The 570,937-nt window shown below is 47.1% G+C and overlaps 9 protein-coding genes and 2 long non-coding RNA genes across 31 annotated transcripts in view; 6 read left to right on the top strand and 5 right to left on the bottom strand.

Annotated features, from left to right (window-relative positions):
• TSC1 (TSC complex subunit 1) overlaps window positions 1–34,582 on the top strand; it is a 48,512-nt gene extending 13,930 nt beyond the window's left edge. For 3 of the 5 annotated variants that reach the window (XM_059925927.1, XM_059925929.1, XM_059925928.1), the window contains exons 3-22: window positions 3,500–3,603; window positions 4,703–4,855; window positions 6,794–6,938; window positions 8,487–8,641; window positions 9,026–9,099; window positions 15,128–15,303; window positions 15,922–16,037; window positions 16,415–16,526; window positions 16,840–16,958; window positions 18,707–18,776; window positions 19,188–19,292; window positions 19,580–20,138; window positions 21,220–21,263; window positions 21,885–22,051; window positions 22,853–23,035; window positions 23,933–24,043; window positions 25,187–25,309; window positions 28,309–28,496; window positions 28,578–28,739; window positions 29,148–34,582. In XM_059925927.1, coding sequence (XP_059781910.1) covers window positions 3,500–3,603; window positions 4,703–4,855; window positions 6,794–6,938; window positions 8,487–8,641; window positions 9,026–9,099; window positions 15,128–15,303; window positions 15,922–16,037; window positions 16,415–16,526; window positions 16,840–16,958; window positions 18,707–18,776; window positions 19,188–19,292; window positions 19,580–20,138; window positions 21,220–21,263; window positions 21,885–22,051; window positions 22,853–23,035; window positions 23,933–24,043; window positions 25,187–25,309; window positions 28,309–28,496; window positions 28,578–28,739; window positions 29,148–29,649 — 3,368 coding nt within the window. In that variant the 3' untranslated portion in view covers window positions 29,650–34,582. Of the gene's footprint in view, window positions 1–1,858; window positions 2,045–3,499; window positions 3,604–4,702; window positions 4,856–6,793; window positions 6,939–8,486; window positions 8,642–9,025; window positions 9,100–15,127; window positions 15,304–15,921; window positions 16,038–16,414; window positions 16,527–16,839; window positions 16,959–18,706; window positions 18,777–19,187; window positions 19,293–19,579; window positions 20,139–21,219; window positions 21,264–21,884; window positions 22,052–22,852; window positions 23,036–23,932; window positions 24,044–25,186; window positions 25,310–28,308; window positions 28,497–28,577; window positions 28,740–29,147 lie in introns of all 5 variants that reach the window. The other 2 variants (XM_059925925.1, XM_059925926.1) reach the window with 1 other exon arrangement.
• A 990-nt stretch (window positions 34,583–35,572) lies between these two features.
• On the bottom strand, window positions 35,573–45,450 carry SPACA9 (sperm acrosome associated 9). Of its 7 annotated transcripts, XM_059925923.1 has the most exons (6): window positions 45,097–45,450; window positions 43,395–43,587; window positions 39,720–39,897; window positions 37,383–37,585; window positions 36,477–36,624; window positions 35,573–35,640 (listed from the first exon to the last, which is right to left on the bottom strand). In XM_059925923.1, exons 3-6 carry the CDS (start codon window positions 39,864–39,866, stop codon window positions 35,629–35,631), a joined length of 510 nt encoding a protein of 169 aa, XP_059781906.1. In that variant the 5' UTR covers window positions 39,867–39,897; window positions 43,395–43,587; window positions 45,097–45,450; the 3' UTR covers window positions 35,573–35,628. The 7 variants fall into 7 exon arrangements, with proteins under 7 accessions (XP_059781906.1, XP_059781900.1, XP_059781902.1 ...); XM_059925917.1 differs by having other exon boundaries at window positions 35,573–36,624; XM_059925919.1 differs by having other exon boundaries at window positions 35,573–36,624; window positions 45,307–45,450.
• Window positions 45,451–45,538: 88 nt separating this feature from the next.
• Window positions 45,539–178,094, top strand: AK8 (adenylate kinase 8). 3 transcript variants are annotated; one of them, XM_059925912.1, is made up of 13 exons: window positions 45,539–45,679; window positions 48,316–48,400; window positions 55,309–55,358; window positions 57,581–57,694; window positions 68,249–68,317; window positions 92,913–92,994; window positions 93,523–93,594; window positions 94,089–94,289; window positions 97,697–97,828; window positions 105,309–105,398; window positions 125,809–125,950; window positions 176,497–176,577; window positions 177,758–178,094. In XM_059925912.1, exons 1-13 carry the CDS (start codon window positions 45,539–45,541, stop codon window positions 177,993–177,995), a joined length of 1,497 nt encoding a protein of 498 aa, XP_059781895.1. In that variant the 3' UTR covers window positions 177,996–178,094. The 3 variants fall into 3 exon arrangements, with proteins under 3 accessions (XP_059781895.1, XP_059781896.1, XP_059781897.1); XM_059925913.1 differs by lacking the exon at window positions 68,249–68,317 and having other exon boundaries at window positions 45,546–45,679; XM_059925914.1 differs by lacking the exons at window positions 55,309–55,358; window positions 57,581–57,694; window positions 68,249–68,317; window positions 92,913–92,994; window positions 93,523–93,594 and having other exon boundaries at window positions 45,546–45,679.
• Window positions 178,095–203,334: 25,240 nt separating this feature from the next.
• Window positions 203,335–222,212, bottom strand: GTF3C4 (general transcription factor IIIC subunit 4). 2 transcript variants are annotated; one of them, XM_059925909.1, is made up of 5 exons: window positions 221,060–222,212; window positions 212,007–213,833; window positions 208,637–208,767; window positions 205,399–205,487; window positions 203,335–203,874 (listed from the first exon to the last, which is right to left on the bottom strand). In XM_059925909.1, exons 1-5 carry the CDS (start codon window positions 221,399–221,401, stop codon window positions 203,810–203,812), a joined length of 2,454 nt encoding a protein of 817 aa, XP_059781892.1. In that variant the 5' UTR covers window positions 221,402–222,212; the 3' UTR covers window positions 203,335–203,809. The 2 variants fall into 2 exon arrangements, with proteins under 2 accessions (XP_059781892.1, XP_059781893.1); XM_059925910.1 differs by lacking the exons at window positions 203,335–203,874; window positions 205,399–205,487 and adding an exon at window positions 208,857–208,900 and having other exon boundaries at window positions 208,720–208,767.
• DDX31 (DEAD-box helicase 31) lies at window positions 221,596–295,613 on the top strand. Its single transcript, XM_059925911.1, is given in 21 exon segments — window positions 221,596–222,215; window positions 226,958–227,220; window positions 227,327–227,402; window positions 228,413–228,456; window positions 229,770–229,840; window positions 230,790–230,854; window positions 237,713–237,757; window positions 239,095–239,136; window positions 239,940–240,004; window positions 241,558–241,677; window positions 241,794–241,900; window positions 243,423–243,658; window positions 244,405–244,581; window positions 248,264–248,323; window positions 258,127–258,177; window positions 259,710–259,849; window positions 264,841–264,922; window positions 271,936–272,047; window positions 277,536–277,704; window positions 294,072–294,235; window positions 294,238–295,613. Coding segments are annotated over 21 exon segments (2,331 nt in total). The 5' UTR covers window positions 221,596–222,119; the 3' UTR covers window positions 294,384–295,613.
• A 2,865-nt stretch (window positions 295,614–298,478) lies between these two features.
• LOC132368008 (uncharacterized) lies at window positions 298,479–304,048 on the top strand. Of its 2 annotated transcripts, none has more exons than XR_009503910.1 (2): window positions 298,479–298,844; window positions 303,240–304,048. It is a non-coding gene; the product is annotated as an uncharacterized LOC132368008 (long non-coding RNA). The 2 variants fall into 2 exon arrangements; XR_009503909.1 differs by lacking the exon at window positions 298,479–298,844 and adding an exon at window positions 302,231–302,366.
• BARHL1 (BarH like homeobox 1) lies at window positions 298,839–306,037 on the bottom strand. Its single transcript, XM_059926612.1, has 3 exons — window positions 305,578–306,037; window positions 301,472–301,694; window positions 298,839–299,867 (listed from the first exon to the last, which is right to left on the bottom strand). Exons 1-3 carry the CDS (start codon window positions 306,035–306,037, stop codon window positions 299,573–299,575), a joined length of 978 nt encoding a protein of 325 aa, XP_059782595.1. The 3' UTR covers window positions 298,839–299,572.
• A 1,246-nt stretch (window positions 306,038–307,283) lies between these two features.
• On the bottom strand, window positions 307,284–307,984 carry LOC132368006 (uncharacterized). The gene is made up of 2 exons (XR_009503908.1): window positions 307,621–307,984; window positions 307,284–307,437 (listed from the first exon to the last, which is right to left on the bottom strand). It is a non-coding gene; the product is annotated as an uncharacterized LOC132368006 (long non-coding RNA).
• A 7,553-nt stretch (window positions 307,985–315,537) lies between these two features.
• CFAP77 (cilia and flagella associated protein 77) lies at window positions 315,538–447,290 on the bottom strand. The gene is made up of 6 exons (XM_059925916.1): window positions 447,099–447,290; window positions 372,106–372,205; window positions 371,322–371,550; window positions 343,525–343,630; window positions 339,239–339,340; window positions 315,538–315,949 (listed from the first exon to the last, which is right to left on the bottom strand). Exons 1-6 carry the CDS (start codon window positions 447,288–447,290, stop codon window positions 315,827–315,829), a joined length of 852 nt encoding a protein of 283 aa, XP_059781899.1. The 3' UTR covers window positions 315,538–315,826.
• Window positions 447,291–449,953: 2,663 nt separating this feature from the next.
• On the top strand, window positions 449,954–476,669 carry TTF1 (transcription termination factor 1). 4 transcript variants are annotated; one of them, XM_059925903.1, is made up of 11 exons: window positions 449,954–449,996; window positions 453,518–454,542; window positions 455,867–456,093; window positions 457,434–457,619; window positions 458,575–458,653; window positions 461,958–462,088; window positions 465,117–465,351; window positions 467,862–467,951; window positions 469,914–469,979; window positions 474,237–474,322; window positions 475,439–476,669. In XM_059925903.1, the coding sequence occupies exons 2-11, from the start codon at window positions 453,536–453,538 to the stop codon at window positions 475,558–475,560; spliced, it is 2,229 nt and encodes a 742-aa protein (XP_059781886.1). In that variant the 5' UTR covers window positions 449,954–449,996; window positions 453,518–453,535; the 3' UTR covers window positions 475,561–476,669. The 4 variants fall into 4 exon arrangements, 3 of the variants coding, with proteins under 3 accessions (XP_059781886.1, XP_059781885.1, XP_059781887.1); XM_059925902.1 differs by having other exon boundaries at window positions 475,224–475,486; XM_059925904.1 differs by lacking the exons at window positions 474,237–474,322; window positions 475,439–476,669 and adding an exon at window positions 471,570–472,281.
• Window positions 476,670–484,242: 7,573 nt separating this feature from the next.
• SETX (senataxin) lies at window positions 484,243–568,397 on the top strand. 4 transcript variants are annotated; one of them, XM_059925907.1, is made up of 26 exons: window positions 484,243–484,364; window positions 485,224–485,340; window positions 498,060–498,243; window positions 499,286–499,496; window positions 501,448–501,557; window positions 505,445–505,664; window positions 506,434–506,553; window positions 509,552–509,723; window positions 509,860–509,947; window positions 510,443–514,624; window positions 523,823–523,922; window positions 536,725–536,898; window positions 539,001–539,233; window positions 540,295–540,462; window positions 541,141–541,291; window positions 546,107–546,208; window positions 546,406–546,521; window positions 547,688–547,759; window positions 549,459–549,608; window positions 550,917–551,024; window positions 553,781–553,965; window positions 554,586–554,678; window positions 556,366–556,530; window positions 559,913–560,011; window positions 560,929–561,016; window positions 565,008–568,397. In XM_059925907.1, the coding sequence occupies exons 3-26, from the start codon at window positions 498,067–498,069 to the stop codon at window positions 565,752–565,754; spliced, it is 8,031 nt and encodes a 2,676-aa protein (XP_059781890.1). In that variant the 5' UTR covers window positions 484,243–484,364; window positions 485,224–485,340; window positions 498,060–498,066; the 3' UTR covers window positions 565,755–568,397. The 4 variants fall into 4 exon arrangements, with proteins under 4 accessions (XP_059781890.1, XP_059781888.1, XP_059781891.1 ...); XM_059925905.1 differs by having other exon boundaries at window positions 553,778–553,965; XM_059925908.1 differs by lacking the exon at window positions 506,434–506,553 and having other exon boundaries at window positions 553,778–553,965.
• The last annotated feature ends 2,540 nt before the right edge of the window (window positions 568,398–570,937 follow it).

The raw sequence follows: 570,937 nt of genomic DNA, 5'->3' as shown, positions 1-570,937 counted from the left end.
CCAGGTACTGTGCTAACTGTGTGATACACGCTATCTCATTTAATCCTCTTGGTGAACAATAAACCCTGACAGGTTGGTATTATCTTCACTTGTAAATTTAATTTAATCCAACTCACAATAAGGTGAAATTTTATTGTTTTCAGCTTTGAACTTTTACAATAAAATCTTACCGCTTATGGTCTCACGTTTCTGAGTCCTTTGAAATTGACTTCCTTTATGATTTACCTGTAAGATTTATATTTATGTAAATATAAATTTGTATTATATTCCTACATCATACTTTCTACATCAGGATTTGCTATCAAAAATGCATTTATATATTTTAATTGATTTTTCTGGCTAATGAATTTTTGATTCACCAAGAGCAAAATCAGTGAATATCAGCAGGTTGTAATTAAACAAGAGCATAGATGATAGTAAGTTAATACTCACCAGTTTCAGGGGTCATTGCTACTTTAAAATTGGCATCCTTGTAGGAGCTTAACTCTTTAGCGGAGTTTTTCCTTAGCGTGGTGTTTCTCAAATGCGGCTTATTTATCACCCATATAAGAATTATTCTGCTGTGCTTATTAAAATGCATATTCCTAAGCCCACAATTCAGTTCTGGAATGGGCCCAGGAAGTTAGATCCGAGGTAGTTTTGATACACACTGAAACCTGAGAACTGCTACTTTAGCTTACCCAAAGACAAGCAAATAGAAAATAAGAATATATTTTAATGTGACTGCAAGTGACGTATACAGTTGTTGGCCTGGGAGCTGAGGCATCTAAGTTCTGCTTTACTATGTGACCTTGGCAAAATTATTTATCCTTTTTGAGTATCCATATTCTCATTTGTAAAATAAGGATTATACCTGCTTACCTCACAGTTGCTGTGAGGATCAAAGCCACAAGTTAGTTTAATGTCACATTTACGGGCTCAGTGCTTTGAGAGAAGCAGATTTCGGCTCAAATTTCAGTTCTCCCTGGTTTTGCCTCCTGCTAGCTTTTTGACCGTAAGCAAATGGGGTTGATCTTTGTTCCTCTCCCTGTAAAATGGGGACAAAAGAACCAATCATACTGTAGTTATATAAGGAGTGTATTTGATGATGTTTGTGAAAGGTGTCCGGTGCCTGTCTAATAAATGGTAGCTGTCTTTACTTGGTTTTGAAAATATAGCTTTAGGGACCATAGTGGGGAGAAATGAATAACTGTAAATGTGTATAGTGACACTGGAGAATGAGCTGCTTTTTCTCTATAAAGATAAGGTGACTGCTCCACTGCCATAAAGGACTGAGTTTTTGAAGGTGCAGGGTTCCCCCGTTCATGCCTACTTCCCTGTAACTAGCAGCATTTGAGTGTGTGGTAGATGTCTGGGATGAGGAGCATACACTAAAAATAGAGGAACCATCCCTGGTTCAAATGAGGTTTACGCACTTGTGACCTAACTGGCCATACTAACTTCTAGACTCTGATGGGCTTGTCAAGGAGAAGATAGCATGCTTTCAGTTCTTTCTCTGAAAATAATTCATCTACTCTTTAGATCACTGATTTGAAACATAAACATAGTATTAGCCAAAACCCAAGGTAGAATCAGAGTAGGAATAAAACTTAGATTTAGTCCCATTATTAAGTTGCTGTGATGATTCCAACTGGTATTGTTTTTTTTTTTTTAAGGTTTCTCTCTGTTGCATTCCCTAGAACTCCTCTTCGTAAACTTGTCAAGGACAGAATTATTTACACGCCCTAGCTTCTTTTATCAGCAAAGTTCTGGACAGACTTTTCACTGCTTCGAATATATGCTCAGTTTGTCTGGCAGGTAGTTTTTTGTGGGGAAAAATGGGGCCATTTTGTTACACCATTCCTGTTCTTTTTTTCAGTCTGGTAGTGGCACCAATGAAGAGCCTTCAAAGTCTTTAACACACATCCTGGACCCAGCACAGCGCATTCGTGTAAGATAATGGCCCAACAAGCAAATATTGGGGAGCTCCTCTCCATGTTGGATTCCCCCATGCTGAGTGTGCGTGATGATGTAACAGCTGTCTTTAAAGAGAACCTCAGTTCTGGTAAGCAGAATCGTACCCTGGTTAGCTTATCTGCTAATCAGACGAGATTGACCTAGAGGTGACTAGAATCCTGCTGATAAATTTTGGTTTTCATCTTCTAAAGAGAGTCTTTAAAACCACCAAGGAAAAGCATACATCGGTGGATTCATTCTACATGTGTTTCAAGCTTTTAGTTATGGAAATACTCAAATATACACACAAACATAGAAGTAAGAGTCACATAATGAACCCCACATACCCAGCCTTTCCTGTTTCATCTTACCTCCCTGACTTCCCCCCACCCAGGTATTTTAAAGCAAATCCCAGGTATATCATTTCATCTGTAAATCACATGTGATTTTTAATATGAAACATGCTTAACCTCTCTTTTTATCAGAGAAATATAAATTTAAACAGTACCCTTTCCTGCTTGCCGGGTTGGCAGAAATGAAATATTGGTCATAGAAATGGGCACTGTTAGCAGGCCAGTACGTGGGCGCTCTGCCCTTTTGGAGCATCTGTCATCGACTTGAAAGCATGTGCCATTTGGCTTACCGACTTACAAGAATCTGTATTTCATTATAGCCTTGAACGAAATGTAGTGGAAACTTGGGAAAACCTACGTACCCTTCAGCAGGTGAATGGTTAAATTAATTATGTAGGGCCATGCAGTGGAGAACAAGGAGCTCAGGAAAGAGAATGAAGTAGGTCATAGATGCTGTCGTGGAAAGGTGTCTACAACACCTCGCTGAGAGGAAAAAACACACATACACAGACCATGGGTATATGGACATGGGGCCTAGGCGTGTGTGATTGTACAAGTGTGAAAAGTTTTGAAAGGACATGAACCAAACCCAAGGGTGTTTGTCTCTGGAGAGTGGGTTGGGAGGCAGGTGGTGAGGAAGATGTTCACTTGTATTTTATGTACTTTCATATAACTTGAATTGTTATAACAATAGACATGAATTATTTTTGTAATTAAAAAAGCAATAAAAAAAGAAGTTAGGGGACTTCCCTGGTGGTCCAGTGGTTAAGAATCCACCTTCCAATGCAGGGGACGCGGGTTCGATCCCTGGTTGGGGAACTAAGATCCCACATGCCTCGGGGCAGCTAAGCCCGTGCTCCGCAGCTACTGAGCCTGCGTGCCACAACTAGAGAGCCCGTGCGCCACAATGAAAGGTCCCACATGCCGCAACTAAGACCCGATGCAGCCAAATACATAAATAAATTAATTAATATTAAAAAAAAAAAGAAGATAGTATTTCATGTGCTCTTACGGCTATTTAGGCAAATAAACTTGGTATTATCCTATTGTTAAACCTAAATTCATTTAAGGAAGCAGAAATACAACACTTCATAGAACTTTGGGTAGCATGCAAAGAAACGTTTTCTGGATTTTGTGACAGGCAACTATTTGAGGTAAGTTGAGAATGTTAAAGGAAATCACTATTATAAACTGCCCTTTTCTTTCTTTAGACCGTGGTCCAATGCTTGTGAACACCTTGGTGGATTATTACCTGGAAACCAATTCTCAGCCTGTATTGCACATCCTGACTACCTTGCAAGAGCCACATGATAAGGTAACTGCTGGAACTAATGGTAGAGACTTGATACGTTTTCTGTGAGTGGTGTGACAGTGTCTGTGCAGCCCCGGTGCACAGCCTGTCCAGAGCTCACTCCTTCGACTTATACGTGCCATTGATGATACTGCCCCCAGACTATAACTACATAGAAAAACAATTGTCAGGACCTATGTTTCCTGAAAAGTTTTCAAAATACAACATATTCAAGAGGCTTTTAAGGCTCTTGCTGCTCCTGTAATCCTAAACTATAATTGTATAGTGACAGTTTGATCCATAAGGTACCCATCTTTAAACCCATGCTCTGAGTAGGATTTTCAGACTTTTGATCAATATGGCAGAATCTGTAAGTGTGGCAGCTAATGGGGCTAATTGACTAGTGCTGTTTCACAGCACCAGGCACTTGGAAGACTCCTTCATGTTTTTGCTTTTATTTTTGTTGATGGTAAATAGCTAACAAAGCATTGCAATTGCAGATTTTGGTACGTCTTGTGTTTGTATGTGCTAGTGATTTACTTTACTGGGATTTGAAGGCTTTGCAATTGCCTGCCTTGCCTTTTACAGTACATCTTGGGGTTTTTTTGTTTTTTTTTTACTCTGGGCTGAATTTTAACTTCTACTACTACCTGATTTATATCTGGGGCCAAATCCATGTAGGCTGGGCTATGGGAGCAATAAGTAACTGCTTCTAGCAGGATCCTGTGAAGCTTCAACAACCTACCACAGGCTTATTATAACATTGGTTATTATAAGAAGTGGCCTATATGTATTTCAAAAAGAGGGCCTATGAAGGAGTCCTCCTCCCCGCTTACAGACCTGTATTGTGGGATCCTCTTTCAGGAGTTGCAAACTGGCTTCCCTCTCTCAGACCAAATGCAACAGTGGGTTGTTTGCTAGCATGGTTTTAAAAAATCTTGAATGTGATCTCTACCTGCATGAGCCTTTCTTTACCTCAAAGGGAAGACTTGAGAGACTGGGCTATATCGCTGCTGTCTCTCCTTGTGTGAACTTCATACATTCATATATGTGTGTCCCTTGGTTCCCTTGATTTTTCCCAGCTTTACTGAGATATATTTCTCTTGTTCTTGTGCATTTTCAGCACCTCTTGGACAAAATGAATGACTACATGGGCAAAGCCGCCTCTCGGTTATCCACCCTCTCGTTACTGGGCCACGTTGTGAGGCTGCAGCCGTCTTGGAAGCATAAGCTCTCTCAAGCACCTCTTTTGCCTTCTTTACTAAAATGTCTCAAGGTACAATGTTTGTAAGGATTTGAACGAAATAGCTTTGTGAAAATAATTTCTGAAATTCTGAGTACCTTAAAACAAGCAAGCTGGATTTTAACTTTGAGAGTTTGAAAACTTCTGGTCATTTGTTTTTTCTCAAATGTAACGTAGTCCAAAATTGGTACTTAGTAAGCTCTCAGTGCATCACTGTGACTATTGCAATATGTTTAGTCCAAGCAAATGTGGTTACATTTCGGTCAGATTGGTTGACATTATGCTGTTCCAGCCCTCTTTGATTTCATCATTGTCTAGCCTTTCCTCAGTTGAAAACATACTGGTTTGTCTTGGGGGAACCCCCATTTCTAAGTTCTCTTTTGGCTAATAGAAAAATGGCTGAAAGGCTCTTTCAGCTATTTAGGAACATGTTCTGGTTGCAGCTGAGTTGCATTCTACTTTTTTGCACTAACCTTAGTGCGTTTTTCTACAGAGGGAGTCAAAACCTGAGTAGAACTTTGTGCTTTTGGTTTTGACCATGGCTTGCTGAAATACTCAGCGTTATTTGCTTAGTCTGTTTTAGTTCCTGGACTTGTTTCCTATCTATAAAATAAGGAAATGTGGTTAATATGAACTACCTGTACCTCACAGAGATATGACATGAAAATATCCAGTAGTGTTTGTTCCAGAATGTCAGTGCCTTTGGAGTCATCTGACACAGCACCATGCAAATTGATTTTTGTCTCTGCCAACAAGGCTAACTGTTTTAATCTCCCTAGAGGTGGACCTCAGGGAGTCACATTGGTAGGGTATCATAAAAATGTGCATTTAATGTTCAGGAAAAGCAGGAACAGTTTTAACAATTTTTTTAAGTGAATGGATAGACGAGAATATAATCTGATTTTGAGGCACACTGTTTAGTTCAGATTGCAAAATACTTATCTTTTCCAAAAAGATAAGCCTTGAAAATTACTTACGGACTGTTATTCAAACCTTCAGTAAGAATGTTTTGTTAACCAAAATTAGGGTTAGTCCTTTTTACCCGAACTCATTATAGATTCTTGATTCTCCTACCAGGATTGTATGTTCTTCCTACTAGATATCCGCCATAACAAATGGCTTGGTGCTTGATGTAAAAACTAAATATATTTAAAACTTTATTTCCAGACTCGTAGATTCCTTTTTTAGTAGGAATAATGAACGTCTTAGCCTGCATGGTAGTCTTTTGATTAATATCGTGTTTCTTCAACCTGAATTCCAGTTACTTGGCAAACATTCATAACTTAATTGTGGATCGTGTGAGCTGCTGTAGCTAGTCTGAGTTGATTCATTATTCATTGGTTATTAAGTGTCTTCAATTAGTCTAAATTTATATGACTTGATATTTCAACTGTAGACATGGTCAGAGGTCACCATATCTTCTTTTATTTGCTGGTCTCTAAATATTGCTGTGAAGGTGAGCCATTAAGTAGACTTGTTAGTGCTATACCAATTTCTTATTAAATTATACTTCTGTTGTAATCCTTTGAAAATAGTGAATGACTTGTCAATGTATAAGGTTCTTTTTAATTGACTTTAAAAAAGTAAGTATTTTATGATTTGGTTGAATGAACAAGAATAGCAACATTCTTTCGTTCTGTTAAAAAGCAGCTTCTTGTACTTCCCTCCAAGGGCTATAAATAGCACATCCTAAGTCTCTGGGCTTGGGTGTCCCCAAGCCCCGTTTAAGCCCCTACCCTGGATGAGTTTGGTGCGTCAGCGTGGTCCCTGCAGACTCAGCATGGTCGCGCTGGTCCCCAGTGGCTTTTGGTTGCATGTGTTTCAGTGTTGTGCCCCCACCCTTAGGGGTAGGAGGATAAGTCTGTGCTGGGCGTCTAACCTGTGATGCCTTGGTGTTAGACCCTCCAAGTGGGCGGATTCTAATGCTGCACCTGACAGGTGTTTCTTCTTTCTTGACCTTCCTGCCTGCAGATGGACACCGATGTCATTGTCCTCACAACAGGGGTCTTAGTGCTGATAACCATGCTACCAATGATTCCGCAGTCGGGGAAACAGCACCTTCATGATTTCTTTGATATTTTTGGCCGTCTTTCGTCATGGTGCCTGAAGAAACCAGGTAAAGATCTCCTTCTATACCTGTCATGCCCCACCAAGTGAGTGCTTTTTTTCATAATTGATTAACAGGTCATGTGCTGGAAGGGAAGGTCATGTAGAATTCTAAAGCTGAAATGGCTGGTTGTCACCAGCCAGATGAGGAAATACCTCAGGTACGTCCACCAGAGGCACAAATAAGAAGCATGACTGTTGGGACTTCACTGGTGGTCCAGTGGTTAAGACGCCATGCTTCCAGTGCAAGGGATGCAGGTTCGATCCCTGGTCAGGGAACAAAGATCCCACATGCCGTGTGGCACGGCCAACAAATTAAATAAAAAAAAAGAAGCAGCACGACTGTTGAGATACCTTCCTTATTTTGTTGGCTTAAAAGGATTAGTTGTCAGAGAAACTGAGTGGTAGGTACAACTTCCTGATTTTCAATAAACTGATAAACAACTTCAATCTGTGTCATAGCAGTATAGGACTAAGCTTGTGGGACATCTTTGTCTTCCTCTGCCGGTCTATAGTGACAGAACACAAGCTTCTGGTTCAGAGAACTTGTCCATTGTAAATGTGGAAGGAGGAGAGAGAATGCAGCACGTCCTAATTAGTGTTCTAGTTTCCAATGCAGTGGGGTTTTGTTTCCATATCGACAGGTAGTACGGCTCTATCAAAATGATTCAGAAGCTATATAAACACGCGAAATTTGGAATCTTTTGGTCACCCCAGTATAAGATATTCGTGTTGAAAGAATGAAATGTGTAAGCCCTGGGAAATGGAATATGCTGGCTTTCCTGTGCAGGATTAAGTGACAAGCCTGAGGCGCATATGATGCTGACTTGTCTCGTAGGCTTTTCCTGGGGAGAAAGAAATGGCCTGTCCATTAATTTCGAGGAGCTTTATGTATACTGTGGACTTGGGGTTTTCCATAGGGTCTAGGTAAGGCTAGATGAATTAAATTTTCTATTTCTCCCACTCTTAGCTTTTTAAGCTAATTTCTGGATGGTAGTTTTTCACTCTGTAGTTACAAATCTGCATCGCTAAGACTACAAACTGATTTTAAAACGTTCTCGCGCATTCGTTCCACAAACATATGAACGCCTCTTACGCATCAAGCCCAGTGCGAGGCACTAATGAGGGTACAGAGGTGAGTGAGTCAGTGCTGTTCTCAAGAGACGCGTACTGAGTAGGGCCGTGGAGAAGCATGATTACAGATTTCAGAGAGTACCGTTGTAAAGGTGGTTCAGTATTATGAGAATGTCTGGGGTCCTGTTTTAGGGGTGACTGGAGAGGAGGGCAGAGATTAGATCAGTGTGAGCCTTAATGGGTCACTCTGAGTAGATGGGAGTTTATCCAGAGGCCATGGGGAGCCACTGATGGATTTCAAACAGGGGTGTCCGGTGTGTTCAGATTTGGATTTTAGAAAACCGCTCTTACTTACCATCTTTGGAGCGAGGTGGGAGCACACGTACGCGGAGAGTCATGCTGGCAGCCCTGTGCTCGTGTCTGTTTCACACACATCAGTCTTGTGTCCAGCTTGGTGACTCCTTTCAATGGTTTTCTTTTTTAGGCCACGTAACGGAAATCTATCTCGTCCACCTCCACGCCAGCGTTTACGCTCTCTTCCATCGCCTGTATGGGATGTACCCTTGCAACTTTGTCTCCTTCCTACGTTCTCACTACAGTATGAAGGAGAACCTGGAGACTTTTGAAGAGGTGGTCAAGGTAAGTAGCAAAAACTCATTTATTAGCTACTTAGCATACTGTGTAAATAGGCTGCATTTATAACTTTTGTATTAAATGATAGGGAAATTTTGAAAAGAAATTCAGCCTTCTCCCTGTGCTGCCCACTGCCCCCAGCCCTGGTAACCACTGATCTATTTTTTGCCTTTATAGGACTTGCCTGTCCTGAACATTTCATTTATATGGAATCATATAATATGTGGTCTTTTGTTAACGGCTTCTTTCACTTAACATAATGTTTCGGGATTCATCCACGTGTGGCATGTATCAGTAGTTCATTCCTTTTTATTGTCAAATAATATTTCATTGTGTAGAAATACCACAGAAGTTAAGCCTTTTATAACTTGTCAACCCAAACTCTTCTAGCCAATGATGGAGCATGTGCGAATTCACCCAGAATTAGTGACTGGATCCAAGGACCATGAACTGGACCCTCGAAGGTATAGAAACTGAACTAGTGACAGAATTTTATAGGCTCACTTAAGAAATTGAAAATGTGACCTCGGAGATGTCCCTTTTGAGGTGTTGTTGGGGGAGCATGTTCTTCTATTTATGGAATCATTCCATTTTAAAGGACTCGTACAGTAAAAAAACTTTGTATGCGTGAGTCTAGAGCATATTCCTCACAGGCAGGATGGAGGAGGTGCAGTGCAGGCACCCGCGCCGCAGAACCCCGGAAAGGCTCGCAGCTCAGTGTGATTGTGCAGGGCGGGCGCTGAGGGGTGTGGCTGGAACCAAGCGCGCTGTGGAGAGTCTGGACGTCGAGTGGCCGGGCCCCCCGGGTCCCTTTCTCTGTCCTGCTCAGCCAAGCGACTGCCATCCTCCACGGGGCTTGGCAGAAGTGCCCAGGTTCCTTCTCTGGGGAAGTGGAACCTGCAAGGCTCCTGATTTGAGGACGCCAAGCATGATGGAGGGTGGAGCTGAGTCATGACTGGAAAGGAGGGACCAGGGTGAAATCCTACACACTGAGCTGTGAGAGGCTCAGCCCCTCCCCTCCGCTTCTCTCTGGCTGGCTGCCAGCCTCATGCTCCCCAGGCTGGGGAGTGAAGCCTTCTGGGGGAGAAGGGGTCCACGGGTATTGACATTGGAGGATCTCCCACTGGGAAAGGTGGCTCACTGCCTGATCCCCCTTCAGCCAATTTCACTTCTCTACGAGCCCTCCTTCTGCCACACGAACCTCAGGTTAAAGCAACTTGCTGTGAGATATATGTAGAGAAACATAGCAAATGTGTAAGAAAAGTTTAGTAGTAACGCATGGATACTTGTGTAGCTGCCACTTGGCTGAAAAAAATGGGACATTAACCTCCGCAGTTGCAGCCATCTTTCTCCCTGTTCCATGTCTCACCTCAGAGGCACCTACTATTCTTGCTTTTATTTTAATCATTCTCTTTCTTTTCTTTATAGTGTGACCACATGTTTGTTTCATTTTGAAAAGCTAATTAGGAAGCAAAGTCTGGCCTTGGAAAAGGCCGTCTTGTCATCATGAGGTGAAGGTTCCCAGGAGGCGAGAGGAGGAACTGAGTGTCTGAGTCTTGGTTGGGCGTCCCCTTCCTTGAGAGTTTACAGGAGTCCCTTCCAGGGAAGTCGGCGGGCAAGGTCATGAACAAGTCCTGGGAAACATAAGCCTTCCCCTAGTCAGGGCATCTGGCGAGGCCAGATAGTGAGGGCCAGGGGCTGGATGTGCTGCCGAAATATGGCAGAGGGAGGGGACTGCTCTGTTTGTGCTCCTGAACTCACTGCGGCTGCTTCCAGGAATAGGTCAGAGCAGAATCATTCTGTGGGATGAAATGAATGTCCTCAGCTGATCCTGGCAGAGAAGGGAGAGTAGGAACTTCATTAGTGCATAACGAGACAAGCTCAGTACCAACAAGTTATCGTCACCTAGACACTCCCTCAGTTAGAAAGAGGGTATGGTGGCAGCAGAAACCTTAGAGATGGCCTGCAGCACGCTTGTCTCTTGGCATGTCTGTTCTGATCTGACCGGGTTGTCTTCTGTGCCTCGTACACAGCTATCATCTTGTTCTCCTGGGGCTTCTCTGTGCCTCTCTCCTGTGCAGGTTCTCCCATTTCCTGTATCTCATGCCTTCTTTTTTGGGTCACTCTTATTTTCATGGAATATATATCTTCTAGTAGCTTTTAGAGAAAGGATGTCATTTTCTGTGTAGGTATAGATTTCTAGATTGGGAGTCATTCTCATTCAGCAATTTGAAGGCATTATTCTATTCCTGCCTTGCCTCCAATGCTGCTATTGAAATCAAAAGAAATTTTGATTTCTGATCATCTGTGTTTACTGTCTTCTGTTTGTTCTTATAATATTCTGAAATTTCCTAGTGATGTCCCTTGATATGAATGTGTTCTCATTGTCCAATCTGGAAGCTCCTATCTTTAAATTCTAGGAAATTTTCTTTAATTATTTGTGCTTGATTTCTTTTCCTTGACTGTCTCTGTCTTTCTTACTGGAACTCTTAGTATTCTGCTTGGGACTTCCTGGAGCGGTTCTCTGCTTTTCTTTGCTCTCCTCTTCTCTTTAGGAAATCTTCCTAAAGGTTTCCTTGTCTTTAGCTCTTAATCTTTCTATTATAGTTCATTTCTGCCACGTTTTCAATACCTAAGAGCTCTTTTTAGTCCTCTGAATGCTCCTTTTTTACAGTAGTCTGTTTTTATTTCATGGATGCAGTCTCTCATGTCTTTGATAAGATTGATAGGTGTTTTGTAAGGTTTTCTTTTCCCTACATAATCTGTTTCCTTTAAACTGCTCTTTTGTTGTTCTTTTTAAAAATTTGAGGCTTTCTGCAAAGATTGGTTTATATCTGGGTGAGGAGACTAAAAAGCTCTGCTCACAGGGATGGGGCTTGTTGACTTTGAGCTTCCTTGTAGGTCGATCTGAGCATCTGTTGGAGACGCTGATGTCAGTATTGGTTTCCATTTGAGCTGGTCGGACTTTTTCAGGAAAGGGTCTTCTGATGTCTAGTCTGGCAAGGATTTGGCTACTCCTAGAGGGAAGAGGCTGCTTGGTGGGGAGAGGTTAGTGGTCTTGGCATTCAGAATGTACATGCTCACTTAATCCTCTTGTTTGAATAGTACTCGTGCCCTCAACCATTTCTGGAGTACCTCAATCCCGATACTCTCTGTTTAACCTCCTCAGAGAATAATCTGGATTTCTGGTGAGAAAAGTGGGAGTGTAGAGTCAGGGACAGAGTCTCAGGGCTCTAACTGCTCCTCAGTAGATTTTACCCTGTCTTGCTGATTTTAGCTGCCCTCACCTACCTGTCACTCATCTCCAGAAGTACAGGTGTACAGAAGTACTCGACGTATACAAATTCTTCAGCTTTTTAAGGGTTCCTCAGTATAAATCAGGTTGACTTTTAGCTTTGAAACACTGGCAGCTTAGGATTCTGCTTTCCTGGATTCACTGAGTCAGTCACCACTTGCCTATCTGCTTTCTAGTTTCAAAAACGTGGTGCTGTTCTCTTTTTTCTCATTCTTCTCTTTCTTGTGGGTTTATATTTAAAAGGAAACAAAGGAATCTTTACTCTAGGCTTGGTGGGGTTTGGGGAGAGTCTACAATTGGATGTGTATGTCCAATCTACTGTGTTAACTCGGAAGCCTCCTGGATCAACTTACGGAGCCTCCTTCACCTTGGATAGATGGGTCATCTGGCCTTTGAAGGAAGTTCTAACACCAAGGATAAGAGACCAATGTAAAGAGAAGAAAAAGGAGCTAGAAACAATGATAATACAGAGAGCAGAAGAAAACATCTACAGTAGCTACAGAGAGGAAGCATTTGTGCATATATAAAGGTCAGGATGCCACAGAAGGGCACAGTCAGAGACTAAAGAAAGCACTGTTGAAAATGAAAAATGATAGCCAAAATAAACATTACGGGCTTCCCTGGTGGCGCAGTGGTTGAGAGTCTGCCTGTCAATGCAGGGGACACGGGTTCGCGCCCTGGTCTGGGAGGATCCCACATGCCGCGGAGCAACTGGGCCTGTGAGCCACAATTACTGAGCCTGCGCGTTCGGAGCCTGTGCTCAGCAACAAGAGAGGCCGCGATAGTGAGAGGCCCGCGCACCGCGATGAAGAATGGCCCCCACTTGCCGCAACTGGAGAAAGCCCTCGCACAGAAACGAAGACCCAACACAGCCATAAATAAATAAATAAATAAATAAAATATTTAAAAAAAAAAAATAAATAAATAAACATTACAGTAAAAGAATTGAAAGATACAGTTGAGAATATCTCAGAAAGCAGAATCAAAGGCTAGAGATGAGTAAAATGAAAGAAGAAATTTAAAATAATCAGTCCAGGAAGCCTAGTAAAGAAGAGTCTTTAAGGGGGAGGAGAAAACTTTGGTGGGGGAAGAAATTGTGAAAGAAATAACAGAAGAAAATTTCCAATACAAGTACAAATGATACAAGAAAATACGATAATACAAGAATTGAAGGAAGTGAGTTTCCAGATTGAAGGTGCTTATCTAGTTCCCAGCACAGTCAATGAAAAAGAATGCTACTAAGCCTCAATACTGTGAAATTTCAGAACACCAGGGATAAATCTTAAAGAGAGAAAAAACCAAAGCTATAAAGATCAGAAATCAGAATGAGGTTAGCTTCTGAAACACCTTCAAAATTGAGAGAAAAAAGGTTATCAGCTTAGAATTCTATACCCAACCAAACTGCCTATCAAGTATGAGACATTTTTAGATATGCAAGGACTCAAATTTACCTCGCATATACCCTTCCTCAGTGAACCACTGGAGCATGTCTTCCACGAAAACGAGAGTAAAATCGAGGAAGACACAGAGTTCACAAAATGGGGGACCTGACTTAGGGTCTTGGTCAGGGGAAGTCTTGGTATAACACAGCAATGTTGAGAACAACCAGTGGGAGAGGGAGGGCTCCAGCAGGGAGCTCTTTAGGAGAGGGTGAAAAATCCTGGTAGACTATTTGCATTTCATTATGAACAAATTATATTAGGCATTATTTCAGAACTGCTGGAGCCACATTAGGAAGGATTAGTAATAGACACACAGAAGACTGAGGAAAAGGAACAACAACATTCAAACTCCAGGAGAAACTAGATTGAGCAGCAAAGGAAATACTGTAGTATATGAGTAGTGCTTATCTAGTCATTATAATGAATTGTTCAAAATCAATTTTGAAACAACCAAACAATGATATACTATTTTGCGAGCACTGGGGAGAAGGGAAAAGGATATACGGAAGTGACCTAAATCCTCACCTACCATAAGGACCTTAATAGTTGATGTCTTGGGACATCCCTGGTGGTGCAGTGGTTAAGAATCCACCTCCCAACACAGGGGACACGGGTTCGAGCCCTGGTCCGGAAAGATGGCACATGCTGAGGAGCAACTAAGCCCGTACGCCACAACTACTGAGCCTGTGCTCTAGAGCCCGTGAGCCACAGCTACTGAGCCCGCATGCCACAACTACTGAAGCCTGCACGCCTAGAGCCCATGCTCTGCAGCAAGAGAAGCCACCGCAATGAGCAGCCCTTGCACCGCAACGAAGAGTAACCCCAGCTCGCCGCAACTAGAGAAAGCCTGCGCACAACAAGGAAGACCCAACACAGCCAAAAAATTAATTAATTAATTAATTTTAAAAAATAGTTGATGTCTAAAAATTCAGACATCAGGAAATTTGAAGCATAGAAATATGGAGGTAGGGTAGCAACTCAGCTGGAAGCAGCTAAAATTGGAAGCTGCCCAGAAAGTTCCTTCATGCCCTTTGAGAGGTGTTCAGTCTCCTCTCTCACTCCTGGCAACCACTGATCTGCTGAAAGCATGCTTTTTCATGGTGGTGTAATAAGTTTTCTTCTGCAGAATCTACCTCTTTGGTTGGACCTTTCTTCTTTCTATTACAAGCTGTGATGAGTGTTGTCCATCTTGATGTATGTCTATTTCCATAAGCTAAATTCTTAGAAGTGGAACACTGGATCACATAACAGGACTCCTTAGACAATTCTTCAAATATCCTCAGGGGCTTTCTCTCAGTTTGAGACTTGCTGTGCTGTATTTCTGGTCTAGGGATGGATTAGAATCCTGAGGCTTTGATAGGAGACCTTAAGTCAGCCTCAGCTACCTGGCAGTTTCCAGGTCTCCCTCTTGTTTGATTACCTTTGTGCCAAAGGAGAGTTTCCCCTGGTGACTGCTCTGCATAGTTTGTGTTCTGTTCTGAGGCTATGCCTGGTCTTTTGTTGATGGAATTTTTGTTTCGGATTAGTTTCTGATAACTTGATATAACCATTTAAAATAGGGAGGATATAGGTTTGTAGAATGAATGGCTAATTCTTTATATCATAGTGCTGATTAGTGCTTGGGCTGGCGTGGTCCTGCCTGTTCTTTGCTAGTCAGAGTTCAGTGGCTGGCATTGAGGTAGCACTCTTCAGTATTTGATGGCTTGAATAAATGGATTATAACTTGCACTTCTTGACTTTCATTGCCTTTTACAGGTGGAAGAGATTAGAAACACATGATGTGGTCATAGAATGTGCCAAAATCTCTCTGGACCCTACCGAAGCCTCCTATGAAGATGGCTATTCTGTGTCTCACCAAATCTCAGCCCGTTTTCCTCATCGTTCAGCCGATGTGACCGCCAGCTCTTATGTTGACACACAGAATAGCTATGGTAAAAAGTGACTTTGGTACTTATCTGCTTTACAACTTTGTCTCTAGAAAGCATTGTTTATTTTTGTTGACTTTTTTTCCCTTTCCTAGAATAAGACTTAGTTCAGCTCCTAGGAACTGTTTCCCAAATATTTAAAATTTGAATTTGCCTCCATTTTCCCCTAAGTTTAATTTACAGTCCCATGTCCTTGATCTCCTTCTTGATAGTATGTCAACAGACTTGGGATGTGTCAACATTTAACAAAGAAAATGGATTAAAGGATTTGGCTTCTAGGCTCCAGCTCATAAAGGAATCTTAGATTTTTTCAGACACTTTTAGTGAGGCCCTCTGGGCTGTCACGTTGACACAGTTTTGAATGAATCTGTACAATTCAGAATTGGATTCATGTAAAAGTCTAGGCTTATCTATAGGTAGCACCCAGCGAAGTTGTCATACAGGTTGTGCTTTTTCAAGTTATCCTAAAGCTTAACTAGACATCAAACCTTACTAAACTTTATTTCCAAAGGGTATTTAAAGAGGCTTTTAAATTATCAAATGGTCTCGAGGACCATAATTCTTTATCAGAATAATCTGAAGCCACACACTGACCCCCCCTGTGTTCTTTCCCTTCCATTGTAGGGAGTGCTACTTCTACCCCTCACTCCACTTCTCGGCTGATGTTGTTAAACACGCCAGGGCAGCTACCTCAGACTCCGAGTTCCCTGTCGACACGGCTGTTAACTGAGCCGCCACAAGTATGGTGTCAAATAGTGTGCCTGCTTTCTTCTCTGCTTGCTGGTGAAGCTGACCATTTGGGTCAGGATTTAGCCTATGGTTGGGAAAATCTCTCACTGCTCATTTCAGGAGTTAGTTTTTAAGGATGCATGACATTTGCAAGAAAAGTTACTGTTGCCACTTGAGTTTCTCTTGGAGTCTAGACTTACAAAATGCAATGTGTCTCTTGATAAGGCTTTAATAAGATGCCTTTTTCCAGTTGAAAGGCTAAATTTAAGATCATTGGTCATGGACTTAAACCTCGGGAGGTTACCCTCGGGGGTATTCGTTAAACCTCGGGGGGTATACCCTCGGGGGTATTCGTTCCTCATCGCTGACCTGCCTTATTAACTTCCAGACTACTCTTTGGAGCCCATCTGTGGTTTGTGGGATGACCACTCCTCCAACTTCTCCTGGAAATGTCCCACCTGATTTGTCACACCCTTACAGTAAAGTCTTTGGTACAGCGGGTATGTATGTCTTAGGTTAGATTTGACTGGTTGGTTCGGGCCAGCCTTTTATGATAAGGAACTATCTCTTAGGTCGAATAGTGAGTTTGAGAGCCATTTGTAGTAGTAAACCTATTTTTGACAATACAAACCCCTGGAGCTTTCAGAACACATAAAGTGAACCTAAAAAAAAAAGAAAGACTGATCTAGATCCCCAGAAAGTTAACTCTGGCAGCTTTCTTTGCAGTAATAGTTAAGCTGAAAAAAATTTGGCAGTTTTCCTAATTGTTTTACTTCCTCAAAGTGTGTATATTCTGCTCTTGTCTCTGAGCAGGTAGAAAAGGAACTCCTCTGGGAACCCCTGCAACCTCTCCTCCTCCAGCCCCACCCTGCCATTCGGATGACTACGTGCACATTTCACTCCCGCAGGCCATGGCCACAGCCCCCAAGAAGGTTTGCCTGGGCTCCTCTGCTGCCCTCCCCACCCGCCCACCCAAGCACAGTGACTTGCTTCCAGCCTCACTTTGTGAAGCCTGTTATGCCAGATAGAAGTTTGACCTAGAATGTAATGGGTTTGAATCAGATCAATTCAAAATAGACTAACCAGCAGCTCTCAGAGTGTGATCTGCTGACTGCAGGGGTCTCAAAACACTTTAAGGGCATCTGCCAGGTCAGAACTACTTTCATAGTAATATTAAGTGGTTATTCGCCCTTTTTACCGCATTGGCACTTACACTTATGGCACAGAAACAATGGTGGGTAAAAGGGCTGGCCCCTTAGTATAAATCATACTCTCCTAGTAGGCATTGCATTCTTCTTCCTCGACGTGTTCTTTCAGTTTAACAGAAGAAAAGAAACAACAACAACAACAACAAAACAAACCTTGAGTGTTCCATAGAAAGAACGCGTATGTTTAATATTGTTTGTGATGAAGTAGGAAATAGACATAAAGCGCCTCGAGTGCATACCAGTGTGTGGTGGTCACCACAAGCACCTGTGCCATTATTTGAGTTAAGAGCTGAACTAGTTGCTTTTTTTTTCATGGAGCAGCAGTTTTATTTGAAAGAACAACTGGTGACAAACTATGGTTACTCATACTTGAGTGTCTGGCAGGCAGTTAGCTTCTTAGATGACAAACTGGGTCTGTCACTTCAAGATAAACAACTGACGGTATTTGTTGCCAGTGATAAAAAGGTGAAATTAGAATATTAAAAAACTGATATCTGGCACCAAGAGCTTAATAGTTTCTCCAAGTCTTTTATGATGAGATTGAAAAGTCTTGGGAAGCTTGGTTAATAATTTGAGTTTTTGATATTGTATAATGAAATGTTGCCACACTTAGAAGATCTGCATAACTTGGTGACCCATTCTACATGCCCAGTGTATATGTTATAGAATCACACGTAGGTAAAAGACGCATTTGGGGGACAAGGCAGACCAGGGGATCTTGACCCAGTGTGAAGAGTGAATTGCCATGGTTTCAGATTCTGCATTGTAACTAACCTGGAAGAAACACCCCTTGTCGAGTTCTAGTGGAGCATCAAAGATGCTCATCCACCGTTATCTAAGAAGTCTGTTTATTTTTTATAACTACTTATCTGTGGGCTCTAGAGTTTCCTTCATACACTTGAGCCAGAATAACCTAGCAGCAGAGCAGAGGCAGACATAAGAACCCAGCTTTCTTCCCCTAAGCCAGATATGAAAGGGATTGCAAAAATGTGAAACAGCTTGACGCTTCTCACTAAACTTATTTTTATTTATCATAAAACTATGTTATTTATGTTTACATGTATTGGGTCGGTTTTTTTCGGCCGCGCCGCACATCTTGTGGGATCTTAGTTCCCTGACCAGGGATTGAACCCGCGCCCTCAGCAGTGAAAGCCGGAGTCCTAACCACTGGACCTCCAGGGAATTCCTGGGTTTGTTATTTTTAAGTGAATTAATAATTTTAAAATTCTGTTTTAGTTTGTAACATGGTAACTATCAATAGGTATAACCACATAAACAAAGTCCTTGAGATTCTCAATAATTATTAAGAATAGGAAGGCATCCTGAGACCAAACAGTTTGAGAACCATGGGGCTAAACTTTAAACTCCTTTATAATATGCTAAAATTTTAGGTGTTTAGGATATTTCTCTAATGTTAGAGAACATGTACACAATTTTCTGCCTTGTGATATAAATGGTACCTGTCTTTTCAGGAAGAGAGAACAGATTCTGCAAGGCCCTGTCTACATAGACAACACCATCTTCCGAATGACAGAGGATTAGGTAAAATCTCTGGGTAACAGTAGACCTTGCTTGATTCTTGATGGGTTATATGTGGAAACAGGGAAATTCTGGAACACCACAAATCACTGAAGCCCAGAGATAACGAAACATATAATTAATTCTAAAAGCCAGCCTAATAACAACATCCCCCAAAGCTTTTAAGTACCTGTGTTTTGAGCTGGTCAAACTGTGGCTTTATCTGTTCTCTGAGATGTTAAGAACAGAGAGTTATATCTTCTGTGGGATGATTTTTTGGTACCTTTAGTTAGATTATTGTAATATTTTGGCTTTCTGTGGGAGCTTCCTCTCTTCAGCAGAAGGAATCATAGTAGACCCATTCTGTTACAGTGGAAGCAGTTTTCACAGTGACGGGGATGACCAGTGTGTGTCTTTGTCTTTGTTTCTCTTCAGAAGAGCTACCTGGGAGCAAAGGGTCTGTCACTCTCAGTGATCTTCCAGGGTTTCTAGGTGACCTGGCTTCTGAAGAAGATAGTATAGAAAAAGATAAAGAAGAAGGTAACATGTGCGGGATTCTGGGCTTGTGTGGGATTGCTGCGAGTTGATAAAGCCCTTGTTCTGCCCTAGTACCAGGATTTAGCGTCAACACACACAGGCTTGCTTGGTCTTTCTTCTCTTGGGGGAGGAGCTGGGAGTTGTATTCTGAGTCCTGTGCCCGGTAAAGGGAGGCCACTGTGTACCTGTCCCTCTGGGGGGCCCAGGGCGGCGTGCGGCCCCACACTGCCTGGCCTTCCCCAGGTTGGCCTGTTGACTGTGCTGTCTCTTCTCTCCCTCCCTGCTCGCAGCGGCAATATCTAAAGAACTCTCTGAGATCACAACAGCCGACGCCGAGCCCCTAGCTCCTCGCGGAGGCTTTGACTCTCCCTTCTACCGGGACAGTCTCCCGGGCTGCCCGCGGAAGACCCACTCAGCCGTCTCCAGTGCCCAGGGCACCGGTGCGAACCCTGAGCCTCTGAACTCCACCCTGGACAGGCTGGGGCCTGACACCCCAAAGCAAGCCTTTACCCCCATAGAGCTGCCCTGCGGAGGCGCCGAGGAGAGCCCTGCCGGGGACAGAGAGCGCCAGGCCTCTCTGGAGAGCAGCATCCTCGCTCCCAGCCCTTTTAAGATTCCACCTCAGAGGGGAGTGGGGTTTGGCAGTGGGCAGCCTCCCCCATACGATCATCTTTTTGAGGTGGCACTGCCAAAGACTGCCCGTCATTTTGTCAGCAAGAAGACGGAGGGACTGCTAAAGAAAGCAAAAGGGAACACAGAGGAGGACTGCACGCCCTCTGCCTCCCCCATGGAAGTGCTGGACAGACTGATACAGCAAGGGGCGGACGCGCACAGCAAGGAGCTCAACAGGTAAGGCGCGGCAGCGCTGTTCTCTTTTTCTTTAAACGTTCCGTTTGATTATAAACTACAAGAAGCCGGTGGTTGGAAACAGGAATTATTCTTGTGCTCGCCAGAGGCAGCTGGTTCTCTGTTTTGTCAGGCGTCCTCCTAGCCTGTTGCCTTTCATGTACATGAATGTGTGTATCCTCCGCACAGGCGCGTTAAACTCAGGTAATTCCTTAGGTAACAGGCCATTTAAAAATGAGTCGTTTATATTTGGGCTGTTCCGTGCCACTGTGCTGTGAGGAAGCTCAAATGCTTTCATCTTTGCTCTCTGGAAATTTGAGGATGAGGTTATGGTGTTCAAATAATACAGAAAGAGCAGTCACAAAGTCTCCTTCTCCAGCTGCAGATTTGTTGTTGTTCTGTTTTGGTAACATAGTCCATTAGATGGAAGATAAAAGCCGTCAGCATCTCAATGCAAGTTCATGGTGGCCTGCCCCTGCTCACATGGCTTAGGAACCTGTCAGAGAGCGCTGTTTTCACCCCTTCTTTATTACACTTTTAGAGGTGATCTGGAGAAAGAGTAAGGGAATCACTGGTCCACAGTGATGCCATTTCTAAACAGGCTCTTAGGGAATGCTAGTTTTAATTTTTCTTCTGTAGAATAACCTAAGGTGGAATTTGACAGATAACTGTAATGTTTAAGATCTCTTTTTGAGTGAAGTTTAGTGTAATAGACTCAGGTAAATTACCTGCTTTTTCCTTAACCTTGGGTGACAGTAGCTTCTCAACAGAGAGGGTTGAAAACAGCTCTCAGTGTGTTTGATCACTCAGTTGCCTTGGAGAGCTGACCAAAATTCAGAGGCTACAGTATGAGCTCCAAGTTAGGGCCTTTCCACTCTGGAAACTTGGTCGTGCTTAATGGGGGCCCCTTCCATCTACTATAAGGCCCCTCCTCTTACCCCAGGTGGGCTTTGTGTTTGAAACTTTCTCATGCCTGTGCACTTGTGACCACAAGGAAGTGATCTAATGTTACTGCAATTAAAAGTCCAGTTAAGTTTTTCTAGGTAAGATCTGTAACTTTGTCACTCAAAAACTTTTTTCCTAGGTTGTCTTTACCCAGCAAGTCTGTCGACTGGACCCACTTCGGAGGTAAAGTTGTTACTTTAGCTCCAAATCCAGCCCATAGAGATCCTGCTTGCTTGTTGCCTTTTCTCTCCTTGAAGGAGGTGCCCTGTAGGAAACATCTCCCCTTCCCTACTGCTCCAGCCAGGTTATCTGCTTGGGTACAGAGTCTCTCACATGTTGCAAAGTCAGCATTTCCTATTTTTGTAAAGTGGCAAGTACCACGTGCTTGAGAGCAGAAGTGCAAAGAGGCAGGCCTCATGCCAGCCTTCCCTAGAAAAGATCCAAGTGAAGTGAGTGGTGCTGGGACAGTTCTTGAGCAAGAACCTACCAAGAAGCAAGAAAAGGAGTCATAGATAGATAGCTAGCTAGCTAGCTAGCTAGCAGATTTGTGGGGAAAAACACTTGGAGCTCTCAAAGAGCCATCCTACATTGTACCCCTGTGCGTTCCTTTAAAAGGAAGATGGGTAGTAGGTACTGCCCCTCCCCCTTCCCCAGTGAGTGACTGTGGCTGGAAACCAGGTGGTCATTTGCAAAGTGAGTGACTTTGTTTCTTCGAGAATCGAGAGAATCGAGAATCGTGGCCGGGGCTTGACTGAACGCTATGTAAAAGGCATCTCTGCCGCCCTCCCTCTGCTTTACAATCAGGCTCCGCTCCCTCAGATGAGACCCGCTCCCTCCGTAACCAGTTGCTCTTACTGCACAACCAGTTACTCTATGAGCGTTTTAAGAGGCAGCAGCACGCGCTTCGGAACAGGCGGCTCCTGCGCAAGGTGATCAGGGCAGCTGCTCTGGAGGAGCACAACGCTGCCATGGTGAGCACCTCGGGGCCCGGGCGGGGCTCGAGGCCAGAGCTCTCCGTCCTGGCGCCGCCCGCTGGCGCGGCCTGGGGCAGGTCACTCCGTCTCTGCGGTTAATACGCGAACGGCCACATCCCGAAATTCCCTTGCAGCTCTTCGAACCCACGGGGACAAGTGTTTTTTTTGTGTCTGTTGGTCTGTAATTGGCTATGATGGTAACAGAGGGAAAAGATGATTTTGTTTCTCCAAAGGTAAAACCAGCTCTCCTGGAGCAGTTTTATGGCAGAAACTTGGAGGGCAGTTAAGCCAGTCAGACCTGGAGAGTGACCTTGGCTCTAACACTCATTACCTTAGGAAAGTCATTTAGCCTCTGGAGGCCTCTGTTACCCGTTGTGTAAAATGAGAAGAATAATCGCAGCATCTGCTTTCTAACTGTGGTGGTTAAAAAAACCGTGTCAGTAAGCATTTGCCCATTGCTGGTACAAGGTAAGCTTTCAGTCAGTGTTCGTCACTTTAGTGACCTTGGCCAGTACCAGCACTTACTTCAGTGCTGGGGCTTAGGACTTTTGAAAGTATCAGGAGCAAGTTGATCGCTGAGAAAAGTCCTTTAAGCAACTTTTGATCCATTTGCTAGCTAATGTGGAATTTGGAAACCCTTGACCAAAAGCCAAGTTAGACAGCAGTGAGCTGTCAGATTCTGGGCCTGTGGTTAGCTCGTGCCTGTTCAGATGAAGCGTCTGCAGCACACATTGTACTTGAGGGTCACTGCCCATGCTGGAAGGCAGCTAAAATGATGGCCTCTTTGGTCTCTGCTAGAAAGACCAGTTGAAGTTACAAGAGAAAGACATCCAGATATGGAAGGTTAGTCTGCAGAAAGAACAAGCCAGATACAGTCAGCTTCAGGAGCAGCGAGACACGGTGGTCACCCAGCTCCACAGCCAGATCAGACAGCTTCAGCACGACCGGGAGGAGTTCTACAACCAGAGCCAGGAGTTACAGGTACGAACTGCAGCGCCCAGCAGAGGCCGCCAGGAAAGGGCGGGAAAGCACCTGATTCATCTCTGAAATCGTGGCAGGTAGATTTCACATCTACATTTTATTTAGGGCAGAGAGTCCCCAGCTTTCTGGGTTCACAGTTCTGTTAGCATTTCAATAATTTTTTCCTGGTACTCCACAGCCAAAAGAAACATCTAACTGTTCTGCCCAGTAAGTAGATCCAGACAACTTAGGATTTAGGTCCTAACGACTTAGTAGCTGTTAGAAAATAATACACATACTTTATTTTTCAATTTTCAATCTCATTTTTGAGTGACCATGGTCACTTACAAATGCAGTATGTGTACCTGTTGGGCACTGCCGAGTCTCAGGCCTTGGAATCAGATGAGACACTGACGCCCTCAATTCCTGTTTCACATTGGTTTTCTCATGGTGATGTTTGTCACAGCAACCACCTACAAGCCCAGCTTTGCAAAGATAATACGTGTTCCACAGGCACGTAGAACACCTGATACTGAAACGCTGAGCTCCCTCTAGCTAGTAGTTCACATCATGACCAGTAGATGTCGCTGTGTTTCCCTCGAAATTTAAAACTAGCCCCACAGCGCCTCTGTGAGCCTGCTGTGTAGCCCTAGGGCTCTTTGGTGCACAGCTGGGGAACTGCAGATTTAAGGTTTTTTTTTGGTTTTTGTTTTTCCTTTTGATAATCAGTCAGAAACTCAGAAATTAACTATAACTTACTTTTTAAAACTAAGAAGTTAGTTTTAAGCCTGATGGCCCAAGAATAGTAGAGCAACAGAGGCATGAGGCTTTCCTGGTTCTCTGTGGGCCGATGGCCAGGTGCACCCGTGGCCTGGCCTGCTGGCACTCTGTAACTTCCTGGCACGTCTCCTTGGGCAGACCAAGCTGGAGGACTGCAGGAACATGATCGCGGAGCTGCGCATAGAACTGAAGAAGGCCAACAGCAAGGTGTGCCACACCGAGCTGCTGCTCAGCCAGGTGTCTCAGAAGGTAAGAGACGGGCAAGCTGGGCTGAGCTCACACCACTGCTGATGTTCTTCCTCCAGACAGGACACGTGCATTACTTGTGTGTCTGTGTCAGGCGTTCCCAGCAGGGAGTGACGCTGCTCCCCTCCCCCCAGGGGACACTGGGCAATGTCTGCAGACATTTTTGGTTGACGTTTTTTGTTTTGTTTTTTATTTATTTTTGGCGGCGTTAGGTCTTCATTGCTGCACGCGGGCCCCCTTTAGCTGCAGCAAGCTGGGGCCACTCTTCACTGCAGTGCGTGGGCTTCTCATTGCGGTGGCTTCTCTTGTGGAAGAGCACGGGCCCTAGGCACACGGGCTTCAGTAGTTGTGGGACGCGGGCTCAGTAGTTGTGGCTCGCGGGCTCAGTAGTTGTGGCTCGCGGGCCCTAGAGCGCAGGCTCAGTAGCTGCGGCGCATGGGCTTAGTTGCTCCACGGCATGTGGAATCTTCCTGGACCGGGGCTCAAACCCATGTCCCCTTCATTGGCCGGCGGATTCTTAACCACTGCGCCACCAGGGAAGTCCTGGTTGACATTTTTGATGCTACTGACACCGAGTGGGCAGGGGCCGAGGTGCTCCTCAACATCAGACAGTGCGTGGGTGGCCCTGCAGCAGGGGACTGCCTAGCCTGAGCCCTGGTCTGTGTGTATCCCGGGAACTTGTTCTCAGTACTTCGTTTACATAAATGTGAAGAGTTCGTTCAGGCTTCTGAGCTATGATCTTTTCCTCTTTGGAAGTCATTGCACTCGTATGTAAATCACTTACTCAAGAACCTGTGGGTTTATCCCAGGGCTTTATCCCCCTGGACCTAACATCCCTGCTGTGGTGGTTGTGTACATACCCATCTCCTCGAGGTGCCCTGTGGGTGGCCAGTTTTGATGTGGAGCATTTGTGCCTCTTCCCCTTTGCATAGGGACAATTTTGAAGTACGTTTCTGTCCATTTTTGTTGCCCTTGTATGCCTTCCTCCCCACCAGCCGTTGTGCTGTGGCCTTTGAAGCCACGGGGGTTGTTTACACTGACTCAGCCCTGAAATAGTGTGCTCCTAGCTGGTTCCCTGTTTAATGTCCATTTGCTAGCTTTGTGTCGTCAGGTCTTTCACTTCGCTTGTTTCTGTGTTTTTGCTAGCTCTCAAATAGTGAGTCGGTCCAACAGCAGATGGAGTTCTTGAACAGGCAGCTGTTGGTTCTTGGGGAAGTCAACGAGCTGTATTTGGAACAACTGCAGAACAAGCATTCAGACACCACAAAGGTATGTGGGCTTGGGGAGCCAGACCCTACCTGGGATGCTGTTAGGACCCAGGCAATATGCCTATGGCACAGCACAGAGAATGGCTTATGAATTGTTTCCTGAAAGATGGCGTGGCAGACCTAGTGTCATTTCCACCTCTCCCTGGTCTGGCAACACAGGCACTTTTCAGCTATCACACAAGCTTGTTTCCCTTAGTTGGGTTGCTTTGAAATTAAATCAGTTATATGTGAAAGCACATAATGGTAATTGGTACAGACTAGATGATAAAAATGTTTTTCTTCTTTTTTTTTTTTTTCTTTTTTTTTTGACCACACCGCGCGGCATGCGGGATCTTAGTTCTCTGTCCAGGAATCAGACCTGTGCCCCCTTCATTGGAAGCGTGGAGTCTTAACCACTGGACCACCAGGGAAGTCCCAAAAGTGTTTTCCTTCTCTTACCCATACCCCCTTCTTTAAAGAGAGAGAGACAGGCTGACAGATAAAGAAAAAGGATGGGGAGCCAATTCTGTTTAGCATATAACTCTGAGGGCTGTAGGTTTATACTGCTATAAATATTTTTTTTCTTCGTAATGTTGAATTTAATTTCAGCAGATGGTGGTTCAGTCTTGGCAACAAGGCCAGCGTCGGGATGATCTTACATTAATTAGTGCCTTACCAGTGGTGTCGAGGCAGAAGTTTTATGTCACTTTATAAATAGCCTCGGGTAATGTTGGTGAATGAGTTGGGAATGGAATTTTAAGAATAAATGCTTAGATGCCTCCTGTCACTAACTTCTTCATCACACACAGGCTTTCTTTTTAGGATTTTTTGGGCTTGTGCTTTGTAAAGCTTTTTTTTTCTTTTTCCTTGGCCAAATGTAGGGAGTAGTCTTAGAATCAGAGAGGTGGAATTTTCATAATAGTTATTCTTATTTCTCAGCTTCTCTCAACTCTCAGATTCAGACTCCCTTTAGAAGGATGTTAAATGTGGAACTTTCTCTAGAAACCAGCTCTCACTTATTTTGGAAGTATAATGGCCTCAGAGAAAGAAAGAAGGGAAAAGAGACCTGAGGGACTGGAGAACCTCTGAAAAAGCTTACTTAAACACAGTCCTAACTCTCCCAAGAGAAATGTGGATGGGCGCCACGGTGCCGTCTTTTGGTTGGAACACTTACGCCCTTGGGGCCTCAAGCAAGCCACCTGACCTCTTTGGGCCTGGCTTCACAGTTCATAAAATGCGCATGGTGATACTGACTTGCAAACCTTCAGCCATAAGCAGCAACAAAAAAAAGACTACACTGGCTTAACCATAAAGAGTTTCATTATTTCTCTTGACAAGAAGTCCCGAGGCAGGTGAGTTCCAGGTTGGTCAAGTCAGCAGCTGAGGGACAGCAGCAAGGAGCCTGGTTCTTTCCACTCTTCTGCACCACCCGACCTATCCTCTCAACCTTGTCTTTGGGCTGTCTGTGCTCCTGGTTGCAAAGTGTGTGCCACAGTTAACACTGTCACAGGTAGATGTCATGATGTCCCCTGGAGGAGGAGAGCATCGCCTCCTGCAGGTCTCTCTCATCAAGGAAACCTTTCCCAGGAACTGTCCACCAGACCTCCCACCCTTGTTATTGGCCACGATTATGTCATGTGTCCATCCCTAGCCAGCCATGGCTTTGAACCTGTTTTTGGACCTGGAGCTGGGCTTCCTCTTGTTCAGTCCAGTAGGGGACGAGAAATGGGTATCTGAGCCTCAGGTGGGGAATGGCTGGTAGGTACTGGGTGTAGCCCCTCTTACATGGCTGTGAGAGTTAGTGATAGCGCATAGATGTTCCTAGTTCAATACTTTGCTTGATTCTCCGTAAATACTTACTGTCGTTTCCGACAAAAGTTCAGTTTGTTCACCTAACCTATGCCGAAGTCTGGAGCCATTAGGCATAGCCGGAACAGCCACATTATCTGGTCCCAGTCCTGAGCTTAACTCGATCCCATTCTGACCGAGGAAGCATTGGACTTGCTGGTCATCTTCGAGGTGGGGTGCCTTCAGGGAAGCTCATCTCCTTGCTCCTTATGGTTTATTATCTTTTTTAAAAAGACAACGTATGGTAATTTTAAGTTTATGTATATTTTACCACCATAAAAAAGCCACACAACACAAACGTAGCATATACTTGTTAGAAAAGCATCCTTTCCACCTCTCTTCTGAGCATAGTGCACACTTGCTGTTTCCATCGGTCGGCAGGCAGCTTGTCTTCCTGGCATGATTGACAAACCTTGTCAGGGTACCTGGTCTGCAGATGTTCATTCCTGTTGCGTCTCAGGCTTTATCTTAGTTGGTATTAGGGGAGGGAGAAGAGTAGAAAAGAAAACAAACGACCCACACCGCCACCGCGCTGAACCACACCTCCACCGCGCTGAACCACACCTCCACCGCGCTGAACCACACCGCCACCGCGCCGGCCCACACCGCCACCGCGCCGGCCCACACCGCCACCGCGCTGAACCACACCTCCACCGCGCTGAACCACGCTGCCACCGTGCCGGCCCACACCGCCACCGCGCTGAAATCATAACTGAATATTGGCGTGTTTTCAGAATGTGTGTGTTAACATGGTTGATCACACTATTCACGTGCCTTTATAATCTGCTTTTTTATCTTTTACTGATACACATAATTTTTTAAAACTTATTAAATAGAAAGTGTACTTTAATTTACTTATTTTCTTGACGTTAGACTTCATAGTTTCTAGTTTTTTGCTCTTCTGAATATGCTGTGCTGATTATTTTTGTGCCCAAATGTCTATTCATGTTTCAAATGATTTCCTAAGGGATAGATTTCAGGGAAGGATTAGTAGGTACTTACTGCCAGCCTACTTTCCAGAAAGTTGTACTAGTTTCTATTTCCACTAGCAATATACTAATAAAGTACCTTCTCAATGTTTGTTACATTGCTTTTGCAAAGTGGGTATGGCATTTTCATTTTCTAAAAGTACTAACTCCAATTCCTTTTTTTGTTTGTTTGTTTTGTTTTAAGGAAGTAGAAATGATGAAAACTGCATATCGGAAAGAACTAGAAAAAAACAGAAGCCATGTTCTCCAGCAGAATCAGAGGCTGGATACTGCTCAAAAACGGATTTTGGAACTGGAATCTCATCTAGCCAAGAAAGACCACCTTCTTTTGGAACAGAAAAAATATTTAGAGGATGTCAAACTCCAGGCAAGGTAACTTGGAGGGGGAAGGGTTTTTGTTGTGATGTATTTAAGTAGAACTTCCCACATTCTGGGGTGGTCTGTATCTTTCAGAGGACAGCTGCAGGCCGCAGAGAGCAGGTATGAAGCTCAGAAGAGGATCACCCAAGTGTTTGAATTGGAGATCTTAGATTTATACGGCAGGTTGGAGAAGGATGGCCTCCTGAAAAAACTTGAAGAAGAAAAAACAGAAGCAGCCGAAGCAGCGGAAGAAAGGTAGGAGCAAAGAGTCGGCAGCCGTGGCCTTGTCGTGAGGCTGCCGCTGACAGAGCGGGGAGGCATCGTGTGATGTTAGCAGCGGTCCCAGCCGGACAGGCGAGCCTGCAGCTCTCAGCTGCGTCCCTCAGAGCACCCAGCCATCCTTCTGAGTTCCTTGTCCTGGGGCCCGAGTCACTTGATAATGGTCCTGGGAAGCGTTCCTATTTAAGATCGCCGTCTGATATCCCTGGTTGTGGCTTAGGTTTCTCTTCATGAGCTCTCAACACGGGAGTCCTCTCTTCTAGAACGCAGAGCGGGCCGGCAGAGCTCAGCGTCGGTGCGAGCGCGCGTCCGCGTAATTCCATGCTTCCCAAACACGGGCACTGCAACCACCAGCTCCCTTTCTCATCCTCGGATTTCTTACAGGCTCGACTGTTGTCGTGACGGCTGCTCGGATTCTGTGACAGGGCACAACAATGAAGAGGCATCTGGCCCTAACGGGGAGACCAAGCCTCCCAGGCCCGGAGGCAGCAGCAGCAGCAGCAGCAGCGGCGGCAGTGAGCTTTCTACCCCGGAGAAACCCCCAAACCCGAGGGTGGGCCCGCTCAGCAGTCGCTGGGAGACTGCCGTGGGAGAGCCCACCGCGGGCATCCCTGTGACTGTCGGCTCACTTCCTAGTTCAAAAAGCTTCCTGGGCATGAAGGCTCGAGAGCTATTTCGTAATAAGAGTGAGAGCCAGTGCGATGAGGACAGCCTGACCAGCAGTAGCCTTTCTGAGACCCTAAAGACAGAGCTGGGCAAAGACTCGGGTGTGGAAGCCAAGCCCCCCCTGAACCTAGACGGCCCGCAGCCGCCTCCCCCGAAGCCAGACAGCGTGGGGCAGCTCCGTATCATGGACTACAATGAGGCACAGCACGAGCACAGCTAGGGACGGTGCCAGGCAGTGTTACCGCGCAGCGCCGGCCTGGAGCGGGACGTGTGAGCGCCCGTTTCGGAGCTCTCCCGTTTCCAGGGTTTGAGGGGCTAGCTCCCACAGCGGAAATGGGGTGGGGGTCCTTTGACAGTTGACTGAATGCAGAACGGTTTTTGGATCTGGCACTGAAATGCCTCTTCAGTTTCCCTTCGGCCACCCTCTCTTTCATTTACCTGGCAGCGTGTACTAACCCGAGGGCCAGGGTGCGTTCCTCACTAGCTTTATTTTCTTCCTTTTCCCCCCAAATGGTTGTGTCCTGTGCAATATGAGGCCAAATCTAATCCTGGAGTCTCACACACCACCCGCTCCTTTCCTGAAGCTCAGTTAGCTGGGCGGGCTCTCCATGAGCCCAGGTCCTTGTTGGCATCACAGGTAAGTCTGGTTTTGTCCCTTTCCAGGAGGATGTGACATGCAAAGCTGATCATCTTCACATGAGAGCTTTCACATGAGATGTTGTCACTGCTTTTGGTTCTAACATCCATCATCTAAAGCCGCAGATCTAGAAAAACAATGGTTTATTCTCTCTTAAGTTCTTTTGGCGGTTCTGATAAGCTTCCTAGAAAGTTCCATGTGAACAAAGGTCTGTTGTTGGAAAAGTCTGGAGCTGGCACTGTGGAGACCATGCTCCCCTTTGGGAATGCTCTGTCCCCCTGCCCCACTACCTCTTGCTTATGTGGCGTTTGCTCGAAAGCTGGTACTGTTCTGATTACAGGCTGGGGTGTGGGTGGTCAGGCGTGCTCTCTGCAGGAGGGAGGATGGTGGCTGGAGCAGCTCCCTGGAAAGGAAAGTGCTGGGGATGAGGACCTGCGCCTGCAGGCGGGGCGGTGCTAGCTGTTTGCCTCTCTTCCCTGTCCCGTGTGCCTCCTGTTTACGTCAGCTTCTCTGGAATGCTGCAGCAGAAAGGCTCTGAAGGTCCAAAGAGTTTCTTCAACGTTTTATGACCATCGTGTCTCAGGCTGTGAGAGTTGCCTCGCTATAGTAGATTCTAGGCCACCAAAAAGGTAACAGCTTTTTCACACCAATGCTGACTTTCAGGGGCCGACCCTGCAGGGGGCTTGATGCTGCTCCCCTTGCACGTGTTGGTCATGGCAGAGCATTAAAGGAGAGTCCTGGAGAGGGTTGACAGAGCTGACTGCCTGGGCCCAGTGGGCTGCCTGCACGTGCTTGGGAGAGGTGACACAAGTCAGAACATGGGTCGTGGCAGAGAATCTGAACTCAGCAGGTGCTCCTGAAATGAATGCTAGAAGCCTAAGAATTGTTGCCTAGTGATCCAGCCGAGGCTGAGGTGGGGGCGGGGGAGACTGGTAGGAAAGAGCCAGTGAACTTGGCTTTTTTCTTTCTCATCTTTCAGTTAAAAGTGTAGAAGCGTTCATCCATGAAGAGGGAAATGGCAAACTGAAATGGTACGAAACTTTAGTGCATATGGAAGCTTCCAGCACATGAGGGTAAAAGTCTCTTTTTTAAAGTGTGGCAATAAATATTCTAGCCTCCCAAATAACCAAAGGGAGCTAGAGAATGAGACTCCACGTCACCATGGCTGTACTGGCAGACCACCTCCCTGGGACAGGATTTCTGGGTGTGACTGATGGATCCCAGCTTGAGGGAGGGTGTGTGCCCGACTGCTCCAGCCCAGCGCGGGGCCAGCAATTGCCGCTGGATGCCTGATGTGGAGTATTAATGACACCACGGATGTTTAATTCAGCTTTTTCCAAAGGAAAGCTTAAAATCCACTATGTTCTGGTTTCCTATTACAGTTTTATTTAGAAAAGGAAAACATGAACAAATCCAGGAAAAAAAAAAGTTACCAGGTAACTATTAAAACTGCTTCTAAATGCTTATCCCCTCCCCAAGCCCAGGAGATCTGTGCCACAGATCAAAGATACCAGGCACTTAAATCAAAGCCTTTACCCTAACTGCAAAAGCAAGGAGGCCAATGTAAAGAAAGAAAAAAAAATTTTTAATGGACAGATTGTAAAAATACAGGGAAGAAGGAGGCAGCGTGGTAGAGTGGACTGGGGCCTGGGCTGGAGGGCCTTGGCATGCTCCTCCAGCCGGGGCATCCGTTTGCTCAGCTTTATAACCATGGCTGACCCCAGCAGCTGCACTCAGCTTCCTTTGGGCTCTAGGAGGCCATGGATTTTATTCAGCCAAGGCTGGGGGATGGAGGCCTGGAGTCATGCTGAAGTTACCCAGCCTGAAAATTTAGGCTTTTATATTGCAAAGGACTTGAGTCGATAATAAAGTTTGGTTTGGTTTTGAAAATCATAGACTTGCCAAGAGTCAGCGGGTCACTCGATTATGCTGCAGTGAGTATTTTTAAGGATGGAAAGGTGATAGTGGTAGAGGAACTCCCGAGAGAGAATTCAGGCCTGGCAACAGGCAGGGCAAAGGCAGTAGAACCGTCACATTCAAGGCAGAGCCTGTATTCCCAGACGTTAGGGTTAAGCTCCACCGGAGTCACTTGGAGCAGGCTTGCCTGCTTCAGAGCTGTTTGGCCAGTGTCCGTAACCTGTTCCGCTCGCCACCTGACACTAACCAGGGTCAGCGTAGACCCTGAGAGAAGATGGGAGTCTGCTTCTTGGGAGTCTTGGGAGCGTGAAACCTTGTTTTAAAAGGGAGCACTACAGTATCATTGCGGGGGGGCGGGAGGGGAGATGATAGCATGGTCTCCGTAGAGAAAATGAGTTCCTGAATCTACTACAGGTAAATAAGTACATGGATCTCTATCAGACAGAACTTTCATGGATTTTAAAAAAGCTTTTGACAAGGTTCTGTCACAAGCCTATGAAATTTGTTACTGTGGAATTGGAAGACATATCTGGTCATGAATAAGAAAACTAACTGAAATCCAAAGGTAGGAGATGAAGACCATTTCTTGGGTCAGAGGTTTCCTTGGAGATGAGTGCCGGGACCAACCCCATAAGGTGGGTGGGTAGATGTGACCTCCCTAGGTTTGTCAGCAGAGTTTTTCAGGAGGGAAAACTACCCAACCTTTGGGAATAAGCTGCTGAAGGTTCTTATTAGGCTCTGTGAGTGGAGAGAGAAATGATAGATAAGCTGCTTTGTGAGCCAGAATATATGTCATGTGTTTAGGTGGAAATAGTCCAAACTCTTCTTAAAAGGTAAACTGTTACAATCCAGGGAAATGTCCTGGAAGCCACTGACAGTTGGAAAGATTAGCCCACCGTGCCACCATGGCCACAGAGGCCAGCTCCCCACTGGGCAAAACCAGGACAGTGGGAAACAAAACTCCAGACCTGGGCTGTCCCCATTTGCAACAGCACATGTAGTTTCCAGTGTTTTTGTTGAGAAAGGTAAAACTCTAGTAGTTTTGTAAAAAGGATAAATAAGACGATCATGATGATGAGAGAGGGTCCGTGGAGACCACAGAGGTTCAGACTCACAGTTAAGAGTAAAAAATTGGGTGTTTCTGTGTAGAGAATATAACAAAAGTGCTATGACCAGTCAATGTGAATTTTCACCAAATACTAGAACATACCACTTGAAGCCAGAAAGAAATAACTGAAGAACAAGTGAAAGACAGTACTACATGGAGATGCGGTTTTTCTAACCAAAAACAGTAAGAGGTGTTAGAAAGTGTGGACAGGTCTAAGGAGGGTTTGGGCAGAGTGAAGACTCAGTCCAGAGCCGCTGTCGAGGTGGAGTGCCACCCACCTTGTGCGGATGCTCTGAGAGGCCGCCGTCTCCTCAGAGTGGCTCCGGGAGCAGCCCGAGCCCACCCAGAAGTGTGTGTCTCGCGTGGGGAAGAAAGCTGTCTTTCGTGGAATGACCCAAATCGGCATGTCTCACTCTGGGCATTTTCACTGTTCGAGGTACGTGCGTTAAAATTGACCAGCCGTGAGTATGGGAAGATGTTTGCGTATCTGTTTACATTCAGAGTTCTCTGACATGTGCCCCGGCCCTCCCCCAGACTGTGACAGAGGAATTGATTGCACTTGATTAAGCTTTTCTTTATAGATGAAAGAACACATTGAGGTTGGGGCCTGGCCCCCGGGCTGCTGCTGTGACCCTTGTCCCCACGTGGTTCATTTCCCCGTCCGTGACTCTGATGTGCCCGGGGGAGCGGTGTTTCCGTCTTCTCCACTCCGTCCTGCAGTCTGTATGTGCTGCCCTGAGAGAAGATGGCTGTAGCTACAAGGGGAACCTGCCTGCGATAGTCGAACACCTGGGCCCACGACGGCTTCTGGCCTTGAAACGAGTTAACGAAGGCAGAGGAGCTTTCTCTCCCCCTTCCCGTCCCGGTGCCACAAAATTGTCCATCCTTGGGGATAAGTAAACTAGTTGAACCATTGGAGTAGACGTTTTAGAGGAGACCCTCCCCCCCAGGCCAACCCCTCCTCCCTTGCCCCACCCTGATACAGTGTTTGGACGGGAGGGTGCGGCGCTGCTCTTGGCAGCAGACACTTGGGCTTATTGAAGAGGCAGCCAGGCATTTTGCACTAGGAAGAATCAGTGATCACTTTTCAGAAGACGTCTATGGACCATAAATATATTATGGAGGAACAGATTTTGCTAAGACATAATCTAGTTTTGTAACTCAATCATGGATCAACCATATGTGGCTAACTTGCAGTTTAAAGGGGTCCCATCACTGAAAAAGAGATTTTTTTTGGCTGACTGCTTTTAGCTAAATTTAAGAAAGTCATCTCTTGTCAAAAGGTTTACACCTTCCCGTCTCGATCTTAAAAGCATGTCAAACAATCCACATCAGATGCCATAAATGCGAACTGCAAGAGGAAATGGTACAATCTTAGTGAATGGGAATTGGAATCAAAAGGGTTTGCTGTCCTTCTTAGAATGTTCTAAAATGTCAAGGCAGTTGCTTGTGTTTAACTGTGAACAAATAAAAATTTATTGTTTTGCACTACTTTGCTGTATTGACATGAAGTGACTCATGTTGGCCTCTGAGGGGCTTATAGGCAAAGTAGGAACTTGTCCAAAGATGGAAAGCCTCAGGGTCTGGATTGGTTGGTTACCTTGGGTGGCTGGAGGGGGTGCTGACAAGTGGAATCTGGCTTTAGTCCCTGTAAGATCCTTTTGTTCTGGCAAAGAGCCACAAATCCTACCTTTATCTGCCTCAAATTCACGCTCTTCCCACAAAGTGTCATGGTGGTGTTGGGGGAGGTGACTGGAGCCATCTCGAGCAGAAAGCTCTCAAAACCAGGCGGCGGCCCGGGCCTGCACAGCCATCCAGCCTTGCTTTTGGTGTGTGCTTGCCTTCCTAGGGGTTGGCCGGCACATCGGGTTTAATGCAGCCCTTTTGGAGGAGCCCAGGTGGCACCGAAGTTGCCAAACGCTTACAGACCCTGAGCCTTGCCGACTGTGTCTTACGAGTGTGCTGAGGAGGGAGTGCAGCTCGCGTCCACCCCCTTCCCTGTGCCGTCAGGTGTTTGGAGGAAGGCAGGAAACTACCTTTAAACGACTGCAAGGTCCGCCCTGGCCTTACTGGGAAAGGAGCGGTGGTGAAGAGCCACGTCTGCAGCGTGGTTTTCCACTGCTCGCTTCCGCCCAGCTGCCCTGGAAACTGGTCGGCTCTGCCCAGTTAACGGTGGAAGCAGCTCCTTTGGGACAGGACGTCGAGGTGGCAGTTGTAAGTTTTGTCTGGAAAATTCAGATGTTCTTGTCTGAGTGGGTCTCTAACTATACAAGGAGTTACTGGGCTGGCCTTCTGTGCGCCTTTGGCAGGAACCTCTTCACAGCGGACCCCGTTTGGAGCGGGGTGTGTTCCCCTCCACAGTGGTAGCGCTTTGCTAGTGGTTTTGCTTGTGAGGCTACTGCCCAGCGTCCTCTGGGGTCTTAGGGTGAATGTCGTTTTCTTTAAGGGATAAATCCCAGGAAACCAGGCCAGGCAAAGAGATGGCAGAACACTTTTTATTCTTGAACATCGCCCCCGAGGAAGCAAGAATACAGAAGCTAAGTCGCCCCCTGTGAAGGCAAAAACCAACAGTCAGACAGTACTTCTGGCAAGCTCGGAAGCCAGTGACGCATTTTACAACATCTGGGCCTCAATTATGTTGTGGAAACCAGGTAACTGTCCGTGGACGGGAGCCACAAAGTCAATTCTTCCGGCTTCTCTCAGTCTCCCTCCCAAGTAAAGGAGAGGCAAGGCGGGTTCGTTCCCCCTTGGGCTTTGGTCCAGAGACCTGATCACACTGAGCAGTGCAGCGAGCTGCCCTCGGCACCCCGGGAGGCGGGAGCAGCCCTGTCTTGCAGAGAGTGGCGTCTCGCCTATGGCTGCCGCCGCGGGGGGAAGGGAGCTGAGCGGCCGCCTCCAGCTGAGCGGCTCAGCTGGGAAAGCTGGGCCTGGGCAGCACAGTCGGTGCCCTAGCCCTTTCCCAGCCTCCCCGGGACACCCTCTACCAGCAACACTAAGTGACAGTCCTCTTCATCAGCACGGAGCCTGACGCTCGGAGGCGAGGAAAAGTTAGAAGTTAAAGCACGAGAGGGAGAGAGGTTCTCAGACATACATGGGGCGGTCCCCTTGGGGGTTAATAAGGGGCAAAGACTGTGGGCACCGGTGAAAATGGATCAACTAGTGGAAACCAAGCTTAGTAGCAAAGTGCCCCACGGGACGGGACGGGACAGGATGGGATTGGGATCAAGCAGGTCACCGGCTGAGTTAGTTTCCCACCAGGTGGTCTCCAGGGTGGTTTTGAACATTCTTTGTTTTTCCCCCTAGGTTTGAGGCTGTCTTGTGTCGGTTGCCCACACTTGTCTTTTCTTAACCGAGGCTGGGTGCCTATGGCCTGGGGCTCACTCACGTGCTGCAGCGCTTGGCGGGGCAGCTTCTCCGAGTGGGCGACCCATTCTTTCATCAAGTCTAGGACAGTGGGGATGAGGCTGACCACGCCTCCATAGTGGTTCCTGGCCTCGTGGCAGCTGAGGTGGTTCACCATGTCGTGAGGGTACCTGCAGGGCGGCAAGAGGGGCCGGCTGAGCCCTGCTCCGGGGACTCCCGTGCCGCGGCCCGGACCTCGGGCAGGGGTTTCTAATGCTGCCCCCACGGCAGAACCCCCTTGGGAGGTTTTAGAGCTGTGCGCCCACCAGGCCAGGCTCTCGGTGCCAGACATGGTGGTTGAGCGGGTTTAGGGCCCAAGAGCCCCCAGGAGATCCCGGTGTGAAAGGCGTGGGTCACGAGCTGTGGAAGCCTGCTCTAATCACTCCCAAGTACACCGTTTAGCCCCTCTGACTCTTCTTACCCTAATATCTCAACAGCTTCCTCCAGAATTTGGTACTCTGTGCTGCGGATTCCCCAGGGCTCAGAATTAGGGAACCACGCTGGTGGTGCTGACGCCCATGGGACCGGGCTCCAGACATCCCACTTCTTCCCGGGCTTCTGGGAACAACTGGTCTGTGACCCCCTTCTCCTGGCCTGGTGCAGGCTCCAGCAAAAGGATTTGTGTCCTACTAGATCTGGGCCTCAGTATCCCTCATTTTCAATAAGATGATTTGTTGGGTCAGAGTCAGTCCACTAAATCAAGGGGCCTAGGACTTCCCAGCCGGGGACGTCTGGACAGTCGCCTGTGATTCACCAGCTTAGACTCACCTGCCCTCTCCGCAAAAGCCCGCCCTTCCTCCAGGACCCCTCCTCTCCCGTCCCCGACCCCTCCTCCCTCCTCCCACACGCAGGCGCTGAGGCCTCGGGAACCGGATCAGAAGGGTCTTACTTTGCTCGCAGGCTGCTTAAGTCGTTGCTTTGGCTAACGAGGGTCTTGCACTTCTCGAGGAGGTCGTTGGTGATGGGGGTGCCCGAGTGCAGGGCCTCGAAGTGCTGGCACAGCTTGCCGAGCTCTGTGCAGATGTCCAGGAACATGAGCAGGACACGCCGGTCTGTGGAGTTGCCGCAGTGGTGCTCCATGTAGCTCTGCACCTGCACGGGCCGCGCGGAGTGAGCCGGGAGGACCCGGGAGCACTTGCCTTGGCCCTCCCAGAGTCATGAGGGACATGCCAGTAACATGTAAGCATTCGGGTCTATAGACAGCGAACATCTTGAAGTGTCCCGGGCACCATGCAGAAAGCTTTGCAGGCCTGAGCTCACTCAGTCCTCACCTAAATGCCATACACTGGGTACCTTTTTAAGTCCTCATTTTACAGATGGATACCGAGGCCCAGAGAGGTGAAATGCCCTGCTTATTCACCCCAGCTCGAGGGCTCTGAGCCCCATACGTCTCACCAGTCCCAGGCACCTAAGCCAACACCTGAAGCAAAGAGGGCTAGTCCCTGACTCTATATGCCATAGTCCCACCTAGAGGACCCACTTTGAGAACTGCTGGTTTGGGCCACCCAGATTGAGGAGCAAACTAGAATCCTTTGTAGTTTTGTTGTCCTATGCTTCCAAGGCTAGAGAAAGGAGGGACAAGTCAGTAAGTAGAGCTGGGAAAACAATGATCTATATGAGGAAAAAAATGTAGTCTCCACATCAGGCCACAGACAAAAATTAACTCTAAGAGAATGGAGAGCTTAAATACTAAAAACGAAACCTCCCATGTGAACGTGTTTTAGTGGGAGGGAAACCTTTCTTAAGCCATAAAAGGTGCTAAGAATAGTGATAAAATTGATCTAATTTCAACTCCTTTCCTTGGGGGGCAGTGGGGATCCTCCCCGGCCCAGGACTCTCTCCACACCCGGGACCCCCAGTCACTCTGGATCTGAGATTGGGCAAGGGCTGGGGAGGAGTTGGCTCCAGTCCAGGCAGGATTAACTGACCCATTTCACATGGTCCTACTCTCCACGGTCTGGTGGAAGGGGGCATTGCCTACCTCCTCCAGTACCCAGAAAGTTCTAAGACAACCAGGGTTTTCCTGCTGCCACTGGTTGACTTTTTGTCGCTAGGGATGTCTCCCTAAATGATCTCAAGTAGTTCCTTCCCAAGTACAATAGCTTTGTAGGGGGGTAGAGGTTTTTGACACCCACGGTATATGCCCAAACACCACACACACCTGCCCCGGGGTCCGGGGCGGGGCAGGGGGTAAGGAGGAACCTGCACTGTGGCGTAACTACAACAGAGCAGCGTCACTGGGCTACCAGGTGTGCGTGCAGGTAACCTTTGGATACCTCAGTCCAGGAAGGGCAGGGTGAAGGTTGAGAGTCAACACACATGGGGCCATTATCTACCAAAAGCCTTCTTGAACCTAAGGCAAGAAGGAGTGGGTCGGGGTCACTCAGCCCTGTTGTAGATTCTGAGCAGAGGTGGGGGGCGTCTCGGGGGCTCCTTCCTGATACTGAAAACCTGTTCTGTGCCCTTGGAAGTCTGAACCTTTGGGGGATGGGCTGAAAAGGATGCAGCCAGTTTACTTTCAAATAGTTCAGAGGAAAGAGGGTACATACAAACAAGGGTGCACCCTAAAAATTACAGACTGATGTATGTAGGTGAAAGTTATACGGGTGTTCGTTTTCTGTAGGTTTTTAAAATTTCAAGTTAAAAAACTGGGAGAAATTTTTACAAAAATTAAAAAAAAATGTTTGAAGGATGCTGCCAGGCAAGGGTCGCACACGTCTGCAAATGCGACCAGCAAGGTGCGCGGCAGGTCGCAGTTTCTAAACCGCAGTGGAACCCAGTGGCTGGGACCGTGTGCACCTGTTCACCATACATCCCTGCCCTGAGCCCAGGCCGACAGCACCAGCTGCCGACAGAGTGGGTTCTGCTGATGATTTCATTAAACCCGCGCGCGTAACAGCCCTAGGAGGTGTGTGCTGCTCTTCGTACATTTCCCAGACGAAATGTATGAAGAGAGGTGAATCACTGGCCCACAGTCCCAGAGGTGGCATGTGGCAGAGCCGGGACCTAAACCCTGGCCGGCTGAGTCTTGAGCCCACACTTTTCAACCGCTTTGCCGTTCACTCACATATTTGGTGAGGGAATGAGTGAACGGCTTATTCCACCAGTTAGGATCTGAGTCCTGATGCTGGCACACATGCACTGGCCCTCTCTGGGCCTTGGTGGTTTTCAGCGTTCAAGTGAGGGGATGAGGGCCGGCCCCGCCCGCGAGCCCGCGAGCCTCCACCTGCCCGATGCTGGAGACGGGCCGGATCTTGTCGTGGGCATTCTCCCTGCAGTGCTCCAGGGCAGCGATGAAGGTGAACTGCTGCTGCTGGAAGAGCCGGTACTTCTGCTCCACACTTCGAAGGGATTCTTTCACCTCATTCATCATCCTGTCTGCTCATTCACAGGCGAGAAGAAGTCTGTGCGAGGAAGAGGAGAGTCTTGAGCTCCCAGGGCCAGACTCGCGGATCCAGTTCGGGGGTTGTGGGATGCCCACGGCCCCTCTCAGCGGCGCATGGGGCTGAGCAGCTCCCCGCAACCCTGGGGAGCAGGGACGATTTTCATCCCCATTTTGCAGAGAAGGAAACGAGGCCCTAGGAGGCTGTGCACTTGCTCAAGAACCCGGCAGGCTGTCCGCGACGGAGCCAAGCCCGACCCAAGCCTATTTACCCTCCAGGGACACGTTCTTTGCTGTGAAACAAGACTTCCTTCCCTCAGCTGTAGACATGAGTTTCTCCGGGCCTCAGTTTCTCCAGATTGTGGGTGTCTCTCTCTCTCACACACATACACACACACACACACACACACACACACGGCCTCCAGCACCTCCCTGTGGTGTCAGCAAAGGCCAGGATGGAGAAATGTGTCACAGCATGTAAAATCTGTGATTTTATCAGTTGGGACCAAATTGTTTTAAAACATCTGCCACTCTGCAGCTGGTGGAAAAGTCTAAGGATTCCTTCCAGGCTAAGCAGGGGAAGGGTCGGCACTGAGACCCTTCTAGTCGAGTCTGAGGACATGCCGTTTCCCTACTCTGTGCTTGGGGCAGGAGCCCTGAGTTGAGGTCCTCCCATCCCCAGGGCGGGGTTGGCCGCTGGTGCCCCCTCCCTGCCTCCTGGGGAGTTTGCAGGGATGACCCTGATTGGAAGAGTTGACGCTGCGGGGAGTACTGTCTTTTGGTGCCTCACAAACTGTCCCAGTGTCATCCAGGAGGTCCACGACGTGTCCACAATCTCCTCTGAGCAGAAAGAGGCAGTGAGTTCTGCCCTCCATGACATCACAGTTTTGCTGAGCACATGCAAAATGCTCCAGGTCACGGATTTATGGAATGTTAGGGCTGGAAGCTCAGCAGATCAACTCCCCTTAACTTCCGGGGGAAACTGAGGCCCAGGGGGTCACAGCAAGCTTGTGCCAGAGACGCACTAGGTCCTGGGTTTCCTGATGTCTAACCAGCATCCTTGAAGGTGTCACAGCCGGCTGTCCCTGCACCACAAGGCCCTGGCACACATGGAGCCCAGGCTTGGACGTGCCCCGCCTCAGTCAGAGGAGGCTGCACTGAGGTAGGGCCCCAGTGGGATGCTGCAAGTGGAAGGGGCCAGAACACTGGGGTGGGCGGGGGGGCGGAGAACACATCCAGGCTTCCTGCCAGGTCGCAGGTGGAGAGGAGGCTTGCTTTCTGCTGGGTCTCCCTCAGCATCCTCACACAGCAGGACCGGAATGAGGGAGTCTTTGTGGTAAGAGGAGACGGCATCAGGGGGATGAAAGGAGAACAGACCACCAGGTGGCCTCCACGACACCACGGGAGGGGTGAATCAGAGAACTTCAGAGGGCTGGGGACCTGGAGCTGGGAGCTGCAGTCCTGGGCTGGGAGCTAAACGCAGCCCCGCTGCCATAAAGGAGCCGCGCCAGGGAATTCCCTGGCGGTCTGAGCTTTCACCGCTGAGGGCGCGGGTTCAATCCCTGGTCGGGGAGCTAAGGTCCCGCAAGGTGTGAGGTACAGCCGAAAAAAAAAAAGGAGCCATGCCAGGAGAGGGCCCGACAATCGTGCCCCACCAGCCCAGGTGGGTCTACTGCAAACTGAATGGAGCAGCTTCAGCGGCAGCGTCCTGAGGCCACCCCTGGGTGCCGTAGCCTGTGTTTGCCAACTGAGCAGCGCAGCTCCACTGGGGACAGGCCTGGTCCAGCGCCATGCAGGGCAGTGGCCTCCTTCTACTCAGCCTCCTCCCCATTCAGCACAAGCTGGGAGGGGAGCCGGGCTGTGGGGACGCAGTGGGACCCGCTGTTTGTGGAACACGTGCCACAGCCAGCCAAGGCCCCCCCGCCGCCCCATCCTGGAGGCAGAAATGAGTTGACCCGGGGTGCAGCGGTTTTCTGTCATCTCCCATGGAGGCAGGCTTACCAGGACCTGGCCTAGGGTGAGGAGAGCGAGGCCCACACCTCGCTGCAAAAGGTAAGGGGGTGCCAGAAACGCAGCAATCAAGATAGGTAAAAGCAGGCGTGATGTACACCCTGAAAGAAGCCAAGGCTGCTGAGGGCTCGACCTCCTGGGGGAGGGAAGGTTTGAAAAGAAGGCCAGGGGCTTCCCTGGTGGAACAGTGGTTGAGAATCCGCCTGCCAATGCAGGGGACACGGGTTCGAGCCCTGGTCCGGGAAGATCCCACATGCCGCAGAGCAACTGAGCCCGTGCGCCACAACTACTGAGCCTGCGCTCTAGAGCCCGTGAGCCACAACTACTGAAGCCCACGCGCCTAGAGCCCGTGCTCCGCAACAAGAGAAGCCACTGCAATGAGAAGCCCACACACCGCAATGAAGAGTAGCCCCCGCTCGCTGCAACTAGAGAAAGCCCATGTGCAGCAACGAAGACCCAACGCAGACAAAAATAAATAAATACATAAATAAATTTATAGAAAAGAAAAGAAGGCCGGCTTTGGAGAGGAGGAGGGCAGGTGGGCGGAGGGGTGAGACCCCGGGCAGAGGGTGGGAAGAGGGAATGTCGTGAGCAGGTGCAGGGGCGGTGGGCAGGGAGAGGCTGAGGGCCCACTGTCAGGCAGAGCTGTGAGAGCAACCACGGAAGCTTCTAGCCAAGGAGGGGCAGAGCACTCCAGGCGTTCATTCATTCGTTCATTCATTTATGCTGCAGTGCCTACCAGGTGCCAGACACCTGCAGGGTGCTGGGCTGGGTACACAGCATTGAACAAAATAGACAAGACTCCCTACCCTGGAGGGACTTTAAGAATGGGAGGCAGACAATGAGGATAAGTGAAGTGAACGGTAGTTCAGAGAAGGAGAAAAGCAAGCAGGGAAGCCAGATGGGAATGGCCAGAAGGGCTACACAGTCTGCAAGAGGGGCATTTGCAGGAGGTGGGTGGGTGCAGGGCAGGGCGAACTGGAGCCGAGATTCAGCCTTCAACGAGATCCCAGATGGCTCGGCCCAATCCTCCTAATAACAGCCGGTTCGATGAGGCTCTAGGTAAACCCTGGACAGGCATCACCTCAGATCCTTGCTACAGCCCTTTCAGCGGGGTACCACGATCACCCCCACATGACAGATGACAGAGCTGAGGTCAGGCAGCTAGGATGGGAGCAAACCGGCTTCCCCACTCAGTTCTGCCCGACTTTATTAAGCCTGGGATCTTAACTTGGATACCTCCCTTCCTTCCCCCACCCCTCAGTGATGGTCCATTGAGAGAAACACGCCAGATACCAGATTGACTGTGGCTGGGGGGGCGGGGTGGGTGGGGAGTGGATACCAAGGGCCTGCACTACCTAGACCCTTGGGCCTCGCTTCCGCTCGAGTGAGGCTGTTCCCTGTTCCCCATGCCAAAGCAATGAGGACTAGCATTCAGGGGGCTGCCCTGTGTGCCCAGCTCCCTGCCACCCTCCTGGGACTGCCAAGTTCTCTAGGGATACAGCCTACCTTGACTGGTGGCCCCAAGAGCCCCTGAGAGCAAAACCGACTTGGTTCTTGATCCTATCGACTTGTGACATGCACACCAGGAGTACCGTGAGAGGAGCTGTAATAAGCTATCCAAAGTGATCGTCCCTTGAACAAGAGTCACTGCAGCCAGATTAGTCTGGATGAAAGGCGCAGGGTGCAGGCACTTCTTGATCTGCGGGAGGAGGAAGGAAAAAAATGATTACCCGATAGGTTTTAGGCTTTAATTGATTTGTATTTTTTCAGGCTGCTAAAGATTAAATCGTGGTATGAAAAGTGCCTAGGGCTTAAAATAAATGAGGAGGAAGGCAAGTCATTTCAGAAATGTCCAGGAAGCAAACTGAGCCTCTCCAGTGCAAATTGCAGGCTTGGTGGTTATGTTCTTTGTTCAGGGTGAGGCAGCTTCCTTTTCTTCCCCAGCTGTCTTTGCAGTTGAATTTGACAAGCCTACCAAAGTGTGTACGTGCTTTGAGAAGGCAGTTCTGAGGGGGAGCGAGCCTCTTCCCCTTGGAGGGCACGTCTCTGGGCTGGCAGCTGCTGGAAAAGGCTTTGGCTAGGAGTCAGGACGCCTAGTTCCAGCCTGGCTCTACCTTTAACAAGTGACCTTGGCCTAGAGTTTCCCCCTTTCCAGGCCTCAGTTTATCCATCTGTAAAATGAGGGAGTTTGGATTAGAGGCTTTTCAAGGGCTCTTCTGATTCCAATGCTCCATGATCAACAGCTGATGAGGAAAGAGGTCCAGAAAAGGGAAATGGCTCAGCTAACAAATTTTTACCGTTCTGAGCCTCCAATTTCTCACCCGTAAAATGGGAATGAAGGTACCTATTTCTCAGGGTTGGTGCAAAGATTAAATGAGATATATTACTAATAGTAGCCCCTCTGCATTGTGCACTTACTACACACCAGTTAGTGTCTAATACTTCTGACATATTAGCTCATGGAAGCCTTCCATAATCCCCACTTAATAGGGGAGGAAAGTAAGGCACAGAGCAGGCTTGCACAGCTAGTAAGAGCGGAGCCAGGATCTGAACTCTGGGCAATCTGTATTGACTATGCCATACTCCCTCTCCATAATGTTCACATTACGGTAGCTCCTCCTAATAATAGCAACGGACAAGAGCTAGAGCTCCCAGTTCAGTGCCGCGTCAGATACCAGGCTACCCACCGGGGATTAACACGATTCGCAGACCTCCTTCCCCCCTCCGCGTCCCACCCCAACTCTCTCTCTCTGGGCAGCGGCAGCAGCAGCAGCGGCGGCCCCCTCCATTCTCCACCCCCCTCACCCTCCAGTTTCCAAATCCAGGGCTTGGGTGGGCCCTCGTGGGCCCTCCCCTCCCCTCCCCGGGCCTGCTTTAACCTTGCTTGTCCTAGAGCGGCCTTCACTCACAGAGTGCCCTGAAGCTGGAGCGTCTCCGTGGGTGTCTGGGGCTCCGGAGGGGCGGGGAGGCCCTTCCCAGGGCTTGGGAGACGGGGTGGGTGGGGTGGGGAGATCTGAGGTGAGAAGGGGCGGGGCCGCGGGCCTGATTGTTACCGCCGGTGCCATAGCAATCGGGTTACAGGGCAGCCCCGCCCCACCCCGGGAGCAAGTGGCGGGGTCTCGGGGGCTCAGAAGGTGCAAGCTGGGCTGAGGGTTTCCGACGGGACCCTCAACCCTCCGCCCCTCCTTTTTCAAGCACCCTGCCTCACATCTACTCAGCGTCTTCATTTTAAAGATGAGGAAACTGAGGCCCAGAGAGCAGAGCCGGGGTGGCTCAAGGAGCTCCTAACGTCTGGGCCAGGGCGCGATGACGGAACCAGAAGCAGGATCCGCCTCCCGCCCTCTCGGGGGCCGACGTGTCCTCGGGGTGTAGTGGGGTCTCTCAGCACAGGGGGACCCTATCAGGGGACACCTCTGACCCCATAAGGCCACAGCTGGAGGAGACTTGAGGTGCCCCGCTGGGGGCGCGCAGAGGGGCGCGGACGAGGCCAGGGCAGGGAAGCACTTGCCCCAGGCGGCTGAGCTCGCCGGCGGAGGAGCGGGGACCCAGGCCAGGCGCCAGCCTCGCCGGTGGGCGGGCGCGACGCGTGCTGATGACGCAACGGCGCGGCACCCCTGGCGACGGCGGTCACCAGTGAGCGGCGCGCGCTGATGACGCGCGGCCCTAGCGACGGCGGTCAGCAGGGAGCGGACGCGTTGCACGGCGATATGGACGCGACCACCGCCCCGCACCGCATCCCCCCGGAAATGCCCCAGTATGGGGAGGCGAACCACGTCTTCGAGTTGATGCAGGTGACCCGGGCAGCCCTGCCCTGTCGCGACACCAGGCGGTGGCCGGGGAACCTCTTGCTGCGGTCCGGCTGCGCGCCGGCGACGCCGCATCAGGGAGGGGTCACGTTTGTTACCCACGAGGACGCCCAAATTGGGTTGTTCGACTCCTGTGCCATCGTATCCCAAGGGACCGCTCGACCAAAAGATGCTACCTGACCCTCCCTGGAGGGAGGAAAGGGGGCAGGCCATGCTGGCCATGATTTGGTCCTGGCCCCGCCCCAGTCAAGTCCATGATCTGGAAGAGGTCCCTTCCTTTTCTCAGTTCCCCCATCTGTGAGACGCCAGGTTGCAAGAGGTGGTTTCTAAGGGGCTCATCTGGTGCTGACAATTCCCAGGCCGTCTGCAGTGTTGGTTTCTGAGCTGGAGAGTGTCTGCGTTGAAGGTGGCCCTCTCCGTCGTCTGAGAGGGCCACCTCCTGGGACAGCAGCCCTGTGGTTTGGACAGCAGCATTTCTTACCTGGCCCTTCCTCCTCAGGGCCAAGAGTTCAGGGCATCTCCCAAGCCCTCATCCTGAGTTCCTGACCTGACCGACCTACTCCCTGTGTGACCTTAGGCAAAGCCGTGCCCCTGCATGTGCTCCAGGTTTCCCTTCTGCATCTCGTGGAAGTAAAGGCTTTCAGGAGCTGGACCGGAGGAACTTTCAGCCACTCCGAGGTTCTGAGGGCCAAAGGGAAGCTGGAGCGTTTGTCTGCTCCTCCGGGTACACCCAGTCCCCAGAGGCACCTCCTTAGTGATGCCAGTGGCCGTTTGAGCCTCTGACAGCGCTGAGAGAAGAACTCAGACTAAGAAACCTGAGTCTCCATCCCTCCAGCAAACATAGGCTTCCTTTGGAAAGTGTTAACTGATAGAGGACACACGAGAGATTTCTAAAACTGAGTGGCCAATCTAAGTGAAGAAGATGGCTAGCTGAGTCCTAAGTCACCGGGTGGTGGGCAGGATGGGGCAACTCCTGGGAGCACTGTGCCCCGCTCTAGAGAATCTGGTGTATCTCATAGCAGTTGTTGGAAGGAGCAGCCTGAGGAAGCTTTTGGTCCAGTATTTCCAGTCCTTAGTCATTTGTGTGCTCCCTCCTTGGTTTTTACCATTTCCATTTTCTGGCTTTTTTCTTTTTTTTTTTTTGCTGTGCAGCGAGGCTGTGGGATCTTAGTTCCCTGACCAGGAATTGAACCTGGGCCCCAGCATTGAAAGCACTGAGTCCTAACCACTGGACTGCCAGGGAATTCCCAATGTTTTTATTTTAAAATAAGTTTAGACCCACAGGAAGTTACAAAAATAGTACAGAGTTCTGATGTACCCTTGATCCAGCTTCCCCTAGTAGTAACATCTAAGGTAGCTGTAGTACATTGTCAAAATCAGGAAATTGACATAGGTACTATTAACTAGACTACAGACCTTATTTGGATTTCATCCATTTTTACCAGCACTCATTTTTTGGGTATGAGTCTATGAAATATTACCACAGGTATAGATTCATATAACCAACACCATATTTCCATTTTAACTTAATCATTTCTTTAAATCAACCCACTTTAAAAAAAATTAACTTATTTCACCTCATCCTAAGCAATATCCTTGAAATCGTAGGTTTGACATACTGATTTTTCTAATACACATTAGATATGCAACTGTGTAAAAGTGAAATTTAAAATATTCATCTGAGAATCATCTAAAATCAGCTCACACCATCTCACTAGTGATATGTGACTAGGGATCTCGTCCAACTGTTCCTTTTAATGGGCAGGGAACCTGAGGCCCAGAGAAGGGAAGGGTCTTGATGGTGAGAAGCGGAGTGGGGCTAGGACTTCTCATGGTTCATGCTGTTTTTACTGCCCTGCTCTCCCTCCGCCCCCAAAGGGCTACAGCCCCTCCCTGCTTGTCCCTAGGGCATAAGGCTGCTCCTTAGTGCACCAGCCCCGCTGCTGTCAGCCACCTGGTTCATTTCTGAGTCTTTTGTTCTGGAACCGTGGAAGCTGCTTTCCCTTAGGATTAAATAGCCAGACAATCCCAGGACTCTTAGATATCTGTTCCACTCTGGGGGGACACAGGTAGCAGCGATGGCCACGTCCCCCAGCAGACATCCACGTGGGGCACCTACTGGGATCGTGCCAGGCACTGGGACAAGGGGGAGGCGATAAAGGGGATGCACGGGGGCTGCAGGAATATATGACAGGATTGACCTAGTGAGTATCATCGGGAAGGTATGTTTCCATTGAGGCCTGAGGAAAAGTGTTCCAAGCTGAAGGAACAGCATTTGCTAGGGCTCTGAGGGGTGAACGGGTGCAGCGCGGGAGAGAAACCGAGAGAAGGCTGGTCTGGGAGTCACCAAGGAAGTGAGGGGCGAGGGCCCCGAGACTGCCTGCTCTGAGTCCGGGGTGCCATCCCTCCAGCTCCGCCTCCGTCCGGGTGCCTCCCCAGCAAAGCCCACACGGCTTGCTCACAGGGACCCAGACAGATGCCAGCTAGGGTGGGGGGCAGGGGAGAGATCAGGCCCCGTAACTGGTATCCACTGCGATACCAGGGTGCTGGGCCACCTGAGCCTGGGGCCTTGGGTGCTCATGCAGGTGTTAACCACCTGGGTGTCTGCCCTGTGCCCACAGAACATGCTGGAGCAGCTCCTGATCCACCAGCCCAAGGACCCCATCCCATTCATGATTGATCATTTGCAACGAGACAATGATTACGGTGAGCACTGGAGTGGGCCTCCTCCCCCCTCCCCAGCTGTCTCCCTCCCCTCCTCCTCCTGGGAACCTCTGGGAACCACTCTGTCCTCCCTGTGTCTAAAGGGAGGTCAGAACAGGGTGGGGAAAGGTTTTGCCAACTTGGGGAGATGGTGAATTGAAAAATGCCTTAATTTCTTTTGGAGCACAACTCATACAAATTCTCCTGCCAAGTGATTAAAATGAAAACCTCAGAATGGCCCGCGGAATTAATTATTAATGCCTTGGCACGCCCCAGCTGATGTCGCCTGTTGGGTTTAAGCTCTGTGATCACTCCACTTGTCAGGTGTAAATGTGGTTTCTGGTCTACCCAGACAGGCAACACTCGGGTTTTCCTGATGGTCTCGTTGTCGGCGCCCGTTAATGAGTTCCAGAGCTCCCTAAACCTCGCCCAGGCAAGCGCAGGCCTACCAGACCCAAGGCCGGCGCCCGGGACAGGGAGGGGGGAGAGGAGGCGCTCCGTCCCACGGTCGATTTGCCAAGTGGAGGATCGTTGCCGTCCTGTGTGAGCTGTCAGGAAGGCCAGTGTCTCGGAGCTTTGATGTTTCTTTCATTGGAGCATTAGCCGCTTTGAAGGAGCTACCAGCGCACCAGTGAAATGAGGGCTTGGTGCAGCCGAGAGGGATGGAGGCCTGAGATGCCCCGTGGTGGGGTTCAGAGGCCTCAGATGAGAGAGGATGCTAAGTAGTTTAAAAAAGAAATGGTGAGAGAGGAGACTCCAAGCCTGCAGGTTGCCAGGGACACCTGGCCTCTTCCGCGTGGCCTGGGCAGGGTCAGGGCATCGGAGGGAGGGGCCGTTTCAGAGACCTAAGCAGGGTGGTTCAGTGTGGTGCGGAGAGCCCCAGGAGTGCCGTTTTCTGAGCCTCCAGGGAGGCATATTCGAGAACGGACGCTGAATGTGAGGGCGCGTGCCCCAGGTGGAGACGGAGGTGGGGGATCCAGTCTGCCCCGCGGAGAGTCTTCTAAGGGGCCTCCGTTCCCTGGTGCTCTGGTCAGGGCGGGAGGGAGGCTCACCTGCTCTGGGGGGTGAGAAGCCCCCTTGCTTCCTGGTGGTCCTGCTCCAGACCCCAGTTTGCTGCCTGGGCCTCACCAAGTGGCCTCCGTTGGCTGAAGGAAGACGTTTCTGCAGCCCCCTGCACCCCCCCGGCTGTTCGCGGGGCCCGGTGTTGCTAAGTTCTGTTACTTGAAGGCTGCTGGGAGCACTTCTGCCCGTGTTCCCCTCTCGTACTGCCCCCGCCCAATCAATACAGCAAAGTAAAGTCAAAAGAAGTAAAAGTTGAAAGCCAGATAAAGGTAAAGTAACAGTGAAGTAAACTCAAAGTGAAGAGCGAAGCAAAAGCAGGGAAGTGTAGGGAAGTGCAGCTCAGGGAGGTGTCCCTTCCGCCATCCCCCCCACCAGGGAGCCTCCAGCACATCTGTGCTCACATCTCCTAGTTAAGTGCGACGAAATGGCGAGAGGTCATTGCTCTCTCTCGGCCTCAGTTTCCTCCTCTGTAAAATGGGCATGTCTGGTAACAGAGATGGAGGCGGCAAAGCTCCGGCCTCATCCATGGCGACTGGTCAGTGACACCGTGGGAAGGAATGACAAGGCCCTGATGCTCCCGCCGGCCTTCAGGTGGTGCCATGCAAGTGTCCACTTGTGAAAAGCTTAATGAGGTTTTACTAAATGGAAACCATACTTGATAATAATATAACCATTTGAACACTAAGGTGGGTTGTGGTGGCACTTGCTACTTATGGTTTGAAAAATTCTGTTTAGGGGCGTGTGTGCCACGCTGTGTGTTCTACCACAGACCTCAAGGCTTCGCTAGTCTCCCTGCTAGAAATCCAAGAGCCTGAAATCTGAGGCACAGTCCCTCTTTATGCTTTAATCTTCCTCCTCTGTGTGCAGAAATGATTTTCAGTGTCAAACTATCCACTTGACCAGAATTTTTAAGTTCAAATGTCGTCTGATGCGGTGCAGTCGGCGTCGGCGGGACAGTCCTCTCGGGCGCTGGCCTTACAGCCACCTGTAAGAGCCTGCTTCTCTCCCCTTTCCCACCTCCTTCCACCCTCCTCAGCACCCCTTTCCACTCGTTCCCGGGCCTCCTTTCCAAGGCTGCCCTCACGGAGCCCTTCCTCCTTTCTCCACCTTTCTCCACCTTTCTCCACGTTACACCTGCTCTGTTGCTCTCCAGTAGGGGTGGAGAATTCAGACCCTCCCCGTTCAGCTGGAGCTGGGGGCCGGCCTCCTGGCTGTCCTCCCCCATGGCTGGAGTGCAGGCTTTTGGTCCAGATGCTCTCTCAGGGAGTCGAGTCATTGGATCCCAGTAACCACTGTTTTGAGGGGTTGATTTGTTCCCAGAGCCCTCCATCCCCACTCCCAGGCCTTGGGCCGGCAGCTCTGAGGGATGCTGGCACATCTTTGCCCTTTGGCTCAAGTCCCAACCACTTAAATGAAGAGAGGGGCATCTCTGGGTTTCCCTCCCATGCCCAGGCCTCCACCTACAAGTGAAGAAAAACGTGGGAGAAGGAGGTGGGGAGGAGGAGGAGGAAGGGAGAAGACCATGCTTCCAGGATTTCTCTAGGAGAGGGGGAAGGTGAAAAGAGTTTCACCCAACCCTCGTGGTTCTAGAAGAGGACAGGAGGCCTGGAGAGGTCCCCTGATGTCCAGCGAGCACTTCTGCAGCCCCGGGCTAGCGGGTCAGTCGGTCCTGCCTTCTCCCGGCCATGCAGTGGCCCGTGTTAACTGCAGCCGGGCGCTCAACCCTCCGCCTCCTGGATGTGGGTGTTGGGAGGGTAGGGGTTCGCTGTGACGCATGGTGGCATGGCCAATGGCTAGTGTAGAGGGACAGAAGGCTCTGGACTCTTGGCAGTGAGCGTGCATGTGAGGGAACGAGGGGAGCCGCCGGCACAGGGGCTGGCAGCCCCTTCGCTGCGAGAAAACCAGATTTAGTACAAAGTGAGCATTTACAGTAGCCCTGGGCAATATTAAAGCAGGCGATGGTGTATATAATGGTATGTTTCGTTTTTTATCAAACGTTTGTCCAAGAAAGCTGTGTATTAGAGCTCCAATACCTAAGGGTTTTCTTGTGAATTTTAAATCATGCTCCTAGTTAAACCTCAAAAGGCTCTGTGGATGGAAAGGTTTTTTGATTTCCTTTGAAGTGGGTTGAAGAAGTCGATTACTCTTGGCAGTCAAGCAGCCTTTTATGACACTGTTTATAAATAATTACTCATGAGCAGGGCTGGAGTTTCAAGGTGTTAGATTTTAAGAAACTGAAATTAATCACATAAATGTGTGCGAGAAATTAGGGGGGGAGAAAGGCCGTGGATGTTCCCCTTTTAAAGTATTTCCATAGATGTGTACAATTTGGGTGCCGCTTACAGAGCCAGGAAGGGGAGGGCTTCCCCAGCAGCCGTGGCGCCTCACAACTTTGTCGAAATGAACGTGCAACCTGGGAGTCGGCTCGTTCCCAAGATGCTCTCGTCAAGGTGCAGGCAGCCCCTTCTCGTCGGTCCCTCAGGCCCCGAGCCTTGTTGCGTCTGGCCCAAGTTCTAGGGAGCTTCAGCGGAGGCCTGGGCTTAGAGCCCTGGAGAGGCAGCAGGGCGTCGGCACCTGAGCCAGACCCCCCTCCTCCCCACGCCGCCCCACCGCCCTTTCCTCCTCTGGCTTCCGCAAGCAGGCGTTCTCCCCACGGTCCGGTCCAAGCGAGCTCTTTGCTTCAGCGCGCCGGGCCCCTCCGCCCTCGACCTCCCTCCCTGCTGCCCTGATGCGGCCCCTCCCCGCGAGCCTTCCGTGGCATCCCAGCTCCAGTCTCCCCCGACCAAGTGTTCCCAGAGCCACCTCGTTTCCAGACTCGTCCCATGAGCAGTGTTTTCCGCCTGCTGTGGCTTCTCTCCTCAGGTTGCAGGGCCCCCGGAAGGCCTTGCCCCAGGTTACAAGGCCGGAGCAGAGAACGGGCTGTGAAGCCCCGCCCTGGCTCCCACCCCCGCAGCCGAAAACGCCTTGCCTGCCCTGGGCCTGTGCCCTGAGCGTCTCCGCTCAGTGGAGCCCCGACTCTGGACGTGGTCTGGCAGGTGCTCTCCCTGGCGGCCCTGCAGAGCCCGGTCCCGGTGGCCGTGGCCGCGCCTGAGCGGCATTCTGGGCACAGGCTGCAGCGTCACGTGCCCAGTGCAGCTCCGCCCACACCCCTTGGGGGCCTCACGTGGGGCATGGTTCCTGGTAGGTGGCCCCGGGCCTGCCTCCCGCCCGGGCAGGATTCTCTGAGCCACGCTGGCCTTTGAATAAACCCCCCTCTACCCGACTCAGCCACGCCTGGTTCCTGCAGCTTGTAACCAAGAATGCCAACGGGCAGAAGATGCCTTTGTAAGGAGGTAGTGATGGTGGTGACGAAGGTAACCAAACACTCAGTGGCCACAGGGAGGGGGCCAGCCGAGGAGGAGGCCACCAAAGGCCCTGCTACGTGTGTGGCTCCTCGCAGTTCTGGCTGCAGGAAAGGAGGATGAGACTCGGTCCCTGCCCCCTGGGGACCCGCTCAGCTGCTCAGCAGGGGACAGAGCTCACCAAGGCTGCAGCAGCCCCTTAGTCAGGAGTGGGCTGAGAATCTCAGAAGAGGAAGCCAGTGGGGCTGGGGGGGGGGCTGGGGTGAGGAGGACATTCCTGATGGGGAGGTGACAGGTGACAAGGTAGGAACATGGGAAGAACATCGTCAGGAAGAACATCTTCAGGAAGAACGAGCAAGTCCAAGATCAAGGGAGAGGATTGCTCCGGGCTCCTGGGCGACCTTCTGGATCCCCAGCTAGGCGAGGCTGTGAGGATGCCCAGGACACAGCCCAGCCTCCTGTTGAGGTCAGGCCCCTCAACAAGGGTCCAAAGGGACTTAAAGGAGCACGGAGCCCCTTGGCCAGAAGGACACTGGCAGCTGAGTCCACCCTACGGAGGAGGCCCGGAGGCTGCCTTGCCGAGCGTGACTTGGAGAGAAAGGGTACGTGCAGGCGTTTGCTGAGCTGGAACCTGGCAGCGCCTCCTGGCAGCAGGCCAGGTGCCGCCCTGACCGGGGCCTTCCTGTCCCACATCCCTGATTCACATCACCAGCCCCAGGAAAGGCTTTGGGCTTCCAAGAAGCAAGTTGCTTACATTTCACGACAGTGGGGCCAGTGGGCCAGATTTAGAAACATGAGCAGCAACAGTGTTTGCTCTAAGGCCATCAGCTGGAGGCACACAGACATCAAGCAGCAGCAGAAAGCTGTGACGCGTGTCTGACATCATTCCTGGGCTTGAGGAGAGGCAGTTCCCTCGCGGAGACGGGGCAGAGGCCGGCCCTCCCTCTCAGGTCTGGTCGAACGCGATTACCTCGCTGACCCGGTGCGGGCCTCAGGCCACCTTGCTTTTCTTGGCAGCATTCAGCCCAGGGCGAGCTTGGATGAGGCGCTCGATGAGTATTTGTGGAGTGAATCGGTGAATTATCCTGAACTTGCCCTCTGCGTTTCCCCTGAAAATGAGAAGGTGCTGTGAATTGGGGCACAAGTCTATTTAAACCCAAGCAGCCTGGCTGGGTGTAGGTCTGCTGATGATCATGAACTCGGGGGCCAGACCCTCTAGTTCCTTCTCTTGTGTCCACTCCCAAACTAGGAGGTCCTCCACCTGGACGAGGCTCCCTCTCGGAGGCCTGGCAGGAACGGGCTCCGTGAGTTGCTGTGCACACCTGTTCATCCTTCCCCGTGGGCTGGGGCCAGGCTGACAGGCCTAGGCAGAGGCCTGGTTCCCCAACCTGGGTGCTGCGCCCCTCGCTTCCCACAGCTGGGGGAGGGGTGACATAATCAAGGTGGCACTCAGGGAGGAACCAGCGTGGGTTCACCTGTCCAGACACCACATTCCGTTTCCTTCATTTTGACCCAAGCACACGCCTTCCAGCACTTTTTTTTTTTTTTAAACATCTTTATTGAAGTATAATTGCCTTACAATGGTGTGTTAGCTTCTGCTTTATAACAAAGTGAATCAGTTATACATATACAATATGTTCCCATATCTCTTCCCTCTTGCATCTCCCTCCCTCCCACACTCCCCATCCCACCCCTCTAGGTGGTCACAAAGCACCGAGCTGATCTCTCTGTGCTATGCGGCTGCTTCCCACTAGCTATCTATTTTACATTTGGTAGTGTATATATGTCCATGACACTCTCTCACCCTGTCACATCTCAGCACTTTTCTTAAGATGCTGTTTTTTTTTTTTTCTTTTCCAATGACCAGTACCTACTCGCTAGTCTGGTAGTGTCTTCGGGAGCTCTGCAGGGTCGGGAACCTTCCAGAGCCAGGAGTATCACACCGAAGCCAGCGGTTTCCATCTTCGTAGAAATGCCCGTATTTGAAAACAAAGCCTTTTCTATCTGGGGTTTTATAAATCTGGCCCATACACTCCAGGCTTTTCCCCATTATTTCCCTCTGTAAAATGATGGGGAATACAATTTGCTAAATAAAAAGGCATAGATATTAAAACAACAACAACAACAACCCACCTTTGAAGGTCAATTTACATAAAATACAGCTTTATTTGAGAGCGTGTCCCTGAGACAAAGTCCCTGTTTAAAATGCTTTATGGTGTTTGAAATCCCAATTGTTCTTGATATTTATTAGTTTGGCAAACAAGTTACCGTGTCCACATCCCCTTGGAGACAGAAAAATAAACCATCTCAGTGATCACTTACCTCTCTAAACACAGAGCGTATGTTCTGTGGTGGGAGCATCTCGGAGCCACTGGGTTACAAACGGCCGCGTCACTCCCAGAAAATGAAATCTGGGGAGGAAAGAAATAAATACACCCAGAGCTCCGCAGACGCGGGAGGTTGCTTTGTCATATTGAATGGTGACACTCAAATCTCTTTATTCCACAGTGCCGAAGATTGTGATATTAGGTCCACCCGCCTCGGGGAAAACAACTATAGTAAGTGTATCATATTAAGTGTTGTAATACGGTAGTATCTCATTTGTCCTGCAGAGACGGAATGAGACTGCACCTCTGCGAATTTTCAACATAACTGAGCTTTTTTTCATGTTTTCTCTCTCCTGCTTCTTAACTTATTTTCTCATGACAAGAGGCAGTATGTGTTTGTAGTAGAAAACCTAGAAAATACAAAAAACAAAAGTAGAGTTCCCCAACCATCCAGAGATAAGCATTCTTTGAATGTGTGGGATATTCCTTCCAGGGTTTTCTCATGGCTACATGGCCACCATCATGGCAAACCCTTCGTTCCATCCTTAGGATACATTTCTAGAAGGGGAAGTGCTGGGTCAAATGGCACACACACTGCAAAGACTTTTGGTGTGGAATCTTCAGATTCACTCGTAAAATTTTAATTATGAAATGTTTTAACCAGTCAGAAAAGCAGAGAAACTACACCAGAGATACTCATGTATCCCACTCCCGGATTTTACAGGAACTTATCATCTTGTCATATTTGCTTTGACGACTTTCTCTCCATTTCAAAGATAGTAGAACTTTAAAGATACGGCAAATACCTCACCCCACTTCCCTCACTCCTTTTTGTCTCTCCCTCCTTGGAGGCAACCCCTGTCCTGAAGCTGAAGCTTCATTCCATGTATGGTTTTAATCTTTCAGCTCCTTTTTTAAGTGCCAAAAGCGTCTTCAAATTATTACCATCTGAGATGGAGCTCTGTTTTTTCAAAAGCCTGGTTAGTGAGCATCAGGTAACATAAGTTAATGATAAACAACAAGGTCCTACTGTAGAGCACAGGGAACTATATTCAATATCTCGTAACAACCTATAATGGAAAAGAATCTGAAAAAGAATATATATCTATCTGAGTCACTCTGCTATACGCCAGAACCTAACACCACATTGTAAATCAACTATATACTTTGCTTAAAAAAATAAACATTAGCGAACTCTTCCTCGATCACGTATCATCGCTGTCAGCTCTCCTCCTGGGCCCAGATGATGCGGCAGGTGGTTTCCCCCGACTCGCTGGCGCCTGGCTTTATTCTGAAAAGGAATTAAGATGTCTGGTCCTTACATAAAACCACGTGCATCGGCCCTGCTTTTGGAGTTAGGATAGCCAGCTCTTCTATTTATCTGTCACCTATCTGTCTGTCCATCCGTTCATCCATCCATCCGTCTATCTCTCTGTAGTTTTTCTGCTTCGTTCCTCAGGGTCAGGCTGTCAGCTTTCACTCCTCTCCGCAGTTCACCCTCCCGATCGCCATTTCACTGTTAGAAACCAGGGGCTTCTGGACCTGGGGACCTGGCAGTCGCTGGCACTAACTGGTGTTTCAGCTACAAGCCTTTGGGCAAATTCACTGTTCCCACCCCTGTCTGCTGTGTAGGGACACACAAATCTCATTTTACAATAAGGTGATACATGGTGAAAGCCTAACGGGCTATTTCCTGGTCTTGTCGCTGACATTTCCCAGCACGAGGAGCAGAAAGATGAAGGTTCATACCTGCCCTGGGGGACCTCTAGGGCCTTCTTTTTCTTTTTGACCATGCCGTGTGGCTTGCGGGATCTTAGTCCCCTGATCAGGGATTGAACCCAGGCCCCGGCAGCGAAAGCGCCAAGTCCTAACCACTGGACCACCAGGGAATTCCCCCTCCGGGGCCTTTTGAATCATCCCGCTGCTGAAATGGTCATCAGTCTAATCTTGGTGTTAAGAACATTTTGTTGCACGATTATACCTTAAAACGTGTTCTTCCCTGGTAGAGTATATATAGTGGCCATTGATGAACTAAACATTCACTTGGCGAGAATATGCCATCCCCCATTCTTTAAGAAAAAATGAACATTGAGTATGGGTCGTGACCCCTATTAGGGCCTGTTCCCGTGTTTCCTGTTCTAAACCTTTCTTGAGTTAAGAACTCATGGTCCACAGAGCTTGAAGAGGCAGGCCCAGGGCGGTAAAGCATGGGTTTCCCAGGTCCCTTTAGAGTCAGTGGCTGGTTGAAGAAGAAATGGCAGGCAAGCAGAATTCCACGGCTGGGAGGGACTTTATGGGTTTGTCTCCCTTGGTGGCCTCCTTCCAGCCAGAAATAATTATGCTTCCCTGTGACAGCCTTTTCTAGTAGCATATGGAAGGACCCGGGCATTGTAATGGCGTCCTCTTAATTATCCCTTTCACAAAAATTTTCTTTTCCTCTTTCCTTTCTTCAGGCAATGTGGCTTGGCAAACACCTGAATAGCAATCTCCTCAGCGTGGAGAGCTTGATAGCACAAGAATATTCCTCTCTGGCTGCAGATGCCAGGAGGCATTATCAGAAGTTCCAGGTAGGATGGGTCCTGGGGAACAGGACGGGGTGAGAGCTCCCAAGGCTCCCCCATCACCTACCCCACTCTTGCCATTTCCTGATGGATGAAGTGAGAGAAAATACTGGGGTAAAATGAAATACAGGCAGGATGTGACAGAAGGAAGGAGAGGATTCTTCAGTAGGGCCCACGGATCCCGGTGGGTACGGAGGTGAGGGGTTTGTGGTGGAAGAGGACCAGTAACCGTGAGGGTGCGGTACCGAGGGAGTGGCCCAGCCCTGCTCTTCTTAGGGTCGCCAGGTCACGTGGGTGGGGGCAGGGCGGGGGTCCCCATCCCACAGGTGGTGCGCCTGCCGGCCTGCACCAGGACCTGCAGGCCTGAGCTGGCGGGGGGTTTAAAGGGCAGTGGTCCAGCTCTCCCCAGAGTGGAAAGACCCTGAGTGCTGCAGCTCGGGGGCACTTCCTTCCGCCCCTCGGGGTGGGCACCCTGTGGCATCCCAGGAGGATCAGGGGTCTGTTTCTAAAATCCCACCAACACTATATTGGAAAGACTTTTTTTTTTTTTTTAATTTATTTTTATTTTTGGCTGCGTTGGGTCTTTGTTGCTGCACGCGGGCTTTCTCTAGTTGCGGCGAGCAGGGGCTACTCTTCATTGCGGTGCATGGGCTTCTCATTGCAGTGGCTTCTCTTGTTGCGGGGCACGGGCTCTAGGCGCGCGGGCTTCAGTAGTTGTGGCTCGTGGACTCTAGAGCGCAGGCTCACTAGTTGTGGCTCACAAGCTTAGTTGCTCTGCAGCATGTGGGATCTTCCCAGACCAGGGCTCGAACCCGTGTCCCCTGCATTGGCAGGCGGATTCTTAACCACTGTGCCACCAGGGAAGCCCCGAAAGACATTTTTAAAAGGGAAATATAGGGCTTGATCATGTTGGTTCTCTTAAATGCAAATAGAAATGTCCAAATATCTTTTCAAAATCCCCTTTGGAGCGTAAGCAGATGCCTCAGTCCACTCAGGCTGCTGTCTCAGAGACCGGGTGGCTGGGAAACAGAACGTATCTCACAGTTCTGGAGGCTGGGAAGTCCAAGGTCATGGCGCCCGCAGACTCAGTGTTGGCTGACGGCCGTCTTCTCACGGTAGCCTCACGTGGCGACAGGACAGGGAGCTCTCTGGAGCCTCTTTCTTAAGGGCACCCGAAGGTCCCACCTCCCAGTACCATCACCTTGAGGATTTCAACACATGAACTTGCGGGGACGCAGGCCTTCAGCCCAGAGCAGCACGGGTGCTCCTTCAGGCGTTCTTCCGGGACACGGAGACGGCTCAGAAGAGTAGGGGTCCTGGTGTCTGCTGAGCGCTAAGCGTGCGCAGGCCTCCCCTCCTCCCCTCACGATTTTCCTGCGAGGTGTGCTGATACCTGGTGAGGTTGAGTAAGTGCCCAGGGCCAGGGCAGGTTTCAGGCCCCACCCGGGGCTGCCCAGGGCTCGGGCCGCCAGTCGGGGTGAGAACCCTGGGTCTCCTGCCTGTCTCTGCAGAGGCCGCAGCTGAGAGCTGGTCGCCGCCCGTCTTGTCTTCATCTTCGTTCATCGGGCCGGGTCTTGACCATGCGGCCGTGTGGTCACTGTTCCTCCAAGAACTCGGAAGGAAGCTTCCGGGCCTCGTGGGCTGCCCATGAATGATGGCTGGTGGGGCAAGTAGCAGAGACGGCCAGCCCATGGCTGCAAGTAGCGGAGATCGCCCGGGCTGCCCAGGGCAGAAGAGGGGATCGGAAGGGGACGCAGTGACTCCTGGGCCCCGGATGGAGGAAGCGCCCGCCTCCCTGGCTCTGTGGCCGGGAACTGGGCAGCACCCTGGCCTCCCCTGCCCTGTGTAGCTGCTTGTCTCTGTCTCCATTCTCCCCGTGGTTCTCCCTTCCCTTCGTCTTCTGCCTTCCACGGCCACTCGTGCCCACCACCCTCGTCCAGGTTCCCGTGTCTTCGGTTCACACCACCCACAGAGGCAGCTCCAAGGCCAAATTTCCAGGAAAGGGATTTGTGTGGGCCAGCTGGTCAGGTGGCCCCAGGGCCGGGCCAGCTCTGGGGAGGGGTGTGTACAGCAGGCACATCGAGGCCATGGAGCACGGCCTCAGCCAGGAGGGCCCAGAGGGTGCGGGCAGTTCCTGGAGATGAAGGTGTCACTTAGGCAAACTCCCAGCCTCAAGTTTGCCGATAGTAACAGTTTGAGGGACGTGAAGGAAAGCCTCCTTCAGCAAGGTCAGCGCCCACCCCCCGCCCCGCTACCCAAACGGTGAACCGGTTCTAACACCGCTTAATCCAGAGCGCTTCCGGACCCCACGTCGCCTGGCCGGGGCTCTCAGGGCAAGCAGGTGATGCCCCTGCACTGCCCTGCCATCTTGCAGGGGTCAGAGTGTGTGGGCAGAGTTTGGGGGATCCCAGCTTTTGGGGTGGGAATACAGTTTTAGAAAGAAAGTGGCTATCATTTCCTGCAGAAGATGAGCTTTTCAGGGTGGGGGAGGCAGGCTCATTTCTAGGATAAAGATGCTTTTATTAGGGTTAGAAAATTCAACGGCGAGGAGGGCGTTTAAGGAAATTCCTCCTGGGTTTCATTACTCTAATTATCAGCGTATTTCAGACCACATCGAAGTGCTTTCAAGGGTGTCTTGTTGGGGTTCTTTGGTTCGGAAGCGCGGGTGGAGGCAAGATGAAAGACCGAGGCGTCAGGACTGATCAAGGAGGGAAGGGCTCTGAGGAGCCGGGGCGGGTGCGTGGCCTTGCCGCAGACGCCGCCCGCCCGGCGAGGCCACTCATTAAGTGCTGTCTTTAAAGCATCTGCTGATCTGGAGCCTTTATAGCTCTTTCTGCAGGCAGCAATAATACCTTCAAATACGTAATTTTCTCCTGCTAATCTTGGCTCTGCCCTCCTGTACAGAATTCTCTTATGTAGCGGGTGTTAACCAAGACGCTTCCATCTTCGGAATTTCCAAATGGTTTCTGAAACACTTCCTCATCACCTCCTGTATGCCAAGCACCGTCCTGCGTGCCGTGCCGTGGGAGACCCAGAGATGAGTTCCTTCTCCTCGCCCCTGGGGACTTCTAGCCAGTGGGGGAGACCGAGGGTACCCAACCGAGGGCGCAGGGCCAGAAAGCCCTCATGCAGTCGGTGGCTCGCTTGACTAATTCATTTACTGAGTGTCCTCTGGGCACCTGCTAAGCCCTAGACGTGGCTCTGGGCGGGGAAGAGCGTACAGGTGGCAAGATTTAGGGGCTCTGTGGAGCGATCACCAGAGTCATGCCGGGCGATGATGTGGAAGAACTCAGAATCTGGCAGAGGGTCCCAAAACCCTCATGGGCAGGCGTAGCCTGAGGAGGCTGGGGGCTCAGGGCAACCAAGGGTGGGAAACGGCTTTGCTGTTGGCTTGCTTCTAGCTTTATTGTAAGATATTGTAAAGAATTCTGCTCAGGAGCAATGAGAACAGTATAAGAACCACCACGGACTCATCGCCTGGCTTCAACTAGTATCAGCTCACGGCAATCTAGTCGCAGGCAGATGCCCCTTATCCCCTGCTCCCAGGTTATTTGAAAGCAAAACCCACGCAGCACTTCATTTCATCCCTGGGTGTCCTGATCTACATCTGCTGAGAGGCTGAATGTACAGTGACCAGAGACCAGACTTAAAAAGAGACCTCTGCGCCACAGCCTCAGCAAGCTGCCCAGGAAACCAGCCCACTGTCTTCAGGAACCAGCCCAGGAGGCCGGGCTGAGAGTCAGACTCAGGGGGAAGTCAGCCTGCGCCTCTAGTTCAGTCCAGGAAGCCCAACAATAACCCCGGTGACAGTCGGTCCCAAATGGCCAGGACTTGATTCATATTGAACTGCCAGCTTCCCTCGTCTTTGTCCCCACTTCCAGCCAGATATGCTCCCCTAACCAAGCACATAGGATGCCCTGCTTCCAGCTGGCCGCCCGCAGCCTCCATCAGGGCGCACCCATAAAGCTGTCGCGTTGCTCTACCTGCCTTTGCAGGCACGTCACTGCGTCCCCCTTCCGATCCCCTCTTCTGCCCTGGGCAGCCCGGGCGATCTCTGCTACTTGCAGCCACGGGCTGGCCGTCTCTGATACTTGTCCCACCAGCCATCATTCACGGGCAGCCCACGAGGCCCGGAAGCTTCCTTCTGAGTTCTTGGAGGAACAGTGACCACACGGCCACATGGTCAAGACCTGGCCCGATGAACGAAATGAAGACAAGACGGGCGGCAACCAGCTCCGCTCAGCACCTGCTAAGCCCTAGACGTGGCTCTGGGTGGGGAAGAGCGTACAGGTTCCATGGGGAAAGGACATTTCTTTGCAGCAGGAGCTGGATGGAGCTGATTGCTCTAGAGTGTGTTAGAATTTTACTGAAAAAAAAAAAAAAAAAGGAAAGAAAAGAAAAGCTTTATTATTGAAATCCCTGCAGGAAGCATATGTATTTGCAAATTTAAAACTGCAGAGTCCGGAGGTGCTCAACCTGAGCAGCACATTAGAGTCACCTGGGCCCCACCAGACTCTTTTAGTCTGAATCCCTGGGAGTGGGGGACCAGGCATCTGCATTTAAACATGCTCCCTAGGGAGTTCTCGTCTGGTCATCTGGGAGCCCAGCCCAGACACCATTCCCCTTTTCTCACGGCAGTTATTACTTTTATAGCACAGTTATTGCTAAATCAAGGTTTCTTTGGAACGCAACTGTTGCGTTAGAGCAGAACTGCCTGTGTTTGTTGAATGAATAAATGAGCCCCACTCTAAAGGCTGCTCAGACCAGAAGGAGCCAAAGCTGGATTCTTCCCAACTTCAGTCCCATGTAAAAATCAAGAACCTGATGTAACATGATGTACCCAAGCGGCCAGTTGTCAGTCACCATTCTTTAACGTCCAAATGACAGCACTCGTGCCCTTATCCTGCCTCTGTCTACACAGGGAGGTGTGGTCCCCTGCAAGCGTTTCTGAGGATTTCCGGCATTGCCCGGTAGTCCTGGCTTCCAAGTCCTCTGGCTTGTCTCCTTCCCCTCCGGCCATTCCATCTCCCACCTGGCTGCTCTCTGTCCTGGGGGCTGTGTTCAGACAGAGCCAGCAGGAGCCCGCACACTCTGTCCTTCCCTGTCCGACACCCAAGGCAGTGGTGCGGAATGGTCCCTTTTGGAAGGTTTGGGGCGGGGGAGGATGGGGACAGCCCAGGGTGGGGACAGAGAAACCCAAAGACCAGTCTCCGTAGCTCCTTTAAAGTTCGCTGGCCTTTCCCACCGCCGGGTCTCCCTTCCCGGCCACCTCCCTCTGCGGGCCCGTCGGTGCCCCGTGGTGGGGTCTCCGCTCTCCCTTCAAAGCCTCATCTCCTGTCCTCTCCCTCCTCTCACCTCCTGTTCCCGTTCCAGACTCTGCCTGGGCCCTGCCTCTCAGAACCAGGAGAGTCCCTGCCACGTAAACCTGCTCTGACAGCCCCGAGAAGCAGCAGAAACTTTGAAAGGAGAGTTGTCTTTAAAGGATTCTCAGATCAGTTCTTAAGTGAGCGCAAGTCCAAGTACGGGCCTTCCCTCCCCCACCAGCAGCCCCTCTAGGGAGGCCCCTCCCCTCCTGGCAGACCAGGAGTCTCAACTCTTCCCCTTCCCGCTTTGCTCCAGATGGAAGTTCATACAGTTGATCAAGATGCCCACAACTCCTGAGCAAGTGTTACCCAAAGGTGACACAGCGACGTCAGGGGCCCTGAGGCTGGGGCCTGGTGATGGGACCATGTGGGCTGCTGCCATCCTGTGGAGGAAGCCCAGGCAGGAGAAGCTCAGTGAGGTGCCCGGGGGCCAGAGCCAGGGCTTCAGCCTCCAGGGGCTGCGTCTTCGGGGCAGGGGCGGCACCTCCGAGGTTCGCAGGCCAGCGGTTCTGTCCTGGGCTCAGGCACTGGGAGCTGGGAGGAGCAGAAAGGTCCAAACTGGGGCCAATGCAGCTGATGCTGCCCTTTACGGCAAGGAGGCAGGCTGGCAGTCGCGTTGCCACCGAGTGGGATGCCGAGGGGCCGGGGCCTGCACCTGGGCTGGGCCTTCTAGGTGACCAGCAGGGGCTGCACTGGGCTCCATCCGTTTGTTTGTCCCTGATTCTCCCCCAAAAGCCAGGCTCTGGGGGCTGGGGTGGGAGAGCACAGCAGAGCTCGGGAAGGAGGGAACCTGATTCCTGCGAAGACAGTTTGGCAGGGCTCCGAGCAGCGGCCCCTGGGAAGCCCCCGCTGCTGACGTGACACATCAAAGCTGGCACCGAGACAGCACAGAGGCAGTCAGCGGCGGGGGGTGGGGGTGGGGGGCACTCACGAGGGGCCGCGCTCAAAGTCGCTGGCCTGTCCCCCGCCGCCGCGCGGGCCATGGGGGGCGCCGCGCTCCACCCGGACCCGTCGCCTTTCAACCCGTGTTCTTTGATTGGCTTGCACCCCCCTCGTCCCCCGCGTCCCACAACCTGTTTGAATGCTGCTTCCCGAATGGGTGATGGCAGGGAAGGGAGAGGAATCTCGGGATGGAAACTGGCTGCGCCTGGGGTCGGCGGGGGACACCAGGGGACAGGAAAGGATAGAAGCCATGTGGAGGGAGGTGGCCGGGAAGGGAGACCCGGCGGTGGGAAAGGCCAATCCCTGTTCCCCTTGGCAGCCCCGGGGGTGGGGCGGCTCCTGGGATCGTTGGGCCATATGGGCACCAGCAGGACACTCTCCCTCTCCAGCAACTTCTTCCACGTGGGGTCGGGTCTTGGGTGCTGGAGTTCGCTTAAGTCAGTGGTGCTCCAGGTGTGGTCCCCGACCAGCATCCTCAGCATCACCCGAAAACCTACGCGAAATGCAGATTCCCAGCCTAACCCGGACCTGCCGACTCGGAAACCCTGGGGCGAGGCCAGTGATGTGTGAGTCAACAAGCTCTTCTGGGGTGCACGTTCAAGTTGAGAACTCCTGGCTTAAGCAGGAAATGGGCAGAGGGCAGATGTAAGGACACAGAGGTGTCTTAGGAGATCCTGAGACCAGGGCCCAGGTGCCGGCCAGCCTCCCTCTCGTCTCCGGGCTACTCACTCATTCATTCTCTCTCTCCCGCTCACTCTTGCTCTTGACTTTTGCTGTCCACTTCTAGAAGCCATAGCGGCCCCATAACTTTCAAGGGGAGACATTGCAAGTTCCTGTCGGAGGCACCCCCTCCCTTATCCTCTTGCTGTCTGCTCTTCCTCGTCCAATTCCACATCCTGGAAAAGCCATTCTGGGGCTGAGAGGCCTGGTTTCTCTCTCTCCTTTTGTGCTGGTTTTATTCCCTTATACTCCCCCCGTGCCTGCAAAGTGGCTGCTGCAGCTCCAGCTGTTACATGCTCTCAGCTTCAGATCCAGCAGAAAGCAAGGTTCCTGCCCCTGATGATTGCACTCATGTCCTGGGCCTGACTCTCACTCGCTGGGACTGGGCCTTGGGCAGCCTCTGAAACAATCACAGTGGCCAGGAGTGGGATATGCTGATCAGCTTGGACCAATCAGGGCCCTCCTCTGGATCCGATGGTGGGCTTGACCCCACAGAAACTGTAAAGGCTGAAGGGCAAGACAGTGTGGCCTCAAAGGAACTTTGGGGGACTGTATATTACTGGAGGCGGGGTGTATGGATGCTGGGCAGAAAATAAAAGCAAACACTTAAGTACTGTTACTCATTTCTACTGGTGTAGTGTGTGAGGCCTGAAGAGGGCAAGACCCAAGGTCACCCAGCTGGTTGGAGCTGCAGCAGCCATTATGTAGGCAAGAGGTGGGAGTTTGAACCATGAATGGAGCCAGCCTTGGGCAGGGGTTGGGGGGATGAGCCCTAATGCTGAAGGTGAGTCTCTGCTCTACATAAAAACGCCTGTTCCGGGAATCCCCCACCCGCCAGCAATGGGCCTTAGCATTTGGAATTTATTTTGACTTCCCACATCTTTTATCAGAGATGTGAGTGGGAGTTGGGAGAGATTTGGGCCCCTGGTTGTACACTACAGGGGGAGGTGACACAGACCAGGCATCAGTGGCCCAGTGGGTAGAGCTGCTTCCTCATCCAGATCCTCGCTGAGGAAGGAGGTGCAGGGTTTATTAAGGGGACCTGAGGGTAACAATTGCCATAGCACCGAGCCCTTGCTGGGGGCCACGCATGTCCCAGGCGTCACGTGTATTACCTCATTTAATCCTCATGGCAACTCTTTGAAGCACTTGGTCTTCATCTCGTTTACAGACGCGGAAAGTGAGGCTCAGAGCACTGAAGGCACTGTCCCGGGTCACTCAGCGGGTGACCAAGGTCCAAATCATGAGTGCCTGCGTCCCCAGCCAATCCAGTGGTCCCCCAGGGTTCTCCCTGGGAACATTCTTTCCCCACTCGGGCCATCCTTCTCCTGAAGCCAGAGAGAACCTCCTGGATCACGGCTCACAGGCCTTCCACCTCCTCCCCCTCTAGCCCCTGGCCCTCCCCTGTGAGCCGGTTCCCGGGACACCCTTCACTGCCACCTCCACATGCCCAAGCCCAGCCTGCTCTTGTCGGGGAACCCATTCAAACGGCTCAAAGAGAAGACAGGTCAGGGTGCAGCCTGTAGAATCCAGGAGAACTCGAGCCCCCGTGGGGATTGGCCTCCTACCTCCCAGCCCTTCTCTGCACATCTGGTACCCCACTCCCTCTCTGGGAATCGCTCTGTGTGCGAACTGACCGAAGCCGGTTCACTGCGCGCAGGTAAACACGGAGGGGGCCGAGTGCTGTCTATTCCCCTGACTCTCGCTCCCAGGACGTAACGAGAGTGAGGCATGGATGGGTTCTGCAACATGCATGGATGCTTATTAAAACGCCATTTCTAAGTCAGCAGCCCCGAGCGTTCCCACAGCCTCTCCCAGAGGCTCCGTGGTGTCCCAGCTGTCTGTCCCTTTAGGTGCTCCTTCATCACTCCAGACAGACACGGCAGCATTCCCGAGGCAGGATCTGGTCACTCTGGACACTGGCTCTAAAATGAGAGGTCCAGACTTTTCTCCAGCATCACTGACGTGTTGCCAGGCCCACCGCTTGCCCTAAGGATACTTCGGGAAATTAGGGAAAGGTGCTCGTCCCCCTACGTGTTACCCCTTCAGGGTCCCCAGCTTGGCAAAAGGAGTGTAAGGTAGATTTCCCCTGCCCCTCGCCGCGCAGCTGGGTGCCTCTGGGCTCCCCTGCTGGGCCGTGGCCCTGAGGGCCCTCACCCGCACCTGGCAGAAGCCCTGCCCCCTCCTGGAGGCTGGTCAGCCCGGACATAGCTTGGGAAGTGTGGCCCAGGGCTGGCCCAGGAGTCTCCCTTGGCCGAGTGTTGGGGCGTTTGGGGAGAAGCACCCGCTTTTAGTGACCGGGGGTCAAGGGCACACCTGGGAGCGGGTTTTCCAGGGGGCATGGGCTCTGGGGCGTTTGAGGCTTTGTTAGAAAGAGCAGAGCCAGTTGTGAAAAATGGGATGTCACTTCCGGTCCGAGAGAGACAGCTGAGAAGAGGGGAAGCAGAAGGAAGGCCACTCTGGGTATCACTCCCGCGTACCCGCCGACCGTTGCTTGTCTGTCCTTCCTGAGCCTGGCCTGCCCGGGTTCAGGTCCTGCCTCTGCTCCTCCCTGGCTGTGTAGCCCAGGGAGGTGACCTAACCTCTCTGGCGCCCAGCTTCCCCATCCGTATGAAGGGGATGAAAGTAGTACAGACAGCACAGAGCTGTAAACATTGACTGCTGTGGCCTGGCACAGTGCCTGGCACCCAGCACACGCTCAGCAGAAGCCACCAGCGTTTTCAGTACTTACTGAGCGAATTAGGGAACATGGAGTTTCGTTAAGTCATCAGTCAGCAGGGGCTGCCTCCACCCCTGACGCTGTTCTGGTGCAGGGGCAGAGGTGTGCTGGTCAATAGTTCACAACCAGCTCTCTGAGGGAAAACGCCCTCCTTGGTAGCATTTGCCCATTTCCGTGGTACAAATGCCACAGAATACCAGGGCCCACTTCAGGCTACCACCGTGAGGTCACGGAACGTGGGTTTGGGAAGAGATGGGCACCACCGACTCCCTCTCGTACACCATTGCCTGGGGGACAAAGCGAGTAAGACTCAGTCCCTTTCCTCCAGGAACTGTGAAACTTTCTGGGGAGACGGACATGTGAGTAGGCCCCTGGAAGGACGTCTGGTTAGTGCAGTAACAGAGTTTGCCATCGAGGATTATGGCAGCCGCCAACCCAGCCCGGGAAGGGTCAGGGAGGGCTGCCTGCAGGCAGTGGCACTTGGGGCTGAGGCTCAGCGGGAGCCCGGAGTCACCCAGGTGGCGGTGGGGCAGAGCATCGGGGCGGGGGCACAGGAGAAGCCAGAGCATGGAGGTGGGCGCGTGTGCATGTTGCGGGGGTGGTCATCAAAGAGGAGCCCAGGCTGGACGAGGGCAGGGCCGCGAGCTGGGCCTGGGCTTCATGGAGGCCACAGGGCCCTGGTCCGGGACCTGGAGAAGCTTCGTGTCCTCAGGGCCGGGTCCTCGGTTCTTAGCGAGCCCGCTGGCCTGCCAGTCTGTGTCCCTTTGAGCCCCACACGGAAGGTCAGGCTCTCATCCTGTGTCATCTCCCCTGTAGACGTTGCCCAACACGCTGCTCGTCAGACTGATTCAGGAACGCCTGAGGGAAGAGGACTGCGTCAGGCGGGTGAGAAGCCCTGCGTGGAGCCAGCGGGGGCTCCGGGGGGAGGGGGCCTCCTTTACCAGATGAAGGAGGCTGAGGGCCGCGTGTTTATGACCCAGAGCAGAGGTGACCTGCAGAGAAGGGTAAGAACTGAAACTCGGGGAAGGTCAGGCTGTGCACGTGGATTTCACCTTGGATGGAGGAAAAACAGCAAGGTGGCATCTGGGGAGCCCATCGGGGTTCCTGTAGGAAAGAGCTGGCCCACCCCACGCGGTCACAGGAGAGCCTTTAATGGAAGGACAGCTGCAGAAGTGGGGAGGGAGGCGCCCCGGACCTGGAGGGGCAGAGGGAGGACTGGGGGGGCCCCGAGCTCTCCTTCCATCCTCTGACCTCTCGTCAGCACTCTCTTCCGCCAGACCCCGTGAAGCCAGAGGGCAGGGGTCCAGGTGAGGCCGTCCGTGGAGGTCAGCCTCCTGGGGCGTGGATGGGGGTCGTGATACTGTGATTTATAAGAAGAAATGTGTATCTGGTCTTCGTCCAATTTATCAGTTGTTTGGGATTTTTTTAGTATTCCATGTTAATTTTTCGCTTGTGTGTTTTACTGTATCTCTTTGTAGGTTTTTTGGTTTTTTTTTTTTTTTTTAGTGGATGACCTAGCGATTACAATATACAAACTTAGATTTCCACAGTCTACTTAGAATCGGTATTTTACCATTTCAGGCAGAATGTGCAATATTGGTCTCTTTCCTCTCTTCTCTTTATGTTGTAGCTGTCTTATGTTTTCATCTATATGCATCAAAAATCTCATCGGGCAAATGTTATAATTTTCGGTCTCAATCATCAAACATATTTTAAAAACTCAAGAGGAGAATAGTTTGTTATATTTATCCAGGTATTTACTATTTCTCTTGTTCCCCCCTGCATTCCTGATGTTCCAAGTGTCCCTTTCTGTCTGAAAAACTTTTTAGCAATTCTTCTAGGGTAGGTATGCCGGCAATGAATTCTCCTGCTTTTCCTTCATCTGAGAATGTCTTTATTTTGCCTTCATTCCTGAAGGATATTTTCTTCTGGATACAGAATTCTAGGCTGACAATTTTTTCTTTCAGCACTTTGCAAAATGTTTCACTTTTAACACTGTGGTTTCTGGTGAAAATCCATAGTCATTTAAACTCATAAATAATATGTCCTTTCTCTCTTGCTCCTTTCAAGATTGTTTTCTTTGTTTGTAATTTTCAGAAGTTTATGATATGTCTGGGCATGAATTTTTTGGGATTTATTCTTTGTGGGGTTCCTTGAATTTATACGTTTATGTTTTTCTCCAAACTTGGGAAGTTTTCAGCCATTGTTTCTTCAAATAAATTCCCACACCATTCTCTTTCTTCTCCCCTCCGAGACTCCACTGGCATGAAGGTCAGACCTTTTGGTGTTCTCTCATGGGTTGCTGAAGCTCTACTGTTTTGTTTTGGGGTTTTTTTTCTATCTTTTTTTCTCTCTGTTGATAAGATTGATAATTTGTATTGAACTAGCTTCAGGCTCATTAAATCTTTTCTCTCTCATCTCCAGGCTACTCTTGAGTCCGTCCAGTGAGTTTTTAATTTTGATTATTGTATTTTTCAGTTCTAAAAATTCCATTTGGTTCTTCTTTCTGTCTTCTGTTTCTTTGCCGAGGATTTCTATGTGTGCATTCGTTTACTGGGAGCTTTGTCATTGTCGTTGTTTTAGTACTAGCTGCTTCACTTGTCTTGTCTGACAATTCCAACCCTTGAGTCATGTTGGTAGTGGTGTCTAATGTCCCATCCCATGTGAGCTGAATTTTCCTGGTTCTCCCTGCGCTAAGTAATTTTGTACCCTGAACATTCAAAATATTGCCCTGAGACTCTGGGTCTTGTTTGAATCCTATGGCGAATGTTGATATTTTCGTCTTAGCAGACAATTGATTCAGTTGGCCTCGGGTCGCAAGTTCTAACCACCTTCTCTGGGCTGTGGTTTCCACCTCAGTTCTGTTCGCAAGCCTTTGCAGTGCTGTGTGGTTCTCTACAGCTCTGTGCTGTGTGGGTGCCACTCAGGGGGGCCTGGGCAGCGGCTGTGCTGTAGGTCATTTCTCAGGAAGGCTGGAAGGCTGTTCGGGGTCAGCCCCATGCGTGCACAGCTCGGGGGGGAGCCGGGAGTCCATAAACGACTTCATTTGGTTGCTTTCCTGCGCTCCCCTCCTTGCCGTCTTCTTGGTGACCTCTAGTTCCCTGGTGTCCCTCTATTTGGTCTTTTGGCCAGAAAGCTGGGCCTTTATCTACCTGGCTCTCTCACAGGCTGCCTGTGACAATGCTTGTGACCAGGGCCAAGTGGCGGGAGGACAGTGAGAGGAAAAATTCATGGGGCTTTGCTGCATTTTCTAGGGACTGGAGAGGAAGGGTCCCCTGCGCTGTAAGAGTTTCAGGCCCCTGCAGGCCCCCTTTGTCATGCAGGATGGCCTCAAGGCAGGGGTGCAGAAAAACAGAAAAGAAAAAAAAAACACAGGGAGATTTCCCCTGCTCTCTCTGCGTGTTGGGAGTCCCCTTTCTTACTGCTCAAGCCAGAAATAGGGGCTCCTGGCCCTGTCTCTGTCTCTCCCTATTGCCCATCTCAGGTTTCAGGCTGCCTGGAGAGACCAGCTCAGGGATACTGGTTTGGTGGGATCTTGAATTTTGATCTTCTTCTCCAATTCACCTACTACTGTATACTTTCTGAGTCCTCTAATAGCCGCCCTTTGCATTCTGTCCGTGCATTGCAGCTGCTTTCAGTGGGGGTGACAGGTTACAGTGGGCTTACTCTGTCCTGCCCAGAACCAGAACTCGTGTGCGCACACACACAGACACGTACACACACTCTCTTGCTTAGAAATTGATTGGGAGGCCCACATCTGGAAAGATGCCCGGGCACCTTCCCAGGGCACTGGTGAAGGAGGGGCAGTTCTCACAGGCTTGCTCTGCGTGGTCCTCAGCCATGTGGGTCTAAATCGCGAGAGAGCCTCAAGTAAGCTGCAGTCTGAGTTTCAAAGTCTGGTCTGAACAGCCTGTTTTCCTCTGACTTCAAATTGTTCCCAGCGAGCTGATTGTCTCCTACCGCCCAGGCCTAGGCAAGTGCCCAGAGCTCAGAGGCCAGGCTACAGCAGGGGGTAGACACATTGTTTTCTGTCCAGGCTAGATAGTAAATATTTTAGGCTTTGCAGACCCTACGGTCTCTGCTGTAATTTCTCAATTCTGGTGTAATGTGAAAGCAGCCATACGTGATATATAAATGAAAGGGCATGGCTTGTTCCAGTAAAACTTTATTTATAAAAACTGGCAGCAGGCTGTAGTTTGCTAACCCTTGTCCTAAATGATACTTTCACATGATGATAAAAACACTTCTACCCTTTCTCTTCAGTTCTAAATAAAAAACAGACTTCCACCTTCCAGCAATGTTAGGAGAAAGGCCACTGAACCACAGACGTCCGTTGTAACCAAGTTCCCTCCTTGTGACCTGGCTCCCAAGCCCCCCGGCCCGATTCCACCCGCTCCAATCAAGTGCCCACTGTAGGCACTGCATTGTGCATCCTGCTGGGACCCTGCCCCCTGCCCCCGCTCATCCTCCTCAATCCCCCATGGGCAGGGTGGTACCCTGGGCCCCAGGCTCACCACCTTCAGCTGGAGACAGAGGCTCATGTGCCCAGAGCAAAGCCGACTGGGAAGGCTTGTGATGGGGCCACAAACACAGTGTGAAGGGAAACCAGGCCCAGGGGAGTCGAGTTGTCCCCGAAGCCTCTCGAGGTGGGGGCGGGGCAGTCGGCGGAGGGGCCGTCTTGGGCAGAGGGGCCAGCAGGCAGACAAGGCAGGGCTGGGAATATAGCTCCCCCGACCCTTACCGCCGCCTTAGTTCAACCAGCCTCAGACCAACTCTTCCTAAAACTGACCCACCCATCGGTCACCCTCTTATCTGGGAAATGGTGAGAGAATCGTTTGTCAGGAGGGGAGGGGAGGGCAGAGCCCCCTAAGTGACTGGAAACGGGGCGGGACTTTCTCGTACAAAACGCTCTATGCCTTAATCCGTAATTGGTTATGAGTTGCCGAGTCTAATTCAACTCTGGCCTTGCGGATGCCCAGGCAGGAAGCGTTTGGGTCTGCCTTTCGTCTCCTTGCCCTTCAGAGCTGAGCTGTCTCTCCTCTTCACCAGCACTGCTTGTCACATGGCGGGCGTCACTCCTTTGGTATGAGTGCATCCAAGTCACCCAGACCGGAACCCCTCAGCGGGATGGGGGCTGTTTTTTTTAAAATAATTAATTAATTAATTAATTTTTGGCTGCCCTGGGTCTTTGTTGCTGCACGCGGGCTTTCTTCAGTTGGGTTGAGCGGGGGCTACTCTTCGTTGCGGTGTGCGGGCTTCTCACTGCGGTGGCTTCTCTTGTTGTGGAGCACGGGCTCTAGGCACATGGGTTTCAGTAGTTGTGGCACGCGGGCTCAGTAGTTGTGGCTCGCAGGCTCTTGAGCGCAGGCTCAGTAGTCATGACGCACGGGCTTAGTTGCTATGTAGCATGTGGGATCTTCCCGGACCAGGGCTCGAACCCACGTCCCCTGCATTGGCAGATTCTTAACCACTGTGCCACCAGGGAAGCCCTGTATTTTTTTAAATTTAAGTATAGTAGATGTACAATATTATATGTTACAGGTGTACAGTATAGTGATTCACAATTTTTTAAAGTTATACTCCATGTATAGTTATTATAAAATATTTGTGATATTCCCCATGTTGTACAATATATCCTTGTAGCTTATTTTATACATAATTGTTTGTACCTCTTAATCTCCTACCCCTATCTTGCCCCTCCCTGCTTCCCTGTCCCCACTGGTTACGACTAGTTTGTTCTCTAAATCTATGGATCTGTTTCTTCTTTTTTATATTCACTAGTTTGTTGTATTTTTTAGATTCCACATATAAGTGATATCATACAGTATTTGTCTTTCTCTGTCTGACTTATTTCACTTAGCATAATGACCTCCAAGTCCATCCATGTCATTGCAAATGGCAAAATTTCATTCTCTTCTATGGCTGAGTAGTATTCCACTGTATATACACCACATCTTTATCCATTCGTCTGTTGATGGACACTCAGGTTGTTTCCCTATCTTGGCAACTGTAAAGAACGCTGCTATGAACATTAGGGTGCATGCATCTTTTTGAATTAGTGTTTTTGTTTTTTCAGGTATACCCAGGAGTGGAATTGCTGGGTTACATGGTACTTCTATTTTTAGTTTTCTGAGACGCCTCCATACTGTTTTCCACAGTGGCGGCACCAATTTACATTCGTGGGGGCTGTATTTAAAAGCACAGCTGGGGGCTTCCCTGGTGGCGCAGTGGTTAAGAATCCGTCTGCCAATGCAGGGGACACGGGTTCGATCCCTGGTCATGGAAGATCCCACATGCCGCGGAGCAGCTAAGCCCGTGCGCCACAACTACTGAGCCTGCGCTCTAGAGCCCGCGAGCCACAACTAAAAAAAATAAATAAATAAAAGCACAGCTGGACACAGCCTTGCCCATCAGCAAATTCAGTGTGCCAAGAGCTCCTGGTAGCAGGATATCACGTGACTGGCTGTGGCCGTGAACAGTGGGCGGGGTGCACGTCCGTCTTCCGTTCCTGCCCCAGGGATGCACTTGCCCTGAGGAACGCGGGCAGCTCGGGAGCCATGGTCACACCCCCGCCAAACAGAAGTCCCGGTGGAGACGGCTCCATGATCTGGCTCAGGCTCAGCAAAGGCAGCAGGGCCTCCCACGCCTAGTCCAGATTTCCTTTCAAGACGCTTAAACCTCCAACCACCCTGTGATCCAGGAGCTTGAGCGGGAACTGCCGGGTCCCAGCTGTTCTGCTCGCAGGGCCTCCCTCACCCTCAAGAGTGTTCGCTTTCACTGGCTGTCTTGGTGCAGCAGAGGCCCGGGGCCCAAGCCCCACGGTGGTGATGCAAGAGGCCCTGTGGTTCGGGCAGGCGGGAGCACAGACCCAGCTTCTCTGCTCAGACCTCCCACCAGGCCCTGAGAAAAGCTGGGGGCCCTGGACCAGGCACCACGCTCAGTGCTTCACCCATCCTCACACAACCCTGTGAGGTCCCTGTTATTATTATTATTATTATCGACCCCACTTTGTAGATGCAGGACCTGAGAGCGCCCAAAGCCACAGCGCGGAGTGGCAGTGCTGGCCAGCGTGGACCCGGGCCTGTGGAGCACAGGGTGGGCGCTCTGACTGCTGGCCCCAGGCTGTGGGCTGAGGGCTCCGAGGCCGAGCACAGGCCGAGTGTGCCGTGCCCGGCCCAGGTTTGACGGCGCCTCCTTCACCGTCAAATCCAAAGGCATCGCCAGGCTTTGCCGACCCACCTGCCGGAGTTTCCGTTTGTTCATCTGTTTATTCTCTTGTGCAACAAATGCCAAGGCAGTGAGCAAAAGAGTTAAACGCCTGCTATCAAGGAGCACAGATTCTAGCTGTGGGGAGACAGACGATAAACCAAAGAAACAAGTGGGGTGTGCAGTCAGGATGTTAGCTAGAGATGGGCGCCCGGGAGGGTATGCTTCCAGAAAGAGGGCCTGGCAGGGGACTTCCCTGGTGGCACAGTGGATAGGACTCCCCGCTCCCAATGCAGGGGGCCTGGGTTCGATCCCTGGTCAGGGAACTAGATCCCACGTGCATGACAAAACTGAGGGTTTGCATGCTGCCACTAAGGAGCCCACGTACCACAACTAAGAAGCTGGTGAGCCACAACTAAGGAGCCCGCCTGCCGCAACTAAGACCTGGCACAACCTATATAAATAAATAAATAAATACTTAAAAAAAAAAAAGCAGGCCTGGCAGGTACTCCCAGCGGAGAGGTGTGTGTAGGAGGAGGGAGGGATGCCTCTGTGGGACCCTCCCCAACCCACACCTTTGAGCTGTGTGGAGGGCCAAGGGCCTGTTGGAGGTGGGCAGGGAGGAAAGAAAGGAAGGGAGGAACCACTGTCGTATTACTTATTGGTGACCCTGAACCGACTGGCATGGAAGCCAGGCGTCTGGACCACTGAGTGACCCTAGAGACGCCGTCCTTCCCAATCTTGAAATATTCGGAACAATCTCGTTTTGTGAAAGTTATTTTTATAATTGACTTGCATCCCAAGTCAAATGCTTCCGGAGTGTAAGCATTCAGCCTAGAATTCAGAGGTGTGGAATCGTGAGGTTGGGTGCATCCCACCGGTGAGATAAACCCCCTGGGACTCATGCTGCGAAGATCCAGCCACTGGATCCAGACACAGGAGCCAGCTGGTCTGGGCTGATTTGTTCATATGATTGTCTATGTTTTTAAATTTTTAATCTCTGAAAGTCAGTGAGTCATGGTTTCTGGGGAAAATATGATGACTTTCTCTGTGATTTCAACTGGGCATCCCAGATTTGCCCTCAGTAATCTAGAATAGTCTCTCAAACACACATTTAACTTCTATAAGCCTTTCTTGAGCTTATCTGAAAGCCCAGGCTGCACAGCTCACCTGCAGCACAGACAAAGTGTGAGCCCAGGCATCCCAGGTCCTTGCCGACAGCTACCAGCATCCTCAAAATGGTCATAACATTTAGGAGCATTATTAATTAATTATATCATAAGGGATATTACTATTAGTCATATTGTACTATATGACTGTATTGTGCATTATACTTAACACTGTTGGTTGAATTAATACTATTTGTGTTAATATTTATCATATTAGTTATCATTATCATTCCTATTTTGATGATGGTGGCAGATGTTGTCTGGACTCCAAACAAAGGCTTGGGAGCCCCGGTCTGGCACTTCGTCCCCTGCACCTCATCGAGAGTACACCATGCAGAGAGGCCGTAATTATTATACTGTTGATGGTGACCACTGATTGGGGGTTTAGGGCTGAGTGCCACGTCAGCGATCTCATTTAATTTGTACAACAACGCAGTGGAGCCTGGCGGCTGTCATCGCCCCTGTTTTAGGGATGTAGCATCTTAAGACTCGCGGAGTCTTGCACAAAGCCCCACAGTCAGTCCCAGAACCAAGATACAAACATGGAGTCCTGCTTTTGGCCACTCTGTTCTTGCCTAACCATCACACGCTGTGTGTCTCCAGTGAGCACTTCACTTCCCGGGGTCTCTGTTTCTCTATCCGTAAAACACTGGACTCGGGCTTGAGCACTGGAGCTCCTTCTGGCCTGACATTCTGACTCTGATCGTGTCCAAGCCATTGTTGCCTGCAGAGTAAAGAAATATCTTCTTTAATTTGTTTTAAAATTTCTCTGAGCTTCCAGGGACATCCAGTACCTTTTTCATCTCTTCCCGGTGGAGACAGGATTTCAAGAGTAAGAGATGAGGCTCCTAATTATGTGCTCTGGTTGTTCAGAAACAAAACAAACCCTCATCCAAAATAAACAGGCTTTCTTGCTTTTAGGGAGAAAAATGACACATATGCATATTCATTTATATGGTAATTATTATTATTTAGCTTCGCAGGGACTAGAATTGGTAATTTAGAGCACAAAAAGGAGGCAGGGAATAGTGTTCAGGGAAAAAGAATGCAATCATAACCCATCAGGATTCTGTAGTTAATGTTGCCTTTTTTCCTTTTCTTTCTTTTTTTTTTTTTGGTCTAATGCAATCTCTTTGAAGAACGTCTTTGAAGTGACCATCAAATACATTAGAGAAAGAGAAATGAGCACTTTGTATTGGAATTATCGAAAGCAGGTGGGCGCTACGTTCAGGGACCAACTGGCTTTTCTTTAGGGGCAGCCGAGTTCTTGGAGTCCGGGAGTGCCCAGTTCTTGAGACTACATCTGTAGGGCAAAGGGAAGCTAAGAAGTAAGGCAGGGAGTCCAGGCAATGTGAGGGGAAAGGCTCAGTACTAAAGAGAATCTAAATCTCACCTTCACCATAGTCACCGTTTGCTCTCCATTTTTTTTGGATTACCAAGAATCCCTTTCCCTTCTTTGACACCTAATCCATCTCCCTGCAGCTACCGTGGTCTCTTTCTTCCTAATCCTGTCTTCATATTGCTGCCAGAGAGATTGCGTGAAAAAAATGAACAAATTTATTTCTTGACTTGCAGAACATTCATATGGTTCAAAATTCAAAAGGTCCCCAGGTGCCCCTCAAACTCTTGTCCCCCAGCCACTTGGTTCCCTTCCCTGGAACCAAGCTGACCTGGAGTCAGCTGCTGTTAACACTCCCTTGAAAGGACATCCTTCTGAAGAGTATTTGTTACATAGAGAAGCATCTGTCTTTTGAAAACAAATGTCGTGTGTCCCTCCACCGCTGAGCACCTTCCCTGCTTCCCATCCATCTTGGGGTGCATACTCGAAGCCCTGAGTGAGGGGCCTGGGCCTGGGCGCAGCCCAGCTTCCTCCCTCTGCCTCTCTCATCCGTGCCCTCTGCCTCTCAGACCTCCTCCAGCTTCAGCTGCACTTGCCCCGTGCAGGGCCTGTGCAGACCCTGGAGGACAGAGCCTGAGGGGACTCCCAATGGTGTCCCTCCTCCTGGTGTCCACACCTTGGAAAATCCTCTCCCCTTGCATGGGGGCAGGACCAACAGAATGGGGCAAAGGTGACGAGGATCCGCTCTCGTGATTACACTGCGTTATCTAGGACTTCATCTTAGCAGACCAGAGAGAGAGATGCTCCTTGCTGGCTGCCGTGTTGGAGAAGCCTGTGTGGTCTGCCTGGAGGACCCCACAGCCCCCAGCCTCCAGCCAGCAGGGAGCGGGAGCCCGCGGTCACAGAGCACGTGGGAGGGCAGTCTCCAACAACCCGAGCGAGCGTGAAAGCAATCCTTCCTCAGCTGAGCCTCCAGATGAGAGCACAGCCCCGCTGACACCTTGATTGCTGCCCTGTGAGACCCCAGCAGAGAACCCAGCTCAGCAGTGCTCGGACTCCCGACCCATGGAAACCATGAGATCAACGTGTGGCTTTAAAGCCACTACGGTTGTGATCATTTGTTATGAAGCAATAGAAAACTAATACACACATGCTCTTCTCACTGAGATACCCCACCCCTCCTGTCCCATAGCCCTTAGTCTCAGGTTTAAGTCACTTCTTCAGGGACGCCCCCTGACCTCGCCCAGCCCCAGGGAGGATGGGTTTCCTGTTACACGAGTTCATAGCATCCTGCTGTCCTCTGTGAGTTCTGGGAGGGCAGGGGCCCCGTCTGTCCCATTCACTGCAGAATCCCCCAGCATCTCACGTGGTACCTGGCACAGACTCCAAGCTCAGGAAATATTTACGAAGTGAATGAGTGAATGAATGCCGTTCAGATAATTCCCCAGTCTGCACCACCATGGCCATGAAATCCTTTCCCAACTTGCTATTGGCCCAAGGAGGGGTAGGTGTTTAAAATCCATCACGACTGCTCTATGGAAGCTGAACATCCTAATGACGGTTTCGACCATAGGAACAGATTTGTCCTGAGGCTTCTCTGGGGAGAATTTTTGGGGGTGTTGCCCTGGCTTTTTCTGAATTGTGGAGATCCACTTAGTGACTTTCCCCATCACATCTGAAGATTATTTTCCATTATCAGTGTTTTCAATGTTCTCATTTGGCCTTGGTCTCCTATAGCTTGATCAAGTTCAACCACTGCACCCAGGGGTGGCCATTTACACCAGATGCGGGGTTCCAGTGTTTGAGAACCTGTCTTCCAACTGGATCTTGTTGCCCTATGTCAAGACTACCTGTGCCCTTCTCCTTCATTCCTTTAACTGACTGTAACAAGAATCAACCACCAGGACACTTGATTTTAAAATATTAAATAACAGCATTTCATAGAAGTCACTGTGCCTTGTGGATGAATTCCAATTTGTCTCATCAACATTTTTTTAAACATTGTCTTGAGAACTATTCCTACCTGAAACCTTTTATGAAAGGTGAAACTGAGGTCCAAATGGAGGAAGGGACTTAGCCTAGGTCAGGGGACCAGCGGGCCAGGACAGGTGTGAACTGCCACCACCCCTGGCTGCCAGGCCCGGCTTCAGCCCGGGACCCCGTGATCCTGTGCCATCCCTTTGACAAAGGTATCTCTGCATCACCAGGACCAGGCCGATTGGAATGTCACAGGCAGGGACTGTCAGGCTAAGAGAGACAGAAGAAATGTTTCTGTGTATGGTCGGCCACCTCGCCCGGCTGTGGGGAGGAAGCAGCTGTGCCCAATTACGATGGCTTGTCAGGCGCTGGGAGTTTCATCCCCCGTGAAAAGTCAGAGGCCTCCACGGATGGCTCGTGTCTGCCTCTGCTGGCCTGTGCCATCCCTCGCACATCTGGGCTGGTGGGCGGCAGCAGGACCTGGTGGGAGAGCTGGGCGGGCCTCGGTGTGGCTGGATGTGGGTGCCCGGGGATTGCAGGCAGGCCTCGGGGGCTCTGGGGTGCGCAGCGCGTCGTACAAGCACCGTGCCTGGCCCTGAGGCCTACTAGACAGGGTTTACCCCGCTTTCCCATGCAAAGTGAGCCAAGTAAGAGCAAAGCAGGATCACTAACGGGTGGGGGAAGCCTGCTGCCCCCATGGGCCTCCCTGTGTGTTAGGCAGGGGTCCTGTACCCTCCGGGGTTGGCTCCTGACCCACCAGCAAGCCCACAGCATGCTTTTGGAATCATTGCTCCAGTGCGTTCTGGAACATCCCGTACCTGCATGGATGAGAGTTAGCAGTCTTTTTTTTTTTTTTTTAATATTTATTTTATTTATCCGTTTGGCTGTGCCGGTCTTAGTTGCAGCATGTGGGATCTTTAGTTGCAGCCTGCGGGCTCTTAATTGCGGCATGTGGGATCTTAGTTCCCTGATCAGGGATCGAACCCAGGCCCCCTGCTTTGGGAGCGCGGAGTCTTAACCACTGCGCCACCAGGGAAGTCCCAGCAGTCTTTTAATTGTAGTGCCTGGAGGGAAAAACAATGAAATTTCAAAACTAGCTGGAGCCTCCCCGGCCCTGGCTTCTGTCCATTGGCCTTGGCTTTTCTTTCCTTCTGTGAGCGTCCCCTTGGGCTGGAGTTCACTGCTCCGGAGGTTAGGGCTGGTTCTTGCCAGGTGTAAGGCAAGAAGCCCCTGCAGGTTGAGCCGGGCCGTCGGCAGCGACCTTCAGTGTGGCCTAGGCAGGGATGGGCACGCTCGGCGCCCACGTGGGAGTCGGCGCCCTCCTCGGCCGTGCTCTGTGTCGCAGCGCCTCTCCTTTCTGTTTGCCAAGCCAGCGTGCTCGGAGTGCCACCCACCCGAGCGGATAACACAGATTCACCTGCTGCGCCCGTGTCCCCCGGGGCGGCCCGGCAGAGGCCTGCGGGGGGACGCCGCCCCAGCCTGTGCTCAGGGTGCTGAGTTCTAACCGTCTCCTCATCCCCAGCCGCTGGTCAGGAAGTCTTCCCAACGCCTCCACAAAAAGCAAAGGCGTGAAAAACGGAACGTTTCCCCGGAGACCTGTGGTTACTTAAATGGGATGCAAGCAGGCCCCTCCTTCAGCGAGTTCAGAAAATATCAACCCACCCCATGACTCGTCAGGCCTGAGACTGTGGTGAAGATCAGAAGAATAAAAATCGTGTGATACCGTTTACATGTGGAATCTAATAAAAAGTGATACAGAGGAACTTATTTACAAAGCAGAAACCGACTCACAGACTTCGAAATCAAACTTATGGTTACCGAAGGGGAAACGTGGGGTGAGGGAGGGATAAATTAGGAGATTGGGATTAACATATACACACTACTGTATATAAAATACATAACTCATAAGGATCTAGTGTACAGCACAGGGAACTCCACTCAATGTTCTGTAATAACCTATATGGGAAAAGAATCTGAAAAAGAATGGATATATGTATATGTGTAACTGATTCACCTTGCTTACACCTGAAACTAACACAACATTGTAAGTCAACTATACTCCAATAAAAATTTAAAAAACAAAACACCGAAGGCCAGCACTAAGCCCAGCACAGGTGCTGGGGAGCATTACGGGTCCATTGAGGTAAAGGTACCAATAGTTGTTAACCAACCTTGACCGGCACATGGTGCAAGTCACTGCCACGCTCGGAGGCACTTTCTGGTGAGATCCGCACAGCTGTCCTGCGAGGTTTTCAACAACCAAGACTTAACAGGCACCTACTGTGTGACAGGGACCATTCTAGGTTGTGTGAGGGACAAAACAGAACGAAGGAAACAGAGTGCCCGCTTTCACGGGCCCGTGGCTAGTGGTGCAGGTAGGCATTTAGCCCTGTGATTCTCCCACTTTACAGAAAAGGAGGCTGCAGTGCCGGAGCCCCGCTGCTGACCCAAAGGAAGGATACGTGTGTTGCCTGAAAAAAGAACTGCTCTTCCAGAAATCCAGCAAGTTCCAGTGTCTGGCACCACGTCATCTCCCTCCTTGAGCTGCAGAACGACATCACCAAAGGCAAAACTTTGACCACGTCCCCAGCTTGCTAAGTCAGGGAGAAGGTCTCCGAGGCACCCTGGAAGGGGGTTGTTCCCCCACCACCTCCCGTGATCAGTGCAGGCTAGAGGTGTTTCCTTTACAGAAAATGCAAAGTGAGACTTTGCGTTCACAGGTTAACTTCTTTTTTATCTCATTTCATATCGTGGAGATGCTCCATTACTTCATGATAAAGGAGGTGTCGCTGGAGCACACTTCTGACTGTGGAACCGAAAGTCTAACATTTACTTGGCAGGTTTCTAGACTCTTGTTTACTTTTTCCTGTCTGGTCACAGATTGACGCGTCCCCGCCTGTAACGGGAGTGAGTATTTTATAGTGGAAACACTAACGGAACGCAGGAGCCTGATTCTGGTCTACAGAACCCCCTGCTGTTTGTTTTACTTCTCCTGGCGGCGTCACTGGGCTGGCATGAATTACGCAGCTCTCATCCTCTGATGGTGGGAACACGGGATTTTCTTGCCGTTGTTCTGACACTCGCGGGTTTGTAGATGTCAATCGCATCCTCTGAGGAGTGCGGGTTTATTGATCCACAGCTCTGCTGAGGCCCGGGGCTGTGTGTTCCTCTAACACAAATGCAGTCAGGATGGCTGGGCATCTGGAGGGGAGGTCTGAACTCCACTCGGAGAACTGAACGGCATGCGTCACGGCGAGGCAGGGCTCTGCGGGCCGGGCTGGAGGCCGTGAGTACCCCCTTGTGGGTCCCTCGTTTGTGGGTGTTTCTGGACCCTGCGGTGTGGTCTCGGGCTTGTTCATGGCATGTGTGGCCCACTTATCTGCTGGCTAAGCAGCAGGCACCCCGGGTGCTCTGTGGGCAGCAGATGCCTGGGATGCCCTTAGGATCCTTCTCACTGCCGTCGGGGAGGGAAAAGAGATGGCTGGAATGCAGGACAGAGCCCGATGTTCGAGCCACTGTAAATGGGCTTCGGAGCAGCAGAGAGCGCTGGAGAGGCCCAGTGATGTTGGAGACCGCATTGGACTCAGAACCACCAACCACGTCACCCTTGGCAGGTTGAGGTCGGATCCAGGGGCCGGATCAGAGACCTGCCTCCCGAGAGCTGGAAACGCCCACCAGGAGGACGGAACAGAGGGGCATCCTCAATCCCCCATTCCCAGGCTCTTGGTGTGGCTTAGTTTTGCAGCTAGCTGTCAACCGTGAAAACATGGCGCGTGCCAGAGACCGGAGACGGTCGCAGCTGCCGTTCTCCAGCACCTGCAATTGGCCAGACCTCGAGCTGCATGCTCACCACTGCACCTAACCTTGAACACCAGGAAGTGTGGGCCCGTCAGCATTAGCCCTACTTTGCAGATAAGGAGATTGTTAAACAGTTGGTATGTGGGGGTCTGGGGGGGTCCCCTTGTAGCTTAATACCGTCAGTCAGTGGGATTTGAAAGAACTGTGGAAACTAAAGTGGATGATTTTTAGCTATAATCTGTAACATATTAACTACCCCCAATTTTAATTACAAACCTACTACCTATAATATTAATTATAAATGAGAGTATTGGTTAGAATACCAGAGCAAGCGTATATATATATTTTGGCGTGCCTTTTATTTGTTGAGACTGCGTGGAATTCACTAGTCTTTAGACTGATGTGTTCTCATTCTCTGAACACGTAATCGATCCTCTCACGTTGCGCTTTCCACAGCTGGTCAGGTTGGGTTTTTCCTGGAGCAGCGCTGTGGTGTCTAGCCTCTGGCAGCAGGAGACCACAGGCCCGAGTTGAGATGAGCTTAGGAAGATGTGGAAAGCGGTCCCGGCCTCCGGGTGGGCTGAGAGTGAATGTCCCCAGGGAACTGAGCCCGCAGGAGAAGGCTGTTTTGACTGGGAGAGAGGGAATGAAAATGGGATGTGTTTCTGAAAGAAATGACCCAGACACGCCAGGGATAGCCGGAGAGAGGGAAAGTGACCAGTGGTGGCCAGCACCCACCGAGGGAGGGGATGGAGGGACAGCTGTTCCTGGGGAAGGTGAGGCCCAGAGCGTCCCCCAGACTACTGCCCACCTTTTGGGGCCTGAAACGGCAGCCTTGTAAAGTCAGCCACTTGGAGATTCAGCCTCTTTCGGTCCTGCGGAAATGCAAATGCCCTTGCACCGCAGACGGTTCTTAGGAGAGAGAAAGGCACCGGCGTCTGTGAGGCGCCTGCTTTGGGTCAGGAGCTTTGTCATCACACTTGTTATCAATAATCTTATGCAGTCATTGCAGGGATTTTCTCTTAGGTGGGTCTGACTGCCCCCATTTTACAGACTAAGACTCAAGGCTTAGGTGATTGACGATCACAAGGCTCCAGAGTTGTGACCCAGCCACAACTCTGCCGATGGCCAGTGCTTTCCCTGCACCAGGGCCCGATGGACAGGTGTGGCGGTCCCAGGATAAGGGGGAGAGAGCACCAGCTTGAGGAGGAGGCGTGAATCAACAGGCTGCTGCTTGGCTTTGAGCCGTGCCAGGCTCAGTGGATTTGGAATGGAGAGAGAGGAATGCGGTCTGAGAAACCATCGGGTCAGTGAACTCGGGCCATTGCAACCTCTGAGAGTGAGGCCAGGAGCTCTGGGATGACGTGTGTACCCAACTCAGACCCAGCACTTGACCTTCAGTGTGTACTTCGGAATTCCCTGGGAGAAGAGTCATTACAGGTGTTGATCAGACCCAGGTAGCTTGTCAGCGGCCCCCAAGGTCTGCCCCCACTGCCTACGGGGGTTTCCCCTTCTTTTCATGATTTCGGGAGCTGGCAGAATTTCACAGGAGAATCAGGCTGCATGATTGCAAGTAAATTATCATGTTTTAATGTGCAAAGACCCTTAGAGGCAGGGCAGTCCCTCGTCCTGGTTGATGCCTATTTTCCCTGCATAATTATGAATAGCTGTTCACTCTTAAAATGTCTTTGTTAGACCATAAATGTCTTTGCTAGAAGTTGCCTGGTCCAATCCTCTCGTTTTACAGATGAAGTTCAGTGCCTTGCACAAGTCAAATGGCCAATTAGGAAAGAGTCCTAAGTAACAGAGTTGGGTCAGCCAGACTTTGGGGGGGTAGTTAGTTACATGAACCAGTGACTGATCACCCCTAGGTGCTATCTATTGGACAGGCCCCCAAACCCAGGGCTTCTGAACTTTTCAATATGAAAGAACAGTGTACCACACACAGTGGTGGATAAATACGCCAATGAATTGATGAATGGATGGGTGAATGAATGAATGAATGCACCCCAGGTCTTCCTGTGGAAATGCCCACCCCACTGTAAAAGCATGATTGTTGTTTCCCATGTGCTGGACCCAGGCTGGCAGCCCAGGTGGCTCCTGACAGTGGTTTCAGAGGAGCAAACTCCCTGGGCAGGCTCCTGGGCAGGCACCGGATAACGTATGAGCACGCTGGAGCGGGTGTGCGCCAGCCCACGACTCGCTAGGCTCCCTCACTTTTACCGAAATGTGTTTTTCCCACGTCCTCGTTGATTAGAAAGCTTTCCTCAGTTCACATCTGGGATGCCAGTTACTGCTCTTTCCAAGAGATTGCCTTTTTTTTTTTTTTTTTTTTAATCTTTTGGCCGTACCGCGCAGCATGTGGGATCTTAGTTCCCTGTCCAGGGATCGAACCCGTGCCCCCTGCATCGGCAGTGCGAGGTCTTAACCACTGGACCACCAGGGAAGTCCTGAGATTGCCTTTTGAAATGAATTCTTTATATTCAGTTCTACAGTCTTTTTTGTGTTTAAGATTTTTTTTGTTGTTGTTGTGGACCATTTTTAAAGTCTTTATTGAATTTGTTGCAATATTGCTTCTGCTTTACGTTTTGGTTTTTTGGCCCTGAGGCATGTGGGATCTTAGCTCCCTGACCAGGGATTGAACCTGCACCCCCTGCATTGGAAGGTGAAGTCTTAACCACTGGACCGCCAGGGAAGTCCCTTAAGTTCTGCAGTCTTACGTGGGGTTCCTTCCTGGCAGGAGGTAGAGGAAAAGAACAGAGTTCACCTTGCTCAAAAGTATAATAATGATAAAACCAGTTAACATGGACTGGGTCATTTCCCCATCGCCAGGCACTGTGCTCGTTTTGTTGTCGGTTATGTGTCTGTTTGTTTATGGTCCTCATTTAATCGTCCCAGCAGCTGTGGGGTAGATTGCTGTTAGTGTCCCCGTTTTGCAGAGACGGAGAACAAGGCCCCAAGGGACTGAGTCCCTGGTTGAAAGTCCCATGGCTGGCAGTGGCACAGGCTGATTCCCAAGGCCCTGATCTTCACCAGCGTGATAAACTGACACCCTAACAGACTAATCTTGTTTCTGGAGAGATGGGTCTACACCACAGACATGCTCTAAAGTGTTTGGAAGGAATGGACCCATTAACTGGACGTTGCTGGATTATCCATTTCTTGTGCTTTCAACCAGAGGCCACTGTGTCTGAACCTGGGAACTAGACGTGATGCCGTGAAACACGTTATCTCTGCGGTTGGTCATCTCGGCATCGCCCAGCCTCGGAGCTGGGGTGGGACTGGTCCGCTGGGGATGGAACAGTGTGTTTTTCTGACTGTATCTTCCTCTGCAGAGCTGCCCCACAGACATTTTATATGAATTTGACTTTAAAACATTTTTTAGCTATTTGGGAACGAATAAAAAGCCTCTTAAACATTCACATTCGTGCTTTACCAAATTTTAACACCCTGGAGATCAGTGGCTTCTAACCTGCCGACCTAGGAGTACGGATTTTCCCACATTCACCTTTGTATAGAAAAACGTCAGGCCTGTGTCCACTGATTTGCTAGCAAGGGTGAAACTTGGCACTGTCAGTTGTTTAGAAACATCTCTCCTGCCCATCTCAGCCTGTCTGGGCACGTGCGTTTTTTGGGCTGTGCGCAGGGAACGGCCAGGCAAAGCCTCGGCAGGGTGGCAGAGCCGGTGTGCAGGCGAGTTACGGAGTATCTCATCCTGCTGCAGCGTGTGCTTGAACGTGGTCAGGAATGCCAGCAGGTGTTGCCTATCGTTTGAGATGAAACTTCAAAGTAAAACTTCCCGCTAGTCACCTTTCAGATGAGTTGCATGTGGAAGGCGTCCTAAGATGCCACGGCAGGCTAAGACTGTTTCTGTATGAACCAAAGGAACCAGTACTGGGGCAATTTGATGTCAACATTTTTTTGTATTCATCCAAATTGTTCTCACCGATTGTCTTGAAACACATCAATTTCCCAAACTTGATCTTTTTTTTTTATAAATTTATTTATTTTTTATTTATTTATTTTTGGCTGTGTTGGGTCTTCGTTTCTGTGCGAGGGCTTTCTCTAGCTGTGGCGAGCGGGGGGCCACTCTTCATCGCAGTGCGCGGGCCTCTCAATGTCGCAGCCTCTCTTATTGCGGAACACAGGCTCCAGACGCGCAGGCTCAGTAGTTGTGGCTCACGGGCCCAGTTGCTCCGCGGCATGTGGGATCTTCCGAGACCAGGGCTCGAACCCATGTCCCCTGCATTGGCAGGCAGATTCTCAACCACTGCGCCACCAGGGAAGCCCCCAAACTTGATCTTTTAATATGCATTTCTTTTCTGGCTGATAAAAATCTCCCGTTTTTTCCCTCTTTTATATGTTGGGAAACCGTATAACGTTTCATCAGAAAAAAGCGAGGGAGGTGGCGGCCCATGATGCATCTTGTGATGTGTCTCCTGGTTCACACTCTGAGCTGAGTGAGTCTGATCGAATCCAAACCTTCAGCCTCAGTCTGCCTCCTTGGGACGGTGAGGAATCAGCATTCGGCTCCGGGGAACGCCTGGGATGGAGGCTCCAGAGGCTGCAGTTGGAGCCGGGAGCTGGATCAGGGGGTCCTAGGGAGACCTGCCCAGGGGAGCACCCCGCTCTGGCCTTTGGAGGAGAGGGGAGGAGACAAGGGGCACCGCATCAAACAGGCAGGGGGCCCGGAGGGCAAGGGTCCTGCAGTGTGCAGTCGCTAACCGCGCTTTAACAACAGTCAGGAGGGCAGAAGAGGCCATTGTCACACAGAGCGGGCCGCCCACTCGGCCTCCAGCAGCACTCTGCTGGGCCTCGCCGCGTTCCCTAGGCTGGCTGGCTGCTCTTCTTTCCCTTTTTTTCATCTGTGACATCTGCTCGGTGCTTGTCCCTCCTGTGATACCGTACCCCTCGCAGCTGTGCAGACCTCCAGCTCTGCGCCGGTGCAGGGAGTGCCCTGAGCATACGGCCTTTTTGATGTGTGATACAACAGAGCCGAGCCACAGGGGTACGGCGCGCGCGAAGGCAGCAGAATATCAATTAACCTGCCCTGAACAAAGCTGCAGCTCCAGAGTGGAATCGACATTTCACTGAAGTGTCAGGAAGATGGATAATGTATTCTAATTAGGGACTGACTGCTATCTCCGCATGCAGCCAGCCGTTCCTGGAAGTCAGAACCACGACCCTCGCGATGCACCTCACCAGCGTCCCATCCCGGCAGTGCTCGGATGCTACTGACTGATCGGTGACTCCTTGCTTTGCCAGCATTTGCAGCCATTAGCTTGCTCTCGACCAGAAGTGCTGTTTCCCCTTGGAAGTGTGGTCCATTTTGCCACTGGGCAGTTGCGTATAACCTCTATTCAGTCAAGAGCTCTGGGAAGGAAGATCTCTTGCAGGCGCTAAGCCTGGGGCTCCCATCTTGAGGATGCTCCAGGACCCACACTCCCTGACGCAGAGGCCGTGGTCACTGTGCCCTTCCTTCCCAAGCGGACTGATGCGGGGATGCAGGGTCTCCACAGCTGCGCCAGTGGGGTGTGGGTGCTGCCCTAAGAGGTCCTCCAGGGACCTCGTTTCTTTGCACCTGGATGATGGCACCGTCTCCCTGAGTCTGAAGGAGTAACCCGGAGGGCAGGGGGCCTGGGATTCGCTTCGAGCGCCCCCCACCCACCTTCTCCTTCCTTAAATTTCACATCCAAACCAGAATGATGCACCAGTGAGGCCAGCTAATTAGGGAGATGTTCCTCATTTTGCTGCACTTTTCCTGTGTAATTGGAAGGCCCGCTTTCTCCAGTCGGCGAGAGCTGTTCCCCTGAATAGTTCTAAAAGCTTTGGACCACATACTGATATCAGCTGCAAATTTATGGGCAAGATTATAATGATTGCTCAGTAATGCAATATTAAAAGCGGAGGTCTTTCTCAGTGCTGAGTGAAGGCGGGGTTCCAACCTTCTTTCAGCTTCAAAAAGGGATTCGAAACAGAATTACCAGCCCTCGTCCTAGAAGAAGCAGTCGGGGGGCTCCGACGCCCTCCCCTCCAAATAAGGACGAAATAAAGGGGTCTGAATGTAGCCAAAGTTCAGAACATTTGGGTTCGGCTTCCAGAGCTGTAAGTGGGGGAGCTCTCAGACCCTGTGCTTCCTGGTTCCTGGAGGGGTACGCACGTCTGTAGGTGTTTGCTCTTTTTAAGAGCTGCAGCCAGCGCTTGGCTGCCTATAACAAGGACTTGAGGGAGCAAAAGGCTGTTAAAATTTTTTTTTTTGCACTTTTGCTTCATTAGTTCTAGAATCCAGGGGCTCCGTGGCTGCGCGTTCTCCTGCATAATTTAAGAAATTAATGAAAGCTTGCCTGATTTTTCCAATACTCTTTACTCTGTAAATTTGTTTAGCTTTTTTTTTTAACTGTCAGTTGAGGCTGTTGGAACCTAAATATTTTAATATTGAAGAAATGTGCTCCCCCCTTTTTTTTAAAAAGAAAGACATTCCTTGCCCTCAACCACGCGGTGTTCTGTACATCAGGTGTTATATGAGTTATGGGTGACCTTGGGTCTGAGTTCACCCTATCAGTCCATCCTCTGACCTTACGGCAGGCCAGTTCTTATAATGACTGAGAGCGGGCGGGGGGGGGGGGTCCCTTCTGGGAGCCAGCATCAGAAACCTGGACTTCCACTTGGGGCTGTCTGACCCCGCCTCACCGCAGAATGGAGACCTGAGGGGACACGTAGTTTTTCGAGGCAGGAGCCCGCTGTGTCCCCCCTTGCCTAGCAAAGTAATAAAGCTATCCTTTTCTACTGCAGCCAAAAAAAAAAAAAAAAGAATGGAGACCTGCTGAGACAATTTGCGTCTTTATTTCACTCTTCCAAAGCTCACCTTATCTATTTTATCTGACCATCAAGTTGAAGGCATTAGTGTATATGTGTATAACTCTAGGCTCATAGGATTTGAAAGGACTTTAGAAATTGTTGAATGTGAATATTGCTGAGGTACATTAAAAAGAAAACAGCGTAAGCAAATGGGAAGATCATGGTTTTTGGTTTTTTGTGGTTTTCTTTGGCCGCACAGCTTGTGGGATCTTAGTTCCGAGACCAGGGATCAAACCCGGGGCCCCGGCAGGGAGAGTGCCAAGTCCTAACCACTGGACTGCCAGGAGAGTCCCAGGAAGATAATGTTTTGACTTGATATTATAAAAATGTCCATTCTCCATAAATTAATCTATACATTTAATGTCATTCCCAACCTTGTAGAATTTATATTTTTGGAACTTGACAAAATAGTCTTCTGCCTACTTGGAGGAACAAATTTTTGAAAAAAAGAAAAAGAAGGAGGAGCATCTCCTATTAGATAGAACAATAAATTACAAAACAGCGATAATTCAGATGGTGTGAGGGTGGCACACGAGTCTACAGGCAGAACGATTCCAGAGCCAACATCATATCAGCGTGTAGCTGTGACTCAAAAAAAGTTGACATTCAGAGGGGAGAGGACAGGCTATTTCATAGATGACCGTGGGATAGTTGGAGATCCACAAAGAAACAGATTAGATCAAGGCTCACATCATTTTCAACATAAAATGTGGCTCTTTTAAATATTTCAGTGTAAAGAGTAAACTGTTAAGAGAACTCAGTTTAAACGCAAGCGAACACTTACCAGCTTTTGCAGTGGCAAGGGCCTTTTTATACATCCACACAACACCAGAATCCAAAGAGGAAAGCACTGATTGATTTGGCCAAAAACTTGTGTGTCAGAAACAACACCATACACAAAAGACAAACTGTGGAAAATGTTGGCAATATCATTTTTCTCAGAGTCTGTGGTAGCAGTTGCCAAAACGCATTAATATTCTTAACATGTAAAGAGCTCCTGTAAACAAATAAGAGGACAAAATCCCAAGGGCAGAGTGAGTAGACAGAATGAATGGACATTTTGGAAAAGAAAAAATTCAAATAGCCAATACACATAATGGAAAAAATATTGAACCTCATTAGTGATCAAAGAGATGTAAATTAAAGCAGCTATGGTGTACTCTATTTTGCTGGACAGATTTTCCCCCAGGATAAAGCCTGACATTGACAAAGATGCAGGGAAGCAGGTGATCTGCCATTGGATTCAGAAACTGGTGGGCAATTTTGTAGCATGAGGTGGCAAAATGTGTCAAAAGTTATAAAAGAAGGTATCAACTTTTAGAACTTTATCATCAGGATATTCTGTGTACCTCAAGATGTACATATAACACTTTTTAAATGATAGTTTTTGTTTGTTTGTTTTTCGGCCGCACGCTGCGCAGCATGTAGAATCTTAGTTCCCCCACCAGGGATCGATCCCGTGCCCCCTGCAGTGGAAGCGCGGAGTCTTAACCCCTGGACCACCAGGGAAGTCCCTAAATAATAGTTTTTTTAAAATAATGGAATGAAACTAAATGAGCAGCAGTATGTGATTCATTAGCATTTGGCAGGTCAGTTCGTGCAATGCCTGGCAGCTACGAAAACTCCCAGGAGAGGAGCATTCCGTGACATGGGAAAATATGCATGAAATGTTCTCACTATACGAAAAGAACAGACTACAAAATAGTATGTGCAGTGTGATTTTCTCCACCCGCCCCGCCAGCCAGGAGAAAAGATCTCTGTATGTGAAGCCTGGAAGGAGATACACCTAAGTGTTAACAGTGGCTAGTTTGGGTTGGTGGTGTCACCAGTGACTAGCATTATTATTTCAGCTCTTTAGCGTTCCCACAGAGTGTACAACAACCACATGTGACTCTCACAATTGGACTTAAAGGGTTAATGAAAATAAATCTTCTAAACCAGCTCCCCAGCTGATCCAAGAAGATGCCTGAGGGATTTCAGCCCTATAACGAGTTCACTTAGGAACAGAAACTTGAACTCGGGCCTCTTAATGCTCTGTTCGGGACTTGTTCTTAAGAAAAGTGGGCTTTTGTTTTGCCCTTGGTGGTTCCTTTTCTCTCATATCTGAGAAACTCCCTTTAGGAAGTAATCCGACATGTGGAAAGAGCTGTAGCACAGAGATGTTCTTACGGCGTTGTTGGTAACGGTGCGAACGCTCAGCAAGTGAAGCGTTTAGTCGTGGGGCACGGCTCACTCGGTGGAATGTTATATGGCCAGCGAGGAGGTGGGCCGACAGGAAAAATACGGTGGTGGTTATAACACGGGATGGAAAAAATCGGGACAGAAAATATGTATGGTGTGATTATCATTATAAACGTAAGATTCAGAAGGGGATGTGATATTATGAGAGGAGTTGTTAAGTGAGGTGAGGCGGCTATCAGAAACGTTTATTTTCTCTTACCTTAAAAGTTCCAGTCTTCCTACTAGAGTATGGACTTGAGGATATGGGGAGGAGGAAGGGTAAGCTGTGACAAAGTGAGAGAGTGGCATGGACATATATACACTACCAAACGTAAAATAGATAGCTAGTGGGAAGCAGCCGCATAGCACAGGGAGATCAGCTCGGTGGTTTGTGACCACTTAGAGGGGTGGGATAGGGAGGGTGGGAGGGAGGGAGACGCAAGAGGGAAGAGATATGGGAACATATGTATATGTATAACTGATTCACTTTGTTATAAAGCAGAAACTAACACACCACTGTAAAGCAATTATACTCCAATAAAGATGTTAAAAAAAAATGATGCCTTAATCGGATCCCCATAGTTATGGACATTCAACTACCATAGTTATGGACATTCAACTACTTGTAACTTGTAACTCTGCAAAACTTCCTTTTTTTTCCACTTTGCCATCCTTTCCAAAATGTTATCATGAAACATCTAGTTCTAATTATTGTTTAGTAGAGAAATGCAATAATTTTTGTAGAATTCCTATAGTTCAAAACACAAGTGACTCTCTAATAAAAGCAAATTGAATTAAAAAAAAAAAAAAAGTTCCAGTCTTTCTATAAAGGTATGATGTTCCTGTTATAGTAATTCCAAACGAATCTGAAAAAGTAAACATAGGTGCGCACCTTTCCACATTCTCTGCCTAGGGCTGGATTCTGGATGGCATCCCTGAAACTCGGGAGCAGGCCCTGTTGATCCAGACCCTCGGGGTCTCCCCCAGACATGTCAGTGAGTAGCCCCACCCGCGCCCGGAGAGCCCTCCCCCCAGACCTGCAGCCCCCGCGAGTGAGCGCTCCACTCTGTGTCAACGGCTCCCCGGTGCCCAGGCACCATCCGGGAAGGGGGTTTGATGGGCCTGTGACCCAGCAGGAAAAAGGAGGACAGCACAGTCGAATTTTCCGCGGAGCTAAATGCATTCGGGGCTTGTTCCGAGAAACGTGGGGTTTTGCTCTGACCCTGGTGATTCCTTGTTTCAGGAATCTCACATCTGAGAAACTCTCTTTAGGAAATAATCCCCAAATGTGGCAAAAGCGTCCTGCACAAAGATGTCACGGAGTTATTGAGGACACTGAAGCCTGTCCTCGGGTGAAGTGTTCAAGCATGGGCTCCCTCTGTCCCGAGATTACGTGTCTGTGTTCTGACCTCTCTTTTAAGGCCTTGCTGGGGATGGGAGATGGCGGTGCTTCTAATGTCTTCACACAGCGGCAGATCTGCTGCCCACTGTGCCTGGTTTTGCTTCTTTCCTTCTCTGCCCAGTTGTGCTGAGCGCTCCAGACACGGTCCTGATTGAGAGAAATTTGGGGAAGAGAATCGACCCTCAGACAGGAGGTACGGCTGTCTCCACCTCCACCCAACCACCCCGCGGGGTCTCACAGGGAATCCTAATAACAACCCCACCCACCCCTCACTGAGCACTTACTCTCAGGCCCGGGCAGCAGACAGACCCGGGTTTGTGGCCCCTGCCCCTTTCTAGCTGTGTGACATGGGACAAGTTGCCCGGTGTCTCTGAGACTCAGTTTTCTCACCTGGACTTGAGGCTGAAAACGCCGAGCCCTGCCTTGTGACCTGATCACCGTGAGGATGAAATGAGAGCCTGAGGGTGGGAGCCTGGCACAGAACACACGCTCGGAAGGTCACGGCCACCCTTCCCCTCGTGCTGAGCGTCATCACCGCTTTGTGGTTGTCAGTAGCAACGGGGGAGCAGCCCCGGAGCCAAAGCCGAGTGCGGTGCCGCTGGGGTGGGCGGACGAGCGCCCCTGGGACCCGCAGGCCCCGCCCCCAGCTTGGGCGGGCAACTCTAAACGTGTCCCTCTCTCTTGCAGAGATCTATCACACCACCTTCGACTGGCCCCCCGAGTCCGAAATCCAGAACCGACTGATAGTGCCAGCGGGCGTCTCGGAAGGGGAGACGGCGCGGAGGCTGCTGGAGTATCACAGGGACATCGTCAGGATCCTCCCCTCGTACCCCAAAATCCTGAAAGTCATCCCTGCCGACCAGCCGTGCGTGGACGTCTTCTGCCAGGGTAAACCCGGGTGGACCCTCGACCCTTCTCTTCCTGGTGATGCCAGTGTCCCGGGTGTGCCTGGGAACCCGGGAGTCAAGTCACGGAAGGCCCAAGGTCCCTGCCCAGAAACGAGTCTGGGGTCCCTGGGAGCGTCGTCCTCTGAGACCCTGGGCTAATATTCTACACCCCGCGTGGTCAGCGGACTTGACAGTGATGGGGTGGGGCGAGGAGAGGTGAGGGCCGGGGTGGGAGGGACCTGCAGCAAGAAGTCTTGCCCTGAGGATGAAGGAGGAGGAAGAGAAAATTCATAAATATTCAAACAAACAAACGTACAAACCAAACCCACCAGCGCCACAAAACCCAAAAAACCACAGCACAACTCAGGTGTCCTGAGCCCATTGAGGGCAGGGCTAGGCAGTCGCATGCCGGACACGGCCCTGCCGCTGGGAACAATAACAAATGTTCACAGCAGCTTCCCAGAACTGGGCTGAAAGAGGCCTGTTTGGGGGTCAGGGGTGTGACCATTGAGTCCTGAGACTTTGGAGCCAGGTGACCTCAGCCCCACCACACGTCAGCTGTGCAGTCTGCGGCAACTCTCTTAACCCCTCTGAGCCTCAGTTTTGTCATCCCCAAAATGGGAACAAAAATCCTTCCTTCCTCACGGACTTAGCTGAGGGCTCCATGAGATCCTGCAACGCAGGTATCCGCCGCCCTGAGCCCAGTAGCTGGTGCAGAGAACGGCTCAGTAACCATCGGACGCTGCTATCATCAGGATTCAACGTCCGGTCCTGAAAGACGAGGAAAGTTAGAAGAGTTCTCCCCCAAAGCAGCTGCATTTATCATTTTTAATTTTTTTTTAATTTATTTTTTTCTTTTATTTATTTCATTTTATTTTTATTTTTATTTTTATTTTTGGCCACGCTGTGCGGCTTCTGGGGTCTTAGTTCCCCGACCAGGGATCGAACCCGGGCCCTTGGCAGTGAAAGCGCGGAGTCCTAACCACTGGACCGCCAGGGAGCGCCCTCATTTTTTAAAAGTCTTGCTGAGCTTAGTTGTCTTCACATGCAGTTATCCCCTTCTGTGAGATGCCAGTGCCTGACACAATAAAAATACCTCCGCAGGGATTTTAAGACACTTGACGGTTTACGATGCCCTTTTTTGGTATATTCTCTCAAATCTCTTCAAGAGAAGGTTAGTTTTGGTGGGGAGGTGGTTCTGAGCTCCCCGGACCGGCCCTCCCACCGACCCCCACCTGCTGGTGGCCTTGTTGTCTGAGCGGCTTTGCTTTACCGAGAGCCGGAGCTTCGGGGTCGGTATACGAGGGGCCATGTCTGGAGAGTGATGCTACTTTGAAAAATGCCAGGCTTATGGATGCCTTATAAATTTCGAGTGATTTCGCATCTCGGAAGAGTCTTTAGTAGCGAACACTGCACTCCGAAGATAAACAAGCACAACATTTATCTTATGCCATGATTCTGAATTTACACATTAATTACTTCCAAACTACTTAATTAAATTTAAAAGTTCATATGATCGTTCATTAAGAATTCATGCCTGAAATTGTAAATAAAAATGTGAGTGTCTGAATATTAATTATTATTAATTAATAATGCAGAGAGAGAGATTGAAAATTGGAATGCAGAATTCTCTCTGTGTTGTTTTTTTAATATCTCTGCAGTGCATTCAGCAACCACATATTTTTAAAAAGAATAATTAGATGTTGAGACCGTCTGGGGGATCATTACTTCTAATTAACTTGGTTATTTACTGTAAATTAAGCATCATTTGTAAGCAGGCTGCTTTGCCTGTAGTATTTGTGCTCTTCAGATGGGCTGGATCCTGGAAGGCCTGAGGATAAAGACAGCCTTGCTGTCTTTATCTTTATCTCTTCCTCCGGGTTCATCTCGCTGATGGACAGTGTTACCCATGGCAGTGGGCTTGGGAGAGTTGCCCCAGCCCTGCCAACTCTCTGTAGAATCGGGACAAGAGAAGCACATCCCTCGTGGGACCGTGCACGGATCAGATAAGATAAGGCTGGTAGAGTTTACCTTAGCAGCAAATGCATCCCTGCCGTGATGATGCTGGTTATCATGTTGACCCTGAAGACAGGTAACTTACCTGTGCCTTTAGTTCTAAAACAGAGGGGAATCACAGTATCTCTCATGACCCTTCCAATCAAAAAATCCTACAAAGATTTGAGAGTTCAAAATTTGCCCAGTGAACATATCCCAGTGGTTCTCAGTTTTGCCCTCTCCCCACACCGGGACATGTGGCAATGTCTGGAGACATTTGTGGCTGTCACAGCTAGGGAGTGTGACAGCACCTGGTGGGTAGAGGCCGGGGAGGTGCCCCGACATCAAGCACAAGGTTGGAAGACCCTGCACACCTGTCGCGGGTTTCAGGGTGGTCCCCGGGGACACCTTCCTGTCTTCGGATGGATTCCATCCCGGGCGAGGGGCCAACATGCTGACTTCAGGCGCCCCGGCACCTGCGCAGGATGGTCCAGGGTCCCTGGCAGGAGGCGGGGCCGGGGAGGGAGACCCCCTTTGGATGCAAGGGGGACTGAGGAGGAGGTACCCCCGGCCTCGGCCTCAGCAGGCGGGCCGCTCCCCTGGCCCAGGTGCCAAGTGGCTGCCCTTCAACGGCCTCCTCAGCCCGCTCGTGCCCCCTCCTCTACCCTCCGCTCCCGAGGGAGGTGACCTGGTGTGACGTTCAGTAGCTTTGGGCATCCAGTGCCCCCCACGGTGCATGCGCCTCAGCCCTGTCTCCCTACTTCTTTGTTCCTCAGATGCCAGGGGCACCCCGGGCCAGGGCTACATCTGCCCACTCCCGGGACCCATTTGATCACTGCCTCTTTGGAGACTTGCAATAAAGTTGGTGTCACTGGAGCGCGGCTGCAAATTACTCTCCACCAATTCCGAAGGCCTTTAGATGTCCCCGAGTACGAGGCCCCCGCGTGGCCTGTCGTGTTTATCAAAGCCTGTGTCTGACTCTAGGAGGTCGGCCTGGTCCCGGGGCTTCAGGGTGAGGCTTAGCCCGGATTCAGTTTGGAAACACCCTAACCCAGTATTCAGTGTGTGTTCTGTGTCCCGGGACCAGCCCCCAACCACACAGCCAGCCCTCCTTGGACCAGGAGGGCAGCGCGGCCCCTGTGCTGTGTCGGAGGGATCCAGGGCAGGGCTCTGCTCGGAGGGTGGCTTCTGTGCCTCTCCTTGTCCCCTCCCGCCTTGGTGCCCAGGCCTGAAGGGTAATTCCTTCCCCGCAGCTTCACCCTGTGGTTACCCGGCAGATTCACAGAGGGTTTCCACGGAGCTGTAAAAGAGAGAAATAATTACTGCCGTTAAAAGAGCCCAGGCAGAGGTGTCGTAAGCTGGTTCCCTTTCTTTAGGACCCTGGTTTATTATCCTCACATCCTCTCGTTCCAGCTCTGACCTACGTCCAAACCATGCATCGATCTAACGCCCCGTTCACCCCGAGGGTGCTGCTTTGCGGGCCCATGGGCAGCGGGAAAAGTCTGCAGGCCGCCCTCCTGGCCCAGAAATATGGCCTCGTCAACGGTGAGTGCCCCGGCGGCCGCCCGGCTTCTAGAGCCTCCCCTGCTTCCTGCCCTCCCAGACCTTCCCGTGTTACGGGAGCGGCGAGGAGATCGGCATCACTTCTCTTTCTTGCTCTCTGCTGCGAACAATTTTCATTTAATCCATCTTTGCAGGGATAAGGTTTTTGCCTCCCAAAGAATATGGCCATAAAAACATTAACCAATAAAAACACGCCCGCAGCCCAAAGAGCTGGAACGTTTTCTGGTCATCATGTTTTATGTCCTTTGGCGCAGTGGTTTTTCTGTGCTCTGCCCCAGAGGCACCTCCATCCTGCCCCTGCAGTCTCCCCAGAAGCCGGAGTTCTTGCATAATGTGGACCTGCTGTTTATTTTCTCCGGTCTTGTTTGGTTCCCCCAACCCAGGTCAGTGTGTTTACAGGCAAACAGTTTCTGAACCGGAGGAAGACTTCTAGCTCAGCACGGTTTCAATAAATATTTTACCAGGAAGAGAGAAAATATTGAAATCAGTCCTCCAGGTCTTTCCTGGGGTGGTCCCGGATGGTCTTGGATGCCAGCCTGGTTTCAGGAGGATAAAGGGCTGGAAGGGAGGCTGTAGCAGACACACAGCACTGGAGAGGGTTAAAGGCACTGACCCCCTCCCACTTCAGTGCTCCAGAAGCCTCAATAACCTCTACTTTATTTAAGCAGGAGACATGAGACCTGCACCCCGAAATATAGAAATATGCATGTATATGCCCGCAAATGATACACATACACCATACAGATATACATGTATACTGACACGCACAAATATATACATACCACCCCAGAAAGATCAAGTTTTGAATAAAAATGCTTTTCAATTAGGTCTTCTCCAGCTTAAAATTCCAAAGCCACTGAGATTCCCAGCCAGGAATCAATGACAAAAATCATACCCATAGATTGAAGGTGGAGAACTGAGCAATTATTCTGACTAGTATGGAAAAAAACACTAATAGTTGTATTAGTATTTTAGTAAAAATACTAAATAGTAGTATTCTGATTTAATTAGTATGGAAAAATCACCTGGATACTTTATGATAAAAAGGCTTTTGCTTGTATCAACAGGTTTTTTTTTAATGGAATTATTCAAATAATTCCTTCTCCTTCCGAGTTTACCTCTTAAGAGTATTACAAGAGTAAAATTCCAGCTGTGGTTAGGGATGACTTTGTAAAGAATGAGCCACAGTCTACTTGTGGCCACGCCCACGTTTATTTAAGTGCCTGCACTTATCGTTATGTGAAGACATATGAAGAGTTACAGTGAGAAGAGCCTTAATGGCAGAGGGAGGGTCTGAAAAACACAACAGTGATACCTTAATATAGTTCACAGCTTAATTTAAATAACTGTCGCTGTGCCGAAGTTTGTTTATGCAGACACTCCCATTCAAGAAAAGTATTTTAAAATTTAAATTGTTTTCAGCACACCAATCATAAAGAAATGAAATTACCTGCCTAGAGTTTTCCAAAAATGAAAATAGAAAAGCTCACCATGGTTTTTGCTTTTGTAGCAGAAGAGCCATTTTGGGCCTCTTTTCAATAACTGAGCATTTGGAGACTAGCTCAGAAAGTTGACATTTCTCAAAGGTGTTCTTGAGAAATACAAGACATCGTGAGATTTCCGTAAACCTGTTTAGGGGACCTGTGGTCTGCAGAGGCAAGCATTGAGCTGTCCGTTGGGGTCTCTCTGCAGAGGCCTGTCTGCACCCAAAGCTCCAGGAGCTGCCCGCCCAGCCCCCCAACAGCCCAGCCCCCCTGGCCATCCCCTGCCTTGGGTCTTATCTCCACATTTATGAACCTCTCGGTCGTGGGAAAACGTCTCCAAACAAATAACCAGCATTCACTCCGACAAGGTTTATTGAAAGGCTCCTGTCTATAATGGGCGAGTATATAAACAGGAACAAACTTTTGAAAGATAAAGGCCACTACTGATTACCAGGCTAACTGCAAATCCTTTGGTCCAGTGATTTCACGCCCAGGACTTCATTCTGCTGAAACACTCCCCACAGTATTCAACAAGAGATGTGAAGGACGCATAATGAAAAATAAAGGCAACCCCAAACTCTGTTTGCAAGGGGGTTAGTTAAAGTAAGCTCTGGGCAGCTATTAAAAAGAAACCTGTAAAGTGACTCGATGTCCGTGAAATACTGTTACGTTGGGGCTGGGTGGAAAGCAAGTCACTCAACAGTGTTCAGGGAATGGTCTCTTTTTTTTTTTTTTAATTTATTTTTGGCTGTGTCGGGTCTTCGTTGCTGCACGCGGGCTTTCTCTAGTTGCGGCGAGCGGGGCTACTCTTCATTGCAGTGAGCAGGCTTCTCCTTGAGGTGGCTTCTCTTGTTGCGGGACGGGCTTCAGTAGTTGTGGCTCGCGGGCTCAGTACCTGTGGCTCGCGGACTCTAGAGCGCAGGCTCAGTAGTTGTGGCACACGGGCTTAGTTGCTCCGTGGCCCGTGGAATCTTCCCGGACCAGGGATCGAACCCGTGTCCCCTGCATTGGCAGGCAGATTCTAATCCACTGCGCCACCAGGGAAGCCCGAATGGTCTCATTTTTGTTCAAAAAAGTGTGTTAGTCTATGTTCAAGAAAACATCTGAGGGCTTCCCTGGTGACGCAGTCGTTAAGAATCCGCCTGCCAATGCAGGGGACATGGGTTCGAGCCCTGGTCCGGGAAGATCCCACATGCCACGGAGCAACTAAGCCCGTGTGCCACAACTACTGAGCCTGCACTCTAGAACCTGGGAGCCACGACTCCTGAAGCCCCCGTGCCTAGAGCCCGTGCTCCACAGCAAGATAAGCCACCACAATGAGAAGCCCGTGCGCCGCAACGGAGAGTAGCCCCCACTCACCACAACTAGAGAAAGCCTGCGTGCAGCAACGAAGACCCAACGCAGCCAAAAATAAAATAAATAAATAAATAAATTTATTAAAAAAAAAAAAAAGAAAAGAAAACATCTGAAGGAACATCCATATACCAAACTGGTTATCTTTGTAGAATCACGTATTACACAATTCTGACTTTTTTTTTTTTCCCTGCACCGAGCATGAATTTTCTAACCAGAAACAACCATGAAGCATTTTATTAAAATACTATTAATTTTACTCACTGAGTGCTTGCTATATGCAGTGCATGTTATTTGGTACACAGATAGGGAACATGTAGAAAGAATAAGAGAGGCCCTTCAGGATGGAGGTCGGCCCTGCTGGGGGAAGGAATGAGGTGAGGCGGGGCTCCTCCCAACGCAGTCCCAGGTCATGTGTGTCTAAAGCCTTGGTACTTGGAACCTCTAGGAAGAGAAGACTGTTAGCAGTTCTGTCTTCACAGGATCTTGCAGAATGAGGTGGCTATAGACAGGAGCTGTAAAACGTTCTTTCCTAATATAAACATTAATGTTACACACTTTTCTCCAAACACTTCTTTAGCTGCATCTCACAAAATTTTAATGTGTTGTGTTTTATCATTCAATTCAAAATATTTTCTAATCTCCTTTGTGGTTTCTTTTCTGACTCATGTATTATTTAGAAGTGTGTTGCTTACTTCCCAAATATTTGGGAATTTTCCAGATTTGTTTTTCTTTGTTTCTTTAATTCTATGTTGGTCAAAGAACATACCCTATATGATTTCAATCCTTTGAAATGTATTGATACTTTTTATGGACCAGCCTATGCTCCCTATTGGTGAATTCCATGTGCACTTGAAAAGAATATGTATTCTGGTTTTGTTGAATATTGTGCTCTAAGAATGTCAATGAGGATAAGATGTTTGATAGTGTTGTTCATTTCTTCTACGTCCTTAATGATTTCTCTCTACTTGTTATTTCCGTAACTGAGAGAGGTGCGTTAAAATCTCCAACTCTTAACTGTGGATTTCTCTATCTCTCTGCCAGTCTTTGCTTCGTGTAATTTGAAGCTATGTTAAATGGGTATACACTAAGGATCGTTATCTCTTCTTGATGAAATCATACTTTTATCATTAGGAAATGCTCCTCTACCTCTCCAGTAAATTCTCAAAGTCTACTTTGTCTGATAAGTATATACTCTATTTTTTTTTAACTATGTGTCTTATATTCTAAATATGTGTCTTGAATACAACATATAATTGCTTTTAAAAAAAATTCAGCCTGACATTTTCTGCCTTTTAATTGTTTAGTCCATTTCCATTTAAAGTAATTTTTTATATGGTTGGTTTCAAGTCTACCATTCTGGCTTTTTTGTCTTCTATTTGTGTTATCTGTTCTTTGTTCCTCCTTTCCTGCCAACTTTTGGATTGATCAACTATTTTTTTAGTAATCCATTTTATTTCCTCTGTTGCCTTTTTTGGCTATATCTCTTTGCTTTATTTTCTTTGTGGTTGCTCTAGGGGTTAACTATTATCCATTACTTATCACAGTCTATCTTGAATTAATATTATACCTCTTCATGTATAACACAAGAACCTGACAGCAGTGTATTTCCCTTCACCTTGCTCTAGTTCTTTGTGTAATTGTAGTCATACATTTCATTTCTACATATGTTATAAACCCTACAGTATATTGTAATTATTTTTGCTTTAAACAGTCATTTTTTTAAGTCAAGAAGTGGGGGGAAAGAGCTTTTATATATACTCAATATCAACACTTTTCACTCCTTTGTTTAGATCCAAGATCCATCTGATATCATTTTCTTTCAACCTAAGGAACTTCCTTTAACATTTCTTGTAGTGCAAGTCTGCTGGTGAAATTCAGCTTTCATCTGTCTGAAAATGTCTTTATTTCACCTTCGTTACTGAAGGATGTTTTTGCTGCTTATAGAAATCTATGTTGACAGGGTCCCCCCCACCTTAACACTTTCAACATGTCATTTGGTTGTTGCGTTGATTCATTCCGTTGCATTGCTTCTGATGAGAACTCAGAGATTATTTTTATCTTTGTTCTCCTATATATAAAGCATCTTACTCCCACCCATAGCTGCTTCTAATATTTTCTGTTTAGTTTTCAGAAATTTAACGATGATGTACCAAAGTGTGGTTTACTTTGTGTTTATTTTGCTTGGGTATCAGAGTCTTGGATCTGTGGGTTGATATTTTTATCAAATTTTGAAATTCTCCTCCCATTATTTTCTCAGATATTCTCTCTCTCCCCCTCCCTCCCCCCCCCACCACCCCCTTTCTGGAACTCCAGTTACATGTATGTTAAACTGTTTGCTATTATCCTCCAACTCCCTGAGGTTTTATTCCTTTTCTTTTTTTCCGGTCCCCTCCCCACCTTCTCTTTGCTTCAGTCTGGATACTTTCTAGTGCCTGTTTTCATGTCTTCAGATTCACTGATGGCAGCCCATCCAGTGATGTTTTCCATTTAAGATATTGTATTTTCCAGTTCTGGAAATTCCATCTGGTTCTTTTTTATAGTTTCCATTTCTCTGCTGAGATTCCCCATCTTTTCATTCATTTTATTTATCTTTTAAAGTTTAAACATTTTCATAATAGACATTTTATAGTTCTTATGTGCAAATTCTGATATCTGTGTGATCTCTTGATCTGATTCTATGGCCTGTTTCCTCTCCTTGTAGGGGGTCACATTTTCCTGGTGTTTTTTTTGTTTGTTTGTTTGTTTGCCTCTCAAGTAGTTTTTTATTATATGCTGGACATTATGGTTCTCACATTCTTGAGAGTCTGGATTGTGTGATCCTGCTTTGAGAATATCGCATGAAAAAGAATTGAGTTCTAACAGGCAGTTAAATAACTGGAGGACCAACTTCACCCCACTGAGGCTTATTTTTAGTCTTTGTTACTATGGGATTAGGGTGGGATTCCCCTAGGGCTCGTGTATCCCTACACCCGAAGCGTGGCCTTCCTGGAGTCTCAGCTGCGTGTCTGGGGTGTTGAGCGAGATCTCTCACTCTGGCTGTCAGATGCCACTCAGTTCCCAGCTTCCCCGTAGCTTTTGTCTCCCAGGCCCTGTGGAGTCTCCCCTGCACATGTGCAGTTTTGCATTGACTAGTGACTCAAGTAAAGCCTCATGCAGATTCCCGAACCCCTCCTGCCCCACTCCCCCCTCCATTATTCTGTCCCACATGGTCCAGCTGCCTCAGGGCCCCAAACTCCAATCCTTGTTTCCTGCTGCTGTGTTTGGGTTCCACTTCTCCCGAGCCATGGTTTGGAAAGTGCCCATAGGTCGAAATCCAGGGCGAGTGAGGGTCTCACTTTGTGTGTATCCCTTCTCTCAAGGATCACAGCCCGTGCCTGTCTTGTCCAGTGCCTGAAAAGAGTTGCCTCTTATATTTTGTTAAGTTTTACGGCTTTTTATGACAGAAGGTGAATATGACACCTGCGCCTCCCTCCTGTCCTGAGCTGGAAGCTAAGCCTAGGTTTGATGTCACACGGACCTGGGTGTGAATCCGGCTCTGCCACTTACCGGCTCCGTGACCTAGAGCGGTATATACAGCCTCTTCAGTTCTCAGTCTCCTTATCTAGAAAGCAACAGTTCGCTGTGAGGACTGGATAATACAAAGCACGCCTAGCGTGGCGCTTGGCGTAGCTGAAGGTCTCAGTAGCCGACAGCCTTTATGAGTCCTTACATTTCCCTTAGTGAGCGAAGCTGCCAGCCACCTTGGATACGATCACTGCCATCACACAGTGAATTAACATGTCATTACGGAGGAATACGTCTTTGGTGGTGGTCATCGTCTTAAACGTTCACTCTATGCAGTTAATTTTAGGACTGGTTTTGGCTTCTTTAAGGCAGGAAGTAAAGTCCTTAGCTTTAAAGTTAAGAAAAGTAAGACTGTGCAGTTACCAACTCGTGAAAACATGGCTGGACCCTTCTGGCTTTGGCTGTTAAGGTTTTCATAGCCAAGGAGAGGGCAGCTGTGTTAATTCCTTCCACACTAGTTAACTGACACGCCCTGTGTGTTGGCCCCGGCTGGGGTCTAGAGACACAGTGGTGCTTGTGACAGGAAGGCACCTGTGTGTCCCTTTGTGGTAGAAACTGATGATGTCTGTGGACCCGTCATCCCAGGGGGCTGTGGAAACAAGAAGCGTCCCCACCCTCCCCTGCGTGATAACAGTGTGGACGTGGACGTCACGCAGGTCCACGCGGTTCTCCGCCAGAACATTCGCTCTCAACACCCTCCGGGGCTGGGGCCAGCAATCCTGGGTGTCGCCGAGGCCCTGCGGGGCCTTCTCTGGTGGTGACATTCCTTGTTATGTCTTCTCCACACCGTCCATTTTTAATATGTTCTTTGCCAAATGCATTCTTTTTCATTCCACATCCTCCTCCTCGGCTTCTTTTTTATTCCTTTTTGATACTTACTTTCAGTTGGACACACACCCACACTCAGAAAAACCCTTTTATATTTTTTTCAGTGACCTTTTCTTTTCCCCCGCAGCAGGCAGCACTAGGGGGGGGGTGTCTTTTTTTTTTTTTTTTTTTTCTCATTCTTCCTTCTATTTAAAATTTAACGGGCGTCTTTCTGTTCCTCTCTCCTCTAGTCTGCTGTGGGCAACTACTCAAAGAGGCCATGGCAGACAAGTCCAAGTACGGCGAGATGATCCGGCCCTTTCTCGAAAAGGAGATGGCAGGTAGGCCACACTTGCCGTGACTGCCACGACCTTCCGGGCTCTGAAGAGAGATTCCTCTGTGTGAGGCTCGCTGGGCACGCGGGGGCCCAAACTGGGGAAAACAACCAGGGAATGGAAATTGGGCTTTCCGGCAGGCAAAGTCTCTGGTTTTGTTCCCTGGTTGGTCCCCTTGGCTTCCAAGTGAGGGGGAGGGGTCTGTGGACATGATGCGCTTCACTGGTGGTGTGGAATGTTCCTGTTTCTCAAGAATGCTTGCTTTCCATAACTGATAACGCTTAAAACTGGGAGCTGGGGGGACTTCCCTGGTGGCGCAGTGGTTAAGAATCCGCCTGCTGATGCAGGGGACACGGGTTCAAGCCCTGGTCTGGGAAGATCCCACATGCCGCGGAGCAACTAAGCCCGTGCGCCACAACTACTGAGCCTGCGCTCTAGAGCCCGTGAGCCACAACTACTGAGCCCGCGTGCCACAACTACTGAAGCCCGCGTGCCTAGAGCCCATGCTCCGCAACAAGAGAAGCCACCGCAATGAGAAGCCCACGCACCGCAACGAAGAGTAGTACCCGCTCGCCGCAACCAGAGAAAGCCCGCGTGCAGCAACGAAGACCCAACGCAGCCAAAAATAAATAAATAAAATAAATTTATAAAACAAAACAAAAAAAAACTTGGGAGCTGGGAGAGACCATAGTGCTGCCCACCTCCTTCATTAATTGGTGTACAAAAAAATACCATCAGCCAAGATTCCAATTTAATTAGCAGTCAGAAGCTAGAAGGTTCAGACAGCTTTGCAGATAGGGAGGACTGACCAGCCATTGGTCCTCAGGGTAGGCTGGACCAGATCATCTTTCCAGAGCCCTCTGTGACCTACGCTCTGAAAGCATCCCCCAGATCTGACCCCCAGGAAGGGCACCACTGAGATCACTCTCCAGTCTCCTAAGTCCACAAAGGAGCCACAGAGAAGGGACCGAGGTACTGAGGACCTCAGAGCCGGTTCACGTCTGGGCTCGTCCCCGGGGCAGTGCGTTTCCCACACCCACCTCTTCCACTCTTAACGTAAAGGGCTGTAGCTCCTCTGTGCAATCAGTACAGGCTCGTTATCAAGTCTGATATGGACAGGTACTTGCCGTGAAGAAAACCGACCCAGAGAGAAGGGGCCATTGTGATGGGCAGCGTGTGTGTTGTGAGGATGCCCTCCCCTTCTCCCACCGTTTTCTGGATGGATAAGCTGACGAGGAGGCGCGGGACAGGCCGCTTGCTCCTGACCTCAGCCCAAAGAGCCCCCCAGGAAGGACGTCCCGGCCTGGCCCTCCCAAGGCCCTCCTTAAGGTGTTCTAGTCTCCAGGGTGCAGTTCAGGTGAGGCGGCACGGGATCCCTCAGACACAGTGATCTGCGTGGTGAGACACGATGAACTCGGTGGGCAAGTCTGTTCATTCCTGAGTCACCAGGGTGGTGACTAGGATGGCGTGTGCACAGGAGCCCTGGGCGCCAGCGGAAACCAGTGCCAGCTTTGGTGCTTCCCTGTCCGGTTCAGATCCCGCTGCCCCCCACCCCGGCCACGTGGTCCAGGCCCCTCAGTGGCGAGATGGAGACAGAAACCCCGGGTTGCAGGGTTGCCGTGAGGACGGGCTGGGGTGTGCGCGCCAAGGGATGGGAGCAGCAAGCAGGGATGGGGGCTTGGCGCCCCCTCAAGCACACTTGCCCTCCAGCGAGGCCAGCTTCCCCTTTATTGGGGCAGGGGGGTGGGGGGGTGATTAGCACCCCAAAGAACATTTGTTGCATAAATGAGTGAATAGGATAACAAGTTAATAGACTTATGTCATTGTAAACGTTGCTGCGTAGTATTCCATTGTGCAGACTGGAGGGTAATCTGTTTAATTCTCCACGAGAAAGCGTTTTGTGGTTCAGAAAGAGAGACCATGACCAAGCAGATGAGGCACTGTTGACAGTGGGGAAATCTCGAGCAAGGGGATGCAGAAATTCCTTGACTGTTCTTGCAACTTTCCTGTACTTTTGAATTTTTTTCAACATAAAAAGTTACGGAAAGTAAATATTCAGGCGGTTTCCAAATTTGCACTCCTTCAATAATACTATGATGCAACCTCTTGTACCGGCACAGGTTTGCAGACACCCCTAATTATCTTAGGATAAATTGATGCCTGGGACCCATGAGCAGGTATGACTCGTGACGCTGAAGTGAAGTGTCCCCCTCCCCGCCGTGTATGGAATGCTCGAGTCCTCCACGGCTTTGCCATCTCTGGGTATTGCCAAGTTATTTGTTTTCTATCGCGGCTGAAACAAACTTAGTGGTTTAAAACAACACAGATTTATTATCTTACAGTCCTGGAGGTCAGAAGTCCTAAAATCACGTGTTGGCAGGGCTGCATTCCTTCCTGAGGAATCCCTTGGGGAGAATCTGTTTCCTTGCCTTTTCCAGCTTCTAGAGGCCCCTTTCTCCATCTTCAAAGTCAGTAGTACAGCATCTTCCAGTCTCTCTCTCTCTCTGACCCCTAAAAATAAACAAGGAGCCTTTTCACTGGTGGGCAAGAGGCAGAGTTGTTTTGGGTTTTTTTTTTTTTTTTCTTTCTTTCTTTCTTTTTGGTGTATACCTAGGAGACAGTGCAAAATTCCCAATTTCCTATAAAGTGAGCAAGACCCCAGTAGCTTCGATCTTCAACGCTTTGTGCTAAATTTTTTCCTCTGCGACCCTCTCTTTGCTTAGACAATGTAGCTCTATACTTTTGCACTTCCTACAGAACTAAAGACCCAACAACCACCAATATCATATCTTCCTAACAGAAGCAATAAATTCTGTCATTTCACGAATCCTGATCTCACAGGGATAACAAAGAATGCATTTACATTCATCACCACTAACAGGGGCTCATTAGTGGGCTGTGGAGACGCTGCCGAGAGAACCAAAGCGCTCGGCTGGCAGGACGAGCTCGGGAACCACCCGGGTCTGGCCGCCCGCATCACCACCAGCGGAAACAGGACCAAAATTTAAATGATTCTCCAACTGAAGTCGGGTTTGAAAACGAGGTCAGACTGAACCCGGAAGCTCTGCGTGGCCACCTCGCATGACGGCGGTTGGCAGCTTCTGGAAGCCAGCACTGCTGGCGTCTGGCACCGGGGTCTCAGGTGCAGGTGCAGATCTGGGGGTGGAAATCAACCACATCACACCTGAGTTCTGAACCCAGTAGGAGACAGACCCAGGGTCTGCTGGGAGCATCGGATGGAGAACGTGGCAGGGATCTGAGGGCACTGTTGGGCTTCCTGACATGACCCCCGCCCCCCAAGTCCAGGCCTTGGGACAAGCCAGTTGGGATGCAGAGGTGACACCTTACAATAAACGGCCGCACCCCGAAGGTGAGGACGGGGAGACCAGCCCAGGCCCTCCCCAGGAAGAGCCCTGAGTAGGGGCTTAAATGGGAAGGGAATCCCTCCACACCAGGGGTGAGGGCCCGCCAGCTGGAGGGACAAGGCCCATCGGATGCGTGATTCTCCTTTCCGGGCAAGAGTGAGGCGGGGTGGAGGCAATACATCCTCCCAGCACTGCCCTGGACCAGGAGGTTCCTCCCGAGTCCTCGTGAGCAGCGAGGCATGGCCCTGAACGCTTTCAGCCCGTTGACAGAATTCCTGGGAGAAGGAGACACGGCTGCCCCTCTGCCTCGTGGGACCATCGAGGCGACGCAGATTTCCCTTCTCACAACCCTGGGCGTGTTTCGGACGTCTCTGCTGGGGGTCAGCAGCATTCCTGGGAAGCCCCTGCCAGTGCTCTGCGCGTGAAATCCAGAAGGTTCCAGAAATCCTACACGGTTCAGGGAGCTCAGCTAAAGGGGCAGAGAGTCCCGTAAGGACATAGAGGCCTCATCCCCGGGGGCGGAGCCCCAGCACCTCGGAGCTGGCGGGTGTCACTGCCGGAACATCCTGCCCTGCGGCCAACCTAGTGTAGAAACCGCCCCCCTCATCACCTCCCCCCCGCCGTGAAGGCAGGCAGTGCCTTTCCGGGGGCTGGACCGCCTCCACTGGGGACTCTGCCCCGTGCTCCTGGCCGCTGGCTGACTCGGCCTCACCCGCTGCCCGTCTGTCTCTCTGCGGGATCCCTGCCCTCTCCCCACGTGCCTCGGAGCCGCAGGCCCCAGCGACGGGCAGTGTGGTTACCACAGTGCACCCCGGCCACCCTCACAGCCCCAGCTGCCACCAGCAGCTCGGAGAAGAGATCCAGATGCCACCTTCCCCCCAGGGAGCCACTTCGTCTTATTTCCCCGCTGCGGGGCCTCGTGATGTGATGTCCCAGCCGTGACCTCTGCAGGCTCAGTTACGTTCTCTTTTGTCCTCACAGGTGCTGCCAACACCTCCTCCTTTCAAATCAGCAGCAAAATTAATAACTGTTGCTTTCCCATCTTTCCACATGTACTGGGCAAAGGACCCCAGGGCCCCGTCTTAGCTCGTCCGAAATCTCTTGATCCTGGGCTTTTGGCGGCCACTCTGGATGCTGTGGGGAGATGCTTATTCCGTGCTCCGGATTTTGAGATGCATAGGTCTGACCTCCCAAACTCGTTCCGACTTGAGCTGCGCTGAGCAAATCTATTCCCTGGGCTCCACGCGGCGCTCCCAGCGCAGCCCCTCGCTGGCAGCCACGGAGCGGGGCCCGCACACGACACACGGGGCCCGCACACGACACACGGGGCCCGCACACGACACACGGGGCCAGGCCGCACGTCATGCAGGCTTGACGGCCGGGGAGCTCCCGTCGCTTTTACGTGGCTGCAGAACACGTAAAAACTCTTCCGGGCTTTTGGAAAAAGAACTTCTCAGCTGCTCGTATGCCATTTAAAGTCCCACGGTCGGTGCTGGTGAGCGCTATGGCCAGTGTGCACTAGGGCCATGCGTGCAGTTGTTCTTGTTTTCTCCCCCAAATCAGGCAAAGGAGCAGCTAGAGCTCAATTCTCTGCTTCAATCGCCGGTGAGTCACAGTGGCCACCACCTCCAAATGATGTGCCCTGAGCCTTCTCTGGGCTTCATTCCTACCAAAGGGCCTTCTGGAAGGTGAGCTTCCTTAACCCTCAGGATGCGGAGCTTCCCGAGGAAGGCAGCCCCCTGTCTTTGCCCATTGGATTGTCTCATTTCCCAAGTTTCACTTAGTACAAAACCAGCCCTTCTCATGGACCTCAACTCACCCCATCAGAAAGAAGCCTGCATTGCTTTACTTTTAGTCCTTCTCCTGGGAATTTCGGCCATAACTTACGGTCCCATGGCTGTTGGCAGTAGGTATAACCTCATTCCAGATTGCTGGGTCTCATTAGTGGTACACCACCGTCTCTTTGGTTCAGAAGGGTTGCCTCCTACCCGGGCTCTGGCCATTGTTTTCATTCTCGAATGTTGCTTGCACTTTCTCTGGAGCCCGGTGACCCAGGGGAGATATTAAAACAGCCAAAGGCATATTTTGTCTTCGTTGGTTTAAGTCTTTGCTCTAAGTGTGTGAGATGCTTGTCTAGATCCGTCCCCACTGCGCTCCAAACGTGCTGGGATTGTCAGGTTGGGGGACCGCCGGCGAGGGCGTGTCCCCGGGGTGGGGTTTTCAGGTTAGACCCTAGCTTTTCCCACCTCCCGTCTCTCCAGGAGCGGAAGGGGGAACTGTGCACCCCAGGACCTGCCAACCTGGCTCACTGGCCAAGTTACAGGGAGCTCCTAAGTCACTTCACCTCTGTAACCAGCCCCTGCCAGGACTCCAACAGCAAGAGTGATTCAATTAAAAAAGGCCCAAGTTCCTTGGTGCACACGCCACACATATACTGACTTTCAGCTGAGAAAACAGCTATTTAATTGGCGTAATAACTTTCCCCTGAAAGCGCAAGTCCTGGTGTGTAGAAAAGGTAACGCGGAAGACAGATCATTACCAAGTGTTACCTGTGCCCCCTCCCGTATACCCCGTGTCTCTGAAATATTTCTATCTGGAGAAGGTCCCTCATGGCCTAATAGAACCTGAGAAGAGGTGGGAGATTTGAGGGAGATTCCAGACTCTAATTTGCACCCTTTCTGGTAATGAGACCTCACCACAGCCAACGCAGCCATCGGAGCACAAACAAGCCAAACCAGCCCCAAATTGGCATGATTATGAGCGTTTTCGAGAGCCTTCCACGAGTCCATATCCCAGGAGGCATGGATCAGAGCTCAGCCGAAGTGCTGCCTTTTTTTTTTTTAGGGGAAATTAATATTCTCATCACTAAATGCACACCAAAGATTCGACAATACACCAGCTTTTCTCCTTTGTTAAAACCTTGCAAAGAGTTGCTGAGTTGAAAGACAAAGTAAATCTTCCCATCCGAGGAGGTAAGCGGAATGCTATTTCTTGTTTTTTAACGGTGCGGCCTCGGTGAGCTGCAAGCTGTCTTACTGCAGAGGGGAGACCCCGAGGGACCCCGGCCCGTTTCCAGCAAGTCTTTGCATGTGGTGTGTTTGTACCAGCTGAAGACAGCGCATGACTCTCTAAATAATTTACCAGTTGATTAATAGACTCACAGGGGTATAATTAGAAGAGGGAGAGACAGTGGGTACAGTAACCGGTACAGTGCTTGGGGGAACAGGAGCCTTTATTTTTTTAAAGAAACTTTCTAGGGTGCTGGGCGTTTGAAGATAACTTGGGAAGAGCTCAGTGCCTCTTCTCTTTTGAAGTGGAAATAGGACAGTTTGAATCCATCGAGTTTAATTTTTCACAAGCTTTAGGGGCCCCGCAGTGCAACTCCCTTTTTATTATTGAAAAAACTCTACATTTTTCTTTCATTTTTCTGCACACACGCGCGCACACGCACGTGCACTCCAAGCAGTGAGTAATAAACACATTAATTTACTCTTTTACCCGGCGTGTATTTTACACGCTGCACCTCCCCCGGATGTGTCCCCACACGTCCCCTTGGTGCCCCCATCCAGAACCCCACTGTTGGGCTGCCTATCGGTTGACGAATGGACACCCCTGTAATTTATGCATTTTGAAGGCACCCTCACCTCGCGGTCTGACAATGCTTTTGAAGTAGCTCCTTTTTTCCAGTCAAACTTTTGACTTTTCCGCTGGGACTACTGCAAAGGTTTCCTTCTGGAAACTAGGTAGGAGTCTTCCTGCTGAGACGGCCCAGCAGAAGCAGTGGGTCTCAAAGTCGGGGTGCGTTGTGAGGGCCAGAGGCCTGTAATGAGGACAGCGGTAGAAGGCTTTATCAACAGGTTTGCGCCACTAGAGGGTCCAGCTCTTAGTTTGTAAAAACTAGACTTTGACTGCAAAAGCATCATTATTAAAATGATGCTTTGCTGGGGCATCAGCCAAAGGTCTGTGGCCAAAAGGTCGCAAAGCTGTTTGTTCAATGGCCAGAGCAGCGGGGAAACTGAGGCAACAAGGGGCTCTCAGTTCGCTCGTGCATCTGGTCAATGAAACGTCTCTCTCCCCCCAAGAGACAGGGGCCTGTCTACTGTTGCCGTGTCACCAAAGAGGGGCAGCTCAGCTGTTCTTGTTGGGCTGAATGTTCGTCGGGGGCTTGCTGTGTGTCAGGCGTGCAGATCACAAAACAGAAGGGGAGCCCAGAGGTGCAGGGCGTCCTTCTCACTCCGACCAGAGCTTCTGGAAGCATTTCCCCTCCACGGGCAGCCCTGGTGGTTTCCAACCCACTCAGCTGTGAAATCGTCTTCGACAGGCCAGGCCCCGAGGCCCAGCCTTCTCCTCCAGCTAGGAGGTCTCCCTGCGCAGCCGTCTGGCCAGCCCCTCACGACCCCCTCCAGGCAGGTGCAGCTCGAAGCCCCTTCCCCTCTCAGAACGCCCCGGAGGGGGAGCTGACGCCAGCTTTCTCCTCGGGCTGTGAGGGAGGCCTGAGGGGTGGAGGGGAGGCTGCCCTCGGTGACCTTCTGCGGCCCCTACACCTCGGACGGTCACCACGTCCCTGGAGACCTGCCGGGGTTTGTCAGCTAGAAGGCAGCGCTGCAGCTTCCCCATGGGGAACGTGGCACAGCTCTGATCGCCGGGGAGGGGAGTGCGGGGCCCATGCCCTCCAGCTTTGCCCTGAGCGAGAAGGGGGCTTGGGGTAGAGCAAAGGGTTGGGGGGGGGGTGCGATGGGGCAGAGAGACGCAGGAGGCGAGAGGTGAGGGAGAGTACAGAGCGTAAAGGGAAGTGCCCGTGCCCTTCCCTCTCGCCCATCCTCCCTGGGGCCTGCTCTGGGACCCCGGGGAGGGGGCGGGGAGAGACACCTCCCTCTTCCTCACCTCTCACCTCAGACCTCCATCTACCCCATCTGTGACCTTGGCTGCTAGAACTCTGATCTCACCACCCTCTCTCCACTCGGTCACGGTTGGGTTACCGGGCGGTAAGAAGGACCTCGTCCGGGACCCCTCCCAGCACCTCCCGCTGCATGCTTCTGCGTATGGTCTGTCTGCTCCCCCGTCCCCACGGCCAGCGTGGCTCATACTAGGAGCTCAGCTATGTTCGCGGGTGAACGAACGATTTCACAGCTGAGCGCCCAGCACGTGCCCTGGGACAATGTGGGGCGGCAGGAGCAGGCAGGCACGCCCCGTGGCGTCGGGGGCCCAGAAGCTCCCCTCTGCTGCCTGCATTTCTGTGTAGGTGAGACCCCGTTTGTCTCAAAGGAACAAAGGGAAAACAGGCGATAGAAGGCAGCAGGCAGCCTGACGGGTTTCTAGACAGGTGGCCAGCGACGGTCACTCCTCGACAGTCAAGGGAGCGGCTGCAGGTTTGGGCTGTGCAATCACCACTTGATTCCAGTTCAGTTTCTGCCACTGCCCAGCTGCGTGACCTTGGGCAAGTCACCCGACCGCTCAGAACTACGGTTTCCTCATCTACAAGGGTGAGCTTTTCACAGTATCAAAGTCATGGCTTGTTAGGTATCTAAATGAAAATGTGTCTGTAAAATGTTTAGCACTGTGCATGGCACACGATAGGCCACTTATTGGATACTTACTACTATTATTATTAATAGTTACAATATTGTCATTGTCGTAATTGTAGGAGAAGTCATGGTAGTAGTAGCAAGATTGTTCAGTAAACAGATGTTTCACATGTGGATTTTTTTGGTATCGTATTCTCTTCCTGTGACTAACGTCAGCTTCGGGTGCCTGGTCCCTATGGTCACCAGGAGCTGGCAGGAGCCCAGTCTGCTCCACGTCCGGGGCTCAGTTATCTATTGCAGCCACCCTGCAACGTGACAGCATAAAAGGACATCTGTTTCATTATGCTCCTGATTTCGTGCACTAGGATTTCAGGCAGGGTGTGGCAGGGACGGCTCCACCCCACACTGCCTTGGGCCTTACTTGGCATGGCTAGAACAGCTAGAGGCAACTGGGCTGGCTCCTCTGGGGCCCTACATGGGGTTCTCGGTTCTGGTGTCAACCTGGTTCCTTGGTTCTTCTCCCTGTTGCATCTGCTGGGGCAGGATTCTTCATCCCCATGCCTGGGGGCTGGAGTGAGATGCTTGGACCATCTGGGGCTGGTCAGACTTCTCTCTGTGCAGCCTCTCCACATGGCTAGCTTGGGCTTCCTCCCAGCATGGGGGCCTCGGGTTGGTCAGCCCCCCTTATGTGGTCCTAGCTTCCCCCAGAACAAGCATCCCAAGGAGGCCCAGGGCGGCAGTGGAGGATGGGGTAAGCTATGTCTTCTGCTGAGCCAGCCTCAGAAGTCCCAGAATGAACTTCCATCAAGCTAGTCAATAAGACTAGCCCAGATTCAAGGTGGTGGGGGGGGGGAGGGGGGGAGGGGGGCTAGAGTCCCCTCTCAGCGGTAGGAGTGGCCACCTCTAATCTGCCACCCTAGGGAAGGCTTGCATTGAACGTTCTGGTTTGATTCAGGATTGGCTGCATCCTGTGACTGGGTGAGGCTGAACCCAGATGGCCTCATGGGTCCTCAGAACTGGGGGTGGCCTGACGTCAGACGTGCCACGTAGGGGCTTGCAGGGAGCTCAGAGAACTGAGAGTCCACTTCTCTTTTAAAGAGGAAGAAACCCCAGCTGGGAGGTAAAGTCACTCACCCAAGGGCACGCTGCAAACGAAATACAGAATGGAGGGCAGAATTCATGCTGTTTCTTCCCCTGAAAGGCAGGCAGAGAGCAGAGGTGGAGCAGGTGACCCCAGAGCCTGATGGCCTGGGTTTAATTCTGGGCTCCACGACCTATTAGTGTGTGGCCATGGGCAAGTTACTTCCTCTCTCTGTGCCTCAGTTTCCTAATCCATAAAATGGGGTTGTTATGAAGATTACATGAATCAATACTTGTATTAGAGAAAATACATGCTCAGAACAGAGCTGAGCTCATAGTAAGCACTATGGCACACATGCTTGTTAAGTAAATATGCCATCGCGTCTTTTTGACCCCAGAATATGGGGCTCATGGTTGTTCCCTGGTTTCCCAGTAGTTGCTGATTTTCTCCTCACAGATCATGTGGGCAACAGCTTTCTCGCTGCCCTTGAGATGTGGGCGGAAGTAACTGGTTCTGAGCCCCGACTTCATTAAAATGGAAGGAAAATTGTGCTCCTTAAACTCTTTGATCCGCAGTGTACCGTTAATGTTAATACTCTGCACTTTACAACAATCTGGTCCGCATCTGGACTGCTGGCCTCTTCTCATTTTCCACTGAAAGATGTAAAACTGCGCTTTAAGATTAACTAATTACCAAATCGTTATACACAGTGTGTCTAAGTGAGCATTTTTATTAAAAGTCTTATTAATTTGCTAAGTGAAGCCCCATTTATTTACAGAAGAATGGGTTTTTTTAAAATTTTATCTTATTTTTTATACAGCAGGTTCTTATTAGTTCTCTATTTTATACATATTAGTGTATACATGTCAATCCCAATCTCCCAGTTCATCCCCCCACCCCAGAAGAATGTTTTTAAATGGTCTTTTTTTTCTCATCTAAAACCTCATTAGCAAGAGAAGCCCAAGGGCCCACTGCTTGAGAGCCGCCTCTCAGCTGTGACTGGGTCAGCCGTGTTGGCACCTCAATCTTATCTTTGCTTTTGGCGCCAGTAGGCGTGGCAGAGAGGGGAGTGATAGAAAGCGGGTAGCACTCACGAGGGGTGGGCAGCACAGACCAGCCTCCTGGCTGGTGAGAGTCCCAGGCCTAATGTACTCTTCTGGACTTGAAAAAAAAAGCCAATATTAAAAAATTGTCGGCAACTATAAGGAGAAAACTTCCTGTTGAAACCCAGGAAGTTTCAACTTGTTGGGGGAAATAAAACTTTTATTTTATTTATTTATTTAAAAAATATATATCTGTTTGTTTATTTATTTGGCCGCACCGGGTCTTAGTTGCAGCATTTGGCATCTAGTTCCCTGACCAGGGATCAAACCTAGGCCCCCTGCATTGGGAGTGTGGAGTCTTAACCACTGGACCACCAGGGAAGTCCCAAAAACTTTAAAATTATTTTTAAAAAATTGTTATTTCCTGGCACCATTGTCTGCCAAGCAGATTTAAATGTTGTTGTTAAGTAATAGAGATATTAGGATACAGACTTCTGGAACCTAAAGAGGTCTTAAAAGACATCCGTTCCATCTTGTGCCTGGGAAACACTGGCTGGCCAAGGCAGGCACTTGGCCGGGGGAAGTGACATGAGTTTATGAAGGAGGCAAGCGCTCCCAGGGGCTTGGTCCCCCCGAAGAATTGTGGAGTACACCCAATTCGAACAAGCTGGTTTCTCCTTGTCATCTGCTGTACGGGTTTTAGAAATGTTCTGTTTATCATTTTAAGTGCTCACTTGGGGCGCAGGATCCATGGTTGACCAGCAGGTGGCAGTAAATAACAAACAAAGAGCGTCGCTAATGGAAAGCCTGGCCCGAGGTCCTGGCACTGTGGCGCTGCAGGTCCTTCTAAGACACTCCTGATTTCTGGTTACAGCAGAGAGGAGGGCTTGCAGGCCTCAGCTGCCAGGAATCAGTGTCATCCGAAGGGTAACGGTCTCCCAGAAATGGTGGAGTTTAGCTTTCACTGAATTACAGTGACAGTAAGTCGGGGCCCGGAAGAGCCCAGCCCATATCCTGGGTCAAGCCCCCAGCAGTGTGGGGAAGAGACAGATGTGTGGGGGGAATGGGAGCCCCATTTCTTTGGAGCATCGGTATGCATGAGATGGAAATGAAAAACAGAAACGAAAGCAACCCCTCTTTTCTCCTCCACAGCTGGGTTCCTTTCCAAGACTCTCCCACTGGGTCTGATCAGGAGGGGGCGGGGTCCGGGAGCTGCGCTGGGATGTTGCGAAGCGGGAGGAGAAGAAAATGCTGAGTCTCCCACGACCCCCGACAGATGCCAAGTGTCCCCTTTACTTGATTTCAAATGGGGCCTTGAAGAGGGAAAGACGTTGCAGGGGCAGTTACAGGCTGCGTGTGTCTGTGTACGTGTGTGCATGTGTGTATGTGTGTGTGCATGCATGTGTGTGCGTGCGTGTGTGTGTCCACGTGTGTGTGTGTAGGGGAGGGGGTAAGCGCGTGCGCTGTATTGTGTGTAGAAGGGTGTGGGGCGTAGAGCGTGTGTGTTGCGCATGGGGGGGTAGCGTGTGTAGGGTGCAGGTAGGCGTGTAGCAGGTGTGTAACGTGCGTGTCCTGCAGGGGTGTGTAGGGGTGTTATAGGTGAGTGCCTGGGTGTGTGTAGTGTGTCGGTGGGTTTCTGAGTGTGTGTGTCGGGAGTGTGTAGGGTGTGTGGTGAGGTCCTCAGCTTTTTCTGATCTGCCTAGGGGTGGTGGGAGGGTTACATGGCTTGTCCTGGGTGCGTCAATCAACCTTGGGTCTTTTTACCTTGAAGCCCCGGCTGAGGGAGCTCTTTCCTTTTCTCCACTTTCCATCCTAGCCGTTCAGGGCCAGCGCCAGCAACCTCGGTGCCCCTCGGGCCCCTCCCCCAGCAGTTGAGTCCCGGGTCAGGGACGCTCACGGGGATGCAGAGGTTTGGACCACAGGTGGCAGGAAGGGGTCGGGGCAAGGGCTCCGAGAGAGTCCCTTCTGCCCTCAGCTCTGGCTTCCACTGGACAGATCATGAGCTGGCCTAGGTATTCTCTCGGGGCCCTCACTAACGAATGCCACTGGCATTCTGAGCTGGACTTGACTGAGGATGTCAGACCTGCAGCCTGGGAAGAAGAGTCCTGTCCAGTCACCTCATGGTGGCCTGACTCACGGGGGTACTTTCTTCTGTCTGAGCCGTAGGATTGATATGCAGGAGGGGGCTTGACCTGGGGCCCAGGCCTTTGAACAGGAATGCCTCCCCTTCAAGACCAAGGGTGGGCCAGGTGTCCTGGGTGGGGTTGGTGGGGGACCTGGGAGCCTCTCGCCCGTGACCGAGGCTCCCCGCCCACCCCTCGAGCACAGCCGGCCGGCAGGGAATACGTGGATTGAGATTTTAATAACCTCGAGGTCAATGTGAGGACTGCCATCTTTTATGGAAGATTTTCAGAAAAAAAAAAACCACCCGAAACCATGTGGTGTGGCGTTTATGAAATAATGGGATATTCATATCTTGCACTTTGCTAAATTTAGGGTTGACAGGACATTCCGGAGAGGTAGCCCTTGGCAGTAGCTTATACGCAGGGTAAGATGTTAACTGTCAAGCCCAGAAATCAAGCCTGAGGCACCTGACTCAGTGGAGAAAGACTTGAGAGCGCACTGAAAATCTCTCTCCAAGAGGAGGATGAAGGCCGATGGACAGCGTTATCAAGGAGACTTTCAACTTCCAGCAGAACACAGCGGCCGAGATCTGCTCTGAAAAGGCTGCATTTTTGCTCAACCGGCTGGTCAGACCATGTGGGGTTGGAAAAGTGAGTCGATGGCCTACAGGGGGAAAACAGGCGGCAGCCAAACAAAGGCACAGAGCAGAAAACCTGATACAGGAGATGCAGGGGTAGGGCCAGGAAATGCACTGAAGGCAGGGTCTTCCCGCCTCACCCTTCACCCGTGGGCCTGCACGCCGTGTCTGTGTCCGGGAGGGCCCCGGAGGCAGTATCCAGAGGGGTCTGTCATTTGTTTTTGCCGCCAGCAGTGTCTCCCAGCCTCCAATGGGGGAGCACAGCCCGTCCCTGCGAGGGGACCCCTGGTGTTGCCCAGGGCCGTCCGTGCTGGAGGGGGAGGGGACCAGCGAGCCTCCGTGGCCCCGCAGCCTCTGTCTCCCTGGCCCCAGGAGCCCCAGTTGCCAATGTTCAACCTTGATTGAGACACAGAGGGGGTAATGGCCCGGTGTGCGGGTCTGAGCAGCTTCCCCGGGATTGCCCAGCAAGGCAGATCCGTGCAGATGCCAGGCTCCTGGGCAGCGCTTCCAGGGTCCAGAGCGGAGTGACAGACGGGCTAGGGCTCCATCCAGCCCTCAGGTCCCCCCAAAGTGGAGCCACTTCTGGTGCAAGGACAGCCCTCCAGGGAGATTTCATCCTTTGTCCTTTCGCAGCGGTCTCTCGCAGTGGTCATTTCAACCTCCTTTAGGCCTTTAAGTCGTTTCCTTTAAACAAAAAACCCACTTTGTTAATGGAGGCCTTTAAATGTATGTAGAAAGCAGAGAGAATAGGATAAGGAACCTGAAGGGACCCATAACCAGTATAAGGGACCCACGTGAGCTCGTGGTCACCCTCGGTGTGTCTGGAATCCTCCAGGAAGACCCCCCCCCCGCCATCAGGAGTATTTTGAAACAAATCCCAGACGTCAACACGTCTTCTCTTGACTGCTTATTTAATCCATGGGTGGGCTGTGGCGTGGGTGAAGGGAGCCCTGAGAGAAGGGCTGTTTCCCATTGCCACAGGACTTGACTCAGAGCTCGGGAGAACAGTCCAGGTTTGGGGGAATTGGTACTATGCATTCATTCATTCATTCAACGTGTGTTGATTACGTACCTGCCACGTGCAGGACACAATACCAAATGCCCGGGTGTAGCAACGAGCCTGACTTGACAGGGGTCCCTGCTTTCTCCAGTGGGGGGTGAGGGTGGGAATGTAGGCATTAAACAAATACTGCACCAATAATGATTGATTCACAATTGTGGTACGGTCCTCTGAGGAGAAGTGCTAATTTGAGAGCCTGAAGAGAGGGGCTTGTTTTGGTTTTGGCTCGAAGCTGGAGTCCATGTGAGTATCCATCTTCTTCCCCAGTCCTCCGGAAATGTGACCTTGCCCTCCTCCGAATCGCTCAGCACTGCCACGCCTCCCATGTCCTTAGGCCTTTCCAGCCAGGATGTGTTGACTTGTGTTATTGTCTCTCTCAACTCCAGGACCCTGAGCCCCCGAGGGACCGTCTGTCACTTGTGGGGCATCAGTGGGGCCCTCCTCTCTCCCCCGTGCGTGTGTAGTGTGTGTATATGTGCGTGTGTGTATATGTATGTCAATATACATTTAAATTAGACCGTATTATACAAACTGTTTACTTGCTTTTTTCCCATTTGATATTCTGTCCGAGGCCTCTTTCTGAGTCAACATAAATATAAATGATTTTTTAAAGTTTACCTAATATCACATTGCATAGATGTGCATTCTTTATTTAAGCTGTTGTCTACTGACGGACATTTAAAATCGTTTCCGATTGTCACTAATATAAACAGCACTGAAATGGACATCTTTATGTGCACATCTTTGGTCGTATGTGCTGTTGTATCTTAGGTGTAAATTCTTAGGAACGTGATTGCTGGGCCAAAAGGCATGTACATTTTAACTTTTGATGTCAGTTGGGAATTTCCCTCTAGAAATCTTTGCCAACTTAATAGGGGGGAAAAAAAACACCCCAAACCAAAAAGTCTCTTTGTGTTTCTATCTGGTCAGATTTCTTGACCTTAAGTCAGATTTCTTCCAGGCTGAGAAACTGGCTTGGGCAGGTCACTTAAGGCACAATCTTTTTGGGACTTGGTTTCTCAACTTTGAAATGAGGGGGGTGGTCAAAGGGATGACCTACCAGGTCTTTCCCTGTCTGAATCGCCAAGGCTCCGAGCTGCACGAGCAGCCCGCTGTTGCCCCTAGAAGCTCAGTGGCTCAGACGTCCCTCCTGGAGTGCAGCTTGGTTTCCAAACAGCACTGACTATTGAAGAAAACAAATTATTGGCCCAATGCCATTCTCACCACCAAACAACTGAGGCCTTAATGGGCCTGGGGTATCACTGGTCAGCAAACTAATTACCCAGTGGACCTCCTCTCCCAAGGGCAAGCCCGTTTCTCCTAAAGCCAGATTCAAGCTCAGATGCTGGACTTCATGTTTGTAATTTAAGGGTCCCATTTTCTTGCCAGTGGCTTCATCGTAGCCATCTGATGGGAATCTGGGTAAACTTTTAGGAGGAATTAAAACTATATGCACACAGGGACTTCCCTGGTGGCACAGTGGTTAAGAATCTGTCTGCTAATGCAGGGGACATGGGTTTGAGCCCTCGTCCGGGAAGATCCCACATGCCGCAGAGCACCTAAGCCGGTGCACCACAACTACTGAGCCTGTGCACCACAACTACTGAAGCCCACGCACCTAGAGCCCGTGCTCTGCAACAAGAGAAGCCACCGCAATGAGAAGCCCACGCACCACAACTAAAGAAAGCCCACGTGCAGCAATGAAGACCCATCCCTTCAAAAGAGCTCTGATCTGGCAGCTCCCATGAGTTGTCTCCAGGCCCCATAACAGCCAGCGAGGCAGGTGTCCCAGAGGAGGACTCTGAGATTCAGGGAGGTCCCACGGCCGGACCACTGGGCTCTCCGCTCACACTTGCTTGAAGAAAGGAACCCAGGGGAGCTAAGAGCTGAGTTTTTCTGGGTTTTATTCTAAGGAACTCTCATAAAAGCAGCAGTATTTACAAATCTTCCTGCAGCCCCCCACTTAGAGCTCAGCCCACCCACCTTCCCCGTCTGCTGATGGAGAGACTGGGGCTGAGAGAGGGGTGCAGAGAGCGCTTTCTGCCACAGCCGGCCTCTCTCTAATGGGGTGTCGCTGGAAGCTTGCGGCGTCCCTCAGCTACTCAGGTGCCCAGGGACTTGAGGGCACTGTGCTTGTGGGGTCAGCAAAAGATGGTTTCTTTCCTTTTATTTATTATTATTATTTTTTTGTTTTTGGCTGCGCCGCGCGGCTTGCGAGATCTCAGTTCCCCAACCAGATATTGAACCCGGGCCACCGCAGTGAAAGCGCCAAGTCCTAACCACTGGACCACCAGGGAATTACTTTTTTTTTTTTTTTTTTTTGGTTTCCTTTTAGAAATTTAGAAAGCTGGAGCTGTTCACAGCTGGTTTGCACTCAGGGGTCCTCAGCCCAAGCTCTTTGCAGACTTTACAGAAGGTAAAATGTTCTTCACTAGCCACACCCATGGGACCTGGGGACCCCAGCCGGGGTCTCCACTGGCTGATCCCACAAAATAAGCAGTCCTTGTGCAAACGTGGCAGAGCGCATGTTCCAGGACGTACCAGCTCAGGATCCTGAGATCAACCCCCATGCGTTCATTCAATAAATATGCACCAAGGGCCAGCGCATGGTCATTCCCAAGATGGCCCGGGGGTGGCCAGATCCCCTTCCTTCCTGAAGACCTGGCAGGGCCTCCCCACCCCCACTTCCCAGAGATCACTCTGCTCCAGCCACACTGGCCCTTTCTCCATCCCTTCCACGTGCCAAGGTCATTCCAGCCTCAGGGCCTTTGCCAGTGCCACCCCGGACATCCTCCCCAGATCTTCACGGGCTGGACTCACCGTCCAGACCTCGGCCGCTTGTGACCGCAGAGACCATCCTGGACCCAGTCAAACCAGCAGCATCCCATCATTCGGTTTGCTTTCTGCACAGTATTTATGACCCTCTGAGATGGGTATTTATCTGTGCATTGTCTGTCTCGCTGGCTAGAACGTAAAATCCAGGAGGGCAGGGCCCTTGGCTTCTTGTTTGCCGTGTGTGGCAGCGTCAAACCCTTGTCCCTGGACACAGCACAGACGCTGCATAACGCTCCATTGGATGGATCCCTGGGATAGGCTTGTTTTTGTACTAGTTACTATTTCACTGAGAATATCTGTACATGTTTAGGGGTAGACCTGGATTGGGAAGCTCTATGGCAGATTCTTAACCCACATTGTCTTTAATCTGTATTTCTCTTGACAGAAAACATGAGGTTTCTGGATCAGAGAAAAGACCCATTATTTATTCACACAGTAGCCTGAGGGCTGGCTCCCCGCGCCCTGACTCGTCGCAGGGGCCGCTGGTGGGAGCCGGTGTGCCCTGCGTGCGTGGGGAGGGGAGCACGGGGCGGAGGAGCCGAAGCTGTGACAGCTGCCCCTCTGTCCCTCCACACCCCACCCCCCCGCCGCTGCCCTGAATATAAACAGCCCCTGGGGAGTGGGGGCAGGGAGATCAGTAGGTTTACTCCCCCCGGAATGTGAACAGAGGACTGAGGACAGAGGTCCCTAAGTCTCTCCATCTTTAACTGCCCAGGCTTGTTTGAAGTCAACCATCCTTTATCCCAGGAGCCAACTCAGCACACCGTGACCTTGACCTTGGGGAAAACATGAGCGTATTCATGAAACATTGTTTCCTGACATACATCTCCTGAACTGAAAAGTACCAGCCCCCATCTCTGAGTGCCATCTCCCACATGCCTGGAGCTATGCGTCGTGTTGATGCTGTGGTGAGAGGTCCCGGCATCCTCTTTCGGCGGTTGAGGAAACTGAGACTGGGAGAGCCTGCCTGACCCAGTGGAGGTCGGTTGGCACCTAAGGGCAGGGCTGAGACCAGCCCCCGCATTCGTGTGTGCCTCCAGCCCAGCTCCTCCCCCCTCCTCTCTTCTTCTGAGCTCCCCAAAGCCTGGTCGAGTTGGTTTTAACATCTTTGTTTAGTTGCAGTGAAGCTTTGAAAAGGGAGGGCTCCTGTCTATTTATTCCATACCTCCTATCTGCCAGGCACTGTGTTAATCATGGAAAAGCGAGGTGGGCATGGTCCTTTGTCCTCGTGAGAGGCAGCATTACACAAAGAATTAGCCAGAGAGTTAATAACAGGGGTGGCAAGTGAAGGTGAAGAAGCACAGGCGCTAACCCAGCGACGGGCCGTCCAGGGAGCGGACACTCCTCTGGGGCCTGGCCCCGGGCAAGGCATGGGGGAAGGACGCTCTGGATGGAGGGACCGGCACCTTCAAGGGGAGGCGAAGAGCTGGGGGAGAGTCACAGGGAGGGGAGGCAGGACTTGGGCCCTGCAGGGCCCTGTTGACCATGGGAAAGTGTACTGCTCTTATCCCCAGAGCTTTGGGGAGCCATGGCGGGTTTAAGCAGGGAAGGGATGGGATTAGCTGTATCAACTTCTCACTGATCTGTCTTAGCCAAATCTTCTCATTAGAGCAAATTTCCTGCTCTTTCCTAGGGACTGGGGAAGAAAGGCTGGAAGATGTGAGAAAGAACAAAATCAGGGAAATGCAAATGACTTAGATGAGGTTTATGGTTCTTTGGCAACAGGGCAGTAACCCGGCATGTCACAGCCGTGAAGGAAAGCAGTAATTTTTCTGAATCTCTCACCGCCACGTTCACCTGGCTGGGGGCCTTTGGGGAAGTTTCAGTCATGTGCGTCAGGGCCACTTGGCTGACTCACGGAGGGAACCGGGCATCTCCAGAAAAGCCGCTGAGCTGCCCTGTCACTGCAGCTCCAGGAAACCTGCTCGCTGGGGGGGCCCACATTCATAGCAAACAATGGTAATATTTACCAAGTATCTCTGGAAAAATGAGTGCAAAGTGCAGGAAATGCAGTGCAAATTGCTAGAGCGCAGTACATTAGCAACATAGGCCTTTTAATGAATCTGAGAAGAGAGATATAAATTTCAGGAAAATGTCAATTGCAGTAATGTAAACAAGAGGCTTCTCAACATCTCCTTCTCCCTGAGACTCGATTTCAGTCTCTGGTTATAACTAAAGCTGTGATTCTTGAGAGAGATTTGATTCTGAACATCAAGGAGGGGAGAACTGGGGGAAGGGGAAAAGAAGGGGGTTGCTTGTGTATCGTGAATTAGCAGAGAGCCTCGGGGGCACCACTGCCATCCCATTGGAGGAAAACTAAACCTTCCACTGGGGATTGGTATGCTTCCGTGAAAAGTCTTTTTGCTGCAAAAACTGGATCCCTGCGGTTGCAGGGGGATCGGGGAGGGATGCCCACATATCACTGGAGGGCTGGGAGCTACCCTGGCTGCCGATGGGCGTATATCCTGTCAAAGTCAGGGAAAGCTCAGCTCAAGGTCAAGGTCACCCAATGCTTTTCCCTTCTTGAGTGGCCATGTTCCTCCCCTTGCCAGGACCTTGGAGGGTCCTGGGAAACGGGCGCCCACAGCCCTGTCCACCTAAAACGGCCTCTTCACCTGTTCAAATCAGGGTCAAATAAAGTTAGGAAGACCGTGAGCCAAGGCCACGGAGGCTCCCTCACCTTCCTGTTGGCTCAGGCGAGGTGGCCAGGGCGGCCGAGTGACCAGCTGTCTTCTTTTCTCTGCAGTCCCCGACAACATCATCATGAAGGTGCTGAGGCAGCGCCTGGACCAGCAGGACTGCATTGAGAGAGGGTGGGTGCTGCACGGCTTCCCGCGAGACAGGGACCAGGCACGCTTGATGGACGGCATGGGCTACAAGCCCAACAGGTGAGCAGCCCGCTTCCAGCGGGGCCTCGGCCCTGGCCACGCCGCCTCCCTGGAAAAGGTCCCCACCACCAGGCGCTGTCTGTCCAGATCCGGCTGACTGCTGGCAGTTTGCCGGAGCCTTACCACGTTCCGGAAGGGGGGGGAGTGTCTCTTAGTCATTCCCATTGCCACCCACTCGTCCCATTCACCCTGGGAACTAGGAGTCAGGCTTGGGTTCAGATCCTGGCTCGGCCGCTCACCTTGCTGGACCTGAGCGTCTCCTCTGTGAATTGTAATACGCAGCAACCAGTCTTGCCTTCCTCATGGGATTGTGGTGCAAAGCGATCCATGTTTCCTTCTACTGTTTTCACAACTTCCTTTTTTACATTTGGTTCTTTGATGCGTCTGATATTTATTTTGATGTGGGTATGCAGTACAAATCTCTTTTTTTTCCCCCTCAAATGTTGAATATTGTTGAATACTCTGTCCTTCTTCCACTAACGTGAACTTGAGGGCACCCCGCCACAGTAGATATTGTGGAAATAAACAAAGACCTCCTAAATGAAAAAAGCAAAGGCTGTTTAGTCAGAGCTTGCTATATATAGCAAGGGAGTTGGCCCAATCTCAAAGGCAGGCAGAGGGGAGGGAGAGCCTTCTAGTGGGAAAGGTGAGGCTTCAGGGCTTCCCTGAGGGAGGCTGTGGGCCTGGGGAAGCTGGGGGCGGCCAGCTGGAAGCAGGGTGTCCTATGTGCTTGGTTAGGGGAACATATTCAGCTTTCTCTAATTTGGTTCTAAACTGGAAATGGTGGCAAAATTAGGGAAGCTGTTAGTTACTGATCAAGTCCTGGCTCTTTGGGGCTGGTTGCTGCAGAGATGGTGATTGGGTCCTGGGCTGGTGGCTGCAGGGGATAGGTATTTATATATGGTCTGAACACTGTCTGCTCGTAAATACAGTCTCTCTGTACGCTTGGTTGTACTGCTAAACTTTCTATTGTTTCCCACAAGTCTATTTCTGCAGTAGTACCACACTGTTTAACTACTTTAGTTTTATCATGTATTTCAAGTCAGTGCAGGACAAAGCCCTTTCATTACTCTTCTTTATTGTCTATTTTATATGTTTGTTTGTTATTCCAAATGAGCACTATGATAATTTAATCGTGAACTGCCATTGACTTTTAAAAAATATTTTATTTATTTATTTTAGCTGCGCCGGGTCTTAGTTGCAGCATGTGGGATCTTTGTTTCGGCATGCAAACTTTTAGTTGCGGCATGCACGTGGGATCTAGCTCCCTGAGCAGGGATCGAACCCAGGCCCCCTGCATTGGGAGCAAGAAGTCTTACCCACTGGACCACCAGGGGAGTCCCTGCCATTGACATTTTAACTAGAATTGCATTAGGTTTATCACTTGGTCTGTTGCAGTCTATGGCCCTGTCCTCTCTTTGCCCCTTCGTGAAACGACCGACACTTTATTGGGCCCATGCTTTTCATTTTAAGTGCATTTCTAGGTATTATATTACCTGTTGTTCTTCTTGTTGGTGTTGTGATAAGAGGATATTTTCACCCATTTTATTTTCTAACTGGATTTCTCAGGAGTATAAGAAAGATATTGATTTTTCTTATTTGCTTTATACTCCAGCTTCTTACTAGAACTTTCTTACTGTTTCTGATAGTTTTTCAGTTGATTCCCTTGGGCTTTTCAGGGTGATGATCATGTCATCTACAAATATTTATCCTTTTGCCTCTTCCTTTCCAATATTTATATTTTTCATTTTACTCTTTGGTCTAATTACATTGGGCAGTACTTCCAGAACTGAGTCATGATGGACAGGTGTTTTTTTTTTCCTGACCTGAAGGACTGTCCTGCATTCTACCACTAAGGCACTACTGTCATTTGAGGTATATACAGTTTTTATAAAGTTAAAGAAGTATAGCTCTTAGGATTTAAAATATCTGGAGTTGATGCTGAATATTATTCAAAGGCCTTTTTAGCATCTTCTAAGACAAATGGTTTTTTTTCTCTTTTTGATGTATGAATATAATGAATTATGTTAGCAGGTTTTCTAATAATAAGTCAACCTTTCACTTCTAGAATGACTGTCACTTGGTCTTGGTGTGTTATTCTTTCAATATATTGCTTGTGGCAGGTGCAATTTTGATTCCCCATCAAAACTGAGCAGTCCCCCTCCCTGCCATGTCATGCCAGTGAATGTTATATTACATGGCAAAAGGAACTTTGCAGGTGTAATTAAGGTAACTGATCAGTTGGCTTTAAAGTAGGGAGGTCATCCTGAGCGACCTTGATCTTAGTGCAGTTAGGCCTGTACCAGACTTCTGACCTACAGAAATGTAGTATAATAAGTTTGAACTTTTTAAATCAACTAAATTTGTAGTAATTTGTTATAGTAGCAATGGGAAACTAATATACTGTTGGATGATATTGGCTACATTTTTATTTAGATTTTTTGCTTTAATGTGCATATGTAATATGGGTCTGAATTTTTCCTTTTTTTTTTTGTCCTTTGTCAGGCTTATAGTATCAAGGATGTGATCATTTCACAGGTTTTCATTCTTCCCCTGTATCTGGAATAGTTTTTAAAACTTCAACACTAACTGTTCCTTGGAGCTGGCCCTTTGGGGGAGAGGTAGCTTATTAATGATTTGATTTTGTGTTTCCTGCAGTTTTTGCTTTATATGTTTTGGTGCCATGTTATTTAGTTCATAAAGGTTTTTGTCAGCTGTGTGTTCATTGTGCAGTGTCATCTTGATGAAAGCGACTGTCTGTGACAGGACCGTTACTTGTCTCCTCCAACATGAATTTTCCCTTTCCTCCTCAGTAACAAAACATCAGTTTTCAGTAGAGCACGTTGGTGCTGAAATGAAAGACCCCATTTTCCAGCCTCCTTTACAGCTCTGTAGAACCACAGACCTAAGTTCTGGCCAATGAGATATAAGCACAAAATTGTGAGTGTAATTTCCAGAAAACCTGTTTTCGGAGAGCTAACTCAGCTGGAAGGAGGTCTTTTTTGTCCTTTTTGTCTGTTTTGCCTTTCTCTTCTCATTTTGTTTTTCCTAATGTTAATAATCACCTTGTTTCTTCACTTGCCTAGTTTTCTTTGAATCTATTTGCTACTTATTTCTACAGCTTATAATAGCCCCTCAGAACAATATTCCACAAAGTCCATCATATTACGTAAACTGTGAGTTCCAGGTTTTTCTTATTTACTCCCGTTCCTTTCTTGTTTGGACTGCTTTTTCTGTAGGTTCACTGCAGGGCTGTTCCAGGACTTTTCTGCACTGTGATTGAGGGATTCCCTTGGCCTGTCTTCTGAGTTGGGGTCCCTGTTTCCTGAATCACACATCTTCCTCTTTCTCACATACTCCCTTGTTTTAGTGTAGCATACCTTCCAGTTGCTTCTCAAGTTAAAAAGATTGTTTGACAACGGTAGGCTGTCACACCCTCATCACATGTGCTCCAGACTGAAGAAGTTCACACTGAAATTTCATTTATTTCTTTGGTCTGGGTCTCATTTACTCCATCGGACCAAAAATTAATGTGAAAACCCATGTCCTTCAGTTCTGGGAAATTCTCTTGAATTATTTTGTTGATTTTTCTCTATTTTTTTTTTTTTTTTTCTGTTCTCCCTGGAACCCGCTATTTGAGTGTTAGATCTCCTGGACTGGCCTTGTAAATTAAAAGAAAAAAATCTTTTCTCTCTTGTATCCTATGGCTTTTGTTTTTTTTGTGTTTGTGTATGTGTGTGGTTTGCCTTTGTTTTGTTTTGCTCTACTTTCTAGGAGGTTTCCTCAACTTTCTCTTTCAACCCTTTTATTGAATTTCTAACTTCTGCTGCAGTTTTTACTTTTATAACATTCAAGAGGTCTTTTTTTGTCATCTGAATATTACTCTTATAGTTTCTTGATCTTATTTCATGGATTTTTTTTTTAATCTCTTGAAGATGTTAATGGCAAGCTTGTTTTTGCAGGAGGGTAATGAAGAGAGGTTTTTTTCCCCTCCTGCATAGTCTGTTCCTACTGAGTTTTTGTTTGTCTTGGTCTCATTCTTTCTCAGTAGAAAGATGTTGCATTACCCTTGGTTGTTTGCTCACATGTAAGAATGGGAAACTAAAAAACTATTTGGGAGCTCTGAGGGCATAGATGGAGCTCATAGAATTTGTCTTCAGTGTAGGATGAACTATTTGGGCCTTTTGTGCAGAATCCTCCCACCAACTCAACATCTTTAAGTCTTTTCCTCTGGAAATGTCAGATTCCTCAGAGAGGGCTCACCCAATCTCCTGCTGGAGGGTGAAGGTCTGGGGTCCGAGGGAGAAGCAGGACAGTGGGAATTGGGAGGAGGCGAGCAGAGGTCTCACGTACTGCATGCCATATGCATATATGTTTTTAAACCTAATTCCTCTAATTTTGGTACAGACTCAGACTCTCAACTGTGCCCAGCATTCTTCAAGTCCAAGGAGCCTGTATTATATCCTCTCTAGAGAGTAAACCTCCCATTTCTACCGAAGTGGAGGAGGAGCATTCCCTCGGCTGGGTGGAGTGAGGAGAGGATCTGGGGCTTAATCTCTTCTTAAGCAAGTTTAACCAATCGTCCTTATTTTAGCCATCCAGTTTCCGAGTGGACTCTTACCAGCGCTGCTCGCTGCTCAAAAGCCAATAAAGAGGCAAGTTTGGTGGAAAGGAAAGTTTGCTTTATTTCCAATGCTGGCAACCCAGGGGGGAGGGGGGGACTTCTGTCCAAAGGCTGACTCCCTCCTACTGACAGTCAGGGGACAAGAGCTTTTATAGACGGAGGGAGGGCGCTACATGCAGAAACAGCGCAGTCAGCTCTGACAGTCGTCTTGAAACTGGTCCTGTGGTGGTCTTGATCAGCGTCATCTTGATTGTTTTAGGTACAGTTAGTCTTCAGTTGCAGGATTGGTTTGTTCCCATTTCCTTGAGACCAGTTCTCAGAATTGCGGCAGCTTATGTCCCGGCTACAGCCTGGTCATCATGTAGTTCACTTCTTCCACCTGGTGGGGTTTCAGTATCTACAAGACGGCTCACAGGATACGGCTCAGAATATTATCCATAGCCCTTGAGAAGGAACTAAACGTCCTTAACTATGCTTAATGACTAAACTATGATTATTTGTTTGACTGTTTTCTTTGCCTCTGCATTTTCTCACTTCTCTGATTAAACGTATTCGTTGGCTAAAGTTTTTCCACAGACAAAAGGCAGGCGGAGGACATGGGAGGGAAGGACCACAGGGCCCTGCTCCGTTTCAGTACCTCTGCCTGAGCCTTTTGAGGATTTGCCGCTGAGGGCTGGGTTTGTTCTCAGCTTTTCCTACTGCTGACTCGGGATTTGGCTTGCTGACGTCTTGCTGCTTGTTGTCACAGGTCCAGCTGCCTTCCAGCCTCAAAAACACTTGTTTAGTTGCCTTCCCTTCCGCTGTTCTCCCTGTCGTTGCTGGTTAGGTGTTCAGAATCCCTTTCCTGTCAATCTTCTGTCGGGTTTGGGGAGGAAACAGAATGTGGTGCATGTTTCAATGTTCCATTTTTACCCGGAACTCAACCCTTGATTGCTTTGTTGCATTTGCATGTCTCTTACCTTCATTTACTTTGCTTCCTTTATTTTAAGTTGTCACGTAGGGCAGAATGAAATTGGGTTTAACATTTTTTATTCAACCTGCTTGTCTTTTCCTTTCAACAGTTGAATTTATCCCACTTATTTTTTACTTTCATCGCTTTATTTTATGCTTCATCATGGTTTCCTTTGTTTTCCATCTTTTTTTAATGGTCTGTGTTTTCTTTTTTTTTATTTTATTTTATAAATTTATTTATTTATTTTTATTTTTGGCCGCATTGGGTCTTCGTTGCTGAGCGCAGGCTTTCTCTAGTTGTGGTGAGCGGGGGCTACTCTTCATTGTGGTGCGCGGGCTTCTCATTGCGGTGGCTTTTCTTGCTGCAGAGCACGGGCTCCAGGCGCGTGGGCTTCAGTAGTTGTGGCTCGCGGGCTCAGTAGTTGTGGTGCATGGGCTTAGTCGCTCCGTGGCATGTGGGATCTTCCCGGACCAGGGCTCGAATCCATGTCCCCTGCATTGGCAGGCGGATTCTTAACCGCTGCGCCACCAGGGAAGCCCCTTCTTTTTGTTTTATTATTGCTATTGTTGGCTTCTCTCCTCTCCCCCCAAGTTGGTTTCGAAGATAATCTGTTTCTAGTTCTACTACTCTCGTCAAGATGGTTTAATTAAACTTGTATTTCTCAATTTGTCAGTTCTGAAATGAAACAGAGTAATTTGACTCTGTCAATGAAAGATGAAAGAAAAAATGCTCCCATATGTACCACCTCCTCATTCCCCTCCTCCATCCACTCTCCATTTCTGGCAGGCTGGGGCTGTGGGTGGGGAGGGACAGACACATTCTGAAATTTTTTGGCCTCAGTCTATTATACACAGATTATTATTTTTAAGATCACTAAGCTTTTCTTTCTAGAAATATAACAATTACATTCTGTTTTTAGCTGTATTACTGTACTTGTGAAGTTTTCATTCTCTCTTCAACTGGATTCAGATTTCAACACCAGCTGTTTACATGATTCAACCTCTCCATTTATCAGTTTTGATTCATTGTTCATTTGAATGGATTATGTCTTTGAGTCATTTTCAGCAAGGGTACAGACATGCTAAACTTCCTAAATTCTTGCACATTTGAGAATGTCTTTCTGTTAGCTTTATCTGTAAACAGCATCCAGCAAAGTAAAAAATTCTCCCATCACATTTCTTACCCCTCAGCATCCTGTACCATTTCTATACTGTGCTCTGACACCTGTGGGGTTGCAGTAATGTCTGAGGCCAGTGAGATTTTTTTCCATCATAGGTAATGTTCTTCTTATATCTGGATGCTCTCTCTCTCAGTTCATTTACATTCACTAGGCCATGCCTCAGTCTTGGTTCTCTTTATTACCTTTCTCTGGAATATTATGAATCCTTTCCATTTCCATGATTTCAGGAGAATTTTCTTCTAGTACATATATTAATATTTTTCTGGTTCATTCACTTGGTGTGCTTATTCAGGAAGACCAATTACGTGCATGATGGATATTTATTATCTGTTTCCATAATTACAATTTCTTTCTAGTAGCTTTTATCTTTTCCTTTTCTTTTCTGTATTATTTTTCACATCTGTCCTTCATGATAACTTTATTTTTTATCATATTTATTTCTTGTTGCTTCTAATTTATTTTTCATATCTATAATGCTTTTACATTTCCCTTAGTTTTTTCCCTTAACGTTGTCAGTTTTCTTTCATCTCCTTTTAAATTTTATCTCATCCTCTTTTCTTTGATTTCTTGTATTACAGAGTCTGTTCTCTCTAAATTATTTTGAGCACGTTGATAAGGTTTTATCTAAAATGTTCTGCTGTTTCCTAGAGTACTTCTTCTTCCAAAGGGTATTCATTGTCTATGTCTCTCTCTCTCTCTCCCTCTCTCTCTCTCTCTCTCTTTTTTAACTTTTAGGACCCTTATTTGGCAATGTCCATACCTGAGTCCCAAGGTGGGTGTATTTTGCAAATCACTTGTCTTTGAATAGCTCTGTGGTTTGTCTAAGAATAGCATGAGTTGGTTTTAGAAAATAGACAGAAAATTAGTTTTCTCTGACTGTTGTAATAAATTACCACAAACTTAGTGGCTTAAACAGTACACATTTATTGTCTTACAATTCTGTAAGGTTAACATCAGTATGTCAGACAGGCTGCATTCCTTCCTGCAGGCTCTAGGAAGAGTACATTTCCTCCCCTTTTCAGCTTCTAGAGATTGCCCCCAGTCCTTGGATCATTGCCCTCTTCCTCTGTGTTCAAAGACAGCAATGTTGCAACACTTGATCTTCTTCTGTGGCCACATCTCCCTCTGACCAGAGCTGGGAACCGTTCTCAGATTTTAAGGACTCGTGTGATTGGATTGGGTCCACCCAGATAATCTAACCTATCAATGTCCTTAATGTAATCTCATATGCAGATCCCCTTTTCCATGTAAAGTAACATATTCACAGATCCTGGGGGTTAGGAGGTGGACCTCTTGGTGGGGGGCATTATTCTGTCCCTCACGGTTAGATTCTCCTCAATTCTGTCTTAATTATATCCTTGGAGTTGGGTCCGGAGAGCTTCCTCCTAGAAGACTGAAAGGTCTGTTTAGTTCTAGGGCAGCAGGGACCCAGCAGGCAGCCTGAGCATCCTGTCTTTCCACCTGTGTTGACCGGGAATTGCCAGGGGACCACAGTGCTATGAGGCGAAGTTTCCACCCTCCGTTTTCTGGGGATGGAACAGACTTTGGTGTCAATAATTAGCTTCTGAGTAAACTCATCTACCTGAAGATGAAAGGCATCAGGGAAAATGCAAAAACAGTCACTTAAAAGAAGGCTGGGAGCGGGTCATTGAAAAGACATAGGGAGAGAATCTAGTGCTCATTTTTCTGAAACCCGAGGGGAGGAACGCCTCTTTTATTTACCGACCCTGTGCACCATGCCAGGACTGCACGACCAACAGGGGGAGGGCACAGTGTTTATTAAAAGCATCGCAGGGAAGATTATTCAAGAACCTCTTTGATTTAGGGCAGGCTTGCAAGGAAATACTTCTCCATTCACCATGAAGTAAAAAGCAGTTTCTAAAGACTTAGTAAATAATGCCAATTTAATTTATTTGACCCTAAGGCAGAGGACAAGCAGAGAAATAAAAAAGGTATTTGTTTACAACGTAGATTTAATCATATGCCACTGTTTAATCATCCTTCTGTATTTCTCTCCCAATCACTGAGGGTGTATTTTCCCTCCTCTTTCTCATCTCTGACTAATCCATTTCCTCCACCTTAGCTTGCAATTTAGCATTTTTTGTGATTAATTCAGAAAGTAATTTTAGCCATGAACCTTCAAGTCCAGATATAGGCTAAGGAAGAGAGAAACATTCTAAAATGAACCCACCTAGCACTGGGATGAATATCAGGGCTGTAATTCTGGTTCGGTTGTGATGCCAATTATAAAGCACTCTAGCTGTGGTGTTGCTGTTTTTGACACCAGGAGGAAATCTTGACAGAATTATAGCCTAGAAATCAATCTGGGAATACGATACAGAAATCTATAATTCAGATATGAAAACAGTCTACAAAGGCTCTTTTTGTTTTTAGGAGGCTTCAATGAAATTAAATTAAAATAAATTTACATATCTATCAATTTTACTATAAAAATATATTCATACTAGTAAATAGAGTTATTGGGGAAGGGTAAGCTACTCTGTGTATTGGACACAGAAATAGACCCCTCTGGCTTATCAGGGAACAAAGTTATTGTCTCCTTGTCAAATATGAGTCTCTTCTTAGAGATAATAAATGGATAGTGTTCAAATGCCATGTTTTGTTTCACTCCTACCTCATAAACCCATGGCACATAATACTAAATTATATTCCTCTGAGCAGTATCAACCTCCTGGTTCCAAGATCCCACAATGAGGGAAACAAACAAAGTAATTGATGTGTCACAAAGAAGGAGAAAAAGTTATTTGAGAACAAATAAAATGGGCTATAAAGTTTGTTAAAACGTAATAATAATAGTAAAAAAAAAAAAATAGAAGAAGAAGAAGAAAGAAACAAAGAAAGAAGTATCCAAGGCTCCATCCAGAAATCTGCCCTCTGCCTGGCTGTAAAATAATTCATTTCATGCTGCAAGTTTGTAGCACGGTATTTCCTTTTAAAATTAATGTTTACTATGGAGAGGGAGTATAGGATTCTGATTGATGTTGGGAAGTTTGCAGTGTATCAGACAGACTGGTGGGTTTTTTTTGTTTTTTTTTTTTTCCTTTGCATCCTCCCTCACCTTGATGCTGTGAGGAGGGGGCGGGGCGGGCCATGACTTGAACCTCTTCCCCCGACCCGGGCTGTACCGCTGTAGGCCCAGCGGGCAAGGTCCGGGTCACGTCCAACTGCAAGGTCCCAGGTCAGAGCTGCTGCTGCGTCTCTCAGAAATCCCTGGAAAGAGGGTAAAAGGGGGGAACCCTCGCTGAGTCAGTGGCAATGGAATTCAGCAGAATGGTAGCAGAGATTTTATTATTGCTGTTTTCTTTAGTATTTCTCTCTTTCTGTACTCCATTGGACTAAATTTGGGGACTATGAAGAAATCACCCAAGGAAGGTATTTTCGATTAGCTTGTTGTGTCCCAGGTTGTTTTGTGCAAACTGGCAACTGCTCTATAGGTTCCTTTTCGAGTGTGGTGGGTTTTAATTTTTTATTTATTATTATTTCTTAAACTAGACAGTTGTGTGTCCCACATAACTGTGGGAGCCCAGAGGGGTTCGGTTGTCCCTGGGAAAGCAGTGACAGGTCTCCTCTCATTGCACTTGGATCCCAGTTGGTGCTGGGTGTCTTGTTGGCTTTTGCTAAAAGCATAGCCCTTTCGCCCAGGGAACCGGAGAGCAGAGCGGCCGAGGGGACCCAGGCTCGCTGACATGAACTCCCAGCCTGGAGGAGCTGGGACTCCCACACCCAAGTGGAGCCTGCCCGGCGCAAGCCTGGCCCCTCAGACACGTGGGTCTGAAAGCTTTCAGATTTCCTGGGGCCAGACCCTAGAAACAAGCCTCCGCTTAGTGGTCGGAGGCGGCCCAGAATGTTCTGACCAGGCTGCTGCTGCTGGATCCCTTGCTCTCCTCCTCTCCCCTCTGCATCTTCGCATCCAGTTTCTGACTCTGCTCTGCAGTGGTCCTGCCTTGTTTGTCCCTGAGGACACTTCTCCCCTTCCCGGTCCTGCCCCCTCATCTTGGACCCTCATCATCACCCTGACAACAAGAATGATGATAGTGATATCTGGTATCTACCGAGTGCCAATTGTGTGCCTGCTTTGCATCTCCTTTAATCCATTCAATAGCCCCATAAAGTAGGTTGGTTCAGTTAAAGGCATGTGGGCTCAGAGGAGCCGTGTCCCTTGCCCCAGGCCACGTGGAGGAGGCCAGCCGGGACCCCAGCTCTTTGCTCTGAACGGCTCCATCGTGCCCTGAGCATCTATCCTGCTCCCTGGCTTGCTGGCTTGAAAAAACTACAGTTAACCTCAGTTTTCCTGTCTGTCAAATGGAGCAATAACCTCTACCCTTTTAACCTGACAGCACCAGTGCTCTGGAGAGTGAGTGGAATATGTGTGCGTGTGATTTATAATTGGCAAGTGCCGTGGTTGCGGGGGGCTCTATGAGCTGGCTCCGAATATCCCTCCCACAGCTCTTTCTGGGAGGACAGACTCTCTTTCAAAGTGTAGGATATAGTTTTCTCTCCTGTTCTCACATAATGAATTACACACTCTGTGCCCTAAATAGGTGAGCTATTGATTTGCCTACACTTTAAGAAGCATGGAAACATTTATTATAATCGTTACCCATGTGCTTTTGAATTCCTATTACATAAAAAGAGGCGAAAATGGCAAACACTGTTATACTCTGAAGGACGACTGTCAGAGAGTAATTGCTGTATCTGCTCACGGTGGGCTGGTACAAATAACTCATTTCTACTCAAAATATTTTCCCTCTAGTCACAATCTGCTTGCTTTTCTCACCTACAGAAGACATTTTAAAGACTCCCGTTGGTTGGAATTGGGGAAGGTAGCTCCTTGTTCACCAGGCGGTGTGTGGGATGAGAGAGTGGCCCTGAAATAGACAAAGACAAAAATCACCTTTTTGTCTGGAAGGGCCCTGTGGATCCAGGCAAACTGGAAAATTGTGATCAGAGCATTTAACAATGTTGATAAATTATTCTGCTGAATGCTGGTTTGATTTCGTGGGTTCAGCTATGTTAAATTTGAACAATGGAAAATCATGGTATGTTATGAAAGTAAAAACTGAACTGGCATATAGTTAATATGCCAGAGCTCTCTAATTTAATGTAAAAGCTTATTATTTTTTAGTTGCATATGACACTGTGTTTTGGAGGACAGCACAGCGAAACCCTCGGAGAATGGCTTCACCATTTCTGATGTGTTCCAAAGTGAAAAGGATGCTATAATCTCTTAAGAGAACAGCAGTTGGACCAAAGAAAAATTAAAATGCGCAACGAGAGGATTTCTCGCCTCTCCTCTCTCTCTTTCTCTCTCTCTCTTTTTTATTATCACTTGGTCCTTCCAGGAAGCTCTCATATTTCTGCAGCTGATCCTTATGTGGATTAGGGATAATAAACAGCCCATTAATGGAGGCCTGAACTAGGAAATGGAGCTGGAATCAGCAGCAAAATTCAGTGGCTGACTGAGGTTAATAACTCCATTACTCCAGCCCCGTGCCGAGCCGCCCAACGAGCGGGATGTTAGCCTTATCTTACTCCACATTAATTGAGCTAATAGAACCCGGCTGACCCTGCCTTGCTGCCACCATCCGAGAGTTTACCAGACATGGGCTGGAATACATATCATGGACTGTGTGCTCCACGGTGCCTTTTGTTTTTGGAAGAAAGATCTTTCCTAAACATCGGTGAGCCGGAAGTCCCCTCCTAAGAGCAGAGTCGCTGCGCACCTATCCACAGCAGGGTCCCCAACCACTCGGATTCTGTCGCACGAGCGATGGCGTCCATTGGCCCTTCTAGGCAGATGTCCACTTGGGTTCGAGGGCTTTGGGGGAAGTAGCCATTGTCTCAACAAAGTGTCTGGGTTCAAGGGTAAAAAAGAAAGTGTGCATGTGATGGAGGTGGGAGTGGGGGCAGCTCCAGGCCTTGTCTCTTCTGGTTCTTTCTTTCTTTCAACATTCAGCAGCTGTCTCTTTTTCATGCGTCTTTCCCCTTCCTGATAGCTCGACACACGTTTCTGACAATCTTGCTTTGCGGCTCGCTGGTAAGCGGTCCGGGGGCTCTGCGTAACCTTTCTAAGCCTCGGTTTCCTTATCAAATGGGGTGATAACCCAGCCCTTCTTACCTCACCTTTGCTGGATTCATGTACCGTATTTGCTGGGAAAATGCGTATGGGTGGGGCTTAGGAATTAGAAAATGCTCCGTACAACCAAGATGATGTTGTCAACAGATAAATATCGAAACCTGAATTTCCTGCAGCCAGTTGTTATCCTTTCTGCGCTCCAGTTTACTCAACTGAGGACCAGGGACCGTGGCATTGAGGACGTCAGGTCGGGGGTAGGAGGCGGTGATGCGGAAGCACTCTGCACAGAGCCTGGCGTATGTACGAGGGCCTCCGGGTGTGGGAGCCGCATTTATTCCTAATACATTGGGAGCTCGGGGCCTGTGCATGGAGACCAGAGCTTCTGCAAAGCAAGGGCAGACCAGTTCCTCACCAAGGAACTGTGGCCCGGGCTGGCCCCTCGGCTGCTCGGGGCACACTGCTCCCCTCTGGGTGGAGGAAGGTACTTCCTTGTTCACCTGCGATTTGCGGGGCAGAAGATGATCCTGCAGATACACAAAGACAAAACTGCACTTTTGTCAGAGAAGCCAAAGAGCCAGACAAACAGGGAAATCTGAATGCTGGAACAGTCTCGCAGGTCGTGTGGCGGCCGTGAAAAAGCGTGGATCACCTGTCCCCTGTTGTTTTGTAAGATTTAAAGTTTCCTTTTTTTTTCTTTTTTTTGGCTATGCCACATGGCTTGCGGGATCTTAGTTCCCCGACCAGGGATTGAACTCGGGCCCCGGCAGTGAAAACGCCGAGTCCTAACCACTGGACCGCCAGGGAATTCCCTAAAGATTCTTTTGATGGCAGGACACAACCAAATGACACTCAGAGAGATGAAAGGCAGAACTCTGTTACTGACAGCTCCAAACGAGAGGCGGCTGCCACACGGGGCTGGTGCGGGGGCTTCACCCTGGGGCCAGGGTGACCGCAGCTGAGCCGTGGAAGGCATCTTCTGTCTGGCAGGAGGGCAGTTAGCTAGGTTTTGCAGCCTCTTGCTGGATTGGCTAATTTAAATAATTTCGGGGGCTCCGGGGCCTGGGGGCTGTCCCCGGCTGGAGTGTAGGAGTCCCGGAAGGGGAGTGCTTGGAGTGGGGCTTGGCAAACTGCGCAAGAAGGGGACTTGAGGGTTGTGAGCCATGACTTGAAAACTGGGTCGAGACAGCACTTGTGAAATGCCATATCACACCTGTCCTGCTTGGGATGGACTTTGCCCGCCTGTCCTCATTCTGTATTCTTCACCTTTCCGCGGTCGAGGCATACTTTTGGAGACAGCCTTGAAGAGATTAAAACTCAACCCGAAGGTCTTCCGTCCCGGCAACACTTGCATCTCTCCAGCGTCTCTGAAATCTCTGCCATCACCTGCTCCGGCGTCCCGTTCGGGTAAACTGCCTTGTCCTCGCTTTCGCATCCTCTCCCCGCAAGACGTAGGCCATCTTCCCAGGCCACCAGCTCAGTTTCCACCACACTTGTTACACAGCGACTTAGCACATTGCGACAGCACGCGCCGACTGTCCTGGCTCTGAGAGTGAGTGTTGTGCTTCCTTGTAGCAAAAATAAATACTAGCTGGTGATGGGAATTTGGCAGCCTCCTGGGAGGTCGGAGGGGATGCAGGCGGTGGTTCTCAGAGCCGGTGGCTGGGTCACCGGGCCTGGAGTTAGGAAAGGAGGTGCACCCTGGGCCTCCAGCTCAAGACTGTGGCCAGTGGTGGAGTCGGGGCCCCCGGGGCTGGAGCATTTTAATCCTTCGGTAAATAAGGACTGAAGTAGAAAAAGGGAAGTTCTCCCATTATTTTCCCGCCTAGGGACTGTTGACATTTTACCACTTATTTCCAGTGTTTGTGTAAGAAAAAGTCTGGTGAGGATGATCCTGAGCAAATGTGGAAGGTCGGCACCGCTTTTTTTCGAGGGTTAAAACTTAGTTTATGACAGTCTGTTACTAAGGTTTGTCGTCTGTCTTGAAGAGCATGATAGCAATTACTTTTGAAGCAGCGACATCAAAAATGTACCTGACCTTTGAACTCTTTGCCTGCAGCCTCCAGGATCTTGCAGAGTATAAAATATAAAAGTACAGTGAATTCTCAGAAAGAGAGAGCGAGCCCAGACGACCACAGGCTTAGCTCTGCTGTTCCCAACGGGCAGCGGGGACCAGAAGGCACACTGCGTCGTGTGCTGGTGGCAGGAGACTTCAGGGCAGCTGGCAATCCGGGAGCCTAAGAGACGGCCTGTGCTGGGTGATGGAGGGCCTGGGAGTTTAGTCTTTAGGAAGAGACAGGGCACACGTGTAACAAGGGATCTGCGTGGTATTTTCTTGGTTAGTAACGTTGTTAGTTAAAGACTGACACTAACCGTCTTGCCGTAGTATATTGAAACTCAGTGTATTTATTTATTTATTTATTTATTTATTTTGGCTGTGTTGGGTCTTCCTTGCTACGTGCGGGGGCCTCTCCCGCTGCGGAGCACAGGCTCTAGGCGCGTGGGCTTCCGTAGTTGTGGCGCACGGACTTTGTTGCTCCGCGGCACGTGGGATCTTCCCGGACCAGGGCTGGAACCCGTGACCCCTGCATTGGCAGGGGGATTCTTAACCACTGCGCCACCAAGGAAGCCCCTAACTCAGTGTGTATATTAACCGTTAAAATTTTTTTTTCCTAAGAACTTTCTGAGAGCACCCGGTTCTGCCTGGCTGGCTCTCTTGCTGTCTAGGAAGGGGTCCAGGGTGAGTTTGCCACACTCTACTTGAGCACTCTTTCTCCCCAAGTGACACTGCGTAAACGTGTCATTTGGGGAGGAAGTGACAACTTTTCTCAGTTTCCTAGTTTAGTGTCTGATAACCTTCACAGTCAGAAAATTTCTCTCATGCCCAGCTCTCCCTTTTCCCCCCATCAAGGTTGACTATTCTTCATTGGCAAAGCACATCTCAATTTCTGTTTCCCCCGTGGATTCCAAGCTCTTATTAGGGGTGCAACGGGTTTTATTCAACCAGTAACAGTTGGGCCTAAGCCGGTGGTGACTGAGACATCAGGGGAGATAAACACGCCTTCCCTGCTATCAGACATCCAAAGCAATCTCCAGGCCTCAGTGGAGAGTGACAGGTGACCTTTAGCAGAATGGAGCCCAGGGTAGTTGGCATTTGAGTCCAGCTCTGATGAAGACGCCCCCATTTTTGGCAGGTGCAACGCTAGACCGTTGACTTAAATTCATTTCCCAGAGAAAGGCAAGAGGACGGAGGCCGAGATGACCTGGAGAAATCATATTTGTTTTCTTTACCCATAGGAGACTTTGGGAGGCATCAGAGTGTACTTCAATTTTCCATCTTCCTTGGAGGCATAAATAAAGTGCTGAACTGTTGAACCCCGCTTGTGCTTTAAAAGCTTGGGCCTCTGCCAGATTCATGTGGCAGATGTCTAAAAGCTTGAAGCTCTCCTCCCTAAATATCACAGAAATTATTTAATAATAATAAAAAAAAAACTTTTAAGAAGGTCTCCCACAAATTGAAGTTCAGCCTTACTTTTTCTGAGATTATAGAACCCTGGGCCTTGCCTCCTTGTTGGCTTTGAGGTGTCTGCAGATTCCAGACCCCACCCAACACCCGCCCCCGCCCCCAGGGGCAAGTGAGCCGCAACCCCCATGTGGCTCTTGGGGCCCTTCCTTTCTCTCTGGGCCTCTGTCTCATGAAGCCTAGGTTCTAGATCCTAGGAAAGGACTCCATGCATTGGGAAGAAACCCACCAGGCCTGGAACTCCCACTCACAGAGTAGGAGGTGGGGTGGGGATCAGGAGAGGAGGGCTTCCCTCTTTCCCACCCATCCCTCTCCTTCCTGCCCCTGCACCTGAGCACATCTGCCTACTTCCAGCTTGCTAAACACCTAGTGTTTGCTCCTAATGTGTCTTCCTTCAGAGCACCTTGGGTTTTTGTCCAAACCCTATCTTTCCTACAAGGCTTAGCTCAAACTCCACCACCTCCAGGAAGCCTTCCCTGACGCTTCTCCTTGCTCTGCACCTTCACAGCACTTTACATGTTGTCCTGCGGATGGGAAGCAGCTTAACAGGACAGTGTTTAAGCAAGAGGCCCCAGAAACCTGGCTTTGCCTCAAATACGCTGTGTGAGGCTGGGCAGGTTTTTTTTCTATCATCTCTGAACTTCAGTTTCCTCCTGTGCAAGATGGGGATGACTTTGTTCAGATAAGCACCAAATATTTACAGAGCATCTGTTACGTGCAGGTACTGCTCGACTTCTGGGAACACAAAAGGAAACAAAACCGAAAATACTTGCTGTCACATGGCTTACATTCCTGCTGGCGTGAGAAAGGCTATATACAACCAACAGATGCATACTATGCTGGGTCCCATGGAGAGCAGTAAAACAGAGTAAAGGGGAGAAGGGAAGGTGGGCAGGAAGGTGGGGAGGGACAGGTGGGGTGGCACATTGCTTGGAAGGTGGTCAGGGATGGCCTTTCCGATAAGAGCACATTTGAGCAGAGGTTTAAACAAATCCTGGGATGATCTGTGGTAGAGCAGTTCGGACCAGGGGAACAGCAAGTGCAAAGGCCCTGGGGTGAGAATGTGCTTGGCACGTTCAGGGGGTATCATGGAGGCTGTTGTCAATGCAGCAGCGACGGGGCGGGAGGTGGTGAGTCAGAGGTAGACGGGCCTCCTGGAGGACTCGGGCTTTTCCTCTGAGTCAGGTGGGAGCCGCTGGGGGTGGGGACTGATGGGCAGTTGAGTGATGATACTTATGTTTGGAAAGGATTACTCAGGGTCCTGGGTGGAGAATGGACTGTAGGCAGGAGGACAAGGGCAGAAGCAAGGAGGCCAGGCAGGGGGCAGTTGGCATCATCTAGGTGAGAGATCCTGGTGGCCTGGCCCAGGGTAGTAGCCATGCAAGTGGCAAGGTGTACTTGGGCTCTGACTACATTTTGAAGGGAGAACAGACACGATCGCTATGGACAACTCCAGTTTTTGCTGGAGCACAAGGGAAGAATGGGCTGGCCATCTACTGACCAGGGGGATGTGGAAGGAGCAGGTGTGGAGGACGGGACCACCAGTTCCATTTTGGACACGGTAAGAGTGAGATACCTATTAGGAATCTGAATGGGTTTCCCAGGGCTGCTATACCGCAGACTTTGTGGCTTAAAAAATGGAAATTCATTTCCTCACAGTTCTGGAGGCTGGAAGTCCAAGATCAAGATGCTGGCAAGATTGGTTTCTTCTGAGGCCTCTCTCCTTGGCTTGCAGACGGCCACCCTCTTCCTGCCTCTTCGTGTGGTCTGTTCTCTGTGTACAAGTGTCTCTTTGTGTGTCCAAATTTCCCCCTCTTCTAGGACACCATTCAGATTGGGTTAGGGCCCACCCTGACAGCTTCATTTAACTAAATCACCTCTTTATTTTTATTTATTTATTTATATTTATTTTTGGCTGCCTTGGGTCTTCGCTGCTGCGCACGGGCTTTCTCTAGTTGTGGCGAGCGGGGCCTACTCTTCATTGCGGTGCGCAGGTTTCTCACTGCGGTGTCTTCTCTTGTTGCGGAGCACAGGCTCTAGGCACGTGGGCTTCAGTAGTTGTGGCATGTGGGCTCAGTAGTTGTGGCACGCGGGCTCAGTAGTTGTGGCTCGCGGGCTCTAGAGCGCAGGCTCAGTAGTTGTGGCGCACGGGCTTAGTTGCTCCACGGCATGTGGGATCTTCCCGGACCAGGGCTGGAACCCGTGTCCCCTGCATTGGCAGGTGGATTCTTAACCACTGTGCCACCAGGGAAGCCCGCGCTCTCTTGTTTTGCTTTTAAGTGCCGTGTGTATTCTTTTTCTCCACCCGGCACACCTGCTGTCCTTCCCCATGTCCCCCTTCCCTTCCCCCGCCTGACCCCCGGCGGATTAGGATGCTGGGTTGGGACGGCCTGGAATGTGGCCGCCCTTGTACCTGCTGGAGGTTCCACCCGCGTTTGCTTTAACCAGAGGCCCCTCTTCGTGTGGAGCTCTGGGAGCGTCCCCCGTTCTCCTCTCAACAATAATTAGCCTTGTAAGACTAATGGACGAAATCGTGTCTAATTACCCTGTTGAAGGCCCAATTACGCGATTAACATTCGAGGGCTATAAGCTAATGATGAGAAGAGCCTCTCATTTGCATAGCATTAAGTTAATTGAGCTGCAAGCCGAGGGGTGGATGGGGTGGTGATGGCAGGACTCTCTTTCTGGACGGATACTAATGACCAGAGAGGATGATTCACCTGACAGCTTTATTAATTAACAACGATCGGATTACCTAGCAGGAGTGGCATGTGGCAGTGGGCAGAAAGCCTCGGCTTTGTGAGAAATGAGAGATGGGAGCCCCGTCTGCTGATTTTTCTTCCCAGCACTTGGCTCTGTTAGAGGCAAGCTCACCATCACCTTGAAGAACCATTTTAGAAAAATTTCCCTTTAAAATCGTGCTCAAACACTTCTGTTATGCACTTCCTTGCACGTTGACTTCACTCATTCCGTCATTCATTCATTCTACTCACATTTACTGAGTGCCCCTGACCTGCGAGGCTGGAGTCCCTGCCCTTGGGACTGTCCTGGTAGAGGGTTCCCTTGGGCTAAAGACACCCAGCTTCCCCCAGAGGTTTGGGATTCAGCCCTGAGTCAACCTTGCATTTGACGAATGTCAGCATAGAATTTCAGACTTTGAAGAATCCTTAAGGATCGTCAGTTCAAATCTCTTACCCCCTAAAAATGGGGGCTCAGGGAGGCTGGAGCTCAAGGTCACTTGGCAAGGAGTGGTGGCAGTGGGATGGGGTCTGGTGCTCCTGGCTCTGCCCTACACCCCCTGCCCACCGAACGGTCCTGCCTTTTCAGCACCTCCGTCAGCCCCTCTGCACTGTGTTTTGAGTATTTAGTTTTGTCTCCTGGGAAACTTGCTGAAGCCCCTCCCTCTCCACTCACAGCCTTGTCTGCTTCTCCTCCATGAGGGCAGAGACTGTATTGTGCTCACCTTTGATAATTAGATGATTGAACCAAGTAGGGAACTGTTCAAGTGGCATGGCTGGTACTAAAACCCAAACTGCTTTCCAATGAATTTCTTTAAAAAATAAAATAAAATAAAATCATGTGTATGTCCTTTTGTAACTTGCTTTTGTACTTTGTAAAATATTTTGTACATCTTTCCCTATCCTTACGTAAAGTTATAACTCGTTAACTGTTTGCATAGTATTACACTGCAAACTATTGCATAGTAATAGTTTTTGAACAGGATTACATAGTCCAGATGTATTATAATGTCTTTAAATGCCCTCTGTTGGCAGGCATTTAAGTTATTTACAGTTGTTATTTTTTTTCTATTACAAACAATGCAGCGACAATGGTGTATACACACACTCATCTTTATGCATTTGTTGTGGTCAGTGGAAAGACAAGTTGTAAAAGAACATATACAGCATGATACCAAAAACAAGTAAAACTAAGCAATGTGATACACCACAACCAAGTTGGATTCATCCCAGGGTCACAAGGATGATTCAACATAGGCAAATCAATCAATGTGATACACCACATCAACAAAAGAAAAGACAAAAACCACATGATCATCTCAATCGATGCAGAAAAAGCATTTGATAAAATTCAACATCCATTCATGATAAAAACTCTTACCAAAGTGGGGAAAAGCTATTTATGACAAACCCACCACTAATATAATACTCAACGTGAAAGGCTTCCTGCTAAAATCTGGAACAAGACAAGGATGCCCACTCTCACCACTTCTGTTCAACAGAGTATTGGAAGTCTTAGCCATAGCAATCAGACAAGAAAAAGAAATAAAAACATATCCAAATTGGAAGGAAAAGGTAAAATTGTCATTATATGCAAATGACATGATACTATATATAAGTAATGTGTTGTTTAAGTGTTCATACACATTTTTCAAAATTCATGATGGTGGTTCTCCTGGAATGTGTGTGGAGACAGAGGGATGGGATTGGTTAGGAGCATCCAGAGTGTGTCAATATTGGAGGGATGCATTTCTTACGTGACTGTATCCACCAGAATAGAAATTATTCTAGTAAAGGATTCTTTGTCTTATACACCAATTTATCTCAAGCTCCTAAAATAATAATACCTGGCACATAGTAGGTGCTCCATAAAGAGTTGTGGCCTGAATGATTATATGTTACATAACTTATTTTTATGTATCAAAATATGTCATAATAAGAAATGGGGAAAATATCATTTTCTTCTCATCCTTCCCCATAAGCAACAACTCTTTGTAGTTTCTAGGGTATTCTTCCAGAATATTTCTCTGCATCAATAAGGAGATTATAAATATATGCATTTATTTTATATAGATGGAGACATACTGCACACACTGCTTACTCTCTCTTTTCTCTTGGCAGCGTATCTGGACATATTTCCGTGTAGCACGTTAGCTCTGCCTCATCCTTTTAAATAGCCACATAGTATTCCAGCCTTAGACTAGGCAGTAAGTAATTTGACCACGTCCCTACTGAAGAGCATTTAGACTGTGTTCCTTCTTTCATTTTGCAAACACTGCTACAGTTGATGTCCTGTAGTATGGTTCTGTATATTCATGGGACTATCTCTACAGATTAAAATCCTAAGAAGTGGAGTTGCTGGATTGTAATTTTTATTTTCAGTGGGTGCTACCAAAGTGCCCGAGAGCTCCTAACTCTACTGGTGGAGATAAAGCACTGTGTGACCAAAGGAGGTGTGTGTGTGGAAACCGCTAGACATCCAAGGAACAAAGGCTTCGTGGAGGTTTGGGGATGCCATGCTGCAGGACTCCAGAGGACACCTAGGCAGCAAAGTGGGTCCCTGGAACCACCCAGGTTTGTGACACAGTTCGGCTGAATCACCACGCAAATGCTCAAGCTATGGAAATGTTTGATCGCAGGAAACTTAAGTTTTAGGGAGCATATTTTGTTCTTAGGCTCGATGATGGATTTAAAAGATGCCTAAATGTTTTCTTTCAAGAATGGTTGTATTGCCCACGGCAGTTCCTCTTTGATTTACTTAGAGTATTTAAGTAATGACAATTATTCCAATTTTTAATGCTTTGAGCCTCTAGCCACAGCTAAAACATGACAGGCTTATGAACGTAAAGGCCAATCGTGAAGGAAAGTGGTTCTCGTGAGAGCCGTGTTGCCTCTCCAGGAAACCTCAGTGCCTCTGCCAGATGCAGAGCGTGGGCGCCGACTCGCCATTGGGGTGGGACCCAGGCTTCCAGCCTTCAGGAAGACAAGGCCCTGGAAACTCTGCTCTTCGTTCAGGCTGCCTGTCTTGGTGCCGGTGGCAGAAACATGCCAGGCTCATCCGTCCTTTGTGAGAGCAGTTGTGCACCTCGGAAGAGCGTGGACGTAGAGCTCCTCCTGGAAGCAGGCCCACTTGGCTCCCCTGGGGACGGACCTCTGGCTGGCATTGCCATGACGTCTTCTAGATGCTGTAGGTTTAGCGTTAAAGACATGAGCTTTGGAATCAAAGACCCGAGGGGTTTTTTTTTGTTTTTTTTTAATTGAAGTATAGTTGATTTACAAAGTTGTGTTAATTTCTGCTGTACAGCATAGTGACTCAGTTACACACACACATATATATATATATATATATATATATATATATATATATATATATTCTTTTTTATATTCCTTTCCATTATGGTTTATCCCAGGATATTGGATATAGTTCCCTGTGTTATACAGTACGACCTTGTTGTTTATCCATTCTACATGTACTAGTCTGCATCTATTAACCCCAAACTCTCAGTCCATCCCTCCCCTGTGCCCCCGTCCTTGGCAACCACAAGTCTGTTCTCTATGTCTGTGACTCTATTTCATAAATAGGTCCATTTGGGCCATATTTTAGATTCCACATACGTTATATCATAGTGGTATTTGTCTTTCTCTTTATGACTTACTTCACTTAGTATGATAATCTCTAGTTCTATCCATGTTGCTGCAAATGGCATGATTTCATTCTTTCTTATGGCTGAGTAGTATTCCATTGTATATGTATACCACATCTTCTTTATCCATTCATCTGTCGATGGACATTTAGACTGTTTTCATGTCTTGGCTATTGTGAATAGTGCTGCTGTAAACATTGGGTTGCATGTATCTTTTCAAATTAGAGTTTTGTCCAGATATATGCCCAGGAGTAGGATTGCTGGATCATACGGTAATTCTATTTTTAGTTTTCTGAGGAACCTCCATACTGTTTCCCATAGTGGCTGCACCAATTTACATTCCCACCAACAGTGTAGGAGGGTTCCCTTTTCTCCACACCCTCTCCAGAATTTGTTATTTGTAGACTTTTTAATGATGGCCATTCTGACCGGTGTGAGGTGGTACCTCATTGTAGTTTTGATTTGCATTTCTCTAATAATTAGTGACGTTGAGCATCTTTTCATGTGTCTATTGGCCATCTGTATGTCTTCTTTGGAGAAATGTCTATTTAGGTCCTCTGACCATTTTTCAATTGGGTTGTTTGTTTTTTTGTCATTGAGTTGTATGAGCTGTTTGTATATTTTGGAAATTAAGCCCTGTCGTTCTCATAGTTTGCAAATATTTTCTCCCATTTCGTAGGCTGAAAGACTTGAGTTTGAATTGGTGTTAGTCGACAGACGTTTAGTGAGCACGTACTGTATGCTGGGATGGTGAACAGATCAGACGGACCAGCTTACCCTCTAGGTGGGAGCGGAATTTTCAAAGTGGAATTAATAGCCTGTATGGTGTAAAGTCACTGTTAGGTTCAACAAGGTGGTTTCTACTAAATGTGAATAATAAACCGTAGCAGTTAGCACTTTTGTGCCAGCTTGGTGAACTGTGGTTCCTTCCATGTTTCAAAAAGAGGATTGGATTAACCAACAGGCCCCCAGGCAGGTAGGTGCTGCTCATCAGAGGAAGGTACGGCCTTTCTTTCTGTCTCATCTGTCTTTTTCATTTGCTGTGAGATGCCGGCCCTCCTGTCCCAGCGATGAGCGGGTTGGGGGCGGCCTGGTTGGTGGAACGAGGGTGGGAGAGTGTCCTCCGGAGATTTGCCTTTTGCTCTCAAATCCTTCACGTGCCAGTGAGCCATGGAAACTTCTCTGCCGCTGCTGGTGGTGGGCACCAAGTCCCCCAACCGCTTCTGGATTGAAACATCAGTCACTTCGGCTGCCCCCGGACAGATGCGTTCAGTTGTCATCTGCCGGGCGCCCATGACGACCGCTGCAGCGTAATAGAGACAAATGTAGCGCCAAACTGGAATTTGGTGGATTCGAAATTATGTCTTTAATTCACAGTTGGTATAGAGTGCTCATAAAATCTTGATCCTGATAGAGAGGCTAATAAACATTTGAGAACATAAATATTTGGGGAGGAAATGGCTTTGTGAAACATTTAGTTGTGGAGTACTTAGAAGAACAGAGAAAATCAGCCGGCAGAACTCTCTAGACAGCAATCTGGTGAGTTGTATACGTAGGGTTGGTAACGATCTTGAGTGCGCCGTTTTATGGGTGTGCAGACATTAATTTGACGAGCACAGCCACGAGGGCGGCACTGCCTCACGCCAAGCCTCGAGCTGTATGCCCTTCAGCTACCTGAATCGAGGGGCAGAGGTACAGCTGGCTGGGGGTACCAGCCGGTACACAGCGCTGCATTAGCCAGAAGGCCAGCCAGGCGTGCACCTGTGCAGGGGAAGACCTGCCTTGAAGCCCTGAACTGCTGTGGTCCCTGAGGCTGGGTAGAGCAGCCATGTGGCAGTCAGGTCCACACTGCCCAGGTTCAAATCCTGCTTTGCCATTTACTGACCATGGACCTCTGGCAGGTCACTCCCCTCCTCTATAAAGTGGGCGTGATCTAATGGCACCTGCCCCCAGGGGCTGGTGAGAAATCAATTAGGTGATGCATGTCCATTGCATAGGAAAGCACATTTTCAGCTCCCAAGAGTGAGATAATTGGGAATTCCCTGGCGGTCGGTCCAGTGGTTAGGGCTCCAAGCTCTCACTGCCAAGGGCCCAGGATGGATCTCTTGTCGGGGAACTAAGATCCCACAAGCCGTGAGGCGCGGCAGGAAAAAAAAAAAAGAGTGAGATAATCCAGTGAACTCTGACTTGACTGGAAAGATGCCAGCAGGGGTGCCAGCGATGCTGGCGAGAGGGTGGTTCAAGATTGATTTGTGTTTTGGAGCGTGGCCCCCGGGGTGCTGAGCCCCACCCACCCCTGCCCTCCCCTTGCCAGGGCACCCTTGCCCTGTGGGGCGAGACGTGGGTCTGTGGTTGGTGGGCAGGTGGGTCAGAAGGAATCTGTTACCAAGAACAGTGAAAGTTTAAAAATACGCGAATGATTTACTTAATGTTCTTACAGGTTTCAGGCCCCGCCCCCCCACGCCCCACCCTGCTTCCCCTCCGCGCCCAGCATCCCTGTGCCTGAGCGAGCGTCGTCCTTACTCTGGAAGCTGTAGAAGGCAAGAGGGTTTGAACCGAAGCTTTTTCTCTGTAGAACCTGGGGCTCCTTTTGGGAGGGGAATTCTCTCTACCTATAAAGAGTGAGCTGCTGCTTTGGGATTTCCTATGAGAGGAAAACAAAGGGAAACAGAATTGAAATGGACAAGAGTCTGGACAAAAAGAACTCCTGTTGTGTCTGTAAAGGTGATGATAAGAGAAAAAAACCGAAGCAGGCTGAGGGATAAATCTCTTCCCTTGGAAATCTTTGAGAATTAGCGATGGTCACTGGTCCGAGGCAATTCTGCTTGTGGAACTGGAGGGCTTCTGGGGTTCTCTTTGATTCTGGGGTGCTGTACTGCACCGCTACTGGGGCTGCGCTTCTGGAGCTCGTGGGCATGGATCTCAGCAAATAGGAAGGTCATTTATTCATTCTGCAAACTTGGATTAGCCCTATGATGAGTGTTACGTGCACACAATGCAGGCTCTGGGGATGCAAAATGGGTGAGACGCGGTCCCCTCCCCCTGGAAGTCTGCCTTTCAGAAGGGGATTCGAGGGTGCTCGACCCATAGCAGTCTCTCCTGGGGGGGGGTTTCCTGGGGTGTAGGGTAGGGCACCCGACCCTGGGAAGATACCCTCAACAGGAAAACAATTGAGGGGGTGCCAAGGACGCGTGACCTTCCAGGTCCCCGACACACGGATAATACGAAACCCTGTTAAGTATTTCAGACGAGCAAGTTATAATCCAAATATCCCAGCCCGACAGTGAGTGCTCCCTGCTGTCGGCTGGAAGAAGGGAAGATGCTGATAAAAATATCAGCAAAGCATGGCTAATCGGGTCAGCGGTAATGTTTTGGCCGCAAGGCCTTTTTCTGTAAGTGGTTGGGGAAAAGTGGAATCAGAAGGGAAAAAGTCAGCTGGCTTTGCGAGGCAGGCACGGCCGGGCAGGAAGAGTCAGGGCAGCTGCCTTTGGCTGAGGTGTCCCTTCGTGGAACGGCCGGCCGCAGGACGAGCCAGCAGCCACAGAGAGCGCGGTGGCGGGAGTGATGGGAGCCCAAAACACCACCTGGCCGGATGGAGACGAGCTATTAAAAGGCAGAGGGGTCCTGACACTCCCCACGTCCACTCAGGTAGGCCTGGGAGCTTGGCACTGTTCCCTCACTTGCGTGCTTAGCCATCTTCTAGGAAAACGTCATCATCCAGAGTCATCGGTGACGCAATGACAGTGTTACAGGCTGGGGTCACCTTGGGCTCCCCCCGCCCCCTGCCCAACAGTAAGCTGCTTTGCTCCATCATCACCCCGTTGGTATCTGCAGTCCTGCTCAAAGATAATGAAACGCAAATAGCCATTTCTGTCCTGACCCAAGATGCACCTGTGTGCCTGCCTGTGGCCGAGGCACTTCCGAAACATCAGAGAGCAATCTGCTGGGCGTCTCCCGTCCCCTGACCTCGCACGTCCGCGTCTCCCATCCCCTGACCTCGCACGTCCGCGTCTCCTGGGAGCCGTTGCGCAGTGATTCTGGGCATCGGCATCCTTGTCTCTTCCTTCCCCGGACTTTGTGCTGCGCTGAGTGGATTCTCAGGGTCGGCCTGCAGCTGGTCCTTGAGGGAGAGGCCCCGTGGAGTGACAGCGAAGGGCCGGCCCCTTCTGAGCTGCACTAACTGAGGCCAGTTTTTTCTCCTCCAGGGCCCTTTTCTGCATCGAAGAATGGAGGTGATAGTAGTACTTAATTCAGAGCTGGCAGGACACCTTTGTGCTTGCCACCTGCCGACCCACTGTCACCGTAGTGCCACCCCAGGAGGCTGCAGGGATGGGCCGTGAGAGCATTTATCTCCTGTGGTCGCCAGGGCCCCACCACGTGAAGGTGCCTGTTCCATCCCCGCAGGTGGGGGGAGGGGGGCCACCTCAGGGGGATGACCTCCAGTCCTCCGCAAGGAAACTAGTATGTCCTGGAGCCACAGCGGGCCCTTCTCTACCAAGGACAGGGAAGGACTCTCACCTAGGGGAGAGTCCAGGACAGCTTCAGCCCCCTCCCCCCATGAGCTCCCAGCCATCGTCTAAGCAGCATGAGACTCTGCAGACGCATCTCATGCATCACTTCTAACCAGGCCACTGCCCCAAGCCCTTCCCCATAGATATTCCAGGGCCCCGCCCTTGGGGCCAGGCAGAGGGCCAGGCTCACCCCCTCCGGTGGGCGTCCTGGCAGTGGAGGGGCAAGATGAAGAGGCCCAGGGATGTGAGTGCTCGTTGAAGGGGGACTTGGGCGGTGACTTTGCCTCTCCGAACGTTTGACTCCTCATCACTGAAAGAGGCCAGGAGTAAGATTGGCTCCTCTCTCGTGGGCATGCCGTGTGACTCCCTGGGGCAGAGCGCTCGACGCAGAGCCCAGTCCTGCTAATAAGGAAAGCACTCACGCATCGATCTGTCCATTCCGTGTGTGTTTATTATGGGCTGCTCTTTGCCAGGCCCTGTCCCAGACCCTGGGGCTACAGCAGTGAACAGAACATTCCCACGGGCAGAGACACACACCACACAAACAAGCGCAGGGGAAACATGTGCCAGGACGGAGTGCCCTGTGGGGAGGTAAACTGCCGAGTGTGGCGGAGAAGGGCGAAGTGGCAGCTTCCAAGGGGAAGGCGCCTCTGAGAAGGGATTGTTGAAGCCAAGACTTGAATGAAAAGGAGCCAGCGGTGGGGAGAGGGAAGGAAGAGCCATCCAAGCAGGTTACGGGGCAGTTCATCTCGGGGCGGGGGTAGGGGGTAGCGGGGAGGCTGTGAAACCTAAACATGAGCCTGAGACCCAGCCCTTCATAAGCCAGGGTGAGGCCAGGGGAGGCCCCTGGGAGCTGTTCAGACACCCGGAGTGCGGGGGGCCTGGGGGTATTGTCTGTATACTTCAAACATTTTATTACACAGGGAATCCATTTGTTTGTAGAACAGCTAGAAAATGTAGCTAAGTAAGAATATTTCCAGTACCCAGAGACAATCATTGTTAACTTTTTGATATAGTATGCATATTCGGACATTTTCACGGATACTCTGCAAAAACAGGGTTTTAACTACGCACATTGTATCCCATCCTTTTCTTGCACTTAATGTGTCGTGAATCCCCGTTCACAAACACTCTCCCGGCCCCTGTGTTAGTGGCCGCACAGCTCTCCTTTGAGGGTAGCTATGCCCCGACACAGACACAGGATTATTGCAGGGAGATGCCCTTGGGGTAGATTACTCCAGACCCGGTAGGCTTCTGGGCTCGAATAATAGATGTAATTCCTAGGCAACTATCGAAACCCAGAAGTTTTAAGTTGCAGACCTGTGTCCGCAGCCAAGGACGTGGAAAAGCTTTAACTGGAGACTCAGGTTTCACCTCATAGGTAGGTTCACTTAAGAAGTTTAACCCAGGAATGTAACCAGATAAACAGTTTAACCCTGGGTTTCTCCTCGGTAGGCGATCAGGGGCGTCTTCTCCTGGCACCGCCACTGCCAAACCTCGGGGCTGTGCTTTGAGCGAGGCCTCCCAGGGCAGGCGTCCTTCATCCCCCAAATCGAAGTTTCCTCCGGTTTTGATCAATGAAGTTCAGGGTTCAGCTTCTACCCAACTTCCATTAGTCACTGTCTCTGGATGCACCCTGAAGTTGGGTGCAGATTCAGGAGGGGACGGGGCCCAAGGGAGCCCCTCTCGGAAGCTGCCCACAGGGGTAGGTCTGAGTTGTGCCCGGATTCTCCAGGTGGAGTCTATTTGGCTTTGTAGAATCCGAACCTATGTCTTTCTAGCCCACAAGTAGGAGCTTCCTATCATATTTTAGACATTTGAGAAAAAAGAGAAAGTGCCTTTCCTGGAATGGAAGCTCAGAGGGGATCTCCCAGAGTTGGAACGTTCTGGAAAGTCCTTTGAATTGTGCCAGGAATGCCGTGGAGGTGTGTCTCCCATAGGGTCTCTGCGGCCTCTGCTCTGGGAAAATGCGTGGACGAAGTGAAGCTGGTGGAGGCCCGACAGAGGAGAGGCTAGTTCAGGGGGACACGGGGGGTGGGTGAGGCCTGGCCCACCCCCAGAGGCTTGTGCACGGCGGAAACTCAGTAAAGGTGAGCTGAGTGTGAATCCAGCCTGCAGAGGAAGGCAGGGGAAGGAGGTGGCGGAGGAAATAAGAGGAGATACGTGCAGGCGCCGAGTCCTGTCCTCCCTGCGTGGTGGCCTTTGTAGCCGTGTGTCCCTATGGCTTGTGTCTGTGGCCACCCTCCCCCCGATTCTTCCAACTGCCCTCAGCTCCAGCCCACCTTTCAAAGGACGAGATTCTATTTTTTTTTTTTTAAATAAATGTATTTATTTATTTATTTTTGGCTGTATTGGGTCTTTGTTGCTGTGCGTGGGCTTTCACTAGTTGCGGCAAGCGGGGGCTACTCTTCGTTGCGGTGCAAAGGCTTCTCATGGCTTCTCTTATTGCAGAGCACAGGTTCTAGGCTCACGGGCGTCAGTAGTTGTGGCTCGCAGGCTCAGTAGTTGTGGTGCACGGGCTTAGTTGCTCCGCGGCATGTAGGATCTTCCCGGACCAGGGCTCGAACCCGTGTCCCCTGCATTGGCAGGCGGATTCTTAACCACTGCGCCACCAGGGAAGTCCCAGGACGAGATTCTTGAGGACAACATAGTTGAGTCAACCAACGTTTATTGAGCACCTACTGTGTGCTGCGCACAGTTCTAGGAGCTGACAGTAGGGCAGAGAACAGCCCAGACACATCTGTGCCTACAGACAGTAAACACAAACAGATGCATCCGTGATGTCTCCCAGGGAGGGGGGCTTCAAGGGGAACAAAGCAGGAGGTGTGAGAGGTCGGGACCCTGCTCACCACTGGGGCCCAGGGGGGAGACGTCTCGGCGGAGCTCTGGATCAATAAAAGGGGTGGCCGCGTGGCCACTGGGAGTCCGAGGGCCAGGGGCCACCTGTGCGGAGGGTGTGCTCCTGACAGCAAGGAGGCCGTGTGGCCGGGGAGTCAGGAGCAGGGGTGGTGGAGGGGCTGGGGGTCTGCGAGCAGCCGACACCCAGGAGGTGAGCTGAGCACGTGCTTCAGTCGGTCCCTCCTGAAACAAATCATCCACAGGAACCTGAGAGCCTAGACACAGAGCTGGTACAGCTATGGGCTCTTGAATCAGACGGACCTGGTCGGAGCCTGGCTCTGCCCTTGACTGGCTTCATGGCCTTGGGCGAGTTCCCGTCCGTGGAGCCTCCGTTTTCTCATCTGTAAAATGGGGCTGGTTTCAGAACGACTTCAACCTCAAAAGCACGACGCTGAGTGACAGGAGCCAGTCACAGAAGGTCATGTCCTACGTGAGATCACTTATACTAAGTGTCCAGAACAGGTAAACCCACAGAGACAGAAAGCAGAATACAGGTCTCCTTTGAATTCAGGTAGTGAAAATGCTCTGGAGGGTGATGCAGTGTGTTTCCTCACCTGTGAAATGGGGAGGTGGTGTCCGCACATCCTCAGCGTGACGCCAGGCACGGGGCATCTGAGGAGCCAGAGCTGTCTATGAGGTGCTCTGCACAAGAGCATCCAGAGGGGCACTGTGGCCCAATGGTTACAGCTCAGCCTGGGGTGTCCAACTAACCTGAACTCAAAAAGTTTGCTGTTGGGACTTCCCTGGTGGCGCAGTGGTTAAGAATCCGCCTGCCATTGCAGGGGACACGGGTTCGAGCCCTGGTCCGGGAAGATCCCACATGCCGTGGAGCAGCTAAGCCCGTGCGCCACAACTACTGAGCCTGCTCTCTAGAGCCCGCGAGCCACAACTACTGAGCCCATGTGCCACAACTACTGAAGCCCCTGCACCTAGAGCCCATGCTCCGCAGCAAGAGAAGCCACTGCAGTGAGAAGCCCACACATGACAAGGAAGAGTAGCCCCTGCTCGCTGCAACTAGAGAAAGCCCACGCGCAGCAACGAAGACCCAATGCAGCCAAAAATAAATAAATAAAATAAATAAATTTATTAAAAAAAAAAAGTCTGCTGTTACTGAGGATGTGACCTTGGGAGTTTCACTCACTGCTTGGAGCCCCAGTTCCCACACCCATCAAATGGGGCATAATAGTCGTACCTCCCTGGTACAGGGAGAGATTCCATGACATAACATTATACAGTAAGTCCCCTACATACGAACCTTCAAGTTGCGAACTTTCAAAGATGCGAACATCAGACGTGAGTGAAATTGCAGCTTGCCCTCTGCCTCCTATTGCTGACGATCGTTCAGCTCTACGGTCTCCCACCTCCTCTCCCTCCTCCGGTCAGTAACTCTCTTTGCCTGTTCACTCGATGCCACCCCGGTATCCCAGCTGTTGTACTGTACTACTGTACTTTTCAAGGTACTGTACTGTAAGATTAAAAATGTCTTATTTTTTGTGTTTGCTTTTTATGTATTATTTATGTGACAAGTATTATAAACCTATTACAGTACAGTACTATCTAGCCGATTGTGTTAGTTGGGTACCTAGGCTAACTTTGTTGGACTTACAAACAGATTGGACTTAACAAACGCGCTCTCGGAACGGAACTCGTTCATGTGTAGGGGCCTTGCTGTATCTGTAGCATGCTTAGCCCGTAACAAACACTGTCAATATTAGCTGATTAACAACAGCCATTCATTGGAAAATTATTCACTTAAGACATTAGGGTGTGCTTCACCCGCCTTGCCTGAACCATATTTGCCAAATACCTTGTGCATCTCATCTCTCTGTTGGTTGCCAACTGGTCTTTTCATACTACATATTTTAATCCTTTAATAGCAGGACCAAACCCAAGTGCCAGGAACAGGAAATCTTTGTTCGTATGTGTACGAGCACACCTTGGAAGCTTTGTGAGGACAGGACCGTGTCTGGCTCATTCACTGCTAGGTCCGTGGTACCTGGGACAGTGGGTGACTAGCACACAGGAGGGACTGGGTCAATATTTGTTTAATGAATGAACATAAGTTGATTCTCCTAAAGCAGAGGCATTGGTTTGCACTGAGCTATTTTCTCACCTGGCTCCTCTTACCCCTGGGCACGTGGGAGACTAGGTGAGCAGGGTGGTCTACACACAGATTCATCTCACTTTCTGTGGTTCTCGGTGGCCACCATCTGTGGTGTCCTGTCTCCGGTCTGCCCGCTCTCGTGAAATGAAGTGCTGACTCCATGATGATGTCAGGGTGTCAGGCTGGTGCCTGGACCCATTAAACTATAACTCTGTGCATTGTGTGCACAAGAAAACCTGGTCCACTCATGTGCGTTCGCACCATCATGCTAGTCCTTAGCTTAAAATCGATAATTTCCCTTTTTTAAAATTAGCTTTTTCTTGTTATTGTATAATTAGCGTTTTTCCTCATTGTAGAAATAATACATTCTCATTGTAAAAAAAAAAAAAAGCAGATATGTATAAAGTAAAAAGTCCCCTTTTTGCCCCACTCCCTCCCCCCAAAATAAACATTATGGCTAGCTTGGTGTACATCCTTCTAGATTTACTTCTCTTGTTAAACAGGCTCATATAATATATGTTATCATATAACTTTTTGTTTTAAATTTAAGAGTGTGTCTAGGCCTCTTCACCAATGTCAACACAAGTATTTGCTTGGAAGAAATTCCTGAACCGAGATGGTTGGTTGCCCCGTGCCTCAGCTTCCCCGTTTGTGCACTGAGAATACTACTGTTTACCTCGCAAGATGATACGAGGTCATGTTTGTAAAATATGTAGGACAGTTGGTTGCCCATGGTAAGCACTTGATGAATGATACTTTGGTTTCCTTTTAAACCAGAATGCATTAAAACCACCTGGACTACCCATTGCTCTTTAAGTGTAGGTTGCAAGGAGGTAATTTAGGCCGAGTTAACTTACTTTCTGTTAGCCTGCCATTGGCCCTTCTTCCATCCTTGAAGTGGCAACCGTTTGGGTGCTCTTCTTACCCGTGGTCCCTCGGTTCCTGCAGCCTTGCCACCTGGATCTAGTCAAAGAGACACTCCGTGCTTGTAAGAGGAGGGTCTGCTGACTCCTTGGGCCTTCTGGTAGACCAGCAGTCACTTCATTGGACAGCAGAGCATTCATGTGCAACTGGGGGGTGGAGGCCAACCCTGACCATGATGTGCATTGTGGAGGAGAGAAGTGGTGAGATTGGCCTCCCTACTTGCATAAGTTAGAATCTCTAATATCACACGATAATAATATTGGCTGAAATAACGTGGGCTGTTATGACTTGCCGGACCCAACCCTAAGCATGTGGCTGAGTCTCTTCATCCCCATCCCCATCCGCATCCCCATCCCCATCCCCATCCCCATCATGGAGCCAGAGAGACTGAGGCTTGCCCAGGATCACAAAGCTCTTGAGTGTGGATGTGGAGAAAGCGTGTGAGCATTGATCTGAGAGTGCAGCTTCTGGCCGCTGGCCAGTCCCTCCTCCCAGCTCTGGGTGCCAAAAGTGGAAGCCAAAGAAGTTCTTTCTCAGACATCCACCGGGGGATTGAAGCTATGAACCCCAGGGTTTTTAAATCATTTATTTTAGGGGTGTGTGTGTCATGTGCGCACGTGTGTTTAGCTCCCATGAAATCCAGACTTAGAAGCCAGGGGAGAGAGCAGAGCCATTTCAGAGGCCGGCCAGTTGGCCAGGCTACTGAGAGCAGCAGACCGTTGAGGCAGGGCCCTGATGGTCTGGGATGCACTGGGGGACGCTCGCCCAGACCTCGAAGAGTGAGCTGGGATGGTTGGCAGGAAGGTGGCGTCTCTCGGAACCAGGCACCCCGCTGGGCCGCGTTTCCCCCTGCCCTTCAGGCCCGGAACCGTGGACTCGAGTTCTCTCTTCCGGAGCATCGGGATAGTTTTGCTCTTCTCTGCGATTTCCTTCCAAGCACACGGCAGTGTGCTGATGGCAGAGCTTCACGATGGGTCCAAGTCTTCCCCTCACTGGGAATAATGAAACTCTGAGCAGCTACCTCGTGCCGACGGACAAAGTCGGGCCTGGAGGAAACCCTTAGCTCAGGATGCGTCCCTGGTGAACCGCCCTGGGGGACACTGAGCCCTCTGGGTGACCCGAGGGACCCCTGAACTCTAGACGTGGGCATGCTGGGAACAACACAGGCGCTGTGGACTTCCCCTCCCCCCTCCCCCACAGAAAAGGGGGTCAGGGCCCTGGTGTGGCCACTGTCCTGAAGCCAGCATCGGAATCGTCAGTAAAACAAAAGGCGATCCTACGCTGAGCCCTTTTAATCACCTAATGGCGGGAGACACCCGATGCCCCGGCTCGGGTTTCCGGCCTCGGCCGCACCCGGCCACTGTAACTACAGCCAAGTTTGGCCCGGCTTCTCCACATTACAGCCGCGACACGGACGCACACAATTGAAGTATTTGAGAACAATGAAATATGCATGCCTATCAGTGACAGCCCCATAAAGTGCGGCAATTAGCCGCGTAATCCGAGAGAGGGAGCCGGCCCTCGCAGCCCGTGGCTCCCCATTAGTTAAATGCATTTTGTACGTCCTCATCCCATCAAATCAACTAACACTTCCTTTAATTGGTTCATGAATTATACAGCCGCCCCGCATTATAATTTAATCGCCTGTAAACATTCCTAGGGCCCCACTGTAAAGCGGGTCGCGCTCATTAATTCGTTAATTTCAGCAGATGGAAGGGGAGCTCGGATGCGTGGTGGCAGAACAGAGCGCCTTGGGCAATGGAAGAAGGAAAAAAAGGTGGGGGGCCGTTTAGGTTTTTTAAGGGCTGTCAGAAACTCAATCTGTGGAGCTGTCAGCAGCCCGGACCCATCCCCACCCCCTCCACTCCACCGGCTGCGGGAAGTGACTGGTGGATTCATCCGGAGGCTTGTCAACCGTCTTTAAACATCAAGCCAGCGGGTAAACCGAGCCCAATGTAAATTAATTCTTGTCTTACGGCCCCCCCCCCTTTCTCTGTCCCCATGAATATTTCATGGCGGGCAGCATAAATATTAATTCTAATAGCTCTGCACAGTGGTTATTATTTCTGTTTTATGACAAATATTCATAAAATATTCAGGACCCTTTTTTAGAACATTTACACACTTGATTGTGAATTTCCCCGGTTTCCTGGGGACACTGTAAACATATTGGGGTTCTCTTGATGGACTTTTCCGCCTTAATTAATACCACTGGTTATTAATATTTAATCAGATTTAGGTTTTTCGAGAAGTAAGACCTATTAGGTTGGAGGGCCGAAGGGCATTTTCCCCCTTCAGTCTGTGAAATGGGAGTCTGTTTCTCTTTGACACCTGGGTGACCTGACAAAGGATGACCTCCCTGCCTTTTTATCTTGAAAACAATATCTTTTCTGCATGTGTCTGTTCTCCTCTTACTTCTTAACCCAAGCTCTGGCAGCAGCCCAACTTGCTGTAATGAAATTCTGCGGAAGATGCCACTGCAATATTTATGCAAGGTTTTAACATAATTTTGGAGTAATTAAAGTGTGGGTTTAACAAACACAGTGGTGGAATCCTTAGGCAAGACAGCTGCGACTGGGGATGAAGGATCTTTTGGAATCCACATTATTTATCTTTAACCCCGAGAGGCAGCTGTGCACAGCGTCCCCAGGGAGACAAGCTGAGGAGGGAGTCCCAGCGGCTGGGGAGCCGTCCGCCAGGTGACGGAGGACACAGATGAGGTGGGGACTTTGGCCCGAAGGAGTCTGAGGTGGGGTTCAGTGAACTTTGAGGTTGGGGTGCATGGGCAGTGTGGACCTCACCCCACTCGCTCCCCTCCTAAATTGCTTCAGGGTCGGTCCCTTTCCCATTTTCTGATTCTCACCAGAGACTTCAGGGATGTTCTAACAGCTGCAGGGAACAAGTGGTGTTATTTTACACGTAGGAAGGTAGTGGAAGAGCGACCTAGAGTCAGCTGGACCTGGAGCCCAGCCTGGGGGCACCACTTAACCTCTTGGGAGCCTGAGTTTTTTCACCCTTGAGATGGGCAGGATCACAGGACCTTACTTGGATTAAATGGGACAACACACATGTGTAATATGCTTATCAGTGCAGGTGCCTGGCACGTAGTAAGTATAGAAAGGTTTGCAATGACGGTGATGATGGTGATGGTGGAGATTAATGAGCGGCAAAGCGTTAAAATTGAAGCCAAGAAGTAAAATGCCTTTCGCTAGAGAGATTCATGGAGGAAAACTCCAGCTGTGGAAAGGGTTAAAGCAAAAGCTTCTCTGCAGCACCTTATTAAAAAAATAGAGAGTGGAAAAGTCAAGAGTGGAGATTCTGATGGTGGCCAGGACATGCTTATGTAACTCTTCACCAGGGCAGGTCTTCGTGTGCCATTTGTCACTGAGGGAGACTGGCTCTGGGAAAGGAAACCTCGAAATTAATTCACCTCCCCCTCCCTCGGCTTCCCTTTTCCGGGGACCGGCAACAAGGTGAGTGCACTTGTTTCCCAGGCGGTCCAAGGGTCCAGATCTTGCTCACCCTGCTCTCTGGTCCTTGATGCAAATTCCTGCTCCTAGAGCAGTGCCTGGGACGTGCGCCCGGTAGCTGGGAGGCTGAGAGGAAGGCACATGGTGGAGGCCCCCTTGGCAGAGCATCTGCCCATCTCTTGCCCCACAGCCCTTCCAGCTGATCTGCTTAAAGTAGAGGAAGGTGGCTCTGACTCCAGCTGACTCTGCAGCTCAGCCCAGAGAGCTAAAACTGAGCCACACTTTTGGGATTTGAGGTTTGGGGTTTGCGCTGAGCAGTGGACGCCAAGACCTCCCTCCCTCTCCCCTTCCTTCCTCCCTCCCTCCTCCCCTCCCTCCTTCTTTCCTTCCTTCATCTTTCAGCAGATTCATGATGGTGTGCTGTGCTCAGCTGCACGGACACTGGAGCCGGCTGCCTGCGTTTGCATCCGGCTCCACCACTGTGTTAGGCGAAGTTCTCCAGAGAAATAGAACCAATGGATGTGTATTATATAGAGAGAGAAAGATTCGTAGTAGTAAGGAATTGGCTCATGTGATTATGGAGACTGACAAGCTGCAAGATCTGTGGGGTGAGTCCGAAAGCAGGAGCCTGAGGAAGAGCCAAAAGGCAGGAAGGCTGAAGTGGGGTCCAGTGAGCCTTGAGGATGGGGTACATGAGCTTGTCGGTCCCACCTCCACCCCACTAGATCTGAAGGTAGGAGAAAGCCAATGTCCCAATTCAAAAGCAAGCAGACAGGAGGAATTCTCTCTCACTCGGGAGAGGGTCAGCCTTTTTGTTCTATTTAGACCTTCAACTGATTGGATGAGGCCCACCCACATTAGGGAGGGCAATCTGCTTCATTCATTCCACTAATTAATTTTTTTAAATTTATTTTATTGAAGTATAGTAGTTGATTTACAATATTGTATTAATTTCTTCTGTATATTCCGCTAATTTAAATGTTAATCTCATCCAAAAACACTCTCACAGATATACCCAGAATAATATTTGTCCAAATATCTGGGTACCCTATGGCCCATTCAAGTTGACATACAAAATTAACCATCATGGCCACTTTCTAGCTGGGGCACTTTGGCAGGTTGAACCTCTCTGTCCCTCAGTTTTCTCACATGCTATAATGGACATAATAATAATCCCCTTGTAAGGTCACGATGAGGAGTTATGACCTAAGGTAAGTCAAGTCTTAGAAGACTGCCTGCCATGTAGGCCCCATAGATATTCTGTCTTATTATCACACACTAAGCAATTTGTATGGATTATCATATTTAATCCTTAAAATAACTTTGCAAGGTACTTTTTGTTTTTTTTAATCCTCGCATATGGAGACTTGGAGGGTAACATGGCTGGTCCCACAGTGGGCCGGAAGGTGGCGCTGGAATTTGAACCCAGGTCTTTCTGACCACAGAACCCATGTCCAAGCCAGTCCTCTCTTCTCCACTGCCACACGAATGCACTGGTCCCTGCCTCACAGATGATAGCCTGGTGGAGGATAGGCATGCAAACAGGAAGTTGTGTTCACATAAATGGGACCGAATGCTTTAAGGCTCCTGGTGCCTTTCAGGGCACATGTCACAGGTTGGGTTCTCCTGGAAGCAGAGGCTGAGACAGTCATGGGGTGGAAAAGGCTTCGTGAGCAGGTAAGAGCTGAGCCAGGAAAAGGGATGAAGCAGGATGGGGCAGGGGGAGCCGTGGGATCAGGGGGCAGGCTGACCCAGACTCCGCCAGCCCAGCGGGGACCTCCTGAGGGAGGGCTGTGAGGGGCAGAAGTGGCCAGGCCCTGGTACCCCTCTGTGCTCATTCACTGGCCAAGGGCCACCCCAGAAGAATGTGAGCTTGCTCAAAAGCTTGGGTTAAAAGGTCCACCAGTCGGTGAATGAATACACAAAATCTGGTCTAGCCATACCCTGGGACACCATTTGGCCATAAAAGGGAATGAAGTTCTGATACATGCTACAATGGGGATGAACCTTCAAAACATTAGGCTGAATGAAGGATGCCCGCCACGTAGGGCCACATGGATATTCTATGTCGTTATTACGCATTAAGCACTTTATATGCATTATTATGTTTAACTTTTAAAATGACCTTGTGAGGTCCTCTTTTTTTTTTTTTTATTTTCCTAAATGGAGACTTGGCGGGCCATGCATTGTATGATTCCATTTGTATGAAGTGTCCAGACGAGGCAAATCCACAGAGACAGAAAGCAGACTAGCAGTTGCCAGGGGCTGGGAGCTGGGGGGTGGGGAGAGCCTTCTCCTGGGAACAGAGTTTCCTTTGGGGGTGATGAGAATCTCCCAAACTTATATCGCGTTGACGGTTGCACAGGCTGTAAATACGCTAAAAACAATTGCATTGTATACTTTTAGGGAGGTGAATTATATCTCAGTAACTATGTTAAAAAAAAAAAAAAAAGAACATAGGGTTCAAGTCCCTGGAAGATAATTACAGCTGGAGGCTGTCAGCTGACCCTGCCCCTTACAGCTGAGACACAAATTCTTTCTTGAAGGGGGGGATCCGATGGAGCATCCATCGGATGTTGGCCAGACCACGGGGCACTGACAAAATGTTCACCAGCCCAGTCGTCCTTTTGGGACTGAACTGGTGTCCACACCAGCATGCTTCCCGGTTGACCAGCGTTGATCAGTGTTCCCACTGTCGGGGGGACCCCAAGGCAGCCAGGTGCTGGTGGCTGCAGGTGCTCTGAGCGCAAGACAGAAGGCGCGGTGTGGCTTCTGGCCAGCGCACAGGGAAGACACGTTTCCACGAACACACAGGAACTTCTCACACAGAAGAAGACCAGCTGGGTGGTGAGCCAGGCCCCCTCAAACACAGACACGGAGCTGAAGGACGACCAAGGGAAAGGCAGTGATGAGTGTAGGTGCCCAGTGGCCCCTGAGAGCCATTTTGGCCCCGCCCGGGTGATTGCCCTGCACTGATGGCTGACTTGCTGATCTTGTGTGGGCACGAGAGATGCGGGGAGAGGGCGGTGTTGCGAGAGTTTGGACACCGGGCCTGCCCGGACCCGAGGAAAGCCAGAATTTTTAGAGTCCTCCTGTGTCCACACACGTCCAGTCTGAGAGCCACTGGTATAGCTGGCGCCCCGAGTTGGCAGAGACTGGCTAGTCCTGGAGTGTAGGTCTGGCTTGCTTTCCACTTGTCCACTGTCATTTTTTTGCCTTAAACTCATCTGCCTTTCTCTTCGGGAAAAGTTTGCAGAACTTTCTGACTTCCAATGATGTGCATTTCATGATCGTGTAGGAAGTGTCTGGGTGGCCCGTGTGCAGAGGAATTTCTCTCTTTCTTCCCAGTGGTGATGGAGGCAGAAATTTTTCGAGGACTCTCAGATGGAGACCGATTATGCAGGAATTTGAACCTGGGGTCATTCTCCTTACACCGGACTGCTGCACTTTGCACAGCGTGTGCTGAACCGCCAGGCGTGCTCGTTAATTTCCCAGTTAATGACAGTCGTGGAGACTGTCCTTCCTGCCCCTGGAGAGATTTTAGACGTGGGCAGTGTAGATTTGCCACTATCAATTATGCACAGTTTTAAACAAGAAATGGCCAGCGGGAGCCTTGTTTTCTTAAGGAGTGGGGAGCGGGCGGGGAGGGGACCCTGCAGCGGCTACCCGAGGGCAGGAGGCATGCTGCGCGCAGGGGTTTTAAAATGAGGTTGAGACGTTTGGCCTTTTGTTTTCAAATTGTACTCTTGTCAGACTAAAAAAGATACATAGTAAAAAATTTAAAACTCTGGCCAGGGCCTTTTCCGGTCTCCAGGGGGGACTTGCATCCAAACTCTGTCCAGCATGGCATTCTGTGATGGGAATCAGCCTGCACCTGTGACTGGGTGGACCCGGGGGCCGATCCCAGAGAGCTGACGGGGCCCGTCCCTGTGAGATGGAATAGGGCCTTCCGCGGCATCACAGCTGGTTCCCTCACGTGCTAACCCACTCATTCGCTGCACGTTTATTCAGCCCTCACCACATCCCCGCACAAAGGTCGCAGCACAGACAAGGTAGCCCAGCGCTTGTCCTCAGACAGCTCCTCCCGCAGTGTCCCCAGAGGTGTGGATTCTTCTGCAGCTGGCCCAGTTCTTATTTTTTGTTTTTTGTGATAGTCTGTGCATAATTCACTTGTTCCCTCTAACCACTCTCTCCCAAGTCCTGCCATGCTCAGCTCCGTTCATCTTTCATTCCCATTAGAGTCCTCTAACAGCTTGCCCATCCCTCACTGCCGTCCCCAAATGCAGTCACCTCTAGACACGATGCGGCCTCTCCCTGCCCTTGGACTAGGCGGAGGCCTCGTCCTGACGCGTCAATGGTTACTCCCGCTTTGTGCTATCCAATGGCCCCACTTGTTGTAGTCATATGAGGACTATTTTGCAATAGCTTTGATGTTGCCTCACCTCTCTGATGTGTCAGGGGCACACATTTTAAAGGTGAGCAGACCATTCTACTGTATAGTGTCACTTTGCCTTTTTTCTTGGTGGCTCTCCTTTCTCTCTGATTCCCTGCTTCAGTGGCGGTCATTGCAAAGTTCCCCTTGAGAGAAAACCCCTTGATTATATCAAAGCTTGAGAGCCACTGCTGCCTACGCTCTAGCCCCGAAAAAGGGCTGCACATGGCAGAGGCTGAGTCTTGGTTTAAAGTGTGGATAGTGCCACTGCCTTCCTTCCGGGCTTTGAAGGAACTGGGGAAGGAGGAGTCGTTTGAGCCTTTTTCAGGAAACTGTTTTCCTGGACCAGACTTTCCCAATTTGAATATCAAATTTGGAAACACAAGGTACTAAGGGATCTATTTGTGCGTCCTCCTTTATGTCATTAGTTGTGCGTGTAATTCACATTTGTACGTAGTCTGGATGCAAATCCTTTATCAGATATAGATTTCATAGATATTTTCTCCCAGCCTATGGCATCTCTTTCATTTTCTTAAGGTCTTCTGAAGAGCAGAAGTTTTTAATTATTAGATTTCTAATGAAATCTAATTTATCAATTTAAAAATCTATGTGTCATGATTTTGGTGTCATATGTAGGAACTCTTTAACCCAAAGTCACAGAGATTTTCTTCCAGAAGTTTAATTGTTTCAGGTTTATATTTAGGTCCATGATCCATTTTGATTTAAATTTTGTGTATGGTGTGAGGTATGGGTCAAGATTATTATTATTATTATTATTGATTATTATTATCATTATTAGACATATGGATGTCTAATTATTCCAGCCCCGTGGGTGAAAAAACCATCTTTCTCCATTGAATTGTGTTGGTACCTTTGTTGAAAAGTAACTGGTCATATTTGTATGAGTCAATTTCCAGACTCTTTAATCCATTGTGTTTAGCCTTTCACTAACACTCATACTGTCTTGACTACTGTGGCTTTGTAGTAAGCCTCAAAATCAATTTGTTCTGCTTTTTCAACGTGTTTTAGTGATTCTAATTCTTTTCCAGAAAAACGCTCCATATAAATTTGAGAATTAACTTGTGTGGAATCTTCAAAACACCTTCTTGTAATTTTGGTTAGAATTGCATTGAATCTGCAGATCTAGTAGGATTGACATTTTAACACTATTGAGTCTCTGAGTCCATGAACACGGTATAGCTCCCCATATGTATTTAAGTCTTTGATTTCTTTCACCAGTGTTTTGTAATTTTCATCAGACAGATCTTATACATATTTTGCTAGCTTTAAACCTAAGTATTTCATTTTTACATTATAGTGAATGGTACTTTAAAATTTCCATTTCCAGTTGTTTTTTGCTAGTGTCTTGAAAAGTTGGTTTATATTTTGTTTATTGATTTTGTAGTCTGTGAATTCACTAAACCTACTTATTAGTTATAGTGGCTTTTTTGATGATTCTTTGGGGCTTTGAATTAGATGATCATGTCATCTGCAAATAACACAATTTTATTTCTTCCCTTTCCATTTGTATGCTTGCTATTTCCTTTTCTTGATATATTGCACTATCCAGGACTTCCAGTAAGATGTTGAATAGGAGTTGTGAAAATGGACGTCCTTGCTGTATTCCCAATCTTAAGGGGGAAGCATTCAGTCTTGATGTTAGCTGTAATTTTTTGGTAAATACCTTTTATTAGACTGAGGGGGAAGTTACCTTCTATTTCTAGTTTGCTTGGAGTATTTATCAGGAATTGATATAAAATTATGTTAAATGCTTTCCTACATCTATTGAGATGATTATATAGTTTTCTTCTTTAGTCTAATAATATGGTTATATTGATTGATTTTCAAATATCGAACCAGATTTTCATTACTAGGCTAAACCCCATTTATTGTAATGTATTATTCTTTTTATGTGTTGCTGGGTTCAATTTGCTAATATTTTATTGAGTATTTTTGCATCTGTATTCATGAGGAATATTGGTCTATAGTTTTCTTGTAGTGTCTTTGTCTGGTTTTTGGTATCAGGAAAAGGCAACCTAATAAATTAAGTTCTATTCTTTCCTTTTCTATTTTCTGAGTATGTATAGCATTGGCCTTATAATTAGTAGAGAATTAGTACTATTATATGGTTCATATTTTTTGGTCCATCCATTTATTTGTATACATATGTATATTAAGAACCTAATTAAATTGTAAATTTATTCAAGGCTAGAAATCCACCCCTCCTCCTACCTTCATCATAATGTCTATTAACCACACCGTTGTGCTTATTTTTTATTGTGGTAAAATATGCATAACATAAAATTTACTATTTTAACCTTTTTTTTTTTTTATTTTGGCCATGCCACACGGCATGTGAACTCTTAGCTCCCCCACCAGGGATCGAACCCATGCCTCCCTGCAGTGGAAACCTGGAGTCTTAACCACTGAACCATCAGGGAAGTCCCCTATTTTAACTATCTTTAAGTGTACAGTTCAGTGGTACTAAGTACATTCTCCTTGTGCAACCATCACCACCATCCATCCCCAGCACTTTTCCATCTTCCCAAACTGAAACTCCATCTCCACTAAACAACAACTCCAAATTTCCCCTTCACCCCAGCCCCTGGCTCCCACCATTCTTTTTTTTTTTTTTTTGACCGAGCTGCTTGGCTTTGCGGGATCTTAGTTTCCTCACCAGGGATCGTACCCGGGTCCCCTGCAGTGAAAGCGCTGAGTCCTAACCACTGGACCACCAGGAAATTCCCCCACTATTCTACTTTCTGTCTTTATGAATTTGACTAATCTAGGTACCTCATATAAGTGCCATCATACAATATTTGTCCTTCTGTGTCTGATTATTTCACTTAGTGTAATGTCTTCAGGGTTCATCCATGTTGTAGCAGGTGTCAGGATTTCATTCCTTTTTAAGGCTGGAAGATATTCCATTGTGAGTATATGTCACGTTTTGTTTATCCAGTCATCCACTGATGGACATTTGGGTTATTTCTGCCTTTTGGCTGTTGTGAGTAATGCTGCCGTGAACTTGGGTGTGCACATATCTGTTCCAATCTCCGCTTTCCCTTATTTGCGTGTGTGTCAGAGGTGAAACAGCTGGATCGCTTGTTGCACCATTTGACATTCCCACCAGCAGTGCACGAGTGTTCCACTTTCTCCACATCCTCACCAGCCAACACTTGTTATTTGCTGTTTCTTAAAATATTTATTTATTTATTTGGCTGCGCCGGGTCTTAGTTTGCAGCACGCGGGATCCTTCGTTGCCGCGTGTGGGATCTAGTTCCCTGACCAGGGATGGAACCCAGGCCCCCTGCCTCGGGAGCACGGAGTCTTAACCACTGGACCACCTGGGAAGTCCCTTTGCTGTTCTTTTGATAATAACCATCCTGATGTGTGTGAAGTGGTATCTCACTGTACTTACATCATGGTGCTTTGTATGGAGTTTTGCACAGAGTAGAGACTTATTGGTTGAGATCAAGAGGCTAATAAGGGCAGACCCCTGCCTCTGGGCAAAACTGGACATGATATTTACTTAAAGCCAGTTATTGTATGTCATATCTCTCAATTTATCAAATCTATCCATGGGTCCAGAGAAAATTCTATCCCTCTGTCCCCAGTGAGTTTAGCTCTGGAGCAGGGGGTGAGCTTCAAGGCCTTTGAGGAGGAAGGCTTCCTTGGCTCCCCAGACAGAGCCCCAGGCAGTATGATCAGAGGGGTCATAACGGGGGTGGGTCAGGAGATCCCAGCTGTCATTCACTGTCTGTCATTAGTGCCCTGGGTGACAGAGTGTGAGCGCTCTCCTCTCTGGGACTCAGTTTCCCCGTCTTGTACACTGAGCGATTCAATCAGAGCAGTGGTTCTCAAAGTTGGCTGCATACAACAATCACTTGGGGAGCTTTTAAAAATCTCCACTCCGGGGCTTCCCTGGTGGCGCAGTGGTTGAGGGTCTGCCTGCTAGTGCAGGAGACACGGGTTCGAGCCCTGGTCTGGGAGGATCCCACATGCCGCGGAGCAACTGGGCCCGTGAGCCACAACTACTGAGCCTGCGCGTCTGGAGCCTGTTCTCCGCAACAAGAGAGGCCGCGGTAGTGAGGGGCCCGCGCATCGCGATGAAGAGTGGCCTCTGCTTGCCGCAACTGGGGAAGGCCCTCGTGCAGAAACGAAGACCCAACACAGCCAAAAATAAATAAATAAATAAATAAAAGTTAGCTTAAACTTAAAAAAAAAAAAAAAAAACCTCCACTCCCTGGCCTCACCTTGAGCCAATTATAGCAGAATCTGTAGGGGTGGGGCCCAGGCCTCAGTATTCTCAAAGCTCCCCTTCTGGTTCCAAGGTTTGGCCAAGGTGAGACCTGGGATTACAGCCATGCTTCCCATACCTGCCCGAGCATGAGACTCACCTGAGCTGCTGACTTACAAACACAGGTCTCCCAGCCCCACCCCTGGAGGTTTTGGCTTGGTAGCTCTGGGAGGGGTGCCTGGAATGTTTTGTTTTGTTCTGTTTTTTAATAATTATTTTTTGAAGAATAGATGATTTACAATACTGTGTTAGTTTCAGGTCGGAATCTGTATTTTAGACAAGCCCTCCAGATGATCCTCAACGTCAGACAAATCTGGGAAACACAGGATCAGAGTGGCACTTCTCCAACCTCGATGTGCATACAAATCACTCTAGGTCTTGTTAAAACGCAGACTCTGATTCGGTGGGTGGGAGGTGGGGCTTAAGTCCCTAGCTGGCGCTGGCGAGGCTGGTCCAGGGACCCCACTTTGAGTAGAGAGGGATCAGAGGTACCTTCCAGCTCCCTCCTGAGGCAGCCACCAGCCTGAAATTCTGCGAACCCCAAGGCAGGTGTAGCTCCCTCCCCTGGTGAACCCAAGCACTATACCAGGGGTGTATCTCTGCCCAGTGCGCCCTGCTTTGAGTATTCTCTGCTTTCACGTTCTGTCTTTCCTGGCTGCTACTGTAAATGAGTAGCATAGTACCCCAAACCGGCAGGTGGGGCACGCACAGGGCAGCAGAGCTGAGTGGGCTCCCCACTCTCCCCGCTACCTGGCTGTGGCACCAGGTCGCCTTGAGCCTGGCTAATCAGAAGCTTCCAGCATGGAAGCACACAGCTCCTCCCCAGCGAGGCTTTTCCCAGCGACGTGTTTCAAGTACCAATTTGGTGTCCTTGGGCTTCTGATCTCGCCAGCCTTTCACAAGCCATTCCCTTGAATGACGACAAGCGATCTTGATATGCTGGGTTAAAAATCTTTCAATTGGGGCTCCTTTGTTTATGAAGCAGCATCCATTATCACGGATTTCCAAACTGGCTCCCTTTCTACCGGCGTCGGCATCCATCCGGAGCGGCACCGTCAGCCGCCAGCTGCGGTGACAGCCACGTTTTGGTGTTGCTGTTGGGCCTCTCAAGTTCTGGGGGTGCGAGGCGGGGCAGGCATGTTTGGAGTGTAAGAGATGAAAGCACATTGAAACATCTGTGCTCCCCGTGTTCAGACGCTCCTGATCTCGCATGTTTTATTTGGTGGCTGTTATTTTGAGGCACGTGGGGAATGGAGATCATTGTCGAGAATGTGTGCGGGGGAAGAGGTGGATTTTCATGGCTCCCGCCCACACCCCAGGCTGTGCTCACTTCGTGGAGGGGAGGCTGCAGCTTTCATCAGCTACCAGCAAAGGGTTTCTTGGCAAGTGGGCAGAAGTGAACCTCAGCAAACAGTGTGGGCAAAAAGAGAGAACGAGAAGAAAGTCAGTGGGAGACGCTGGTCTTTTTTTAAATTTTTGGCTGCGTTGGGTCTTCGTTGCTGCATGCAGGCTTTCTCTAGTTGCGATGCGTGGGGGCTACTCTTCGCTGTGGTGCGTGGGCTTCTCATTGCGGTGGCCTCTCTTGTTGCGGAGCACGGGCTCTAGGCACGCGGGCTTCAGTAGTTGTGGCACGTGGGCTCAGTAGTTGTGGCTCACGGGCTCTAGAGCGCAGGCTCAGTAGTTGTGGCACATGGGCTTAGTTGCTCCACGGCATGTGGGATCTTCCCGGCCCAGGGCTTGAACCCATGTCCCCTGCATTGGCAGGTGGATTCTTAACCACTGTGCCACCAGGGAAGCCCGGAAGATGCTGGTCTTGAAGAAGAGCATTTGGCTCACATTTGACTCTTTTTTTTTTTTTTTTTTTAATTTACACGTTTTCCAGAAGCAAGTGGCATTGGAGAGACTAGATGTAGTAGATGGCCTTTGGATAACAATTGCAGGAAACCCAGCTCAAACTGGTTTATGCAAAAGAGATTTATGTATTCATGTCGGGGAAACATTGAGGGGCGTTTGGCTTCAGGTACAGCTTGATCCAGGGCCCCAAACAGTGTCTCTCACCATCTCTCTGCTCTCTCGGGGTGGGCTTTATTCTCAGGTAGGCTGTCTCTGGGTGCAGGCCCCAGGCAACCCCAGGCTCCCGTGCCAACAGCTTAGCAGCCCCAGAAAAAGTGAAGCTCCTTTCTCTCTGACAAGCCTTGGGGCAGCCTCTCACTGGCCTGGCTTGGATCAGTCTGCACCCTGACCCAACTCCTGTGGCCAGGAGGAGCTGGCACTCAAATTGGCCACACCTGGGCCTCCCTCACGCCCAGCCCCACAGCCCGGGGATGAGATAACTCCAAACAAGTCACAGGGATAAGTGGGCATTGGGGTGACTCCCCAGAGGGGCTCAGGAAAATCGCCGGGAAGCAGTGAGTGTAAGGACAGAGTGCGGCATCTGGGGCGGCCCAGCTCTGCCACCTCCTCACAGTCGGCTGTGGCCGCATCCTTCATTGCCCTGTGAAACTCAGACCAGTGACTCCTAACCCTTTTTAAGAACCAGGACCCTTTTGAGAATCTGTTGTGAAACATGGATCTATCCCCTCCCCAAAATCGCACGTACTCCATAGTTTGTGTCTAATTTCCAGGAGTCACAGGACCTTCAAGAGTGCCTGGCCCAGGTGTTCTCCAAGGCAGCGGATTCCAGGCACTGGGTGGTGGGGAGGGGGGAATACTGGGCGCCCTCCAATGTCTGCTGAATCAGCATTTCTGGGCCAAGGTGTTGGCACCCAGCAGGGTCACAGTCTCCCAAGGGGATTCTGATGCACCTGGTCCCTGGGAATTAGGGAAACGTTGATCCCTTCCAACCCTGGAATTTAGCATCATTCTCAGCTCCACCAGTTGGTTGAGTTTTTTGGCTGGGATGGAGGAAAGTCAGGCAGGAGGCAGAAAGACTATATAAATAGAGCACTAGAATGGTGTACCACTTATTCATTTATTCCTTCCTTTCCTGAGTGCTTTCCGGGTGTCAGGACACTGGCTGGGAGCTGGTCATTGCTCTGGCCCTAGGGGTGGCACCTGAGCCCAAGAGGCTGGTCCAGGGCCCATGGGGACCAATGTGCCACTGGACCCACTAAAACTTGGCCTCTTGGCGGCCTGATCAACACATCTGGTGAATTCCTGGGATGCCGGTGAAGGCTTCTTGTTCACTAACTTAGGAGGAGACAGAGGATCCATCCTAAAAAGACTCCCAAGGCGGGAAATCGCTGAGTACGTTTTTCTTACACTTAGAGGTGCTTTTCGCCTGAATTTCTTACTCGGAAGTAACATGAACAAGGTGTTGGGTGCAGTGAGGCTGTCACCGCTACTGCTGTCCCGGATGTTGTCCCCACTGGAAGTTGCATCAGTCACGGGACGCTGACGTCCGAGATGACGATTCTGTTAAATGTCCTGTCTCAGTCCCATACGATGGGTTGGTAAACACAGGGCCTCACTGCAGAGCCTGGCACACAGCAGGCACTCAGTAAACACAGGCATGAATTAATTAAAGTAATGAATAAACAGTAAGTGAGCCATAGAATATTCCAGAACTTATTTTTTTAAAAAACAAACTGAGATGGTTTGACGCCAGAAGACAGACCCTGGATTAGATCTGTGGGGAAGAGCCAGAACACTTGGTCCTTCACCCCGACCTGCTTCCCCCAGCTGGACCCCAGCCAGAGCGGTGGCACCTCCCACCAGTTCCATTTGCCTCCCGACTGACACGGGGCGGTAACGCTTTGTGGGAGGGCCTGTCCTACACAGAGTGAGGTGCTGAGCAGTACCCCTGGTCTCCACGCACTAGAGGCCAGTAGCACTCCCCCCGCCCCCCGTTGTGACAGCCACAAACATGTTGCCAAATAGCTCTCAGGGCAAAATCAGCCCTGATTGGGAACCTCTCTCCTCAGGTTTTATATAAAGAAAGGCTTCCCAAGGACAGATATCGTATTGTATCTCTTGTATGTGGAATCTAAAAAAAATGGTACAAATGAACTTATTTACAAAACAGAAATAGAGTTACAGATGTAGGAAACAAACTTATGGTTACCAGCAGGGAAAGGAGGGGAGGCACAAATTGGGAGTTTGGGATTGACATATACACACTACTCTATATAAAATAAATAACTAATAAGGACCTACTGTATAGCACAGAGAACTCTTCTCAATACTCTGTAATGACCTATATGGGAAAAGAATCTAAAAAAGAATAGATATATGTATAACTGATTCACTTTGCTGTACAGCAGAAAGTAACACAACACCGTAAATCAACTCTACTCCAATAAAAATTTAAAAAGGAAAAAGAAAGAAAGACTTCCACCGCCAAAGAGGGAGGGGATTAGACCATTTGAACTAGGGGTTCAGGAGATGGTTTCTCAGGCAGGCCCAGGCGGAGTCCTGAGTTATCAGAAGCGAGGGCTGTGTCTCTTCTGCTGGGACTATTGATTTCGAGGGTCCTGCTCCCTTGGGTCCAGGACTGCTCTGTGAAAGAGAAAGTGAGGAAGCTGAGGCCAGCAGCCCTGCCTCTCTAAGGGGGACGCAGGCAGCCAGGGAGCCCGGACCCTCGGGAGGGGACTCCAGTAAGAAATGTGATTCCATCTCTACACTGGCTGCCGTGTCTGAGCGCCCAGGACGCGTAAGCCCTGCACTAAGCTTGTCACATGCTTCATTTCCTTACATCTTCAACACCAGCAACTATCACTGGACCCATTTTGCTGGTGAGGAAACTGAGTCTGAGAGAGGCTGTGTTAGTGGCCCAAGGTCACCCAGCAGGTCCATGGTGGAGGTGAGGTTCTAACCCAAGTCTGTGTGACTCCAGAGAACACGCTGTCCTGCCACCAGGATGGGGCGTCTGCTCCCCGAAGCTCACCTGAGTGATGCCCCCCCCAGAGAGTCCCCCCCACCCCCGGGAGTGATGGGCGCTGGGCGCCGTCCCTGAATCAGGGTGCGGAGAGCTTTCACGGCAGGGAGGCCCCGCCTGCATCTTTCCCTGGTGGCCGTCCAGAGCCTGATACCCCGAGCCCTGAGTGATGGCCACCGAGGCTCCACCCACTCTCGGGGGCTGATGCCCACCCTGGTCTCGGACGAGTCCAGCCTGCGGTTCCCTCCGGCTGACCGTGGTGCTTGTTCTTCCTCGTAGGGTGTTTTTCCTGAGTGTGCCATTCGATTCCATCATTGAGCGGCTGACCCTGAGAAGAACCGACCCTGTCACAGGAGAAAGGTTTGTGCCAGGCTCCCAGGGGGCAGCCCTCTGAGGGCTCCAGGGGCCACGCCCCACCAGGGACCCCCTCTCTCCATGTAGCTGACCGATGCCAGGGTGGGGCTGCTCCAGGGATGACGCCAGTGACGACTGACAGAAGACTCTAGAAGGGGGGTTCCCCCAGCTAGCTCCTCTGCGCTTTCTGTCGGCCCTCTTTTCCTGGAAGAGCAGCAAGAAAATTAATGTCCGGGGCTCTACAGCAGTTGTTGAAATGTTTGCCGGCTCTGTCCTGGGCTCGGCTCTGACCCCAGCGTGTGAACTGGCGCTCCAGGCCTCTGCTGTCACCACAGTACGTCCCAGAGGTGGTTGCTGTACAGACGCATCCCCTCGGGAACCAGTTCACCTCTGAGCCCTCCCACAGCTACGGGGGTAAATCCTGAGTTTTATTCTGCATCTGACCACGTACAATCACTGTGTTGGTGTTGAAGTACAATTTATAGTCTCTGCGATTGCAAAGAGGTAGAAGCTTCGATCTTCCTAATCAAGGCCCTGTTTCTTGGTCACCAGACCACGTTTCTCAGTAGGGAGTGAGGAGGGGCACGAAGGAAATACCAGGATTTTCCTAAACTATAGGTCTGATCTGTCGCCTTGCTGCTGGGGGACCTCTTTTCTCTGACCTGTGTCAAGTACAATGACCTTCACGCTGCCATGCCCCTGGGGTCTCTCCAGCAGTGACGGTGGCACTTCCTGTCATCTCTGCTCACACTTGGTGTTATAATGTCCCATCCCCCATCAGACTGTGAGCTCCATAAAGCCAGAGGCAACTGCCTTGCCTGCCACTGCGTCGTCAATAGCAAACGTGTGCCGGGCAGACATAATAGCCGATAAATATTGTTTGGAAGGAAGAAGAGAAGAAAGAAGAAAGGAAGGGCATGACAGAAAGAAAGGGATCTGGCCCTCGGTATATTACTATATTCCGTCCTATTACTGATCTGCATTCTTCTCTCCTGGGCAGGGCCTAGGCTTTGGGTCTCTCTGCGGCTCCCGGGCCCAGCTGAGGGTGTGCACACAGCTGGTGCAGAGTAAATGTTTGGTGGCGGTGCTGACGGTGACCGGCTTGCTTGGCAGTAGGACAGAGGGCCCCTCTCTCCCCTGTCCTCTGAGCTGGGCCAGGGGTCACATGCTTCCCCTCCTCTCGCAGGTACCACCTCATGTACAAGCCACCTCCGACCACGGAAATCCAGGCCCGTCTCCTGCAGAGCCCAAAGGATTCCGAAGAGCAGATCAAGCTCAGAACGGACCTGTTCTACAGGAATTCCGCTGAGCTGGAGGAGTTCTATGGGCGGGCCATCACCCTCAACGGGGACCAGGACCCATACACGGTCTTTGAATACATAGAGAGTGGGATCATTAATCCCCTGCCCAGGAAAGTTCCCTGATGGGTTAAGAGCAAGCAGCGTCCCCCAGGGAAACAAAGTTACTCCTTCTCCCCCGACCTTCTGGAAACTCAGCCAAGCCAATAAAGAGTGCTGAGTGCAGTCTCGTGTGTCCTGAAGGTGGGGTGGCAGGAAGGTTGCCTCGTTTGGGGGTCTGGGAGCACAGGACAGGCAAAGTCCAGGAAAGCAGTCAAGTAGAGCGCCGCGGACCAGGTCAGACCTGGGATGCGGTGTGGCTCCAGCATCAATGTGCTGTGCACCCTGGGATTGTCACCTGATCCTCGGAGCCCCTCGTTTCTCACAACTAAAATGGGGTAATGACAGTCCCTGCCTCACGGGGTTGCTTTGGGACTAAATGGGATGACGCTGGTAAAGCGCTCAGCACAGAGCCTGGCACAGGCTGTGCTCTCAGCAAATGTAGTTTTACCAAAGCCGCTGTCTCTAGAGCAGCCTGTCCGGTAGAACTCTCTGGAATGAGGGGCACGCTCTCTGACCGTCCAGCACGGCACGAGCTGCAGGTAGCTGCTGAGCATGGGGAACATGGCTACTGCGACTGAGAAGATGTTTTAAAAATTGTCACAAAAAAAATTGTCCTTAATTTTCACTAATTTAAATGTAAATGGGGACTTCCCTGGTGGTCCAATGGTTAAGACTCCACGCTTCCAGTGCAGGGGGCCTGGGTTCAATCCCTGCCTGGGGAACTAAGATCCCACATGCCAAGCGGTGTGGTCAAAAAAAAAAAAAATTCAATATTTCCTTGGTAATTGAAATTGATCTGTGGGAAAAATATATTTGCTTTAAAAAAAAAAAACGTAGGGACTTCCCTGGTGGCGCAGTGGTTAAGAATCCACCTGCCAATGCAGGGGACACGGGTTCGAGCCCTGGTCTGGGAAGATCCCACATGCCACAGAGCAACTAAGCCCATGAGCCACAACTACTGAGCCTGCGCTCTAGAGCCCGCAAGCCACAACTACTGAGCCCACGTGCCACAATTACTGAAGCCCGCGTGCCTAGAGCCCGTGCTCCGCAACAAGAGAAGCCACTGCAATGAGAAGCCCGCGCACTGCAACGAAGACCCAATGCAGCCAAAAATAAATAAATTAAATAAGTTTATATAAAAGAAAAAAATGTAAATGGCCACATGTGAGTGGTTGTCATGTCAGGGCAGCTCTAGACACACTTAGCTGTTTCTTGAGACTTGCTGGAGCCCCTCGGAAGGCCTGCCTTCACCTCCCACCGAAATAGCCCCTCTGGGTCCCCCAGAGCCCACAGAAGCAGGAGGAGATCCTGGAGGGACCGGACAGTGACATCTTAGGCTGACAGAGCTCTTGATCCTCTTTCATGAGCCCCCTCCCCCCACCCAGTTATTTTTTTACCTCATTAGAAAGATACTTGGGTGATTCCCTCCATCGACAGAAGAGAACACTAAAGCCACAGAGGGTAAGTGACTTGCCTAAGGTCACCCGGACCCATGGCACACCCGAACCCAGTGCTCTGGTGCTCTCTGCCTGCGGGCTTCAGCAGGCCAGGCCAGCCTGGGCCCAAGACTCCAGCCTCTGGGCTCTGGGCAGCTCGGGGACTCCAGGCCTAATGGCTAAAGCCCCTTCCAGCCTGGAGCAGCCCAGAGTCCCTCCAGCAAAGATCTGACCCTGGCGCTGGCCACAGTAGCCAGTGACGTGCCAGCTGGCAGCTGGGGTCCTTGGAGCCAGGCCTCCGGGCCTGCCCTCCTGCCTCTGCCCCGCCACCTCAGACTGAGCCCTGGCCCTGCCCTCCTGCCTCTGCCCCATCACCTCAGACTGAGCCCTGGGCCTGCCCTCCTGCCTCTGCCCCGCCACCTCAGACTGAGCCCTGGCCCTGCCCTCGCGCCTCCCGGGGCTGGGCCCTCTCTCCGGAGGCAGCGCCTCCCCCTGCCTCGTGGCTCAGCCCCCCGACTCTCTCTCTCCTCACCCTGCACAGGCACCGGGTGCCACCTCCTGAAACTCCATCAGGGCCTCCCCTGCCCAGGCCCCACTTCCCCTCAACCCCTACAGGGAAAACAGCAACTACCCTGAAAGTCCCCTGACAATGGGCTCCTGCCCATTAAGCCTCCTCAGGCCCTGGGAGGCCCCGGGAGAAGTCCCAGGTACAGACCACAGGGCCAGGTTGCTGTGATGAAACTCTGCCCACTTGTACCCGGCACCCCCTGATTGCAGGAGACAAAAGCGGGGAGGTGGCCAACACAGGCCTGCCTACCCCTCTGCGTGTCATTCCGGGTACCAGAGAATGTGGTTTCACTTTACTCAGTGAAATACCATTTGGATGTAGATCTTTAGCCAAGGACATCATCAAACACTCATTTACTTAGTTCACGTAGCAAGGCTTACTTTGTGGACGACCTCCTCTCTGGACTGCCCACACCTTTACCCCTCCTCTCCCTCCACCTGCCCCACCCCGTTAGAGCAGCTGTGCCAGCTCTGTGCCCCCTCTGTGAGGCAGGTGATGTCCCCGCCAAGAGTGTAGGTCCCCATGCTGCTGTGTGACCTTGGGCAAGTTGCTTCACCCCTCTGGAGCCTTGTAAAATGAGAACAAGTAGTCACTGCCTCCTAGGCAATACTAAGCTCATATTGTGGGATGAAGTGATGAATACATACACCAAGGCTGAAAATAGGGCACATAGTACATGCTCAATAAATGCAGCCCTTCTCACATTCTCACAGCTCCCTTTGAGGTCAGTGCTGTTTTTATCCCTAGATGAGGAAACTGGGGCTCAGAGGAGTCAAAATTTAACTTGTGAAAGGCTGTGCGTGGTAAGTGGCAACAGGGGTCGGGACCTGAGTCACTCGCTGGTCCCAGAAATCCACGTGATGACCGGCGCGGCACCTGCTTCTCCCTCCGTCGCCGTCGGGGTTGCCAAGGGCCCTGCCTTTACCCCGGAGGAGCTCGTCCCCGCCGCGTCCCGGCGTCCCGAAGCCCCTGGCATCCTGGATGCCCCGCGGCGGGGCCTTGGTTGGGCTCCGCGCCGCCCTGGACGCGGGGACCGCGCGGGCTTCACTGAGATGCGCTCCGGCGCGCGGTCCCGGGCGCGCCCCTCGGGAGTGCGGTGGCCCTGCCGCGCCGCCGGGTTGGCCCAACACGCTCCCGCTCGTGTAGACAGCTCCCCCGGAAACGACGAGCAAATGGTATTCATCTCACCCCCGCGACGCACAGCCCCTCCCGCTGCTTTGCATAGCAAAGCTTCCGCGCTCCGGGGTCGCAGGCTGCCGGGACAAATTAGGCTCTTCTAATTGGAGCCCTCAGCTCCAGGTCGCGGCCTAATTGGGAGGCCTGGTTGGAGTGTATTAGCATCCGGTTCCAGCCACAGTGATCCTGGCTGGGGGCTTCCTGGCCCAGGAGAGGCAAAGTCCGTGGCTGGAGGGCAAATGTGTTAATTTCCAGATCAGCCGCTGTGCTTGAAGTTAACCACTGAGGTCTGATTAAGGTAACTTGCAGGAGAACAATCGCTGATGCTGTCATCATTAAAGCAGCTCCCTCGTTCATTTCCAGCCTCTTTCATCATGTTGTCACCACAAACTCTTTTCCCACCCGACACCCTGGCTCACGTCTGTGTTTGTTCGGCCCCGTCCCTTCCCTACTCCCCACCAGTGGGAAATCCAGATGGTGCAGAGGCTCCTTTGGGGTGTCTGCCTGTCCCCACCCTGCAGCTTGCACAGGTGTTTCTCCTGTGGGACCTGCACCTGACTGCTGCTGCTGAGACCAGGGTTACACCTGTACTCTGAGCTGGCCAATCAGCTCCTCTCTCCCAGGAATTTGGAAAGAGAACTGAGGGCAGCTGGTCACTCTTGTTGCGGCTTGGAGGAAGGAGAGGATGTCGGGGTCTGTCTGGCCTGTGCGTAGGAGAGCAGTGCAAGTTTGTCTGGAGGAACCGAGAGAGAAGCAGACACGTGTCCGCCCCATTCATTCAACAGGTATTTACTGACAGCCTACTGTGCCGGGCACTGGGGATGTAACAGAGGAAAAAAAGGACAAAATCTCTGCCCTTATGAGGCTTACATTTTACAAAGAAGATGACAGAAACGAGAGAGAAAAAGAGACCACCTAATTTCTGATGGTTCCTGAGACACATCCCTGACCCTGGGTCCCATGAAACAGCCCCGCTCCCTCCCAGCCAGCTCCGGTTTTTTGCCTAGAGGGTCAAACAAGGTTCCTGGGCACAGGGGCGTGGTTAGGACTAGTCTGGAGGTGTGCCCAGGGCTAGGGGAGCTGGTGACAGGGAATTTAAATGTGGCCAGGACTCACAGGAGACCCCCTAGGGCAGGTGAAGGTGGCCTGGGGGCTGGCTTCTGAGCCACATGAGAGTTCAGAGGCATGAGAAAAAGTGACGTATTAGTTGATCATGGAATATGCTTCCATTAAAAAATTGAAATATAATTATAAATAGTTTTTATTATTAAAATGTTACTTATAAAAAACTCAATACCTCTGAAACCCATCGCTTGGGAAGTAAAACTCCCACCCTTGCCACGATAAAACCCTCCCTTATTTGTCATGCACTAGAGATAACCAAATTTGAAAGTTTGAAGGGATGGATGGATGAATGCATGGCCAGATGGATGAACGGACGGGTGGATAGATAGGTGGGTATGAGTACACCAATGAGACTGTATTGTATATACTGCCCTGTTACCTACTTTTGTAAAGAATTGTGGTAAGAACATTTAACATGCGGTCTACCCTCTTACATTTTTCAGTGTACCGTATAGTATTAACTCCAGGCTCACTGCTGTAAGCAGCTCTCCAGAATTTATTCATCTCACATAACTAAAACTCTATACCTAGGGAACAGCAGCTCTGCAACCACCCCACCTCCACCAGCCCCTGGCAACCACCAGTCTTCTCTCTGCTTCTATGAGTTTTGACTATTTCACTTTTTTTTTTTTTTTTTTTTTGGCCATGCCGAGCAGCTCGCAATATCTCAGTTCCCCTACCAGGGACTGAACCCAGGCCACGGCAATGAAGGCCCAGAATCCTAACCACCTGACCACCATGGAACACCCGAGTTTGACTATTTCAGATCCTGCCTATAAGTGAAATCATGCAGTGTTTGTCCTCTGTAACTGGTTGATTTCACTGAGCATAATGTCCTCGAAGTACATCCATGTTGTCACATAAGGCACCTTTCCTTAGCAAAACAGTTTCCTGATTTTTTTTTTCACCAGCAATCCAGGGCCATCAAATAAGCTACTGACCTACCAATCTGGTCATTCCTTCCCCAAGGCAAGAGGGCTGAGCTCTGCTCACAGCCGTCACTTCTGGTCAGCTGTAGGCTGGTTTTTAGTGATACCCATGTGGTGAACTCCAGTTTTTCCTGTTAAGCTCTTGTTGCCTTTGCAAATCTTTTCCACCTGATCCCTGGTGGAGGTTGGAATGACAACACTGATGTGTAATTTACATGTAAATAGCCAGCGGATCACTAACTGAGCTACTCTCAGAAACAGCGGACCCTCCAGTGATCTCCAGGCGGAGAGGAAGAACAAACAGGGACCTGCTCACAGGCCCAGGTATGAGGTGCTGTGCGTTGAACCTGCTGCCTGGGATTTATGGGGAGGTTGAAAGGCACATGTGCCAGCATTAGGGTGTCATTCACAGTGACAACTTTATGTGCTCTTTACAAAGCCACAAGAGCTTGGAGATCACTGTGTGTGATGGAGGAAGGTGCATGAATATAAACTTTCTAGCCATATCAACTTTATTGAGATATAATTCCCATATCGTAGAATTCATCCATTTAAAGTATATAACTTAACTGGTTTTTAGTGTATTCACACAGTCGTGCGACCATTCTTACTAATTTTAGAACATTTTGTTACCCCCTAAAGAACCCCTGTACCCATTAGCCATGACTCCCCATCCCCCCGACGTCTAGCTGTTAGCAACCAGTAATCTACTGTCTGTCTCTCTGGATTTGCCTGCTCTGGTCATTGCATATAATTGGAATCATACAATATGTGGCCTTCTGTGACTGTCTTCTTAAAATGTTACTTATGCACTTATGCATCTTATGCACTTAGCATAAGATTTTCAGGTCCATCCGTGTTGTAGGATATCAGTACTTCTTTCCTTTTTACTGAGGAAAAATATTCCATTGTAGGGATGTCCCATGTTTTATTTATCCATTCATCAGCTGATGGGCATTTGTGAGTTGTTTTTACTCTTCAGCTGTTATGGAAAACACTGCTATGAACATTTGTGAACAAGTTTTTGTGTGGACACATGTTTTAATTTCTTTAGGTGTATACACAGGAGTGGAATTGCTGGGTCGTATGGTAACTCTGTGTTTAACCTTTTGAAGAACTGCTGGATTGTTTTCTGCACCTTTTTACATCTCCATCAGCAGTGTCTGAAGGCTCCAATTTCTCTCTGTTCTTGCCGACACTTGTTATTATCTGTCTTTATAGCCATCCCAGTGTGTGTGAAGTGGTATCTCATGGTGGTTTTAATTTGCATTTCCCTGATGGCTGATGAAGTTGAGCATCTTTTCATGTGCTTGTTGGCCATTTGTATGTCTTCATTTGAGAAGTGTCTATTCAGGCCTCCTGCCCATTTGAAAATTGAGTTTTTCATCTTTTTATTATTGAGCTATGAGTTCTTATATAGCCTAGATACAAGTCCCTTATCAGGCATATGATTTGCAAATATTGTCTCCCATTCTGTGGGTTGTCTTTTCACTTTCTTGATGGTATTGTTTGTAGTGCAAAAGTTTTAAATTTTGATGGAGTCCAATTTATCTATTTTTTTCTTTTGTCACTTGTGGTTTTGGTGTCACACCTAAGAAGACTTTGCCTAATCCAAAGTACGTACATTTACTCCTATATTTTCTCCTCTAAGAGTTTCTTAGTTTTAGCTCTCACGTTTAAGTGTATAGTCCATTGTGAGTTCATTTTTCTGTATGGTGTGAGGATGGGGTCCAACTTCATTCTTCTACATGTAGATATTTTAGCCACTTTGAAGAATGTAATTTTGTATTCAAGCAGCCTTCTGGGAGAGGCACTCTCTCAGTATGTGAAAAGCATCTGGAACACTTGCTAAAATGAAAATCCTGGGCTCCATCCCTGGAGATTCTGATTCAGCAAGTTCAGGGTGGGGCCTGGGGGGCTGTTTTTCCAGCAAACATCCTATTATTGATCTGTGTCTGTGGACCTGAGCTCCGAGGATCACTGCCTGGTTGTTGTGGAGGATCCTTGTGGTCAGAACATGGAAATTCAAAAGTAACTGGAGACATCCGTCCCTGGCAACGTGGCTGATTAGATATCCTGGTGACCCTTCTTAAAACAAACCCCTACAGATTCTGAATGAAGTATGAAAAAACCTCTAAAATTATAACTGAGCTGGCAAGAAAAATAAAAAATATACAGAGACCAAAAATGATAAGAACGTACAAATCCGGAGAGCTAGGGGAGAGCTGACCCCAGAGCAGCCTGGGAAGTATCTGCTGACCCCTAGTGGCCCAGGGCTTCAGCTGAAATGGTCTCTGCATGGAGACTGGAGGAAAAACGCAGAGTCCCTACAGGTAGAAATAGAGCCGGGAAGAAAGACTAGCAATAGGTTTTTTTATATAAATTAATTAATTAATTTATTTATTTTTGGCTGTGTTGGGTCTTCGTTTCTGTGCGCAGGCTTTCTCTAGTTGCGGCGAGCGGGGGCTACTCTTCATCGCGGTACGCGGGCTTCTCATTGTCGTGGCTTCTCTTGTTGTGGAGCACAGGCTCTACACACACAGGCTCAGTAGTTGTGGCTCACGGGCTTAGTTGCTCCGCGGCATGTGGGATCTTCCCAGACCAGGGCTCGAACCCGTGTCCTCTGCATTGGCAGGCAGATTCTTAACCACTGCGCCACCAGGGAAGCCCAGCAATATGTTTAATTAAACAGGATTGCTGTCCGGAATATGCAAAGAACACCTCAATATTACCAAAATACAAGCAACCAACTAGAAAAGTGAAAACAGACATGACCAGATATTTCACAGAAGGAAACATGAATGATCAGTTAACTACAGTAGATAGAAAATGCTTAACCTTGTTAGTAATCAGAGAAATGCAGATTAGGGTCACGGTGAGAGCTGCCTGCACACCCACCACCAGCGTTTAACAAGACATCACCAAGTGTTGGAGAGAAGTTGGAGAAACTGGAATTCTCCTGCAGCGCTGGTGGGAGGGAGCATTGGGTTTTAACCATTTGGAAAACCGTGAAGCAATTATCTACTAATGCTACACGTGTCTACCCCTCGACCTGGCAATTCCTCTCCTAGTATTGCCAAGAGAAATGCGTGCATATGCACACAAACGTGTTAAAAGCAGTTGTGTTTGTATTAGCCCTAAACTGGAAACGTGTTCATCAATCGTGGCATATTCGTATAATTAAATGTTCCGTGACAATGAAACAAACTCCTGATAAATACCCCAATATGGGTGAGTCTCGCAGCCAGACCCAGAAGACTCTATGTATGATTCGATTTAGATGAAGTTCAAGAACAGATGAAACGAATCACTGTTAATAGAAATCAGAAATAATTGTCACCTCTGAGCAGACCATTGCATGGGGAGGGGCACAAGGAACCTTTTGTGGGTTGTAAATGTTCTCTATCAGTCTGGGTGGTAGTTACGCTCAAATCTTAAGCCATACACTTAATTGAATGTGTTATATGTTCATTTAAAAGCTGAATGCATTTGAGAGAGGCTTAAATAGCAGCACACACACGTGACTGAAAACTATGAAGCAGGCGTTTTACAGAAGGAAACATGAATAGCCAACTACATACATGAAAAAAGCTCGAACTTTTTAGTAACCAGGGATACGCATACTGTACTGGGATAGGGTTACACGCCCCCAGACTGGCAGTAATTTAACTAGCAGTTCCTAATGTTGAATGTGAAGCAGTGGGAGCTCATACAGACTGCCGGCGGGGGTGGGAAGGTTACCGGCTTTGGAAAGATCAGGGTCACCTGGTAGAGCGAAGCTGTGGTGCGTCTGGACCGGCAGCAATGAGAGGCTGCAGGTGAGTTAACAAGTGCATTAGCATCACCTGGGGAGCTTGTGCAGCCTGGAGGTTCTATGAGCCTCCCTCCTGCTGCCCGACAGATGCTCGCCTTCTCGGGTGCAGCCAGGCGTGGGCACACTCTGAAAACAGTTTCGCGTTATCAGGCACACATATCTTGCTACCAGCCTGAGTATGAAGCTGAAATGCAAAGAAGGGCAGAGCTGAGGGAATCAGAGAACTGGGGACTCAGACCTGGGGCTGGATGGAGTCACCCCTGACACCTGGCCTCCCCTGGGTGTCCCGGGAGACTCTTGGAGGCACCTGTCTTGAAAGATCACCCCACACTTCCAACACTGGTACGTGTACCCCGTGAGAATCCTGAGCAGGGGCCCCGGGTGGCAGATGGTATGGTCTCTTGTCAAACAATCAGCTGGAGGACAGTTCCCCGTGACATTGTCAAAGCTTCCGTGATCTCACCCCAACTTCCTTTGCTTGTTTTAAGGAGAAAGTAGGGAAAGGGAGAGAAAGAACCTGAAAATGGAAGTACAGCCAAGTATGGCATTAGCCATGCTGGTGGTCTGGCTGCTGTCCTGGCACGGACAGGCTCCTTCCCATTAACTGCAGAGAGAGGACCTAGGACTTCTGTGCTTCTCCATTCCTTTCAAAAGCTATTTAATCATGTCTGGGGAGCATGGTTTATAGGGTGAATCACTGCCCCAGTTTCCATGGGACTGAAGGAACTGCGGGACTTTCAGTTTTAAAATCGGGCCAGTCTTGGGCAAACTGGGACGAGTTTGTCGCCCGATTAGGCTGATCAAAGCTGGGACCCACAGGCCAGCTGCCCTCAGGGTTGGAGACACTTAGCAAAGCCTGGGGCAGAACACCAATGGCCATCCTCTACAGCCGTGATCATAGCTGCAGAGTAAGAGGAGGAGGAGGAGGACAAGAAAGGAGGGAAGGAGGGACGAAGTCCACCGGGTCCGGGAAACCCTTTCCTTCTGCAGAGTCCCTCCTGCCCTCTATTGACAAAGCTTAACATCGTGCAAAGGAGAAGTGCTGAAGGAGTCCGGCCCATTATAGCAGAGCAGGCACTAAAGGGTGAGTTTGGAGTTGAGCATTAAAAATTCAGTAAGTGGCCCATGTGTATCATTGATTTGTTCCTTTTTATTGCTGAGTAATATCCCTTTGTGTGGATAGTCTAAATTTTGCTTATATATTTACCTATTGATGGGCATTTGAGTTGTTTCCTGGCTTTGGAGTATTATGAACAAAACTGCCATACATATTTCTATAGTTTCTTTTTGAGGATTCACTTTGACTCCAGAAACCTTGCTAATCTCACTTAATTCTGATAATTTATCAATGGGTTCTTTTATACTTTTTGCATACCTAATCATATCGATTGAGAATATGATTTCTATTTTTTCCAATCTTTATACCTTTCTCTTTCTTGCCTTGTTGCAGTGGTCTGAGACCTTTAGTACAATGTTGAATAGAAGTGCTAATAGCAAGTCGCTTTTTTATCATTCCTGATCTCAGTAGAGAAGTTTTCAATATTTTACCATTAAGTATAAGATTTGTTATAAGGTTTTTTAAAGATATACTTTATTAAATTAGGAAGTTAATTGCTCCTATTCCAAGATTGCTAAAAGTTGGTCATCTTAAAAAATCATTATTGGTGAATTTTTAAAAACTTTTTATTTTATATTGGAGTATAGTTGATTAACAATGTTGTGATAGTTTCAGGTATACAGCAAAATGATTTAGTTATACATATATATGTATCTATCCTTTTTCAAATTCTTTTCCCATTTAGGTTGCTCTTATTGTTGGATTTTATCAATCTTCTTTTTCCATCTTTCCATCTTATCACGTGATTTTTCTCTTTTATTCATTTGCTGTGGTGAATTGCATTGATTGGTTTGTACATGTTCATTCCTAGAGTAAACCACTTTGGTTGTGATGTAGCATAATTTTTATTATATATTAAATACATTTAATCAAATGTATAATGAATTCATTTTGATAATATTTTGTTTAGGATTTTTGCACCTGTGTTTGTTAGTAAGGTTGGCTTTGTCTTCTTTGGGTTCCCACCAAAGCAGACCCTGAGACAAGGAGGGTCTTGGGTATTGGGAGGTGATCCCAGGAAGCACGTGTGGGGCTGTGAGACAGGAAGGGGAGAAAAGCCAATAAAATCTAGTTGATGGGCAGGGTACAGCTGTGGGTAACTGGGGTGCATCCACTGGGGTTCCTCCAGGAAGCTATGTGGAACACTCCTCGAAATCATCCCTCCCAGAGACTGGCATATTTATCCCTTAATTCTCATTCCCCATTGCTTTCGAGTTGCCCCAAGGGGAGTTGATGCCCCAATACTACTGTCATCTGGCAACCAAGCAAGTCCCTGGGGTGTCAGAGGAAGCCCTCAGGCAGGGGAGAGAACAGACACCAATGCTCAAGTTGAGAAGCTGTCAGGTACTGGAACCTGTTACTGCATCTAACAGTGGACTCAGGGGAGCCAAGGGGGTATGGTGAGAGGCAACCACAGTTTCTGCTACAGTCTACCCCTTCAGCTGCCCACATCACATCCATGCTGGGGCTGTTTTAGTGTAGTGTTCAGCATAATCTTTAAAGCAATTCTTACAAAAGAGGATTAGTACACAGAAGACCCTGAATAGTCAAAGCAATCTTGAGAAGGAAAGATGGAGCTAGAGGAATCAGCCTCCCTGACTTCAGACCTTACTACAAAGCTGCAGTAATCAAAACAGTATGGTACTGGCACAAAAACAGAAATATAGATCAATGGAACAGGATAGAAAGTCCAGAGATAAACCTATGTACCTATGGTCAGCTAATCTATGACAAAGGAGGCAAGAATATATAATGGAGAAAAGACAGTCTCTTCAATAAGTGGTGCTGGGAAAACTGGACAGCTACATGTAAAAGAATGAAATTAGAACACTCCCTAACACCATACACAAAAATAAACTCAAAATGGATTAAAAGAGGATTAGCAGAACCAGCCCTGTCTTCACCTGCCATAGCTATCCACAAGGCCAAAACTGGTATGTATTATTGCCCACTTGTACTGTGCATTATGTTAGAAACCCCAGCTTCCTGTGAGATCAGGGTCAATTAGCCCCACTAGCATAATAATTTACTCCTTTGCCTGCTGGTCTACCAGTGTGAGGGGCCCCAAATTACCAGGCAGTGATTACAGTTTCAGTTCAGTGGGACACTTACTGTGTCCCTTGGTGGAAGCATTCCACATCCTAGGGATGCAGAACCTCTAATTCCACCAAGCCTGACCTTGTGGTGATGGGAAGCAAAAATTCTTCAAATGGATCACAGGAAATGATGGTGGGGGGACAAATCCTGCCACTTCTTGGGGTCCCAACTCATCAATTCTAGCTCTTGGGCACACGGTACCATATGATGGCTGTTGTTGATAATGGCTGTCTCGTCCTGGATCTGATGGTACCCCACGTGTGATGCATGGCTCTGGTCATTTGGTCACTGGATGTCCCACAGGTCAGGCACTCAGTCTTCCCCAGAGCCCAGCAGACTGTGGTGGAGGCATGGCCCTGCTCAGGACCCTGGCGTCTGTGCTGCAGCTCGTCTGGGCTTTTTTGGAAACTCCACTTGGCTCCATAATCTACACAGGTGGGTCTAGTTGGACTGGCTCTTCCAGGTCACCTGGCCAAGTGACAGGGCAGCTTGCACCATAGCCTGGACCTGCCGTCGACCCCGCTCTGCAGCCTCCTGAATTTCTCAGTAAACGAGCCAGAGCCGTCTGCCAGTCCTAGGAGGCCCAGCAGGCACCTTTGTCTCTCGGTGGGAGGAGGTAAAGGCGCAGCGACTTCCTCTTTACCTCAAAGGGAATGTCACGCCCCAGCCCACTGGACCCGCACAACTTCCCTTATGTGGCCGGACCTGCAGGCAGGGTGCTCAACTCCCTCCAGGCACACAGATGCCCACATACCAGGAGTTGCCACTCTTTGTTTACCAAGTCGTTAGGATGCTGCCATCTGTGTCACAGACCAGCGTTAAGTTTTGTGGAATCAAAGTCAAATGTCTTCGGATTATACTGTGAAGAGCAGAGGAGTGTCAGGGGAGGAGGGAAGAAATTAAGACTCAAGGGAAGACACCAATTTATTTTATTTATTTTTTAAAATTATTATTTATTTTATGTATTTATTTTTGGCTGCGTTGGGTCTTTGTTGCTGTGCGCGGGCTTTCTCTAGTTGTGGTGAGCGGGGGCCACTCTTCGTTGTGGTGCGCGGGCTTCTCATTGCAGAAGACACCAGTTTATAAACATATAACTAGCTGATTTAGTTATTGAACATCAAAATGCCCTAATGCATGTAGGTAACCAGCGAGTGGGTACTAAGTTGTAGTGTTTAACTCTATTTATGGAACTAGAGCTACAGCAGTTGCACATCATCCTAGTTTCAGTAAACAGCAGGTGTTTGTGTCAGTGGTTTCACTGAGCTTACTTTGACGTACTGTTTTTCATAATTTTTGATCGGGTTCATGCGGACACTCTGTTCTTTTCTAATCCTTGGTTAGACTTGCTCTGACATTTTGTTGTTCATAATTTCTTATCAGTACCTCCTACGGCTGCCCCCTACCGAGTATCTAGTATTGATTAGTCACACCTTTTAGCTTTCCTCTGTGACATGACGTTAAGTTCACTTTCCCCACAGGAGGGAGCAGACCTGGGACCAGACAGTGAATGTGAACTTCAGTCTCTCCTAGGTGAACGCAAACTACTGTCGATCCTCTTCTCCGATGGACGCTGAAAATAATGCATCTGCCTCATCAATATGGAACATATCAATCGCCAGAGCTATGCTGGTCTGTTCTAGTGAAGACGTTACATCTGGCAGGGGTCCATTTAGAGCAGCCCACTGTCATCTGCTGTGACCAGCTGGCTTTGCTGTGACCAGCTGGCTTTGCACCAGACAGGGGTAAGATGGAGACCACCGCCACCCCAATCTTTAAGTCTTTGAGGGTGACATTCACCCTAATAATCCTGCCAAAGTTACAGTGTTGCTTCTGACCTATGGTCTAGGCTGGTGACAGCAGTTTCAGGGCTTCTGCTGGGCCCTTCCCCACAGGTCAGAGAACCAACGCTAAGTAGAACCATCCCGAATACGAACTCCAGTGTTGGGGAAATGACCACAGCTTGGGTTTTCAAGCCCATTTTTGGTTAAAATCCAACAACACCCTTACTGTCCGCCCGTCTCTCACCCATAGGAACCGCCTGGTACAGGGTCCTGCACACCAAGGCTCTGATGGCCGCTCTAGCCGGCCCGTGGTGGTCATTCTGTTTCCTGTTCTTTACCAGCCCAGGGCAACCACTAGGGGCCGGGATCCCAGCATCGTTGACCCTAGGAAGGCCGATTCCTGCGCAGCGGCTCTCACTGTCAACCTGGCCTAGGGGCAGCTGCCACCAGGCTTCTCACTGACTCAGTGCCCACACCTCGGCTTTAGCCAGAGGGCGGCCCTGGTCTCTCCTGGGAAATGTGGTCGGCTGGGGGGCTCTCTGGCCTCACACAGCCTGTCTCATGCGCCCCTCTCATCCTCACGCTGCAGGTCTCGTCCTCAGTCCCCTGAGGGTGGCTTCAGGGTCCAAGCTTCAATGAGCCGTCCATCACCACACAGGACTGTTTCCAGGGGTCCTCGTCCGAGCCACACAGAGTGCTCCCCACCAATGCGCTCCCCTCTCCAGCCTCTGTTCTCCCTCCTGGCCCCAAACGCCCTGGTTCCTGCCCGCAGGAACTGCAGCTCCTTGGTGAGTACGCAGTGTCCTCCCCACGTGGGTGAGGCTGAAATTCACCCTAGTCATTGACCTGGAGGGAATGCAGGGAGTGAGGGTGGGTCTTGAAGAGGGAAAATATCATCCCGTGAGGCTCCAGGTCTTGGCTGGTCCCCAGGCAATCAGAGCTACTCTCCTTTATCAAGTGGGCGAGAATGGATCTGCTGGCCGACGGGATTCCAGGGAATCTGGGGATTCAGTATCTTCAAGACCCCATCCCAGATCTCAGCATCCTGATTGGGAACTTCATTTTAGTCCAGATCTTCTTGGCTTTGCATTCAGGGCCCTTTGAGCTCCCAGGACGTTCCAGCAGCACTGAGGTGCCCATTGCTGATTGGCATGTGAACCGATTCCAGGATCCCATCTTGAGGGGGTGCTTCCTGGGCTACTTTTAGGAAAAAGTACCAATTTGCCTTTAAGTCCCCCAGCAAAGCAGACCATGATTTAAGGACCTTGGTGCAAGTAGTTTATTTAGGAGGTGATCCAAAGAAGCACAGGTGAAGAAGTGAGGAAAGTGAGGCAGAGAAGGGGGGCAGCCTTAAAGTGGTGGGTTAACAGCGGGTTACTGATATGAGAAACTGGCTCAATCACACGAGGGAGGCCTGGGAAACTGTAGAACGCTGGTTGGAGAACTGCGATGCTGACCCCCAGTTCCCTGTGGCTCCACTGAGGGTGGGCCCTGGGGTGTTAGCTTCCCCACACCTGTGGGTCATGGCCGAGCCAGCCACCTTGCGCTGGAGGAAGGCCTCGGGCAGAGATACAGATCTCAAGGCAGGAAGCTAAGTTGCCAGTCCTCAGATTGCTGGAGAATGGTTACTGCAGTGGCTGATAAACTCAGGGAAGTGAAGAGGATGAGAGGATAAATACTAACCTTAAAAGCAGCCAGAGGAAAAACAAGACAGTACACATGAGGGAAAATAAAACAATGGAGACCAGAAATCAATGGAACTAGATTTTTAATGTGCTGGGGTGGGGGGGGGGAGGGGCAGAATATGTATATATAATTTCCACTATATCCTGTGAAAATATTCTCCAGAGATGAGAGCAGAAAGAAGAAAAATGAATCAATGCATATAAACCATTTCCTAAAATAATAGTTAAATACATTTATTAGATAAACAAAAGCTAAGAACCTTTGTCCCCAGCAGAGCTGTACTATCATAAATGCTAAGGGAAGTCTTAGCGTCATTAGAATGAAACCAAATGGGAACGTGGATCTACAGGAAGGAATAGGAACACCAGTGCTATGAACCGAAGGCTTGTGTCCCTCAAAATTCCTGTGTTGAAGCCCTAACCCCCAGTGTGATGGTATTTGAAGATGGGGCGTTCGGAAGGCGAATAAGATTAGATGTGGCCATGAAGGTGGGGCCCTCAAGAGATTAGTGCCCTTATCAGAAGAGACCCCAGGGATCTTGCTCTCTCTCCCTACTCACCCATAAGGAAGAGGTCATGTGAACTGTGTGTGAGATGGTGGCCACCTACAAGCCACGAGAAGAGGTCTCAAAATGAGGCCTTGCTGGCACCTTGATCTTGGACTTGCCAGCCTCTAGAACTATAAGAAATAAATTTCTGTTGTTTAAGCCACTCAATCTGTGGTATTTTGCTATGGCTGCCTGAGCTAAGACAAGTGACTGTTTAAAACAAAATATGTTGGGCTTATAATGTATGTAAAAGGAAAATATATGACAATGACAGCATGAAGGCTAGGGACATAAATGGAATAGCAACTACTTTTTTTTTTTTAATTGAAGTATAGTTGATTTACAATGTTGTACTAGTTTCAGGTGTACAGCAAAGTGATTCAGTTATACATACATATATATGTTTTTTTCAGATTCTTTTCCCTTATAGGTTATTACAAAATATTGAGTATATTTCCCTGTGCTGTATGGTAGGTCCTTGTTGGTTATCTATTTTATATATAGTAGTGTGTATATGTTAATTCTAAACTCCGAATTTATCCCTCCCCCTGTTTCCCCTTTAGTAACCATAAATTTGTTTTCTATGTCTATGGGTCTATTTCTGTTTTGTATATAAGTTCATTTGTACTTTTTTTTTAGATTGCACATATAAGCGATATGATATTTGCCTTTCTCTAACTTACTTCACTTTGTATGATAATCTCTAGGTCCATTCATGTTGCTGCAAATGGCATTATTTCATTCTTTTTTATGGCTGAGTGGTATTCCATTGTATAGATATACCACATCTTCTTTACCCATTCATTTGTTGATGGACATTTAGGTTGCTTCCATGTCTTGGTTATTGTAAATAGTGCTGCAATGAACATTGGGGTGCATGTATCTTTTCAAATTATGGTTTTCTCCAGGTATATGCCCAGGAGTGGGATTGCTGGATCATATGGTAGCTCTGTGTTTAGTCTTTAAAAGAATCTCCATATTGTTCTCCACAGAGCCTGCACCAATTTACATTCCCACCAATAGTGTAGGAGGGTTCCCTTTTCTCCACACCCTCTTCAGCATTTATTATTTGTAGACTTTTTGATGATGGCCATTCTGACCGGTGTGAGGTGATAGATACAAATCATTGTAGTTTTGATTTGCATTTTCTAATAGCGATGTTGAGCATCTTTTCACATGGCCTTTGGGCATCTGTATGTCTTCTTTGGAGAAATGTCTATTTAGATCTTCTGCCTATTTTTTGTTTGTTTTTTTGATATTGAGCTGTATGAACCTATTGTATATTTTGGAGATTAATCCCTTGTCGGTTGCATCATTGCAAATATTTTCTCCCATTCTGTAGGTTGTTTTTTTGTTTCGTTTATGGTTTCTTTGCTGTGCAAAAGGTTTTAAGTTTAATTAGGCCCCATTTATTTTTGTTTTTATTTCCATTACTCTAGGAGACAGATCCAAAAGGATATTGCTGTGTTCTGCCTATGTTTTCCTCTAGGAGTTTTATAGTATCTGGTCTTACATTTAGGTCTTTAATCCATTTTGAGCTTATTTTTGTGTGTGGTTTCAGAGAATGTTCTAATTTCATTCTTTTACATGTAGCTGTCCAGTTTTCCCAGCACCACTTATTGAAAAGACTGTCTTTTCTCCATTATATATTCTTGCCTCCTTTGTCATAGATTATTGACCATAGGTGTGTGGGTTTACTTCTGGGTTTTCTATCCTGTTCCACTGATCTATTTCTGTTTTTGTGTCACTACCATACTTTTTTGATTACTGTGGCTTTGTAGTATAGTCTGAAGTCAGGGAGCCTTGCTCCTCCAGCTCTGTTTTTCTTTCTCAAGATTGCTTTGGCTATTCGGAGTCTTTTGCGTTTCCATGCAAGTTGAAAAAATTTTTTTTGTTCCAGTTCTGTGAAAAATGCCATTGGTAATTTGATAGGGATTGCACTGAATCTGTAGATTGGCTTGGGTATTGTAGTCATTTTGACAATATTGATTCTTCCAATGCAATGGAATGTCAACTACTTTTTGATTAGTGCTTGCATGGTATACTTTTCCATTCTTTAAAACTTTCTGTATCCTTATATTTTATATTTATCACTTTTAACATTAAAAAAAAAATCAGTCTGACAGATATTGAAAACAAACTTGTGGTTACCAAAGGGGAAACGTGGGGCAGGGAAGGGATAAATCAGGAGCTTGGGATTAACATACACACACCACTATATATAAGATGGATAACCAACAAGGACCTACTGTATAGCACAGGGAACTCTATTCAATATTCTGATAACCTATGAGAAAAGAATCTGAAAAAGAATGAATATAGTACATGTATAACTGAATCACTTTGCTGTACACCTGAAACTAACACAACATTGTAAATCAACTATAACCCAATAAAATTCAAAAAATCAGTCTGACAATCTTTGCTTTAATAGTTTATTTACATTTAATATAATTACTGCTCTATTTCAGTGTAAAAGTCCATTATCCTTTTGCTTTTCATTTTCCCAGCCTATTCTATGTTTATTTTTTTTTCTTGCCTTTTGAGTTATTTTTAAAATGTTCTAGTTTTCCCCCTCAGCTTAATTAAAAGACCCTTTGCTCTTCAAGCGTTTACCATAGAGAAAACTCTACTTACCAGTGTCTAATATGGATTAGTTTTACTTGCTCCTAGACAGGACCAGGACTTACAGAACTGAGCACTCCTGACTTGCAGGCATGTGTTTTATTTAAGAACCTCAGGATGTTCTGTTTCACACAGTCACAGCTTTGCCCTCCTGCCTCCCCTTCTTAGTGCCCTTGAGTTCCACCTGACACCACCCTTTAGAATTTCCCTTGGTGTGGGTCTGTTGTGAAGCATTATTTTCCATTCTTATTTGTCTGAAAATGTCTTTCATTCTTAAAGGACTTTTTTTGCCAAGCTCAAAATCTGAGGTTGGAAATTATTCTCTCAGCCCCCAGAAGGCACCTTTTCACTGCCTTCTCATTTTCACCATTTCCATTGAGAAGTCATCTTTAAGTCTTATTACTGCTTTTTTTTAAAAAGTAACTTGTCTTTTTCCTTTGCTTAGTTTTTTCTCTTTGATTCTTCAGCAGTTTTATTACTGTATGTTGAGGCGTGTTATTCATTTTCTTTATCCTGTTTGGTGTTTGTCTAGCTTTTCTGGTTGCTCTCAGCAGGAGGATTTGTCTGAATCACAGGTTTATTGTTGCTGAAATCCGGCAAGGAGCACTTCATTTAAGTACTCACCAGATACTATTTAACTGACATTGTTAACTATATGTGGTCTAATAGCCTACTGAAGCTGTTTTATTTCCCCTTACTTTCCTCAGACTTGTTCTGGAATAAACCACCGAAGGCATACTGAATTGCTTTCGAGGTCCTTGCTAATGGCCATTTCTTGCACAATTCTTTCCCTTCTCCTCTGCTTGTGCCTGCGCATTACTTACCTTTGCTGGTGCTGGTCAGGACAAAAGAGGTTTCTAAGCTTTGCTACAAACCAGGTGAAAATATGCACACGATATACAAGTAATTTGATTATTTATTTTGAATAAAAAAGTGGCCAAGATAACAATACTAGTGGCTCTGCATACAAAACACAACATAATTGAGGTTATTTCACATTTACAAAACTGCCATTATGTACAGCACTGGATATTCACAGCAACTTTAATAGACTCTAAGTACCAGAATCCTAAGAGCAATTGCGGGGGATCCAAAATGGGAAAAAGCTAAAAAACCAATGATCTTTCATTAACTGGAAAATTGGCCAACCAGCTAACTGGTAAAGAAAGAGAATCTGCTACCCTTTTCTTTAGTAATAACTAAAATAAGATTGCCCCACAGGACTGCATTTGACAAACACCCTCCATAATTTCCACTTCATTTTCTCTATAATCTTTCCCACTTCAAACTTTTCCCAGAAACCTCTGCCCTACTATCAGATAAAAGCTCAGGACACCAGTATATCTTCAGGGAAAGAAGATAACTAGTGCAAAGGACACAGCATGGTCTGCTTCAGCCCAGGAGACCCAGTTCAAACCCAAGAAAGAATTCTGCCCTCTTCCGGTCATCAGTTCTTCGCAGTTTTGAACACACTGGAAAAAGTGAACCATGCTTCGTCTTACAGGTGGCAGGAAGTTACTCACTCATTCGCTGTATCACCAGCACCTACTCTGTGCAAGGCACTTGACACTCGGTGCTGCAGGAACTACCAAGATGAGACAGACAGTTCCTGCCCTTGAGGAGCTTACGATCTAATAATGAACACTATGTACATATGTATAATGCAGAGAAGCAGCCAATTCTTCTGGATGGGGGTATTCCAAGCGAAATGTGCTATTATTCTTAAAATTTTTTTATTTACACACTAAAAGTTTAAAACACACCACCTAATCAGATGGTAAGCATTAAAAAACCATCTCCTTTCTATAACCTTAAGCTTTTAGATGCCTGTTCTTTTTATTTCAAAAAATGTCATATGTAAACAAACACATAATTTGAAGCCAAGCACAAAGATAGCACAGGCATTGGATAAACAAAATATATACTACTCTACACAACACAGACTTATTTTTCTATACAGTCTTATTTCTGTATACACAAGTTTGATGTTCACTTTCTTTTCATACACTGAAGTACAAATCTGAGTCAGTCTTGAAAAAGACATAATTCACTTTTGCATTTAATATTGCATTAGTACCAAAAACAAAACAAAACACCCTAGACCTCACCAGTCTGTTAGCCAAGCGTCAAACTGATAACACATGAAATGCTTCAAAGCCACCACCTCTTACACCATCCAATGAGACCATTTCACAGGACCTTTCTATGAAACTAACAGGACTTCATAATAGTGAGGTAAGCAAGTTTTTACCTTAGAAATAACTATAAGACTTAGAGTTCTGAAATTCAATTCCACCAACCCATTTACAAGATTTCAACTAGACAGCCTGCACCTTTGCTTTATCACATCAGTATGAAAGTATCATCATTCCCCCTTTGCAGCTCCTCCCAAGCCTGGGATGAATGAATGAATGAATGAATGAACACCATGTTGGTTAACCATATAATACTGTGGTAAATAAACTCACTGTCTAGGACCTCATATCGTATATTAAGTCTCCCCCCCCCCCCCCCGGAGTATAGTTATAAGTTAAAATGCAAGATAAAAGCTGAATCACCTAATCTGATTAAGAGGTTGGGGGCATACATATGTATATAACAAAAAGATTAACTTCTTTACAGGACTTCTTTATATAAACAGTCTCTCCCCTGTTAAATTTACTGATTTCTACAGCAAGTTTTCAGAAACAGCCATCTTGAAACAAACCATACATGCAGATAGGAGGCTGCACCCTATTTACCAGACTCAGGCCGGCCAGCCAGTCCTGATACTGATGTGTATCTGTGCCAGGGAAACAAGTCTGAATCTTCTGAAAACCCTGCTGTACACCAGGATAGCGATGCTGTGGTGAGAGTGATCATTAGAAGCAAGTCTGCAAAGCTGACTTAATTCAGTATAAGGACAGTCAAATCTCACGCGCTCTAACGTCAGCTTGAACTGCAGATACCAGGTTATCACATGAAGATCCTAGCTCCAAAAACTTCTTTTAGCATCAAGAAAGAGCAGTTCAAAGCTTAATACCTATGAGACTTGAGACATGGTCTAAAACTCTGCTGGAAACTGCCAGCTGATACTTCCACTAATAGCTAAAGTGCAACCACTTCACTTCAGTTAGATCTGCTATAGAGGCATTTTTACAATCCGACGATGGTGAGGGGAGAGGCTAGATGCCCGAGCCGCTCTGCCGTCAACAGAGCTGCTGAGCCCCGCGCACACAGGGGGCAGCGTGAGAGCACAGGGATGTGTTCACCCTCAGTCATGGAAGCCTGCAGACCCCAACAGTCCGTGCAGGGCTAGCCGGAAAGAGATGCTTTGATTTGTCCGGCTATTTGCTGTTTGTGCTGTCCCAACTCTAAAAAGAAAAGAGGGCAGAACCTATCTTTCCCTTAAAAAACTTTAGGCCTGCTGACTTTGAATATAGCCAGAATTTTTTTGCTTGTCAGGAATAGCTGGCTGGGGGAGCAGAGTGGGTGGTGGCAGCGAGCTGAAATCCAGCCCACTCTGCCCCAAGTCCAGCCTGGAGGTGTGGGAACTTTCCAACAGGGAAATTGTAATTCAGAGTTTTGAAGAAAACCAGATACAGTTTATCAAGTTGTTAACAACTAACACTATGACCCTTAGAAAGAAAAACTACTGTTTAATAGTTTCTTCTAGGAAGGGAGACCTGCTATGTGGTTTAGTTTTTAGAAATTTTATCACAAACCTATTTTTCTTTCAAATCTGGTAGCTCAGAAGGTGTCCTAAAGCCGAGAGAACTAAAGGGAAGGAAACGGAGAGGACCTCTCCTGGAAGGAAAAGCGAGGGAGAGGGAGGTCAGGAGCAGAGAGGATGGACGGACCCGTGGAAATCGGACAGTGACAGTAATTCCTGCTTTCATTCCAGGAGCCGCGGCAATTCACCAAACCCCGACACAGTTCAGTGCGGCCAGGAGAGCGGGTGCTCTGAAAAAGGAGCTCTGCGTTCCTCCAGACAAGACCAATGAGCCTTGATTTCTTCTGCATATTATCTGACACCATTACAGTTACAACAGAATATGTTTTAATATTCAATTATTACCCTCGGACATTCTTTTAACCTAATTAACTGGTGAAGGCTGCTAATAGGTCTAGCCCACACGCCCCAACGTTAACATTCTCAAAAACTTCCTAGAGGGAGAAGCAGAAAAATGTCACCCTCGACCATGAGCTTCGCCAGTGGTTCTAATAACTCCTCACATTGAAAAATAATTGGTAGTTTTGGCAGATACAATAGTAGGCAGAGATGGCTTGAAGTCTGGGTAGTGGACATATGAGGATTTCAGAATGAGTATCAAGCCTAACAAACTATCAATTTCTTATCTAGAATAATAGGAACAGATTAACCCTCAGCAGAGAAAGTGTGACACAGGTGTGGATATCAGACTCCCCAAATGCAACGCTGTCGCGGCTTAGAAGGTCTAACTGCACAGGACCTTTGCTCCTGCACCTTCATGCAAAGCAGTGGCGTCACGGCCGTCTCATCCACGCCGTGGAGCAGTGACAGCTGAAGTTAACTGGAAACCCACTAGGCAGATCAGGTAAGCTTTAGGAAGGCACAGAGGCCGCGGAAAGCATAAACCAGGAGAGACAATCTCCCGGTGTCCCTCCCGCTCTTCCAGAGCTTCACTGCTCAGCACCCCTGTCACCAAGTACGCTGGCCCCTAGGACGTTCAGAAGTGCACTGTGTTTGTGATGCTGCCATTAACTGCAAGTCTCCTCTCGTTCTCACAGCTCAATGGAGTAACCTCCACAGAAGAGGGGAGGGGTGGGGAGAGGGGGCGGAGGGCTCCCAACTCGGTGTGCAGAAATTTGAGGCAGGTGCTGGCTGGATTTCAGCCTTAAGAATGCCATTGGGCAGATCCCCCCAGAGAGAAGTCACGTTCTAGTAAAAGAGTTGCCATGTTTACTGCTACCCAGACATACAAAATAACTCAGGTGACCCTTTTTAGTTTATTCCTAAGAGTCAAATTTTCCCCCCAAACACATAACTGCTTTAAATAAAAACTTAATGTTAAGTTTTAAATGGCAGCAGCACAAAATTCCCCAATAAGAACAAATCAACTACTAACTCTGATTAGGAAAAAAAAAAATAAGTGAAACTAAGCATGCTATGATTATAAAAACTGCAATAATTCCTTGACAGGATCTCAATTTTTACTGTCATATTTACTGTAAAGTGAAACAGCTCTAGGCACAAACGACCGCAACTATACAACTTTCTGAGTTGTGTTCTTCCTGATTTTAATGCTGCCTGGTTCTCTTCCCTGACAATCATTTGAACATGCTGGACCCTAAAGTCTGGATAAACGCTCCTCTTGAAATTACCACCAAAATGAGAAAGATAAGCAGACGATGCCAGCAGAATTCAACAGCAGCAGAAATACAGAATTCAACACAGGAGACAGAAACGAAAACTTGAATGGGAAACAAAAGACATTTCAAAGCAGACTGTCTGGAAGTGCCTCTTAAGGGCTCTTGTCTCCAATACCTACGGACAGAGCAGGAAAGACACTAGGGGAGAGAGGCTACAGGTGGGAGCGGGGTGTCTGTTACACGCTCTCCAAACAGCGAGTGTTTCTCAGTGAGGACAAAATGTCTTTCACTAAGGATACAAAAATAAAAGCAAGAATAAGTGTTAGAATAAAGGCAAAATAGATAGCATTTAATGTCACTTAAATTTCACATTTTGTATTTCCCATCCAACTTTCCAGAAATATGCACCATTTCAAGGTGAGTGCATTACAGTCCTGTTAATTAGCACCAATCCCTAGGATACTTATTTTAAAAATCCAAGAACACTGTAGTTCTAGAATGTCTATTTTTAATTTTAGGTTTTAAGACCAATTAATGTCTAACATCTCTTCTTAACAGTCCACAGCAAAATACCTGTATTATAAATATCGAGGACCTTTGCAGAGAGAAGGAATTCCCAGCTTCTGGTCGACTGAGCTACACACACGATAGCACCAGAGCTCAAGGGTCCACACTTCTGAGCTGCCTGTCTCTTTCTGGAAGCCTCTAGACAGACTCGGGATATAAATGATACGTCTGGAAATATCAACATTAAAAATATTAAATGTTTTAATTTAATACTAAAAGGAGAAAATATTACTTTTCCTCTATGTACAAATATCTCACCAAGTTGTCACAGGTAAGTCTGAAGAGGGTTGTGACGCATGTGAACAGGAATACTTGACATCCTTATACCTGTGAAGGGGTCAGAGCAGGAAACTGATGACATGGGAGAGATCATTAAAAATAAGTCACAATTATTAACTTATAAGAGTCACCTGATCTTTTGACACATTAAAACCAACTTTAGTCTTGGCTTCAACCTCTTTCAAATATATAGTTTTAAGAAAATGTTTTCCATATGCATGAAAAACAAGTGGCAGGATGCAGATCTGCAGCTATTTGTTGAGAACAAAATATCAGGCCCACAGGTTGCTTCAGACACTTTAATATCTGTTGGGACACTGCATACCACGTACCAGGTAACTCAGGCTCCCTGGAACCACAAGGCAGTTCCAGACCAAGGCCAGGATTAAAAAGCCTAACTCGGCCCAGCAAGGCCCTTATCCATACTCCCTAGAAGGGACCATTCTGTTCTGAGAAATGACAGGGCATGCGTTTTGTTCAAACTGCTTCTTCAGTCAAGACACTTGAAAAATAAGTGTTCCTCATTGGCAAGGAGTTGGGGGATAACGTTCATCTCAAAAGGACTTAAAATCCCTGCACTCAGTCACTTTAAAGACATCCTTTAGTCTCTGGAGACAGAGAACGCACTTCAGCAGTGAGTCCCCACGCCCTATGTACAGTCACGAAGGGCGCCTCTCCTCTTGCACGTCCTAGCTCTTGGGGCTGGACGGCACTTTCCACAGCAGAGTACGTGCCCTTTCCATCTTCCCATCGTGGACATTCAGAAGACAGGAGAATCACAGAAAGGGCAGGGGCTTTGCAGTAACCTCTTAATCCAGTCAGGATCTGCAAAAGTAAGACAAGCAGTATTGAGCGTAAACTTCAGAAAAGGCAATCAAATGGGATAAGCCCTGGATGGACCACAGTATTAAGGGATGGGCATTCTGGTCCCAGCTCTGTGTCCCTGGACAGAGCCCCTCACTACAACATTCTAGACGAGGTTGGACTAAATCTGTGGTTCCCAAAGCTAAGTGTGTGATGAAATAGGAAAATAAGGGTAATGAATGTTTCATAAAACTAAATTTATTCTGTTTAAAGAAAGGACTATACTTTGTTCTGAGAGTATATCCTTCATACATGGATAATGTTAAAATACTCTTATAAAATTACAGTAACAGTAACTTTAAAAAATACATTACTTGGAAAAATAAAAACATGGCAACACTGTGTCAACACTTTTTCCCCCTTTTAAAAACTTCCCTGGTCTGTGAAATACTGTGCTCTACTGGTTAGTACTCTCCAGATCTCAGCGATTCACACTCTTCCCAAGAGCTGTATGTGGCTCAACACAAAGTCAACTGGCAGGTGTGTTTTTTTTGTTTCCATCTTTTCCTGATTTCCTGTCTAAATAGTATACCAATTCTCAATTGCAATGAGTGTTTAAAAGTCCCCCAAAATTTGCTTCAAAATAATCCAGTAAGAGGAGGGAAGAGGGGGAGGACTACAGATGAAATATAAAAGGTCATGAGCTGGCAATTTCTGAAGTTGAATGATGGGTACATCAGAGTTTCTTATACTCTTTTTCTCTACTTTTATGATTGCATTTTCCATAACAAAGAGTTAATACAGAACACAAGCTGCCAACACACCAACTTCTCAGAATTAGAGAGCTTCAGCCAGGTGAGAGCAAAAATCAATAAGGGTGTAGTTTTACACAGAACATTTTGTTTTACTTGAGACCACAAATTACCCCCAAAGTGTACACAGGTGTATAACGGTGTCTAGTTAGCTCATTTGGTTAGTGTGATGTTAATGAGCCTCAGGTCATAAACTGACATTCATGGGACTGTTTACATCACTAATTCCTGACTCACGTCTACGATCTTATTTCCAACTAGTTATGTCATAAATGTGGGCTTTGTCACCGGGGCTATCAGGAAAGAGAATACTGACCAACCCGAAAAAGAATCCCACCATGGCTACTAGAAGGATGACTGTAAGTGCACGTCCCTGTTTCAGCAATGCTGTCTTTGTATACGTTATCAGTTGCAGAGTTTTCCTTCAAATACTGTATAGTCTATACATGCCATCTAAAATAAGCTTTTCTGAATAAATGATTTGCTTGCAGTGACAGAACAGTAAACTGCAGCCCTACTTACTCACATACTAAAATGCAACAGGTATGTTAACGTGCATATTCCAGTGATCATCTTTTAATTAGTTGTCGCTCATGATAATACCGTACAGAGCACAAGGAGCCCGCTCGCCACCCCTGATGGCGCGAGACTAAGCGGGATGCAGGACTTGGGGGCGCTGGCGCGGTGCCAGCGTGCTCCAGCTCACCCTCCCGCAAGCTGGGAAAGCACTCACCTTCCGGGGCTGGATGGCGGGCAATGCTGTCATGGAGCAAACACCTCCTGTATATCAAACTCTGGCAGGACTGGTAGGTCAAGAAGCACCTGAAAGCAGACAGGTTGCACCATCAGCTCTACTAAGGGTGGAAAGCAGCACAGTGTTGGAGGTGACTCACCACATACAGTTTATTCTAAAACCACAAGTTAACTGAGTAAAGGGCAGAAACAGTTCACAAATGCATGGCGACAACGTATCCCTCCGCACAGGCCAGACCTACCCCACCCCACACTTAGTAAAGGGGAAGCGTCGGTCAGGCTAAGCCAAGAGGTACAAAGCTTCTAATCCAGACAGTCACTGCAGCTTCTTGTTTTTGCCATGTTTGCAGCACTGAGAAAGAATGTAGTCTGCTTACACCTGATTGCACTGTGAATTTTTCATATGTTAAAAAAAATCAATTATGTATTATACTGGAAACTATTCTTGTTAGTGATTTTTAAGATTAGGTGTAAGCACTGTCTTTAAGAATCTGACAGCACAGTGGGGAAAACCTGAAAGATATCGAAGACAAAATTAATGGTGCAAAAAAAGAAGGGCCATGAACAAAAGCTCAGAGGTTCAATTCCATCCAATGACCATTCACTGAGCATCTACCAGGACCAGGCAAATAAGGGAAGGTGGGCAGCAATGGGATATCAGAGCGAGCACTTGGGCTCTGCGTGGAAGGTTTTCTGCAGGATAACAGTGTTTAGGATGAGCAACTAAGCAGTAAAAAATACAAAGAGGAAGGGAGGTTGAGGGAAGGAATTCCAAGTAGGTTTACCTTGAGTAAAGACTTGGGTGTACAGGAAGAAAGATTATACCTGAGTGGGAGCAAGCACCCATTCTCACCGGGAGAAATTACACCCAGGTATTCTGGCACTAACTTCAATCAGCAAAAATGAAAATAATTTTTGTGGAAGAAGCCATCTGAGAGACAACAATGTATAGTGGTTACACATGGAAACTCCGGAGCCAGAAGGCCAAGTTCTCAGCTCTGCCGCTAACCACCTGCGTGCCTCTGGACAAATTCAAACTTCCCCAGGCCCCAGTTTCCTCATCTGTAAAAATGGGAACAGTGGCGGTGCCCCTCGTGTGGCTCAGGATGCGTGTACTGCTTAAGAGTCGTGCCTGGCACGCTGACAGCGCCAGGCGCAAGTGGCTACTGTTACAAGGCCACTGCTATTACAAGCTTGTTTCCTCTTCTCCCCAAACATAAGGCGGAACAGTCAGATCAGAAGAAGTCTAGGGACACAGCAATGGCCGGGAAGTCCAGACATCCATCAGTAAGAGAGGGAGTAATGGAGCCATCCACACAGTGGAAAACTCTGCAGCTGTTGAGAACGGGATCTATGTACTGATGTGGAAAACGCCCACAACATCTTGCTAAGAGAACACACAAGTTGTTACGGTAGTTATATGTAGCACAATCCTGTTTCTATTGGAAATAAACTTTAAAAACCTACTGAGTGCCTACCACACACCAGACATTGTTCTAGAAATAGCCATGAACAAAGCAACCAAATTGCCTGTCTTCATGAACTTTCTATTCCATAGAAAGGAGAAAAACATAAAGTAGAAAATATATTAAGTGGGACTTCCCCAGTGGTGCAGTGGTTAAGAATCTGCCTGCCAATGCAGGGGACACGGGTTCGAGCCCTGGTCCAGGAAGATCCCACATGCTGCAGAGCAACTAAGCCTGTGCACCACAACTACTGAGCCTGTGCTCTAGAGCCCGCGTGCCACAACTACTGAAGCCCACGCGCCTACAGCCCGTGCTCCGCAACAAGAGAAGCCACCTCAATAAGAAGCCCGTGTCGCGCAACGAAGAGTAGCCCCCGCTCGCGGCAACTAGAGAAAGCCTATGCATAGTAACGAAGACCCAACGCAGCCAAAAATAAATAAAATAAATTTATAAAAAAGAAAGAAAAGGTTCTTCATTAAAAAAAAAAAAAAAAAAAAAATATATATATATATATATATATATATATATAGTGGTGATAACTGCTAAGGAGGAAAATAAAGCAAGGAAGAGGGATGAAGACTACATACTGAGAGGGGAGACGGATGTCATCAGGTGTCATGATTTTAGGCAGTGTGGCCGGGAAGGAAGCCCTGTGGACACCTGCTGGAAGAGCACCCCGGGCAGAGAGGACAGCCAGTGCAGACGTCCAGGGTGGGAGGGGTGCTGCGTGTACCTGAGGAACAAGGAGGCCAGTGCACCTCGAGTGAAGTCAGCAAGCCGGAGAAAATGTAGACGAGATCAGAGAAGGGATGGGGGCCAGGCCATGGAGTCTTGACCACTGACTGGATTTTAGCTTTTACTCATCAGAAATGGGCAGCCACTAGAGAGTTTTGAGCAGAGGGGGTGACATGAGCTGAGGAGGTCGTAATAGGATCACAACCTCAGCTCTACTTAGAACAGCCTGGAGGGGGCAAGGAAAGACACGGAAGATGGGCTGGGAGATAACTATAATAATCTGGGCAAGAGATGATGGTGTCTTGGACCAGGGATGTAGAGGTGGAGGTAGCAAGAAAAGGCTGGATTCAAATTTGAAATGCCTTTATAACTTCCAAACAGAGCAACTGAGTAGGTGCTTAGATATGAAGTCTGGACTGAAGGGGAGCAATTCAGACTAAAGCAATATGTTTAAGTCACCAGTGTACAGATGATAGGCGACAGCCCAGGGAGAGTGCTGACAGAAGAAAGACAGGTCCAAAGACGGACATCAAGGAGACACTGTGTCCAGAGGGCCAGGTGATAACAAAGCGCTTTAAGGAGGAGGAAGAGGGAGTGATCAACTGCGTCACATGCAGCCCGTGGGGCCGTAAGATGAGGACACGCCAAGGTTCCCTCTTAGAGGGAGACTGAGAAGACCTCTAGCTTTTGTTAGAGTTAAACCAGAGTACAGAGGCACTTCATATTCTATAAACTTCAGCAGGTATTGCTTTTGTCATACTGATTTTTAAAAATTTAATGCTACTTCAAAGCAAAATAATATTACCAAAATAAATAAACCCCTATATACAAGAAGCAGAAAAAAACCCATCATTAAAGGGTGTCTTGCTTGAGTCAAACGGATGGTACAAAGCCCACACCAGGTTTTATAGTAGCAGCTTTTCTCCAACCTAATGGCATGGGCAACATATACTTTGGATAAACACTTTACAGTGGTTTGTGTGACACAAAACTGGAAAATGACCAAAAGCCGCTTACCGGAGCCAAATGTGGCCATTGGAACAGACCGCCTGTTTGCGATCTGTGAACGGCAAAATCTCTTTACACAAACTACAGTGCTCAGGGAAAGTTTGCTTGTTCATCTTCTTTGAGATGTGTCCGATCAGCACCTAGTAAGACAAAGCAGTCAGCAGTGTTTTGTGGTGAGTGCAGGGCTTCCCGACACAAAGGAGAAATGGAAAACTACACGGTATCTTACATAAGATAGGAGCTCTGCATCTCCACGTAGGCCCATCACGCTCTCTGAAAAGTAAAAAAGCTGGACCTTCAACTTGTGTCAACTGGCTGAGTACAATAAAATAAATTCATTCAGGCACCCTGTGACGACAGAGTGAACTTTACTCACTAAAGGAAAAACTGTTCTGAAAACGCAAATCTTATTACTTGCCTTTAGTTGCTTCTGAAACAAGGAGTTCAGAGTTCTGTTAGAAGACAAAGTATTCAGCTACACTTACAATGTTTTGACTTTAAGAAAGAAAAACATAATCTCTATAGGCAAAATATCATGTGAAACACTAACTCTGTAGAACTATACAAATGTCTATTCTTTAAGAAAAGCTTACAAAGTAAAAAGATAATCAAGATTAAAAAATAATAATTTCCCCTTCTGATGGCCCAAAGACCCATGACCAATCTAGTCAGCCTGCAATTGGAGACCAACCGACCTCACAGCAGAGGCATGGCGGGACCCACCGTGGGAGTGGGAGAGATGGACGGGGCAGGCTCTAGGCCTTGGCCCTACTTCAGCTTTGCTTGTTTCTCTGCTTTGTTTATTAGAATTGCATCACTCCAAAAATGAAAGTCTGAAAAACACTGATCTACTTCATTATTTTGTTGGAAGAACACCTTTACCAGCTATATTACTGGGAGGCATGGGATACACCAATCCTTAAGAACCACCTTGTCTTACTAGCAGATAACGTCCTTCAAAGTTTTAATCCATTGACACTTAAGCTCTTGTGTAAGAACTTCTTAGTCTGCGATTCACTAAAATTAGTTCACTGAAGTTCTGAACGGTATCTTAATAGCTCAAAAGGGTGTCTTACCTACTCTACATATAATTTACAAATTTAAAGCCCATTAACTTTTGGCCTTTATGGCCTTGAAAATTCTAATTTATGGTCCCTTACAGCAGGGACAACCAAGGTACTAGGTTTGAAAAGATTCATTTTTATGCACACAGTAGGATTTTACTTTATTTTTTAGATGTTGAAAACAAAATTTATTCCCTGTCTTTCAAAATATATGCATTTATTAAGAAAACTGTCCAATGGTTTACTGTCAGATTTCACAAGCAAGCTTCAAAGCAGGGGATAAAGAAAGTTATAAATTCCAAGTTACAAGTTAAGTGCTCTCCTTAGCCTTTAACTAGTAAACTCCAAAACAAAAAACATTTGTTTTACGCAGTAGGATTTTAAAACATGAAATGTATTGTTTTCAATCAAAACTCAGTTGCTGTAGATGGGCAGAAGTATAATCTTCCCTTCTTTAAATTGGCTCTGTTGGAACCAAGTAACTATGCTAAATGTAGCTTTCCATGCTCATGCAGCATCTGGTCAATTATTCTGAATCATTGCCAACCAGCTTCCATTACAAATTCCCTAAAATGTTTTTGTTAATATTTTACGCTTATAACATCCCTGCTAGGTCCTATGAACCAGTGATACCAGAAAACTCTTCCACACAATTTAGACCACAATGAAACAATTCTTAAAAGTTGACTTTCAAAGATGAAAAGTCCATTACATGAACAGTACATCTTAACTACTCGAGTGTGAACGAAAGTACTGCTTGCCATATCAGTAAACAAAGGATGTTGCAGCCATCGAGCCATCACATTACAGCTGCCCGTCGGTGAGCCCTGAGGGGACTCAGGATGGAGGCAGGATGCACCCCCCCCACCCCCGCCCCTAGCAGTCAGCCGCTACAGCCACCCCCGACGGTGCACCAAGGAGACTCGGGATGAGAAGCACATGGGGATACTGGCCCCATGTAGCTGAGGTGCACATCAAAGGAATGATTTCAGTGAGCCCAGACTTTGCATCTTCCCATACGTAGAAAAGCGCTAAATTTCTTAATATCTTCAGATATCTGGTTTTCCTTAATTAACAGTAACCTTTAATGCTCCAACTACCCTGGTCTTTGTTGCAACAACTCCAATATATCCTGGCTCCACCCCCTCGCCCCTTGGGAGCAGTCCCTCAGAGCTATCTGAGATGCTGTGTCCCAGGCTTAAGTCCTCAGTTTTGTCTGCCGAATAAAATGTAACTCTGAACCTTTAGGTTGTGTATTGTTTTTCAGTCAACATCAGATTGTTGCAAACATCCTTAAGAAATAATTTTAGGGGTGTACGGGTACACACACACACACACACACACACACACACACACACACCTACCTTTCCAACAAGAAAATGCAACAAGTGATTCGCGAATGGTTTAACATTAGGCATGAAGATATCTGAATTTATTACCTGCAATTAATATTTTAGATAAGACTCTAGGCAGTGAGAATAAATATCAATCTTCAGAGTAAAAAGAACCACAGATATCTGTGGTCCTGAATATTTTAGTATTCAGTATGTTCCTTAAAACCTAATTCTTCAGGATTTTAGAAGCTGTTAGCTCAGGATTCCTGATTAATAAGTCTATATAATACTGAGCTACACAAAGTTAAATGATTTCTTTCCTATAGGAATTCCCAGAACCCTTAGGACAATGTACACTGGGAACCTTTAAGAGGAGTACAGAGCATGCAGTATTTCCCCAAGCTTGGAACCCTACTGTTCTGTCAGGGAACTTGAATTCTGTGAAATACATTTTGGATAATACTGCAAGATTGTTCTACCATCAAAATAAAGATTATAACCCAGTTTTTGTAACAAAACAAAAAAACAATGTATAAGTAATCATTTGTTTACCTCTTATGCCCTTCTAGACTAAATCAGAAGACCCCTCGAGTACTATCAAACGGAAACAATCCCGGCCACAGTCCTCCCCAAACCTTCTGCAAACGGGAAGGGAAAGGAGGGTGTGCCACACTTCCCCTGCTGGGTCTGCCCAATCACAACGCAGTCTGCTTCTGGAGCTCATCCACAGCCTGGAAATCTCCCAAACCTTGCGTATCAATCAAGGCCACAGTGAGAGTAAGAACTGAAATATTCTTTGTGTGATATGAATATGCCCTCTGCATTCATCTGTTTCTTATTTATTCTCCTGCACCTCATGCCAATCAATTACCTACAAAATGTCAAAGCAGAAGTTGAGCTTTACGAAGTAAGTTTAGGTCATTTCTTTCTCACAAAGAAAGCAGACTTTTCCGTTTCAGTGCTTTTTTAATCAACACCTACCCGTGCGGTTCTGTCATCATACTCTTCATCGGACATTAAAAAGTTACAGAGTCCCCGGGTGGGGATGCTAGTGTTTTCTGTGATCCAGGTGTGCAGGTATACTTCGCCTAAGACTCGCTTCATGTGCTCCCGGGTCAAGTGCATTTCCACAGCTTCAATTTTCCCTTGGATTTCAAGGAGTTTCTCTTCCATTGGCTCTCGGCCTCCAATGTCTCCAGATTGAGCGAGCGAGTCATCTGTGGGGCCCTCCGGACCACCTTCTTTGCTCCTCTCCTGAAGGCCTTGCTTATTCGTCTGTTCGGAGGAAGTGCCTTCTTCCGGCTGCTCACCCTCAGCACTGCCCGTCCCAGGTGAGTCAACCAGTAAGATTTTTGAGTCCTCAAGGATGGGTCTGCATAAGGCTTCTGAAGCGGTTTTCTGCATCGACTGGTATAAAATCCTCAGGAGGAAGAGTTTGAAACGCCAATAATAGGTGGCCCCACTGCTTTCAATCTTTTTTTCCAAAGCTTCTTGTAAAAACTGAGGGATATGTTTATCTTTTAAAATCTTCCAACGTACTAGGTCTATTAGATCTACCTGCTTAAAGAGATTTTGAACTGAAGATTCCAGAAGCTGAGCAGCTGCCTCTTCAAAGCTTTTGAGAGTAACGAACTGAACCTGGTAGTTTTTGTTAACGGGATGGAGGCCGTTGACCATGCCCTCAGTGGTAATGACGGCCAGGTACGCACCAAAGGGGCTCACGGCTATCCCGTGTGTCCTCACTGAGCCAAACACATCCGAGAGTTTAATCAACTGGTGTTCAAACTTCAGTGCAACATCTGTGAAAATGGGAATCAGCTGCCTCACCTTCCCATCACTGGAACAAGTATATACCGTCCCATTCTGCTTGTCTGCAGTCATGGAGACAATCGGCAGTGAGTGCAGGCCTGTGACGTGAGAATTGTGAACATTCAGACCTGCTTTGGAGATCAGAAGAAGACACCAAAACACATAGGGTCCTCTTGCGGCCACCACTAAGCTACAACTACACTTCTGGTAAGGGTGATACAGCGGTACACACTTGATGCTCTGTACTGGCAACTGGTCCATTTCTTTCCACAAGACAACAGGCTGCCTTAACGTGAAATAGCCTTTAACTGCTTTGAGATTGACAGGAAGAATTTTTACAGGTCCAAAAGCACTCCCCACAATAAGGCCGCTCATTTTCCGATTATTGTGCTCATATTCCCACCAAAACAAAACACTAGGAGAGTTGATTCCTGACTCAATCGTGTTGCATGAAGAGATAGATTCCTTTCCTACAAACGGTAGCTGAAACTGCCACACAGCAATGTTACCGTTTTCAAAGAGGACGGCCAGGAGCACGCTGCCCACGTCGCGGCACTCGTTGTTATGCTTGACCTGCTGAGTGGTACAGATGCCTGACCACTCCATCCTGACTGGCGTCTGCATGCTGTGTCTCCTCTGAAACTCAGCAAAATCCCTGAGATTCCCTTCTGGGGCCTCACTTTTAGAGAACCTGTAACTGGTCTCATAAAGACGTTCTCCATAAATCTCCGTCAGATCGACCAGCTGGACCCACTGCAGTCTGTTGAGGTTAGCCTGGATGGTCAGGCGATTGTCCATGGTCAGTGCTGCCAGGAGGCACCTGCCATTAGCATCACAGCCCATGGGGGACCAGCTAGTGTACTTGAATCCTCTCAATGGTGGCAAAGCCTTCCCCTCAGGGTTGAACACCCTGTCCAACATGAAAGTCTGACTGACTGTGGGGTCTTCAGAGGTGGCAAATTTCTCCTTACACTCAGCAACTTCCGTTTTTGAGCCAACCTGAAAATAAGAGATATAAAAACTATCAGATAAATATTTCACTCTAAGAGGACTATATGTACATTGCTTAGGGTGAATTAACTGATTCACATAAATACATAAATCAGTTACATGTTTACATATTATAAATATGTAAAACAGTAATTTGATATCAGTTCTGTTAATTTTGGCATGACATGCATTTAAAAGATCAAGCACATGTCTAAGACTAAATGAGCATTCACTCAGGAAATGGCAATTGTTTTTTAAGGGTCAGAATAAGTGCTGTCATTATTCATAGCCTCGTTCCCACATGGTTCTCAGAATTGACATATGCAGTAGCAATGACAGAGATGTACTTGATTCTAAAGAGTCAGCTAAGCATTCTGCTGAACTAGTCACAAAACAATAAAGGAGAAAGTCATGAAAAAACATCTATCTATATACATCTTTGATACAATTAGATGTTTGCATTTTTAACAATATTTTTTTAACAATATTTTTGTAATACAAATGTCAGCTCTTAAGTTTTCTACCTAAAATTTCATTTACAAATTACGCTGAGAGCCAACTCCAACAGTTCTGTCCACTGTTTCTTTCTTTTTTTTTAAAATTAATTAATTTATTTTTATTTATTTATTTTTGGCTGCATTGGGTCTTCGTTGCTCTGTGCGGGCTTTCTCTAATTGCGGTGAGCGGGGGCTACTCTTCGTTGCAGTGCACAGGCTTCTCACTGCGGTGGCTTCTCTTGTTGTGGAGTACGGGCTCCAGGCCCATGGGCTTTTGTAGTTGTGGCACGTGGGCTCAGTAGTTGTGGCTCACGGGCTCTAGAGCGCAGGCTCAGTAATTTTGGCGCACGGGCTTAGTTGCTCCATGGCATGTGGGATCTTCCCGGACCAGGGCTCAAACTCGTGTCCCCTGCATTGGCAGGCGGATTCTTTTTTCTTTTCTTTTTTTTAATTTTTATTTATTATTTATTTATTATGTTTATTTTTGGCTGTGTTGGGTCTTCGTTTCTGTGCGAGGGCTTTCTCCAGCTGCGGCGAGTGGGGGCCACTCTTCATCGCGGTGCGCGGGCCTCTCCCGTTGAGGAGCAGAGGCTCCAGACGCTCAGGCTCAGCAGTTGTGGCTCACGGGCCCAGCCGCTCCGCGGCATGTGGGATCCTCCCAGACCAGGGCTCGAACCCTCGTCCCCCGCATTGGCAGGCAGACTCTCAACCACTGCGCCACCAGAGAAGTCCCTGTCCACTGTTTCTATAGAATAACGTCCACTGCCGTTAAGACTATTTGCCGTTCCCTGAACACTCCCACTCTGCCTTCCCTGGCTCCCTTGTGTAGAATGCTCTCGTTCCTCCTATCTGAATCCCATCCCTCCTACCAGGTCAAACTCTATGAAGCCTTCTGAGATCATTCTAGCTTTCATTCATCTCTCCCTCCTCCAAGTCTGTAACATACATGAGCAGTGCTATTTATTTAATGTCTAGGTGTACAATGGTGAGCTCTTTAGAAAGATTTTAAAGGGACATTAAAGACAGAGGAGAGATAAATGACCAAAAGAAAGTGGTCCAGAGCTATAAGAAAATAGTCAGAAAGGCTAAAGCCAAAAAAGAACACAGGTCAATTAAAATATGGTTTCCGTTATGTCAGAAGCAGGAAGAAGAAAAGGACTTGAACCACTGTCTTTAGAGAAATGAATAACAGAGAAAGCAGAATCTTTCGATTCCTTTTTAGTGTCAATCTTCTTTTACATAGAGGCTGATCTTTAAACGGGAAAGGGTAGATTAAACATGATTAAAAAGGAACTCAAGCCTAAATATACATGGATATAACAAAACTCACTTTAAACCCCCAAGCCCAGAGGAATTACACTCCAGAATACAGAAAGACCTTGGAAGATGAACTGAGAACCATTACATTCCTCGATAAAGCTTGGACAACCAGAGATGTGTCAGAAAACCATAATGCAACAAATAGTTAACTGCTAAATTGTATAATAAATAAGCATATAAAATGAAAGGTAAAGTCCAACAAATGAATTAGAAGACTAACTTTTCCTAAAGTGTGTTAAACAGAACATCACTCCCCTAAATTGCCCGTTGAAAAAGAGGTCTATAACCAAATAAGTTTTGAAAATGCTATATATTATACATTATTCCCCCTTCAAGAGTTACAGCCAGGGAGCTACTGAAGAGACTTATTTAACCAGAGTTATCCAAACTTTTATTTTTTATTTACTTATTTATTTTTTTTACCATTTAAAAAAAATTGGGGTATAGTTGCTTTACAATGTTGTGTTAATTTCTGCTGTACGGCGAAGTGAATCAGCTATACGTACACACATATCCTCTCTTTTTTGGATTTCCTTCCCATTTAGGTCACCAGAGAGCATCGAGTAGAGTTCCTTGTGCTATACAGAAGGTTCTCATTAGTTACCTATTTTATACATATTAGTGTATATATGTCAGTCCCAATCTTCCCAGTTCATCCCACCCCCACCCTTCCCCTCTTGGTGTCCATACGTCCAAACTTTTTTTTTTTTAAACAATAGAACCTTTCGGGGGGCTGTCATCTCTGGAGATTGTGTCTTGGGCAGTGTATCTTGATTTTAGGGTAGTCTCTTGGCTATACCTACAGACATGCTGGAGAAATACAGACTGGAAATTCCAATTAAATACAGGTGTCACTGGCTAACCTGTTAATAAAACAATGCTAATCAAAGCCCAGAGCTTTGGATGGGTATATAAAATTTGAGTAAAAATCTGTCCTGTGATGCCAGACTGCCTGGATTCAAATCCTGGCTCTATCATACACTAGCTCTGTGACCCTGAGCAAACTGTTTAAACCTTCTGGCTTTAATTTCCTCGTCTATAAAGAGTATAATAATACATGTTCTCATAGAGTTTGGAAGGTTAATTAAGTCAATGTATGTAAAGCACATACTAATAAATACTCAATAAATGTTATCTATGATGACAATTATTAATACTCTCTGAGGATTAAGTAAATGTTAATGAGACCTAATAAAAGTGTGTTAAATGCAGGGTAGGTAGGTATTAAGTTGTCCACCAAATGAAGGGTAGATATAAAATTGTTCACCAAATCCCATAATCCTGTAAACTAAGCAATAATCCTCAGACTAGGACAATTTACTATTACAGTAAAAGCTACTATGGAACTGAAAGTAAACTTACAGAATGTATAACCCCAAACAGCAGCACAGAATGAAATAAAGGAAGCTCAAGCTTGGTCCTACTCACTGCAGGAAGAATCCTTGACGGAATGGAGAGCAGTGCGGATGTCAGCCAGTAGGGAAAATCCTTAGGGTTTTTTGTACAGTAATTTCATATGTTAGGTAGTTTGAATTAGCCTACTGCACCTCCCCTCAACTCTCCATATCACAAAACTAGTTAACAAATCAAAACAAATACTCAGATGCCCTAGGAGCATACCAGTTAAGAGTCCAGCTCCCAGAGGCTGACCCCCAGCCAATCATTTGACTATCACTATCCTGTTCCTAGTTGGCCACTATTACAACTAATAGCTACGTACTTTGTAAGCACCTAACAAATAAAAACTCATTTGAAGCTATTAGACAGAAAACTTCTTGAGGGCAGGAATATAATTCCAAAGACAGGAAATAGTTATTTAACTTAATGTAGTAGATGGAGTTAATATTACTAACGTTCTTAACAACTGATACAAATTAGTTATGCACATATTATTAGAATTTGGAACTGTGTACAACTAGATGTTTCATTAAATCAGCAGTCCAATGGGAAAAGAAATTGCAATTTATTCTTTTTTTTTTAAATTAATTTATTTATTTTTGGCTGCGTTGGGTCTTTGTTGTGGGGTGTGGGCTTGTCACTGCGGTGGCTTCTCTTGTTGCGGAGCACAGGCTCTGGGCACGCAGGCTTCAGTAGTTGTGGCACGCGGGCTCAGTAGTTGTGGCTCGCGGGCTCTAGAGTACAGGCTCAGTAGTGTGGTGCATGGGCTCAGATGCTCCACAGCATGTGGGATCTTCCCGGACCAGGGCTCGAACCCATGTCCCCTGCACCGGCAGGCGGATTCTTAACCACTGCACCACCAGGGAAGTCCGCAACTTATTCTTTTTTTAAAATTTATTTATTTATTTATTTATGGCTGTGTTGGGTCTTCGTTTCTGTGCGAGGGCTTTCTCTAGTTGCGGCAAGTGGGGGCCACTCTTCATCGCGGTGCGCGGGCCTCTCACTATCGCGGCCTCTCTTGTTGCGGAGCACAGGCTCCAGACGCGCAGGCTCAGTAGTTGTGGCTCACGGGCCTAGTTGCTCTGCGGCATGGGGGATCTTCCCAGACCAGGGCTCGAACCCGTGTCCCCTGCATTGGCAGGCAGATTCTCAACCACTGCGCCACCAGGGAAGCCCCCACAAACTTATTCTTAAGTCACTATTTTATTGCTTTTCAGATTTATATCATTCACCTTTATATCACGTAACCTCAGTGCCCAGGACACTAACTTGCAAATAGCAGATAATATGTCAACTATTATTTAACTGCATATTTTCCTGAAAAAATTCATAATCTAAATAACGATCAGACAAAAGCTTCAAAGAGGTTTAGTATCTACCTTCTAGCAGTGCTACATACTGAAATCTAGGTTGCAGAATGTCCGTCTTTCATGTTAGAGCGAGCTGGACAGAACCAAGTAGATTTAAATCCACAGGGACTGTCAACGGATCGTGCAATCCAAGTACAGATAGAGACTTCTTTACATTCCTACCATTACTCCAGTTTTATCCCACAGAAGCCTCTTTTAGGATTGCAGGACAACTCAGCATTCATTCACCAGGCAGTGCTAGGCTAGTAAGACTGCTAATTGATTGCTGGTTTCTGTGATGTGCATACCGAAGAACAGTGCAGAAGGGGAAGATGCCACTAATTAATTTCAGGAAAGCAATCAATTACCAGAGGGATATATAAAGATTTCCTGTTACTCATTTTTCAGGTGTGGAACCAACGACAGAGTCAAATTTTTATCAGAATACAGTACTATAAATAACTTCATATCCACAGCCATAGCATTAACCCAGACTCCTTCCTTCATACTTGTATGACTATTTTTTCAATTGAGCATTTACAGTGTGCCAGGAACTGTGCTAAGTAATTACACATGTGTATGTATGTACATGTATGTACGTATATAAATATATATTTAACTGAATCTTCCAAATATTCTAAACAAGGTAGGTTTTATTACCCTCCTTTTATAGATAGGCCTATCTTGCTATCTGGTGCCAAAGTGCAATCTCTTAACCGCTGTTTTATACTGACCCCAACAATCATCTACTTGCCTCTAGGCCAGCCAGATTCATATTCCTGAACCACACCAGGTCAGTCCACGTCTATGATACTGTAACAGCACTTTAGGCCTTCCTAGATTGAAGTCAACCATCTCAGACTGACCTTCAAAATTCCCAAATTGGCCTCACTTTACTTCCTCTGACTCTCTAGGAAAGTTACTTGAACTCAACTGTTGACCCATCATTATTTACACAAACAGCAGCAAGTTATGCTCATGATTTACATGTATGTGCGTGAGATGGGCACCTCATTCCTGCCATCTGGATGACCCTTTCCTCCGGAGGACTTCTTACAACCCAAACCCTACCTTTTTTAAGGTCTGCTGCAGATTCACCACCAAATAACTTTCCCTGATAAAAGCATCTCGCTTCACTATTCCTTCCTTTCTTTAAATTCTCTCTGCTAAAGTATTAAATCTCTACCATATTGAGACACACACTTAAGATTTTCTCTAGCTGATGTGCATATGAACATCCTTAGCAACAGTAAGTTTCTTTTCAGTAGAGCATACACCTTTTAAAACCCCTTTGTTCTGCCTCCCTCCTTGAGTGTTTCTCAGTTCGGCAGCATTGCGAACATCTATCCACCCGATTGGTTATACTTGAATCAATTTGTTCACATCTTGTCCAAGATCTTAGAAGGCTTAGTCATACAGGTTTACCAATGATCCAATTCAACATCAAATTATCAGTTTCAAACTTGGATTAAGTATCCTAAAAAGTGGTGTGGGTTCCCTGCACCCTACCCAGTTAGTGATTCCTATTTTAAATGGCTGTGCAGGGTAAGAGTTTTTTAAAAAAAACTTCAAGTTCACAAAAATACGTTCTCTTTATATAGATACATACCCTTACAACGTTTATCACTACCCATTATTACATTGTTATTTGTTCACGACTTGCGAAAAGAAGGTAAGCTCCATGAGGACAGGGACTTTGTTTTGTACAATGCTTTACTTCCAGAACCTAGATTGGTGCCTAGCTGATACACAGTGGTATTCAAAAATGTGTTGAAAGAATGAATATACACTTTGTCACATATATGCATACAGATCTATAAAAGAAACAGCAAAAGTTTTAGTACTTTTAAACCACTAAAATGAACAACACGACTTCCTACTTTAAAAAAAAAAAAAAAAAAAACTTGCAAATGGTGATGATAGAACAATAAAACTTCAGGAGCCCTAAAGTTCTGAAGGCAAACTTAGTTAATATGAAGCCGAAAGCACTAAATTTACACGGAGATCTCGGGCTTTAAGTTTAAGAACTGCACTTATTTTCCAGAGGCTTTATTTTTCGTTCTACATCCCAAAGCCTCTTAGTTATTGAAGAAAAACTGGAGTACTAACCCCGACATCCAGTATTTATGCATCTGCGCACGATGAGAAGCAAGGACCATTCATAATAAAGTCACTGAAACAGTTAAGACAATGGAAAGAACCAGTTTTTCTCCTCCAAAGCAAAAGAGGCGCAAGGGGAGGGCACAACACAGTAAACAAAGCCAGCCAAAGGCCTCGGGGAGCAAGCCCCAGACAATAGGAGCCACGGTAGAGGCAGGTCTGGGGCTGGGTCAGCAGGGGGTGGAGCCTCAGAAAGCACCGAGGAAAGAAATCGGCGCCCACAGCCGGCCAGACGCTGGGGCAAAGGGGAAGCCTGGCTCCTAGAGGGACCTCCCGAGATGTGTGCGTGTGCGTGTGCGTGTGTCGGGAGTGGATGGGTGACCCGGGCAATCGGGCGTAAACGGCTGGACGGTTTTTTGTTTGTTTTTTAAGCTACCGTGACCCTAAGCGCTGGAGGCGAGGAGGGGAATCCCCGGACTAGGCGTGGGCCGGGATTCCCCGGGGACCCGTGACGCGGCCGCGGGAAGGGAGCAGGAAGAGACCCCAGGGCTGCGGCCCGGGGATGACTTACTTTGAGGAAGCAGCTGTTGAGAGGCGCAGGCACCGAGGTGCGGTGGATAACCAGGTCCTGGCCCGGGTTGTGCACGTCGCAGATGAGCTCCAGCACAGCGATGCTGCGGGCCGTGGACACCGACACGCGGTGGTCATCGGACCACACCAGCGGCTCCAGGCCGCTCACCGCATACTGCAGCTTCACCGCCGGTTCCCGCCGAGTCACCAGGAGGCGGAACGCGGCGCTGGGCCCGGGGGCCGCGTCCGCCCCCAGCTCCTTCCCGCCCGCCTCGCCCTCCTTCTCCTCGGGTGGCGCAGGCCGGTCGGCCGCGGGCCCCACCCGGGCCTTGGCCGTATTCATCTCTCCTCGGATGCAGAAGCCGAACCCCGGGCGCGCCAACCGCGCGTCGCCGTCCCGTTGCCGCCTCCCGCACCGCGGCCACCGGCCCCCAGCGTCCCCTCAGGCCCGGAGCGCCGCCGAGCCAGGAAGGACCCCGTCGTTGCTAGGCGACCCAGCCCTGCCAGGTGGCCAAGGCGCTGCCTGTAAAAAACGCTACTCCTCTGCTGGCCGGACAGAAGCGCCCGGGCTGGACAGCGGGTGGGCGAGGGGCAGGGACCACCCCCCCCCCCTCCACCCCCGCCGCGGCGTGATCAATCCCCAAGCCCTTTTAGGGACCTCCTGGGGCAACTAAGGTGCCGAGGGAACAGTAACCCGGCGGCAAAGGAAGGAAACATTGGTTCGATGGGGCACGTCTCTTCTTGTTTCTCAAAGGAATTCAAAGACCTGCACGGCATGAACTGTGGGGTTGAGTGTGACTTGACACCCCCCTGCCATAGGCCAAGCCACGAGGGACGCCAAACGGGGCGGCCGCCTCGCCCTGGGGCCCCGGGGCCCCGGGGCCGCGGCTTCGGTCTCTAGTAGCGCGGGGCCGTGTGTTCGCGGGCTCTTTGGGACCCGGAAGGCGCGCGGGCGCAGGACCCGGCGGGGCAGCTACGCGGGGTCCTCGCGCACGTCTCACGTGGGTCCGAGCGGAGTGGAGGTCCCGGTTCGTGAGGTCTCGACTTGCCTCTCCGCCGGCATGGCAGCAGCCGACGGAGTGCTTCCCCACGTTCCCGAGTCCCGGGCCGCCGTCCCCACGACGTCCTCCAGACCCCGCCCAGCCCAGTCGAGGCGGGTGAGTTCTGACCCGGTTTCGGATTCGTTCGCACCCGGGGCCGCGGCGCGCCGGGACCTACCGCCTTGCCTCTCGGTCGGGGTTCGAATTACTTGCGGAGTTAAGAGGGGAAAGTCAGATATCGGGCAGCTCCTGGAGTCGCTGAGCAACACGTGTCTGAGACCGGGACACCATTCTGCGGAGACGTTCTTGGAGGGAGCGGAGCGGGTGTAGACGGGCGGGAGCTGGCGCGGGCTGCTAATTGGAGGCAGGGATCTGAGACTGTCACTCGGAGAAGTTAGGAACTGACGCTCGCGCGAGAGGCCCAGCTTGTCACTTACCAAGCGTATCTCTAAACTTTCAGCCGCCCTTTCCTCGACTCTAAGGGTCGTTTGTTTCGGGAATGAGGACTGGAGACTAGAAATTTCTTTGAAGAGTTTTCAAAACTGGGGTGTATTTTCATCCACGTGCAGTGAAGGGGGAAAAGAAAATACAACTCATCAATATAATCCCCTCATTACGTGAGAAAAAGATGCCTTAAATTTAATCCAAGCCAGAGCTGAAAATTGGTTTAGGATGGTTGGCTTAGCTCCTAGGAAAGAGAAGGGCTGCGGGGCAGAAATCTGTTGGAAAATCATGTTGCCTTAATGACCAGGAAGGTTACAGTTTGGTGCCAAGGAAAGTGTGTGTGTGTGTGTGTGTGTGTGTGTGTGTGTGTGTGTGGCGGGGGGGCGGTTCTCGAACAAGCATCACTTTATGCCATTGAAAAATTGCCAAAGTTCGGTTCAGTTCCTTTCAACCAATGTGGTGACGCTGAAACTCCTTGAGTTCATATAAGCTTACATCAGCTCATACCCACTGTCTGGATTATTGTCTAGATTTTTTTTAGTGATAATCAACTTCAGGATTTAGAGGCTTGTAAGGACTTTTCAGCTGGGTGATGTTGTAGCTGCATCTATGCCGAGGGGGCGGGGAAGTATCAGTACCAAAGAGCCAATTGGGAACGTGGAATTTGGAGTGGGGTAGACCTGGGATTTGACCTTGCAACATGCTAGCTCTGTGACCTTGAAGAAATTACTTCACCTCTCTGATCCTCACTTTTCCTATCCATAAAATGAGAACAATAATTTCTACTTCATATAAGGCTATTATGAAGATTAAATGAGATAATATACATAAAGACTCCATACGTTTTCTGGCCCATAGGAGCACTTAATACATGTCAATTATTTTTTAAAAAAGTCATATTGGCTCCATTTTGGGTAATAGAATTGCTACATCAGGAGGTCAGTAGGGTGCTTGTGCCATGTACATGCCTAGTAACTAACACATAGAAAGCACTTAGTAACACTTTGTGGAGTGAGTTGAATAAATAAATGTAAGCTATCTGGTTTTATGATTGCTTGAACCACTGTGTCAAAAAGATATTAATCAGGTGATGATCACTGTCTGCAGTGGCCTTGTCTGCACCTACATTTTTGTTTATGTCTTGAATGAGAATTATGTATATGCTGATCAAATTTGCTAGTAGCCTGAATTTGGGTTGAGTAGCTCATATACTGGACTTGGAAAGACCTTGACAGCTTAAATTATTCTCTATCTAATGCTATGCAGAATGTTTTTTCTAAAAAAAAAAAAGAAAAGAAAAAAATACAAATTTATTGTAGGAAATTTGGAAAGTAAATGAAAAAAAAAAAACAAAACCCACCCATGATTGTCATACTCAGAGATAACTCTGGGTAACATTGTGGTATATATCCTTCTGGAAAACAAACAGAACAAAATTGGGATCAAACTATACTTGATGTTTTCTAACCAAACAAGATACATTTTCTAACCAAACAGGATACATTTACTAGATGGTGTTGTAGCATTGTTGTTAGGAACCCAGGGCGTGGAACTAGTGTCTGGGCAAAGCCTTGATCCCTCAGTGATCCTGGGGCAGATTACCTCACTTCTCTGCCTCTGTGTTCTCATCTTAAAATGGGATGATGCCAGTACCCTATGGATAGATGACATCATTCGTGTAAGTATTTAGTATACTCCCTGGTGTATAGTAACTACTGACTACGTTTATTAATATCAAAGACATGGCATGTAGACTGTTAGGGCGGGATGGACCCTAGAGGTCACCTGCCATTATCCCCTCATTATGCAGGTGGGGGAGCAGACTCAGGGACTTGCTTGTTTTTAGAAGATCCAGATGTGTCCCTGCTCTTCTCTGCTCAAATGCCACCTCATGAAGCATTCCTGTATCTTTGCCTCCCTTCCCCTCGCTGTGGGCCATGGTAGTCTTACTTCATGTTTTGTGCCCAAATAACCCTTTGTCCATACCTCTTCTGTAGTACAAATATAGGTTTGGATTTGCGATTTTACACTTTTGTCTCTTCCACTAGTCTGTGACTTCTTCAAGGGCTTGTCTAATCTTTGTATCTTCAGAACCAAGCTACTTGACGGTGGTCAGTTTTTTAAATGAATGTGTTGTGGATGCTGGTGGGGTGCGGGGGAACTAACAAGTAGAATAGATCCAGATCACGGAAAAGGATAATTCCATCACGTGTTATTCATTAATCTTACAGTTATTTATTGAGCACTTACTTTGTGCCAGACATGGTCCTGTGCAGGGGATTCAGTGCTATCTGGGACAGGCTTGTCCATTTCTTCCAATCTAATGGGGAAGACAGACATCACACAATGAATTACGTGCTGTATTTATTATTTTACTGAGTGCTGCAAAGGAGAATAAGGGTGCCAGGAGAGCCAAGAACAGGCACCCTGGTTTGACAGGTGGAGAGAGGAGGTCAGGAAAGGCTTTTCTGAGGACGCAGCAGGTAGCCCTAGATCTGAAGGATGAGTATGAGGGGAGGGCTGGGGACATGGGTGTAGGAGTAACATGTGCAAAGGCCCCGAGGAGAGAAGGAGCTTGGTACATTCTAGGAATTTAAGGAAGTCCAGGACGGCAGAGGGTAAAGCTGAGACTGGTGAGATGGGCAGAGGTTAGATTCTAAAGGGCTTTGTAGCTCGCATTACACATTTTCAATTTTAGCCAAGCAATGGAAAGCCTGCCTGATACTGCGCTTAACTCGGAACACTTGCCTGTTAGAGAGAAGTTGACATGGGAATAAAGAGTGACCGGGATGGTAAGGGATCTAAAGTTTGTGTCCTGTTTGGGATATTTAGTCCAAAGAAGGAGGAAAAAGAGGAGTTCTGTGATGAATGAAGGAATGTTACATACAAGAGTTGCTGCAGAAAGCAAACTGCAAACTAGTAGATGGATCTTCCAGGAGACAGGTCTTGCCTGGATGTCAGAAACAGCTTCCCAGCCCCTAGAACTTGGTTGGGGACAGAATGGGCTGCCTCATGGGATGGAGAACAGTAGGAGGAGGTGCAGGCAGGAGCTGCAGGGCCGCCTGTCAGGGGGTCTGGTGATGGGAAGTCCACACATGCGTAGGGGGGAGAGGCCTTTGGGCCTTTTCGTGCTCCAAGAGCCTGTGGGTCTGTAAACCAGGTAAGATCTGCACATTTCATTCCGTCTTACAAATGATTCAAGAGACCTGAAACTTGACTTCATCTCTTTTTAGTCTGAAAATTTGGGACTTCGTAAAAATAAATTTGTAAAATTTGTAAAATGAAGCAGGTCAGTACCTACTTCATTAATACTAAATATTAATACTAAATATTTGAAGTTGTATGTATCGAATTACTTATCTATAGGAGCCCTTAGGGTTGCCAGGAACAAAGAACTATTGTTATTGCTAGGTTAGTCAAAAGCTGACAGTCATGGCTAAAGCAAGCTGATGTGTACACAGAAGTCATGATTTCAAGCCAAGAGGAAAATAACATATTCCAAGAGAAACCAGAACTCCACAGTAACAATTCCTAGCTACTCACAGGATGTTTTTATATTCATGTGTAATGTAAATTGGAAGAGAAGGCCAAGGAAAATAGAGGAATTGGATGAACTTCTCCTAGGGGAAGTTTGGACATCGTACATTTAACAACATTCATGTTATGGAAATGAGAAGCAACAGGCAAGAAAATGTCCCGTATTGTAGCCTGTAATCGGCGATCAGACAGGGAATGGAAAGGCGAGGAGAGTTGGAAGTAATTGCAGTAGAGGTGATGGATGGAGCTGAATTCTCATTTGGAATGGAAACGGTGAGGAGGAATCGTCTCCAAGCCATCTGAATCTGGGGGAGCAGCTTGAGGGCAGAGAATGACGGCGATCCAAGCGCTCTGGGGTGGAGCGGTAATAAAGGTTTCCGCTTCCTGGGCATAAGCTGGGATGCAGCATCCCACATGTCGTCACCGATGGGCTTTGTTGGCGGCAAGATAAAAGATTCATTTCCCCTCTTCCTCGTCCTTGTCATGTGCATGGATTCCTAGAGATTTGGATTGACTCAGCTTGCACACTTCGCAAGGTGGGTCCTTTTCTCCCCGCAAACAGACTCCCATTTGTTAAAATTCAGCCTGAAAAATGTTTCTTCCTTCTTGATTATCTTGGTGGAGTTGAAGGTTAAGGTGATTGGTGAGGTCTAGTAGATGGATCAGCTGAGGTTTGTGGGTGTTTTTTTTTCCCTTTTTGGGGGAAAAAAAAAGGGCTGAGTCAAAGAATCTGATTGCAGACCCTAAACTGTTGCTTGACATATGGGGCGTAATGGTCTCTGCAGGGAGAGATGCAATTCTGTGGGCAGTCAGGCTTCACTCTGAGGTCTGTTTTCATGGACTAATGCATCTCTTGTCACTCTTTCCTTTTGGGAAAGATGCAGCAAGCAGCGGCCACCAAAAGAAAATACCGAGCGTCCAGTGAGGCTCCCCCAGCGAAACGGAGGAGTGAAACATCATTTCTCCCGGCCAAGAAAACTACTGCTAAAGAAACTCCAAGGACTTTTAAGGGGAAGGCACAGAAAACGTTTTCTCCCAAGAGGTCCTCAGGTGGTGCGAGTGATGGAAACCAGGAACGGAAACCGGGCATTAAGACTTCATCCCTGTTTAAAAACAACCCTGAGATTCCAGAACTCCACAGGTATGTCCACGTGTAGACGCCCTTCGAGAATAAAAGGAATTGAGTGTCTTCTGCCTTTTTCTTTGTTTCTTGGAACTGATGCCTGCGTCTTGTTCGTCATTTGCAGACCTGTAGTAAAGCAGGTGCAAGAAACAGTGTTCACTTCAGATGCTTTTCAAGCCCTGGACCTCCACCCACATCTAGTAAGTATCCCTCCGTGTTTTATTGGTGTGTCGATTTTTTGGGTCTGTTTGTTCATTCAGAATGTCTGTGAAATGACAGTTCGAGGAAGAAAAAAAAATCAAAGAATGGTTATTTTTGCGTCAAGTTACCTGGATGAACTCAGATTGATAAGATGCTCTTCCAGGACCGTTCACGTGAACTCACGAGTCTGTTCACTGTTCCCACCCAACTCCCCCTTTTTTTTTTTAAAGAACTCTGAAGACTTTCCTCACCTAAGTCATTTTAGGACTGAGACTCCACATAGCGAACTTGAAATCCACCTCATATTACTGGATAGATAACGACATCAGGGCTATTCTGGGTGGCTGATGTCACAGGGACCTTAGAGGGAACAGAACCGGCATCTTGCTGTTAAGGGAGTTATAAAGAATTGAAGGAAGAAGGGGCTCTTTAAACATGCATTTGCTACAAACAAATGGACACTCAAAAAAAAAACAACAAAAAAACCGTGAATGAGTGTTCCAGCCTTATTTATGAGTGAGGTGAGAAACATACATTCACTTTTAGGGAGTCTGGATTTCCTTGGCTCATGTGGTCATGGCTTACCTACTCCTTCTTTCGGGTGGGTTACCTCTACTTGCTTTCTCACCTACAGGTTGGAGTGGGGTTTCCCAGCCTTGGTACCGTGCACGTCTGGGGATGGGGACCCTGTGTCACGGGGGCTGCCCCGTGCGTCGCAGGATGTATGGCGGCGTCCTGTGCCGCTACTCACTTAACGCCAGTAGCACCTCCACCCCCAGTTGTAACAACCAGCGATTTCTCCAGGCATTGGGAGGTCCGGGGGAGGCAGTGCTCAGAACCACCCCCAGCTGAGAACCACTGGGTTAGAGGAACTTGATTTGATCGTGGTCATCCATTTTTACCCCAGTATTTTCCCCTTTTTTGCATCCTTATTTGCATTAAGTATATTTGTACCAAAAAATTTGTTAAAGAAAAGTTTTTTTGTTTTTGTTTTTGTCTTTTCTCTTAGATTTCCACAATAAATATGGTCTTAAAAATGTCTAGTATGACCAGGTAAGAACTCCGGGTCAGTCTTGATTTTCTCAGGATTTAAGTGGGTATAAACAGATGAAATCTGAATTGTCTGTGAAGGACAGCAAACTCGTGTCTTGGCATTAGAGAACAGGCCAGATTATTGACCCTCGAGGGCTTGGTAGCCGCTCAGCTTCCCCACCTGGGAGATGGAGGGACTGGGTCTCCGTCCCCTTCTGCCCTCAGCTCTAAACTGTAAGAGATCTCTGCTCCAGAAGATGGTCTGCATAAGATCCCACTGTTGTCTGTGCTTCCTGAAAATCACTTGTCTAGAATACAGAATTTATCTTGTCATTTCTTAGTAGTAAGAATTAGAGTCAGCTACAAGATAGGAGTAAATACTTAGTTGGATATAATGGGATGCTGAAAAAAGTTCTTAAATGTTAGTGACAAGCCCTGGAAAACAGAAAAAGAGTGGTGACAGGTGTGGGGCAGAGATGACCCCCCTCTCTTTGAGTATGTATGATTCTGTACATTTTAATAAGTCACCTTTCACTTAGAAGTAAACATTAATAAGAGTATCAAAGAATAAAATAAGGAACCCCTTTATTATTTTTTTGTTCAGTTTTATCAACCAAATTTAAGTGATTTCCATACCCTTTTGGTTTTTTTTTTTATTTTATTGAAGTATAGTTGATTTACAATGTTGTGTTAATTTCTGCTGCACAGCAGAGTGATTCAGTTATACGTATATATTCTTTTTCATATTCTTTTCCATTGTGGGTTAGCATGGGATATCGAATATAGTTCCCTGTGCTGTACAGTAGGACTTTGTTGTTTTAGTTGTTTGTTTTTGAATACACATGTGGACACACATCTTACTGTGTCCGTAACAGTCAGATTTGGTTTTCTAGAGAACGGACAGCAGTTGCTGGCTGTCTGCATGGCTCACAAGCTTCCTTTCATTCTTCTGCTTGGGAATCTTTCCATAATGTTTTATTGTTTCCTACTCCCTGGTTCAGAAGGCAGGAGAGTGTGTGATGCGCTTTTGTGGTGGCTCCAGCTTGTCATCAAGCCTGTCCCATTTTTCTTTTTAAGTAGTCTAATAGAGCGGCCAGTCTCTGGCTTGCCTCAACATTTGCAGCCCCAAAAGTTCCAAAAATTTAACTGAGGTTTTATTCTTCTAACCGTCAAAGGTTTCTCAGCCCTTCCCATGACTGTTTAGGTAACCTCTGAGGCGGCAGGTGATAGAGCCTGGGGTCATTGCATTTTGTGTATCTTGCATCTCTGCGTGTAAACATGGGCAGGTGGTAGTTTATAGATAATCATGTGCTTTTTCTTTTGGGCGGCCCAAGTGTTCAGAAGCAAAGTATCCCTGTGTTGCTGGAAGGCAGAGATGCTCTCGTGAGATCCCAGACTGGCTCAGGTCAGTTGTCATTTGATTTCTGCCCTTCCTTCTGCCCTTCCTCATGTGGTGGGTTGTGTAGTGAGGTGTCTGTCGTGGTGGTGGCTGCTTTGTTTGGTTTGGGGGAGGGGCGGCCACGCTTGCTTCTGATTAGAGCCCTGAAAGGAAGGGGATGATCAATGGGGCCCGTGATCAGAAATGATCAGGAAGGAGTCAAGTCCGCTATCATTTCTCAGAGCCCATCTCAGGGCTTTGCCTGGTCCCACCACCTATGGCCAGAGCTGCCTGCCTTCACTCCAGTGGGCGATGACTCTTTCCTTCTGGTATTAAAACAGTCCTGCTGTGAGCACACACTGATCGGATGCTAGTTGTTTTGCTAGAACATGGAACACCGTTCTGGCGCGTTCCAGAACAGTCTGGACTTGCTCTTCTGACCCTCTTGTGCTCTTAGTGGCAGGTCAGCTGTCCTCTGCTCCCCCAGCTCAGCCACCTTTCAGGTGGGTGGAAGCCCAAAGTTTTTGCCATCCTTGGTTTCTCCTTGGTCTTTAGAGGCCAGCTCTGGGGTTTCAGACTGGCTGGCTCCTCACCACGAAAGCACCACGGAAGACACTTACTTGACCACGGAAGCCCCTTTGAGAGGTTGAGTTGACCCCAGAGGGGGAGTTTTCTAGTTTCTAGGGACAGTCATTGAGTTGAGCTTCCGTGTGACCTCGGAAATGTATCATTGTCTGCCTTGTTAGACGTCAAAGGAGCTGAAGGTGCAAGTTTATTAGAAGTACTGAATTTACAAAGCAGCGCTAGGAGTTGTGGCAGACAGGTGACTTCCGTTTCCACCTGGATGTGAGTGCACTTTTCCTGTCCCCAGACTTTAGGATGGCCCAGAGGTAGCAGCGCCGGTTCGTTTACTGTCTTTGGTTTTCTGACATCTACAGGCTCTGTGATTTTGATTGCTCTTGTACTTTTTTAAAAGGTAAAACTCTTGCCTATTGCATCCCTGTGGTCCAGTCTCTTCAAGCAATGAAATCCAAAATACAGGTGAGTAGAAAGTGTGTTTTTCTGGGAATTCCCTGGCAGTCCAGTGATTAGGACACGGCACTTTCACTGCCGAGGGCCTGGGCTCAGTCCCTGATCGGGGAACCAATATCCTGCAAGCCACGCGGCGTGGCCAAAAAAAAGAAAAAAAAAAGAAAAGAAAGTGTGTTCTTCTGTTACCGTTCACAGTGCGTAAGAAGCCGTCAAACTGAACCAAAGCAGGAATGTTGGGACCAAAAGAATCTTTTCGCTTAGCTTTGTTTTCCCACCTCTTTTTAGTTCATTTATTACATAAGCATGTTGCATCTGAAGACCGTGCCCAGAGTGGAATAGAATAAATATAAACAAATGTAACCATCATCCTAGTAGGTCTAATAGGGAATGTTTGTAAGATGCTCCCCCTGTGTCAGACATCGTGCCGAATGCTTTGCTTGTGTTGTCTTCTTGACTCTCTAACTACCCCAGTCCCACTGAGTTGGAAGGTACTATTATCTCGATTTAAAAAAAAAAAAGAAAAAAAAAAGGAGGCTTGAGGAAGTTAAATAACTTCCTAAGGCCGTGCGGGGAGTGATTGTGGAGCTGGGTTTCCACCTCCATTCTCTTTGGCTCCAGAGGCCAAGCTCTTCTGACTGAGAAACGTGAACATTGTGTTGAAAACAGTGGTTTCTCATGAATAGTAGAAGTGAAAATAAGTACCCAATTAGCGGGTGTGACAGTTGGGCCTCCTTGTATTTAGTATTTTCTAGAACTTATCTTTAGTTGTGAAACACACTTAGCGCCTGGGCCAGAGGGGCCAGAACTGGGTTCCTTGGAATGGTCCCCTAGGAGGCCGTGTGACTGCCATGTTCCGTAGGCATAGGTGTCATCTCAAAACCCAGCCCAGAATCTCACAGATACACCCTGGTTGTTCTCAGTTGAGAGGAGACAGTGAGATCAGAAATAGGAAGAGAGATGGGTTCACAAACAGATGACGAGCTAGTTGGTTACTTTTTCCTCAGTTGGGACATGCAGAATTAGATGTGTATTGAGCCTGCCCGTTACTTGAATGACAAAATAAATAATGATGGTCTTGGATTACAGCCCACAGTCTAAAACAAATACCTATTGAGTCCAAGCTGATATAAGTGAATTATTGAATAAGTAGGTGGGACGAGGGGAAGCCCTTCCTTATACTAGAATTCCAGTGAATACTTGTAGGACATCATCATTTGGCAAATGACACAGGAATTATCAGAGATGCTAAAATGAGTGGATTAAAGTGTGATGAAAATGGGATATTTACACAGTCTCAAAGTATGTATCCAGAAGATACAGGAAAAAATGGTAACTTTACAGTGGAGAAGGCTGGCTGACGCCACCTTAACCAGGTGGTTGGATGGGGCCTCACCCGTGCCGGGATGTGCTGGCCTAATGTGTCTCCTGATAGGCGCATGAAGGATGAAACAGTACTTCTCTGGTTTTCTTGCCAAAAATGCACAACTCTAATTTAATCATAAACATCAGATAAAGCCGAATCAAAGGACATTCTACAGAGTGACTGGCCAGTACTCTTCAAAAGTATTAAGGTCACAAAAGACAAAGAAATACTAAAGAGCTACCCCAGAGTAAAAGAGACGAAGGAGTCATGACAACTAAATGCTGCGTGGTCCTGAATTGGGTCTTAGTCTGGAAAAAGCATGTTAATAGGTCAGTTAACGAACTTTGAATAAGGTCTATAGATTAACTGATAGTAGTGAATCAATGTTAATTTCCTATTTGATCATTGTATTGTGATTTTGAGAATCAATATCATATAAGGAAGCTGGGAGAAGGGTGTAAGGGAGTTCTTTGAACTATTTGTGCAATTTTTTGTAAGCCTGAAATTATTTCAGAACAAATACGTTTAAATGTTATTCAAACTTTATTTAAATGATTTTTAAATCAATAAATGCTACACAGTCATCCAAATGGTGGAACCTTGTATAGTTATTAAAAGTGCTGTTTTCGGGCTTCCCTGGTGGCGCAGTGGTTGAGAATCTGCCTGCCAGTGCGGGGCACGCGGTTTCGAGTCCTGGTCTGGGAGGATCCCACATGCCGCGGAGCAACTGGGCCCATGAGCCACAGTTACTGAGCCTGCGCGTCTGGAGCCTGTGCTCCGCAACGGGAGAGGCCGCGATAGTGAGAGGCCTGCGCACCGCGATGAAGAGTGGCCCCCACTTGCCGCAACTGGAGAGAGCCCTCGCGCAGAAACGAAGACCCAACACAGCCATAAATAAAATAAATAAATAAAATTTGAAAAAAAAAAAAAGTGCTGTTTTCTTCAATTACTATTTGTGCACTTGACAGGCATTCTTGCTATGTTAAAAAGGCAGGTTATAAAGCAGTATGTATAATATGACTCCAATTTCATAACTAATAATTATATATATATGCATATATATATATGTGTACACACACAAAGATGAGAAAGATACTTTTCAATCTAATGCTGGTTTTCTCTGAGGTGGGTGAGTCGGAATTCTGTTTCCTGCAGGTGAGTGATGTTTTTTTCCATTCGGCACTTTGCAGTGCGGTGGTTCATACAAGGGCCTTAGCATCGTACCCGGTGTAGGTTAGAGAAGAAATGTGAATTATTAGACCAGTGTGGTAAAGTCTCATCCGTTTAGATACTCCAGGAGAGCTTCTAGTAGAGGGTTTTTTCTTCCTGGAAAGTTGCAGAGTTTGGGCGTCTATTTGATCTGACGTGGGTCCTACAGTTCTGGCCCAGCTGTCTCATTTGCTGGATCCGTGAACGGAGGATGGGAGACCTGCGATTACCTTCCCCAGGTGGACAGCATTTTGGGGGCTCTGCTCAGATCCTGGGTCTGAGTGTGACGTGAGCGCATCCCCTCATCCTTGTGTGCCTCGTGGGGGATCATGGCGATGCCTGTGTCCTGGTGTTGCCAGGAGGATTCAGGGGGTCAGCGCACGGGGAGAGTTGAGACCTGCTTCCAAGCGCCTGGTGGTGATAGTACCCGCTCGCTGAGTCTCCACTATCACTGTCAGCAACAGGGACGTGTGGCTGGTTTGAAGGGCAGTGTTCTGTTTTGTTTTGTTTTGTTTTTTAATTTTATTTATTTATGGCTGTGTTGGGTCTTCGTCTCTGTGCGAGGGCCCTCTCCAGTTGCGGCAAGTGGGGGCCACTCTTCATCGCGGTGCGGTGCGCAGGCCTCTCACTATCGCGGCCTCTCTTGTTGTGGAGCACAGGCTCCAGACGCGCAGGCTCAGCAATTGTGGCTCACGGGCCTAGTCGCTCCGCGGCATGTGGCATCTTCCCAGACCAGGGCTCAAACCCGTGTCCCCTGCATTGGCAGGCAGATTCCCAACCACTGCGCCACCAGGGAAGCCCAAGGGCAGTGTTCTGAATTGCTTAGATTCAGAGCATTAACCAGCCATGTCGTTGTTCTTATTTACTCAAGTATTTTTTACTATCAATAACAGCTTGTTCTATTAAAGATTGGAATATTCTGTAGAGATGATTTAACAAGCCCAAATTTAATTCACTTATTTCAAGTGATGCTCAGTACAGGCCCTTGGAGTTCATTGTAAACAGATTTGACCTGTAAAAAAAAACCTATCTTGAGGGAGCAGCAAATTCAAGGCACCGGCAGAGTCTTCAGTTACTTTAGTGACGGAATGAAAATGGACTGCTTTTCTGTGTTTTCACACTTTCAGCTCTTTGGGCTCTGATTTTGTTTAACATCCCATCCATCCTTCCTCACTCACTTCTGCCCTGCGAGGAATTGATTGGTCTTTCTTCTTCTCTGTGTAGTAACACCTTTTGAAATGTCAGAATCTCTAACACTGCTGTGTTGATACCGTTGTACTAACATGTTTACTGTTCCTCGCCCGGCTTCAGCGCAGTCTCGCAAAGTCGATGTTGAGTACAGACGGCTGTAGTTTGAATTCCAAATCCTTTTCTCCTTGTGGGTAAATGTTTCCTGTGCAAAATATGAAAACCATATTTGTAACTTAGTTTGCTGCTAAATCTGTGCTTAGCTTCTGCACTAACGTATTCGATTCATTCCCTAAGTGTCTGTGAGCGCTTTGGAGGTGCAAGGCACTGCTGACTTTCTGGCCCTTATGAGATTACTTTGTTTTCTTCTATTATTGTTACTGTTATTTGTAGGTATAATGTACATGTTAAAAAAATTTGAAGAGCACCAAAAAATATGCAGTGACAAGTAAGTCATTCTACTGCCCCTTGCCCTGAGTGGCACAGTTCTTCTCTCAGGATGGGATGGTCCTTATCACCAGTCTTTTGTTTAATCCTTCCAAGGATATTCTTTGCATATAAAGCAAATCTGACTATACATAGTTCCCCTCCCCCTTTTGTTGAAGTTTTTGTTTGTTTGATACGCAAATGGTTGCTTGCTGTGCATGATTGTCTGTGCCTTGCTTTTGTTCACTTAATACGTTTTGGGGATGGTTTCTTATCAATACCGTGTTGACCCGCCTTGTTTTTTTAATGGCTGCCTAGTCTTCCACTGTAAGTATGTACCATAAATTATTGAGTCATTCCCTCATTGGTGGAATTTACATTGTGTTCAACATTTTGCTACAAACAAAGCAATTAAACAACTTTTTTTTTTTTTTAATAAATTTATTTATTTATTTTTGGCTGTGTTGGATCTTCGTTTCTGTGCGAGGGCTTTCTCTAGTTGCGGTGAGCGGGGGCCACTCTTCATCGCGGTGCGCGGGCCTCTCACTATCGTGGCCTCTCTTGTTGCGGAGCGCAGGCTCAATAGCTGTGGCTCACGGGCCCAGTTGCTCCGCAGCATGTGGGATCTTCCCAGACCAGGGCTCAAACCCGTGTCCCCTGCATTGGCAGGCGGATTCTCAACCACTGCACCACCAGGGAAGCCCAAACAACTTCTTTATACACACGTATGAGTCTCTCTTTTTGAGAAATTCCTATAAGTGGAATTTGCATTTTTATTTGGTAGATAATACCAAAATTGATCTTTAAAGGAGTTATACCAACTTGGATTCCCACCAACAGTGTATAAGAGTTCCTGTGTGCCTGTGCCTTTATCAACACTATCGGCTGTTTTATTTTTGCTCATTTGACAGGGGAAAAATATTGTATCATAGTTTTGATTTGAATTTCTCTTAGGAGTAAAGTTGAGCATCTTTTCTTACATTTAAAAGCCATATTTTGTATTCTTATTTCCATAAATTAGCTGTTATATCCCTCTCCATTTTTCTATTTGAGTTGTTGGTCTTTTTTATTTTTATTTTTAATTGAATTACAAACCTTCTTTATAAACTAAGAAATTGGCCCTTTCTCTTATATGTGGCATATTTTTTTCCCCACGTTGTCATTTGACTCAATTTTCTTTAGGTATGACTTTTCCATTCTGAAATTTTAAAATTGTTATGTAATAAAATTTATCAGAGTTTTATAGTTTCTGAGTTTTATGTCATCTGTAAAAAGGCCAAATTAATTCCAACTTTATTTTTCTAACTTAATTTTTTTTCTAAAAGGACATTTGAATTTTCCATCTTTTCACTGCTGATATAAATTGCCTCTTATCATATTTCCTGACTTTCTATATGTATTTGATTCTATTCTAGGCTGTATTTGTTATTGTAATCTCTATGTGCTAGCATCAATTTTTTAAAACTATTGTAGATTGAAATTGTCTTACCATCTGATGTTGTTCAGAAATGTCTTGATTATTCTTGCACATTTATTTTTCCATATGAACTTTGAAATCAGCTTGTCTGGTTATATATATTATTTTTTATAGCCATATGTATGTATACTTGGGGCATTTTATAAATATTATATATTTATATATACATTATATAAATATTTTATATATGCATAACTATGCATGTTCATGGCATTTTTATTAGAATTACATAACATTTATGGATTGATTTAGGGGGAATTAGCTTATTTATAATATTGAGTCTTCTTATCCAAGAATAGGATACATTGTTCCATTTATTCAAATTTTATTTTATGTGCCTCAGAGGTATTTAAAATGTTTTATTGTATAGATTGTGTACATTTTTTGTGAAGCTTATTTTTTTTCACCTTTTTTGTTTTTTTGTTATTCTAAGTGTGATTCCATCTAACTTTCTGTGTTGGAAGGCTGTTGATTTTTCTGTATTAATTTTGTATTCAGCTAGTTGACTTGTCTTTTTTGTAGTAGAATTTCAAGTGATTTCTTTTTTTTTAAATTTATTTAATTAATTTATTTTTGTCTGCATTGGGTCCTTGTTGCTGCGCACAGGCTTTCTCTAGTTGCGGCAAGCAGGGGCTACTCTTCGTCGCTGTGCACGGGCTTCTTGTTGTCGTGCCTTCTCTTGTTGCGGAGCACGGGCTGTAGGATGCGGGCTCAGTAGTTGTGGCACGTGGGCTCAGTAGTTGTGGCTCACAGGCTCTAGAACGCAGGCTCAGTAGTTGTGGCACACGAGCTTAGTTGCTCCACGGCATGTGGGATCTTCTGGCCCAGGGATCAAATCCGTGTCCCCTGCATTGGCAGGCGGATTCTTAACCACTGCACCACCAGGGAAGTCCTCCAGTCCTGATTTCTTAAGTTGTTTTTGTTTTTGTTGGTTTTTGGGTTTTTTTAGGATAAAATATCATCTGCTAATAATGACAACTTTACTTCCTACTTTCCAGATTTATACATATTTCTTTGTCTTTTCTGATTGCATGGGCCAGAACTTCTAGATTAATGTTGCATAATCATGAGGGTCGTGGGCAGGCTTAGCTTTTTAATGAACTGCTTCTGATGTTTACAAGTGGCCACCCGTAATCTCCCCGTCTGGACCTCTGTGACCTGCGTTCATTCAACTAATGGCATTTCTTTCCTTCTGTGTCAACAGCGTGGTGACGGCCCCTATGCTCTGATACTAGTGCCAACAAGAGAGGTAAGCAGTCCCACTTTCGGAGTGCTAAGCAAGTACTTTCAGTGATATTGTTGAATTTAAAAGTGGTTTTTACCATTTTTTCCCCTGCTGCACAAATCACTACACCCTTTCCTTTGCCCAGGAACCATCCTTCTGGCTCCTGACAAGAAGAAAAGTTCAAGTACTCTTTGAAAACCAGAAGTTTTTTGGTTTTGGAAAAGTGTTTCTCTGTTATCTAAAAACTAATGACACTATAAATTTCTGTCCTCATAAAAGGAATAATCACATTTTTGTACGTTGTTTTTTTCTTTTACAACTTAATTAAAAAATAAAAGCAGTTGACCCTACAAATGAACTTTTATTTTTTTAAGAAGCTACCAAAAATTTTACTCGTTTCTGAAAGTTAAGCTTCTTGATGTTTTTCTTCTTTCTTGGTGGAAATCTCTTCTATCCGATTTATTTTATTTGCCTTCAGAGGTAATTTCAGATTAGGGTATCTTTTTCCTATATCAAATGCTAATCACTTCCTTGCAGAGAATCAATCATGGCGATGGAGGTTTCTGTACAGCCTGCAGCATCCTGTCTCAGCTCCATCCATTGAAGGAGCGGGCACGGAGCTATTTAAATTTTTACAGCAGCAAACTCGCTACTTCCCTGGGATGCTTCCTGAATACAAAACGTGTGGAAACTGTATATATATCCTTGGATAAAGGGATTATGTAGAGGCTTTGTTGATGGTTGTTAATGGTTATAAACTATTCAGTACATTAATTTTCTCTTTCTCTGGTTTCCACTGGGCTTGTTGGTTTTTTCTTTTTTTCCCCCTTTAATAAACTTGGGAAATGACCATCTCTGTCTTTAGCTACTGCTCTGCCCCAGCATAGCCTTAGGATATAGTCATGTCACCTGTAAAGGAACGTTCCCAAGGCTAGCCTGTTGCATCACTGTGTGGTTTACCCCTTCACACATATTACATTCTCTCTCTTTCCAAAGGGAGCCAGGCTCAGGTTGACTCTGTTTCATTTTCTTCCATCCTTGTGTACCATAGACTGTACTTTTCTGTGTGGTACTCTGGGAATTTGAGCCAGCAGAGGGAGCACAGAACACTGTGTTTGTGTATGTCCGAGAAATAGATGTGATGTCTCTAGCCACATTCTCCAGACGGACAGTTTTCAGAATCAGTCTAAGAACAAGGTGTATTTCCCAAGTAGATTCTGTGTATAGGGCTTTTTAAAAAAAATCCTAACTTGAGGTCCAAGGTTGGATCCTTATCACTTGACACTGTCTAAATTTTTAAAAATAAATAAAATGGTAAGAAGGGACCTTGCTCATTAACTCTAACTTTTTAATATTTACAGCTGGCCCTACAAAGCTTTGATACTGTCCAGAAACTGCTTAAGGTAAGGCAAGCCATGAGTTCAGTTTTGTCTTTTTTTCCTGACTTTTTGAGGAAAGAGAAAGATACCACAGTCTTTTCTTTATTTTCAAAGAGCTAGGAATTACTGCAGTTTTCCTTGTATTCCCTGGATGTCTCTGCTCACCCCAGATACAGTTTGTAGGTTTTTATTGATCTGAACCTTACGAATCACCAATTTCTAGCTTAGTGAGATTATTAGTGTTTCCTGGTACTTCGGGTCCTGTAATCTGTTCATCATAGTCACTAGCAAGCCACCTACAGAGACTCACAGGTACAACCTTAAGGTGATCCAGTGAAAGCAACTTAACAAGCTGCAAGTAGGGTTTGTTTAAGAAAGAAGGGAGAGAAAGCTTCCAAGCCAAAGGCTGCCAGCCCACCGAATTAGACTGAGAATTGATCTTTCCTTTCTTTTATCACGAGTGGAAGTAAGGAAGCGTTGTACTTGGGTTTGATCTTAACCAAAAAGGAAAAAAAAAAAGGCAATAGACTTACTGAATTGTGTTTTCAATTCAGGCTCTACAGGGAAAGGCAGAGAAGCTACTTGAATCACTTAAAAAGCCCACATTTCTCTCTTACAGTGTCGGAAGCTAGTCGCATAGGTATAATTTAAGTTACTGCTAATATCCATGGGCATGGCAAGGCCTAGGAATTGTGTCTGCACAGTAATACCTCCTGCAATGAAGAGCCGAGTCCTCCCTCACGACCTCCTTAAGGAAAGGGAATTTGGAATCAGCCTCTGCAGTAAATGGGGCTTTGCATTGATTTTGGTCTGATGTCTTTCTGTAGCCATTTACCTGGATTGTGCCTGGAGTGTTAATGGGAGGAGAGAAGAGAAAATCAGAAAAAGCCAGGTAGGGGGAGGTTTGTTTGTTGTTAATTCCTTTTAAAGTCTGTCCTGTCTTCCTCTTCAGTAAGACTCTGGCCCTTCTCAGCCTGGGAGAGCCTTGTCTCAGATGATGGTTCCTAGTCCCAGTGTGTGGGGACAGATTGAGTCCCCAGGGAGTGGTCACTCTAAACGGTGCTGTTTTTTTAAATATTGGTGAACCTACCAGGGGCTCCCTTTTGATGTGGTCAGTAACAGATCGTTACCTTCTTAAATCTCAACCCCCACCCCGCCCCCGAGACCCATGGTCCCCCCTTGTTAAGGATGCATCCCCCTTGACTCCCTTTTGTGGATATTGGGAGTTTGGGAATTTTGTTGTTTGATTTTACAGAAACAAGATTATAAACCTACATAATGCTTTGCATCTTGCTTTCTACACCCAAATACATTGATTCCTAATTCTGTGTTAGAATTGGTAATGGGTGTCAGTAGAAAATTGTTGCAAGAAGTAAATTCCAAGTTTTGTGCATTCTTTTAAAAACCTTTTTTATTTTATTATAGCTTAATGCTTAGTAGTTATGCTCAACTATGTGTGTAGTCTGTAACTGAGGAGCAAATATTCAACTTGAAACCTTCAGGTATTGGTTAGGGTAAGATTCCGCTGTAACTAACAACAGCAGTGGCGCAAACAATATGGACGTTTTTTCTTTTTCTTTCACATTTAAGAAGCGTGACGGTAGCCATCGGGGCTGGCATGGTGCATGCGCCAGCGTGAGGACCCTGGCTCATTCTGGCTTTTTGTGCCACTAAGTGAAGCTTCCATTTTCAAGCTTTCCTCATAGTGTTAGATAGTTGTTGGAGCTCCAGCCATTGTATCTGATTTCCTGCCAGTAGGAACAAAGATAATCATACCTCCTCTTTTTAAAGGTACTGGTGGGATTTGCATGCTCCCTTTATCCATTTATCTTATTGCCATAACATAGGCACGTGCCCACTTAATTACAAGGGCAGCTGGAAAATGTACTCAGCTAAAAGTTGTAGGCTTTTATTACTATGGACTAATGGGATGAAGGATGGTTGTGGAGTAAGAAGTTAGATTTATTCCACCTGGTCCATGGGGCAAGGCTAGGCCTATCGCATGGAAGTTACAACAAGGATCCAATATAAGAAAAAAGCATTCTAACCATTAAAGCACGTTGGCATGGGATAATGCATTCAGGTGGGAGGTTCCCCGGCACAGATGCCTTCAAGAACAGATTAGGTGACCATCTATCTGGAATATTCTAGGAAGCATCTATGGATCAGATAAAGGGCATTGGGTTATATAGTAAAGATTCCTCTGAGACAATTTTAATAGGATTTCAGATCTTACAGTTATGTTTTGTAAGACAGAGAAACTTCAGAGAAAAATTAGAACTTAAATATATCTTTGTATCCACTTGTCGTTACGCTTGTCATGATTTCAAGCTGTGGCATGTTGGCGCTGGCCATGAATGTCTCCTCCTTAGCCTTTTCCCTGTGTTTTCTATTGCTATGGCTCCATCTGATTTACTTTCTTTTATGATATATAATTTTAAACAGACTCCGGAAAGGAATAAATATCCTCATCTCAACTCCCGGACGCCTCGTGGATCATATTAAATCCACAAAGAACATTCATTTTCGTCGGATCCAGTGGCTGATTTTGGATGAAGCAGACAGGTGAGCCCGTCCAGGAAGCGGGAAAGGGCTGTTTCTGTGGTCTTTGCCGAAACTTCTGGAGCCCGTTAGTGTTCCCTTTATTCACGTAGATTAAAACTCCTCCCTTGACACCACAGAATCCTGGATTTGGGTTTTGAAAAGGACATCACGGTGATACTCAACGCTGTAAATGCCGAGTGCCAGGAACGACAGAACGTCTTGCTGTCGGCAACACTCACGGAAGGTGAGTTGGGAAGAAGTGCTGTTTGTTCTCAATGGAGAGGAAGGGCCTAGATGCGAGCTGCGTTGTTTCCCAGCAGCGATTCTCAGCCTCGGTGGGGAGCGGGCGAGGAGGACGGTGTCCCGAGAGGACTGCTCTTCAAACCGTGTGTCCTGTGCTCCCGGCCTCCCTCTCCCATCATCCTGACTCTCTGGTCCCCAGCACGTGGGGAAAGGGAGAGGGGGCAGGTCCCAGGCCCAGAGCCCTCACAGGAGGGAGAGGCTGCTGTGCTCCGTCAGGGTGTGGAGGGGGCGAGGAGGCTGCCTGCCGCCCACCTGGTGGTCTCGTGAGGCTGTGATCGCGATTGCTGCCCGCTGAGAGCAGGGCTCTTGTCCTGAAGGTGGTAACCTCTATCCCGGCTCATTTTTTGGTGTAATCACCCTGCCTTTCTCCTAAAGAGAAATCTGTCCTAAAGAATATATTCTGTAAGCTCATTTCTGTCTTTCCATCATCGTAAGATGGAATTTCTTAGCTCTCTTTTGTTAATGGGAACACCTAGGCTTGGAAAAGTTGTATCACTCTCCACCAGGACCCCCCGCATGTGAATCCCTGTCTGAGCGACAACTCAGCTCTCATGTTCTTATGTCACTTTACTCGGTTTACTAGCCTGCTCTGGTGCACATGTACCACATGCCATCCACGTGACCCACCAGCAGTTCTCAGAGTGTATCCTAACTAACAGTGACTTTAAGAGATAATCCATGGGACTTCCCTGGTGGTCCAGTGGTTAAGAATCCTCCTTCCAACGCAGGGGACGCGGGTTCGATCCCTGGTCGGGGAACCAAGATCCCACATGCCGCGGGGAAGCTAAGCCCGCATGCCTCAACTACTGAGCCCGGGTGCCTCAACTAGAGAGCCTGCGCGTGCCCGCAAGCTACAGAGCCCACATGCTCTGGAGCCCAAGCGCCACAACTACGGAGTCCGCGTGCCACAACTAGAGAGCCCGTGTGCTGCAACTAAGACCCAACGCAGCCAAAAATAAAATAAATAAATAAATATTAAAGAAAGAAAGAGAGAGATAATCCATGGAAAGTGAGTTCTGTGCTCAACAAGTTGGGGAAATGCCACACGTTACCTCCTCCTCTTGGAGATTCATGTGCACATTTATACAATAAAGGTCCTGAGAAGGCCTGTAAACCCGGGAAACCCTGGGAAAGAATCCCAGGAAAGCTTTTCATCAGGGTTTTCATAACTTACTTGACCACAGAACCCTTTCTGGGGGGTGGTGGGCAGACATCTGTTTCAGTGGTCTTCCACGGGTCAGAGTTTAGAGACACCGGTGGTGTGGATGGGCTTTTGGGCCCTGGGAAGAAATAGATGGGTCTCCACTGGACTGACAGTGGGGCAGATCAGTGCTGGCATTTGGGGATACCCATCAGGAGTTTTTTAATAAGCCTGGATGTGTGGTGTTGGGGGCTGTGCAGGTGTGACCAGTTCTACAGCGTGTGCCTGTCAGTTGTTTTGTCCTTTTCGCCTTTTCTCCAAGGTGTAACGTGGCTAGCTGATATCAGTTTACACGACCCAGTCAGTATTTCTGTCCTGGATGAAAGCCATGACCAGTCGAACCCAAAGAGCAAAGCCATTCCTGAAGCTTCTCCTCCACGAGCTAGCGATGAGCTGGACAGCTTTGCCATACCAGCGAGCCTCGAGCAGTACGTGACAGTGGTTCCCAGCAAACTGAGGCTCGTCTCCCTAGCGGGCTTCATCCTGCAGAAATGCAAGGTAGGTCTGGGGACTGGGTCCAGCCTGATCCGGGGAAAGACCACGGTTTTGTTCACGTCGGGCATTGAGGCGGTGAGCTGAGACACACACAGAAGTTTCCAAACTGAGCTGTGGTGCAAGCGCAGACCTTAGCAGAGATCTTTTCAGGCAGTGGTTCTAGGATTGCGGTGAAGACTCAGAGGTCACTGGTGGCCATTACGTTCAACTGAACATCTGCCTCAAATACCTTTCCTGGGACTGATACCGGGAATGTCACAGGTGGGACACACTTGCTGGATGTGAGGCAATACAGGGGCCTGTGCTCGTGTTTTTTTAAAGAATCATCGTATTTGTATATTTACTAGATTCACGTGATAACTTTCTCTGGTATATGGGGAGATAGTAGGTGGAAGGGTTGAGGGTGCAGCTTCAAGACTGACTGCGTGTGGAGAGTCCCCGCCGGGGAGTGCCATGCGTGGCGGAACGAACGAGTGAGAGGGACACAGCTAAGGGCAACTTCGCTCTGAAGCATAATTGTTTTTCTCAGATGCAGGAGGCCTGTTCAAGTTTGCAGCTATGTCATTTTCCTGTCCTACATTCTTTGTAGTGTGGAGGATCTGTTATTTTTAAAAATAATTCAAAGCCATCTGTCACCTCTGTTTCCAGATCGGGGCTAGCCTGCCCATGTGTTTTAGAAAGAGATTCATTTTAAGTGTCACCTGATCTTAAAAACACGTGGTGGTTTTTCCCCCTTTGTATCGATGTAGTTTGAGAGAGACCAGAAGATGATCATCTTTTTCTCGAGTTGCGAGCTGGTGGACTTCCACTACAACCTCTTCCTCCAGACCCTGCTGAGCGGCTCAGGGGCCCTGGCCCCAGGTGGGTTGCCACGTGCCTCCACGCGGTTAAAATTCCTGCGGCTGCATGGCAACCTGGAGCAGGAGGTGAGCCTGTCCTCCCGGGTTGGCCCTGGCTTCCCTAGGGGCCCCGCTGGGCCAGGAAAGAACGTGGCTAGAGTGGGCGACCCACCAGAGGCCAAAGCGGGTGACACGGCTGTGTCGATGGGGCGAGGGGAAGCCTATTGTTCCCGTTTGCTGTTGCTCCGGGAGCTGGTCTCTTCCACCCGAGAGAGCTCGCAGGCCCAGCTTGGCCTGACTGTACCCCAACCAGCTGTTAAGGCAACAGAGTACCACTAAGTAGCTGGCACCAGGGAAGGGTTTTGCCTTTTTAGTACCCAGTGTGTAATTAGGGCTTGATGTCTTCAAATTAAGAGCATTAATGGAGCTAAATTGTGGCTCCCATATGGTACTGCTGAGCGTGACTGCTGTCATTGTCAACAAGATGCAGCGCTTTCGCTCGGAACACTTGGGTTGGGAGAGGACGCTGGGTTCCAGAGGGGCTGCGGGGGCTCAGCGCTGGCGAATATTTTTGATCAGGAAGAAGAGTGGAACATTTTCCTCATCTTAGGTACTTAGCTACGGTCACTCTCATTCCACTACTGGTAGGCAGGCCATCCATTTAGGGAGTCGGGCGGGGTGCAGAATGAGATGAACTCTCTGGAATTGTGGCAGGAAGGACAAGCAGGGCTTGCAAACGGGAGCCATCTTGTCCTAGAGCAGAGGTTACCAGGCAGCTTAGAAAATTAGAAAGCTTGAAAGAAAGCCAGAAATCGGACTAAGGTTTGACTAGAACCACCTTTTAAAAATCAGAACATTTTTAGAGCTAAAGGAGACATTAAAGGCCATCAAGTCCAGCCCCTCTTTTTGTTTTTTTTTGTTTTAATAATTAAGGAAACGGAGGTTTAGAAAAGTGAAGTTGCTCAAGGTTACTCAAGGACACAGCTTCCTTTTTTTTATATAAATTTATTTTATTTAGTTTTGGCTGCGTTGGGTCTTCGTTGCTGCGCGCGGGCTTTCTCTAGTTGCGGCGAGTGGGGGCTACTCTTCGTTGCAGTGCGCGGGCTTCTCATTGCAGTGGCTTCTCTTGTTGCGGAGCGTGGGCTATAGGTGTGCCGGCTCAGTAGTTGTGGCGCACGGGCTTAGTTGCTCTGCAGCATGTGGGATCTTCCCGGACCAGGGCTCGAACCTGTGTCCCCTGCATTGGGAGGTGGATTCTTAACCACTGCGCCACCAGGGAAGCCCACAGCTTCTTATTTAACACAAGACTATACAGAATTTCCTGAATATTCCAGCTTTAGTTTTGTAAACTCTTAATTTTTACCTTCAGGATCCCCAATTCAATCAAGTTTGTTGATTTCATAATGTAATGCCATTTATGGGTTTGTTTTTTTTTTTAACTGATTTTATCAATACTCTAGGTCTGTTTTCTGCAGAGCCATCCTGCAGGGTAGGTGTGAGGATGATGAAGGAGCTGGATGTGGACTCAAGGATCTAGGGGTTTGAATGTGTCAACAGAAGATTCTGCAGTTAGGTTATTTCAGACTGTGCATCTCTCATTGTAACAGGGTGGTAACTGGGTAGGGTGTTTACAACCGTGTGCTCTGGGGGCAGACTGCTTGTGTTCTGGTGCTGACTCTGCCATTCACTGGCTGTGTGACCTCAGGAAAGCATTTAACCTCTCTGTGCCTCAATGTCCGTGCCTGTGAAGTGGAGAGAACAGTAGTACGTACTTCCTGGGGTTGTTGTGACGATTCACTGAGTGAATGCAGATCAAGTCCTTAGTACGTGGCCTGGTGCAGAGTGAGCATTGGGTAATGTCAGGTGCCATTATTGCTGTCATTTCTCTTTCAGGAAAAGTGCGGTTTTTTTCATCGTTTAATAATTGTTAGTATTCTACTTGTCTTGTTTATTAAGTGTTTAGCCTTCACACCCTCCCTATGAGATGGGTAGAAGGTGGCAGGGAGGATCTCTGTATTTCGTTTTCTAAATATTGGTGCGGTGTCTTGTCCCAGGGGACTAAGCTAAAACCGCCCCCATCGCGTCTTCCTGGCTTGTCACCCTGCCCCCTGCTCCACATGACCTTAGTGTGGTCTCCCTAAGTGACTGACGTGACCCTAACCAAGTATTAGAGTGTCAGAGAGGAGCTGCTGTTTGAAGAAGTTGCTGCATGATAGCTGCGATGGATGCTCAGGGCTTTGGTGGCCGTGTTCCTTACCCCGAACCTGAGTACAGTATGTCTGGTCTTTAAGATTAGTTTCACGGGCTTTTATGAACTTTCCTGATTTTTTCTGATTTTGACTACAGTGCAGCCATAAATTCCCTGGGTTCAGATCTCAGTTCAGTCCTGTATTAACAGTGTATGCACGTGCCTTGGGCAAGTTACTCAACCTCTCTATGCCTCGGTTTCTTCCTCTGGAAGTGAGGGTGGTGACAGTAGCTGCTCATTGGGTTGCTTTGAGGATCGGATACGTTCAGACACGTAAAGTGCAGGCTAGCCTCTGGTACCTGGTGCACTCCCTACGTGCCGGTCGTCACTGTCCACTGCGCTCAGTGAGGTGCAGCCTGGGGTCCAGTCACGTGATGGGACGTGTACCCGCGAAAGGCCAGAACGAGGTACACCTTGGTGTCAGAGCGGAAAGAGAGACTTCACTTCTTTCTTTTTTCCAAATCTTCAGTGATTTGGGTATATTTCCTTGTTGTTGCTGCTGACAGAGGGACATGGCCAAGTCTTAACTGCTGGCAGCACTGTGACTTAAACACACCCCAGTGTGGCCCCTGCAAGTTCACGCCCAAGGCCTTTTGGTCCAGCAAGTCTGCCTTTAGGAATTTACCCCAAGGGAATAGTTAAGCATGAGCACGGTGACTTGCCTACAGACCTGTTTATCGCAGCGTTGTCTGTGATGGTAAGCAGTGCAGACAACCTCAGTTGTCAGGAGTGGGGCGTTGGTCACGTGGTGGCGGGGCTCCCATTCAGCTGCATGTGGAATAGTCACGGGAGACGAGGCAGTTTGGGGCTATTTATTGGCATGAAAAGATGTCCACATTTAGTTGATATATAATAAGAGCATGTTAGGAGTGTAAGAACCATGATGCCAGTTTTTAAAAAGCCACATATTTGGTTATGTTTCGCCTAGAAAGGGGCTCAGGAAACCTCAAGGTGTTGCCAGCGGTGGTGGTTTGTTTTGAGTGGTAGGATGATTTAATTTCCTTCCTTTGACTTGAAGTATAATTTTTCTACAGTTAAAATATATGGCTTTTATAATTTGAAAATCTTTTTAAAAATCAGTTTTTAAGAAAATTGCCCCATAGGAAAAGTTGGTTGTTGTTCAGCCTCTAGACCACCTGTAGAAAAGGTGTTAGAGTAAATTCTGAGTTGGGAACCCTGAGTGCAGGAACTTGTGGCCTTTGGCCCTCCTTGCTCTGGGTGTTGGCCACCGACCCCCCCCCGACCCCCCCCCCCCCCACCCCGCCGGCACTGTCTTAATGAAACGTGCTGCCCTCAAAGCTTGTTACTCTGCCGCAGTCCAAGAAGCCTGGTCGTGTAGGTATAGGGTCTTGTTGGAAGATGTGAAGAATCCACTTCTTCCTCTTTCTTGGCAAAACTTCTCCCTCTGTGCCTAAAAATAGTTATAGCAGTAGAAAATTGGGAGAGTTATGAGAATCTAAGCCTATCTTGCTGGGCTCGATCTCAGAGTTATAAAGGCCCTATTTTTCCTTGTTTTTGTAGGAAAGAACAGCAGTGTTCCAAGAATTCTCACATTCCAAAACAGGGGTTCTTCTCTGCACGGTATGTATCATTCTGCGCTCCGTGGGAGGGTTCACAATTGTTGTGATGGCGGTGGCAGTGTTTCCTCTCCTGACGATTTGCCTTGGGGTCACCGGCCCCACAGGGAACAGGAATTCCGGGGGCCGCTTGGTGTGGCCGGTCTCTTTGCACTCCTGGTTTGTCACCTTACTGCCACAGATAGCGGGCTGCCACCGCGCGGAAGACTTGGCAATTTGCTCACTAATAGTGGCAGCTGTTTGTCTGAAAACGTGTGAATCTCGGCGATTTCTCTCCACCAAGAACTTGTAAATTACAGCTATCGGGAGTAATTAGAGCTGAGAACGTCTTTTCACAACAAAATCACTCTACTTGCCTCTGCTCACCTTTTCTTAAAGGAAAATAGATGCGCTTGGACAGGTTTTATGTGCTGTTGTCCAGAGCTGTCATTTGCCCCACAGTTTTCAGGGCCAGCTCACTCGGCCTCCGTCTTTGCAGTCGTGGGTAGCTGCCTCCTCCAGCACCGCAGTGACCTTTTTCGTGCACGCCTCTTGTGATCTTTTGAGATTGAAAACTCACACCTTCAACGTCCCTGCTTCTCTGGGGACTCACTTCACCAAAGTTGCTGCTGGCTCCCAAGATTAAAATGCCTTCCCTGTTTGTGCCATCTTGGAAGATGTAACTTAATCCCCAACTGGTTATTTGAGAGATCCCTATATATACAGTAATGAAATTGCACCGTCAACTTAGTAATCCTGTGAACAAGGGCTAGGTAGAAGCAAAGACATTTAGCTACTTGAATGCCTGTCTAGGCCTCGTTTAATACAATTGCTTTTTAAGGAACTCCTGTTCTCTATTTAGTTTCAAAGGTAATAGAGATTGTTTTCTTTCTAAATTGAGAGTTTGTGAGCGAGTGCAGCTTTGTTTCTCGTGTGTGTATATATGCATGATCATCTACAAGACGGCCTGCCCGGTGACCTGCGGATTCTCGTGTGTGTGGCAAACAGTGGTTCCGCCGGCTCTGGTCCTTCAGATCTGAGAGCAGTTGCTCCTGGAATGCTTGCCTCAAGGAGATCTGAGTCTGACCAAGTAGCCCTTCTCTTTATGAAGCCCATCAAGTCAGATGCTTGTGTTTGCTCTAAAACTGTCTTCACATGCCTGGTCTAAAGCGAAGATGAGTCCAAGTAATCTACTTGATAAAGAAATTTGTCAAAAATCCTCTTGTCTGTTGACACTTCTGGAGCCTGACCCCTTCCTGTTTCCTCTGTCTCCACTTTCCCTCTTGCTGCCTGTCCTTCAGCCAAACAGGGCCCTCTTTCAACTCCTTGAATGTGTCATTCTTACTTTTTCTGGCCTTGGGGCCCTGGTACATGAGCTCCCTCGGCCTGGGACACACCACGCTGACTTAGACTAACCCCTTCGTAGGTCTCAGCTTCAGTGGCAGTTTTTCAGGAAACAGAAGCCCCAGTTGTTCCCCATGAGGCACTCCCAGCGGGCCCTGCATTTCTTTATGACGCTCCTCACAACTGGTCTAGGTGTCTTCCCACCAGAGCGCAGGCTCACGAGGACGGGGGCTGTGTTTCCCATCCCAGCGCCTGGCACAGAGCGGCAGGCACCCGGTGGTCGTGGGTTAAGTGGGAGGACAGCTGGGGCTCAGGAAACTCCGTGCTGAGAATCACTGATACATGTCTTTTTCTAAAGACTGAGGCTGAGATTAATATACTTGATCATTGGGGAATACTACTCAGCCATAACAAAGAATGAAATAATGCCATTTGCCGACATGGATGGACCTAGAGGTGATCATACTAAGTGAAGTAAGTCAGACAGAGAAAGACAAATATATGATATCGCCTATGTGTGGAATCTAAAATGTGATACAAATGAACTTGTTTACAAAACAGAAACAGACTCACAGACATTTAAAACAAACTTACGGTTACCAAAGGGGAAAGGGAATGGGGGAGGGATAAATTAGGAGTTTGGGATTAGCAGATACAAACTACTATATATAAAATAGGTAAACAACAAGGTCCTACTGTATAGCACAGGGAACTATATTCAGTTTCCTGTAATAAACCAAAATGGAAAAGAATATGAAAAAGAATATGGGACTTCCCTGGTGGTGCAGTGGTTAAGAATCCGCCTGCCAATGCAGGGGACATGGGCTCGATCCCTGGTCCAGGAAGATCCCACATGCCGTGGAGCAACTAAGCCCGTGCGCCACAACTACTGAGCCCGTGTGCCACAACTACTGAAGCCCGCATGCCTAGAGCCCATGCTCCGCAACAAGAGAAGCCACCTCAATGAGAAGCCCGCGCACCGCAACAAAGAGTAGCCCCCGCTCGCCGCAACTAGTGAAAGCCTGCAAGCAGCAACAAAGACTCAACACAGCCAAAAAAAAAAAAAAAAAAAAAAAAGAATATGTGTGTGTATGTATAGATACACATGTATATATATATACATATATAAACTGAATCACTTTGCTGTACACCAGAAACTAACACAACATTGTAAATCAACTATACTTCCATAAGAAATAAAAAAATAAAAAATAAATAAAATAGGAATTCCCTGGTGGTCCAGTAGTAAAGAATCCGCCTTACAATGCAGGGGACGCAGGTTCGATCCCTGGTCAGGGAACTAAGATCCCACATGCCGCGGGGCAGCTAAGCCCGCGTGCCACAACTACTGAGCTCGTGCGCCTGGACGACAGCCCGCGTGCTGCAAAATGCGGAGCCTACGTGCCCTGGAGCCCACGCAGCACGACTAGAGAAGAGAAAATCCTCGCGCCACAACTAGAGAGAAGCCTGCCCACCACAGTGAAGAGCCCGTGTGCCGCAGCTAAGACCCGATGCAGCCAAAAATAAAATTTAAAAAAATAATAATAATAAATCTTTAAAGAAAATGAATAAATAAAATAAACTTCTTTGTTAAAAAAAAATCAATAAAATAAAGAATTTAATTTTACCTATGGGATTCTCTCAAACATTCCAATAAAGAATTGTTTGTGACATGAAAAAAAAAATGCTCACTGGGAATAAGTTTACTTTTTCATATATATGGTGTTATCTGAAGAGTGAATGTTACAGATCATCTATATTAAAACAGAAGGCAGTAGGAACCTGTGTGTTGGAATTTGGGTTAGGACCAGAACAAAATGCTTTATCTTTGACCCTTAAGATGCTGGATTTGTCCCTGGTGGGAAATTATTGAGTCTCCTAGTGTGCAAATGCTGCCATGTTTTTTACAGACATGTGTGAGCTCTAAGTCTCAAAGAAAACTCCAGGTATTTGAAGTTCAGTTTTTTGTTTTGTTTTTGGGGTTTTTTTTAGTAGCTCTCTGGAAGAAAAGATCATTTTCTGAAATGTGATTCTCGATGGGGTCAAAAGCATATGATGACTTCCTTGTCCTGTTGGCTGCTGCCTGCAGGCAGGTGATGTCAGCTAGATGAGGAGCACCATTGACTTGGCACCTCTGCCCCCTGCCAGTCCCGGGTGCCACGTGAAAAACAAGCTCTCACTTGCCATAATCTGATTTCTGTAAGCCCCTTGGTGCGTGTTCCCTTTCTGGCCCAGGTCACGTCCAGCATGCAGAGCCTCTGCCAGTCTCATCTTTTCTTTATTCTGCTTTAGGAAATTACTGGAAAAGAGCTGGGTGGGAGCTCATTCCTCTCCATTTCTAAGCCAGGGTACAAGCCCAGAGTCCCCAGTGGTGAGAAGTTCTTCTTTCCTGCCCAGTCTTCCTTCTACTTCTGCTGTGTTTGTTTGCTATAGGTGGAAACTTGGGGTGTCTGAGATGCTTTGGCTGTGATAGGTGGGGCCTGGGTTGGGGAGATGTTGTCACTGCGTCCTTTTCAGCAGCCTGTTACTTGCCAGGCTCTGAAAGCTCTCCGGGAGCCTCCTGGGTGTTAATGAGCAACGGGGCCACAGCAGGACAAGGCAGATGGAGGACTCGCTTCTCTGGATAAAGGGAACCACTTGTTAATTGTTGCGTGGGGACTTTCCCCCTTCGCACCGTATCTTTTGCCATTTTGATTTATCGACCCGAGATCGTTTTAATGAGGCCAGAAGACTGACTGTCTTGTGTGAGAAGTTGGGAATTGTGGTGTAACCACACAAAAGCTCACAATTCTGCTGTTTCCTTTACTTCTAGAAAATCCCTCCCTCGACCCCATTTTCCTCCCTTATATCTTTTCTATTGTGAAGAAAGTTAAAGGTGTGTCTGTGTGTGTGTGTGTGTGTGTCTGTGTTTCCTTTCATCTTAAACATTTTAAAAGCAAGGATCTTCTTAACTTCACGCAATCTTGCGGGACCTGGTACATGGCTGTATAATGTGGGTTCTCAGTACACGTATGCCCATGATGAGTCCAGAGTCTGGGCAGAGGTGAAAAGATGGTCAGGGAGGAGAGACCAGTCTGGGAAAGAGAAGTCCTTACATATTTGAAATGTAAGTTTGTGTCCTCTAGAAAACTGGATCTAAGAAGAACCCAAGTTAAGGAGGGAGCAGGTATTAGCAGGAAGGAGTCATTTGGAAGTCCAAAGCCCACTTTCCTCAGTGGAGTTAAGAAATCAAAAGAAGCAGAATATTTCCTCCGGCTTATAGTGAAGCACTCACCCTAAGCCAGAGGTTTTTTTAATACCACTGTTAAGTTGAGGGGTTGGGAAGGAGAAACCCCACCGAGTGACTAAAATGTGGCGTTTCCAAGCCCCCTCTAGTTTTAGGGCTGATGCGTGGCCCTCCCTGGTTGTCCCTGGATGTATGTACCCAGTGCCTTGGCCTTTTCCCAGCAAGGAGAGGCACTTCCGGCTCCACCTGCATCCGCTGGCTGAGTATCCCTTGGAATGTTTTGTGCTTGTCCACACATGCCTCCTTTTTCAGAAGATACCTAAAGCACCTGTGCTGCTCTCCTCCACCTTCTCTCTCTCTCTCTCTTTTTTTTTTTTTTTTTGCTCGAAACACACCATTAGGTCTGCGCGGTTCTTAATTTCCTCTCCTCCTGGGAAATTTCGCTGTGCCAGGCGGCCAGGAGACAAAGGAGGGGGGCTGTAAGCATCCCAAGAATGTCCCTTCAGCACCCCTGAAGAAATGGAGACTTTCTCGGTTTTCTCTGGGGTATGCTTTTTAGGCGAAGTTTATCTTTTCCACTCATATTTCATTCGTGTTAATGGCAAGATGATTTGGAGATGGTTGGCTATTGACTCAGTTACGCTAACTCATGTTGCCAGCTTTTTGGCGGCTCCAGCCAAGATCTCGCGCCTCTGACAGCTTCTGCGCTCTCTCCTTCCCCCTCTGATTACGCAGCCCAATCTGTCACCCGGACGACGGGGGCCTGTGCCCCGCTGATGGCTTTCCACACGCCGCAGTAATGACTTTGGCAGGACGGGAAGGCAGCAGAGGCGAATTTGCTGCGTCCCTTGCTCGGAGAGCCGCAGGCCCCCTCTCCCTGTTAGTAAAAGCACTTTGTGAGGTTCTCGGGTAAATAAATGAGTCATTTTAATCCAACTGACAGGCTGGCACCTGAGCAAGCTGCCTTCCATCTGTACCCCTTGGTCTCATGGAGGCGGCCAATTGTCAGGCCCACGGACTTCAAGGCCTGACTGGTGAGTGTCTTTCAGAATTGACTTTAGCGATTCTTTCGCCCTAATTAGGTTAAAGGAATACAGTCGGGTTGGATCTAAGCTCTAAGGGTGGGCGGGTGGACGGGGTGTGAGGGGGGAAGAGAGCCGAGAGGCTTTTAAATCCCCACCTCATTGCCTCCGTCCAGCTCTTATTTCATCACGAACTGGAACGCTCAGATTTACAATTCTCAGGACACTTTGCACACCCACTGTCTCATTGGATCTTCACAGCAACCTCGGGAGATAAGTAAATTGTAGCCATTTTATAGGTGGGTAAACTGAGGCTCGGAGAGCAGAGGTGACTTGCCCCGATTGGTGGCTGCTAAAGTGGTCCTAGAGCCCGGTTCTCCCTGTTCCTGCACCGGCAGGATTGATCCACTCTCCCACCCTCAGAGTAGCCTCGGCTGAGACCGGAAAGAAGTGCTTAAGGAAATGGCTGGTGAAGTCGAGCAGTGGCTGGCTGTGAGGTGCCCCGACCCCAACACCAGAAGTAGTGGGCGGTGGGAAGGTTGTCAGCCTGGTGTCCTGAGCCGGTTGCCCAGCCCGAGTGGGAAGGACCCGTGAACAGTCCCGATGGCGGGGGCTGCCGTGCCTCCTAGCTCACTGCCTAAGCGTGTTTGTACCCGGAGTGGCTTTCCTAACATCATATGCTAGTTTAGAGATTCATCTGTGTTTCTTAGTTGGATTTACTAAACCGACGAGCATTACATTTTTTACAAAGCTTATCTGTAAAGCTCAGACAGCCCATTGTCTACGTACCTCTCCCAGTGCAGAACACTTAAATGAAGTAAATCATTTCTTAACAAGAGCTTCGCAGATTTAAGAACCCGTCAGTTTTTCTACAGACACTGACTGTGGTTAGTGTAGAGAACGCTCTAAATTGTGTTCTCAAGGGCATCGGCTCTGGAACATCCGCCTTCAGCTTTCAGGGCACCTGGGAGCTGTCAGAAAACACTTCCTGGGTGGTTGACACACTTCTAATACATGAAATGTCTACTTAACACTTATAAATGCAGCCTCTGGCCACCATTCAAAGGAGACCCACAAATCCCAGGTGGGATTTAATCAGAGCGAAGGCAGACCAGCCCTGACTTGCCTGCAGTGGTCCTTCTGGGTGACTTAGATGATGGTGGGACAGTGTCTTCCTTGGATCCTGCCTCTGACCCTGGAGGATAAGGGTGCGATTGTTTTAATGTGCTTCTTACAGAACTTTGCATAAGATTATTATTTTTTAGAAAACCTTATATACCTGTAAATTCTTAGTGATACTGAAAAGCGAGGCGAGAGGAGGAAGAGCCGTCCTTTACAGAAGAATGCCAGTTATAAAAATGGAAGGAACGATAGGCTTAGAAAGCCATCATTTTGTAGACATCAGGGTAACAACTGATACCGACAAGTAGCATCAAATGATGCTAAAACCACTGGACAAAATGTTCTGGGAAACAGTCTCAAAGTTTCCCTCCTGAGGTTACTCACCCATCGCAAAGGAGAAAGGTACCGTCACAAGGGAGTGAGATGGTGGATGCCACCTGCTCCAGTGACCGAGCACGGCGTCCCCAGCACAGGACAGACACCCTGCCTGTGTCCTGAGGTCACGTGCTGGGCGGTACACCCCACCCTGATGTCGTTCTGCCAGAGCACTCCCCCTGAATCTTACTATGAGGAGACAGAAAAGTCCAGATTCTGGGATGTTCCTCAAGACACCTGGACTCTTCAAAAAATGATTGTTATCCAAAAAATAAAAAGAAGTAAATGTTAAGGGTAGGGATACAGTTCTACGTTAAGGAAGTCTAGAGGGCTATAATAAAAATAGAATGCAATGATCTAGGCTTCAGTCCTGGGTTAAGAAAGGAAAACAACTATAAAAATCGTCTTAGGTACAAGTGGTGAAATTTGAATGTGAACTGATTATTATAAAATAAACTTATTTAGTGTGAAGTTTCTTAGGTGTGGTAATGGTATTGTGATTTATGTAGAAGAATGTCCTTTTACTTAGGAGACATGTGCTGAAGTATTTAGGAGCAAAATGTCATGATACTTGCAACTTCCTTCCAGATGGTTCAGAAAAACACGTGAGTACAGAGAGGAAAAAAGCAGCTGTGCCAATGTCTAGCAATTGGTGAATCAAGATGAAGGACTGACAAGTGCTCGTTGTACTGTTCTTCCAGCTTTTCTGTAGGTTTAAATTTTTCTAAATAAAAATGCGGGGTTGGTGGGGGGGTGAATAATATGCATTCGTCGTCAAAAGAAAAACAGAGCAAACAACGCAGGAAACTGCGAAGAGAAAAGTAAAAATTGCCCCAAATCCGTCTACCTCGAGGTAACCACAGTTGACAGTTTTGGTGAACCCCCTTCCAGGTGTTGGTTCTCTTCTTCTCGATCCATCTGTCCATTTATCCATTTATCCATTTATCCATCTGTCTACTTAATGTCTTCTGTTTTTGTTACCCTCCCCTTTTTCCTGGATTTTTTGGTGGAAGAAAGACCATTTGTCCTTTAGAATGCTCCACATTGTGTCCTTGTGGTGCTGTTTACCTTGTTCCTGTCTCCCTGCAGTAGGTCTAGGCACTTGTTTAGATTCCATTTCTAGGGTTTTGTTTTTGTTTTGGCAAGAATATGTCATAGGTGATACTCTGTCCTTCCTATTGCATGACAGCTGGTTATCTTTTTAATTTTTAATTATGTTGAAACGTGGTCTCAGGGTCAGAATTATAAGGGCCCGTTAAAGGAAGTCCAGCTTCCATCCTCATCCCCTCCCCCCATTCTCTTCCTTCCCGTATAGGTCACTACTTTTTATAAGCTTTGGGGGTTTTCCCTCCATTATTTCTTTTTCAAATATGAGCAAATATATTTGTATTTCCCCCATTTCTTACACAAACGCATACTATTCACACTCAAAATATAGCCTAGATATTCTCCACATCAGTACATAGGAACCTCCATTCCTTTTGTAGCTGTGTAAAACTCAGTTCTATGGAGTAGGTATTGTCGTGTTTTATTCAACCCGTCTCCTGCTAGACATTGGGGTTATTACCAGACCTGCAATTATAAATAGTGCTGAACTCGGTGGTTTGTGACCACCTAGATGGGTGGGCTGGGGAGGGTGGGAGGGAGGGAGACGCAAGAGGGAAGAGATATGGGAACGTATGTATATGTATAACTGATTCACTTTGTTATAAAGCAGAAACTAACATGCCATTGTAAAGCAATTATACTCCAATAAAGATGTTTAAAAAATAAATAAATAAATAAATAAATAAATAGTGCTGAAATGAATAGCCTTGTGCATAGATCATTTTAAATTTTTGCCAGGGATGGATTGCTGGGAGATTGCTCAGGGTCAAGAAGGGAGATTGCTCAGGGTCAAAGGGCAAGTGCATATGTAATTTTGCTGGATATTACCAAATTCCCCACCATAGGGGTTTGTATTATTTTGCATTCCCACCGGCAGCATATGAGGGACACAGCATCTTTTTTGATAGTGGAACCGTATACTGTAATATGGTCTTGGAAAAGTAAAGCCGACCTGGATTTGAGGGCTACCTCTGCTTCTTAGCTGTGTGTCTCTGGACAAGTTCCTTAATCTCTCTGAATCTTGGTTTCCTCTCTATCAAATGGGAGTAATAGTTGTCTGAGGCGTTATTTTGACAATGAGTCAAGATAACACAGGTAAAATGCTCTCCACCGTGTCTAGTGTGTAGTGAGCGCTCAGTACCTGTTGGCTGGGGCTACTCTTGGTGTGACTTGTGCTTGGAGGTGAATGCCAGGTGTACCTTTATTGCCAAAGACTGGAAGATTCCCATTTTCTAGTCTCTCTGCCAGAATGGCCAGAAACCAGAGAGCAGAGTCTTTGCTCTTGAGATGGCGACCAGCTGAAAAGAAAAGAAAAAAAAAATCTCCGTTGCTTTTATACTTTTTGTCTGTCTGGTTGATGACTGTCTGATCATGACTTATTTCAGTTCTCAGGCCTACATGCAGATGATGTTCTTTTAGTGAAGTGGGCTCTGGCTGCCTCACCTGCGGGTTCTGTAGAACTAGCCTCTGAATTGGAATTTTACCCACAGGTGGACGTCAGTGGGTTCCTGAAGTTGTGCACATTGCTGGGGGGTGAGCCCTCAAGAGTTTGCATTAGATCATCAAATGGATCCATGACCCCCAAAAGGTTGAGAAACTCTGTCCTAAGCCATATTCTTTTCTGTTTTGAAGGATGTTGCGGCTCGGGGCTTAGATCTCCCTCAAGTCACGTGGATTGTCCAGGTAATGTATTTAAGTTGTTAAGGTGCGAGCTTGAGGCCGGAACGTGTGATCATGAGTAGGTGCATTGGGTTTAAGTAGAATAATTATTATCACCCTCTTGGGTGTTGCCCTGGTCTCCAGGCAGCAACCAGCCCGACCTGCACAATTCTCCTGACATCTTTCCTTAACCCAGCCCACCTGCAGCACAGGCTGCAGACTGTACTGCCGTGGGAGGGAGGGGCAGGCTCCGCTGCTCACAGACTAATGTGTGTCACACACAGAGTTTTCAGCAATCTGAAAATAACAGGAATTACCTGGGCCCCTGGGAGGCCTCATTGTGTCCAGGAGGCGATGGCTCAGCTGTCCTGAGAGCTGTGTCCATGCACATTGACCTGCAGGGGGCAATTAAGGCCCTGACAGCATCTTACACATACCTCTAGCCTTAGACGCTTTGCCAGAGGGTACAGGTGTTAGCACTAGTCTAGTGGTTTTAGTTTTTGTTTTTTCTTTTCCTTAGTCTGCAGAGTGGTATTTTTAAGCCCTTCTGTACGGGGGCCAGGGGACGTGGGCCCTGTTTACGTGAGTCATGGTGTATTCACATTTTAGTGGAATTGCATGCCTGTCACTAGCTAGGAAATCTCTGCTCACCGCACATGATGACTTTGCGACTAGAGGCATTGTGTCTTCTTTCCTGCTGTCCATGGAGCAGATTTGAAATAGGAAGGCGAGGATGATTTTAATGTGCAGGAGGCCAGACACATGTAATTGATCATTGAGAGCCTTCTTATAATTGTGGGTATTGATTAGTTTAACATGCCTGGCCTCCCATCATATTCTTGGCCCTCTGGTCTTTGATTCGTGTAGCAGCAAAGAAGAAAAGGGCAGAATGAGTACAGGGACAGTTGGTGTTAACGACGATGATGTTACTGCCGTAGAGAGCGTCCGTTCTGCTGAGTTAGAGCGTTGGCCCTTTTGCTGGGTCAGGAACACTGTCCATGGGAGCGAAGGCGTTTCCCTGCAGGAAGGGGAACCTGCCTCTCAGCTGGCCTGCAGCTCTGCTCCGTTGGAACTGGGTGGCCTGCAGCGAGGCGGGGGAGACCTGATTCTCTGTGCCCTGTGCAGCGTCTTTCGTGGCCTCAGCCCCACTGCTCTGTCTACTGAGGAAGTAGGCCAAGGTCGTGCGGCCATCCTGCGCAAGTTTGCGCCCGCCTGCCTGCATTCTCACCTTGCCCAGTCACCTCAGTGAAAAGATGCAAATAGGAAAATGAAGAGACCTGTGGAGAAGTGAAATTAAATAGGAGATATTGGGACGAGAAGACGTCTCGTTTATCTGAAACTTGGCCACTGTTCCCGTTGGCGTGTCGGAGCCTTGTTATTTCCAATGAAGCCAGGAGTTTCAGGGTTGAGTGACTTCTCCTTGTGATTGTGGTAGGGTAACCATAGCACCAGGATTTAATTCTTGGGATACCTGGAGGCAGGTGAGGGGTATTGCACTTCCAATTAATGGCAGTCCCTTGATCTGTGAATGCCTTCATTTTTGTTACCCTTTTTAGTACAACGCTCCGTCTTCACCTGCTGAATACATCCACCGGATTGGGAGAACCGCCCGGATTGGCTGCCATGGGAGCTGCCTGCTCATTTTGGCTCCTTCGGAGGCAGAATATGTCAACTCGTTGGCTTCTCACAAAATCAAGTGAGTCAGAAACACGGGGCTTCGGCTGATCTCACCTAATTAACTTTCTGTCGCTTCTTACAGTGGATGGGCCTTGTAAGCTGCCGAGGAGCCATTAACCCTTGTGATCCCTCAATGAGTCCCAGAATAGCCAGTGGCAAAGACTAAAACCCTTAACGCCATCAGCACATGACAGTTTTCATTGCGTTGCCATTCCAAGGCGTAGAACGATCTGCTGCGCTCTTTCTTTCAGGTAGAGGTCTGCGTTGCGTTGCTCCTGCTGCGAAATCAGCGTGCACCGCCCGCCCAGCCAGCTTCTCAAAGATCTCTCTTAGTCACCATTTTTGTTTCTTGCAATTAATTAACGCTTAGGACCTTTAAAGTTGGAAAAAAATAACGCTTTTGATTCTTTCCACAACTCCCCCTCCCCCAGGAAAGGAAAACGAGGGAAGAAACCATTAGGGGCAGGTGAATTATGTACCCCATGTCTGTGGCCAAGGCGGTCCAGCTGCTGTCTCGTATGCATCCAGTCAGATGGCAGCCTCTCACATCCCCCAGCGTCAAGCCCCCAGTTCCAGCCCTGGGTCGGGGACTCCACAGGGCTCAGCAGCATGGAACCTTCGCCAGGGGCTTCCGTCGAACCCCGATCTCCCCGAGGAGAGACAAAGAAAGCAAAGACAGAGGACAGCGGCTCGAGCTGGCCAGGGGTGATTGTGATGAAAGCAGAGAGCATCCGCCTGGGCCACGGAAATGAGTTTGTTTAGTCATGTTTTCCATAAAACCTAAAGTAACAGGCTCTAAAACTGGGCTTCTAAAGGCATGCGGTTTTTCACACTGATCTACTTTCACGAATTTCTTCTGCTCAGAGAAAGTACAGTGATGCATAGAATGTTTTTGGAGGCACAGGAAGAGCCGTGTGATGCCCAAGGTGGTGGCACAGTACACGCCGGGCACGGGAGTGGCCCAGCTGCTCAGAAGCCACTCGGTGACTTCCCCCGTCCCCAGTCAGACTTCAACACTCTCAACACTCTTTTGAGGTTGCTGGTGTGACCGTTCGTGGAATGAAGCTTTCTCAGAAAATGCGCTTCACACCCCTCAGTGTCGGGGGAGGCGAGGACCCGCACCTGATGAATTCAAGAGGGCAAAAATGAAGATGGTGTGGGTTTTCCTCTTACGTAATTCTCTCATCTTGATACAGCTTGTCAGCTGAAGGAGTGGTTTTTGTTTGTTTCAGGAAGACGTGCATCTCTTCTCTTACTTGTGAGAGAAAAATCTCATGTAGATCAGTCAGTCACGTTTCACCAGGAGCTCCATCTCCAGCTGGATTCTGAGTTCCCGGGGGCTGGAGGCCACTTTGGACTTCTCTCTGCGGCCCTTTCAGAGTCTAGGCGGCACCCGATCAGGCAGTTCCACTCCAGAAATACAGGGGGGTCAAAATGAAAACCCGTCCCAGCGCCGTAGCTTTTTCCCTCTGTCCCGGCGATTCGTGTACATGTGGAAGGTGTTCTCAGAGGTGTGTTGTCCCACAGGAGGAGGGACTCGCTGCACCTTGGCAGCCTCTCTCTGCCTCCACGGCTCCCCCCTCCTTCCGTTCTAGACCCAAGTTCACGTTCTCCCCTTCCTCCCCGTCAGCCGCTCTCTCTGCTTGGCCTCCTGTGCTCGTTCACTGTGATGTGATCTCCTTGCAGAAACGGGTGCAGATGGTTCCGCAGTCAGAGGGTGATGGTCCAGCACAGAGTCGTCAGCTTAGATGCCTCTGCCTCTCTCCCCTCTCGTCCTTGTTCTCGAATAAATGCCTTCCAGTTGATTGCTATGGAAGATTCAAATGTAAGCCTGAAATTGAAAGAGGGAAAATAATAATTAGCACCAACATGAATCATTGGTGAGCTGGGTATATTTTAAAGGTATAAAAAGGACAGCCCTTGGGACTTCCCCAGTGGCGCAGTGGTTAAGAATCCGCCTGCCAGTGCAGGAGACATGGGTTCGAGCCCTGGTCCGGGAAGATCCCACATGCTGCGGAGCAACTAAGCCCATGTGCCACAACGACTGAGCCTGCGCTCTAGAGCCCACGAGCCACAACTACCGAGTCCGCGTGCCACAACTACTGAAGCCCACATACCTAGAGCCCGTGCTCCGCAACAAGAGAAGCCACCTCAGTGAGAAGCCCGCGCACCGCAACGAAGAGTAGCCCCCGCTCGCCACAGCTAGAGAAAGCCTGCCCGCAGCAGCGAAGACCCAACGCAGCCAAAAATAAATAAATAAATAAATAATTTTTTTTAAAAAGGCAGTCCTCCCTTTTGATGATCTTGTCTGGAAAAAGAGCCTGCAGCATTCATGGGAAATTCAGCATAAGGTTCACATTCAGGAGAGAACTCAGTGATGCCAGAGACTCGGAAGGAAGTTCAGAAGGACGAAGACTGGGAAATACCGCGAGGAAGAGATTTGGGTCTTATGTGCTGTAAGAATGTTCTTACGGGGGGTGTAAGAACATTCATTTAAGGGGCAGAGAGTTCTGTAGGAGTCCAGCCTCACTGGTTTCTGCCCTGAAAATTCACCTATTGAAGTGCCTGGTCCTGAACCACTGGCTGCTTCACCGGTGAGACGTAGTCAACCCGAGTGATGATCAGATCTGTCGCTACGATACTGCCGTGCGTTACACTTGCTGATTTCTGTTTGAGGAAGGGCTGTATGTTGGGGATCTATATATAAACTGTTTCTTTGACTTAATACAGAAAACTAAATCTAATAAGAACTAATTACAAAGTATGCCATGGAAAGAGGCAGACTTGAAGGTTCTTGGAATACAAAAGGTACATGTCTAAAATATCAAAAAAAGGAGGAAGACATGTGTGCCTGTTTGGTGCCTAAGAACCTGAGAGCCAGGCGGTGCACTGCTGGGACGGCTGATGAATTACAGAGAAGATTGAGGAAGGCAGGCGGAGGCTCTCAGCAGCAAGGGCCATCGCAAGAAATCACCGCCCGCCCCCATACCCCCAGTGCGTGGAACTCGCCCTGACAGTTTAATTTAGCAGGGCAAGAGACAGGTGCCCCGGGCCGCTTCACCTCTGTCTGAATGCTCAGAACTTTGTCTCTGCAGCCTTCTGACTTCTTGGTATTTGCCAACTTCTTCACTTTTTCCCACTTCTCCATTAAATTTGTTTCTAATGAAAGTCATCATTGGTTTATTAAAATGTAAATGCTTCCTCGAAATGTGTTATTTCTTAGATCAGGCATAAGACAGTTCCTTGAATTTATTTAGCTGTCTCTCTTCATAGTGTGGTGGGATGATTCAGGTTTGTTGATAGAACCATAAATAAGCAGAGTAGATGTGCTTTGTTCCTCAGAAGCAAGATTTCTTAGACTAGGAGGAAAAGGCCCTTTTAAACTATAAATCACTCCAGTGCAGTCCCAGCTCCTGTTCACTTAGGGTAAATGGTCCCCCAACATTGTCATATGGACACATACAGCATACGAGCCATGCCCTGGCTGAAGGTGAACATTTGAGAAAACTGTGCCTTTCTGTGGCATATTTAGTTCTTTGTATCCCTGACTGCGAATGCCATTATACTTATTTTCTTTCTCCCCACTTAAAGATCTGACCCCAGGCTCTTATGTTGCTTTTACTTTTGTATTTCTTCTTTTTTATTTTTCCTCAAGAAAAAAAGTGATGAATAGAGGCAGGTCAGCTAGAAAAAGGAAAAGGCAGGGCTGGGCTCTGATTTTTACCTTCCTTCAGCTTTCCAGGCATAAATGAGATGCAAATTCAGTAGCCGTAACATTTCTCTCCCGTATGAAAAACAGATTTTCCAGGAAACCACGAACATTTCCCCCCCAACTCCTACACTCTTGGTACATACTCTGCATTCTCCGGTTGACTCTGTAAAAATATTTTCCGAAGCCACGTGGCTGTGAGCTGGCAGTGAAGAATGAACGGTGAGGGCTGGGGGCTGGGGGTGTACGGGGAAGCGGTGACAGCTCAGGCAGATCATGTCACAGACATGACATGTTCATCCATAGCTTTGTCAGAGTCACCTTTAGGGGAAAGTCACCTTTGTCTTCTCCCACAGAAGAGGCTGCCATTCACGTTTTAATTTGCTGTTACATTTAGGAAAAAACAACAACAACAACAACAACAACATACAAGAAAATCATTTCTCTTTCTATGATCTGCTTTTCTCCCCCAGAGCTCCTCCTTCCCTCCTCCTCTCTCCCTGGGGAATTTGTTTCCCTCCTCGCCTCTGACACAGGACTCCGCCGCGCGCCCTTCCTGGGGCGAAGGCTGGGGCCTTCCAGAGCCGTGGGGGACGGTGGGCTGTCTTGACTCGCCTGCTGGGCAGCTTGGAGTGTCTTATTCTGGCTGCTGACGGCTTCTGTTCACAAGGGAAGCCTGAGTTCTGGTTTCAGCCATTCGCATGTAGCTCTAGATTCGCCAGAGATCGTTTGGTCCTCACCCCTGAATAATTAAGAGACGAGAGCAGCAAAGATCCCTCAGGGTAGATTAGGAGAGAGTTCTGGTGCCGTGATGGGCGATGGGCGTTGGTCACCTGTTTACCTTCACTCAGGTGTTTGGTTACGCCCCACAGTTAAGGGTCTTCAGCCACCTCCTTTCTTTAAGTATGAAACTAAAGGGACTGTCGGAAATGTTTTTTTAGTTTGTCTTCTATTCAAGTCAAGGTCATCTATCAATAAGCAGGCCTATTTATTTAGTGTTCCAGATTTACTAAGAAATAACGACATGATCCCTATAGAGGAAATTCTAAATGTAGCTTATGTAAATGTATCAGGCAGGAAGGAAATTGTTGGGAATATTACCCTGTCTGTCCCTTTAATATCATAGAGGGCCCCTTCCTTCCAAATTCCTAAAGGTTTAGGAAAACATTCCCTTTCCCTGACCAAGTGTTGCTTCTCCTTTATATCAAATTAGCCTGAGGAGAGGCCAGTTTTATGCATCAAGATTCCAAATGTTTTTGAAAGAACAAAAGGTTTACCTCGATATGCCCTTCCTTTTACAGTGTTTCTGAGATAAAGATGGAAGATATTTTGTCTGTTCTGACACGAGATGATTGTTTTAAAGGGAGACGATGGGGAAGCCAGGTGAGTTTTATTATTTATCGTGTTTGCCACTAACAGACGTGACGCATTTCCTGATTTGGGGAAGCAGTGATTCTGAGTATGGGGAAGTTACTGCCTCTGTCGAGTAAAATGTGTATTTTAAGGACCATGAACATTAGGTGAGACCTCATCTTGATGGTGTTTTTTCTGTCTTTGCTCCTGGACATGTTTGCTGGGCTCATCCAGTTAATGGGCTCCAGTCCGTCCTGGGCGTCTGCCAGGCTGCAGCAAGCTCCCCGGAAAGGAGGGCTCATCCCAGGCCGGAATGAGTCTGGAGGCAGCGTTACACACGGAGCGCTGGTGGTCCCCCTCCAGATTATCAGCAAGGACACCTGGCTAGACCCGTCCACCCAGGACAGCGTGGAAAACATAAATAGCTCGGAATCTCCGTTCAGACACACTTAGTTCATCCATTTTTTAACGTTCGCTATACACAGAGGAAGAGTGAAGTTGAGATCATTGAGAAGAAAAATTTTTATTATCCGTGCAGTTCCATATGGAGATCCTGAGCAGTTGCAGACAGCCCGGGACATCCTTTCCTGCTTCTTTTCCGAGGCTTCCCCCCTGCTCGGAATCACTCCCCCGCCTCCGCCCCCCGCTCTACCGCGTTACTCAGTGTATCACATGTACTTGTCAGTGTGTGTGTAATGATGTTGCTGTGTGTAATTTTGTCCATGAAATTTTAATTATTTGGATATTTTACATTTCTTTTCTGATGCCTGAGGATAGACTGGAAAGTCAGAGCCAAATAGATCAAGTTTAAGAGTTTCTTTTATGCATTAGCATGTGTCTTTATTTGGATCGATATTCTCCCTGAGGCAAGGACTCCATCTGGCTGACCCCGACTTAAGTTCTGTTCCAGAGAGTACCTCCGGAAATGTATCTAAGAAAAGGAGAGGAAATAATCAAGTGTCTGTTACCGCAGCGTGTGTTCCAGACCTGGGACTGTGCTAAGCTCTTTACACGCTTGGTCCCGTTTCATCCTCTCAGCAGCCCTATAAGGCAGATGTTACTGTCCCACTTTATAGGTGAGGAAACCGAGGCTTAGAGAGCTGAAGGAACATGCACGAGGGCACAATAATCATTGATTCTCCTGGTGTGAAAGCAGGCCATCTAACTTCAAAGCACCTGTGCTTCACCATGTACCAATAAGCCTCTGTTAGTATTAGTTAAGCCAAGAAATTGGAACTAAAGTGCTTGTTAAATTGGGTGACGTTAGCCATTTTCATAAAGGTGAGATTTGGTCAGTAAATGGTACCACAGCAAAGATCCCCGTGAGCAAGAAAGTGATTAAGGACTCAGTTGATCAACACGTTATTTTAAGTGATATTTTAAGTGATATTATAGAACAACCGGGGCACCCGAGACTTTGGGCCATCCCATATTATCGATAGTCTGTTGTCAAGGGAACTGACCAGAAATGAGACACTCATTGGTCTCGGCACACTTCTCTGTCCTTTGGAAACTATTGCAAGTTCTAGTTGGCGGGGGGTGGAAAGGTGGGGTGGGGGGCGGTGGTTTTCTGGGTTTTTTTTTTTTGGTTTTTTTGGGTTTTTTTTTTTCAAATGTTCCCACGGCTATTTAATTATAGCCCCGGGACAGCTACGTGGGCGAAGCAGGGGCACCTGGGGAGCGGAGCTGTCTGCGGCGGCATGTAGCAGCAGGGAGGTCAGGGGCATGGCCTTAGGGCCCAGTTCCTCATCTCACCAGCTGTGTGGCTTTGGGCCAGTCCTGGGCCTTCCTAAGGCTCATGAGTACATTTCTTCATGTGTACAACTGAGATAATATTAGTATTCTCAGAAGGAGATTGGAGGGTTGAGTAGGAAATAACCTGAAAGTCCCAACACAGGTACCAAAGGGTATTCATTATTATTACTATTATTATTATTATTTTGTTACATCAGTTAGTAACAGATGTGGAATTAAAGTCCAGACTCATTGACATGAAGCCCAGCGCCTTTTTTTGCTGTTTCACACTAAGTGGAAAATTGGCATCTGCCTGCTCTCCAGAAATAAGAGCAAGCCGCAAAATTACAAAATGAGATGGTAAAGGTTTGAATAATCTAGTCTTACACTGTTTCCAGGACCGGCTTTGGTGTCAGTATTTACCCCCTGAACACAGCCCGGTTCTCTCCCGGGCGCCAATGGTCGTGTGCCCCTGTGCGTCCCTGGGGAAGCTGTGGACGGGTTCGGGGCCCCTCCGGCAGGACGCTTCCCCAGAGCAAGAGAACGTTCCTCTGCTCTTTCGGGGGACAAGCCACAGCCATTCTGTTAACATCTGCCGTTCTGTGGCCTGGCAGCCCCAGTTCCTCTCCTTAAGCCTTTTCTGTGGCCTGAGGCCAGCCTTGAAGACTGGCTGGGGCTTGAGGAGCCTTCATAAGGTCGTGGGTGAGAGCCGGGGCCCAGAGTCGGACAGACCTGGGTTCGAGTCCTTGCTTTATAGCCAGCCGTTCTGCAACCTTGAGCAGATTACCTCCTCCTCCGCAGCCTCAATTTTCCCATCTGTAGAATGAGGACAGCACGAGGACCCATCCTGGAGGGTTGCTGTGAGGTTTAAATAAAACGAGGCCCAGCATGCTCCACACCCTGGGCCCTGTGAGTTCACCTCAGTCCTGAGCTGCTGCTCAGATGGACAGGGTGTTTTGATATTTTTAAGGTCTGGTGGCCTTTGGTTTTAAAAAGAAAAAGTGCTAATCAAGGTTGGGCTTTCACCGACACCAAAATAACTGGTTAACTTAGAAAACTCAACTAATCATGCCAGGTTCTAGATGTTACGTCCATAAACACCACTTGTTTGACCAAATTTACCTTTAAGTCAGAGGACAAAGAAAAACGAAACTAAATTGACTTCATTACTAATTATCTCATGGATATACAGCCTGAAAGAGTATATTATGTGCATGACTCATGTGAATAGTAAAGAGAATAAAGTAAATGCTGGCTACAACTTTTAATTCTGGGGGGTTTTTTACAGCTTTTTTTTTCTTTTTTAAAAAATTTATTTACTTATTTATTTTTGGCTGCATTGGGTCTTCGTTGCTGCACATGGGCTTTCTCTAGTTGCGACAAGTGGGGCTACTCTTCGTTGCAGTGTGCGGGCTTCTCATTGCGGTGGCTTCTCTTATTGCGGAGCACGGGCTCTAGGCGCGCAGGCTTCAGTAGTTGTGGCACATGGGCTTCAGTAGTTGTGGCTCGCGGTCTCCAGAGCGCAGGCCCAGTAGCTGTGGCTCATGGGCTTAGTTGCTCATGTCCCGTGGCATGTGGGACATTCCTGGACCAGGGCTCGAACCTGTGTCCCCTGCATTGGCAGGCGGACTCTTAACCACTGTGCCACCACGGAAGCCCTTAATTCTGTTTTTTTGTTTTTTGGTTTTTTAAATTAATTAATTAATTTATTTTTGTCTGTGTTGGGTCTTTGTTGCTGCACGCGGGCTTTCTCTAGTTGCAGTGAGCAGGGGCTACTCTTGGTTGCGGTGCGCGGGCTTCTCATCGTGGTGGCTTCTCGTTGCGGAGCACGGGCTCTAGGCGTGCGGGCTTCAGTAGTTGTGACACGTGGGCTCAGTAGTTGTGGCTTGTGGGCTCTAGAGCGCAGGCTCAGTAGCTGTGGCGCATGGACTTAGTTGCTCCGCAGCATGTGGGATCTTCCCAGACCAGGGCTCGAACCCGTGTCCCCTGCATCGGCAGGCGGATTCTTAACCACTGCGCCACCAGAGAACTCCCTTAATTCTGTTTTAAATACGGTATGTCTTAATTGGTATCCTCAATGTGGGCAGTTCTCTCTGGCACACAGGCCGGGGCCGGGCAGGTGAATGTGGGCTCAGTAGCTGGGCCTTCTACACACCGAGCCAGACACCTCATCATAATGCCCGTCTTCACCCAGCTTGGTTGAAGGCCATTGTCAATGTCCTTTGGCATATACATTTTGGGGCTTCTGTGAACAGAACGCAAGCGAGTGAAGCATCTGTAAAATGTATATTTCATATTTAGGTATATAAAATATATATGGCTACGTCTGGGTGCGCGAATGTTCAGCCGCCTACAAAGAGAATAAATGTGATCTTTCAACTTGACTGGGAAGTGCTCAGAAGGTTCTAGGGACCGTGGGGGTAAAACTCAGCTTGGCAATAAAATGATTAAAACAAAATCCTTCCATTTAGTTTAAAAATGCCTTAGAAGTTGGCGATTTCAAGACACATGCTTCAGATAACCAGCCCCCGCCACCCCGCCCGTGCCCAGCTGCTACCACCTAAAACTTTGTACAACAAAAATAATCCAGCCCAGCTGTCTAAGGCTCATCTGTTGCCTCTTGATAGGCATGAATTTTCATCTTCACGGTATAAACACAAACCCCAACATGTTTTTCCTAAAAGTTTTTTGTCCTGTGAAATACATCTGTAAACTCATCCTAACAAAAAGCTCACTGGCATGGTGAGAGATTAAAATAAGATCACAAACCCCTAGCCTAGTTTTTGTGGATTGTCTCTTCTCTCCAAGATCAGTGGGGTCTTTACAGAAAAAGGGTATTGAATGCGTCTAGACCTTTGGAAATGTTATTTTTCTAAACGACCCACAGTCTGCTAGTTGCAAGCTGCTTCATTAAGCAGGACTAAGTCTGCATCTTTGAGGGTGGGAGAGCCGGTCCTGCGGGATGTGCCCTCCGGGGTCTGACCCCCTCTCATTATGGGAGCATTTACCTGCCTGCGGCTGAGCCAGCACTGCATGACTCTGCTCCCTGTGTCTTCAGTTTAAATTCAGACTGTCCTCCCAAGAAGACAGCTGAAAAATACTCATTCTCAAGAGGGGCAATTTTAAAATAAAGTATTTCTGGAAGTGGCGGGGTAAGACCTGCTTTCTCCTAAGTATATTATGTTTTCTGCCATTAACTTTTTCTTATATTCTACTAAAGTGACCTCATCATTTCAAACATGTGAACCTAGTTTTATTGCGTTTTTTTCTACATATTTCACTAGTATACACACTCACATTATACGTATGTATATATGTAATTTTTTTTTTTTTTTTTTTTTGGTTGGGAAGAAAAGATACCTCATTTTGAAACCTAAAGGGGGAAATAAGAAAAGCCCTTTGTAATATATTGCCATATTATCACTAAATCCCCTGACAGTTGTGACACAGAAGCAAGTCACCTGTCACTTAAGCTTGAGGTCTCTTTAATTTTCTCCTGGAATTCGCACCAGGCTGTCTTTAATTTGAGGCCTTTATTGGAATTCTGAAACCTCTCTGCCTCCCTGGCTCTCAGATCTATTCTGAGAGCTGTTACAGAATGTATACAGTAACCAACAGAGGGATTGGAGAGGGCTGCAGCTCTGTTTATTTAACACTCTAGAGGGATTTTTGTGCTTATTCGGTCCTGGCTGCCCGGCTTTCAATATCGCTTTGACAACCATTCTGCCCTTCTCATTAATTTTAAACAGTTAAAACACAGGAAAAAGAGGAAAAAGTTTTCATTATTAAAGTGCTTTACTTTTTAATAACAGAGGATTCTGTCCGCCAGGGGAAAGGGCATCCTCGCTAATTTCACATTCATATTAAAAAAAAAAAAAACGCAAGGAAGGTGACAGTTTCGCTGCTGAGGTGGCTTAACGAAAGGAGGGCAGCAAAAAAAAAAAAGTTTGCATTTCACATCAGTTAAGAGGGTAAAAAAAAAAAATCCTTGTTAATGACAACAGCAAATGTCCACTTTCGTAACACAGCTCCTGAGTGACTTTTCTCTTGACATTTGAGTGGATAAAACCCTTAGGGGGACCATGTACCGTGAAATCAGCTAGACTGTCATCAACCAAACAGGTAGCAGGAACGATTTGACTAAACTAAAAACATTTTCAGGTTGTTAAGTCTCTATTAACACAGAGACGAATGCCTCTCCGAAGAAGGAGGCTTTTTCTTCTCCTCCCTTTATTCTTTCTCCGGCACCTTTAAATGTGAAAAAGACCGGGGTGACGGGGTTAGGGTCGGTCAGCCAGACCCAGGGGCTCGCACCCTGTCCTCTACAGGAGTTAAAAGGAGCATGAGCTGGGTCTCACACTGGTGAGACCCACACTGGGGGGTGAGTGTGGGTAGAGCTTAATTAGCACCATCCAAAGAATCAACATCTTTAGAGAGGCACATTAGCCAAATCCGGTTCTTTTGGATCTTGGTTTCACGTTCAATAGAAAGCATTCGTGTTAAGATACAGGAAACAAAAGCCACTTGTTTTTAGGGGGATATAAAGAAAGGAAATCTTTTCTCTGGGGTTGCTAAAGGCTGAAAAGAAAAGAAGTTTTTATTTTCCTCATATTTTCCATCTGTAAGGTCTTCTATGCAGACAGATGTGAGTTCTTACAGAGGGACTGTTGGCTGCGAAGGTCCCTGCCATCCTCTTGAATGTGGCTTGCTGGAGCAACCCACTCCTCAGTGGGTTCCTGGGAACTCAGCACAGAGGTCTGGGCTGAAAGAGTGAATCCGAAACACTCAGAGTCTGAACCTCGTAGGAATGAGGACGCATGCTCTACGATTCAAGGACAGAGTAACCTGTGGTCAGGTGACTGTGGGATGCTCTTAGACAGGAATGGCCAGGCTTCCACCGATGAGTATAAGGCAGGCGAGGAGATTGAAGGCGTAAGCGGGCCATACAAGATTCCTTTAAAAACTGCTTGTGTCCAGTGATGTTTTAAATGCCTGAATTGGACTTGGAAAATTCCAAAGTGTCTCCAGTAGACTTTGATTTTGAACATGAGTCATAAGAGGCCAGGAAGAAAAGTAAATAAGTAAATAAAGAAGAGACATGATCTGCTCCCTCACAAAGCCATCCTCATCTTTGCTTGACTTTAGCATCTTTATCGCTCCCTTTTTTTCCCTAGTAATATTGAAAGGATTACCCTTGTTGGCCCCTCTGTGGTTACTGTGTGATTTTACTGTTATTAAATCTGTTATAAACTGCTTCATTATTCCTGACTCTGACTGTCTCTCCTTTAATCCTTCCGTCACCCTCCCAGAAACCCCGCTCCGTTGGCCCCCAGGAAATCCGAGAGCGAGCCACGGTCTTGCAGACAGTATTTGAAGATTACGTGCACTCCAGTGAGAGGACGGTCTCCGGGGCCAAGAAAGGTTGGTCGATTTCTTAGGTGATTGTGGATGGATAACCCAGCAGGGCATCGTCCCCACCTCCACCTGCACGCCCCCCAGACAGGACAGGTCGAGAGGCCAACCAGGCATCTTTGTTCACCAGCAAAAGCCTTCAATCTCCCTAATTCTGCAGGGGTTTGGAACCAGGCACGGAAGGCTTTAAAGTGATATTAAATGTTAATTTCATCCTTCCCCGTGTTTTGCACAAATGAGGCTTTATCTTGGCTTACATCAGGACTAGAGCTTTGACCCAACAACTTGGATCTCAGGGATCCATTTTTCTCTTTCTTTGAAAACCAGATAGAAGAGATATGACACGTCAGTAGAAATAGTTGTAGAGATGGAAATCAGAGATGAAGGCAAGGGCTGGAGTTATTAGAGCAAAGCAGTTCCTATTTGAAAGTACAAAGAAAAATGAGAAAGAACAGTGCTGAGGAAGGGCCATGGGCCATGAACCCAATTCCTGGGAAATTTACAAAGGAGTTAGGTATTAATTTAATATTCAGTGCCTTTATAGGATAAGTTGGCCCCTGGGATCACCAGGCATTAAGGGTGGACTCAACAGTTCACTGTGAGCGCTGAACAGAGCACGGGAGAAGGGAGCTTAGAACAGCTGCGTGTCTTTCATGCCGGAATGTGTGTGTCTTGGCTAGTGACTTACCCCCATGTTGGGGGATCCAGAGTTCTTTTTGATAGTTACCTACTATTTTGAGAAGAATGCCAGGCTGGCTTACCAATAGATAAACACTATAGAATCCTTTCTTTTCTTCTTTTTATGAATTGAATCTTTAAAAAAAAACAACAACATTCCTTTAACAAATATTTATTGAATTGGGCGCCGTTCCAGGTGCTTGGGATACACCAGGGATCAGAACAGACAAAAATTGTCACCCTTAGAACATTCTAGTGGGGGAGCAGAAGATGAATGTAATGAACACAATAAGTAAATGACGCATAAATTAGATAGTCTAGGGAAAGGTGATGAGAACGATGGAGAGAACAGAGCAAGTGAGGGAGACGAAGGGATGAGGGCAGAGTGAGCCCTGTCCTGAAGGTCAAGAGGGGCCACCCCGTGGCTCTGACAGAGGGCGTCCAGGCAGGTTGGGGCGTGGGGGTCAGAGTGCACGGGAACTCCAGGACGGCAGTGTGGCTGGAAGGAGGGGAGGGGTGGCAGAGGAAGGGCGTGGAGGCCATCCAGGGGACCCGGTTACCACAAGTGGAAGGGGAACCATTGGAGGGCTTGGGGCAGAGGTGTGGTCTGACAAGGTCTGAAAAGGTCACTTGCTGCTGAGTGAGAACAAACTCTGGGGGCCAGGGTGGAGGCTGGGAGACTGGCTGCCGGGCGGTTATGGTCATCTGGAAATAGATGACAGAAATAAGTTAGTCAGCAAGTGTTTGCAAGTGCCTGTTACCTACCTTAGCACGTCATAAAGGCAGTCCTTAGTTAGGCAGTCCTTAATCAGAACTACCCAAGATGAGAGATGAAGTTCCAGTAATTGCCCCATAACTGCTGATAAATAATTAGCGTGTATTCCAGTCTGGTTTCTGATAATATCCTGTCCTAGCGTTTCCCTGAAGTGAATTCAGCAACTCCTAAGGCTCCTCCTGAGAACCTGCCCTTAAAGATGTACTGGAACATTCTGTCAGGAGGAATAGAATGTTTGTCTCAGTGGAACTTTAGAGTTTTGTCATTTGTTGAAAGTTAGGCAACGTCAGCTTTCTGTACGATGCATAATCAAGTGTTTGCAGCAGGATTTCAGGGTTAATAGCAGAGTTGCAGTGAAGAGAAAGAACACCATCATTACGATGTCGGTGTCAGAGGTAATTTGGATATTCTAGCGAGCCTACAACTGTTTCAACGTGACTGGGTCATCAGAGTAAAAATTACAGTGAATAGTCCTTAGAGAATGCGGTTTTGTGTTTTCTCTCATTATCGTTACCATTGAACTTTATACCAAGAAACAGAGTTACTTGCCTTCTTTTTAAAGGATGTTGGAGTGGGGCCAGTCCCCAATGTTTATGTACCAAGAAGGAAATAAATGTATGATCTGTTAAGGAAACTGCCCGTAGAAGATCTCGGTCACCCCACAGCAGACATTAGGTTCTCCCCTATTCTTCTCTCTCCTCTTACTTAGGATTGAGTTCTGGAGGTTTGGGAAGAATATACATATAATTGCCACACCCCAGGAGTTGATACTGTCTTTTGCATTTCAATCTGCATATGCAAATTCCCCACTACTGACTTGCTTCCCTTTTATGCCATTTCAGAACCCACCTCATGAATAATTAACAAAGCAGCTGGGTTTTGCCTTCACGGCAGAAACCTAGTTGGAAACTGGGCCAAGTATGCATTTGTTTTCCTTTTGTATTTTCTGACCCAGTCATTGCTAATGACCTGAACTTTATCGTGGTCAGTTTCCAGAAGCAGTTACCCTTTTTTCCCCTCATGTCTTGCAGCTTGTAGCTAGAGCTTCAGGTGGTAAAAATTGTGGTAACCTCAGTTTGAACTCCAGAGTCCTGAACAAAAATTTCAGAAAGCGGAGTCCTTTACCTGCACAGCGCCACTTGCCCTGCGGTTCGAGCCGCTCTGCCCTGAAGAGCAAGGGCTACACATGTAGGGCTTGTGCCTGGCTCCGAAGGGATGCTTCTCGAAGTCAAGAAAATGCAAACTACTGAAATCATCCCTCTCGCCTCAGTGTGATCAGAGGGAGGTTGGCTTCTTGGCCAAATGCTTTGTCTTTAAGAGAATTAGAGCAAGCAGCCTCCTTTCCCCCTTTCTTTGGGTGGTCGTCGCTGTTGATGTGCCGCGTAGGAGAGTGCAGCGCGCCTTCTCTGTACAGACGCGTGCTCTTCTCGGGCAGCGGTGGGGTCGGGAGGAGCGCGGATGAGCTGCACCTTCCAGGCTGGAGTTCTGCTCCGTTCTGCCTCCTTGACCCTAAGCCTCATCTGCAGGATGCCGCTCTCCCTGGTCAGATGTCCAAGGGTACATTTGGTTTTATTGCTCAAAAGGACAGAATGTCCTTGGAAGGTACTTTGAAATAGATTTCCCTTAATTCTGTCATCCTCTGGCTCTGAAGTGGGACTTGGTGACGTGCCAGTGCCTGCTCTGATTGGCTGGAGCATCATCCGTCTTCCCAAATAAATGCCTCCTTTCAGGACTTCTCGCCTTTCCGCTCGCCTCGGGCCCACAGCCCTCTTCCCTCCACGCGTTCCTGGCGCGGCCAGCAGGGCCACTTCCTGCCCCTTGGAAGGTCCTACAGACAGCTGCGCTCCGTCTGAGGTTCCTGCTTCTCTGAATTGGCCCAACCTGGGAGTCCGTGCGTGTATGTGAGGACGACCAGCTGTCGCTGTCCCCAGCGAGACAGGAGCCTTGAGGACGGGGAGGCTTAGTGCAAGCAGGCAGTGGGAGATGCTGCCTGACGAGTTGTCGAGGGAGAGGACTCTCCTGCCGTTTCTTGGCGAACTCATTATCCCCGTACAGCTGTTAGTTGAGCACCTACCTCTCCCAGGACAGAGGCTCTCCAGCCTCAGCTCTCAGGATTGGTGTAGAGAAGAGGAATCTTCTCTGACCTGCTAATCTGCTCAAGCACAAGAGTGAGATGAGTGAGGAGGCCTGGGCCAGTATCGGGGTAAATGAGATTTTAGAGGTGCAGACTCTTTGCCTTGGCCTGGCGTGGTTCCAGTCTGCTTTTTCTGTCTAGAGTAAATGTTGGCGGTTGGGAAAGAGAGGGAGCTGGAGAAGAGGCTGGCGTCTCCAGGGTCGCGATAGTTGTAGAGCTTTCCCCTCTGAGGACTTGAATATGTGTCAGAACCCTCCAAACAGCACGGACCATTTGAAGTGTTAAAGATTTTCCTTGAAAAACCTCGTCCCCAGTCATTAAAAAGGGGAGTAAGCACAGATTTAAGAGAGGGGTACAGTGGAGTTGCCTTGGTTATTATTTCTCATCGATTGGGAAAAGGAGTTCACTTTGCTCGGTAAATAGAGCTTTGACGGGTTCCCAGGATCCTTCCGGGAACTGATCTGCTAAAATGACACTTTTTATTACTGTTCATAAACGCCAATCTCTAGGTGCTGCTGGAATATTACGTTTAAGCTGTGGGCAAACTTGCCAGTCCAGTGGCTCAACAAGCGAGGGCGAGAGAGGCTGGTGTTTAGTGCCTGCTTCCATCAGAAGCACTGTAGGGCGGGGCTCCGGGGGAAGTAAAGTCAGTGGGGATGGAGATGGGGAACAGTCCCAAGGGTCCCCGCCTGCCCTGTTGGAGTGAGAAAAGGGCAGACACGTGAGTGTCACTGTTACCGGGAGACATTTAAGGGGAACGAGGTATAGGAAGATGATTCCTCAGAGGAGCGCCCAGGGGCTTCCCTGGCGGCCCAGTGGTTACGACTCCGCGCTTCCAGGGCAGATGCACAGGTTCGATCCCTGCTCAGGGAACTAAGATCCCACAGGCCGCGTGGCGTGGCCAAAAAATTAAGTAAATTAATTAAAATAAAAATAAATTTTTAAAAAAAGGAGTGCCCAGTCAAGGGGTAGCCAGAGCGCCACCCTCCTGGGAACCGCCTATGACCAGTGCCGGGTTGAGGACAAGGGCCTCTTTCTTAACTTTAAAACAGGACCGAAACTTTCGTGATGGACTGTCTGAGGGACAGCTCTACACCGCTGGCAGTCCTCAACAGATGAACTGTCTTGTGGGCTGTTTTAGAAATTTAATACTTTTCTTTCTCTTTAAAATTCTGTTTTTGCTTCCGTTTTTACACATTCTTTGAAAGGGTAAGAAACCCCGTATCGATCAATTCTGGATGCGTTAGCACAAATTCGGTTTTAAAATCCCATGAGTATATGGAGAGCTGATGTCAGTGATTCCTCCAGATGGGCAGCTGGAGGTGGCACTCTGGGCGGAGAGAGTGTTTACAGTAATGGTAATGTACGGTAATAATAAACATATAAGGGCAATCATAATAAAGCCTTGTGAGCCTTTTAAATTTTGTGACATTTGCATGTATTACCTATTCGAAAAAATAATAATTCGATTAGGGAAAAATTTTCCCAATATAAAGGTCTAATGATTTCATTTTTCATAAGAAGATGGTATACATTGATCCTGTCTTAGTTTCTTCACTCATTCTCTCATTCGTTCATTTATACAACAAAAACCTGCTGTGTGCCAGGTACTGTGCTAGACCCCAAGACTATAATGAAGAAGGAAACAGGACCCTCCCCTCTAGGTTTATTACAAGCTACACAGTAAAATGTGAAATTTTATTGGGTTTATTCATTGTGGCTGGTAGACTTACTCATTTTTAGAAAATTAAAAAAAATACACAAGTATAGCTTTAGGTTGTTGATGTTTGTTGTGCTGTCCTGGTTGTGTGTCCATCGTGGCCCGGCAGGGTGAACTGCGCAGGGCAGCCCTTAGGCCGGGGCAGCTGAGACCCGTCCTGACCGCCTCCCGCCCTCTCGCTGTCTTTCAGCCCTGCAGTCCTTCATCCGGGCCTACGCGACCTACCCCCGGGAGCTGAAGCACATCTTCCACGTCCGATCGCTCCACCTCGGGCATGTGGCTAAGAGCTTCGGGCTAAGAGATGCCCCTAAAAATCTCAGTGCCTTGGCCACAAAGAAGAAGAGAGCAAACCTGAAAAGGTAAGTGGGCTGAATTTGTCCTGTGACAAAAGTGGCTGAGGGTCAGGTGGGTATGGAGAACTCTGTCCAGATTGGCAGCCATGAGATGGTGTGGGGGGCTGCTGTGTGCCAACTTGGGCTTTTGTGGTAAATTATCACCAGTATCTGCCCTTCTCTCAGTATGGTGAGTGCTTGGAACAGCTGGAAAAATACCTAATCTGAATGCTTTTAAGGCACTTGCAGAAATTCGGTGATGTCGCCTGGTGGGTCCAGAGTAGTGGGGGTTATTGGAACAGCAAGAGTGCCCACGCGTAGAGTAACTCAGGGGCTGTTCACACTCGGAGCTCCAGATGCGCTGTGGTCCACCCTGGAGAGCTTCGGGGACTTGAAGGAAGACTGTGGTGTGTTCCGTGAAACTCTGCTGCGGCCGCAGGGCTCCCGCAGGCTGGCTGGGCGTGGGGGCCAGGCCTGGGGCTCCCAGCGCCGCGTGCCGCTCTCCTTGGTGCTGACACTCACCTCCAGCGTTGAGCACATGTAGGGCAAGTGCAGCGGACTCTTCTCCTTCCGCCCCCTGCTCCCCCCAAAAAACACGTGAGGAACCGTCCAGAGTCAGAGTGAGAAGTGTTGCCCTGCAGGTTGGGCACTGGGCCCCGAGTCCATCTTCACAGTTTCAAGAGGCCCTGAGATGATTTCCCTCCACGAAATGCAGTTGTAAAAGGTCTTCTTCCTCTCCCCAAAGACAGGGTATTCATGGGAATTCCCTGGCAGTCCAGTGGTTAGGACTCGGCCCTTTCACTGCCACGGCCCTGGGTTCAGTCCCTGGTCGGGGAACTAAGATCCCGCAAACCACATGGTGCAGCCAAAAAAAACACACAGTGTTCTTTTAGTACCAGCCCCAGCCCTTTGCGGGAACTAGAGTTTCTTAGATACCAGGAGCTGCTTTTATGGGGGATTTGGGGCAGATCATTGTTTCTGCTTGCTAATTACAAATGCCAGTATATCCTTGCCCTGCCACTGAGCACCTGTGGGCAGTACCACACTCTCCTAGGTGTCCCAGCACAGCGTCTGTCTCGCGTGTTCACCGAGAAGAGCCGGTCACGTCATCGGCCTCATCAGGGCCCAGGTTCTCTGGTTGAAATGACAGAGGGAGATGCCCTCCCAGTGCAGGGAGGCGGCTGTTGGAGTTAGGGGGCTTGGCCTTCGGTTCCAGCTCCAGCCTGACGTGAGCTTGTGAGCTCTGGGCCGTGTCTTTGCTTAATTTCTCAGAGCCTCATTTTCTTCAGCTGCAAAAGGGAAAAGGAAATCCACGTTTTTAGCCACTTCAGAAGAATCAGAATTAGGTGATACATGTGACTGTGCCTTTTGAACCATGAAGGGCCATCCAGGTGAAACACCTTAGGACAGAGAGCTGGAGACCAGCTGAGTTAAGATTCCAGAACATCCAACTGGATCTGTCCAGGGACTTGGCACTTAGAAGGCTCTTTATAATGGATAAAAGGTTGCCTAATTCTAGTTCCCATTTTGGAATTTTTAAGATGCTTGGTCTTTTTTCTTATAGTAATCCCTCTCATATAGGGCAACACTCCAGTGATTCTGTGAGGCAGGCATTTCCCCGCACGCTCTCCTCCGATGCCCGGACAAGACTGAGACACGTCCGGCTCTGGTTTCTTCCAGGCGGTTTTGAGGTGCAGAGCGTTGCCTGCTGCCACACTCTACCTGTCCTGGGCAGGGCTGCGGCCAGAGACCCCTCTGCTCGAGCCGGGTCCTCCCAGAGGGAGAAGGTGCCTCGGCTCCACTCCAGATTTGGGACTGCCATGCACCAGAGTCAGGTTCCTGGCTTTGGGTTTGGGGTAGCTGGCATCTGTACACAGTAACTGGTTTTAAGTATGTGACAAAACTGTGAGGCTCGCAGTCAGGTCTGGAACGACCTCCTAGTGATCTGGAAGCCTGGCCGTCCTGTCCCATCGTCTCTAAAACGCCGACACCTGCAGGAGATGGGGATCCATCTGCCACATGATCCCTGGTAAGAAACACGTATTTTGTTTATTCTTCTTCCTGCAAGTAAATGTGACCCCAGTATTTTATTGTCAGCAGCTGATATACCTTTGCAAGCGTTAATAGCAGCTCTTCAGACTGGGTGTGCCCAGCCCTCACCCAGGGAAGGCAGAGGCAGAGGCTCGAGGCGCTGGGGGTAGGGGGGGGGACTCGAAGCCAGCATTGTCCTTACCTTGCGAAGCCGCCAGGGAGAGAGCAAGCCGCCGCCTCCCGCTTCAGCTGACCCGCGCTGGCAGATGGGCACCAGGACGACGATACCCCTGTGAGCAGGGGATTTAACAGGGCTTTATTTAGGGAAGAATGGGCTGATTAGCCGATAAAGAGCATGTAAGATGGTATGGGGCAGCCTTTGATGTCTGGCTGGCGCGGCAGGGAGCCGGGTGGTGAGTGACAGCAGCGTGTCACGCGATTACTCCGCCCGTGACAGTGCCGCTCTCTGTTCTTGCCATGTCACCACTCTGTTACAGCTACTTTTTCCGTTGTCACGCCCTTCTTTTGAAGGCATTTCTCCCCACACTCCTTACACCCTCCCGCCCCACCCCTGCCTTGCTAATGCAGACGGGCACTCAAGGATACAGTAGGTACCTTTCTTATTGGGGGAGATCTTGTCACTCCTGGAGGAAGAATGGCTTTGCAGCTAATCTGCACATGGACCGTATCACTGTGGTCGGGGAAGCGGCAGAGACACTTGACAGATTCTCCACACCTCAGTCAGGGCTCGAGCCAATGCCAGTCGCCGCTTTTTAAGGAACAGGAAAGAAAAGTCCATTAAACCCCACACAAGTGTGGAGAGTTATGCTGTGGCCACAATGATTGTCCTGAGCCGAGGCGTCTCCTCTGAAATCCATCTGTCAAGGAAGAGAATGGGTTCCTTGGGTTCTGTATGGGTGGGTAAAATAATAGCGCTAAATTCTCCAAATTATTCTGCATTCCATTTTATGGTGTTTACTGCCTAGAATAATTATGTTATGTGCAAACCTCTGATATTGCAAAGCAAATTTATGAGACCGTAAGCAAAATCCTGTCTCGCCTGCCATCCCCAAGCAAGGAGTTCACCCGGGTATTAGCGGATGAGGCCAGGGCAGGTTAGGCTTGGAGACTACCGGGCATTTCTATGCAGTGACAGAGGGAACTTTTATCTCGTCTATATGCCTTTATTCCTTTACTGGACCACTTTTCAGAAAAAGGAAGAAAAGAGTTAATGTCCCCAAATAAGGTCTTAATCAGCAGGTCTCTGTCTGTCTCCTTTTTGAGTCCTCAGTTCTGAAGGGGAACAGTAAGTGTCTTCCCCCTGCGCACAGAAGCACAGGGTCACGAGCACTCTTCTGCCACCGACACTCAAGCCTGTCAGAACAGCCCCCCACCCCAGATACCTACATATCCACGCACACAGGGAGTCGGTGCTGTTGGTAAAATTTTGAATGGCCCCTTAGCAACATCCATCACGAACACAGCATTTTCCTTCCGTGAAATGCAGTTCTGATTTTGAAGCTAGGTAGATTCAGCAGTCCCTGAGAAGCAAAGGTAACATACCTTCCAAAATTTCCATCTTCCCAGGAGACGCTGAGACCCAGCGCTGTCTGCTCTGGGAGGGCAGAGCTGGGTTGTTCGCCAGGGTGTCTGTCTGTCTGTCTAGGCAGTCACACATGTGAGTAGAACCTGTCCAGGACCAGTGAGCAGACAACTTCCTCATCCGTTTGACACTCTGTGGTCACTGGTTCAAGGATATAGAAAGTAATGAGCCTTAAAGTCTTAGTGTTATGGTGGCAATGTGAAAGGGCGAGTCTGTTGGGTTTAAACCACCCTATCTCGTTTGGACTATATGCTATAATTGTAAGTTTACTTCCCCCCAAACAGTTTAGTTTGCAGCTACCTAAGGCTGGTCTCACCACTGGCTTCTACTGTCTGGGTCTTTCTGAAGTTCTTCTTCATGCGTAGAAGATTTCTTTGTATAAATGTTCTCAAACCAGCCCAGCTAAGTGTTACCTGGTAGTTCTCATTTGATCAAAAAGTAGAGCTGTGTGATCCCTTAGTGCTTACTGGGTCCGGGTGTGCTTGGTCAGGGCTCAGCAGGCTGGGATCTGTCGTGGAAGGGGACATGGGGCTGGTCCCCTGGGGCCTGGCCTCACATCTTAGCCACCATACCCAGCACGACAGAGCATGTCCTTCACCTCTGTTACTTCCAAAGTTCTACATTTAGTGTACTTGTTAAAATAAGGAAACATCCTTAGGGAGGTCATTCTTGCCAGACTTTTCTCATCTGTGAAATGCTTTATCACTGAAGTTCAAATCAGAGATTTTGTAGACCTCCACTTCAGGGTCATTTTTCACCTCTTTTTTTTTTTTTTTTTTTTTGCTTTTTATTTATTTATGTTTCTCTTTTTTCATTGAAGTATAGTTAATTTACAATGTTGTGTTAGTTTCAGGTGTACAGCAAAGTGACTCAGTTATACATATGTATTTATATATTCTTTTTCAGATTCTTTTCCATTATAGGTTATTAAAAGATACTGAGTATAGTTCCCTGTGCTCTACAGTAGGACCTTGTTGTTTACCTGTTGTATAGTAGTGTATATATGTTAATCCCAAACTCTTAATTTATCTCCCACCCCCCCCATCCCCTTTGGTAACCACAAGTTTGTTTTCTATGTCTATGAGTCTATTTCTGTTTTGTAAATAAGCTCATTTGTATCATTTTTTTAGATTCCACATATAAGTGATAAGTGGTGTTATGTGATATTAGTCTTTGTCTGACTTACTTCACTTAATATGATCATCTCTAGGTCCATCCATGTTACTGCAAATGACATTATTTCATTTTTTTTATGGCTGAGTAGTATTCCATCGTATACATATGTACCACGTCTTCTTTATCCATTCCTCTGTCGATGGACACTTAGGTTGCTTCCATGTCTTGGCTATTGTGAATAGTGCTGCTGTGAACATAGGGGGGCATGTATCTTTTCAAATTACAGTTTTCTCCCATTTTTCATCTTTGAAGGCCTTTGCTCTGTCCCTCTCTGTGATTCTCACTCTCACTTTTTCAGTAATTATTAAATAACTTGTGAAAGTTACTGTGTTGAGTAGACTCTAGTTTGAGAAGTTCATACCCCCATCAGCCATCTCCCTGCCCCTCCACTTGTTTCTTAAATGCTGACTGTGGGAGTGTCACGCAGTGATTAAGAGTCTGGGTTTTACCCACACAGGCATCTGGGTTGGATCACTTACCGTTCCTGTTCCTCAGTCCCCTCACCTCTCAGATAGTGGCACGGAGCCTCGCAGTGTTGTCTGGGGATCAAGCAGGTGACGAGTACAAAGCATCGACACAGTGTCTGGGACATGAACACGGGGGAGCATTTGTGGAGGTGGTGACCCAGACAGGAGCGTTGGTTCTTCCCGCCGGCCTTCATCACACTTAGAAGCGTCCCTGGAACGGAGAGAGTGAACCTGTCATTAACCTTTTAGCACCTCCAAGTTCTCTTATCAGGAGCCACCTTGAAAACGCAGAGCTGGTCGCCTCCAAGACGAGCATGAAGATGCTGCAGCTGCATCTCCCTGCAAAGCAATATTCTCATCATTAGGAGCAGCTTGCCTGCCAATTTTTATGTGGCATTTACAGCCTCCCTAATATCACTTAATTAGCTGAAGGCAAACCTGGAATCTTGCCCACTGGGAAAATTCTCTCGATTTCCTTGAGCCAGTCATCGTTCTGTAGGAAGACAGAGTGGCCAAACGTGAGGTCAGAGGCTGGACTAAGCCCCGTTTGGAAACATGGGGGATCCTCTGCGCACGTGATCTTGGAGCGGCGTCCTGCACCGCTGACCCCTCCCCTCATCCCTCTGGCCTCCTGGTCTCTCCCTTCAGCTTCCCCACCCCGTCCCCGTGAATCCCCTCAACTTCATTTTCCAACAGTCCACTACTGAGTCTCCTGCGGCCCTTCTGGTCCCGCTGACTGGTGCTCCCCTCGCCCTTCGTGCCCTCGCTTCTTCCAGCCTGTCGATGGTGTCTCGTTACTCTGATGATTAGGACACACCCCCTCTTCCCTCTCCCCACGGCCTCAGCTGGCACCCCTGCTTTCTCATTCTCTCCCGGGGCCTTTGCCCAGCGTGCTGCGGGCCTGGGCCTCTCCTCACCCCTCTTCGTCTTTGGGCCTCCGTCCCTTCTTCGAGGAAGCCTCCTCTGGCCCGCCTGCCTGGGTGGACACCACGCGCCCCCATTCCACCCCCGACCCCACCCGCTCACCGCCATCACAGGAGCCCTGCACGTGTCTGTGATGTGTGTCTGTGTGGCTCCTGTCTCTCTCCTCCTCTCCGTGTAGCTCAGGGTAGAAACCCTGTCTGGTTTTCCTCATCACATCCCCAGCACCTACCTGGCACACGATAGGTGCTCGGGAAGTAGTTTTGAATAGATGAACGGAACCTGAAAGTCTTCTGTAATTCTGAGAGCAAGAACATAAAGGGAAAGAGAAAAGAGGAATTGTTCTGACAGGAACCAGGTAAATGCCTCTGAATTGTTAGCCCAGCAAACAGCAAATCCTGCCTTTCGGAGCGCCCCGTCCACTCCTTAGTCTGTCCTGAGAGAACAAGCATGGGGTCACTTTCCTCTTGGCATGAAATAGTCCCCGAGAAGGACTGAGCCTCGGGCCCCATTTCCCCGACGTCACAGTGGAGGAACCCACAGAACGTGGAGATGAGTGGGTTCGGGATCGGGGTCTCCACCAGCCTGGGCAGGGCCAGGGCAGATGCCCACAGAGGGTCAGTTCACTCGACCTCAGCCTGAAGACCAGAGGGAAATAGCTAGGACCGCCGGCAGTGACTGTCAGGACAGATGGGCGTGTCCTGTGGAGCAGGGCAGCGGAATCTCCTCTCACAGTCTGCTGGGGGGCCGTATGAAAGTACAGAGGGCCTGTGCTTTAGAGATGAGTTAGGGTTAAGGAGGAGGATTTTCACATAGAACCTGGGTGACCTGTATGGACTGTAGCCGAGACCATATTCTGCTGGCCTCTGTGTCAAGGGTGATGAGATGGGTGACTTCGAAGCCCATGCTGGCTTGCCTCTGTGGGACATCTGTACCGGCAAGAAGTGTCCAGACTGGGACAAGGGGCAGGACGAGTGCTGTGGGCGGTGGCTGGGTCTCTTCTGGGTGAGGAACACTGGCACAGAGGGGTCACTTGGGGGTGATGTGATTATTGAGGTCCCCCCATTGCATTCACACGCAGCCCTGGGTTGAGCTGCGTGGGCAGGGCTCCTCGGAGGGCCGGCCCTCCCGACCTCAGCACCCCCGGCGCAGCTCCAGGTTGCTCCTTGCCCACTGCCAGGCACCAGCCCTGCACATGCAGCTCTTTACATCTGGCCCTTGCTTCTACCACTGTTTGTTCTGCCTGACACCTTGCAATTACCAGCCTCCTCATGAAACACCCCGCCACCGGTCCGTGCCCACCCCCGGCTAATGAGGCAATCAGAGGGATTTCACAGTGACCCTGCGCTGCCTCCACACCTGGGTCACCTGCAGACAGCGGGAGCCACGGGGCGTGCTTTCAGGCAAGCAGTCAGGGCTGACAACAAAGAACAGGAACCCAGCCAGCCTCTCCCAGGAGGATGCTGGAGACGGCACATTCCCATTGGAGCCTTCCCGGCCCTGGAGTCTGAAGATGGGCCCGGCCCAGCATGCGTTGGCAGATGCCAGACCCACGAGGCCTCGTGCAGCAGGAGAAGACCCGACTCTGCATTGCCTTGTCCTTGCTCCGGGCTCTTCTAGTTCAGACCATTCGAGAAATCAGGAAGGAGCACGACGGTCCCCCTGCTCTCCCCTTGCTACACACAGCTTAGTTCAGGCTGACTACTCCCCTCCTCTCACCTGTCCCCACGTTCCCTGGGCTCCTTCACATCCCCAGCCCCTCCACATACTCTCTGCTCTTATGCCACAGAGCCTTTCCATCTGGTTAGGACCCATAGGAAATGACTTCAGGTCTTTTCCAGATGTTCTCTCCATTCTGGTCCTGACGTTCCAGCAGCAGGCTGACACGTGGAGTGACGTCTTAACCAATAAATAGTCCAGAAGAGGGATGTGGTTTGAGAGAACCGACATCCCGGAGTGATGGCATCTGGCTGTGTGCCAGCACGTCTCTTGAGGGAGTATGTGCGCCCCTGGCTGTGCCGAACCCACATGCGTTGTCTCATTGAGCCTCACCAGGTCCCTCTGACCACGGCCGAGTTCCCAGTAACTGGTGAGAAAGTGGACATGCCCGGTCACGTGGCACCGAGTCTGAGAGACTCCGGAGCCCCCATTCCTGGCACTCGTCTCCTTCCTTGCATGCACCCCTTTGGAAGCTTCTGGTTTCTACGATTAGTATTAGGCTAAGTAACAAGTAGATGAATTCTGTTAAGGGTGTTTTTTGCCCGTGAACAGATAATTCTTTGTGTACTGGGAGAAATGGACTTAAAGCAGGAGATATTTTGGTGCATATATGGAAGGATTTGATTTGAAGCCATCAGAATGGCAACCCCTGGAGTGGGTGGGAGCAGCTTTCTGCTCATGGGGCGGATCTCTGAGAACAGACAGCTGCGGGCAAGATGTGGATCCGGCTTTTTCTCTAGCTTCCTTCTGAGTCTAGAGGCAGAGGGTGCAGTGGGAGAGGCCCGGGCTCGGAGTCAGGCGCTCAGCAGCAGCTGCGCGTTGCCGCGGGGCCTGTCAGGTTGTGTGGGGCGTGGGGAGGGATGACGGACACGCGGCACGCGGCACCGGCCGGGGCTTAGAGTCGTCGTCCAGTACGTGCTGACTCCTCTACCCCGGCCCGCTTCTCTCTGAGTCTGTGAATAAAAAGTGGAAGCTTCACGGGAATTCCCTGGCGGTCCACTGGTTAGGACTTGGCGCTCTCACTGCCGAGGGTCCGGGTTCAATCCCTGGTCGGGGAACTAAGATCCCACAAGCCTCGCGGTGTGGCCAAAAAGAAAAAAAAAAAGTGGAAGCTTTATAGACTCTTCCCTGAACGCTCCCGCCCACCGGGAAACTTGTGCCATCCGTCACCTTACTCCTTGGTTGTAAGACCTCTGCTTCAGGGCTCCCAGCAGCGGGGTAGGGGGGACTCGCCACCTCCAGGGTGGAGTTAGTTAGAGCTAACTAGTTAGAGCTCCTGAAATGAGCCCAAATTGACCACTTTCACTTTCCACCCTTTGGTCTCTGGGATTCAAATGCTGAATGTGCGTGATTTACAAACCTGACGATACAAGGTGTTGTTATTGATCAAAGCAGTCCCGGGTCCGCATGACAAGGCGTCCGGTATCTGATGACGGCTGCTCATCTCCTCTGCCTTTCCTCTTTCCGGATTGTTAATGATAATTATAGTCAACATTTTCCCGGTGCCTTCGCGACAGGCGCTCTGATACGGGCTTTGATTCATTAGTTCGTTTAATCCTTTTGAGAGTGAGCAGCCTGGCACTGAGAGAAGTAGCACCTTGGCCAAACTCAGACAATAAGTTCCACAGCCTCTGCAGGACGGTGCCGGGATCCTCCCCTCCGAGGGCCAGCTCCGCCCCGGTGTGCCTGGCCCGGGCCGCCCTGCCCCAGCGCCTCCAGCTGACCCAGGTCCCAGCCCGTCGTCTGGGTGGCTTTTCTCTCCGCTCAGGTTCTTGTCAGAATCTGGCTCGTCCAACTACCCAAACGTGCAGTAGAGACCGGCCGGCCCAGAGAGGAGGGCAGTCACGTCTGTCACTGCAGCCAGTGGTGACAGCAGAGACCACGGCTGCCACCCATGTAGGGCTCAGCGCCGGCTGGGCTCCCGTCAGAGCCGTGGGTTTCCTCCCCTGCTCCTCCATGTCCTCACGTGCTGTCCCTCTCCCTGGGCGGGGCCAGGACTCACACCCTGGCCTCCTGGCTCGACCCTGTGCGGCTTCTCCCATCCTTGGCATCGGGTCAGCCTGTGGCTCAGGTGGAAACTCGGCAGCTGAGCCCCTGCCTGTGTGCGCATGTGACGAGCCAAACCACCCGCCTTCTCTGACGCAGGAGCATGGGCCCCAGTTCAGGGTCACCTTCTGGCCGAGCCCATCCTTCTGGCCCGTTGGGGTGCTCTGCCGTCCAGTGCGCTGGCTGTCCCTGCGGGCTTCGTCTCATCTGCAGATGTGATAAATGTGCCTCATGATGTCATTCGAGTCATCGGTAACGGTGTCAAGCAGGGCAAGCCCAGAGGGTTTGGAGCTGGGATTCTGCCCAGGCTTATCAATCTCAGTGTTTGTAGGATACAGTCCTGCCAGTTACAGAAGCACTTAATTGTTTCCATGTGCACCCTGTATTTCTCCATCTTAACATTTTCACAGAGAATTAGATTTTATAAAGCACCCTTTGTTTTACCTTCACGCTACGCCTGCACCCACGTGGAGGCCCTTTCTGACGTGTGAGGAATCTCAGCTTAGAGGAAGCTTCTGACTCTGCAGGGTCGTCAGCTAGGCGAGGGCCGGGCTGGGATTCCAACCAGTGCCATCAAGAGTCCTGCTGCTACGCCTCTTCCCCAACACCGCCACCTGCGGTATGACGTCCAGGCCTGGGTCCTGACAGAACTTCCGTAAAGGTCTCTGGCACTTGGACAGGTAATCCCAAAGCTCCATGCACTTCTGGGATTCTGACTCAGGGCGTCGCTTTCAGACCTCGGCCATCTCTAAGCCTTGTCTCTGTCCCCCTTCCCGTTGTGGGCGCCTTTCCGGGCAGCAGGTCGGTCATGGCATCTACATACTGATCGCCTGTGACCTGCACGGCCTGGCATCTGCCCGCCACCAGCTCTTCACTGGGTCTGGTTGTTAGGTGTGAGGCAGAGACCCACTTTTTCTCCATCTCTGCGTCCACAGAGCCACTCAGGAATTTTCTGGAATGATATCCACTGCCTCAGCAGGGCTCCCCTGGAATGGAGTGTCTCCTGGGGCCCTGGGAGTTTTACAAACGCTAGAGTCGGTGTGGTCCTAAGAAATCGCAAAGAAGGCATCCCTAAAATGGGCAGCCCATCAGCATGCATCTCTGCCGAAACAGAATCCAGAGGTTAAAGAGCCCTGATGCACTTCCTTTTCCTTCGATGGCCGTAAAAGGTCTGATAGCTTGTTTCCCTTCAGTAGGCTAAATTATCGTCCCACACTGGCGGGTTCTGCACCTGAACTACTTTGTTGCCCCAGGGGGACTGCTTGTCACCTTCTCCCTGGAGTTGTTGGTCACTCTCACTGTCATCTGAGAGCCCCCTAAACCCCCTCAGATTCTGTGCCTTTGCTTCATCCGTAAGGGCGAGGCAGGAGGGTAGAAACTTGGAGTCAGCCTCAAGCCTCTGAAGCCTTCACTGTCTCCTTCCACGATCACTCAGAACCCAGGCTTTTCTTCCAGTCTGGGGGCTTGCTTCTGCTGCAGCGTCCTTGGGGCCTCAGTGTGGCCCTGGGTCATTTGCTTACAAGCAGAATTTTTCAGATTAGAGAAAGAAATACACTTTACTGGTCTTCTGTTTGTCTGTTTTAATTATACCACAAGAGAAAAATCCCTCACAAAATCAAACAAACTGAAAGCCAGAGGCAAAGAGGTTTTTGATAAGTAAAAATTAAAATACTTTGATATTTCAGCCCAGGGTAAAATTGTACCACTTGATTTTTTTTTCCCCTAAAGTGAATATACTGTTTTTCCTGATTACAAAAATAATAATGTGTTTATTGTAAAAATTCGGGAAATAGAGAAAAGCTTAAAAATCATCCAATAAAAGCCCACAATCCAAGTTAATCTTAATTCACATTTTTTGTGGCTCATACTTTCTCTGAAGGTATACATGTAGGATTTTTTTATAACTATAATGAGATTGAGCAAATCATGATTTCTTAAACTGCTTTTTTCACTTGTTATCCAGCTGTTACTCTTACGATGCACTTTATCAGGGGTTCCAAAAGTCTTCGAGATCTGCTATAATGTGAACATTGCTTTTGTACTGGAAATATTTTGTGTGAGGAACTTGCTCCTTATTTTGGTAAAAACTTAAGGCACAGCAGTTAAGTGTGTACGTCGCGGAGTCGGAAAGTCCTGGGCCCCAATCCCATCTCTCCCTGGACGTGCTGTTTAACCTCCCTGCACCTCGGTTGCTGTGCCTGTGGCGCCTCTTTCACAGGATTTTTGAAGTAAACGAATTAGTTGCCTCTCAAGTGCTTACAACAGCACCTGACGTAAGTAGGTGTCATGCACATGCTAATAGTACAGTTATTATTAAAGTCACAGAGCCAGAGTCAATGGCTATGATTTGACGTGCTTTATATTTAAATCCGTTAACAACCCCTGTAATTGTTATTTGCTTATATGTTAATGTGTGTGGTGGACCCCACTGACGTCATCATCATCATCAACATCTACTCTGTAAATATGGCCTGCAGGGAGTGTTCCAAAAGTCTGAAGGAATGTACTAGAGGTACATTTCAAGACCTTGGGGAAAAGATTTCTTGTTCAATGACTGCCTCGGATAACTGGATGACTCTTGGGAAGAAATAGTTAAATTCGCCACATCCTACCATAAGCCAAAACAAAATCTAGATAGAATTAAAGCAATAGCAGGCTAAAAGAAAATATCCTTGAATATTTTAAAAATGCTAGGGTGAGGAAGACTTTTCTAAGCATGATCCTAAAGCCATAAAACATAAAAGAAAATATTGAGAGACTTGACAATACATAAAAATGCATATTTTATCTTCTGATAAAATTTAAAATTCTGTCCTGCAAGAGAATGCCATTAGCAAAAGCCTGCGTTAGAATGGCTTTTTACCTAGGATGATCGTCTATGAATTTATTGATAAAGTTGGGAGAAGGTCCTGAGAGCTCTCTTCTCCAGTGGCCATCCTAGCAGGCGTATTGATTTACTAATTAGGCTGTGATTTCACCTCATTGGCAGTGAAAGTGGCATCTGCCTATACTGCTGGGTAATCCAGCCTGGTAGCCAAGGGGGGCGTTATCCAGCCTTCACTACAGGGGAGTTCCCTGTGGTTAGATAAACTGATCTGTTGCTTGGTAACTACAGGATTACTCTGGTGGATGCTCAGGACGCCCATTTAAGAGGGGTTTGGGTGTTTGGAGGGCAAAGAGGGCAAGAACGTTGGCAAGTTTCTGGGAGAACTGCAGCTTGGCAGGAGAAGCCCATCGTGGGCTTGGGTTTAGAACATTTCATCTTCCCATCTGTACTTTGCCTTCTCGGCACTGGGCCTCAGAACAAAGGAAAAGCAGGCAGCAAGCTGGCCAAGGGAAAGGTGGGTCCCATTGGGGTGGCAGCTGACAGCAGGGGAAACCCCTGCAGGGTTGACCCCAAGGTTCTTCCTCCCGAGGAAGAGGTCTGGATCTGGAAGGCAGGAACCCCTGTTTGCTGTCTGGACCACCACTCAGAGTTTGAGTTTGGGTCCCAAGTCGGAAGTGCATTGACTAGAATAAAATCATAAAGTAGCTAGGAAATTTTGAGATCATAACCTCAAGGCAAGCAGGACCGTCTCCAAGCCCCGCTTTCTAACGGCATCCTCTGCCTCAGTCGGTGTGGACTCAAAGCCCCTTGATAAATATTCCTGATCCGTGGCATGACACACGCACCAGAAGTTACCTTCCACAGCCCCAGGGCTGGCTGAGTTTGCCTGGGAAGGGACAGATCTCACGTGACTCAGAAGCAGACGAGAGTGGTGTGGGCGTGTGTGCACACACCGGTGTGTCTCCTGCCTCGGTGTGGCCCTTGCTGCCGGGTCTGGAGGCCCAGCGGCCTGAGCCCAGGTGCGCGGCCCAGCACCTTCGGCCGGAAGCGGGACGCATCCCCGGTCTGCTTGCGCCGCCGGCAGTCGTGTATCAGTCCCCCAAATAAGAGTCTGGTTATTCATCTTGCGTTAGCAGTGGCAGGAGCCGTCGTTGAAGTGGTAGGGCTTAGGCTGGGGCGGATATTTTGACTGAAATTTTGCATATTTTGAAACTCAGGTTGTTACATTTAAAATTATACACGAGGTGAGTACCTGCCTTCAAACAAGGGGGGAGAGAAAGCGTTCCTTCCCGTCAGAGCCTGTTCACTCTGGCTGTCGTGTCACCTGGCTAAAAATAAACTGCAAGCACAGGAACTGACAGCCTTCCGTTTGGAACGAGTTTAGCGCGTTCCACTGCAGGCCCGTCTCTTGCCGCTTCCCAGCCACGCGTGAGACCCAACATGTGGACGGACCTCCCCCGGACACCAGGGCACACAGTCCACACGGGCAGGGTCCGGGGGGCTAGAACCGCTGCTGTGCACAGAAGGGTGACGCGGTCACCGGAGCCCCAGGCCCACCGTCGAGGCCCCAGGGTCAGTCCTGGCTCCTGTGTGGCCTGGGGCGGGGGACAGGGAGGCGGAGGTCCGCTTGGCATCTCTGGGCTTCAGCTGCCCCGTTTTTAACTGTGATTGTCTGCAACCCACATGCCAGCCACCAGCCAGCACTCCGTACGTCTTACTCTCTTTAATCTTTACACAGCCAATGTACTTTGTTCCAAGTATCATCCCCATTTTTCAGATGAGGAAGCCCGCGTCACCCGTTCGCGCCATTCAGCTAATGAGCGACAGCCCAGTTCCAGCCCAGGCATCTCCTTCACCCTTCAGCTCTCCCCTCACTCCTCCCTCTGTCCTCTGGCCTCTGCCCGCATGGTCCCACTGACACGTTCACGTGAGACCGCGAAGGCCTCCTCCGCGTCACATCGCGGTCATTTGTCCCCCTCGACCCCGCTGGACCTTCCTGTCCTGCCCAGTTGTTCCATCGGGACCAGCTGCCTGGTGCGAAGAGCTCAGGCTTTGAGCCCGTCGGCGCTGTGTTGCGTCTGGGCTTCTGCTCCTGGAGCTGGATGGCCTTGGGGAGGCTACTTACCTCCTCCAGTCTTGGTTTCCTTGTCTGTAAAATGAGATGGTAGCCATACCTGCCTCTCGGAGTGAAGCTCAGATGTGGTGACGTGGAGCGCAGAGAGTCCTTCCCTGTGTATCTCTCCTCCTTTCACCAAGTCCCGTCCCTGCCCTTGCATGTACTCTTGTTACCACAGCTGCCTAGCCCTTAAATATGGGGTCCTGTTATCCCCTTGCCTCAAACCTTTTTCCCAACACAGGTTGACTTTGCATTTCTCCCCGTTTGTCGTGGTAGAAACTGTTGTATGACTGACACGGATTTAGCCCCGCGGTTGCTTGCATCCTGCCTTCTGCAGCGTGAGTGTAAAGAAATATGGTTGCTTTAGCCTAGTTACAATGGTGTCCCTTTCTTAATCAGTTTACTATCACGGTATTAGTCCTGTTGTTAATTCCTAGGCTTTAAAGGAGTTCTGTTATATTTATTTTTAGTCTGATTTATCTTCTGATTTTTACAGCAAAGGGAAGTGCTGTAAATATAAGTAGCAGAGGGTAACATCTGCCTTTTGTAAGAACCCAAGACACTGCCACGTCAGTGTTGAAGGAATTGCAGGCAGAGCAAGATGGATTCTCTGGTAACGGCTCTGTTGTTTTGGTTAAGATCCTGTCTTAAGAAACATTATTTTACTCTTCAATTTTCATAATCATTTTTTCTGTGTACGACTGAACTTCTACAAATTTCCCCCTCTGCTTTTCTAATCAAATAAATGATGAGGCCGCTGTCCTTTGAAAACCGTTAGCAGGATTCACCATCTGACATTGATTTTCAGCCTTGGGCATTTTCCCTGCCGGTTGGGGCAGGTGAGGACCTCCCTCCCATTCCTGGGGCTGCTGCGGTCCATTCCCGGTGCGGACACTGACCGGTCTGCCAAAGCACACCTGGGTTTGGGGTTTTTGGGGTCAGAAATAATTTACAAGAGTCTCTTCGGTGGGTGAAGAGGTGTCTGTGGCGGACACCCCAGCCCTCACTGTTTGGCCGCCAAGCCGGGTCCCCAGGAGGAGGCCAGTTGCTTTGAACTGCACGGGAAGGTGGGGGCTGAGGGGGGCGTTCCCAGGAGCTGCTAGCCGGCGCTGACGGCTGAGTGTTGCCGAGTTTCAAGGCGGGTTTTTCCCCTTCTTTTGGCAAACCGCTGTATCAGGCACCTCATTTGCCATCAGAGTGGGAGTGTGTTTCCGCTCTTTTTTTCCCCATGAAAACAACACAGAACAAAGCCTCACTTTTAAAAATGCCATGATATTTTGCCACCGTTATGAAAATCTGTCAGCGCCGTATCTAATCTTCTGGTGCATAGAATATCAAAACAAGCGCCATTGAAGGGATTGTACTTCTGTTAATACAAAAATGTCAGTTCTACAGTCTTGGAACCAGCTGCCATCAGCCTCTTTCCAAATGGAAAAGAAAAAAAGTAATAAAGTTTCCTTTCCCCCTCTGCTTGTTACTGTTCTTCAGGCCTGACCTTCATAGGAAGACCCAGAGTAAACAGCGCCTTGCTGAAATCTTGCGTTCCGAATACTCCAGCGGGATGGAGGCCAGCGTCACCAAGGTCAGAGAGCAAAACAAACACGCAGGGCCCGGCAGCCAGCCTCGCGGCGCCGTCCGAAACCGGCGCCCAGCCTTGGCCGTGGGAACAAACTAAAGCCGAAAGCCTCACGGAGGGACAGCGAGACTTCCCAGAAAGTAGTTTTAAGCTCTGCCCCCGCGGGACTGGGCCTCCGTGGATCCCGGAGGGGGCATCCTGTTCTCTTCCGAGGAGCCTTGTGAGGACGAAGGGTGCCCCCCCCCCCCGCAGACCCGGTGACCCGGTGCGGTGCCGAGACACGCCGCAGCCTGAGGGGTCAGGGGGGCGGGGGGCGGCACGGGATGGATTAGCCGCTAACCTGCCTTGTAGGTCTCTCTCTCGGATTTATTCCATCAGTGCCCGTAGACCACGTGGTGCCACCACGACTTCATGTAAAAGACTAATGTCCTTCGCTGCAGCCGGGAAGGGATTTGATCCCGCCTGGCGATGACATTCTGAAGAAGTTTCGCAGTTTACTTCAAGCTGCCCTCTCAACGCATATATTGGCCTGAATTTTGTAAAATGAGATTTTAAAAGCTGGATTGAATCGCTAAAAGAAGAGAAAAAAACTGTTTATCAAATCATCTTCTTGGTGTATAGATGCTTTATTAAAACGGACCAAAGGAGCATTTGGTGTGGGTCCCGACCGCCTCCAGGGGTCTTATTTCCCGTGCGCAGGGGGCTCGAAGCACCACGTCGCATTTGCGTGCAATGCTCTCTCCTCCTTGTCCAGGGAAATTGTACTTTCTCAGGACTAATTGATTTACTGTTGCCTTTTTATTATTTGCGTTTGAAGTCAAAGGGCACCAGTGTCCTGAGCTTTTCCTCCCATCGAATCCCCTCTTGTCTTCCAGAAAGGTCCTGGGGTCTGTATTGTGGCCCAGGCCACAGCTGCCCCTCCCCCACTGTGTTTCCTGGGAGGTTTGAAAGAGGACCCCCGGGGCATATTGATTTCCCAATAAATGTAAGATTTGGACACGGGTAACTCCAGAGGGGTCCGAAGGAGAAGGGGGGAAGCCTCGGCACCTCTCTCTGCGCTGGGCAGTGTCCTCTCCACTTTGCCTCCTGTCCTCAGTCCACCCCCGCACCCTGAAGTTACTGGCCTGGGTGTCGAGGCCCCACTTCTGTAGACCCTCCAGATCACATGAACTCAAGGGCCAAGGGAGGACCGTGAGAGTTACAAGGTGGGCTGTCTATGGGGATCTTGGGGATCGGGGTCGGCGTCCCTGCATCCATCCTCGGGTGTAAGGTGAACTTTGGCTGGCACCACACCAGAAGGGACTCATCGGAAGGGTGACTGTGAGCCTAGTAAGCCCTGGTCCTCTGCAGGAGGGAAAATGTGACCTCGCAGACCTGGCTGTCACATAGGAATTAAAAGGAACGGTTGGTGAAATCTGTAACAATGATAATAAATAAGTCAACCTGCAGCACAAGTCATACTGACTTTGGGCAAATCTGCCACCTTTCTTTTATTTCCGTGTGTAATGGTCCACGTGATTTGAATGAGAAAAGGAGGGATCAAACTTTATAAACAAAACCCAGCTGTGTGAGAAACAGGATTAATGCCAGTGATCTAGGATGATCAAAGAGGAACCCTACTCTTTAATTTTTTTTTTTCCCCATAGTATTCATTCCATTAAAGGGTGAGTCTGCAGAGTTCTGCACTCCTGGTGGGGGGGGAGAAGTGCCAGAACTGTGCAAAGCATATAAGTGACTGTAATTCTGAGATGGAAACTCACTCTTACTTCGCTGACACTTAGGTGAGGGTTTCTTGCCATAGGTGCTATGTGGGCCTGTTTCTAAGTAGAATCAATGTATTACCCCCAGTTAATAAAGAAACATGGATTTAGCAGATTTAGGGTTAATATTATCTAAATTTAAATAACCTTAAAATAAATCTCTTTCTTATTATGGCTCTTGACAGATTATACATTTCAGGCATCAATTAGGCAAAGCTTTAGCCTAATTCCACTGTACCTATTCTAATTTTGTGTGTATTTCCAATCGTGCCTCTTTTTCTAATTTCTCAAACTTACCTCTTTCTCTGTGTCATAAGCCTGATCCCCATATTTAAAAGTCAGAGAATCTGGACATTTCATGGAATGTTGCAGCCTAAAGCTTTTTCCCCTCATGGGCTTGTAAAATGCTTTTTTTTTTTTGAATCCTAGACATCTTCATGTTTGCAACCCTTAGCGGCTGCACATCTTCAGAGGGGGCCCCCCATTCTCACGCGCTGAAGGGCAAAGAGCCCTTGGTGAGTGATTAAGGCAGCGCTGATGCAATGCAAACGGCATTTTCCACTCTCAGAGGAGCAGAGCCAACCAAATCTCGGCAAAGGACATTTTGACAAAGCCCAGTGGATTCCTTTGATTTTTTCCCCCCTGTGGTGAGGGGAGGAGAGATTTAGGGAAGAAAGGGGAGTAAATGAGAGCCCCTTAAGGCAGGTGGATCCAAATGGCTAGCGCCCTCGGTGTTTAGCACTTGAGCCCCTCAACGTAAAGTCAGCAGAAGCCGTTAAAATCCAACCATCGCTTCCAAGAGACAGAAATTTAAGGCTTTCTTTCCACTGGAGAAGTTGCCCTGCTTGCAAAGGGCGCTCCACTGGTCTCGTTAAATTGCCTGCATGACCATGACGCCTTACCTCTTAATCTGCTCCACGAGAAGAAAAGTTCGTAGCAAAGCCTTTCAGCGTGCTGGCGGCTGGGCACCCCTAAAATCAGCTCGACTTCTCGAAAATGCCCAGAAGCCTTACAGCAAGGCTGGTTGGGGAATCTCAACTTCTTCTCCACTTTGTTGCCCCTGCCCCCGTGGAGTCTACGTTTATAAGTTGGGGGGAGGTGTCAGTGGAGGAGCAGAGACACTACCCTCTCAGTGCCTCTCCAGTTGTCTTGCCTGCTGGGGGTCTCACACAATTCTTCCCCCCCCCCCCCCCACCTATTTTAAATGAGAGTTCACCCAGCCCCAGGGTTGGGAACCGAGAAACCAATTTAGCCTTCTAAATGGATGAAAGCCGAAGCCCACCTCACTGCAGAGGCTGTAAAGTTATTATCACAGATGGGAAGTGCAGGACAATTTAAAATATTGTAATTATAAACTTGTAGGGAAGACTTGTTCTTCATTAATGTAAGATATGAAATCACCTCGGCGGTACAAGGACAATTACATAGTTGGGAATGTGTCTGTGATTTACACGGCCGCTGTGTAAATGTAAGGGTGGTTGCTCCAGTCTATGTCCTTCACTTACACAAAATGAAAAGCACACCAGTGCAAGTTGTCCTTTGATAGATTTTTAATATGATTTTAAAGAGTTTTGTTTGGTCTCATTCTTATTCAATGAGATTAATTTAAAGCACTTATCCCCTGGGTTTAAGTCAATCCATGTAGGATTTGGGCAGGGTTTGTTGCGTGGGGGGTTTTGTTTGCAGGAGACTGTGAGAGACTCCTTTCCCACTTCATTAACCCTGAGTTGGGGACGGTCCCCCGTCACCCCCCACCCCAGCCAGAGCTGGGGATTTACCAACCCCCATTCACATGCAAAAGAACTTGAAAGCCAAGGGGCTCCTTGACTTAATTAGCTGCTGTGCATTTTGCAAAATTAGAATAATACCCTCACCATCCCGGGAAAGAAGAGCGGTGGTGTGAGGGTGTTGGGCGGTGGGGAGGAAACAGTAGCAGGGTCCGGCTGGGGTTGGGGGGGGGCGGTCAGCGTTTAAGCAGAACCCCACCCCTCCTGGCCAGGCAGTCCTCTCCGAGAGCAATCCTGCCGCAAAACTGGGGAGAACTCGGCGTGCCGGCCCCCAAACTTGCCAGCCCTGGGCTGATCCTGGGAGTCTGAGCTGCAGGTGGTGTGTGGGAGGGGGAGCACCTGAGCCCACCTCCCCAGAGAGGAACTGCCTGTGGAGGTGACCTTGGCCCTTTGAACGTGAACCGGAGGTCTGGAGTCTGGCTCAGAACTTAAAGCCCTCTCCTGAGACCCTTGGAGTCGCAGGCTGGGGCCCGGCGGCTGACGCTGGGATCTGGCTTCCCTCTGGGTCGCATCCCCGCATCCCCCGCACAGTCCCCGCGTGAAGGGGGGAGCGAGAAGATGCGGGAGTCGGGGGTGACCCGGCGGCGTCAGGTTCCCAGCCAAGGCTCATCGGGTCCTACCCGGTGCGGGGGGGCCGAGAGCCGCGTCGGCGAGCGCGAGCGGCCGGGGCGCGGGGAGGCCGGGGGGGGGGGGGGCGGGGGTGGAGTAGCCTCGGAGTCCATCTGTCGCCCCCGCGCCCGGCGGGTCGGTCACCAGCTGCCGGCGCCCTTGTCGTGGCCAGATGAGCCGCCTCAGCGAGGGCACCGCAGCCCGGCCCGCAGCCCAGCCAGCCCGGGCGCTGACCCCCACCGCGGCCCCCGGGACCGGCTGAGCGTCCAGCAACCAGATGGGGAGGCAGGGGCAGGCGGGGGGCAGCGTGCTCTCCTCACCGTAGAGATGGGAAGACTGAGGCCAGGGAGGAGGGGAGACCCCTGCCCACGACCACAGCACCAAGGAAGAGAGGGAGACGAAAATGCTTCCTTACTGAGGGCGGAAGGAGCCCGAGTCCCAGAAGGGGAAAATGAATCTCAAGGAGGGACGGGGAAGAAGGGCCGAGCGCGGACCCACCGACGGAGCGCGGACAGGCGCCTGGTCATTTGTAAGAAGTTTATTTCGACATTTAAAAAAGAGAGGGAACCCGAGGGGCCTGGCTGCCCCCCGGACGGAGGCTGGAGATGGGGACTGGGGGTCGGGGTAGGTGGGCAAGTCCCCTGACCCCTTCCTGCCCCGCCTGGGAGGAGGGTGGGCACAGGCCACAAACTCACTGATTCACGGACACAGTCACGGGCTCATGGGTCACGAATAAATAACTTCATATACACTTTGCACACGGTATGTACAGCTCTGCCGTCGGCCCTGGAGCTGGGGGGAGGGGCGGGGCGAGGCTCCACACTCCCCTTCCCTCCGCGTGTCAGGGCTGCGGGGAGAGGGCTTGGTGCACCGCTGGAGCGTGGAGGGGGAGTGGGAAAGGGCAGCATGGGGGTCGCCCACCTGCACCGGGGAGGGGCAAGGGGGCGCGGGTGGGGAGTGACGGGGGCGGGGCGTGGGGATGTGTGTACCCCCGGCGGTGGAAGTGGCTCCCTGATGGAGTGGCCGGGAGTGAGGACGCCGAGGATGGTTAGGGAGACTCAGTCCGGGGGTCCGGGACTCAGAAGACTTGGCATTTGGCCCTTCTGGGGACACTGGGCTGGACGCCAGGGAGGGCCGGACCGGGGGCCCCTGGGAAGGGGCGTTGAAGCCCCGAGCCCTCCCAGAGGCAGGCGGAAGGGGCCAGCGCGGAGCCCCGGAGCGGGGGCCGGGTGCGCCGCGGGCCGGCGGGCGGGCGCTTCACCGAGGCTGCGCGGCCCTCGGGAGGACGCCGGCCAGCGGGGGCAGCGGCGGGGGCGGCTCGCTGGCGCCCTGGAGTCCGTGGATGAGGATGCGGGGCACCAGAGGTCTCTGCAGGGCGGGCGGCGGCGCGCTGGGCCCGCGGTACAGATACAGCGCGGCGCCGGGATCCAGGTTGGAAACTAGACTCTGCGGGTAGAAATAAGGCGACGGGAACATCCGCTGGAGCGCTGAGTAATTGCCTGCCTCCGCCAGCAGCTCCAACCCGACGGCCGTCTGTCGCTTCCATTTAGTCCTAGGGACCGAAGTAAACGCGTAAGGCGGGGTCAGAACTGTGGCGCCCGGAGACCCCTGCCCCTCACGAGTGCTTGCCCCAGAGCGCCTGCAGGGGCACCAAAGGGGTCACACTATAATTCGTTAATAAATAACGGGCTGCCAGGCCCCGTCTAGCGGGTTACATGCATCGGCTCCTTTAATCTTCCACCGGCCTTCCGTGGCTGTTAACCCCACTTACAGATAGGAGAACTGAGGCGCGGGCCAGTTTTCAAGATGGTCTAGGAAGAGGAGACCCCGGGTTCTAAGCTAGGCTGTCTTACCCCACAGCCCGGGGTCTGCCCTCGCCACCCTTTGCTCAGGGGATCGCAGACTGGGCGCTTGGGGCGGGGTGTGGGTGCTCCCGCTGGGCATCGGTCTCCTGGGGAGGCCTGAGGAAGGCGAGATCGCCCCGGACAGGACGGCGGGGGCGCGGGGGTCGGGTCGCCAGCTGTTGGGGGGGACTCAGTTGATCCTCCCAGCGGCACAGCCGGCCCGGCGGAGGCCAGCACAGCCGCGGTACCCCAGTTGGAAGCTCGCGGGCCGGAGACGGCGGCGGGAGGGGATGTGCGCACGCTCTCTCCGCCGCGCGGCCGCGGCCGCGGCAGTCCGCACGCAGATCCGAGGCTTCGGGCGAGCCCTGCAGTCTGTCTGGTCCCGAAGCCGGGAGGCTACCAGCAGAGGGTCGGCTGGGGTTAGGGGAAGGCAAGAAAGCCGAGGCCACACTGGCTGCCAGGGCTGCGGCCGGACTCCTGTGCGCACCTGGCCGGCGAGGCGGTCCCCCTGAGTCGGACTCAGCCGCACCGGCCCCGTTTCCCTGCCTGAATTATTCAGCATCATCATAATTGTGTAATTACTGTAACGGGCCTTAATTATTGATGCCCGGAGCAGTAATCAGGTATTTATTATTAATGGGGCAGCGTGTTCTGAGGCTTGTTTATGGAAAGCACCGTTCCGGCCTCCGCTAAGCGTGTGTGGGTGACTGTGGTGTATGTGTGTTTGTATTACTGACTTGCGTCGATGTGAGTGTGTGACTGTGGGTTGAGTGTGTGGCTGTATGTGTGTGCTTTGTACCTGTTTGTGTTTCTCTTCATCCTGTGAATGTGTTGGGGAGGGAGATTAGGAAATACCAGGTTCAAGACCAGTGCCCAACACCGATTTCCCGGATCCCCAGTCCCCAGGAAGCTAGGGCTGGGCCCCTTCCCTCCTTGCGTTTCAGGGCTAGAAAGGCTGAGGAGGCCAGAAGAATCCCCCCGGGAGAGCTCAGAGCCACCCCCTGCCCCCCAGCAGCTGCCCGGGCTGGATGGGGGTGGTAGGACGTGGCTAGGGTGGGCAGGCTTGGCCCTCCAGTGGCCCACATGTCTGTCTGTCCACCTGATCGACTCTAGTCCTGTCTCTCTCCCTCACCGTGGACTTCGGGCAAGTCCTTCGCTCTCTGAGTCCTCAGTTTCCCCAGTTTTACAGAACGGGGAAAGCTCAGGGGCCCTCCCTCGGCACATCAGATCATGTACTGGTGGGTCGCCTGGAGGGGCAGGGAGGAGAGCGGAGGGGGCCCTTTCGACCCTGTCCCCCGCAGCCGGGCCTCACCTGCGGTTCTGGTACCAGGTCTTGACCTGCGTGTCGGTGAGGTTGAGCGAGGCTGCGAGCTCCATGCGGTCCTGCACGCTCAGGTACTTCTGCCGCTCAAAGCTGCGCTCCAGCTGCGCCAGCTGATGGTCGGTGAAGGCCGTGCGTGCCTTGCGTGGCTTTTTCAGGCGCACCGGGGGACTGTCCCTCGAGCTGGAGATCTCCCGGTCGCCCTCCTCCTTCACTGTGGAGACACAGCCGCGCGTCAGGGCCCGGCCTCGCCGCCGCCTTGCCACCCCAGCCGGCGGCCCGTCACAGTCGGTCGTGTAAATGTGGCTCCCGGTCCCATGGAGCCGCGGCAGAGCAGCTCAGAGCTGGGACCTCCCAGCCCCCAGGCCGAGGAAGACTGACACCTCCGGGGAGAAGTAACCCAAAGCCGAGAGAGAACCCAACCCCGCTCCCGCGTTGCACCGGCGCTCCCTGGAGGGATTAACGGGATCCACCAAGTGGACCTGACAGGGGAGTGGAGAGGAGGGGAGGGGACCCAGGGGTTCCAGCCCGGTGGGCTGTGCGGATGCGTGCTCAGGGGTGCAGGACTGTGCCCCGATTCTCTGGCTGCATCCAGGCCAGGAAGGGAGGAAGCTGGGGGCCGGAATCTGGGGGAGAAAAACCCTCGTGGAGGGACAAAAACCCGTTCACCCTGGAGCGGACCGTGGTCCTGGAGAACAAATAATTGCACCCACATCTCGCCTGGCCCCTGCATGGGTGTGAATCTATAGAGATGGTCCCCCTGTTTCTTAAACTACAAACAGCGCACAGCACGGAAGGCGAACCCCCCGGGCGCCCAGATCTGGAAGCATGAAGCGCTTGGAAAACTAAGCGGCACGTTTGCCCCTCGGATGGGCACATCGCAGAGGTCCGTGTTTCCTTGTCAATACGATGCCTACTGTGGCTGTCTTGTGTTTCCCCCTGCCCCGCCGAGTCGGTCAGAACACCCCAGCAGGGTCCCTGCTCCTGAGTCACAAGGATGGGACCGAACAATGTGGTTTCTTTCTTCCCCAACACTTTCCTTTGGGGTTGACGGCACTGCAAATGCACACTTGATCAAACAAGCTCACTGACCTCCCTCCTCCTCCCCCTAAAGCGATGATGTGACCAGACACCACCTCCCCAGAATTGGCAGTGGGGTTTGGGGCTTCCCTTCCTCTCTATATTTTCCTTTATGCTGAGTTTCATTGAGCGTGGCGTTTGCAGTGACAGGGTTCAGCTGAATGTGAGTTGATTTCTCTCTGTAGGAAACAATAATCCGGTTAATTGAGCCACTAGGGAGCAAGCCTTTTCAACCGGAAAGGCAGCGTTTGGAGGCCGGGAGGGTGCCGGGCGCCGGGTGCACCCAGGCGCGTGAGCCGGTGGAGTGCTCGCTGGGCTTGTGAGAAACCGGGGCCCGTGCCTGCCTCCTGCCTCGTCCAGGCCAGTGCGCAGGCCTCTCCCTGCCCTCCTAGGCTCCGCCGTGTTGGGGCACGGCTGCCTCAGGAGCTAGGGGTGTGTTGGGATGGGGGGGGGGTGGGACTTGAGTTCTGTCTATTATGCCAGGCAGGTAAAGTTTAAACAAGTTCAAGGAAACAATTATCCAAACCTCAAACTTGGTATTGTGGAAAACTTACTTTTTGACCTGATTGTCTGGACTGACTATTTTGGAAAATCCCCCATTTCTCAGGGCTGAGCTCCGAGGTCGGGGGTGGGGTGAGGGTTGAGTTTGGGTTTTTTCTCGAATCCCTCTCCGGCACAGGCTGGAGCCTTCAGATATGCACTCGCCGCTGTCCAGCCTCAGCCTCCGAAATAGGCTCAACCCAGATCTCAACGCCTCAGAGTTCCAGGCCCACCGACCCTGCCTGCTGGGAGCAAAGCACCGGTTTCATTTCTCCACGGATATCAGCTCTGGCAGGAAGACTGCGCGCGCGGCAGACCGTCTTACTTCAAAGCCCAGCTTCTTTAAACGTTATGCCGAGGAAGCTTTGTACCAGAAACTCGGGATGGGACTGAACTTCCCTCTGTGCCCTCTTTGGAGGAAACGACTGTTAGCTTGTTAGGTGGACAGGGGAATCGCTTAGATGCCCACCCCATGTGTCTGTCTCTCGGCAAGATTTCCTAACGTGGGTCCTGAAAAAGTCGCTTCCATCTTTGAGAAATGCTCCAGACACTGTCTCGGTGGTGGATATTCTGCTGCCTCTTCACCCCGGGGTTTTGGCGGTGCAAAGGCAGCGGTGCCTAAGGGTGGGGGAGACCTTCCTCCCTCCTCAGCTCCAAACCTATTTAAGCCATATGTGGACAGCTGGCCCTCATCACCTCCCTGATCAGATATCATCAGGGACAAGAGAAGAAAATTGATATTCCAATTATCTTAAACGAAACCTCTCCTCAAAATCCCACCTACGGGCAAGAAAATAAAAGGAGACAAGAGCCGAACCCTTTCACAGCACCAGCACCAGACACAAGCATGCAGGGCTGGTGGGGGTGGGGTGCGGGTCTCGCCTCTTACCCTAGACATAAAACTGGAGTGTTGTGGCTGAGAATTATAAAGAATAAGATATGATGTTATACATGTATATTTACGTTGCCTCCCTTGCTTACCCCTCCTCCCCACCACGCACCTGTCTTTCTCCCGGGCAAGTTTTCCTTGCCTCTCTAAACAGGCCGTGGGGGGAGGAGGAAGGGTCGCTGGGCCACATGCGTCTGGACCTCCGTCCTGGGTGCTCTAGCCCAACCTGCCCGTCTTTTAGGCACGAGTTGCCCAGTGAGGCTGACGGAGGCTCCACCAGTTGTGTGGGGAAGTGGAGGGAGTGAGATATGGAGTGGGGCCCCAAAATGGGTTTCGGTCTGAGGTCAGGGCGTGTCCACAAACAAATTCTCGGTTGGGAAGAGAGTGTTAAATGAGCATTCCGAAATTTTTGCGAAGACGTAGTGCGAGTATAGACCGGGAGGTGTAGGGCCCCCAAGACAATAAAGAAGTAGCCTTTATAGGGAAGTTTTAGCTCATGGAAAGGGTTCTGGGAATTAATTATAAGGCTGAAAGAGCTCTGAACAGCCTCTGCCAGCCCCTCATTTTCTGCTGGATGGGGACACAGGGCTCTCTCCCTTGCAGCCCTGACACTCCTTCCCTTCCTGCCTCCTGACTTCTTCCTAAGAAAGAACTTTGCGCCTCTGGCCTCGCCAAAGACCTAAAGTCAAGGCAGTGGGCGGGGGCGAGAAACAAAATTAGGGAATTCTTTCTCTCCTTCTTCTCTTCCTTTTTTCCTTTCTTCCTTCTTCCTTTCCCCTTTCATCTTAATCCTGATCTCAGCTCCCTGGTTAAAACGGGATGGAAAGGAAACAACAACAATGGACAGATTCATGGAGGTGAAAACTAAAGTAAAGGGGAAGCAACCCCAGGATAGGCTGGGTGCCGGGGAATCTCTGGGTCCCACACACAGAACCTGAAGTTGATAGCTCAATGCACTTAAAATCAAATCCAGTGGGAACAGTTGGGCGGGTGCAGAGACCTCCCCTCTCGAAGAGACCTCTGAACCCGCTCCGTGCTTTTGCATGATTCCCCAGGCCCAGATCACACCGGGGCCAACGGGAGGGAAAGCTCAGTTCTCCTCCCCCCGCTGGAAATTCAAATTAAAGGGTGGAAAATTCTGACTGTTCTCAGGGCTCCAGCTGAAATTTCCTGCTAGGTTTTCACCCTTATAAAAGGGGGTTCAAGCAGAACCCTTTGGGTCTTCTGTTGCTTCTGCAAGGTCTTTTCCCAGAGAGCCACTGGCCTGATAAGAACTTGCTTCTGCCCACCAGTGGGTTGGAGAGTCCACCGAAGTTTGGAAAGTTTGCTTTGTGCGTTTTGGGGAATCTCTCCTGGGGCACACAGCGTCCCTCTCCTCACTCTCTCCGCTGGACTCTTTGTTGCTTGGAAACATAACCACAGGGCCGACTGAAAGGCTCAGACAAGACCGACTGCTGAGCCTGGGCCCTGGGGGGAGCTCCGAGTGAATATGTGTACGTCCCCACGTGTGTGCCTGCCTGTTTTAGTACCAGTGTTCAGAAATATAGCATCCCCCCCACCCCCAAGTTTTCAGCTCGCATTTTCTTACCTTTATACTCAGAGTCCGATGAGGCATTGCTGCTACTTTTGTCCAACTTTTCTCTAAAGTCCTCCCCGGCCTTGGCCGCAAGACGGCCCCCAGGCTCAGGAGCGGCTGGCTGCCCGCTGCTAGAGTAGGGTGCACAGGCCGCGAGTGGTTTGCAGTCAGCAAGGATGTCCCTGATCAGAAAGGAGGAGCTCACGGTGCGAGACTGGGCTGGGGCTGAGAGCTGCCCAGGCTGCAGGTGGGAGTCCAAACCTGGGCCCGAAGCCCCGCCAGGCCGCGGGGCGCCCGTCTCCAGACAGTCCCTTCCTGGCGAGGCTGGTGAAGAGCAGTCGCTCTCCGAGCGCGGACTCAGCTCCAGGGGCGAGCGGCAGTCCCCGAGCAAGGGGTCCCCCTTGGGAAGGGCGGGGCTGCCCGCTCGGTGGGAGAGAATGGAGTCGATCCCAAAGCCATTGGAGCCTTCCATAGCCAAGCTGCGACCTGTCCTCCCCAAAAGCTCCCCACCCCCACCCCCCAACCCCAGCCGCCGCTGCCCCTGCCCCTAGCTGCGGGCTGGCATGGGGAAGGCGGGCAGGGAGCCTGCGGGCACCTTGGATGGAGTTCAGCCTTAGGGGAGCCCGGGAGCTCTGGGCCAACCTCCTCTGCGCATTAGATCCAAAAGGGCTCAGCGCGTCTTCTGCAGCATCGCGCCGAGCCGCCGAGCCGAGGGGGGTGGTGGGAGTGTCAGGGAGAAATGGGAGGGAGGGTGCGCCAAGTTGGGGAGAGCAAAGGGGGAGACGGACGGCCTGAGCTCCCCTTTGGCACAGAAGAGATGCGAAGACGTTGGAATCTAAATAAAGAAGGGCTTTTGAAAAATCCAAACTGGACGCTTCCTCCAGGCGAGCAGTGGCCGAGGGCAGCGGGGTCAGCACCGCGGATAGCAGCGGGCCCGAGCCGCGCTACCAGCCGGCGGAACGGAGCGCACCTGGCGGCGTCAGCACCGCGGATAGCGGCGACAGCGGCCCTCGGCGCATGACGCTCCCCACCTGGCCGGGGAGGTCCTCTCTCCGCGCTCCCACAGCTCCTGGGGCCCGTCAGCACCGTGGACAGCACCTCCCGGCTCAGCTGTTGCAGCTCGCAGCCCGTCCTCCGCGCGCGCCTTCGCCTCCCCCCCTTCCTTTAAAAAATGAACTTGTGTCACTTTTACTTTGGGGCTAGGGTTTTTTTTTTTTTTTTTCGTTTCTTTTTTTTCGTTTTTTTTTTTTTTTTTTTTTTTTTTTTTTTAAAGGGGACTCGCCCACGTGTCCCCGGAGTGATGACGCTGATTGGCTCCGGCCGATTTTGGGGGTGATGTCACGGCTCCGCAAGCCGCTGCCCGATTCCTTTCGGTTTGATTAAAAGAGACACTGAATTAATTACAGCACGGACCCAACTGTTTACCGGCGATTTCCACACGGTTTGCTTTCATTAGGTCGGTGATGTGGCTCCTAATGAGGGTGATTAGCTCAAGGCGGGTACTGGCTGGCGGGGAGGGGTCCAGAGCCCGGCTGCCGCTGCCGTTGGGTTGGAATGTGAGGTTTCTTAAGTCCCCCCTACACTTTCCCACAGTTATTCAAATTATTCGTCCGCCAGGCTGTCAAAGATCCCTTTTCTACCTCCACCCACCCCGCCACCCCGCCGTTTTCTCTTCCTTCAGCAACAGAAAGGGACTAAATCCAGCAGAAAAAGAACCGTGTGTGTGGAGAAGATATTTTAATTTGTTATGTTGTTTTAGGGCGTTTCCGTCGGGGTCTACATGTTTTCCGTGCAGGAAAATTTGCAGCCCTCTCTCTGACCTCTTTGGACCCCGCGGGCCTGGTAGGGGTGGGGAAAGCTCGGTGTCTGCACCTAGAAGGAGCCAGAACGAGGGCTTCACTGTGGGGCGAGGGTGGAAAACGTGGGCATGTCGTGTCTGGGACGTTAGGGGGACACTGAGAAATCCCCGTGGCCCGAGAGAGACAGCGCAACGGACCCCAGCCCAGCCGATAGCCTCTCCTGTGGCGCGTGTCCCGGGATCGGGTGTTTTTGTACCTCTGAACAGCAACACGCGAGAGCTTCTGAGCGCGAGTGTAGACATCTGCAAACGGCTTCTCATTTCGCACGGAGCCGCAGCTCGCCCGAGGATTTACTTTCAAAGCAGCGCTGGAAACACGGTCTTTTCACTGTGAATAACTCTCCCCGCACCCTCCCCGGCTCCTCCACGACGCTCTAGTTCTGTGCCTTTCAGGGTTCGGCCTCCGGTGCCGGGGCGCAGGGCGGCAGGCAGGTCTGAAGCGCGTCCGGGGCCTGGATCCTCTCGACACTACCCCAGGGATGGCGACCCGGGTCTGCGGTCAAAGGGCGGAGGGAGCCGAGCCCGCGCACCTGCAGCCGGGCCCCGTGGGCCCAAGGCGCCCTTCGCTCGCCCAGCGCCCGGAGCCAAGGCCTTTCCGGGCGGCCCGCGCGCTCCGGGCCCCCTCCCCACGGGCCCCCGGAAAATACCCCGGCCCCGTGTCGGGCTCAGCTCTGAGATCTCAGCGGAACAGTGAGGCGCCCGAACCCCCCAAGCCCGAGCCCCGGCCCGGGGAAGCCCCGCACCGCCGGGCGGAGCACAGACTTCTCCCTCGGGCGAGGTCGGCGGTGGCCTCCGGCCCGGCTCCCCGCCCGCTCCCCCTGAGCCTGCCGGCAGATTGGAAGCGGCCTCGCCGGGCTGGGGCCGAGGACGGGCGGCTCCCCGGGGACGGCGGGCCCGGCTCGGCTGCAAGCTGTCGGGGAGGCGGGAGGGCGGGCGCCGAGGGGCCCCCGTCCTGGCCCGGCGGCCGTGTCAGTGGGCGCCTCCCGTGGCGGGGCCGAGCCGGCCGGTCCGTTCCTTTTCGTTTGGTTGATGGGGAGGAGAGCATAAATCACGAGGACCCTGGGCTGCCCTCGCCCTTCCCGGCCGGCCCTCAACTTGGGCCTCGTTTCTGCTCTGGGCGCCTCTGGAGACTCCGCTCCCCTCTCCACTCTCTCACCACCACCCCCCGCTCCCGGCCTGCGCCCGCATCTCAGGAAGAACCTCAGCTCCCCCAGACCCCAAAAGGTCCCAACTTGGGTCAACGGGCCTGTCATCCTGGGCCTGTTAGAGATCCTGACACCCCGGGGTCAGGATCCGCGGAATCGGCTAAGCCGCGAGCAAGTCTGGTCCTGCTCTGCCCGCCGGCGGTCCGAGCCGCCCCTGCCCTGGGCGGACTTGCATCTGTCGAAGCACGGGCTTTTTCTGGCCTCGGGGTCTTAGGCGGGGGTTTGGATCCCGGGCCCAGCGAAAACAAGGCCTCTGGCGGCGCAGGGCACTGCGCGGGTATCAGAGCTGGAGCGGGTGCGGCGTGGGCAACTAGTAAGGGCTGCGGAGGGAACCTTCTACGGTGGAAAAAAAAAAAAAAAGCCAAGAACCCCAACCTCCTGCAGCCCTAGCCGGCTTCTCAGCGCTTCTTAGAGCCCGAGAATATTTAACAGGTTGTTAGTATACTATCATTAGTATTGAATTATCATAGTCTACTGTGAGATAAAACATGCTGTGCCATTTATTCCATTTGGAATTTGCATCCAGCCCTCTCTCGCTAACATTGTTTTATTCCTGTCTGGGGGTTTCCAACTCCACTATTGTTCCTCCTCCTTTTCTCTTTTCTCCATCACAGGGGTGGTTCTTGCACCTCAGCGTGTCCACAGCCTGAGAGGTTTGTGTGCACTCACCTGGGCTCTCGTTTAGCTGGGAGGATGCCCAGGAATTGGCCTTTTACTAAGCGTCCAGGGATCCTGGGTGGGTGATCCACCCCTCCCTTTGAGAAAGGAGTCTGGTGGGTCCTGGAGGGGTAGAAGTTTCAACAAAGCAGGGTGTGAACCACGGCAAGTTACTTAACCTCTGAGAACTCCATTGACACAGCAGGAGACAGACCTCTCTCCCCCTCTGTCCCCGCTGAGCCCCAGCCCTCTACCTTAGTGGTCTTGCCCACCCCCCTCCACCCGGGGAGAGAAGAGGCTTGGAGGACTCAGGGGAGGGAAAGGGAATGAGTGAGATGAGGTCCCGTCCAGGCCCAGGCTCCCAGGACACCAGCACCCAGACCCCTGTTCTGGGCTCCAACACCTCCCCACCAGCCTCCCACTTCTCTTGGGTTCTCTAGCTTCCAGTGCCAGCCCCTGCCCATCCAGTCCTTTGAAATTGCTTTCCTTTAAACCTTCAGTCTCTCGATGAACCCAGAGCCCTAGAAGGGCTCAAACCAAGCATTCACAGAGCGACAGCAACGAAGGAGGAACCTTTGCTCTTCTCCAGGGCGGGGAAGCAGCTGCCCGGACTGGCCCTCAGAAGGCCTGGGCTCTGGACCTGCTTCCACGCTGGGCAGCTCATCTCTCTTGCCTGGACCTCAGCTTTCCCTTTGGTCCAAAGACATTAACATCAGAGGTTTGTCGTGAGAGGCGAGGATAGGAGAGGCCCATGCCGGCTATGATGTGGCCTGCCTATAGCCCTATAGAATCCACGTCCTTCTGCTTCACCTGGGGCTCTTGGCTTGGGTTTGACTTTGGATCAGTGCCTGGGCCAGTGGCTGAGCCATGGTTCTTAGCAACTTTCTTACCCCACTGCCCTGAGCGTGGAAAAGGCCTTATTTTGGCCGGTTTTGCTCCCTGGCTTAGCAGACAGAGCCACATGAGGAGATGTGCTCAAAGCTTTTCGAGAATGGTCCTGAGGTCTTCTTCTCTGCTCCTGAAGGATTGTAGTTTGAATGCTGTCATCACGGTTCTGAGTAGCTGGGGCCAGGGGCAGTGTAACGCCGGTGGAGTGGGGTGGCTGAGGATATGGACTCCGAATCTGCTAGTCTTGAAGTTGACTCCTGGCTCTAGAATCCAGGGCTGGGGCTAAGGTGAGGCAAGTGAGGTGAGTCATACAAGTCCCTATTGAACCTGTTGCTGTTTTGTCCATCAGGGATTTTTCAATTTTGATTTTAAAATATTACATTAAAATATTGTTTGTCTTGGTTACTGAGTTGGGGGGAAGTCAGAAGGTGTGTACCTTAGGCCAGGGCCTTGTCTGCCTCACCTTAGTCCCAGCCCTGCTCTGTGACCTTGAGCAGACGCTGTCTGGGCCATGTGTTCTTCAGCTGTAAGATGGGGGTGATGTTGCCTGCTTCACATGGTCGTTGGGAGGGCTCTGCACTTGGCTGGGGTCCTGGAGAATACCACATATGCATTTCAAATCACGACTACGGAGAACAATAGCCAGAGCTTTTCCTCTGGCAGGTTAGGGCCCCCACTGGAGAAGTCAGGCCCCCCACCCTGGGCTTTGCTCTGGGCCTTCCTACAAAACCGGTCTGTGACATGGAGGGGACAAGGGATTTGGCTGATGCGGGCCAAGCTTGGGTGCTAATGCAAACAGATGGGCCAGACAAGGATTTGGACAATTTGTGGGTTTCAAGGTCATGCTGTTCTCAGTCATTTTTGTTGGTTTAGCTCAAAACCCCATGGACCTCCTGAAACCAGAGAGAAGATATTCTTTCTTTTCCTCTATTCTTCCCTCCCTCCCTCCCTTCCTTCCTTCCTCCCCTGTAAACACGCAGTCTGTCCTGCACAGTGTGCCCCGTGCTAGATGCTGGCGATGTCACGGGGGGTATGACAGGATGGACCTGCATGCATGGGTCTCACAGAGTGCAGCAGTGTCCATCAACCTAAATTCCCCTTCAGAGATTATTTCCCATTTGTGAATTCAAGTTTATATTTGCCTTCATTCAGTTCTAGGAGCCTGTATAAAAAGCCAACCTAGTTTTTTTTTTTTTTTTTCTTTTAATGATGATTTCAAGCATCAAAGCCTTTCCCAAGTAAAAACAAATGCAGCAGAAAGACTGTTTTGGTCAAGAAGGATAAATGCAAGAGAACGTTTTTGATTGGAAACACAGACCTGTGCGACTGTCATGCCTGAGCTTCTGGTCTGCTTGCTGTCATGCATGTGTGCTTGCTCTAGACCCCCAAATCTGTGATTCGAAACCATTGCTAGTTGGGGAGCTTGGATGAGTGAGCCAAAAAGCCAAGCCATCTCTAACTGGATCCAGGGACCTCCCAGGACTGGATTTGGATTTGTGGCCTGTGAGCAGTGCTTTCTCTTCTGTTTTCTAGAAGCCCCCTGCCAGGCAGAGATCAGACATCAATCGCCATTGGCTCATTGCTACCATCCCTGATAAAAACCCTGCATGATGTCAGACTCCAGAACCCCCTCTCCTTTCTTCGGGCTGAGAAAATGGTTAGTTATCTGGTTATATCAGAGTGGGAGTGTGTGGCAATGAGAGAACCAATGAGGTTTGGGCTCTAGTTTAAAAATCTGGAAATTGGGAGTTCCCTGGTTGTTTAGTGATTAGGAGTCGGTGCTTTCACCACCATGGCCCGGCTTCAATCTCTGGCCGGGGAACTAAGATCCTGGCTTGTGGCCAAAAAAAAAACAAAAGAAAGAAAGAAAAGAAAAAAGAGACTGGAAATAGACTGAAGTCAGTGGGCGTTCAGCATGAAAAGAAAGCTGGACCTACCAGCCAAGAGGTCTGCTCTTGTCCTAGTTTGGCTGCTAAGTAACTGCATCCCTCTGTCTTCTCTGGAAGGACTAGACGTGTCCACAAGCCCCTCCCAGCTTCGTGAGTCCCGTTTCCAAAGGCTCCGTCTCAACACCCCAGGCCCGCAGTCGCTCCCCACTCCTGCCAAGTGCGCGGCAACACGGCGGGCACTGCCTTCCTCCACCTCCAAGGGAACTTCTGAGCATTTCAAGCTGACCGGCTGAGGGGCCAGACCAGCTGCCTCCTTGTGGTTCGTGAGGACAGTACACATGGGCCTCTTTGTTTGGTTAAATCTCTGGTGGGGTTTGGCCAAGAAACCCGACCAGGAGGTAGAATGTTCCCAAATGCCAACCAGCAGGGAGATGAACAAAAGCAGGGGCTCAAGGCCGTACCTCTGGCGACAGCCGTGCTCACGTGGCATTTGTCGGCACGTGATTAGGACGACTTGGGATGGAAAGCTAAGCCCCCCCCATTTCCGCCCATCTTTAATTGAGGAGTGGTTTGGGGGGACAGGCTCTGGAATGCATAGTGGACCAGCACTGGCCTGGGGCCTGCTTATTGAGTGAACTCAGGCCTCCTTTGACATCTCTTTTCCATCTGTGAAGTGGGGACGATGGTGGTGGAGGGAGGTTAGCAGATGGTCCCTAAGGCCCCTGCAGGCTGGAACCTTTGGGGACTCTACCCTGGGTCAGGAAGGATAGTCAGGGACTCCAGCTGTGCTGAGAGACCCCCCAGCCAGGGTCAGCGTGAGCCAGGACAGGCGTTTGGCCGATGTGACAGGATACCCGAGAAGGCGGAATCAGACCAGAATCGGACCTGGGGCTTTGTGGAGGCACAAATAATTAATGAGGAGGGAAGGACCCAGCTGGGGGAGGGAAGGAGGCAGGGAGGGAAGGGCCAGGCACCTCCTTGGCCTCATACTCAGACTTGCCAGAGGGTGGCGCTGTAGGACAAGGAGCTGAGGAAATCTGCGCGAGCCACCCCAGCGTGGCCTGGGAGTGCACAGAGGCTGGGGAGACTCCAGGAGAGGATGGAGGTGTGTTCCCAGGGCATCTGTCGCAGCCCCCTCGAGTCCCACAGCACGCGGTCTGCCTGCTTCTGAGGCAAGAAGTAATTGGATAGACAAAAGAGATTTCCCGGAGCTTTTTCTGGCCAAGTCCGTATTCTCCCCCTTGGCCCAATCCTTGGAAAAGCAGGCCTGGAGGGACCACTGAGCAGTGGGGCATCTTGCTCATTGCCATAGCAGACCCACTCACTCTTCTGTGGATAGAGCCTAACTTCAGGTCCTTCAGGAAATTCTGTGTCCTGATGTGTAACCCCCCCGCCCTTTCCACTGGGGATTTCAGAACAAAAGAGTGGGTTCGATTCCAAATATCTTGACCTCCTTGACGCATCTGGACACAAAGGCTTTGAGCATCCTGCCCTCTGCCCTTGATCCCTCACAGAGTTCCGGTTGTCCCTTTGCAGTGTGATTTATTAATGAGAAGAAAATAATAATTCGCATTCATCTATTGCTTAGAAGTGCCAGATCCTGTGCTAATCACATTATACACATTCTTGAATGTAATCGTTATCTAATTTCACTTGATGAAAACTCCTGTGGTGTGTCAGGGTCCTGTCTCACAGATGAGGCAAAGAGTGGTTAGGACACTTTCTCGGGGTCACACAGAAATTACTTAGTGGAGCTGGGTTTCATGCCCTTGCATGGCTGCCTGCTCAGTGGCCAGGCCCCTCAGGCTCGGCCCTGCCCCCTCACCGGGGTCACTCCCCCCGGGGGTCAGAAGGCTGCAGGGTGGCTTTAGCAAAGACCAGTAGGGATGCTTGTCTGGCTCGTGGGGTGGGAGGGGAATTCTAGGCCCTTAGGATGCGGTGGGGTCTGTCAAGGCCCCCCACTGAACCAGATTCCTGAAGGGGTTGGTAGTGTGTGTGGCATTCTTATGGAATTAGCTTCTAAGGAGCTGCAGTGAGTGTGTGTGTTGGGAGTGGGGAGGCTGCTTAAGAAACCCACTCAGATCTGTAGTCACCAGACTCGGTGTGTCTCCCGGCCTAGGCTGATGGATGGTCCCCGCCAGGCTCTCAGGAGCCACAGCAGATGTTCAGGCAGCGGGTCATTCCACAGGCCCTTAGGTCTGGGCCCTGGGCCCTTAGACCCCTGATCCCATGCCACTTCCCTTCTAGAAGAGGAGACAGGCAATAAACAAGGGCTCATTGCTTTGCCGAGAATAAAACAGGCTGGTGTGGGTTTACCTGAGGGTTACTCCAGGGCAGGCCCTTTGAGTGGGGGACTTGTTCATATCTTTTTCTTTTTCGGCCACACCGCACGGCTTGCGAGGTCTCAGTTCCCCGACCAGGGAGTGAACCCAGGCCACGGCAGTGAAAGCCTGGAATCCTAACCACTAGGCCACCGGGGAGCTCCCTGAGTGGGGGACTTGGCTTTTGAGCTAAGATCTAAATGACAAGAAGGGGTGACAAGCTGTGGAGAAGGGATTGTGGGCCGAAGCAGGAAGGTGGTTCAGGAACCTACTGCAGTTCTCCGGAGAGATGATGGCGGCTCGGAGAGACGGGATGAATCAGGGTGTTTTGGGAAGTAACATCGATGGGCTTGTTGATGGATTGGATGAGAGCGTGAAGGAAACAGAGTCGTGAAGCTTCTCGTCTTCAGCATCTGGGTGATCTCAAGTATGAGATGGGAAAAATGGAGGGAGAAGCGAGTCTGGCGGAAAAAAATCCAGAGTTCTGTCTTGGCTGTGCTGGTTTGAGATGAATGCCGGATGCTTGAGTGGAGACATCCGGGGAGCAGCTGGATACATGAGTGTGGCATTCTCGGGAGAGATCCGGGGTGAAGGCCGGCGATGGACTTTGCACGGGGGCTGTCGAGAGGTCTTGGAGGTCATCTCCCTTAAAGACTCTGAGGTTTGTTCTCACCCTGCTGGTAGGTTTACTCGCTTTCAAATAAAGGCACAGGAGCAGGATGACAAATAGCACTTTTAATTTAAAATAGATCAGTATCTAATTTGCGGGGAGAAGCCAACGGACCTGCAGAAAGATTGAGGTGCAAAGTGTCCCAGCCTGGGCGCTTTCAGCCCCGGAAGTCTCTCTCTTTCGGGAGGGGGAGGGGTGACCTTCCAAGGTCAGTGCCGGTGGAGGAGCCCATCTGGGCCCAGCACTGAGGAGGTGAGGGCCACTCTGAGTAAGGAACGTGGGCTCTTCCTGCCCTCACAGGTCCCAGAGAGATGGTACTGCCATGGAGAGATATCAGGAATCCCAAAAGGAGCAATTAAAACTCATGTTTGGAATATAAAATGAGGGCTTTCAAAGCATGGTACTGTCACACTTTCTGCAGCAAATACATGGGTTGTTCTTAACACTTGAGGGCAGAGCCTCAGAATCGCCCCTTAGTCTGGAGTCTAAAATCTGCCTTGGATTTTGGGTTTCTCTTACCAGGTGAGGGCTTGAGAAGAGAGGGTGGGGGGCCTGCAGGAGGAGGGCGGTCCCTAAGTGGAGGGTCACTGGGGCTAAGGGAAGTGAGTGTAGCTAACTCTAAAAAGGGGGCTCTTACCAAAAACGATCAAACTAAGACCTGAATCTGAGGTCCTGGCCAAGGCAGAACCAGCAGAACGATGGGGGACTGTCTTATGTTAGTTGGGCAAGAAAGGTGAGTCCTTCAGAGAATTTTCTACTGTGTCAAGAAGGCTTTAGGGGTGGGTGTAGTTGCCCATCCGCAGGGTTCCCTGGCGCACCGCACACTCTTCCCGGTGGGCTTTGAAGGCTCTCTGGCGATGGGCCTCGGTGGGGAAGGTATCGAGATGGGGGCCCACCTGTGGACAGAGGGAGAGCGGGTCAGTGGGCATGAGTGCTCGGGGGCTCGGCCTGGGGGCTCCCCTTCCTTCCCTGGCCCGCCCCCTACTTCCATCTTAGAGTAATAATAAAAATCGCTGTCAGAGGGAAAGAAGTGAAGGGGAAGTGCTGTCCTGGTGCTGCGGGGTAAAGTGAGGGGTGACATGGGACAGGGGTGCGAGAGCAGGGCTGCCAGGTGCCCTTGTTTTTCCTTTTGTCCAGCTCGTTGCCGGGACGACGTGTACATGATAAATATCACCTGCCGAGGACCGGGGTCACCGTGCGGCGGGACCTCACAGCCAGCATAATCCTTCACATGCTGATTCTCCACCATGAAAACCCCAAACAAGCCGCCCTCTCCAAGGGGGGCTTCCTGGCACGGTTGGCGCTCCGTCACCGCAGGACCATCTGAGGCCACCCCGCACTCCAGGGGCCAACACTCAGTTGCGCCAGAACCGGAGCCAGATCCAAGGAGTGGGGGGCCCCTGTCGTTAAAATGTTATGCAATCAGTATTTTGGCCTGCGCTTGCCTCTCAAGAAATGGTGGTGAGTGGAAACCGCTCCTGTCTCCTGGGTCTGTTACACCACCTCCAAATGCCAGAGAATTCCCGTAAAATGGCATTTCTCTTTTAGGATAACTAAGGGAGGCACGGGGTAGGAAGAGTTCGGGCTTGCTTGTTTATTTATGCATCCGTTCATTCATTCATTCACTCACTCGTTCAGGCCACACATATTAACTGAGCACAGCTCTGTGCCAGCCACTGGGGTACCACAATGAATGCGAGGGACTCACTCTTCCCAGGGGCGGGGGGAGCAGACGTGGGCAATGGTTATGCATCTGTTTCATGAGAATCGGTGCAGTGATGGGGGCGTCAGTGAGCACAGGTATGTGGGTTTAAGCCTCCCTGGAGTCAGGGGCCTCTCTGGGGGACAAGGGGAGGCTCGTAGGATGAGCAGGGCTTTCCCAGGCTAAGGGGGCCACATGCGTGCTGGCCTTGGGGCGCCCCGCAGCTCAAGTCCACAAGGCGACATGGTGGCCCGGATGAGCGTCGGCAGGAGCAGCCGAAGGCTCTGCCGTGACTTCAGGATAAGGATGGCCACAGGCTCTGGCGAAGGACCAGGCCGGGGGTGCCCTCACCACCACGGGGGACGGGGTTAGCCGAGACCACAGAGCTGCAGGCAGCCTTCCCGTGACGAAAGGTGAGAGAAGAGAAAAACTGGGAGAGGATAAGGTATTCAAAGGAAGTAGAGGGAAGGCCAGGAGGAACTTGTAGGGAACGTCTCTGTGCTCGGTGTCCCACACTCTGGCCCCCATGGGGGGACCACAGGGACCCAGGGGGAAGTCATGACCCTTAGCCAGAGCTCGTGGCCCAAAGCGGTTTCCTGACAGCAGAAAACGCAGGTGCAGAGCTGACGTGGCCTCCTGGTTCCCTGGGTCCTGCATCTGCTGCCTCCCTCCGGGCCCCGTCAGACCCCCCCAGTCCAAGGTCTGGGCCATGGCTTAGGGTCAGTGAGACCCAAACCTCAGGTCCAGGGGACCATGCTTGCTGTCAGGGGAGAGCAGGCACGTCAGGTCACGGGAGGGCACAACAGGATCCAACTTGACCATGTTTATTTTACAGGTGAGGAAACTGAGGCCCAGAGCAGAGTTTGGTCCAGGGTTGGCCCCAGAGGGAATCAGTAGCAGAGAAAATCTGCTTTAGCACCCACCCCCCACTCACTAACCCCTGGGCACTAAGTTCTAGATTCCTTCTAGAATATTCTGCCTTGGCTGCCACTCATGCTGTGTCAGGGGAGTGGGGTGACTCCCTGCACCTCACTCATGGGGTGAAAAGGGGGTTGGGGGCTGCAAATGCTTATTAGAAACCCATAAAAAAAATCAAATGGTGATAAGTAGATTGGGTTAGTCATTCCGGGACATAAAACTGCATCCTTCACTCTGGGGGGTGTGGAGACTCTGGAGACCCTGCAGAAAGCCATGACCCTCTCCTCTGGGAAAATAAGTACCCACAAGTCCTAACGTACAAACGGTGCAGGAGATTCATGGACCCTTTGCAAGTGTGGCGGCATTTCTGGGAGCCATCCCAGCTCTGGCCTCAGGTTTCGGGTTTCTGGGATATACGTCAGGATCTCAGGTTCGTCCAGGGCTCTTGTCACCCGGGCAGGGACTGAGCCCAATCCCAAAGCTCTGAGTGCACCCGGGCAGGCCCTTCCTACAGTCACCGAAGCCCCACCCAGACCCAGGCTCAATGCCTGGTGTCAGCTCATTTCAATCAATCACACCACGATCTTGTTCTCAGCTCAATCTCCAGTTTCAGAAAAATTGCCAAGTGGCCTCACAGAAGTTATTGAGAAGAGAGAAGTTCCAATACACTGTGCAGGAGGAAAGTAGCCATAAACAAAAGGCCTTTCCAAGGTACATCTTGTATCCCCTCCAGCAAGGGATGGGAATTTTTACACAGTGACATGATTTTCCTGACACCCGTGCTTCCCAGAAGGCAGCTAGAGATGCTCAGTAAGGCCTCCTGGGTACCCCGGCTGATTTGGTTGCCCAGCCGCCTGGGCCTCTTAGACCTCCATGGTCATCTGTAGCATTCAGAGTGGCAATAGTTCTGTCCCTAGGGCCCGGTCACCAGTCTTTCTTAACAGGGAAGCAGAGCTCTGCAAGTCCACCTCTCTGCAACTCTACACGTCCCTCTGTGGCTCTTGTAAAGGGTTGAATGGTGACCTCCCCCCAAAAGATACATCCACATTCTAACCCCAGAACCTGTGAATGTGACCTTATTTGTAAAAAGGGTCTCTGTAGATGTAATTAAGGATCTTGTGATGAGAATATCCCGAATATTCAGGTGGGCTCTAAATCCAATGACAAGCATCCTTGTAAGAGACAGAAGACACAGACAGAGGAGAAGCCCACGTGAAGACAGAGCCGTAGATTGGAGTGATGCAGCCAGAGCTTGGGAACGCCAGGAGCCACCAGTAGCTGGAAAAGGCAAGAACGCCTTCTCCCCTAGAACCTTCAGTGGCAGTGTGACCCTGCTGACACCTTGATTTTGGAGTTCCGGCCTCCAGAACTGTTGGAGAATAAATTTCTATTCTTTAAACCACTATGTGTTTGGTAGTTTGTTATGGCAGCCTCGGGAAACAAATGCAGCCCTCAAGCCATTCCCTGAGTAGTTCAGCATGCAGCAGTGCTGGGTGGTGTTGATGTTGGGTGGTATTGATGGTGGGTGGTGCTGATTTGGTGCTGATGGTGGGTGATGCTGATGGTGGGTGGTGGATGGTATTGATTTGGTGCTGATGGTGGGTGATGCTGATGGTGGGTGGTGCTAATGGTGGGTGATGCTGATGGTGGGTGATGCTGATGGTGGGTGATGCTGATGGTGGGTGGTGGGTGGTGTTGATTTGGTGCTGATGGTGGGTGATGCTGATGGTGGGTGGTGTTAATGGTGGGTGATGCTGATGGTGGGTGATGCTGATGGTGGGTGGTGGATGGTATTGATTTGGTGCTGATGGTGAGTTATGCTGATGGTGGGTTATGCTGATGGTGGGTGGTGGGTGGTGTTGATTTGGTGCTGATGGTGGGTGATGCTGACGGTGGGTGATACTGATGGTGGGTGATGCTGATGGTGGGTGATACTGATGGTGGGTGATGCTGATGGTGGGTGGTGCTGATGGTGGGTGATGCTGATGGTGGGTGGTGCTGATGGCAGCAGGCTCAGAACTCACTCTCATCTCCTGAGTAGGTGGAGGATCCAGGCCGTAGGGCCTGCTCAGCTTAGAGATAATCAGGTTAAAACTAGTTAAAATAAAAGAGAACCCTAGGAAATATTTTCTTTTTTGCAATCTCCTTTTACTTAGAAACTTTGTCAAGGAAGAAATATTCATGCAACCATCCATCTGAAAAAGTATTTATTAAGCACCTATGTGCCAGGGATGGCGAAGCGCCACACCCTTTGTACTTTGGCATTCCCAGTTCCATTTTCCCCTGGTTTTCCAAAGGGGTGTTTTGGGCATAGGAGGTTCACCCCAGGGGCTGACCACACACATCCTGACACCTACTATGTTCTCAGCAACACTGGGCTGACGTGGGGGAGGCCGGCGTGTCGTATGTGGTCCCCGATGTCGCTGGAGTCCCATTCCTGCTGGACTCTTGGAGTTAAGTCATCCCTGGGGTGGATCCAGGGGAGCTTAGGTGAGTGTCCAGGCCCAGAGCCCTAAGAGGTGGGGTCTGCACCTGCCCTGTTCCCTGAGGACGCCCAGTGCCTGACATGGGGCCTGGCATTCAGGGAGTGTTGAAACAAAGTTGGAAGAGTGAACAAATGAGTGAATGAATGAACGAGAGAGTGAAGGAAGGAAGAGGGCAGAATTCACCTGGCCTCAGGTGGTCAAGGAAGGCTTCTCAGGCCAGGTGGGCCTGGAAGGATTGGGACGAGGGAGGTGGAAGGGAGGTACGGCAGGGGAAATGGTGACAGCAGAAGGAGAAGAGGGGTCGTGTGTGAGTCTGGAGGTGAAAACCGAAGAAGGTGCTTAGTTGCTGGGGCTGGTCGACTCTCCCGAGAGCTAACTCAAGCAAAAGCTTACCCCCTGCCCTCATGAGATTGTTCTTTAGAAAGAGAAGGGAAAGGGGGCCTATTCTGTACCCATGAAATCCCCAGAGCCCCAAGCAGAACATGGGAGTCCACGGAGAGGGGCGTTCCAGCTTTCAGAGTGCCAAGAAGCAGGTGCCCCTCTGCAGCATTTGTCCCGGAGACTGGTGACTGGGACCCTCAGGCTGTTACAGAAACAGACCTGCCGTTTGTCAGGTGCAGTGCACTTATTTCACACAAGCCTCAGAGTATCCAGACGTTGTCTCCATTTTACAGATGGGGAAACAGGGGTCCCAAAAGGTTAAGTCACTTGCCCCAGGTCTCAGAGACCCAGAGCCGTGGGATTCCTGGCCCCAGATCTTTACCAATAATCTCCACTCTCTTAATAAATGCTCAGGAAATGAGACAAGTGAAAGGCACTGCTGGGAACGGTGTGGCTCCCATCCTTCACGCACGCACGCACGCTCTCTCCTCCTAAAATAGCGGCTCAGCCAGAGATGAGGGTCCTAATTACAAGTCAGGCCTCAAGCGCTTGTGGTCACGACCCTGTGGACCCCCGGAGTCAAAGGATGAAGAGGTGTGGAGCAAGAATTCCTTCTGAGATGCTTCTAAATTAAGCCATCTGCAGTCTGTCTCCGCCTGGAGCTAAGAAATTGTACCGGCTTTGGCAGGAGACAGCTCTGCTGAATGCAGCCGAGTCGCGCTTAGGTCAATGCAGGTAAATAAGAGGTGAGCGCCACTGGCCCACCAGCAGCCCTGGGAGCAGGACGGGCGGGCTGGCGAAGGTGCTGGTCCTATTTGAAGGGGGAGCATCTCAATACATCGCCCAAATAAGTGCAGACCGGGTGCCCGCACGGCACAGTACACCCTGGGGATACGCTGGTGAATAAGGCAGACCCACATGGACCCTGCAAGATGGCCTGGGAGGTGGCCGCTAGACACACTAGATGTGTAATTGTTTAGTGGCAATTTAATAGGACTGTGGACTGGGGAATTCTAACTCCATCTGGGAGGCAGGAAGTTATTTCTAGAGAGGATGAGAGAGCTATCCAGGGGAAGAGGAAGGCAAAAATGTCCTAGATGGGAGGGAACAGCCCAAACCCTGAGCAAATTTGGGCAAATGGGAGGGAGTGAAAGCCAATCAGTGTGACTGAGGGACAGAGATGAGGAAAGGGAGGAGGTGGGCAACTGGCAGATCTTCAAAAAGATTTGCATTCAACACTGGTCCTAGGACCGTAATCCCCTCCCTGGATAACACCCTTTGCCTCTCTGCAACCAGACTGGAATAAAAGATTCCCAGAAACCTGGGGTTGGAAGAGACCTCGGAGATCATTGAATCCAACTCTCCCATGATACAGATGGAAAACCCGAGACCCAAAAGTGGGAAGCGATTCTCCCAGGGTCTCCGTGGTCCTGGGCAGAGCTGACACTAGCAGACACTTCCATCGCCTTTTCCTGAGGTCCACGCCCTGCCCACTGTGGGCCCCACTCCGCCCCTGGGGATCTAGATTCCTGGATCCCATTTCCCAATTCATTTGAAAGCATCTGTGCTTTTCTGATCTACTTAAAACGAGCCAACTTTTCGTCTGATTGATACCCTTAATTGTGCCTTTGACATTTCATTAATTTTGCTCTTGACTTCATCATTTCCTTCTTTGAAGTTTCTCTGTTGTTCTTTTTCTAGCATCTAGAGTTGTCTGCTTAGCTATAATTACCTTTTAATCTTTCTTTTTTTTCTAGTATTAACATTTATACAACATAGCATTGGCAACTGTGTTTCCCTCTACATGTTCTTTTATCTCATCTCACAAGTTTTGAGTTACCTTTATTTTTGTTCGGTTCTCTTTTCATCTAATCTCTATCAAATTTCTGTTTGGATTTCTTCTTTGGTCCTGAAGTTATTTATAAATATGGTTTTAAATTTCCCGGCAATTTTGTTAGTTACGTTTGTGACCGATTTCTAATTTTATTTCTTTGGTGCCAAAGTGATCTGCGTGAATCAGACCTTTTGGTATTTGTTGAGTTTTTATGCTCGTTTGAAAAGTCTGATCCACTTTTGACAGAAAATCGCTACGTGGAATAAACTGGTGCTGTTATAGAGAAGGTGCCCATGTGATCTGGGTTAGGGGATAAGGTGTGACCGTTGCCCTTTCATCTATGTGCTCATTATTTCACTTATTGAATACTTATTGAGTACCCACTGTGTGCCAGACTCTACATTAGGTACCATGATTCAGGGAGAATTTAGAAAGCCTCTACTGTCATAGAGCCAGGAAACTAGTAATAAAAATATGATCACACAACTAATTACTCGCTTATAGTTGTGCTATTTTTTTTTGGCTGCGTGGGATCTTAGTTCCCCGACCAGGGATTGAACCCGCACCCCCTGCAGTGGAAGCACTAAGTCATAACCACTAGACAGCCAGGGAAGTCCAGTTGTGCTAACTATTAAAAGAAGTACCAGATTCTGTAAGAGCTTATAATACAGAGAATTAAAAACTCAGACTTTGGGGCCAGAGGAGACTTCCCGAGGAAATAACATACAAGCAGAGACTTGAAGGATAAGGTGGGGATGAGGTGAGGGTGAAAGTGGTGCTGCAGTCCCACGGCGACAAAAAAATAAAAACAGACAGAAGGGATGAACAGGGCAGGTCACGGAGGGGAAATCTGAAGGCCAGCAGACACGGGGAAAGGGGCTCAACCTAAAGTATGTCATCAGGGAACAAAGCAAGAAATACCATTTCTCGCCCATCAGATTGGTAATAATGGTCACAAGTCCGACAGTAGAAATGGGAACTTTCATACACTGCTAGAGACGGTGCTCATCGGTACGACCACTTGGAGAGGGATTTGGCTTCAGCTAGAAAGGCTGGAGCCTATGACCCCACGAGTCCATGTTTAGGTACATACCCTGGAGAGACCTTCAAAAAGGTCCACCAAGCGATGTGTACAGGAATCCTCATTACAACATGATACAAAATCCTGGAAACAACCGCCTGCCCATCAGTGGGGACTGGATATACCGAAGGTGGTGAATTCACGCAGTGGAATAATCGGCATCAGTTAAAATGACCGCTCCAGAGAGGGCCTGCCCGACGAAAATGAAATAAAATGAAAAATTCAGTCGCTCTGTCCCGCAAACCGCATTCCAGGGGCTCCATAAGCCCGTGTGCCCACGTGGGCTACTGCACTGAGCAGGGCAGCTGCAGAGCACGTCCATCATCTCAGAAAGTTCTGGTGAACAGGGCTGCTCCAGGTCCAGCTGAACCAAAAACACAACGTTGCATGGAAAAAAGTTTCATTTACAGATGGAATGTTAAGTATGATGCCATTTACATGAAAAACGTAAAACCTACAAAACGATCGCCTGTGTTATTCAAGCCTGTGCATGAGTCTAGTTAAACGGAAAGAAATGGGAGGAAAGAACGTGCCCGGAAGTCATGCCTGGCATTGCCTCTGGGAGGGAGGGGGTGAGAACGGGGAAGCAGAGGGTGCTTTGGTTTTATCTGTAAGGGAGTATTGCCTTTTTGTCTTTTTAAGATGAAAACACAAGAGGTGATTTTCAAACTGCGTTTTGGAGAAGTGACACAGGGCCAGAGGTCTCTCCCTCCACACACCTGCAATTTAGAAACAGTTCCTCCGTTTTACGAGAGCTGTTTGTTGGAGATTTGTGTTTGATTCCATCTGAATCCAGAGTTTTGCTGCCAAAAGGAGTGTCACCACCAGTGGTGTGTGACTTTGGCTTGTGTCCCCCAGCGGGAGGAACCCACCCACCAGTCAGGTTCACAAACTGAGCAGCTTTCCCACGATCCTCCCGACACAACCTCCTAAAAGGGGCGGCCGGGCCAGCTGCTATCCAGGCCCCTCTCATGAGCCTCACAGTGGTCCCCCAACTGGACACCAAGCCCTCCAGGGCCAAGTCTGGGGGCCGAGAAGGCAAAAAGGTAGGATCTGAGGAAAAAATAGCCAGATTAGAAAAAAAAAAAAAAAAAAATCTCCCAAAGAGCTAAAAAAAAAAAAAAAAATGACAGCTATAGAGATTTTAGTTTAGTTTTTTTTAAGTGACAACCGCTCAGGTGACTGGGAGAGATTTTGCTTTAAAAGATTGAGGGGCTGTCTCCTCTAATGAGAGGTACTTGAAAATTATGGATCAGTCCCAGGTCAGTAATTTCTGCCAAGCTCGGGCAGCTGGAGGTCAGAGGCCCCGTAGAACACAAATCCATGCAGGATGTCGGCGGGCACGGTGGGTCCTAGGCTCTGATGTAGCAGGTCTGTAGTGTAAGTAATTAACGAGGGTGGCAGTCTCTCCTGAGACATCTGGTCCCCTAAATTGTTATTCTGCTACCGGCTCTAATTTCTCTGTGGTCCAAAAATAGATGGAGCAAGGACACAGGGCCTGACCCGCCCTGCTGACACATGCTGTGTTTTCAAAGAACATCCAAAGCCGGGCTTAGAAAAACAAACATCCTGCCGGCCCACAAGGTCTAACGTGGGACCTCAGGGGACCGTGTCAGGTGAAGGGGGAGAGCGACGGCCCCCAGGTGAGGGCTGGGGGTACCACCCTCACTTGACAAGAGAGGAAACTGATTCTCAGGATGGTTAGGACACTGGCTCAAGGAGACCCAGCTACCAAGCGGCAAAGCCAGACCTGGGAACCAGGTTTCTCCTCCACTGACTGTGGAGTTCTTGAGGCTTACTGCGGCAGAAGAAAAGAGAATCATGCATGTCTTTGAACATAAGAATCGTTCTGCTATTTCCAGAAGCCAAACAATATCTCTAGATCATTCCCAAGGATTAGCTAAGGCTAGTCAGCAGCAGTTGAGATCAAAATTGAACAATGAATCTGCTTGCCAGGTGCTGGTAGATAAATAATAGGGTAATACCAAGGCGGGGTGTCTGAATTTTCCAAAAAACTCCAGGTTGGTGCCCACCTCTGCTTCTTCAGTGTCTAAGTTTAATAGGCTGCAGGTTAAGCGAGAGTCATAATAGCTCATTGGGGAGGCTGGGGACACACGAGACCCTCCCTCACCATCTGAGGCTATTTCTCGGTGCCCAATTATCACCCTGTTCAAGGCTCCAAAGACAGAATCTGGGCGATGAGTACTTGTCTGACTCAGGTGGGCTATGTTTTTTTCAAGTTTTTTTTTTTAAACAGCTCTGCTGAGATGAAATTCACCCTTTTAAAGTGTATAACTCTTTGCTGTACATCCGAAACTAACAGAACATTGTAAATCAAGTATACTCCAATATAAAATTAAAATTAAGTTAAAATTTAAAAAAAAGAAAAAGAAAAAATTTTTCTTCCAAAAAGAAAAGTGCATAAATCAATGATTTTTAGTATATCCATAGGGTTGTGTAACCACCCGCATAATCTAAGTTTAGAATATTTTCATAATCCCCCAAAGAAACCTTGTACCCTTTGGAATCACTCCCCATTTCCCTCCTCCTGGCCCCTGGCAACAATTATTCTACTTTTTATCTCTATGGATTTGCCTATTCTGGACATTTCCTAATGATGAAATCATACAGTGCATGGTCTTTGGTGACTGGCTTCTTTCACTCAACATAACACATCCTCAAGGTCCATCCATGCTGTAGCATGTTTCACTACTTAATTCCTTTTTATTGCTGAGTGATACTCTATTGTACGATCTACCGCATTTTGTTTATCCATTCATCAGTTGATGGACATTTGGGTTATTTCCCCTTTTTGGCTCTTATGAATAATGATGCTAGGGACATTCATGTACAGGTTTTTGCATGGATGTGTGTTTTCATTTCTCTTGAGTATACACCTAAGAGCAGAATTGCTGGGTCACATGGAAACTCTGAGTTTAGCCTTTTGGGGAACTGTCACAGTGTTTTCCAAAGTGGCCGCACAATTTTTTAATTCTCACCAGCAATGTATTAGTGTTCTGATTTCTGTGTCCTTGCAAACACTTGTTATTGTCTTTTTTTATTACAGCCATCCTAGTTCTTGGGTACGAAGCAGTGTCTCACTAAGGTTTTGGTTTGCATCCCCCTAATGACTGATGACTTTGGGCATCTTCCATGTGTGTATTGGTGATTTGTGTATATCTTCTTTGGAGAAATATCTATTCATGTCCTTTGACCATTTAAAAATTTGGGTTATCTTTTCATTACTGAGTTGTAAGAGTAATATTTATATTCATAGATGCAAGTCCCTTATAGGATATTTGATTTGCAAATATTTTCTCCTCTTCTGGGGGTTGTCTTTTCACTTTCTTGATAGCATCACTTGAAGCACCGAAGGTTTTCATTCTGATGAAGTCCAATGTATCTATTTTCCTTTGGTGGGCTATATTTTATTTCCTTTTATATAAAAATCATCTTGATGTAGCATAAAAAGGCAAGGACTTTTAGGATCCTTAGCAGTTGATTTAAATGGCCCCTCTAAGGCAGAGATGGCAAGGAGGCTGCACTTCCCATGATGGCGGCTGACGCCCATGTTCTGTCATAAAATATTCTCAGGCTGAATCTAGGCCCATGAAAAAGTGTGCGGTGATTGATTAGCAAGATCTGCCATGGGCGTGGAAGGGAGAGGGTGCCATGTATTTGCTCTAAGAGGATCAAAACCGAGTCTCCCACGGTAACAAGGAGGAACAAAGACTCAGAACCCCTGGGAGAAGACATCCATGCGTTCACCTGCCCTTAACTGTCTCTCTCCCTCTTCAGGCAGCCTCGGGGCACCCTCACCTGGGAAGACCAGTGGGTAGGTTAGAGTGAGGGGAGAACACAGGGAATGAAAGAGGGGAGATGGGGCAGCCAGCGTGGACTCCCTGGAGTCTTGTTATTTATAGAGCGGCCCCCATTTGGCGTGGGTGCAGGAGCCAAGTGAAGACTAACACATGCTCCCATAGTCATCCCACAGGGGACAATAATACGTGCCACTTAAAAAAAATCGGTTCTGCTTTTTTAAAAACATTAAATCCTCATTTAGGATGCAGAGCAGAGAGAAAAACCTTGCCGGTGATGGCTTTCAACGGGGCCTGTAAGAAAAGAGTGAGTTCCCCGTGATGAAGTCTTGAGTGTAGCCCTAAAACTGTCCTCAGGACCGCGTCTACCGCAGCCCATCCTTTTGCCCAGCACGTCCGTCCCTGGCTGGGCTGTCGCCCCCAGGTTCTGGGAGTCCACCAGCCTCAAGGTGCCTCCACCAAAGCTCCATCTGGGAGGCCCCGAAGCCATCGAACCATCCGTCCTCCCGGCTTTGCATCCTGCCTTCTCTTTGAAACACCTCAGCCCGAGAAGGATGTCAAGCCAGTAGCTGGTGTGCGGGACCCAAATGCAACTTGGGGAGAGAAAGACCCCTTCCTGCTTCCCCGTCTCCACTTCGGAGCCCCGTCCAACACACACACACACACACACACGCGCGCGCGCGCGCGTGCCCACACACACACGCACACGCACCCCAGGATGCAAATGATAACCGCACAGCCATCACTTGTGAAGCTTGACAGAAAATAATGAGAAACACTAAATCTTTTATAAGGTCAACACTCGCCTTAGCCGAGCAGCTGTCAAACAAGAAAAGAATTTAGCGCCGGAGCCACGAAACTTCCATCGGCTCATTAAGCCCAACAGGGCCCGGGCCTGGCGTGGCGGAGGAGACGCGGGGCCTTCCGTTTTGTGTCAGTAATTTGCAGTGGAGAAGGAAGAAGAAACAGCCAGCGCCAAAGGGGCCTGGGGGGCGGCTGGGGAATCGTTAGTGCGCCAGGAGCGGCCTCAGCTCCTAATTGGAAGCATTGGGCATTATCAACGGAGGATTTGCCTCAGTTCCCTGACAGCTCGTGGGCCCAAAATGATCGCCCACTTGTCAGTGTAAAAGACCATTAAAAACAAACCATTTTGATTTAATTGGAGGCGGTGCACCACGGGGCCAGGTGAGGACGATAGGCAGGCCCGCTCACCCAGCCTGCCGCCCCTTCTCCCTCGGTGATGGGCCCGGGGGGTGGGCTGGGGGGAGTGTGTGTTTTTCCAGACTTTTCGGCTTTCAAAAACCGTCTGAGGAAGGAGTGAATGGGAGACAGGAAGAGGCTTCACAGCGGCAGCGAGGGCTGTTTTCAGTGGGGTTGTCAGCAAGCACCGTGACAAGCGGAGCTGCCAGGGATGGGGGGGGAGGTCTCGCCTTTCCTTTTCAGAGCCCAGAAGATGGGCACCGGCTGGCACTATTCTTCCGGGAGGTGGCCCAGAGGCTTTCGGCTGGAGGGGCTCAGCCTGCGAGGGGGGCAGTGGGCGATTCCAGCGGGATGCTTCGCCCGCTCACCCCGCTTAGAAATATCAGGATATGGACGGTCACGATGGGCTCTAAGCCTCTATGGACAGCAGGACTTCTTTTACTTTAATGGACTTCTTTTATTTTAAACTCAAGGAAGCGCTAAGGAGGGGGTTAGGGAAGGAGATGTGTTGATGGAGAACCTTTGTGAATGGGGTGGGCCCCAGAGGCTTGGGTGCCCGCCCTGTGGAGGCCGCAGTAATGATGATGCCTGCTTGAGAATTCCACATCGTCTCAGAAAGAGGAGGCCGCTGGCTGTAAATATGAACCCAAACTCCCGAGCCGGGCGGGGCCTCCGAGCGCACGGAACATCTATCTGCCTGTAGCTTTTGAGTCAGAGGGTAGACTCCCCGACGCCGCGGACTATATGTTCTCCGCGTTGACACGCAGTATCGTGCTAGCTGTGGGTACTTGATAAATATTCATTGGCGCCTGCCAGATCTCAGAGAGGGCTATATATTTGTATATTAGTCTCACCCCCGTCCCACAAGCGGCGATCTCATTCGCTGCCTACCGCTTCCCCGTCAAGACAATGCCTGCGGGAGCACGCGGTGCTGGAGAGTATCTTGGGCAGAGCAAGGGGGAGACGCACCAGCCGATCTCTTCATAAACTTCGACTGTTCATTGTGATGAAGGATCAAGCTGGGAGGAGACACCAGATCCCTGGCGAGCATCAAATTCCAGAGCTTCAGATTTTGCTGCTGCATTTAGACAATGGGGATTCCTTAATTACTTTCTCTGGAAATTTACCTGACAATGCTTTCCCAGGTAGCACAAGGTGGTTGTCCAGGCGCACGGTTCCTCGGCTGACAGAGTCTTTGATTTTGTGCTCGGTTGCAAATTAAGTCCTTTGCTGAGCCGTCCGTGCAGTGCCCGTCAGTGCCTCATCGCTGATTCATTTTGGCTGTTGAACAACTCCTGTGTTGCTTCCAGGGAAGCCGGGAACGTACTCGGCTGTGCCGTGCCCATGGCCCATCGGGGTGGGGTACACTGTGGTGGGGCTTGGTGTTGTCTTTCCCCTTTTCTCTTATTAGAATAATGAGCAGGAAGATTTTTTTTTTCCCAGTATCTCTTAAGAAGGAGGAGACTCTTTCTGTGGTTGACGAGGCTAAGCCTGTCAAGTCACAGATAGGAATATTAGAGTTAGGTGTCCTCAACTAGACAGCAAAGATGCTGATGCCATATTCCAGACACTGTTCCAGGGAAATGCCAACAGACAGGGGACCTTACTCGACTGTTAGGGGGCGCCCTGTGGACATTCAACAAATCCCGGGTGGATGGATGGATGGATGGTTTAGGAACCTGGGGTAAGGCAACAGAGCCCTTAGAAACGCCTCTGAGATTCAAGCATCCTTAAGGATCCTCTCCATCTCCTTTGCTCAGCTAAACCTCTAAGTATCAATAGAAGAGGGGTTTTATTTTCTGCACTATTTGTACCCACAATTTCGTTCAAAAATATGCAGAAAGGCAGTACAAGTTGACAAATCTTCTGTGACTGTGGACAAAGGTAGAGAATGCATACTGGGTGGCAGAGGTCACAGCATCTGGGCAATCCACTGTCCCTGCAACACAGGGTCCCACCTATCGACATCCAGGACGCTGCCCCAAGGAACCATCCAGAACCTGGACATCGATGACAAAACAGTGTCTGACCTCATGTATTTGCAGGGCTGTCACTTAGAAGGGGAAGCATGTGGTTCCATGGGGCTCCAGAGGGAGAAACACAACTCTGAGGCGGCAGGTAGAAGGAGATAGAGGAGGCAGACTTGGACTGAACTTGAGAAAGAACTGCTGTGAACTGAATCGTGTCCCTCTAAAATGCATATGTGAAGCCCTACCCCCCAAGTGTGGTGATATTTGGAGGTGGGGCCTTTGAGAGTAGTTAGGCTTGGATGAGGTCATGAGGGTGGGACCCCCATGATGGGATTAGCGCCGTTTTAGGAAGAGACACCAGAGAGCTTGCTTTCCCTCTCTCCGCCGGGTGAGGTCACAGCAAGAAGGTGGCCATCTGTAAGCCAGGAAGAGAGCCTCATCAGATCCTGACCACGCTGGCACCTTGATTTCCAACTTCCAGCCTCCAGAAATAAATATGCGTTGTTTAAGCCACCCAGCCTATGGCATTCTGTGAGAGTAGTCTGAGCAGATTGAGACAGACGTTCATAATCCTTAGGGCTGTTTAACAGACGACAGCTTGCCTCCAATAGGACGTTTCTTTCTGAAGCCCCAACCTGCCTTATGGCAAATGTATGAAAGGGCGCAGCCTGCCTTGGGGAATGTGTGCTTTAAACATATCTGTGTAAGAGGAATTGACATTGACCCAGGGAGCTGAGGAGCTGCTTGTTGAAAACACAGGCTTGGTGGCTACCCCAGACCCACTGGATCGGGGTCCTGGGTGGGGCCCTGGAATCTGCATTTTAAACCTCTCCTCAGAGGACCCCGGGCACAGCCAAGTCTGAGAACCATTCATCTAGAGAAGCAGATGGCAAAGCCCCGTCCAACCCAGAGATGTTACTGCTCCGTGACCTTCCCCTGGCCAGGCCCGTGCCGAGTGCTTTACATGCACGGTTCACTTGATGCTATCATGATCCCCACTTTACAGATGCAGATGCAGAGGCAGGATGGGACCTGGAGCATCTGTGTGGTTTCCGAGCCCACAGGCTAGGCCCTCCTGCTGGGCTCCGTCTCTGCCTCAGGCCTTCTGATACAGCAAGCCTGACTCCCGCCCCCCCCACCTCCATCAATGGCCTCTTTCCTCTTTAGCTTTGGGGCCAAGCTGCCGTTTAAAAGATGCTACGGGGTTTTGTCAAGGTCTAAAGGCTATCAGGGCAGTGAGAAGTTTCATTTATTGTGAGGGCTTAAGTCAGCCAGAGCAGGGCTGGCCACGACCCTCTGGACACCTATAAACACCCGAGTTCCTGACCGCCCTTCACTTTCCTTCCCAGGTCCTGCATTTAGCCCCCACTGGCCCCTGACCTCAGTTGCAGGTCCTTGGTATTTATCGACTCTTCCAGGGCCTGAGGCCTGGAGGCAGCCAGCCAGAGGGCTCAGACACCACCCGCCACTTGTTAACTGTGACCCTTGGGGCACGTGACTTGAAGCCCCCAAGCTTTGGTTTCTGTGAGCATGGACACCAAATGAGACCATCCATCGAGGCACCCAGCCCGGCCTCTAAGAGGCGCTTGGGATGTGTGAGCTGTCGGGTGTGGTTTTTGTGCTGTCATCTGGGGGCGCCGTCTTCTTGGACGCCCTTCCCTCTGCACCTCCAACCAGTGGACTTTGGTCCAACTACCCACATTGTTTGCACTGCTAAGGCATCATTTCCCAGGCTCTCTTCGAGGAGAGGAAGGGAAGGAGCCAAGAAAACATCCCCGTCATCTTCCTTCCTCCCCGACGTGTCATGTTCTCTGATGCCCATGAACTTTGCATCTCTGAGGGAAACCAGGGAGGCTGTGTGTTGCACGCGGCTTGTAGATATGAGGATACCGGCCTCTGGATTCATCTCGCCTGCACTTTTGACAAACCTCAGTTTGAATGAACCTTGACTTTATCCAAGTAGATCATCGAATGTTGTTTATCTGCGGGACCCTCCTGCTGGCCACGTGCCAGGCGGCTTGGACCCCCATCACTCCCGCAGCCTTGGTGCCTGGTGACAGAGGTTGACAAGTGGGGACATGTGGAAACGAGGGAGACATGGAGGAAGTCATTCCAGAGGTGGCAGACGTTAACCCGAACTCCTTCTTAAGCCCGGGAGATTCTCTTTAGATCATGGGGGATTTATTCTCTTGGGGATAAGCTGGAAGAAGCAATTGGGGACCTGGAAAGTCCTATCAACTCCCAAAACTCAACATGAGATTCTAGCTATCTCCAGAGATTAGAAATAGATGCCTGATGTCAAAACAAGCCGTCTTAGTCTATTTTCTGGTTGATTTTCAACACGAAATTGGAAATATTTTCACACCCAGTTGGGGGGTGAAGTGCTTTCTGGATTAAACTGAAAATTCCCAGGGGTGCCCGACAGATTAAGGGGACAGCCAGGCTGGGGGTCCCCAGGTTGCAGGGCTGTTTCGTTACAAGTGCCAGCTCCCACATCCCGCACGATGCCTGCCACCTCCCTCCATGACCCAGGTTCCCTCAGACTTCAAGATTTCTCCAGCTGCACCAGAAACTTTGCCGCTATCTCCTCTCCCCCCGACCCCCGGCCCCGGCCCCTTTTCCTCTTGTCCCCAACCCCCAGAGCTTCAGCTCACCGGGATTTGAGCAGCAATGTCACCTCGTGAGCAGGTGCCTAAAAATTCTGTCTCTCCGAGGTGCCGGATTATGTAAAACCAATTAAGCCCCTGCTTTTATTCCTTCGGTGAGTCAGCCCTTCTGCATACTGATCTGATTTATAACGGGAGGGGGGAATCTGTATTTAGGGAAGAAATTTCAAGAGCATCAGAGCCTCTGAATCATTCTTCCTATTGCCCCGTTCTGCGTGTGACATATTTCATCCGTGCTCTCAGTGCCCTACGCGGCAACCTGGGATGATTCTTATTCTGCGGCAACAGACCGACAGGATTCTTAAAATACATCACTGGTGCAGGGACCTCAGGGAGGGGCAGTCCATCTGGAATCTGCCCTTCCTGGGTCTGGAAGGAGTGACTTTGGGGCTTGAGACACCCGTGCAGAGAACGGTCCATTTTTATTTGAACCGTGCGGGCCCTTTGGAGAGGTGGCGGCAGCAGGGTGACGGGCTGAGAGCCCGCCCTGGGGCTTTAACAGAGAGCTAACTTTCCAGCCAGCTATGATTTGTAAGAGAGCTTAAAGGTGGGCAAGAAAATCCTTTTCTTAGATTCAGCAGCTTTCACTAATCAGCTGCATCTCTGGGCATCACTGCTTGGCTGACTGCTGATTTTTTTCCCCCTACCGTCTCCTGTTCTATTAGTGAGTCAGGGGCCCAGGAGACCCGAGGCAGGGTTAGTCTTCCACAAAGAGAGAAGTCTGATCCCAGCGTTCAGAGCACAAGAGCTTGTAAATCAAACTGTTAGCTTAATAGCTTGGGCCATTATTCTAAAGCAGTGGGGCTGAACCCAAAAGCCAAATGAAAATATAGTCAATTTGTTCATACTTTAGTGACTGAATGACTATGTAATGTCGGTGGGTATCGGGGCTGTAGAGGAAGGATGAGGGCTTGCGGGGAGAGGCGGAGTGTTCGGGTTGAAGCGGAGACCCCGAGATGCTTGGGCAAACTCCCCTCTAAAATGGATCTTGGATCTCCAATTATAACACGGACCTGGCCACAGAGATCCAGACTCCGCAAGTCAGCCGCTTTCACGACTGGGACTGAGCGCCAGCCTCTGACCTTCATGCCTGATGGAAACTGAACAGGAGAAAGCAGGCTTGGCCGGCAGCACGGGGAGTGCTCGGTGAGCCGTAGGGAGGAGCAGGGCTGAAAGGGGCTTGAGCACAGGGACAGGGACCCCGGGGAAGGATGTAGAGCCCCCATCCTTGAAAAACATTGAAAAAATAAATAAACCTTACTGGTTTCGTAAAAGTTACAGGTACTCATTATAAAAATGGAAACAATGCAGAAAAGAGCATCAGAGAAAGTAAAACAGCCTCCAGCTCACCCCAGAGATCCCAGCTGCTGCTACTCGGGGCCCCTCCTTCCGGACGTCTGTCCTGGAGCATAGACCCCCTCGTGGTGTGTGGGTGCCTCCATCCAGACGGGGTCACACAGCACAGGTTCTTCCCCCCAGTAATATGTGGGGAAATTATTATTAAAGTGGGAAAAGATGATTAAAGTGTCAGTAAGTACAGACTGAAGTCAATATTCTCAGTGGCTGTATAATATTTCATGATGTCGTATATTATCTCTGCAATATCTGTGTAATATCTCCCAACACGTACCTAAGCCATTACTTGCCTGCGACGTCCAGCCTTTCACCACTGTCAGTGCTGCTATAAATATTTGGGGGCACCCGCCCCTCTGTCTTTGGGCCGTTATCACTGGTAGTCTTTTTGTAAAGGGGGATAAACCGTCTGTTTTTCTTGATTTCAGACCAGGAGACCATAGACTATATGGTTCCGATTGGGTCACTTTTGAGAGCAGAGGGGGTGCTGTTACTTAGTCTGCCTCCCAACCAGACCCAAGGAGGGCTGTCCTGGGTGAGCTGGGATGCCTGGTTCCCCCCCCCAACCCCGCCCGGGGACACAAAAGGCAGAACAGGGTGGGCCAACCCGAGTCAGCATTGTGCTGATGGGGTTATCGTTGTGGGAGGTCATCCCCACCCCAAACTCGGGGCTGCCAGCTCAGGTGGACATCTCCCCAGCATTTCGGGCGTGAGAACTGGACGCCTAGGGCTGGCGCTTCTCCAGACTTCCCCGTCTAGTGGTCCACCTGCTCAGTTATCTGTCCGCCCGTCTGTCTGTCCACCTCACTCCTTGCTTGTCGCCAGCAGCCCTACAGTAAGTAGTATATGATCAGTGCTGAGAACAGGGTCTCACACAAAGGTGCTCAGAGATAAGATTTGTGAATGAATGAATGAGTGAGTGAATGAATGAATGAGTGATCACCAGGACCACCCTCATGGCAGCTGCCATTTATTGGTGGCTTGATAAGGGTCCGGTGCTCTGCTAAACACTGTGCACGTGTTCTCATCAAACAGTCCTGCCAGGGGAGCCTCACTGGTCCACTTGACCGAAGAGGAAACGGGGCCTTGGACAGGTCAAGCCACGTGACAGGTCAGGAATGGCCAGGCCACCACGTGGCCCAGGTCTGGCTGACCCTGGAGTCACGTGCACACAGACATACAGCGCCGCCCCCTCCTCCCTCCCGGCTGGCCCCCAGCATGCCTTGCGGAGGGGGGGCACAGAGAAAGCCCGGCCACCAGGCACAGAGGGTGCGGCCCCAAGCCCAGGGGTCCCCCCACTCAGGAACGAGGCAATGAGTTCATGTCCTGTCCCCAAAATGAGAACCTGTCCCAGTTCACTCTGGGTAGGGGGTCTGCGGCCTCCACGAGACCCCGTGCCTCACGCCACGTGGCTCCTTGGTCATGGAACCTTGGGTTGGAAGAGACCCTCAAGAACGAGTGCTCCCCCCTCATTTTCAGGTGGGGAAACTGAGCCCCAGGGAGGTCCAGCCGCTGGCCCAGGCCTGGGGGCTGGCTGGCGGCCTGTTATGAACATCCTGGCAGAAAGGCCACTCGCCAGCTGTCGGCTAACCCTCCCTCTGGGCACTGGCCCTCGCGTGGCAATTGCTGGTCGCACAGACTGGGAGATAGCGCCGGACCCCGTGTGGCCGGACGGGGAACCCCACCGAGGGGTGTTTCTGCTCCTTTCCTTGGTCCCTCTGGGCCCAGATCCGGAGGTGCCCCGTGCGGTGCCGGGTGGGGACGGATGGAAAGCCAGCTCGCTGAGCGCTCACCCAGCCCGGGAGCACCCGCGCCCTGCCTGCTGCTTTTCCGTGTGAAAGGTGTTTAATTATTTCTGACAGAGTTCAGGGTAGACATCTGTTCGCGAGCTGGGAGAGTCCATTTAGGTTATCCATCACCGTGACAGATTCCACTTTTTTGGAAGCGCTTTTTCCTTTCATAATGGGGCCGGGTGGGGAAGGGGGGCCGGGCGGATCGGCACAGACACGAGACACAAAGACCCTCCCGGGGCCTCAACAGCAGTAATCCCCCTGCGGGAGGAGCAGCTCTGGCCACGCCCCTTCCGAGTCCAGACCCCTTCGGTGGCTGCTGCAGCTTGTGGGCACTGGGACCTTTAGGTTGGGAAGGGGGTTTCATCGGGTCTGTGAAAGGCTTTTAAATTCGTCTGTCGTCCTGGGCTGCACTGGTGATTCATTCGTTCATGCGCTCCTTCATTCATCCTTCCCACAGACATTTACTGGCCACCTGCTGGGTGCCAGGCCCTGGGCTGGGCTCCGGGGACACAGTGGAGACACAACAGACATGTCCTTGTGGGCTCCCACTTTACGGGGGAAGATGGACATTGAACAACGAATGGTCCGGTTAAGTAATGAATTGCAATGTGGCAACGTGCCTCAAAGGGGTAAAGGAGCCCTTTGCTGGGGCCCAGGAGGTGAGGGATGGTGTCCTCAGGAGGACAGAGAAGAGGCCCCGGATCAGGCCGGCACTCCCTTCTCACAGGGCAAGTTCCTTCCCCTCTCTGAGCCTCAGTCTCCGAGTCACTAGAATGAGAATATTATATCTAGGAGATAATGCATGTCCAGCACTTGGCACACAGTAAGAGCTCAATAAATACTGTTCCTGGGTGGTATTTCCCAACGGGGAGGGCACCGAGGGTCGCGGCGGTGGCGGCAGCGCCCTGGGGCTCTAAGCGCCTCTGCTGGGCTGTACTGCTTGGCACCCAGGGACCAGCCCTGCTCTGAGATTCCTGCAGCTGAACTTCCAGAAGCCCGTGAACGTCCCCAGGAAAGATGAAAAATCACCCGATAAATCCCGGGGCTTGCATTTTTATTCTGTTTCTCGTTATTTCTATGACACAATGGATAGTGCCTTTGAGCTCGGGCCCTGCAGTCAGAGGAACCTGGGTTCCAGGCCAAGCCACTTGCTGGGCGAGGAAAATGAAAACCACCTCCGCCTGTCCTCAGTACAACTCGGGTAAGGATGCGTGTGTGAAATAACGACTTAGCACAAACAGAGGGGTGGCATCACAGGTGGGCCACCGTGTTCCTAACGGTAATTTGTAACAACAGTCTAAAGACTGGAAGAGACCTGAGCTCAGCTGAGTCAAATCCCCTCTTTTAGAAATAGAAACTCATTTATATCTGGATTTCCAGTCCTACTCCGGGCCAGGCTACGGGGTTACCTGCGGGTGAGACAAGGGCTCCTGACACAGCAGAATCCGTGTTACCTGGGGTGGGGGTGGTGGAGGTGGGAGGGGGGCCTTTCCTTGAGTCCGATGGGCTGGGGGGAGACCACCTGAGCCCTCCTGGGTCCATTGGGTTGGGAGCTAATTGTAGATTCTAAATAGGAGACAAGGGGGCTGAGAGGGGCTGGGGGTCAGTGCTGCAGAGCGGACTGCTGGCAGGGCATCTCGTGCCCGGGGAGCCATGGGTCCCATCCCTTCCTGGGCAGGGTCCCCAGGATGCCTGCGTCCCCCATGGACGTCAAACATCAGGAAAATCAGAGAGAAAAGAGCAGAAGAGGAAAGGCAACAGAAGGACGGGCCAGGAAGGAGGCTGTAGGCGAAACTCCCGAGTGTGAGAGGCAGAGAAAGGGGAGGAGGGATGTGGATAAAAAGGCAGGAAATTGGGGGAGGCGGAGGAACCAAAGGTGAGGGGCGCTGCCCAGGCCGGGGCGGAGGAGTGATAACGGGGCGGCAGCTCGGTGGCTCCCGGCTCTTCCCGCTCGGTGCCCAGTTCTGCCCACGTGCGCAGGGACGGCGCGGGCTGATGAGCGGCGGGGCGGTTGGCCACTGACACAGGCTGATGGAGGCCACTTGGGCAGGACATGAGAGCAACATCAAGGGGGGCTAGCGGGCTTCTCTGGCAGCCTGTTTGATTGCATTAGGTTCAGGAAGGCATGGGCCCCTTCACTGTCTAAACTGCAATTTAACTCTACACAGTGGCCGGGCCTGGGCTGGCTGGGAATGCGGCTTCGTGCGGCTGTCTTCCCGGGACCAGGCGTGGCCCTGGTGGTCCCTAGAAAGGCTCCCTGTGCCCGAGCTGGGCCCCCACCATCCCGTGGCACTGTCCCCAAGTCTCCCGGTTCCCCTCCTCTGACAATGGCCCCAGCTCTTCCTCCTTCTTCTTTTGCTAAAAGCTGCTGAAGAAGAAGCCCCGTCACCGTGTGACAGGCCTACGTGGCCGAATGGACACTGGGTCAGTCCTGAGGCCAGAGCACGGTGGGTGCGAGATCTTTCTGGGTGCATGACAGCCCACAGGACACATCTGCTCCATCTCCCCAGGGATGCCCCCCTACGGGAGGTTTAGTGCTGATGGCATCGGGCTGTCTTGCACCCCCAGGTCCCCGGTGTAGGATGTGATGCAATGACCCCATCAGTAGAGGGGGTTTTGGTCCAGACAGCGTCCGCCCCAGTGGACAGACACCCAGACTCCGAGGTCAGATGGCCCAGCTTCGGCCCGAGGCTGCCCTCACCAGTGTTCTCCACGTTTCCTGTCTGTGAAATGGGGGTGATTGCAGCAGCTCCCCACTTCCGTGTGCGGGAAGAGTCAATGAAGTGGAGCTCAGTGCCTGGCACTTAGGAAGGGCTCCAAAATGTTAGTTGTTGCTGTTGCTATTATTATTATTGTTGTTGTTATGCCAGTCGATGGGTAGAAGCCCACAGAACTCTACGGTCTAGAGGACAGGTAAAGACCAGTCAAGGTGAGGGGCATCCCCCGCTGGGTGCAGGAAGGGGCAGGTGGAGGCGAGACTGACCTTCTGGAAGTGAGGCATGTGCCAGAGGGCGTCCAGCTTCACAGGCGGCTTGTACTTCCTCAGCTGACTGCTCCGGGTCTCATACAGTTTCCCGAGGATCACCTGCAGGCCAGAGAAATGACAAGGCAAGATGGTCACCAGCTCCCTGGAGAAGCCCGAGCCACCACGAAGAGTTGGGATTCCTGGTGTGGCAGACCCATGCGTCACTTTCCTCCTGGCTCTGGCCCTTCTCCCTGTCTGATTTCAGTGCACCTGCACCCCTGGCCCTGCCTGTGACCACAGTGGACTTGGGGGTGGGACCATGGGACGCTGAGAGCGTGTTATTTTGGTTTCAGGTTCGGCCCTAGAACTCTCTGGGTCCTGACATGCAGCCATCTTGAGGGCAGGGGTGTGTCCCAGACACCCTTGTAATTTTCTCAGTGGCTAACACAGCCCTGGTGGTTACCATGGATGCCACAGTGTCTGAATGGAGAATGAATGATTCGATGGCTTGTTGCCATTCTGTGGAGCAGGTCCTCAGCACGGTCTGCTCATGGAAGGGGACGGAGGACTCCTTACCGGGGGAGGAATCTGGGGGCTTGGGTCAGGGCCTTCGAGGTCTCTGTGGGTGGGATTTCAGAGGCACAGAGGCGGTCCCGCGCCTCCTTAACTGCACGCCCCGTGCCCACGAACAGAGGTCGGCAAGCCCCTAATTAGGGTCCTGTAGCTCATGGGGTCTGCTGTGGACTGAATTGCGTTCCCCTCCAAATTCATATGTTGAAGCCCTAACCCCCAGTTGTGACCGTATTTGGAGATGGGCCTTTAAGGAGGTGATTAAGGTTCAGGGAGATCATCAGGTGGGGCTGTGATCCAATAGGACAGGTGTCCTTCTAAGAAGAGGAGAGACACCAGGCTTGTCCACACAGGAAAAGCCATGTGAAGACATGGTGAGGAGGCGGCCATCTTCAGGCCAAGGAGAGAAGCCTCCAGAGAAAGCAACTCTGCTGGCACCTTGATCTTGGACTTCCAGCCTCCAAGATTTCTGTTGTTTAAGCCACCCGGTCCATTGTATTTCGTTATGGTCACCGCAGCAGACTAACACAGGGTCCCAGGCCTCCAACCTTACCACCACAGGGGAAGGGGCCCTGGAGTATGCATTTTCAATGTGTGCCCTGGGGAATTCCATACACAGTCAGACCTTAGCCCACGGCTGTGATCCTTGTCAAGATTCAACCCCCTCTAGGGGAGTTAACAGGTAAACAGGGGCTTCTTGTTTATAACTACAGCCTCAGTGTAACGAGTTGGAGCCTCACACCCAGAGCGGATGAGCTGGACGATCCACTGGTACCCAAGTGACCCAGAGAGGACGGATGGGCCACTGCAGAAGGCGGTGTGAGAGAGGACGCAGGGCAGACAGTGCAACCGACAAATAAAAGCTGACCTGAGCTTAACTGAAGATGCCACCACCCCGTCGAACCCCTTTTATTGATTTATGTTGTTAATCAATTATATTAATTTTATTGAATGCGTCTGTGGATAACTTACAAGCCGTTTGGATCAGCTCTCCTCTCCGTTTTCTAGAACAGCTTTGAAACTTCATCTTCGAACCAAAGCCAAGAGGCTGTCCAGCCAGGGGTTAATGAGCTGGCCTTCAGAATTGGAGGGATGAAGGCAAGTCTTGTCACCTTTCCAAACCTCAGTTTCCTCTGCAGGCAATGGGGGTACCGATGCCTAACAAACAGGTGCTTGTAGGATTTGTGGAGTTAGCTTTGAGCAGAGTGTCTGGTCCAAGATGATTGCTCACTAAATGGAAGCTGTTCCCAAAAATTTCATTTGGGGTCATCATCTTCCAAAATCCAGGACATCCTGAGATGCTGAAGAGACAGGCTTCTCCTAGGATGGGGGCAATTTGACCTTGTAAATCAAAGGTCTTATCAACCCTAATAAATTCTTTATCAGACCCTCAGCCATTGGTGGGTCTGGGTGTTCGTAGCCGTTTGATAGTCACAGAGAATCTTGGAACAGGAAGAGAACTCGGGGGATGGTTTGCACAAGTATTTTCTGAGTGCCCACTATGTGCTGGGCCCAGCTCTGCAGGCCCCCATTTAATCTGAACCCCTTTTTGGCCCAGCGAGGTCACTGAGACCCCAGCAAAGCAGTGACTCACTCAAATTCACACACCCCCAGGCTGGCACCAGTCCCCAGCCAGTGGCTGCTTAAGGGGTGCTCTGCTGAAAACTGAGGGGCACTGGCTGTGAGATTGGTCTCTAGACTCAGAAGACGTGTCTTCGGAGGCTCGGGATTCCGAGGACCTGGGACACTCTGAGCTGTCGTGAAATAGCTGCTAATTAAAAACAGGACTCTGGATTGGAGCTATAAAGCAGCAGCTTGTAACGGCAACGCTCCCTCGGAAACTGGTCATTACCATAGTGAGCTGACTCCTTCTGGAGCCATTAACAAATAAGCTAGTCATGGGCTGCTTTAAAGTATTATTACAACGCTCTGCTCTTAAATGAGTGGTTGTCTCGGACTCCACCCACCTCTGACAACAGCCAGGAGGGGCCTTGGCTCGTGGCTGGGCCTGGTGAGCCCTGGGCCCCTCCACCCAGCAGCCTTTCCTGGCTGGTCCCAAGGGTGCCGGGATCCCTGATAAGACTTTTCCACTCCCCAGTTTGTCACTAGAACATCACAGGCACTGTTGCTGAATCCTAAGCTTTCCCGTAATCAGCAAGAGTGGGACCTCACCATCAGGAAAAGCCTGGACTTTGTGGGGGGGGACACCTGGGTCCTGACTTGGCTGGGACCTTTGGCCAGTCACTTAACCTCTCTGAGTTCCTCCATCTGAAAATGAAACAAACTGAATGCTCTGATGAGACTCGGACCTCATGGGGTGTCCGGGAGGACAAAAGGCATGAACACAGGGGGCGTGCTGGATCCAGTTCTCTGCACGGAGTCTGGAGGAGGGACAGCATTGGTGAGATCGTTGCAAAAACCAAAGACACTAAAGCTGTGCTTCTAATGAAATCTATACAGCACTCTGTGAGCATAAAGCAATTCTGATATTACCGTGATTGATCCGGATCTACTGGAGAAGAGACCAACCTGAGTGCTCCGAAAGTCCGAACCTCAGACTATTTTTTTTTTAAACACTTTTTTACTTTTTAAACTTTTTAAAATAAATTTATTTATTTATTTTTGGCTGCGTTGGGTCTTCGTTGCTGCACACGGGCTTTCACCAGTTGCGGTGAGCAGGGGCTACTCTTCGCTGCGGTGCGCGGGCTTCTCATTGCGGTGGCTTCTCTTGTTGTGGAGCACGGGCTCTAGGCGCGTGGGCTCAGTAGTTGTGGCACGCGGGCTCAGTTGTTGTGGCTCGTAGGCTCTAGAGCACAGGCTCAGTAGTTGTGGCGCATGGGCTTAGTTGCTCCGCGGCATGTGGGATCTTCCTGAACCAGGGCTCAAACCCATGTCCCCTGCATTGGCAGGCGGATTCTTAACCCTGCGCCACCAGGGAAGCCCTCTCAGACTATTTTAAAGGGAGTACCACGTTTAGTATCTTCACATACAAGTGACAATGCAAATTCACAGCTAAAGATATTTTTCCAGGTAAAAATCTCACCTAGACGCACACAGTTAACAATTGCTGGTGCTTGGGTGTCATTCTGTCCTCAGCTCAAATTTCCCAGTGTGGGCACCACCACTCTGGGCCTCGATTTCCATGCCTGGGAACTAGGGTGACACCCAGCTCACAGGCTTGCATCCAGCGCAAATAAGATGATGTGTGTGATGTACGTGGAGCGGTTAGCATGGGGCTTAGTCACCCACTTGAAACAAAATGTATCCTAACGTTTCATAAAACGCGTTCTTTATGGAACCCTCCCAGAAGTGGGTTTTCTCTTTGGACTTTGCCTTCCTAATCTTTTCTTTACAGATAGACCGGGGCACATTTCTGTCCAGGCCAGGTCAGATTCGTGGACAATCTGGTTTCCAGATGTGTGGGGTCACGCGGAGTTTGGTGGGACCGTCCCCAGACGGGAATCGGGAGATGGGGTCCCGATCCTGCCCCAGAGGCACACAGGGCCAGTTTACTGGTGATGCCGGCAGGGCTTAAGTCGGGGTTGAACCTGACCATCACCGAGACCCTTTCAGCAAAGCAACAAGCAACTTGTTTCCCCAGCCCTGCCCACACCCCAGCAATAAACATGCGCAGGCGGCATCCTTTTGAGCTTTGGCTTTGCCTCCCCCAGCCCCTCCCTTCTCTTCCCTCCCACCCCATCAGTCATCCACTCTGGAGTGAGCACTGCATTTACCTTATGCTTTTTCTCCAGTTTAATGGCTTTCTGGTTGGCCTTTTGTTCCTGCACCCATAGCTGCTGGTACCGATGCTGCAGCAGATCAAAGAAGGGGGTGGAAGGCCTGTGGGGAAGAAGTCAGATGGGCTTGAGGTCGGGGAAGGCCCCCCTCCCTAGAGGCTGCCCACCTGACCATCAGGGCTACAGGGCAAAGTGTTCTCCCCAAGGCTGTGAGAGTCTCTCTCTGGCCCTTCTGCAGCCGTGGAAGAAACGGTGCCTCGTGTGAGTTGTTCAACAAACATTTACTGTCCACCAACCAAGTGCTGGGCCTGGCATGGTGACAGACTCTCTCCTTGACCAGATTTTAGGCAGGCTTCTCAGAGCCCTCTTTTTGATTAGGCCTCGTTCTTGGGACCTATCTTTGGCCGGATGAAGTCAGCCTTAGTAAAGAACCCTGCTAAGTCATTCCCCCCCGCCCTTGATATCTGATCACCTTGGCCTGCCTTTACCAAGAGCCCTATTAAGTCAGTTTAGTAAGAATCTCCCTACCCTTGAAGTCTCCTCGTAGTAATTTTCCATCCACTCTGCTCCTTGGCTATAAATCCCCACTTGTGTTGTATTCAGAATTGAGCGAGGTCACTTTCCCCTTTGCAATAGTACTGAATAAAATCCGTCTTTACTGCCTTTAGCCTCCGCTCTAGTTCTCTTTGACAAGGGTCTCCAGCCAAGGAGAACTTACCCTGTGTAGAGCATTTTGCATGCCCCACTCCTCACAGCACTGTAAAGTGGGTACTTTTATCATATGCATCCTAAGGTCCCAGAGCAGTGGGGCAGCACTGTGTGTGAGACCCTCTCAAGGGAACCTAATAGGTGATGAGGAAAAGTTCTTTATAGAAGAACCAAAGCTAATAAAATGCAGGAGGAAGGACAGAATTGGGGGAAGAGAATCATTACTTTGCAACGCCTAATGAAATAATGGATTTAGGTAATAATCAATGATTAGGTGGAAGGCTGATGGGGAACTTTACAATGGATGGGTCAGGCTACAGCAGCTGAACCAAAGGATCAATTTGTTTTTATTGTTGTGATAAATATGCATAACATAAAATTTACCCAAGTGATCAATCTTACCATCACTGAAAGTGACAGATGTGGGGCTGGGAGTGATTAATAGGAGGTATGTAGCACCATCCACCAAATACTTTGGGGGAAACAAACCCCAAAGTGAGCCCAAAGGTAATCAGACTTCTAGACCATCACTGTCAAATGGAAATATTATGTGGGCTGCCATGTAACTAAAATTCTTCTAGTAACCATGTTAAAAAGAGTAAAAAGAAACAGGTGGAATTAATTTTACTAATGTATTTTATTAACCCAATATATCCAAAATATTATCATGTCAACATGTGATTAAAGATAGGAATGGGGTATTTAAAAGGTTGTTTGAAAATTTGAATTTAAATTAGTTTAAATAAAATGGAAAATTCAGTTCCTTAGTGCCACCAGCCACATGCCAAGTGCTCAATAGCCATGAGGACTAGTGTGCCATTTTGGACACACAGCTCTCAGCCCAACTACCATGATTTACAGGAAATACAGGGGGAAAAGGAGCATGGTAAACACCACCATGAGGATGCTGTTTGCCACGTCTGGAGTGTGGGACATTCTACAGGACAAATGACTCAGTCGCTTCAACAAAGGACATTGAAGAAAGGGGAGGATGAGGAAGTGATATTGATCAAAAGTGGCTTAAGAAATACATCACCAAAGGCAACATGTGGACCTTGTTCAGATCCTGGTTCAAACAAACCAACATGGGAAAGGTATTTTTTGAGGGAAAAGTGAACACTAGCTGAGTTTCAGAAGCCATGAGGAAATAGTGCTAATTGTGTTGAGTGTGATAATGATATTGTGGTTGCTTTACGTCTTAACGTTAGAAACACCTACTGAAGGGTTTGGGGGTAAAATTCTGTGTAGTTTAGAATTTGCTTTAAAAAAAACCTCCAGCAAAAAAATAGAGCACAGTAAAATAAAATAACAAAGTTAAAAAATGAAACAAGAGTGACAGAATGAATTGAGAGTGGTTGAAGCTGTGTGATGAGGGTTGATCATGGCTGTGTATTATCCTATTTGCTACACTTTTGTGCATGTTTGAAATTTTTCATAATAGGAAGTAAAAAGACAAAGAGGAAAAATCCAGGGAATAAAGCTCATTGTTTTCCCTGCTCACTTCTTTCTCATCTTCCGTGTGATCACAAATGGTCTTTATCACCTCTTCCATCACTCAGCTCAGGTCCAAGCTGACTGCCTCCTCATATTTCTGGACCAGAGGGTCTCACATTTTACGATGCATAAAAATCACCGGGGCCCCCTCCCCAGAGGTTCTGATCCAGGAAGCCTGGGGGTGAGGCCCAAGAAAGAATATTTTTAGCAAATATAGGAAGTAGTTCTGATACAGGTTGAGTGGGTTGAATGGTGCCCTCCCAAATGTTTCCATCTTAACTTCCGGAACCTGTGAATATGACTTTATTTGGAAAAGGGGCTTTTGCAGATGTAGTCAAGTTAAGGATCTCGAGATGGGATTAACAGTATGTAAATCGCTTTGGGGGGTAGGCCTTCAATCTAATGACAAGTGTCCTCATAAAATATACACAGAATCGGAGATACAGGGAAGAGGAGAGGGTGAGGCGAAGACAGAGGCAGAGAAAAGCCAGAGAACGCCTGGGGCCCCCGCAAGTTGGAAGAGTCCAGGCAAGATTCTCCACTAGAGCCTCTGGAGGGAGCACCGCCCTGCCAGCACCTCAGTTTCAGACTTCTGGTCCCCAGAACGGCCAGATGCAAGAAAAATACATTTCTGTTGTTTGAAGCCGCCAGGTTTGTGGTCATTTGTTACGGCGGCCCCAGGAAATGAACACATGGCGGTTCCTCAGCCCACACTTTGGGAAACACCAAGAGAAACTGCGGTGCAGACGCGTGCTGTCCAGACAAGTTCCTGAAACCAGACATCACCGGGTCTTTTACAGCAGAAGGAGCCTTCCAGCAGCGTTTTGCAGACCGTCACGTGAGCGTGGGTCACGGGGGGATCTTGTTCGAGGCATGTTCTGGTTCAAAGGGTCTGGAGCGTCTGGAGAGGCTGTGCCCAGGACCCACCCTTCGGGGCTTAAGGCCTCATCAATCATCCAGGCCTGGGGCTGTTACCCCCCGGAAGTCCCACAGAGTCGCAGACCACCATCTCTGAACAGGAGTGTACAGACACTGTGTCTGCAGAGAGGGCCCACAGCTTTCATCACATTTTCAAAGGTGCAAATGCCCCCAGAAAAGTTCAGAGCCTCTGTTCTTCCCCTGTGACCTTATTTCACAGATGAGGGAACGAGGAAATGGAGGGACTGAGCAGTGAGGCTACTCCCAAAGCTCATACAGTAAGGACCCGAGACCGCAAACCCGGGGCTTCTGGCTTTGTGTTTTATACAGTCTGCACGGCGGTCTTTAAAGTCTTTGAAATTGTTGTCAACACTTAAAAACTGGAAATTTTACACTAAAGAAACCCAGCTTTCCAGATTGTCTTGAAGATGTATACATTCTGGCCAAGTGGGTCTGCATTCCTACATGGCAACAATTGGCTTGAGCTGATGAGTATCAAGTGTCATTTAGCCCAAGTCCTCTCCCTTCCCTATTGTCCTCCACTGCCTGCTGGGCCGGTCCAAAGGTTGGATTTTGTGGCTCCAGAGCCAGCCACAAAGAGCTGGACTGGACCCTAAACATCCTCCTTCCAGCCCCCTCCCATTCTCCCGCCCTGTCTGCGCGCCCAGGACAGTTCACTTCCCTTCCATAGGGACCTCTTTGGGACTAGACTGACCCAGGACTCCGTTTGAGTGGAGCTTCAGTGGCTTTGAAATGTCACTTGAGCTCAGAGGTCTCTTTACAGGGCAGCCTGTAGTGCATCTACAAACAGTGGCTCTTTGTTTTCCTGTTCCTTTACCCCTGTGGTGACTTTTATTACTTAATTATTACACGCCCCATGCTTCTGAGCAGCCTAATTTATAGCCATGCTTTCTAATGACACGAGATGCGTAATCTTGCAAGATCTACCCCAAGAGGCCATTCACAACAGAAAAGCTATTTTCCCAGCAGCCCCCACTGCCCACATCACCACGAACCCACCCTCGCAGCCCTCCTGCAGCCTCGCTGACCATCTTTGTGTCCTGCTCCAGCCAGCGGTTCTTATTACTGGGAAGAGGCGGGCGGGGTCGGGGTGGGGGGGTGGCACTCAGAGCAGGAGAAGAGCTGACAAACCTTGGAAGTTACAACAGCCTAACCCTGCCTGGCTGACGGAGGTCCAGCACGTTTTGCCCATTTCTGCTCAGGCTCATTAAATCAGATAAAAAGGTGGAGAGGCTTGTCTGACGTGGGGAAAACCCAGGACGTAAATTGTATCACATCATCCCTTGCTTAAAATGCCCTTGACAGCCTCCCATTTCTTAGACTTAACCTAGATGCCGAGCTACGGCCGGCAAAGCCCTTCCCTCCCCCAAACTCCTCCCTGACACTCAGCACCTCCTTTGCCTTCAGGTCTCAGCTGTTTGGTCACCTCCTCAGAGGGCTTTTCCCTGACCAGTCCATCCTCAAATGGCCCTTGCCAGGTGCCCTCATAAGCAGAAGCTCTCTTGTTCATTTGTCATGGGTTTATAACTGGTCTTGGTCATTGAATACCAATGCCAGCAGGCATGGTTTCTGTGTGATGTAAACTGGCATGGTGCTGCGCTCAGTAATTATGCTTTGTTGAAACAGAGAGGAAGAGAGGGAGGGAAGGAGCCAGAGAAAGAAAGATTAGGCAAAATTTTAGGAAATATACTTTTCATAATTCAGGGTATTATAAATCAGGCTATATATGAGTTGTAAGAAATTTAAGAGAGTAAATTGATGGAAATTGTAATCCAGTGGAGAGGAAGGATAGCCTTTTCAACAAATGGTGCTGGAACAATTGGACATCATGGACAAAACCAAAAACAAACAACAACCTCTTGACCCAAGTCTCGTACTTTATACAAGAATTAACTCAAAATGGAGCATAGATTTAAATGTAAAACTGTGAAACTTTTAGAAGAAAACATAGGAGAAAATCTCTGGGACCTAGGGCTAGGCTAGGTGATGAGTTCCTAGACTTGACACCAAAAGCATGATCCAGGAGAGAAAAAAAAAAAAGATAAATTGAACCTCCTGGAAATTAAGGACTCTTGCTCTGTGAAAGAGTCTCTTGAGAAGATGAAAAGATAAACCATGACTAGGAGGAAATATTTGCAAACCATGTATCTGGCAAAGAACTCCTATCTAGACTATGTAAAGAACCCTCAAAGCTCAACAGTAAAAGAAATAAACACAAACAAACAAACAATTGTATTAGAAAAGGGGCAAAACATGAAGAGACATTTCATCAAAGAAGGTATATGGATGGCAAATAAGTACATGAAAAAATAGTCAACATCCCTCGCCATTGGAGAAATGAAAATTAAGAGCATAGTGTCATGTCACTACACACCTCTTACTTAGCACAGCTAAAATAAGAAATACCTAGCGACAATGCCAGAGTAAGGATGCAGAGAAACTAAACCTCTTATACATTGCTGGTGGGAGTGTAAAATGGTGTAGCTGCTCTGGAAAATGGTTTGTCAGTTTCCTAGAAAACCAAACATACACCTACCACATGGGCCCAGCAATTGCACTCGTGGGCATTTATTTATTCCAGAGACATGGGAACTTATGTCTACACAGACACCTATACACCAATGTTCGTAGCTGGAATATTTGTAATATTTCCAAAGTGGGAACAGCCAAAATGTCTTTCAATGGGTGAGTAGTTAAACTATGGTCCATCCGTACTATGGAATACTATTCAATAGTAAAAAGGAATGGGCTATTGATACAGCAAAGACTTGGATGATGTCAAGGCCATTATGCTGAGTGAAAAAGACCAGTTTCACAAGGTCACATACTGTATGATTCCATGTATATACCATTCTTGGAATGTTCCAGGGAATAGGGAGAGGGATCACTATGTGAGTGTATGGGGTGGGGGGGTCTTTGAGGTGATAGAACAGTTCTGTATCATGATTGTTACACAAATATACACGTGATAAAATGCGTGGGCACTAAATACACAAAGGAGTGCATGTAAAACTGGTGAAATCTGGGGAATTTCCTGGCGGTCCAGTGGTTAGGACTCAGCACTTTCACTGCCCAGGGCACGGGTTCAGTCCCTGGTCAGGGAACTAAGATCCCTCAAGCCACGTGGCGCTACCAAAAACAAAACAAAACATAACAAAAAACAACTGGTGAAATCTGAATGCAGTCTGTGTATTGTACCAACGTCAATCTTTCAGTTTTGATACTGCACTATAGTTATGTAAGATTTTATCATTGGGGATAATGGGTGAAGAGTAAACAGGATCTCTCTGTACTATTTTTACAACTTCCTGTGAATCTGTAATTATTTCAAAGTAAAATATTTTTTCAAAATGCAATCAAGCATGCCAGAGGAAAGCCTAAACTGTCTTTCTACTTTACAGAAAAAATATTACAAAATTACTGTCATACAAAGAGGTGATCAAAGAGTATGGAGCCAAAAAATGTAGGGAAAAAATTAATATGGGGTGTGACAGGCAATTAATCTTTTTAAAATGTGTTATTTTTCTAGATTTTGTGGTTTATGATATTTGTCAGCTAATTTAAAATTTTAATTTGTTCTGATTTCTTTTCTCATTCTACTTAAGTATTCCGTTTTATGCCTAAATTTGTATTCATGATTTTGAACTTGTTTTTCTTAAAGGGAACCCCCAAACTTGAATAAGCTCCTGGTCCCACGAAACGTGGAGCTGCCCTTGAGAGCAGGTAAGATGTTTCTTTTAATCATAAGAGAGTATTAGGTATAACTTTATGCTAATAATGTGAAACCAAAACAAAATGGGTGATTTGTCCAGGAAAATATAAACGATCAAAGTTGACTGAAGTGCTTGTACAAAATGTTAATAGAGGGCTTCCCTGGTGGCGCAGTGGTTGAGAATCTGCCTGCCAATGCAGGGGACGCGGGTTCGAGCCCTAGTCTGGGAGGATCCCACATGCCGCGGAGCAACTAAGCCCGTGAGCCACAACTACTGACCCTGTGCATCTGGAGCCTGTGCCCTGCAACAAGAGAGGCTGCGACAGTGAAAGGCCCACGCACCACGATGAAGAGTGGCCCCCGCTTGCCACAACTAGAGAAAGCCCTCGCACAGAAACGAAGACCCAACACAGCCAAAAATAAATAAAATAAATAAATAAATTAAAAAAAAAAAAGTTAATAGAGCCACAGGTACCAGGCTCGGGTATGTTCACACATGCACCCTCCCAACCTTGCTGAAAACAGTATTCCAGGACTTTCCAGAACTTTTTGTAAAAAAGCTTCCCACTTAAAATAGATAACCAACAAGGACCTACTGTATAGCATAGGGAACTCTGCTCAATATTATGTAACAACTGAAATGAGAAAAGGATTTGAAAAAGAATAGTTACATGTATAACTGAATCACTTTGCTGTACACCTGAAACTATCACAACATTGTTAATCAACTACACTCCAATACAAAATAAAAAGTTAAAAAAAAAAAAAAGAAAAATAAGCTTCCCACATCATGTTATGATCCCAAACTGAGATAAGGAGAACGTCTCGGTCAGTCTCACTTAGAAGAGCAAATGAAGGGCTTCCCTGGTGGCGCAGTGGTTAAGAATCCGTCTGCCAATGCAGGAGACATGGGTTCGAGCCCTGGTCTGGGAAGATCCCACATGCCACAGAGCAACAAAGCCCGTGTGCCACAACTACCGAGCCCGTGCACCACAACTACCGAGCCTGCGTGCCACAACTACTGAAGCCCGCGTGCCTAGAGCCCGTGCTCTGCAACAAGAGAAGCCACCGCAATGAGAAGCCCGTGCACCACAACAAAGAGTAGCCCCCGCTCACTGCAACTAGAGAAAGCCTGCGTGCAGCAACAGAGACCCAACGCAGCCAAAAATAAAAATAAATTTATAAAAAAAAGAAGAGCAAATGAAAAAATACTAAGTGAAATATTACCAGATCACACTGGGCAACGTACTAACATCGGAAGGGCCTATCGTAATGCCCTCCACCCACCCTCGAGCCGAGGGATGTGGGAGCTGAGGGAAGGACCCCAGAGAGCAGCTCCCCGCCTGCCCCTTCCCACGGAGCTTCCAAGGCAGGAAGGAAAGAAACTGTCCCCCCGGTGAAGCTGGAAGTTTTGATGATTACACTAGACTGGACATATTAACTAGTGCACACAGATGGCCTTTTGTAACTGGAAGTGAGCAGGGAAGCCGTGGATGCCTGAGGCTTCACCCGGGAAAGGGGCTGGGAAAGCAGCTGAGCCTCAGAGCAGGTTTGAACAAGGCAAGGACACTCACGTTCCCGATCCCCCCGCCCCTCCCACTTGTTCACGTTTATCAGGAAATATTATATAGCTACCAGAAAGAATGAAGCGGCCATATGTGTAAGAACCCAGAAACATCTTCAAGACGTAGGTCAAGTATGAAAAAAAGGAAGGTGGGGAGAGACAGCCACGCCTGCGTAAGTGCATGGACACAGGTGTGAAGGATGGAAAAATGACCGGAATGAAGCCCTCAGAGGATGGTGCTGGGGGGAGGGGGACAGACACGGTAGGTGGGGTGAGGGGCGCCTCCCCCTCCAGTCTACTTACTGGTTTTATGTGACTCTTTCGCAGCAAATAGAGCAAAACAAGAAACCTATACCTGAGAGGTCACATGACTCGGCCAGGGCCACCGTCAGTGATGGTGGTGATGGATCTGGGTCTGAATGAGTGTCAGGATGGCAGCTCACCCCCTCCACCCCCCGCGCCACCCCCCCACGCACAGCTCTGCCGACCTCACACCAGAACTGGCCGGGCTCTTTGTTTTTCGTCCTTTTCACCACAAGCAGCCGAGGGTGGCCAGGCCTTCTGGGCCCCACTGGCCCAAGCTGGGGAATTTCAGCATTTTCCGTACACTCAACCCTTCGGGGGTCCTAAAGACCCTTGCATCCTTAGGAGCCATTTTTCTTGTTTTCTTCTGCAACTAGTTTTTGCTGCTACCTTAAAACATGTCCAGGATTTTTTTATTGTTTGTTTTTTTTTTTCAAGAAAATGTAGTTCTTTATAATAAAAAAAAGGTATTTTTTTCCACCCTAAAATGAATGAGTTTTGCCACAGGCTGAAAGCCCCTGTGGTCACAATTACAGCCGTCTGACCTGCAGCTTTCTTTGGAGGAGCTGGAGGGGGTTCACTCAGAAGACCTGAATTATTTATCCTCACTAAATGAGATGGGAAAAGTGGGAGTGGGGAGGCCGAAGCCCAGAGAGGTCAAACGGCTGGCCCAGGGTCACACAGCACACTCAGTAGCCCAGCCTGGACCCCCACCCCCACCCCTTAGGCTACACTGTCTGCAGCCAAGAGAATGTGAATTCATTTCCAAAAGGGCTCAAGGGGCTGCCAGCTAACCAACTCAGACAGAGGCCAAACCCGGGGGTCTGGCTACTGTCATGTAGGACCCCAGACCTTCCCAGACACTGTTCTCCCTCACCAGACCCTCCCCTCCACATAGGAACTGAGGCCTTTTCAACGGTGCCAATCCGATGCTGTCTTCCTCAACGCCCACTGACGGCTTCTCCTTGCCCCTGGGGTGTCAGCACAATTTTCAAAGGTCCTGGCCTTGGGGTGCCGTCTTTGCACCCGTGTCCTCCCAGGAGCCTCCTCAGCTTCCCCGGTCACTCCGTCCCATGCTTCGGGTGTTGGCCTAAAGGAGATGCCCCCTCCCCATCCTGCGGTCCCTCCCCGAGACCTCTCTTAGCTCCGTCGACTTCACCTTCCCGGCTGCTCTTTGCACTTGGGAAGGTATTTTTTAAAATATTTACAGTGATCAACTGATCAATTCAGTGTCTGCCTTTCCCATTAGGCTCTGAGCTCCATGGGACCGGGATTGTGGCTGGACTGTTCACCGTGCAGCCCGGCCTGGACAGTCTGAGCTTTGTAAAAATGCTGAGTGGCCCCGGAAACCTGTAAAGACCCCTTTCCTGAGGAAACTGACCTCCTCAACTGCAACACCCAAGAGGGGGTCTTTGGCAGAAACAAGCTTTTCCTTGGGGAGCCCAGTGATGGGGCAGGGGTGGCCCTGAGTCCTGCAGAAAGGGTCCAGGCACTGAGGTCAAGCCATGGACCGCTTGATTCCTCTCTCCATCATGGGGGCTCAGTTGTTGAAGCAGGTGTGTCAGAGAGGATCCTGGATCCTGAAAGGAGCACCAGGGGCAATTCCTCACCCTGCAACCCACCCACCCCCCCGGAAACAGAGGGCACAGTCAGGACAGGTGATGCAGGGGCAGTGGCGCCTTCCCAAAGATGAATTAGGGGAGTTGTGCAGCAGAGAAGAAGGCTAGACAGGAGTTCTTCAATGGATACCCAGGTGTATAAATTTGTCAAGACTCATCAAATTTTACATGGACCGGGACTTCCGTGGTGGCACAGTGGTTAAGAATCCACCTGCCAATGCAGGGGACACGGGTTCGAGCCCTAGTGTGGGAACATCCCACATGCCGCGGAGCAACTAAGCCCGTGCGCCACAACTACTGAGCCCACACGCCACAACTACTGAAGCCCACGCGCCTGGAGCCCATACTCTGCAACAAGAGAAGCCACCGCAGTGAGAAGCCCGCGTGCCGCAACGAAGAGTAGCCCCAGCTCGCCGCAGCTAGAGAAAGCCCACGCGCAGCAACGAAGACCCAATGCAGCCAAAAATAAATACATTTATTAAAAAATTTTTTTACATGGACCATTTCATTATCTATAAATTATACCTCAATAAAGTTGTTTTGAAAGAAAGAACTAAGAAGACAGATTGAGGTCAAAATAGCCCAGGCAGGAGTCATCACAGAGGAAGGTCTTCACAAAGGTACTAGGGAGCCATGGATGGTTCCTGAGCAAGGGAGGAGGGCGTGATGACAGCCACACTTTGGAACTGTTGCTGGCGGTGGTGGCGTAAATTAGCGGAAAGGAAGGGAACAGGATTTGAGGATCCAAGGCCACTCCAGGGGGAGGAAAGACACAGCAGAGGAGCTACACGTCTTGTGAATGGGATCTCAACTCTGTGCTCACTTACTCATTTGTCCATCCATCCATCTGGCCCACCCAGGAGCAATAACCAGCTCCCCGTGATGGGCCAGGTTTTATGAGATGTGGGGACATGCTCACGGGGACGTGCTCTCTGCACCCTGGGCTCACAGGGCACGCAGCAGAAACACCGATAATCATCACAGCTCACACTTCTGCCTGCTACCTGTATCCTGAGGACACTAACCTAGAGACAGATACTAATACCCTCTTTTCACAGATGAAAAATCTGAGGCCCAGAAAAGTTCACTGTCTTGCCCAAGACCACACAGCCATTGGGTGACATATTGCATTTGCCTGGGAAGCCCTTGAGCGTATCCATCCTGCAGCCCTGCCCCCCTGCAGAGCAGAGGACTAATTGTCAGTGTAGACGCGGCCATTGGAACTCAGAGGAGAGAGCAAGTGAATTGAACAAGGGCGTGGAACAAGGAAAGTCCCCTCTGAGCACCACGCTTCGCAGCCCTAGACCCACCTGATGGACATCGGAGAATAAGAGCCATTCAAAAATGCCTCCCAATTTTTAAATGAGCACTTACTACACCAAGCCCGCTGGCAGCACTCCAACTGCCGTCTCCCTGATGCTTCCATAACCTTGAAAGTGAGGGTGAACATCCCTGCCTTCAGATGTGGAAACTGACACGCAGAGCAATCAAGCAACTGGCCAGGCAACAGAGCCAGGGTCCCCATCCAGCTTCCCCGGCTCTAAAGATGCCAGGTCCCAACAGGCTGTGCACTCAGTGACCCCCACGGCAGCTCTGAGTGACCTGGGCCGGCGAGACCACCGCCAAGGGCTTCGACAAATTCTTTGCTGATACCCTGGCAGGAACCTGTCGGAAAAGTTCCTCACCACCCTAACGCTCCCACTGACAACCGTGTCAAAACTCAGTCTGATAGAGCGGAAAATGCGGAGTAAAATGAAATGAGAACAGCTCCTACTCGGGGTTGGCCTGCAAGAAACTTCAAATTAGTTCCATCCAATCTATCTTCTGCTGCTTCGCGATTGATAACCCCAGACCAGGGGTTGATCTCCGATGAAGGTAGCTGGGGACAAGCAAGGGAAATGGAAATTATCATTTGCAAACATTAGGCTGACACTTTGTGCGTGCGGCGGGGGGGCGAGGGCTGACAGCTCTGATTTGCAGAATGGGCTCCTCTCTGCCAAGGAGGGCTCTGTGGATTAGAGGGGGCCCCTTTCATGGCAAACCCACCTTCATCTTGGCTGCTCATTAAAACTTTGTGGAGCTGGAGAACTTGGCGGAAGAGAGGGAGCTGGAGGAAGCTTCTGAGGGACATTAGGTACACATTTGTTGAAAGGTGTTTGAGAAGGGAGCCTTGGGTCTGACAAACCGGATTTTAGTGCGGCTCTCCGTTCACAGCGGGCTAAAATAATTGGTCATCAGTGACTACTAATTCGGTTTAGTAGCCAGAGGCAATTTTTTTCTTCCTGGAAAATCAATGACAGCACGGAGGTCTGTTCAACGTGATTCCGCTCAAGACGGGTCCTTATTTGGCGCTTGATGCTTCTTCCAGTGGAGACAGCTATTTTGTTAAAATAAAATTAAAATCCATCTCTAATGTGCCAGCGGTCTGCTGCTCCCAGGGGGTTGGAAGAGGCCCTGGTCCCAACGCCGGCACAGCCTCGAGGGCTCAGGGGTGGATGGTGGCCTCCGGGACGGGCCGCACGTCCTCGGTTGGGTGTGAAGTTCAGAACACGCTGTGGACCGTTGGGGGGTCTGATTTTGGAGGAGGGGAGAGGTTGGAGGGCTGGGCTTCTCTGGGCTGCTCTAAATCAGAACCCAATCCACAAGGGACACCCGACAGTGGCACCATCTAAGGAGACCCACCTTCTCTTCCATCTGCTGGAGGTGTTTCTCCAAGTCAGACGCGTGCTCGGACGGCACCGAGCAGTGAGCCCCAAGGTCCCAGGATCCTCCCTTCTCCGCTCCACCTGAGGCTTCCCGAGCAGGCCCATCTGTGGGCAGGTGACCTTAGTGACCATGACCGAGCACTTTGCTTGTGCCTAAAGTGGCACCACTGTTTCTCTAATAGGTGATTCTGGCTAACATTGCCCACAGGCTACCAAAGCCACAGCTAAAGCCTTTTTTCTTTCTTTCTTTTTTTTTTTTTTGCAATTGAAATTTTTATTCAGGTCACTGGAGATTCACATGCAGTTGTAAGGAATAATACAGAGATAGGGAGGGGGAAAAAAGAAGAAATACAGAGAGACCCCCGTGTACCCCTTACCCCGTTTCCCCCAGTGGTGACATCTGGTAAAACTAAAGAACAAAACCAAAACCAGGATATTGATATTGAATAATCCACCCATTTTTAGATGCCACCAAAGTGACTCATACTCACTGGTGTATTTGCTTTTATGCAATTTCATCCCATGTGTAGGTCTGAAGACTCACCACCACAGTCAAGATACAAAACAGCTCCATCACCTCAAGGATGCTTCCTAACCTCACCTACCTCCCTCCTACTCTGCACCCATGGGCCTGGGATGCTTTGTTTTCATCCTTAAAATAACTCTACCGGATAGGAACTATTATTATGCCGTCCCCCATCTTATTGATAAAGAAACTGATTGATAAAGAACTACTGATATTGCTATTGAACTACTGATAAAGAGTTCAATGAGACAAAATAACTTGCTCAGGGTCCATATCTGGCAATACTGCACTAATGGGGTTGCAAATAGAAGACATGCTTAGTTTGGTCTGTAGCATTTAAAAATTCTTGTACACAATATATATATTTTTAAATCAGAAGAACTCACATAAAAATCCCAGTGGCTGGCTTTCCTTAATGAGGCATTAGATCACCTGGTAACACTGGGCCCACATTCCCAACTGTCAATAACTGGCTGGAGCTGCCACCCTTCGACCTTGAGTTTGACACAGTCCCCACTGCTCCCTATTGCCTCGCACAGGCTGGCTTCGCCCTTTGACCTGCCAGACCTCTGCAGACATGTGATGTTGTAACCCCAGCTCCACAGCACTTAAATAACAAAATGCTTGGTATCTCTCTTCCTTCCCAAAAGCTCAAAGAACTCCTTACTGACCATTTGTTTCTGACATAGCAGGAGGTAGTATTGGTCCCACTTTCAGATGGAGAAGTGGAGGCCTACGGAGACGGTACATATGAGCTCAAGGTCAACACAGGAGCAGGAGAGCATTATGTTGAGTCTGGAGTCTTCAGGCTTCAAGGCCAGTTGTTCATCCGCTCTCTGCCTTCGTCTATGCTCCCCCCAGAAAGGGGGAGTTGGGAGGGGCGGGGAGGGGTGGGAGAAGAGAGGAAAATCCCTTGGAGGAGGGAAGGGGCGATAAGGCCTGAAGGGGAAAACTAGGGCTAACTTGCCCATTGGGCCCAGGAGGCTTGGTGCCTGGGCCCCAGGACACTCCTAGGGACCCATGAAAATGCTCTAATTCCTTTTAAAATCAGAAGAAAAAAAGAAAAAATAATCCAGCCTGGATTATATTCATCTTTATACCAGCACAGCCATAAAATATTTTAAATTATTATTATTTTTTTTTATGGAGGAAGGGGCTCATGAAGGCAAGAGTGCCGGGACCCACGGAAGTCCTGCCCTAGAGCCGGAAGTCACAGGCCTCAGCCCAGGTCAGAAGTTGCAGTTCATACTGTCCTCTCCTGCCCTCATCCTGTTGAGGCCAGAGATTCTCAATCTTGTGGGTGAATAAGAATCACCCAGAAACCTTATTGAAAGTAGAGCTGCCTGGGTCCCACTATCAGAGGGTCTGACTTGCCAGGCCTGGGCTGGGGTTCCAGGCATCTGCCTTGTTCCGAGGGTGCATGGCCCGCCCCCTAGGGGATCCTGGCCACGTGGTCCCTGGCACCCTTTGGGGGTTACAGCTCTGAGCCTCTTCCTTGCAGAGGCCCCTCCAGCCTGGCGGCCACCAGCACCTCTTTATAGAGTGGGCTGGCCATCAGCTCTGGTCCCAGGGGACCCCTGCAGCCCCCTTCGTCCTCTCTCACCCCCACCGCCTTTTTCTTAATTGTCCCCCCTTGGCCTGAGAGCTTGTCTTTTCTAACTAGCCTGGAGGAAGGGGAGGTAATTGAGGTGCAGCCTCTCTCCCTGGCAGGACTCTTAGAGCTAATTAGAGGAGAGGACCTCTGGGCTGGTGGTTATTTTTTAATTGTTTGTGGATCCAACATAAAAGCTAATGACAGAGGAGGGAGGCTTAGTTAGCAGCGCACTCCTGACTTCTAAATTTGTCTAAGAGGTCATTTGCAATTTGTTAACATTTTTCACAAGGGTGAATTCAATTAGCAGTCCCCGCACTGGCGCCCAGCGGAGAGCGACAGGATGGGAAGTGGAACTGGACGGGCTTTCAGGGAGCTTCTCCCAACCTTGAGTGCCTGAGCCCGAAACTTGGGAGCTCTCCCTGCACCCCCCTGATGCATGCCCCTCTCCCAGCACGGCTGGCTGTGACTTGAGCCCCTCTGGAGAGAAAAGGCTCAACCGAGCTGAATGGATGTGACTCAGGAGGAACTATCCTCCAGACCCCTTGGGAATCTGTGTGCAGGGGGATCCCGGCATCTGGGGAAACAGGTGAGTACCAGAAGGGGCATTCTCGCCAGGGCGTATGAGGGTGGTAGCAAGAGCATTGGGAGAAAGATCCAGATCCTTCGGGGCGTCAGCATAAAATGAGGAGGTCCCTCTTCAGCCCGGAAACTCTGCGTGTGGACCATGACCCCAAGGAATCCCGCACACGTGTGTGAGGTGCGCCGGGCGCCTCGTCATCATGGGGGAAACGAGAAGCAAGGTGGGTGTTCAGTGATGGGAGATGGACGTGCCCGAGGTGGGTGATTTGGACAGCGGACCCAGTGACTTCTGCAAACATGCAGAGTGAAAAAGCAAGTCACCACACAAAGCGACTTAAATGGTATGAAACCACACTAAATAATATGCATTATTTAAGGACATCTAAGGGTAGAGCAAAAATGTGAGCATGTGGGTGGAAAGCATGCCCGTTCCAACCTTAGGATGGTCCTCAGGGAACAGAGGGAAGGGTGTGGGGTTAGGGAGAGGTGAGAAGGGGCTTCAACCTGTGTTTGCTATATTTTATTTCTTTAATAATAGTAAAAAAAGGATGAGAAGCAAAAATGGCCAAGTGGTGACATTTGTTAACTTCGAGTGGCGGGTTCATGGCAGTTAGTTGTGTAACTTCTGAACTTTTCTATTTTTTTTTTTTTTTTTTTTTGGAGCGTTTCCTCATAAACACAAAAGAAAGGGTTGGCAGAAACATCTGCTTCTCAGGAAAGCATTTACACCCATCACATTTTGGCTGATTACAATTCTTGACTGATTACAAAGCCCTTTTATATTTTTCATAGAAACATAATGTGTAACAAGACTCCAGGGGCAGCCATTATAAATAATAATGCTAAAGGTGGTTTTCTCAAAAGCCAATATCTAAAATGCAGGACTTTCTGACTTTGTGTTAAGATGCTTTGGTGACTGTAGTGGGGTGAGTGGTGGGTGACCCCCTCCAAAAGATAGTTCCTGGTTCTAAGCCCCAGAACGCAGGAATGTGAACTTACTTGGAAAAGGAGTCTTTGCAGAGGTCATTAAGTTAAGGACCTTGAGATCAGATCATCCTGCATTCCTTGGGTGAAGCCTAACTTCAATGACAAGTGTCTCTATTTGAGACAAAAGAGAAGAAGACACGGACACACAGAGAAGGAGGCCACATGACCACGAGGCAGAGATTGGTGTGATGTGACCACAAGCCAAGCAACCCCGGGGGCCACCAGAAGCTGGAAGAGGTGAGAAAGGATTCTACTCTAAAGCCATTTCAAGGGGTATGGCCCTGTGACACCTCGATTTTGGACTTCTGGGCTCCACATTATAGAGAATAAATTTCTGCTGTTTTAAGCCACCAAGTGTGTGGGAAGTTGTTACAGAAGGCTGGGAATAATGATAGCTGAAGCTCAGCGCCCGATAATTCTGCGCCCAGGAGACTGGTGGTCTTCAGCCTTGGAATATTGACCGTTCCCAACATCGGGGATGGATGGCAATCAAGCTGCCTATTCTTTCTTATGCAGTCAGTCAACAAGCATTTATCGAGCACCTCCTACATTCCAGGTACTGGGGGCATCAGTGAGCAAAACCAGGCGTGACCCAAAGTCTCCCTGGGCCCTCTGTCCCACCCTCCTCTGCCCACCGGTATATGACATACACCGACTGTGTTGCTATTTTACCCATTTGTTGCCTGCTTTATTTTGTGTCTTACTTCCTCTCTGTATCCCAAACACCCAGCGTAATGCCCAGCACAGGTGGGCACTAAATGAACACACAGCATAGGATGGAGGTAACGATGTGGCCTTTGAGATCAAACCCCAGCATAACCACCTTCTGGCCACATGATCATGGACAAGCATGTCTGGGCCTCAGTTTCCCCAGCTGTAAAATGGGGATAAGAGAGTCACTACCTGGGAATTCCCTGGAGGTCCAGTGGTTAGGACCTGGTGCGCTCATTGCCAGGGCCCAGGTTTGATCCCTGGTCGGGGAACTAAGATCCTGCAGGCTGTGCGGCGTGTCCAAGAAAAGAAGAGAGTCGCTACCTAAAGTGTCGCTCTGAGGGTCACATGAGAGGCTGTGCCTGGGCCCATAGGAGCTGGAGAAACAGACGCTGGTATTATTATTCATCAGAATTAGTGCAGGGCACCAGGGATTTCGGCATAAATAGCTGGCTCTTTCCATGTGGCTTCCAAAGGGGACAGGGCTGAGCCAGGCCCTGAACTGGTCCTCAGCACGACACGCACATCCTATGAATTCTTTGGCCTGCGGCTCCTGCAAGGACAGGAATGATGTGCTGGGCTTGAGGCCCGGCTCTTCACGCGGCCCCAGGGGTGCTGCTGGCTTCCCGCAGTGCCAGCTTCTCCATGCCTGCGTCACGGGGACACCGTGTCACGGGAGGGGCAGACCAGCTGCACCCCAGCAACCCCTCTAAGTGTGTCGAGGCCGGAGGCTGCGGAGGTGAGGACAAGGGGCCCTCAGCCGGGCCGGGCACCACGCCCACTCCCCATGCTTCGCCCACAGACATGGGAGGGTGAGGCCCAGCTCTGGAAAAATCAGAAGCGGGAGCCGGAGCCTGTGAGATGCAACTGGGGAGGCCCCGAGGGGGAGTGGCCCGGCCTCGTTAGCGCTGACCCTGGCACTGAGCCGCTCCTGATGGATGGGGTCCGGGCGGGACAGGCCCCGGGGTAGCGGCGGCCCTATCCATTATGGGCCCATCAGCTCCTCCCTGCTCCAAATGCCACCAGCCTCGGGCTGGGAATAAATCTCTGTCTGGGCCGCAGGAGAGCAGAGAATGAAAAAGGCAAAGCATGAAAAATGCCTCCTTCCGGGCTCTGGCAACAAAGCTGCCTTGCAGGATGGAGCTTGCGCAGGAGTTGGGGGAGATGGGAGGGGACGGAGCAGGAGAAGTCGGGCAGGGGGTCCCAGAGAGGCTGGGCTTCCGGGAAGGTAGGAGGGAGAGGGTAGGGCCCTCAGGTTTCCACCTTCCTCAGCTACACCTGCCCGCCTGGGCCCCTCTTAACAGAACTCCGTCCAGGTCAGGCCCATGGAAGCAGGCTGGCTCTGAGGAGGAGGGACCCCTGTCCCCTGTCGGGTCCAGTGTGGGGTGTCCCAGGCCCCAGCCAGGCTGTGATGTGCCAGCCAACACTTCCACCTCCTGCAAGAATCTTTTCTGGTCCTGGAGTAAACACGCCTCCACTCACCACCCACTAAGGGACACGACCTCTCTCTCCATGCCTCAGCTCCTAGTGGCTGAATGGAGGTGCCGGGCTTTGGCGAGGATTAACTGAGTTATTCTGTGGAAAGCCGGCCCCCAGTGAGTGGCTGCTGTTGACGGATGCCATCCTGCCGTGAGGACTCCCGTCCACTCCAGCATCCTGCCTCTGCCTCCTGGAAGAGTGCAGGCTATGGATAGGGACACCGGCTCTGGAAGGAAACGTGGCTCAAATCCTGCTGCGGCCACTGACTGGCCGTGTGGTCTTGGACAAGTGAGTCTCTGAGCCTCAGTTTCTCCATCTATAAAATGGGGATAACCGTCCCTACTTGGCAAAATCGTGAGGATTTAATGAGATGATGCGTCTAAATTGCTCGGCGTTACATCCATCGGCCGCTTAGTGAGGGCTCTGCAAATGCTATCCACTGGGACTGACACCCAAACACACATACGCTGGTCCTTGTTTTGTTTTCTGAAGCCTCTGAGAGCAAAGCTCCGCCACTGTCCTCATAGCAGGGCCTCAGAGAGTTGAGGACCATCTGCATCTTTTCTCCGCCAGCAGGGAAAAACCTCATTTCTTGCCACATTCTTTGTACACAGTGATCTCCCTCCCCTTGTCCCACCCACCAACCTGATGTCTCCCCTCTGGACACTCTCCTGTTTATGGGCCTTCCCCTGAATCTATGATGGCCCGCATTTTTTAATGATGCTACAAGTGTGACCTGGGTGGCAGAATAGAATAGGTAGGTCACCTCCCTCATCTGGACCTGCTACTACCCTCTGTTAACGTGGCCAAGGAACACATTCAGTCTCTGAGGAAGCATCCCTGCGATGTTGAGTCATAACCTCAATCACAGGGGAGCCCAGGAGAGTCTGCTAAATGACACAGGAACCTCTGGCTTTTCCATCTCATCTCTGGGTCTCAAATCAACTTTCCCTTCCCTTTCAATAATGTCTCAACGCCTTAAAAGGCCCTGGACCACATTTCTCCAACAAATATTTATTGAGTGCCTACTATGTTCCAGGCTCTGATGATATAGCGGTGGACAAAACTGACGTTGTCCGTGCCCTCCAGGACCTGCGTGTCCAGTGAAGAAGCAGAGAACTATTTAACTACAGTTGCAGTCAGCGCTGGGGAGCAGATCGGCGGGGCTGGGCGTCTGGTTGCCTGGCAGGATGTACCTTGCAGGCCAGCACGCAGGCTCAGGGGTCTTTGCGAGACCCACGTGCTCCCCCTTGTGGTCAGCCCGGTTTCACTCAGCTGAGTTTCAGGCCCGCAATAAACCCGGAATGGGTCTCCCCGTTCAGAAACTGTCTTGGATACCTGGGACAGGTGTCTGGGAAGGGGTTTACTGTTATTTCATAGGAGTGTGGGTGGGTGGCTTGGATTTTGGCCGTCGGCTCCAGGAGAAACAAAATAACCCAGAGTGATTGATGGGCCCATTGTAAATTTGTAAAATAAATCAGCTTGGCAGAGAGATTCAGAAAGCCTGTCAGGCAGCAAACATTTTTTTAACGGCCTGTAAAATTTCCTCCATCCTTCACATTTGTCAACGTCAGGCTGATGATGCATCTGATAGCCGGGCGAGCAGCAGCGGGGAGGGTGGGCTGGCAGTGTTCCCTAGCTTTCTTGTGTTTCTTATTTTTCCGTGGTCTGAACGCCTTCAGTACCAGGATTGGAGGGGGTCTGGACTAGACTAATTGGTGGATGAGTCAAGTGTTCTACCCGAGTTGCTACTGGCTTCATATTCAGACTTCAACGTGGACATTTGCTCATGCATTCATGCAGCGGATATTTACTGAGGCCTCTTTGAGCAAAGGCGCTATGGTCGGCACCAGGGATACTGGGGTTGAGCCGAAGCAGGCCTGGAGCATCCAGTGTAGTGAAAGTTCCGGATGCCCCATCAAAGAGCTTGTTTATCGGGAGGTAGGTGAAGGTGAAGGGAAGCGACATATCAAAAGGGAAGTTCATTGAGCCCTTTTGATGCGTTCAGGTTAAGTTTAAAGCTTTAAGAAAAATCCAGACAGGATGGCCTTCACCATATATGTTGTGTCTCAGCCCCCATCTAGTGCAGGAAAAATTTGGGTAGCATCTCTACCTGTGTCACTTCCATCCTTGTGTTTGTTAGGAAGGCAGCTCAGTGCCAAGGTCACCAACACAGGTGGTTGGGCCAGACTAATCCCCATCCCACTATAGAGCAGCCAGGGGCAAATGACTTCCCCTCTCTGACCCTCTGTCTCTTCTTCTGTAAGATGGGGACGTAAGCGTTGTACTCACTGAGCTGTTCAGTTATTTAAGGAGAGGATGCTTCTGAGGTACTTGGCACAATGTCTGACACGTAATAATAACAATAATAATAGTTGCCGTTATTAGTTCAAAACGGGGTCTACCCATCTTCCATCTGGCCCATGTCAGATACTGACATGCAGGGAGCTGTTTGCTCATTGACTGAATGATGAATCTCCCTACTAGCATCCTTGCCCTGCTTGTGGCATGATGTTCCCAGGCAGCGTGGAGGTAGAGCCCTGGACACCCAGAATCTGCCAGGAGCGCCAGCTACTGCCCAGCTCCCCCGTCCCCCACCATCCCTGTCTCATCATCTTCGACAATGTTGGACCAATTAGGAGCAGTAACAATTAAGATGTGCCGAGGGCATGTGAACATTTGCAAACACTTATTAAAATGCATCAATAATTAAGCGCTTCTTTAATAGTAACATTTCTGGCCCCCAGACATATCTGTTTATGGACCGGGGGTCACAGCACGCTTTGAGATCTGTGTTATGGTCTTACACGTTGCTAATGAGAATTTAAAATTCTTCCCTGACTTGGATTCTGAGATTTGACAGTGAAACGGCAGAGTGAGAAGGTGCCAGCTCTTTCCAGCTACCTGATCCTAGAGGTTCGGTCTTCAAAGCCGGCCAGCTAGCCAGGGTACAAATCCAGGCTCTGCCATCGTGCAGCCTCGGGGAGTGCACGCACCCTCGCTTTCCTGGCCTGTGAAGTGAGCAGAATGGTACCTGCCTCATAGGCTTCATTAGCAATTATATGTGCAAATGCCTGCCACATGTAAGTTCAATTCACAGCAGCTTCTGTTAGTGGTGGGCCCTACCATCATCAGAGGACACAAAAAGAGGCAGCAGGTAGCTGAAGGGTCAGCATGACCAACCTACACCAGCAGTTGCAAACTCAGTGCCTACTGGGACCAGACGGGTCAAGAAAATGAGAGTGGAGACTGGGATAGACAGAAGGGCACACGTGGAATCTGTCCAAAGCGGACGCTGCTCAGCCCCATCCCCTGGTGCCAGGCAGGAGTGCAGACCCAGGTTGCCTGGGCTTCTGACTTTTTAAGAGAATTAGGAAATCTGGGTTTTTATATGAGATCTCCTGATTTTTTTTTTTAAATGTGGCAACTCGTTCAAACTTTTTTTTTTAAAAGGAGAAAGATTTTACTTTTTTTTTTTTAAATTTATTTATTTATTTAATTTATTTTTGGCTGTGTTGGGTCTTCATTTCTGTGCGAGGGCTTTCTCTAGTTGCGGCAAGTGGGGGCCATTCTTCTTCATTGCGGTGCGTGGGCCTCTCACTATCGCGGCCTCTCTTGTTGCGGAGCACAGGCTCCAGACGCGCAGGCTCAGTAATTGTGGCTCACGGGCTTAGTTGCTCCGCGGCATGTGGGATCTTCCCAGACCAGGGCTCGGACCCGTGTCCCCTGCACTGGCAGGCAGATTCTCAACCACTGCGCCACCAGGGAAGCCCCCTCGTTCAAACTTTTGATTTTTTTAATTACTGCCTGGGCCAAACAAACATCTCTGTGGGTTGACTCGGCCTCAGCCCCTACTTGTGACCACATGTCTACACGGGCATCCTTTTCCAGGTAATTGCATAGGTGTCCACTTCCTTTTAGCCAGAGGCTCGTGGATCGAAATGTACCTTTCTGATTTAGTGACAATCTGTAACGAATTGGTGTGGATTGGAAACCAAATCAGCTAACTGGAAAGGAAGTAACTGAATAATCCCAAATTCAGGTTTTGACCCTACCTGGCGTTGAGGGCTTGCGTGGGCAGGCGGATGGAGGCGTGCGCTGCCCCTCACATCTAGCTATTTTGTCCATCGTAAAATATGTAAAGGGGATTTGATGGTGGGGGGCCGGGGGAAGAGCTGTAGCCAGAATGTTCTCTCACACAGCAGTTACAGACCCTCACTCAGCATCCCTAGCTCAGAGTAAGCTTCTCGCGTATTTAGTCTGAAGTGGAACTTTATTTTTTAACATATCTTCTGTAGCTGTGAGTAAATGGTAGTCATTTGTTTCTTGGCTTCTTTAGTTATTGGACCAAATCACCCCAACAAGTCCTCGGGTAGTCAGGTGTAATCGGATTTGGTTTTTAACATGCTTTTAAAGTAAGGAAATAAATACAATCGAGGCTTGTAAAAGGTGATCATTAGAGAATGGGCCTCGGTCCCATAACTTTAAAGTAATAGCCCCATTATGGAGAGGGGGGGGTGATGATTTTTTAACTGTTCCTTGCATTGATGTTGTAAGGTAGAGGGGCTTTGCGGGCAGGTCGGGCATTTCAGTAAAAGCTTTTCCAGCAGCCATTTAACCTCCATTTACGAAGAAATAAAGCGAAATTGATGCTGATTTGGGCCTGCTTTGGGGGATATTTTTGTTCCATAAAAGCCCTTTTGCTTGCAATTTGCTGAGCTGCCCTGTCACATCAGAAAGGGCTGCTGTTGATAAAGATAAAGCTTTATGGCCACAATATTTGCTGCTAACAGCAACCTAATGCAGCATTTTCATTTTTGTGCAATTAATGTTAACGTCTGCTACGAAAATTGTCATTAAATACCATTTTAAAATCCATTCAATTTGCATATGCAAAGCCCATTTACCATCACAGAAGATATAGCCGGCACTTCATCACGTCCTTTCCCTGAAATTGCAGCCACCCAGTTTTATAGCAATTTAAGATTTTATATTGAAAGCTAGATGATAATGGATGTTCTTTCTGAGCCCAGCTGACTTAAGCTTTTCCATTGTATGTAGAATAATGCAGCCCCAGGACCAGAAACTCTGGGGGATCATGCTGTACCTCAGCCCCAAGGAGGCGAGATATGGAAGAAAGAGCATGGGACAGGGAGTCCACCAGCCTAGCTTGAGATCTGGCTTTTGTCTGGTCACAACTAGCTGTGTGACCTTGTGAAAATCTCTTCACCTCTCTGAACTTCTGTTTTCCTGTTTTAAAGAGGGGCTTCAAACCAAGTGATTGTTAATGTGCTATGTGTTCTAATATCTCATATTTTTAAATCTAAGTACACTAGATTAAGAATCCAGGCCAAGCTGTGCTGTGAAAAAGTTGTGTGAACTTGTGGAGGTCAATTAATCTCTCCATGACTCAGCTGGATAAGTAACCCTGCCCACTTCCTGCATAGGTTTTTTTTTTAATTAAAAAAAATCTTTTTAATTTTTTTATTGAAGTATAGTTGATTTACAATGTTGTGTTACTTTCTGGTTCATGGCAAAGTGATTCAGTTGTACATATATACATATGTATATTATTTTTCATATTCTTTTCCACTATGGTTTATTACAGGATATTGAATATAGTTCCCTGTATACAGTAGGACCTTGTTGTTTACCTATTTTATATATAGTAGTTTGTATCTGCTAATCCCAAACTCCTAATTTATCCCTCCCCTATTCCCTTTCCCCTTTGGTAACCATAAGTTTGTTTTCTATGTCTGTGAGTCTGTTTCTGTTTTGTAAATAAGTTCATTTGTATCCCATTATAGATTCCACATGTAAGTGATATCATATGATATTTGTCTTTCTCTGTCTGACTTGCTTCACTAGTATGATCATCTCTAGGTTCATCCATGTCACTGCATTTGCATTATTTCATTCTTTTTGATGGCTGAGTAGTACTGTATTCCTTTGTATACATATACCACATCTTTTTTTTTTTCTGAATTTCTCTCTTATTTTTATTTCTTTTTTTTGAATTTTGTTTTATTTATTTATACATCACGTTCTTATTAGTTATCTATTTTATACATATTAGTGTATATATGTCAATCCCAATCTCCTAATTCATCACACCCCCCCAAACCCCGCTTTCCCCCCTTGGTGTCCATACATTTGTTCTCTACATCTATGTCTCTATTTCTGCCCTGCAAACCAGTTCATCTGTACCATATTTCTAGATTCCACATATATGCATTAATATACGATATTTGTTTTTCTCTCTCTGACTTACTTCACTCTGTATGAGTCTCTAGATCCATCCACATCTCTACAAATGACCCAATTTCGTTCCTTTTTATGGCTGAGTAATATTCCATTGTATATATGTACCACATCTTCTTTATCCATTCATCTGTCCATGGACAATTAGGTTGATTCCATGTCTTGGTTATGGTAGACAGTGCTGCTGTGAACATTGGGCTGCACAGGGTTTTAGTGACAATGAAATGAAATTGACGTAGAGACAGAACATACCCTGAGAATCCCAGAATGCCAGTGACTGCCGTAATATCCTATTTACAGATGAGGAAACAGAAGCCCTGGAGGGAAAGAGAGTTGGGAACAAAGGTGGGACTAAAAGCCCGGGCGACTCCTCCTGGACACCATGCTGTCTTCAAGACACTGGTGACCACTGTGGACCAGTCTAGTGATCACAGAGCAGGGACTCTGTCCTTCTGCACTCCAGGCAGTCCTGGAGAACCTTGCCTTGCCTTGAAAGATCGACTTGGGCATTATTTCAAAGGTGGGAGAAGGACAGTATACAGATGATTGGTTAATCTGGTCCAGAAGTGACTTTCCAATGCGTCTCTAGTGCCACCTTTCAGGTTTTGAGGGCTGATGAACAGCAATGAACAAACAGCATTTCTGGTGAGAGAGACGTGCATAGAGTTTGAGGCCAGGGAGGTGGGAAAGCTTACCAAAGAGAGGATGTTGAGCTGAGCTTTGATGAGCAAGTAGATTTTACCAGGTAGGATGGTGAGAAAGGCAGAGGGAAGAGCATACAAAGGTATGGTGGCATACACTGTGGGAAACACCGTGGCAGTTCCTCAAAAAAATAAACATAGGATTCCCATGCAATCCAGCAATCACCCTTGTGGGTATATACCCAAAAGAATTGAAAGCAGGGACTCAGGCAGATAGTGTACACCCATGTTCATAGCAGCATTATTCACAGTAGCCAAAAAGTGGAAATAATCCAAGTGTCCATCAAGGGATGAATGGATAAACAAAATGTGATATATACACACCATGGACTATTATTCAGCCTTAAAAAGGAAGGGAATTCTGAGGCATACTATCAGTACGACATGGATGTATCTTGAGTACATTATGCTAAGTGAAATAAGCCAGATATAAAAGGACAAATACTGTATAATTCCACTTATATGAGGTCCCCAGAGTAGTCGAATTAATACAGAAAGAAAGTAGAGGGTGGTTACTGAGAGCTGAGGGGGCGCGAAATAGAGGGTTACTGTTTAATGGGTACACGGTTTCAGTTTAGGATGAAGAAAAAGTTCTAGCGATGGATGGTGATGATGGTTGTACAACAATCTGAATGTACTTAATGCCCTTGAACTGTACACCTAAAAATGGTAAATCTTGTGTATATTTAAGCACAGTAAAAAGTGATTAGAAAAAATAAAATAAGAAATAAAGGAAGCCCCACCTCCCCCCAAAAAAGTTGAGTAGCACAGCCAAAGGAAGGCACCCGTCCCAGAATAGTGGGTTGTGGTGGGAAAGGACTGGAGATAGACTGTCAGTGGCCTTGCACGTGGGCAGAGCAGGGCAGTGCCACATAGATGGACCAAGATACAGGCTTAGTCTCAGGTGTCACAGATGGGACTTGGGGCAACTGGAGGTCCCAGGCCATTCACTGCTGGCTGAGAGCACTGCTATTTATTTGTACAAATATCAGTGATTTTTGTAATGCTTGTGTTGTGACATAATATGGGTTGGGAAGCCCTGTTGTACTGGACATTTGCTGTTTTTGCCTGCTATTGTGTTCTGTTCTCCTCCTTCTGGATCAGAACCCCTATTTCTGCATCTTTTCCACCATCAGCCCCTGTAGATCGTGGGGACTGCTTCCAACCACGCCCCCTTCAAGGAGGGGCAAGGGATCAGGCCTGGCCAATCAGAGCACCAGAATCCCCCGGCCTCAGTAATTGGTGCAGAGGCAAAAGTGTGACCCAGGCCTGGCCAATCAGTGTATGTCACAATTTCTACTCACCCCTGTGGTTGGTTCAGGGATAAGCATGATACTGAAGTTGGACCAAAGAATCTTAATCTCAAGGCTTTTGTAGTTCCTACACCACTCCCACTGGGGTCACTAAAAGAATAGGACGTAAGAATGGAACTGATTCTGGCCATTTTGCCACATGAGGAAGAAGCCTGTTGGAGAATGGAGACAAAACTGGGAAGCACAGCCAAGTCATGGAGAGACATACCCAATGCTGGTGACATTGCCTGATTGCCTAGATCCAGCTATGCCTGAAGCTCTACCTTTTCAATCATGTGAGCCAATAAATTCCCCTTAAAAAAAATCAAAGTCGTTTGAGTTGAGACTTGATTACATGCAACCACATTCTACTTTTATAAAATGTCATGCATTCCAGAGTTGGGACATGGGTCACATGTCTGCCTGTGAACCAATCATTTTGGCCGTGGCTTGTGAGATATGCTGATTGGCCAGGCCTGGATCACTCGCCCCTCCCTGGAGTCCAGAGTCATGCTCCTCCCACATTGTTCCCTAATTCAGTCGCCACTGAGCACCCCCCTCACCATCACGGGTGCCAGGCGTCTGGCACGGGTGCCAGCCTTGGGTGCCAGCCATCTTACCGTGCCCGGATCCCGAACGTCATATTTGGAGGGAGAGAGGGCGGTTCCTTCTTGAGGCGCCGGTCATCCTGGTCACTGATGCGGATGTCATTGAGCTGACGGTAATGGAAATTCTCCCGAGCAGTTACCAGGCCAGCTTTTACTGCCCCACGGTTCATGGCGATGTAATCCCGGCTCAGCTCATGGGGGCAGGTAGGCTGCTGTTTAAATACATTCCAGTGTCCAATGGCTGAGGGCAGGGAGAGACAGAGCCATGGCATGGAGATCAGTCTGAGAAGTAAAGCAATCTGTGGTATCTGACGGAGAAGAAATTGGGGCACGAATACCTTCTCATTAACCTGCAGTCCGTTGGGTGACAGCCCTGCTTGGCCCCCTGAAAGGGTGGGGTCAGGATTCCCAGAGATTCTAGACGGTGCCTGAGCATCCTTCATGGAGCTGGGTTTGCCTGGCCTTGACCTCGTTTGGGAGATCAGAGGGTTGGTCACGAGCCTGTCTATGCTTGCAGCTCAAAAGGTGCAGAGCACAGACAGTCTTGCCTGGGGACAAGCTTTGCCTGGGGACAGTCTTGCCTGGGGACAGTCTTGCCCCACACTGTCTGGGGCCCTTGCTATTTCCCTGACACCTTAGACCTGGACCCTTCGTGGTCCTGTCCTTCTCGGCTAAGCCCAAACTGTGGTTTCCGCCAGAATCATGCTGCACGGCAGGCCCCTTGACTCTTTTCCTGGAGGAAGTAGCCTAGGTAGAGAGTTCAAGTCCCTTTGGGCTCCAAAGGAAGCTTGCTCACCTTCAGGGACCCCTCCATCCTGCCCCCGGATGTAGAGTCCATAATTAAAATTAATTCCAGGCAGACTGCAGCTTCTTTCCCGGGGCTTCCCAAGTTCAGCCTGTTGGGGGAAGGACAGAGAGCAAAGGTGAGGAGCGGAACCTCAGACCAACGGTATTATACTAAATTCAGTGGCAGGGAGTCATCGGGTGCTTGCTTTACCCCAGGCCCTGTGGGCGACCTCAGGGCTACTAGGGTGTGGAAGCCCTCCCTGAGATAAGCGCTAACTGCTGTTGGGCGTTGAGACACATCTTGGGGAAGCCTGCCTGCTGTATTCCTGCTCAGGGACATGTGAGGCGAGCAGAGTCAGGAGGACCCTCGTGTTGGGGGGGGGGGGCGGTCGGGACCGAGGCCTTGAGGGAGGACGTGCATTTGTGCGGCGGGAGAGAGGGGCGGCACAGTCCCCGCACTGAGCAGTTGTATTTGGGGTCCAGCCCACATCTGGCAACCTAGAGCTGGAAATGATGTATCTTGCAGATGGACGGAAAGACCCGGTTCACGGAGACTCACCTGGGGCCACCCTTGAGTGAGGGGGCATCTTTCCTCCCTAACCCTTCATTCCTACTGGGGACGGCTCAAATCATCGTCACTGGAGCTGCCTCCTTGGATGTCACCTGAGGGTGGGGATACGGTGACAAGGCCCACTGTCACCCTCCTGGCGGCTGGACCGCCATTCTCAGTCTTTGGGTCTCTGGTCAACTCCTTAACCCTCCAGAAGGGGTTTGTAGGGATGAAATTGCTTTATTATCAACCACATCATTTCCCCCATTGCACAGGTGGGGAAGCTGAGACCCAGAGTGGCGGGGTCACGATCCACGGCTCCTAAAGGATGGGGCTGGATGCACTTGTGTTTGGCTTCGGGGTGAAGCACTTAGGCATGATGCTGCACTGCCTCTCTTTAGACTAGCAGCTCCCTGAGCTCAGAGGTCCTGTCCTGTACGGTGCTTAGATCGTTGCTCTCCATCAATGGACACCTGCAGAGGTCTGTGTTCCAGACAGCACTGGGTTCTTCACATGCCTCTCTTACTTAGTCCTCACAGCTGCCCTGTGAGGCAGCCCACCACTGTCCCCATGTCTCAGATGCGGAAGCTGAGGCACAGAGAAGTCAAGACAGGTTGCACGAGGCCACACGGGAAGAAGTGGCAGAGCTGAGATTTGAACCCAGGCTGTGTCTCCAGCCCACATTCAAATCCACCTGCTAAAGAGATACCAACCAGGTGTGTGACACTCCCGGTGCCATCAGGCCCCAGGGACCATGGACCTTACTGAGCTGGGTGGATGCAGCTGCTCCTCCCACCCCCACGGGCCCCAGGCAGTGGGCTCCCAGTTGCAGGGTGTTACATCTCCCAGGACATCCCTGGCTCTGGCCTCACCAAAGCCTGTCCAGATAGTCTGGTGGCTCCGGGCTCACCCTTTCTCCTTTCCCCATCAACCTCTCTCCCCTTTTCTCTGGCTCCCGGAGACCTGGGCGCATAGAGGTGGATGATGTGGGACCACCCATAATGGCTCATCACTGTCTCGGAAGAAACCCCTCCCTTGGGCTGGCAGTCTGGGCCCTGCACCCTCCAACCCCATCCACCTCTGCAGTTTTGCCTTCCTGGATACTCCACGTGGTCCTGAGATTTAGGCACAATAGACCACTCCCCACCCCTGAAGGGTCTGCCAGAGTCCCAGCCTCTTTTGCTCCTGGCCTGCCCTCCCCTTTCTGGTTCTTATTCTTCAAGCTCTCTGGACCCCTCGGGCTCACTGTGGCCTCTCCCTCATCTGGGTCTGGTAACACTTACTATCCATTCTATTCATTTGGGGCTTAGAACTGAAATGACCTTCTCAGTTTCCAGGAATGCACATGCCGGGCCAGCCTGCCTGGAATATAATATCCTACACAACCTTCTATTGGCTTCTATTGACTTCTTTTTCCTGGTGGCACATAACAGGTGTTCTATAAATGCCTGAGATTAAAAACCACTTCCTTTGGGAAGCCCTCCGGCGTTGCCCTCAGTGCAGACAAACTTCCTTGTCTATGGCACCATGGGGCCCTGAGCTCCACCTTTAGGGCACTTCAAAATTACGCGGTAGAACCTGCTTCAGCATGGACTGGCCATTACAAAATGGTGCTCAGTGAAGAAGCCAGTCACAAAGGACCACATGTTGTATGATTTCATTTACAAGAAATGTCCTGAACAGGCAAATCCATAGAAACAGAAAGTGGATTAGTGGTTGCCCATGGCTGAGATGGAGAGGGGAATGGAATGATTGAGGGGAGATGGTTAAGGGGTATAAGGCTTCTTTGGGGGATAATGAAAATGTTCTAAAATTGATTGTGGTGCTGGTTGCACAATCCTGTGTATATGCTGAAAGCCATTGGATCATATACTTTAAATGGGTGAATTGTATAGTATGTGAGTTATATCTCAGTAAAGCCATTAAAGATTACAAAGTAGTGTAATTAAGTCATTAATTGTGTGATGATCAGTTTAATGTCTGTCTCCCTCGGTAGACTGTCTGCTAAGTCTTTCTTTCCTTCTGCATTTCTTCCTTCCTTTCTTCTTCTTCCTTCCTTCCTTTTTCCCTTCCTTCCTTTCCTTCCTCTCTTTCTTTCTTTCTTTCTCCCTTCCTTCCTTTTTCCCTTCCTTGCTTCCTTCCTTCCTTTTAAGGTTAATTATTTTTAAAATAGACTTTATTTTTAGAGCAATGTAAAGTTCACTGCAAAATTGAGCAGAAAGTACAGAGATTCCCCACATGCCACGTAGTTTTTATTCTCACCCCTCTTTTTCAAAGAGATCAGCAGAGAACAGATGCTAGTAAAGAGGGGCTGAGTGAGTGAATGAATGAATCAACTGCCTCCTTGGAGACTCTGGCAGTTCTTTCCTACACACTGCCTCATCCTTTTTCTCCCTCTTCCTTCTCATCTCAAATCCCAGGCCTCTACCTCCCTCGAGAGCTGAGAGTTCTGAGTTTCAGGTGGGGGCCCTGGCTGGGTGGTTTGTTTGGATTTCCTTCCGTGTGATTCACTCTGAGCTGCAGAGAAAGCCCTGGCTCCTCATTTGTTTATGAAAATGATCTGGCCTCTCCGGTGAGGTGACGGCAAGGGAAGTTAATTAAAATGTGACTTCTCCGGGAGAGGCCCCGCCTCCCTCTGGCAGGTGCAGGTGGGCAGAAGTCCAGCTGGCAGAGGAACGACAGACAGACGCAGAGGCTGCCACTGGGCGGGGCCTGGCGGTGAAGGAGGCACGGAAGCAGGCGGGTGCCTCAATCTCCACGCTTTTTAGTGAGGGTTGCCTAGGAATCAACGACGGCCAGAAATACTGAAGCCTTGGGCTGCAATGGTCATCCCAGTGGGAAAGTCGCTCATTCGTTTGCTGCACAAATATTTATTTTGTGTCTCCTCTGCACCAAGCTCTGTGCCAGGAGTTCTAAGGTGAACAAAGCAGACACATACTGCCCCCTGCCCTTATGAAATTCCTTATCTTGCTAAAAGGACAAACTGAACAAGTAATGACAACCAAGGCCACCAGAGAGTTTGATAGGGGAGCACAGACTGCCTCTAGCTCTAAAAATGTGTGAGTCTATAGAGTGAGAGAAGGTATTTGCAATACATATATCTGACAAAGGGCTGTTATTCATCATATATAAAGAGCTGCTACAAATCAATAAGAAAAAGGCAGACGATCCTATAGAAAGACGAGCAAAAGACTTGAATAGGCACTTTATTAAGGGGATGTCCAAGTGGCCAGGACCTATATGTCAAGGTGCTCAACCTCTGAGAAGTGCAAAATAAAAAACTCGGTGATATTGGTAAAGACATGAACCAGAACACTCATGCTCTTGGTGGGGATGTAAATTGGTACAACCACTGCGGAAAACTGTTTGGCAGTATCTATGAAAGCTAAACATACACTTACTGATAACCCAGCAATTCCCTCCTGGACACCCAACAGAAATGAGTGCCCAAGTCCACTCAAAGAGATGTCTGAGAATGCTCGTAGCAGCTCAGTTTGTGATAGCCAAGCACCGGAAACTACCCAAATGGCCATCCCAGGTGGATAAAAAAAAAAAAATGGTGACATGTTCATTCAATAGAACACTCTATAGCAGTGGTTCTCAACTGGGGGCAATTGTGCCCCCACCCCCTGAGGACATTTGCCCGCGTCTGGAGACGTTTTTGGTTGTCACAGCTAGGAGGCAGTACTACCCGCCCTCCAGTGGGTGGGGGCCAGGGATGCTGTGAAACATCCCACAGTGCGCAAGACAGGCCCCACTGCCAACAACAAAGAGTCATCTGGCCCCAAATGCCAATAGGTTAGGAACTGCTCGATGGCACCGGGAACGAGAGAACAGCTCTACACAACCACCTGGGCGGGTCTCACACAAACGTGGGACAGAAGGAGCTGGACACACAAGGCAGGCACTGCTCCATGCAAATGAAGTTCAAACACAGCATGACTAACGTCTGGTTTCAGAAGTCGGGAGGGTGGGTGCCATGGGGGTGGGGATGGTGGCTGCAAGCAGCACAAGGAGTCTTCGGGGGCACTGGTCCTGTTTCCCGACCTGATGTGGGTGCCCCTCACACCCCGCGGTCCTGCCCCCACCGCCCTCCCTCAGAGCGCATCCGTCTGCAAGGTGGCCACATGTCGCAAGAGCGGTGGGGTCCTGATATTACCGTCATGCTTGAAATTCCACCCTTGGCAGTTTGATCCTTTAGGTTCTGGCCGTGTGTCTCAGAGTCCCTGCGTTAACATGTGAACGCCCTGGAGGAGCAGTGTATTCACCCATTACCAGCTCAGCTGCCCAACGAGATGCGCCTACTGGCCCCGCCCTGGTGCCACCACCACCGACCACGGCAACACCGTAATCATGGCGACCGTGGGCCAGGCTCCACGGGGGCGCTTCACTGCCCCCCAGGGTACCACTAACGCGTAAAGCAGCCCTGGAAACTACACGGGTTTTCGGGGGGGAAAGGGAGGTCCAGACAGCTGTAGGGGCTTGTTTGCCCAGAGCCTCCCAGCTAATGAGTGGCCAAGGGTGGATTTGAACCCACATCTGACTCCACGCAATTTTTGCCGCCTCTTGGCACTTAGCAGCAACTGCCCGGGACTCTCCATTGTTTTGTCCTGTGCACGGACCTTAGCTCTGCAGACTGGATTTTGCTCACGCAGAACAGGTGCATCTGACTTGTTTGCACGGCACCCTCCACACACACAGAGGACATAAGTAGCCTTCTGTCCAGGAGAGCCCCAGCTACAGGCTGCCGTTTGATGTATAGACTGTGCGTTATGGGAAGAGCCGTCATTTCAGTGACCTGGACACGGGACAGCTGAGTCATGCCTGGGCCAGGGCTGGAAAAGAGAGAAGATCCAGATCTTGGATTGGCATTTTGGGGAGAGCGCCAACCTGAAGAAGATTCCAGTGGGACAGCCAGTGAGAACAGGAGTGCCGAGGGTTCTCCAAGGGGCTCCCTGGAAGCAGCAAAGAGGACCCAGCCAGAGGTGGGCGGGCCCGGCACCGACCCTGGGCTTCCCTCCCCAGCTTGTCCAGAGGGGCTTTCTAGAAGCCTACAGAGAATAGCTGCCTGACAGAGGAAACTACAGGTCTCTGGGCACCTCAGGGGACCAGCTAAGGACTGATAAACAGCTGCTCAGAGGAGCTCCTGACCCTGAACTTCTAGATGCAGGCAAACTGGTCGTGAAACTGATGAGATGTGACCACAAATCTCAGCTTTGATTGGCCACCCGAGTCCCCCAGGCAGCCTGCCCCTCCAGCCCAGAAGAGGATGAGAGATGGCTCTCAGCTGGAATGTCCAAAGGTCCTGGGGCAGATGGCACAGTTGCGGGGCCATGTGAAGGCTGAGAGCGCCCTCCCTGCCCAGGGATCCCTGGGAACCACCTTGTTCTCTTTACTACAGAAGTAAAGAAAGAAATGAGGAAGAGAGTGAACATTGATTGGGCACCTCCTACGTGCAAGGCTCATGTTATGTCCCGTGACCTCATTTAGCAAACACTTTTATTGAGCACTTACTGTGTCCTGAGAGCTTTTCGTGCTTCATCCTGAACTCTGCCAACCTCACTGGGAGGTTGTTTTCCCATTTGACGGTTGGGAAAACTGAAACTTAAAGAGGTCCACACTTGCCCAAAGGCACCCAGGTAGTAAATGGAAGAGCTGGCGTTAAACCCAGCCCTCTGACATCATAACTCTGTGCTCACCTACAGTGGCCCCTCACAACATCTCTATAACGGAGGCCACGTGGTCACCACGAGACAGATGGGGAAATTGAGTCTCAGAAAGGGATGGGATGGTGGATCCCTTTCAGCCCCCAAATGCAAGCCCTCCCGGTATTTCTCGTTTCTTATGGCTGAATTCTAAGACATCTCGTGCACGATCCTCAAGGTCTTTTCAGAGGCATACCTTAGCTTTGCACAAAGGGGAATTGTGAAATATTGGAAGCTATTCAAATCTGGCCTACTAGCTGGAATCCCTTGTTGTTGAGGTGTTAGAATCAAGAGGCCAATGCAGGAGAAAGACCCCAGCTCTGAGTCTGGCCACTCCGCCCTTCTCAGCTGCTTTCAGACTGTGCCTTTTTCTGAGTTTCCTCTGTCACAAAGTGGCTTGGCTAGAATACAGCTCTGGGTGACAGCTGTCCCCATCAGCAGACAGCTTCATTAAACCTCATTAAGATGTCATCCCTCGCTGCCTTATTTCCCATCTCTCAGCTCTAATTAAAACCATCTCGCTCCCTGTCCCAGGGGGTCCTGGGATTCTCTGGGCTCCTTCTGCACGGCAGCTCCCTCCGCTCCCCGACATCAAGGACCAAGCCTTGGAAACCTGCAATGGGAACTGGGCCGGGCAGGCAGCCCCTGGCCCGGAAGTCCTCTTGGAGCAGCCCGTCACCAGCATCAGGACCGCTGGGGCTTTCCACAGGCAAGTACCAGTGGCGTTTCCCACAGGCTACTAAAGTCACCTGAGACCCAGGAAGGAGGACCCCTATCCCCAGAGCTGTGCCAGAGCCCATTTTCCTGGGACAACTTCAAAACAAGTGACCCAAACTTGCAACTCCAATCTAATGATTTCCCACCTCATATACTTTTAAAAAGTCTTAACTTGCCCCCATTTCCCACCAAAGAGGTGAAAATGGGTGAAATTAACTGGCTTCGTTTCTTGGACGGTCTGAACTGGATCTCACTCCGGACAAACGAGCTGGTGGTCATTTCCAAGATGGGTTTTAGATCTGTCTGGGAGCTTGATGCCTGGGTTCTAGACCAATCTTAGGTGTTCATGTATGAGGACTAAGCCCCCTAAAGGCACCACTCCCACCTCCCGGCAGCCACAGAACAGTGTAGCTCATTAACACTCTCGTCCAGAGTCTAAACTAAATGTATGTTTGCTCGACAGTTGAGAAGTCTCCACTCACTTTCCCACATCCTATTAAAGCGTAGTTCCATGAAATCCCACAGTTATTGCCTGGTAGTTATTAAATAAATATCTGTATACGGCTCTGCCCACACACGCACATGCACACATGTCCCATCTCGCTCATGGAGGGGGAGTTCATTATTATAAAACAACTTAAGATCCTCGAATGAAAAGCACAATATAAATGCAAATTGTGATCATGATTAGCATAGAGGATATTTATTTATTTATTTCCATAATGAGAACGTCAGATAAACAATCATGTGAAATAAGGTGCATTATGCATCAAAGGACTCCGGTGTCGTCTCAGAAGCCGGATTCTTTGAATGATGTGCATTGTGTGAGTGGCAGTTGAACATCGCATAATGATACTGAAAAACCACACACCAGAAGACCACATCCATATATGATCAAAGGCATATAAAATAACGTTAAGTGAAAAAAAATCAGCAGGATTCAAAAATTTATATACACTATTGTTACAACATGTAGAAAAAATTCATTGAAAAAATACTGGAAGGAAACATAACAACGTAAGTGATTGTGTGAGGATATGTCCTTAGAGGTGCAGCCTTTGGGCAGGGGCAGGGTGCGGGGGCGGGGTGGGGGGTGGGGGTGATGGGTACTGAGATTTTACTTTTATAATTAAAAAGTCAAAAGGCAGAGTTAAAGCCAAAATTTCTATTTTCTATACTCCTGCCAAGGGTCAAAGTTAAGGTTCTTCTCCTATGTCATCAAGTTTATAATGGGGGCTGAGCTGGCCACCGCTGGGTCGGGGAGGAAAGGGAGGGGAGGGGAGAGCCGCAGGTCCAGCAGGAGGATACCGGAAACCAGCAGGTTAATGTCACAGAGCTGAGACCTCGCTCTGCCACTTCCTGTGTGACCTTGGGCAAGTCACGTGAATTGTCTGGTCCCCTTTCCTCACCTGTAAAATCTCCCCAGGCTGAGGATTGGAGCCCAATATCCAGTGGCCTCTGTTACTGCTGTCATTGTTGCTATTACTAGAGCAGTTCACCAGCTCAGGACAAGGGGAGCCCCAGGCAGTGCGGACACCTCTCCAGGCCCCACTGCGCCTGCCCGGCCACCCCACTCGGCCGGCCCCTGCCTGGTTCCCACGACCCAGGGCTGCCTGTGTTTTGCCACCTGCCTGGCTTTTCCGTCCTCCCCGGGGCAGCCCTGGCTCCCTCGGTGCTGCCGGAACCGTTACTGCAGCTGATGCATGGCCCTTGCCGCGTGAGGCAGTCACGGTGACAGGGCCCCGGCGTTCCCTCCCCTCCCCCTCGACAGCTTGAAACCAGCTCCTTCATTTGCATTTACATGATCTCGCTGTGCAGCTTATGAGATCGAGAGATTTATTTGCTACTTAGCTTGATGTTTGATTACACTCCGAGAAGGCAGCAAGCAGCAAAGCGCACGGATGCCTCGCTCTGAGCCCGCGGCCTCGGGGGGCCAGTAACTCAACAGCAGGTTTAGGTGGATGAGGGGAAACGCACAGCCTTTCGAAAAAGGCAAACATGAGAGGTTGGAAGGAACAAACACCGTGATTTGGATTTTTTTTTTTTTTTTAAAGCAATGAAAAGTGGCTAGGGACCACCTGATTATGAACAGACCCAAGCCACTCTCAAGAGGTAGCTCATTGTCCTGGGAACTGAACTCCCAGAAACTTCCTCCTGGGTAACGTCAGAAGCCCCTAAAAGAGACGGTACCTCCACGGTTGGGAGGTGGTGAGGATGGACTCCTTCTTACAAGCAGGGCTCTCGAATTGGAACGTCAGGATCAACATGGGCTCTGTCAATTACACCTACGTGGTCTTGAAACAGTCACTCAACCTATCTGCGCCCCAAGTTCCCGATCTGTAAAATGGGGGAAACAGCATGCCACCTTAGGTCTGTGGCTGAGAGGAGTAAACAAGATGATCTCGGCACCACAGTGGATGCGGAGAGGGTGCTCGGTAAATGGAGCTGTTATGGGCAAGACTGGCCATTTTCTGAACACACAAGGGATAAAGCTAAACGCCCTGATGGAGAGAAGTCACCGGGGTAATGCTTTGCTAAGTGTCACTCGCCTGTTTTGTGGGTTATCCACTGCATGGGGTTTAATCCCAGCCCCCAGCCCCCAGCTCTGGGAACACACAGCTGGGGCATGCTTAAAGAAGGTAGACTCAGTTTCCTAACAGTCTGAGCTGGGCATAATTAGCAGCATTATTGGCTAGTTGCAGATTGGCTGCTGCCTGCCTACGGCCCATCCCATTCCAGCTCCAAACAGAAATCATTTGGCAGCTTACTGGGACTTTACAGTTTGATGCGTAAAAACACAAGTTTGGGGCCAAATGCCCAGGTTGGAATTCTGGCTTCTCAACTCTCTGTGGCCTTGAACAAGTTGCTGAACCTCTGAGCCCCAGTTTCCTCACCTATAAAATAGGTATAATGGGGGTACCCAGCTCGGAGGGTTGTTGGAGCATTTCGTGATGCAGGGGGAGTTCTCAGCAGAGGGCCTGGAAAGTTCTCAATAAGAAACCGTCATACTAGCCAGTGGATGTCATTAGCCTGTCCACTGGGTGGAATTATCAGCAACTCTTGTCTCCATTTGTGTGAACAGAGAACTAGCTATAAAATTGATGGCTCCTCAAAAAATTAAACGTCAAATTACCGTGTGACCCAGAAATTCTGCTCCTAGATATAGCCCCAAAGGAACTGAAAACTGGTGTTCAAACTAACATGTGTACATGCATGTTTACAGCAGCATTATTCACCAGGGCCAAAAGATGGAAAGCACCCAGATGTCCAGCAACTGGTTAATGGAAAAATTGTGGTCTATCCATATACAGTAGAATATTAGTCAGCCGTAAAAAGGAATGAAGTCCTCACACATGCATGAACCTTGAAAACATATGTTAAGGGAGAGAAGCCAGATGACAGAGGCCACATAATGTGTGATTCCATTTACATGAAATGTCCAGAATAGGTAAATCCACAGAGACAGAAAGCAGATAAGTGATTGCCAAGGAATGGGGGGAGGGGAGAATGGCAGTGACTGCTTAGTGGCTGCGGGATTTCCTTTTGGGGTGATGGATCACGTCTTGTAATTAAATAGAGTGGGTGAGTGCACCGCATTGTAAAGGTGCTAAATGCCACCGAATCATACATTGAAAAAGTGGTTAATAGTTAAGTTTATGTAAATTTTGCCTCAATAAAAAGAAAAATTAATACGTCCACAGGAAAGGTATGCCATGCCTCCCATCTGGGCAATTTAGGAAACTCCTGTCTCTCTCTCTTCGGGATGGAAGAGGAAAGAAATGCAAATGAAGTGGCTGCTGTCTCGCTGTGGGACAACGTGGTTGGAAGACATTGCTCAGCTTCAAGGAGGTGAGACTGGCGGAGGTGGATTCGGGGGCTGGGGGACCATTTCCCACCCAGATCATGTTGCTCTGATGGTCCCTATGGCAGAAGCTGGCGCAGGCATGTCTTTTAGAGGCGTCTTAGAGCTTCACGAATATTTGTTTGAAACCCGAGGACCAGTGAAGCCGGATGGACTCCGTTTCACATTCTGTCCCTCCTCTGTGTGGTGTGGCCTCGCTTCTGGAAGGCTGCTGTTGGGGGAAGGGGGAGAAGGAGCTCTGGACTGCGGGTCCAGAGACCTGGATGCTTGTGCCTGGCTCCTTCTCTCCCCCCCAGGCCCTGCCTTGCCCGTCCCCGGGACCGTGGAGGAGATCAGAGTGGAGCTCGGGGAACCTCAGGTGGATGCAAAGGAGAGCCTCTCGGAACACAAAGCCCACATCCTGAGTCAGCCAGACGGTCGCTGGGGGACACCCTTTATTTATGGGGGTCTCCATGTCAGACTTCTTTGGAAGAAAGGGTTCTTCAATTTTAAGAAAACTATGAGATCACTCAAGTAGGCCGTCTCAGAGGTCCTCGCCGCTTCCACCTGGTGTAGACAGATGGGAACGGAATCCAGGCTCTGATCCTTCCTCACCTCTCTGAGTCTCAGTTCCTCATCATTCGTGAAACGGGGATAACCACCCCCACCCCAGGGTGTAATGACAAGATTTAGAAGAGATGACCGAGGTGAGGTGCCGGGCACGCAGCAGGTGCCCACCAGCTGGGAAGGGCTCCTCCTTTGCCCTCCTTCTCCCGTGTGCCAGTAGTTTAGTAAAGGAAGAAACGCTGTTAAGTCCACTTTGATGTGGCACCAACAAGGGAAGGGGTACGTTTCCAGACCGTGGAGAAGGAATAGAATAAGAGGTCCCCTCTACCGAGGTAGGGCTGACGGCATAAGAAATAAATGGCGTATTCATTTGGTCATTTGGTCTGTTCAGCTGCCAAGGCTCAAAGCCAGTGGGCCATAGAGCAATCAGATTTAAGAAAGAGGCTCCCTACCAAAAAGAAAAAAAAAAAAAAGAAAGAAAGAAAAAGAAAAAGAAAAAGAAAAATCAGGGAATGATCTATGTACTTTTCAAAACTTAAAACAGAAATCAAAGGAAAATGGAACTGTTTTAAGTTTTGACAGCTGCAGGGTTCATTCTGTTTGGTTACTCTATTTATGTTTTCATTTTCTTTATAGATTCATTGAAAATCGCATCATGTAATAGGGAAGAAAAATGTTCAGTGTTTTTTCACCCCGATAAACCCTTGTTCCTTCCCGAGAACAGATGAAAACGCCAGCTCTAGTGACTTTTGTTTTGATGTATATTTCATAATATCTCATTGATTGTAAGTTTTATTTCCATGTCAATAAAAAACTGGTATTGTAATAAGTGAGAAGGAGTTTAACACAAAGTGGCAGCTGACCTGTTAGCACAGCAGATCGCAGGAGGGGAGGAAGGGGCTCTAAAATGAAGCCGGTTGATAAGGACGGCTGTGGATTCCAGCACAAAGCTGGGCAGCTGGAGAGCAGGGTCCTACCTCTCTCCTGTCTCTGCAGCCTCGGGGTTGTGTCCTGGTGGGTTCTGGGTTGCCGTTTTATAGGACAGTGAGGCCGGGCCTTAAGCAATGCTTCTTTTATATGGCAGAGGTGGCGGCAGCCAAGTACGCGGCATAGTACGCTGTGATTGGTACCTTGGAGCTTTCAGAGATGGATGATAGTCTAGCTGCGGAGGGAGGAAAAAGACGCGACCATGGGAGGCATTAACCACGAGCTTTGTTGGTGGCACTTGGACGGAGTGTAAGAGGGAAGAGGGCTTGTGAGACTGTCCAGGGGCTTATGGGCGAGGGGGCCACCATCCAGAAGGGGAGGAGGGCAGGGGAACTCTGGGGGAGGGGGGGACCAGAGAGGGGCTCAGGCGTCCAGGTGATGTTGCCCAGAGCAAGCCAGAGAGTCTCTGCGTCTGAGATCTCAAAGGTCAGCAGTGGCCTGAGGGTCTTACGACCACGAGGCTGTATCTTATCGATGGCCAGATGCCAGTGTAATATTAAGGGGCATGCAAAATGGGCTAAAAATCTGCTTGTTTGGGCTAAACTCTCTGGGAAGTTGAGCTACGAGGGCAAAAAGTGGAAAAGGCCAGCCTGGTCTGCTCTGAGCCCACAGGAAGGTAGGAGTTTCTGGATTCAGTGGGAGCAGCAGAACCGGCAGTTTCCTGCTTTGTGACTATGACAGGTGGGCAGCAACCAGGAGGGTTGGGAGATGGGAGGCTAAAGGGGAGGACCAATCCAGGAGGGCAGCCTGGAGGAGGCTCCCTCTCCCCTTCTCTGGCCTCAGTGTTCCCGTCTGTAAAATGAGGGAGCAGAGCTCGTTGATCTCTGGGCCCCTGCGGCTCTGCCATTCTTTTTCTGGAGCATTTTCTGGATCCACGTCAGTTGGATCCATGTCATCCGAGTGTTTGGTTCAAGGAGGCAGAGCAGCACAGTGGGAAAGCTTTAGGGTCATGGTGGGCCTGGTCTTGGTGTCAGTGTCAACTCTCCCATTTGTTAGCTCATCCGTCAACACCAGCCAATTCACAGGCCTGGTGAGAGGAGAGACCATTCAGTGTCCCACGTGTAATAGGCCTCACGAAATATCTGTGGTAGGATTGGGTGGCAATTATTATTAGAGAGAGTTGATGCTACCTGTGCCACCTCCATCAGCGGCATCTGAGCCTGGTGACCTGCCCACCTGCACTCAACCAGAATGACCAAAGCAAAGCCAACTGTGCTGCCCTGGGATGGAACTCCATCCATGGCTTCTCAGGCACAACCCACCAGCCACTTTGAGGCCCCTCCCCGGGTTTGTAGGAAATCCTCTAGATGCTGAGCTGCACCACGTACAATGGATGGAAAGGACTTGCAGAATGGGATGATGAAGACCTTGGATCAGCCAAACCAAGCCCCGTCCTCGAAGGCCCTCCTGTACACCCACCCACCCTTGTCTACATACAACTGAAAACGGGAAATACCAAGGCTCCGTGGTTGGCAGGGGGGAATGAACCATGGGAGAGAAGGTCTGAGCTCCCCCAGACATGTTCAATGCAAAAGACAGCTGAGCAATATTAACTGCTCAGGACGAGGGGCTGTGCTATAAATGATTTAATGGGCGGCTTCTCAGATGGAATAGGGCTGCATAACTTAGGTAAAGATTTTAAATATATGGCGTAATTGCTACATGTGAAGTCTGTTTGTACTTAGCTTTTAGTCTTGGAAATTAACAAGCTCTGTACTGCTCCTCCAATTAATCATTAAAGAATTAAGAGTGAGAATACCCACTATTGTAAAAGACTCCAGTGATGATGGTCTTGATCCAACTTATAAAATAGACAGATTTGGTGCAACTGAATAATTTTCCTCTTCTCTGCACAAAATCAGGAATGCTAGCTATACTCAACGGCTGGAGTGAATGCTTACAAACTGGTATAGACTAGCCCATAATTACCAAAAATGGAAAAAGAACAGCATTTTGTAATGAATGACAAGCTGCTGACCGGAAATCTAATTTGGTCTAATTAAGCAGCCTTTTGTGAGGATTTGTCTTTAGATGGAAAGAGGGAGCCAAGGAGATCTAAATGCAAATGAACTCCATCATTTTGGTTTTAAAGGGCTAGACTGAGATGAACGTCTTCACGCCCAGCCCTCTTCTTCATTAGATTATTAGTCCTCTCGTTGTCACCTCGAGCCCGTGCCAGGCCCCACCTGCCTTGGAGGAGCCTCACATTTCTTGTCCCCTGCCTCTCATATCTTTTCAAATAGGACACCTCGCATTGACAGAGCTGTCAGGGAGCTCTTGCTTATTCAGGAGCAAATTTTATTTTGCCCAAAGTAATAAAAGCCAATGGGGTTTTGCTTATTAGAGGAATCCACTGCTGTTTTCTGAGGGTGCACCTTCTGAAGTCTGGAGGGTTGAACACACACCCAATGCCATCGGCACTGACAGAGCAACTGGGGGAAAACTGACCCTGCATCACAATCTGTGAGGTAGACCAGATATCCGCCTGAGTTTCCCTGGCTGCTGTCTGTTTGAAGGCTTGAGGCTGGAGTGCCCACCTCTTCAACCAATCACAGGCTCAATCATCTGACCGGGTGGGTTCTCTTTGGCCCACAGAGGATTGCAACACACATCTTGCCCCACACAGAGATGCTGGCACAAGCCCCTCAGTCTCATACAGAGACTTCAGGGATAAGCAGAGGCCAAATGCTTGGGTGCCGTTCATGGGTTCACAAGGTCATCTTCAGGTTCAACAATTCACCAGAAGGACCCACAGAATTCAGAAAAGCCACTATACTCATGGCTGTGGTTTATTACAGCAGAAGGATCTAGACTAAAATCAGTAAGGGAAGAGGTGTATGAGGCAGGGTCCAGGAGAGACCAGCTGTCCTCTCCCAGTGGAGGGTGTTTACTTCTGATGTCAGTGATGTGTGACAATATGCACAGGATATTGCCAACCAGGGAAACTCACCCGAGCCTGATGTCCCCGGTTTTACTGGGAGTTGGTCGCATAGATGTGGCCGATCCCTCAGGTGGTTGACCTTAGTCTCCAGCCCCTCCAGAGGCTGAGCTGATACTATGTGGCCCAACCCACACCTGCTCCCCCGCACCTCCGCCATCAATCGCATTGTTAGGATGGACCAACTGGCATGGCCCAGACCCCCAGGGAAACTAGACACTCTAATCAGGCAGGACATTCCCAAGGCTTAGAGGTCAGAGGTTTACCTCCCAGAGGCCAAGGCCAGTCCTTTCTCAGAATGTGCAGCGTGTGGACAACCCAGACCTGCTGAGTTAACCCTTTACTGTACATTGGCTGATACCCATCTTCCCAGCTGCCCCAGTGGAAGCAGCAAAGCTGTGAGACTGGTTAAGTTGGGTAGATGAGAAGGGAGAAAACAAATCCCCTTTCCTCACACTAACACTACAGCCTCCCCGCTTAGCTCTCTTTGTTTTCAAAGAAATTGCAAATTTTGGGGCTTTTTCATATTCCCAGCAGGAACAACTGGATGCGTGAGGGAGCAGGTGGCTGCGGCAGCTCCCCCCCTCCCCCACCCCCCACCCCCAGCTCAGCCATCACAGCGACCCCTCCTTTACGCCCACTGGCTCTGACCCAGCGTGCCCGCTCCCAGGCGGCCCGTCTGAGTCTGCAGCCTGGTGAGTTCAGCCGTCCTCTCCTCACCCCACCCCATGCCTGCCTTGGCCTTCAGAATGCTCAAGAGGGGGGCCAGGAGGAGGGTCCTGAACTGACTGAGGGGCAGAAGGATGCACAGAGCATCCTGCAGCTAGAAATAGCAAAGGGGGAGCAGGAACTCCTTCCGGTCCTGAGTATCATTATGGGCTGAATATTTATGTTCTCTCCCACAAATCCGTTAAGTTGAAACCTAATCCCCAGTGTGATGGTGTTAGGAGGTGGGGCCTTTGGAAGGTGATGAGGTCATGAGGGTGGAGCCCTCACGAATGGTATTAGTGCCCTTATAAGAAGAAGCCAGAGAGTTGGCTGTCTGTAAACCAAGAACCCAACCCTGCAGGGCCCCAGAACTGCGAAAAATAAATGTTGTTTAAGCCTCCCAGTCTGCGACAATTTGTTATAGCAGCCCGAGCTTATAGGACAAGTACAAACAGCTACTATGTGTTGAGCAATTCCTATGTGCCTGCTGTCTTAGTCAGGGCTCGGTGTTTGACACCCGCTGACCCCTTGACTCTTCCTGACCTGACCTTTAATTTAAACTGCACCCAGCCTCTCCTCATCCCTTCGCTTGCTCTGTGCTTCTCCAAAGCACTTATCACCAACTCTGTGTTTTTCTGATGAATTTTGATCATCATCTTTCTCTCCTCCCTAACATATGAGCTTCGTGGGGCAGGGATCTTTTTTTGTTATTGTTGTTCACTGCTCTGTCTCCAGTGCCTAGAATAATTCTTAGCACATAGTAGGTATTCAATAAATCTTCATTGAATGGTGAATGAATGAATGAATTCTCATTGTAACCTATGAAGCAGGGCTCCTCTTATCCCAGTTTTACAGGTTAATGCTCAGCAAGGCTACCTGCATGTCCAGGGTCACCCAGCTAATTGCCAGAGGCAGGGCTGGGAGACCAGGGGTACCTGACTCTGGGCCCCCCTGGCTGGTGCCTGTATGATCTCCTACAGCCTTCTTACTATCCTAGAGCACAGAGAAAATCATCAGCTTGATAGGAGGCACCGAGGTAAATGGAAGAGCCTCTTCATGGCTCCAGCTGCCCGAGGCCTGAGGAAGTCAGTGTCACAGCACAGACGGGTCAGGAAGTCCACTCTCTTGAGCTGAACATCTCCTCTGTATCTCCTTGTGGTTGCCAAGTTTCCTGTGGCTGCTGCAACAAACAGCCACAAACTTGGTGACTTAAAAACAGCAAAAGTTTGCTTTTGCTCAGTCCTGGAAGCCAGAAGTCCAAAATCAAGACATCAGCAGGGTTGGTTCCTTCTGGAGGCTCTCAGGGAGGATGTGTTCCATGCCTCTCTCCCAGCTTCAGGGGGCTGTTGGCAATCCTTGCATTCCTTGGCTTGTGGGTGTATCACTCTACTCTCTGCATCCATTTTCACCTGGCCTCTTACCCCTATGTCTGTGTCTCAAATCTCTCTCTTCTTTTTCTTATAAGGACACCAGTTATTGGATTTGGGGTTCACCCTAAATCCACTAGGGTATCATCTTGGGATCCTTAACTTGATTACATCTGCAAAAACCCTATTTCTAAATAGGGTCACATTCACCCGCACCGGGGGTTAGGACTTGGACATATCGTTTGGGGACATATCCTGTTAATGACATGACACAGCAATGCCATCCAGCTATCCACGCTGATTAGCACAGTGGAGACACTGTCATTGCCCAGCAAACTGCATGTCATGGGAATCACCTTGGTGTCAAGATGAGCCAGACCCAATGCAAAACAAAACTATTGATACAATGAGGTACCACCTCATAAAGGTCAGAATGGCCATCATTAAAAAGTCTACAAATAACAAATGCTGGAGAGGGTGTGGAGAAAAGGGAACCTTCCTACACTGTTGGTGGGAATGTAAGTTGGTGCAGCCACTATGGAGAACAGTATGGAGGTTCCTCAGAAAACTAAAAATAAAATTACCATATGATCCAGCAATCCCACTCCTGGGCATATATCCAGACAAAACTATAATTTGAAAAGATACGTGCACCCCAGTGTTCATAGCAGCACTATTCATAATAGCCAAGACATGGAAACAATCTAAATGTCCATCAACAGATGAATGGATAAGGAAGATGTGGTACGTATATACAATGGAATACTACTCAGCCATAAAAAAGAATGAAATAATGCCATTTACAGCAACATGGATGGACCTAGAGATTATCATACTAAGTGAAGTAAGTCAGAAAGAGAAAGACAAATGCCATATGACATCAGTTATATGTGGAATCTAAAATATGACACAAATGAACCTATCTACAAAACAGAAATAGACTCACAGACATAGAGAACAGACTTGTGGCTGCCAAGAGAGAGGGGTTGGGGGGGTTTGGGGAGGGATGGAGTGGGAGGTTGGGGTCAGCAGATGTAAGCTTTTTATATATAGAATGGATAAACAACAAGGTCTTACTGTAGAGCACAAGGAACTATATTCAATATCTTATGATAAACCATAATGGAAAAGAATATTTAAAAAAAAAATATATATATATATGAATCACTTTGCTGTACAGCAGAAATTAACACAACATTGTGAATCAACTATACTTCAATTAAAAAATGAAAAAAAGATGAGCCGGACCCCATCTCATGGGACTGACCTCATGTATGAGTCCCTGACTACAGCCCATGAGGAGACAGGAGATCAGAGATCAGTGCTTGACCAGACAGATAAACCAAGTTCTGGGGGCCCAGAAGCTGAAAGAAGCTCACCACCTTCTCCCCCAGGGGAGGTCGTTTGGGGAAGATTTCTCAGATCACTTGGTCTGTGACGTAGCAAGTGAGGGGTGAGTTGGATTTTTCCGGCAGTGACACGTGTGTGGCATTCCTGGCGACCCCTGGGACCAAGCAGAGGAAAAGACACATGCAGAATCCCTGGGCACAGAGGAGATTGGCAGGAGTGTCGTAAGGGAAGCATAACAGCCATGGGGATTCCCAGAAGGGAGCAGCCTTCTCTGACCGCCAGGTTCGGGGCAGACCTCCCGGAAAAGGCAGCGTTGGAGAAGGACTTGGAACGTTGGACAGCGAGATACGGGGCAGATTTTCACAACGTGTGCCAAGACGGCACAAAAGCACGAACAGAAACAAGAGCACACATAAGCGATAAATGATATTTGCCTTTGTCTGATTTACTTCACTCAGTAATCACTTATATGTGGAATCTAAAAAAACATGGTACATGCGCTTCCCTGGTGGCGCAGTGGTTGAGAATCTGCCTGCTAATGCAGGGGACACGGGTTCGAGCCCTGGTCTGGGAAGATCCCACATGCCGCGGAGCAACTAGGCCCGCGAGCCACAACTACTGAGCCTGCGCGTCTGGAGCCTGTGCTCCGCAACAAGAGAGGCCGCGGTAGTAAGAGGCCCGCGCACCGTGATGAAGAGTGGCCCCCACTTGCTGCAACTAGAGAAAGCCCTCGCACAGAAACAAAGACCCAACACAGCCATAAATAATAAATAAATAAATTAATTAATTAATTTAATTAAAAAATGGTACAAATGAACTTATTTACAAAACAGAAATAGAGTCACAGATGTACAAAACAAACTTATGGTTACCAGGGGGGAAGGGGAGGGGGAGGGATAAATTGGGAGTTTGGGATTGACATATACACACTATTATATATAAAATAGATAACTAATAAGGACCTACTGTATAGCACAGGGAACTCTACTCAATACTCTGTAATGACCTATATGGGAAAAGAATCTGAAAAAGAGTGGGTATATGTATATGTATAACTGATTCACATTGCTGTACACCTGAAACTAACACAACATTGGAAATCAACTATACTCCAATAAAAATTAATTGAAAAAAAAAAAAGAAACAAGGTCAGCAGAAAATGGTCCAGCCACCCAGGGGAAAGATGAGTATGGGGGCCAGGCTGTCTTCTTTAGGGAGTAATGGATGGTTGTGAGTCAAGGGTGGTGGGATGATCAGTACCGCGGTGTAGGAGAGTCTGACAGGTGGTGAGTACAGCAGAGACTGCAAGGGAGAGCAGCTGGTGGGGGTCCCCAGGAGTCTGGCTCTGCACTCCAGGTGGAAGTGACAAGATCTGAACCAAGAGGGCAGCTGTCAGGACCCTCCTGACTCAGTGCCAAGGTGAGACATTTGAGCTCTTCCCTCTCAAGTATCTCCAAAGGTGAGTCAATGCAGAGGAAGCTGCCAGCCGAATTTCACATGGCTTCTGTATTTTTCCTGCCCCTAAACTATTTTTCTCCTTGCCCAACTCCCCTGAATTTCTCCCGTGACCGGCAAGTACTGAGGAAGTTAAAAGAGGATTATCTGCTCAGCCCCCAAGTGGGCCTCCCCACCACCCCCAATCGCCAGCATCCCCTCAGCAGGGAGACTGAAACCAGCCTGGGGTCCCATGATGTTCCCACTGTAGACCAACCTGAGAACAAAAATTAACTATACACCCTGGCCTAGAATTTTCTATTCCCCATGACACATGATGGCCAGGCTGGGCTCTCCCAGATACCTGGAGAATCTGACTGTCCTTTTCAGAATATCAGAAGTCTGATTTTTCTTTTTTTTTTTTTTTTGTGGCCACGCCACGAGGCTTTCTAGTGATCTTAGTTCCCCGACCAGGGATTGAACCTGGGCCCCCCGCAGTGGAAGCATGGAGTCCTAACCACTGGACCACCAGGGAAGTCCCAGAAAACTCTGATTTTTAAAGGCCAGGGAACAAACTGCAAAGGAGAATCCCAATATTTTCTTGAAAGCTCAAAATGCAATTCCTTCCCCTGCCGAAGACCTCAAGCTCACTTGATGCTGCCAGCCAATAGCAAAAGTCTTCTTGTACTGAATCACCCCCTTTCCAACAATAAAATAGTTAAAAGTTTTTGTCTAAAATGATGTGCTTTCTTAACGTAAAACCATCTCAGAAGGATGGAGCATCTTTACCATTCTACACCCCAGAATTCCCCTTAGAAATCAAATATAATCCTCTTTAAGAAGCTTTAAATAATTTTGAGCTTTCTTATTGACTTATTAAAATGCAGCTTAAAACATGTCTTCAGTGCAATCCTTTTACAAGGGTCAGGGATATAAAATTTGAAGAAATATGATTAGCAGATCGGTTGGAAAGACTTAAGTAGTCAGATGTAATTTTGACTATTTCAGAGAAAACTTCCCTGGGCATTTCGAATACCCCTACCAACCTGCCCTGGGATGGGGATGCATTTTGTCTGCTTCCACCCTTTATCCCCGCACGCCCATGCTTCACTAACTTGGTGATTCCCTACAGGTTGTCTGCACAGAAAACTGCTGCCGCAACCCTACTCGTGTTTCCCCTACAACACATCCCTGGCAGTTGCCTCTGTGAGCTTCCCTCTGGTCCTAATGGCTGAACCTTCTCAGAAACCCCTTTGTTAAGAGCTTCGAAGGGCTTAGAACATTCCAAGGGTGGTCTTTGATCCCTGGCATCCTTGAGTGATAGGAACCAGCAGTGTCCTCATGCACTGTGAACCACCACACTTATCCCATGCCACTGGAGTCAAGCTCCATCCTGGGATGAATGGAGTCAGGGTCACAGTTCAGTAATTTTCATGTCTAAGTGAATGGAAGAATGGGTGAATGAATGAATGAATGAATGCACAAGGCCTTCCTAAGTGTATGACTGTCCAACAGAAAGCCACACAGAACAGGGACCAGGAAAAGCACAGTCGTCCAGGGGAAAGCGTCCACTGGACCACACGTACCCCCTACTTAAATAAAAGATACCGATCTTAAAATGCACGTTAAACTTTGTTTTGAAGCAAGCAAGATTTTTATAAATGCAGATCCTTACAAGAGACAAATGCCAATTGTATAACAGAGTTTTTGACACATGCAGGGCACCCCGGCCATGTCTCCAGAGCAGGAGATAGAGACTAGGGTTTGTCAGAGAAGGAGTGGATGTGATCTATAGGATGTCCAGATCCAGAGATCCGAGAGGGTCAGTGCCAGCTCCCGTCACGACTAGGGCCCGTGCACCAGCGCCAGGGAAAGCTCCTGGGACACGTCCATGGATTGTTTGGTTTTCACACATCTAGTTTAGCCTGGAGTAGCCCTCTCTGGATACAGGAAGTTATCCCCATGGGTGTACAGTTTGGTGGTTCAATGGGCAGGTTTGGGAGCCATGATTAGCTGCCTGGGCTGAAACCCAAGCTCTGTTACCAGCGGAACGACCTTGAACAAGTGACTTCACCCCCGTCTGCCTCAGTCTCCCCAGTTGGAAAAAGGAGATGCCAAATAGTAACTGCCTCCAAGGGTTGTTATGAGAATCAGAGAAGATGATGCCCATCAAGCATGAACCCCCAAAAATGGCCAGCTTTGTGGGTCCAAACCGGAAGAACACTGGCATATTGATGTGGTTCCATCCAATACTTTGCCCAGTGCCTGTGATTCCCAAACACTCAGTAAAAGGGGCCATTTTTGTTACATACTTAACAGGTATAAGGACTCCCAGGGCTGGTCACATTGGTGCCCAGGGCTGGTCACTTTGGTACCCACGCTGCAGCTTGGTGGTTTCATTCTACAGTAAAGAGTATTGCAAATAACTTTCTAAGTAACTGGTCCGTCTCATCACAGTAACCTCCCTGGGTGAGTGTTATCACTCAACATATATTTGCAGACAGTAGGTAGTGCCAGGTGAGTGCCAGGCATTGTGCTCAGTGCCGGCGATGCTAAATAAGACACAAAATTCTTGCCCTCCCCCCACCAAGAAAGAAAAGAAAACTTGTAATTTCCTGAGGGACAGAAAGAAGGGAACAGGTGGTCTGGGACAGGTCATAGGCGCCATGAAAGGGGTCTGCTCAGGTGCTGGGCTCCACTGCCAGATTTAGCAAATAAAAAACACAGGATACCCAGTTAAATTCAAATTTCAGATAAACAATGAGTAACTTTTTTAGTATACGTATATCCCAAATATTTCATGGGGCATACTTATTATTGCACAGGGCATTCTTATTATTCGTTGGTTACCTGAAATTCAAATTTAACTGGACATCCTATTTTCTAATCTGGTGGCCCTAGCCAGGTAGGAATTCCAGTTCATCCTCAGAGGAGGGCCAAAGGCTGTTGTCATCCTCATCAGAAATCATTCTGACTTGAGCAATGACCCCCTGGCACATTATCAAGTGACTGGGGTCCACATATGTCATAGTCCGTTTGGGCTGCTATGACAGAATGCCATCGCTTGCGTGGCTTAAACAATAGACATCTATTTCTCACAGTTTTGGAGGCTGGGAAGTCCAAGATCAAGGCGCTGGCAGATTCCATGTCTGGTGAGAACCCGTTTCTGGTTTCAGAAGGCCAACTGCTTTCTCTGTCCTCATATGACAGAAGGCACGAGGGAGCTCTCTGGGGTCCCTTGTACAAGGGCACTAATCCCATTCGTGAGGGCTCCTCCCTCATGACCTAATCACCTCCCAAAGGCCCCACCTCCTAATACTATCACATTGGGGATTAGGTTTCAACATATGAGTTGGGGAGAGGGGCATAAACATTCAGTCCATTGCAACGTATCTTTCAAGTAAAAATTTTACTCCCTTAAAACAAAATGCCCTTGCAAAAAAAAAAAAAAAGCCTGTTATAGCTGTGTTAGCTCTAATCTGGGGCTGGCTGGGTCTCCCATCACCAACCTTCCTGATTATGTTTATAGCACAATGTAAAAATATCCCAAAGTGGAAGAAACATGAGACTCCAAGAAGTGACTTTAGAAGTCTGTGCAGGCAGGGAGATCAGCTCGGTGCTTTTTGACCACCTAGAGGGGTGGGATAGGGAGGGTGGGAGGGAGACGCAAGAGGGAGGAGATATGGGGATATATGTATATGTATAGCTGATTCACTTTGTTATAAAGCAGAAACTAACACACCATTGTAAAGCAATTATACTCCAATAAAGATGTTAAAAAGAAATAAGATATGGTCAAATAATAAAGAGTTAAAAAACAAAGCAAAAAAATAAAAATAAAAAAGAAGCCTGTGCAGGACTTGGGAATTCCCTGGGGGTCCAGCGGTTAGGACTCTGTGCTTTCACTGCCGAGGGCCTGGGTTCGATCCCTGGTTGGGGAACTAAGATCCCACATGCTGCACAGCGTGGCCAAAAAAAAAAAAGACGGAGCAACTGGTGGAATTTGAATAAGGCCTGCGGATGGAACTAGCGTCAATTTCCCAGCGGTGATATTTCATTAGTTATTTAAGATGTCACCATTGGGGGAAGCTGGGTGAAGGGCACTAGGGACATCTCTGTACTGTTTTTGCAACTTTGTATGAGTCTATAATTATTTCAAAATCAAAAGTTTAAAAAAAAGGATGGAGCCAATGAAATACCATCATAAAAGAGAATGTCGACGCCAGCAATGGGTGAACGGACTTTGCAAATAACTCTCATTTTCTGGGAAACACGGATACGCCTATATGTCCTCTCACGTCCTCTCCCTGCCCCCGTTCAGTCACCATGGTATTTTCCTTCATTATGCCAGCGCCTCAGAAGTAAACCTCTCTAATTTTCTACACCACAGCTATTTATTTAAATGCTAACTCGCATTATGAAGTGATAATCCACACGCGCAGGAGATAATTTATGAAGCATTTAAATTAAGAAGAGCAGCTAATTGGGAGCATGTGTCTTATAAGCCTTGCTAACACCAGAAAACTACAAATTAGGGGAGAAATGGAAGATATTTTTATCTTGTTTTTGTCTTCTTTTGGGAGGCACTTGGAGGAAAAATACCTCCGTGATTGCACATGCTGGTCCTCCAGCCCCCCTTGTGGCTGGTGTCCCTGCCCTGGCGCGCACTCAGGCTGCTTATAGAGACCGCCTTCTACCCAGGCAAGTGGTGGATTTTCCCCACCGCCCTTTTTCTAACAAGGGAGTGTTTTTTTTCCTTCGAAAGCTTCTCAGCTCCATTACAGAGATGCAAGTGGCACGGACTGGTACTTATTAGGCATTATACCTGATTGGAGAAAGAGAGGAAATTTGGGGAAGGGGAAAATTAAAATAAAATAGGATGCTTTTCATAATTATTTCAGTTCTTCCATTTTGAAAAGGGCTGCCTGGGTTTGTGCACATTGGCTGAGAGTTCAACTGGAACAGAGGGGCACTGTGTGTGCAGGTGTCTTCCTTCACTTAAGTCTTTCCAAAGATTTAAGTGAGCACCTACTATGTGAAAGGCACTGGGGGTAGAGCAATGAGCAAGAGAGACATCAGAGTCCCTGGTCGCGTGATGTTTACATTCTAACCAGAAAGGCAGGTATGTCAGGATGAAGTGTTTGGTTACCCCCGTGGTGAGAGTTTAAAAAGTGTGGTGTTGGGGGGTGGTGCCCTGGTCTGGGGTGGTCAGGGAAGGCTTACTGAGGGAAAGACATTTGAGTTGGGACCTGAAGGGCGAGGAATAGCTGGGCGAGAATGAGCTGAGCAAGGGCAGGGGTGGCGGGGAAGGGGACGTGGAGTCCCAGTGTCCCCAGCGTTCCCAGTCCCAGGGAGGTGTGACCTGAAATATGTAGAGATGATCATACTAAGTGGAGTAAGTCAGCCAGAGAAAGACAAACACCATATGATATCACTTACATGGAGAATCTTTAAAATGATACAAATGAACTTATTTACAAAACAGTTATAGTCTCGCAGACGTAGAAAACAAACTTATGGTTACCAAAGGGGAAAGTGGTGGGGAGGGATAAATTGGGGCTTAACAGATACACACTACTGTATATAAAATAGATAATCAAGGACCTACGTACAGTGTAGGGAACTATATGCAATATCTTATAATAACCTATAATGGAAAAGAATCTGAAAAATAATATGTATATGTATGTATGTATAACTGAATCACTTTGCTGTACACCTGAAACACTGTAAAGCAACTGTAAATCAACTATACTTCAATTTAAAAATGCTAACATTTCGGTCCCACCCCTAGATATTCTGCAGTCAAGAATCCTTTGTAAACTAAGTTACAACCCCCTTACTTGTGGGTTTTGCGAATTCAAATGGCATTCACATCAGATATCCACAGATCGAGCCAGATGGGAATGTTCTTTTTTTTTAATGTAAAAGCCGATTCTATGGAATTTTTTTTTATTGAAGTATAGTTGATTTACAATGTTGTGTTAATTATTGCTGTACAGCAAAGTGATTCAGTTATACATATATATAACATTCTTTTCTATATATATTCTTTTCCATTATGGTTTATCATAGGATATTGAATATAGTTCTCTGCCCTGTACAGTAGGACCTTGTTGTTTATCCATTCTATACATAATAGATAGCTTACATCTGCTGATCCCCACCTCTCACTCCCTCCCTCCCTCAACCCCCTCTCCCTTGGCAACCGCCAGTCTGTCCTCTGTGTCCGTGATTCTGTTTCTGTTTTATAGATAGGTTCATTTGTCAGACGGGAACGTTCTGAAGTTTCTGGTGAGGGCTCTTCCTCCTGTCCAGTCCATTTGATGTCTCATTTTGAATTGACGTTTTTTATCTTTTGTTTTGTCGCCTCGTGCCCTCACCCAGTTCACCCTGTTTCTAAAAACTAACAGCTCCCACGAAGCGTTGGGAATAGTGGTAGAGAAGTTGCCTGTTCTGCCCTAGGACCCAGGGGCAGGGTTTCACAAAATTGGGGGAATTTTTTTAGAAAACATTATGGGTAGTCTATAAAGTAATTCTTGCTTGTTGTAGGAATCAAACAACCAGATGTGTATAAAGACAAATTAAACAATCTCCTTTTTCCTATTCCACCCACTCAAGACTCCAGGGTTAACAGCTGGGTGTGTCCTTCTAAGCCTTTCTCACTTAAACATATGCACACATATCAACATTTATACAAATAGAGGGATTTTGCTCTACATCAGTGGGATCCTCTCTCCCTCAAGCACAGTATCTAGGCCTAACCGGTGTTTTTTCATGGCTGTATAATATTTCACACGGTGGCTATGCCATTCCCCCTCACATCACTCCCATGACTAGTCAGGGTGCTTCCGGTTTTGGTTTTTGCTGTTGCAAATAAAGCTGTAGCAAACATCCTTGTACATACATCCACGCCTAATAGATTTCTGTAAAAGAGATTCCCCAAAGTTGGAGAACTAAGCAAGTTGATTTTTTTTATATCTTTATTGGAGTATAATTGCTTTACAATGTTGTGTTCATTTCTGTTGTACAACAAAGTGAATCAGCTATAACTATACATATATCCCCATATCCCCTCCCTCCCATCCTCCGTATCCCACCCCTCTAGGTCATCACAAAGCATCAAGCTGATCTCCCTGTGCTATGCAGCAGCTTCCCACTAGCTATCTATTTTACATTTGGTAGTGTATATATGTCAATGCTACTCTCTCACTTCGTCCCAGCTTCCCCTTAGCAATTTGATATTTAATAGACCCCTTGAGACAACTTTCCACAAAAGCCCAGCTTCCACCCTAAGTCAAGGGAATTATCTGACCAGCATTTTCACATCAGTTAAATGGTCACTCTTCTTTCTCTTGAGCTGTGATGTTCACTACTGCAGCCACTAGCCCACGTGTGGCCATGAAGCACTTGAAATGTGGCAGACCCAAACCAAGATGTGCAGTAAGCGTAAAACACAGACTAGATTTCAAAGACATAGTACCAAAAAAAAAGGAATGTAAAATAGCTCGTCAATAATTTTTATATTGATTACATACTGAAGCGATGCCACTTGGAATATGTTGGGTTAAATTACACAGTACTAAAATTAATTTCACTTGTTTGTTTTTACTTATTCAGTGCAGGTACTAGAACGTTTTAAACAGCATAGGTGGCTCGTGTAGTTTTTCTATGGGTCGGTCAGCGCTGCTCCAGACCCTACGCTCTGCAGCCACATGGCAACCTGAAAATGGTCTTTGTAGACAGGAGCATCTCAGCTGAAACCCCAGCTCTGCCTCTTCCTGTGTACTTAGCCCGTGTAAGCCATTTAACCTTTCCAAGCCTCAGTTTCCTCATCTGTAAAATGGGGGACATCGAGGGGGCTCATGGGAAAATATCTGCAGAGGCTGAGGCTGGGGTCTGGCCCAGGGCACACATTCAATTAGTGGAAGCCTGACCAATGTGCTATCTGATGATTGGAAAAGTAGCACATTTCCTTTAAACGTGAAATTTTTAAATGCTTGTGAAGGTTTTAGGTACCATTTCCTGACAAACACCTGAAAGTTTCTCTTGTTAGTAAATAAGAAAGCCGTCTTCCATATGGAGACATTCCCTGTAAGCAGGCTGTTATTTGGAATTAGGTCAACCTACCTCTTTCCATGATTCCCATCCCACCCCTCTGCCTGCTCCACCCCCCTCCCCGCCCCTCCAAGATTAAGAAGTCCCACCATTAGGGATTCCTAGCTCAGGGTCCCCTTGGAGTAGCATTTACTCATGCCTATGCATCCAAGGCTGAGTTCATGGCCCTTCGAGGCCAAACCAGGTGAGTTTTTGCCTCTTCCCATTGGCAGCCCCATTGGCAGATGGCAGGGACCCACATCCATCCTCAGGCCTGATTTCAAGGTTCCCTCCAGAGATCACACATTTCCCCCCAGGCCTGTGGGATGAGACTCTTCCAGAAGGCCCGGGCTGGGTGTGCTGAGTAGAAGAAGGCATCACTTCAGTTTGTCTGCCACGGCAAGCCCTCCCTCCCTCTCTCTTTGTGTCATTAGGCTGGTGCCCCCTTTTCTCCTGTGTCACTAGGGTTCTTCTATTGAGGCAAGTCCCGCTCTCCTCCTGTGAGTAACCTCTGGCGTGTGGCAGGTGCCTGGGAAAGCCCGCCTTCTTTAGGTTATCCAGATGGGTGGCCCCAGGGGACACTGAGCCTCCAACCTCATCCAGCAGCCCATTCCAGCTTCCGGCCATGAAGATGGCCCTTGGGTCTTTGTTGCAGCACCAGAAACAACACCTGGCACCTAATGGGTGCTCAGAAACTCAGTGTGTTCCGTATTTTTGAGCACCTGTCCTGTGTCTACCGGTCTGGCAGAGGGCCGGCTAGTAGGTTGAGGGAAGGGTGGTGAAGTAGGGAAATACAAAAGAAGCATATAAGGAGCCCATGCACGGAAAAGGCAGCTGCGTGGGGGAGGGGATGTAAGGTGACACTCAGATGATGTGTGTCCGAGTGCTAGTTGGCCAGTCCTTGAAAAGGGCAATTTTCAGCACCTGTGACCTTTCTAAATGTGAATACCCTTTGGTCCAGCAACTGCCCAGCTAAGATTTAACCTACAGAAATACTTGCACATATTTACAAATATGTTCTTGCAGTGTAATTTTATAGTGTTGAAAACCTCAGTAGGACAGCCGGGGGGGTCGGGGAGTGGGACCTGCAGATTTGATGGTCCATCCACGTGAAACAGAGCAGGGCCCTGTGGTCCTTCCCCACCTCCCCCCATGTCCTCCGCCTGCCTTTTGTCTGTGGAAAAACTTTAGCCAAAGAATAAGTTTAATCAGAGAAGTGAGAAAATGCAGAAACAAAGAAAAGCAGTCAAACAGGACAAAAAACAATAATAGTTTAGTCATTAAGCATAGTTAAGGACCTTTAGTTCCTCCTCAAGGGCTATGGATAATATTCTGAGCCACATCCTGTGAGCCGTCTCGTAGATACTGAAAGCCCCACCAGGTGGAAGAAGTGAACTACGTGATGACCAGGCTGTAGCCATGACATAAGCTGCCGCAATTCTGAGAACTGGCCTCAAGGAAATGGGAACAAACCAACCCTGGAACTGAGGATTAACTGTACCTAAAACAATCAAGATGACGACGCTGATCAGACCACCGCAGGACCAGTTTCAAGATGACTGTCAGAGCTGACTATGCTGTTTCTGCATGTAGCGCCCTCCCTCCGTCTATGAAAGCTCTTGCCCCCTGACTGTCAGTAGGGGGGAGTCAGCCTTTGGACAGGAGTCCCCCCTCCCCTTGCCACCCTGTTGCCGGCATCCACAATAAAGCATCTTTCCTTTCCACCAACTGCGCCTCTTTATTGGCTTTTGAGCAGCGAGCGGCTGGATCCCACTTTCAGTTACACGTGGAACGAGATGCAGCTTTGAAAAGGGAGGAAGTGGTATACTACTGCTACGAAAAGACGTCCCAATCCTGACACGGATGAAAAGAAAAACCCATGTGTGGAAAAACAAAACAAACCAACAGAAAGGGTAGGAACACTCGCATGCACTTAAATGTTTTCTGGAGTAACTCACAAGGAATACCCCAGGGAGATCACTCCCAGGAAACCAGGTTGGGTTTCTTCTCTCCGTCCCAGGGGAACCCACTCCTTCCTGCTGCTCCAAGACTGAGGTTTCTAAACAAGGCCACACACTAAAGCAGTCAGCTCCCTCCGGGAACTGGGAACGCTGGCTGTGTGACAGTGACTAATCGCTACCTCTCTGGGCCTCTTTCTTCTCTCCCACAAAACGAAGGAGTGGAGATGTTCAAAATATAGATGTCAGGTGCCTCCCGTGGGCCAGGGACCACAGAGTCCTCTCTGGGTTTCCCTGATTCCTTCTCCTTAACACTTGCAGAGAAAACCGGAAAGGACCCTTACGGCTTTTAAAAAATGCTTACTGTTTTCTCAAGGACGTCGGCTCTAGAGCAGAGATGGGCAGAAATCCCAGGCGCTCTGTGACTGGGGTGAAGCGGTACCACTGGGCCCACGCAGGAAGCCTGCCTCTTTAACAAAGCATTGCCTACACCACCAGTAATTGCCTTGTTATGGCCATCGGTGTCATCGTTCATCGGCCGGTCCCGGGAAGGGCCCCGGGGGAGCAGTTCTGCCTTTGCTAAACCAATATCCCCCGCGACAACCCCCTGCAGTCTTCCCTTTGCTGTCCCGGCAGAATAAATCCTCCGTTGCTCCCTGCTGAATGATCATGAAGACATGATTAAAGCTCTAGATTTATAGCTTCCTTGGGCTTGAGAAATCAAGCTGCTCCCGCTGCTAGGGCCTGCCCCCTTGGCTGCTGGGGACAGGGGAGCAGGGAAATGGAAGTGGTCCCCCAGAGAGCCAGAGGGAAGGCCACCGTTGCAGGTGCAATTAACATGTTAGCCAAATGGCGGCGGCCCCACTGGGATGGACGATGTTAAGGAGGGACGCAGGTAAAAGTGAGCCCTGAACCAGGGCGCGTCCTGGGCCACACACCTCCCCCACCATCTGGGTGTCGTCTGACCCAGAGACAGCTGGCCCTTCACCCATGTCCCTGTTCACGTGTGCTATCTGTAAGCATCGTTCCTGCACAGTTACTTTTTAAGCATCAACCGAGTGTGTGTGGCCTGTTCATCCTGAAAGAACATGTATGGTCAGAAGTGAAGATTTCTACAGAGATCCAAGCACGTGTGTTGGGTTATCACTGCTACTAAAGACCCAGGCTTCATTCAGCACTTTTACGGGCCAGGCACAGGGCTGAGGGCTTGATGTCAAAGAACTTTCATACATTTTCTTTTTCCTATTTTTTTTTTTTAATTTTTATTGGAGTATAGTTGATTCGCAGTGTTGTGTCAGTTTCAGGTGTACAGCAAAGTGAATCAGTTATGCATATACATATATCCACTCTTCTTTAGATTCTTTTCCCATATAGGCCTTTACAGAGTACTGAGTAGAGTTCCCTTAGGTCCTTATTAGTTATCTATTTTATATATAGTAGTGTGTATATGTCCATCTCATACATTTTTTAATTACATTTTTTAACTGAAAATTACATAATATAAAATCGACCATTTTAAAGTGTACAGTTTGTGGCATTTAGTACATTCACAGAGGTCTACAACCACTACCTCTGTGGAGTGCCAAGACTTTTTTCATCACCTCAAAAGAAAATTGATACCATTAAGCATTCACTCCCCATTCCCCCCATCTTCCCAGCCCCAGGCAACCACTAGTCTACTTTTAGTCCCTATGGATTTACCTATTCTAGAGATTTCATACAAATGGACTCATACAGTACGTGGCCTTATGTATCTGGTTTCCACTTAGCATAACGTTTTCGAGGTTCATCCACCTCATGTGTCAGGATCTCATCATTTGTATGTCTGTATAATATTCCATTGTCTGGACAGACTACATTTTGTGTATCCATTCACGCGCTGATGGATGTTTGTATGTTTTTAAAGTGGGTGCTCTTATCATTTCCATTCTACAGAGGAGGAAATGGGGGCTTTGAAAGGTCAAGTCGCTTACCTAGGGTCCCAAAACTCATAAAGTGAAGGAGCCCAGGTGTGACCAGGGAGTGTGACCACTGGGCTGCCCAGGAACTAGGAGAGGAGCTGGGGCAATGGCAATGGCAGGGAGAGCAACGGAGGAGATGGGATGTGGTGACCCTTCTGCAGCAGCATCCCGTCTGGCACATCCAGAAAAGCTCTTCAGTTAACTTAAAGGGGTTGGTCAGGAACCCTATGGCTTATGAAGCCCTACGGTGTACGCTGTGCACTGCACTGAATGATATTTTAAGACCTGGATGATCAGGAGTAGTTTCTTAATGTCTCCAACAAGCACACACATACACACACACACACACACACACACCATCCATCCATCCGTCCATCCATTCATCCATCCATCCATCCATCCGTCCATCCTTTCATCCATCCATCCATCTATCCATCCATCCATCCAAGCTGGATTAGGTATTAGATGCACGGAGATAAATTAGACGATTCCAGGGTTGTAAATTGAGCCGCTACGCGAGAACACAAGTCACTGTTTGCCTGATTATCTTTTCCTTTTTACCCCCAAGGGAAGTTTTCTTCCACGATCTGGTCTGGTTATCAAATACGTCAGTGTCTTCACCCCTGGTTGTGCTTAGGGGAAAGAGTGTGACTTCAAAAGGGTTCAATCATTTCATGATTGTCCCCCATACTTTTATCTCCTTGTACACCTCTCCATTCTTCTTTCGTGCTACCTTACTTGGAAAAGCAGCTGCTAGGTATCACGAAAGACATAACCCAGAGAAGACTTCCTCTCTGAATTTTCCACAGGGTCTGTCTACATCTGTGCCGCCGAAGACGGCAGCCACTAGCCACAAGTGCTATTTAGACTTTTTAAATAATTGAAAATTTAGTCTTCTGCTGCACGAGCCAGATCTCAAGTGCTCAGTGTGTCCCTGTGGCGGTGGTGATACCTTGGACGAAGCAGAGACAGGCTGCTTCCAACACCGAAGAAAGTTCTGTGGGGCAGCGCTGGCCTACACGGTGCCAAATCACCCGGGAATGGTCTCCATTTCACTCTGACCTGTGCAGACCTGACCTTCGAAGGAAATACACATTTTCTTTAGCTGAGTCAAGATCATTGATACGATAATACTTTGCCTTCAAAGGTAAGACGAAGTGGATAGATAGCGCAGTGACGGGAAGATTCAACCCAGATGCCTGATATGGAGGAAGCGGGGTAGGTGAGTCGGGATCAGCTGAGCCATCCACGTGCCCCACCAGGTAAAAGAATGTGGAGAAGCCTGTTGATGAGGAAGATATCAAAGTCCTCGAGAATGCGGCTGTAGCTATAAACACGCACTTGGCATGATGCAGGCCAGCTGAGGGCCCGGCTGGTGCGAACGTGCCTCGCTCCAGGGTGATGGGATCCTTCTTGATATTCTGATTTAAGGCCTGGCAGGACTTTCATTGCTGCGCCCTGGATCTCACGCGCATAGCGAGGCCCCTCTGAGTCGGAGGGAAACGCACCCCTCAAGCCCGGTGCTTCTCTACTGCTCTGAGCTGCAGAGAAAATGGGCCCATAAAACAAGACAAGGGAGGCCCCAGGCCTTGGGAAGGAAGGGATGGGGGCTGTTAGACTTCGAAGTGTGCGTGGGAGGGCTGGGCCCGGCAACCCGGCATGCCAGGTTCATTACATCGCATGAGAAGACTGCTTTAAGGGAGGGAAGAGAGGGATGCTTCTGGAGCTGGTTTTACCTGAGGTGGATTCCAAAGAAAAACATTCCCCCTCCTTTATGCTCCTTCCCTGTGTTTGCGTGTCCCTTCCCTTGCTCTCTCTGCTTCCCTGGGAGCAAGCAGGAGCAGCTTGTTTTCGACTGCCAGAGGAGGCTTGAAATATTACTAAGGTGGCGTGTGGAACGCTCCCCACGGCCCTGCCCCGATGGCACGCGCACAGACATAAAAAGCAAATACCATCAGTAACCCGTCGCCAGAAACCCAGCAACAAGCCGAGAGTTTTTCTCCCTGCCGGGGCTGTTAGCGGCGATGTATTTCTCCCTGCAATAAGCACCATCTTTCCCAAGGCTGCATTACAATGATTTATAAACCCCATTTCTGGGGAAAACGAATAGATCAAAGCAAGAAGAGAGAAAAGGAGACACGAGCAGCTGGAGGAAGATATTGAAGCATGAAACAAAAACACAAATGAAAAACTAGGCAGTGACACCATTGAGCTATTCCTCGCTGCACTCGTATCAGAGAAAAATAATAGCAAAATCTCGATTTTAATCCTCTTTTTTTTTTCCTCTGTAAGATGTGGCCTCCCGTCCGTTACCGGGGTTCTGAGCCGTCGGGGGGCATGTGCGGGGAACAGGCTGCTCAGGATCGCACAGGGCAGACAGCTCTGCCCAGGGGGTGCTCGGACCTCGACGGCATCCTTGCCTTCCTCACCTCCAGGGGGAGACCCGTGCTAGGGGCTCGGCTGGTTCCTGAGTAAATAAGAGGACTGCCCTTCATTACCTTCACGGTAGGGGGTGCCCAGGGGTGCGATGTGGTCCAGGCATGACCTTTTTAAAACCTCCAGCTGGATCAGGAGCCTCTTCCCGTTGTCTCCCAGTTGGCTGTCGCCCAGACTGAACAGTTTCTTTGACCTGCTGCTGTCCCATGAAGACCAGAGGGGGTGGAAACAGACCCGGGGCCCAGTGTGCCGACAGGGCCACTGTGAGGGACGCCGTTCTGGAAATCTCAGTTAGACTTTGCTCCTATGCTCCAGGCCATCGACGTGCACACAGAGACGCGGAGCTGGCCGAGGACGGGGCGTGGCTGGGAACAGGCACACGTGCTGGGCTGAGGGAAGGAGACGTCAGGACGGGGGTGAGGCCAGGCTGCCTGGAGGAGGTGCCCTTTGAAATGGGACTAGAAAGAAGGACAGCAGCTGCTGTAGACGGGTCCCCTCATCAGTCGTCTTCTCAGAGCAGCCTTCCCTGCCCCTGCCCAGCTGTTTCTAACAAGAAACACAGTTTTTTAGTTAGCCTTTTATTGTCTATTTTTCCTCCATTAGAATGTTAGTGTGAGTGAAGCACCTTGTCTGTCTCATCTACCATCATCTCCCCAGAGCCTAGGCTGGTTCCTGACGCATAGTAGGTGCTTCACAAAAAGGCAGTGAATGGGGAATCCCCTGGCGGTCCAGTGGTTCGGACTCGGAGCTTTCGCTGCCAGGGTCCAGGTTCCATCCCTGGTCGGGGAACTAAGATCCTGCAAGCTTTGTGGTGTGGCCAAAACTAAAAATTAAAAATTAAAAAATTAAAAAAGGCAGTGAGTGAATGAATGTATGATGAATGAATGAAGGCTAGGCACAGCACTCACACTTTCTCATTCAATCCCCACAGCAAGGCTCCCAGGCATGTGTGATTATCCCCATTTTACAGATGGGAAAACCAAGAGTGGTTATGTAATTTGCTCAAGGTCACACAGCTAAGTAGGCGTCTGAGGCAGGTTGAGAGCTGGGTTCTGTGGACCCAAAGCCCACGTGCTGGCCGCCACATTCTGTGGCCTCCCCAAACCCTCAAGTTAGGACTTAATGCCTTACATTGACAATCTTGTCTTGTTGGGAGCTGAGTGGAAAAAGATTGTGGAGGGTTTGTTCTTGTTTTTAAGGTGAGAACCCCATGCAAAGTACTAATGGGCTCTGCTGCAGTGACATAGGACATTGCGAGGAACCAGATTCCAACCATCCTTAATGAGGCCTAAGAAAGGTCCAGATAAGGTCTGCAAGTGGATTAACAAGGCCATCCACTCCTGCACGAGGTGTGGCCAAACTTTGCCCCAGCCTGGAGTTCTTCCTTCAGCCTAATTTATCGACTTCTCTTTTAAAGGCCAACCCAATAAAACAAAATCTATATGGGGCCGTAACCAGAGGATAATTTGCATGGAGTGTCATGACATTTTGTGTCCTCACTCTGGGTGGCCCTCCCTCAGATGCTCTAAGTGATCCAGCACTTCTAATTTAAGGGGACTTTGAAAGAAGGGCCTTGGTATGTGACTTGGGTGGGGAGAACTGCCTCCAGTCAGGGGTTGATTGAGATCAACAGATGGTCCTTGTTTCCTGGAGTACCTGGCCAGTCTACCTGCAGCCTGGACCTCTTGATGGCTCGCCCGGCCTTGTCTGCACAATGGCGAGGGTAGCGCTGGCCCTGGCTACGCCTGTGGGCATGTCCACTTTCTTAAAAGCCAATGTGCCAGTCATATAATTAAGAGTGCTTATTTGCTTTCCTGAAGGATTCTTCACTTCTAGAAAAGGATTCACCACCCCGTTCCTTTCAAAAGGGTATTGTATCACATTATCACCCAGTTGGTTTAAAAAAAAAAGGTGATTTGTGGTCAGCTTCTCCAGAACATACTTGCCAGGAGGGTATGTGGAGCTGCTGATTCTAGCATCTGTTCCCTTCCGCTGCAGGCAGAAAAAAACCCAGTAACATCTGAATACTTCTGATGGAAAAAGAAGCTTAATTCTACTTTATTTGTGCTGGTTAGAAAAACCAACTTTTCACCCTCAAAGTTGAAAGAAAGCAAACTGTCTCACACCAGTTGTTTAATATTTTAGAAAACACTCAGGCTCCTGGGATGACAAGACACTGTGTTTTCTGCCTGATCTGATTTTTAAATAGATGAGTTACAAACTTCCTGAAAATTGGAGTTTATAATTGAAATATTGATAAACTCTTTCCCATCAAGAAGCTACTAGACACTGCAGTAATAACTAGGAAATAGGCAAAAAATAATAAGAGTGCTTTTCTCTGCTTAGCCAAGAAATACAGTGGCAGAGTTTATTACTTACAAAACACAGCTGCCTTTCCTCAAATTGGATAGAAAAATGAACCCCGATAAATTAGGATGGCCCTAAATTCCAAAGATTGTACATCAGTTATTGGGGTGCCGCCACCATGCTTCTGAGCAGCCTACTTATTAGGACCATAATTTATTATTATTATGCTTTGGTGCAAATACACAGGCTGATAAAATTCAAATCTATTAAAACAAACATCCTCCTTTCTCTGAATCAGTGAGCGACAACGTTCCAAAAGGAAGTACTGTAAATTAGAAAAGCAAATGGTTCTTATGTACTTAGACGTGAGAGACCAAAAGATAATTGAAGGGGGGAACATCCACTATTATCCAGACTTTCTGGATCTTAGCCCAGAATTCAGGAATTGTTACCACAGTGGGCAGCAAGATACAGGATTGGGGACAATTGCCTGGTGCTTCTGGCCCCAACCTCCAGACTGAAGCCCTTTTTATGAAATGTTTCTATGTTGTTTTTTAAAACAATGAATCTTTCAGGTTCAATTTTAACCAACATGAGACACATCTCTTTCTTTAAGAGATATGAATTATATTGGCTTCTTAAAAAAGCTGAGTGTTTGATTTGGGAAGGATTTTGGAAATCACTGAGTTACTCCCTTCCTCTTACTGAGGAGGAGCTGAGACTCACCGAGGACACACAGGAGAGAGTCTAAGCTAAGTGTCACGCCAGGCCCTGGTGCATCCAGCCTCCCCTCCATGATGCTTGGCTAAAAAAAAGCCAAGTAGTTTGTGTCAACTGAGCACATACTGTGAATCCAACATGGTGCCACTAAGTGCTTTTCAGGCATCGTTTCATCAGAAACAGAACTGCCTCTTGGAGTGAAAGAATTCGAGAGAAAGAGCCACAAGGGCATCTGGTCTACCCTGCCACTCAGGCCCAATAAATATTCCTTGTGAAGTCCATGGCTCTCCAAGCTGGTGTTTAGTTCCCGTGATGGGGCACCCCTGGTGCATTAGGCAGCCCATCCCACTGAGTCTTAGTTGCCTGGCCCAGACCTGATACCTGGTGGGGATCCAGTGATGGTGACAGTTAAATAGTTCTTCCCTCTGGAGCAAATCAGAAAAGCTGTCTCTGTTTCTATGGAACACTTCTTCAAAGACTTGAAAATCATTATCGAATATAACCTTGGCCCTGTCTTCTCTTTTGACTGGTCCTCCCATAGTTTCTGGATGGCTCACCACCTTCCCCCCTCTTCTTCATGCCCACTGTACCCCAGGTGGCCAGAACGGAGCCCAGGCCCTCTCTGCAGCAGAGGAGAGGGTGCTGAACAGGTATTGCCTACTCATAACGTCAATGTCCAAACCAACACCACTTGACCGCTCTAGGACTGTTCTGGGGAACAAGCTTAATTTTTCCCTTAGGCCCCCAAAAAAGCAATGTCAAGTTCTCGTCAAGACATGAACTGCAGAAGCACTCTCTCTGCCATGGCCCCTTCCCTGCAAGCTCACACCAACCTGGAGGAGGGGACACACGCATGGTGACCAGCCCTGCAGATAGCAGGGGGAGCCCTAAGGGGCTTGAAGCAGGGGAGCGATAGGAATTGGTATATTTTTCGGAAGATCCCCATGACTCCACGTGCGGAACAGGGTGGACGGGGCTAAAGCAGGTAGGGAGAGGCCAGAAAGGAGGCAACTGCAAGTAGCCTGAGGAGTGGTCAATGATGACCCTGAACTTAGGGATAAAGACAGAGGGATAAAGGGTCTTCATGAGTGTCCTGCAATGAGGAAGAGAGAACTAGAGAGTGGGGTTGCAGTGTGGATGTGGGGGCTGACTAGGCACACTCACTAGTTTAAATGACTCCTAAACACACACACACACACACACACACACACACACACACACATGCATCTCACAGTGCAGGGTATACAAATTCATACCTCCAGAAAACTATGAATCACCAAATATCACAGGACTCCTTGCCCCTCATGTGAGCATTAAAACCACCAGCACCAAAAGACCATAGTTTGTAGCAGACTCATGGTCCACATCCACAAGTCCAAACCGAATTCACGATCTTTCTGCAGACCTGCTCCCATTCTGGAATTTTCTATCTTGGTTAGAGTTACCATCGTTGACTTGGGTGTCCAAGCCAAAACCTGATATCCACCCTCAACTTCCTTCCCTTGCCCTCCAACCTCAATCAGGCACCTCCTAAATAACTCTCCAATCTATCCCTCGGTTTCTTCCCCACTGCTGCTGACTTACCTAAGACCCACCTTCATTTCTCACCTGCACAACTGCGGCAGCCTCCCCTGAGTCTCTCTGCCTCCAATCCATTAACATTCTGCAGCCAGGTGATCTTGCAAAATATTAGTTCCTTTCATTTCACTTCTCTATTTAAAACTTTTAAAAGCATCTGTCTGTAGGACCAGAACCAAGATCTCCAGGTAGGCAGTGTGGTGTAATGGTTTAGCACAAGGCCTGGACAGCCAGAGTTACCTATGTGGATGCAGGATATTAATGACTCATGCCTCCATTTCCTCATCTGTAGAAGGGATAATATGAGGACCTAACTCATAGAAGCTTAGGATTTAATGGGAGTTAGTGTTGTCATTGCTCTTATTATTAACAATCTTGGCCCACATCCAGCCTATGCCCATCTTTTGAAGTCATCTCCTGCTCTCCCGAATTCCACACTCCCAGGCCCCACCCTTTTTGCCCCAGCAACACTGACCTGTGACAGTTCTCACACATGGCATCCTTCTTGCTTCCCTGCTTCTCCAGGTGCTGTTTCCTTTACCTGGAATATCCTCCCCACCTCATTTGCCTACCAAACTCTTCATCATCCTCCAAAACTCAGGCATCAAAGTTAAAAATACTGACAATAGCAAGTGTGAGTGAGAATATGGAGCAACTGGAACTCTCATACACTGCTGGTGAGAATGCAAAATGGTATGGCTACTTTGTGAAACAATATGGTAGACATTTATAAAGGTTGCACTTATTCTGTAACCCAGATCCCACTCCTACCTATTTACCCAAGGGAAATAAAAATATACGCCTACACAAAAACATGTATGTAGATGTTTATAACAGAATTCTTCATAGTAGCCCCAAACTGGCAGCAACACAAATGTCCATCAGCTGGTGAAGGGATAAACAAACTGTGGTACATCCATACAATGGAAAACCACTCGGCAATAAAAAAAAGGATGAAGCACAGACGCATGCTACAACTTGGATGAATCACAAATGCATTATGCTAATGAAAGACGTCAAACATAAAAGATTATAGGGGACTTCCCTGGCGATCCAGTGGTTAGGACTCCACGCTGCCACTGCAGGCGGCGTGGGTTCGATCCCTGGTCGGGGAACTAAGATCCCTCATGCCGCGCGGCGCAGCCAAAAAAAAAAAAAAAGTCTATGAACTGTATGGTTCCTTTTATACAAGATTCCAGGAAAGACAAAACTGCATTGACAGAAAGCAATCCGAGGTTGCCTGGGGCCAGGAAGAGGAAAGGAGGTGCGGTGTGAAGGGGCGCAAGGGAGTTTTAAGGGTGAGGAAACTATTCTACGTCTTGACCGTGACGGAGGTTATGGGATTGTACACAGTTACCAGAATTCACCAAACTGTATGCTTAAAATGGGTGAATTTTATCGATGAAAATAATACCTTAATACACAATAAAGAGAGAAAAAAATTAAAAGCAAGCTCCAGACTGCCTCCCCCCCGATACAAGCCTTCTCTGATTCCCCTCCTCCACCTGCCCTGTCCTTGTTCACGTCCCAGTTGTTGGACTTTTCCCATGACCTTGGCGTTATTCAGACGGGTCTACCTCCTGATCAGCCAAGAGGCGGGGGCCTGAGGTCCTTCATTCATCTCTGCCCCCGCTGCGTCTCGTAATCAGGAGACACCATGGGGCGCCAAGACTTCTGCCACTTGCTGCCCATCTTACGTGCCCTCAAGGCAGCCTCACAGCCACCCCAGTTGGTAGGTACTCCTGTCCCAGTTTTACAAAAAGACGGAGGCTCGGAGAGGTTGAATAAATACCTGCCTGAAGTCGGGCAGCTAGAAGAGCTAGGGCTGGACTTCAAAACCACTTCTGTCTGTCTGTCTGTCTGAGTCAAGGCTATGCCTTAAACACTACGTTATACTGCCCGACGCAGCGCATGGGAGAGAGAAAGACCTCGGGAATAATGTGGGGGGGTTTTGCTTTGTTTTTTTATAATTTTTATTTATTTATTTATTTGGTTGCGCCGGCTCCTTAGTTGCGCCACGTGGGCTCCTTAGTTGAGGCACGTGAATTCTTAGTTGCGGCACGCATGTGGGCTCTAGTTCCCTGACTAGGGACCGAACCTGGGCCCCCTGCATTGGGAGCTCGGAGTCTTACCCACCGTGCCACCAGGGAAGTCCCGGGAATAATACGTTTTATTGAATCTAATTGAATGCGGGGCCCTTCCATTCCTCTCCCACTCCGTCTTCCCAGGGTCATGCAGGCAAAGTTTTGTGATGCACGTATACTGTGTGTGTGCGCTCTTGATCCACTAAAATCTGAGCTTTTTCCTCTTTCCTCATTTCTGAACTAAACGGAAAAACTAAATTAGCCCTCCGCCCAGGAGACCAGTATTACCTTGCAAACAGCTAGCACCTCCAAGTTGTCATCTAATTAAGCCGCACTCCCAAACAAAGCACATAACAGTGTCACCACATTAACAATGGATACCTCCCCTGGCAGCCCCTCACTGCATAATACAGCGTCTGGCTGTAAAACAAATAACCCCACGGCCTCGAAAACTGCACTCTTAAGTAGTTCTTTTCCTTCAGCAGAGATCCTTTGAACGCTGGGTGATTTTATGAAGAAATATTCTAGGGCCGGGTACAGAATGGAAGTAGCAGGTGGATTCATCAGCCCAATTTTCTGGTGTGTTCTACCTTTTAGCATTCTAGAAATCCGCTCTTTCGACATACACGTTGCACAGCGTGTTTGAAGTCCTCGTGTTCGCTGCTGTCGGCAGCTTTAGTGCGCATCTGAGGGGAGTGTGAGTTCGGAACACACAGAGGGAGGGTGCGCTGGGTGCAGCGGGCACGCTGCCCTGAGCAGACCAGAGCCTCATCTGCACCCTGCTTTCGGGGGAGGGGGGGCAGGGGAGAGGCTGCATGCTCTGGAGAGCAGCAGAGAGGATCCCGTCTGTGGGGGGGGGGGGGGTGATGGGCAGGGGGGACAAAGTCCTCTGCAGCTTTGCAGGGTGAGCTGCTTTATGCTGCTCTGAGGCCTGCTCTCAATTATTTATTAGGCTTGAAATGAAACTGGAATGAGAGTACTATGGCTTTTTTTTTCCTTGGGAGGGGTCCCCTGAAATAGAAAAGGATCAACTAATTTGACCTAGTTCACTCTCTGCATCCCCCCCAAGAGGCAGATGCGACCTCCAGCCGCATTCCACATCACGTTTCACTCGTTAGTTGATTTTAAGGGGCAGAAACACAAATTGCAGAATCAGCGGCAGAGTGTGGATTCTGGAGAGTCAGGCTCAGGTTTGAATCCTGGCTCCCCTATCTTGCCGACTCTGAGACTTTGGGGGCCGGTCATCTACACTGCTCGAGCCTCAGTTTTCTCCTCTGTAAAATGGGAGAAATAATTCCTCTCTCACGAGGCTGCTGGGAGGATTAGCTTGAATGAGATGATGCCCATACGTCATTCAGCATGCTTTCTGACACACAGCAGAGCCCTCAGTCAACTGCAGAATAATCTTTATTGTACAATTCCACGTCTAATTGCAAAAGAAATGAGCGAATCAGCTGCTCACGTGGCCACTGCGTAGCATGTAAGGTCAAGTTCACGTGTGCTCACGGTGTCAGGGGACAAACCTAGATCTTGAGGAAAGTCCCCAGTATGATCATTTATAGGACAATTAAGTCAGAATGGTCCTTCATGATCAGCGTAATTGTGTAAGGGCTGACAGTATTTGCCTCTCACTGTAGGCTGTAATCTAGTGGTGGAAAGTGGTACCCAAGACCCCCAGCCAGTCTGAAGTCCCCCTCCCCAGAAGAGCACTCAGAGAACACAAGGGTGAGATGCTAGGCAAATGCTCTTACCAATTTTGTTGTTTAAAAGTCAATAACTTAGGCACTCTTGTTCTTAGTAGCATTATTCACAAGAGCCAAAAGGTAGAAGCAACCCAGGTGTCCATTGATCAATGAATGGATAAGCAAAATGTATCCTATCTGTACACTGAAATATTATTCAGCCATAAAAAGGAAGGAATTTCTGACGCCTGCTACGACATGGATGAACCTCGAAAACATTATGCTAAGTGAAATAAGCCTGACACAAAAGGACAAATACTGTATGATTCCATTTATATAGAGGCCTAGAGCATTCAAATCCAGAGAGACAGAAAGTAGAATGGTCATTGCCAGAGGCAGGGTGGGAGGGGAGGATAGAGAGTTCTTGTTACTGGGGACAGAGTTTCAGTTTGGGAAGATGAAAAAGTTCTGGAAATGGATGGTGATGGTGATGGCAGTGGTTACACAACAATGTGAATGTATTTCACATACTTAAAAATGGTTAAGATGGTAAATGTTATGTGTATTTCACCACAATTTTTTAAGGACCAAAAAGGCAATGACTTGCAAAAGTCAGTATTTTACCAGCAGCAACAAATGATTTGCATCACACCTCCTAGTGGATCCAAACCCCGCAGCTTTTCAGGAGACCACAGGCAGGACAGCCTTCCTGGGGTCAGGGGTGGGGGTGAGGGGTCGGGACAGAGCCCGACCCCAGAGGACAGCAGGACGGGCTGGGGCGTGGGTGTGTTGAGTGTGTGTGCTGCCGCTTTATTTCTCTCTCGTTCCTCTTTCCTGGCACGTAACCAACCCATAATTAGGAAGATTCTCAAAGGAGAGAGAATACTTCCTGCCCAAATGACAAGCTGTGGATTATGCTGATATCTTTCCAGATGTGGCATTTGTCTCCCTGGCAATGCTGCAGGTGGCTCTACGTTTACAGGGCCGGAAAGCTCCATCTGAGCGCCTTATCCTCACAAATACCTTCTTCCGTTGCTTGTGCTTACACCCAGGGCTTTCATTATCAAGCCGATTTCCCTCAGAGCTGCAAAGCCCCCCTCTGTAGGAAACAGAATGGGGAAGGGGCCAGGGTGTATCCAGAACCCAGTGAGGGGCCCGGTGGAGCCCTTCACCCAGGTGGCTTCCCAGCTCTCATCACCAGGTTGTCCAAGCATTTTACAGGTAAACCCTGGAGGGCCATTGTCATCTACCCAGGGCCCAGCGCAGAGCTGACACTCCATAAATGCCTGCTGATTCACTGGTTGACTGAATAAAATGGGGAAATGGCCCAGAACTGCCACTGATTTCATGCAGTGTTATGGGTGCAAAATTCATGCTTTGCAGACCTAAATGAGTGATTTTCAAGTGTCAGTATCTACCACTGAACCATGCTGAGGAGCTCCATGCATGTAACCTGCAGTCCTATTCTCAAGGTAATGAGATAATGCTCTGATTTGAGCCCTACAGACCCATATAAGTGACAACAACTGGCATTTTGATAATATAATAATTCAAAATGAGCATCATTGCCTCATGAAGTTCACCAAGATGATCTGTTTCACATAAGATAGACACGGGCCTATTTTAAATAGAAAGACTTCTTTTTAATGAACATGAATGTCCATCAGAAATTCAGCCTTCATTTCAGGCTCCTGTCGATGGAGGGAGTTTCGATTGCTGGCTCAGTGGCTTCCTCCTCTCCCCGCTGTAGGGAAGTCAATGCCCCCATGTTGTCCTTGAGAGTGAGAAGGGCCTCTCAGTCACGACCACTCAAAAGCAGGATTCTATCACTCCACAAATATTAGCGCCTACTGTATGCTAGACACCATTATAGTTGAGGGGATCAAGCACATGTCGAATCTTTAGACAAAAGCTTTGGCTCTCCTGGAGTGGCTTTGCCATTTACCAGCTATCAGACCTTGAGCAAATAACCTCCTTTTTTCCATCTTCAAAATGGAGAGAACAAGAGTGTATCGTTGGGACTTCCCTGGTGGCGCAGTGGTTAAGAATCCGCCTGCCAATGCAGGGGACACGTGTTCGATCCCTGGTCCAGGAAGATCCCACATGCCGTGGAGCAGCTAAGCCCATGTGCCACAACTACTGAGCCCACATGCCACAACTACTGAAGCCCAGGCGCCTAGAGCCCGTGCACCACAACAAGAGAAGCCCCCACTCACCGCAACTAGAGAGAGCCCGTCCGCAGCAACGAGGACCCAACACAGCCACAAATAAATTAAAAAAAAAAAAGTGAATAAGTAAATTGTGGTACATACATACAATGGAATAGTATTCAGCCATAAAAAGAAGCAAAGTACTGATATATGCTATGATGTAAACATTATGCTAAGCAAAAAGAAGCCAGACAGAAAAGGCCACATATTATATGATTCCTTTTGTATGAAATACTCAGAATAGGCAAATCCATAGAGACAGAAAGCAGATGAGTGGTTACCAGGAGATGGGGGGAGAGGGCAATGGAGAGTGCTTAATGGGTACAGGGTGTCCTTCTGGGGGGATGAAGGGGTTTTGAAACTAGAGGGAGGTGGTGGTTGAAAAACATGTGAATTGTGTCCTTTAAATCAGCGGTCCCCAACCCTTTTGGCACCAGGGACTGGTTTTGTGGAAGACGGTTTTTCCACGGACGGGGGCGGGGGGATGGTTCAGGCAGCACCGCGAACGATGCGGAGCTGCAGATGAAGCTTCGCTCGCTTGCCCGCCGCTCACCTCCCGCTGGGCGGCCCGGTTCCTAACAGGCCTCCGACTGGTATCTGTCCATGGCCTGGGGGTTGGGGACCCCTGTTTAAATGGTTAATTATATGTATGTGGATTTCACGTCAATGAAAAAAATCCAAGTACAAAATAACCAAAGGTAAGGTTTATTATGCAAAATGATGCAACACAAGCTGTAACACAGATTTTTTTCCTCGTTTGGATAAATTTTGCCAGTTGCAGTCCCAACAAGATGCAAATACCATGCTGTCTGGGTGAGGATGGTTTCATGATCCATCCCATTTGTGATTTCTTGCTCCACATCTGGCTTCTTGGCTGGCTTGCAAGCTCCCCAAGAAAGGTCGGAGGCCTTTTCCGTCTTATTCCCTGTATTCCTAGCAGCTAAGTTGGCTCCTGGCATGTAGTAAATGGCAAATACATGTGTGCTGAATAAGTGAATGACACCAGCAACTGAGCTTCACTTAGCCTGGGTGAAGGGTGGAGGGGACTCTGGGCCATCTCTTCTCAACCTGGAATGCCCACGCCCATCATCTGGGACCTTGTTAAAACTGCAGATTCTGATTCATCAGCCTGGGGTGGGAGCTGGGATTCTGCATTGCCAACAAGTGCGCAGGCATATGGATGCTGCTGGCCCACCAGCCACACTTGGAGGAACAAGAGTCCAGGCAAGCCAGACTGCAAGCCTTGTCACTGAAGAAAAAGTGCAGGTTTCCGTGTCAGATACCCAGGTGGTTTGTCTCCCCAGACCTCACTGCTCACTCGGCCTCCCAGCACAGAGGCACCTGAGCACTTCCTGGTCACCCCTGGGGAGGATGATTAAGGCAATTGGCAACATTTTCCCATGATTCCATGGTAGGTAGGCTGTCATTTCAAGGAAAATACTTCCACCTCAATTCGGAACACTCGGTGTTCGGTGTCTTCTTATGTGTGGCGGGGGGAGGTGGGAGGAGAATCTGTGTCCACCCCCCCCCCGCCTCCGCAAAGAAACATGCTGTTCCTCTGCCTTTGTGTTGCTGAGCATGTAAACTCAGTTGGAATCACAGTTAATAAACAGGTCATCTTGTACTTCCAAAATAAAAACATGCCGTATTTCAGTGGAATAGCAACTGTACATTAAAAAGCTGTCAACTTCACTACAATTTCCCTGAAACTTGCACTGCAGAAAGATACCTTGTCACTCAGAGTTGAGTGCAGTTTTACTGAAATATCTCCTTGTCTGTGTAAATAATGAGTAGAATTGCATGAGAATATCTGGCCCCCAGCCTCCTTTCCCCCCTGCTCCCGAAGAAACATGCAAATAGCAGATTTATGGGGTGAGATGGTCAACACTTCACTGTGAAAACAAAGGCAGGTGGTCCCACCAACCCTGGTGTTGTGTATTTAGGATGCAGAGGAGGGAGTGGGGGGTTAGGGGCAAGGAGAGAAAGGTGATGCTGATGAAAACGGTGGTCTTTGCCAGCTTCCAATCAAGGAGGCAGGACTGTCACTCAACAGCTATTTTGAGAACACACACAGGTTGCATCAGAAAGTGCCAGATTTGGGAGATATTTGCTGAAGAATGACCCAGACCCCAGAAAATGGCAGCCCACACAGTCTGCAGGCTTCAAGACCTAGGTTCAAGAACCACTCTACCACCTGCCAATTGTGGGATTTTACAGTCCCTTCACCTCCCTAAGCCTCAGATGTCAGACTCTCAAATGACAACAATAATAATGATGGCTCATGGGGTGGAAGCAAATGAGATGATGTATACAAAGGTACTTTAAATCCTCAAGTGCAATCTAGTTGCTAATCATTATTGTCAGTACTTAGTGGATAGAAATCAAGGCATGGGCTTTAGCGTCAGCCCAACTGAGGTTCGAATCTTGGCTCCACCACTCACCAGCATTGTGACTTCAGGCAAGTTTCTATACCTCTCTCAGCCTCGGTTTCCTCATCTGTAAAGTGGAGATAACAGTAGTACCTACACTTGTGGGGTTATTGTGAGGATTTGATGCAAGAATGCACATTAAAACTACTACCTGGCCCATAGACAGAACACAGGAAAAATGAGCTGTTATTATTGTTATTGCTGCTGCTGATGTTGATAGTGATATTTCCCACTGATGATAATGATGGTGATGACAATGAGGATGATGTTGTTGCTGTTGATAATGATGATGATGTTGATGATGGTGTTGATGATGATGGTGTTGATGATGTTGATGATGATGATGATGATGATGATGATGTTGATGATGATGTTGATGATGGTGTTGATGATGGTGGTGTTGTTGATGATGATGCTGATGATGCTGATGATGTTGATGATGCTGCTGCTGCTGCTGCTGCTGATGGTGTTGATGATGATGATGATGATGGTGATGATGGTGATGATGATAGTGATATTCCCCATTCCTCCTGAGTGGTGATCTAGATCACTGCATCATAGGATCAAGGAACAAGAGAGATGCAAGCCCTGGACATGTAGATTAGGGCATATTACTCAGAGTGAGAGTTGGAACTGTACCAAAGCTGATTTACATGAGGATGAATCGGGGAGACTGAATCAAACCACAAAGAGTGGAATCTCTCAGCCCAGAGCTCAGAGGTGGAGGGAGAAAGAAGATGCTTCAGCTGCCTGGGTTGGCTTAATCAGGGGGCTTCCTGGAGGATGGGAGCCAAAGCCAGTGATTTAAGCAGGTGAAGGAACAGGGAACATTGATCCTTTATGCCCCCACCGGAAGTCCCTTAGCATCCTCCTGGTCTTTGGGACCTAGGGCTGGACCCAGTGCAGATTGATCCATCATATTCAGCTTTTTCCTAAGCCTTTATTTAAGATTATTGACCATATCTCCCCGACCCTGCAAAACAGAGGGGAACTTGGAGATCCTCTTTTCCCTGAGGTTCTACTGTGCAGTGGCAATTACATTCTCCTAAAATAAACACATTTGTATACCAAATGGTGTTCAGAGCCAGTTTGTTCCAGCTCACCAGAGCTGACTGTTAAACATACAGGAATTTTGCAAGCCACTTGTTAAACACAGCCATTAATAAAATTAAAGTATATAGGCTTACAATTAAATAAGGTATATTAAAAACAAAGGCAATAAATACTTAAAACTCATCACTTCCTAATTATTTTACTACATTTTACTGTTACCTATACTCTTGAGATTTATTTACATCTATTACATCTGTATGGTGAAAATACTGTATACTCATTTCCCACTCTCAGGGTGATCCTTCGAAAAGGAAATGTGATCGTATCCCTTTCAATGGCTTCCCACTGCCCTCAGACAAAATCCAGACTCATACCATGGCATCCAAGATTCCTCCCTCCAGACCCACCTTTTGCCACATCCTGCCTTGAATTTCAACCTGCAAATGCTGACTGTCTTTCTGTTCCTGGAATATATCATACCGTCTCTTTGCAAAGAGGTGTGATAAACACAAGAGTAGTACGTAAACAGCTAAGGGAGTGCTCAGAAAGCCAGTCCAGCTCCTGGGGAGACGCTGATCAGAGACGTTTTCATGATAACAGGATTTTTCATCCTTTTTTTTAATGTATTGGGTGTTTTAAATAAGTATTACAGGCACATAGCACAAAATTCAGAAGATACAAAGGGTGTAAAATGAAGAGCAAGTCTTCCTCCCATTCCTGTCTCCCAAGAATCTCCCTCTCCCCGCCCCACCCCCACAAGAGGCCACCTCTACAGGCAAACCTCATTTTATTGCACTGCACAGATAGTGGGCTTTTTATAAATTGAAGGTTTGTGACAAACTTGCATCAAGCAAGTCTATCGGTGCCATTTTTCCAACAGTGTTTGCTTACTTTGTGTCTCTGTGTCACATTTTGGTAATTCCTGCAATATTTCAAACTTTTCCATTATTATTATATTTGTTACAGTGATCTGTGATCAGTGATCTTTGATGTTACTATTGCAAAAAGATTATGACCCGCTGAAGGCTCAGATGACGCTTAGCATTTTTTTTTGCAATAAAGTATTTTAAAATTAAGGTATGTACATTTTTTGCAGCAACATGGATGGACCTAGAGATTATCATACTAATAAAGGAAGCCAGACAGAGAAAGACAAATATCATATGATATCACTTATATGTGGAATCTTAAAAAAAAAAATACAAGTGAACTTATTTACAAAACAGCAACAGACCCACAGACATAGAAAACAAATTTATGGTTACCAAGGGGGAAAGGAGAGTGGGGAGGGATAAATTAGGAGTTTGGGATTAACATATATACACTACTGTATATAAAGTAGATAACCAACAAGGTCCTACTATATAGCACAAAGAACTATACTCAATATTTTGTAATAACCTATAAGGGAAAAGAATCTGAAAAAGGATGTATATACATGTATAACTGAATCACTTTGCTATACACCCTGAAACTAACACACCATTGTTAATCAACTATACTTCAATTAAAAAATATATATATAGTAAAAAGAAGGTATGTACAGTTTTTAGACATAATGTTATTGCACACTTAATAGACTACAGTATAGTGTAAACATAACTTTAATATGCACTGGAAAACCAAAAACTTCATGGGACTCTATTTGTTGTGATATTCCCTTTATTGCCATAATTTGGAACCAAACCTGCAATATCTCCAAGGTATGCCTGTAGTATAATTTTTGGATTATCCTCATAACATGAATTTTAAAATAGGGGTGGGGGGAACCATCTAGAATATCCATCCCCTACATATAATTGTTACCACTTGTCATTTTTCAGAGTTCCCTTCCAGGCCCTCTTCACGGACAAGGATAATTTTTGCAAAACTGTAACCGAACCAGAGGTATCATTTTGTGTCCTGCTTCTCCCCCAACCTTTCATTATATCATGAGCATGTTCCCCACTGCTTGACCTCTTCACGATTATCACTTTTACTTGCGATAGCATTAAAGTCTCCAACTTGAAATATAGAATGATGGAAATAAAGAGATGGGGCCCAATATCTTTAAAAAGTTGTTTTTCTTTTCTGAATGTTCTCTCTATAAAAATCACTCTGCATATATCTTCATGCCATGAAAAAAGAAATGGAGGCACAAATGCTTTCTTGCAGCAAGAGTGGGAAATGCTCGTTTAATTGACTCGGATCAACTGACCAACTCAGCTGTATTTGGCCCAACCCTACTATAGTGCATTGAATGGTGCCCCCCCCCCCAGAAAGATATGTCCCCAGAACTTGTGACTGTGACCTTATTTGGAAAATGAGTCTTTGCAGATGTAATTACATGAAGGCTCTTCAGATGAGATTTAGGACGCAGACCCTAAATCCGATGAAAACTGTCCTTACGAGAAAGAACAGGAAAAGACAGACACAGAGGAGAAGGTCATGTGACCATGGAGGCAGAGACTGGAGTGATTGGGTCACAAGCCAAGGAACACCTCAGCCACCAGGAGCTGGAAGATTCGAGGAAGGATTCTCAAGGCAACACCATAATTTCCAACTTCTGGTCTCCAGAACTGTGAGAGAATCTATTTCTGTTGTTTAAAGCCATCTAGTGTGTGATATAGCTCATTATGGCGGCCAGAGGAAATGAGCACACCTCCCAAATCCATAACCAGACTGTCCTCTCTTCATTCCCTGGATTCTCTCTGGGAATGAATGTCTGCTGCTGAGGGATGGTGAACCCAAGCCTCACAGTCTGCCTGTTGTGCAAATACCCTCCAGTAACAAAAAACTCAGGTTCCCCAGAGTAAAAATCCCACTTGATGGAATCTATATCAAGGTGAATGCTTTCTTCCTTTTTTTCACTAGTCTAGTGGACAGTGGGTGCTGATGAAGTCATTAGCCGAAATCACCAAGCAAGGGGTTGAAACAAAGGAGGAGGGCCCTGGGGTGCCCTCAAAGTTTTGATGGGTCAGGTCATGCTGGGCTCCATTAAATACCACATTAATTGAATTCCTGCCATCTTGGCGGAACCAAGTGATTGATGGGATCAACGTTAAATCTGTTCGAGCACAGTGAACTTGTCTCTCTAAATGCCACTCAGTGTCCCTGGGGCTCCTCTAACTTCACTGGCCACCCACCCCAGGGGGTCAAGGCTTTCATAAGCAAACTGGCCTCTTGGATTTGGGGGGAAATATGCTGAAAAAGGATTCAGATTCCTTTCATTTTTATTCGGTTCAAAGTGAACATGGGCAAACCCCTCTTCCTAGCATAGTGCCATTTCTTGACAACCGGAGGTAAAATTTCAGACCACTAAGGACGTGCTTGGTGATAGCTCACGTTGTGCAGAGCGGTGATGCATCAGAAAGGGTCTTCTAGCAAATAATTTGAAAAATCTCTCTCTCTCTCAGGACCCCAAAATGGGAGTTATGGCATTAAGTTAATAAATAAAATAAGTGGGCAATCTTGTGGTGACATTTTCATTAGCCCACTCTCTTTCTGTCTCATTAGCCTTCATGGGGAGAGGAAGGATTGTTTTAATTAGCAGGGTTGAGAAGTCTTACTCAGGTTGCCTCCCCTCCTGCTGCTCCCAGGATTACCCTGTCAGCTTATAAATACAATACAAATCATTACAGCCCACAATACCACCTCAGAAGGCGACATAAGAAAGGGGATCCACCCCAGTCCGTGTTAAGTGCCTTGGAACAATGTTCTTTCACTAAACCATTCAAGTATAATTCAAGCGTAATATTGGGCTTTATCAAACAGCTCAATATCCTCTCACAAAAAAGCTCTTTCTGGTTGGGGACCAGCCATGTGTTCCTCTTTTCCCCTTTTGTGCTCCAGGCTGCCCAGACAGAGGGCACATCTGACACAATGGCCATGCTAGATGGGATCACGGTTCCAAAGTCCCCGACTGGATTTACTTGTTAGATGCGCAAATCAAAAGGCTGACCAGAAGCAGCCCCCCAAACCCCCATCAGGCTCATATATGCGTTCCCACTTCTCTTAGGCACTTGGGGGCTTGATAACACACATGTTGATATTAATTGTGCTTCGATGACACGAAGTTCTACACTATTTTGCTTCTCCTCGAGGCCGCAGATTCCTAGCTTTCAGCCACCTGTGCACATAGCTATGTGTCTCTTCGTGGAGAACACTCTGTCTTTACCTCTTAAAATGAAAGTGTCTTAAGACCGAATTGAAAAATAAATCTAGACGCGCATAGAAATGCCAAGGTTACTATTTACTAGGAGACAGTCTCCCAGGTACTCATTAAACCGTTTATTTATTCACTCAGGCGACAAACATTTATTGAGCACCTACTTTATGCTGAGCACTGCAGGCACTGGGGATAAAAAGATGAATGAGACCTGGTTCCTGCCCGCAAGGAACGAACCCACAAAAGCAGACATTTTAAATATATATGCTGGATTTCTCTGGTGGCGCAGTGGTTAAGAATCCGCCTGCCAATGCAGGAGACACGGGTACGATCCCTGGTCTGGGAAGATCCCACATGCCGTGGAGCAACTAAGCCCGTGCACCACAACTACTGAAGCCGGTGCGCCTAGAGCCCGTGCACCTAGAGCCCATGCTCTGCAACAAGAGAAGCCACCGCAGTGAGAAGCCCGTGCACCGCAACGAAGAGCAGCCCCCGCTCGCTGCAACTAGAGAAAGCACACGCACAGCAATGAAGACCCAACACAGCCAAAACTAAGTAAATTTTTTAAAAATTCATAAAAAATAAATAAACAAATAAATAAATATATGCTAAGAGCAAGGACAGAAATACACACAGGATATTATGGAGGCAAGGGCGGGGGAAGCAGACAAAACATCTCGCGATGGGGATAGGGTCACGAAAGGCTTCCAGAGGGAGGGGCCTCAGAGCAGAGTGAGGAGGAGCCAGGTGAGAACTGGAGGCATGTCAGGCAGGGGGAACAGCGTGCCCACAGGCAGGCAACGAGGCACACCAACTAGTTCATGGCATCTCGGGGTGTCCATCCCCATGGAGGTAATAAGGCAAGTACCATGCATCAAGATAACACCTCACAGAGGGTGATGATTGATGAAGGTCTGTTGAGCACTTGAAGTGTCTGCAAATGGGGGCTGCTGACCCAGAGAATAATAATAACAATCATAGCACTTGCCATTGACTGGGCCCTTACCATTTACCAAGCTCTACACTTAGCTCTTTATCTATGTTTATCTTATTTAATCTTCGCAACAACCCCGTGAGGCAGGTACTATGATCACCCCTCTTATACAGACAGGGAACTGAGGATTGAGGAGGTAGAGTGAGTTGCCTGAGTCTATGCAGAAGGAGGGTCAGGAAGCAGATTTGTTCAAGTCCAAAGCCCATGGCGGGGTCCATGGATAGGACTGGCTCCCAGTAAGATCGTGAAGCTGATGGTGTTTCTCAAATGTGGGTTCAGAGCCGTTCACCTCTTCACATCTCTCAGGCTCTCTAGTCACCTGTCGCTTAGGGATCCCACTCCACCTTGCCCCTCGAGCCACACTTTTCTTCCTTCCATCACCCTTCCTCCCTCCCACATCCAGATCCAGACTCACTTGTATTGTGTCCTGCTTCCTGATGTTCTTTTAAAGAACTGGAAACTCTGATAAATAAATCCGTGCTAAGGCCTCTGTTAGTGGACTCTTCCTTTCTGATAAGAAGTCAGTGATTATTTGAATTGTTATTCTCTTGCATGCAATGTGTTGTTTTTCTCTATCTGATTTCAAGATTTTCTTTTTGGTTCTTAGTAATTTGACTATGACGTGCACAGATGTGGTTTTGTTATTATTATTTCCTTAATCTTGCTTGGAGGTCACTGAGCTTATATAATCTCTACGTCTTTAAGTAAATATGAAGGATTTGGGGGCATTCTTTCTTCAATTACACATACCTTAGACCTTTTGATATTGTCTTGCAGGTCCCTGAGGATCTACCTGCTTTTTTCCATCAGTTTTCTCTGTTCCTCAATTGGACAATTTCTATTGATATATCTGCAAGTTCACTGGCTCTTCTGCTATCAAGATTCTGGTGTTGAGCCCATTCAGTGAATTTTTATTTCAGATATTGTGTTTTCACTTCTAAAATTTCCATTTGGTTCTTCTTGCTTCTTTTTCCTATCTTTACGTTCATTAGGAACATATTTTCTTTTACATCTTAAACATAGTTAATGATAGCCATTTTAAATTTTTGATTGTTAATTCCAAATATGGGCAATCTATGAGGTTTGTCTCAAATGTCTTTTCATTTGAGAATGAGTCACATTTTTCTATTTCTTTGTGTGTCAAGAAATTTTGACCTGTACCCCGGACATGGTGACTGATACCTTGTGGAGACTCTGGATTCTGTTATAGTCCTGCTAAGCATTATTTTGTCTTGTCTGCAAGCAGTTTACTTGGTTGAACTCAAATCTTAAACTGTCTCTTCTGCCACAGGCAGCAGCTCAAATCTAAGTTCACCTATTTTAGCCTTAGTTGGACTTTTTTTGAGTCTGCCCCACTTACAAGTGGTTCAGGGATCATCCTGGGACTTGGGCAGAGGTTATACACTAAATTTGGACTTCTCCTCTCTGGCTCTCTCCTTTCCTGAATTCTTCCCTAATTTTCCATTGACTGGTATTTCCTCAAACTCTGTCTTCTGGTTCTTTGGCCACAGGTTGGATAGAACCACAGGTTTCTAACCAAATTCTAAACACCTTGTGCAGCACTGACTATAGCCTGGCATTTGACTGAGTCATTTTTCAAATGAGAAAATCATTCTCCGCTCTTCGCTTCTTCATGCGTCAACACCCTCATCCGCCTGCTGTATCTGCCTGTGTTCATTCCCTTTCCAGAGCCTTAGGTAGTTTTTTTTTTTCATAATTTTATCCGGAGTTTATAGATGTTATGTCTAGGAGGGTTGGCCTGATAGGAGCTTGCCTGGTCATGACCAGGAGAGGAGCAGGCCTTCTGCTACTAAATTAAAATGACTTAATATGTTGCCCCCTCCTTCTGACACATTCACTGAGATCTCAGATGCCTCAAACGAGAGAAGGGATTCTGTTGAGATTTTCTAGTATCTTGGAAGTCTGGTAGGAAGGATTGTGACAGAAGGGTTTTTCTTCAGATCACAACAAGGAAGTGGCTTTCAAGTTCAAAGGGTAGATCTGATCATTGATGAAAAATGGAAACATTCTTTGTTGTGTTTGACTTATGGGTAGATGCTAAGGTAATTTCTAAAGCCCTTTTTTCCAAGATAAACACAACTATCTTTAGGATATGATTTTGGAGTACTCCTTCATAACATATGAGATGTAATGCCTGCAAAATCTTAGGAAGGAGAAATGAGGAGATTGGTCCCAGATGGTGGACTGAGCATATATATCTGCCTTCCCACTCTCCTAAAATACTGTGAAAGGAGAAAGAAAGTATTTTTCAAAAGGAAAAATCCAAAATAGTGTAGGGAAACAAGAAAGAACTCTATCAGTGGGCCAGAAATTTGGGGAAATTTCCAAATAATCAAAATCAGACAGGATCAGAAATACAGAAAAGAAAAACCAGAGGAAACTATCACCAGAAATACGTGTAGGAGATGATTACTATGGAGTCGGGGAGTGTTGAGGAGAAGGCCAAGTCCAGATCAAACATACAGGAAAGGAGTGGCTCTGGAGCAATAGGGACTATCTGAGGAGCTGCCTTTGGAGCAGTCAGGTTGGCTCAGCCTCTCTCCTTCCAAGGTTCACTAGGCAGAGAGCAACAGTGGCATTTGCTTCCAGACTAAAGCAGTGAGTATGGGAAGGAGAGAAAAAAAAAAAGACCCATGTAGCTCGTTCTTCCCCAAAGCATGTTCTCATCCAGAAGGAAAACTGCCAGTTCATCCCACCTCCCAAAATATCCCACTTCTCCCCCCAACAATCGCTAGAGACAGGCCACAATAAAGAGACAAAACATCCACATACAAGTATTTAGGGAATGGTAAATATAAATATTCTGCACAACCAAGAGTAGCCAAACATTTGAGAAAAAAATCATTACCAAGAAAGAGTGACAAAGGGAAAAACTCACACCTGAGGAAATAGAGTTAATAAGGCAAATAGAAGAAGGCTTTTAAAAAATTATAATTCATTCCCTAAGAGATATCAGAGGACATCACAACAATTTTTTCTAAAAAAAAAACAAAAACAAAAAAACCCACCACTATTATGGCCAAAGAATAAATTTGAAATCTTGGAAATGAGAGGGGAAGAGAAATAATACACACAAGGTCACACAGCTAGTCATTCGTTCATCCCTTCAACTAACAGCCACTTATTGAGCACCTATTATATGCCAGGCCCTGTATAAGGTTCTTAGAATAGAAAGATAAAAAGAAACAATCCCTGTCCCCAAGGATTTCAATACATCAAGGTGACTGCCAACATGAAATTGTGTACAAAGAACACAAAGCGAGTATCCGCATGATAGAGGGAATTGGGGAAAGTGGCACAGAAGAGGTAGTATTTGGACTGGGACTTTGGGGATGAGACTACCTTTTTTTCCATGAGAGGATATGGTATAGTTGGGAAACAACATATACTTAAATATTATTGGAGCATAAAAGTGGAGAATAATTTATGAGTTAGGCAAAGAAAGACCAGACCATGAAAAATTTTGCCACCTACAGGTGATGGAGGGTCATTACACATATCGGGCTAATGATGCAGCAAAAAACAAAACAACAAAAAACGGGGCCACCAGTTCATGTAACTCTTGTTTACTGCAGTACCTCCCATAGCCTGTTACCAAAGAAACCTCTAAACCACAAATATATTCATTCATTCATTCTCTCATATAGTCACTCATTCATTTATTCAAGAGATATTGTAGAGTGCCCCTCATGTGCCAAATACCGGCTAAGAACTTGAAATAAAGAAATGAAGAAGACACCGTCCTTGCCCTAGATTCACTTACAAGTCACTGCAGATAGAGAGACATAAAAAGGGACAATTTCAATAAAGTGATAGAGGCACACACAAAGTGCTGGCAGATAAGGAAGCACTTTCCAGGAGAAACTTCTTAAACTAAGTCTTAAAGAATGTGTAGGAACAAGCCAGGTGTACAGTGAACAGGCAGAGCGTAGAAATGTAAGGTGGTATGAGACAGCATGCAGATGGGGACACGCGGGGAGCTGTGGATAGGAATAATCAAAGACAAGTCCAGATGGTACGCAGAAACTTACCAGATCATCAGACACTTACCAAAAGACAGACATTTGCCCACAAGAAGTATCCAGAAGCAAACCCATGCCCTTTCCCCCAGACTCCTCACACCTCCTTCTCTCTCATCCCTGTATACTCATACGTCCCCGCATCACCAAGTCCTGCCAAATCTGCCTCCCAAATTTCCCTCCAATTTGCTCATTTGTCTCCATCTCCTCCATCCTCATTCAAGGGTTTTCCCTCACCTGCGTTACTTCACAAGCCCCTTCATGCATCTCCCTGTGGCCACCCTGGTGCTCTGCAGTCCACTCTCCACTCTGTAGCCAGAAGGGTCTTTCCAATGCCAATCTGACATGTCCCTCTACCTCCAGCCCCGATCCCTGCTTAACAGCCTTCCCTGGCTCCCCAGGACTCGGGCTAAAAGTCAAACTCTTGAACTGGCCCCCAACAAGGCCCTGCGTGACCCAGTCTCAGACAGACCCACTTCTTGGCCTCTTACCTTTCTCTCCCATCCCCATGCTCCAGCTGCGCCAGCCTTCTTTCAGTGCCTTGAACCCCCAAACTCTCTCCCACCACAGGCTCTTTGCACATGCTCTTCTCAGTGCCTGGAATGCCTTTGTCCTTCCCCTCCATTTCCCCCCACCAGACACACACACACACACACACACACACATACACACGTGTTCCTTCCCCGGTTAATTAAAATCTCAGCTCAATTTTCACTTCCTCCAAGAAGTCTTCCCTGACCCTCTCCAGCCACGTGAAGTCTCCCAGTTATTAGATGCACCATGACCTTTGTCTTCGTTCTTATCGCAGTTGCAATCTTAACATTTATTTGTGATTCTTGGATTAACGCTCATCTCCCGATTAGACTGTAACATTCCACAAGGGCGATGACTGTGTCAAATTTTGCTCATCAATGTCTCTCTAATGTCTGTCTAATCCAGTGCCTGGCACATGGAGTGGAAATTCAGTAAAGTATCTGTTGACTAAAACAATGGAGAGATGGATGGATGGACGGATGGATGGATGGATGGATGGATGGATGGATGAATATCTCTGTAGAAGATAAAAAGAAGTGTGTTGTAGAGTCTGCCTTGTAAGGAGTTTCTTATAGATGGTTAGTGATCCACGTTAGTTGTGCCTAAGGGTTAAATACCAATAATAAGGCAAAAGTGCCATACATGGCACAAGATTTTATGTGATTGTCTGCCCTATGAGTGGGCCACACCACACCAGAGTGGAGACCACAGAGCTCTAAGTGCTTGCCATGCCCACAGCCCTCACCAAGATAGCAGCCTCAAGTTCAGCACAAAGGATGCCGCTCTACTGATGGCCGTATTAGCCTTAGCACAACTGATGGACCAGAGACTAGAACCCAAGCCCAAAGCAGTCACATGTTGAAGCCCTACCCCCAGGACCTCAGAATGTGACCGGATTTGACCACAGGGTCATTGCAAAGGTAATTTGTTAAGATGAGGTCATAATGAACCTACAGTGGGCCCCTAATCCAAAATGACTGATGCCCTTATAAAAAGGGGAAATTTGGGGACTTCCCTGGTGGTCTAGTGGTTCGGACACGGCACTTTCACTGCCATGGGCCTGGGTTCGATCCCTGGTTGGGGAACTAAGATCCCACAAGCCACGGGGTGTGGCCAAAAAAAAGGGGGGGAAATTTGGACATAGACACATATCCAGGGAGAATGCCATGTGGACATGGAGATGGCCTCCTTCAAGCCAAAGGGAGAGGCCTGCAACAGATCCTTCTCTCAGGCCCTCAGAAGGAACCAGCCCTGCCAACACCTTGATCTTGGACTTCCAGCCTCCCAACCGTGAGGCAATAAACTTCTGCTTTTAAGCCACCCAGGTCGCGGTCATTTTTTACCCTACCGGCCGTGGCCAAGCAAAGCAGAGGGCAAGATCACTAGACCCAAGAATGACCAGAGAGGTTGTGATGGAGCAGGTGGAGTCTGGGCTGGGCACCACAGGAAAGGGCAAAGGGGTCAGAAAAGCAGAGCTTTCACTTTGGGAAGGAAGCAGTGAATAGGCTGGAAGGGGAATCTCATCTCATCTCAGGAAAGAAAAACGTCTTGCACCCACATGGAAGACTCAGGGCTTCTTGTGCTGTGAGGAAGTCAGTCCTGAGTCGCCCAGACCTGGCTGAGGCTGGCCCACGTGTGTCTTAAAACGAACTCTCCCCAGCTTGGCAATAACTCCACTGCAGGCTTTTTGTATTGATAAATTCATTATATTGCTAGGCAGCGTCTTCCTTATATTTAGCTTAATAACCACGTAATGATCACCTTGGCTGATTTAGATGATGTCATTTTAAGAAATTATGGCTTAGATCCATCTTCTCTTTCCCCTTTCCCTCTGCCCTCCCTGAATTATTCCTGAGGAAGGAACCAATTAATAGTAGCTCGACTGCTGTAATGCAGCCTGCTGTACCATACAGCAATGCCTAATGGAGTTTTAATTTCCCCATGGTGAGTCAATATTTGTTTTAAGAAAGAAAAATGCCACCATAAACCACTGCCCCAAATGAATTTGGTAGCACAGAGGGTGAGAGAGACTTCTTCTTTAGATAAACAGTGAAGGAGACTGGATTTGGGGATGCAGGGGTTTGTCTTCACAAACAGGGTTGCTTATGGTTTCTGCTTCCTCCTTCAGACAAGGGTGGTTATTAAAGATTTTGCTTTGCAAATGCAGATAACTGTCAGAGGCTCACCCACAGTTTAAAGGGTCTGAAACAAAGTCATTATAATGTAGAAGAGGAACAATTTATTCCGGCCTATTAATAACTTGCGGGGAGCAGGGAGGGAAACATAACACGAGGCATACCTGTGTGAAGACATTATGGGTGTTGCTTATTTCCCCCAACTAGGGTTGCACGCGGAAACCAAATCCTACTTTTTAAAAAACGGATTAGACTTTTCGGGATCGTGCGAGGAAATAAAGTTCTGCAATGCTCTCTCTCATAATAAGTCTGGCCAAAAATGATGGTTCTCATCCTGTTGAAAGATAGTTTCATTTCCTCCTCAAAATTGGTATGAAAAATTTGCCTTGCCAAATGAACACCGTATACTGAACTTGTCAAATCCTTTCTCCTGACACAAATAAAAGATAACATTGGGTGGCAGCATGTAAAACAGCTCTGACAAGATAGCAAAGGGAGACAAAGAAATATACATATTTTGATTCTCTCTGTTTTAGAAGCTGGTAGCGGGGGAGGCGGCCAGCGGCGGAATGACTGGCCAGCTTTGAATGCTTCAGGTAACAATTGAACAAGTCACTTTCATGTCGATTTTCAATGGTATAATGACCCTGTTTCCAATTAGCCAAAACATGACAAAAACCTCAACTTTTGTAGTGGCACAAACTGCCAGGGAGAAGACGAACTGAGTGACAACGCTCCTCATTCAAAAGTTCACGGGTGAACCTCGCGGCTGTAATTACTAGTTCTAACGCAGTGGGATATTATTCCTGGTGTGTTTAAAAATAAATAAGGTAAATGATCACCCTTTCATTAGATCTGTACTCATATCATATAAGTGTCTTTTTTTTCCTATTAAAATTGTTGATTGAAGGCCGTTAGCTGTTTATCAGCTCAAAATTACATTTCTGCTCTCTTAGGGGCTGCCGCCATTCAAAATCACAGTCAGCTCCTAGTTAGTAACAAGAAAAGACTCCTAAAACTGCAATTTCAGGGGAAAAAAAAAAACACGAGCAAGAAACCCAGATTGCACCTTCATGTCCCCAAAGGCATCACGCTTCTTTGTTCTGCTAAGAAAAATTAACCTCAATCTCAGCTCCGGGTCCCTAGATTGATTATCATAGTCATTTAAATACTGTAATCTCATTTTCAGCATTGGGATAAGGGGAGGGGGGGAAAGAAGCCCTGGGAGGGGGGGGGGAGGGGTGCGAGGCTGGAGAGAGAAAGAGAGGGAGGTGGGGAGGAGAGGGGAAAACAGAATAAATTATCTGACAAAGGGAAGCGGGCCTTTCTGCTCACAGAGTCTATTTTGGATCCTTCCACTTGATTGGAAAAGTTGATGAAGTTTAAATGAAGCAGAATTAGAACCTCAGGCCACTGAGTATTGACGGGGGCCGGGGGTGGGGAGGAACGGGAGAATGTGCAATTCAATAGCCCCGGTTTCAGCAGAAAACAAGGGAAAGGCCTAAATGGCATAATCTTCAATCGAATCTAACATCCACACGGACAAGGCAGGGTAATGAGTTAGGCCAGATCAGGCCTGTTGGTTAAAGAAATTAATCCCTCCTGCCGCCTGCCCAAGCCAGGCTTTGATGCCTATTGTGTGGGCCCCTGTCCCAGTCTATCTAAATGCTAACGAACTGCGGGGGTGCACAGGACTGTGCTTTTCTTTGCTGGCGCTAATCTGATAACAATTTGCTCTCTCTGATTAGTGGGGCGGGGAGGGGACGGGCGATGGGTGGGAGAGGAGGAGGGGACACCTTCCCTTTGAAAGGGGGAGGCCATTCTGGTCAGCCTGGATGGAGGTTTCACCCCTCACCCCCAGCCAGCCAGCCTGGCTCCTGGCCGGCCGGCAGACACACATGTACAGAATAACCTAAACTCCAGGATTCTGTGGGAAGCCAAGTGTCCACACTCCTTTTCTCTGTATGCCTTGTCTCTTCTTGAGACAGTATGTGGTGACATAAAAGTGCAAGCTTTACCTTAAGCCACCCTGACCCGCTGCCAGCATCCCTCCCTACCACGCTTCTTTGCCTTCAGACTTTCCCTCCAAACACACCCAAGCTCTCAGCATCCAGTTTCTCGCCTTGTCTGGTCATTTTCTACATCTAAAATGACCTGCTTCCTCCTCTCAGGCCCACTGAGTCCTGCTTGGTCATCCACCAGGCTTTTTTGGACGTCTCCAGGCCACAGACCCTCTTCCTAACTGTTTTGTATGTCTTGTATGTCTGAACCGCACTGGCCCTATAGGTTTCAGCCTTAGAACTACAGCAACGTCTAGGGGTGTGTGTGTGTGTTGTGTGTGTGTGTGTGTGTGTGTGTGTGTGTGTGTGTGTGTGTGTGTGCATGCCTGGTGTGGCGTATGTGCCCAACTATGTAAGCTCCTTGAGAACAGAAAGTACACCTCTGGATGAAGTTAACCCTTTAGATAGATGGAGATGGAGATCGACCAGACTCTTCTCTCCCATCAGGACAAAGGAGTCTCTGGGGTGATGGACAGTGGGGCATAACGCATAAGGACCATGACAAGCTGTGGACTTATACAAGCCACAGTCTAAGCCCCCACTCTGCTATTCACCCTCTGTGTGACCTTGGGCATGTTATGAGTCTTTCTGAGCTCCGACCTTGCCTAGTTGAGATCATATATGTAAAAGTCTGGCACTTAGCAGGTATTCAGCAATGGGAACTGTTGGTGTCACCAAGTTCTTTTGATTTGCACAGTGGTTAGGACCTCAGGCTGCAGAGACCCAGACCTGGCTTGAAGCCTGGCTCCTCCACACACGTGCTGGATGACTGTGGGCAACTTGTGTAGCTTCTCTAAGCCTCAGTTTCTCCATCTGTAAAATGGGAACGACAGCAATCCTGCCTCTTAGGATTGTGGCAGAGGTTTAAGGGAGGTGATGCCTAAGAAGGGTCAGCACAGTGCCTGGCACACAGCGGGCTCCACGAAGGGCAGCTGCTGTCGGCTGGCACAGAGAGGGTGTCAGCTGGCCAAATGGGTCACCAGCCAGGAGCTTCCTGGAAACTCAGACTCCAGGCCTCAGCCTCCAGGCACCCTCCCACTCCAGGAGAAGTCAGGCCCGCGAGCATCCTGCCAGGCGATCCTGGGAGGATCTGCCGCCAGGAGCACGCGGCTGCCTAAGGAAAGATGGAGCTTTCAGAAGCCCCAGGCAGACGCTTTCCTTTTAAAAGGGAAGTTTCTGAAAGACTTGCTTAAACCTCCAAATTTATGCCCACTGGGTGCCTAGAGAGAGAGCAACATCTTGAGTGACAACTTATAAAGGTTTTGAAGGCAGACGCGAAGCCCGGCACTCGGTCCTAAGGGATCCCTCGGAATCAACTCAGCAGGCTCCCTCAAACGACTTGGGGAAAATTCAGAGCATGACAGACCAGGGGCTTGTTTAACTTGCAGAAAGTAAACAAATCGCAGCCGCTAACCCTAAACCATCACGCTGCTCGTCCTGCCCGTGGTGCTCCAAACACGCAGCCTGGCAGGAGACCAGGATGCAGTGAACGTGCCCGTGCCAGCACAGTAGGGCTCTTGCTGATGCCTCCAGTCAACCCGCAGCACCCTGCAGCCAGGGGTGGGTACCCTGGTCCCCGTCAACACTGGGAGGGAGGGGCTGGCACTTAGACCTACTGTTGATTTCTGGACTTGTCTCTCAGCCCTCTGTTCTCTGTCTCGTTTATCCTACTTGCTCTGGCCCCTGCAGCTCTCAGATCCAACTGGGAGCCCCGCCGGACCTGGCCTCACTCTCTGCCCAGCCTCCTCTCAGCATTTGCCTCCGCTGGTGCTTCACTGTAGCCTCCTGAATTCCAAGTTCCTCCTTGCCTTGGAGGCACAAAACCTCTTATTTTGCCTGGAACAGTCTCTATCTACTGCCCCTCCAAACACAGACACACACACACTCCCACCAGCATGCCATAACTGACCACTCTACTCATCCCAGGAGATTGGGCTGAGATGTCACGTCCTTGGACTTGAACTTGCATAGCCTCCCGGCACCGCAGATGCCTCCACAGTGCTTAACCCTAGGGAAGAGGTAGTTGCCCTATTGTCTGTCTTCACCAGGGCTTTGAGCTGCCTGCAGGCAGGAACTCAGGCTCTCTTGTCCACAGAGGTCTCCCCAGGTCCAGCATGTTGCCTGGCGCCTAATAGCCCCTTGATAAACATTTTGCAAAGGGTCGAATAAGCAAATGAAGGGTAGGCTCCCAGCAGTTCTCAGGACGAAAGCCATTCAGATGCGCAGAAACCAAGGCTTTGGGACATTCCAGGGACTTGCGCAAGGTTTCAGAGCCAACAAGAGTGTGCAGGAGACTGGGAGCTCATGACTGTGGTCATGGGGCCTCAAGTGTCTGGTCCAGGGGAAGTGTGCAGTGCTGAATGAATGAATGAATGAATGCATGAATAGGTGATGGAAGGATGGGTGGATGGATGACACACAGCCTAGAGAGGAACCGAGGCCTCTCAAGTCTGGCGATCCAGTGCATTTTCCCCCTCCCACCTCCCCCTGAACATCCTTTTTCCTAGAAAGCTTTTTCTCCTCCAGTCAAAAGTGGATTTACCCTGAAGTTAATGAAGCTTAAGCTTCAGGGCCCCTCTTTGTACTGGGCCCCTTCCAAGGCCTTGGACTTCATTTCCAACATCATTTTTAATTTCGTACTCTGTTTCTTTTTTTTTATTTGTTTGTTTGTTTGTTTGTTTTTGGCCGCACCATGCGGCTTGCAGGATCTTAGTTCCCTGACCAGAGATTGAACCAGGGCCCCAGCAGTAGAAGTGAGAGTCCTAACCACTGGTCCACCAGGGAATGCCCTGTACTCTGTTTCTTAAAAAGACATCCCTGAATTGCATAAGCTACAGGCCACACAATACCTGCCTCCACCTCTGCCCCCACCTCACCTGACTCATCTTGGTGTCAAGATTCAGCTCTAGCCATCCAGTCTAGGAGACCTCCCCTTGCCTCCTCCCATCCAGGCACAGCTGCCCTCAAGCGCTGAGCACGAATCCCATCCAGACGGCCGTCACCACATCTGTACCACTTTGCTGTTTGTTTCGATGCCTGTTTCTGTCTACGAGATTGTAAGTTCTTTGAGGGCAAAGCCTACACCCAGATTGGTCTACCCCCGTATCCTTGGTGCCAAGCTCTGTGTCTGGTACACAAGCGGTTAATTCTGTTAATTCAAGAAGTGAGTGAATGCGTCTGCCACTGCTTTCCTCATAGAATCCTAGAGTTGTCTGTTCTTGTCCATTTCAGACCTTTGCTCAGGCCAGCCCCTCCCCTGGCGCCCCTCCTCTCCTTTCCAGCCACTGGAATCCAACCCACTCTGCAGCCCCAGCCCAGGTGCAAAAGCTGCCCTGGGTGCCCCAACACTGCTCCCACCTTCACTCCCAAATATGCCTCTCAGCACCTCTCCTTCTGCCTTTGATAACTTTTATTAGTGGTTTTAATGTGCAAAGTCTGGTTCTTCCATAAACTCCTTGGAAACAAATTCTTAAACCTCTTGTGTTTCCACCAGCGCCTTGTGCATTATAGGTGTGTGATAAATATTTTCTCATTGACTGAGGGGTTCATTAATAGTTTCTAATGCATATCAAAAAAGAATTTTAAGTCAGTGTCTCTGTTCTTAAAGATCTCTGGGAGACAGTGGGAAAATATGAATGGAATTCATAACGGGAACATTAAAATCGCATTTTAGTGTGGCAATATGGCCAGACTGACTAGTGTCCAGCAAAATTGACCCAAAAAGTTGCCAGCAAATTTTCCAGTTCCCTCAACTGCAATGCTATGGCCATAAGATCGCCTCTCTCCATGTCTTTTGGGGCGCCCCCATCTTTGCAGGCTGCAGCCTCTGAGCTTCGGCTAGCTGGGGCTTTTTCTCTGATGTGGTGAGGCAGCTTGGATGCTGTGCCACTGGTCCCAAATGGCCAGCCACCTGGCAGTGATGTGGCCTTTCACTAATGTTGTACCTTGAAATCAAAGCACTTCTGATTCTCCACTTTCATTCCTCTGGACAAACACAAAAGATTTTGATCCACACAAAGAAATTTATCTTGTTCGCTTCTGTGTTCATTGGTCCCCCCCCCCCAATATGTATTGTTTGGTTCATATAAAAGATCAAAAGACCCCTCTTTCTGGCTCATTATGTGTTTTCTACAATGCTCTTGGTGAGCTATTCTCCCCCCTGTGTGTCCTTCATGTTGACCTTTCTGCTCATTGACCCACATCAGTCAGTTTCTTGACCGAACCCTGATGTGCCTTTAAATTATTGGGTGGAAAAATACAGCTGTTTTCTTTATAAAGCACATTGACTTGCTTCCCTGAAATGCTGTACTTCGTTCCACAACGAGAGTGTAAGGGCTAGGCTGGGACTCTGGTCCACTGTGAGCTTAATTTTTGCTGGACCAAATCAATTCCGTTTTAAATCCTAAATGAGTTCATGCTGAGAAAAACACAACCAAAGCAAGCCCTCAGAAGGTAACGTGCCAGGGAAACAAAGCTTGTGCGCGGTGGTCAGTGATTACTCAACAAACCAGCCCCTACGCTAATCAGTTTATCTGATGAATTATAGAGTCTCACTCGATGGATTGCTGGAAATGCTTTCTATTTTTTTAAACTCCAACGTGGGTGAGGCTGGAGACAGATAAGCCCTGCCAGAAACCAGCAAATGTATGGAACCTGGAACTAAGGAAAAGGAAACGGATTCAAAAGGGGGAACTTAAAATGGCCATAAAAGGTCCAGTGGTTAGGACTCCACGCTTCCACTGCAGGGGGCCTGGGTTCAATCCCTCGTCGAAGAACTAAGATCCCGCAAGACGCATGGCACGCCAATAAATAAATAAATTTTTTTTAATTAAAAAAAATAAAATGGCCATAAAATGAATGGAGTCAGGGGACAGAGGCAAACAATGGATAGAGAAGCAATTAAACTAAACCATCTCATTTCTATAATCTTTGTATTACATTTTCAAGAGACCCTGGACCGTGGATGAACTAATAATGAATTCTCCACATGTTGATGTTTTTCTGGTCCAGAGTCTCTCAGCCTCAGCACTATTGGCATTTGGGGAGATGATTCCCTTTTTTGGGGGGTGCAGGCATCCTGTGCATTGTGGTACAGCATCCTTGACTTCTACCCATTAGATGCTGGTAGCAGCCCCCTTCCGGTTGTGATAACCAAAAGCATCTCCGGACATGGCCAGATGTTCCCTGGGGAGCAAAATTGCTCCCCCGCCCCCATTGAGGACCACTGGTCTACTTCCAGAATGTCACAATCTCTTCCATAAGATAGTGTCTCATTTAAATCAGTCTTCATTACATCCTTGAGAAGTAAACAAGGTAGTTATTAGCACCCATACTTCACGAATGAGGAAACAGGCTCGGACATTAAGCCACTTGCCCAAGAACCCTCAAGAGAGCTAGAAACCGAATTGTTTTCACCCTTAGCCAGGGCGAACCCATCTGCTTCAGGGCACACAGTTTCAGGAAGCATGAGATGGGGTGGGCCAACAGTAATTTTCAACGAGAGCACAAAGGGGAAAAAGAGTAAGCCCTTGAGTGGATTCGTCTCATGATACATTTATAAGTTCAGATTTAGGACATTTACCTAAAGTCGATTCATGAGAATAAGGTTGTCTTGAGGAACGTAAGTGTTAGAAGCAGGATAATGGAAAATAACAAAAGTGCCCACGTATTAAGTGCCCTCCTGGGCCTGGCACACCTGTGTCATCTCATTGAACCCTCACAACTCCCCCATGGCTGGTGCCAACTGTAACAGCCCATTTTACAGAGAGGAAACTGAGGCTCCAAGGTAAATAACCTCACGCGTGGCACAGCAAGAAAGCGGCTGAGACAGAACGTGCCCTGGGATCTGCCCGGCTCCACGGCCTGACATCTACACCGCCTTTGTCTCCAGTGTGGTGGCTGCAGTTTTATATCTGCCTGGGCTACCAACTTATTTTTTCTAATTAATTTTTATTGGAGTATAGTTGCTTTACAATGTTGTGTTAGTTTCTACTGTACAGCAAAATAAATCAGCTATACATATACATATATCCCCTCTTTTTTGGACCTCCTTCCCATTTAGGTCACCACAGTGCATTAAGTAGAGTTCCCTGTGCTATCCAACTTATTGCTGTATCTTTTGTGATGGTATGAAAACACCAGCTGCAGCCTGGAATTGTTTTCACAGTCTTCGTTTACACGGATTCAGGAGCTTGAAAGGAGAGTCAAGGGGCGATTTCATTTAAAGTTGAGTTGTTATCAACAACCAACAAATGCTCTCATCCTGTTTTTGTTTTTGTTTTTTTAACAAATACAAAAGTCAGACAAGAAGCACCCAACACTTACAGTATATGCTAAAACCAACCAAAATGTAATACGATTGTGACTGTGCCTTTGTTTCTTTTTTGCCCAGCCAGCCAGAGGGTCCTGGAGCGATGGCCCAGCAGATGTGTCTGAGGTTTAACAGAGCCCGGTTCCCAGGGCCACAGCAATCACTCTGCACACTGGCCTCCAGAAACGGATTTACCCAGCCTACAAGTCCAGCAGGGTCTGAGCTTGGTTCCAATCCTCTCGGTCTGTGACACATTCACTGCAGGACCAGCACAAAGACAGAACCAACGCCCCAAAATGAACCAATTCAAACCATTGCTAACAAGCTGGTGGTCTCCACTGTTAGCATTTCATATAGAACACTTTTAATTGCGTTTCCTTCCCATTATACTTTTTAAACAGTCAAAGATGCATTTTCTTGACAAGCAGTTTGAATCAGACACTTTACGAGAACTTTGATGCTTCTAGAGACAGGTGAATGACTTGAAAACCACTGCAATTAGAAATAGGGGTTTGGGGATTCCCTGGTGGTACAGTGGTTAAGAATCTGCCTGCCAACGCAGGGGACACAGATTTGAGCCCTGGTCCGGGAAGATCCCACACGCCTTGAAGCAACTAAGCCTGTGCGCCACAACTACTGAGCCCGCGTGCCACAACTACTGAAGCCCACGCACCTAGAGCCCGTGCTCGACAACAAGAGAAGCCACCACAATGAGAAGCCTGCGCACTGCAACGAAGAGTAGCCCCCGCTCGCCGCAACTAGAGAAAGCCCGCGCGCAGCAACAAAGACCCAATGCAGCTAAAAATAAATAAATAAATAAAATTTTTTAAAAAGAAAGAAAGAAATAGGGGGTTGAAATTTTGTCCACAGGGCCAGTCGTAAATCAAGAAAACTTTGTCTTTCAAATACAGGAAAAGTGGCCTAAATTCTACTATGAGCAGCACTTGAGCCTGGAAGATTCTGGAAGGTGCTGGAAGCCACTGCTGACTTGTTCAGCCAGGACTCAGAATTCTTCCTGGAGGAACGGCCTTCCCGCCACTGATCTGAGAGGAGTGTTCCGAAGGGGGCTGAGCTCATCCCCCGAGGAACCCGCATTCTGAGGTCTTCATTAACGTTTCAAAGCCAAAGCCCCCCTTTTTTAGAGGGACAAAGAGGAAGGCGGGCCCCTCCTCCAGCAGATCTGTCCCACCCACCCACCCGGGGGGTCGGTGGTAAAAAGCCTGGGAGGGAGCAGGTCTCCTTTCTGAACCGACCACGGGGCTGGGCACTGCTGCAGCCCCTGCTTGCTCACCCTTGCTCACAGAAGGATGTGCCTGGGCGCCAGGAAGCTGGAAGCTTTGATTTAAAAAGAAGAAAAAAGAAAAAAAGGACCGAGAGAGAAAGAGTTGCAGGGATCGACAACCCCGTAGCTTTCCCTAGAAAAATGAAAGCTGCCCACCAGCCTGCCGAGACTGGGTCCTTAAGATGGGCAGCTCAGTTTCAGCCCCCCTTCCCTGTGTTTTATTTTCTCCAGTTACATTGTAAATTGAACGTAAAAGGATCTGAGCAATCAAAGGCCTATTCTCTGCAATACATAGCGGAATATAACATTTTCCCATTTCCCTCAAACATGATAAAAATACTGACCTACGCTGGGTTGTTTGCCCGACTGTGTGTTTGTCTGCCTACCTTCTTTGCATTTGTCTCTACCTACGTGCCGATGTTCACCAGCATCAATATTTCTTAGAGATGTTAGGCTCTTAGTGCGGTTGAGTGTGGTTGCCTAATTTTGTAGAGCATCCAGTTTGGACATGCTGGCTCTAAATAAATGCTTCCCCGTGATGATGATGATAAGGATCCCAGCAGCGGTGTTGAGTCTTAGGAAACAGAAGTCGGGTTGGGGTGAAAGTCTATGAACCCTTAGGATCTAAGGAGGGTCGAGTCATCTGGCCCCGGAGGGCTGAGTTTCTCCCAATCTCCACCCCTGATCAGAATCTACCTTTTCACCCTTCAAGGTCCAGTTTCAGGACTGCTCCTTTATAAAGCCTCCTGAGTCCTGCTCCAGGTTTCCTCCCCCCAAATCTGAACCTTTCCGGGGAGTGCAGAAACTTGAAACTTACAGGGGGGTGACCCATGACATTGCTTGTCTTATTATCTGTGTGTGTGTGTGTGTGTGTGTGTGTGTGTGTGCGCATGCGTGTGCACAATAGTAAGAGCTAATGTTTCCTGAGAGCTTTCTTTGATGCAGGGGCTATGCTAAGCAATATATGTCATACATATGAAATACATATATATAGTGATATATATAGATATTCTGTCTCCCCAGCTAAATAATTAACTCCTTATGGGCAAGAGCTAAGTTCTGAACTTGTTTCTATGACCCCAAGAGAGCTTAGGATGGTGCAGAGTACTCAGTAAACATTCAATAAATATTTCTTGGCTGTCAACAAATCCCAAGAAATTAGTAGAGTTCACTCTGGAAGGAATGTTGAGTGAAACAATAATGGAATCGGATTCACCAATGAACATTTTTTTGACTGCCTGATGTACAGATATAACCAATCTGGGTTGTCATTCATTAACTAATTGTGTATCGCGGCCAAAGAGCATGCGTCTGGAAGTCAGGTGACATAAATCTCATCCCACTTCTGTGACCAGGTCAGGGTAGTGCCTTGGGCGAGTCTCTTCCCCTCTCTGGGTCTTAATAGCCTCAAAAAAGGAATTGGACTAGATGGCTGTAAGCCTCCTTCCAACCCCAGAATGATGTGATTCTATAGCTCTATCCTACAAATGCACACGCTTCTTGTTTGTGACATAAAGCCCCAAAGAAAAACAAAGTCGGCGAGAAATTATGAAAAACATTGGGTGCCGTGATCATTTGCACCCTCTAAGGATGCTCAATTCAATAAATTCCACCCCTGTACCTAGCCTGCCTCTCCAGGGCGACAGAAGATTCAAGGCTGTCAGTGGAGCAAACCAAACAGTCTCTCCCCATAATTGTATTGACAGGATATCAGCCGAGTTCCGATGGCAGGAAGGGTGCACCCTGACAGGCTCTGTGAAGGAGCCTTGAAGGCTATTGTAGCAGGATCCTCTGTTGAGTCACAGAGTTCTGGGGAAATGAGAATCAAGCAGGGAGAAGCTTGGCTCTTTCTCTATTTAATTTTATTCTTCCCAGAGAGTCACATTTGAAGGAAAACTGGCTAAACACACGTCACTTTATACAATAGAATAGATGCCCTTTCTAATGGAAAACATTTACATCTTCTTGTGGCCACATTAAAACATGGAGCTGATTCAATCAGCTCCACTCAATAGCCAGTTGGCTTGGTTTTAAATGAGGCAAAGAGTTGTTGAGCATTTGCTGATAAAATATCTGCTTGGATGTCTGAGGTTTTCACTTTTCACTTGGTTACGGTGGCATCTTGCAGACATGTTCTTGAATAACTGATGTGTGTACGTCCCGGTAAATTCCATGGGTGTGAAACAGCAGTGTCGTGTTTGTTCAGGCAGTGTGTCTGCATTTTAAATGAAAAAAAAAAAAAATCCCGATCCTATTCACTGGAGAAAACAATCTGAGCAACAACTCCCCAATATGGGGGAGTAAATGACTCTTTCTAAGGTGCTATGTTCCCCCAATACAGATGCAACCTTCAGATTCAGACTGAGACAAAACCAAAATATACTTCAGTTCCAATCATTCTCCTGCAGACACCCCAGGCAGAGGGCACACTCACCTCTGCTGCACACAATGAGAACTCGCACAGAAAGGAGGGTCTGAAAATCTGGGATTGTGAAACTGACATGCCACAGTCAAGAAATCCACAAGCCATGCCGCAACAGAAATTTCAGCAATATATTATTTTTAAAAAGATTTTTTTAAAGGCTCTACCATCTTGGATACTTTCAATCTTCTTTTCTGAAAGAGCTGAAAACCTCAAAGTTTTTTTTCATAGTTTAGATTTCCTTTAAAATAGAGGAAGCTTTTTGGAGTGGTAAAAGTAAAGCTGGGCTGGGAGCCAGTGGAACATAGCTTCTACCCCCGGCTCTGCCAGAACCTTGCACAAAGAACCCACCACAGACAGCCTCAGCGTCCCCAGTGTAAGGAGGGGTCTGGAGAAGGTAACAATCAAGGTTACTCCTTGCTCTCAATGTTTCTGCAGCTTTTACTTAGGCCAGATTTTAGTAGAAAAATCTGGTAGCGGTGGTCAGTATTGAAATGTGGACATAATCTTAACTGCTACTGAAACTACCTGACGGCCCATCAAGAACTGGAGGGAGGAAAGTAAGAAGGAAAGACCTGCTTTCCTGACAGGAGACAAGCTGGGCACGATCACCAGGGCGCCCCCTGCTGCTTGAGCCGAGTCACCGCTGACGGGGCAGCCCTGCTCTGTGTCTCATGCTCTGAAGACAGAACCCGCGGTGGTGGGTCAGTGTCTCCTGCACATTTTCCAACCCAAAGTTCAAGTTCAGGAATTAGGACTGAATTCATCTGGAAGCTGTTCAGCTAGTGCCATCCAGAGGCCAAATACTGTCCTTCTTGATATGCAGCACGAGCAAAAGGAAAAAAGGGAGGGGAAATTTTTACTTATAGATGTATGTTATACATGTTAAACACATGTATATTGTACATACACATGTGTGTATGTGTGCATACATATATGTAAAGTGTATGTGTATGTACAATGTGTATATATCTATGCATATACCTATATGTATGTATGTGTCTCTATGGATATATCATAGCTTGGGGTGGGCATTACACACTCTTAATTCACCATGGAGAATAACTCCATTACGCTGTCCATTTTGTATTTAAGTAGGAAGGAGTTGGTCCACCAGTAACTGCTTGAGTAAAAGCAATGATCAGAGGCGGGGAAATTGATTCTCCCCTTGATCCCAGAGTGGTGAACCCCATCTGTCTGTGCCATCTGTCCTCTGAGAGTGGCTCTTCTCACCTAGAAATAAGTGAAGGACTTTGCTCCACTTTGGGAGGCCTAGGAAGGGGAGGTGTTAGATGGAAGGGTGCCTAGTGTGATAAGCCAGCTTCTCCCAGCTGCTGGCCCAGGAAACAGTCTGGGTAGGGCAAGAGGAGAGAATCCGTGTTTTCATAGGAGCCAGTTAACTCAGCTAATTCTACCACGATGTTAAGAAAGCCCAGGTTCCCTGTACGAAACAAACAAACAAAAAACTAACAACAACCAAAACCTCTGGGCTCTAAACAGCTCCTGGCGTTCAGATAAATAATTGTTACTGAATCCACGGTTATTACCTGCGCCTTCCACCACCGGAATCTGGGGAACTGCGCGCATTTTTAAAGGCACACTGCCCTCCAGTGGCGCATGGTAAAATTGCTCCATGACCAGCTTCCCAAGCGCCAAACTTCAACTTGACCTTTCCTGGGGCCCCGGAAAGGCGCGTTGATGCCACGCCAGCGTTGGGTGATTACCAGTCCCGAAACGTGACTAATGTAAGGGAGCGTGCGATCAAAGAGGAGGCGATCTAGTTGGAAACCGCGGCTCCCTCGCTCGTTTGTGCCTGTGGGACCCCTGGGGCAGAGATTCGCGCTTTTTGTCTCTTAGGGTCATAATTCTGGTTAAGAGTATGATTGGGTGAAAATTAACGTGTGAAGTGATGCTTTCAAGAGACATACAGAACACTTGCTACATAACAGCAGCCCAGGCGTGCAGGGGAATCGGGAGAGGCGGCCTGCACCCTGCGAGGGCTGGCAGGTGGTAAGGACGCAGTCTGGGTGCTGCTGCCTGTCTGTCACCCGGTGGGTTCACCCTGCGTGAATACATATGCAAATAGCCGCCAACGTGGAGGGCTTACCGCGTGTCAGGGGTCTCGCAGGGATTACCTTATGCAATCTTCCCAATCACTCCCTTTAATGAGTGCCATTATCATCCCACTTTGAGGATGAGGAAACTGAGGCTCAGCGAGGCGATGCGGCCTGCCCGTGACCGCCCGGGGGTCCAGGCCTGTCTGGACCAGAGCTGGAGCTCCCAGTGCCGCGCTCGGAGCGGGGCGGTGGGGCCGGGGCAGGACGCGTGGAAACCCCCAGCCGCGTGGGTGCCCAGTGAGGGGACGAGCGCAAGAGGGTGATGGGCGTGGGGAGGGCTCACCTTGACGATGAGCGGGTTCTGAAACATGGAATCCCGCACGACCCCCAGCCTCTCGTTCTCCATGCCCGGTTGGATGTCGGCCACGGTCAGGGGCCGCCGCGGGGGCGGGCAGATCTGGCTGACCGTGCGGCGCACCGGCGGCTTCTTCTTCCATCGCGTGAGGTCGTGGCAGGAGTTCCTGGCCTCTGGCATCCTGGGGGTCGCGGGGAGTCGGCCAGCCGGCTGGATCCAGCGCGCTTCCCCGGTGGGGGGCCGGTGCGGAACTCGGAGGGGCCCTCCGCCAGTCCCGGGACGCACCACCCGGACCCCGGGGTGGACACCGGACGCCGGGCTCCCTCCGGAGCGAGGCGCGCCCACCTCGCGCCGCCCGCTCGTTGCAAGGAGCGCTGAGACCTACATAAGCCCCTCTGGTTCCTGAGAGCGTCTTCTGGGCGCCGCGCTGCGGATTCGAAAAGGAGAGAAAATCAAGACCACCCCTTGAGGAAGAATGGAACCGTCCGTTTCCATGGCGACAGGACGCCAACGGCACTGGAACAGGGCTGGTCGATTTACTTTCAGGAAACTTTTTGGCGGCCACCTAAGTGGACGTGTTTCGAGTTTTCTTAAGTAGACCTGAGAAAAACCCAAGAATTACCACTGGGCTGTGTTAAAAGCGACGGAGTTCTAGAAGGCCGTTTACACTTGACTTCCAAGTCAAAGACACACACACACACCCCCCCACCACTTACCCCGACCCCTCTCGCCGCCCCTTCCCACTTCTCCCAGCGACACACACACACGCACACACACACAGCCCGGGGCAGAGCGTTACTACGTGTTTCAGAATGAAATAGAAATCCGCATTCCAGGCCTGATATTACTGCTAATCCACTGGGTGATCTCAAATTAGTCACCTTTTGGGTCCTCAGTGTTTTCTTCTGTGAAATGGGTAGGGGGAAAAGTCTAGAGTTGAATGAAATCAATGGTACCCTACTTTGTGCAACAGAATAAAGGGAAGTTGAAAAATACAGATTCACTGAATCAGAATATCTGGAAATGGGATCTGAGAATCTGCATTTTAATCCTTCTTCCCCTTTGGATTTTTTTTTAAATTCAAAGCTATGGAAACTGTGAAAGAAGAGTACAATGAAAACCCATATAGACTTCACCTAGACTGACTGGTCCTTAGTATTTGCCACATTTACTTTCTGTGTGTGTGTGTGTGAACATGCACACACACACATTGCTAAACCATTTTGAAAAGATCTGCAGACATTATCATATTTGACCCTAAATACATGTATCTGCCAAGAACAAGGACATTCTCATACAGAACTACAATGCTATTATGTCTATGGATTTTAATGTGATACAATAATGGTGCCTGATATGCAGTCTGTATGCTAAGTTGGAAATCTGCACTTTTTAAGAGCTTCCCGAGTGATTGGTGCAGTGTTTTGGGAACCACTAGCCTGGGTGATCCCTAGTCTGCCTTCTAGTTCCAGCCTTTAGTGGGGTCATTCACCCATCATTATCATCTTCATTAAATGTGCAAATATCCACAAGGCTCTGGGTAAGGGGTTCACCACAGAGAAGTTGCACAGACAACAAAGGTGCACTTCAAGGCCTTGCACAGCAACAGTGGACAACACCAGCACTGCCTTTCCAGAGCAAATCAGACAGACCTCCAACTGTCCATCCAAGGCCTGAAGCGGCCCTTGGGTGGTGACAGGCGTATGATGTACGCTTTATGGTTTCTCTAGTCTGCTTCACTTTCACATAAATGCACGTTGTGCGCTTTTTAATCAAAGCTGCTTGGCAGCTCACACAGAGGAAGTCAGGTGGTGCAGCAAGGCACAGGATACTGGAGTAGTGGAAAGATCACAGGTTTGAATCCTAGCTGGGGCCACACAAGTTTCCCTGTGACAAGTTACATGAAGCCCTAGTTTTCTCATCCACAAAGTAAGGCTGATATTACCTAATAAAGATTTCCTACAACAGGGGGTTGTTACAGGATTCCATGAGAAATCTCTTTGCTGGTGTGATTGTGTTCACTATGCAGTAAGACTAAAAGTTTGAGTGGCATGTATACTGGCCTCGACTTGATGGCCTGCTTAAAGCTTTACTTTTAATCATAAGCTAAGTTTCTTTCGGACTCAGTGGAAATGGGAGAATCGGAATAGATCTTCAGGGCTTCTTCTACCTCTAACCTCCACCTAAGTTCAATGTGCATTAGACTCCGCACCACAGAGCCCCTGCCAACCCCTGACTTCACCCCTTACCTCTGTCCCCGTCACTCACGGTGCTCCCGCTACCCTGGCCTTCTTTCAGTTCCTCCAGCAACCAAGTTCAGGGCCTCTGGATTTGCTCCCAGCCTGGAACACTCTTCCATCGATTTTTGTTCACCCTTTTCATTTAGAACTCAACTGTCACTCGTCAAAGAGCCTTCCTTACTATCTAACCTAGCTCTCACTGTCCCTAGTCGCTCCCCATCACTTTACCCTGATCTATTTTCCTTAAAGGATAATCTGAAATTATCTTGGTTGATAGTTTGTTTTCTGTCTTCCTCAGGTTAGCCCTCAGCATCTTGTTCACTCCTGGACTGCAGACGGACCTCAGCAAAAAAAAACTGTTGAATAAATGGCATGCATGCACGAATAAGCAAGTCGGCGGAAGGGCTCTGTCCCACTTTCTTAGTTTTAGGATCACGCTCTACCCTGTCCCACCCGACTCGCAACAAGACCGGGAACAAACTGGGCAGAAAACGACGCGAGTCACAGCCCCACAGCCAGCGAGCTGCTACGGCAGCGCGATGCCGGAGGGGGGGGGGCGGGGCGGGCCGGAAGTGACGCCGGTCACTTCCGCTTCCACGACGCCAGCACTTCCGGATTGGAAGGCAGGTGGCGACGCGCTCGGAAGGTAGGTGAAAGCGCTTTATAGTTGCTCCGGCTTTTTTCCCAGTTTGCGTGTCTGAACCGAGCGGTGTGTGGCCGCTGTCTTCATCTCCCCGGAGGCCCGCCTTTGGCCCAGGTCCCCAGGGATGGGGGTGGCGCCTGTTTTCTCCGCAGCCGCTCCAAGCCCCTCCACTCGGGAACCTCTCGTTCGTTCCTCCCTCTCAGCCCCGGAACGCCCACCCCGGGGCAGAGCAGGGTCTCCAGGGCACCCCAAAGTGGGGAGGGGATCGGGACCAGGCTTGGGCACGTCCCTGCAGGGCGGGAAGTGGTATGTTCCGAATAAGTGTGAATAAATGTATATCCATATATATCGAACGCCGGGGAACCATTTGGGAACCAGACGGACGAGAAGATCCCAGCCCTTAGGAGGCCGGTTATGTCCCAACGGAGCGAAGTGCAGTAGGGAAGCCGCTGGATTGTTGAGAAACATTGTAACGAGGAGGCGGGACCCAGAAGGGATTAGAGAAAGTGAGTTTCAAACTTAGACCAGTTATAGCGCAGAAAGGTAACGGAGGAAAGGCATTCCTGGGAAAATGAGATGCTTTTGTAAAGTCCCTGATAACGAGAAGGATCATGGTGTATTCTGGGAACGGAAAGAAGACAGGATGTCTGAAACCCAGGGAGAAATGAGAGGTGGAGAGGTAGGCATGGACTAGACTAGATCATGAAGGGCATGGTAGGTCTGTAAGGATTTGGGACTTTATCTTAAGAATAATGGGGGGATTTCCCTGGTGGCCCAGTGGTTAAGAATCCACCTGCCAGTGCAGGGGACACGGGTTCGAGCCCTGGCCCGGGAAGATCCCACATGCCTCAGAGCAGCTAAGCCCGTGCACCACAACTACTGAAGCCTGCGCTCCTAGAGCTCCATGCTCTGCAACAAGAGAAGCCACGGCAATGAGAAGCCCGTGCACCACAACGAAGAGTAGCCCCCGCTTGCCGCAACTAGAGAAAGCCCAGGCGCAGCAACAAAGACCCAATGCAGCCAAAAATAAATAAAATAAAATAAATAAATTTATAAAGAATAATGGAGAAGCCATAAAAAGGCTTTAGTGGGAAGTGACTATATATTTAAAACATTGTGCTGAGTTCAAGAGACCAGAAGGAGAAGCATACAAGGTATTTACAAAAAAGAAAGAAAGAAACTAATGGAAGGTAAAAATATTAAAAGGAATTATCTGCTCTGTTCATTGTTATTGAGAGATCCTGAGGGAATTCTCTGGTGGTCCATTGGTTAGGACTCCGTGCTTCCACTGCAGGGGGCACGGGTTCGATCCCTGGTCGTGGAACTAAGATTCCGCCAAGCCACGCGGTGCAGCCAAAGAGAGAGAGAGAGAGATCCTGAAAGATGGGCCAGGAAAGTATCTCTTGAATTTAGTGGCTCGAAGGTCATAGCACTCTAACTGGAGCAGTCTCAGGGGGGAGTCTTGGAGGTGGAAGCTGCGAAGAGGTGTGTTAAGAAGGGGTTTGTGTGCATCTCTGGGTGACACCAGGGAGGAAGGCCTTAACCAAAGCTCTTGATGCCTCCGTTGGAGGTGAGATCCTGGGGCTGGTAGATTTGGCTTATAGGTATCGGTCCATATGTTTGTTGTTCCCCATCCTTCCAGCTAGACAATTCTTAGAGCTTCTTGACTACCTAGAAGAAAGTAGGTACCTTCTGTAGAAAATGTGCCTAAGCATTCAGACTTGAAAGACCACTGACACAGAGAGGTCTCCAGGATCTGTTGTTAAGTGAAAATAGCAAAATGCAGATCAGAATATACAGATGCTACCTCCTCTGTGAGAAAGGAGGGGAAATAAGGACAGATTATTTTGCTGTTTGAACCCTGTAAACGTATTACCTTTAGTCGCAGAGAAATAAAATCTTAAAAATTGAAACCCAGAAGCAATACGGAGCAAGGAGAGTTGTAAGACGTGTTTGTAAAATTATATTTTTAACCATGTTTTTTGCGAAGTACATTTCTATTCCTGTACTTAAACTCCAGAATGCACGTACTCTGTATAAGAATTGACATTGGAGCCTTATTAAACTTCATTCCGACTTACTGCAGAACTTGGACTTTTTGTTGGACACTAACAAGGCCCATTCAGCCTCTTTCTCAAAGAGGCGATCTTCTAGTTTGAGGTCAGTGGATACTTGATGTCCCCGCTCTGAACCACAGCTGGGCTAAATGCTACAAAAGAGAAATAGTTTGCTATGAAAGTATATCATTTGGGGAATGGGCCAAGCTCAAGGGGTCAGGAAAGGTTTCTTTCTTTTCTCTCTCTCTCTTTTTTTTTTGGTAAATACTTAAACAGTACGTTTACATCCTTCAGTTGCTTGTTTTAACGCTTGTGTTGTTTTAAAATACATTTATTTATTTATTTATTTATTTATGGCTGTGTTGGGTCTTCGTTGCTGCACGCAGGCTTTCTCTAGTTGTGGCGAGCGGGGTCTACTCTTTGTTGTGGAGCACGGGCTCTAAAGCACAGGCTCAGTAGTTGTAGCGCACGGGCTTAGTTGCTCTGTGGCATGTGGGATCTTCCTGGACCAGGGCTCGAACCCGTGTCCCCTGCACTGGCAAGTGGATTCTTAACCACTGCGCCACCAGGGAAGTCCTTAATGCTTGTTTTTAGGTGAAAGCAGTCTGTATTCTTGTTCTGCCCCTTGCTTTTTAAAAAGTGAACTATTTCAGTTCACTTTAAAAGAGTAGACAAATAAGAGTAGACAAAAATATAACAAACACCCCTGTACTCATTACTCCAGTTAAGAAATAAAAGATTACAGAGATAAGAGAAACTGGCTCTCTACTTGTCCCTAATCCCTGAATTTACCGGTTATAATCCCCATGCTGTATTCATAGTTTTACTACGTATGTATCCATTCAGGAAAGATACATGAAACTTTTTTTGTGTTTTAAATGTAGTATACATGACATCATAATGTATATATTCTCTTAACATAATATACACGGCCTCATAACATTTATATTCTCTTAACGTAGTATGCATGATATCATGATGTTTATATTCTTTTAAAGTTTTCTGGAAGAAGCGATGTTCAAGCCAAGCTCTGAAGGATGAAAGGAGGCAGGGGTGGGGTAGGAGACAGCGGAGAGCGGCCCAGAGAGAGGGAGTCGTGATTTATAAGACCTCAAGCCAGGGAAAGGATTGAAGCATGTTTGGGGAACCAAATAAAAAAAAGGCACGTTTAACTGGAGCACAGAGTTTGAGAGGAGAGGTAGAAGATGAGGCCGTGGGGGAACACGGGCCCCATCATGGCAGAGCACCGTTCTCAATTAACTTTTTTTTTTTTTTTCCATATCATAAAGGCAGTGGAACCAGACAAGTGAATTACAGTGAGCTTGCTACGCGTTTAGAATAATAGAAAATTTATAATCATGACTCTAGGCTTGTCATTTGTCCTGCAGTTTCGTTTTTGTGTGATTTTTTTTTTTCTCCTGAGGCTAATGTTTAAAATGCTCTGCAGAAATAAACCATGTGGTTCAGTTTCCCTATAGGAATAAAATGGAAGGAGAATCAAGCAGATTGGAAACCCACACTCCAGTTTTCGTCAAGAAAAAGACTAAGCATTCTGTACATAAGGAGAGACGTGGGAGGCATCCCCGTGAAGGTTTCGGAGACTGCCCCCTGGCAAATGAACAGGCTGACATATCTAAGGGTAAAAAAAAGAGAAAGGACGCCCAGCATCTTGTTTCTTCTCCTTTGGAAAAATCAGAAATTTGCGATGAGACTGAAAAGGCCACTTCTATACCCAAAAAGAAAAAAAAGAGAAGAAAAGGTGCTTTGGGAGTCAATGAGGAAACAGGTGTTGCGTGCCTCCTGGTGGATAAAGAAAACATTGAGAACACACCAAAGAATTTTAGAAAGGATGTCGATGTCGTTTACGTTGATGTAAGCAAGGAGCAAAAGTCCACAAAAGGGCCTGAAGCAGATGAACCGCATTTAGTTACTGAGTCACGTGAAAATGAGTCAGAACTGCATGATAAAGTTCGGGAGAAAAAGCATAAAAAACATCGGAGGAAAGTTGCATCCTGTGTTGCTGTCCAGGAAAGTCTGGGTGCAAGCATCACCCTGCCCGGATCAGAACCCCAAGAGCAGAAACCCCAGCCTCCCATGGGCCAAGAAGGTGACATTGCACAACTGCCAGTGTCTGCAGATCAAAGCAAGTCTAAGAAAAGAAAGAGGAAGCGTCCACGTGACCAGGAGTTCGAGGCCTTGCCTGCGCCTGAGAGCGCTGAGAACATACACTCAGAGGGATCGCAAGTGATTGGTGAGGTCGGCACTGCAGGGGGCAATCAGGAGTCCAGTGGCCTCAAGAAAAAGTCTAAGAAAAGGAAGAGAAGATCTGTTGATACTGCCGTGGCGCCTGGCGGTGATTTTTCAGTGCTCAGGACGAGCTCTGAGGACACGCTCTTTGATTCAGCGGAAGGTAATGGTACCTTGATTGAAGAAAGTGCGAAACCCAGGCCACAAGAGGAGAAACCCCAGGCCTGTTCGGAAGAGGTGCAGAGGTAACGTGCGGGTGTTGAGCCTTCTGATGATGTGCGTCTTGGGTGTGAAGTCTGCCCGTTACCTCTTTGTTCGGCACGGCCATAGTAAGTGGCAGAAATCATAAAGAGATAGACCATCAAATGTATAGGATGTCGTGCACATTTAACTGAGTAACTTGGCAGGTACCTTCCGTTCTTCATGTGTAAAATAAGGCAGTTAGATTCTGTTTTCACTAAGAACTATTCCAGCCCTGAAATTCTATGCATAAGTTTAGAAAGAATTTTAAGACCCCACAGTTACCTTGTCTGTATGTACAGAGATAGGAGAAAGGATCAGAGAACTTAGAATGTTACGGAACAAGAAAAAAACTTGAGTTAGGGTTCTCCTTAATAAAAGAAATTTAGATATCGTTACTTATATAATTATCATTTAAGTATACTGGCCGGTGAATAGATGCAGGAATTTTTTTAAAGCACTTTATTTCAGTTCCTGGGAGTCGGGACAGGTTTTCTCCCCATTTCTACTCTGTGACTTTCTTACATTTGCTAGATTGTCCTGGCTTAAAGTAGTTTCACGTAGAAGTTAAATGGCAGAGGGCCCAACTCACATCATCCTCTGTGCCATCTCATTGGGGACATTTTTAGATCACTGATAACGAGGCAGGAATGTTCTCGGCCTGTGGTTCGTAACTTGTATGGGGCTGTGGACCTGTGAAAGCTGTTGACCCTTTGCTCAGACAAATGCATACAGTTTTGTTTTTGTTTTGTTTCAGTTTCCTGTCTGGGTGGTTAGCTGATGCAGTTGACTAAGAGCAGCTTTGGACATCTGGCAGAAAGTTTGTGGGAATGAATTAGTGATAGATACATAGAAAACTATGTTTTCTTTATACTGCGGAGGGGAAAATATGTGGCTGTTGTTAACTGCAAGGAAGCAATTGTAACGATGTAAACCCTGAATGTTGACTTAACTAATTAGTAACCATTATTATAAAACATAACTCGTGGAGGTGGGGGAGGTGTCTTGAGTATCCATGGGCATAGAAGAGGGCTGAGCTTATTAGGAAGTCAATATCTGAAACAATAAAGTTGAGAAATAGTAACATAAGAAGCAATGCCTGGTGGAAATAGGGCTTAGGGCAACATGTTTACCTTCCAGGCAGCCTCTGAGGTGTATCCAAGTTAGTAAAGCTACATTAAAGAGTTCAGACATCACAGACTGAATCAACTCCAAGATCCCAGCTTTAATGCTGTTGTAGTCAAAGGGAGAGTCACTGTAAGAAAAGAATCTGAAAGCCATTAGGGCACGTGACCTGTCAATGTTAATCAATCCAGTTTTTCTCCTTAGATTAGAACCTACAAATGAAGAAGAAAGCAATTTGGAGTCGGCTAAAGATCCTGAAACCAAATATTTATCTGAAGATTCGAGAGATTCAGATAATTCAGACGTGGATTTGGGTTCCGCTGTGAGGCAGCTCCAGGAGTTCATCCCTGATATTAAGGAGAGGGCTGCCACTACAATTAAGCGAATGTATCGGGATGACCTGGGACGCTTTAAAGAATTTAAAGCCCAGGGTAAGCTTGTGGAACTTGAATATTTGTTGAACTTTTCTATATGCGTAAATAACCCTGACTTTCTTCTGTGAGCGATTCAGATTTATAGAGTCACAAAAAGCATCCCTTAGCTACTTTCAGCTTTATCTCCTTCCAGAATCGTTATCTGCACTGTAAAATTACCAAAATGAAGTGCACTAGTTTTCCTCTTCTTTGCCCAACTTCTGGTAGGGGAGGCGAGGAAAAACGGGGCTAACGGATCCAGGTGATCCACAGACTGGAAGATCAAGCCTGGAAGAAGAGGGGGAGGAGCTTAAGTGGTTGAGGCACTGGGAGGGGGGCACAAGTGAAATCAAATTAAAACACGCATATCAACATCATCAGCTTTGATGAGGTGTAATTTCAAGGATATTAATTTGAGGGTGAGCTGGTTGTAGTGGGCCTGGCTTCAGGCAACACCCAGCTTGGTCTCCTTCTTGATTTCACTGTGTTACAAGAACCTCCCAGAAAGCTTACTGGATTTCAGAATGAACTACAAATGTAAGGCTGTGTACTGCAAGTGAGCAGTACTTACTGATGAGTATCTGCTGTATAAGGCCCAGTGCCACTGGTCATTGAAAAAAGTAAAAAGAGGGGCCTTAGCCTTATGGAATTAATCATGTTGATAAGATTAGTTTTTTTAAAAAATAGACAAATTGATCAAGGAAAAACACAATTTATAGAGCAATATCTATAGAAGGACCCCATTTTATTTCTGTATTCTATGTTGAAATTTTTATGAGTATGTATTTTATAAAAGATTTTTAAAATAAGTCTAAGATGAGGAAAATGTACTGTGTAATGCAGTCAATAATAATGAGACTTGAGTGCTTTGAGTTATGACAAGGAATAGAACGTAAGTTGCAGTGACATTGTCCCCACCCCCCCCCCCCCAATATATATACATAGAGAATATACAGGTTCATGTTTGTGCCAACCAGCTCCCAGCACTGCCTTGGGGGGAGGAGGAGCAGAGGAGAGTGAAGGGGGGGCCTTCTTTTAAACTTTTATTTCAATACTGTTTGAATTTTTAGTAAATATCTATTACTGTTAATTTATTTTTTAAATAACTGTGTAAAAAGGAATTGATGACACAAGAAAGGTCACATTGGAGTGGGATGACCAGGGAAGACTTTGGGAGGACACTGTGGCTTAGGCCGAACTCTGCAGGAGAGCGAATGTCAAGGGCACAAGCAGGGGCTGCTCCCCGACAGGTGGGGAGGAGCTGACGGGTGCTGTTGTAATTGCTAAAGACCAAACGTTGGTTCGCTCTCATTCATTGTTGACAGTTGTGTACCTTTTTCTCCTGCCCCAAATCCTAGGTGTCGCTATTAAATTTGGCAAGTTTTCTGTGAAGGAAAATAAGCAGTTAGAGAAAAACGTGCAAGAATTTCTGTCTCTGACAGGAATCGAGAATGCTGACAAGCTGCTGTATACAGACAGATACCCAGAGGAGAAATCTCTAATCACCGACTTAAAAAGAAAATACTCGTTTAGATTGCACATTGGTAAGTTTATAACTGTGGCCACCTTGACCACCCATAGCCTTCCAGCCTTACGCAGATAACCGCGGTGAGTATTGAGCACAGTGTCTGGCCCGTCCAGTACATGCAGTGCATGTTAGCTGCTGCTACGTTAATAGTATTTTTATTGCCAGCCTATACGTTCAGGGATTTGGAATGTGTTCATGTCTCCCAAGAATAGTGCTTTTACAGATTTTCTAACAAATTAGATGATCAGCTTCCAGCTTTCCTACTTGGTAACAATTACGGTTTTGGTTTCTCTTCATGTCCTCTATTGTGTATTTTTTGCATATACTGCACAAAAGTACTCTGGTATACACCAGAGTCTCTGAGGTTTTTTAAGTAGAGCCATATTTGTGCTTTGAGCTGGAACCCTCCTCTTGGAGGTAGCCTGGGGATGTTAGAAGGTCATGAAGCAATGTAGGTTTGGACTGGAAAAAAAAATCTCTCTTGAATTTAAAGAGGATAATTTCTTAGGTGGAATGCACACAGGAAAACAGAACAATGAGCCCCTGCTGGGGGATCCTTTCATCTTTAGAGTGGCAAAGCAGGAAAAAGCTTATTCATTTGGAAAGGTTTTTTGTTTATCTTATGGAGAACTGCTGGCATGTGTCCTCCACCTCTGCGCCCCTTCCTCCTAATCCAGATTATGTTAAAATCCCTTTGCCTAATAAGGGTCTTTTCCATGAACTTAGTAGACCAGAAGCTAGAGCCTCTACATACTAAGCATCTAGTTTTCAGAGATCGCCAAGGAAACGGGATTTTGTATATCTGCTCCCCAAGACGGCTTTCTGCGGGACATAGGAAACCGCAACCTCCACCTGGGGTCTAGGATAGCGCGTGTTGTAAAAAGGGGCCCTTCTGGGTTTCTTTTATAATTGCGACTGCATTTCATGCCACGCTCTGGTTGTCCCTCTGACCACCTCTCTTCCGTCTTTAGGTAAGGGCATTGCCCGGCCCTGGAAACTCGTATACTATCGAGCAAAGAAGATGTTTGATGTCAACAATTACAAAGGCAGGTAAGAAAAAACTTGAGCGGAGCATTTCTCTCGTCTTTGCTGATACTGTAAATCAAAACGTACACAACAAAATCGTGAAGAGTTTCGTGCGTGAAACCAGATGTGTCGTCAGGTGTATGTCTCCAAAGACCCTTTCGGTTTCCACCTCTTGAATAAATCTTCTGTCATCTTCCCATTTCTAAATCCCTGGCGTTTACTTTATGCTTTCATTTTAGCATTCCCCATGCACTGCCTCTTACCGTTACCCATGCAGTTTTCTCAGCAGTCTCCCAAGTTGTAAGCTCCTTGTGAACCCAGACATTCCTTCTCAGTGTGATGTGTGCCCTTCAGCACTGAGCCCAGTGCTTTGGGCTTTCAGTAAATATTTGAAGGTGGGAGTGAGCACTTGTGTGAGGTCATTTAAGTGTGATTCGGTAGCATCAATGCAGAGCTTCATGTGGCAGTAGCCATTCTCTCCTCCCTTTTTTCCTAAATAAAATACCCAATTATGGTCTGTTTCCAACATTCCAAATAAAACAAATGTAGACCGAGCGTCAGTGGTGGGTAAGCACTCTGCTTAAGGACAAAAGGATGAGGGAGAAAGCATCAGCTCCTACCCTTGAGGGCCCAGACAGCCACCTAGGGCTCAACTACTGATCTCACTTCCAGGAGGCAGATGGAGTGAATCTGGCAGGGCCAGTTGGGTCCTACTTAGCACCGTGATTTTAAATCAGGACATAGGTACTATCAGAACTTAACATTGATATGACCTTGGCTTCTTTTTAAAAATTTTTACCAAAAGAAAATAAACCTGAAGTAGAGGAAAGGTGCCTCCACACAGACTGAAACCTGCCCTCCCTTTTTCCCAAGCCCCCGCTGTGTAGTTTAAGGAAATTCACTAAAGGTGACATTTTAAATGGGACCAAAAAGGTGCTTTTGGTAAATGAATGAGGTAACATGTTTTTCTACCTGTTACATCACTGTAGGAAATGACATTTTTCGAATAATGAAAGTCTCATTCTGATAATAAAGTTCATTCAGTGGTACCATATTATTTGTGTTGTGATGACCACTTACCCTTAAAGTATTTTTCCAACTTAAGGAACTCTTAAGTGAAAAAACCATAGAAAGTCAAAAATCAAAGAATTGTAAGGCTCCAAGGGGCCATGGAGGTCAGTACACCTGATTCCTCATTTTTGTACACTCTGTTTTTCTCTCATGTCCTCTTTTTTGTTGCTTCAAGGGTACCTTTAAGTCGTGTTTTAAATCTCAGGAAGACCCTGCTTGCCTTGTAAAGGAAACTGCTAAAAAGCTTGATTCTTAAATGGTGAAGGATTTCGCGTCTCTATTCACCATGCTCTGCATTTTAGGTACATTTCTGAGAATGCTAGGATCTTACTGTCCCACGGTAGTTGTGGATCACCCTCATTAGAAATGGTTAGTATTTTACTAGGGCTGCTTTTGTGTTGCATTAGTAATAACATAAACTACCGCTTCTGGCCCCTCTTCCTCCCCCCAAAAAGGAATTATAAAATGTCATAAAGATGGCTTTTTCTTCCCTTAAACATTTAAGATGTTTAATCTCAAAATCCACATATATTACAGTGCACTTTAGTTCTTTTCTTTTAATATATTTGCTTTTATGTGGGATTCCTACATCTTTACTTCCTTAAACTGTGACAGATTTGTGCTAAGGCATCTGTCACATCTTTTTTTCTTAATGACAGCTGTCCTTTTTTTTTGGCTGCGTTGGGTCTTCGTTGTTGCGCACGGGCTTTCTCTAGTTGCGGTGAGCAGGGGCTACTCTTCTTTGCAGTGTGTGGGCTTCTCATTGCAGTGGCTTCTCTTGTTGCGGGGCACGGGCTTTAGGCGCACGGGCTTCAGTAGTTGTGGCTCGCAGGCTCAGTAGTTGTGGCGCACAGGCTTAGTTGCTCCACGGCATGTGGGATTTTCCCAGACTAGGGATCGAACCCCTGTCCCCTGCATTGGCAGGCGGATTCTTAACCACTGCGCCACCAGGGAAGTCCATGTCACATCTTTATTGAGCATCTGTTGTCTGTCAAGCGTTACGGGTACCAAAGTGTAGAAAACTGACAGGGTCCCTGCCCTCCGAGGACTTCCCCTCCAGAGCTGTGCTGTCCATCCTTGCGACCACCAGCCTCACGTGGCCATGGAGCACTTGAACTATGGTTAGTCCAAGCTGAGATGTGCTGAAGAGTGACGTATGCAATGAACTTAGAAGGCTTGTTGTGGAGAAGAGAATGTAAAGTATCTCATTCATACTTTTCAGTTCTGATTACATGTTGAAATGGCTGCATTTTAAATATATTGAGTTAAATAAAATATGTTATTAATTCATTAAAACTAAATAAAATTAGGGACTTCCTTGGCGGTCCAGTGGTTAAGACTCTGTGCTTCCACTGCAGGGGGCGTGGGTTCAGTCCTTGGTTTGGGAACTAAGATTCCACGTGTCGCATGCTGCCGCCAAAAAAAAAACCCAAAAACGTGGAAGGCAGAGTGGAATGGTGGAAAGTGGTCCTTGGTGATTTGATTGAGCTCCTGGATTAAGCTAACCCTAGGGCCCACCTGTATCTGGACTTTTCAATTGCGTGAGCCAATAAATTATCTTAAAAAAAACTAAATAAAATTAATTTTCACATGACCACTAGAAAATTCTAAATGACATCTGTGGCTCATATTTCCATTGGCCAGTGGTGGCCTAGACGAAGAGTCAGATAAACCAGGGAAGCCAGGAGTGTACAGTTGCCAGTGGTGACGGGCAGTGAGAGAGCAGCAGAGTGTCCTGTGGGAGAGGACAGCAGGGCACCTCCAGCCCAGGTGGTCAGGGAAGCCCTCTCTGAAGATGCACCATTTAAGCTGCTTCTGAAGAGCTTGCAGGAGCTTTCCAGCGGTGGAGGGAGGCCATTCCCACCACAGGTCCAGAGGCTCCGAGGTGAGAAAGGCCGATAAGGCCCATGGGGCTGAACTTAGGGAGCGCCGAGCTTTGCAGGCACAGTCAGAAGTTTGGGTTTTATTGTGTGAAGCCTTTATGGGTTTGGCTGGGGAATAGCATGATCGGATTATTTGCCCTGGCCTCTGTGTAAGTGAGCCAGGGAGTGCGGTGACTGACTTACAGGATGCTCATGGTTGCGATGCCGAGGCAGGAAGTGTCTGGGCGTGGGTCCTCGGTAGGACTGCGCTGAGCTGGTTTCCTGACAGCCCGCCCTACACGGCTTCTCCCAGCGTCGCAGCATGCTGCCGTGAGAATAGTGGTTTTAAGCTTGTGGTTAATGCTCAGCTGTGATCTGTTTTCCCTTCCTCTAAGGTATAGCAAAGGAGATACCGAGAAGCTAAAGATATACCAGTCCCTCCATGGAAACGACTGGAAAAAGATTGGTGAGATGGTGTCTCGAAGTAGCCTCTCTGTGGCCCTGAAGTTCTCCCAGATCAGCAGTCGTAAGTCGTGGTCTCTAGAGCCCGCTTGGGTGAACGAATCAGCCCAGAACGGCCCAGGGCCCAGGCATCACTGCAGGCCTATGGCCTATCTTCTGAGAGAGTCATCACTTTTTCAGCCATTCTCTTACTGATTCATTTATTTCTTCATGCATATTGATGCAACCTATATTCACCAGACTGATTTCTGCCACACCTTATTTCAGTAGCTTTCAGTGTGACTCTAACTGCCAGGTAAACTGAAACCCACTCAGCCGGTGGGCAGGAGAGCCTGGGCCACCAAGGTCCCTTACCCAAGGTGGCCAGGGAAACCATCACAGGGAGGGCCTGTTAGTCAGGGACGTTTCCCAAAACCAGTGTCAGTCATCTCTTGTCTCTTCTCCTCTTTCATAAAAAGCTTCCTTGGTTATATTCTTCACATTAAAAAGTCCCCAGTTGCTTTCAGAAGACAGTCCTTAGTGGGTGTTAGCTTCAGCCCAGAGGCTCACGTGCTCCGGCCCTGCAGGCAGAGCCGTGCAGCGGGTCCCAGGCAGGTGTCTGCATGTCCGCACATGGTGAACTCTGAGGTGGTGGAGACCACGCCTTTTGTGCCACCAACTCCGGCCACCGGTGCCATGTGAAGACTCAGCGCAGCCAATTCTGCCAGTTTCCAAGAAGTAAAGCAAACATCTGGATTTGCATGTGTGTGTGAAATCAAGATCTTTTTTTCTTGGGACTCTCTTTTTTTAAATAAATTTATTTATTTATTTATTTATTTATTTATGGCTGCGTTGGGTCTTCGTTGCTGCGTGCGGGCTTTCTCTAGTTGCAGTGAGCAGGGGCTACTCGTCGTTGCGGTGCGCGGGCTTCTCAGTGCGGTGGCTTCTCTTGTTGTGGAGCACGGGCTCTAGGTGTGCAGGCTTCAGTAGTTGTGGCTCACGGACTCTAGAGCGCAGGCTCAGTAGATGTGGCTTATGGGCTTAGTTGCTCAGCGGCATGTGGGATCTTCCCGGACCAGGGATCGAACCTGTGTCCCCTGCATTGGCAGGTGGATTCTTAACCACTGCACCACCAGGGAAAGCCCTCTTGGGATTCTTTTGATTTTTAAATATTCATTCAAATTGTTACTGGGGAAATAGTAACAATAACATTCTGTAGGCCAAATCAAAGATACTTGTAGCCTGCCAGTTTGCGGCCCCTTCCTTAGCATGACTGTGAGCATCTAGACAAGAAGAGTGAATCGTAGAAGCTTTTGACGCCCTGCACCAAGGACTGGCTTTAGGAATTCACAGGTGCCGGGACTTCCCTGGTGGTTCAGTGGTTGAGAATCCACGCTTCCACTTCAGGGGACGCGAGTTCGATCCCTGGTCGGGGAACTAGGATCCCACATGCCGCAGGGCAACTAAGCCCACGCTCCGCAACCAGAGAGAAACCTGCGCGCCACAACGAAGGTCCTACGTGCTGCAGCTAAGGCCGAACACAGCCAAATAAATTTTTAAAAATTAAAAAAAAATAGAAAGTTTCATGAGTGCAAAATATTAAAAAAAAAAAGAAGAAAAAAAGAAATTCACAGGTGCCTTCTTCATCAAGTACTGTGGTGGCGTCACTGCAGCTGTTAATGTCACTCCAGAAACTCTTGGGGAGAGTTATGTATATAACATGAAAGTCGTTTGGTTATTCTCTTCCCACTAAATGTTTGGAAGCCTCACCATTTCCTGCAGGAGGTATTACTCTTAGAAACAGGAAGAACAGCTTTTTCGAAGTTAAAAAAAAGATTGCTTTAAGAAAGGTTTTTTTTTCTTTGCAGTTGGTTTTGTGTGTGTGTGTGTGTGTGTGTGTGTGTGTGTGTGTGTGTGAGATTGGTTCTTAAAAAGAATCTATGGCCACTTTCGTGGTTTCATTTTGATTTGCATGTAACTGATAGTTTTTTTTGTTTTGTTTTTTTTGTTTTGTTTGGCTGCGTTGGGTCTTCATTGCTGTGCGTGGGCTTTCTCTAGTTGTGGCGAGCGGGGGCTACTCTCTCTTGCGGTGTATGGGCTTCTCATTGCAGTGGCTTCTCTTGTTGCAGAGCACGGGCTCTAGGCACGCAGGCTTCAGTAGTTGTGGCATACGGGCTCAGTAGTTCTGACATGCGGGCTCTAGAGCACAGGCTTAATAGTTGTGGCGCATGGGCTTAGTTGCTTCACGGCATGTGGGACCTTCCTGGACCAGGGCTTGAACCCGTGTCCCCTGCATGGGCAGGCGGATTCTTAACCACTGCACCACCAGGGAAGTCCATAACTGATAGTTTTATGTTTGTGTAATTGAGATGTTGCCCATTGTCTTCTGAAAAGTGTCTGATTTATCTTTTTGTTTTTAAAGACTTTATTTTGGGACTTCCCTGGTGGTCCAGTGGTAAAGAATCCTCCTTCTGATGCAGGGGACACTGGTCGGGGAACTAAGATCCCACATACCGCGGGGCAGCTAAGCCCGCGCTCCACACCTGCTGAGCTCACGCGCCCTGTAGCTCATGTGCCGCAAACTACAGGGGCCATGCACCACAACTAGAGAGAGAAAACTCACACGCCACAACTAGAGAGAAGCCCGTGCACCACAACAAAGAGCCCGCGCTGCAACAAAAGATCCCACATGCCTCAACAAAGATCCCATGTACCGCAACTAAGACCCAACGCAGCCAAAAAAATAAAGAAAATAAATAAATTAAAAAAAAAAAAGACTATTTTTCTAGAGCAGTTTTGGGTTCACAGTTAAAGTGAAAGGAAGGTACAAAGACTTCCTACTTAGCCCCTGCACTACACATGCACAGCACACCCCCATTCTCAACACCCCCCAGCAGAGTGGTCCATTTGTTACAATCCATGAAGCTACCTTGACACATCTTAACCCCCCAGAGTCCACAGTCCACATTAGGGTTCACTCTTGGTGTTGTACCTTCTGTGGGTTTGGAGAGATGTCCAATGACGGATATCCATCATTATCATTTTGCTGTTAATATATTGTGTTTGAAAGCAAATAGATTAGCAACTTCAAGACCATCCTTTTATGTCAACAGAAAGAAATCATGGTGCTTGGAGCAAGACGGAGACCCAGAAACTAATCAAAGCTGTTGAAGAAGTGATTCTAAAGAAAATGTCTCCCCAGGAGCTAAACGAGATGGATTCTAAACTCCAAGAGAATCCTGAAGGCCGCCTGTCAATTGTTCGGGAAAAACTCTACAAAGGCATATCCTGGGTAGAAGTGGAGGCTAAAGTGGAAACCAGGAATTGGATGCAGTGTAAAAGTAAGTGGTAAGTTTGAGGCTTCTTACATAAATTTCAACAAGATGCATTCCCTGGCCCTCCCTCAGCAACTTCCGGAGAGGGGTGGACTGCTGAGGTTACTAAGAATATCTGTAACTGCCACGTGGAAAGCCTTAGAGTAGGTCAAGAATGATCTTCTCTAATCCGCTACTCCGACCACTTCAATATTAATAGGTGATTTAAGTTAGCATTTAACCAGCCCTGATTCATTGTGTGGCTTCTTCACAAAGAACTTGAACCTTTTTATTCTATTTTATTTATTTATTTAATTGAAGTATAGTTGATTTCCAATGTTGTGTTAGTTTCTGGTGTACTAAAGTGATTCAGTTATGCATATATATTATGTTTTTATTCTTTTCCAATATAATTTATTACAAGATATTGAATACAGTTTCCTGTGCTGTACAGTAGGACCTTGTTGTTTATCTATTTTATATATAGTAGTTTGTATCTGCTAATCTGCAATTTCAAATTTATTCCTGCCCCCTTTCCCCTTTGGTAACCATAAGTTTGTTTTCTGTCTCTGTGAGTCTGTTTCTGTTTTGTAAACAGAACTTGAATCTTCTTAATATTGAATATTGACTTCTGGTTTCTTCACTCTGTCCCTTTCTTCATAAAACAAGGTTGTTACCTATTTATAGCATGAAAAAAAAATACAAAATTAACGTCTGAACATTTAGGAGGGAAATCACAAGCGTAGTGATCAGTAATGGCTCCACCTTTTTACTTTAGCTTTCAAATTCAGCGGTTCCTCTGTCTTCATCCAAAGCAGGGCAGTCATACTCTTCATCCTAGAACATCTTTAGGCACATCCATCACGAAGAAGTAGTTTCAGTCCAGATCTTGCTGCACGTTCTTTGCCTGATGTAGCTTTTCCCAGCCCTGGAGGGTTTCCGAGCTAACTTTCAGCTGCAACATGACAGCTTGAAGCAGTGGTTCTACAGCCCATGACCCAGGCCTCCTGCATAAAGGGGGCTCCATCATCTTGACCATTAAAGAAGAATGAAATCCAGAGTGGGCGTGTTGTATGTTAAAAGCAAACGCCTAGATTACACTGTGTATTGTTTATATACCTTACAGTTCTGCTCTAGAGTATTTATTTTACTAGAAGACTACCCTCAGGAAATAAGCTCCAAAGGACAGATAATGTTTGGTGCGGGGGGGAAGTGTGTAATATGGAGGAACCAGAGCCCTTTCTACCCCTATATCTTAGACTTAAAAAAAGAAGGAGTGGGGCCTTCCCTGGTGGCGCAGTGGTTAAGAATCTACTTGCCAATGCAGGGGACACGGGTTCAAAGCCCTGGTCTGGGAAGATCCCCCACGCCGCGGAGCAACTAAGCCCGTGCGCCACAACTACTGAGCCTGCGCTCTAGAGCCCGTGAGCCACAACTACTGAGCCCCCGTGCCACAGCTACTGAAGCCCACGTGCCTAGAGCCCGTGCTCTGCAACAAGAGAGGCCACTGCAATGAGAAGCCCGTGCACCGCAACGAAGAGTAGCCCCCGCTCGCCACAACTAAAGAAAGCCCATGTGCAGCAACGAAGACCCAACACAGCCAAAAATAATTAAATAATTAATTAATTAATTAATTTTTAAAAAAGGAGTGGGTTATAAAGCCTCAGTTGGAAGATGATATGTCAGTGTCTTAACAGGGAAATGATGAAGGGGAGCCGTGCTTCAGAATCAGCATAATTAAATAACATGCAAGGGTTCTTTTTTAATTTGAAGAAAAAAGTAGGAAACTTGAACACTGAACATAGATTTACTTCATGAAACATTGAAATGGCATCAATGGGTACATTTCAAACCAGTGAAGGTGGGCGGCTATTAGTAAAAACAGTGTCAGTTTCTGTGTGAGTGCGTCATGCACCTCCCTTCTCAAGAAAGTAAATGTCACAGCTCATGATCTGTCCATCAGATTGTGACAAATGTCACTCTTCAAGAGAAGCACTTTTTAAATATTTTTAATTGGGCTGCTGCTCTCATTAGGAACTTCAGGGAACCCTTTCCCTCAGCCATGAACTTTGGACCTTCGAGGAATCATTGAATCATTGATCACTTTACTAAATCTGTGTAATTTGGTGTTTCAGCACTTGTAATGGTAATAAGAGCAATGTCTCTCTGTTTTATAAGCAAGCAAAAATAAATTGAGTTTACACAGCGCCCTTTAGCACCTGCAAGCAGGCTTATTCTTCCCCCCCCCCCCCCCCGCCTTTTTTTTAACTGTTTATTATGGAAATTGTGTAACACACACCAACTTAGAACTCCTTGTATCCATCATTCATTTTCAATAACCATCAACTTTCTATCTCTTTATTTACCCTTTCCCATTTAAAAAAAAAAAAAAGATATTCTTGATGGTGGTAAATGTTAGCAGTGATGAGTTGCGAAAGTTATGAAGTGGTTCTGAATAAGGACAATTTAAATGAGGCAAACAAAGGACATTTTAATGGAAACTTTACCCCTGAAAATAAACTGTTTTTCTTTCCTTCAATGTAGGACGGAAATTCTAACCAAGAGGATGACAAATGGTCGGGACGTATACCGGGGAGTTAATGCCCTACAGGCCAAGATCAACCTCATTGAAAGGTACAGAAATAGAAAGTGACGATATTTTACATGTTTTTCTCTCTAGCCAAAGAGTAGTTGTTAAACAGCAGAATCTGCAGTAAGATTACCACGGTTCATATTCCTGTTCCAGCACTTTCTACGTGCATGACCTTGGACGTGTTTCCTACCTTTCTAGGTCTTGGTTTGTTCATCTTAAATGAGGATGATGATAATAGTACCTGCCTCTTAGTGTTATTGGGAGAAGAAATGAAATAAGGCCTGTAAAACGTAGCATGCCCTCAATCAACATAGCTGTTTTAGTCTTTAAGGCTTTCACATAGACATTGCTTACTTGTGTCCATTGGAAAATGGAGGTAAATACTTCAGGCCGAGCCCTGCTGCTCTCTAGCACGCGTTAGTTGGTGTCACTGCTGCTTGGTGTTTCATTTTGTCTTTGAGCTCCTGGTCCGTGCAGGGTCCTCCCTCCCCTGATGGACAGGGAGACATGGACCTGTTTTACAAAGTCTACGAGTCTACTGGACCTGGGCTTGTGTCCAGTGAGGAACAGCAAAGAGCACAAGAAACCTTTGGATTCTGGCCGCCCTGTCCAGCTGCATTGTTCTTGCGCTCTGTCAGGAAGCCTGCTTCTCCTTCACTGGTGGGCTTCCTCGTTCTCCACGCTGGCCTGGCTGGGGTTGCCTTCCCCTTTTCTCCTCTACCAGAGAGACAGCAGAGACCAGCAGGGCCAAGGAGGGCATCTCACGTCAGGCAGGCCTGGGTTCCAATGTGGGTACCGCCTATGAGTCATGAAACCTTGAGCCAATGACTCGAGCTCTCAGCCCTGATTCCTGGCCTGTGGAAAGGACATAATCCCCCAGCTTCATCAGGTGGTGTTGAGGGTAAATGGATTAGTGGGTATCAAGGTCTTAACCCAGTGTCTGTCACATAGTAAGTGCTGAGTACCCATGTGTACTGCTCTTGTGTGTCTACATTGAATGGTGAAGTTGTGTTTTTGTTTGGTTGGTTGGTTGGTTTTTTTTTGTTTTTTGTTTTAAACAAGACTGTGTGGTTTTAATTTATTTATTTTATTTTATTTTTATTTTTTTATTTTTATTTTTGGCTGTGTTGGGTCTTCGTTTCTGTGTGAGGGCTTTCTCTAGTTGCGGCAAGCGGGGGCCACTCTTCATCGCAGTGCGCAGGCCTCTCACTATCGCGGCCTCTCTTGTTGCGGAGCACAGGCTCCAGACGCGCAGGCTCAGTAGTTGTGGCTCATGGGCTTAGTTGCTCCGCGGCATGTGAGATCTTCCCAGACCAGGGCTCGAACCCGTGTCCCCTGCATTGGCAGGCAGATTCAACCACTGCGCCACCAGGGAAGCCCAGTTGGTTGGTTTTTAATACTTTATTTATTTATTTGGTTGTGCCATGTCTTAGTTGCAGCAGGCGGGCTCCTTAGTTGTGGCATGCAGACTCCTAGTTGCAGCATACATGTGGGATCTAGTTCCCTGACCAGGGATCGAACCCAGGCCCCCTGCATTGGGAGTGTGGAGTCTTAACCACTGTTCCACCAGGGAAGTCCCTGTGTTGTTTTTTTTTTTTAACTGAAGTATAGTTGATTTACAATGTTGTGTTTAACCTTTGCCGTACAGCAAAGTGACTCAGTTATACATATATATATTCTTTTTCATATTTCATTCTTTTCTATTATGGTTTATCACAGCATATTGAATATAGTTCCTTGTGAAGTTGTGTTTTTTACTAGGCTTGGTGGGAGATGCAAAGGGCTCAGGAGGAAGAACGGTGATTTTTTCGTCTGTAGCTCACCCCATGACCTTGGGCTGACCTTGGGTTAGCATGCCAGTGACACTGGGCCTGTGTAACAAGGGAGCTGGAACAGGGCTGAACACGCTGAGGCCTCCCAGCTCTTAATATTCTGCGAGTCCATGAAGATGTCCATCATGTTGATTTTTGGCTTGAAAACTTAATTTCTATTTTTTCTCATAGGTTGTATGAAACAAACGTGGAAGATGTTAATGAAATAGACTGGGAAGATCTTGCTAGCACCATAGGGTAAGGCCATTTGTTTAATATTAATATCAAGCTAATGAAAAAATCAGAGAGGAGTTCTAATAAATGACTGCCTCTCAGATTTGAAGAACAGGACTGAAATTCCTGCTGCCTATGGAACTCATCTATAAATTGTATTTGTGTATGTATGTATTGGGAACCCCCTGTCTAAGTACCGGACCAGGTAAATCAGACCAACCCTCCCTCCGCTCCAACCACTACCTCCACCCCAAGACACCTGAGAAGAGTGAATGAAATGCGTGCAGAGGCTCTTAAAAGCTTCAAGGAGCACGCCGGCTATGACTGGGACGAAGAACCCACGGTCCCTTTGCCCCTGATTAGCCTTTTACCGTTTGCCACGTTGACTTTATCATGCCTCCCTCCCTCCCTCTCCTGCTCCCTTCTACAAGGGAATGGGATTCTTTCCCTTAACCGTTTCAGTGTTAGTGGTGGACGACACGTCCTCAGCAAGGCTGTTATTCTGCATCAGCACAGTGATCCTACTGAGGGCACCTGACACTGATGCACTGCTATTGTCTAAAACACAGTCCCCATGCAAATTTCACCCATCGTCCCAGTCATGTCCTTTATAGCACTTTCCCCCTGATTTAAGATCCAGTCCAGGATCTGTCTCCTTAGTGTCTTCTAATCCACAGAGTTCTTCTGCCTTTGTTTTTGTTTCTTTTTTTTTTTTTTTAATGATTGGAGTATAGTTGATTTACAATGTTTCAGGTGTACAGCAAAATGATTCCATTATAGATTCGTTTCTGTTATAGATTTTTAAAAATTTATTTATTATCTTATTTATTTATTTTTGGCTGCGTTGGGTCTTCATGGCTGCGTGTGGGCTTTCTCTAGTTGGGGCGAGCGGGGGCTACTCTTCGTTGTGGCGCGCTGGCTTCTCATTGTGGTGGCTTCTCTTATTGCAGAGCACGGGCTCTGGGCGCGTGGGCTCAGTAGTTGTGGCTCGCGGGCTCTAGAGCACAGGCTCAGTAGTTGTGGTGCATGGGCTTAGTTGCTCTGTGGCATGTGGGATCTTTCCAGACCAGGGCTTGAACCCGTGTCCCCTGCAGTGGCAGGCGGATTCTTAGCCACTGCACCACCAGGGAAGTCCCTCCATTATAGGTTATTACAAGATATTGAATATAGTCCCCTGTGCTATACACTAGGTCCTTGTTGTTTATCTATTCTATATACAGTAGTGTGTATCTGTTAATGCCTTTGTCTTCTATGACATTGAAATTGTGGGAAAATACAGGCTAGTCATTCTGGAGAACTTGCCTCAGTTGGGGAGTTTGTCGGATGCTTCCTCACCATTAGATTCGGGTTTTGTATTTTACGTGGGAATCAGTCACGGGGGAGGCTGTGTCTCTGTCACCAGGTCACATCCCATCATGAGGCATGTGGTTCTGATTCTGATCCCCTGGCTCTGGCGGCCTCTGCCACACTGCCCCACTGTAGAAAAGTAAGTTTTTCTCTTGGTGAAAAGAAATGGCCACGGGGAGATATTTTGAGACCACATCAAGCTCCTGTTCCTCTTCGGGTTTCCCTCAGTGGTTTTGGTGTGCTGTTCATTTGCATTTCTCATCTGAGGAGTGAGATTTCATCAGCTGTCGCTGTCTGCCTTCACCGCTACGGTCCTTGCGTTTTCAACCAGTTCCTGCCACTGGAGGAGAGGCCACCACTCTGAAGACCTGAATTCACTGCTGGCCAAGCGAGGGAGAGCTGGCTGGCAAAGCACAGTCCCTCTAAGCAAAGCGAATTGTTGAGCATCGCGGGGCTCAGGGGTTGGTGGGCTTTGGGAGGTGGGGATGTTGAGGGACCGTCTGGCCTTTAGTTTGGGAAGGGTGCTGAGGGGAACAGGGCTGCCGCGGCCTGGCTGCGTTTCAGAAACGTGGCTGCTGGCGTGAGGTTGTCACTGATCCATTAGGAGGGGTGTGAACTGGTTCTGCTGCTTGGTTATTTACACCTCCGGATAATGGACAAAGAACAATCTGTCCTTTTTTTTTTTTTTTTTAACTTGGAGAATTGGAATCTTTTCGTGGCAGGCCCTGTTGGGAGTCACAGACACATGCCCGTGGTTCCAAACCCTTTCCTCTTCTAGCTCGTCTCAGGGGTGGGGCACCAGCTCTTGGGTTTGTGGGTCCCTGAGAGGGGAGGGTGTTAGGGGCTTTGAAGGAAGGGTATCCTGCTGTGTACCCCACCAGCTCCCATGCTAAGAAGTATTCTTGTCGACAGGTCCCTCCCTTTGTAATATCCAACCGCTTTTGAAAAATCTGACTTTTCCAATAAATGTGTATCTTGTGACATTGCCTCAGATCACATTTCTTAAATTAAAATGGGTTTTTAATGATTTTAAGTAGAATTATATACTTAAATATTGATTGTTCTGGTTAAGGTTTAGAAATCTCAAAGCTGTAAAACAGACATCATGGCATCCAGTCAAATACCATTGGAAATAGTACATCCTTAAAGTTTTAATAATGAATTAAAACAGTGAAAATAATTAAATTAAAAGTTCGGTCTCTTCAGGTTCTTTAAGCCTCCCTTGTGAAGTATTTAGGCAGGATTTTAAAGAAAGCATCTCTACCTAATGAGATGTAACACCTACTATCTGGACATGTTTGAAAATGTCCAGATCAGTTATTGTTACTTCTTGAAGCCTGAGCTTTGATCTGCAGAACAGCCTGGGCGCAGGGCGCTGTGGGAAGAGGGAAGGCATAGATGCCCTAGAACTTGGGCTTTGCAGTCAGATGGACCGGGCGTCAAGTCCTGGGACTCTGCTCATAATTTAGCCAGCCTTGGGTAGGTCATTCCCTCACTTGCCTCTGCGTCGCGGTTTCCTCATCTGCGAAGTGGTTTAACAGGACCGTGATGAGGACAACAGTAAGGAGACAGTGCGTGGCACACGGTGCACGTGCAGCGGGCAGCTGCTGCCATGAAGACGTAGAAAGAGCCCAACCGTCTTGTACTTCCACATACGTAGCAGATCCAATTATTCCCACTAATCATATAACAACTAGATTAATTAATTACTGAAACAAATATGCCATGCTTTTATGGCTTAGGAAGTGAGTGCCCAGGAAGTGAAGTTAGTGATTTTCACTGTAAAAAAATATTTAAGATGTGGTTGTTTCCGTCCTACTTATTGTAAATGGAAAATGGATTTGACTCTCCAGAATATCGTAAGCATCCACTTTATTTAGCTTTGTAAAGTAAAAAATCCAGACCCCTGCCTTTGCACTGTGACAAATATATAGTTATCCTAAATGTAGTGGTTAAGAGTGTAGGATTTGTGAAATGTTGCCATTGGCAGCAACGTGGATGGACCTAGAGATGATCATACTAAGTGAAGTAAGCCACACAGAGAAAGACAAATATCATATGATATCAATTATATGTGGAATCTTAAAAAACTGATACAAATGAACTTATTTACAAAACACAAATAGACTCACAGACATAGAGAACAGACTTATGGTTACCAAAGGGTTAGCGGGAGGGAGGTAGGGGGATAAATTAGGAGTCTTGGATTAACATATACACACTACTGTATATAAAATACATAAACAATATGGACCTACTGCATAGCACAGGGAACTATACTCAATATCTTGTAATAATCTATAATGGAAAAAAATCTGAAAAAATAATATATATACATATATGTATAACTGAATCTTTCTGCTGTACCCTTGAAACTAACACGTTATAAATTAACTATACTTCCATTTAAAAAAAACTGATATCAAAAAAAAAAAGAAAAAAGTAGAATTTGGAGTGGACCCAATTGAAGTCCCAGCCCTTCCCCCCTCATTCACTGTAAGATCTTGGCCATCTTCTCTCGGTTTCCCCATCTCCAAAACTAGGGATAAGCGTAGGAGCCCCCTCGCAGAGTGGTCGTGAGGGTTATTTGTTGCTTTGCGGAGAGCCCTCAGGGTGGGGCTGAAGACAATGTTAGCATCAGCCCCTGTGAGCTAGTGTTACACCTTGTCTTCCCAACTGGTAGTTTAGATTATTCTAGTTTAGACAGAATCCGTCTTGTTAGACTGCTGTTTTTCTTCCTTTTGTGTGTGTGTGTTTAACCAGATGAACAATAGCTTTTCACATGTGTCTTATTTTTCACATGTATAGACATGAGGATTAAGAAAGCTACTTAGGTCTGTAGACCACCCCTCAATCAATGCACTTAGTACACAGGACTGAAATGATTAATTTTTAAACTGCCACTAACTTTTTGACACCTTTTCCTTTCTAAAGGGATGTTCCTCCATCTTATGTCCAAACTAAATTTTATAAGCTGAAAGCTACCTGTGTTCCCTTTTGGCAGAAGAAGACTTTTCCAGGTCAGTATTTTCGATATCTGAATAGTTAAAAACACAGCATGTGGGGACACACGCTGGTAGTGTGACCTTGGGTAGTGACTTCTGGGAACCTCAGATTCTTCAAATGGAAAACGGTGAAAATTGGCAAATTATAACCCCTACCTGACAGGACTTTCAAAAGTACTAAATGAGATAATGAGCTTGAAAAGGGTGGTCACCAGGCCACCGGGCGTTTAGCAAGCACTGGGTGAGTAGCTGCGAGTGTTTCTGGATTGCACAGCACACGTGCTCACATGCACACGCTCACACCACATGCCTGCACACACACTGATCCACAAAAAACTGGAGATACAGTTTCTTCTCTGCAGCCATTTGTAGGTGGTTTACATATGTAATTCCCAAACCCGGACTATCACAGTCAGGTGGGCAACTTGGGGAAAAGATACATACCTGGGTCTCATCCCAGACCCAGTCAGTCGATCCTAGTCTCTAGTCTGGGTGCAGAGGCTAGATTTTTCTCTAACAAGCTCACAAGTGAGTCGCCAGTGGCCTGCCCAGCATCATTGTTTGGGAACCGCTGGTTCGGGTAACACCCCGCCCTGCAGTGTGTGACAAAATGCTCCTTGCGTTCAGCAGACACCACTTCCTGGGTTTGAATCCTGGCTTCACCCTCCTGACTCTATGACTTTGGATGAGTTTTATAATGTCTTTATGCCTCATTTGAAAAACGGGTGAACAATAGTGCCTACCTCATAGGATTTTTGAGAGGATTGAATGAGTGACTATGAATAAAGCAGTTAGAGCCAGGTCTTGCACACAGTAATGCCAGTAGCAATGCGTTGTCGTCGTCCGCGCCCTCCGTCCTTTGACCTTGGGAAGAGGCTTTGTCAGATCATCTCAAGATTCAATTTCTTTTCTTTAGAGATTATAGACTACCTTTATGAGACTAGTCTACCGTTGCTTAAAGAAAAATTAGAGAAGAAGATGGAGAAAAAAGGGACTGAGATCCAGACCCCGGCCACCCCCAAGCCAGTCTTCCTGTTTCGAGACATCTTTTATTGTGACGATGACAGTGAGGGAGAAGACGGAGATGAAAAATGTTAAGCGGCTGATACTCTCTCTTGTCCATTTTTCTAGGTCTGGTTGTGTTTATATACGTGTCAATAAAGCTATTTTCACTATTGATTTTACTGAAGAAGGTGCAACAGTCAAAGGAAGGGTATGAAAATAATAACATATTGTGGAACATTAAAAATTGATTCACATTTCATATTCAAGTTTGTCTGAATGTGGAAAGAAAGGCGAGTGCATGAGTAGATTTAATATTTTCTGTGCTATTAAGTTGAAAATAATTACAACTAATGGTTTTCATACAACAACAGGATCCCAAGTCCCTCTAATGGCAGCAGAGGTTAGTCATGTCCAATGAACTTTTTTTGGCTGCGCCACATGGTTTATGGGATCTTAGTTCCCCACCAGGGATTGAACCCAGGCCTTCGGCAGTGAAAGCACAGAGTCCTAACCCCTGGACCGCTAGGGAATTCCCCCAGTGAACATTTTCATGATGTGGATTCAACTATACGTGCATTCAGCAAAAAAGAGAACGTTAACAATTTTAATAATGCATGCCGTTTTGCTTTCTGTTTTTCAGTTGTTTAGATGTATATGTTAGCGTGTGTGCGTATTAGGTAAGTGGTACAGGGAAGTTTGTGTTCCCGCAAACTGGTTTCGGTTCCCATGTGCCTGTCATGGTGTGCCTATCTCATCTTCCTGAGTGTGATTCTAGTGTTTAAAGATAGGTATTTTTCATACAAGATGCCCTCTCAAAGCCAGTCACAGAATTCATCTGGTGTTTAACTGGAAAAAACAAAGAAACCAGCAATCTCTTCCATTGCTTCTGGAAAAACTGCCTCTGTTAGACTTCCCTTGCTGGCAAGGGAAATAAAGTGCCCAGGCTTCTAGCCTCATCTGTACAGGGGAGAACATAGAAAGGAAGGTGTGGGTGAGTAATATCCCATACAGTGAGGCCACCCTCTGTGCCAAGGTGCAGCACCCCTGTCTCCTGAGTGTAGCATCATGATGTGTGATGTTGGTTAATTCATCCACAAAGCTAGACATTCTTCCAAGCTTGCCGTCCTCAGAGAAGGAAGAATACAGAGAAACAAGTTGAGGAGTCCTCATTCACCAGTATATCCACAGCACCTATCATGGTGTTGTGCAAATAATAGATACTCGATAAATATTCAGGGAACAAATGAGTATTTTCTTTTTAAAAATTAATTAATTTATTTATTTTTGGCTGTGTTGGGTCTTCGTTGCTGCACGCAGGCTTTCTCTGGTTGCGGAGAGCAGGGGCTACTCTTCATTGCAGTGCGCGGGCTTCTCACTCCGGTTGCTTCTCTTATTGTGGAGCACGGGCTATAGGTATGCGGGCTTCAGTAGTTGTGGCCCGTGGGCTCATTACTTTTGGTGCACGGGCTTAGTTGCTCCGCAGCATGTGGGATCTTCCTGGACCAGGAGTTGAACCCGTGTCCCCTGCATTGGCAGGCGGATTCTTAACCACTGCGCCACCAGGGAAGTCCCAGAACAAATGAATATTTTCTTTTTAACAAGCATTTTGCCTTTAGTCACCTCCATCTATCTGTCAAACATACCAATCTCCAGGCTGATGGGAATATAAGTTACATGTTCCTTTTGGAGGACAATCTGGTAGAATACATCAAAGCCTTAAGAATGTACATATTCTGAGATCCAGCAATTTCACTTCTAGGACCTAAAGAAATAATAGAACTAGTGTAAAAGAATGGCACATTTATAATATGAAAACTAGAAAAATATGAATGGTCTTTAATAGGAAATTTACTATATATGATGGTATATTCCTAGAATGGAACATTAGGCAGTAATTAAAAATGATAATGAGGGACTTCTTCCCAGGTGATGCAGTGGTTAAGAATCTGCCTGCCAATGCAGGGGACACGGGTTCGATCCCCGGTCTGGGAAGATCCCACATGCCGCAGAGCAACTAAGCCCATGCACCATAACTACTGAGCCTGCGCTCTAGAGCCCGCGGGCCACAACTACTGAGCCTGCGTGCCACAACTACCGAGCCTGCGTGCCACAACTACTGAAGCCCGCGTGCCTAGAGCCCGTGCTCCACAACAAGAGAAGCCACTGCAATGAGAAGCCCGCGCACCACAACGAAGAGTAGCCCCTGCTCGCAGCAACTAGAGAAAGCCCACGCATGGCAATGAAGACCCAACACAGCCATAAATAAATAGATAAATAAATTTAAAAAATTTTAAATGATGATAAATTTGGTTAACATACAAGGTAAACAATATCATCAACTAAAATACATACTGTTTTTCATTCAGAAGAGTACATATTATCTTCTTAATTTTGTAGCAGTAAAAAAAAAAAAAAAATAGGGACTTCCTGGTGGTCCAGTGGTTAAGACTCCTTGCTTCCAATTCAGGGGGCACAGGTTCGATCCCTGCTGGGGGAACTAAGATCCCACATGCCGCGTGGTGCGGCCAAAAAAGAAAAAAAAAAAAATTGTGTAAATAGAGATGCATTACAGTGTCAGGGAGGAATTAAACCCAAAGTGTTGACAGTGGTTCTCTCCGGGGAGTGGGATTGTGAGTCTATAGGTTAGAAGTCTTGACTTGCAAGGGCCAGAAAATCAGACTCAGATGGATGCAAGGAACCTGGGGGCTCAGACTGAAAACCCAGAGGGAGAGGATGGATCCAGCTACTCGGAGTCCCCAGAATGTGTTTTCTTGCTGGTTCTCAGCTCTCCCTTCTCCAGAGGCCACTTCATCTTCAGTCCACACAAGGGGGCCCCTTGGTCCTGAGGGGTGCCTTCACAGAGCCCCATATTATAGCATCCTTCTTCTTATTATTATTTAAATAGAGGATGCCATTGAGAGAAGAGAACAATAGCTCTTGCTTAAGTCCTGGGTTTTGTTCCCAGTGCCCAAATTAGAGCTTGTGCCCAACTCTGAGCCATCACTGTAGCCACAAAAATAGGATGGTCTTCAACCCATCTGGGCTCATGTCTGGAGCTGGGATTTAGCTCAACCTGCCTTAAATGGCTGAAAGAGTAAATACCCCAGTGGAAAATCATGGTTCCATTAGCAGAAGAGGTGAATGGACCCTGAGGAAGCGACCCACACATGTGCAGGACTGTGGGTAATTACCTGTGCTGTGAATTTTACCCAATAAACTTGTGTACTTTGTAAAAAGTTTAATTTTTTAACTTTTTCTCACCCCTAGCTCCATGCCCTTCCCCCACCCCCCCCAAAAAAATCTTACTTTTGCCAAACACCCTTTTCACATACAAGGATCCAGGAATTTGGAAGAAAAAGAAGGGAAGGGTAGACTGTATTTGTCATATACAGGTCCAAGAGAAGAGAAAAGGGAAAACCATGAGTTTGGTTTGAATGTGTAGACTTTGAAGTATCAACAGGGCCCATTTGAGGAGACCCCAGTCTACTGCATGGAGAGAACAGACAAGAAAAAACCACACTAGAGAGATGGGTTGGTTTGTTAGCTCCCTGAGGGTGAGAGTTGGAGCCATGAAATGGACAACCCCACTTACAGCAAGAAAAAGGCAGAAGAGGAAACGTGTACTTGGCAGGGAGTGGAAGAGGAGGAGTAGACTCAGAAAGTGAACAAAGGTAAAGAGAAGAAGATGACCCATCTCACAAGAAACAAGACCGAGGAACAAATAAAATTGTTTTTAAACAGCCTTGACTGCATGATTTGAGTTCTTGGCCCAGTTCTTGGCCATTGAGCACTCTTCAGTAAGCATGCCTTTCAGCTGTTTATCTTAATTTGGAGACTTCATTGTCCAACAAAGAGGTCCAGAACTGCAGTGCACAGGAGGTAAAAAATGAGTGTGTAATCAGACCATGGCATCTGTTCTCCTCAGAACACTACTTTTAGTTCAACAAGCATCACTGACCACATGCAGTGAGCCGGGTACTGTTAGGAGCTAAAGATGCAAGAGGGAACAATACAGATTTGGTGCCTGTTTTCTTGGAGGCTACACAATCTAGCACTTTCTGAACACCTTTCCCAGTCCATCTCCTGAAATAACACGCCATAGTTATAATTCTTCGACCTCATCAAATAATCCATCGATCCATCAACCCACTCCTAGCCTACCCAAGTGTCCATCATTACAATCCCTCCCTTCTGAACACCCTCGACTCTTCATTCTCTCCCCCTGGTACTTCCCTGCTCAAGACCCCAGACCTGGATGAGCCCTTCCGTCTGCTTCCTATCTGCACCTGAAGAGCTGAATATCCCTAGAAGAAAATCACACAGCTGAGCTGGTTTAATGACCGTAAGCCTCAAAAGGACACACAGTGTTGCCAGCAACCCTCTAATAGGCTTGCTGTTCTTTTACCCACATCAGCTATGTCCTACATTCAACCATCCCACACCCCTCTTCTGCCCTTTTCATGATTCACTGAGAAAATTGAAGCCATCCTCCATCAAATCCCTCTTCCCTGCACCAACCAGTCAATCCTACCTCCATCTATATTCATTCCTCCTATTGCAAGCTGAGTCCCTACACCTGAGCCCTGCAGTCTGTCCCTTCACATTATCTCAGAGATTTTGGTCCTTTGCTGATCCTTCTAAATTGTCAGTCTCACCTATTCTGCATTGTTACCACCGTACAAACAAGCCATGGTATTAGCTATCTTTGATTCTATACATGTAGAATCAATTACCACTTTCTGCTACACTCCCCCCACTGCCCCCAACTTCTAAATGCTCATGTTCCTCGAGGCTTTTTGGGCTCTTCACGTTCTCCTGATGCCTTGAAATAACATCTATGTGATGATGGCTCCCAAATGTGTAGTTATAGGTCAGATTCTCCCCCAAACTCCAGGCTAAAATATTAATCTGCCTACCTGCCATCTCCATTCAAACGTCTGAGCCGTTTGACCATAAGGTTAAAAAGGACTTTAGTTTTTCAGAGCAGTCTTAGGTTCACAGTAAAATTCAGAGGAAGGTACAGAGATTTCTGAAATACCCGCTGCTGCCCCCCCCCATATGCATAGCATCCCCCATTATCAACATCCCCTACCAGTGTAGTACATTTGTTACAAGTGGTGAACCTGCGGTGACACGTCATTATCACCCAGAGTCCATAGTTTTCATTAGGGTTCACTCTTGATATGTACATTCTATGGGTTTGGACAAATGTATAATGACATGTATCAGTCCTTTAATATCAGAGTACTTTCACTGCCCTAAAAATCCTCTGTACTCTGCCTGAAAGCTCAGTCAATTCACAAAGAAGATACACTAATTCTCAATCTGCACATGAAAAGATGTTCTACGTCATTAGTTATTAGGGAAATACAAATGAGGCACAGTTTTAACCCATTGGGATGACTGAAATTTACAAGACTTACAATAGGGATAGTATTGACAAGGTTGTGGAGCAAATGGAAGTCTTATACTTTGCTTATGGTAATTTAAGATGGTAAAATCACTTTGGAAAATGGATTGTAAATTCTAGTAATGTTAAAGACACACCTGCCCTGTAATCCAGCAATTCCACTCCACTCCTGAATATTTATCCATGTTAAATGAAAACGTATGACCATTAAAAGACTTCTACAGTAATGTTCATAACAGCTTTATCTATTTTTTAATTTATATTTTTGTTTTTTTTAATAACTGTGATATTGAGATATAGGCTTGTTTCTTTTTTTTTGTAAAGAATTTCACTTATTTATTTATTTATTTATTTATCTATTTTTGGCTGTGTTGGGTCTTCGTTTCTGTGCGAGGGCTTTCTCCAGTTGCGGCGAGCGGGGACCACTCTTCATCGCGGTGCGCGGGCCTCTCACTATCGCGGCCTCTCTTGTTGCGGAGCACAGGCTCCAGATGCGCAGGCTCAGTAGTTGTGGCACACGGGCTTAGTTGCTCCGCGGCATGTGAGATCTTCCCAGACCAGGGCTCGAACCCGTGTCCCCTGCATTGGCAGACAGACTCTCAACCACTGCGCCACCAGGGAAGCCCCGCAGCTTTATCTATTAACAGTGGAAAACTTGAAACCACCCAATATTCATCAGTAGATGACTAAAAGAAAAAAGCCAAATTGTGGTGTATTCATTGAATGATACCCTTCTCTGCAATAAAAATGAATTGCTGATACATACAATAACATCTGTGAACCTCATACACTTCATGTTGAACGAAAGCAGATGGTCAAAAGAATACATAGTGTATAATTCCATTGATAGAGTTCTAGAATAGTCTAAATGAATCTATGATGATAGATATGTTGATAGAAGTCAAATCAATGTTTCCATTGGGTGAATGGGGAGAAGATTTACTGCCAAGTGTCCCAAGGGCACTTTTCTGGCAGGAAGAAAATGTTTTATATCATGATTAGAGATGGTTACATGAAATTACAGAGTTGTTAAAATCCCTCAACCATACACCGAAAATGTGTACTTATTGTGTATAATTGTATATAAATTATATAAAGTTGACAAAATCATGGAATAAGAGGCTACAGTGAAGGTTAATGATGATGAAATCAATAGAAATTATAACAAATGTTTTAGTAATTCATTAAGAACAGGTCCATTTCAAATAGAAATAATGCGTAACATGTTCTTGGATTGTTGATAATCCAAATAATGATGAGTAATGAGTCAAATGATCAAACTGGAAAAAGTACCGAAATTTTGACATAAAATACTGACATATAAAACTCACAATCTGTATCTAAAAATGAGAAAATCTATGACAACCTAGTAGTAATGTGTTATCAATTCCAAGTATTTAGGTTCAATCATTACACCAGAAACTTTGTGTTCTGAATTCTTACGGCTTATCTGTGAAAAAAGGCTTGATACAAATTTTTTTAAACTTGACAATCCTAAAAATTTGCATATTATCAAATGAAATATTAATTTTAAACTTTCATAAATGCAATAAAATTTCATCAATCTTACTAGAAAAAAGACTGAATTACGTTTGTGTTCCTTGTATAGAAGATGATATTCAACCTCATTGCTGAGATAAAAGTGTATGAAGCCCAAATATATAACTTTTATAGAGTTGTGTTTGCAGCTTAAATATTTTTTCTGAATTTTTAATATTTGTGGTGTTTGTCCGTTTTAAAAATTTGTGCTATTCATTTCAAATAAATATTAAAGACACCCTTCAAGTTGTGTAAACTTCGGGCTCTACAACTCCTGAGCATACCTTGGATCAATGAATCTCTGAGTGTAAAAAGCAATTCATGGAAAAACGCATTCAGTCTAATTTGATGAAGTTTAAAAACACGCTAAGCTTCATATATTTACAGATTAAAGACAAACGTGGTAATATTATAAGGAAAGACCCACAGCGGGCTCAGAAGCAGGATGAAATTATGACTTTAGTGGCCCTAGGCACTTTTTGCCTTCAGGAGCACTTTCCTCCTTAAAAATATCAAAATTTATATTTTATGACTGTATTGGTATAAAGACAAATAAATGGTAAATATTAAAAGATTTTCTTCAACCTAATATTCCACTTGTTTTCTGATTTTATAAGAAGTTAAAACATTTCTGTGTGTCCCTAGCCCAAGCTACCCTGTAAAATGGAGGAGCCCCTCTGTTCAGGATTCACGGTAATATTCCGTTTCTTACACCGTGGTGAGTAGCTTAGCATTTTATAAATATCCTTTCGTGGCTACTTTAATAAAAACGTATGTAATACATTCTTCAAGGATACACATTAAAATGGTTATCTCAGGGAAACAGAGATTCCGGTGATTTTTTTTCCATCTTCTCTTTCAAAAAAAGTTTTTTTTTTTTTTTCAATAGCCAGCCAGATCCCTATTTTTCAAAAGTATTAATATTATTTTTAAAAGGATACCTACACAATTTATAGTGCAATATAGTTCTGCACAGTTTTGTAACTTTCGTATTTAAACACTGGATTTGAATTTGGCCAACACAGTCCACTGGGCAGAGAAAAATCTAGAAACGAGAATAACGGTCTTTGCCTCGCTCTCGGATTGTTAAATTTCCATAACGGGCAAATTTCCATAACGGGCATCGGGGCTTTCCGATAAGCCACGCCCTCTTTCTGGAAAGTTCCTCACCAGGACCCTTCCCCCCTTCCTCCCTGGCTCGCCTCTTCTCATTCTTCGGTTAGGATTCTGCTCGGTAAGATCGTCGCTGGCTGACCTGTCTGGATCGGGCCTATCTCAGCCTCTGCTTTCCTTTAGAGCCTTGATCAGAACTAGTAATTGTTTCGTTTTTCTGTCTCCTGTATTAGAGTATAAGCTAGCGGTGACGCCGCGTCGTCGAAGTCAGTAGTAAGCGTTAAAAAAAAAAAAAAATGGGTAGGCTTCCCAGGGGGTTTTACTGTTATATTCTGTACTGTTTTTTCTTTCCAATACTTAATGTATCCCTTTTCTATAATACAAAGTATATATTTGTTTCCCCCAAAGTACGTGTTGATTACATATATTTTAGGTCTTTAAAGGAAATCTAAAGAGAAAACAAATTCCTTCGCAACCCGTAACACCGCCTGCTGAAACTCCTGAGGCGTCGAAAAGAGAAGAAAAAGGACTGAACGGAAAAGACAGCAGGGTAGGCGTCCAGGTCGCTCGGGGTGTGCGCGTCGGGGAGCGGCCACTACTCGCAGAAATCCTGGGCGAGGCCGCGGTCGAAGCTCAGCCTCAAGCTTTCCCCCCGCCCCCGCCCCTCACGGACGCTTCTGATTGGTCGGCCCCGGGAGCCCGGAAGTGACGCCACGCCGGGCTTCCCGGCCTCCCGGCGGAGCCTGGGCGTGTCTCTTCCCACGCCCCGCCCCTCGGGGCACCAAAACAAGAAAGCGGCGGCCGGGGCGGGGCCTGCAGACGGCCGTCGCCGCGCAGAGGGCGGGGCCTGCGCTCGCGGCTTCCTCGGGTTGGGTGGTCTGTTGCGGACGGAGGTGCCCGGACGCGCGCCCGCACTTCCGTTCTCGGCCGACTGTAGAGTCGAGGCATGAAGGCGGAAGCTGGCTAGCGGCCGGCGGGAGGCCGAGACAGGTGAGGAGAGCGGCGGACTCGCGGCTGCAGGACCGGTGAACGTGGAAGCGCGCGCGGCGTAACCGTCGCAGCGCGTGAGGCCCGGGCGGGTGGGGGAGGGGCGGCGCGAGCTCGGCCGCGTCCCTCAGGAGAGTTACGGCGCCCGAGACGGGAGCCTCCCCGCGGCGTCCGGTGGGCCGCCCTCCGGTCCTCTCCCTTCGCGTCGTCTGCACTGCCGTCCCGTGTGAGCTTTTCCGAGTCTGGGCGCTGCGTAGTTTCGGTGGGAGTGAGTGGGGTGTCTCGCTACAGAAAGTCTCTGTCCGCTCGGCGCCCCCTGCTTCCTCCTGTTGGGGTTCGTGCCTTTGGAGAGTGTGCCCCTCCCGAATGGCCACCCGAGCCCTCCCTGCCCCACCTGAAGGCGATGGAGCGCTGACAGCCAGCCAGAGGGGCCTTTGCCGTCCTCCCCACTTTCCAGGAGCGACGATGTGCCAAGACCCGTGTGGCCCAGAAGGAACCGGGCACGAGGCTCGAAGGGAGAAGAACCCACGGCTGGTCAGTTAAAGCGGCAGAGATGTTAGCTACTGACGATCCTAGGGCTGAACTCACCTGCTAATTGGACTTTCTGACAAAGTGCCTCGCTGTCTCCAGCGTGGGGACGAGGTCTCCCGTGGAGCCACTCCCCCTGTGGAGTCAGAATGGCAGTTGCTCTGTTTCTTCGTTCCTTGTAGACCCACAGGCACGTTGTCTAACCTCTGGGAGCTTGAGCTCTGTCATCAAATGGTTATATTTGGTTCTACTTTATAAGGATCGACGTGAAACCCAGGTGAGAGAGCGAGTCTAAAAACCACTTCCTCAGTTTTGTTTTGTTCTGCTTTTTCAGAAATGTTCTTTTGGGGGCCAGAGTCTGGGTATATATAAATGCAGATCCTCACCCATTCTCAAATAAACCCAGGAATCTCGACTGAGAGGATCACTTCTCTGTAGGCCATTACCCCAGGTAATTATTTGTTGTTGTTTTTTTAATTGTAAATTTTTAAATTTTTTAATTATTTATTTGGTTGCATTGGGTCTTAGTTGAGGCAGGCGGGCTCCTTAGTTGTGGCATGCGAACTCTTAGTTGCGGCATGCATGGGGGATCTAGTTCCCTGACCAGGGATCGAACCCCGGCCCCCTGCATTGGGAGTGCAGAGTCTTACCCCCTGGACCACCAGGGAAGTCACCCAAATCTGGCTTTTTATCAGACTTACTGGTGGAGTGTTTTTTAGAACGAATCTGAATTTTATCAGTGGTATCTCACCATCTGCTTTGCTTTTTTTTTTTTTTTTTCCCCAAGCTCCTTTGGTGAGTCTGATGCGCATTCAGGGTTAAGAACCAGGCAAAAGTACGCAGGGTAGGTGATCAAGGCAGATGGAAGAGCTTCCATAAAGGCAGGTAATGCCAAACACCAGGAAGCATTTTAGGAAGAGCAAGTGAGGGGGAATGGCAAGAGATGATGCTGAAGCCAGGTTGTGGAGAGCCTTGTGTGGTGAGGTCAGACATTTTAATTTTATTGGCCAAAGGTAGAGGAGTCATTTGTGCTTTTAGAGTCTGGTTTTTGCTTTGGCCTTTGGCAGCATTTTGGAGGAAGAATTGATGGTGGATCAAACAAGAGGCAGATCATTTAGGTTTCTTCTGTAATTCAGACAAATAATGAAAACGTATTGAACTAAGGCAATGGCAGTCTCACTGAGAGTAAAGTACAGATGTAATCAAGGTGGTAGACTCTATGGAACTTGTAGGGATGGGGGCTAAGGGGGGAGAGTATAGGAGAATTCACAGGTTACTGGTTTGAAAAGTGAAGTCATGGTAATACCATGGATATAGAGAATACAGGACAGATAACAGATTTACGGGAAGGACTTTGTTCTGTTCTGGTCCTGTTTACTTTGAGGCAACTGTCAAGTGAGTATAGATTCACTATACAGTTGGATATTGAGTACGGTCAGCCTTCCATATCTTTGGGTTTCCCATCTGTGGACATAGAGGGCCACCTGTGTTCCCTGTACTGCACTATTTTATGGAAGGGACTTGAGCATCTGCAGATTTTGGTATGCATGGGGGGGACTCCTGGAACCAATCCCCTGCAGATACTGAAGGGCAGCTGTATATCTTTGTGGAATTCTAGGCTAGGCTATCATTTATTGAGTAGCTGAAACACAATTAAACATTGCATTGAGTTTTACCTACATTCTCAGTCTTTGGGAAGCTTCATTATAAATAGTAGTTGAAGAAATAGGTTGAATTGTCACCCACAAAGAGGATATTGAATGAAGGGATAGAGTCCTGAGGACAAACCTTTGGAAATTTCTATATGAAGCAGGGGGAAAAGGAACAGATGATTACGGGGGTTGGGTAGAGGAAGTGAGAGAAGAATGGCGTGTCGTCGTAGCTAAGGAATACATGGTTAGCAGTTTCATATGCTTTAGAGGAGTCCAGTAAAGAATCTATTGGATTTGGTATTAAAGAGATTATTAGGGACTTCTGTGAAAACATACAGTGAAGCATAAGGTAGAAGCCAGAGTGCAAAGGAGCTAAAGAAGTGAATCTAAATTATTTTTTTAAGGGGAGTTCCCTGGTGGTCCAGTGGTTAGGACTAGGCGCTTTCACAGCCGTGGCCCGGGTTCAATCGCTCGTCGGGGATCTAAACTAAGATCCCTCGAGCCACTCAGCATGGCCGAGGAAAAAAATAAAAGCAATTGCGAAGAAGTTTAAAATAAATAAATAAATAAATTTTCAAAAAGTTTAGCTAGGATGGGTAGAAGAAAGTGATTGTTATTTGAAGTTTCTGGCCAGCTATTATTGAGAAATGATATCCCCTGGATAAGTCAATAGAAAGTTACAGTTATGCCTCTGGTGAAGCATCCTGTGTTATTGGCAAATCAACTGTCTCTTTGATGCACAGGAGCCGCTCTTATTTCTGTCATGCAGCTTGAGGATTCCCTGGACTCCCCCATTTGTGGTTCAGTAATGATTCCAAGCAACACTGATGAAATTAACAAAACTGTCCTCCAGAAGAACTGAATTGTGCAAAAATGTGCAGGATTCATAGTCATCTACCAGCAGTTTTCCCTTAAAAGAAAAATTTCAGTATACCCTGTTCAGATTTTTTGGGCTTAGCTATCAGGCCAATGATGATTTTAGTTTTAGGAACATAACCACACCCATTTATGGCCTTTTGAGAGGAACTATGGAAACATGTTTCTATTGTTGATGTGCTATAGCACTGTGCTCTCTGTATTCTAAATTCCATGGCACTTATCTGTTATATGGCAGTAACTCCTATCTACTTTGAGAAAATTTAGTTTTGCTTTCTGGAGTGTGGAAGTAGGCTCACTCTCTGAGTGAGTGAAATAAAAAGCAGACTCCATAATTTTTTTACTAGAAGGTTTATTTTGGTAACTTCTCTGTTAATAATTATTTTAAAGTATACAACATTTTATTTGTACTTCAGTACCTTAATTTTTTCAAAGTTTCAATTGACTGCAGTCTTGTTTCCTGCTCAAGTCAAGCTTGAAACAATTGATGTTTGAGAAATCTCCCATAAGTTTCATTTTCTGTTCTTGGATCATCTAGAAGGGTGAAACTTATTGAATTAGATTACATCACTGGAAAAACACAGCTTCTGCAGACTTTTAACTTCCTGGTATTATATTACTGGCTTTTCAAGTATAAGAAGTTCTTTGAGTGAAATTTATATTCTGCAGAAACATAGTGTCCATTCTGTTACTTTGTATTCCCTAGTTTGCAGCACCCTTAAAAAATGTAATTGAATTAGAGTTAGTGTTGGGAAAGGGCTAGACTCTGCAGCTGAACTAGCATATTACTTTTTTTATTTTTCACACGAGGACTGTGTAACTCATGTTATCTTTCTGCTCTACTTTTCAGGAAGCTCCTAAATTAGGACTTAGTGAAATTAAATTTCTTCTAAATAAGTTTTGATTTCTCTCTCTTTTTAAATTGCCTTCTAAAATGTCTTTTTCTTTATACTTTAATGTTGAAAGCTGCCCTAAATTCTTTTCAGAAGCATGAAGAAAGTATACAGTTAATATTTAATGAATTTAAAAAACCAGTTCACAAGACAAATACATGTTTTTGATTATACAGAAATTATAAATTCTGTCAAGATGTGATCAATTTCCCATTAGCAGAGCTTAGTATGCACTCTGAATTTTTGGGTGATAATGCATTCAAAAACTTAACATTGTCAAGTTTCTGTACCCAAGTATTCAATGACTTGGGTCATGTTTCTTAACCTTTTATTGTCCCTTCTCCCTCTCTGAAAGGAAACGTTTAAGACATTTCTTTCCTATTAATTTCTCATGAATTTTAATACCACCAATATAGTATATACTTCTTTACGTAATGTACATATACCTGTGCTTTATACGTAAAAAAGAGTAGGATGTGTTCCACTAACCGGTTTTCATCTCCTTGAGGATGATGTCACACCTGATGAGAATGCGTGGATTAGGTTCATCCAGTTAGGAAATGAACTTCATTGGGTTTACAGTCGGGTTTGTAACTTTTTTCCCATTAGGCTGATATACATTCATTAGATAATGAAGGTCAAGTTTTCAAGATCGGTTTTGTTGGGTAATTTCCTGGCCCAATTCCCAATAAAATGTTTTCATATGATAGAACACTTGGTTCGATTTCCCATGGGTGTGGTTTTTCTTCTTTTTTGTCGAAGACTGGCTAATAGCTGTTTGGATAATACCTTGAGTTTGTCTGATGTTTTTCGCATGAATAGACTGGGGTTGTGGGTTTGGGGAAGCATACTGCAGAGTTGAAGTTCCTGCCTCATCGCATTGTGTCAGGGGTTACCAACACGACTTAACCACTGGTGATGTTAACCTTGATCACTTGATTTGAGGTTGTGTTTGCCAGGTGTCTCCACTGTAAGTGTGATTTTCACTTTGCATACTTTCGTATTTGGAAGTGTTTCACCAAGTCCAGCCCTCACTCAACGTAGAGTGGGATTAAGCTCCACTTCCTGGAATGGGGAGTATCTGTATACATTATTTGCGGTTCTTCTATAAGGAAAGTTTGTTCCTTCCCCCACATTTGTTTATTCATTCATTTGTATCAGTATGGATTCATGTATATTTATACTGTGGGTTATAATCCAATATTACATTATTTTGTTACTCAGATTGTTTCAGCTTTGGCCACTGGGAGCTCTTTCAGGTTGGTGGCTAATATGTCCCTTTGACATGCCCCCATCCTTTTGTATTTTGAGCACTTTGTTTCTGTTCCTGTTAAGATGCTCCAGGCTCACTTGTATTTTTCCTGCTCCAGCCTCTTGTTTATTTCATTGCAAAACATTTGCTTTTTCTTTAGCCACAATACACTGCTTACTGACAGTGAGCTTTCTATTTGCTTTTATATGCATTTAGTGGCATCTTAGCTTGCTTTTATTCCACCTCATTAGAATTGGAGATCTCTTTGGATTTTGGCTTCCACCCTATTTTGCTAATCCTCCGTTTCATGCCATCTGCGGTTCTGATAAACTTGACTCGTGTATTTTCCTTCAAACCTTTGACACATTTGATTCTTGGGATTTCCTCTCCTTTCCTGGTACCAACTTGCTACTTTGCTCTCTTTGAGACTGCTAGGATTTGGGAAGTTAATTTCTCTTAAAAATTTTTAAATTTTATTTATTTTTTATACAGCAGGTTCTTATTAGTTATCTGTTTTATACGTATTAGTGTATATATGTCAATCCCAATCTCCCAATTCATTCCACCACCACCACCACCAACCCCCACCACTTTCCCCCCTTGGTGTCCATACGTTTGTTCTCTACATCTGTGTCTCTGTTTCTGCCCTGCAAACCGGTTCACCTGTACCATTTTTCTAGGTTCCACATATATGCGTTAATATACGATATTTGTCTTTCTCTTTCTGACTTACTTCACTCTGTATGACAGTCTCTAGATCCATCCACGTTTCTACAAATGACCCAATTTTGTTCCTTTGTATGGCTGAGTAATATTCCACTGTATATATGTACCACATCTTCTTTATCCATTTGTCTGTTAATGGGCATTTAGGTTGCTTCCATGACCTAGCTATTGTAAATAGTGCTGCAGTGAACATTGGGGTGTATGTGTCTTTTTGAATTATGGTTTTCTGTGGGTATATGCCCAGTAGTGGGATTGCTGGGTCACATGGTAATTCTATTTTTAGTTTTTTAAGGAATCTCTGTACTGTTCTCCATAGTGGCTGTATCAATTTACATTCCCACCAACAGTGCAAGAGGGTTCCCTTTTCTCCACACCCTCTCCAGCATTTGTTGTTTGTAGATTTTTCTGTTGATGCCCATTCTAACTGCTGTGAGGTGATACCTCATTTAGTTTTGATTTGCATTTCTCTAATAATTAATGATGTTGAGCAGCTTTTCATGCGCTTCTTGGCCGGCTGTATGTCTTCTTTGGAGAAACGTCTGTTTAACAGTCTTCTGCCCATTTTTTGATTGGGTTGTTTGTTTTTTTTAATATTGAGCTGCTTGAGCTGTTTATATATTTTGGAGATTAATCCTTTGTCCATTGATTCGTTTGCAAATATTTTCTCCCATTCTGAGGGTTGTCTTTTCGTATTGTAGTTTCCTTTGCTTTGCAAAAGCTTTTAATAGGTCCCATTTGTTTATTTTTGTTTTTATTTCCATTACTCTAGGAGGTGGATCAAAAAAGATCTTGCTGTGATTTATGTCAAAGAGTGTTCTTCCTATGTTTTCCTCTAAGAGTTTTATAGTGTCTGGTCTTACATTTAGGACTCTAATCCATCTTGAGTTTATTTTTGTGTAAGGTGTTAGGGAGTGTTCTAATTTCATCCTTTTACATGTAGCTGTCTAGTTTTCCCAGCACCACTTATTGAAGAGACTGTCTTTTCTCCATTGTGTATCCTTGCCTCCTTTGTCATAGATTAGTTGACCATAGGTGCATGAGTTTATCTCTGGGCTTTCTATTCTGTTCCATTGATCTATATTTCTGTTTTGGTGCCAGTACCATATTGTCTTGATTACTGTAGCTTTGTAGTATAGTCTGAAGTCAGGGAGGCTGATTCCTCCAGCTCCGTTTTTTTCCCTCAAGACTGCTTTGGCTATTCGGGGTCTTTTGTGTCTCCGTACAGATTTTAAGATTTTTTGTTCTAGTTCTGTAAAAAATGCCACTGGTAATTTGATAGGGATTGCATTGAATCTGTAGATTGCTTTGGGTAGTATAGTCATTTTCACAATATTGATTCCTCCAATGCAAGAACATGGTATATCTCTCCATCTGTTTGTGTCATCTTTGATTTCTTTCATCAGTGTCTTATAGATTTCTGAGTACAGGTCTTCTACCTCCTTAGGTAGGTTTATTCCTAGGTATTTTATTCTTTTTGTTTCAATGGTGAATGGGATTGTTTCCTTTATTTCTCTTTCTGATCTTTTGTTGTTAGTGTATAGGAATGCAAGAGATTTCTGTGCTTTAATTTTGTATCCTGCAGCTTTACCAAATTCATTGATTAGCTCTAGTAGTTTTCTGGTGGCATCTTTAGGATTCTCTATGTATCGTATCATGTCATCTGCAAACAGTGACAGTTTTACTTCTTCTTTTCCAATTTGTATTCCTTTTATTTCTTTTTCTTCTCTGATTGCTGTGGCTAGGACTTCCAAAACTATGTTGAATAATAGTGGTGAGAGTGGACATCCTTGTCTTGTTCCTGATCTTAGAGGAAATGCTTTCAGTTTTTCACCATTGAGAATGATGTTTGCTGTGGGTTTGTCATATATGGCCTTTATTATGTTGAGCTAGGTTCCCTCTATGCCCACTTTCTGGAGTTTTTATCATAAATGGTGCTGAATTTTGTCAAAAGCTTTTTCTGCATCTATTGAGATGGTCATATGGTTTTTATTCTTCGTTTGTTAATATGGTGTATCAGATTGATTGATTTGCATATATTGAAGAATCCTTGCATCCCTGGGATAAATCCCCCTTGATTATGGTGTATGATCCTTTTAATGTGTTGTTGGATTCTGTTTGCTAGTGTTTTGTTGAGGATTTTTGCATCTGTATTCATCAGTGATATTGGTCTGTAATTTTCTTTTTTTGTAGTATCTTTGTCTGGTTTTGGTATCAGGGTGGTGGTGGCCTCATAGAATGAGTTTGGCAGTGTTCCTTCCTCTGCAAATTTTTGGAAGATTATGAGAAGGATAGGTGTTAGCTCTTCTCTAAATGTTTGGTAGAATTCACCTGTGAAGCCATCTGGTCCTGGACTTTTTTTTTTTTAAGTATTTATTTATTTATTTATGGCTGTGTTGGGTCTTCGTTTCTGTGCGAGGGCTTTCTCTAGTTGTGACAAGCGGGGGCCACTCTTCATCGCGGTGCGCGGGCCTCTCACTATCGCGGCCTCTCTTGTTGCGGAGCACAGGCTCCAGACGCGCAGGCTCAAGTAATTGTGGCTCACAGGCCCACCTGCTCCGCGGCACGTGGGATCTTCCCAGACCAGGGCTCGAACCCGTGTCCCCTGCATTGGCAGGCAGATTCTCAACCACTGCACCACCAGGGAAGCCCAGGTCCTGGACTTTGTTTGTTGGAAGATTTTTATTCACACTTTCAATTTCATTACTTGTGATTGGTCTGTTCATATTTTCTATTTCTTCCTGGTTCAGTCTTGGAAGGTTATACCTTTCTAAGAATTTGTCCATTTCTTCCAGGTTGTCCATTTTATGGCATAGAGTTGCTTGTAGTAGTCTCTTAGGATGCTTTGTATTTCTGTGGTGTCCATTGTAACTTCTCCTTTTTCACTTTTAATTTTATTGATTTGAGTCCTCTCCCTCTTTTTCTTGATGAGTCTGGCTAAAGGTTTATCAATTTTGTTTATCTTCTCAAAGAACCAGCTTTTAGTTTTATTGATCTTTGCTATTGTTTTCTTTGTTTCTATTTCATTTATTTCTGCTCTGGTCTTTATGATTTCTTTCCCTCTACTAACTTTGGGTTTTGTTTGTTCTTTCTCTAGTTCCTTTAGGTGTAAGGTTAGATTGTTTATTTGAGATTTTTCTTGTTTCTTGGGGTAGGCTTGTATTGCTCTAAACTTCCCTCTTAGAACGGCTTTTGCTGCATCCCATAGGTTTTTGGGTTTTTAAAAATTAATTTATTTATTTTTGGCTGCGTTGGGTCTTTGTTGCTGCGTGCAGGCTTTCTCTAGTTGCGGCGAGTGGGGTCTACTCTTCGTTGCGGTGCGCGAGCTTCTCATTGCGGTGGCTTCTCTTGTTGCGGAGCATGGGCTCTAGGCACGTGGGCTTCAGTAGTTGTGGCATGTGGGCTCAGTAGTTGTGGCTCGTGGGCTCTAGAGCTCAGGCTCAGTAGTTGTGGTGCACGGGCTTAGTTGCTCCACAGCATATGGGATCTTCCCGGACCAGAGCTCTAACCCATGTCCCCTGCATTGGCAGGGGGATACTTAACCACTGTGCCACCAGGGAAGTCCTCCCGTAGGTTTTGGGTCGTCGTGTTTTCGTTGTCATTTGTCTCTAGGTATTTTTTGATTTCCTCTTTGATTTCTTCAGTGATCTCTTGGTTATTTAGTAACGTATTGTTTAGCCTCCATGTGTTGGTGTTTTTTATGTTTTTTTCGCTGTAATTGATTTCTATCTAATCTCATAGCGTCGTGGTCAGAAAAGATGCTTGTTATGATTTCAATTTTCTTAAATTTATTGAGGCTTGATTTGTGACCCAAGATATGATCTATCCTGGAGAATGTTCCGTGTGCACTGGAGAAGAAAGTGTAATCTGCTGTTTTTGGGTGGAATGTCCTATAAATATCAATTAAATCTGTCTGGTCTGTTGTGTCATTTTTTTTAAAATTTATTTTATTTTTTAATTTTTGGCTGTGTTGGGTCTTTGCTGCTGCGCACGGGTTTTCTCTAGTTGCGGTGAGCGGGGGCTACTCTTTGTTGCAGTGTGCGGGCTTCAGGCGTGCGGGCTTCAGTAGTTGCGGCACGTGGGCTCAGTAGTTGTGGCTCACAGGCTCTAGAGCACAGGTTCAGTAGTTGTGGCGCACGGGCTCTAGAGCACAGGCTCAGTAGTTGTGGCGCACGGGCTTCGTTGCTCTGCGGCATGTGGGATCTTCCCGGACCAGGGCTTGAACCCGTGTCCCCTGCATTGGCAGGTGGATTCTCAACCACTGTGCCACCAGGAAACCCCTGTTGTGTCATTTAAAGCTTGTGTTTCCTTATTCATTTTCTGTCTGGATGATCTGTCCATTGGTGTAAGTGAGGTGTTAAAAGTCCCCCACTATTATTGTCTTACTGTTGATTTCCTCTTTTATAGCTGTTAGCAGTTGCCTTATGTATTGAAGTGCTCCTATTTTGGGTTCATATATATTTATAATTGTTATATCTTCTTTTTGGATTGATCCCTTGATCATTGTGTAGCATCCTTCCTTGTGTCTTGTAACAGTCTTCATTTTAAAGTCTATTTTATCTGATATGAGTATTGCTATTCCAGCTTTCTTTTGATTTCCATTTGCATGGAATATCTTTTTCCATCCCCTCACTTTCAGTCTGTATGTGTCCCTAGGTCTGAAGTGGGTCTCTTGTAGACAGCATATATATGGGTCTTGTTTTTGTATCCATTCAGCAAGCCTGTGTCTTTTGGTTGGAGCATTTAATCCATTTACGTTCAAGGTAATTATTGATACGTATGTTCCTATGACCATTTTCTTAATTGTTATGGGTTTGTTTTTGTAGATCGTTTTCTTTCGTGTTTCCCACTTAGAGAAGTTTCTTTAGTGTTTGTTGTAGGGCTGGTTTGGTGGTGCTGAATTCTCTTAACTTTTTTTTTTTTTTTTTTTTTAAGGGTTTGGACCTTCATGATTTTTCTTTCTTTTTTAAATTTATTTATTTATTTATGGCTGTGTTGGGTCTTCGTTTCTGTGCGAGGACTTTCTCCAGTTGTGGCAAGCGGGGGCCACTCTTCATCGCGGTGCGCGGGCCTCTCACTATCGCGGCCTCTCTTGTTGCGGAGCACAGGCTCCAGACGCGCAGGCTCAGTAATTGTGGCTCACGGGCCTAGTTGCTCCGCGGCATGTGGGATCCTCCCAGACCGGGGCTCGAACCCGTGTCCCCTGCATTGGCAGGCAGATTCTCAACCACTGCGCCACCAGGGAAGCCCCTTAGCTTTTGCTTGTATGTAAAGCTTTTGATTTCTCTGTTGAATCTGAATGAGATCCTTGCCGGGTAGAGTAATCTTGGTTGTAGGTTCTTCCCTTTCATCACTTTAAATATATCGTGCCACTCCCTTCTGGCTTGTAGAGTTTCTGCTGAGAAATCAGCTGTTAACCTTATGGGAGTTCCCTTGTATGTTGTCATTTTTCCCTTGTTGCTTTCAGTAATGTTTCTTTGTCTTTAATTTTTGTCAGTTTGATTACTATGTGTCTTGGCGTGTTTCTCCTTGGGTTTATCTTGCCTGGGACTCTCTGCGCTTCCTGGACTTGGGTGGCTATTTCCTTTCCCATGTTAGGGAAGTTTTCGACTATAATCTCTTCAAATATTTTCTTGGGTCCTTTCTCTCTCTCCTCCTTCTGGGACCCTGTAATGCAAATGTTGTTGCGTTTAATGTTGTCCCAGAGGTCTCTTAGGCTGTCATCATTTCTTTTTGTTCTTTTTTCTTTAGTCTGTTCCGTGGCAGTGAATTCCACCATTCTGTCTTCCAGGTCACTTATCCGTTCTTCTGACTCAGTTACTCTGCTATTGATTCCTTCTAGTGTATTTTTCATTTCAGTTATTGTATTGTTCATCTCTGTTTGTTCTTAGTTCTTCTAGGTGTTTTTTTCTTTAATTCTTGTATGTCTTTGTTAAACATTTCTTGCATCTTCTCTCGATCTTTGTCTCCATTCTTTTTCCAAGGTCCTGGATCATCTTCACTATCATTTTTCTGAATTCTTTTTCTGGAAGGTTGCCTATCTCCACTTCATTTAGTTGTTTTTCTGGGGTTTTATTTTGTTCCTTCATCTGGTACAAAGTACTCTGCCTTTTCATTTTGTCTGTCTTTCTGTGAATATGGCTTTCCTTCCACAGGCTGCAGAATTGTAGTTCTTCTTGCTTCTGCTGTCTGCCCTCTGGTGGCTGAGGCTATCTAAGAGGCTTGTGCAGGCTTCCTGATGGGAGGGACTGGTGGTGGGTAGAGCTGGGTGTTGCTCTGGTGGGCAGAGCTCAATAAAACTAATCTGCTTGTCTGCTGATGGGTGGGGCTGGGTTCCCTCCCTGTTGGTTGTTAGGCCTGAGGCGACCCAGCACTGGAGCCTACCCGGCTCTTTGGTGGGGCCAATGGTGGACTCTGGGAGGGCTCCCGCCAAGGAGTACTTCCCAGAACTTCTGCCGCCAGTGTCCTTGTCCCCACAGTGAGCCACAGCCATCCCCCCTGCCTCTGCAGGAGACCTTCCAACACTAGCAGGTTGGTCTGATTCAGTCTCCTATGGGGTCACTGCTCCTTCCCCTGGGTCCCAGTGTGCACACTACTTTGTGTGTGCCCTCCAAGAGTGGAGTCTCTGTTTCCCCTAGTCCTGTTGAAGTCCTGCAATCAAATCCTGCTAGCCTTCAAAGTCTGATTCTCTAGGAATTCCTCCTCCTGTTGCCGGACCTCCAGGTTGGGAAGCCTGACATGGGGCTCAGAACCTTCACTCCAGTGGGTGGACTTCTGTGGTATAAGTGTTCTCCAGTTTGTGAGTCACCCACCCAGCAATTATGGGATTTGATTTTATTGTGATTGTGCCCCTCCTACTGTCTCATTGCAGCTTCTCCTTTGTCTTTGGATGTGGGGTATCTTTTTTGGTGAGTTCTAGTGTCTTCCTGTTGATGATTGTTCAGCAGTTAGTTGTGATTCTGGTGCTCTTGCAAGAGGGAGTGAGCGCAGGTCCTCTACTCCGCCATCTTGAACCAAGCTCTGAAATTAATTTCATTTAACTCTTTTTACTTGAGTTTGGATGGTGGAGGCTCTGATGGTAGTATAAAACCCCAAATTGGAGACAGTCAAAAACTGTAAGTATCAAACTTAGTAGTAATAGGTTTGTATCTATTGTATTTGCAGCCATTACAGTTTATACTGCATTGATGAGCAGTGAGTTATGGGCAGCAATTTCTACACACATGTGCAAATTCATGTGTATATATACTCTCTAACCAAGAGAAAATTCTTCTCTATATGAGTTTTTGTTATTGTTATGGACTAATATTTGTGGATTTTTTAGGTTTCCAGGGATTTCTGGAACATGGCCTCAGGGAATGTGAAAGGTTTCCTGAGCTTTTCACTTGACTCCAGTACATTATTAGAACACTCTAAAATCTGTACTTTGAAAACATTGATAATTCTATGTCTCTGTATATAATTTCCCGTCAGTTCTGTATAGTTTTGAGCCTTCTTTATAACACAGCTGTATATTGCCTTATGATGTTTATTACTAACTGCTTTCACTTCATTATTTTTCATGTGTCACAGGTAAAGTTTTTACGAGTAGGCTCAGATTGAGTTTAGCCAGTGATTGATAAGCTGGCCAGCAGAATGTTCTGGATGTGGTCGAGGTGCATTGTAAGTTGAAGACATGATCATTAGTAGGAAATGTACCCATTCTCCACCAGAATAGGCCTGAAGTGTGTGTTTTTTTTCTTTAGTCTTTACATGTCTTCTTTTCTGGATACAGGTACAGAATGAGCACATGTAGTTGGTGTACGCCAGGTGGTATTTCCACCATTGACTTCCTGCAACGCTATGCATCCGAGACCCACTCCAGTGAATTTCGAACAGCTGATGAAGACCTCTGCTACTGCTTAGAGTGTGTGGCTGAATACCACAAAGCAAGGGACGAATTGCCATTCTTACATGAGGTACTTTACGTTAATTGGGCAGTATTTTTCAGAGCTTGATAACTAGGAAGAGAATAAATTTGAACTCTGTTGGAAGTATTCAGGGAACTGACAATGTGATTTAAACTGTGAATGCTAATATACTTCTAGTATCTAACTCATTGCCTGGTAGATAGTAGGTGCTGAGTAAATGCTTATTGATTGATGGAATTGAATTGAAATCTAAAGCAGAATTTTATAATCCTCCACTTTTAGTCATTTTGATGTGAAACAGTTTCATGAAATGAAGTGACGTACGGGGTTTTTTTGGGTTTATGTTTTAATGTCATTGTGTTTGACATTGTTAACAACCAGGTATCTGAATGGCTTGGGTTATTTTTTTATTGGCTAATAGTTCTTTTTTTTCCCCCTCTCTTCATTTTTTAACGGGTAAGTGGTATAAATCAATAAAGACAAGCATTTTTTCATTCACAGTAACCAAAGTGAAACATATAATTTTAAATATGTGGCTTTGAATATTGGTTTATTATATTTATCTGATGAAAAATGGAATACAGACCATAGAGATATGTATAATAATATAGAAAAGAGGAGGAGGATGATTAGTTATGAACCTTTTGAGAAAACTTTTACGTTTACAAAGTTTCCTAGCTATGAAGCTAACCAGTGTCTTTATGCTAAAGCTGATGTTTCAAGGTAGTTACCTGTGGCTGGAACATAGAAGGGAAGTCAGAGAAGGCCCAGCTTTTGCCTTGATAAAGAATCTCCAACTTCTCATTTCCTTTTCAATAGAGTATAGTTGACAGAGCTGTTGATACAGCAAAACTCTGCAAGAGCAATGTTTTAAACATCTCATGCTCTATGTACTCATGTTCATGTATCATAAAAGCTACTTTTATGTTTAGTGACTGTTTCCTTTATATCTAATATATGATGTTTAGTACTTCTTTAAACTTCTGAATTTTTATACTTAGGAAAAGGCTTTCTAGAAGGATTGTCACATCCCGTATATTTTGTTGATAATAAGATATAAAGCACACTGCCCGTTTTTCTTTTCCTGTAGGTTTTATGGGAATTAGAAACCTCACGTCTCATAAATCACTTTGAAAAGGCCATGAAAGCAGAAATTGGAGATGATGACGAGTTATATATAATAGACAGCAATGGAGAGGCACAGCTGTTTGACTTTACTGGCCAAGACTTTGAAAATAAGCTTCGAGTTCCTCTTCTTGAAATACTGAAATATCCTTATTTGCTTTTACATGAACGTGTTAGTGAGTATCTTGGGTGTTTCACAGTTGTATCATTTTTTTTATTTTAAGAATTGTAAGAATTGGGGTTTATCTATATTGAAAATCTGTTTCTTAAACATATAATTAGGGTACTTAGTATTTTTTTGCAAACGTTTTATTTTGAACGTTTCCAAACCTAGAAAAGTGAATTACACAGTGAATACCATGTACACGCCACATAGATTCTACAGTTGCTAACGTCTTGCTGTATTTGCTTTATCACATATTTATTCATCTATCCATTCAATTAATTTTCATTCTTGGAATTTGTCTGTAGCAGGGCTTTTCAGACTTGGCATGTTGGCGTTTTGGACTGGATAGTTCTTGGTGGGTGAGGGACGCGCTGTTTATTGTAGGATGTTTAGCAGCTTCCCTGGCCTCTCTCCACTAGATGCCGGTAGTGACTTGCTCTCCCCACTACCCTAGTTGTGACAACCAAAAATGTCTCCAGATATTGCCAAATGTCCCTTGGGAGTTGGGGGTCAGGACCAGTGAGGAACAAAATCGCCAGGTTGAGAAGCACTGGTCTGTAGTAATTTTCAGTAATCACTATGGCATAGCATATTATGGCTGCCTAGATTTTGGTCATTTATATTTGCATTTCTTAATATGAATCTCTTGAAGACATTTTCCTGATCTATCAAATCTAACGAAATAACAGTATCTTTAAGGCACCCACTACTATATCTAGTCCACATTCAGATTTTCCCAGTAGCAAAATGTGTTTTTTGGATGATTTATTTAGAGTCTAATCAGGGACTGTGCATTTGGTTCCATATTTCTTACATCTCTTTTAATCCAGAAGAGTTTACTCTTATATATGTGTGCACAGATATCGATATAGATAGATAGATGTAGATTTTTTTTTTTTTTTTGTCATAACTTTGACTTGCTGAGACCAAATGGTTGCCCTAAAGAATAACGTGCTTCCTGGATTTTTCTGATTTCTTCCTTGTCATGTTATTTGACTTGTTTCTCTATCCTCTGTATTTTCAGTAAATTGGAAAGTATATCTAAAGATTTATTAGATAAATCAGTTCTTTCTAAATAAATTCAAAATAACTAGATTTTTAAATTCTAACAAGTCATTTTTCAAACATTTATTAAAAAGTACCATATCCAGAAAAGTATATAAGCTTGATTTTTCATAAACTAAACACACTTGTGTAGCTGGCACCCAGGTCAAGAAACAAAACATCATCAACACACCAGGAGCTCTCCTCTTGCTTTTCCAGTCATTGTTCCTCCTTCCCAAAGCTACCCACTGTCACTACAATATTCTTTGAAGCTTGACAAAATAAAGTTGATTCATCTGATACGGTAAATGTATGAGTCTATTCAGTATACTTCTGAAAGAGTGATGAAGAAATTTCCATAAAGCAACAGAGATTAGGATAGTGCTGGTACAGATAGACTAATGGAGCAGTGTAGAGAGTCCAGAAGTAAACCAAATATATTTGGGGAATTTACTCTTTGGTGATGATAGCATTTCAAACCAGTGGAGAAAATGGATTACGCAGTAACTGAGAGTAGGACAAAATAGCCATTTGGGGGGCAAAGCAAAGCTGATTTTATCACTGTGGTACAAGATAAAGTCCGCATGGATCAAAATGTAAAATGCTAATGGAATTGGACCTATAGCCATACCTCTAAGAAGATGCCCTCTGGAGATAATTATGCCCAGTGTGAAAAAAGATGTTTGTACTAGGAAAGTCAGAGCAATTCATAGGCACACACTATGGTCAACCTACCGGTCTTTCAGCAGCTAAATATCATTCCTACATTTACAGCATTTTTATGCCTCAGTTTAAAAAAAAAAAAGGAACAACTTTTCATTCACTTGCAGAGCAACCGAAGGAGCCAAATGTAGGGAATCTTGATAAGTTGATAAGATTTATGTCTTAACGTTTACTGCCTTATTTTTTCTATTTAGATGAATTATGCGTTGAAGCACTTTGCCGGATGGAACAAGCTAATTGCTCCTTTCAGGTTTTTGACAAACATCCAGGGATATATTTGTTTTTGGTCCATCCCAATGAAATGGTGAGTGTGAGTGTTAGGCAGTGGAAGAGGGAATATTTTATTTTTGCACCTATAGTATAGATAACTATAATAGAGGTTTTTGGTGTGTACTTTGTTTAAAATATTTGCCAAAATTATTCTCTTGTTGTTGTAACATTACTGCAGTTAAGGAGAGGGTGCTGGGGGGGCTCAAAGAAGAGAGTTAAGAGAGTAGGAAACACTTCTGACAGGTGATGCTTCAGTTTAAAAGACAGATGAGGGAATAATCTGAACTTCCAGTGTGTTGACCTGAACTAATGAAGAAGGACTGTTTTCTCTTGCTTTTCTTGCTTGCCTGCCCCACTCTAAGCACATGGAAATACGAGTTAGAACACTTGAAATAACTGTTTTGCTAATAGATGAGATTTTTAACAGGTGGTGGGGTAGAGGGGAGGACAAGGAAATTCAGTTCCTAGGTTGCCAGACAGGAAGAGGAACATGAGAATCAGAACAGCAGGTAGACAGAAGCAGAGAGCAACACGAGAGGCTTGGAACCTGACTTTGAGCTGATTGCTGGAGTTTGAGGACTTATCATCATGTGGCGAGGCAGCGTGTGCAGTAGGACCTGTGCACGTCGGCCTCTAGAACTGAGTTACAACGTTAAGACAATAGCCATGAAGGGTTGCTCTGCCAGTAGAAGGATAGTGAAGAGGCTTTTTTTTAAGTGGCAAAGAAAGAACATGGTAATGGGATTTCCAGTCAGAATGGTGGTGAATTTCAGTCTCCTCTGTGCCAAACCCAAACAATGATAGAAAAAAATTCAAAAAGCGGAATTCTAAAAGGCCTATAATCACACTTTTCAAAAGGTAAATGTTTCTTTGGACCAGTAATGGAACAGAAATACAAAGTGATAAATGGTGGAAACCTGTATGTAGGCCTGGGTGGCTATAGGTAGCAGGGGACTGAGTTTGTGCATGATAATAAGAATTAAAAGTATACTCCAGGCAAGGGTAGAACCAGAGTCAAGGCCTGTGCTTAAAATAAGGGTGGGGCTTTCCTGCCTGTGAAAGAAGATTGACAGAAAGTACAGCCAGCTGCTCTCTGGGACTGGCTTTCTTAACGCTGCAAACCAGTAGAGGAAGCCGGTCCAGCTGAGCAACCAGGACCTGGGCCAAGCACTTGCAGGCCTGGTGACTGGGTCTGCAGGGCCAGGAATGACTGTATTCTTCATTATATATGTGTTTCTATAGGTGAGGAAACTGAGTCAGGAGACTTAACCGCAGTTACACAGGCTAGTATGGTGACTGGGATTTGTATTATATAGGCAGCCTGATTCCAGAGCCCTAATGCTTTTTTTTTTAAGTTTTTATTTGAAAATACTTTAAAATTTTCAGAAAATTCTCAAAAATAAAAAAAGTGGAAAACACCTGTATACTCTTTAGCCGTATTCACCAATTATTAATGTTTCACTCTACTTGTTCTATCATTTGCTTTCAGTTAACTACAAAGCTGTTTGTTTTCTGAACCATTTGAGAGTAGGTTGCATATATCATAGCCTTTTACCCCTAAATACTTCAGTGTATATTTCCTAAGAATAAGTATATTCTCACAATATTATAAACTTCAGTGAATTTAACATTGATACAGTAAGGTCTATTTTCCAGTTGTGTCATGTGATCCAGTGTACTTTGTAGCATTTTCCCCCTGTACTCCAGTATCCAGACCAGGATCAGGATTTACATGTAGTTGTGTTACATTAGTCTCCATTAATCTGTAACATTTCCGCAGCCTTTCTTTGTCTTTTATGACAATTACATTTCTGAAGAATAGTCATTTCTGCCTCCCTCCCATTTACAAAAAATAGAATGCTTTTCAGTTTGGCTTTGTCTGATGCTTGCACATGGTTAGGCTTCGGTTATACGTTCCAACTGGAGTACTACATAAGTGATGGATGTTATGTCCTTCTCAGGGTGTCAGATATACAGGCATGCCATATCATTCGGCCTCTCATGGTGATGTTAATTTTGATCATCTGGTTGAGGTGTTGTCCAGTTTCTTCACTGTACAGTTTCTATTTCTTAAGTACTCTAAGATCACGTAAATACCTTACTCCTCACCAGAATTTTCTCCTAAATTTAGCATTACCTGATGGTTCTTCGCTGAGCCAGTTTTTCTAAGATTGCAAAATAATTTCAACCCCAGCACTTTACACATTTACCAGTCAGCACTTGACATTGATTATACTATAATCAAGAGCCATTTTCCCTGCTCTTCATTTATTCATCTATTTATTATAAGTTATAGACTCATTGATTCCTTTGTATTTTTTTCGATAGCTTAAAATTCATTACTTAATTATGTTGGCATAGAGCCCATTCTTTTGTCCACTAGTTCTATGTTTTTCAAACTTTTTTGCCCATAACCTAAGTAAAAATGTTCTTCATCGAGTTCACACACATACATATATGTATGTGACCTAAACATTTCACAAAACAATACTTATTGTTACTGTGAAGGATGCCCACTGATTTTTTTAAATTTTATTTAGTTTTTAAGGTTGGTTGTGATCACTAAATTCAATTTTTAGTGCAGAATAAATTTAAAATCACTTCCCTGTGCTATATTGCCATGTAGAGGTGACCTTTGATTTCTTTTCAGGTTTCTCTTTTCATTTTTCTTTCCTTTTTTTTTTTTTTTTTTTTTTTTTTTAAATTATTTATTTATTTTTGTTCATTTAGTTTTGGCTGTGTTGGGTCTTCGTTTCTGTGCGAGGGTTTTCTCTAGTTGCGGCGAGCGGGGGCCACTCTTCATCGCGGTGCGCGGGCCTCTCACTATCGCGGCCTCTCCTGTTGCGGAGCACAGGCTCCAGACGCGCAGGCTCAGTAGTTGTGGCTCACGGGCCTAGTTGCTCCGTGGCATGTGGGATCTTCCCAGACCAGGGCTCGAACCCGTGTCCCCTGCATTGGCAGGCAGATTCTCAACCACTGCGCCACCAGGGAAGCCCTTTCTTTCCTTTTTTTAACTTTCTATTATGGAACATTACAAACATACAAAAGTAGATTGGTGTAGTGAACCCCCATATATCCATCACTGTGCTTCATCTGTTATCAATATGTGGTCAATATTCTACTCCTGTTAAGTTTAGTTACCGCAAATCTTAGACATCAGAGCATTTCATCCATAAAATACTTTAGTATGTGTATCAAAAAGGTAAGTGCTCTTAAAAAAAAACAATTACATCAACACACTTATAATAATAATAATAATAATATCATATTTCTAGTCAGTGTTTAAGTGAGTGGAAATTATTATCTCACAAATGCTTTATTAGGGTTAGTTCAAATCAGGATCAAGTAAGGTTCACACATCGCATTCCAGTTGACCCTTGAGCAACATGGGTTTGAACTGCATGGGTCCTCTTATACACAGATTCTTTTTAATAGCATGTAGTATAGTACTACACAGATCGAGGTTAGTTGAATCCATGATGCAGAACCGGGATATGGAGGGCTGCCAACTATGTTATATTCGAATTATATTAGTGTATTCAACTACGCAGAGGGTACGTGCCCCTAACCCTTCTGTGTTGTTCAAAGGTCAATTGTAATTAGTATTTTGTGTCTTTTTTTTTTTTCTCTGTCATCATGGACCTTTTGGTTTATTTCCTTTAAATGTCTGAAAATCATATATTTTTCCTAAAGTACTTTATTCTATATGATAGTTTTTTTCTTCCAGTTTTATTGAGGTTTAATTGACATACAGCACTGTATAAGTTTAAGCTATACAGTGTAATGATTTTTTTTTAATTAAAGTATAGTTGATGTATCTCGTGTCTTTTATAATCTGTAGAGAATCCTATTTTAACTATATTCTTGCTGTATGTAGACAGTTGTGTGTTAAATGAAGTAATGAATGTGTTATGCTTTTAGGTTCGGCGTTGGGCTATCCTGACCGCAAGAAACTTGGGAAAAGTAGACAGAGATGATTATTATGACTTACAGGAGGTTTTGACTTGCCTTTTTAAAGTTATTGAGTTGGGGCTTTTAGAAAGTCCAGACATTTATACTTCTTCTGTCCTTGAGAAGGGTAAACTGATTCTTCTGCCTTCACACATGTATGATACTGCCAACTACAAAAACTATTGGTTAGGTGAGTATTGTTCCTACACAAATATAATTAGTATTTTCCAATATTTCTTATGATTATCCTGCAAGGGAAGGGATCTCTTTTGGTAATCTGATCAAAATTGCTAAATAAAGGATTTCATAGTTCCCAGTTCTTGTTCTGTCATTAAATTGACTATTACAACATCTTGTCTTTAAACATTTTTTATCCTAGAAATCATCTGTGTAAGAGGTACATTTTCAAGTATGGCAAATAGATCTTTTATTTAAGGCAGTATTAGATGTTACAATATTAGCATAGCAGCTGACCTTAATAGGGTTTTGATCTATTGAAACAGAGGTTTAATACCTCTTTTCCCATCTGTAAAATATTTCCTGGAAGATAGAGATACTAACTTTGGTTTTCATCAAGTTGTATATTGACTTAAAATAGTTCTGTCCTACTTCATTGATTCAGAGTCTTACAGTCATGTGTATATTTGGCAGTGATTGGTACTTGAAATATGGTGATCTTAAAATTTAAGGGGTCTTTGATTTTATGAGATACAAATTGTGTGGTAGTCATTTTGGAAATGGTTTTCTAACCAAGTTCGTGCCATTTTCCCTTTTTATTCAGTCTAAAGTTCTGTTCTTAGGAGGAGTTGTATATGAATGTCTCAGACTTCAATGTCTGAGGCACTGGATACTTTTTTGTTTCATCTTACTGCCTTGTTATTCTTTTGCCAACTAAACTGGAGAAGGCATTAGAACAGTTTTATTTAATCAGTTCAAGAAAACTACACATGATCTTACAGGTATTTGCATGTTGCTGACCATTCTTGAGGAGCAAGCCATGGATTCACTGTTGTTGGGCTCAAACAAACAGAATGATTTTATGCAATCAATACTTCACACCATGGAGAGGCAATCAGATGGTAATAAACTTTATTTGCTGAATATTGCGATGATGGTGCACTTTGAAAATACTAGTGTCACTGTAAGAATTTGGGTGTATGATGTGGAGGAAAGAATGAACATTTTATGGTTTTGGTCACAGAGTCAGAATTTTAAATTGGAAAGGACCTTTAGAGTTTAACTCAGCACCTTACTTTTCTAAAAGTAAAAAACTTTACTTTCACACCTTACTTCTTTCTAAAAGAAGAAACTGAAGCCCAAGGAAGTTAACTTTTTAAAAAATTAATTAATCTTATTTACTTTTGGCTGCATTGGGTCTTTGTTGCTGTGCACAGGCTTCCTCTAGTTGCGGCGAGCGGGGGCTACTCTTCGTTGCAGTGCGCAGGCTTCTCATTGCAGTGGCTTCTCTTGTTGTGGAGCACGGGCTCTAGGTGCGCAGGCTTCAGTAGTTGTGGCACACAGGCTCAGTAGTTGTGGCGCACGGGCTTAGTTGCTCCGCGGCATGTGGGATCCTCCCGGACCAGGGCTCGAACCCGTGTCCCCTGCATTGGCAGGCAGATTCTTTCTTTAACATCTTTATTGGAGTATAATTGCTTTACAATGGTGTGTTAGTTTCTGCTGTATAACAAAGTGAATCAGCTATACATATACATATATCCCCATATCCCCTCCCTCTTGCGTCTCCCTCCCACCCTCCCTATCCCACCCATCTAGGTGGTCACAGAGCACCAAGCTGATCTCCCTGTGCTATGTGGCTTCTTCCCACTAGCTATTTTACATGTGGTAGTGTATATATGTCCATGCCACTCTCTCACTTCGTCCCAGCTTACCCTTCCCTCTCCCCGTGTCCTCACGTCCATTCTCTACGTCTGCGTCTTTATTCCTGTCCTGCCCCTAGGTTCTTCAGAACCATTTCTTTTTTTTTTTAGATTCCATCTATATGTGTTAGCATACAGTATTTGTTTTTCTCTTTCTGACTTACTTCACTCTGTACGACAGACTCTAGGTCCATCCACCTCACTACAGATAACTCGATTTCATTTCTTTTTATGGCGAGTAATATTCCATTGTATGTATATGCCACATCTTCTTTATCTATTCATCTGTCGATGGACACTTAGGTTGCTTCCACGTCCTGGCTATTGTAAATAAAGCTGCAGTGAACATTGTGGTAAATGACTGTTTTTGGATTATGGTTTTCTCAGGGTATATGCCCAGTAGTGGAATTGCTGGGTCGTATGGTAGTTCTATTTTTAGTTTTTTAAGGAACCTTCTTACTGTTCTCCATAGTGGCTCTATCAATTTACATTCCCACCAACAGTGCAAGAGGGCTCCCTTTTCTCCACACCCTCTCCAGCATTTATTGTTTGTAGATTTTTTGATGATGGCCATTCTGACTGGTGTGAGGTGATACCTCACTGTAGTTTTGATTTGCACTTCTCTAATGATCAGTGATGTTGAGCATCCTTTCATGTGTTTGTTGGCAATCTGTATATCTTCTTTGGAGAAATGTCTATTTAGGTTTTCTGCCCATTTTTGGATTGGGTTTTTTGTTTTTTTGGTATTGAGCTACGTGAGCTGCTTGTAAATTTTGGAGATTAATCCTTTGTCTGTTGGCTTCATTGGCAAATATTTTCTCCCATTCTGAGGGTTGTCTTTTCATCTTGTTTATGTTTTCCTTTGCTGTGCAAAAGCTTTGAAGTTTCATTAGGTCCCATTTGTTTATTTTTGTTTTTATTTCCATGTCTCTAGGAGGTGGGTCAAAAAGGATCTTTTATGTCATAGAGTGTTCTGCCTATGTTTTGGCAGGCGAATTCTTTACCACTTCACCACTAGGGAAGTGCCAAGTCACCTCTTTAAGAAACATTCCATAATTGTCTTCACCTAACTGATGACTTTCTTCCTTATTTGAGAGCTTCCTAGACATAAGATAGCTTCAGTAGAGGATAAAAAAGTATATGAGAAGTTCTACACAAACGACTATGATTAAAAAAAAAAGTAGAGTCTAAGAGCCCTGAGGGAAATAAAGCAGAAAGTTCTAGGGTTGTCAGTAATTGGGTGAGTTAGAGCACTTGCCTCCTAAGAATACTGCAGAAGATTGAATGGCTGGGATTGTTTGCTGCAGCGGGAGGTGTTTGAGCTGGCCTTTAAGGATGGATAGGATTTTTTTGATAGGTGGTGCTAATAGTGAAGCCGTTCTGGTTCTTACTTGGAAAAAGCCAGCTATCTGTTTTTTTCTGTAGGTGGTGTATCTTTATGTGAGTGTAAAAAAATAAATCTGGAAAGAAAGAATAGAGTAAGATCTTACAAATGCTTGACCTGAGGACTTCTCATTTCCTTAGAAGACATTAAGGAGCAAGTGAAGGTCTTTGAGTAGAGCAGTGTTTTGCCAGTGCATGTAGAGAAGAGGGAAAGGACTGGGCATACGAGTGTGTGAGTAATGGGAATTCCTGCCAGTTGGATGGAATGGAGGTAACAGCAAAGCCATGTTGAGACCTGGGTGGATGAAGAGTGTGTATCTCTGGTTATCCAGTGGGTGAGGGGTTCAGTCCTTTATACCAACCAAATGACACACACAGTTCAGGATTTCTTGTATCATGGACTTTGTTTAGATCTGAAAATACCAAGTTTTTCTTTCTCTCCCTTTTTTTTCTACTTTACTTCTGTTATTTATTGAAGGATGGGAGTATAAAGGTCTGGAAGAAGCAGAGGAGGAAAGATTCTTTCAGGTGTGGCAAACAGGATGAGAAAGTTGAGTTTATCTAGACTATCTCAGTTTGTTCCACACGAAAAAATTTCTTAACAGAGGTGTATTGCTTTAAAAAAAAAAATGCAGACACTATTTAAAAGTTTGCCAGCTTTCTAAAACCTGTAGTTGGCAACGCTTTACTTTAAATTACTTCCTGCTTTGCTTTCAGTTTTGTTGCTACCCAGGTAAAGAATGCTTAATTCTCAGTATATTTTAGTACCTTTCTCTAATTGTTTTGTAATTTGGCAAATTACTCCATTGTATTTCAGATGATAGTGTGGATCCTTTCTGGCCAGCGTTACACTGTTTCATGGTGATTCTGGATCGCCTTGGATCTAAGGTCTGGGGTCAACTTATTGATCCTATTGAGGCATTTCAAACCATTATCAACAACGTGAGCTACAATAAAGAGATCCAGAATATACGGAACAGCTCTGTGAGGTTCGTTCAGTTCCTGTGTCAGGATTTCAAACAATCTGTATGAGGAAGTCTACTATAATTGACTTAACAGTAGGATTTTTCTCTTCTTTTTTTTACCCTTCATTTCAGTAATTTCTATTTATTCTTAATATTTAAGGAGCAAGTTAGAAGCGGAGTCATATTTGGATGATACGGTGACTTGCAGCCAGATTGTATACAATTATAACCCTGAAAAGACCAAAAAGGTAGAAAACATTTTGAGAATTCAGATGATATTGTATTGCCTTTATATTGTATAGACAGTGTTTTACGTGGTTAGTTGCATTGCTGATTTTATGATATGTAGCTATTCTGAATCAACTGTTGCATAAAACCTTTCTGATTGAACAGTAGCTCAAGAGGAAGAATGGGCTCTAATGAGAGCGTGAACACTTTGAGAGATTAATTTTTAGTACATTTTGGAAGGGTAGAACATGTATGGCATGAGGGAGATAAATCACATGACTAGAACTCAAAACCAACTGAAGGAAAGAGGTCCAGAGTACATGGAGGTTTTGTAAATTTAACCTTTTCATGAAACCTTAACCTCCAGATTGAACTGTTTTCAATTTCTTGGGTGTTCGTATATGTACATCAAAACAGGAAAGTTGAGCAATGTATTTTCTTGTTTGCAACTTGTGTGTTAAACCTGGCATGAATGGTGCTTGTTTATCTGAGTGTCAGTATCTCTTTCATTTTAGGATTCAGGGTGGAGATCAGCCATTTGCCCAGATTATTGTCCTAACATGTATGAAGAAATGGAAACATTAGCTAATGTGCTTCAGTCAGATATCGGTCAAGACATGCGTGTTCATAACAGCACGTTTCTGTGGTTCATCCCTTTTGTGCAGTCCCTCATGGATCTTAAGGATCTGGGTGTGGCTTATATAGTGGAGGTTATTCATCATCTGCATTCTGAAGTCAAAGACGTCCTCAACCAGACAGACGCCGTGTGTGACACAGTCACTGAGTTTTTCCTTCTCATTTTGGTGTCAGTGATTGAACTTCATAGAAATAAAAAGTGTTTGCATTTGCTGTGGGTTAGTTCCCAGCAGTGGGTGGAAGCCGTCGTAAAATGTGCCAAGCTTCCCACCACCGCGTTTGCACGGAGTTCTGAGAAGTCGTCTGGAAACTGCGCCAAAGGCACAACAATGATAACATCTCTGTCATTGCATTCAGTGCCATCTAACTCTGTACAACTTGCTTGTGTGCAGCTGATCAGAAGTCTCCTTAAAGAAGGCTATCAGCTTGGGCAGCAGACCCTTTGTAAGCGATTCTGGGATAAGCTCAACTTATTCCTGCGAGGAAATTTATCTTTAGGTTGGCAGTTGACTAGTCAGGAAACCCATGAGTTACAAACTTGTTTAAAGCAAATTATTAGAAACACAACATTCAAAGTACCTCAATGTAGCACTTCTGTGGATCTGACTCCTCCTGCATCTTATAATGAAGAAAGTGAACAAACAGGGAAGAAGTCTAAAAAAGACAGACACTGTCTGGAAAACTCCAGCCCAACATTCTCTAAAGAACCAATGAAAGCTGATGCATGTCAAGTGCAAGAGAGTATTTTCAGCAAAGCAAATAATGCCATAGAAGAGGATAATGAGCAAACTTATATAAAAGATTTGAAACTCGAAGACCATTTCTCAGCTGAGTTGTGCTTGAAGCCGAGTAGTAAAAGGCTTGTTAATGAAAGAGCTCGAGGCCAAGTTAAAATAAGTACAGGGAAGCATAAGTCTGTAAAAGAGAATTCCTCATATACCCCACAGAATTGTACTTCAAGAAGTGGTCCAGAAAAGGTATTTGACAGAGGAATAATAACATCAACACGTCTGTGGACTGATTCTAGCAGTGACTCTCTGGAAAAGGTGTCCACATCCAATGAGGATTTCTCTTTAAAGGATGATGCTCTTGGCAAAACCTCAAAAGCAAAAACTAAGGCACATAAAGATGAAATCTGTGCTAAGTTATCACATGTAATAAAAAAGCAGCACAGGAAAAGTATCACTTTAGAGGAACACCTGACTGTATCTAGCGTCGAAAGTTTCTATTCAAAGAAAGATACAGGAGGTCAGAAAGGATATGGCTTCATACACAATCCCTCTTTAGGCCCTAATGGTATTCTGGATGATAAAAATGGAGAACAAAAATCTGAAAACAGTTTATTGCTGAAAAAGAAACAAGTAAAGGAAGAAGAGTTAGGCATTTTCTCTACCCCTGAAATCAGTTGTCAAATACTGGAATGTCATGTTGATAATAAAGATTTGGTCTCATTTACAGAAGTGACCAATATTTTTGTGGAGAAAACACCTCCCTTTAAAGATCCTGTGACTGGACTTGAATCAAGAGATACGGAAATTAGCAGGAGTACCGTTCAGTTTTCTTCTAATTTAAGAGAACAGGCCCTTAGCATCAGTCATAATTCTGACACCTTAACAGATTCTCAGATAGACAGAGACCTCCACGAATTATCTTTAATAGCTCAAGCCAGTGTTACTAAGTTCCCATCAGATTCAACTAAAAAAAAAAGTCTATCCCAGCTACAAAGAAAAGTTAAAGATGATAGAAGACGTTTCACAGCCAACAAAAATAGTGTCAGGGAAACCTGCTGTGGACAGGTTATTATTATTTCAGATTCTGATGAAGATGATGAAAATGATGATGAAAGAATTGTGGGTTTTAAGAAACACATTAGACAGGATAAAACATGCATTGAGAAAGACTGTCCAGAGCAGCATACTTCAATAGCTAACACAAATGTGGAACAGAAGGTAAAGGAAGAAAATACAAGGTCCCTTTTGCAGTTTGAGGAATCTGATTCTCAGTTTTTTGAGTTTGAAAGTCCATGTGAAGTGTTTTCAGTTTGGCAAGATCAGAAACCAGACAACAAGAATTCAGTTCAAGAGAATGAAGAAAATTCGTGCTTGACTCATATCACAAATGATGGGGGTTATGATACAGATTATGTACCTGAAGAGGTCATTAAAAAAGCAGCAGAGGGCATTGAGGAACACGCAGAACCACACAGTAGTAGTATTTCTGTTGAGAAATTTTGTGAAATTGAAGTGAAGAAACCCAAGAGAAAACGATACAAGAAAGCTGCCATGGCTGAAGATCCTGTAAGGCCTTCATCTCCTGTCAAAAGTGAGGACCAGTCTGATATTCTTAATGAGAGAGATGTGACTGAAAATGATTTTAAAAGTATAGACATAAGGACTACAACTCCCAGTTCAAGCATTCAGAGAACCACTACTGTTTCCCTGAAGAGGTCTCCACCAAAGCTTCGCACTTATTCCAAACCTGTTAGGAGAGTCTCACTTTCTAAAACTCCTAAAAAAACACATTCGGATACCAAAACAGGACAGAGTAAAAGTTTAAATTACCTAAGTTGTAGAACAACTCCTGCTATAGTGCCACCAAAGAAATTTCGCCAGTGTCCTGAACCAACTTCAACGGTTGAGAAACTTGGTCTGAAAAAGGCTCCTCGTAGGGCATTTGAGTTATCCCAGCGATCTTTGGAGTGTTTAGCTCAGTTACGTGACCATGGCAAAACTGTTGGAGTAGTTGATACCCGGAAAAAGACTAAGTTAATTTCTCCTCAGACTCTCTCTGTCAAAAATAATAAGAAACTGCTGACGAGTCAAGACCTTCAGTTGCGAAGGCAGAGGAGACCCAGATCACAACAAAACAGACAAGGATGTTTTGATTATCAAAGTACAGATACAGCACGAGCCGGGCCACATGCAGCACAGAATTCTGACAAATTTGTGCCAGAATCAGATACGTCAGATTATAGTTATAAAAGAGGAGCTGAGGTAACTGCTAAAAGTAAGGAAAAACAGTTAATAAAATGTGTGTCTTCTGAAACAGAACCCACGAAAGCAAAATATGTTTCTCAGGTAGCTGATGACACTTGTCTTTTGAACCAGTGTAATTCTGTAGTGTTAAGTGGAGAAATACCAACAAATGAAATAGTTGTTTCTACCTCAGGGGACCCTTTAGGTGGAGGTGACCTAACAGTACATCATTTAGATGTGGCAGCTTTGAAAGAGGGAGAGCCTGAATCCAGCAGTGACATAGAGGAAGATAATATATTTTTAACACAATGTGATCCTGAAGATATGGATTTATGTTCACAAATGGAGAAAGAGAATGATAAACTCATTGAAGTAGTTCATGGAAAAGATACAGTCCAGGTAGAAGAAGATTCTGTGAGTCGGCCTCAGTTGGAATCTTTGAGTAGCACAAAATGTAAGTACAAAGATTGTGTTGAAACACTGAAAAACCAGGGTGAATACTGTTCAAAACACTCTGAAGCTAAAGCAGCAGATGAAGATATATTTCGTAAACCTGGCTTGCCTCTCTCTGCATCTAAACCTTCTAGACCTTCCACTGCTAAGATTTTTAGCTCCAGTAGTACTTCACGAATTGCTGGTCTTTCCAAGTCTTTGGAAAATACGTCAGCGCTCCTACCAACTCTGAAAAATAAGTCAAGTGGGGTACAATCTGTTTTGAAAGTACCACAGCCAGCCTCTCTGGTGTCTCAGAAGCCAGTGGCTGAAGTGAAGGGTTTGTGCAACGTTCTCCGTTCTCATACTCCAAATAATTCCAACAGGCAAGGCTACGAAGTTCCATTTGGTGAAAACAGATCTTTCTTGGCTACTTCTCCAGTAAACATTCTCTTGTCAGCACAGTCCATCTCTGACACCTTCGTTAAAGAGATCTTGAAATGGAAATACGAAATGTTTGTGAACTTTGATCATTGCGGACCCCCGTCAACTCTTTGTCAGTCCATCGCAAGACATGTGCCTGTGAGATTTCAAGATTGTGGAGATTATTTTAATGTGTTTTTCCCTTTGATGATACTGAATACTTTTGAAACAGTAAGTATATGTTCTAATCATATACGTTCAGACTTTGAAATTACCTTTACCATGCTGAGTACAGCTAAAATAACTGATCGCATTTTGATTTAGATGTAGCTTGTAGATTTCATGTTGAACAGACATTGTCCCCGACACTGTTCTAGATGCTGGTGATACAGAGGAAACACTTAAACTCTGCCCTTCTGGAGCTTACAGACACAATTCAGAGTGCTAATGTACCAAGTCCAGAGGTGGCACAGGAGGAGGAAACGTTTTTCAGTGTAAAATAAAGGAAGACTTCTCAGAGGACGTAGTCTCTCATCTGCATTTATTTTTTTGAAAAGTATTGTAAACTTTTACTGAAGTTTTCTTGAGGAGGTAGCAAAGGGCAAGTTACACTGATCAGCACAAAGCAATAAATCCCAAATTTCTCATCTGTCTTCCCAACTTCTTATGCTTCATAGCAGCCTTTAGCTGCCTCCCTACCCCAACACATCCCATTCTGGTTCTTTTCTCTTTCTTACTCCCCGACTGGGATTGCCAAGTAAAATATAGGATTCCCAGTTAAATTTGAACCTCAGAGAAACAGCTAGTTAATTCTTTATTGTAAACATTCACCTGCGCTTTGAAGGATGTTTTTGGTGTTCTCAAAGCAGGTAGATTTTTACTTTTTTTCAAATTCCTTTAAAAAAATAAAACCCAAAACGTGAGCGTGCAATAAGACTTTTCAAAATCAAGAGCACTGAGGTAAATACCCATGTATTCAGTCAGCAGATACTTGGGTGCCTGATACTTGCCAAGTACTATCACAGACCTGGGGGGTAAAGTGGTGAACATGACAGACGAGGCCTCTGCCTTCTGGGAGTGATCATTTCAGATCAGGACAAAAGGCTCTAGAGTGCTCTAGAATGATCTAGAACAAAAGGGAGCGGGCACTTTAGACTGAAAGGTGAGACAGCCTCTGTGAGCGATGGTATTCACACCGAGACCAGAGTGAGTAGAAGGAGTTGGCCATAGGAAGTATATCCCAGGCAGAGAGACTGCAAAGATCCAGCTTAGAATTGTTAAAGGCAAAGGAGATGTACTGCACAAAGAGGCAAGTTGGTGTCAATTTATGCCCTAAATTTAAGCTGTTGTCTTAATTATTTTACTAGTGTTTCAGAAGCATTAGAAACAGCTGATTGATAAAGGGTCTTCAGTTTCTCTCCTTAACAACAATGTGAAATAGTATTACAAGAATGATTTTCTTACCTTACAAAATTGTTAGTTCATTGAACAGTGTATACGGTTAAATAAGCTGGGGAAAATAGAGATTTTCTTCATTTTGAAGCTTATTTTTTTCTTGAACGTTTATCCTTTCCAGAAAGCACTAAATCGCTTAGAAGCTATTCATAGCCCTTAAATTTAGGACACATATTTGTGATTTTATTTTTCCCTTAGTTAAGAAGTATTTATATGTTTCTCTTTAAGATTTCTTCCTTCAGGACATTTCTGTAGTCAAAACCTTTTCAAAACAGAATGAGCACAAGTTCCTTTTGTATATACACGAAGTTTAAAATAGTCAAATACTTGTGGAAGGCCCATTATAAAAAAAAAACAGCAGCCACTCTCATCTCCCCAAGTAATTATTTTTGATCCTTGATGGATCCTTTTGTTATTTACTTCCATATTTCTAAATAACATGCCACTATTTTGACTTGTGAATTTTTCAGTTCTAGACATTTTCTGTAGTTACCCAGTGCAGGAAGTACCCTCTCTTCCCAGCCCTGTGTTCACACACACCTCTCCTGTTTCCCCATCCTCACTATGGAGTAGTCTTGTAATTTCTAGGTCAGTATTTGTTATTATTTTGACTATATAAAAGGTGTCCGCGGCTAAGTCATGTGGTAGCTGTAACTACTTTTCGTTTCCGACTCTTTGGTTTCTCTGGATTTATTGTTTTATTTACTTAATTTTCTATGTACTTATTACTAAATTAGCTTCAGACTGTCTCTTGGATGTTTAGGTCTCTCAGTATGATCAGGCACATCAGATAGTTGATAAATTTCATCTTCTTGGTTTAGGATGGTTTAACCTGAAATGCTCACCATCCTCATCCTAGGGCTTGCATTTCCTTCTTTCCTGTGTTGGATCTCTGTCTCCTGTACCCAGGGTTGTCTGTTTTTGTCATCCCCTCATTTTAGTAAGGCACATCCTTCAAGCTTCCTGAGAAAAGAACGTGTAGGAGGTAAATTTTGAAACTTTGCCTGTCTTAAAATTTCTTTCTATTTTGCCATCTCTGTCTGTCTTTGTTGTTGTCGTCGTTCTACTTCCTTGGAGACTTTCTCAGCGTCCGAGTCTATTGAAAAATTTTTGAGCATATTTTTAGTTTCACGGAACTCTTGTTCTCTGATTATTCCTTTTTATAGGATTCTGTGCTTTTTTCATGTACATGGTATTTTTTATTACCTGAAGTTAATTAATGATGAGTTTAAAGTTAGTTGAAAGTTTTCCTCTCTTTGCATCGTCCCTGTTTTCCCAGTTGCTTTTTTCCTATTCATTTTAGTGTCTGCAGACCTTTCATGTTAACTCCTTTCTTCACGTGTCTAATGATTTTTGGTGGTTTACTCACATTTAAGAACAGGATACTAAAAAGCAGATTGGAGCATTGTTCATAATAGCCAAAGTTGAAAACAACCGAGATGTCCATCAGGAGATGAATGGATAAACAAAACATGGTATATGCATACAATGGAATATTAATCTACTATTAAAAGGAATGACCCGTCATATGTACTTTTACCTGTTCTTTGATGAACCTTGAAAATATTATGCTAAGTGAAAGAAGTCAGGTACAGAAGGCCACATATTGTGTAATTCCATTTATATGAATTTTCCAGAATAGGCAAATCCGTAGAGACAGAAAGTGCATTAGTAGTTGCCAGGGGATGGGTGGGGGCGTGGGAATTAGGACTGACTGCTAATAGGTATAAGGCTTGTTTTGGGATGGTGGGAATGTTCTGGAATTAGATAATGGTGATGGTTGCACAAAATAGTGAATGTACTGAAAACACACTGTAGTGTGCACACTTTAAAGTGGTGAATTTTATATTGTGAAATATATCTCAACTTTTTAATGCTATAAGAAAAGAGGATGTATTTAAATAATGACAAGTCAAAAGAGATGCTTAGGAAAACAGATACTTTTACTAAACTGGTCCTTTATTATTTGCACTGTGGACGTCAAATGTGATCTGAAGGACACCAATCACATGGTGAAATCCAAATTAGTTTCATTCTTTATATTAAGATTATATGCTTAGGTATAGTTATCTATATTTTGTTACATGTAAGATTTTAAAACAGATTAGAAGCTCTGAGTGAAAGGGATAGGCTTGTTGACCATTGGCATTTTATTGGGAAGCCTCATTCCCACCCTCATGTCACTCTTTTTAGTCTTTTTTTTTTTTTCCCCCTCTTAGTGAGATCAGATTTCCCCAAGAAGAATCTTCAGATCGATTGCCTGGAAAGCATAGGCCTGATGGGGAGCTGACTGTGGGGTGAGGGTGGGGGCAGAGGTAAGGGTCCAGGCATTCAGTATATAAACATTTGCTTAATTCCCTTTTTTAAAAAATTTATTTTATTTTATTTTTAAAATTTATTTATTTATTTATTTTTGGCTGCGTTGTGTCTTCGTTGCTGCACGCGGGCTTTCCTCTAGCTGTGACAAGGGCTTCAGTAGTTGTGGCTCGCGGGCTCTAGAGCGCAGGCTCAGTAGTTGTGGCGCACGGGCTTAGTTGCTCCGCGGCATGTGGGATCTTCCCGGACCAGGGATCGAACCCATGTCCCCTGTATTGGCAGGCGGATTCCTAACCACTGCGCCACTAGGGACGTTCCCCCCCCCACCTTTTTTTTTTTAAGTACAGTATCCCCTCTCTGTCTGCTGCCCCACAGCCAGAGACTGTCACACTTGATAGAGATGAAACCGCTATAGCTTTTTGCTAGGAACAGGGAGGGGCAGTCTCCCTTCAGCCCTCCTCCTTTTAGAGGTGTATGTCAGATGCTTCCTGCTTAGAGTTCAGCTTCTTGGACTTCCTGAGTTAGTTAACCATTCATCCATCTGCTTACCAGCTTCCCAGATTTTGATACTCTTGCCTCCTCTTCTGTTCTCTTCATCCTAATGAATTAATCCTGTTGTGAAAAATCCCTTGGGTGTTTTAGTGGGGTTTCAGGGGGAATGAAAGGAAATGCCTGTGTTCAATCTGTCATCTTTACCATGAAGTTTCATCTTGTTCTTTTTTTTTTTAACCATGTAGTGAAACAGCATTGTTTTAGCATTTCTAGTTTATATAGGCCAACATTTATTAATGGTATTATTAATATACCTTGATTACTTTTTTTTTTTTTTTCCCCACTGTACCGTGTGGCTTGTGGGATCTTAGTTCCCTGACCAGGGATTGAACCTGGGCCCTCAGCAGTGAAAGCGCTAACAACTGAACTGCCAGAGAATTCTCAGATACCTTGATTACTTTTAATTTTTATTCTTTCTGATAAGCCAGAGACTGTGGCATCAACCAAAGTCTTGGGCCAAGGCTTCTTACCCTCATTTGGATGTAATTTGACTTCATGATATTGTTTGTTAATGGAATGCTGAAGTGTGTTTAGAGTCCTTTGACAAAAATGTGGTTGGTATCCTATTTAGGACATGAAATGCAGTGTTTGGTTATCCAGTTATTATGTCTTATTGCAGGTGGAATGCAATGACCTTGCGTACAATTATCCCTTGCCCCAAAGGGCAAACGAGCAAATTCAACTTTTAGAAATATGAGTCTCTTGAATAAAAAAAAAAAAAAAAATCCCACAAGGACTCAGAGGCAAAAAATATACAAATCAATTTTCACAGCAAAGTAAAGGAGCTGTTACAGTGGAGGATTACTGGACTGAATGTCAATATTATGACATAGTATGAGTGTGTTTCGTGTTTGGTAATTGCAATCATTGTTGCTTTTGTTGTGGTCATCCGTTTACAATGCTTGGTGTCAGTTGATTTATCTCTTGTAAAAATAAAATACAGTCTGTGTGGGGAAAAAAAAAAGAAATATGAGTCTTTTGTGTACTGATGTGACTGATAGAGGATATATTAGTTTTTAATCCTTACGTTTAACACACAAAAGTATTAGATAAATGTGCACTATTTTGACAGGGACCAATTTTTTGGGTCAGTTTTGGCAAATACTCTTTTTTCTTAAAGTTTCGGTTTGCTGGCTCTGTCTGCAGTCCCCTTCTGTTACCTGTGTGTGCATGCACGTATATGCAGAGTGTAATTGGCAGGCGCTTTTTAGGTTGTGTAGACAAGGAGCAGGCAGAAAGGGGGCTCTTCTGGAGTACCAGCTGTGATTCTTAGTGCCCAAACCCCTTATAGGGAGATTGCACCGTTTTTTAGCTAATTTCCAATTATAATTTGTTCTGTGAAGGAAACAAAACAGGTTGATATGATGAGCGACATTGGGAGGCTGCTTTTGAGATCAGGCTGAGAGCCAGGAGAGGAGGGTTTTGTGCAGAGGAGGGGGGAGGGTCAAGACTATAATGTTTTGAGGTAGGCCTAACTGAGCATGTGTGAGCAAAGAGATTAGGCTGATGTGGCTGGAGTGAGGTAACTTAGAGGTAAAGGGAAATGAAGTAAGATTGGAGAAATCAGTCAAGAGCTGGATGGTATACAACCCTGTAAGTGCAGGTTGGGGTTTCATTCTCAGTACAGTGAGAAGATGTTGGAGGATTTTTAGTTGGTTGGTGTTTAGGCTGGGGGAGTAGCAATATGTAGTAGTTTACTTTTTTTTTAAAAGAAACATTCTTAGTTGCTCATTAGAGAATAACTGTAGAAAGGTAAGCATGGATGCAATAGACCTGTCGGGGGCTATTATAGTAGCCCAGGAGAAAGATGATGGTAGCTTGATCTAGGTGGTAGCTATGGAAATAAAGAGAAGTGAATTCATTGGGCGTAAATTTTGGAGATAGTACTCAGTACTTATCTCTTTTTTTTTTGGTATAAATTTATTTTATTTATTAATTTTTGGCTGGGTTGGGTCTTGGTTGATGCGCACAGGCTTTCTCCAGTTGCAGCGAGCTGGAGAAACTCTGCATAGCATCCCCCATCATCAACATCCCCTACCAGTGTAGTACGTTTGTACAACTAACTGATGGACCTGTGGTGACACGTCATTACCACCCAGAGGCCGTAGTTGTCATTAGGGTTCACTCTTGATTTGTACATTCTAAGGGTTTGGACAAACGTATGATGACATGTATCAGTCCTTTAGTATCCGAGTACTTTCACTGCCCTAAAAACCCTCTGTGCTCTGCCTGTTCACCCTTCCCCAGTCTCACCCCTGGCAATCACTCATCCTTTTACTGTCTCCATAGTTTGCCTTTTCCAGCATGTCACATGGTTGGAATCACACAGTGTGTAGCCTTTCCAGATTGGCTTCTTTCACTTAGTAATGAGCACTTCAGGTTCTTCCATGTCTTTTCATGGCTTGATAGCTCATTTCTTTTTGGCACTAAATAATATTCCATTGTCTGGTTGTACCGTAGTTTGTTTATCCGTTCACCCACTGAAGGGCATCTTGGTTGCTTCCAAGTTTAGGCAGTTATGAATAAAGCTGCTATAAACATCCATGTGCAGGTTTTTAACATAAATGTAAGTTTTCAGTTCATTTGGATAAATATTGAGGGCACTATTGCTGGATCCTACAGTAAGAATATGTTTAGTTTCATAAGAAACCACCGAACAGTCTTCCAAAGTGGTGGTACCATTTTGGGAATTCCCTGGCGGTCCAGTGGGTAGGACTCTGCACTTCCACTGCGGGGGGGCACAGGTTCGATCCCTGGTCAGGGAACTAAGATCCCACAAGCCATGTGGCTCGGCAAAAAAAAAAAAAAAGAAAGAAAAAGTGATGGTGCCATTTTACATTCCCACCAGCAATAAATGAGATTTCCTACCGCTCCACATCCCCGGCAGCATTTGGTGCTGTCAGTGCTCCAGATTTTGGCCATTCTAATAGGTGTGTAACAGTATCTCATTGTTTTAATTTGCATTCCTTTGATGACATAAGATATGGAGCATTTTTTCATATACTAATTTACAGTCTGTATATCTGCTTTGGTGAGGTGTCTGTCTAGGTCTTTTGCACATCTTTTTCATCAGGTTGTCTGTTTTCTTACTGTTGAGTTTTTTTTTTCTTTTTTTTATGAATTAATTTTATTTATTTTTGGCTGCATTGGGTCTTGGTTGCTGTGCGCAGGCTTCCTCTAGTTGCAGCGAGCAGGGGCTACTCTTCATGGCGGTGCGCGGGCTTCTCATTGCGGTGGCTTCTCTTGTTGCGGAGCACGGGCTCTAGGCACACGGGCTTCAGTAGTTGTGGCACACGGGCTCAGTAGTTGTGGCTCACGGGCTTAGTTGCTCCGTGGCATGTGGGATCTTCCTGGACCAGGGATCGAACCTGTGTCCCCTGCGTTGGCAGGCGGATTCTTAACCACTGCGCCACCAGGAAAGCCCTTCTCCTTCACTTTTAAAGGATAATTTTGCAGGATTCAGAATTCTAGGTTGGTAGGTTTTTTCTCTCAACAGTCTAAATATTTCACTACTCTCTCCTTGCTTGCATGGTTTCTGAGGAGAAGTTAGATGTAATTCTTATCTTTCCTCCTCTATAGATAAGGTGTTTTTTCCCACAGGCTTCTTTCATGATTTTTTTCTTTACCTTTGATATTTCATATTCCTGAAGTTTGAATATGATATGCCTAGGTGTAGTTTCTGGCATTTTTTCTGCTGGGTCTCGGAGCTTCCTGGATCTGTGGTTTGGTGTCTGATGTTAATTTTGGAAAACTCTGAGTCATTATTGCCTCAAATACTGCTTCTTTTCCTCTCTCTCTTCTTCTCGTATCCCCATTATGTGTATGCTGCATCTTTTGTCATTGTCTCACAGTCCTGGATATTCTGGGGTGTGTTTTTTTTCCCCATTTTTTTTTTCCTCCTTGCTTTTCAGCTTTGGTAGCTTCTATTGCTATAGCCTCAAGCTCAGAGATTGTTTCCTCAGCCATGTCCAGTGTGCTAATGAGCCCATCAGAGGCATCCTTCATTTCTGTTACAGTGTTTTTGATCTCTAGCATTACCTTTCGATTCTTTCTACTTTACATCTCATTCATTACATTATCCATCTATTATTTCATGGTCTCCTTTTTTCCATTAAACTCTTAGTATATTAACTATAGTTTAAAAAAAAAATTCTTGGCCTGATAATTCCAGTATTCCTGCCATATCTGACAGGTTTTAGTGCTGCTTTAGTCTGTTCAAACTGTGTTTTTTGCCTTTGAGTATGCCTTGTAATTTTTTGTTGCAAGGTGGACGTAATCTACTAAATAAAAGGAACAGCAGTAAATAGGCCTTTAGTGATATAGAAATGAGGTATGGGGGAAGGGAGATCATTCCATGGTCCTATGATAAGGTGTCACTCTTTTAGTGAGCCTTTGCCTCTGGACTAAGAACTTTACACCACATGCTTCTTAGTTTCCCCCCACCTCCGTGGGTGAGACAGGATGGTTAGAATGGGCTGGAGCTGGTTTTCTTCCCTCAAGTAGGTTAGGCTCTGATAAAATCCCAGCAAGTTTGACTCTGGTAAAATAGCTTCTCATAGATCAGGCCTTGTTAAGAAGGTCAGGAATGCTCTGGTGTATTTCAGAATGGTTCCTTTTCCCCAGTCCCCACCAACCCCCCACCCCCGCTGGAAGCACACAGGGAATTTTCTCCAGTGTTCACTGTGAGGGCCTGTTAGAGCTCCTAGAGGTAAAACTCACCAAAGTGTGGGGTCCCTCTTATGACTGGGTCCCCCTAGAGTTTTTAAGATAGTTGTTCATGCTGAGCCTCCAACAGTTTGTCACATCCAGTTCAGGTTTTCCTCCTGGCATGGAGGTTTCTACTTAAGAGTTTTCTGCTCTGGTAAGTTGTGATTGTCTGTATCCACCTTTTTGTCTCTTTTTACTTGTTAGGATGGAGTGGCAACTTCTAAGTTTCTTACATGCCAAGCTGGAAACCAGAAGTCCCAAATTAATTTTTAATGTTTGGGTCACACGGGAATTCTAGGTTCTGGATTTTATGGTTGCTTACTGTGGAAAATTTTGCTGTTTAACATTGGCTTTTCAGATGTTTTTGCTTTCTTAATTTGCTTTTTTTGCTTTACGTAGGTGGCACAGGAATGGACCAGCTCTCCAAACAAAGAGAAATTCCATCAGTTGCATTTACGAAAATTTCCTGCTGAGTATAAAAAATACTGGGAGTTTGTGGGTAAGTTCTTTGTTACATAACTTGGGCTATATCATATAATAATTGGAGATTGCTATTTGAGGGAACATAATAATTGTTTGAATTTTCTGGGATATAGGTTTCCTAAGGTGAATTTGTAACCTCTTACTAAGAATATGTTTAAAGTCTTTAATTAACGAGGATAATTACTGGCACAGTTATAAATATGAAATTCATGGTTTTAACCATTGTGCAATCAGAATACCACAGGCCAAAGTGTCCCTAGATGCTGGGCAAGGGAGAGAGAAGGTGAGTGAGGGAGTTTGACTGGCGGGGACGGAGGGGGTGTTGACATGATCGTGCGTACAGATTCTGAGTAAATCTCTCTGCCGTCTCTGCTCTCATTTCATGAGTGGTCTGGAGCACGTGTCACAGTTATGTCTTAGTTATAAATAAACCAAGCATTTAGAACCCTTTAAGATAAAAAGTATAAATTCTCGGGCTTCCCTGGTGGCGCAGTGGTTGAGAATCTGCCTGCCAATGCAGGGGGCACGGGTTCGAGCCCTGGTCTGAGAGGATCCCACATGCCGCGGAGCAACTGGGCCCGTGAGCCACAATTACTGAGCCTGCGCGTCTGGAGCCTGTGCTCCACAACAAGAGAGGCCGCGATGGTGAGAGGCCCGCGCACCGCGATGAAGAGTGGCTCCCGCTTGCCGCAACTGGAGAAAGCCCTCGCACAGAAACGAAGACCCAACACAGCCATAAATAAATTAAAAAATTAAAAAAACAAACAAACAAACAAAAAAAAACCAAAAAAAAAAATCCCTATCTAAGAGTAAAAGTTTAAAAGTTGAGAAGCAGCCCTATACCTCCTTGCCCCCTTCCCTTTAAAAAAAAAAAAAAAAAGGTATAAATTCTCCGTCTGCCTCCTTCCCCCTTGCAATCCATCCTACTCCATAGATTCACTTAAGGAAAAAAGCATGTACATATATTTGGGGGGAAAGGTATTATATGTTCACTGTAGAATATTCAGATAATATTAGCCAATAGTAAAATAAACATCACTCACAGTTCCCATCATTCAGAGATAATCCTATGAACATAGTAGTGTATATCTTACTGCTAGACTTCCTACTCATCTGAGTGAAGTGGGGGTGGGAGGGGGTGGGAGGGCGGGTAGGGTTATTTTACCTAAGTGACTTTTTTCATGTATTTATTCAGCAAATATTTACTGACTTTATACTACCTGATAGTGTATGATTCTAGATGCTAGGTATGTAGCTGTGATGAAAACATAAAATTCCACCTTCATGAAGCTTACGTTTGACTTATTTTCATTTAATCTATTATAAATGTCTTTTCAGAGATAAATAATAATAGCATGTTCAGCGTTTGTAGTTATTCCATTGTAAGCATATTCCATAGTTCTATTTAACCAGTAATTTCTAGTTAGACATGTACATTATTTATGGTTTTTTACGGTTACACTGAATAAATCCCTTTGCTAGATCAAGCAGTGTGTGCATTTTAAGACTTTTGATTCATATTGCCTCTGTCTACCAAAAAGAATACCATTTTCACTTCTAACATAAGAATGTAAGAATGTATCTCTTCTCATTTGCTAGTTTAAACTTTTCCCCCAGTTTTACATAGAAAGTGTATCTCATTTGAGGTTGTAGTTTTTGTCCTCAAATCTTTATTGGTCTTTTGTATTCTTGGGGGGGGGCGGTTAATTGTCTGTTCATGCCTTTTGTCCTTTTTTTTTCTATTAGGGAGGTTGTTTTCTTATTTGTGTGCATTGTTGTAATTTTTTTTCAATTTCATTATTTGCTGTTCAGTTTCACATGCAGTTTTTGAGGCAGACAATTTTTATCTTCACATGTTCAAAAATACCGTATTTATTTCTTTACCGTTCAGTTGGTTTTAGAAATCAGATAAATACTTCCATATTTTCTTGTAGTAGTTTTATATTTCTTTTTAATATTTAAATCACTGATTTATCTGCCATTTATCTTGATGGTATGATAGAATCACATAGCATTTACTCTTGGGTCTGACTTCTTTCACGTAACATGTCTTCGTAATTCATCAATTTTGTGTGCATCTTTGGTATTTTTTTTCATTGCTGTGGTGGTATTTCAATGTGTGACTATGTCACAATTTTACTGTTGATGGACATTTTTATTATTATTATTTTAAAGAAGTTTTTTTGGCAATGCCATGCGGCCTGTGGGATCTTAGTTCCCCGACCAGGGATTGAACCCGGGCCACAGCAGTGAAAGCGCCGAGTCCTAACCACTGGATCGCCAGGGAACTCCCGTTAATGGACATTTTTTTCAGCAGTTTAGGCCTGTGTGTCAGGGCTCCCCAAGCCCATCCCCACATTCAGTGATTCGCTAGGAGGACTCACAGGAATTATATTCATGCTCATGGCTGTGACTTAACTATGGCAAAAGGATACAAAGCAAAATTAGCAAAGGGAAAAAGCAAACCAGGAGCAAGTTTCCAAGAGTCCTTTCCCAGCGAAGTCACACAGGACGCACTTAATTTTCCCAGTAGTGAGGTGTGACAACCCATGTGACATATTATCTACCGGGGAAGCTTAGAGACTCAGTGCCTAAAACACCCTCTGCCTAGCCCAAATTCATGACTTTCACAAGTAAAGTGGGTGTTTGACATAAGCCGTAGAGAAAAAATTTGGCAAACAGGTAAGGTACAGTGAGCCATTCTCATCAGCAAATGATGAGAGCTGTCCGGAAATCCAAGTTCCCAGATTCCACGGGGGGCCAACCTTGTAAGCAGGCCTTTCTAAAGATAGCAGCCTCAGGCCTGCTTCTACACACAGCATTTTATGAATAATGCTGCTATGATCATTCATGTGTCTCTTTGTGTTATGCGAGGGCGTTTTTGTGGAGTCTGTCTCCTGAAGTGGGTCTCAAGAGTCTCAGGGTATTATGCGTGAGCTTAACGTGAGTAGATAACGCCAAGCCAGTCATGCAAAATGACACGCCCCCACCAGCGTATGGAAGTCACGTTGCTCTGTGTCTGTGCCAACACATTTGTGTTGATTGTGCTGTTCATTTTAGCCGTTGCAGTGTGTGTGTATTGAAGGCCATTTGTGGTTTTATTTTGTAATATCCTGGCTATCAGTGAGATTGAGCACCTTCTCATATATTTAGTAGATGCTTAAGTAACCTCTTTGGGGAAGCACCTATTAAAAGACTCTTGTTCATTTTCTGTTAGTTGTCTTTTTCTTACTGATTTGTAGTGAGTTCTTTATATAATCTGGATATAAACCATTCTCCCACTTTGGCTTGCATTTTGACTCTCTTAGTGATGTCTTTAAAATTCTTATTTTATTCTTGTTTAGAATTTATTTTTTAACATAAATGCATCTATGTATTTTTTATGGTTAATGGTCTGTGCCTCATTTAAGAAGCCTTTCCCTGCTGCAGGTTATAAATATATTATCTTAACATCTAGAACAGGTGTCAGCAAACCACAGCTTGCAGATCTACCCTGTATCCTGTTTTTATACTGCCCAAGAGTAAGGTTTTTACATTTTTTTTTAAGGTTTTGAAAAAAAGATGATGATGAATATGCAACAGACACCATATGTGGCCTGCAAAGAAAAATCTGGCTCTTTACAGAAAGTTTGCCAATCCCTTTTCTAGAGGCTTCACTGTTTTGCCAACCTGGAATGGATTTTGTACACGAGTAAGATGTAGGGGCCATGTCTCATTTTTTTTCCCTAATGGAGATGTAATTACCCCAGTAGTGTTTATTGAAAAGATTATCCTTTCTCCATGGTCTGCAGTGCCATATTTGTCATAAATCTAGTGTCCATTTAATACACTGACCTTTTTCTGGACTCCTTTCTTCTTTATTGGATCATTTGCCTACCTCTTTGCCCATATCACGTTGCTTAATTTTACTTAATTAAGCTTTATTATAAACTTTTATTTATTTATTTATTTATGGCTGTGTTGGGTCTTCGTTTCTGCGCGAGGGCTTTCCCCAGTTGTGGCAAGCGGGGGCCACTCCTCATCGCGGTGCGCGGGCCTCTCACTATCGTGGCCTCTCCTGTTGCGGAGCACAGGCTCCAGACGCGCAGGCTCAGTAGCCGTGGCCTACGGGCCCAGCTGCTCCGCGGCATGTGGGATCTTCCCAGACCAGGGCTCGAACCCGTGTCCCCTGCACTGGCAGGCAGACTCCCAACCACTGCGCCACCAGGGAAGCCCTATTATAAACTTTTAATGAGCAAGTCCGCTTACCTTGTTTTGCCTTAAGAGTACGTTGGCTATTCTTGTCCCTTTGCATTACTGTGTAAGTTTTAGAGAAAAAAAAAAAAATGTGGAAATTTGTTAAGAATTGACATCTTTCTAATACTGATTTGAATAAGATACATATCTTCAGTTATTTAGGTTTACTTTCAGTAATGTTTTACAGTTTTCTAGGGAGAGATTTTGCAGATCATCATTGATTAGATTTTTTTCTTTTGGTGTCATTTGTAATTATTTAAGTGACTATCTCTAAAAGATATGGACCTAAAAATTCATAGTAAAACATTATTTTGTTGCTAAAGTATTAACCATGATTTCTTAATATTAGATAGCTAGACAGTGTTCAAGTTTTCAGTTTCCTCATAAAGAACAATTTATTTCAGTCTGTTTGAATTAAAATCCAAATTAGGTCCACTCATTGACATTGTTAATATGTCTTCTTCAATTATAATTGTCTCCTTCATGGATTTCCACCCCCCCCCCCCTTTGTAATTTATTTGTTGAAGAGATTGTGTTGTTGACCCTGTAGAATTACTGTCTGTGTCTCACTGATAGCATCCCCCTGGTGGCGTTTAGTATGTTTTTCAGTCCTATGTATTTCTTGTAAATTGATAGTTGGATCTAGAGGCTTGATCAGATTCATTTGACCTAATATTTTTGGCAAAACTATTTCATAGCTGGGGTTGGTGTGTTCCTTTATCGGGAGGTGCTTGATCTCTGATTTCTCTTTTTGTAATATTTATAACTGTTGATCCTTTTTTTTTTTTTTTTTTTTACATTTTAAAGTAATAACTAGAATTATGACTTACAACATTATACCAAAACATATAAGAGTTTTAGAAATTTCATGTAATATCTGAAACATTTATATTAACATATTTCCATACAAATAACCCAATGAAAGTTTAGTATTAGTGGTTTTGTTTGTTTGTTTTTATACTGCAGGTTCTTGTTAGTCATCAGTTTTACACACATCAGTGTATACATGTCAATCCCAATCGCCCAATTCAGCACACCACCATCCCCACCCCACTGCAGTTTTCCCCCCTTGGTGTCCATATGTCTGTTCTCTACATCTGTGTCTCAACTTCTGCCCTGCAAACTGGCTCATCTGTACCGTTTTTCTAGGTTCCACATACATGCGTTAATATACGATATTTGTTTTTCTCTTTCTGACTTACTTCACTCTGTATGACAGTCTCTAGATCTATCCACGTCTCAGCAAATGACTCAATTTCGTTCCTTTTTATGGCTGAGTAATATTCCATTGTATATATGTACCACAACTTCTTTAACCATTCGTCTGTCGATGGGCATTTACGTTGCTTCCATGACCTGGCTATTGTAAATAGTGCTGCAATGAACATTGGGGTGCATGTGTCTTTTTGAATTATGGTTTTCTGAGGGTATACATGCCCAGTAGTGGGATTGTTGGATCATATGGTAAATCTGTTCTTAGTTTTTTAAGGAACCTCCATACTGTTCTCCTTAGTGGCTGTATCAATTTACATTCCCACCAACAGTGCAAGAGGGTTCCCTTTTCTCCACACCCTCTCCAGCATTTGTTGTTTGTAGATTTTCTGATGATGCCCATTCTAACTGGTGTGAGGTGATACCTCATTGTAGTTTTGATTTGCATTTCTCTAATAATTAGTGATGTTGAGCATCTTTTCATGTGCTTCTTGGCCATCTCTATGTCTTCTTTGGAGAAACGTCTATTTAGGTCTTCTGCCCATTTTTGGATTGGGTTGTTTGTTTCTTTAATATTGAGCTGAATGAGCTGTTTATATATTTTGGAGATTAATCCTTTGTCCGTTGATTCGTTTGCAAATATTTTCTCCCATTCTGAGGGTTGTCTTTTCGTCTTATTTATGGTTTCCTTTGCTGTGCAAAAGCTTTGAAGTTTCATTAGGTCCCATTTGTTTATTTTTGTTTTTATTTCCGTTACTGTAGGAGGTGGATCAAAAAAGATCTTGCTGTGATTGATGTCAAAGAGTGTTCTTCCTATGTTTTCCACTAAGAGTTTTATAGTGTCCGGTCTTACATTTAGGTCTCGAATCCATTTTGAGTTTATTTTTGTGTATGGTGTTAGGGAGTGTTCTAATTTCATTCTTTTACATGTAGCTGTCCAGTTTTCCCAGCACCACTTATTGAAGAGACTGTCTTTTCTCCATTGTATATCTTTGCCTCCTTTGTCATAGATTGGTTGACCATAGGTGCGTGGGTTTATCTCTGGGCTTTCTATTCTGTTCCACTGATCTATGTTTCTGTTTTTGTGCCAGTACCATATTGTCTTGATTACTGTAGCTTTGTAGTATAGTCTGAAGTCAGGGAGTCTGATTCCTCCAGCTCCGTTTTTTTCCCTCAAGACTGCTTTGGCTGTTCGGGGTCTTTTGTGTCTCCATACAGATTTTAAGATTTTTTGTTCTAGTTCTGTAAAAAATGCCACTGGTAATTTGATAGGGATTGCATTGAATCTGTAGATTGCTTTGGGTAGTATAGTCATTTTCACAATATTGATTCTTCCAATCCAAGAACATGGTATATCTCTCCACCTGTTGGTATCATCTTTAATTTCTTTCATCAGTGTCTTATAGTTTTCTGCATACAGGTCTTTTGTCTCCCTAGGTAGGTTTATTCCTAGATATTTTATTCTTTTTGTTGCAATGGTAAATGGGAGTGTTTCCATAATTTCTCTTTCAGATTTTTCATCATTGGTGTATAGGAATGCAGGAGATTTCTGTGCATTCATTTTGTATCCTGCAACTTTACCAAATTCATTGATTAGCTCTAGTAGTTTTCTGGTGGCATTTTTAGGATTCTCTATGTATAGTATCATGTCATCTGCAAACAGTGACAGTTTTACTTCTTCTTTTCCAATTTGTATTCCTTTTATTTCTTTTTCTTCTCTGATTGCCGTGGCTAGGACCTCAAAACTATGTTGAATAATAGTGGTGAGAGTGGACATCCTTGTCTCGTTCCTGATCTTAGAGGAAATGCTTCCAGTTTTTCACCATTGAGAATGATGTTTGCTGTGGGTTTGTCGTATATGGCCTTTATTATGTTGAGGAAAGTTCCCTCTATGCCCACTTTCTGGAGAGTTTTTATCATAAATGGGTGTTGAATTTTGTCAAAAGCTTTTTCTGCATCTATTGAGATGATCATATGGTTTTTATTCTTCAGTTTGTTAATATGGTGTATCACATTGATTGATTTGCGTATATTGAAGAATCCTTGCATCCCTGGGATAAATCCCACTTGATGGTGGTGTATGATCCTTTTAATGTGTTGTTGGATTCTGTTTGCCAGTATTTTGTTGAGGATTTTTGCATCTATATTCATCAGTGATATTGGTCTGTAATTTTCTTTTTTTGTAGTATCTTTGTCTGGTTTTGGTATCAGGGTGATGGTGGCCTCATAGAATGCATTTGGGAGTGTTCCTTCCTCTGCAGTTTTTTGGAAGAGTTTGAGAAGGATGGGTGTTAGCTCTTCTCTAAATGTTTGATAGAATTCACCTGTGGAGCCATCTGGTCCTGGACTTTTGTTTGTTGGAAGATTTTTAATCACAGCTTCAATTTCATTGCTTGTGATTGGTCTGTTCATATTTTCTGTTTCTTCCTGGTTCAGTCTTGGAAGGTTATACCTTTCTAAGAATTTGTCCATTTCTTCCAGGTTGTCCATTTTATTGGCATAGAGTTGCTTGTAGTAGTCTCTTAGGATGTTTTGTATTTCTGCGGTGTCTGTTGAAACTTCTCCTTTTTCATTTCTGATTTTATTAATTTGAGTCCTCTCCCTCTTTTTCTTGATGAGTCTGGCTAATGGCTTATCAATTTTGTTTATCTTCTCAAAGAACCAGCTTTTAGTTTTATTGATTTTTGCTATTGTTTTCTTTGTTTCTATTTCATTTATTTCCGCTCTGATCTTTATGATTTCTTTCCTTCTGCTAACTTTGGGTTTTGTTTGTTCTTCTTTCTCTAGTTCCTTTAGGTGTAAGGTTAGATTGTTTACTTGAGATTTTTCTTGTTTCTTTAGGTAGGCTTGTATAGCTACAAAGTTCCCTCTTAGAACTGCTTTTGCTGCATCCCATAGATTTTGGATCGTTGCGTGTTCATTGTCATTTGTCTCTAGGTATTTTTTGATTTCCTCTTTGATTTCTTCAGTGATCTCTTGGTTATTTAGTAGCGTATTGTTTAGCCTCCATGTGTTTGTGTTTTTTACGTTTTTTTTCCCTTTAATTGATTTCTAATCTCGTAGCGTTGTGGTCAGAAAAGATGCTTGATATGATTTCGAGTTTCTTAAATTTACTGAGGCTTGATTTGTGACCCAAGATGTGATCTATCCTGGAGAATGTTCCGTGCGCACTTGAGAAGAAAGTGTAATCTGCTGTTTTTGGATGGAATGTCCTATAAATATCAATTAAATTTATCTGGTCTACTGTGTCGTTTAAAGCTTCTGTTTCCTTATTTATTTTCATTTTGGATGATCTGTCCATTGGTGTAAGTGAGGTGTTAAAGTCCCCCACTATTATTGTTACTGTCAATTTCCTCTTTTATAGCTGTTAGCAGTTGCCTTATGTATTGAGGTGCTCCTATGTTGGGTGCATATATATTTATAATTGTTATATCTTCTTGGATTGATCCCTTGATCATTATGTAGTGTCCTTCCTTGTCTCTTGTAACATTCTTTATTTTAAAGTCTATTTTATCTGATATGAGTATAGCTACTCCAGCTTTCTTTTGATTTCCATTTGTATGGAATATCTTTTTCCATCCCCTCACTTTCAGTCTGTATGTGTCCCTAGGTCTGAAGTGGGTCTCTTGTAGACAGCATGTATATGGGTCTTGTCTTTGTATCCATTCAGCAAACCTGTGTCGTTTGGTTGGAGCATTTAATCCATTCACGTTTAAGGTAATTATCGATAGGTATGTTCCTATGACCATTTTCTTAATTGTTTTGGGTTTGTTTTTGTAGGTCCTTTTCTTCTCTTGTGTTTCCCACTTAGAGAAGTTCCTTTAGCATTTGTTGTAGAGCTGGTTTGGTGGTGCTGAATTCTCTTAGCTTTTGCTTGTCTGTAAAGCTTTTGATTTCTCCATCAAATCTGAATGAGATCCTTGCCGGGTAGAGTAATCTTGGTTGTAGTTTCTTCCCTTTCATCACTTTAAGTATATCATGCCCCTCCCTTCTGGCTTGTGGAGTTTCTGCTGAGAAATCAGCTGTTAACCTTATGGGAGTTCCCTTGTATGTTATTTATCGTTTTTCCCTTGCTGCTTTCAATAATTTTTCTTTGTCTTTAATTTTTGCCACTTTGATTACTATGTGTCTCGGCGTGTTTCTCCTTGGGTTTATCCTGTATGGGACTCGCTGCGCTTCCTGGACTTGGGTGGCTATTTCCTTTCCCATGTTAGGGAAGTTTTCGATTATAATCTCTTCAGATATTTTCTCTGGTCCTTTCTCTCTCTCTTCTCCTTCTGGGACCCCTATAATGCGAATGTTGTTGCGTTTAATGTTGTCCCAGAGGTCTCTTAGGCTGTCTTCATTTCTTTTCATTCTTTTTTCTTTAGTCTGTTCCGCAGCAGTGAATTCCACCATTCTGTCTTCCAGGTCACTTATCCGTTCTTCTGCCTCAGTTATTCTGCTATTGATTCCTTCTAGTGTAGTTTTCATTTCAGTTATTGTATTGTTCATCTCTGTTTGTTTGTTCTTTAATTCTTCTAGATCTTTGTTAAACATTTCTTGCATCTTCTCGATCTTTACCTCCATTCTTATTCCGAGGTCCTGGATCATCTTCACTATCATTATTCTGAATTCTTTTTCTGGAAGGTTGCCTATCTCCACTTCATTTAGTTGTTTTTCTGGGGTTTTTTCTTGTTCCTTCATCTGGTATGTAGCCCTCTGCCTTTTCATCTTGTCTGTCTTTCTGTGAATATGGTTTTTGTTCCACAGGCTGCAGGATTAGAGTTTTTCTTGCTTCTGCTGTCTGCCCTCTGGTGGTTGACGCTATCTAAGAGGCTTGATGGGAGGCTCTGGTGGTGGGTAGAGCTGACTGTTGCTCTATAACCGTTGATCCTTAATGCCTAGATTAATTATTTTACTAAAGGATACAAAATGGTGATATTTTTATTTGATCATTTCTTCATTTATTAGCTATTGTAGTTCTATAAAGAGAAAGTGCTCCATATTATTTGATTACTCAGTAGTATACTTTATAAAGAAGGGTAGAATAAGTATTGATACTTGACTCCTGACCAGTTTTCAAAATAATGACTTAATTCTCTGCAAGTGCTGGGTTGACCAATGAACTTTTAAAAAATTTTTTTTCGTTATAAACACATGGACTTAAATACACTTCTGTTTCAAGTCTTTGTAATTGGCTTCTTCAAGTTGGCTCCTAAGCCCGTTAGACAGGACCCTACTAGTCTTTGAGAGCTTTCTTTGCTACCTGATATAATCGATCCCATCTATATTTTTTATCCTGTATGTGAGCTTGTGATTTTCTAAGTAGCCTTAGTATCTTTGGGTAGAAAAAGTTATTTCAAGATCAGTATTGGCATGTTATATGCTGTTAACAAGTAATACATGTAAACATAAGGATACAGAAAGGTTGGAAGAGAAAGATTGGAGAAAGCTACTCATGCAAACCCAACTAAAAGAAACTTGTTTTGCTCTGTTAATACCAGACTAAATAGACTTTATGGCAGAAAAGCATTATTTGAGATTAAAAGAGAGTATTTCACAGTGAGAGCAAGTTCAGTTAACCGAAGATAGGACCATTTTGAATACCTAATAAAATATATAAAGAAAAAACTGATAGAACTAGAGTATACTCTTTACATATATGTGAGACCTTTGAACCATTCATTTTTTTCTTTTCTTTTAGTTTGGAAATTATACCTCAATTTTTACCTCTTTTGCCATTTAGTAGTTCAGGTGAAAACTTACAGCGTGCATTGATTGATTTAAAAGTTTACAGTTTTAATCGATACTTTAAGTGTCTCCATAGATAAGGCAAAATCTTAAAAACTTTAACCCTGTTTATCTGTTCCACTTTGTATATTATTATTGTTATGTATTTTAACTCTATATTTTAAACTGTGTAAGACATACAGTTGGTCCTCTGTATTTGCGGGATTTGCATCATCAGATTCAACCGTGGATTGAAAATATTCAGGGAAAAATATTCCAGAGAAACATATTTGCTATGCACCAGCACCTATTTACATACCACTTATGTTGGATTTACAATTATGTACATAGAGTTTGCATTGTAATAGGTATTATAAGTAATCTAGAGATGATTTAAAGTGTACTGGAGGATGTGCGTGGGTTATATGCAAATACTACGCCATTTTACATAAGGGACTTGAGCATCTGAGGATTTTGGTGTCTGCGGGGGTCCTGGAACCAATTCAAGGACTGTACGACTGTACTCTGTGTAGTGCCTTGTGCAGCCCTTTTTTGTTTGTTTGTTTGTTGAGTCTACTAGTTCATGTATTCTCTCCTGGTGCTTTGCTTATCTCTAATATGTTGGTCATTGTCTTTGGAAAGTTATTTAAAAAATAATCAGAGGCCTAGGGTGATAGGATGTCTTCTTCCAGAGAGGATTTTTCTTTGCTTCTGCCAGGATTCTGGGAGTACTAGCAATGTGGGATCATCTTAATCTGGTTTAAAGGATTGAGCTTTCCTGAAGTACTCGGGTGAATTGAAGCTGCCTTCATTCTTGGGTGTCGTCCTTCATGGTCCCAACCTGAAGCTTGAGGGCTACCAGGATGCCCACTCTATCTATGCAGGCCCTGGAGTCCAGTTTTTGTCTCTTTTTTTGTACAAGGCTATCCCAGGTACTGCTCAAATTCCTGGCTGCCACTCCCTGAAGAGTTCAGATGTTTCTAGGGAAAATACTGGGCTGACCCCTATGGATTTCCACATTGTTCTGGATCTCAACAGAATAATTCTTCATTGTTGTATTTGCTCTCTGATGCCTTCAAATAGACATTTCTTACATGATGCATTTTAAAAATTCTTTTTTGACTTAGTAGTTCAGTCTACTTAATCCTAGTACTTCGTGCTTTGGTTCAGTATGTTGTTGCTGGATTTGGCAGTTGGTACTGAACTTTTTAACTTCAGAGCTTGCTCTGTTTTCCCAGCCCCGTTTATTTTACTACTGTCCTTTTCACCTTGTTTGAAATGCCACTAGTAGGCTCAAAATTCTTATGTGTACATGGATCTGTTTCCAGATTTTCTCTTGGGATTTTGAAAGTAGGGCACAAAAGTGAAAATTTCTTGATTAAAAACTAAGATAAACTTCAAGGAAAAGAAATTAATTAGCTACTTTTGTTTTTATGACTTCATCTATTTTGGCTTTGTAGCAGTTTTTAAGAAGACTTTTATAATACTGTGTGATCAATATTTGACAATGCTGACTAGCTTAGACTATCATTTTGAAGTATGTACAAAGTCCACTAGTGCTGTATACTTGCTTGAGCTTAGTACAAGGGTTTAATATCCTTTAATCTCATGTAAAACAGTTCTGTTAGAATAAATGCTGACTTCTTATTGTTTTATAGTTTATCTTGAGGAATGTGAACTAGCTAAACAGCTTCATCCAAAGGAAAATGATTTGGTGTTTTTGGTTCCTGAAAGACTAAATGGAGAGAAGAAGGATATAGAGAGACATCGCATGCAAGATCCGCATGAATATTATTGTGGTTATGTTCATAAATTCCGCCGCACTTCAGTCAGTAAGTACCTAATGAGACATTGAAGAGAAATCTGTCAGCAGCTCATCGTTTAATTTCTCTCTAAATTAGGCTTTACTAGCCATGTATTTGCTATACATTTACCAGCCCTATATTTGCTGTACATTTACCAGATGTATATTTGCTCTATGTTTACCAGACTGTATTTGCTAGGTTGATTACTTACCATTCAGAGTCCTCTTTTAGTTTTTCTAGACTCAGCTGGAAAAGGCCCAGCATTTATTGCTTTAGACTTAGGATTTAAAAGCTTTCTTTTGTAATGTCTTCTCCTTCTAGTAAATTCCTTCATCTGTCAGTGTGTTTGTTATAAAACAGACAATTTGCAAACCATCTGTTTGTTAAATCACATTCCAACCTTGGTTTTGTGGCTAATTATTGATGAGCAGACCAAACACATAACTAATTGTAAGGCAACTAGAGGGGTTTAGTGTTTCATCACTCCCATCCATTGTGTTGTAGGGACTTCTCTCCCTAAGGTAGCATAACAAAAATAATGTTAGCTTGAATTTAAGGACTACTGACCATGTGCCAGCCAGTGTGCCCTGTCCTTCCTGCGCGCGTTTATCGTCTTTCCCCAGAGCCCTGCAGAGCAGAATGGTCTGTTCCCTGCTCATTGGGAAGTCAGAGCTCAGGGACGTTAAGTAACTTATCCAAAGACATCCTTAGTATTCAACCCTAGGTCCAGAATTGAAACCTAATTTTGTTTGACTACGAAGTCCACACGCTTGATACATGCCAAGCTGCCTTTTTGACATTGCTGCTCTCTTAGTCTCTGTCATGTGAAGAGAATATGTGATCATTATTCCTTCACCTTTTTGCATCATACCTTAAAAATAGCAACAAAGCTCTTAGAGTTCAACATTGTGCCGCATCATAACTGGTGTGCCATGTTTACTATTGTGTGATTAGAGCTCAGTTCTTTGTGCAAGATGCGTTTAGCAACAGGGATGTATAGCTTCATCTGTGCTTTCAACTCTTACAAGTGGTTACATTTGCCGAAGTTCTGTTTCTAAGATTTCGAAACGGTTTCTGTCTCCTTCCCTGAACTCCTCATGCATCCAACTATCTGACATCTCCATTTGGAGATTATTAGACATTTCAAACCTACTCCAAAAAGAAACACTTGATTTACTGCCTGACATCTGCTGTTGCTTCGGTTTTTCCCATCTCAGCATGTGGGACCTCCATCCCGTTCTTCCAGTTGCTCAGCCCAAAACCTCAGAGTCATCCTTGAGTCCTGCTTTCCCTCACACGCTCCATCTAATGCATCAGGAAATCCTATTGGATCTTCCTTTGCCATATATCCTACATCCAAGCGCCACCTCTCCTGCTACCTCCTGGCCCACACGACCATTCACTTTTACCTAGATTTTAGCCTCTTAAGTTGTCTTTTTGTGCTTTTTCCATTGCAGTTTATTCTTCATTCGCAATAAGTGATTCTCTTAATGTGTGAGTTAGTGCATGTCACTTACCTGCACGGAGCTGTCCTGTGCTGTTGACCTGACTCAGAGTCATGTTCAGAGTGATTAACTGCAGAGCCCTATGAAGTGTAGCCACATTTACTGTCTTGGTCTTCTAGCTCGCTTCTCCCTGCTTTTCCTTCTAGCCATTCTGGCCTTCTCCCTGTTCTGAAAATAATCCAGGCACCTCGCTGCCTCATGGTCTTTGCAGTTGCTGATTGCCTGTAACCCACTTTCCCCGGTTACGGGCATGGCTCACTCACTTAATGTCATGTCTCTGCTCAAATATCATCTTATCAGGAAGACCTCCCCTGACTCTCCTGTCTACAATAACACTCCCTCACAACCCTCATCGCTTCCTCATCCCCCTTCTCGGCTTTCTTCCTAGCACTTACCATCACCTGACATGTTTATTTGCTTATCTGCCCCCTTCTTCTAAAAAATAAGCCTCCAGAGGACAGGAATGTTGCCTGGTTCTTAGGAGGCATTCAGTAGATACTTAGAAAATTATTTAAATGGTGTATAAAAAACATGTTACAAAACACCTCGTTCTGAATAACCTTTTTAACTGGACACTGTGATTCACTGGTAACTGAAATTGCTTTTTCTCCTTCTTGATAATAGTGCGTAATGGGAAATCGGAGTGTTCCCTTTCCATCCAGACGCAACATAATTTACCAGTCAATTTAAATGAATTCGTGAAATGTCTTGTAATCAGCTCTCTGGTGACTACACAAAGGAAGTTGAAAGCCATGTCTTTGCTGAGTGGTCGGAGCCAACTGGCCAGAGCCATTCTGAATCCAAACCCCATGGACTTCTGTACAAAAGATTTACTAACTACAGCATCTGAGAGAATTGTGAGTGATAGTCATTTGATAACAGGGAAAGTCAGAACATTCCATGTCAAGATGTTAAAGCATCATGTTATTTTTATCTGTCACACGTTCCCTTTTGTCTACAACAAAGACATAGTCACCATGTGTGCCCAGTGACATTTTTAGTGCTTAGTTTTCTTTAATATTGCAAAGTAGTTCTTTGTGTTAGGTTGGTCAGCTTACCTCAGGAAAAAAGGTAGAGTGCAAAAAGGAATTGAAAATATGCTTGAAGAGCAACATTAAAATGTGAGGTGAACATCCTACTTAACTGTTTGTTAGGTGATTAAATGCAAGAGTAAGAGTAGGTTTAATGGAATGAATTTTGCATTTGAATGATCAGTGGAGCATTGACTGGTATTGTTGCCAGTGTGACGATGAAGTTGTGATTTTGTGTGAACACATATTTCTCATTGTTGTAAGAGTTGTGTGTAAGTTCCAGGAAATTAACACAGAGACAGGCGGAAGGAAAGGAATGTTATTTGAACCCCTGTCTTGTGTTAGGGCTTTCATATGCATTTTCTCAGTCAGTTCTCACCCTCTAAGGAATCCCAGATTTAATGATTGGTAACGGTTGAAGCCCAGAGAGATTAGGAGTTTAAGAGACCTAGCTTTTGAGTGAAACTGAGGTGTAGACTCAGATCTGACCCAAAATCCATGCTTTTTCGACTGTATCACTTGTGTTAGGAAAGGAAGTCTTGGAATGTTTTTACTGTCTAAAGAGAGAATTGACTAAAATGGGAAGAACCACAGAATAAAAAGAAGAAAAGTGCAAAACAATTTATTGTGATCATCTTTATATAAGAATCACAAATAAAAATATAGTTGTTGTAGATGGACTGAGGCCTGTAGACACTCATCAGTAGCTCTTTCCAGTAGTGAAAGTGGTTCTTAGATTAAGGGTCATTTTGGGGTCTTGCCTGATCATCACCAAAGCTTCTGTCTGACAAAGGTCAGCAGCAATTCAAACAGATGTTTTCCACTCTCTTGCTCTCCTGTGCCATCACAGGAACAACCACTCGTTCTCACTAATGTCTTTTGTATAGATTGCCTACCTAAAAGATTTCAATGAAGACCAAAAGAAAGCGATAGAAACTGCATATGCCATGGTGAAACACTCCCCAGCAGTTGCCAAGATCTGTCTGATTCATGGACCACCCGGGACAGGAAAATCAAAAACCATTGTGGGCCTCCTGTACCGCCTACTGACAGAGGTAGAGTGTGCACGAGGGCATCTGTGCCCTTAATTGAGTATGTTGTTTTACTTTAACTAACGTGTAAATAAGTACTAAAGTGTGTTTTTTCCCTTCACTTTTGTGTATCTTTTTGATACTGTGTGGAACTATATCAGATAAACCGGTAGCAGAGGTAGAGAAGGTTATAAGAAATAAAGGGAACAGAAAATGTTATCTTGTGTGAAACTAATGCTAAGGGCTAGAACGGTGGTCTTCAGGCTTTATTATAGGTCACAGCTAATCCCAGGAAACCATCTTGAATGTATTCCTGGGCTACATTTTGAATTGAATATTGAATAAAATAAGTGGATAGTAAGGTAAGGCTCAGAGAAGTTACTATAAAATTTTATGCCAGAGCAATTTTTTTGGGGGGGGGGGGCATGCCATGCGGCATGCGGGATCTTAGTTCCCCGACCAGGGATGGAACCTGGGCCCTTGGCAGTGAGAGCACTGAGTCCTAACCACTCGTTTGCCAGGGAATTCCCTGCCAGAGTAATTTTTTAACATCAATATAAGATGTAGGTGCTTTTACTTACTTTTAACTATTTATTAGGGGAACTTTCAAATATATGTGGCAGTAGAGAAGAACTATAACACTGCATAATAGAGCTCATCAGTATTTTTTGTTTGTTTGTTTGGTGCAAATTGTCGAACCAGAGGAGGGGGCATTCAGATGAGAACTCCAATGCCAAAATCAAACAAAACCGTGTCCTTGTGTGTGCACCTTCCAATGCAGCTGTTGATGAACTTATGAAAAAAATTATCCTTGAATTCAAAGAGAAGTGTAAAGACAAGAAGAATCCTTTGGGTATGATACTTATGTGGGCTTTTAATTTGTTTTTGTTTTCAGTGTTTAGTGTGGGTAACTTTGAACGACAAAGAGCAAGCCAGTTCTGGTAATTTTTTCTACTTGAGGCTGTGGCCCATGTGTACTTACTGGTTCGTTTAGTGAATATTTTGGAGCATTTATTCTGTGCCAGGCCCTGTGCTATGTACTGAGGTTTCAACCGTGAAACCCTCAAAGAGACAGGAAGTGGATGGATCAGTGGGCAATTACACTGTAAAGGTAGAAGCTCTACAATAGGAGTAAAATGTGGGTAGTTTGAAACACCTTAGAGCAGCCCTTGATTCAGTTGTGTAAGGGTTAGGGAAGACTTTTAGAGGAGATGATATCTAAGATGAAACTTGGAAGAGCAATGAGGAAGTGAAGTGGGGAGAGGACTCTCGTGGAACTTACTGTAAAGAAAAAGGACCAAAAGCCAGAGAACCTTGGATGGTTCAATATAGCTAGAATATAATGAGCTCCACCAAGGCAAGGGCTTTTAAAAATGTGTTCACTGTAGTAACCCCAGTGCCTGGAACAGTGCCTGGCACTCAGTTGGGACTTAGTAGATGTTTAGTGACGCAAAAGTTGGAGCAGTCATCACTTACGGTTACCGAGTGCTCACTATGTGTCAGTACTCTCAGAGTAGTCCTCTGAGCCACGCAATAAATAACCTGACTATCTACATTTTATAGGCGGAGAAGCTGAAGAGTTGAGATGTAAAGTATACCACAGGGATAAGTCTTTTCAGTACAGTTGACAGACTGAAGAGCATTGCCACCGAGGATTCGGGATGCTTGAGCGAATGTGTAAAGTCATTTCTGTGCACTTAACCTTATTAACATCTACTCTCACACCAGCCATCCTGAGTGGCGTGGTTATGGCTCTGGGTCGGGCTGCTCTTCTAAGCACATGTATCTTGTCTTCCCTAACCAAATTTTATTTTCCTTGAGGTTACCTGGCAGTGACTTAAATCAGTTAAGATTAAATTGGGCTGCAAATAATAGACACTCCAAATACAGTGGCTTAACTATGATAGAAGTTTATTTCCTTCTTACTCAGAAGCCCAGAGACGGGCAGTTGAGGGATGATACTGGCGTGATGACTCTGCTTCCGAGTCTTCAGAGACCTAGGGTCTTTCTACCTTGTTGCTCCACTGCGTGTGACCCCCCACTCCTTAGTGCACCTCATGGTCAGAAATGGCTGCTCCAGCACCAGTAGTCACATCTAGCAAGTGCAAGGAAAAGGGGACAGATGTACTAGCCGTGCTTTAAGGAAAGTTCTGAGACGCTGCCAGTAGCACCTCTGCTTATTTCCTTTTGGCCGGAACTTAGTCCCGTAGCCACACCAGCTGCAAGAGCAGCTGGGATGTGTCGTCTTTATTCAGAGGGATCACACACGTTTTTCCTTTTATTGCATATGTATTAGCTACATGTAGAATTCATTTGCTTTTAAAACTTAAAATGCATTGTCAACTGCAACTTTTCTACTCACCATTATGTTTGTGAGAATTATGACTTTATGTATCGCTGTATGTGGATACGGTCATTCATGTTAACTGCTATAGGGTATTTCATCGTATGAGTGCACAGTTTATTCGTTATCCATTGATAGAAATGTAAGTTCTTTCCCATTTTTTTTTTTGTTATTTCAAACTTTATTCCTATACTTGTGCCTGTTTCTCCAGTGCAGGATGAAAACGTTTACTGCAGTGACTGAGTTGTATCGTGTTGTACTGTACAGCAGCTGAAGGGAACGCACTGGAGTACTGTGTCCTTACTCACGTCTCCTGAGTAGTCGTACAGCCTGCTAGGGCAGTGCTTTCACACTGTGGCTTGTGAGCAGTTAGTGGATTGTGAAATCAGTTTAGGGAGATCAGAACCAGCATACTTAAACAAGATAAGATAGAACAGAAGAGAACAGAAAAGATTAGAGTGTAGGTAGTGAGGGGTAAGTATTGTTTTGTGAAACTTGTTTTATTGGTGAGGTATGAGTGTACCGGCTTTCAATGTGAAGTGTACCTCATACTATGGATCACGGTCAAAAGAGTTTATAAAAACACTGGTCTAGTGTATATATACCTAGAAATGAAAATGCTGGGTTGAAGGATTTGTGCAGCTTCTAGATAGTGCCTGGTTCTGCTCCAAAGTGTTTGTATCAAATTATACAACTGAGAACAGTTCCTGCGCGGTTTTCACTTTCCTTTCCCTGAGGGGAGGGTAATAAGCACTTTTTCAGGTGTGGGTTGACAACACGAGAAGGCTGGGACGAAGGTGGCACAAGTGTCGTGTCTAGGTTGGATTTTTAATTTTTTTTGTTAGAGAGAAAATGACATCTCTTGTCAGTAAAGACAGCTTTTTTCTTCTTTTTCAGTACTTTCATTTTTGCTTCTTTTCACTATGTCCAGTGGTCCTGGGTGTCCTTTAAGGAAATACCTTGGACATCTCACCATTAAGTGTGATGTTTGTTTCTGGGGTTTGGTATATACCCTTTATCAGGTTAAAAAAGTCCCCTTCTAATTAGAGTTTTTTTAATGAATGGGTGTTGAATTTTATTGCATGCAGTTTTTTTTCATTCATCTCCCCCCCACCCCACCCCCCGCATGGCAGTGGAAGCACAGAGTCCTAACCAGGGAATTCCCGCTTTTCTTTTCTTTCTTTTCTTTCTTTCTTTTTTTTCTCTTTGACGTACCCCGAGGCTTAAGGGATCTTAGTTCCCCGACCAGGGTTTGAACCCAGGCCCATGGCAGTGAAAGTGCCGAGTCCTAACCACTGGACTGCCAGGGAATTCCCTACAATGCTTTTCTAATGTGAAAATATCTTTGATTCCTAGAATAAGGTCAACTTGGTTGTGTACTATTATTTTTTAACACATTGCTGGATTGCTATTGATTTTTTTAAATGAGGCCAGCCTGTAATTTTTCTTTGTCATATCTTTGGATTTAGTATTGAAGTTATACAGACTTTAAAAATGAAGTTATTCAGACATTTATTTGGAATGTTTCGTATAAGACAGAATTACCTGTTACTTGAAGGTTAATTTGTTTTTAGTGTTGTTTTTTGGGGGGACTTCTTGTTTGTTTGTTTTTTTGTCTATTATTTGACAGATGGATAAGTTTCTGTCTGCTGAATGTCTTTAATTGTTGGTTTATTCAAGTTTTCTACATTTGAGTGAGTTTTGCTAATTCATATTATTCAAGAAAAATTTCCACTTCACCTTAGGTTTTCAAATATATTGGTATAACATTGTTCACTATATTCTCATTTTTAAAACCTCAACTGTATTTTGGTTGGGTCACCTTTGTCATTCTCTGTATTATGTATTTAGACTCTAAGTCCACATGTGGCGTGGGCCTATGGTTGGAAAGTCCTAGAAGAGAGTTTATTCTTCTCCCAGCTAAGCCCAGGCCAAGATAGATTCACGTCTTTTTCATCCCTCCACTTCTTCCATGCCCTCTTGCTTTCTAGTGGGCTCTAAAATCCAAGCCCCCATTATAAAATTTCTGTATGTTGATTGGAATGGTAGTTTTGCTGATGTAGATATTTGTCAAACTATATAGAACTAAGGATTTTTAAATCTCTGCGTTTTATTGTATGTAAATTAAAAAACAAACACCTAAGCACCTAGAGAGTGACCAGCCCTCACCCTGTTCCTTCCAGGGAAGCCACAGCAGCTCAGGGGCTTTCACCTCTGGTTTTACCTTTCTCTTTGTTTTTGGCCCCTAGGAATTTCTCTTACATCCTTCTGAGCTCACCCTGCAATTTGAAGGATGTCTGTTTTAATTTCTGGAGCATTTTTAGGTGCTTATAGTGGGTATAATCTCATCCACCTTTCTGGTAGAAGCACAAGTTAGCAGTTTTGAAACCTTCAAGTAAATGTTGGTTAGAGAAGATGGCTTCAAATTTTAGAAGAATGAGCTGAACTAGGAACAAAAATATGTGTAGACAGCTGTATAATGAGTTCATTTATTCATTCAACATATGTTTATTGTACTTATGTGCCAGCTGCTGTTCTAGGCAGTGACCAAAACAAAACCTGGTTCTTATGGGACTTGGATTCAGTGGAAGGAGATAGCAAACAAGTATGTGATGTGTCTGATTGGGATAAGTGCTAATAAACGCTGCATGGTTGCTATAGTTTAGTTCAGTGAAGCAGTGGGAGATTTTTAGATTAAATAATATCTGAAATGTGCTAACCTAAAATTAAAATGTGGTTAATCAACCAGTTAAATGTTGCTGACCGTTTTTGGAATTACCATATTCCAGAATTTCCAGCATCTTGTGTCCCTTAGATCCTGGAGTGGCATTGTGATGTGGAGCAGAGTTTCAAAACCTTGGTTCTCAGTATTCTGCAGAAAAGCATTTGATGGTCGCGTAAGATTCTGTTTGGGGAATTCAGACATGTATTAATAGATAAAAGTCTTCATCTTCGAAATATCCTATGGTCAAGAAATTTGTTTTATTTTCACTCGCCATTTCCCAAATACATTTTACCATGGAGTGATGTATCGAACATAGTTTGAGAAGCATTAGTGTAATAGAATCTCAACTCTGCAGTGTACTGTTATGCAACCTCAGTAGCTTTTATTAGGTGGAAATAAGTCCTTGCCTTATAGGATACTTATGAAGCATATCTAAAAGAATGTGTGTGGAACCTCTAGCGCAGTTCCAGGTATTTGGTTGATTAACAGTTCATGTTAGCTCCTTTCTCTGATTGTTAATATATTTGCTTAGAAATAGTTATTATGTACAGAGATTGACAGTGTTCTTATTAATCTCTAAGTGTGACTTTTATCGACAGGAAACTGTGGAGATATAAATTTAGTACGTCTTGGTCCAGAAAAGTCTATTAATACTGAGGTCCTAAAATTCAGTTTGGACAGCCAAGTTAACCACAGAATGAGTAAGTACTGAATAAAGGTATATATTAATTGATTTCTGTTTCTTTTTGTATGGTAGAAAATGGCGGCATTAAAGGTAATTTGGAGACCCTAGAAGTAGTCTAGTTTTGAAAGCTAGTTTTTCTTCTCATTGTGTATGCATATGTGTGTATTTGTTAGAATTAGCAGTTTTATATCTTTTTTTTTTTCTTTTTTAAAGAAAAAGACTTACCTTCTCATATTCAGGAGATGCATAGAAGAAAGGAATTTCTGGATCATCAACTAGATGAACTTTCCCGCCAGCGTGCTTTATGCCGAGGTGGAAGGGAACTACAGGTATCTAAACATTTCTTGATCAGTGTTTTTTAATAGCTCGTAGATAAACTAGTTGATGAGTATTTGATGCCATTCTTTCATTGTGGAATAGCATAATTTGTGTATAAAAATGTACACAGAAATGGTATGCCTTACATTAGGGGTTAAACTTTTTTTAAAAGAACAAAATAGTAAATATTTTAGACTTTGCAGGCCATGTGGAATCTGTTTTAGCCACTGAACGCCGCTGTTAATAGCATGAAGGCAGAGTAGATAACACATAAATGATGCCCCAAGGGTTGGCCTGCTTAAGCAGAAAGAGCATACCTGCAATACCCTGAACAGAACTGAATCATACACAGTATTAAGAACTTATTGGACTTCCCTGGTGGTCCAGTGGTTAAGAATCTGCACTTACACTGAAGGGGGCTCAGGTTCGATCCCTGCTCAGGGAACTAGGGATCCCTCATGCCGCACAGTGTGGCCACCAAAAAAAGAATTTATCAAATTAACACCTACTAATTGAAACATGGGGTGCTGGTTGTTGGGTTGCTGGATAATGAGCTGATGTTTAAAAACAGACCACAAGAGAAATCGAAATAGAGAAGTTTATTTTCACAGGTCTTGAAAAAGGTATAAGGCATGCCTTGAGGGGCATGGCAGGCAGGTCAAGGGAGAGTGCAGACAGAGAGAGGCAGGCCCTGGCGCACATGTCGTTATCAGAGTCCATGGGTGGTTCCCAGGCTAGGGCTGGATTGGCCAATTGTAACCGAAAGAGCAGGGTTTTGGTAAGTTGCTTGGAGGGCCTTATCTAAAGGGCATATAAGGGGAAGGCACTGGATGGCAGGGGAGACTGTTGATCACAAGAGCTTATGTTGGCTGGTGGGCTGGTGACTCCACGGGCTGCTGTCTAGGGCGTGCGTGTGTGTGAAGGGGCCTAGTGTTAGTCTGGGGTCTCTGCAGGCTGCTTGGCCAAACAAAATGGATGCCAGGGCAGCAGTACCATGGGGTAGCTTAGCTAAACTCTGACACACAGCAATACAGGAATACTGGTATAGAGAAAACACACTGGGTGAATCAGTTTTTCATTGGTAAAGTACTGGCTCACCCTTTTGAAGTGTGAGGCAGTCCATTGGAAAGCATTTTAAAATGCTTAATTTTAATGATGGCATTCTGATTTTTTCCAGAGGCAAGAATTAGATGAAAAAATTGCCAAAGTTTCAAAAGAAAGGCAGGAGCTTGCTTCTAAAATTAAAGAGGTAAGTAGTTCACCTGTAGCATTTTCCTGGTATTACTTTTTCTTTTTTTAAATTATGAAATAGTTCAGACAACCTATGGTCTTTTCTCAATTACATTTAAAAATTTGGGGGAATTCCCTGGCTGTCCAGTGGTTAGGACTCTGTGCTTCCATTGCAGGGGGTGTGGGTGTGATCCCTGGTCAGGGAACTAGATCCCGTGTGCTGCAGCTAAGAGCCCGCATGTCACAACTAAAAGATCCCTCATGCTGCAACTAAAGATCCCACACGCTGCAGGGAAGACCCCACATGCCACAACTAAGACCCAGCGCAGCCAAATAAATAAATAAATAAATAAATATTTGAAAATACAGGGAAAAAAATTACATGTCTGAATTCAGGTAGAGTGACAGTGGCTGGGATGTGGCCCAAGAAATAGAAGCACCTTTTTTCTCAGTTTTTGGCTGAAAGCATATACTCTTTTTACTTGTTTTTGATCACAAAAATCCTTCTATAACATGTATAACTTTTCCCAGTATTCTTTGGATATAAAAATATCAACTGACATTTAGATTGGTCAAAGCTAGGATGAGCCAGGTGTGTACCCCATCACCAGAATGCAGCCCTTAATGAAATGAATTGGGGGTCAGGGAAAGAGAGGGTAATACTCAACCGGTAATGGTATTTGTATTTTTGAGCTGAGGTTTTTCTCTTCAATGTATTATTGACCTTCTCTGTGTGGCTAAATAAATATAGTTGAACTGAATGCATATTTCCACTAGCAGTTTGTTTATTTAAATTAAAAATTATGTGGAAAGCTTTTTATTAAAACTTTAAGCTGAGCCCAAAATTAATCTTCCCACGTTTAAGGATGAAGTCCACGTTTACCGGTATTACGGTTTTTGCCACTGATCACGTTGTTCTGTGGGCCATTAAATTAATTGTACTTGGCAGTTTTACTCATTAGGTGGCTGAGAGGAGAGGTATGTGACAGTTAACATGTGAGCACCAGAAGGCCACAGTTGCCACCCTCTTCTCACATACATGCCTTGGCATCCATGGTTGAATCTATCATATGTTCAGGGATGATTCACGACAGCTTTTTCAGGAGGGGAAATAGGCTAACTGAATCTCTGATGAGAGTACTGGTTTATTAATTCGAACACTGAATGAAATGCATTGTGAGGTGTCATTCATACTGTCAGTCTCCATCACAGTTTATTCCATTATAGTCTGGACCAAGGTTGTTGGATTCTACTGTGGAAGTAGAATGCTTGTCAGTTTCACAGACGTTTTTGTTGGTACTAGCCCTTATAAAAGAGAGAACAATATTATGTACTTAAAAACTAACAGAAAGGGTATGTTCAGGCTTAGTTCTGATCCCGGTTTTACTCAGATAATTCCTTCACAACTCAGTAGAATTACTTAAATCTTTGCTTATTCTGATACCTTACCTCATACATCAGGCTGTAAGAATTGTAATCCACTTTGACCAAATTAAACCCTGAATAAATTTTTCTTAATGTGCTTATTAAATCATGTTCTGAGGTTAGACTCCACTGCAAAGTGTTCTTTCTGGTGGCTTCTGATTATCTTGAATGTTTTTGCTGTTTTCTAGGTTTGAGGTTCCTACCTAACATTTACTAGACATTATTCTGCCACATAATAAGTGTAGTTAGGAATTTATATACCACTGAATGTTGATTAACTTTTATTCTCTTAGGTTCAAGGACGCCCACAAAAGACACAGAACATCATCATCTTAGAGTCCCACATCATCTGCTGCACACTGAGCACGAGTGGTGGTTTGCTGCTCGAGGCTGCTTTCCGTGGGCAAGGGGGTGTCCCCTTTAGTTGCGTCATTGTTGATGAGGTCAGTAAGCAGTCGGCCATACAGCTTTGCCTGAGGAGTAAGGAGTAAGTCTTAGATGAAGAGTGGCTGCCGAGATGTTGACAAAGTGGTCTTTTTGCATCTGATTTTGACCTGCCATTACATGTGTATTCTCTTATGTTGAAATATGCTGCTAATGACCCACCACGATGAAAATTGCTTTTTCAGTATTGGGACTGTAGTCTTAGGGATTCCTGATTGTTCTTCATAAAATCCCTCCCAAGGATTATTCTAGCTCCTGCTTGGGGTATCTCTGCTTACCTTTTGAAGCATTTTTAATATAACTCTGGACCGCTCTGAGCCACCATATTTTCAGCTAACATCTTTATTCCTACTTCATTCATTGAGCAAACGTTTATTGGGTACCTACTGTTTGCCAGAATGTAGAGCCAGAAGACAAAAGAGATGGAAAATGAGGTACTGAGAACCCATCCCGGAGATCCAAGATCCAGTATTCACCAAAACGAAGGAATAGAAAAGATGGAAGTGATGAAATAATTGAAGGAAATGCCATTGAATTGAAAAGAAGCTTGAGTCTTGCAACTGAGGCGGCCTACTGAGGAACAACGAAGAGAGTGGGATGGGGGTGAGACGCACAGACACGCAGTCCCCTCAGGCATGTGCCCAGCAGGGACAAAGAAGACAAAGCGGGGGGGGCTTCCCTGGTGGCGCAGTGGTTGAGAGTCTGCCTGCCAATGCAGGGGACACGGGTTCGAGCCCTGGTCTGGGAAGATCCCACATGCCGCGGAGCAACTGGGCCCGTGAGCCACAGCTACTGAGCCTGCGCGTCTGGAGCCTGTGCTCCGCCACAAGAGAGGCCGCGACAGTGAGAGGCCCGCGCACCGCGATGAAGAGTGGCCCCCACTTGCCGCAACTAGAGGAAGCCCTTGCATAGAAAACAAAGACCCAACACAGCCAAAAATAAATAAATAAAATAAAATAAAATAAAAAAATAAATTAAAAGTTAAAAAAAAAAAAAAAAAGACGACAAACCAGGGACATGACATGGCCCTTCTAGCTTATGGCTGCTTCCCAAGTGGTAGTGGCACCTGAGTGGCGGCTGACTTCAAAACGTGTGTGGGGGTTTTTTTTTCCCCCCTCGGCGTTTAGAATGTTTTTGTTGTTTTGTTTTCTAACCAAAGAAAGTTCTTATTTTTGATCTTTGGTGCAGAAAGAGAAAGTGTATGTTTCTGAATGGTTACGACTCTTATGAATTGGATAGACTGTATATGGATAAATAAATAATAGAGAGAATTCTGATTATGTCCCATTCTGTCCTCTCGTACCAAGGCCGGGCAGTCTTGTGAAGTTGAAACTCTTACTCCGCTCATCCATCGCTGCAGCAAGCTCATCCTCGTAGGGGACCCTAAGCAGCTCCCTCCCACGGTCATCTCTGTGGTACGTGTCTTCACATTCGTGTTGCTTTAAAGTGGAAGGGGCTTGTTTGGGTTTTTCTGCTTTGGGGGCGTGGGGCGGTCTTTCTTGGATCATCATCTCTTACTTGCTGGGAAAAACAGGGAACGGCTGAGAAAAGAGAACCACTGTTACGAGCCTTCATAGTAAAAGTCTCCGGAAATGTTCCTTTGTTCATAATGTGCTTATGCGTGTGTGACAGGAGCAGTGTGAGTGTCACAGACCAGAAGTTTAGGAGGAGAACGTCCCATGTGCAGTGGGCTGTTCCTTTGGGAAAGGCAGTGTGCAGCTGTTCTAAGGGCTGTATCTGATTTATTTTAGTAACATAAACACCAAAACAGTAATAAAAGAAAAACTTTAAAAGCAAGGAAAAGAATCCAACCTCCTGGTTTATATTTAAATATGTGCAAACTTGAGGAAAACAGTATAAAGAGAAATTATTCTTACAGTAACGTTTTCAATTTTAGGATTCTGTATCCTATAGCACAGGAAAATGCCGGCATCCCTCACATCCTCTGAAAGGGAAGGTGGTGAAAGGAAAGAGATTGTGGGCTGTGCTTGTGGGAAGATGAGCGCCAAAGTTGTGGTCCCCTTCACTTTGTTTCTTAAATCTCACTAAAGATGGCTCCTAGAAATGCACAGCAGAATCAGGATTCAGATGTTTTGGGTAATCTTCATATAGGTCTAGATGACGGTTTTGAAATTTAATGAAATATGAGCATTTTACTGATACATAGATTATTTGTACAAATGTAGAGTAGTGGCTGCATAAACAGTCCCAGAGAACAGACCATTTTCACAGCATTTCTGTTACGTTATGGAAAGAAAGCAAGTTGTTTTTGTTATTATTGTTTTTTGACTTTGGAATCATCAAAATGATAGTGCGTTTCTTCGACGTCTGAACACTCGTGCGTGACTGTTGAAGGGAATAGCCTAGGAGCACCCACGTCCCTGAGTGAAAACCTTGTCCGTAGGGAAGAGCTGCTGCAGGGGACTCTGCTTGTGGAGAACCAGGAGGAGCCAACTCTGTCCTGCATTCTGTGGATAATACAGTGTTTCCGAAACTTACTGATTGAACTTCCTGAAGGGCCTTAGCATGTAGCTAGTGAAAAGGGGTTGTTGACAAGCCTCAGTTTTACTGTCTACTTTGGTGATGGATTAAAAACAGCAGAAATGAGAAAAATCCATTTGGGCTTTTCTTATTATTGCAAAAATAATAGAGGCTTATTGAGAAAATTTCAGAAAATAATTACGAAGTTAATTTTCTCAATATGCCTTTCTAACCCTAGGGATAATTACTATGAACAATTTAGTGAGTATTTGAACAGTTTGTGGGCATGTGTGTGTTGACTTTTTTTTCAGTCTGTGTTCATTGAGTGCCAGGCTAATTCAGGCACTGTTTTTAAGTTCTGGCATCAAGACAGTGATGAAAACAGACAAAAATCCCTGCCCTCATGAAGCTGGCATTCTAGTGGGTAACAGACAGTAAATAAGTTACTAAATTCAGAATGTCAGATGGTTATAGGGAATGTATAAATTTGTGTATATGTATGTAGGTTTTGACCTTGTTTAAAGGTGGCAGAATCAGTCTGTACCACATTACCTTTTTTCCAGTTAGTAAATAGATCAGGAATATATGTTCATGTCAAAACATAAAAATCTCCATCATTTTGTAGGATGGACTCAGTTTTTTTTCTGGAAGTAGATGTGTTACCTCATATAAACCATTTTCTTTTTCCCCAGAGTGAAGTAAATGAGGTTTTAGCTAACTTGAATAGATAAACTTTGCGGGGTATAGATGAAATTGCCAAATGTCTACTAAAAATATTCCCTTTAATTATACAAACCTATTTAATATCACATATATAAATAATCACATATATAAATAATATAAATAAGAAGTAATGCCTATTTTCTCCACTCTGATAGTTTGTGAAACAGGTTTATTAAAACTTTGCACATACATCTTCAATGCTCATATTGTCAACATCACTCATAAAGATTGCATCATCTTAGTGGGTTTTCCAGAGCACATTTTTTGCTTCTGGATTATTTAAGATATAATACTTTTTGAATCTTGATATGATGCTACCATTGAAAAGTATATCCCAAGGCACGACTGTGATAACATTAAGACAGTTTTCTTCATTTGTCAATTAAGTCACTGTGTTTCAGATCACAGGTTTGTAACCCTTTCTTGGATTTATGAAATCAACTTAGTTGCCTGTCTCCTCCACTAGAATGTAAGTCCTGTGACACTTGATCTTATCCACTGTAGACTCTCAGCACCCCAAGTTTTAGCTGCTCGGTATATGATGGATGCATGAAGAAACTGGTCTTTCAGAGGCTTATTTACAATGACATTCATTATTTTTAGTTGTGAGAGCATAGCCCAGAAATAATTGTTAAAATCTGTGTTACAGTTCTTTGCTGCTTTTATCATCGATTCTTTCAGGTGACCCCTGTTAGCACCAAAATAGCAACAGTTGTGGTCATTCACAAGATCACATCTCGTTCATAAGCAGTATGTGGGTTTTCTAAATAAGGAGAAAATACCTTAACTTTTGTAGTCAAGCTGCATGGTTTTTCTAGGGCTGGAGTCGGAAACATTTTCTTTATCTGAATCTTTGGTTGTTGGTAATACCTTGTACATTTTAGAGCTCAGTGATTGTTTTTTTAATAGTGGGAAAAGTACAAGTGAATTCTTGGAGATTATTGCTTTGTTTTCCTCCTTTCAGAAGGCCCAGGATTATGGCTATGACCAGTCGATGATGGCCCGCTTCTACAAACTTCTGGAAGAGAACGTGGAGCACAACGTGATTGGCAGGCTGCCTGTCTTACAGCTCACCATTCAGTACAGGATGCACCCAGACATATGTCTCTTCCCTTCTAATTACGTTTATAACAAGAGCTTGAAAACAAATAGGTGAGTTCTGTTCATTGCATGTTCACCTGTTTTATTTGTAGGTTTGGCTGCTTAGGAAGAATAGCTCTTTTGTTGTGCTTTTAGGTCTTGTTATTAAAAGCATAAAGGTTTAATAATTTTAATTATAAAAGTCCTATTGATTGTAGCAAATGCAGATAAATGAAAAGAAAGGGAAAAACCGAACCCCTATTTATACTACCCAGAGGTAATCACTGGTAACATTTTGTTATATCTACTTCCAGTCCTTGTACTATGCACATCATTTTTTTACTTTTTCTCTTTTTGGGGGAAAAAAAAAAGCACACCATGCTCTACATAGTATTCTGTAGCTTGCTTTTTTCACTTACTGTATTATGAGTAACTTTCCAATTATGATTGTTATATTTTAATTACGTGGGTCATTCTCCCTAGTACTACTAGAATAGAAATGAAATTCACTTGCTACCTTTCACTAAAATATGTTATTTAAAAGTATTTAATTTTATGTAAAAAGAAGGTCCTTCTTGTCCTCTTACTTTCCCTCGCTCTCTTCCCCAGAAAGAACAAATGGTAATAATAATTCTAAAACGTTTTCTCTTATAATTTGACTTGCATTCTGAATGGTGGCTGCTCTTTTGTAGATTGACAGAGACCATTCGGTGTTCATCTGAATGGCCATTTCAGCCCTACCTCGTGTTTGATGTTGGAGATGGTTCAGAAAAGCGGGATAATGAGTACGTTCTCCTTTTTCTTCAGTCCCCTCTGATGGTCCCAGAATTTTTATATTGTTTCTGTTCATATTTAAATTCAGAATATTTTCCATATAAATCTCTCTGCCTACTGCCAGTGCACAATCATTTTCTTTTAGCTGGGTTGATAACTTCACCTTTTCAATCATAAATTACTGATGTCTTTATATATTTCAGTCTTTTGATTTTTTTTTTCTTAACTGGGTAATGGGGGTTATGTTACCTAACATGCGGTCAGCACTTCAGTAGATCCATGCTGAGATCACAACCGTGAGTAAAACAGACGTGGCCCCAGTGCAAGGCTGCTGTGGTCTTAACAGGGGAGACAGACATTAACCAGGCCATCACCGTGGTGATTAATGATTCTGGTTGGGTTAAGTACTGTGAAGGATAAGTACAGATACAGTTGAGTCAAGGTGTGAGGCAGAGGGTGGACAGTACTTTCAGCATGTTGGATTGTGAATCAGGTGGTTTGTGAATGACAGCGAAAAGGAGCAGTGGTTGCTAATTAGGAAGCACCTCAGAGGAGCCAGGGCTTCTTGTGAGAGAATAAAGGAAGAGGAGCCCGGAGGCTGCATTTGTTAGCACAGATAGAAATGCCACCCCTGTATCATGACGTATGAAGAAATAGAAATTCCACCTCTGCGTCAGGAGAGAGCTGCAGAGCAAGTGGTGTCCTCCGTGAGAATAAGATATTAGTTAATAGCGGTGGAGGGAGGGGTCTCTCAGTGAAGAAGTTAGAAATACGGAGCAGTTGGCTGGGGGGTTGCTATTCCAGAGGGATTGTGAAGGTTGTAGTGGGGTCTGTTGGAATGGAGCAGAGGATTGAGAGTTTACCACATAAGTATTGTGGAGATGGATGGTCACGAGAAGAGTGTTGGCATGAGAGGTGACCGAATAAAGATTTCAGGTATGGAAAAGAAAGCTAGCTGACTGGGTTGTCTGTACAGTAAGTCTTGAAATTAGAATAGTGAGTATTTAAGGCTTTAAAGTGAGACAGATAAGGTAGCCTCGGGAATCAAGGTGCGAGTACAGGGCATCCCCCAGCGTGCACACATGTTGCATTTGGTATGGTAATGAGGGAATGCATTGTAGTTCGGGAGATGAGTTGGGAGTGCAGGATGAGGCCAGCAAGGACAGAGGACGTGATCCTGCTGTAGGGCCCCGTGTTTGTTCATCTCTGGGGGCTGGGTCACATTTAGTCTGTGTGGCTGCCATCCTCTCGGTCATGTGGTGCATGATCTGCATGGCCTGTGGTGGGGAATGCAGGAAGGTAGTACATCTGAAGCACTTTTCTCAGTGTTAGGAAGATAGTAAATCCTTAATGTTAGCTATTCATTAGTCATATCTTCATTATTATTATGAATACTTCCGTTCTCACTGCGGCTATCCCTGTTTTAATAAATGAAGAAACTGGTGCCTAAACATCACTTGACTCCAACCTCTTTTCTGTCATAGAACTTCGTGTTTCACTGGGCAGTTATTTTTATATTTATTCATATGTACAATATTAATGGTCATTATAACAGCCTCTTTGAATCACTGCTGACTGAATAAAGATGAAACCTACCCATGTACCCTTTACTGTAGTGGAAAACAAAGTGGAACTTAACTTAGCAATTGGACTGCTATTAGTTTTGATGTGTTGTATTTTTGTTTTCGTCTTATTTAGCTCATATGTAAATGTTCAAGAAATAAAACTGGTAATGGAAATAATTAAACTTATAAAAGACAAAAGAAAGGATGTTACTTTCCGAAACATTGGCATAATAACCCATTACAAGGCTCAGAAGATGATGATTCAGAAGGATTTGGACAAAGAGTTTGATGGAAAAGGGTGAGGCATCTCTATTTTTACAGATATTTCCAGTTTTTCTGTTGAATTAAAAAGAAGAAAGAGGGGATAGAAGGAAAGAAGAAAAGGAAACTTAACCCTAGGGAGTGGTCTTAGACCCTGGTAGTATAGAACAAGGAGACTAGGACCCCGGCTCCATAGGCTTGCGCTGGGAGGGAGTGTGGTTGCACTTGAAGCCCCTGTAGATGGAGTGCCTCCTGCCAGTTCAAATGTCATCACCGTTACACTTGACAATGGAAGTGACTGAGAAATTCTTCAGGCCTTTCCCTTTAGTTGGATGACTTGTTATCTGAATTCTAACTCTACTGAGAATCATGTATTCACATTTTCACTTAGAATAAAGTATTTAACCCTTTTAGTGCCTTCATGTATAGGGTGAAGATCATGTTTTTGTCTCCTTTATACCTCGACAGTAAAATTAAAAATTAAATATTGGAAATCCATTAACTCAAAAGTTTCTGCACCTAGAAACACACAAACTACCAAATTGACTCTAGAAATAAACAGAAACTTTGGATAGACCTATTAAATGTAAAGAGATTGAGTTAGTAATCACTTTCCAACAGAGAAAAACACAGGACCAGGCTTCACTGGTGGATTCTGTCAAACATTAAGAATTAACACCAGTCCTTTGCAAATGCTTCCAAAAAATAGAAGGGAATACTTTCTAACTCATTTTATGGGGCCAACATTACCCTGATACCAAAGCCATGGAGACATCACCAGAAAAGAAAACTATGGACCAATATCCGTTATGAATACGGGTGCAGAAATTCTCAACAAAATAATGGCAACTGAACTCAACAGCATATTAAAAGGATTATTTACCACAATCAAGTGGAATTTATCTCAGGAATGCAAGGTTGGTTCAACATATGCAAATCAGTCAGTGTGATATACCATATTAAAGGGGGAAACCCCACATGATGGTGATCATCTGAATAAATGTGGAAAAGACATTTGACTGAATGCAGCAACCTTTCATGATAAAGATAGTCAACAAACTAGGAATAGAAGGGAACTTCCTCAACCTAATAAAGAGCATCTATGAAAAACCCACAGCTAAACCATCATACGTGATGCTAAGATTAAAAGCTTTCCCCCTGTGATCAGGAAGGATGCCTCCTCTCACTGCTTCTGTGCAGCACTGCATTAGACGTTCTATGCGGAGCAGTTAAGCAAGAAAAGGAAAGAAATGGCATCCATATTTGAAAAGAAGAAGTAAAAGTGTCTCTTCACAAATGGCATAATCTGGGACTTGCCTGGTGGTCCAGTGGTTAAGACTCCATGCTTCCACCGCAGGGGGCATGGGTTTGATCCCTGGTCAGGGAACTAAGATCCTGCACGCCGCGTGGCCAAAAAAACACCAAAAACAAAAAAAAACCAACAAAAAAAACAAATGGCATACTCTTACATATAGAAAACCCTTAAAAAATCTATGCAAACTACTGGTCCTTATAAACAAGTTCAGCAGAGTTGTAGGGTACAAGATCAGTATACAAAAATCAGTTGTATTTCTGTACACTATAGAGAAATCTGAAAAAGAAAATTTTTTAAAATTCCATTTATAATAGCATCATAAAGAACAAAATACTTAGGAGTAAATGTAACCAAAGAAGTGTGAGCTCATACACAGAAGGACAAAACGTTGTTGAAAGAATTTAAAGAACTAGATAAATGTAAAGCCATTTCATGTTCATGGATCGGAAGACTTAATATTGTTAAGATGGCACCATTCCCCAGGTTGATCTACAGATTCATTGTTATCTCTGTCAAAATTCCAACTACCTTTTTTTACAGAAATGGACAAGCTTATTCTAAAATTCACATGGAAGTGCAAGAGACCCTAAATAGCTTGACAGAGAGCAATGTTGGAGGGCTCACACTTCCCTCTTTCAAAATTTACTACAAAGCTGTCAACACTGGTACTGTCATAAGGGTAGACATATAGACCAATAGAATAGAAGTGAGATTCCAGAAATAAATCCATACATTTATGGCCAGTTGATTTTCAACAAGGGTGCCAAGCCTATTCATTGGGGAAAGAATAGTTTTTCAACAAATGGTGCTGGAATAACTGGATATCCACATGCAAAAGAATGAATTTAGACCCCTGTCTCACACTGTATACAATAATTAACTCAAAATGAATTAGAGTCCTGAGTCTAAGAGACAAAATTATGAAACTTATAAGGAAACAAAGGTAAATTTATATGACCTCAGATTAGGCAACAGATTCTTAGATATGATACCCAAGCACAAGTAACCAAAGGAGAAGTAAATTGGCCTTCTTAAAAATTAAAAGCTTATGTGTTTCAAAGGACACACTATCAAAAGAGTGAAAAGTCAACACACAGAGTGGGAGAAAATACTTGCAAAATATTCATCTGATAAGTCATATCCGGAATATATAAAGAACTCATACAACTTAATAAAATGATAATCTAACTTTTTAAGTGGGCAAAGGATGTGAATAACATTTCTCAAAAGAAGATAAAAATCCAACAGGCACATGAAAAGCTGTTCCACATCATTTGTCATTAGGAAAATGCAAATCGAAACCACAATGAGGAGATAGCATTTCACACCCACCAAGATGACCATCATTACAAAAAAATAAAAATAACGAGTTTTGGCAAGGATGTGGAGAAATTGGAATACTTACACATTGCTGGTGAGAAACTGTAGAAAACAGTTTGGCAGTTCCTCCTAAAGTTGAACATAGAATTACCACGTGACCCAGCAATTCCACTCCTAGATACATACCTGAAAGAATTGAGAAAGGGTTCACACAAAAGCTTGTACATGAATGTTCGTAGCAACATTATTCATGATAGTCAAAAAGTGGAAACAACCCAAATGTCCAAAATTTGTACATAGGTAAAAAATAAATTGTGTATCTGTACAGGCTAATAGTCGTAGGAGGAATGAAGTACTGTTACAGTCTACGACACGGATGAACCTTGAAAACATGCTAGGTGAAGGAAGCCCAACACAAAAGGTCCCATATTTTATGATTCCATTTATATGAAATTTCCCATATAGAAAAGTCCATAGAGACAGACAGTAGATTAGTGGTTGCCAGCGCCTGGGGAGGGGGAGATAGAGACTGATGGCTGATAGGCACAGGGCTTCTCTCCTGGGTGATGGACATGCTATGAAATTAGATAGCGGTGATGGCTGTACACTGTAGTGAATGACAACACCACCAAATGGTGTACTTTAAAATGGTGAATTTTGTGTTATGTGAATTCTATTCCAATTTAAAAAGATAGCATTAAAAAAGTAAGAAATACTACTGTATAAATATGTATATTTAATAATTATCTTTTTTCAGTAAATATGTTTCTCTCTTCGTAAATAGGCCAGCAGAAGTAGATACCGTGGATGCCTTCCAGGGTCGTCAGAAAGATTGTGTTATTGTTACATGTGTCAGAGCAAATGCCATGCAAGGCTCAATTGGGTGGGTAACTGTCATTATTGATTCTTTGCTTGTTTATGATCCAGAGTTAGATCTTTTTTTTTTTTTTTAATTTTTATTTATTTTATTTATTTTTGGCTGTGTTGGGTCTTCGTTTCTGTGCGAGGGCTTTCTCTAGTTGCGGCGAGCTGGGACCACTCTTCATCGCGGTGCGCGGGCCTCTCACTGTCGCGGCCTCTCTTGTTGTGGAGCACAGGCTCCAGACGCGCAGGCTCAGTAGTTGTGGCTCACGGGCCTAGTTGCTCCGCGGCATGTGGGATCTTCCCAGACCAGGGCTCGAACCCGTGTCTCCTGCATTGGCAGGCAGATTCTCAACCAGTGCGCCACCAGGGAAGCCCCCGAGTTAGATCTTTTTAATCACTGTTAGAGAATACCATCATTTGCTCTATTTTCTTATATAAAAAATTGAGTAATATCTTGAAGGTTTCTTTTTTAAGTTGTGAAGTTGATCCACTGTTAGGTCTGCTTCTCCTGGTACCTTGTGTATTAACCCATGTCACAGTGTGAATCTGTTTTTTCACTTGATAAGAGTGAAACAGATTATTGAATCCAGTATATTTTGCAGGGGCATGTTCCTCTCCATGGTATGTGTCATAATTGATCTACTATCATATTTTTAGGATCTTTTAAGGCTTAAAAATCATACCATTAAAATTTCCAATATCTCATCCAAGTCAAAATAGGAAATCGACAGACAGATGCATCACTTTGAAAGAAAGCACTGGGCATCTTGTTTGTTTGCTGTCCTTAATGGGAATTGCTTCTGTGCCAGGTCCTGCACCATGACCTTAAAGCAGGAGCCCAAGAAAAGCTGTCTGAAACGCCTGTGTCTCACCTACACTGACATGCCGAGTCATTCTGAAGAAAGAAGTAACTTTTTTTTTCCTTCTGTTGCTTAGGTTTCTGGCAAGTTTGCAGAGATTGAATGTCACCATCACACGAGCCAAGTACAGCCTCTTCATCCTGGGACATTTGAGGACCCTGATGGTAGGTACATTCTAGAGAACCAGAGAACTCCGGAGTTTGCCCATCATGACTGATACCGGGTTGAGGTTTTGTTTTTATTTTTCATCAAAGTGGAATGATTTCGAGGCTACAAACAATAATGAGCCTCTTCCCCCTGGTTGTTATGTCCTCCAGCAGCTTCTTCCTGGGAGCTTTTGTAATGCCTAAACCGCTCACCCTTTCTTAGCCCAAGACCCAGGTATCCATAGTTTACTCTCAAGATGACCTTTAAAAAAAATTGATTCTACATCGTAGAATTGTTAGGAAGACATGTAAACCCATATATGTAAAGTGCTAGAAGATTGGTTAGCACTTAGTAAACACTCAGTAAATGTGGCTATTAGCCTAGCTTCATGCCAGAGAGAGGGGGAATGTGCAGGGAAGTGCGTGGATCTTCATTTCTGTCTTGGCACTTAGAGCAGCACTGCTTGCTGTTTCCCTTGAGGGGTGAGTGGCATCAGAGCTCCTCCGTCAGTACAGATACTCCTCTAGAAGGAGGGGCAAGTTTACATCTGTAGTCGACAAATAGTGCAGCTTAATTTGGTGAATCACAGCTAGATAAAGCATATATTTGCTGCCTGTCTCATTAGGTGTAATAACTCAGTTTCTCTAATTTCTGTATTTAACAGAGTCATTGGTTTATCTCAGGAGAGGTGCCAACTCAGTAGGTTTTTCCCCTGTTTTGGTTAGTTCCACCAGAGGGCGCACAAATACAGTCTTTCTCATTCAACTCTTACCTAGATCTGTGGTCTTCAACCTTTGTTGTTTGTGTACCCCCTTGAAAGAATGTTTAAAAGCTGTGTATCCTCCGTTTTTAAGTTTATATTGAAAATTTTTCATCGTAAGTGTTGATAAAGATTTTGTTTCTAATGTATTGTAAATATTTGACATTTAAAAATAAAGCTATTAAAAATAAATCCATTATGCCACTCTTAAATATATCCAGTGGAATAGAGAGCAGTGTTATTCTTTCTGCTCTTTAAAATTGAATTGCCATTTATACTGTTTAGGATAAAATTCAGTGGGGGTAGTTTATATATTTTCATAATTAAAAGCCTTTCTGTTAATATGACTATTAGGCTTTTCTGCCACAAAAAATTTACATGTAAATTTGAAAGTTTAAAGAATTGGTTTTCATAACTATTTGGGGAAACTGTGTGAAGGGTGCGTGGAACCTCTGTACTGTTTTGGTAACTTCCTGTGAATCTATGGTTACCTCAAAGAGTTTTTTAAAAAATTATTTTTCCTGTGACCATAAGGATCTGAGTATTAACGAACGATATCTTGTCAGTTGAGTAACGTATTAACAGTTACTATTTTCACACAGTTGAATTTTGATAATGTTCAAACCCGAAAAGTAAAATGTTTATAGAGCTGTGTCTCTTAGACGCCCTGATAGCGGGAGCCTTCATGGGCGCCCCTCTGTTTACCACCCCCTCTATTTGACACCCAGGCGTGTTTACCTCCCCTAGCCGTGCGCCCTGTGGTCAGATTTGGGACAGGTGAGAGTTGTGGTGGTTGTGAAGGATGGAGTGGAAGGGCAGAAAAGCCCCAGGAGGACATAGGGAACTGGGGTTTGGAAGCTGAGGTTTGGAAATTGATTCCCAGAAAACGTTCTCACATCCCCCCGAGGAAGTCTCTGTGAGCCCCAGAGTCACCGTCACGCAGATTTGAAGACCACTGACATCTAGCTGCGGTATAGACGTTATTGTCTTCACTCTGGGAAGCCAGTGTGACAAAAAGAGACCGACAGAACAGAATAGAAAAACTTCCAGTTTATCATTTGGACCTTGCAATCCAACTTACGTATTTGTCCTTGGGCTTCCCCCCACCCCAGCCTCTTTTTTTTTTTTTTTTTGGTTCTTCAGCCCAGTTTCCCTTATGGAGATGGAATCAGTGATTAAGGCACTTGGTTTCCTCTGAGAAATCAAGACTAAATAGCTCCTTCTCAGAACTGTTTTTGTGATCTAGGGATTGGATTAAACAGCAAGTTTAGGTGCAGTAGAATTGGCAGAAATAGCAGCAAGGCCATCTGCTTTACATCTGTGTTCCAGCCACAGGGTAGGACTCTCAAGAGCTCTCCTGAGTCAGGGAGATCGGAGCCTGGTACTGCTCATATGCATCTTCCTGGTGCATGCGGTCACCGTACCGTGCACTTGATTTGCACGACTTGCTTTAAAAGACCCTGTGAGGCCTGCATTGCCAGCATAGTTTATCAAATCCAAGCAGCCATTAGTTATATAATGGGCATCATTATTTTATGTTCTACTATTGAACTGTGACACTTTATTTTCACTTAGAATTTTTGTTTTATAGTTACTGAAAGAACTTTTTTAGACTTTAGACAGATTTTTATTGGGTTGGCCAGAAGGTTCATTTGGGTTTTTCTGTAACATCTGAATGAACTTTTTGGCCAACCCAGTGTCATACCACTCTTGTTCATACATAGGAAATATAGCAAAATAGATAGACTAAGATACCCCTGAAAGCATCTCACTTTCAGACTAACACTCTGGTCGTCCCCATTCACCATCCCATTTACCCTTGCTCACGCTCGAACCGTTCCCTGTGCAGTCAGAGGCGTCTCATGAGACGACCCCACTGTGGTCCCCGGGGTTTTTTCCAACTTCTGATCTCCATTCTCCAAGTTGTAGTGCTGGTACTTTCTTGTCGTATCAGAGGATGTCTGTGGAAAGATTTTTCAGGCAAGAGCCAGGACTCATTCTTTTTAAAAGCGGTTTGTTGACTAAAAGTCAAGAGGTTGTAGTCACCCAGCCATGAATTCCTCCAGGATTACATACATGGAAACTGCTGCCTGGCCAAGAGGCACCCCAAAGTCAGAAATGGTAAAACGTGAAAATAAAGGGCATTTTATTTTTTTTCAAAGCGCATTTTAGAGTCATCTAAATAAAATACTATTCATACTTTACAGTGAGGAAACAGGCTCAGAGAGGTCAAGTGACTTGACCAAGGTCACACAGCAGGTCAGTACTATGTATGCAGCTTCACTGCTATACCCTTACCCACCTTCTTGAGTAGTGCAGGAGCCCCCATGAGGGGAGCTATCCTTTTCTTCTCTTTCCTTCAGTCTCCGTCTTTTTTCCTCCCTCATACTCTCTCTTTCTTCTGTCTAAAGAGGCCCAAGTTCTGATGGTTGTAAAGAAGCAATTTATTGCTGAGGAAACTCTAAAAGGAAGAGAGGAGAGATGCGTGAGTTGGGTTTTTGTTTTGTTTTGTTTTTCCCTTTAGATGTGCTTTTCATAACTTAAGCTCTTCTAGAAAAGAGACAAAAGTGGGACAATATCTTTGGAATAGTTATCTCAGTGGATTAAGATCGTTTAGCCCTTTGGAGTTTGGGAAGCCTTTGGGAATTTGATGAAAGCTATGGACCTCTTTCTAGAACAGTCAGCATGCACTCAAAAGTTAGAGCTTTCTGAAACCAAGCCTTCCTCTTCCAGAATGTTAGCCTTGGCCGGAGGCAGGCAAGACTCTAGGATCAGCAGTGTCAAGGGAACTCGGTGGGATGACGCAGCCCTTCTGTGTCCGTGTTGTCCGGGATCCTAGTCCTGGTCACATGCGGCTGCTGAGCACTTGCAGTGTGGCTGGTGCAACTGAGGAAATGAATGTTTAATTTTGCTTAATTGAAGTTTAGATAGCTACATGAGGCTACCGGCAGTTGGTACAGATTTGCATGACAGCTAATTCACCACGTGGCCTGAGTAACAGTGGTAAAATGGTGGAAGTTCTTTCTTAGAGGTGGTGCCCAGTGTTCTTTTCTAGCAGCGTGGCTTTATCGTTCTGTATTCCACCTTATTTTTCCTTTCAGCCTTGTCTAACGAGTAGTGGATTCTTGAGAATCTGTTCACGAAAGTATACTTACTGTTTGTTCAGAAGCGAAAACTGGAACCTCTGCTTCCCAAGCATATGAAGTGTTTCTTTGGGATGTAATTTTCTTCCTTCTCTTTGTTTCAAGGAAAACCAGCATTGGAATCACCTGATTCAGGATGCACAGAAGCGTGGTGCCATTATTAAGACTTGGGACAAAAACTATAGACACGATGCAGTGAAGATTCTGAAACTCAAGCCCATACTGCAGAGAAGTCTGACTCACCCTCCTGCTGTCGCCCCAGAGGTGTCCACACCCCAGGGCGGAGTGCCCAGCAACAAGCTAGACAGTGAATTTGCCAAGATGTCCTTTGCTTCTTCCCCGTACCACTCACCCTCTGACTCCAAAGAAGCCACTGTCACTGTTACTGCAAAGGACCCTGAAAGGCCACCCATTCAGGACCGGCTTCGGGACCCACGACTGCTTAGGAGGATGGGCTTGGGCTGTGAAGCCAAAGGGAAATGCCTCAGTGAGCTGCAGCCCTCGAGCCCCCAGTATCCCGGAGCAACGCCTCCCTTGGGAGAGCCAGGCTTCCCCGGAAGTCACCAGGATCCGACCAGTATCGGGCAGCAGCCCCCCGCCAAGGGAGCTGCTGTGAACAACCACAGTCCTCACGCGCAGTGCGACGCTCCAGCTGCTAGTACCAGTGCTTCCACGAGTAAACGTGCCCAGGAAGGCGGGGCACTCAGCCACAGGAGGGAGACCGGGGCCTTCACTGAGGGGGATCAGGAGAGGCGTGGCTCTCTGAGCCACCACACAAAGAGGAACTCAGGCTGGGACGAGAGGGGACTGGAGGAGGAGGACAGTAGCTTAAAGAAGAGGAGGCTTTTATAGTGGAGCCAAATGAGACTGTCAGCCACAGCGTTACTGCAGACTTCGGATGACCAGCTAGTAGGACTGTCCAGATAAGATTACTTTTTTCCTTAAAGGAGTTTGTGTGCTGTTGGAAACCAGAAAATGTATCCTAACACATGGGCCTCTTGGTCATCTTCAGTACTTTTTGTCAGTTGCAAAAGCTTTCAGAAAGCATTTGTGTATCAGTAATAATGTCCTCGAAGTTGAAGACTTAAAATGTTGATCTCTTGTTCTTCTGTAGAAAAGGTCAGACTGGAGAGGATGCTGTAAAAGTTGGAATGTATAATTTGTATAGCAAATAACAGAATCCTTTTAAAATTTAATCTGGTAGACAGCTTTTCTTTCCCCTGCTTAAAATGTTAATCATTTTCAACGGAACAAACCTTATATTTAAAAAAAACAAAAGGTGGGAGGAGGGCAGGTCCTTTCAAAGATTGTTGTAGCAAACAGACGTCTTTAACAGCCAAGGCGGCCTGAGAGAAGGGAGTCAGTGCATTGGGTCAGATGCCTCTCATCCTGTTAAACCAACTGGCGTGTCCTGGGCAAGACCCTGGGAAGCAAAGCTCTGTTAGGTGAAGTTCCACTCATGCACCTTTTTAGACGAGGCACCTTGGCACAGGATATTACGTTTCTGTGAGGAGTTCGTCTGCCTATTGTAGCGAGCACATAGTTCTCTAGCTAAAATTCTCATTCTTCGAGAGATGCAAGAATGTGAAATGAAAGAATAATTCTTGAAATGTCATTCAGATGCCCCCAGCATATTGTGAATTTCCTGCAACTGGTGGGTTACAAATCCAGTGGTTGCCAAGTATTAGATCAGTGCTGGGGTGGCTTGTGGAAGCCTGTAGATCGCCAAGAGAATCCAACTCATGAAAAGCTGGATGTTTAGCATCTTCCCAAGGGATTCTGGTCACCGGGCAGCTTGGGAACCAGATAGGGCAGACCAGATACAATATTTTAGGCAGGAGAGAAACATCCTCTAAAAAGAGAAGGACGGGAGAGGAGGGCAAATACTTGGAGTTGAGAACAGGAAGAGAGTTGACAGATTTCCTATGATCTTTGGAAACCATCGTAAGTGACGCAAATACTCCGCTGTGGTGGAAGATCTGGTTAGAGGGGTTGTGCTTCTGTGAAAGGAAGTGGCCACGGTGGGCGGAGATTTGAGAGACTTGGATGAGGGCAGGGCTGCCTAATTTCAAAGTCCAGTTTTCCAAGCGCACACGCACACACACTGATGCTGAGGTACCACAGACTGAGAATCTGTGTTAGTAACAGCCGACCATTGTTTGAACTAGCCGTTTGTAGTGAATGCTGTGCGGCCCTAGCTAGTTTGGGGGAGAAAGCAGGCATTCCTGAAGGTGAATGTGCACCATTTGAAACTTTTTCGGTCGTCTGCTTTTTAAGCAAAAAGGGCTTTGTGTTCATCAGGAATTCTACTGAAGCAGGTTATTAAGAGCTTTAAAAAAAATGTTTGGTTGCCAAAGGTTTAAACATGCTACTTCTTTGTTACCCTTGTCCCTCCCACTGGTGTCCAGACCTCTGCTGATGGGATTGAACACTCCTGTCACTCGGGGAGCACGTGCTCTGTCCCCACAGTCAACCCCTGCTCCCCGTTCACGGAGGCGGGCTGAGCCCCACTCTGGGTCAGGGGCTTCGTAAGCTTCCTGCCTGGCCTTTGGCAAGAAAGCTCATTGTTTCTTTAAGTTTACTTTCCTGCTGTCTTGGTAAAATGCTTCATTTAGCAGACACTTGTAGTGACAATTTAGAGAATCTAAAACCTGTAAGCTTATAGAAGAGGCATGCTGGAAAGAGCTGGGGTCAGGAACTTCTCCCACTCCGCTCACACAACACATGAAGTAAGTAAGTGCTCCCCACCCTACGTACTTTGCTGCCCCACCCGAACGATGTTATTTCCTGTTAAGTTTGGTGCCTGTTCTCACACGTGTTCACTTTTGGTTCACCTTCCACCTAGTCTGGTAACGCGAGAATTAGTGCATCATCCCTTGTAATGAGCAAGCCTGTGTCCTGACAGCCTCTCCCAGCAGGAAACAGTCATACCTGACATTGCATTGGAATCGATTTGTGGTTCCAGTTGGTGTATGTATTTGCATTAAGCATTTCATATGTACAGTGTGGCCTTTCTTGATGTGGCTGTCATAGCAGTGTTGTTGATTGGTGGTCAACCTTATTGCAGGTGAAAAATACGGCTGTTAGTTTTTGTCCTTGCCATGGCGTTATAAGAAAGTGGCCTTGTCTTCTTTCAATCTTAGCTCTTTCAACATGAATATATTCTACTTAAAAATTTGTTTTGCTTCTTTGTATATAATTTGCCTTGGACTTACTGTGCACAGTTTATTTAGTTCTGTGTTTTCATGTATTATCAGGAGCAAATTTGATAAGTACATGTGAATAACCTCCTGTAAATGAGTTTCATAACAAAATTGTACTAAACTGTTTTCTAAAGTTAGTTGTGCAGATTGATAATTTTTTTGCTGTAGTTTTGATTCTTTCTGTGCTCTGAATTCCTAGCTGGGATTTGGCGAGCAATAGCCCTGTTGTCTTTGTTAAAACCTGAATATTAAGAGAAAATGGCAGAATTAAAAGTGGAAACAAGAAAACTGACGTGGGTTAGGAGTTATGTGTTTTTGGATGAAGGTTCAAGGCACTTCCCAGATATTCCATTTAGTCTGCCATTAGATTTATTTTATGCCGAAATTATCTGGTGGGGATTTGTTTTATTCCGGTTTCTCATCCAGTCCGCACCCCCAGCTCTCCTTGCTTCTCAGCTCTTCTTGGAATCTTACCTGTAAGGTTGCAGGGTGCACTGTGGCTAGTTGTGGTGTCGGTTACACGTTGACGTTTGGTCCAGAAATGCACGCTCACCTCCAGGCTAAGATTGGGGAGCAGGTGAGAGAGGAGGGACGGATGAACGGTGACCCACGAAAGCAGCTCCCGGGGCACCGATGGGGGCGCAGGGAATAGACGGCCAAGTTGGGGGTCACCACTGATGGCTACGAAAGTACAACTCGTTTTATAAAAGCAGTGGCTTCAGGGGGCGCAGTCCGATGTGCTGTGCTCCGCCAGGACGTGGGCACCGCCAGCTTCGCTGGGCCTCCCGCTCATTCCGGATGGAGGCACCAACTACCCACGAAGGTGAAGTGACGTACGTGTTCTGGGACAAGATGAACTTGCCAGTGACCTGATGGGAGGTGAGTGCTCTGCGATGGCTGTTTTACTTGTGGCGTTCATTACTGCAGCAGCTGTAGCAGTGATTCTTCAAGTCCCTCCTGACCAGCACACGCGGTGTCACCACCATCTCCTGGGTTTCACCATTTATTGTTTGAGGAATAAATAATTCAGGGAGGAAACTAAAATGTAACTTCACCTTAAGTAGCATTTCCAGTGTTGTGCCAGCACCGTGAAGGCGGGTTCTGTACACAGGGGATCCCTCTATAACTCTTAAAGGACCTGAGTTATCGTCACCCCGTCCTGCTGTACAGAAGGCATTTGCCAAGTCAGATGGGGTAGATGGTGTCTGCAGTCGGACGGTGCGCGGAGCCACGGGAGCTGCCCTTGTGCTCTCTTCGTTAGAGCTCGGGCCCAGCCGTGCTGCTGGGCACTGTTGCCTTTGCTCTAAGCAGCATTGCTGCAAGTCACATTGTTAGTAGTTTTCAGCCTGGGAGGTGCACTTCGGAGTCACCTGGCGGAACTTCTGAAAAATTCCCACTCCCGGGCCCTACTCTAGAATTCCTGATTTCATGGGTCTGGGGGCAAGTACTTGTCGCCTTTTTTTTTTTTTAAACTTGAGCTTAAACTCACTCTCAGGTGTTTCCGTCGAGTGGCCAGCCTTGCAGCCTGGCTCCTAAGGGTTCAGGAGGAAAAGGGAGCAGCCTTGGGGCCCATTGGGGTCACGTCTGCCTTCCTCAGTAATGGTCCCCCGCAGGGGCCCTGAGTGGGGCGAGGCCCACCACCAAAAGCCATCTGGCCATCTCTGCTTTTGTTCAGAAGGAGATTCCCAAGGGCTGCACAGTGGGGCTGGGGAAGGAGGTCTGGGAATATATCCAGAGAAAACCATAAATCGAAAAGATACGTGTACCCTGATGTTCATTGCAGCGCTATTTACGATAGCCAAGACATGGAAGCAACCTAAATGTCCATCCACAGAGGAATGGATAAAGAAGATGTGGTACATATATACAATGGAATATTACTCGGCCATAAAAAAGAACGAAATAATGCCATTTGCAGCAACATGCATGGACTTAGAGATGGTCATACTGAGTGAAGTAAGTCAGAGACAAATATCATATGATGTTGCTTATGTGTGGAATCTAAAAAAATGATACAAATGGACTTATTTACAGAACAGAAATAGAGTCACAGATGTAGAAAACAAACTTATGGTTACCAGGGGGAAGGGGGGGGAGGGGGAGGGATAAATTAGGAGATTGGGATTGACATGTACACACTACTATGTATAAAATAGATAACTAATAAGGACCTACTGTATAGCACAGGGAACTCTTCTCATTAGTCTGTAATGGCCTATATGGGAAAAGAATCTAAAAAAGAATGGATATATGTATATGTATAACTGATTTGTTTTGCTGTACAGCAGAAACTAACAACATTTTAAATCAACTATACCCCCATAAAAATTAAAAAAAACACAAAACAAAAACCACGCTGCCACCATTCAGGTCACAGGGACATCTTATCTTGGTTCCTCTGGTCAGAGGGATGGGTTTTCTATGAGGATTTTCCCACAGTCCCCGCTCACAGGGGCCTCTTTTCCTGGTCCTCCAGAAAACTACAAAACATTGCTGCTGCTTCCTTTACCAGATATCCGCCCTGGTCATTGCAAGTATCTGAAATAGTTAATTCTGATCTTTTTTTATAGTCTACTGCCATAAAAAGGAAGGCATAAGGGCATCACTCTTCTTTTTAAAGTGCATTTATAAATTAAATCTATTTATTTTTCTTTTTATTTTTTTAAATTAAACTTTTTTAAAGAAAAAATTGGAAAATTTTATTTGAGCCAAATTTGAGGATTATAACCCAGGAAGAACATCTCAGAAAACTCTGAGAACTGTTCCCTAATTTTCTTTTTAAGCCCTTTAATTGCCACCTCTTCTAGTATTTAAACTGATCTAGTGAATCTA

Source organism: Balaenoptera ricei, chromosome 6, assembly GCF_028023285.1.
Source record: "Balaenoptera ricei isolate mBalRic1 chromosome 6, mBalRic1.hap2, whole genome shotgun sequence".
Lineage (NCBI taxonomy): Eukaryota > Metazoa > Chordata > Mammalia > Artiodactyla > Balaenopteridae > Balaenoptera > Balaenoptera ricei.
Note: the sequence above shows the minus strand (reverse complement) of the source record. Positions and strands in the feature narration are given on the sequence as shown.

What these genes read in the sequence shown, in the direction of transcription:
- BARHL1 (XM_059926612.1), bottom strand. Translation starts at nt 306,037, where the DNA reads ATGGAAGGCTCCAATGGCTTTGGGATCGACTCCATTCTCTCCCACCGA. An exon ending in ATCGGACTCTGAGTATAAAG is followed by an intron (nt 301,695 to 305,577) that starts GTAAGAAAATGC and finishes GTGTCTCCACAG; the next exon opens with TGAAGGAGGAGGGCGACCGG. An exon ending in ACCTGGTACCAGAACCGCAG is followed by an intron (nt 299,868 to 301,471) that starts GTGAGGCCCGGC and finishes TTCGGTCCCTAG; the next exon opens with GACTAAATGGAAGCGACAGA.
- GTF3C4 (XM_059925909.1), bottom strand. Translation starts at nt 221,401, where the DNA reads ATGAATACGGCCAAGGCCCGGGTGGGGCCCGCGGCCGACCGGCCTGCG. An exon ending in ATGATGACAGAACCGCACGG is followed by an intron (nt 208,768 to 212,006) that starts GTAGGTGTTGAT and finishes TTGTCTTACTAG; the next exon opens with GTGCTGATCGGACACATCTC. An exon ending in AATGGCCACATTTGGCTCCG is followed by an intron (nt 205,488 to 208,636) that starts GTAAGCGGCTTT and finishes GTCTGCTTTCAG; the next exon opens with GTGCTTCTTGACCTACCAGT.
- SETX (XM_059925905.1), top strand. Translation starts at nt 498,067, where the DNA reads ATGAGCACATGTAGTTGGTGTACGCCAGGTGGTATTTCCACCATTGAC. An exon ending in AAAATACTGGGAGTTTGTGG is followed by an intron (nt 523,923 to 536,724) that starts GTAAGTTCTTTG and finishes ATTGTTTTATAG; the next exon opens with TTTATCTTGAGGAATGTGAA. An exon ending in AGACAAGAAGAATCCTTTGG is followed by an intron (nt 541,292 to 546,106) that starts GTATGATACTTA and finishes TTTTATCGACAG; the next exon opens with GAAACTGTGGAGATATAAAT.
- SPACA9 (XM_059925917.1), bottom strand. Translation starts at nt 39,866, where the DNA reads ATGATGAATGAGGTGAAAGAATCCCTTCGAAGTGTGGAGCAGAAGTAC. An exon ending in CCGTCTCCAGCATCGGGCAG is followed by an intron (nt 37,586 to 39,719) that starts GTGGAGGCTCGC and finishes CGGCCCGTGCAG; the next exon opens with GTGCAGAGCTACATGGAGCA. An exon ending in TTAAGCAGCCTGCGAGCAAA is followed by an intron (nt 36,625 to 37,382) that starts GTAAGACCCTTC and finishes GCCGCCCTGCAG; the next exon opens with GTACCCTCACGACATGGTGA.
- AK8 (XM_059925912.1), top strand. Translation starts at nt 45,539, where the DNA reads ATGACGCGCGGCCCTAGCGACGGCGGTCAGCAGGGAGCGGACGCGTTG. An exon ending in GCAACGAGACAATGATTACG is followed by an intron (nt 48,401 to 55,308) that starts GTGAGCACTGGA and finishes TTTATTCCACAG; the next exon opens with TGCCGAAGATTGTGATATTA. An exon ending in TCTCGAAAAGGAGATGGCAG is followed by an intron (nt 105,399 to 125,808) that starts GTAGGCCACACT and finishes TTTTCTCTGCAG; the next exon opens with TCCCCGACAACATCATCATG.
- TTF1 (XM_059925902.1), top strand. Translation starts at nt 453,536, where the DNA reads ATGGAAGGAGAATCAAGCAGATTGGAAACCCACACTCCAGTTTTCGTC. An exon ending in ATGCAGTGTAAAAGTAAGTG is followed by an intron (nt 465,352 to 467,861) that starts GTAAGTTTGAGG and finishes CCTTCAATGTAG; the next exon opens with GACGGAAATTCTAACCAAGA. An exon ending in AAGATCAACCTCATTGAAAG is followed by an intron (nt 467,952 to 469,913) that starts GTACAGAAATAG and finishes TTTTTCTCATAG; the next exon opens with GTTGTATGAAACAAACGTGG.
- CFAP77 (XM_059925916.1), bottom strand. Translation starts at nt 447,290, where the DNA reads ATGCCAGAGGCCAGGAACTCCTGCCACGACCTCACGCGATGGAAGAAG. An exon ending in AGAACCCGCTCATCGTCAAG is followed by an intron (nt 372,206 to 447,098) that starts GTGAGCCCTCCC and finishes TTCCCCCAACAG; the next exon opens with GCTGAACTTGGGAAGCCCCG. An exon ending in ACATGCCTCACTTCCAGAAG is followed by an intron (nt 315,950 to 339,238) that starts GTCAGTCTCGCC and finishes CTCTGTCCACAG; the next exon opens with GTGGGCCCCCATCTCGATAC.